Source organism: Delphinus delphis, chromosome 9 (genome assembly GCF_949987515.2).
Source record: "Delphinus delphis chromosome 9, mDelDel1.2, whole genome shotgun sequence".
NCBI classification, from domain to species: domain Eukaryota; kingdom Metazoa; phylum Chordata; class Mammalia; order Artiodactyla; family Delphinidae; genus Delphinus; species Delphinus delphis.
The window spans coordinates 27,450,803-28,014,072 of NC_082691.1; the positions used below are offsets into that span (position 1 = coordinate 27,450,803).

Genomic DNA, 563,270 nt, shown 5'->3' on the forward strand with positions numbered 1-563,270 from the left:
ATGAAAATAAATAAGAAAACACAAGCTTTAAATGATACATTAAACACAATGGACTTAAATGATATTTATAGGACATTCCATCCAAAAACAACAGAATACACATTTTTCTCAAGTGCTCATGGAACACTCTCCAGGTTAGATCATAAATTGGGTCACAAATCAAGCTGTGGTAAATTTAAGAAAATTGAAATTGTACTAAGTACCTTTTCTGACCACAACGCTATGAGACTAGATATCAATTACAGGAAAAGATCTGTAAAAAATACAAACACATGGAGGCTAAACAATACACTACTTAATACCGAAGTGATCACTGAAGAAATCAAAGAGGAAATCAAAAAATACCTAGTAACAAATGACAATGGAGACACGATGACACAAAACCTATGGGATGCAGCAAAAGCAGTTCTAAGAGGGAAGTTTATAGCAATACACTCCTACCTTAAGAAACAAGAAACATCCTGAATAAACCACCTAACCTTGCACCTAAAGCAATTAGAGAAACAAGAACAACAACAACAAAAAAAAACCCAAAGTTATCAGAAGGAAAGAAATCATAAAAATCAGATCAGAAATAAATGAAGGAGAAATAAATGAAGGAAATGATAGCAAAGATCAATGAAACTAAAAGCTGGTTCTTTGAGAAGATAAAGAAAATTGATAAACCATTAGCCAAACTCATCAAGAAAAAAAGGGAGAAGACTCAAATCAATAGAATTAGAAATGAAAAAGGAGAAGTAACAACTGACACTGAAGAAATACAAAAAATCATGAGAGGTTACTACAAGCAACTCTATGCCAATAAAATGGACAACCTGGAAGAAATGGACAAATTCTTAGAAATGCACGACATGCCAAGACTGAACCAAGAAGAAATAGATAATATGAACAGACCAATCACAAGCACTGAAATTGAAACTGTGATTAAAATTCTTCCAACAAACAAAAGCCCAGGACCAGATGGCTTCACAGGCAAATTCTATCAAGCACTTAGAGAAAAGCTAACACCTATCCTTCTCAAACTCTTCCAAAATATAGCAAAGGGAGAAACACTCCCAAACTCATTCTATGAGGCCACCATCACCCTGATACCAAAACCAGACAAGGATGTCACAAAGAAAGAAAACTACAGGCCAATATCACTGATGAACATAGACGCAAAAATCCTCAACAAAATACTAGCAAACAGAATCCAACAGCACATTAAAAGGATCAAACACCATGATCAAGTGGGGTTTATTCCAGGAATGCAAGGATTCTTCAATATACACAAATCAATCAATGTGATACACCATCTTAACAAATTGAAGGAGAAAAACCATATGATCATCTCAATAGATGCAGAGAAAGCTTCTGACAAAATTCAACACCCATTTATGATTAAAACCCTGCAGAAAGTAGGCACAGAGGGAACTTTCCCCAACATAATAAAGGCCATATATGACAAACCCACAGCCAACACCGTCCTTAATGGTGAAAAACTGAAAGCACTTCCACTAAGATGAGGAATGTGACAAGGTTGCCCACTCTCACCACTCTTATTCAACATAGTTTTGGAAGTTTTAGCCACAGCAGAGAAGAAAAGGAAATAAAAGGAATCCAAATCGGAAAAGAAGAAGTAAAGCTGTCCCTGTTTGCAGATGACATGATACTATACATAGAGAATGTTAAAGATGCTACCAGAAAACTACTAGAGCTAATCAATGAATCTGGTAAAGTAGCAGGATTAAAAATTAATGCACAGAAATCTCTGGCATTCCTATACACTAATGATGAAAAATCTGAAAGTGAAATCAAGAAAACACTGCCATTTACCAATGCAACAAAAAGAATAAAATATCTAGGAATAAACCTACCTAAGGAGACCAAGGACCTGTATGCAGAAAATTATAAGACACTCATGAAAGAAATTAAAGATGATGCATACAAATGGAGAGATATACCATGTTCTTGGATTGGAAGAATCAACATTGTGAAAATGACTCTACTACCCAAAGCAATCTACAGACTCAATGCAATTCCTATCAAACTACCACTGGCCTTTTTCACAGAACTAGAACCAAAAAATTCACAATTTGTATGGAAACACAAAAGACCCCGAATAGCCAAAAAAATCTTGAGAATGAAAAACGGAGCTGGAGGAATCAGACTCCCTGGCTTCAGACTATACTACAAAGCTACAGTAATCAAGACTGTATGGTACTGGCACAAAAACAGAAAGATAGATCAATGCAACAGGATAGAAAGCCCAGAGATAAACCCACGCACATATGGTCACCTTATATTTGATAAAGGAGGCAGGAATGTACAGTGGAGAAAGGACAGCCTCTTCAATAATTGGTGCTGGAAAACTGGACAAGTACATGTAAAAGTATGAGATTAGATCACTCCCTAACACCATACACAAAACTGAGCTCAAAGTGGATTAAAGACCTAAATGTAAGGCCAGAAACTATCAAACTCTTAGAGGAAAACATAGGCAGAACACTCGATGACATAAATCACAGCAAGATCCTTTTTGACCCACCTCCTAGAGAAATGGAAATAAAAACAAAAATAAACAAATGAGACCTAATGAAACTTCAAAGCTTTTGCACAGCAAAGGATACCATAAACAAGACCAAAAGACAACCCTCAGAATGGGAGAAAAAGGATTAATCTCCAAAATTTATAAGCAGATCATTCAGCTCAATAACAAAAAAACAACCCAATCCAAAAATGGGCAGAAGACCTAAATAGAGATTTCTCCAAAGAAGTTATACAGACTGCCAACGAACACATGAAAGAATGCTCAACATCATTTATCATTAGGGAAATGCAAATCAAAATATAATGAGATATCATTTCACACCAGTCAGAATGGCCATCATCAAAAAATATACAAACAATAAATGCTGGAGGGGGTGTGGAGAAAAGGGAACACTCTTGCACTGCTGGTGGGAATGTGAATTGGTACAACCACTATGCAGAACAGTATGGAGGTTCCTTAAAAAACTACAAATAGAACTACCATAGGACCCAGCAATCCCACTACTGGGCATACACCCTGAGAAAACCATAATTCAAAAAGAGTCATGTACCAAAATGTTCATTGCAGCTCTATTTACAATAGCCCGGAGATGGAAACAACCTAAGTGTCCATCATCGGATGAATGGATAAAGAAGATGTGGCACATATACACAATGGAATATTACTCAGCCATAAAAAGAAAGGAAATTGAGCTATTTGTAATGGGGTGGATGGACCTAGAGTCTGTCATACAGAGTGAAGTAAGTCAGAAAGAGAAAAACAAATACCGTATGCTAACACATATATATGGAATTTAAGAAAAAAAAAATGTCATGGAGAACCTAGGGGTAAGACAGGAGTAAAGACACAGACCTACTAGAGAATGGATTTGAGGATATGGGGAGGGGGAAGGGCAAGCTGTGACAAAGTGAGAGAGTGGCATGGACATATATACACTACCAAACGTAAAATAGATAGCTAGTGGGAAGCAGCCGCATAGCACAGCGTGATCAGCTCGGTGCTTTGTGACCAGCTAGAAGGGTGGGATAGCGAGGGTGGGAGCGAAGAGATTTGGGAACATATGTATATGTATAGCTGATTCACTTTGTTATAAAGCAGAAATTAACACACCATTGTAAAGCAATTATACTCCAAGAAATATGTAAAAAAAGAAAAAAATCATTGTCCAAACAGAAGGAGAGTCACAGATGTAGAAAACAATCTTATGGTTACCAGCGAGGATGGGAGGGAGAGATAAACTTGGAGATTGGGATTGACATATACACACTACTATATATAAAATAGATAGCTAATAAGGACCTACTGTATAGCACAGGGAACTCTACTCAGGACTCTGTAATGACCTATATGGGAAAAGGATCTAAAAAAGAGCATATATATATATATATATAAAATTCATTTTGTTGTACAGCAGAAACTGACACAACATTGTAAATCAACTACAGTCTAATAAAAAATTTTTTTAAAAAAAGCAATGGAAAAACTTTGAATCTTAAATCTTGGGAGGAAATGATGATATTTCCCTTCTAGGTAAACGTTTTCCTTCAGACAGTTCCTTCTTGCCTAGTGACCATGACGTGCAGCCCATCTCCAGTTGTCCTTCCTCCAGAGTTCATTGCTCAGGTGTGGGCACGTGACGAATGGGCAGCAGATCCAAAGGTGACAGGTAACCAGTGAACTCGATGGACAGGCTCATTAAGATTAGCTAGACCAAACCGATCCACTTTCCAAGGAATTTGAACTAATACATAAAAGTAATATTCCAGTTATCAGAAGCTGTCATGTGGTTGAGGATCTATCCCAAGAAGCCATGAATTAGCTGGTGATATTCATAAAGTTATTCTAGATTTTGACTTGGAAATAAAATTAGGTAATTTTACAATTTTAAAGTCATCTGCATGGGGCCTCTTAAATTTACCAGCACATGTGCTACATTTTTATTCAATATCTGAAATCACAGATTGTTGTCTGAGTCAATATGAGTTTATTTACTTCTACTTAATGAGGTTTGTATTTTTTTTCTTCCCCCCACACACTGACAAACCTCCTACTCTATTAAATAAATGTGAATTTCATGAACACAGTGAAGGATTTGTGTGTGTCTGTGCACACGCATCTCAGTGTCACTTTTGAACTGATCTCAATTATTTTGGAAACTTACTATTTGGTCCTCTGAACACCTTATTTCTAATGTGTGGAGGGAGGGTGTTTCCCACCACCAAGAAGTTTTCTGGACGCCAACTTGGTGTCCTACAGTTCAACTCAATTCTAACACTACATACTTGGAAACAGCATCAGATTCCACAGGTTATGGGCTCAGTCCTACCAGACCACATGGCCCTCCACTGCCACCCACCTCCTTACAAACACACATACACGCAAACACACACACACACTTCAGATGTGAATCGCAAGTCCAGGTTATCACCTGTGCTTCTGACTGATTGACTATAGATCAGCAATTACAGCGACCTTCCTTGGTTTGGGGTAAATTTGCTTGAGTGGCTCACAGAGCTCAGAGAAACATTTACTTAACTGATTGCTGGTCTATTGTAAAAGAATATGACTCAGAAGTAGCCAGATAGAAGAGATGCCTAGGGTAAGGTATGAGAAAGGGCATGGAGCTTCCTTGCCCTCTTTGGGTGTGACTCCCCAAATCTCCACTTGTTCACCAACTCGGAAGCTCTTGGAACCCCTCTTTTTGAGTTTTTATGGAGGCTTCCTGAAAGGCATGACTGATTACAACACTTATGGCTGAACTCAGTCTCCAGCTCTGTCTTCTCCCCTGAGGCTGGAGGTTCAGGGGTGGGGAGGAAAGCGAAAGTTCCAACATTCTAATCAAATCTTTGACTCAGCTAGCAACCAGCCTCCATCCTTAGGTTTTTTCCAAAAGTCACCTCATTAACGTAAAAACACACTTTTGTTGCCCTTATAACTTAGGAAATTCCAAGACTTTTAGGAGATTTGTGGCAGGAACAGGGTTTGAAGACTGAATATATACTTTTTATTATAAATTGCAACATCACACTCACCAAAATAGCTTTCAACATTATAGATTGTGAACTCTATCAGGAAGGACAACTTGATTTAGTCAATTAAGTTTTTGGTGCTGTAGTTTACAGAAAAAATATAACCCTGAATTGTGGTGCTAATGTCACCTGGTTCAATTTTCTCTATCAGCTGACCTCAACTTCGTAATCCCGTACCTTATACACAGTTTTGTTAACTCCAAGAGTTTGCTCTTGTAACAGGCCCTCACAAACAGTAGAGTATTAAGGACGTCAGTGAAAAGAAAAATTCCATTGAGATAATTTTTAAGTGCCTGACACCTCTGCCTCCTAGTTATCCTAGTTCCTTCACATAAATTGTGTTCAAGTGAGAGAATGTAATTTTATTTATTATTTTTTAAAATATTTATTTATTTATTGGGCTGTGCCAGGTCTTAGTTGTGGCATGAGGGATCTTTTAGTTGTGGCATGTGAACTCTTAGTTTTGGCATGTGGTATCTAATTCCCTGACTAGGGATCAAACCTGGGCCCCCTGCATTGAGAGCACAGAGTCTTAGCCACTGGACACCAGGGAAGTCCCAAGAGAACGTAATTTTAATAATAAATCACAAAATTGGGTGTGTGTTAGCAAGCTGGGGAAAAAACAAATTCCCGAAGTAGCAACCAGGAGGATTCCCTCCAAACAGGACAGAGGAAGACTATGCTTGGGAATTTGAGCAGCCCCAGAGGAAAGCTCTAAATACGCCAACATCGGGATTTCCACAAGGAAATGTTCCCGCCAGATCACTCTACATAAAGATCACGGTTTAAAAAATTCATCTGCTCTCAGAGTTTCCATTTGGGTTTCTAATGTACCACTCTTAAATATGAGCAAACACGCAAGCAACAAAACAGGTAGAAAAAAAAAGAAAAAGAAAATGTGAATTAAGTGGAGAGAAGAAAAACATTATTAAAATATCTTAAGTATCCTCAGAGCCATGAGATATTGCATTCATAAACTAAAATGGATGCTTTGAAAAAGTAACATTCAAAGAACTAATAGAGATATTTTGAAAATTGAAACTATTAGAGCAGAAAAGAAAAAAATTCACAAGATTTGGAATATGAAGTCAACAATTCTCGCATAAAGTAAGGTAAAGAAGCAAATAAATAGGAAACAGTGAGGGGGAAAAAGAAAGGAAACAGTCCAAGAGATCTGATAGAAATTTCCAAAAAGAGAAAAAAAGTCCGTAGAAAGGATAAAGTCATGAATAAAATATTTTTCAAAAGATTAGCAGATCTGGAGAATATAAATTTGCACTCAAAAGGGATTCACACACAGAGTGCCTAACATAATGGAAGGAAACAGAGCCCATCAAAGTATATACCTGCGAATCAGAGGAATATTGACAAGGTGAGAGACAAAGAGAGAGAGAGAGACAACTAGGTTTCAAAGAAAAGATAAGAATTTGAATGATTTCAGTCACATTTGGGCCTAGAAGACAGCAGAGAAATACCTTCAAAATTTTGTGAGACACCAATTTCCAATCTAGTGTTCTATACTTTGCCAAGCTATTAAGTAGAAAGATGATAGAATAAGGGAATATTCACATATGCAAATTCTCAAAAAATGTTTCACATGCATCCCTTTATTAGGAATATACTGGAAGATATACTCCACCCAAACAGGAAGTAAACAAACAAACAAACACTCCCTTCTTCCCCAACAGGAGATGGAACCCAGGAAATAGGAGATCCTACAATGAAGGGAATTAAAATGATAGTGAAGTGTGTCCAGGACCAAAGGTGGGCACAGAGAGGATCAAGTCCAGATTTTAGCAGTTCAGAAGTTTCCAGGAAAGTTATTTTTTAGTAAGAAGAGAAAATTCGGAGAAGATCTAACGTGTTTGGATATAATAAGAAGTTTATTATATAAGAGAAGGAGCCTTTGGGGGTGAATTAGTGAAGAGTACATAAGAAAATATTAGCTCAAAGTTAAACAAAATGTACAAGAAAAAGTGATCATAGTATACGGGATTCAGTCCTAAAAAACGAAACCAAAATTTCACTCTTACCAAGTTGAAAGGATGTGTGTGTGTGTGTGTGTGTGTGTGTGTGTGTGTGTTGTGTGTGTAGTGGGGGGTGAGAAGGGATTTTGAAAAGATATAAATCCTCATCTTCCAAAAATGGGAAGTCAAAAGGTAATTTCAATGAGAAAATACAAGAAGTAGAAACATGTTTAAACATGTTACATGGAGATGCAGAGGTAAATACCAAAAGATCAAGTTGAAAAATTCAAAGCGGTTGCCACTTGGAAACAGGAAGTGGGATGGTTGAAGCTTAATAGAGTCATTAGAAACTTCAAGCTTTGGGCCAGCCTTTCCATAAATAACAACCTCAAATAAAGGGAGGAAAGTAAAAGGAAGTGAAAAAATAATAAAATCTGGAAAAATATAATGAAAAACGATTCTGTGCCTTTCTCTATGGCTTGAATATGTAGCAATGAAGTTATATCATATTTATAATAAAAGACTTATTTTAAAAATTAAGTATATACATAAATAAACAAGTAATGCACAAACACACTGGCCTAGCCAGCCTATGGTATAGTGAACACATCATTATTAGCAGCTTTTGGAAACAAAACCTTATTGTTCCTTTAGTTTTATCATTATGAGATTAACATTTTAAAAGGAAAAGAAGCATAAAGATATAGATAATTTTCTCCCACCGCTGTAAATACTACTCTTCTCTCGTTGCCTTTCATGTGACAGTAACACGTTCTCCAATGATCACAGTGATTTGTGTACTTGAATAGTACTTTTACTTAATTGCCTGATTCTGCTCATGATACTTCTCTTAAAAATTAGACTAGTTTTCTGATATGGGGGGAATTTTCAAATTCTCTAAATTTCACTGTTTTAGGTGTATTGAGTATCAGAAAGTTATAGTCTTCCTATCTTAATACAGACATAGACTTTTGTATATGACAAGACAGGTTTAAATACTAGCTCTGCTGTTCAATAGCTGTGTAAATGCTCAGCTTATATTGTATTTCTGAGTTTCAATTTCCTCATTTAAAAAATGGCAACTATAATGCCTACATTGCAGGTGTGTTATAAAGATTATAAATAATTTGTGTAACATAGTAGGTGCTCAATAAATGATTACTTTTGCTATTAATTTAGGTTCGCTAGGAAAGGGAAAAAATGCATCTTATATCTGAATTTTCTAAAACATGATGTCTCAAATTGATAGAGACCGTGATTTTTTTGACATAAAATACAATGGAATAGTATTGGGGTGTTCTTCACGAACTGCAAACAGCCTGTTTTCTGTTTTCCACAGGAACTGCTTTAGGGATGCTTTTAGGACAGCCTGAGTGGCATATTGGTGGTACTAATGGTGTAAAGTATTGATTTTGGTTTATATTAAATGCAATTTTATTTAAACAGGGCCCCCCTCCCCCCCTCCCCCCTCCAAATACACTCTCTGCATAAAGACAAAAGTCTCCACAAAATACTGAGAGGTAGAAGTAGGGAAGGGTGCATTTGTATAGGATGTTGACATTTTTTATCTATATAACTATGTATAAGTGAATAGAAAACTAAAACACTTTAAATCTAGATTTTGCTATTAAGGACAAATGATGAAAGCAGAAAGCTGAAGACCCAAAGCTGTCAGAAAAATCTGACTAAGCCACGTTAGTCATTTAAGAAATAAATCATAAATAGATCACAATAGAAAAGCTGTCATCTCTGAGGGACTGCTGAGCATACACTTTGTGCATCTTCTCCATTAGCAGGATTGGCACTGATGAAAGAGCTCTTGGTGCACTTAGTATAATCATGCAGTATTGATCCCACATCTTTAAACCAAAGCTGTAGGACTCCAGCAGAGGGCATGATTCACAAATGCCGCAGAGGGGGAAGCGTTATCTATTTATTCTATCTATCTATCTATCCATCTATCTGGAGATGGATCTGAAATTTCCAATTTCTCTCAACCTCAGATTGCTTTCCTTTTGTAGTGGGCTCCATTCAGGGCGTTAGTAATGAAAGCTAATATACTTCATGTTTTTTACCCTAGAAAATGGCAATGAGGGCTTCCCTGGTGACGCAGTGGTTGAGAGTCCGCCTGCCGATGCAGGGGACACGGGTTCGTGCCCCGGTCCGGGAAGATCCCACATGCCGCGGAGCGGCTGGGCCCGTGAGCCATGGCCGCTGAGCCTGCGCGTCCGGAGCCCGTGCTCTGCGACGGGAGAGGCCACAACAGTGAGAGGCCCGCGTACCGCAAAAAACAAAACAAACAAACAAACGAAAATGGCAATGAGAAACAGGAAGCTGGTTTTCTAGAGAGAGATTAATTATTGAATAAAATATTTTAAAATATTTACTGAAAAATGATTCTTTTTGGCAAATTTCATTTTTCTTTAAAATGCTTGACTATGTTTCTTTCTTTATGGATATGAGCTGCCTTATTGAGTCCAGAATCTGAAGGAGGGGGAAAAAACATATTTTTTAATGCCAAGTTAACAGCCTATCTTAGGAAGGAAAGGTGACTACAGTTGGGAAAGCACCCAGAGCTTGATAAGAGTTCTTAATAATGAATTCTAAACAGCACATGTATGCAGACAGACATAAACCCCACCACTGAATAATAATTAGCTTTTCTTCTCAGGCGAGTGTCTTAAAATCTATATGTTGTAATTTAAAAATATTCCTGAGGTCAAAAATATTCAGGGAATATGAGGAAACTGGTAGAGGAGCTGAGGGACGAATCTCCATCATCAGGATTTCTCCGCCTACCCAAAATGTCCTGACCTCAGAGGACCTTCCATACAACGTTCCTCTGTGGGTGGGGTCACCCCACCCCACCGCCGACACCTTGTCCATCATAAACTTTATGATGACTGGAAGAAAAAAATCCCCAATAGCTCTCTCTCACCTTCTGACTCAAGATCCCAACATTTGATCTCGGTGTTTGTGAAAACGATGGGTTTGAGTTTTTAGCTTTAGCTTGTATTTGGCCCTCAGCCCTGAATCTGTCCTGTTGCACATAGGAGATTTCAGACATTATCTCAGATTGGGTAACATATAACACATTGAAGGCAAAGTGATAGTTTTAATAGTGACTTTTGATAATGTTGATGATGGTAATGAAAAACAACACTGTGCAAATAGAACAAAGAACAATAGAGAACATAGAAAACAAATACGAATAGAAAGGGCAATAGGCTGTTTCAACTGAGGTCCTGGACCCCAGTGAAAAAAATAAAATATCCATCTCAATTACATATCTAAATGTATGTAGGTCCTGGGATTTTTCTTCTTCCTTGGGAGCAGACACACTTTCATTTTCCATTTTATGAGAGTACCAAAGAATTGCAGAGGCAGTGGCTCGCCATTCCTTTGAAGTATTTACTAAGGAGGCATTTCAAGCTCTACTAAATGTCTGCTGCACTATCATTAAAAGCCAGTATTAAAATTCAGGGACCAAAAGCATGTTTACACTAGGCTCAAACATTTCTTTCATACATTAAAAGAACATCAAGCCATCCAAAATCATTTGTTAAAAAGGGCTCTTCTTGTTTACTCATCAACAAATAAAGCACTTGGCCAGCATATTCTTAGCATTTTTAGTGTTCTGTTTGTATAATTTTTTTATTATTTTTATTTATTACAAGTAATAAAGACATAAACACTTATGCTTCCTAAAATTTTTACTATCAGATTCACATCTGATTTTTTTTAAAAATGCTTAACTCTATTCCTGCACTCAAACTTCTCAAATTATTTGAATCTATTTGGCTAGAAGGTATGATTTGTTTTCCAAAACTGTTTTTTTTTAGTAAGCAAACAAAAATTCCAAAAATAAAAAATCTTTTTCTCGAAAGGAAACTTAATAGAACACTAAAATTAGAGTTTGCAGATTCTAACCTAAGACCACTAAATTTCTGACTTTGGGAAACATTTCAAAAGCCTCTCCTCTGAGCTAAAGGAACAAGTAGATAACATAGTTCACACAACATATTTCTGAAAATTCCAAGATCACCAGACTTGAAGCTACAGTTGAAACATTGTATCTCTCTTTAATTGCACATTTATACAATTGCAAATTGTGTAATTTTTTAAAGGGCAAACTTTACCTATGCATTGTATTTGGTGTAAGAAATAGATTATTTGAGGGAAACATATTCATTTGGGTTAAATATCTAAATTTTACTTAAACAAACAAAAAGTCGTGTTCAGTATTTTCTAAAGTAGAATGGAATATGAGGTACACTGGTTTCTAATTCTAAACCCAACCCCAATTTTTCCATAGTCTTAAGTTTTAATTGCCTTTAAACTTCTCTAGCCTGTTTCTGTGTCGTACAGTGGATTCTTGCATGTGAATTGTGGTAGCTGGGGAAGTGGCCACGCCTTCATGAAAATCTGCTGTGTGGAGACTAGGGGATCAATCACGTTGATGAGCTACCCCCATGAGCCCTGAAGCCATGCATCCCAGCTACTCCCAGCCAATGGCTAAGCAGGACAGGGGATGAGACCCAGCCCAGGCCTGCCTGAAGTCATACTTCTAACGAACGAATTTTCCTTGGAGCCTTCCCTTAGCTTGCCCAAGATTTTCTCAGACTTGTTCTGTGATCTGAGGCTCCCTTGCTTGCCCAGCCTTCCTTTTCTTCTCTGTCTTCACAGTTGTCACCCTTCCATCTCATCCTGAACGCTCTCCCTGCCTGCTTCCTCTCCCCACTGCCTTATCCTTCACAGGTAATACCCCAAATCCCTGACACATCCAATCCTGCCCAGATGTCTACTCCAGATGTCTTCTTGGAAGACACAAACTGACACAAATTGTATACAGGTGACGAGATGTGGTTTGGGGTCACTGTCCAGTTGGCAAGTGAGACCTCATCTTGAATGAAATGTGAGGCAAAGAAAGTTCCTGCATAAAGAGGCAGCCCAGGGCTTCCCTGGTGGCGCAGTGGTTGAGAGTCTGCCTGCCGATGCAGGGGACACGGGTTCGTGCCCCGGTCCGGGAAGATCCCACATGCCGCGGAGCCTGCGCGTCCGTAACGGGAGAGGCCACAACAGTGAGAGGCCCGCGTACCGCAAAAAAAAAAAAAAAAAAAATAAGGCAGCCCAATTGCCATGAGTTCATGAGTGGTGACTTAGGAAGATGTCCCCATAGAGAGGAATGTCCTTGCTGGTGTGATGATTAAGGCGTTTTAAAGATATAGGGTTAAAAAAGCCCATAAGGACAGCACAATTGACTGTTTACTACTGAATTAAATTGAGGCTTTATAGAAGGACAATGACAAATTGAGGGCAGTTAACAAATAATTAAAATGTGATGGCTGGAGGACCACTATTGTAGTGCGAAGTAGAAGCCCTTGTTTCCTGTACTGGAAGAGCAGATGCAGTAGGGGAGCTGACCCACATTTCATATTTAGAACTGCAGAGCTCCAGAGACAAATTAAATGTTCAGCACAGACAGTACTGGTACCCTGAGGTCAGGGCAGTGGCTGGAAAAACGTGAACCTTGGAAATGCTGACCAAAATGGCCTTAACGCTCCCCTTTCCTTGACTAAACTTTAGACAGGCTTCATCCTGCCTCTAAGCCCCTGACCTCTCTTTCCTTCGAGCATTTACTTTAGAAAATGTGTTATATATTTTTCTTTGTCCTTTTCCTATGTAAATCCTTTAAAAAAACATCTTGACTGCTTTACAACCCAGGGAAGTATTTCTGGGGTGAACTGGGAGCCATCCTTTCAAAACCTAAGCATCAGGAAGCTAGGGCATCTTCTCCCAGTTTCTCTGGGAAAGTAGGAGACTAACTTCCATGGGCACCAATTATACAGAAGGCCTAGTAACAGAGAAGAACATTTGTGAACTCAGGAATGACTCAATGTGCTAGACACACCCCATTGTCAACCCTGCCCCTGACATCCTCCAGCACACTTTTGCTAGCTCACCCCAGAGCTGGAAAACCCTCTTGACATTTGTTTCCATGGGGTTGAGGTCAGATGTGTTCTGGCCTCTCTCTCCTATTTCAACAGCCTTGAGTAAAGTTTTCCTGTGCAATTTTTGTTTTCACAACATCCCTGAGAATAGTAGTTCTTCAGATCCCTCTGACCTTGGGGACTTACAGAGGGGAGGAGGCTGTCCCTCCTTAGTAAGAGCTAATGCTTCTCCAGGCAGGAATAGGCTGCAAGACACCAAGCAGGTGTCTTTCTCAAGAGTTGCCCCTCCCTGCATCCTGGCTACTAGGCTGATGACTATGATTAAATCCTAGCATCATTTAATGAGAGATATGATGGGCCTGAGAAGGGAGGAATGAGGTTATACACTGAAGAAGCTACAAGTGGTAGCCAAGGGAATACCACTGGGATTAGGTTTTGAGGCTGTTTGATCAAAGGGGCCAGAATTAAAAACTGAACAAGAGCAATATATTGACTCGGCAGCATCTTCTTGGAATGTTTGATTTTATACCTGGGTAAGGACCCCAGAAAATGGAACACTCACTGCTAAGAGTGGCTCTTAGAAGCTAAGAATAAGATGGTTCACACTGAGCAAAGTGCAAATGCCTTTGTTGCCTGGCAGGTTGTAGAGGAAGAAGAAGACGACTCAGGAATGTGGGCCCGGTGGAACTGATGTTATGTGAGGTCAGAAGACCCATTAGAGGATTCCAGCATTCAGGGGAATCCAGCATTCAGCAGGGCAGTCAGGAATGCATTGGTAGGGGTACCAGCATCCATAAGTTCAGGGGCGGCTCATCTCGGAGTGACAGGGCAGTCATTAGAAGAAGTGCTCATAGAGCTGGTCTGATCACTCTCCATGAGGATGAGAAGCTCTGAAGTAATCGAGTCTAGGTGGCAGTGATTAACTGCCGGAAACAAGGGGCCCAGAGGATTGGAGTAGTAGCCAAAGGGGGCTGGACTTGCAGGGAGTTACAGAGATTGTTAATAGAACATGACACCACCACACGCAAAATAGATAGGTAGCCACTGAGTGTGCTGTTTGACTTGTACAATCAGAAGCAGCCTAGAACGGAAAAGCAGGAAGCTGAGGGCTATTGTCTCAATAAAAACTCGAAATTCCTTGCTCAGTTCTCAAACCTAAAACAGAATTCATGGACTGAAGAGAGGACCACGTATCCAGGAGGAACAAGTCTGTAACATCACAGCAAGTGTATGCTGTACTGATTCCCCAGGTCCTTCTCCAAAGAGACTTACAGCCATTTTCTCATGTGATTATATACTGGGGAGACGGAAACACCCAGAGGACTATTAGACACAGAGTCTGAGCTGACAGTGATACTTGTAGATTTAGTGTATCATCATGACCCCCTAGTTACTCTGTGGATTACAGGAGCCATGGAATAAATGGAATCCTGCTAAAATCTGGCTTAGAGTGGATCCACTGTGTCAATAGATATAACTGATAGTCATTTCTTGGTCTCCAAATACACAATTGGCATGTCACTTGGAAGTTGGGGTATTCCCCATGTTGAGTCCTTGAATTTATTGGAAAGACCAAGTGGAAGACTCCAAAATTACTTCCTCTACTCTCCTCCCAGCCAAGATAGTAAATCAAAGCATCCCTGGGGGACAGGAAGGAGTATAGAAATTGGCACCACCATTACAGACGTAAAGGATGCATGGCCCTAATGTTCATCATTCTGGCCCTCAGAGAAAATGAATGGATTGTGGAGAGTGACCACAGACTACTATAAGCTCAGGCAAGTAACGGCTCTGGTCATAGCTGCTATGTTATATGCGGTATTGCTGCTAAAGCTTACTAATAAGGCTTCAAGTGCATGGTATACAGACATGGGTCTTGCGAATGCACTTTAAAAAAAAATTTGATCACAAAAGATCAGGAAAAAGTTGCATTTTTGTGGAATGGACAACACCATTTACTTATGGCTTTCCCCCAGGACTATATTAACTCTCTCACTCCTCTGACATAATTCAGATTTCTTCTGAATATATTATATGGACAGATTATCACATTATTACACTGATGACATTACATTGGTGCTAAGTTAGGCACTATGAAAAACTGGTGGCTATTAAATTGGAGGCCTTGCTAAGACACATTTCAGAGAACTGCTATTTCAGTAAAGTTTTTAGGGGTCCAGTGGCCAGGGACATTTGCAATATCCCCTGAGAGGTAAAAGACAAATTGATGTGTCTTACAATTCCTATAATAGGAAAGAAACCACAACACATGGTAGAACATTTGGGGTTCTGGCCGGAACACATTGTGCACATAGAAATGTTATGATGCTTAAGTACAACGATATGGAAGCTTCCCAGAATTGAATAAAATCCCAGAGTAGAAAAGGGTTCTGCAGCTGGCCCAGGCTATGGTACAAGCGGTCCTGCTACTCGGGCCACATAAGCTTGTAGGTTCTATATTGTTAGAAGTGTCAGTGGTGGGAAAGATGGAATCCAAGTTTACGGCAAACCTTAGTGAGAGAATCCTAATGCGTGCTACTGGGCTTCTGGAACAAGGCCATGCCATCTGCAGTGGAGAATTCTACTTCATTAGAGAATCGTCTCCTGGCATGATACTTGACAAAGGGGCACCAAGTGACCATGTGTCTGGAACTGCCCATAATGGGTTGAATTCTCTTAGGCCCACAACCTCAAAAAGCAGAAGGCTGAGCAGCAGTCCATCATAAGTTAGAAACAGTGCATTTGGGATCAAGTGTAAATGACAACAGAGGGGATAGGCAAGCTGCATGAGCAGGTGGCCCAGACCCCATGTCATTCACAATTGTTGTACTAGAGCCCCTTTGTGGGTAAATTCTCTATGACGAGCTGAAGAAAGAGGAAAAGGCCTAAGCTTAATTTCTAGATGGGTATAAGAATGCAAACTGAAACTGGATAACAGTGGAGAGCAGTATTTCTTGATAATAGTGAAGAGAGAAAACCTTCCCAATGGGTAGAAGTCCAAACGGAGAATCTGATCACCCACTCTTTGTGGAAGGAGAAGTGACCTAAGGGGAGAACATATGAACATTTCTGGCCATTTGCTAATGGCCTAGTAGACTGGTCAGGAGCATGGAAGGAAAAGATTGGAAAATCAGAGACGAGAAGGTCTGGGATAGCTGTGGATGGATATGTGGGAGTTGGCACTGAGTATAATTTTTGAATCATGTATTAATGCCTAACAGAAAGTATCCACCAAAGAAGAGGCACTGAACAATGAAGTAGACAAAATGATTTGGCTCAGTTGACATTAGCCACTTTTGTCATTGTCCAGTCTAGAACTGGCATTAGGGACACATGAATGGAATGGCCACAGTCACACTACAGGTATTTCTTGATCATGGGCAAAGATTTTTTTTTTTAATGGGCAAAGCTTAAATGATGTTTATGCTTACAGCTTTGTCTTTTAATTGTCCCCATACGTTTCTATTGTGTTTAAAATATAGAACGAAGAATTATGATAATTATATAAACAAGTCATGAGGTTTAGAAGAAAATTATCAATACCAGAATTATGTAGCAAGACAGTATTCAACCAGAAGCACAGCAAGTTCCACAGAAAGTGAGCCTTACTTTATTTTATTTATTTATTTATTTATTTTTGCTGTATGCGGGCCTCTCACTGTTGTGGCTTCTCCCGTTGCGGAGCACAGGCTCCGGACGCGCAGGCTCAGCGGCCATGGCTCACGGGCCCAGCTGCTCCGCGGCATGTGAGATCTTCCCGGACCGGGGCACGAACCCGTGTCCCCTGCATCGGCAGGCGGACTCTCAACCACTGCGCCACCAGGGAAGTCCGAGCCTTACTTTTTTTAGCACTTATTTAGATTCAATTTTGACTCAGACTTTGTAGAAAAATCTTGTTTTAAAACATGGCTACTTATAGTGATTTGGTGGGGGTGGGGGGAGAAATTACATAAAATGGGAGCAAATGAGTCAGCAGAAAGGTTTTGTTTCAGGAATGCAATTGCATTCTCAATTTTGTTAGATTTGTGGGGTACCTTGCAGATTATGTAGTTCAACTCTTTAGTCTGGGAAAATCAGGCCTTGAGAAGGGAGACAGTGTCATAGCACTAATTAGTGGTAAAACTAGTGTTAGAATCCAGCTATTCTGACAGTCTATTATTTTTCCACTATGTCATATAGTCTATTGTACTTAGAATAATGTTATTTGAAAATACTGTCGTTACCCACATGAAATTCATATTCCTTGAAATAACTGATCTCTTAATTCGTCTTAATGGTGGCCCTGAATAAATCCTGCATTTGCTTTGTCCAAAAGAAGAATTAGGGTTTCCCTGGTGGCGCAGTGGTTGAGAGTCCACCTGCCAATGCAGGGGACCTGGGTTCGTGTCCCGGTCCGGGAAGATCCCACATACCGTGGAGCGGCTGGGTCCGTGAGCCATGGCTGCTGAGCCTGCGCATCCGGAGCCTGTGCTCCGCAACGGGAGAGGCCACAACAGTGAGAGGTCCGCGTACCGCAAAAAAAAAAAAAAAAAAAAAAGAAGAATTAAAAATGCAACTTGAGGAAATGGTGATAATGCTTGAAAGTATGAACATTGATAACAGGTAACTTTCTAAATTATGAATTTATACCAGCTGTTTTCTCACATATTTAATAGTGCCATTTTTTAGAAAATGTTAATCAACCTATTCTACCCATGGACACTCTTCTTTGATTACCATGTACCTTCTTGAGATGAGGTTATAGATTATCCATCCTCAACTCTAAGATTTCATTTAAAATTTAAATTTGCTTTTGATCAGTTTAACGACAAGAGCTCACTTTCAGGGTTTTTCCCATTTCCAATTCTAAACTTCAGATTATTTCTGTAGCACTAGCTAATCAGCATTTCACACCGCTTTTCTTGAATTTTTTTTTCTTTCTCAGATTCCTCATCAGTGTAAGTATTTTCATCACTCAGGTGATGATTCTGAGATCATAAGGTGACAAAAGTTTATCTGAGAATAATTTTCTCCTTCTTCTCTATATATTTTATAAATTCAATAGCCTTTTACTGTGAAATATTTTTATTATGTAAAATGTACTTTGTATGAGCACCTTACATTAAATTCATTGACAAAAATATTGAATGACAAGAAATGTTCTATCATAAATTGTAAGAAAAAAGGTCCACTTGTCTAAGATTTGACTGAATGCTAGAATCAGAAAGGAAATAACATAAGGCCAAGAAAGTTAAAGTGATTTTTCCACTCTCCTATTCTCTAAAGTACTGAAACTTGTGAAAATCTTTTACTGTTATACCAATACCATTCTGGCCTCAAAGTCCTTTTTCCCCTTCTCCCTTTCCACACCACACTTTCTGACAAGCCATCACCTCCCTCCTAATCTTACTGCTTATAAAGACTAAGACAGATGTAACTCTCTGTTCTATCAGTGTTTCTCCTGACTTTCATCCCACCTGGTATTTATCCTTTTTCTTTCAAGAGAAAAGGAAAAGTGTCTGTGTGTATGCAGTATGTATGTGTAAGTGTGTGTGTGTGTGTGTGTGTGTGTGTGTCTGTGTCTGTGTGTATGTTGAAGATGGGGGGTGAGTGAGAAATAAGTGACCAAAATGGCCTTAACATTTCATTCAGCTTTGCCAAACTTTAGACAGGCTTCTTTCTGCCTCTAGGCCCCGGACCTCTCTTTCCTTAGAGCTTACTTTAATTTTTTCTTAATATAATCTTGATATACAAAAGATATATATTTAATGGATAAGATTCAATGAGTTTGGACATATACAAATGTGGAAACCATCACCACAATCAAGTTAGTAAACATATTCATCGCCTCCAAAACTTTCCTCATGTCTCCCTTTTTAGTGATAAGAACACCTAACATGAGATTTACCCACTTACATTTTTAAGTGCACAATTCAGTATTGTTAACCCTAGGCACTACATTGTACAGCAGATCTCTAGAATTTACTCATCTTGCACAACTGAAACTTTATACCAATGGAAAAACAACTCCCCATGCAAGTGGGTGAACCAAACAAGAAGCATTTGCAATAGTTCAAGTGCGAGAGAGAATTAGAAAAACAGAAGGATGCAGTTTTTTTAATGGCTTGAATTTGAGGGGGAGAGTATAAGAGAAGAAGGTGTCAAGGATGTTGTCCAGTTTCTTGGTATGGTTTGGCAATAGGAACCACTATGAAGTTTTAGAAGGGACCTGTTATGGTCAGATATGGATTTTAGATAAGTCACAGGTGACTGTGCAGGGGATGCATTTGAAGGAGAGGAGGTGGCAAAGCCATTAAGAAGCTACTGTGGAAATCCAAGTAGGAGTTGATAGAGTCTGAATGAGGCATAACTGAATCAAATATTCTAGGCAGCTGTAATTCATTTAGTCTGCAAGTCCTAACTACTGTTAAAAGGAAGTAATTCAATAGTGTATGACTTTCTTTTCAAGGTCTACAGCAGATTTGAGTAGTCCCTTTCAAGGGAATATGGGAAGCATTCAAAAGCTCTAATCAATTGACAAAAATAGTTCCTTGAATTTCACAGGTAGAACAGAAAATTAAATTCTCCAGCTCAACAGAATAAAGCTGGCCCCCACATTAGAAACTTTTCTTCATTGAAAGCAGAAATGTCATCTGATAAAGGAAAATTGGTCAGTTTTGCTAATAATCAGTTATTGTCTCTGGTTCAGCTTTTTTCAAACTTTTAGGTGCAATACTGTATATTTTGAAGAAAGTGGTAATCTCTTACTTTTTTGGAAACATTCTTTGAAGAATAGAGACTAAAATATGTTTAGAAATATATTCTTTGCAAAATTTTCAATTGATAAATAAAAGATAGAATCAGATATTGCCCCCCTGGAATCATAACACTTATTTTATAGCGATACCATTATTACCAAAAATCAGAATTTATGACAGTTTATGCAATCTGATCCTGATACTTTATAAACCTCTCTTTTCAGTTCTTCTTTACCATTGTAAGCTTGGGAAATACAGTTTCTCAGTATTTTTGAAATAAGCAATGCGTCTTCACAACACTTGTTTACAATATTCCCTTAGCCTAATTCTTAGTCTCTTGTTTCAACTGGTAAATTCTAGTCCCCTTCTAAAACTTTACTCATAGTTCCCTAAAATTTCCCTGATTTTCCCAGGAAGAATTAGTTATTCCATCTTACTTAATTTTTTATATTATTCTTTTACCCAATCCAATCATCATTCACTTTCTTTACTTCCCTCCTTAACAATTATACCAGGACTTCCCAGGTGGTCCAGTGGTAAAGACTCCACCTTCCAATGCAGGGGACATGGGTGGGTTTGATCCCTGGTCAGGGAACTAAGATCCCACATGCAGTGGTGCAACTAAGCCCGCGTGCCACAACTACTGAGCTCGTGTGCCTCAATAAGAGGGCACACTTGTCACAATGAAAGACCCTGTATGCCTCAACAAAGATCCCCCGTGCCACAACAAAGACTTGACACAGCCAAAAAAAAACAAAACAGTTATGCCTTCTATGGTCTGGCAATGTAAAGGTCCTGAGACCTGTGCTCCCTTGCACATCTATCTTTTTGTCTAATTCACTTAATTAAAATTTACAGTGTCTGTTCTCTGCTCCTAGAAATAAACCAAGTCAAGGCAGGGGAAAGCCATATGGAAGGAAGATTGGTGTGACTATGTGCTGTCACTAAGCTCCAAAGAGCCTTCAATACAGCACAGCATCCTTCTCTTCCTGTCTACTTGCTCTCCCACTCATTTCCAGGACTATTTTAAACCTCCTTTGCTCTTCAAATATCTAACTTCTATTCATTTCCTCTTCACTCAAAGCAGATGACCTCATAGCTCACTGAGAAAAATATAGCCATCAGAAGCAAAGACTCTTAACCGCTTCCTATCAAACTTACAATGTCTACTTCTGTACTAAAGATCTCCCTTTCTTTTTTTTGTTTCATTAGGGTAGTAGTTTTAAGCCTTGGCTCCACATTGATAGTAGCACCTGGGGAGCTTTCAAAAAATACTTCTACCTGGGCTCAAACACCAGTGATGCTGGTTTAAATAGTCTGGGTTGGAGTTTGGGTATCCATGTTTTTGAAAGCTCCTCATATGATTCTAATGCGTAGTCAAGGCTGGGAATCAATCCTTAGAAAAATTTTTCTTTCTCCTCTTAAAGAGGAGTTGCTGAACAAGTATTAACATTCCATCTTCTCATATCATACACTCAAACTAATTTGTTTGTTCTTTATATATAGAGGGAGTTTAGAGAATCACTCCCTCTCAAATTCGTTTTTTCCATTGACACTGCAATTTGCTCAATCTTCTCTCACATTAAAAACAAAACCAAAGGGAGGACCTTCAAGATGGCGGAGGAGTAAGACGTGGAGATCACCTTCCTCCCCACAAATACATCAAAAATACATCTACATGCGGAACAACTCCTACAGAACACCTACTGAATGCTGGCAGAAGACATCAGACTTCCCAAAAGGCAAGAAACTTCCCACGTACCTGGGTAGGGCAAAAGTAAAAAGGCAAAACAGAGACAAAAGAATAGGGACAGGACCTGTACCTCTGGGAGGGAGCTGTGAAGGAGGAAAGGTTTCCATACACTAGGAAGCCCCTTTGCGGGTGGAGACTGCGGGGGGCAAAGGGGGGAAGCTTCGGAGCCACAGAGGAGAGCGCAGCCACAGGGGTGCGGAGGGCAAAGCGGGGAGATTCCCGCACAGAGGACTGGTGCCAACCAGCACTCACCAGCCCGAAAGGCTTGTCTGCTCACCTACCGGGGTGGGTTGGGCCTGGGAGCTGAGGCTTGGGCTTTGGAGGTCAGATGCCAGGGAGAGGACTGGGGTTGGCTCAGTGAACACAGCCTGAAGAGGGCTACTGCACCACAGCTAGCCGGGAGGGAGTCCAGGAAAATGTCTGGATCTGTCTAAGAGGCAGGAGAGCACGAGGAGAGGGGATTCAGAGCACCACCTAAACGAGCTCCAGAGATGACGCGAGCCGTGGCTATCAGCACGGACACCAGAGATGGGCATGAAATGCTAAGGCTGCTGCTGCAGCCACCAAGAAACCTGTGTGCAAGCACAGATCACTATCCCCACCTCCCCTCCTGAGAGTCTGTGCAGCCCGCCACTGACAGGGCTCGTGATCCAGGGACAACTTCCCCAGGAGAACACACGGCACGCCTCAGGCTGTTGCAATGTCATGCCAGCCTCTGCCACCGCAGGCTTACCCCACATTCCGTACCCCTCCCTCCCCCCGGCCTGAGTGAGCCAGAGCCCCCTAATCAGCTGCTACTTTAAACCCGTCCTGTCTACGTGGGGAACAGACGCTCTCAGGCGACCTACATGCAAAGGTGGGGCCAAATCGAAAGCTGAACCCCAGGAGCTGTGTGAACAAAGAAGAGAAAGGGAAATCTCTCCCAGCAGCCTCAGGAGCAGCAGATTAAATCTCCACAATCAACTTGATGTACTCTGCACCTGTGGAATACCTGAATAGACAACCAATCATCCCAAAACTGAGGTGGTGGATTTTGGGAGCAACTCTAGACTTGGGGTTTGTTTTCCACATCTAATTTGTTCCTATTTTTATGTTTATCTTAGTTTAGTATTTAGAGCTTATTATCATTGGTAGATTTGTTTATTGATTTGGTTGCTCTCTCTCTCTCTCTCTCTCTCTCTCTATATATATATATATATACACACACATATATTATTCCTTTTTCTCTTTTTGAGAGTGTGTATGTGTATGCTTTTTTCTACGATTTTGTCTGTATAGCTTTGTTTTTACCATTTGTCCTGGGGTCCGTCTGCCCATTTTTTTTATTATAGTTTTTAGCACTTGTTATAATTGGATTTGTTTATTGGTTTGGCTGTTCTCTTCTTTTTTTAATTACTTTTTAATTTTAATAAATTAAAAAATTTTTATTTTAATAACTGTATTTATTTTATCTTTTTCTTTCTTTCTTTTTTCTTTCTTTTCTTCCTTTTCTTCTGAGCCATGTGGCTGACAGGGTCTTGGTACTCTGGCTGGGTGTCAGGCCCGAGCCTCTGAGGTGGGAGAGCCAAGTCCAGGACATTGGTCCACCAGAGACTTCCTGGCCCCTCATAATACCAACTGGCAAGAGTTCTCCTAGACATCTCCATCTCAATGCTAAGAACCAGCTTCACTCAACGACCAGCAAGCTCCAGTGCTGGACACACCATGCCAAACAACTAGCAAGACAGTAACACAATACCACCCATTAGCAGAGAGGCTGCCTAAAATCATAATAAGTTTACAGACATCACAAAACACACCACTGGATGAGGTCCTGCCCAGAAGAAAGACAAGATCCAGCCTCATACATCAGAACAGAGGCACCAACACCCTTCCACCAGGAAGCCTATACAACCCACTGAACCTACCCTGGGGGCAGACACCAAAAACAACGGGAACCATGAACCTGCAGCCTGAGGAAAGGAGACCCCAAACACAGTAAGTTAAGCAAAATGAGATGACAGAGAAATATGCAGCAGATGAACGAGCAAGGTAAAAACCCACCAAGCCAAACAAATGAAGAGGAAATAGGCAGTCTACCTGAAAAAAGAATTCAGAGTAATAGTAAAGATGAGCCAAAATCTTGGAAATAGAATGGAGAAAATACAAGAAACATTTAACAAGGATCTAAAAGAACTAAAGGGCAAACAAACAATGATGAACAATACAATAAATGAAATTTAAAATTATCTAGAAGGAATCAATAGCAGAATAACTGAGGCAGAAGAGTGGATAAGTGACCTGGAAGAAAAAATAGTGGAAATAACTACCACAGAGCAGCATAAAGAAAAAAGAATGAAAAGAATTGAGGACAGTCTCAGAGACCTCTGGGACAATGTTAAACACACCAACATGTGAACTATAGGGGTCCCAGAAGAAGAATTGAAAAAGAAAGGGACTGAGAAAATATTTGAACAGATTATAGTTGGAAAGTTCCCTAATATGGGAAATGATATAGTCAATAAAGTCCAGAAAGCATAGAGAGTCCCAGAAAGGATAAACCCAAGGAGAATCACACCAACATATTAATCAATCAAAAATTAAATAAAAAGAAAAAATTTTAAAGCAGCAAAGTAAACACAACAAATACCATACAAGGGAATCCCCATAAGGTTAACAGCTGATCTTTCAGCAGAAACTCTTCAAGCCAGAAGAGTGTGGCAGGACATATTTAAAGTGATGAAAGGGAAAAAACCTACAACTAAGATTACTCTACCCAGCAAGGATCTCAATCAGATTTGACGGAGACATTAAAACCTTTACAGACAAGCAAAAGCTAAGAGAATGCAGCACCACATAACCTGCTTTACAACAAACGCTAAAGGAACTTCTCTAGGCAGGAAACACAAGAGAAGGAAAAGACCTACAGTAACCAACTCAAAACAATGAAGAAAAGGGTAATAGGAAAATACATATCGATAATTACCTTAAATGAAATGGATCAAATGCTCCAACCAAAAGACATAGACTGACTGAATGGACACAGAAACAAGACCTGTATATATGCTGTCTACAAGAGACCCACTTCAGACCTAGGGACACATACAGACTGAAAGTGTGTTGATAGAAAAACATATTCCATGCAAATGGAAATCAAAAGAAAGTTGAAGTAGCAATTCTCATAACAGACAAAATAGACTTTAAAATAAAGACTATTACAAGAAACAAAGAAGGACACTACATAATGATGAAGGGATCAATCCAAGAAGAAGATATAACAATTGTAAATATTTATGCACCCAACATAGGAACACCTCAATACATAAGGCAAATGCTAACAGCCACAAAAGGGAAAACTGACAGTAACACAATCATAGTGGGGGACTTTAACAACCCACTTTCACCAATGGACAGATCATCCAAAAGGAAAATAAATAAGGAAACACAAGCTTTAGATGACACATTAAACAAGATTGACTTAACTGATATTTATAGGATATTCCATCCAAAAACAACAGAACACACTTTCTTCTCAAGAGCTCATGGAACATTCTCCAGGATAGATCTTATCTTGGGTCACAAATCAAACCTTGGTAAATTTAAGAAAATTAAAATCATATCAAGTATCTTTTCCTACCAGAATGCTATAAGTCTAGATATCAATTACAAGAAAAAAACTGTAAAAAATACATTGGGCTTCCCTGGTGGCGCAGCGGTTGAGAGTCTGCCTGCTGATGCAGGGGACACGGGTTCGTACCCTGGTCCGGGAGGATCCCACACGCCATGGAGCGGCTGGGACCGTGAGCCATGGCCAGTGAGCCTGAGCGTCTGGAGCCTGTGCTCCGCAATGGGAGAGGCCACAACAGTGAGAGGCCCATGTACTGCGGGAAAAAAAAACTAACAAAAAAAACACATGAAGGCTAAACAAAACACTCCTAAATAACCAGAGATCACTGAAGAAATGTAAGAAGAAATAAAAAAATACCTAGAAACAACTGACAATGAAAACACAATGACCCAAATTCTAAGGAACACAGCAAAAGCAGTTCTAAGAGGGAAGTTTATAGCAATACAATTCTACCTCAAGAAAAATCTCAAATAAACGACCTAATCTTACAGCTAAAGCAATTAAAGAATAATTAAAAAACCCCCAAAGTTAGCAGAAGGAAATAAATCATAAAGATGAAATCAGAAATAAATGAAAAAGAAATGAACGAAACCATAGCAAAGGTCAATAAAATTAAAAGCTGGTTCTTTGAGAAGATAAACAAAATTGATAGATCATTAGCCACACTCATCAAGAAAAAAAGAGAGAAGACTCAAAACAATAGAATTAAAAATGAAAAAGGAGAAGTAACTGACACTGCAGAAATACAAAGGATCATGAAAGATTACTACAAGCAACTCTATGCCAATAAAATGGACAATCTGGAAGAAATGGACAAATTCTTAGAAAAGCACAACCTTCCAAGACTGAACCAGGAAGAAATAGAAAATATAAACAGACCAATCACACTGAAATTGATAGTGGGACTGAAAATTTTCCAACAAAGAAAAGCCCAGGACCAGATGGCTTCACAGGCGAATTCTGTCAAACATTTAGAGAAGAGATAACACCTATCCTTCTCAAAATCTTCCAAAATATAGCAGAGGGTGGAATACTCCCAAACTCATTCTACGAGGCCACCACCACCCTGATACCAAAACCAGACAAAGATGTCACAAAAAAAGAAAACTACAGGTCAATATCACTGAGGAACAAAGATGCAAAAATACTAGCAAACAGAATCCAATAGCACATTAAAAGGGTCATACACCATGATCAAGTGGGGTTTATCTCAGGAATGCAAGGATTCTTCAATATACACAAATCAATCAATGTGATACACCATATTAACCAACTGAAGGATAAAAACCATATGATCATCTCAAGAGATGCAGTAAAAGTTTTGGCAAGATTCAACACCCATTTATGATAAAAACCCTCCAGAAAGTAGGTATAGAGGGAAATTACCTCAACATAATAAAGGCCATATATGACAAACCACCAGCCAACAATGTTCTGAATGGTGAAAAAAACTAAAACCATTTCCTCTAAGATGAGGAACATGACAAGGTTGCCAACCCTCACCACTACTATTCAACATAGTTTTGGAAGTTTTAGCCACAGCAATCTGAGAAGGAAAAGAAATAAAAGGAATCCAAATTGGAAAAGAAGTAAAGCTGTCACTGTTTGCAGGTGACATGATCCTATACATAGAGAATCTTAAAGATGCTACCAGAAAACTACTAGAGCTAATCAATGAATCTGGTAAAGTAGCAGGATACAAAATTAATGCACAGAAATCTCTGGCATTCCTATACACTAATGATGAAAAATTAGTGTAATAGTAAACTCTCCCATTTAGCATTGCAACAAAAAGAATAAAGTACCTAGGAATAAACCTACCTAAGGAGACAAAAGACCCGTATGCAGAAAACTATAAGACACTGATGAAAGAAATTAAAGATGATACAAACAAATGGAGAGATATACCATGTTCTTGGATTGGAAGAATCAGCATTGTGAAAATACGTATACTACCCAAAGCAATCTACAGAGTCAATGCAATCCCTATCAAACTACCAATGGCATTTTACACAGAACTAGAACAAAAATTTCACAACTTGTATGGAAACACAAAAGATGCCGAATAGCCAAAAAAATGTTGAGAAAGAAAAATGGAGCTGGAGGAATCAGTCTCTCAGACTTCAGACTCTACTACAAAGCTATAGTAATCAAGACAGTATGGTACTGGCACAACAACAGAAATATAGATCAATGGAACAGGATAGAAAGCCCAGAGATAAACCCACGCACATATGGTCACCTTATCTTTGATAAAGGTGGCAAGAATATGCAATGGAGAAAAGACAGCCTCTTCAATAAGTGGTGCTGGGAAAACTGGACAGATAGGTATAAAAGAATGAAATTAGAACACTGCCCAACTCCATACACAAAAACACACTCGAAATGGATTGAAGACCTAAATGTAAGGCCAGAAACTGTAAAACTCTTAAAGGAAAACATAGAACACTCTATGACATCAATCACAGCAAGATCCTTTTGAACCCACCTCCTAGAGAAATGGAAATAAAACCAAAAATAAACAAATGTGACCTAATGAAACTTAAAAACATTTGCACAGCAAAGGAAACCATAAACAAGACCAAAAGACAACCGTCAAATTGGGAGAAAATATTTGCAAATGAAGCAACTGACAAAGGATTAATCTCCAAAATTTACAAGCAGCTCATGCAGCTCAATATCAAAAACAAACAACCCAATCCAAAAATGGGCAGAAGACCTAAATAGACATTTCTCCAAAGAAGATATACAGATTGCCAACAAACACATGAAAGAATGTTCAACTTCATTAATCATTAGAGAAATGCAAATCAAAACTACAATGAGATATCATCTCACACCAGTCAGAATGGCCATCATGAAAATCTACAAACAATAAACGCTGGCGAGGGTGTGGAGAAAATGGAACCCTCTTGCACTGTTGGTGGGAATGTAAATTAATACAGCCACTATGGAGAACAGTATGGAGGTTCCTTAAAAAACTACAAATACAACTACCATAGGACACAGCAATCCCACTACTGGGCATACACCCTGAGTAAACCATAATTCAAAAAGAGTCATGTACCAAAATGTTCATTGCAGCTCTATTTACAATAGCCAGGACATGGAAGCAACCGAAGTGTCCATCAACAGATGAATGGATAAAGAAGATGTGGCACATATATACAATGGAATATTACTCAGCCATAAAAAGGGAAGAAACTGAATTATTTGTAGTGAGGTGGATGGAGCTAGAATCTGTCACGCAGAGTGAAGTAAGTCAGAGAGAAAAACAAATACCATATGCTAATACACATATATGGAATCTAAAAAAAAAAAAAAAAGGTCATGAAGAACCTAGGGGCAAGATGGGAATAAAGATGCAGACCTACTAGAGAATGGACTTGAGGACACAGGGAGGGGGAAGGGTAAGCTGGGACGAAGTGGGAGAGTGGTAGTGTATATATGGACATAAATACACTACCAAATGTAAAATAGCTAGTTAGTGGGAAGTAGTCACACAGCACAGGGAGATCAGCTCAGTGATTTGTGACCAGCTAGAAGGGTGGGATAGGAAAGGTGGGAGGGAGATGCAAGAGGGAGGGGATATACGTATGCATATGGCCAGGAAATCATTATAAAAATTGTTATTGGCCTTAAAAAACTAAAAACAGAACCAGCATATGACCCAGCAATCCCAGTACTGGGAATATAGCCTGAGAAAACCATAATTCAAAAAGAGTCATGTACCAAAATGTTCACTGCAGTTCTATTTACAAAGCCATGGAAGCAACCTAAGTGTCCATCAACAGATGAATGGATAAAGAGGACGTGGCACATATATACAATGGAATATTACTCAGCCATAAAAAAGAACAAAACTGAGTTATTTGTAGTGAGGTGGATGGAGCTAGAGTCTGTCATGCAGAGTGAAGTAAGTCAGAGAGAAAAACAAATACCGTATGCTAACACATATATATGGACTCTAAAAGAAAAAAATGGTCATGAAGAACCTAGGGGCAGAATGGGAATAAAGACGCAGACCTACTAAAGAAGGGACTTGAGGACACGGGGAGGGGAAAGGGTAAGCTGGGACGAAGTGAGAGAGTGGCATGTACATATATACACTATCAAATGTAAAACCGATAGCTAGTGGGAAGCAGCCGCATAGCACAGGGAGATCAGCTCGGTGCTTTGTGACCACCTAGAGGGGTAGGATAGGGAGGGTGGGAGGGAAGGAGATGCAAGAAGGAAGAGATATCGGGATATATGTATATGTATAGCTGATTCACTTTGTTATAAAGCAGAAACTAACACACCATTTTAAAGCAATTATACTCCAATAAAGGTGTAAAAAAAAAAAAAAAGACAAGACAACCCTCAGAATGGGAGAAAATATTTGCAAACGAAGCAACTGACAAAGGATTAATCTCCAAAATTTACAAGCAGCTCATGCAGCTCAATATCAAAAAAACAAACAACCCAATCCAAAAATGGGCAGAAGACCTAAATAGACATTTCTCCAAAGAAGATATACAGATTGCCAACAAACACATGAAAGGATGCTCAACATCACTAATCATTAGAGAAATGCAAATCAAAATTACCAGGTATCACCTCACACCGGTCAGAACGGCCATCATCAAAAAATCTACAAACAATAAATGCCGGAGAGGGTGTGGAGTAAAGGGAACGCTCCTACACTGTTGGTGGGAATGTAAATTGATTCAGCCACTATGGAGAACAGTACGGAGGTTCCTTAGAAAGCTAAAAATAGAACTACTATACGACCCAGCAATCCCACTACTGGTCACATAACCTGAGAAAACCATAACTCAGAAAGAGTCATGTACCACAGTGTTCATTGCAGCTCTATTTACAATAGCCAGGACATGGACGCAAACTAAGTTTCCATCGACAGATGAATGGATAAAGATGTGGCACATATATACAATGGAATATTTCTCAGCCATAAAAAGAAATGAAATTGAGATATTTGTAATGAGGTGGGAGGACCTAGAGTCTGTCATACAGAGTGAAGTAAGTCAGAAAGAGAAAAATACCGTATGCTAACACATATATATGGAATCTAAAAAAAAAAAAAAAAAGGTTCTGCAGAACCTAGGAGCAGGATAGGAATAAAGACACAGACGTAGAGAAGGGACTTGAGGACATGGGGAGGGGGAAGGGGGAAGGGTAAGCTGGGACGAAGTGAGAGAGTGGCATGAACTTATATATACTACCAAACGTAAAACAGATAGTTAGTGGGAAGAACTGCATAGCCCAGGCAGATCAGCTCGGTGATTTGTGACCATCTAGAGAGGTGAGTTAGGGAGGGTGGGAGGGAGACGCAAGAGAGAGGAGATATTGGGATATATGTATATGTATGGTTGATTCACTTTATTATAAAGCAGAAACTAACACTCTATTTTAAAGCAATTACACTCTAATAAAGATGTTAAGGAAAAAAAACCCACAGAGGCGTTAAAAACAAACAAACAGAAGAACAAACCAAACCAATCCACCAGCAAACGAACCAATCAACCAACCAAAACAAAAAACTTTAAATTTCTCCAGCCTACCTGTGGTGAGCAGTTTTCTGTATCAGCTTGGCTAGGCTGTAGCACCCAGTTATTCATCCAAACACGACTGGAGGCATTGCCGGGATGGCGTTTTGTAGAGATATATAACATCTCTAAACAGCTGATTTTAAGTAAGTTGATTATCCTCAATCATCTGCGTGGGTGTGGCTGATCTCATCAGCTGAAAGTCCTAAAAACCTTTCAAAAGCTTAGGCTCCAAAATGAAGAAATTCTACCTGTGGACTGCAGGTCCACTTCTGTCCAAGGGTTTTCAGTCTACCTTTGATACAATCCAGAGGTCTAAAAAGAATTAAATATTTGTTGAGTCCATTAAAAAAAACTGGTTCTGTCCCCATCACTCCACTCAAAACAGGCTACACATGTTCTAATTAACCTTATTTTGCTAAGCACCTTTTTCAAGTGGCTACCCAACTGACCCGTGCTTAGAAAGTTCATGCTTTTTTGCAGCTCTGCTTTATCTCCTGTTAGATATGAAGGGTCCATTCCTGTGCGAGTCGGCTGGTCTCACTATTTTGTTCAGTTGTTCAATTTATAGATATAAATAGATGTTGGATTTTATCAAATGTTTTCCACCATCTTATGATTTTTATACTTTAATATATTAATGTACTGGATTTCATTAATTCATTTCCCAATATTGAAATAATCTTGTGTAACTGGGATAATTCAACATGGCCATGAGTCTACCACTTTTATACACTGTTTGATTGGGTTTGTTAAATTTTGGCTTTTGGTATTGGCATCTATGTTACACTTGATCTTAGCAAAACATTGAGAAGGGATAGCACATTAGATAAAAGTTTTTCAATCAGTTCAATGCATTCCTAAATTTAATTATTTTATAGAGATAAATAGAAAGAAAAATAAAAGTAAAAATTCAAGTTAAGTAGATTTCCTACACTGTTTTAAGGTTAAAGAAATGATATATAACATTCTTGCCACAGAGAGAAAGTTATCGAATAAACTAAGATACATGTAAGTCCACTCAAAGACTTACCTGCTGGCCCAAGAGGGTAAATTTGAGGATTAATAAGAGTAACAACTTCAATGAATTAAAATGTATCAAATATGTTAGAGTTCAATTTCTTGATCTGGGTGGTGGTTATAAGAATGTCTGATATAATAATTTTATTAAGTTATACATTTGTTTAATTCTGTTTCTGTAACCGTGCTGTTTAAAACATACTTTTTAAACTGAGTGAATGTATCCATCATATAATTTTCAGAGAAAATGTTCCAGAAAGTTCCATGTCTATATTAAGTATCAATCTATCAAGTTGATAAACACAAGAAGTCGAAATTGATATTTTCAATATTTATTAGTAAGGCTGAGGCCACAGCCTTTATACAGCACAATTTGCGTAAGTTATCAAGATACTTCTTGTATACAATCACAAAACCAAGACATATTTTTACATAGAATAAAACTCAAGACAGATTTACAAGCATTTTTATACAAATCTCATGTATTTCAGTTCAATTTATACAACATTTAGCCCAAGAATTTTTATTTGTTCATTAGATTTTCCAGAGAGATTTGGGTAGAACAGAAAAAAAGGACACATTAGCAAATCACCAACACAGCATGCAACATACAGTTAGAAACAAGACATATCTCCAAGTACTCTATTTTTTATCTTGAAATCAATTTTATTAGGTTTTTATTTTTTCAGACAAGAAATTTATTTCCTTTAACATCAGATGTGTTTTTGTTAGGATATCAGCACACACATTAATTGGTAGTGGGAGCACCTGAGCACATCACCAACAAATATACAGACACAATCAAACAAGAATCATGTTCACATGCTGAATGCCACAAGGATTTAATATTTCAACTTCGTCTAGGTTACCAAATGTATAATTATGTACAGGGTAACGAATTAAGAAAATGCTGTCAATCTACGTATCAGATAAGGAATCACTTGATTAAATGCTTTTGATTTATTATCTTTAATAATAACAACATGGAACATACAGAAAACATCAATGTGTCATATTCAATGAGATTATCTGTTTCACTCATTCATTCTTGTGTTACATCAAAGGCAAGTTATTATTAAAGAGACAGCTCATAATTATTCATTGAGCTTTCTTTTACTTCCAGCTCCAGGCTCAAAAAGAGGGAAAATCACTCTGTCACACATAGAGTTATAAACACATATATAGCTGTAGTTGGCTGCTTTTGGAATATTAGACATTGTAGCAATGAAAATAAGTTTTTAAAAATATTGTTAGTTATGATTTAAATAATAAAGTAAAAAAATACTATAAACATCTTTATGATATCTTAATGAAATGAAACACTGATCAAATCGTTTCTAATAAATTGGGCACAATATAGTATATTATTTCATTTTATTTCACATCACCACCAACCTAGTTCACTACCTCTATCACCATGATCATCACAACCGTTCCTATAATAAGAATCAATATCAGCTGGTTACCAGCTATAATATTCCCACAATATGACTATCTTAATGTGTGTGATCCACAAAATTAAATCCACTGATATGCTGAAAATATGCATTTACTAGTGTGATTAATTACAATATGGGCAACACTAAGGAGCAAAGACAATCACTACCCCTTAGTCTTGGATACTCTTCCTTTAAACTGAAGTGATAAATAAAGAGTTCAGAGTCGCCAAAAATCTCCTTAACCTTAAGTAAAACAGGGAAACACCAACTTCTTGCTCCTAGCGTTGTCTGTGTCTGTCACGACCATTCTAGATATCCCTGTCTTTTGTAAAAATTCACTCTGTGCTTTTGCTTCACAGCTAAAGGTTTCTTGAGGACCGAATTTTAAACCAAGAAGCAACTTCCGTCTCTGATGACTCAATGAAGTTGTAGGAAAAATTAAGATGCTTTTCAAGGTATAAGTGCTATAGTCGGACTAATCACGTGTTATTTAGAGACTACAAACTTTGTCTCTATTAGAATAAAAAAAGCTAATTCTGGTAAAACAAATGAAATAAAAAGTGGAAAATCATGTGCTGTGATATATACAAAAAGTAAAAAACACCAAGAGCCCTATTTGCAATTAAAAAAGAAATAGTTTTGTTGTAAGAAGGGTAATCAATATCATTCAGAAGAAATGCATTTGTAGAAGGATCAGTGTTGCATAGAATAATTCCAGTACAACCTAGGTGTTTGATCAGCTGCAAACTTGGCACACTTATGCTCTCTGAAGGGGGATGCTGGTGCACAAAAAGAAGCCCTGTCACTTAACTCTCTGGATTGGCCTGGCCCCATTACTAGTTGTTGGAACAGAGGGGCACCTGTAATGGAAAGACTCCTACTTTTTCAGGTCAAATAGCTACCAAGGTATGACCTTTGTTTTGGTGGCACCTCCTTTTGTGTATCCTAAAAGAAACTGCAGCTGGAATGAAGTAAACTAACTGGTCATAAACCTCTCACGCACACTTCTGGATGTAAGCGGCTGCAGAAAAGGATCCACGGGAGCCAGAGTTTCCTTTAAGGACAAACAGCAGAGCCTTTTTATGTCAGAAAGAGATCTTCCTGAACCCTTCCCTTCCCCAGTTATGAGTGATGATTATAAGCTTCCTAAAGTGCTAAATTCTGCTGGAAATAACCATGGCAACCATCAGCAGATCTAGTTGTCTCTAAAAATAGAATCCTAGCAATATCAAATCCTTAGCGATCCCCTCGCTGCACGTTCATTTTACAGCAATATCAATGATAAATGACATTGCATTTTCGGGGGAGAGGGTCTTAAAAAATAGAGGGAAGAAAAGTGACTTATCTTTCTCAGATTGGAAAAGAGTGAATTTGTATTTTTTATGAATATAATAAAGATATGTAACCTGATATTTATTAGAAATTATTTTTTAATGTCTTAAATTCAATCAATTCCTCTCAGATTTCAAGTATGTTTTTCTCTAAAAATGAGAAGATTCAATATCTGAGCAATAGATTTGGAGATGATTTCTCTGATCCCACTAAAACCTCACCTTTGAATAAAGAATCAGCTCCTAAGCTCAGAATTCACAGAGAAGCAATTTAATTAATTTATTTTTGTGGATATGGGAATAGGATAAAATCGGCATAATTTACTTAATTTATGATAATCCGATTTGCAAGTCATTTTCATTGAATTTTCTCCCCTTTTTAGGTTAAACGAAAGTTTATATTTTAAAGAAAAAAATAGTTTTGGAGCCAATGTACTGCTTTTATCCATGTCAGTGCTTGCTATTGGTTTGGAAGATGCTTTTTCACATATAAAAATTGGGAAATAAAAAACTGCATAATACTTATTCCTCACTTATGTGTATAAAACTATATTTGGAAATGTGCTTTCATCTTCTCTCATAGATCACTTAGCTTGATCATCCCAACATCCCATTAGGAAGGCTAGGAATATATAATTATATTTTCCCACAAATAAGAAAACTGAGGAAAATTGAGTTTAAGTGACATGTGCAAGGTGACACAGTTCGTCAGTGGCAGAACCAAGACCAGAAGCCAGGCTTTTAATCCTAGCCGAGTACATATCCTATAAGTCCACGTTACCTCCTTTGTTCACGTTGTTGATTGATGGGGAAGAGGATGCTTCATTTTAATGACTTAGACGTTGGTCCTTTATTCCATATTATTAAAATAGCTCAAAGGATGTTTTCACTTTAATATAATGTTGATTTTTCACATATTTTCCCAACATTGATGAACTTGATCACTGTGATACTGTCACTAAAGTAGGAAAATAGAGCACTAAAGAGAACTTGAATTTAGTGTCAGGATTTTCATTGTACAAGTTAATGTACTAAGGGGAAAAAAAGACCATTGTGGAAGAGCAGGAAATGACACCAATTTAATCAATGTCACAGATTAATACGATTTGTTTGCCAGAGGAAGAATTTTCTCTCTGTCCATGTATCATTCAAGAGAAAGAAAATATATGGGGTAATACATTTATTTGCAATTCCACAAAGAACAAGTTATCATGCTTCCTAGAACATACTAATTTAATCTAGGTCCTTTGCTATGTAGACTGAAAATGTCTTGGATTAAGGGTAAATTATGGAGTTTTTGATGTTTCAACCAAGGTTCCAAAAGTTTGTGGGGCAATATTCTTTTTTGTTAGCCAGTCATGGCTTTATTTCTAGATAAATGTCGTCTCATTTCTACTTAGTATTGTCTTAACTATACTTTATTTCAAGTTTTACTAGTGTGCTTTTACAACATGAATTCTAAAACTGGTGGTGTTCACCCTTGTAACATTTAGACACAGAGAAAACCTGTACAACATGATCTAAAAGCTATAATTTCTACATCCCTGGTTCCCTTTTTCCTGTAAACACAAGCTCCTTACTTCTAGTCTGGACACATATTGTATCCTATGTCAGAATCTCAAAACATTTAGTTGTCTGAGAAGATAAGATGAAGAAGAGACTTTTTAGAACTGAGATTTGTTCCATTAGTTTTTTCCTTTCAACCAAGTTCTTTTGCATAAAGGATTACTTTTGTCTGCATTAGAAAACATATTAATCTTTGAGTCTCAGCCTTTAGATAGCTGTAGCTCAACTCTACTCAAAAATTTTTGCATTAAGCAAACAAAATTTCTCTCACCATTTTTCTTGACAGCCACAAGAAATCCAAGGTTTGAGAACTTTTTTTCTTGTCTTCAATATATGAACTTTTTCATTTGAGTTTTTTTTTTCTATGTTCCACAACAATACATTTGCAAGCCTTTGAGTATGTTTTTGCCTTTTGTTCTTCTTCTCATGGTTACCCCTGTAAACATAGCTTAGAACAATAGTATTCGACCATAGTCTTGATTTAAGACTGTTTAAAGCACTTTCTATACCCTGAGCAGACACATTTCTTCAGTGGGCTTGAGTAGGACTGACCAAAAGTTTGTGCCAGTTGACTATTCTTTTTCTGAGATCCACTTTGTCTAGCCAGATACAGGCTTCACCAATCAAGGTCTTTTTCATAAACTTCCCTCCATTGGAAAAAAGTAAAATCTAGAAAAAATAGCCAAAATTATATATATTTGTGTGTACATTTTCAACCTCTTTTATGGACATTTGCTCATCAAAGAAGTAACAGAGACAAGAAAGGGTGAGGGTGAGAGAAATAGCAGGCATACTTGTAGGAGAACTAATAACTAACATGTCCTCAAAAGATTTGCATAATATTAATTAATTTACCTCAACATTTCCCAAAGGCAAAGACATATCCTGAAGGACAGGAGAATTCTAGATAATATTAGCTAGCTAGATAAACCTAGCTAACTCTAACTAGGTTTGTGATTAAACTGATTGAAAGTTTCAAAAAAGAAATTTGCTAGGTGCATGTTTTATTACTTAATGAAATATTAACTCAAATACAGAATTATTTGAGTGGTGAGTACATACGAGTACAAGTTTACAAGGCAGATAGAACATAATGCTGACTTTAAATGCCATTTAATTTACTGGGAATTTTATTATAGGAAGCACTTCCAAAGTGGCTTCTTGTCATATGTAGAACTTACACTAGTTGAAATTCCACGGGATCTCATACTCAAGAAATATTTTTCTTTTAGGGATCAGTTGAAAGAAAGGTAGAGAAATTGAGATGGAGATAACCATTAATCCTTGACAATTCTTCTCTCATGCTCTCTCTTTCTTTTTGGAATCTCCTTCAGATAATTCATCTTTATTCCTGATTAAAATTTACTGTTACGTTTCTGACTTCAAAATCTACTTTTCTGTCTCTTTTAGCCTCTGGTTTGGGGATTTCAAATGGCACATTACATGTTTTACTTGGACCGACCCTGCCTTCCTATCAAGTTTATCACATTTCAAACTCATGTTCTTTCTCCCTATCCATCCCTTCTGTAACTACTCAATCTCTGTAATTGACACATTTGTTCACACAGATTTCAGAGTATCCTTTAACTTTTTTACTCCCTTCAACTCTAATGTCAATTAATCCTCTCAGTGCAGTTTTTGCTTTGCAATATCTCTTATATATGTCTCTAGTACAGGTCTCTAAGTGCCAGTACCATGGTCTTCTCTTCCCACATTTTTTCATCTCTTCCCTCCCTCCTCCTTTTTCCTCTTTCATTCCATGTCTCTGTATCTACTAAAGATATACTATGCACAAGCATTGTGCTAGGCTACAAAACAAAGAGCAATGAAAATCAAGCCTTGCACTAGAGAAGCTGATAGTACAGAAGCAGTGAGAGGTAAGTACACAAATTGTTGTACAAGACTGGGATTAATGGCCTAATGAGATAAGCAAAACATTATGTGAATAAGGTGTGATAAATTATACCCAGGGTCATTATTAAAGAGCTGTTTACATCAAAAGACATGGAAAATTGCGATAGATGGAGAGAGATGGAGAAGGGAGTATTGAAGGAGAGGAAGAATATGAGCAAAGAATTAGAGGTTTAACTTGATTTCAAGATTCTGGTGTGACTGGGGTCAAGCGTGAGTGGAAATGTATACAAGGAGATGAAATTAAGTCAATACAATTAGAACTCACCTTAGAGGACTCTGAATGAGTCAGGAATAATGATGAATCACTGGAGGGTTTCAATGAAACCTAGCCAGTGTTTTTAAAAGATACCTCTGCCATCAGTGTGATAAAATGAATTAAAGGGTAAGATATTGATGGCAAGTAGGCCAGGTATATACTGCTGAGATGATTTGCATAACAAAGATGAGGACCCAAAGAGAATTAGTGTGGCAGTGAGCATGGAAAAAAATCTATGTAAAAGAAACTGAGTTGGAAGGAGAGGCAACTTGGTAGCTAAAAGGATGGGATGAGCGGGTTGGGGAATTTTAAAGGGCCCCTGGGAAGTTACCTCTAAAAATTAACTTATAAAATATCACATAGTGTATGATTGGCATTTAAATATTGAATAATTAAATGGGAAATAACTACAGTATAAATGAATATCTAAAAATCGGAACTGTATGAGTTACCTGAAGAGAATGTCCAGCAGGACTTAGGCTGAATCTAAAAGTTTCATTGAATGAAGGCTCTCGATCATGTCTACATACTCTTGTTTTTTTCTTGATCACCTTTTTTTGGGTAGAAATATTCATCACATATATTTTCACATATAAATCTGAAAATAAGAATTCAGCTTGTTAAGTGTCCATTAATAATACAATTTTCTATTGAAAGAGTTATAATTGTATATGGACAGTTCTCCTACATTTTACACAAAGCCAGTAGCCTGTGAACAATTTGTTTCAGATAACATAGAGTAATTAAAATATACATCAATTTTCTTAGCAACTTAAATGTTTTCTTGTTGTATAATAAATACATCACTCTACATTTGTGTTGAAAAAATCTAATTTTTAACTAGTAAAATATCAACTTGCTCTATATAAGAGAAACTCATTCTTATTTCATATTTTTCAGATATATTTGGTACACAGCCCAAATTTTAATTAGCGTTTTTTTAGCTATTTAGGACATACTCCTAAAGAGCTCCTAGATACATTATATTGCTCATTGTCATAAAATTAGATACCTGGTAAGTGATCAGGAGATTTAAATTTGTAGGTGATATTTCTGCATTGGAGGATTTCAACTATGAGTTGTTCCCCATCTGTCTTCATTTCTTTCTTCAGTGCAATCTTGATTTCTCCCATTACCTGAGTTTTAACTGGAACAATTTAATTAAAAAGTTAAGGAATATGTCATGCCATTAATTAAGTGGTTAGTTCAATAATTTACTCATATTTTCATTTATTGAGTGTTTATCAAGTGCTAAACACCTTATCGCATCCCGTGGATACACAGATGAATAAAATACAGTCCCAGCCCTTAAGGAGAGGAAGGCCTCATGGGGAGACTGATAAATTATATGCTTACAATAAAGTATGTTAAGTATAATGATAAGCAAGTGACAAGAGGGGTATGGAAGAAATGCAAGTAGGTATTACTCAATTGTAGATTTTTAGGCCAAAAGAGGTAATAGATGAGACTACAGGGGACTATAGGAAGACAGTCATACATAAAAATAATAGAATTCTAATATAATATATAGGCAGTATTAAGTCAAGTGAAATGCAAGAAGTTGTTTGCCGACAATTGCTCACTACTTACCAGGCTTGCAAAAGAACACTTGCTAATACAACTAAATGTCGTTGTATATTATATCTACTTCCATTCTATTTTTCTTGTAAAAGAAGTAGGCAACAAGAGTACATGGCAATAACATTACACAAGGGAAAATATGAGTGATTGAAATGAATTCAATGTATTTCTTTCTAGTGTTTATCTTGGATCTTTCCATTACTGAAGAAGCTATTCATACTAGGTCAAATTCTTTATAGTTTCATCCTTTTCTCTATCGATGCATATATTTATCCACTTACCATTCACCAACAAATATTTTATTTTCCACCCTACTCTGTGATAAGCACTCTGTTAGGAAGAATGGATACAATGATAAGCCAACATACACATGCTTATTGGTTTTATGGTTTTTCTGTCTATTGGGAAGAAATCCATCAATGAAATATTTTCGTCAATAAGTGTACAATTAGAAAGAGAGGAAAGGTTCTGAAGTACAAGAGCATGGATACAGAAAAGCCTAGGAAAGGGCTTCATGAGCTGAAACCAGAAGAATAAGAAAGAATTAACTAGGTGACATGGGCGGGGAAGAACATTATAAAGAGAAGGAACAGTGTGTTCACAAAAGGCAACATAATGGGACTGAGGAACTAAATAAATATTTGTGTGATTATAAGATACTGTTAAGTGGTACTATGTTAAGAATTTGGGTTTTACCTTTAGAACAACAGGAATCTATTAAAGGTCTTTAACATGGATGTAGATCATTTGTTCTCAAATGTTTCCGTCTCAGGATTTATTCATAGTCTTAAAAAAAATGGTGGTACTCAAAGAACATTAAAATTTCTAATTAAAAAGTAAAATTGGATATTTAAAAATTTATTTATTGATTCAGTTAAAATGACAACAATATATCTATAAATAAGTATTTTAATGAAAAATAACTGTATTTTCCAAAGCAACAAAAAATAGTGAGGCGTGACATTTTATATTTTTCAAATTTCATTAGTGCTTGGCTTAATAGAGGACAGCTGGATTCTCATACCTGTTTCTACACTAAATCCAGATCAATATGCTGTTTTATTTGAAATATATGACAGTCTCACACAGATATATATACATAGTTGGAAAAGGAAGGAGTATTTTAATATCCTTTCAGACAACTGTGGACAATCTTTGATACTACATTAACACTTGAAAAGTGGTAGTTTCTTTAAGATTAGTGTAAACGTGAAATCTGAAACCGTATCAATGAACCTTTGGACTGTTACTTTAAAATACAATTGTCTATCTTGCACCTTGAATGGACCAGTTAACTATGCCTGAATTGGTAACATCCTATATTGTTCGTTTTGGAAAATACCGGTTTACTGAGTTATGCAGGTTTTCAAAAACATTGACACAATTCATACAATATTAAAAGCACATTTGTTAATATCGCCATCGATATCATAAAAAAATTCTGACTATTGAAAAGCTGACAAGCTCAGGGAGGCAGGTATAAGTTTTGGAAATTTTTATTTTTACTTAAAAGTTGATTTTTATCATTGACAACAACTATTGCCAATTGTTTTTATCAAAGTGAAAAACTCACTTTGTTAATTTTTGAGAAAATGGCAGCTGAATACAGTCAGCCTTCTGCACCCATGGCTTCTGCATCCATGGATCCAACCAACTGAAGATCAAAATATCAAAAAAAAAATTTTCCAGAAAGTTCAAAAAAGCGAAGCTTGAATTTGCCACATGCAGGCAACTATTTACATAACATTTACATTGTATTAGGTATTATAAGTAATCTAGAGATGATTTAAAGTATATGGGAGGATGTGCATAGGTTATATGCAAATATCACATCATTTTATATAAGGGACTTTAGTGTAAGCAGATTTTGGTATTTGTGGAGGTTGAGGAGGCTCCTGGAAACAATCTCCCATGGATACCAAGGGTTAACGTTACCAAAGTTTGAATAGGCAGAGTTTATCTGTCAGTTGTCTTTCAAGTAAAAATGATATCTCTTGTAAAAAAAGGCTGGCTCAGCTTGCAACTCAAATAAATTGCACTAACATGTTTTCTCAAGTCAACGTTCATATTTTGGTATGCAGCAGAAGTGCTTTGTGTGTAGTTCCCATTTTATCACACAGAATAGTCTAGAACATAGACTATTAGAAACACATGTACTTAAGGGTCTAGGTTTAATAACAAGAACCTTAATTTCTTTATAAAGGATATTGTTAAGTGAAACAGGCAAGTTTTTCATATAAGTGCATGGTGGTAAAAAATAAATAAATACAGTCACTATTAGTACAATTTGGTGCTGCTGCCCTGATTTATACTAAGTCACCAGCAGTTTTCTGCAGCATTGCTTTTGCATTATCAATGTAAATGTCAACACGGTAAAATGGTAAATAATATCTTAGTATACTTAAAAAATAATTTTGACCTGGATGCACTTCAACAGTCTTGGGGACCCACGAGGATTTCTGAACCATGCTTTGAGAATGACTGTTAAAGAATATAGTTGAGTAATCTCCAATTGGAAATTAAAGTAACAAAAGCATCATGTACAAAATCTATTAGATTGTAGTTATTTAATCATTGCGATTTAATTTTATCACACATTTGGATATGGGTTTTTAGAATGCATTTCTTCCCTGCATTAATTTTTGCTTTAATTAACTTATATTTTCATGTCTAGATGTACCCTAACATGTGGAAAACTATCTACCAATACCATACTTTGGCCTGCTCTCTTCCTTCTTTCAAAACACTAAGTTCCCCAAATAGGCAAAGTTGCCCTCCATATGTTTTATAAACTGAAACACAGTTCTTCTAGACATAGTTAAATCGTGATAATTCAGCAGCCAATGATCATAGATACTTCACAGTAGCTGGGTGTTAGCTTTACCCTTGAGAAATTCAAGAAAATAAAGTGCAAGCCAAGGATTTTTTTATACAGCTAAAGTGTCTTTCAAGCAGCAAGCCCATAAGTTTAAGCATAAGGAACTCAAGAATACCATAGAAAAATTCCTTCTCAAGAAATATATGAGAGGATGCATTTCATCACATCAAAGAGATAACTAGAGAGACTTCAGCCAAGGGAGTGATGGTGAATATTTAATACATTTAATTGTAGAACTGAGACTAAAATAAGAGTCAGAATATAGGTGGGTAGAAGGGCAGCATGTAATTGTCATGTATTCTGATAGAGTATACAGAATGAAACTGAAAGAGATGGATGACAAAGGGAGAGAAAGGGACAAGTAGAATGAGATTGTTGATTTTTGTATAGGTAAATGGTAGGTGACACAAGTTATACTATTTAAAATTGACAAGACAGATGGTAAATGGTAAGTAAGAAGAGCAAACATAATAAAAAATATAAAAAAAGACAATCATTGGAACAAAGATACAAAGCTTTCTTAATTACAAAATAAATTAAAAAAAATTAAAGACACCAAACGGAGGAAGAAACACAACAAATCTAACATCATATACACAATAGTTATAAAACAAAATGCAGAGCTGTGATCAAACATATCTGTCATATCAATAAACATGAACAGGCTCAGTGAGCATATTTTTAAAAAGATATTCAGATTGGCCCATAAAGCAAAGCTTATGAACTATGCTATGCTAAAACTTAGTTTCGTTTCAAATAGTCACAAATACATAAATTGTAAGCATGCCAGATGTATGGAAACAATAAGAGAGTAGGGGTTGATATCTTATTGTGAGGCTAAATAGAAATCAGTTTGAAATGTAGTAAACAAGACCAAAAAAAGGACATGTTATAAAGTTAAACACCCATAAATCATAATGAAGACACAATTATGAATATCTATGCACCATTAAAATAGGTTGAAACTAGAAAATAAGGTGTAAAGATGTAGGAGATGAAAGCCAGAATAAAGAGAATAATAATAAAATACTTTAACACAGTATTTTCAGTACAAGACAGGTGAAGTAGACTAAAATACATAAAGACAGAATACTGAGACACCAGAACCAATATAGCAGATCTCAGGATGTATATATTAAACACTACACTCTGATAAGAAAGAAAATATCTTTTCCTCAATTAAATATGGAACATGGATCATATTGATTGATTATGTATTGACTTACAAAGTAGACAACGGTAAGTTCTATAAAATGAAGCTAATACATTGTCTGATAACACACACACACACACACACAAAGGCTTTAACGAAACAATTCTTGGCGGAACAGAAAAATACAATGAGAAAATACAGAAGTTCTGAAAAACAATGATAATGAAAACACTATCAGAATCAATGAGAATTAAAATAATGATCAGAGGAAAATCACCAGTCTTAAACACCTATATCATTTAAAGCAGCGATCAGAAGAAAGTGCATATATGCATTAATATTCCATCAACAAAATTTTTAAAAATACAATTGATTTAAAATTCCAAAAGCTAGAAAAAGAACAAAGTAATATACAAGAAAGTACAAGAAAATAAATAATAAAAATATACAGAGAAATTAATGAGGCAGCATATAGAAAAAATAGAAAAATAGTAGATAAAATTAATGGATCAAAATTCTGGTACTTTGACTAGCATCAATAAAATAGAAAAACCAATAATGAATTTAGTCAATAACATGTGGCCTTAATATTATGATTTACAAATGGCATGTGGCCTTTTAACTATGACACTATGCTCCTCTCAGTGATTTGGTGTAAACATTTTAGTGTCCTGGATATACCCTAATACTATCAGCTCACATTCTGTTTACACATTCCTGACAGGCAGAAACAGCAAACATGTCTAATATATTTCTTTGAACTTGTGAGGGACCATCTAGCTCAGGTTACTGAACGATTTTAAATAAGTATAAACAAGCCCATTGAAATCAATCTGTTTTATTTTAAAGAACTTTGCAGGAAAATGAAGAATCTTCAATATAAACATGAGAAAAGAAGACAGATGTTAGAATCTCCTTTCTTTAATACCTAGAAAAACTAGGGGAAAAAGTAAAGTTCAGGAAAGTATTAGCCAGTAGCAACTAACCAAAGAATAGTCTCCTGCCAGAAAATGCTGAGTGGTGTGTAGGAATGGAAAGGCAGATTCTGGGAAGGCTCAGCTTAGCAGCATCCCCAACCATACCACGTATCACAAAATTTTGCCAGGAAAAAGAGAGATGAATTGCCAAAATCCTGAGAATTATCACCAAGTCCCCAGCACAGAGAAGTGGATGAACAATGAGTTTAGGCAGCCCCAGAAAAGTTATACTAAACCCTTGAGAGTGGCAGCTTTGGCTAATCGCTAGGAAGATCTGAGGGTTTCACTGAAAATAGGAAAAACAACAAGTGCTCCCCATTTACTGGGGATCCAAGGTTAAGGAGGAGCAAAATCCAAAGCTGAGAGAGTCTTTTCGTTGCAGTAAGACATACCTGGGCTTGGTTGAGTGAATGCTGGCAAAACAAAAGCAAAAACAAAACCAAAAACCATTTAAATCAAATCTCAAGAGAGAGCAAAACATAGTCCATCAGGGCAGCAAATCTACCTGTGAAACAGCTCTATTTCTTTCCTCCAAAGGCATAGAAAATTGGATAGAACTACTACTGCTCCATCTCTCAAACAGTAACTGGGATAGAGGGGAAAAAAGAGTATTCTACCTGATAAGGAGGGAGTCAAGGAAAATACTCCCAGTATTTGGAGCCAATAGGAGTTGTGGACAGAATTGATCACACCACTGAACATGATGAAATGAAACATCAAGACAATTTTTTTCTCGGAAAACTTCACTGTTATGGGTCATATTGCTCTAAAACTCCAACATGCCAAGCATATAAAATTTATTGTTGCTGTTTACCACTTTCTCACTTCAGAAGAAAGGTAGAATTAAACACTTGCTAACTAAAGTTCTCAAAGCATCACATTGCCTATTTTTTTCTTGGAAGGTTAAATTCACATGCTTCACAGTGTGGTACTTGTGAAGTTCTTGTTAAATTTTTCCTACTCCAGATTGTTCCTTATTTTTTATACTAAAGGAGGAGAGGAACATACTTACTGAGGTGGTCTCAAAGGACGTTTGCATTAATTACGAGTTATCACTATCAATCGTGCTTGCCCTTTCACTGGTTCAGAAAACCTTTGTCATTGGAAACAGATGCATATGGATGGTGACAAAAACCTCTGTTTTCACTCTCTCCACAGGATGAGGGAGAGTGGTGGGTGGGGGGTCAGAAACTATAGATCTGCTTGGGCCTCTGAACTGAAGAAGACAATGCACACATAGAGGCCATGTGTGGGTGTTTTGTCATTGTGTTTGGAGTAGAGAGTAAATGGGCAGTAAAAACTGCTTTGACCAGCCTCCAGGTCTCTTGGTGTCCCAAAATTTATGTTTTGGTTGTATTAAAAGAATAAAAATTAATCCTACTCTAGAGAAGATATTTATCTTACAACATGATACATACCTATGATTAAAAGTAGAAAGAAGACTGTCTTTTCTCCATTGTATATTCTTGTCCCTTTGTCCAAGATTAATTGACCATAGGTGTGTGGGTTTATTGCTAGGCTCTCTATTCTGTTGCATTGATCCATATGTCTGTTTCTGTGCCAGTACCATGCTGTTTTGATTACTGTAACTTTGTAGTATTGTCTGAAGTCTGGGAGGGTTATACCTCCATCTTTGTTCTTTTTCCTCAGGATTGTTTTGGCATTCTGGGTCTTTTATGGTTCCATGTAAATTTTAGGATTATTTGCTCTAGTTCTGTGAAAAATGTCATGGGTAATTTGATAGGGATAGCATTAAATCTGTAGATTGCTTTGGGTAGTATTTTCATTTTAACAATATTAATTCTTCCAATCCAAGAGCATGGGATATTTTTCCATTTCCTTAAGTCATCTTCAATTTCCTTTATTAATGTTTTAGAGTTCTCAGCATGTAAGTCTTTTGCCTCCTTGGTCAGGTTTATTCCTAAGCATGTTTTTCTTTTGGATGCAATTTTATTTTATAATTTTTTATTTTTATTTATTTTATTTTTGGCTGTGTTGGGTCTTCGTTGCTGCGTGCGGGTTTTCTCTAGGTGCAGTGAGCAGGGGCTGCTCTTTGTTGTGGTGCACAAGCTTCTCATTGTGGTGGCTTCTCTTGTTGCGGAGCACGGGCTCTAAGTGCATGGGCTTCAGTAGTGGTGACACGTGGGCTCAGTAGTTGTGGTGCATGGGCTTAGTTGCTCCACGGCATGTGGGATCTTCCCAGACCAGGGCTCGAACCCATGTCCCCTGCATTAGCAGGAGGATTTTTAACTACTGTGCCACCAGGGAAGCCCTTGATGCAATTTCAAAAGGGAGTGTGTTTTTACTTTCTCTTTCTGATATTTCATTGTTAGTGTAAAGAAATGCAACAGATTTCTGTATGTTAATCTTGTATCCTGCTACCTTGCTGAATTCATTTATCAGTTCTAGTAGTTTTTGTGTGGAGTGGTATAGGGAAAGCTGGATAGCCACATATAAATCAATGAAGTTAGAACACATCCTCATACCATACACAAAAATAAACTCAAAATGGCTTAAGCACTTAAATATAAGACATGGCACCATAAAACTCCTACAAGAGAACATAGGCAGAACATTCTCTGACATAAGTAATACCAATGTTTTCTTAGGTCAGTCTCCCAAGGCAAGAGAAATAAAAGCAAAAATAAGCAAATGGGACCTAATCAAACTTACAAGCTTTTGCACAGCAAAGGAAACCATAAACAAAATGAAAAGGCAACCTATGGACTGGGAGAAAATACTTGCAAACAGTGTGACCCACATGGGCTTAACTTCCAAAATATACAAACAACTCATACGACTCAGTAACAACAACAACAAAACATCCCAGTCGAAAAATGGGCAGAAGACCTAAGTAGACATTTCTCCAAAGAAGACATACAGATGGCCAATAGGCACATGAAAAGATGCTCAACATCACTAATTATTCGAGAAATGCAAATCAAAACTACACCAGTCAGAATGGCCATCATTAAAAAGTCTACAAATAACAAATGCTGGAGAGTGTGTGAAGAAAAGAGAACCTTTCTACACCGTTGGTTGGAGTGTAAATTGGTGCAGCCACTATGGAAAACAGTATGGAAGTTCCCCAAAAAACTAAAAATAGAGTTGCCACATGATCCAGGAATACCATTCCTGGGCATATATCTGGACAAAGTTATAATTCAAAAAGATACATACACCCCAATGTTCACAGCAGCACTATTTACAATAGCAAAGACATGCAAACAACTTAAATGTCCATCAACAGAAGAATAAAGAAGATGTGATCAATATATGTATATATAATGGAATACTACTCAGATATAAAAAAGAATGAAATAATGACATTTGCAGAAACATGGATGGACCTAGAGATTATCATACTAAATGAAGTAAGCCAGAAAGAGAAAGACAAATACCATTTGATATCACTTATATGTGGAATCTAAAATATGACACAAATGAACTTATTTATGAAACAGAAACAGACTCACAGACAGAGAGAATTTTGGTTGCCAGGGGGGAGAAGGGTGGGAGAGGGGTGCAAACTATTATATATATAAAGGATAAACAATAAAGTCCTACTGTATAGCACAAGGAACTATATTCAATATCCTGCAATAAACCATAATGGAAAAGAATATCAAAAAGAATATATGTATGTACAAATATATACATACACACACACACACACACACACACACACACATAAATAACTGAATCACTTTTCTGTACACCAGAAACTAACACGACATTGTATATCAACTATACTTCAATTAAAAAAAAAAAAGAATTGTGTCTTCCCTGGTGGCGCAGTGGTTGAGAGTCCGCCTGCTGATGCAGGGGACGCGGGTTCGTGCCCCGGTCTGGGAGGATCCCACATGCCGCGGAGCGGCTGGGTCCATGAGCCATGGCCGCTGAGCCTGCGCGTCCAGAGCCTGTGCTCCGCAACGGGAGAGGCCACAGCAGTGAGAAATCCGCGTACAGCAAAAAAAAAAAAAAAAAAAAAAGAATAGAAAGAAGAAGAGATGATGGATATATACAGGGCATAGTTCAAAAATGAGATGACAAAATAATAGGTGGGGTGAAAATGGGGATAACAGAGCTAAAACACAAATAATCCCATTTGAAAGCTGTTAATGAATTAGAAACATCCTGGGAACAAAATTAAATAAGATAGAAATCAGTATTATTGACATAGAGGGAAGAAGGCTCAGGATGATACAGAGAGAAAAGTAAAGAAGTTACAGAACAATGGCAGATATATTAGAACAGAAAAATATGATCCAATATAACTTATTGCTCAGAAAAAGTAAATTCAAGAGAATAGGAAATAACATCTATTTAAAACATAAAGATATTTCTCTGAAATAACAGGAGAGTGAATCTCTGGACCAAAAGATCATCCTACACTCACTGAAGTGATAAGTTGGTACACTGATATATCCAGCTTAAGCTACTTCAAGGATACAGAAAACATTCTTTAAAAATCCAGGAGGAAAAAAAAGTCCTCTGCAAGAGTACATTTGTGTATAAAAGAAACAGCCTTCCTAAAATATTTAAAAGACTATGTCAAGGATATAGAGGCTATAGTAATGAGGGAAAGAAAAAGAGAGGAGAGAGAGGGGGAGAGAGGGAGGGAAGAGGGAATGAAGGGAAAATCTGAAGATGAAATCCAGGCCACAAATAAAACAATGGAAGAGGAAAGTGGAAGAAAGTGGATGAGCGTTGATTTCCTTTAAGCGGAGAGTTAATCAATAAAATTTAAATTTGAAATAGAGTATTAAAAAACATAATTACTCAACCTCTTAATATTTTCCATTTTGTTTCTTAAACTTAGTGAGATCTTTTATAAACTATGGCTAAAATATTTATCGAAATATTTTACATGACTAAAATAGTTATTGAAATTAAGTTATTTCTTTATTTTTACAATGTTATATTCTTTTCTGTTAAATTTAAAAACAATATAATTATTTTTTGACAAAGAACAGGACTAATTTAATTCCATTTTAACAAAATTGTTTGTGTCCCTCTCTTTAGCTAGCTGAAGTGCTCCAAGTAAGTGGAACTGTACAACTGGCTTACTTTTATCTTGCCCAGCTTTCTTTTTTCACACTCTCCAGTGCTTTATTCTCCTTTAAGATATGCAGTGTTCTTTCCACTTTTTTGTTTTCTTAAAAAAGAGTTTACATATATTTTATCTTTGAAAAAATGTGTATGTTTTATCTGTAAGCAACATTTATACACATACCTAGATCTATATCTCCAACTACTTTATATTTTTAGTAAAGTATATTTTAAGAAAAAATTGCAATTAACAGAACACAATCATTATTTCACAAGAAATAAAGTTGGTAAAATCCCCATTTTACAGATGAGAAAATAGTGGCTTGCATGTGTTAAGTAACTTGCCAAATTGTTAAGCATCCCAGGCAGAACTTTACTCTAGATCTTCTTATTTTAAGCACAGGGCTCTCTTCTCTCATGCACACCTTATATTTTCTTATGAATAATATTTGTAGAACACTGGCTCATTCATGGAAATATTCATTTAAAAATATTTTAAAAAAATATTATCAGAATGAAAGGATTTTTCAGGGGCTATTTTGCTATTTTATTTTACCCAGACATAGGACTTTAGAAAGCAGGGAAGGCATAGCAAACAATTATTTTAGTTGGTTAAACAATAGCTAGAAGTTATCGTCTACCTTTATACATTAGATTGATTATACAGAATATTTATATTAAAGAACAAAAACCAGCAATAAATACTTTCTGAAATATTCATAATTATATGAGAGTCTATATGGAATTGACTTAGACACACAAAGTAAAAGAAGTGTCTATTGATTAAGAAAATATTTCTTTTTTATTTGCATTATTGGTATTTTTAACACTTAACTGGATGGAGTACAAATTGAGGTTTACGTTTTCCCAAAATTGTAAGCATATTATATTGCAACTTGAGCAGCTTTTGCCAATGCAAGACCATTTCCAGCAAAAGTCTCTTTAGAGGCAATGTTTAATGAGCTGGAAGTGAATAAAATGTGGAAAAGTAAAGAAGCAAAGAATGTTACTTTGTAAAAGGAAAGTCTGTGTAAGGAAAAAAACACAGCGAATACAATTCTCAACACTTAGATTTCTTTGCATTTGCAAATTTTCGTTAATAAATACTACATAGCAATGTTGCAGGTCACTGGTGCTAGCTAATACAGTCTGAAATGGTTTTAGGTAAGACGCATATTTAGCTGTGACAGTCTATCACCTCATAATTTGTCTCCTAGCTCCTATCACTCATTCCAAGTCTAAGAAAAGTTCAATATAGAATTAAGATGGATTAAAAACCAGGAATTCTGGCTTCTAGCCCTGTGAGATGGCAGGCCTGTCATTAAATATCTCTGTTTTGTATTTCCTCATATTGTAAAGTGAAAATATGTAATACGATTATTTACAGACCATTTATAATATCTGTCAACTTTACAGAATAATAAATTTTTAGACATTTTTTGATATTATCTATATATTATTTAGTCCTGACCCTCTACTAAGCATCTTCTATCCTAGATAATTTTGTCTGTTTACTCAGGTATTCTAAACCTTCTCATTATAGAAAGTCTTAATAATGTGCTAATACCTGTTAATAGCCAAAGTAGTGATGTATAGTTGTATTTTCCTTCATTTCAATTATTTTTACTCTATCAGTTTTAGTCTAAGTGATGATCCTCTAAAAAAAAGCTAGCACAACAATGGCAAATTGTTAGCGGAATGCCTAAAATGGTAATAATTCAATAAGCATTAATTCTTTTTTATGTCTCAACATTTGATGCAATGGAAGATCAGTTCTAGAAGTAATTGACAGTTTACACCTAGCAAACGTTTCTACAGCATTAGGTCAATTGCTCAATCTATTCAAAGTAAACAAACAAAACAAAAAATATGTCTTGATATATCCATATAAATCAAGACTTTTTAAATGGAAATTTCTTTAATTAAAGGTCTTCTTCTGCTTCACTGAGCCTTTCAGAGAAAGGAAGTGAGCTAACTATAGCTTGTTCTATTCAACAGTCTCTCTATAATTTGCAACCATGTGTATCAACCCCACCCTACAGCCTATAATAAATTTTACCTTCCATGCTGAAATTCTCTCTCTCTTCCGAAAGTTCAAAGTGGTACTCACTAATTTGATGGTGGTATCCAATAATTATCCAAAATTGGTACTTCCTTTTTTTTTACACCATGTCCTTGAGTAGCAGGGAAAGCTACTAGATCTTTTAACAAGTCTGGTAATCTTATTTGTATTGAATTTCATCTCCTAGTATATCGTTGTTTTCTAGCGGCTGTATTCAAGTCATTGATATGTTTTAAACTTAGTTCTCAGAAACATGTTTTCTGGACAAAGGTTCTTACCTGTATAGAACACTTTATATGCAGGATTGAATAGAAGGAATGAAGAATTAGTTTTTAAAGGTTTATGCTAGTAATTTAATGTTTGAAAGGAGGAAGCAAAAATGAAACTAATTTCTTCATTCTATATTGTATTAAATTCTATTCCAAGTACTCTCACTGTAAGATCTCCTGAAGTTGACGTTCCATAAATCAGCTTGCTCATACAATGAGAATGACACCATGCAGCCAACTCCATTATCTGACTTCTTTGCTACCTTTGTATATAACAGATGACTGTAAATGCTTGGGTCCAGCACTTTTTACTAAAACATACCATTAATAAAGTGTTAGAGAATTCCCAAGACAGGATATGTGAAATGCTTTGTGATTAGATATAAGTAATTCCTTTATAGGACAATTCAATATATTTGGTTTTCAAAATAAATGAATCCTCATCCCAAATATACTTCACAAAATGTAATTTTCCACTCTCTAACAGGTTAAGTATATATTCATCTGTAACCAAGTGAATAAATATTACTATAATATTATGGATAAAGAATACAGATTAAATAAATTTTAAAATAACATATGTATAGCACAGAGAACTGTATTTAATATTCTATCATAAACCATAATAGAAAAGAATATATAAAAAAAGAAAGTGTATATGTATACATATTATAACTGAGTTATATATATATATATATATGTATAACTGAGTTACTTTGCTGTACAGCAGAAATTAACACAACATGGCAAATAAACAATACTTCAATTAAAAAACAAAAAAATAAAATAACATGTAAACATCAGTCATATCATCTCAATTTTTCCTAAACCATTTGAAATAGACAGAGGTATGACTAACTTCACTTTCAAGAAAAAAAGTTCAGGTTGATTAATCTGCCAAAAGTCACATAGCTAGATTAGATGCTTCCAGCAAGACACCCCAAGGTTAATGCCAAAATTTTGATTATCTATTATGTAACAGCGATTATGTGCCAAATTCATGTATATGCTTGTGAGCATGCCTATGTTGGGGGGCGTAAATTTCAGGTTTTGTGGGGAAGTTGTGCTGGAAAGACCAGGTACAGACAGGAGCAAATGCTCACCCATTCCCTTTCCAAAGCATTAGTTTGTGATCATATACTTCTTGATTTGCTGCATGTAGGGAATTACAGTATACTCGAATGGTATCCACAATGCATTCAATTTCTTAAACAACTCTCCTATTCCAGGCACATTATGGATGTAGACTACTACAGCCTTTAAAGGGTAAAGACTGTTGCTTATTTATCCTGGTCTTTTTAGCCCACAGAAAAGACACTTAGAATATGTTAGATATTTAATGAATGAATCTGTAAAACTTTCTCTAATATTTACAGCAAACCTACAAATGAGGTATCATTTTCATTTAGCTCTTAAGAAAGTGATTGATAAGGCTTGACTTAAAAGCCCATGCTCTTCCCATTAAACTAAGCTGAGACCATAGATCTGGAGATATTTTGGAATCTTTTTTTCAAACCTATGGTTTTCACCCCCAAATGAATGCTTTTTTGTCAGTTTATTAATTGCATTCTCTGTTTACGTGCATATACAAGCCTCTGTTATTCAAAGCCATGGGGAGACATCCTAATACATGGTCATGTCTCAGGGCTGAATGGAGCCGAAGGAGGAGGCATTTTGTTATGTTTTCATTAAGTTTTTTTTGCAAGGCAAAAGAGTTCTATAAGCTTTCATTAAGGCCTTTATTTGAAATAACCCAGATTCAAGGAGATATTTTATACAATAAGGCAGGCATTTGGGTCTAATATGACTTAAGAGTTTTGTGAAAGTAGGCCAGGCCTGAACATTCTCTATCTCTTTTTACATAAAGAAAGCCTTTCTTTCTGAGACAAAGCCAGAAAGAACATCATTTTAGAAGGAAAAAATAGATTTTTCTGATTGATCTTCAGTGTTTTTGGCATCTTTTGTCCTTTTGGTACATGATTCTTAGCATTCATTTTGCTGTGACTGAAAATAACCAGAGCTCTTTAAAAAAAAACTTTTAATTAAAGCCTCCCATCCATTATCTTGTATGAGACCTAAAAAAAAACCCCAAAATCCTCACAAAAACAAAACAACATCCGCTGTTAGAGAATAAAAATTGAAAACCTAAAAGGACATTACATTTTAAACATGTGCAGTTATGAAATACCCCTCAGATGTGTCAGGAAAACAAATCCTAAAATGACTGAAATGGGAGAGCTGGTATGATATAACAAGAGGGCAGTAATGTTCTTTTCCAGAGAAGCGTCAAGTTTAAGAAACAAGGCTAGTTTCCTGAGTTCACAAGGCATTGACTAGACCTCCCATCTAAACTTCTTGACCTCTGGTCTAAAACCAGGAAGATTACCCACCCAGGAGAAGTGATGGGTCTACACATATTCTCTTTTTACAGAGAAACCTTAGCATCGTCATGTAATGATTTTAGAAAATAAAATCAGGTAAGAGTATAATATTAGGGAAACTAGAAGTTCTTGTGAAAAATAAAAAAGTTTGTCTCTGTAAGAGTGAAGCTACCGATCCACTGTAGAACAATCCCCAGTTTCTTGTGATCAGGCAGTCAGGTAACCTCTGAATAAACCTGAGAAAACCACCTGAATGAGGGTTAAATAGATTATGAGAGTCATATGTTTCCATTGGCCCACTAGGTTACTTATATCATTTTGATTTCTTTGTGTTTAGATTAATTCTACCACTCTTAACGTACAGTACTTTTGATCCTCCTCTCAGTTGTAACCAATTCTCCAGTTTTTCACTTACTACTAATGCAATATTTGTTCCATTCTATAAAACCATTCCTCAATTCCTCAATACAATTTTTGCAGCACTTTGTCTTCCTTGTCCTCAACTGCCATGCTAGATAAAAGAGCACACTATAATTCTACCTCAGTCTTGTATTCTCAGTCCACTTGGACTGTATGTGTATATATTTGCCATTCCAGTTCCCCTCTTCATCAGTCTTACCTGCTTTGCCCCAAGAAGAACACTCGCTTGCACTTCATCACCGGGGTGTCCTTACCTTATATGACTTCTGTGGGGTTTTAGAAATGAAGAGCCAGAAGGAGATGTGAGGGTAGGAGCAGAGAGGCTGGGCTATTTTTTGTCTTCTTTGTCTCCATCCTCTTTGTCAGCTAGTTTTGCAGTGGCCGTGCCTTGTTACAAAGGCTACCACTCCTGTCTGCGATCTCCTGTACCGTGGCTGTATATCTTGCTGGGTTCTGGCAATAGCTTCCCTCCCCATGCTTCATTAGACCCAGGGTAGGAATGGCTTTTTGTTGTGGCTGGTCCTTAATACGCATCACCTTTCCTTGTTAGTTCCTTTAACCTTCCCCACCTTGTAAATGGTCATTAAATTCTTTTATACTTCCCCTTTGAATGTGTTACCTGCTTCCCACTAGGGCTTCGCAGGACATCCCCTGTTGCATATAAAGTCAGACAGTAATCCAGGGTTTGTTTTGTTTTGTTTGTTTGCTTTTTCTCTATAGGGAGACATTCTCCCAATTCCATCTATGAAACAGTCCCCTTTGATTTGTGGTGCCACTTTGAGTTCCCATATATTCCTGGGTCTATCTCTATGCTTTGTATTCTATGTCATTGTTCCTTTCATCTTGCACAAGTACCAGGCTCTTTTGTCTTTATGTTTTAACACCTTGCAGGGTAACCTCACCCTTGTTTCAGTCAGGATAGATTAGATTCTGCTGTAGTAAGAAACACTACCAAAAGAGATTATCATACTAAGTGAAGTAAGTCAGAGGAAGACAAATATCATATAATATCACTTACATGTGGAATCTAAAAAAAAAAAAAACAAAAAACAAAAAACAAATGAACTTATTTACAAAACAGAAAAAGACTCACAGACATAGAAAACAAACTTATGGTTACCAAAGAGGAAAGGGATAGGGGAAGGGATAAATTAGGAGTTTGGGATTAACAGATACACACTACTATATATAAAATAGATAACCAACAAGGATGTACTGTATAGCACAGGGAACTATATTCAATATCTTGTGATAACCTATCATGGAAAAAAATCTGAAAAAGCATATATATATATATATGTACATATATTCAGTTTGCTATACACCTGAAACTAAAACACTGTAAATCAACAATACATCAATTAAAAAAATTTAATTTAAAAAAACTGCAAGATTTTATTCTCTCTCACTGTACATATCCAATAAAGGTTGGCAGGGTCTCTGCTCTTTTTAGTCACACCATCTCAGGCTGATGGGGAGTCACAATTTTCCCCCTTGCTGACTGCCATGTCTGGAAGAAAAGAGAACTCTACAAGTCTCTATCAGCAGTTAAATGTTCAGTCCAAAAATGGCACACATCTTGACCATCCATGACTCATTGGCTAGAACTAGTCAAAGGGTCAACTGTGTCACAAAGGAGCCAAACAGTCTGGGAGTCAGAGAAACAGAAATAATTAGTGAGCAACAATAACGAACACCAAAACTTCCTTTGCTCCTTTTCAAAGTTGACTTGGATGTTGAAAGTTCTCTATTATTTCATATGAATGTTCGAATAATTATATTGAGTTCCTCAAAAATATCTAGCTGGTAATTTAACCAGAATTTTATTAGATTTACATTTTTATATTTAAATTGTTTCACTACAAAGCACAGAATGATTCTACATTTATTCAGATTTCCTTTTATGCCCTTTAATAGAGTCTAAAAGTTGCCATGGATATCTTGGTTATCGTACAAGTTAAACCTAAGATACTGTTTAGTTTTGATATTATGAGTGATATTATTATTTTTGTTGCTTTGTTGCTATTGTGTATTTATGATTAATTATTGGTGATCTAGAGTAATTCTTATTAGTTCTAACATTTATCTGTTGATTCCATCAGATTTTCTGCATACATATTCAAATTGTATACAAATAATTTGTTTTATTCTTTCCCTTCCAATCACTGTACCTCTTACTCAATTTTCTTTCCCTATATATTAACCGAGACCAATGCTATGTCACATATTAATAGTAGACATCCTTGTCAATCCTGATCTTAAAAGGCATGTGCCAAAATTTCACCTATAAATAAAATAATTTTTAACATAATCTTTACAAAATTAAGGAAAGGCCCTACCTTTCCTAATTTGCTAGGAACTGTCATCAAAAACAGATGTTTAATGTAAATCAAATGACTTTTCTTCATCCATGTAGTTTAATTTATTATATTAGTGAATATATTAAAATTATGTATTAATCTGTCATAAATATAGTTTTCCAATTTACATTATTATAAACAAAGCTAAAATAAACATTTTTACACAACTCTTCACACATGGATAAAAGAATTTAGCTAGAATATAGTAGAATATTTAGGATATGTTGGAATCATTAGCCAATGATTAATCAAACATAATGCAAATTTTCAAATTTAGTTGTTACTGTCAAATTAGTCTCGAAACAGTTTATACTAACAATTTATGTACTGCTTTTCTATCAGCACTATAATAATTTTGTCACACTTCTGCAAATTCTGAATTGTTTTAAAGGACTTTTAGAAAAATAATAAACACACACATACTGAATCCTGATCCATTTCTTTTATATGCATAACAAATATCTACTTTCAGTCTTCATATTGTTTTTGTTTATGTTATAATTTTTTGAACAAAAGTTTTATTTTAATTGCAATGTGGTCAAATTTGTTAGTTTTTTACACTACAGTTTTGGTTTTGTGTTTAAATAGTTTTGTTTTTTTGTTTGTTTTTTAACAGCTCTTTCATATTTTGCCATTAGGAAGAAAGTCTCTATTTTCTTCTAAAAGTTTTTCACTTTAGATACTCAAAACAGCCTCAGTTACTCTTTATTGCTTTTTTACAGTGTGAGGTAGTAGGAATTTATTTTTCTTTGCAGGCAGCCAAATTTTCTTTAATCATTTCTTTATTTGCAATGCAAGTTTTGTTATAAATTAAGGTTTCATATACAGGAAAATATTTTCTGGTCCATCTGCTCTGTTTCATTGTTCTACTAGATAATACATGTGCTGTGCCACAGTATTTTGTATACTATAACTCTCTAATTAATCTTGATAACTAGGAATAACCCTACTTTATCATTTTTATTCAAAATTTCCTAGCCTTTACTTCCTTTATATAAATTTCAGGGTCAGCTTTCAAAATTCCACTACAAAACTTTTAGTTATTTAATTGAACTTTCACGGTATCCCCATATTAAGTGGGAAACAATTGCAATCTTTATGATATTAATCTTTATGACATGCTCTACATGCCTATTCATTCAAGCCTTCTTTTTGGAATTTCAACAGTATTTTGCAATTTTCTCATAAAAGTGTGAGTATTTTGTTAGATTTATCTCCTGGAATCTTAGACTTTATCTCTACTGTGAAGAGTTTCTCTTTTTAAATAATGTTTTTGAAGTGGTCATTATAGGTGACATAAGAAGGCTATTATTTCCTGCCTTGATTTTTCTATTTTTTCTGACTCTGATACCATTTCACCTGCTTTATTTTGAATAATAATTGTGTGATGTATATATTTCCACTTCTTTTATTTTCAACTCATCTGTGAGACGTTTACTTTAGGTAGATTTTCTGTAAATAGCAGGCAGTTAGATGTGTTTAACTACTTGGATGAAATTTCTCTTTCATTAGGTGATTTTAATACATCAACAAGTTAGAAGTAAGTTGGAATTAATTTTACTTTCTGTTTAACTCCTTTGTTTTAAAACTGCACTTTTCTCTATTGTTTTCCTTCTGCCTCCTTAAGGAATGCTTTCATCTGTAAGTAACAGAAAAACTTACTTAGAATGATTAAACAAATAGGGATTCATTTCTTAATATAAAAGAAATCCAGAGATTAGCACAGGTTTGTCATTTCAGTAATGAGGCAGGCACCCAAGTTCTTTCTTTCTTTCTACTGTGTCATTTTTAGTACTTGTTTTTTTTTGCCCTTTTTGTCTAATGGTTGCAAGATGCATGCTACATATCCAGGCATCACGTCTACCTTCCAGACACAATAATATGGGTCAGAGAGAAAAGGATTTTACACCACAGGGTTCTCACAAAAATCAAATTAGCTAACATAGTGCTCAGCATGTTTAAGCTCTTGACAGATTTAAGTTATTTACATTTCCTCTTTACTATAATGGAAATCATTTCTTATTATCCAATTTTTATAAACCCCAAATCATTTTGATCCCCAAGTCCAGGCAGTATATTGTACCCTATCCTTCTGGCAGGAACTTCACACTGATACCTCCAGAGTGTACCAATCACTAATTGGTTTAGGTGAACAGTGCCTCCTGGAACTGGGTTTTGCTCATCTTACATATATGAGCAGCACTGACCTCAGGCTTCCTAGTAAATGAAGCATGCAAGATCATTGATACTCCTGATAAATACAAAACACAATTACTATTAAAGTTGAAATTATTAAGTAGAGAATTTAGTAACCTACCTTCAAAGAACAAAAAATAGAATGTTCTATGGACTAATTGCTACTGCTTGCCACCACTTCTGAAAACCTGCTACCAATTTTACTATTTCTGATTGACTGAAGCTAAGCCCTTTCCTAATCAAAAATAGCTATCATTTCCCCAAGTGCTTCAACAGCAAAATAAAAGTCTCCTATATTCTCTCTATACTCAGTTTACACAGTGATACTCTGAATAAGTAGTTAATATTAGCTCTCTTTTAAGTCCTCATAAGTCAATCATTTTCCTCAAATGACAAAGACAGTATCTGGTACAAAAGCACTTGGCATTATTATCCCCCAAATTAGTAAATTAGACTTCCTTTGGTTTCTTTTTTAAAGGTTGAAATTATAGGAAATGGATGAACCATAATTTTAGATTGGCCAAAGTATATTGAGAATATACTACTAGGTATTGCAAAGATTGGAATGTCACTTTAGCTCACAGTAAAATAATCCTTGAAATCAGACTCATAAAAATGCTTCATCAATAGTGGATTGACATGAGTAAGTTTTCTGAAAAAGAAGAGTAAATTATTTTTAAATAATCAAAACACCAATAAATATTTTAAAAATTAAATAATCAGTGCTTTGAAAAGAAAGGCAATGACCTGTAAATTTTTAATTGAAATTTACCCAAATAATATTATCTTTTTCAAAATAAATTGATTTATTTTACTTTTATTTATTTTTGGCTGCATTGGGTCTTCGTTGCTGCATGCAGGTTTTCTCTAGTTGCGGCGAGTGGGGGCTACTTTTTGTTGCAGTGTGTGGGCTTCTTATTGCAGTGGCTTCTCTTGTTGAGGAGCATGGTTTCAGTAGTTGTGGCACATGGGCTCAGTAGCTGCGGCTCGCGGGCTCTAGAGCACAGGCTCAGTAGTTGTGGCGCACGAGCTTAGTTGCTCCGTCGCATGTGGGATATTCCCAGACCAGGGCTCGAACCCATGTCACCTGCATTGGCAGGTGGATTCTTAACCACTGCGCCACCAGGGAAGCCCTATGTCAGTTTTAAGAGGACTGATAATGCAGTAGTGCATCCAAGATTGTAAATCTATTGTGGTGATATATGTTTAGCCAGAAGAAGCCGAAATAAAAAAGAATAAAATGTTGAATTTCTGGAAATAGTCCCCATGCCACATTGGAAATGATACGCTAAATGAATTATCCATTAATACTTTATGAATTTTGAAACTTTTTTCACGTTATTATAGAATATCAAAACACATTTCAGAAATTTAGTCTAGCCCTCTGTTCTGTATTTCATTCCAAGCAAAACTCTTCTACCGTTTCTATGTAATAAGTAGTTACGATACTTATTTTTATTATTATTCTTATTAGTTACATTCTTTATCTATTTAAAAAAATTCCCTTTAATACTTAGTAGAAAATTTTCTAGCATCTATTTAAGAGGTTTTTGTGTGTGTTTGTTTTGCCATATCCCTGACTGCTCCATTCAGATTCATGGATTTCAGTACATGTTTGAAAGTATACGCAGATATATTCTAACATAAATCTCTTATTTTATCTTTCCAGTATCCCTTGTCTTCTTCTACCACTACCACTGGGAAGGTCTGCTCCCAAATCCAAATGGGTCTGTTAGGTTGAAAACCACCATATTTCATTTTCTTTGCCAGAGTGATTGTTCCAGAGGTGGGCATCTGAGCCACGTAGGAAAAAGTAGAGTGCTTCACTTAGGATAGTTGAGACATATTCTCTCTTTCCCTTCAGTTAAGAGCTTAAAAGTGGGTCCCAGAATAGCTGGGCGCTCTGTCCCCAGCCTCATGGAACAGCCTGAGTACAAGGTTAACTTGCAGGGAAAACTGAGAAAAGAGTTGAGAATCTAGAACAGGCTGGAGGCTGGTATTTCCTGAGGCTATTTCCAGCTATCAACTTCTCAATTATAGCAACCTATAAACATTCTTTTCTTTTAAGTTAGTTTGTGTTGTTATCTGTCTCTCAACAGTGAAAGATACTGCCTTATATAGGTATAGTTGAGGAAATATCATGTTAAAAAATTGCACCCTGGATGTAATGAACAAATAAATGTCAAAATTACTCAATATTGTTTTCTAAAAATTTAAAATACTTTAGGTAGGTTTAATGGAGTATAAATAATATGTAGTAAGCACTCATGTAATGACAGGTCAGCTTAAGAAATAAAACATAAATTCTGATGAAGCCAATTATGGAACCCTTCCCCAATTGTGTCCTTTTCCCACATCCCCAAAGTAATCATTATTAATTTGATGATTATATTTTAATACTATTACTATGTATATATGTATCATCTAAGCACTTCTCACTACACTGGACCCTAAACCTGATCTGAGACATCATCATCTGTTCCCTGGATAAGTGCAATAAATACCCAACAGTTCTTCCTTCTTCTGCTTTTCTTCCCTGCAGAATAGTCTCAAAAGAGTAGTTGGGATGAATCTTTTAAAACTTAAGTCAGACTGTTGCATTCCTTGGCTCAAAACCCTCCAACAATGTCCCACACCACTTTCAATAGGAGGCAAAGTTCATGCTGTGTTCTCCTAGGCTCCTGTTCCTCCTCTGACCTCCTCACCTCTGCTCTTCCTTGCCACACTAGCTCCCTTTTCATTGGATGTGTGGGGCTCATTTCTCCTTAAAAACATTTTGTTCTGCCTGGACAATTCTCCCCCCAGGTATCCGCACGGCTCTCTTTCATCTCCTCCAGTGTTGACACAACTGTCTCTCAGTGAAGCTTTCCCAGAAAACACTATTCCCAACTTTTTTTTAAACTGCAGGTGCCCAGAATTGAGCTGCTCACACTCCTCAATTCATAGCCCACAAGCACTCAATCAGCATTGTCTCTGCCAGGATCCTTCTTTGTATAGTATTTAATTATCTTTATAGTTTTCCCTTTCATCCCAATAACTTCAACTCATCACCCTCCCAACAGCAGCCACCCAATCTTGTATATTTACTACAATCCTTTCAATCCAACTTCCATATATTTGTTTATGTAAATATTTACCTAATGAGGTAGTTATAAAAAATCTAGTATTACTTTGTATTTATTTATTTTTAATGGAAATAATATTGTGCTATAAATCTCTTTCTTGATTATGACAAATTATATGCCAACAAATTTGACAACCTAGAAGAAATGGACAAGTTTCTAGAAACATACAGCCTAGAAGAGAAATAGAATCTGTAATTTAAAAACTCCCTACAAAACAAAACTACACTAAAATCTGATACATTTGGGTTGGCCAAAAAGTTTGTTCGGATTTTCCATAGCATCTTACGAAATATTTTTTGCGTAACTATTCACTTCAATTTCACAGGTGTATTACTAGGCTTGATTTATCCTTTAGTCTCTTGGAGTCTTAATGTCTTGATTCAAAAAATATTTATTGTGTGGGTATTTTGTAGAAGTCTCAGTGTTAAGACATTGGGAATATCATAAATATTATAATATCTATTTTAGAGGGTTATTGTGAGAATGGAGCTGCCAAATTTTTAAAGATCCCAGCAAAATGTTTAGCAAATAAATATCAGTTGTAATGTTGCCGTGGTTATTGCTGTTAAGGAGGATGTGCTGGGTTTTTTGAGAGTATGAGTCATCAAGTAGAATGGATAATATGTATATGTATTTATTTATTCAATAGCAACAGTGTCACAATAAAATATGTAAGGTAAAGCCCTGTTACTGCTACTTAGTATTTCATACACCAGTGATAGTTGTCTGTGAGCCAGAGGGTTATGTAAATTACAGGAATCACAGTGGTATGTTATTTAATGGATAAGAAGCATCTTCTGTGATAACAGTCTAAAACTGCATTTGCTTGGTGCAGGAAAATACTCAGATGCAAAAGATGACTTGAGTAGATAGCAAAGCATATTTTTAAAATAAAACATTTAAACAGGCAAATGCTTCTTTTCTACAATTGTATTGTCGCAAAGCAAACAGTAGAATATACTGATTTTTTTAGAGACCAGCAGTCACTTAATAAAGCAGTGTGGACTTTCCTCAGAGTGTATTATCTCATGTCTGGGTTACTTTCTTACCTGTAAAACTGGTTCCTTTAGGGAAGGTGTTACTTGGTTGAGCAAGGGCTACTTTTGTGAAATGTGCTGTTTTTGTGGGGTTTTTTGGGTCAGTTCTACTCTTTTTTACTTAAATGTAGGGTTTCTTTTTCCTGTAGAAAGTTATATAAATTTCCAAATGACTTTCTGGATAAATCAGAATGTTTCAGTTAGAGAAAGTAACTAATAAACTAAATGGTAGAAAAATGAATTATCTTCAATGAACTTTGCATTTTCCAAAATTCTGAAATTTATTTCTTGCTGGGCATTTAGAAAATTCATTTTGACTTTTGATTGAAGTGAAAAAAAGGTTAAAACTACTTGGTAGTTTGAATTCTACAGCATTTTTTCCCCAGAGATTTTGTATTTTATTGTTATTAGTTACAGTTAAATTTCTTAAAAGTGAAAAAGCTCCCTGTGTATAGCATTGGTGCTATCAGAATATCTTTAATGAGTATGTTAAACAGGGTACTTAGTTGCAATAACTATTACTTAAAAAGCTTTAAGAGAATGGATATTCATAATCATTTAGGGTAATAATAGGAAATTATTTATTACAAACTACCACTTTTTTTCTCATACTTGTTAACACTGATCATTATCCCTCATTTTTTATTTCCTCATATATCAAAAGGTTGAATCATTTTACATAATTTTATGACTTCTTTTTCAAAAATCAATTCTCCCTTGGCCCAACTCTTCATTTCCCCAAACCCTTAATAAAATTGCCAAGAAAAATCTACTGTCAAGTCTTTTTATATGTTTCTTTGCTTCTTTATATTCATATTTCTCAGAATAATTTTGTATTGCCCTCATTAATTTATTGATATTTAAATTTTGGTAGATGAAGAGTTAGCCTTCCTCCACCTTGACATATAGTTATGTCACAATCTTGATTAAACTAATGTTTGGAATTTACATTAATGTGACTAATATTGTTCACTTCTGAGACCATTGGGTATTTCATGGAGTTCTCAAAGATTTCTTTTGTGTTTTATCCTCAAGTTATTAATTACTCTGTTTTACAATTTGCTTTGCTTTCTATGTACCTATTCCTAACTGTTCCCAAAATTTCCAAGAGTACTCAACCCCTCTGAAGACCATTTTACACTTGGCTAGATACTGACGCCTGTCAATTCCTCTTTTCCTTCCCACACTAACACCTCACTCGTCATCCACTTGCAGCTAGAACTCACCATATCTGCTCAGATTTTCCCACGTGTTCTCTCTGCCTGCTGCATGACTACTGTCTTTAGAATCTCCTCATTTCACCATTGACGTCCCCACTCTTCTTTTCTCTACCCTTCTTGTCTCTTGGCTCTCAAGTTGTGTGTGTGTGCGGGGGGGGGGGGGGGGGGGCGGGGGAGGGGTCAGTGTGAGTTTGAGTGTGGTTTATTCTCTATGTTGGTAGAACATACCCTCAAGTAACTTCCAGATAGGTAGCATGGAGACCTAAAATTTTTTGAGAACTAGACATCCCAAAATGATTTTATTCAACCCTTATACTTAATGGATAGTTTGTGGATAGAACTTTAGTTTATACTCTCTTCCATTTGGAATTTCAAGGGCATTACCCATGACCCTCTTCTACGTGTCTATTATTGCTGTTGAGACATCGTATGGATTCTTACCTTCCTCCTTTGTATGTAATGTATTTTAATTAGGTTTATGGGAATATCGGAATCTTCTTTATATCTCTTGCTGTTTTGAATACAGTAATTTTATGGACATTTTTAATATCAGATAGAACAAGATTTAAAATGGTTTTATAAGCTACATAGTACCTATAATGTAATTGATATTAATCTCAGTTAACTGGCCATAATCATCAACAATGTTAGTTTTCTTTCGAATAGTTGCAGCTAGTTTTATAAATTTATTTTTCATGCAATAGCACTGTAACCATTAACGTTAAAAAATCTTGGAAAGTACAATAGGCAAGAGTCAGTTGATATTAGATTATATATCTGTAGATTTTAACCCACACTGTTTAATTAGTTGACTCTGGGTGAATGGAGTCATTGTTCTATGTCTCTGTTTCCATAACTTTAAAATCGAAATCATTATTCTATGTCTATATCCCCTACTGTTTTGTGACAATGAACCGGATAATGTAAAGGCATTTAGAACAAAGTAAAACTATATATCTGTAATATTTATATGTCTTGTTTTGTTAATTTTCTACAACTATGCTAAGAGAATATTCTTAGTTTATATTCATTCACTACCCTTTGCTATGTTTTAACGTCCTTATCTTGATTCAAAAGCCCCTCTCCCATAAATAAATCAGAGCACCAACTCCCAACGCAAGCAGTTTGGGGACTTCTAGGCAAAGAAGACATTTTCAAAAAATATTAAAAACTGCCATTAGAGATATGAATCCCTGAAAGTCTAAAATATTCTGGGCTTAAATTTAGCAAATGTCAATTCTTTGATGAGTGCTTAAGGATAAGAAACAGTCAAGATCTATTCCAGAAATTTAATTCATTTAATTCGTTTTTAGTGGTCAATTAATAACCTCCAGTGATGCATCTGTCTCACAGTAAAGACCCAGAATTATTTTTTGTTTCAATAATAGACAATTTTTAGGATCTGCTTTCAATGTTAAATTCCCAGTCAGTAATCCAGGACTAGAAATCAGTAGCACTGAATTTTAAACTCAGGCCATTTAGTAAAGCATAATAAGGTCTAGAAAAGACATCCTTCATAGAGGGGAGACATTACTATACAAGGGATCACATCAGATTTATTCTGGGAAGAAGAGTAGTTTGAAATACTGTAATAAATATATGTATCATCTTTTCAAAACAAACTGGAAAATGCAGGACCTTGAAAACATCTTTTCTGGTGGAATGCCAAAGGCAGAAAAAGAAACCATTTTAGAAAACATGAGTTTAAAAGTCTTGGGGAAAATCAGGTCAGAAGTATTCACTTACATGATATAGGCGATGACTGGGACAATGACCGCTAGCATTTATTGACTACGTGCCAGCCACAGTGCCAAGCGCCTTACACTCGTTATTTCCATCAATCCTTGCAATACACTGATAAGGTAAAATACTACTGTTATTCTTACTTTTGTAGATTAGGAATCAGAGACTTAGAGAATATGAGTAACTTGTCTAATATCATACATATAAAAATTGTCATGTGCACACTGGCGTATAAAGATATACCATGTCGTGCTTCCCTAGTGGCGCAGTGGTTTAGAGTCTGCCTGCCGATGCAGGGGACACGGGTTCGTGCCCCGGTCCGGGAAGATCCCACATGCCGCGGAGCGGCTGGGCCCGTGAGCCATGGCCGCTGAGCCTGCGCGTCTGGAGCCTGTGCTCCGCAACGGGAGAGGCCACAACAGTGAGAGGCCCGCGTACCGCAAAAAAAGAAAAAAAAAGAAAAAAAGAAAAAAAAAAAACCCGACAAAATTTACATCATACATATACCTCAAGTCCAACACAAGGTTAAGTCCATATTTCTATGGGGACAAAACAAAATCTTACACTTTAAATTGGTATCTTCTTCTTATCTGCTTAGAACAAATAAATTTCTGTCTGATTTGATAATTTTCTCCCCAACCTCTGCCTATATATTCTTCTTAATGTAAAATTGTTCATAAAGGTTTTTTTTTAAATATCTTTATTGGAATATAATTAGTTTACAATGGTGTGTTAGTTTCTGCTGTACAACAAAGTGAATCAGCTATATGTATACATATATCCCCATATCCCCTCCCTCGTGAGCCTCCCTCCCACCCTCCTTATCCCACCCCTCTAGGTGGACACAAAGCACCAAGCTGATCTCCCTGTGCTATGCAGCAGCTTCCCACTAGCCATCCATTTTAAATCTGGTAGTGTATATATGTCAGTGCTACTCTCTCACTTCATCCCAGCTTCCCTTTCCCCCACCCCTGTGTCCTCAAGTCCGTCCTCTACGGCTGCGTCTTTATTCCTGCCCTGCCACTATGTTCATCAGTACCGTTTTTTTAGATTCCATATATATGCGTTAGCATATGGTATTTGTTTTTCTCTTTCTGACTTACTTCACTCTGTATGACAGACTCTAGGTCCATCCACCTCATTACAAATAACTCAGTTTTGTTCCTTTTTATGGCTGAGTAATATTCCATTGTATAATGTGCCACATCTTCTTTATCACACTTGTAATAAATGTTTAACATTTACTCTTTTTGCTAGATTGTAAGCTCCATGAGGGCAGTCTGTCTTAATCATTGTATGTAGCACAGTACTTGGCACATAGTATTTGCTCAGTAAATATTGTTGTCTGACCATAGTTTAAAAGAAAACTATGTTGAAATATTATTTTAGATTTCTTTTTAAAATTTACTAATGATATGAAAATTTTATTACATGAAGAGCATAGTGAAAAGGTCTTAATGAAATGATTTATAAAATGAATCTATACCAAGTGTTTTGTCTCCTTATTTAGCTATTTCCTTTGATATGATCAGTACCAATTTGTTTTGTGTTTTTGTTATACTATTTCAAAGGAGGGGACTTTCTAGTGCATTAATTGTAAGTGTACACACTACACCCTGTGAAAAATAATACAGAAAAGCAAAGAAATGTGAAAATGAATTTTTTCATAGATTTTGAAGACTCGACTAAATAAATGGAGAAATTTTGTGTTCCATTTTAAAGCTCCTACAAGTATAATGTATATTTACTTGGTATCTAAGTAAAATTTCTTCACTTGGGACTTTAATCATCACAGTACTTCACATAGTACTTCTTTGTTTGTTGTTAGACATGGATGCTTTCTAACTCTGGCACGTGGCTAGGCCTAACTGAGATACCCCTCTCTGTGGTATGCTACTGTTCAGGTGGGGCAGGGACCCTGCTACAGCCAGGGCACTGCTAGCCCACTGGCAGCTTCTCTGAGGATTTTGAAGTAGCCCACTGGCAGCTTCTCTGCTGGATTTTGAAGCATAACTTTCCTATAAAGGTTTAATATTTATTGCAGTTTTCTTTTTCATATTATTAGCAATCTCTTATGTATCTCTTATAGAACTACTCATAACTTCACATAAATGTGTTACCTGTAAATTTGCTTACCGTCAAAATGTCATAAGTAACTCAGTCAAAAATAATTTGTCCAAAATATTGCTGCCAAAAGGGCATGACTCACATTACATTACATATTCCATATGGTTCCCGTCCTCAACTCCCACCCCTCTGCTCAGTAACTAATCTGAGATTAACTGTTGATAAGGGTCAGTTCACTAAAATATAAACACATTGACTCATAAGTTTAAATAAAATATAAAGTAGCCTCCGACTGGCTTCTTCTTGGAAAACAAGCATGTTTTGTGTGGGACTGATAGGAAATAAGAAGGTAGCATTAGGATGAACAATTTCTATTCTTTTCAAATGTTAACATCTATACTAAAATAATTTTATTTATAAACTTTAAGGTTAAGAGAAAGATGAAGTTAAGTAGTTAAAACTTTTGGGAAAAAGCGCACATGAATTGCTTCTCTGTATACATGAAGTATAGGGTCAGATGAAAATCAATGGCCATTACTTTAATACAAGATTATATTGTTTATTCATTCACTTAAACATTCTTGAAGCAACTTTATGGGCAAGGCTTTCTGCTAAGTGCTGGGACACCAAGATGAATAAATCATAGCTCTGGTCTGAGAGTTGTTCAGCCTGATGAAGGAGACAGGCATAGAAATAGGTAAATTTAAGTCAAAGAACAATAATAACACAAGATGAAAATTACGGTATAAATAGGCACAGATTTTGTGAGTGATAGACAAGTATAGGAGGAGAAAGAGGGAAAACTGAATTCAGGGCATATGTAGTTTGATGCATCTATGGAATTTCCAGGTAAAGTACTGTACCAGCCCTACGCCTGTGTGCCCTTGGATGCATCTTTGGTCTTTCTCTGCCCTGCTTTCAGAAGAGCTGCTCCCTAGCATGTTTTCCAGCCTCCCCTGTTAGTTGGCTTCCAGCTGATTTGACCAGGCCCTGGCAGAGACTGGAGAAGGGGAGGAAGGGAGAAACTGGGATATTTCTCCCCATCCTTGTCTATCTCAATATATATTTCTATCTTTTGTTGTGTCTCTTCCTTACCTGCTGATCCCAGCAGACAGGCTTATCTTGGTTTCAGCTCTCCCTGCCCTCCAGCCTTTAGGGACAGTAGCTTTCTTCTGCTACCTCCGTACCCCCTGCTGGGTTTCTCAGCATCTTCCACACGTATATAATAATTGCCAGCCATAAATGTCCTATTTTTAAAATACGTATATTTTTAATATGGTTTCTATTTTCTTGGTTGGGCACAAATGCCTGGTGGATATCTGAGTCTGAATTCCAGGGAGCTTGGATGGCAATCAACATATAAACAAGAGTTGATGAGTTTATGCAGAAGGAAGATGGGTAAAAGGAATGGTGGATTGAGGATGGGACCGTGGGACCATGGCAACAAGTAGAGGAAGCACAGTCTTTGAATGAGTTCAAATAAAAATTTTTAGTAGAACCAGAAATATGTGATATCTACTTAAGTCCACTAGGAAACTTAAGCATCACTTAGACCCAGCATTTTTCAGATCAGGTTTCTAAAGATAGAAAGATCAGGTCACCAGTCAAGACAAGATTTGAACCTTAAATCTGGGTTTCCTATTTCCTCATCGAATGTCCATGTGGTACCATGGCATTAATGATTCTTTTTAATAGCGTGTGACTTGGTGTCATTTTCATGGATTCAATCACTTGCTCTTACCTTGTGTGATGTTTGCACTTCAGTTTCTTTTCATGTAAAACCAGGTACCTTCATAGGTAATTGTACGAATTAAATGAGATAATATGTGAAAAGTACTTAGAATAGTGTTAAGTACTTAGAATAGTTAAAATTATTGAGAGTGTAAATCATGATGTATACCAGTGCTATCAGATCTTATCAAAACATTAGGAAAAAAATTTTTTAAACGAAGGAAAAGTCATTGTGCACCTTAGAGATACTGATTATGTGTGGAAGAAAAGGATTTTTTTTGCATTTTGTAATACATTTATAATACTATTTAATAAAACAAAGTTTAATTTAAAATTAAGTTTTCACTTTAGAAGTTAGTTCAGTCATTATTTTTCTATAAAAAGATTTTTACACCATTAGTTTCCTCTTAGTTCCACATTTTTAAGGCTTGCCATTGACTTAAATGAGGTTTCATGATTTTCTATTTGTATAGTATTTTAAACAAAAACATTTTTTTAAATTTCAAGATATTTTTTCCCAGAGAAAGTCTTCAAGTTTCATTCTGTAATCCTCATTCTTCTTTCCCTTTAAAATTTGTAGTACCCCAAAGTGCTTAAATGTTAAATATGAATGTTAAATGAAGTGACAAAGTCATTCTAATTTAATAGATCATATGGATAATGGTGACTTATTTCCTAGTGCTTTTGGTATTAGTACTTAGAAATTAACGTTCATATTAAAACGAAAACAAAGCAAACAGTATAGCATACAGATACAACCAAAATCCAGTGTATTGTAAACTGTAACTTACCTTCAGTGTCTGCTAGTCCTACGCCTACTCCTGGCTGTTTTATAGTCTCTTGCCCATTCTGCCCCATCTTTCCTCTGTTTAAAAAGGAAATAAAAGTTTATATATTCAATTATAATCCTAAATGCAAATGAGGAGTCCAAGTTTGAAAAAATAGAATGACATCATATATTCAGACCTGCAACAAATTACTTGAATGGCAAATGTTGTACGCACACAATAAATCACTCTATATCATATTAATTTTAAAGTGGAAATTTATCGTTCCTATTGAGTCCAAACATAGAACCTCAAAATTCAGTGTCCTATTCATGGACTCATTTATCAAAGACATGACCATCATGAAATCTTCAAATTTTGTTTTAGAATTTTTTTTTCCTGCCATTTTTAACTCAAGAAGGAGAAGGGTTTCTTATATATTCACACTTTGTTATGAGCAGTTGTATAGATCCTTTGGTGAGAAGGGAATGTTGAATTGAATAATTTATAAATATAATATTATAATTACATGGATTATTATTTCTTTCAGATCCTTCCTGTATTTTCAGCTGTGTGTAGCACATTGGCTTTTGAAGTCATACAGCTTGGTTTCTACTTCTGGCTTTGCTACTTTAAGCTATACATCATGTAAGGTAAATCTTTCAATCCGGTGAAGACTATTTCTTCTTTTGTAATTTAAGGATAGTAACATGAGCTACCATTTGGTTATGGGAAAATCACATGGAAAATGTAGGTAAGTGCTTAGCATAGTGCCTGAAACATCATAATATTCGATAAATATAAAGTACTAATAGGTAGATGTGTACATAACAGCTTTAGAATTCAGCCAAAGGCTGCAAACCATTTTTAATTTCAGCCTTAAACATCTTCGAAGGCCAAACAAATGAAGAATTCATTATACTCTGAGCACTGTGGGTTCAGAATATTGATAACGTAAGAGCCAAACGATAATAGGTCACTTCTTATTTCTTCAGAGAAAAAGCTACATGGCGTACAAAAGATTTGGAAGTTGCCTTTATACGTAGTTATATAAGATGTTCTAAAAAAATGGAATAAAAATGCTTAAGTGTTAAAAATGGTGCTTGAACAAAGGAATGTCTTGATACTAGACTTTCTAGACAATAATTCAAACATAGCAGTATTTACTAACAATTCATTCTTACTCTCACAAAAAATATTTAGTTTGCCCAACCAGCTGAAAATGTAACCATACTTATTGCTTAAGACTCCAATTAGATCTTACTTGAAAACTGCTCTAACGATCCTCTCATCATTTTACTGAAATGGTTCTGCACATAACGAAAGAGGAACTGATGTAAATTCAAAAATCATTTTATCTTGAAAGCCATTACATTGCTCCAAGATGACAATTCTAGGTCAAAGTTTTAAACACAAATTTTTATTAAGTGATTATGTGAAGGATAAAGTGCATGAAGAAATGTTATAAATTATATCTATAATTATATATAGTTTGCATCTGAATATATACAAAAAAGTCTTGATTAAGCAATGCACAAAACTTCAATTTGTGTAATTACTTCAATGAGATTCAAGACAAACAGCTGATAAATTAAAAAAATTAACTTTGTCTGCCAGGATTAGACATGGAGAAAGCTTAATAACTTAGTAGCAATCTCACCTTTAGCAGTATACTATACAAGCAGAGCGGGCCAAAACACATCTTGTTACTGAGCCAAACTCAATTGAAAGTGAGGATCGTTTTAGTAGTGCTAATCGAGTAGATGAGAGTCCTGAAAAATTACTATCCTATACTTTGCCAAACTTTAACAAAATAAGTATAATTTTTAGTAATTGTAATAAAAAATTTTTTGATAATTTTTATTTGATCTTGAGGACTGCATTTCATATTTTAATGATGCTATTCAGCTGCAGTATTTGCTTCTAATGAAAACTGATTTTAACATTTGGTATTTAGCCAAAATGTGGATTAGGTGCATTTCTAAGATTATACAGAAAACTTGCAGCACGGTGAAGCTAAATGAAGTACAAAGGAAATGTAACTGTGTGGGTCTTAAAGGATGCAATTTTTCTGAATTCCCAATAAATAATCTTCATCTCAGGACATTCTGACTGCACAGGTTATAATTTATCTTTGTTAAACAATCACCAAATAGTTATTGAATACTTATGCTAGCCCAAGCAAAACTGTGTCAGATACAAAGAGAGACAGAAAAGAACCACCAAATGCTGCTTTTTACTTATATCCGGTGATGCTTTAGAAAAGAGAATTTCCTTTGTGCTCATATGGCAAAAACAAAAGCATCCTACGCAGTTTTAAAAGCTTTTGATTTACAAGAGAAACAGGAAAATGGGAAAAAGCAAAATTGAAATGTGGTTTGTATGTAAAAAAAACCAATCTACTTCCACTTCAGACATTCAGATATTGAGGAAATAAGGTATTTTACGCTCTGAAAGTTGTAACTTTATCATCAGTGTTAGATTATGTATTTTGAAAGATACAGATAAATTGGAAGGATAGTAAGTGATGTGTGGTGCAAAACCTTTACAAATTTATATGATATTCACAGCTTGGAGAGAGGAGTGTAATGAATTTGTAGAAATTCTCTTCAGTTAAATTGGATCATCAGAGTCTGCGGACTAATGAGATCACACTCCTTTTAGAAATAACTGTCAATATAAAAAGAACTGATTAAATACAAATAACTCCATTGAATCCACAGCCTAGGTCTCAAAAAAAATAGACAGATAATCCAATAATTAGTCAATTTAAGTAGGAATAATGTAACCCGAAAATCACAAAATAAACACATTTTTCACCTTACAAATCCATTTTCCCCATTATTTTGCTTTTATAAACGTGAGCCATTATCTAAATATTAGAACTATTCTGGGGATCAAAAGGAAAGATTCATAAAAAACTGTGATATTTAAACAAAGAGAAATAGAAGTTCCACTCCCAGAGATGGTTTCACTTAACAGAGAAAATGAAAAAGACCCTCTAACAAGGGCCCAGACTAGGGATCTTCAAACTCACTTTGCAAAGGGCCAGACAGTGAATGATCTGAATGGTCCCTGTTGTAATTATACAAGTCTGCCCCTAGAGCACAGACAACATTAGGCAACACATAAGCAAACTGGTGTGGCCATGTTGCAATAAAAGTTAATAATGGACACTGAAATTTCAAATTCATGTAATTATCATGTGTCACAAAATGCTATTCTTCTGGGGTTTTGGGAAACATTTAAAAATGCAAAAGCCATTTTTAGTTCTTCACAGACCTTACAAAACCAGGCAGCAGGCTGGACTCACCCTGGGTTAGATCCTGGAGCTGCATGGCCCAATGTTGTTTTTGTAAACTTAGAAAACTAGTTACTGGAGAAAGTCAGGAAGTTTAGATTTTGATATTGGAATAGAGATAACATATTTATCTTGGATGCTGCTAGATTTTGCCACCGATATGACTAAACCCATTCTAACACATTTTAAATACAGTCTGCTTTAGTTTTGCATTTTATTTGCAATATGATTTTCTCGAGGCTTAACGTATTATAAATTAACTTTATTCCAAGAGTATCTATTTGGGGACCTATGTCCTGCTTGTTATTTGTTCTAGAAAATATGGATCCACTTCAAAATCTTCTATTTTAATGGTAGAGGAATTTATAGTTGAAAAGTCTATATGAGTGGCCCAATGTGCTATTTCAAATGTGATATATGAGTTCTTTAAATATGTTCAAATATCTCCTGATTCAAAATCAATTAATCTATGCATTATGCAGTTAAAGCAGCCATGTATTACTGCTGCTGAACTTGATTCAGGCATAGCTAAGTTATTATTATTTTAGCAGTTTTTCTATTAAATACAGAATGCACTGATTAAGTAGTCCTGGTGGTGACCAGCATTCATGCTTAGAATTCACTAAGTTAATCCAGTCTTTCCTGAACAGTCTATTTTTTACATAGGCATAAACAGCTGAAGTCCTTCAGGGACACTGACTCAGACTTGGATAATTATCTAGTTATTTCCTTTTCAATGTTAAGAAAAGCTTACTCATGAGGCTGTTAACGTTCCAGTGGAAAAAAAAGCAAACAAACCACCACTTACATCCTTGGAATAGGAAATAGATTAGTGTCCCCTGCAGTACTGCTGCTTCCTTCACTGTCCACGCTATACCCACTGCCAAAGCTGCTGCCCGAGGAGCCAGTGGACACGGAGCTTTCTGCAGGCCGGTGATTGGTGGGCTTGGCTGCATGGTGTGGGAAGAGTCAACACCACAGTCAATCAATGAACCTCCCATTGATATCCGAATGCATACTTATATGTTTCTTCATTTACGGGTGTAAAGAAACAGCTCTAGCAAGAACTCCACATCTCTTAACCTGCCTTTCATTTTCTTTTCCTTAACCAGTAACTCTCAGTGGCAACAATAAAGCCCTTGATTGTTTTTGTTGGATATAAAAGAAAAAAAAGATTAACTTCTAGGAATCAACCATCACATTTTTAGACTGAGTTAAACAGTATTATTACTTGTGATTTCTTTATAGAGTATTGCAATAACGATATGGCAAACAAATAAGAATTGTGGCTATTTCATGGAGAAAGGAATTTAGGAAGACTTGGGTAGATAGAAATGACAGAATATGTGAAAATTGCTTAATTATTTCCCATATTAATAACCAGTAATTTGTTTTTCTCCTGAGAAGTGAAGATGCAAAATAGAATAGATAATTTCAGGAAATGACTGAAAATCCTGGACTTGTTTGTATGTAGCTCTATCAACTACCTCCAGCATGTTTTTAAATTTGAAGATATTTATTTCCCCTTAGGCACATCCTAGTTTATGACTGGGATTTGTTTTAAATAACCCATGAGTTTGATTTTTTGTATATAAGAATCCATATTCCCATAGAAGAGTTATGAATTTGTGTTATAAATTATGCAGTAAGAGAATGGTAATATTGTTAGCAGAGTTCTAGGTTAGAGATTTGGGAGGAAATTCTGATGCAAAAGGAATGAAAAGAAGGCAGGTGTAGGTGATTGGGATTGACATGTATACAGTGATGTGTATAAAACTGATGACTAGTAAGAATCTGAAGTATAAAAAACAAACAAAAAAACAACTAATACTAAACTTTCTTTGGGTTATTTGTATGGAAATATGTTAATATAAATGTTTCAGACATTACATGAAATTTCTAAAAATCTTATATGTTCTGGTATAATGTTATAAATCATAATTCTAGTTATTACTTTAAAATGTATATCTCAGAAATAACTAAAAAAAAAAAGAAACAGAAGGCAAGTGTTTCCTCTTTTTTTGTGGGGGTGGAGATTCTCTAGGCAAATTTTTGAAATTGTCATTTGTCTTGTGACATATGGTCAGAGTTTAAGAGCATAAGCTCTGATCACACGGATCTGGTTTTGTATCCCAACTCCTGCTGAAGTTAACTCTAGGTGGTCTCAGTTTCCTCACTTTAAAATAATGGGGTCAGTAAAGCCCCCCTCATAAGATTGTGATTATGAGGAGTGAGATAAAACTGGAACTCACTCTTCTTTGTCTTGTGATTTAATTTGCTGTACCCCCAAGCTCTTCTTCAGGGCTTTATCGTCAATGGCTGTTCCCCACTGAACAGCACACCTAGTCCCGGACAATGAATTCACCTTGATTCTCTTCTAATTTTAGATGTATTCTAGGCTGCAAAAGTACTTAAGAGTCTCTCTCCTCCATAAATACTCTCCTCCTGTTCACTCAGGAGTTTCTCAAGCAGTTGGACAGATCCACACAACGGGGTAGAGAGTTGATAATCATTTAATGATTCTAAATTATCAACATTTTTCTTAAGGAAATGTATAAAAACACAATGACAATCCGGTGGGTGGAGTTTTAACCAATATACCCAAATAAAGTGAAAAGCATAGATGCTGTGAGGGAAATCATCTGAGGGCAGGAAACTCTCCATCAGATTAGCCAGGATCAAGTCTTGCAAAGGCTTTAGCTTTTCCTCACTTCTTCCCTTCTATTTCTGAACTAGCAGTTTCTCTAAAGCCACCAGAAATTTTCATACTATCTATTCCAGTGATAGTAGGATTCCTTTCTCAGAATAGAGAAGGAAGAAACATTTGATAATTAGTCAGTTATATATCAGGTATCTATAAATTGGGAATAGCTAGTTAGAAAAGGCTCTGAATCCTGTTACATAGCCAGTCACCAGTGAATTAAGAGTAACTCATAGGACTAGATTTCCAGGAAAAGAATAATAGTCATAATGTTTGTTTAATATTTTCTTCAACTTATGTAGAAGAAACCCAGCTGACGTATTTAGTGTTAAAGACCTTTTAAAAGGATAAGTTAAAAAATGTAAAGGTAATATGACTGATATAAAATTATGAACATTATAAAGAATATTAAACTGTATAAACAACCACATGAGTCAGATAAGTCAACTGATTGTAAACAAGGAAAAGCTATCATACCTTTTGATTGTCATTATATAATACAACCTACTAGATTGTTAACAATTTTTAGTATGATATTGAATGTAAAAATTTAATTTCATCAACTGGAAAATCTCAATATACCATTTTCAAAGACAAACCTTAATTAATAGACATTAATTTTAAAATCAATTTATCTTTACTAATTTAAAACTTTTTTCTATCCCAGAGAAATCTCACAATATATCAAAATATCCACATTATAGAAATGATGTCTTCTTATTTACATATCAAAATATCCAATCTTTCTTTTGCAAACTTTGATTTTACCTGATGCAATTTCTAGTTCTATTCCTCTTCTGGGAAATTTGAGAAATGTGAACAGAATGTAAAACAATATAATAATAGAAAAGGATCAAGGATAGAAATAAATTTAAGGAAAGCCAGTTTTGTCATACTGCCTAGGTGAATAGAAATTTCATTTGGAAAACCTGTGCAAGTGTCGTCAATATTTTAAATGCAATATTTTAAACGCAAACAAGTCACAGTTTATAAGAAATATTACAAGAAAGAAAACTAAATATAGGGCATATATACATATTTCAGAATAACTCTAAGTCTGCCTTAACATCTTTGCAAAACAAAATTACACGTAATGTTGAATCTAAAGAAATTTTGGGCGGTTAGGTGAATAATTCAAATGAGTCTAGATATTAGGCATTATCTCAAAACATCTGGTGCATGACTGAATTTTTTTAGACTTAACCTGGTATGTAAGCGTAGAGATAGATAGCCTGACAGTTAGTTTCTGAAAATGACTTAAACTAAAATGCAAAGTGGATCTTCCCTGTACAGGGCTATATATACGTAGCATAAAATGAGACTAAAAATACAGAAATGGTGAGGTTTTGATAAGCTGGTGCTAAGAGTCCAAAAATTTTAAAAGTTCTTTTTCAGTTACTTGAAACAACACGTCTATTTGCTGATTTCGTTTAATTGAATCAGCCCCCACATAAGAAACCATCAACTCAATTAAACTGAACTAAATCTGTATTATTGCAAACTTCTTAATGAATAAAGTGCTTTTAGGATTTAATATTGGAGGCCAGGTCGTATGCAATTTCAAGACATCTCACGATTTCAGTCAAATTCTTTAGTTTGCCTCTCGAAGTCCTTTATCGTCTACTTCTTTCCATATATACCTCCCATAATTTTCCTTTGTATACCCTTCACTGAAGCCCATTCAGACCACTCACTCTGAATCCCTATAGTTCGGCTTTTTTCCTCCTGAGCTCTAGCCAAGCCTCTTCTTACCAGTTTTGTTATACCCTCCTCTGACCCTGTCACTTTCTCATATCTAAATTATACTCATCCAGAAAGGCTCAGCTCAGATAGAACCTGCTTCATACATTTTCCTCATCTTTACAATCAGAAGTGGACTTCTATACCTAGACTCTCATAGCACATAATTTTTGTCTTTTATGGCAACTGTCACTTTGTATCTTTAATTGTAGTTGTTACATTCATGTGGTTATTGGAAACAGAACCTACCTATGTTAGCTCCATGGTAGCATTCTTAAAAGCTTAATCCTGGGACTATGCTTAAGCAATATTTAATAAATTGACAGTAAAATTATAATAATGATAACATATTAATAATTCTTTCCTTTAACCAAACAACTTAAAACATCTGAGTGATTTAGTAGATTTTTCATTTTTAATCCAGTTCTGTTGATACAAATCAAAAAAATCTCATCAAAGATACCACAATATAGTTTTTTAACCCCACTTTCTTTGTCAATGAAATTTTGGGTAACCTCTTTTTGGCAGCTTTTAAAATCAGAGATTCAACTTTAATCTGTCATACTGTATATAAAAATGTGATCACTCAACCAGATGTTCTGTTATCCCAATTCCCTCAAAACTGGCTTGACTGAAATATTTAATAATACATGAAACATGGGAGAGCATAGGCTTGTGAATTTAAAAAATTCATATCAGACCATGAATATTATATATATATTTCTAAATTGAAGTGACAAAATAATTTGCATGGTAACATTCCATGGGAGGCACTAGATGGTGCTAATACAGACACTAGTACTTAGGCTGATTGCACCTCTTGGTATACAGACAGATGGTGAGCTCCAGTTTATATTTCAGTGTAACGTCTCTCTTTCTATGTTCTTGTAGAAAATATTATTTTAAAACATTAAAACTAAATATGACTTTCCATAATTTTATGATTTCAAAATTAACAATTTAAAAATATTCTACCTGCTTTTTCCAAATCTTGAAATCAGAATTTCAGAAATCCTGTATTATGTACCTGTGTATTACATATGGAAATATTTATTTTACATTAGAATTGAGATTTATTTAATAATGAAAAACATTTTTGGAGCCATTTTCTTAAAGAGTTACATTTTGGGGGGCCTACCTTCTTTTTGAATTTTTATTTGTACTATTAAGTACCAACCAGAAAAAAGAATGTATCATATAAATATGAGATGGAAGAAGTCCACTCCTACAAAGAGGGTCCCTATATGCTAGAAGAATAAATACTAGCGTGTTGAATAATTTTGTGACTCAGTTATTGAGGGGGCATTTCAGGTAAATGAATTTTATTTTCAGTGAGGCAATTCAATCTGTTTTAAATTATTCTTTGACCTCTTCATTTTCTGCGGCTGCTAGGTGGTTAGAAAACATTTTATTACTCCTCTGTGGCTAACCTTAATTAAACCTGGTAGTGTCTCTTTGACTGAACATCTGTCTTCAATTAGTTTGCTCTGTTGATTTTTCCCCTCTACTATATATACATACTTAAAAAAATGCAGAACTATCACTGTGCCTACCACACGATGGCAGCACCATGAGCAAAGTCTCGGATCAGAATTGTAGATGATTTTATAATTGTGGAATCATGGAAATTAAAAGCTGGTAAGGACTCTAAAGATAATCTGTTCCAGAACCATCATCTTGCTTATAGAAAAACTAAGCCCTGGAAAGTTTTAAGTGACTTGTTCCAGGTCACAAATCAAAACTGAAAAGTGCTCATCCACTTTTCTATCATATTGAATTGTCTCAAATTAAGAGAGGTTACCTACCTTAGAATTCAGTGCCTGGAATGTATGAAGCCTCACTTCCATTGGTTTTATATCTTTGGTCTCGCTCAAAGGTATTTCCAAATATTTCAGGAGTAATTTATTATGTAGGTAACCTGTAATTTCCCAAATTACTTGGTTGATGCAGTATTAGTATTATCTTCATAGATACAATGTATAGGATTTTAGGATCAACTGCTTGAAATTAAGAGAAAACAATCAATAATTCTTTTGTTTATTCCAATAGTATAATGATGGAACTGAAATAACTACCTGGCTATTTTAGAAATTATATACTTACAGCATGCTTTTTTTTTTTGGTTCTTTAGCTGGTTTAACTTTAATTTAGCTGGTATTAACTTTAGTGACCTTTTCTACTTTATCTCCTTTACCTTTCACTCTCTATTTATCTATCTACCTTTTATTATTGCTGTTGTTTTAGTTGTTATATTTACTAAAGAGACTTTGCAGTTTTATCTCATTTGTTGATTGCATTTGGATGTAGCCTTGAAAAATGTCAACTTTTAATTTCCTCTGTTACCAGCACTGTTGGTAGTTTTCCCCTTGAATTACGTGCAATAACATTTTTAGGTTTTCTACTATCATCCAGGGGTATTAAGAAGGGGTGTTGCATCTTACAAGGACTTTAGAAATTTAATATACTTTTTTCTGAATTGACTTCAGTATATTCATTATCCAATTTGGAAAAATTTAAAAGAAGACACTAGAAAAATGGCATAGGTAGCTTCAATACAACTATTTGTAGGAATGTTCACATACCTCCAAATTACAAGTTTTCACAAATAAAAGTATTTAAAATAGACAACTCTGATTTCTACAATATATCAGTCATTTGTAAACCCCTAGGTGGGGTCAGTGAAAGGAAGGATGTCACTGAAATACTTTTTAAATGAAAAATTATTGGTGATTATATTACCTCTCTCCCAGGGTCGCTGAGGATGAAATTAACACTAACACTTGGCTTGGTCACTCAGAAAAAATAATTATATATATCAGAAAGTTACAACAAACTTATAAAAAATCAAAACATGTCCCTCAAGATATTCCATATTATTCACATAGTAGCTTCTTTCAGAGAGGGAGAGGAAGATGTGATGCCTCTATTTTCTATGTCGTGGGAAAGGTGGTAAAGCTTTAAATCATGTTCGCACTCTTCCCTCTCCATCCACACTGGCCTTACAACTGACTTTTTCAAGACATTTTAATAATCAGTTCAATCTTTTTTGATCTAATGCATCACTATTTTGCAGGTGTCTCCCATTCACTCCCTAGCTTTATGGATAATAGGATCAATGATCACTTTAGGGAACAAAAGTAAGAGCATATAACTTCAATACAACATGTGTTTGAAATGAGAGTAAAGTTAGCTTAATAACATGGTAGAGAAGGTTTTTTTCTTACATAAATACAATATGTGATGGCTCACTGTACTATAGTTCTTGCATTTATGCTATAATGTTGCCTTTTAGGTGTGTCTTCCTTTCTAAAGGTGTTTTTGGTTCAGAACTTATTTTGGAAGAAGACACTTAAAATAAATACAGTTTAAGTGGGGACCAAAATTTCAGAGTAAATAATGGAGTTTGATTAAGACATCACAAAGATAGTAAATTCATTTTATCTTTAATAAGTTTAGTTTATAATTCTAGCTACGTCCAAATAAATAGAATGAACAAAGAGTTTATCAAGGACCAAGTTTTGGTTTTGTGCTAAAAAAATGCTAACACAATTAAGATCTTTACCTTTAAATAACACAGGAAAAATCTTTACCTTTAAAAGATTAAGAGTAAGGAGAAATATATTTGACAGAAAAAAATCTTCAAGATCTACATCAATTTTTCAAGGGCAACTCAATTTTTCAATATTTATTTCATTCTCCTTTGAAACTGAAATATTCTCTCTCAGTTTGCTTGCAAAACAAGTGGTCCTGTTTGAGTGAAAGTAATTATAAAAATAGTTTTGAAAAATGTCCTTATATAATCCTGAAACTGATCACCTAGATCATGAATACTAAGATAACAAGGATGTTACCTTTAAATGGAATCCAAATAATTTGATTTATATAAAAATCCTGCCCAAAGGAGACATTTCCAGTGTAAACAAATACAAATTAATAATAGCATACTGATTTACATGGCTAATGCTACAACAAACACTGAGTATTATTTTTCATATCATTCAAATGTAGTCAGTGGCCATAAAGTAAAGAGGAATTTGGACAATTATTTGGTAAACACCTGTCCAGTCCCATGGAATACAATGTCTCTAATTAATTTCATTAATATTCCTACCTTCTCCAAATAGATCATTTTCAAACACTTTCTCTCCTCCTATACTTGGTTATATCCCAGTGAACTGTAAAGATTACGAGAGATAACCAGACCAGAACAAATAACAAAATAATTCTATTTTCAGATATTTCTAAACATGATGGTGTCTGTGTATATAAACTTAAGTCAATGACTAACTGCAATGTTCTACTTCAATTTCAGTTGAAGATAGACAAAAGTCATGCTTTTGTCAGTCTTCAAATTTTTCCCACATATCTTTAATCCGTTATTTGATAAATATTACTAGGATGGGATATTTATGGGGACAGTGATTTTTGTCTATTGTGTCCACTGCAGAATCACTAACACTTTGAAGAGTTTCTGAAACATACTATTCATTAAAAAAACTGTGTGTATGAATGTGAATAAATGATGAGCAACTAATAGGGGTAATTCAGATAATATTTTCTATAAATGATAAATATTTTCAGAATTCCCTTTTTAGCTTTAATTATTTAAAAACACAATAAATTGTATGTTTGAAATTAAGGATCAAGGATTAAGTAAGAGGTAAGAAGCTTAACATTTCCTCAAATTTGAATCAAAGTGATGATCTTCAGTGTTTCTATTGTTATTTATGCCAACAATGAATTTGCAAAGTATAGGACCACTAATATAGATAATACAATAGAAGATTAAAGAAACAAATAATTTATAAATGTTTTTCCAATAAATTTTATCATCAAAATAAGGACACAAATAAAATGTATTCTACCTTTATAATACTCCCTTTCATTCTACCTTAGGCTAGGAACAACTTGATTAAAGTTGACAGACAACTTACCAGTCAAACTGCAAATGTAAATAATGAAAATGGGCATATAATCATAACTTAATCTAAATCATGCCCAATAAAATATTTAAAATAAGAATATAAAATCATTTGTCAATCTTAAGTTATAAATTAACATTAAATAAGAAAAGAAAGTAGGGGTTCCAAAATGCAATACAAGACAGAAAAGGCATAGAAAATTTAGAGGTAAATATGATAATTATATCTTGTAAGAAATTTCTAATTATCCAACATCATTGACTATTGATAAAATTATGATTGTACCCAGGTATAGATCAGTGGCTCTTAAATATTTTGGTCTCAAGACCCCTTTTCCAGTCTTAAATATTGTTGAATTTCTTAAAGAACTTCGCTTTATGTGAAATATATCTATCAATATTTATCATATTCAAAGTTAAGAAAAATTTAACATAAGCAGTTGACAAATACATATTCCATTAGCCATCAGAGCAATGATGTCATGACATCTCATGGAAATGTAGGAAAAGTCCACTGCACACTAAGGAAGGAATGAGAGTAAAAAAGGCAAATAACATCTTAAGAGTCTTAAGAATTTTTTGACCTTGTAGAGTCCTGAAAAGGTCTCTGGGACACCTAGGGATCAATGGACACACTTTGAGAATCACTGGTCTACATCTACAGTGATGAAAATGAAGTATGAACTGTGAAAATGAAAAAAAAAAAAAAAACAATTAGCACCAACCTTTTTTGACAATCATCTTAAACCAGTATATACATGACAATCATTCTATGGTGTCTTTTATTTTTTATTTTCTGCACTAAAAAAATCAAGTTCTAACACCTTACTTGAAAAGATTTATTATTATTATCGTCACCCTTTGAATTTCTCTAAGCTTCTTCAGAATTTGTTTCACCCAGAACTTCACAACTCTAGAATTATAAGGTCTGAGTTAAATATTATATGTATCATAAAAATTTGCTTGTCTGTTCTATTTTTGCCTAAAAACCCACAAAAAACTATATTACACAGAAATCCAGAGTAAATAATGAAATTTGGCAGGCATAAAACAATGCAAATTCGTCCCAAAACGGCTTTTCTCTACATTGTCTCTTCAATTTTCTTGTACATTAATAGTTGGATGGAGCCAAAGTAGTTATTTACTTTAAAAATGTCAGTAGCAATAAGAATGCTTTACAAGAAACTAAAAGTATATATAGAAAGTATAAATATATCCATATAGAAAGAAATTTGAATTGTGTAGTATAAAAATTACATTTTCTCTCTCTCTAGATTCCAACCTCATTTTACCTAAAGAGTCAGATAAAAATATAATGTGACCAGTATGTATAACTGAATCACTTTGCTGTATACCAGAAACTAACACAACATTGTAAATCAACTATACTTCAAAAATTTTTTTAAATAAAAATAAAAGCTATAAGATCTCTGAAAAAAAAATGTGATCTATAGAACTTAAAATAATGTGGTTTTTAGTTTCAAATGTCTTAATGAGGAAAAGTAGATTTTGCTTCTGTGTTCTTTTAAGAATAAAGTAGAAGTAGAAATTTTATTCCATTTTGTTTCTTATGTTTAGAAATAGGGACCTACCTCCTGACATTTTCTCTAATTTTTTTTTTTTTTTTGGCTGCACTTTGAGGCTTGTGGGATCTTAGCTTCCCAACCAGGGATTGAACTCGGGCCCCTGGCAGTTGAGAGTGTGGAGTCATAACCACTGGACCACCAGGGAATTCCTAACTCCTGATTTTCATCAAACATTTTCTTCTTAAAAACTTATCTGTTCTTGTTTGATTTGTATTATTAATATTTTGATTAGTTTCTGTTCAAATGATCATTTAATTAATTTTAGCTTTCAGTATTTTAAAACACATTGAGGTATAAAGCTATGGTTCTATCTACATTATTTCTCTTTATACATCTGAAAACCGTAATACCCCAATCAAAATATTGCGGAAATGTTTTCATTTGAAATCCGAAAGTTTTTTTTGTCACCTCAATGATTAAAATATATATTTACAGACTCAACAAAGTAATAAAATAAAAAGGCTATTTTTCACGGTCTGACTCATTATACATAAAGATTCCTTTCATCCTATCCCATCCCCATATGTCCCCCTCCCTCCCAAAGATTATCTTGCACAACAGAGAATGGGTGAAATATCATGATTTTACATAATGTAGTACATTCGGATGAAAAGTGGGAAAAAAATCAAGTAATTCATGGATAGATATCTGGAATTAGGCAATGTCGTTAAGCTTTAGCTATTAAGCTTTAGCTATTAATTTAGCTATTATTAAGCTTTAGCTTAAGCTATTAGCTTTTGGCATTCTTCTGCCTCTTCCCAGGTGGCACTTCACCCAGTTCCAGGATCCTTCCTACCCAGGCGATAACGTTCCCAGCCCCAAGCTCAGATTGTACCCTCTGTCCATGGTCCCGCAGTGTCCCCATCAGCCTTCTCATCTTCCATGCTTCTCATTTCTTTCCTCCATCAGCATTTACTTGCCTGTCTCATTGGCTCTGGGTCCTGCTCTCTGCTGGTAATTTGGTAAATTAACTTTTTAAAAATAAATTTGTTTAAACCTAAAATACAATAATTTGCAATCAAAAAATAAGTTTAACTTTGTTAAAGACATGTCATAAATAGCATTTAAGGCACTTTGACATGTTAAAAATTAGGCCTTTCTCTTCTCGGATCATGTATTAATAGTCCCGCTCAATCATATAGGCCCCTGGTTAGATCACGCGACAAAGGCACACTGCAGTATGAACCAGTAATTCCTTACGTGGATGGCTTGACACACTCATGGCTACTACTAGAAAAGAACAAAAGTATCCATTGATGATACGTCAGTGAATTCACCTTTGGGAGGGAAGGTGCACAAACAAGAGACAGTGTCATATGTTCAGAGCTATATATTTACTGTCTGTGCCTCTGCATGTGCAGCAGAGATATTTCTGGCAATGAATATTAAATGACTATAGAAAGATTTGAAAATGCATAACCAATCTAAGAAAATATGGAAACCCTTAAAAACCCAGAACTTTAGAAGAACACTTTGATTTTCAGAGACAACAAAGAAATACAACCCTTGCCCCCAGAGAAACAGGCAGAAAACTTTGAAAGCTGAAATCCAATTTGATGCTCTCAGATTTTTGCTGGCTATTTGCTGTGTTCACATCATTACAGTTTGTTTTCTTTCTATTTTAAACTATGCAAAGTTTCCTTTTTAAAGCTTTGCTGCCTTTCTTTTCTTTGCACAAACACATTGAAATGAGGAATGTTAAGTCTGTTTCTATTAACCTCTTACACACATTCCAGAAGACTTCACCTCCAAATGATCTCATTCTGATTTCTTTCCCTTTTGAACCCTCTCCTTTCCAGAAACAGAGAACACCAAATTCTTTCTGATCAAAAGTGACCATCTGCTTTGGGTCAGAACAGAATGGACCACTGATCAACTACTGCCTTTGTAACCAACACTTCTCTCCACTCCCAGTGCCCGCCCTGTTTCCCAACCCAGCCACCCATACCACTTGCCCAAGACAGCAGCTCTCACAGAGAGATGGCTTAGTCAGAGTTCACCACGGCAATATGGATAGGAAACTCTTCTTTGACAGGTGCCGCAAAGGAGCCTTACGGAAAGTGGAGTTTCCAGCAGCGGTCTGTGGAAGTAGCTTCAGGACCTTCTCCTACAATTCGGCCACAACAAGGGACCTTCAGTCATAGTTCCTCACACAACTCAGTCAATGATTCATCTTCTTACTAACCTCTCCAAGCTCTCATCTTACTGCCCAGGGTGGAGGGATACTTCTATCTATCCTGCATGAGTGTTTCTAAACTTAAAGCTTACCTAAAATCTCAGATCAAACAAAAACAGCTCAGGAATTTAAAAATGCCCTTTATATATATATATATATATAATGTAATATATTCCATAGCAACTAAATTAATTTTCAAGGTTGTAAAAATACTTCAATTTGTTTTAGTTTGGGTATGGTTTTAAAAAACAACCTATTTTGAAACTCTTTTCCCTGGTTGGCGTTACCTTCTAAAACAGCCGGGCCTATATTCCACCAAACCAACTGGCTTGGAAAAAAACATTTCCAGGGATTTCTAAATACAAATGGAGAGTTGTTTAGGTGTCAGGATGACCTGGCACAATCTGTCTAAATCCTGTCCTTCAGGTTTCCTAGCATGCAACTAAACCCTGGAGGGAGAGAAAAAGTTCCTCCTTTCTTACTCCATAATTCTTACCTGACCCATATTTTCTGCTACTTCAAGCAGAAACCCGCTGAAAAGCTCACCAAAAAAAAAAAAAAAAAAAAAAAAAAAAAAAAATATATATATATATATGAAAAGCTCTTTAGGGACAATTTCGTCACCCTTGATAGCAATGACTGCAGATGTACACACCGCCTCCTCTACAGAGCCTGCTTACTGCTGCACTCGGCTTGTGCAGTGGGAAGGTTTTACTTCCCTGATTTGTGGCAGTTTAATTATCAGCCTTCAGAAAAGAGGATCAAGTAGGTAGACCAAGTCTAAATTGTATTCCGCCATAATTTCTAGCAACCTCTAATCATTTGTAAGGACTGGAGTGTAAATAGCAAATAAGTAAATGACAATTGTTTTTAGTGAAATCAGGAGGGTTTGATTTCAAAGGTGCCAATGTATTTAAAAAGCAAAGGCTTATTAGGTGCGGTCATAAACAAGGGTTAGGTTGCCGATTCTGACAATTTCCAGGTATGTGTTCTTCACCAGTCATGCTGCCACACGCACACCCCGACTCTCTGATGGCTCACTCAGAAAACAGAAATGAAAATATCTGCAATGAATCCCTCACCCACTAGGTGTGACAAAATGAGAAAATGGGTGATGAAACACTTTGCACAATGTGAAGAACTATTCTAAATGTATGAGAATATCCATTAGAGCATTATTCAAAGAAAGGGAGTTAAATGCATTTTGCTGCAAATTTTAAGACCCACATCTAGGAAAACTAGGACAAACTATCATAGGAATACTTAAATCATGATAATTAAAAATAGAGTGAAATAAGAGAAGCATTTGACTACTGTGACATTTACAATTATTAAATATTTGCGGTAAGAAAATGAAGGAAGAAATCAACTGAACTTATTTGATGGAAAAAAAGGTGAGAGGTGGAATTTTAAGTACTCTTGGACAGTACTAGGAAGGCTAACTAGAAAAGGGAAACTGCTTTGGTGATAGTCTATAAACTGGGCTGAGTAAATGCATATTCACAATTATCTTAATATTTAAGCTGTTTCCTTAATTGCCTGCTAATTCAAGGAACATCACAGTGGTTTGGCCTTTGTACTGCCACATACATCCTCCATTGCTCCTAAATGTCTGATTAGTTGGGACAAAAGCGTATTAAATTATAAAAATTTCTGAGAATACAGAGAAATGCAATAGGAAAGTACAAGTCTTAATTTTAGTTTGTGGAAAGTACAGAATCATAGAATCAAGTGTTTTACGGCTGGAAGGGACTTAAGGGGGCAAACACTGCTATCGTTTTTTTTTTATCCTTTCTTTGATATATGTTTTTGAATTAAAATTAAATTTAAATTTGAATTACAATGAAGATAATTTTATAATCACCCTGGTTTGATCCCTGTCACTGGCAGTGAGTGGCATTCTTTCTTGGGGAAAATTCCACAAATTGTTGGTGTCAAGTTAGGGACAGATATTAACTTGCTTTCCTTCCTAACAAAGCCATGGATCAAGTCTAGGTGCCTGTCTGGAGCAAGACTCATTGGATTTGTCTTCCTTTATCCAGAAAGCTGAGAAGATTGTGAAGTAGATCAGACGTGCAAGAAAGGAAGAGTGGAAGCATTGCCTAGAGTAGCCCAAACCCATTATTTATTTACATGTTTATGTAAGCTCTGGTACTTTTATTTGGTAATAACTCCCCATCTATCTTATGTTTCCGACATGAAACTTTGTCCTGCAACTCAATATTCTATCATTATAGCTTGCACTGGCAACGAAGCAGTAACTTTAAATTCTCTATTGCAAGGAATCAAATGAGAAAGCAAAAACTGACACACTCATTTTAAGCTGCATCATATAACAATGGCTCAGAACCCAGTGGTTTATGAATGAAATAAAGATACTTTATTTATTACACAGGCACTTGGATATTCACATGCCCAACACATCTGATACACTTGAAAACTATGGAAACATGAGTGGAAAAAATGTGTTCGTAGGATCAAGAAAGAACTTTCACCACGTAAAGGTGAATGAGTGCATTAACAATTTTTTCCTTTACTTTCCTCTAAGATTTCCAAAATCCACTGAATTTTTTAAAAAAGTTACACTTGAAATAATATTCAACAAAAACTGATCTACATTCCAACTGGTATGCTAACTCGAATTGTGAGCAGTTTAAACTTTTATCACAGTGCAACATATTTATAGTCATGCTTGAACAGATTATGTTAGTAGCATGCGTTCCATTCTGCAATATGAATACTGTTAATCTATTTCCCAACAAAAGTCAAAAGATGCCCAGTGCATAGAAAAATACAAATCACTGTAGTCAATATATTATGGGACTCATCTTGGGACTTACACAGTGATGATGAAGTCCTGAAATGCCATGCCCACAAAAGCACATTAAAAAGTGGATAAACATACTTTATCAGACAATCTCTAAAAATTAAAAGATGAGGGCTTTAAATTTGGGGGATGTTCTTGCTGTGTGCTTTGAATAGCGCCTTTCTGCTCACCTCCTTCTGGCTTGACTGGTCCATCAGACATCACCTTCCTGAGGGCTAGCTGGCTTTGGTCTTGGTTGCCATTAGCTGGTGGAGGCAGATTATCAGACTGAGTTCTTTGAATGGGGAGGACTCCTGCTATGCTGTGTCTGTGCTGCTTCCTGGCATGATTAGACTGACCGCTTTTATGTGCTGCTGTGGTAGTGTGGGTGAAATGGAAACCCAGAGTATGTATCCTCAGATGGAACCAGCTTGAATGTTATTCATGCAAACAGAAGTGATCTTTTGCTCTATCGAAGGAAGTTTTGTTTTCAAATGCCAAAATGACACCACATGCACAGCACTAAAGGGGGTTAAAACTGGCTGTTTCTTTGTAAATGATGACTTTGGGAGATGGGGAGAACATTCATCTATCTCCGTTGTTTGCCTGATGCCTCTTGGAAGTAACAGTGCTCCTACATTTTTAAAGTGTCTGTACTCACTAAGTTCTTATATAATTCTATCAATTGAAATTACAGCAGTTAAGATGGGTGAATTGTTACGCTTTAATTGATATCTTGGCTTCCAAATGATTTCCAGTGGTTAGAAAGAAGAATAACCCTATAAATTCTCTTGTATCATATACAAAGTGTGATCCAACAGAATGGATCCTTAATGAGGTAACATGGCCTCATCGAATATGCTTAGACATATATTAATACTACATACTTTTTTGAGAATATAGGAAACATTATTTTCTTTACAGATTTTTTTTTCTCCAAAAGACTACAAAGTTTCTCACGTGGAAAGCCTCATTATTTCACATGCATAATTTATTAAAAATTTTAAGCGTAAAATGTTTTTTCCATTTCCCCTAGGTTCTAGAACTTGACTGTTGGTTACATGACTCTTCTGCCTAAAATTTTTTAGTGTTTTTCAGAGGTGAGACTCTCATTGCTAATCTGCTCAATGCTTATGTGTGTGCCTTTTTTTGGTGTAATGCCTGGAAAACTGGCAGCCACTTGTGCTTATAATTCCTGTATTCTAAAGGATATTTAAGTGCACACAAAAAGGACACACAACATAGTTTTGCCTGCACACATCACAGACACAGCTACCAAATACTATGAGCCAGGTTGGATGGATGGTGGAGACAAAGGAGAAACAGCCAGTTTTATTTCGTTCTATGTAAAGTAAAACAAAAAAGAACTAAATGAGAGAGAGCATATTTATGTATCGATACTGTTCCTACACAGACAAAGGGATAGAGAACAGAGGGAGCAGGGAAAGCACAAAACAAAGCAAATGGGGAAGGACAGCAGGAAAGAAAGGCAACAGATGAACATTAAGCTGCCATGCTGAGGAATTTATTTGCGTCTTTTACTTGGTTGAAGGCGGAGTTGTTGCACGGCGGCTTCGGCAGCGGCTATAGCAGCCCCTGCATCTTCCAAGTGGGTCTGAGTGACGCTGGTTTTGCTTTGACTGCGAGATGGTCCATGAGAGCGGAGATGGCCTTCGGATGAGGATTTCGAGCTACCGGGACTACTATGGGATTTCTCAATGGTGGGAACCTGCATGTCTGGTTACAAAAGGGTAAAACATGAGTTAAATTTGCTCCAGCGTTCCTCCTGTCAAGCTGGGTCTCACATAATTTGAAACCGTCTAAGATTTAAGTTAACTCTGTTTCTTTTTTGGCGCGTTTATGCAACTGCTCACCATACAGCGAGGTGATTCAACATTTGGGAGACAATTTTTGGGAGGAAAGGCAAGAGGATGATAATCTTGAGAAGAAAGGTTTGAGAAGAGGAATAAATACATCCTAAGTAGTCTCATATAAATGAATATATTAACTTACAGTTTCACCAAGCAACTCTGCTAATTCTAGTAGGGACCAGGGAAGAAACAATAGGCTGACATTGCCGCAGGAGGAGTTTTAAGTAAAATTCCTGGAGGAAGGTGTGCGAGTCACTGGGATACATGGAAGTGGGGACTGTATTATATCATCATCTCAGGTGATTTTAGAGAATGTATATATAAGATCACACATTTACTGTGGTAGTCATAGAGAGACAGGTCTTTATACCAATCATCTTCCAGAAAATTAGTGCAGAGCTGATCTGGCTAAGTGGAATCCAGAAATGATCTATACAACTCATAAGTAATCTACAGCACTTATTGTAGTCAGTTGTTTATTGTATTAACTCAGTGGCCTCCTGGACACGACCTCAGTTTTTCGTCTCCTAGAACACTTGCATTTCCAATCCACATTGCAAAGAACCACTTTTCAATTTGCTGTACTTCCTGAGAAATGGCGAAAAGGAAGGAATACTCAGATCCAATATAAAAATTTTTATTTAATACTTATAAATAGCTCAGCATATCCTGGAAAGATACTACATGGTTCTCTCATACAGGCAGTTAACTCATTTTATGATGAAGATTACTGTTGTGTTGTAGGATAACTGGTCAATGAACCTCCCAAAGGAAAAGCCCATTCCAATGGGAAAGCTGTGCATATTGCCAAACCCAATGTATGAGGCTGCAATTAAAAAATAATAATAGTAGTTAAAAAAATCATAGAATTAGTTTGAATGCACCACTTAGGAAAGGTTTAAGTAATTTTCAGCATACCAATTGTTTTGATGACATGAGGCAAATGTTTTTGATATCATTAAAAAGCAGAATGCAAAACTGTTTGTGTCCATATATTACATATATGATTTATGAGTAAGAATATACATATGAAAAAATAGGGATTTAAACAGAAGAAACATGCATAAATGGTAATGATGATTATGTCTAGTCAATGAACTGTTGAGGATTTTTATGTTTTCTTTATGAAATACCCCAACGTATTTTATGAAGTCATATTAACCTAGATTTTGAGAGCTGAAAAAGACCCAATAGCTCATATAACCCAACCTCCTCTATTTTATAGGTTGAAAAACAGAGAACCAGAGGGGTGAAGATCACAAAGGCATCAACCTAATTAAGGGCTGATCTGAGACTAAAGCCCCTTTCTCCTGATTCCACATCCACTACTCTTTGCATGATATTATATTAAATATTTCCCAATATAATACCTTTCAAAAGATATTAAATATACAGGCACTCATATTCAAGAATATACTGAGTGAACAAAAAGACAAAAGCTTTTTTCTACTTGAAATATCTCCTACCCTTGGATGGGTCAGGGAAGATACCATGGCTTCTGCTTTTGATGACAGACGGCTTTGGGGACTGCTGGCTGCTTTGACTGGAATGGGACTTGCCATGATCAATGCTTTCAGTCTGTTCTTTGAGAGGATACCACCTAGGCGTGTTATCGAGGTGAGATGTGCTAGATAAATCAATCAATACCTGGAAAAAAGTGCAATAAGTGAGTAAAATTTATGGATTAAGCTGTAATTCGTTTGTTGTTTTTTTTCTGTGATCTGAAACTTATTCAAGGACATAAGTCAAAGGATATAGTATAACCTTTAGGATGATGAGGTCTTCCTCATTTTTCTTCACCCATGATACTGAGAATGTCTTGTGCATACCAGATGCTGTATAAACGTTTGGTTAACTTGAACTGTATGACATCTCTATTAATTAAATTATTTGGAGATGATGCAAAAAGGTAGAGTCACAAGTCAATCTCTTCATAAAATAAAGTCTTCTTTTGTTAAATGGACACATGATATTCTTAAACTGGGCTAGTGTTTTTTTGCAGATTGTTTGATTTTAGTTACAAGAGGAACAAAATGAAAAAGAATGGCTAATTTTCAATTACTAACTTATTCCCTCTATTTTAAAACATACTTTAGTTCACATTTGAAACAGAGAGATTACCAACAGTTTACAATAAGAAAGCGCTGTGTCATGGTTTAATTGGCAACATTTTTTCTTAGTGGTACATAAACAGTGGTGCATTTTACAGTAGTTGGCATCTTATATTTGAGCAGATATTAAAAAATAAAACCACACAATGGATATATGCTTTAGGTTCATGTGAACAATAAATTATAAGGACTTCAATAAATCAGCTTTTTGAAATAGGAAAATAAATCAGATATAACCGTACTCTAGAGTAGTCCTGTCTAAGACCAAGATTAGTCCAAGTGGCTATACCACATGGAGCCTGTAGGTGAAGTTCAAATGATCTAGTTTTGATGGGAAAAAGGTACAGAGTGTAGGAGCCAAACAAGACATCATGTCACCTAGACTACTCAACTGTTTTCTATTGTCTCTATCAAAAGGATATTGTATTTTCTAGGTGTTATATATTTTTGGAGATTTATTTTTTTAACATTAATTCATAACTTCTGCTTTAAGCAAAGATCACTAAACAAAATATGTATTTTTGGAATATGATAGATGAAAAATATCACAGAATCTGACCATCCTGCCACACTTCATAATTAGGTTACATTCCTTGTGAATTTATAAAAATTGTTTTTACTGCTTTCTCCTACTTCTAGTTTTGCTTCTTAAAATATTTTGAGATGTTTTGAGGGACACTTAAACGAAGTATGTAAAATGTCACATAAAGTCATTCATACGTGCAATGAGGAATAGCAATTAAATAAACTGAAAATGCATTTGAAAAAAATCCAGCTCATTTTATAATACAATAAATTTATCTCCCATCTTTTACATAATCATTTGGATTCACAGCATGATTATATAACTTTCTATCAAAACAATTAATATTTCATCTTTCAAATTAATTAGAAAGTACATCAAGTGGTAAAGTGAGAATTATTTCTCCAGTTGCTATTCATCTATTCAGAGTCATTTGTAAATAAATTCTATCCACCAAAGAATTTTATCCAGAAATAGTTATCTTATACACTTAAGAAATATGCTTTCCATAAAGATTTAATTGATGGTTTATAATGAAGCAAATAAAAAAAAGGAAACCATAGGCTCACCTCACCAAGAAAATCATTGGAAGAAAATCTATCATAATCCCAGACTGTCACCTCCAGTGTTTTCTTCTTGAGCTACAGTTCAAATCAAAATGTCATTAACCTCGTTTCTCATCATAAATTTTCATTATACTCATATAATAGACTCATTTATATTTTCATTCCTTGAACTCTTTCCGCTTATGTAAAAATACTTTACGTTTATATAAAACTGTATACTTACATTCAATATTATGTAAACTGTCAATCATTTTGTGGTCCAACCAAGTATTTGGTCATAAGATACCTCACTATTTTGCAAAAAAAAAGGGTGATTTTTACTTATTTCCTGTTATTCTATCCCTGCCCATTATTAAAAGTACCAAGCAGAATCTATATATACTCTTTAAATACATGAAATTCATAGGTTGCAAAAATGTCTAGGTTATTCAAAGTATTTGGGTTATAGTTTTTTGTTTCAGTAAATTGCCAAAACACATTAGTAGCACTGTCTTATTTCTGCAGGTGAACGTAACTTATTTTAAACTCAAGAACCCAGATTACAATTTATATCCAGCTTCAATTTCATAGTCAAATTAGAAATCTTCCAAAGGATAAATGAGAAACCTCATTTTGAAAGACAACTCATTTGTAAATTGTTTTCATGGATGTCTTCTTCCTATTCTATTTGTATTCTTTTCTCTCTGAATTCATCTTTATAAACCATCAGTTATTTTCTATTATTGATACAAAGTTATGACATGAAGATTTTCAGAAACACATTGATGCAATTTTGCTTAGAGTCATCTATTTGTTGTGATAATCCTTTACACTAGTCTTCTTCACGCTTTCTTCTGTACAGTTTAGTTGCACAATGCCAGATCCGTAGGAAGCCTCAATTTAGAAAAGAGATGATCCCTAAATTGTTGCCAGGAGGGGTAATTCATTTCAGTGCATCTGAATCTTATTTTTTCTTTGTTTATGAAAGTCAAAATACAGCTAGCTGGAAAATATTTTCCCTCAAAATATGATGAATAGAGCCCAGTCTACTGAAATATTTGATTTTGAAATAATCAGTGGAAAATGTCCCACTAGTCTTATTCATTTTATTTTTTAGCTGTTTTGTGAAAATGTGCACATTTTCTTTCACTGTATCTTCGAACTGCACCCAGTTCCTTTTACTGGCTATATTTCTTGCATGTATTTTACTTAATTTTTTTTGTTTGTATGGAAAAATTGATATGAATCACAATCTTTCAGTAATTCTATCATCACTATTTTTATATTAGCCTGAATCTGTCATATAGAAAATAATCATTGCATACCTGTTCCATGGAGATACTTTTATAAATTACTGTTTGATTCCACTCAGGATTAAGACTTTTCTGAACATATTTAGTCCTTCTCTTGTACTCAGCACTGAATTGGAAAAAGAGAAAGAATTACCCTGATTATTTACCTTGACCGATGACTTCATAGTCAACCTGAAGGGCATGCAGACTTTTAAAGGTATTTTGTTTTGAATCACTATGTAATCATCTCCTCATCCTCATGTCTTAAACTGTATTTTAAGTTGAATGCACAATGACAATTCAAAAATATCTTGGATGCCTTTAGTTTTATTTTCCCTAAGGTATTTTTTTTTTAAAGAAAAGTTTTTAGGTCTTCTAACTAGAATACAATTTTAGAAATCTTAATCTCTCCTGAATGTGTGAGATAATTACATGAACTATACAGTAATGTCAATATCTTCTTGTCCCATAAATAATAATTGGATATTTAACTTTCCAATAGTTTTGCAACTGATCATGTCAGCAAAGCCAAATGGTCTTTCAATTCATTTTTTTGTGTAAAAAGCTGAAATAACTGTACTGACTGAGGAAAGGATGAAAAATGGCTGTTGCTATAGGTGAGATTCCATGAACATTTGTTACCTTATATTTATAGTAGATTTTGACACTCTTGGTAAAGTAGAATACTTAATCTAGTTATGAAACAATCTTAATTAAATACAAATTCTTGGTTTATGTCAATAGCTTATGTTACAAATGATGAACCAAATCAAAATTTTTCCTCATGCATTATAACTTGGGGCATTTCAGTTTATCCTTGACTCTTCCATACCCTCTGATCACCAGTTAGAAGCTTATATCTTACACGTTTAAGCATAACTTACTTTCAAAACTTATTCTAATTAAGTCTGACAAAACATTTATAACAGGCATCAACCAGCTAATGGGGTTGGAATTATTGCTATTTGCTATGAGCCAATGGTGCCCACATAGACAAAGCTTTTCTCTAACACTCACTGGCTTTTTCCAAATGTTCTGCCTAGAAAACAAACCTATTTGTTTGGGGTCCATTCACGTGCCTGGACTTCATAAACTGCCTTACCCTAAAGGTACTGCATCCTGACCCTGGATCTGTAGTTCTATTCCCAACTGCTGTCAGCAGACTAACTCTTGTTATATTCCTGGTCTCAAGCATTGCCAAATTCTGGAATACCTACTATTGTTCCCCAGATGCTAATTTACTTATTCATCCTAGATAAAACTATCCTAGATAAAACTAAAGAATCAAGCTCCAGTTCACCACTCACTTTTAGAGATGGGTCTACAGCCAAGTATCTTTTTTTCTCCCTCTGGCTTTATTCTCTTTCTTATCAGACATACACAAGGGCAATAATTTCCAACGTTGACTGCATATTAGGATCACTTTGGGATCTGAGTTCCCAGGGTGGTAGGTGGGGCAACTAGCACGGCACCCACATCCCCCTGCCCTTCACCCACAAGGAGAGTCTTATTTAACAGGTCTGGGGTGAGGCTTGAGCATCAGAATTTTAAAAATGATCTAGGTAAATCTAAAGTATTGCCAAGATTGAGAACCACTGAGAACCACTGAGCTCACGTCTCCTGAGACCTCACATTTCAGCCACTGTGAACTGAATCCAATTTAAGAAATGAAGCAGCACTATTCTCATTTGTAACCAACCTATCTGAAAGTACAAAAAAAGAGAGCAGGATTTGACAATTTTTTCATTCAGCACAAAGTGCAAATAATTCTGGGGAAATGTATAGGCAATGATTCAAAGACACAGGAACTTTCATAGACTGTGAACAGAAAGTATACATTTGTACATATACTTTTTAGGTAAATTTGTCTATGTCTAGTGAAGTTCATGCACTCAAGTACCCAGAAAATTCCACTTTGACTTAATTCCACTTCTACTTTAGAGAAATTCTCCCACACGTACAAAAGGAATTTGTTAAAGAGCATTCATTGCAACATTGTTTCTAATAGTGTGTTAATAATATAATAAATAAATACATTATATTTATTCAATTAAATTTAAGCAGCAGTTAAATGAAATATACCTTCATTTATCAAGATAGATAAATCTTAAAAAAAATCTTGAGCAAATAATTTGCAGAAGAAAACCTATGGTAAGTTATCATGATATAAAGTTAAAATTACATGAAATAATACTGTAAATTATTTATGTCTACTTGTATATATGTATGACAAACATTAATATCATACGACAGCTTGGGAATTATAGATGTTAAACTCTATTATGTGGTTGTCTCAGGAGGACAGGGGAATGGTTTCAGAGGACTTCAGGGGTACTTGTAATATATTTTTTATTAAAAAAAATCTGAAGCCAATATAGCAAAATGTTACGATTTGATAAAATTGGATAGCAAGAACACAAGTATTTGTGACAGTATTATCTACAATTTTCAGTAAGTTTAAAATATTTTATAACAAAATTCAAAACTATTTTAGCAAATTATGTCCCTTTATACTTTATGATTTTGATTCTTTAAATTAATGACATAAGAAGAATGAATATGACCACTTTTAAGTTAACAGCCAACTCTGGTTGCTACTTTAGAATTCATGGCTATTCCTGTAGTAGGTACACTAAGAAAAAAACACATTGTGTAGTATGAGCTTTAAAGTTTCTGTCTGTTTTGGACTTAATTATCCAAGTGGTGAGGCCATGGGAAAAACATATTAGGGATTAAGATTCATAATACACTGAACAGTGGTAAAATTGTTATTTTTTTCAAATTCTGAAAAACTGAATGCACAAAATTTTAAAATAAGATTGAAGATGGAAAATTAATGTCAAATGCAAACTCATGTATTTTTACTAAAATTCTAGATATGTCAGTGTATATTAAAATAGCCTGAACTATTGAAATGTCTTCAAAAAGATATATTAGTTAACATATTTTAATTTATAATATTAATAATTGTTATATTTCACATGCATACTTTAGTCATTTTTTCACCCATATGTAGCAAAATTATCGAATGCCAACTCTGCACCAGGAATTATGCTCTATCAAAATGTACAACTGCAAAACTCTTAATTGTACTGACATACCATTATGTCATGAGAAGCACTTTATAAAGTAAGCACATTGAAATAATAACAGCTAACATTTACGAAACGCTCCTTTTTCACAGGCGGAGTTCTAAGTGCTTTTCATGTGTTACATCCTCAAAGCAACTCTATGTGTCCAGTATTATTTATTACCCTATTTTATAGCTGATAAGAATTGAAGCTCAGAGGAATTCAGGCACGTTGGCAAGGCTGCATAGTTATTAATTCATAGGACCAGGTTTCAAACACAGGGAAACTAATTTCTTGCTCTGAAACATGAGCTATATGAACTCAGTTGATTAGGCCCATCATAAAATTTCTTAATTGCATATTTCATTAGCTGAAGTGTCTAGTTTGTCTTCTTTATTTTACAGTCAAAAACTGTACACTTCAACTTAAATGTATGTTTTATATATATAACATAAATTATTTATAGTGTGTGTATATATACACATATAGAAAATGAGGACAGCTTTAGAGTTGCCTAGGGAAATATTGAATGGTATATCCTAAGACTAAGAGAGTGCTGTGGAACAACTAGGGATAATTATTATTAAAATTTACTTTTGCTCAGATACATTCACATATAACCCCAATTAGTCGGGAAAAATCTAGATGTTCACTTTACTAGGTTATCTTAATCTTACTAATAAGTTTGAATCTCTAGTTCTCTCAAGTTTCAAGGTCTGTGTCCTTTAGGGTTAACGAGGGTAAACACACCTTTCTCCTGATCCTGCCTCTACCAGCCCTGGTTGACCTGTGTAAATGCCAATGAGATCTCTTTGTAATCTTTTCACGCTTGAATTTCCTGACACGCAGAGATGGCCACATAAAGCTCTTCCTTCAAGAACCCTTGTCTGATGGCTACCATGTACTGACCATCTTGGGCATGATGTCAATGGGCTGTGTTCCCACTTTACACAATTGAAAACTCCACAGTTCTCATCTCCATATCAAAATCTGTGGATTTACAAGTTGAAGGTGGCCAGGTAAGCAGAGGGATTCTTGAATGTGAGCAGAAGTCCAGGCTGAGAAATAAGTGGAGTTCCTTTTCCTTTCCTACCATGTCTGTTAAACACACTGCAATCCCTCATGGGAAGACTGCAATAATGACATTATTTTAGGACAATTAAGCCATATGTAATAATCAGAGAAGTTTTTTAATAAGGGAAAATAAAAAGTCAATTAATCAAGATGGAACACGGTGTTTATCAAACAAAAATCTAGGGACTTCCCCGGTGGTCCAGTGATTAAGACTTTGTCTTCCAATGCAGGAGACGTGGGTTCGATCCCTGGTTGGGGAACTAAGATCCCACATGCCGTGGGGTGCAGCCGAAAACTTAAAAAAAAAAAATCTAAACCTTTATTTCCTTAAAGTTTTGACTGATTTCCTTTTTCTTTCTCTTTTTCATTATTGGACAGTCATTTTCTCATAGGTAGATATGATTTTAAGGCTGGCAGAAAAAGGTATTTAAAATTCAATTACCCTCTCCTAAACCAGAAGAAAAAACAGTTCTCTCTGTAAAAAAAAAATTGAGAAAGAAGAATGGAATATAATGGCTTGTTTGTTCTTAACTTTCACAGAATTATCTAAAGTACTGAAGGTCTTCATTTCTTTTGTTTTTTCTTGATTGGAAAAAATACATATAAATTTCTTTATTGAAAAAATATATAATGAGTCCAATAAAGATATATATATGTGTGTGTGTGTGTGTAGTTTTTTTCAAAATTACTCCTCTGAGGATGTTGCCTTTAATTTAGAAAGAAGCACAGAGCATATGCCATTTTATAAGCTCTGTTTCTCTGTGTGCAATAGTGCATTTATGGGCTGTCACTTGATTGTCCTCTGTGCTCCCTGAAGTCTGACACTATGGCTGTGTTCTCAATTCCAGCAGAGTCTGGAGCAGTCTGTGCTAAATCAATGGTTTCCGGATGTATCTTTAAAACATGTTTGTACTTCTCTTTTTCCTTTAAAAATCTATTAAAATAAAATGTTTTGGCCTTCAAATTGTAAATACATACAACACCTGAATCTGCTTTACATTCTTTCCAGAGGAAATAGTTTGAGATGCTAACAAGGGTGTTTAGAGAAAGTCCAGCCAGGAATTAGGCTTCCAGCTATCATGAGAGTAAAAATCAGCTTCAGTCATGGCAAAATCTCATTAGTGTGAAAAAATCTGTACTTTGTCCAACAGTGTAATGAGAGAAAACCATAGCGAAATCCTTCAGATATGCTCATTTCCATTTCTTAATTATCCGGGGACAAATTTTGAGTTCATGGACTCTTCAGGCTATTTCCTTGTCTTTCTTTCACCTCATCTTGGCTGACATTTGGGCTGTCAGAGCTTATGAGTATCTTGATTAAAGGATGGCAAGAGGAAATGAAAGGAGACAAGAAAACTGGACCAGTGAAATTCTTTTAGTTAACAGGACATTTAAAAAAAAAATTTAAGAATGAAGGATGTATTATACTTATTATTGAAGAAAAGTTGTTTTATTTTCTATATAGTGTTGTTAAATAATTTGGTGTAATTCAGTAGCCCAAGCATTCTGCATTTCTTTTTTGCAGGGATAACTGACCATTGGCTACTTGGAGTTTATTATACATATTTCTAGCAATGATAGCTACTGCCATTTATTGAGAGCTTACTACGTGCCAGACATTATGCTTATCATTTTTGGTGCATTCTCCCTGTGTTTCACAAAAATCCCTGGGAGGGGGGCTATTATGATTCCTAGGTGGAAGAGGAAACAGTTTTAGAGAAACCTCACAACTTTTAAGTGGCAGGACTGAAATTCAAATCCAAGTTCTTAAGGACTTCGCTCGTGGGCCTCCTCAGCCTAACTTACAATGTCAGTACCTCATCAGTATAATTCCTTTCCACACTGACAATTCTCGAAGAGATGATGAAAGTGATTTCAAGATGAAAGATATGATGAGAAAGTGACTCTAGATCTTCTAAATTGTAATCTAATACATCCCAGATTATTTCGACCATTATTTACATTTACAGAAAACACGTTCTCTTCTAAGTTAAATATAGACAATCATTATCATTCTGACAATTTCCCCCTGGTTTCTCTGGATAAAAGAGAGAAGCTTCTGAATAAAGTGACTGATAACGTTTGTTCTAAAATGACACTATCTCTTTGAAACAAAACTCATTTCGCGTATCAGTCTGAGAGATCCGAAGATGAGAGAGCCAGTCATAACAAGCAACCTTTCTCAGTATCAAATTTTACTGGTTGCCATAATTATGTGGTTGCAAAGAAACAGGAAGTTTCTGGGCACCAGAAAGGTTGTATTGACTAATACTATTCTTTGAGATATTTAAATATTTAAGCCTTTACAAATCAGAAACTGCCTCTTTTGGGCAACAGCTTGTCAGGTTTAGTAAAGATGCTGAATTTTAATGTCACAGACAAAAATCCTGTACCACTAATATTCTGGGTGGGACTAAAATTCCCATCACCCTGTTGCTTCAGATGGTACAAGATTCACCTCCCGAATTAAATAACACATTTAATTTACAATGCAATGAGATGTGCAAAAAAATGCTTTTGGCTATGTGTTGAGAAATATCCTTAGCTGACAATGTAATGATGCAACATGCTCTAGCAGAAAACAGACAAACCAAGGAGGTTGCTCTTATGCTGTTGCTAACACCCTAGAGCAGGCAGATTATGGCATCCTATATTACACAGCAATAATTTTGTGGTACAGAAGGTATAAAGGCATGAAAATGTTTCAATATCAGGTCTAAGTGAGGGTAAAAGACCAGACAGCTATCATCTTTAAGATGACATACACACCTAGTACTGGTCATCCAGAAGATCAGTTAATTCCTTTTGAAAAATGACTAGATTTATTTGTTTGGTTGTCATAGAAGACTCAGAAGAATCTGAGCCATAATTTTTGCAAGAGAAGCTAAATGAATTTTAGCAGACAAATTATAAATGAAAACTTTAGTTATATCTCATTTCAAAGTGATAGTTCCTTATTCATACCTTTCTATGTTTTTGCTCTTTTCTACTTTTCTGGGCTCCAATGCACATACCTGCTACACATATTTAGTAATAATGTTGTGGTCAGAATAGTCTGCTATTAGCCTAATTCAACTGATACCAACATGTAGAAAAATAAAAATTACAGCCGAAGTTGAACTGCAGGTGAATGTACTTAAAAGGCAAACAAGAGAACTCTAGACATTTCATTGAAGGGTGACACTGAAAGAGAACCAACTCTACCTTGCATTCTGGACAACCATGACTTGACTGCATTGATTCCAAGAGCGAGAATGAAGGATACAGCAGGAAAGTAGGAAAGACAGGAAGAAAAAAGTTAGGAACAGAAATAAGGAAGAAAATGTGAGAATAAAAACTAGAGGAGCTATACCATAATATATTAACAACATGAGGCAGAAAATAATCTTAGAACTAAAGTGAAAATAATACCTCACAAGTGTAGTAAATTCCAAGGTCTTGGCCACTGTAATAATTAAGAGTAATTTAATGAAAGGGCTAGGAATTGAATACGAGTAAGCACATTAGCCTGCTTTTTGGTCAAATTCCACCCAGAAGGCATATTTTGTTTGACAAATGGCACGGGGATAGCTTTAGGTGGGACCTCACTCTTCATTTCACTATAGTTTCAACACTTTCTCTGTTACCTACTCCAGAATGGATTGACATATTCATGCCACCTGCCTGACCTTTCCAGTTATTCAAGTTTGCGATAGTCTAATGGAAACATATCCTGTAACAAATAAAGGATAACTACTCTCTTATAGTATAAAAGGTGATACTAGGATATTAAAGAAGATAGAGAATAAAAGACAGTGCTTTATTTTCATTCATTCATTAGCAAATGCTGATTGGAGATATACCCTTGGCAGTCATTTCCTCTTGTCCCATAATACTGTCATTAAATAACACTGAAGGTCTAATGACCCAAATCAAAGGCAGAATGAAGTTATCACTTTGTTATATTCATGTTAAAAAAAAAAGTGGTGGGATGAGGGATAAATAAGGAGTTTTAGATTAGTAGATACAAACTACTACATATAAAATATATAAACAACAAGGTCATACTGTGTAGCACAGGAAACTATATTCAATATCTTGTAATAAACTATGATGGAAAAGAATATGAAAAAGAATATATATACATATATATGTATAACAATCACTTTGCTGTATACTACAAACTAATGCAACATTATAAATCAACTTTACATCAAAAAGGTAGACAAATTACAGTTATAACTACTACATAAAGATATAAACTAACATAAAATAAAAAATTCCCTTTCCTGTTCTATATGGCTAGTTGGTAGTGTATGAATTAAATTCATTTCAGCCTGCAGAATTCTCTTTAATATTTCTCGAAGGGCAACTCAGCTGGGAAAAAAACTGTTTCTCAGATTTGTTCTTCTGGCAATGTCTTATTTATTTGTTCTTCTGGCAATGTCTTATTTATTTATTTAACATCTTTACTGGAGTATAATTGCTTTACATTGTTGTGTTAGTTTCTGGTGTATAACAAAGTGAATCAGCTATAGGCATATTTCTATCCCCATATCCCCTCCCACTTGTATCTCCCTCCCACCCTCCCTATCCCACCCCTGTAGCTGGTCACAAAACACCAATCTGATCTCCCTGGGCTACACGGCTGCTTGCCCTTAGCTATCTATTTTACATTTGGTAGTGTATATATGTTGATGCCACTCTCTCACTTCGTCACAACTTACCCTTCCCGCTTGCCATGTCCTTAAGTCCATTCTCTATGTCTGTGTCTTTATTCCTGTCCTGCACCTAGGTTCTTCAGAATCTTTTTTTTTTTTAGATTCCATATATATGTGTAAGGATACAGTACTTGTTTTCCTCTTTCTGACTTACTTCACTCTGCATGACAGACTCTAGGTCCATCCACCTCATTGCAAATAACTCAATTTTGTTTCTTTTTATGGCTAAGTAATATTCCATTGTATATATGTGCCACATCTTCTTTATCCATTCATCTGTCTATGGACACTTAGGTTGCTTCCATGTCCTGGCTCTTATAACTAGTGCTGCAATGAATCTTGTGGTACATGACTCTTTCTGAGTTATGGTTTTCTCAGGGTATATGCCCAGGAGTGGGATTGATGGATCATATGGTAGTTCTATTTTTAGTTTTTTATGGAACGTCCACACTGTTCTCCAAGTGGCTGTATCAATTTGCATTCCCATGAAGTGTAGGAGGGTTCCCTTTTCTCCACACCCTCTCCAGCATTTATTGTTTGTAGATTTTTTGATGATGGCCATTCTGACCAGTGTGCGGTGATACCTCATTGTAGTTTTGATTTGCATTTCTCTAATGATTAGTGATGTTGAACATCCTTTCATGTGTTTGCTGGCAATTGGTATATCTTCTTTGGAGAAATGTCTACTTAGGACTTCTGTCCATTTTTGGTTTGGGTTGGGTTTTTTTGATATTGAGCTGCATGACCTGCTTGTATATTTTGGAGATTAATTCGTTGTCAGTTGCCTCATTGGCAAATATTTTCTCCCATTCTGAGGGTTGTCTTTTCATCTTGTTTGTGGTTTCCTTTGCTGTGCAAAAGGTTTTAAGTTTCATTAGGTCCCACTTGTTTATTTTTGTTTTTATTTCCATTTCTCAATGATGTGGGTCAAAAAGGATCTTTCTGTGATTTATGTCATAGAGTGTTCTGCCTATATTTTCCTCTAAAAGTTTTATAGTGTCTGGCCTTATATTTAGGTCTTTAATCCACTTTGAGTTTATTTTTTTATATGGTGTTAGGGAGTGTTCTAATTTCATTCTTTTACATGTAGCTGTCCAGTTTTGCCAGCACCACTTAATGAAGAGGCTGTCTTTTCTCCATTGTATATTCTTGCCTCCTTATCAAAGATAACATGACAATATGTGCATGGGTTTATCTCTGGGCTTTCTATCCTGTTCCATTGATCTATATTTCTGTTTTTGTGCCAGAACCATACTGTCTTGATGACTGTAGCCTTGCAGTAGAGTCTGAAGTCAGGGAGCCTGATTCCTCCAGCTCCGTTTTTCTTCCTCAAGATTGCTTTGGCTATTCGGGGTCTTTTGTGTTTCCATACAAATTGTGAAATTTTTTGTTCTAGTTCTGTGAAAAATGCCATTGGTAGTTTGACAGGGATTGCATTGAATCTGTAGATTGCTTCGGATACAATAGTCATTTTCACAATGTTGATTCTTCCAATCCAAGAACATGGTATATCTCTCCATCTGTTTGTATCATCTTTAATTTCTTTCATCAGTGTCTTATACTTTTCTGAATACAGGTCTTCTGCCTCCTTAGGTAGGTTTATTCCTAGGTATTTAATTCTTTTTGTTGCAGTGGTAAATAGGAGTGTTTCCTTAATTTCTCTTTCAGATTTTTCAGCATTAGTGTATAGGATTGCAAAAGATTTCTGTGCATTAACTTTGTATCCTGCAATTTTACCAAATTCACTGGCTAGCTCTAGTAGTTCTCTGGTAGCATCTTTAGGATTCTCTATGTATAGTATCATGTCATCTGCAAACAGTGACAGTTTACTTCTTCTTCTCCGATATGGATTCCTTTTATTTCTTTTTCGTCTCTGACTGCTGTGGCTAAAACTTCCAAAACTATGTTGAATAATAGTGGTGAGAGTGGGAAACCTTATCATGTTCCTGATCTTAGAGGAAATGGTTTCAATTTTTCACCATTGAGAACAATGTTGGCTGTGGGTTTGTCATATATGGCCTTTATTATGTTGAGGTAAGTTTCCTCTCTGCTTACTTTCTGGAGAGTTTTTATCAAAAATGTGTGTTGAATTTTGTCAAAAGCTTTTTCTGCATCTATTGAGAGTATCGTATGTTTTTTTCCCTTCAACTGGTTAATATGGTGTATCACATTGATTAATTTGCGTATATTGAAGAATCCTTGCATTCCTGGGATAAACCCCACTTGATCATGGTGTACGATCCTTTTAATGTGCTGTTGGATTCTGTTTGCTAGTATTTTGTTGAGGATTTTTGCACCTCTATTCATCAGTGATATTGGCCTATAGTTTTCTTTTTCTGTGACATCTTTGTCTGGTTTTGGTATCAAGGTGATGGTGGCCTTGTGGAATGAGTTTGGGAGTGTTCTTCCCTCTGCTATATCTTGGAAGATTTTGAGAAGGATAGGTGTTAGCTCTTCTGTAAATGTTTGATAGAATTTGCCTGTGAAGCCATCTGGTCCTGGGCTTTTGTTTGTTGGAAGATTTTTAATCAGTTTCAATTTCAGTGCTTGTGATTGGTCTGTTCATATTTTCTACTTCTTCCTGGTTCAGTCTCAGAAGGCTGTGCTTCTCTAAGAATTTGTCCATTTCTTCCAGGTTGTCCATTTCATTGGCATATAGTTGCTTGTAGCAATCTCTCATAATCCTTTGTATTTTTGCAGTGTGAGTTGTTACTTCTCCTTTTTCATTACTAATTCTATTGATTTGAGTCTTCTCCCTTTTTTTCTTGATGAGTCTGGCTAAAGGTTTATTAATTTCGTTTATCTTCTCAACAAGCCAGCTTTTAGTTTTATTTATCCTTGCTATTGTTTCCTTCATTTCTTTTTCATTTATTTCTGGTCTGATCTTTATGGTTTCTTTCCTTCTGCTATCTTTGGCAGCTTTTTGTTCTTCTTTCTCTAATTGCTTTAGGTGTAAGGTTAGGTTGTTTATTTGAGATTTTTCTTGCTTTTTGAGGTAGGATCGTATTGCTATGAACTTCCCTCTTAGAACTGCTTTTGCTGGATCCCATAGGTTTTGGGTTGTCGTGTTTTCATTGTCATTTGTTTCTAGGCATTTTTGGACTTCCTCTTTGATTTCTTCAGTGATCTCGTGGTTATTTAGTAGCGTATTGCGTAGCCTCCACGTGTTTGTATTTTTTATAGTTTTTCCCTGTAGCTGATTTCTAGTTTCATAGCGTTGTGGTCAGAAAAGATACTTGACATGGTTTCAATTTTCTTAAATTTACCAAAGCTTGTTTTGTGACCCAAGATACTATCTATCCTGGAGAATGTTCCATGAGCACTTGAGAAGAAAGTGTACTCTGTTGTTTTTGGATGGAGTGTCCTATAAATATCAATCAAATCCATCTTGTTTAATGTGTCATTTAAAGCTTCTGTTTCCTTATTCATTTTCCTTTTGGATGATCTGTCCATTGGTGAAAGTGGTGTGTTAAAGTCTCCTACTATGATTGTGTTACTGTCAGTTTCCCCTTTTATGGCTGTTAGCGTTTGCCTTATGTATTGAGGTGCTCCTATGTTGGGTGCATAAATATTTACAATTGTTATATCTTCTTTGAGGATCGATCCCTTGATTGTTATGTAGTGTCCTTCTTTGTCTCTTGTAATAGTTATTATTTTAAAGTCTATTTTGTCTGATATGAGAATTGCTACTCCAGCTTTTGATTTCCATTTGCATGGAATATGTTTTTCCATCAACACTCTTACAGTCTGTACATGTCCCTAGGTCTGAAGTGGGTCTCTTGTAGACAGCATATATACGGGTCTTGTTTTTGTAGCCATTCAGGCAGTCTATGTCTTTTGGCTGGAGCATTTAATCCATTTATATTTAAGGTAATTATCGATACATATGTTCCTATTCCCATTTTCTTAATTGTTTTGGGTTCGTTATTGTAGGTCTTTTCCTTCTCTTGTGTTTCCTGCCTAGAGAAGTTCCTTTAGCATTTGTTGTAAAGCTGGTTTGGTGGTGCTGAATTCTCTTAGTTTTGCTTCTCTGTAAAGGTTTTAATTTCTCCGTCGAATCTGAATGAGATCCTTGCTGGGTAGAGTAATCTTGGTTGTAGGTTTTTCCGTTTCATCACTTTAAATATGTCCTGCCACTCCCTTCTGGCTTGCAGAGTTTCTGCTGAAAGATCAGCTGTTAACCTTATGGGGATTCCCTTGTATGCTATTTGTTGCTTTTCCCTTGCTGCTTTCAGTATTTTTTCTTTGTATTTAATTTTTGATAGATTGATTAATATGTGTCTTGGAGTGTTTCTCCTTGGATTTATCCTGTATGGGACTCTCTGCACTTCCTGGACTTGATTGACTATTTCATTTCCCATATTAGGGAAGTTTCCAACTATAATCACTTCAAATATTTTCTCAGTCCCTTTCTTTTTCTCTTCTTTTTCTGGGACCCCTATAATTCGAATATTGGTGTGTTTAATGTTGTCCCAGAGGTCTCTGAGACTGTCCTCAATTCTTTTCATTTTTATTCTTTATTCTGCTCTGCAGTAGTTATTTCCACCATTTTATCTTCCAGGTCATTTATCTGTTCTTCTGCCTCAGTTATTCTGCTATTGATTCCTTCTAGAGAATTTTTAATTTCATTTATTGTGCTGTTCATCATTGTTTGCTCTTCAGTTCTTCTAGGTCCTTATTAAACAGTTCTTTTATTTTCTCCACTCTATTTCCAAGATTTGGGATCATCTTTACTATCATCTGAATTCTTTTTCAGGTAGACTGCCTATTTCCTCTTCATTTGTTTGGTCTGGTGGGTATATACCTTTCTCCTTCATCTGGTGCATATTTCTCTGTCTTCTCATTTTGCTTAACTTACTGTATTTGGGGTCTCCTTTTCACAGGTTGCAGGTTCATAGTTCCTGCTGCTTTTGGTGTCTGCCCCAGTGGGTAAGGTTGGCTCAGTGGGTTGTGTATGCTTCCTGGAGGAGGGGACTGGTGCCTGTGTTCTGGTGGATAAGGCTGGATCTTATCTTTCTGGTGGGCAGGACAGGGTCTGGTGGTGTGTTTTGGGGTGTCTGTGAACTTATTATGATTTCAGGCAGCCTCTCTGCTAATGGGTGGGGTTGTGTTCCTGTCTTGCTAGTTGTTTGGCATGGGGTTTACAGCACTGGAGCTTGCTGGTCGTTGAGTGGAGATGGATATTAGCGTTGAGACAGAGATCCCTGGGAGAGCTCTTGCTGATTAATGGAGCTGGGAGGCCTCTCATAGTCCAATGTCCTGAACCTGTCTCTCCCACCTCAGAGGCTTAGGCCTGACAGCCAGCCAGAGCACCAACACCCTCTTAGCCAAATGGCTCAGAATAAAAGGGAGAAAAAAAGAAAGAAAGAAAGGAAGAAAGGAAGAAAGGAAGGAAGGAAGGAAGGAAGGAAGGGAGAAAGAAAGAAAGAAAATAAATAAAATTATTAAAATAAAAAATTAAAACAATATTATTAAAATAAAAAAATAAATACATAATAAAAAAAGAAGAGAGCAACCAAACCAATAAACAAATCTACCAGTGATAACAAGCGCTAAAAACTAAACTAAGGTAAACATAAAAGTCAGAAACTGGTCAGTTGCATATAGCAAACCCTAAGTCTACAGTTGCTCCCAAAGTCCACTGCCTCAACTTTGGGATGACTCATTGTCTATTCAGGTATTCCACAGATGCCGGGTACATCAAGTTGACCGTGGAGATTTAACCCGCTGCTCCTGAGGCTGCGTGGAGAAATTTCCCTTTTGCTTCTCTGTTCACACAGCTCCTGGTGTTCTGCTTTGGATTTGGCCCCGTCTCTGCATGTAGGCCTCCCTCTGTTCTTTTGGGAAGTCTGAGGTCTTCTGCCAGCATTCAGTAGGTGTTCTGTAGGAGTTGTTCCACATGTAGATGTATTTTTGATGTATCTGTGGGGAGGAAGGTGATCTCCATGTCTTACTCCTCTGGCATCTTGAAGGTCCTCTCCAATGTCTTATTTATTAAAAAACAAAGTCTTTATTTTTGAAGGACAGTTTTGCTGGATACAGAATTCTTGTGGACCATCTTTTTCCTTTAGTACACTGATTATGTCATCTCCCTACCTTCTGGGCTCCATGGTTTCTGATTGGCAATTAGTTGTTTATCTTATAGAGGATCCCTTGGATATGATGAGCCACTTCTCTTGCTTCTTTCAAGATTCTGTCTGTGGATTTTGATAGTATGATTAAGAAGAGACCTGGTATAAATTTTTTCTGTTTATCCTGATTGGATTTTGTTGAGCTTCTTGGCTGTGCAGATTTTTTCCAACAAATGTGAGAAATCTTTTGCCATTATTTCTTCAGAAATGTTTTCTGCCCTTGCCTCTTTCTCTCCTCTTGGAATTGCCTCTCTGTGTATGTTCGTATACTTTATGATATCCTAGGTTTCTAAGGCATTGTTCCCTTTCGTTCATTCTTTTTTCTTTCTGTACCTTAAACTAAACAAACTCAATTGACCTGTCTTCATGATTGCTAATTGTGTCTTCTGACTAAATATATTGTTTATCTCATTATTAAGACAGTAGATGCTAAGACCTCACCACAAGGAGATTTTTTTCCTTTCATTTTATTTTACCTGTATGAGGCGATAGATGCTAACTAAAGCTTTATTTTATAATTTTAAAACACCCATTTGAAAATATGCATATGAATAATAATATATCAAGTCAGTTAATGAACATTTAATGTATTGAATAATACACATCCTATAAAAGACTAACTGATTAGTCCTTGAACACTGGTTTCACAAATACATTTTGAAAAGTAAACTAATTCTTTAAATCTTCCACAAATAATTCCTGAAATGATTTTACTGTCTACCTGATTGGTCATAGCACAAGTGCTTTCCAGAATTGAAATACTGATGTGTTCTCATCCAGTCAGGTTTTGTTACCATCATGGCTCTCCTAAAACCCTTTAAGGCCTAATTACAAATTTTTAATTCCACCTTACTTACTAATTGGAAATAAATAAATATGACATGTAGATAAAACTAAGGAAAAGATATTAAACTCCTTAAATTAGAGACCAGAAGACACTATCACTATTTTTTAAACCACAGGGCAATATTTACAATACTAAGAATATAGTGCTTCTTTACTTACCCTCGCCCTGGAAGAAGGTACACTTTAACAAAGGGGTCTGAGTAACCATTGTTGTCTCGAGCGACAAGGTTTCTTGCTTGGAGAATATGTATTATGAGATTTCCAAGATCATAGTTGATTTGAAGCTTAAAGGGACAGAAAATATTCCATGAACATTATGTTTTTTTGTATAAAAAACATATAATAATTATTCAGTATTTTACAGTATTTAAAAAAAGTTCTCATAAGAAGCATCAACTGCTACTTTCATTTTATTTGAAACTGAACAGACCAGTTAATGTCTAATTTAATTGGGAACTCCCAGGCACACATTAATTACTAGTAAATGTGCTGTTCATTCTTTCTACGGTGAAAGTTCTGGCCTGTCAAAAATTCATTTAGGATAATCACACAGTGAATGCTAGTTCCATTTTTAAACTAAATTTGTACTCTTAGGAAAATCAGAAATGTTAACATTCATAAATACAATTGGCAGAATTTTGAAAATAGATTAACTAATTGATGGATTTATTAGAAAATATCTTTTGCATTTCATCAAGTAATTAGCAGTGGGTGGAAACATTATTTAAAGACAAAGATGTTAGTACTGAATTGTAAGAATATTTAAGAATGTGTAGATTTTATCCCTTCCTATATTACATTAGCTGATAAACCTATAGCTATTCTTTCTGTGCGTGCTTTCTTAATAGTGATGCTAAGAAAATGAAATATTGTTCTTTAATTTTAGAAGCTGAAGAGAAAAGAAGAGGCACTGTCTCATAGATGCTTAATGGCTGTTGTAAAACTGTCACTGAATAGTAAAAGACTTGCAATTCAAATTAATATTTGAGAAGCCTGCATGATTCAAAATAATCAAATTAACTAATTTTTCACCATTAAAAATGAAAGATTCTTTTGGCATCATTTAGAATAAGACAATTCTGTTTGTTGCTCTTTCTGTTTATCAAATAACAGAAGGGAAGGGATCTATATTTTGAAAAAGAAAATCCATAAATAAAAAATGAATGTATTTTTTATAATCATACAAAACAGATATGCTATGTTTATGTTGAAAATGGAATAATTTAGATGAGATAATCTTCATGTTAATGATTAAAATAATTTCCTAATTTCAGCATAATCTTGATCTGGTTATGTTTTGTGGCAGAAAACAAATCTTTGCTTTCCTCAGTACAGAAAGGCCCAGAGTCTCTCTGACTATCATGGAAGCAATATGAAACATGAAACAAAGGGCTGTGAAGGAAGAGGAGAAATGAAAAGTTTAGAACTGCAGTAACTGTGCTCTAATGGAGTACTGAAATAGAAGAATTATTCTGCAATTAATTTCACTGAGGTTTAGAATGGCTTCCAAATCTTTAAGGAGAAATTCTTTTCAATTTTCTCCTTTCTCTGCTAGCCTGAAAGTCCACTTTTAACTGGTAAGGCAGTAAAATCATTTCTTATTGAAACTGAGATTTGCAGGCTACCCTAAGAGAGTGCTTTCCAAAATGTACTCTGTAAATTTGGTGCCTTAGAGAACACTTAGAGTTGCTTGGAGGTTACATCTGAGAGAGAATGAGATGCCCCCAGTAACCCTCAACCAGAGCTACGCCATGCTGGTAATTCATTGTTTGGGTGTTTACATAAGGTTTCATTTGGAATAAGGTTTTGCTAAAAGACAAAAGATAAAACGTAAAAAATTGAAATCACTGTCATAAGAAAATATCCCCCCCCGCCAAAAAAGGAAAAGAAAAGAAAATAACCTGGGTGTGAAGACGGAAAATTATTAGAGTAAATTTCCACTATAGAATTAAATATAACGACTGAAGGGAAAGGAAAATAAAATAAGGACAAATAAAAACAACAAGCCAAAAAGAAACAGCACATATTGGCCCATGAGCAAGAAGTTTAAAAAAATGAGCAGAGAGAAGGAGATATTATGAATGAGAACACATAGCATTTTCTGCGCTGCATGTGAAATGAAGAAAGATCAGGTCTGTTTTTCTAGAAGTGGGAAATAGCAGCGATACAGCAAGATCAAGAGCACACAGGTGATCCCGACTCCATCCTGCTGGGTCCTTCTTACTAAGGTGCCCACGTTCTGCACTCTTTCTCCATTTCCACTCTCATACTGCGCTTCTGCTTCAATCAGAGTGTACCTAGATAACACTTAATTGATTTCTTTGTCTTTGTGTCCTACCCTTCATAATACTTTCTAGAGGCCAAGGCTCTATGAATTTTCTATCACATATTGCTTTGAATTAGCCTCTCCCTCACTCGAAAATGTTTATTTCCTGATCACTCTATTATGTCATGGCTAACATCCCTTGGCTTCTGTTCAAGGTTCTCTTAATTTAGTCTCAACTTACCTCTACAGGAACATTTTCCTGCAGCAAAGCAGATCTGTTCCTTTCACTACCCTCTGGCAGAAGAATGTTCCCTTGTACCATTTCTTCCAGGAAAACACTCCCCCTTTCTCTATGCTTACCCTCAAATTAGTTCAAATCTGTTACACTTTGTGAAAATGTACTGTAGATGCAACTAAGACTCACTGTTCTCTTTCCCTTATCTGAAATGTACTATCTTCAAATAGTTATTATTTGGTATTGTGTTAACTCTTTCCACATGACATTTCTTATCTACACTAAATTACTTTTTGGTACCATCTAAAGTACAGTTTTTCTAACATTTTTGAATTTGCCCATGTACAATGCAATATAAACACAGAAACACACATACAAAACTAAAAAAGATAGTGATTTACACTATTTTCTTCTATTTTCCTGGTCAAAATACTCTCAATTGATTTGATAAATTACAGATTGGTTATGACCCCCAATATGAAAAACACTGCTCTAAAAGAACTGCTGAGCAATTATTTGACAATTATTGATCAGAGGAAGAAAAGAGGACAGCATTAGACGCATGAAACTCTTAAAGAGAAACCTTCAAATTTCCCGGAGAATCTGTCATGTTTGAAACACTTTCAACATGTATGAAGTAACCGAGGCATAATACATTTATACTGTTATCAGGCAGACTTTGAAGTATAGTATTCCACAGATATCGTTAGATTTAATAAAACATGTATTTGTGTTAAAATACTTTTCTGTAAAATTGTATTTTTTCATTATACATCTACATATGTTATAAAACAGGAAAGGTTCTAATAATGCTTACAATTTCAATAGACCAGTGGGAAAAAGAGCCACAAAAGATGGTATAGCAATGATCTTTTAAAAACTTTCATACCTGAATTTCCCCCGTAATTGGATGAGAGACAACCTTTGTTGCATCAGTAGGCTGCAATATCAAAACACAGATTAATGGATAAACCTTTCATAGGATTTACCATTTCAACTTCCTTCTGAATTAATTTCTGTTGGTCAGAGCACACCCTGCCTGGAGAACACATTTCATCCATTTGGCTGCTCCAGATTAGGGTGTCTACTTACACTTCCCAACACATGTTTAAGCTTATAAATACATAAATCCCTTTTTCATTTTGTGAAGCCTGTTTTGAGGCTATAATTTTATACCTGCAGTAATCTACGTTCAATTACCTAAGAAATGGAACAACTTTGGTTGAAAGTATTCAATTTAAATATGAACAGATTTTAAATATCTATAAGAGAATGAAAATGGTACTGTTTTCATTCAACTGCCTAGGAGCCCAGAAGTTATAAAAGTCCATCCGTATATTCCTTTGTTGGGTTCTCAGCCTATTCCTACTCTATTCTAGAGTGGAACACCCAGGCAATCACTTCTTAGTATTTCATACTCCTTTAATTAAAATTCCATCCCAGTCTATATAAGTTCTCATCTCCTTAATAATTTCCTTATGTCAGTAAAGCCTTAAAAACCGTTAGGACTGTGATCTGGTAAAGTGATTCATTCTGCTGATTAAGTGACTAATTGCTGAATTGTTACATTTCAATAGAATGTACAAATCTGTACCGAAAAAGAGATGCTGTTCCTGACTAGATCTATAATAGAATTTCAGGCAACGTGGCATCACTATAGGGAAATATTTACTAAAATGGAGGCAAGCTTGCTACCCTACAAATAAGGTCCTGTCTCCCTATATATACATAATATTGGTTTTATTTTCATAATTAACGAGAAAAGGAGAAATTCATAATACTTAGGTGTATATACTTCTGCTACCTTTTCTTTTATAAATTTATGCTAGAAATGAGAGCAATCAAAGAAGACAGCTATATTCCAGGTCTTGTTCTGTGAAATAAGAATAAAAATAATGTAATCATTGGTAAAGTTATGGAGTAAGGGTTAAATTTTCTAAGCCATATATCCTTTATTAGTTCAGCTCTTTTATAAGAAACTATGCTCTGGCTGCAAAGGATAAACTGCTAGGTAATGAACCATTATATTTACTTAATAATTATTTTACTGTTTAAATTTTAAGAGAAAGAAACTGAATCTAGAAAAAGGACCACACAACTTCCTCAAACTATTTCTATCTCAATTAAAGAAGGGGAGTTTCCTAAAACCAGATATCCTTGCATCTCAGTTAGGAACGTTGGGGAATAACTAGAGATAAAAAGTCAAAAATAAGACCAGAAAAAAAAGAAGAATAATGATAATGTATTTTGTTTTGATTTATTTTTGACAGTTGTAACTCATTTGACATATGATTGTGCAAACATAGCTAGATTCAACACAGAGAATAAATGTATGGACCATCTTTAAATGTTCTGGGGTATGGCAGTGAACTCATAAGAGCACAGAAGGATGTTGTAATATCTGTTGTACAGTGGGCAAACTACCAGCTCCAGATAATTACAGTTTAAGATTAGAGACAAGTATTTCTTTTCGATAATGTCATACCTTTGTGAGGCTGGTTTGTGATGACTGTGGTGATAAAAAAAAATGTACTGCAAGAAAATCAGTGAGATCAGTGTGGAACAGGAAATGAGAATGTCAGTGTCCAAACCAATTCCACCATTTGAGTAGCTGTGCAGTGCCCATCAGGCACATACCCCACTGATACATAATTTGAATTATTAACAATGAAATAAATATATTATTTTTATTTCATTTTATGGGTATTATTTTTTCCAATGGTTACTAAGACGTTAGGGTATAAATACTAGTTAAATTGTTAGGACCTAACTACATAATAAATTAAATTGTTTTATGTATTTCTTTGGGCATAAGGGCATCATGAAAAAATTACTGAGATGTTGTGTGCCATGATAGAAAAGTTTGGGAAAGCAAGAACCTATTTCATTAGAACACTTAAAACTAGTAAGCACTTAGCTCAATTATTTATTTATACCATGACTTGGAAGAAATTATTCAGATTTTAAAGATAAAATGAAAAAAGTCTGATTAGATTTCAGACATAAAAGACCTTGAGGCAGTAAACTAAAAATTTTGAAGACAAAAATTCATATTGAATTAGTAAGCAAAATAATAAAAAGTCTTATATACATAACATTTAACTTAAACATATATCTAAATAGATTCATATTTTACTTACATTTACTCAGAAGTAATCACTTAAACTAGAGTATTAATAGATTAATAATTACTTATGAATAATCATTCAAAATGTTTAATAGATGGTGCTCTAAATATCTAAATGTATAATTATGCTATGATTTAAATTTTTAGTTTTAATACATTCTATTACATTAATGTTTTATTATTTAATATATAGTTAGCCTCATACCTAGTAAAAACAAAAGGATGTTAAAACTATAATTTTCTAAATTAACTGAAGAACATATGCTATATTTTTAAATATTATATTACCTGACTCAGGAACATGTGAGTTTTAGACAACTGCTTGATATTTCTCTAATCTCTCAATATCAATTTTCTTAACATTGCAGAATTTAGAGAACAAATAAAAGTATTGCTTTTTATGCATACTACACGTTGACTGGCCAAGAAATATCGTTAAATTCATTCATTCATTCAGCAAAAATGTTTTAAGAAATTCAGTACCAGCTAAATGTTGATGATAACCCCCCCAAAAGATGAATAGGTGGTAGTACCTTTCTTCAAGAGTGTTAACAACTATTGACTATACATTTCTATATATATATAAAATCTCAAAAATAACCAGATTTGATTATTATTACTACTAATAAGAGTTAAAAAGGAATATACCAACGCTGTCCAGTAGAATATAATGTGAGCCACACAGGTTATTTGAAATATTCTAGTAGTAACATTAAAAATATAAAAATAAATGGGTGAAATGAATTTTTACTGACATATTTTATTTGATCCAAATCATTGAAAATATTATCATTTCACGATGAAATCAATATAAAAGTTGTAATGAGCTATTTTACATTCTTTTTTTATACTAAGTCTTTGAAATTTGCTGTGTAATTCACTTTTACAGCATATCTCAATTAGGACTAGCCACATTTCAAGAGCTCAGCTGTCACATGTGGCTAGCAGCTACTGTCAGGGACAGCGCAGCTCTATAACTCTTTATCTTAGCAAAACTTCTATAAAAACTACATAGGCCACATTCCTGGCACAGAAAAGAATGACCACATATCATAAAACCTGCTCATATTATTTCCTTGATGTTTGTCCTACAATACCTGTTTTCATCTTCTACTCATTACCAAAAAAGTTAACATATTACAAAACAATTATATTTTGTACCCCCATAATATTACAGAGACTCACAGGTGCCACTGACGTTTTAATTTAATTTTAATTTATTCTGTTACGGTCTATGCAAGCTACTCTACCATGCACTTAGGGAGCTAGAAGAAGCAAGAAATGGTTCTTGGTTCTCAATGAGTTTGCAGCCCATTTGGGAGGATAAAATAAGGAGACAAGTAATTATAATCAAGATACAAATTGTCTTAGGAGGTACATAAAGCATCTGGCACTTTGGATGGAGGGAAGGAGGAAGGAAGGATAACTTCTGACTTAAGGAAGGATTAGAATACGGAAAGACGTTGTGGAGGAAGGCTTCCTGTTATTTTATTTTCACTTATCACTGGCTCTTTATTTTCCACAGATTGTAAAAGCCATACATGGCATGTAATGTCTTCCAGTTTACAATCATCTAGGCTTCTCCTCTATTTCTTACCCCTATATCTTTTGTACACCTATGTCCTAAGCAGACAATTTTCTGTTTCTGAGATTTTCTTCATGCTGCATTCTCTTCTTTGGATGTTGGTTCCTTTCTCCCCTTTACCAAACCAGTTCATTAGCTAAATGCCAGCTTTTCTAACCCCACTCTCCTAAGAGTGCTCCGTGTACTTCTTAATGACCACCAACATTACAGCTTTACTAAATTTGTTTATATATCCTCTTCATCTATATGTAGATCAGCACTTTTCAAATTACAAGGGGCACCACACTCACTTGGAGAACTTATTAAAACCCAGGTTGCTTGGTCCCATCCCTGGGGTCTCTGATTCAGAAGGCCTAGGGTGGGATCAAGAGTCTGCATTTTTAACAAGTTCCTAGATGATGCTGGTGCTGTTAGACTGGGAGCACGCTTTAAGAACCACTCATCTACGTAGTATACAGGGAAGGATTTTACCCCTCCTTGTATCTTGGGTACCAATTATGACCCGTGACACTGAGGTGGCATCCAAAAACGTCTGTGGAAAGTAGGAATGAGTTTAAAACCCTAATAAATAGAGTACTTATTAGCAAGGCTATTGTAAAGATCTGACAACATTAAGCTTATGGTGATAATCTTCTAAGGAAAACCATTGACCAGGCTCTCTTAGAATGAGCAGGACAGGGTCTTAGACAGAGGTAGAGAAGCTGACATTCCTGGGAGCAGGGCTTCATTTTTGACAGGACAGTGATCCAATCAGAACATGGTGTCACAGATCAGATAGTTGTAGGGTAGTTTAAGAGGAAGGAAAAGAGACTGGTGAGTGGAGTGACCAGCAGTGAGTGCAATACTGTTGGCCAAAAAAATAATGCTTAGCTAAAGAAGTTGGCAAGTTCAGAGAACATAAAAAATTATTAAAGACTTATTAAAAAAGTAAAATTCACAGGATTAAGATTCAGTGAATGAAGATAAAAGAAGAGGCAAATGTCGTACGTTTGTACTTAATTTTCTGGGAGGATGGTGATGTCAAATGCTGAAATAAAAAATATCTGGATGACAGACTTATAGAACTACAATGTGCTTGGTGTGAAAACTTTGCTAGCCAAGTCTGTCATGTCTTTAGTTCTACTGTGTGGAGATACTGAGAAAGGAATCAGAAATGGTATCAGTGTGTAACTCCAGAGACAGGGTGCCTCCACGAGGTAATTCTTCAAAATTAACACATGTGGTAAAATACAGTTGTGTTAAAATTTATTTTGAAATTGAGTCGATCCTTGAACTTATTCCTCACAAAACCTTACTATACTTAGTTTGAAACAAGTCATTTTATGATGCAATGCTTAAGATCATCCTACCATTCTTTTTTGCTTCTGAATAAAAGGGTTTTTTTTAGTGACATCTGCTGTGTTTTTACACTTAGTAGAAAAAACTTTATTTTCTGAAGTCTAGTCAACTTATCCAACCACAGCCTGTCCTTCCTATATATCTCAACATATAAAGAAAAAATCTTATTTGTGGTTAAACAAACAAACAAAAAACCTTTTTAAATGTATTTATCAACCATGAAGAGAGTTTCTCTATTAATAATCAAATCTATGGGGGAAAATCACAAATTGTCTATATTATCATCTGATTTTATAAAGTTAAAAAATTAATTCATGTTTTCTTTTAATTCCCCAGTAACTCCAAAATAATAATGTTAGAAACGTTTGTTCTAAATGAAGAGCTGCATCAAGAGAAAATTTATTACTACGGAATTCGGGATAAATTTCAAAATGGCAATACTATATTACTGGCTTTCCTTCTTTCTTGTTGTCCTAAATTATCATCATTTCTTTGTCCGTTTTACCTTCTACTTAAGTTACAAAATCTATTGTAATGTATATCTTGTGTTTCCAAAAAGATACAAAGATATATTTGATATACAGAGGCTCAGATTTGTGTAACAACAACAAAGAAAAAGACCATGAAGCATTAGAGACATTTTTCAAGTTCCCCATAATAATAACTGCTACAATATTTTAAGAGATGTAGAAATACATCATTCTGATACATCCTGATCAGTTATAAACTCAGAAATGGAAACATTTTTTGTTTGTTTCAGTAGATCATTAGGAAAGGAGAAATCACATGAAAAACACCTTAGGAAATAATATTGTATTTCCTATCTCCTAGTCTGAATAAGGAGCTAGAAAATAAGTAACTTGGAGGTTGCATTGGACACTTCTCACCTTGCTGCTGCTGTGTTTCTTTTTGCTCACTGAGGGTGACCCTGGTTGCCCAGGGCTGGGAACAGAACTGGATCCTGCTGATGTAGGACCTGAATGAACGTGAGATCCTTTTTCAACGACGGACGACAGAACCAGTGGTGACTGCTGTAGCGAGACCTTCTGGAGCTCTGCAGCCAACTGCTTAGGATCAACCCCTGGGGATTTTGCTTTATCCACTGCAACAAAATGAAATGGCTTCACACAGTCTCAGTTTCATAGGTACTTAATACCATGGAACTTATCTGAGTTCTAGATAACAAAGTCATCTAGAACTTATAAAAGTTTTACAGTTACTTATAAAACAAGCTAAATTAAAAAAATACATGCAATTGTACCTTTATGAATCTATTTTTAAAGAAGTCTGGAAGGTTCAGAGAAAAGTGAAAGAATACTAAATTACAAAGGAAAATGGAGGTTCCTATTATATCTTCAGAAAAATGTTTTTAAATGTTTTATATAGAGAATTCTATGCATGATAAAATATTGTTTTACTCACTGGCATTTAATTTGCATGACTGGCTGTTTTTCCTTCTTGAAACCTTATATATCTATTTCTCTAAGCGAGAAATTTCAAAGAACATATTTACATTTACAGATGTATGAAAATTTCTATAGGCCTTGGCCTGTTCTGTTCAGTGCAGTGACCCAGCCTCTTAGAAATGCTGACTACAACATAGGAAGTGCCCAATAAATATTTGTTGAACAAAGCTATAGTGAAACTTTTAGTCTTATAAGTGATTTAAATGTATAGACTGTATTTGTTATCTAAGAGATAAATCTACCTCATCATGTAGTTATGAAATTATATGTTGAATTTTATTTATCATAAAAGGCAATCAAAAGGTTTAGGAGTAAGTGTTCCAAAATCAACTGCTAAAAAAGAACCAGTATCATCTAAAAATTATATAGGACCCCAAACAAATGGCTCCATGGATTACTTTCATACAGTGAATTTAATTTTAAAGAATTAAAAATATAAACTCTCACAGTAAGAATTTCATATGAATTTCTTTAATGGGTCTAACATGTAAATATGTGTCTTCCTAGAACGCTAAAAGTGTAGTTACAATGCTTTTGATTTTCTTTATGATTACATAAATATATAAACATGTCTATAAATTTATTTTTGCCTATATCTATGTATATGTCTATGTCTTCATCTACAGCTACATCTGCCTCTACAATTACTCCTCCATTTAAATCTACATCTTTACCCACAGTTGGAAGCAGACTGCTTTCACTTACCAGCTTTTGGTGGTTCATGAAGTTCTAGGTGCTGGGGATTTTCAGAATCTGATAGCATACTGAGGTCCCTAAAAATTAAAACAAAACAAAAAAAATTAAGAAAGCAACTGAGGAAGTCTGAGACAAAAGGCCTTTTTTCCCAACTATGCTGAATATATTTTTTCAGTAGGTAAATGAGAAGTGGTTAATGATATAAAGCAATTTCAAAGCATGCTCACCCTTCTAACCAAATCTATATTTGCAATGCTGTTAAAAGTCAGCTGATAAAAATGATTATTTAAGGTGAAATCTTTATGGATTAAATATAAGTTCATTTTGAAATACTGTACACATCCATGAAATCTAAATGGGTTTAGGCTTTCATTTAAATGACGCATGTTTCAATAAAAGCATGAAAGGGGACATAATCAGAAACAAAATTAGCTGGATTCTTTCTATGCTTTAGACTTTGATTCTGAACACAAGAAATCTATAAAACTTGTATTCACTTCATGTTCTAATTACAGGAAATCTTGCTGACTGGCAAAGGTTCCACCTTAACAATTTTAAATTAAAAGAGACATGAATAGCCAAAAAATGGAAACAAAAAGATGGGGAAAAACTCACAGTCTTACACATATTTCTGCTTCCCCACTTTGCTGACTAATGATACTCTGCACTTCTTCATATGTTTTGGAAGTTAAAGGAATTCCATTCCATTCCAATACTTGCATGCCTACAAAGACAAATTCAAGTATAAAATAAAAAAGGTGTGCTGTCTCATCTGGGTCCACAAGGCACAGAAGACATTGCTTTGCATGTAAAAACCAACTCAGCACACCATTTCAGAGAACATCAGTTCAAAGTTCTCTGGAACATTAATATCAAAATCATATGAAGTTTGATTTCATCAACTTACCTGAACATATAAAATATGTCAAACAGAACATGCAAAACGTTGCTCTTGAAAATCTATTAAATAGTATCAAACACATGCATTTTGTTCACACTGCTTTAAAGAAAACATTCTTGACTGTATACTGCTTAAACCAATTTTGTGTGGGAAAAAAATAATTGCAACCACCAATATAATTTTTCCACGGGCAATGAGCAACTAGAAGAGTGTAAACTTCCATTCTATTGCAGAATAAGAGTGGTAGAAAAAAGTCATTAGGATTTTGTTGCGAAGCTCCCTTTAAGAAATTGTTACAGCTTCAACTTTGCTCAGATAAAAAAGATTCCCATGGTGTGTGTTTTTCTTTGCTGCATGCAAGACAGTCCTGAGTAGAAGCAGCAGAAATGTTATACAGAGGGCAGCGTCATGGGTGTGTGTGTGGCCTGTGCAATAGTATGCCCTGTGCTCAGAAGGGCCCCATGTTTGGTTTAATGCTTTGCTACTGCCATCTTGAAATTCTTAACACTGTTTGAACAAAGAGTCCTATATTTTTATTTTGCACTGGGTCCCATAAATTATGTTGCTGGACTGATTACAGAGCATTTCATGTTTCCTCTCTTCCTAGAAAGGTAATTTTCATACAAAAAAGTAGTAACATAATTAGTATTTCAATATTTTACATTTAGTATTTTTGTCCATTTTATATGAGCTGTCAAATAATTTTGGGAACGTATTTGGCACAAATCACATGGTCCTAATATGTAGCTATGTGGGCTAGATATAAATTCGATGAAGCCATCCAGAGTTATAGTGCCCAGATATTTGTGAATGCTACCAGCTTTACCTGAGAAAAAAATACCTGTATGCCATGACTAGGTTATAATTTAAATAAAAAGAAATACTTGTTGAACAATTAGGTTTTCAATGAGCTTCACAGATGCCAATGTGAAATTCCCTATTACTCACTATTGGCTTCCATGGGAAATTCTCAACATGGCATGACTGGGTCTTTAAAAGTTTTAATGATTTTGATATACATTGGAAAGCATATTACCAGTTGCAAACAAGTAAGGGAAGTTCTTTTACTATTGGGAAATGGCAAAAGAAGTCCATAAAAATGCCCACAATAACACAAACAAGAATGACTTTTCTATAACTTACTCCAAGAAAACTTTATCTTCAGATGGGCCTTAGGTTTATTTCAACAATCCCAGGCTGTTGTACACATAAAATGAGAAAATTACATAAAAGACAGTGATAATACCACTAAAGAAAAATTTAGAGCTGAAAGAGGAAAAGCACACTGAAAAACACACTTTTTCTTAGTCACAAGAAAGAGTACATTTATGAACAGATGATTCTGAATTGAAACAAATTAATAGTGCTATAATTCAGAAATTGCATTGTCACTTTTCTGCAGGAGCAAATTCTATGAAAGGAAATAGCTGCATAATCTTCATGCTTCTTCTGTTGAATTTACCTGTCCATTTTTCACATCTTAAAGGGGCAAATTTATAAAACATATTTATCCAGTGAAATGAATAAATGCTTCTAGTTGTAAACAGGAAAACTATTTAGACACATTAATAAAACCGATGAAAAATACAGATAACTAGGATCTTAACCTAGATATATACCTGAGATCATGAACTACACGATTTACTCTGTCCTAAGATATACCAGCTGAACTTCTTTTCCCCTTACTGAGTTTCCCACTAGCACTGGGGCAGTACTGCAGTTCAAAAGATTTTGCCGGTTCTTTTATCCTTTTATTTTTGGTTTCAATGGTGAGTATGCGATCTATAGGGAATGTTACTTGAACACAGTTCCCTTTCCTCTGCCTCTCCAACTTCCTACAAATCCTACAAGAACCACAGTAAAATAACCAAGTGAATATACAAACTACTTTTAAATTCATAATATGGCTTTTAGTCATTGTGAGAATTAAGTACTGTTAAGTATGTGTCTTCAAATATGATATCTTTGAAAATACTTTAATTGTAAAATCCTATAAACTATTTTAAAATGCATGCAGAGATTGTTTGAAGAAACTTTTGACTCTGATTTTGGTTTAGAAATAATTCCCAGAACACAGTGAACACATGAATGGTTTTATCTATTATTTAGCATTATGAGCAAACACATTTTCTTCATGTTGAAATTATATCAACATGTATGTTAACCAGTTGTTCAAGTTTGAGATTGCATAGATACTTCAATTATATCCCTAGAAAGTGCCTCTTCTAATAACTTTTAATAGGAAAACTAAGATAATATGAATTTTTTTGAATGTGCAACAGTCATGATAGAATTAGCTGCTCAAAGTCTTACACCTAATAGGTTATTAAAAACTGAAGAAAGACAATAATCAGGTAATTTTTGAATTCTAAAAACATCAATCACTATAAAACATTCTCAAATATGTGTTTTTATAACTTCTGGGATTACTGAATTTCATATGTTTCTCAAATTGGCAAAAGCTATTCTTATCTTTACAATTCAGAAGTTCATGTATGTTATTTCTCTGTCTATAATATTTACCATTACTGCAAAAACATCTTCTGTATTAAAATTATTGCATTAACAGTCAAAATCTTATAAGTTAATGTATATCCAAACATATATCACACGAAAGCTCATGTCTTTTATTTATTCCACAAATATTTATGTGGCAGGCACTACACAATTCATCACCTTTGTGATGATCCCCACCTATGTATCTACTATTTTATGCTGTTATAAAAATTAATAAAAATGATACTCTACTAGAAAAAGCAGAAGTATCTTGGCAATTCGTAAAATGAAGATTCACAGAGAAGGAAATTCAAAAGTGTTTTAAGTATATGAAGAAAAGCCCAGACTCATTAGACATTAGAAAGTTCAAATCAAAGCAATAATGATGTATTACTTAACGCTCATCATATTGAGGAAAGTTTGAAAGCCAGAAAATACAGCATGTTGACCAGGATATGGGATTTAGGGGACCTTGACTTCAAGAGAGATTATAATTGCTTGGAGGTTTTTTAGCTTTATCCCCACTCTATGATGTGAGAATACTATGACTGTTAGGATGAGAAAAAACAACTGCTCATTTACAATTTATAAACATGTAATTATTTTAATGGGAATGCAGACAAATGCAACCACTCTGGAGTGCAGTGTGGCAGAACGTCGTTAAATTAAGCATATGTACACCCTAGGACCCAGAAATCTTCTTGACTTTCTATTTGTGTGGAGGTGGTAGTATCAGGAAAAATGGACAACGAGAGCTTATTAAATACTCATGATGGAAACGCTTTGCAATTTTAGGAAAGAGACCATACCAGGTGTTAACACCAAAGGGCAGATCCATCTTAAAATCATCTGCCGAGTAAAAACAAGTGAGAAACAGGATCTGATCTATAGGGCAATGACATTTATGTTCATTAAAATGATATTCACACATACTAACATTATATATCATACAAATAAACAACAGACCATTACATAAATTATCATGGTTTTTCATGGAGGGAAGAACAGATAGGAAAAGAAAGTGAGATAAAAAGAAAGAAACGAGTTAATAAATGAATGAATAAACAAACAAGCAAACAGCCCCCCCCACCACACACACAGAGGAGGGGACCTTATGGGAACCAACAGGGCTGCTGTGCTGTGAAATGAGAATTGGATGCAGCTGGGATAAAAAACCCCACAAAACAATTTAAAAATATGCATATAATAAATTATTTATAATTTATTTTTTATCCTTTTTTCCACTGATATTATTAACTATGACTCTAGATTAATTTTCTAAATTTGGACATCTGCTCTCAATAACCCTCTATAAACTAGCAGCAGTAGGAAAAACTCAGCTGAACTGGTTATCTGCCCTGGCTTTCTAAATAGCAAACAAACCCTGCAAGTGATTTTCAGGAGTCCAATACATTGTCCCCAACAGTTATACTAATTACTCATTCATTTTCAAGTTAGGCAATGTTAGTATAAGAGAAATGCATAGGTAGATGGATTTTATTATTTTTCAAAACTACACTTGAAAATATTTTACAATTTTAGCCTATTTATACATTAATATGAAAGAAAGAAAGAAAGAAAGAAGGGTGGAAAAAAGGAAAGGAAAAAAGAATGGAGGGAGGTAAAGTTAAAAAAATAGTATTTGAGTAGTGTCTTGCTTATTTACAGATTAAAGGAGATGTCCTCAATTATGATAAGATGTTCAATACTGTACACCTGAAACACTTTAAAAATCAGCAAGGTATGGCTTGCATATATAAATTCGCAAATGAAATTTACATATTACAAAATTATCACATTTTGAATATAAAAAATTATCTAGGAAATATCAAAGACTACTGTTGAACTGTCTGAGCTTACCCACAGTTTTTTTTTTCTAGGTCTGAGTCTACTGAAAATATTTAGAATTAATGACTTCCACACTTCCAGATGTAAAACAGATATGCCTCCATTCATTAAAAAAACTGTAAAGAAAACAGATGATCACATATTTTGCAGTATTAATGGTCAATAATAAAAGGGTCATTGAGGGAGGATTACGTGAATGAAATGTCTTGCAAAGGCATGGCAACTAATTCATAGACTCATTATAAAGCAAGATCTGTATAGAGGTGCTAGTTTTAGTCTTTTGTACAATACATTAGAGAAGTGAAACATGAAGTGACATGACTTTTCTAACATCACACAGTTAGCTGATGGTAATGCAGAAATATGAACTCCATTTAACTCTCAGGCCAATGCTACTGTCAGTAAAGAGGAAAACTCATTCAAATTATGCTAACCAAAACTACATAGTAGCCCACCTGAATATAAACAACGTTCAAATGTGTAAAACCTAGCACAAAGAATACATATATTATCTATACTGACATATTTAACCACAATAAAGAAAGATAACTTAGAAATTATTTCATTATCTATATGACAATATCATTTGAAGATTTGGGCATGCAAAAATTGAAGATCTTATTGAACAAACAGAAAGTTGTTGTGGGATATATCATTTTATGGTGGGTAAACAGTGACCATTAGGAAAGCTGATTGGTTTTCTCATCTCTTTTCTCCACTTCACTCCCAGAAGGGAAACCAATTTCACATTTCTACAGGCACAACGATGGGAAATTAGGCTGAGGCCCGCTGGAAGGGAAAATGATGTAGGAAGGATTGTTCAATATCACTAATCATCAGGGAAATGCAAATCAAAAGCACAATGAGACATCATCTCACACCTGTTAGGATGGTTATTATTTAAAAAAAACCCAAACAAACAAACAAACAAAACCCCACAAAAGACAATGAAAGTATTGGTAAGGAAGTGAAGAAATTGGAGCTAGTGTACTCTGGTGGTTGCAATGCAAAATGGAGCAGCCACTATGGAAAACAGTATGAAGCTTCCTAAAAATTAAAAGTAGAATTACCACATGATCTAGCAATCTCACTTCCAGGTATTTATCCAAAAGAACTGAAATCAGGATCTTAAAGAGATATCAGCGCTCCTATGTTCTCTGCAGTGCTATACACAAGAGCCAAAATGTGGAGCCAAAATGTGGAAATAACCTAAATATACATTAACAGATAAATGGATAGAGAAAATACGGTTTATAAATATTAAGGAATATTATTCAGCCTTTATTGTTCAGCATTCAGGAAATCCTGTAATATGAGGCATGAATGAACCCTGAAAATATTATGCTAAGTGGAATAAACCAGTCACGGGAGGACAAATACTGCTTGATTCCATCTATATGAGGTATCTAAAATAGTCAAACTCATAGAAGCAAAGAATAGAATGGTGGTTGCCAGGGCCTGGGGGAGGGGGAAATGGGGAATTTCTTATTAACTTGTATAAAAGTTCAGTTATACAGGACAAATAAGCTTTAGATATCTGATAAATAACATTGTGCTTTTAATTAACAATACTGTATCGTACACTTAAAAACCTATGAAGAGGTTTTTAAGTTTCAATGTTAAAAGTACTAAACAGAATTTTAAAAAGAAAAAAAGAAGAATGTAGGGTGAATGAAAGGAAGGGGAGGTAGAGAGTTCTAGGGAGAAGATCTCCCCCAACAATGGTGGCTGGAGGTTGCAAGGGCAGTAGAGAGCAGTATCCTGCTTGCTTATATTATCCAGGGAAGATGGCATTACCTAAAAGAACAATTTCTGTACGGTGCCATTAGAAAACTTGACCTTAGATTTGGTGGCTCAACCTAGGCAGAATTACTCTCGTGAAAATTTGGTCACAGTTTAAAGGAGCCACCCACTGCCAAGGAAGCATGCAGGCTTGGACACTGCTCTCAATGCGGTGTGGGTCAAGGTACAGAGGCCCAACCCCCAGTGTTCTAGAATGTGTAAGAGCCTCACTGGGAACTTCCCCAGTGCTCGTGGGGCAGGCAACGTCAAAAAATTGAAGTGTTTCAACTTCTCACCAGTAGATGAAGGGAAGATTGGAACTGACTACATTTGATTTACAGAAAAAGTCGTACGTTTCTTACACTCCAGTATAGGTGTTGCAAATTCATGCTTTTTAAACAGAGTTAAGGTAAATAGGGGAATATATCCATGATTTGTGGGTACAATTTGAAGAAGATTATCGTGATAGGATTCTGTTTCTAATCACTCTGACCACTAAAATAATCTATTATTCCAGTTCAATATTTCCTGGAAGGATTGGTACAGATACCAAAGTCACTCTATGGCTACGGTTTATGGTGTTTAGAATTAGATATGTTACTTGAAACAGGCTACAACAGAATGTGGCTGAATAAGGCAGGAAAGGGGTTATGCACAGATTAGTAAAATTTTATTGACCCCCCCTGAAAATAATATAACATGTGGAGATATCCAATGATAGGTTTGTGATGCTATCATCTCATTTCAAATAGGGTGCAGTTCATAAATTTATAAACTTTTCTCAGTTTAATTTCCCTATTTATTTTGTTAAAATACTCAGAATGGATGTTTTCTATTGACTTTCTAATTAAATGGCATGAACAGATTAATGTCATCAAATCTAAAGGATATCATGACCAGCTAACAGTAACAGATTAATCCAAAATGCACTCAAGATTATATATAGAGATACAGAGTTGGGTTAAATGGACATAGGAAGCTAGGGAAAATGACACAATTGTGCGTGAGAAATGCTTGTCTTAACTGGTGCCTCCTCTACTTGCAGTATCCCTAGCGAACCAGCAAGGATTTTAACTTTAATTATGTTCTTAACCTTTTTTGATACTCATGTGTTCTGTACTATTCCCTTTATAAAGTTATTTAAATGTACCCCACTACTCAGACAATGGATTTTAACATAAAATATCATCAATTTATACCAGGAAAAGTGTTTTTTAATAAATACAGGAAACGTTTGAACCAGTGGCAAAATCATCATCCTCTCCACTGAGCATATATATAGAAGATACAAATTCCACTTCATAACATTATTTGACAGACAAAATGCACAGAGCTTTGCTTTGACTTCTGAGTTGTAACTTTAAATCATGTGCAAAATTGGACAAAAAGGAAACTATGTTTTGAAAAGTAAAGTTATAAAAAGAAATCTCCCAATCAAAATTTAAGAGCAAAAAATTCCAATATACTATTCTAGGGTATAAGAAAATACATTTTTTTTTTACAAAGAAGGAGAGTTTTTTAAAAAAATCATAACCTAAGAACTCATCACTAGAAATATTACAACATGGTCAATTTCTGTGCATAAAAATGTTGTTTTTATATTTTGCTTATTTGAGCCAAAGACACTATATAATTATTATGAATGGTATAATCAAAACTAAGAGTAAACTTTAAATACATAAATTCTTTCATCATTTGAAGAGTTAAAGGATAGAAATAAAACAGAGAAGTCATTTCAAACAATAAAAAATCAATAACCATTTTATCACCCTAAGAGAAACTTTACAAAAATAAAATGAATTATGTGTTAAGTTACTTCATAAGAAGTGCCAGTATTCTATTAACATCATGAAGAAGAACTAGCAAATAATTCACTTTGGCTGGATGGATGTTCAACACATAACAAATGCTATTTGATGGTAGAATTCTATTCAAAAAGTTCTCACAGTAAACAGAATGTAATTTCAATCTCTCTATATAATATAGTATATACAACATATTACAATTATTGATTTTTCCATTAATAAACCAGAGTTGTTTAAGAAGACACCTTAACAGCAATATCTGTCAAATAATAGAGAAAAAACTCAGCTATTTTCCCTCCAGCTCTTTAAAATTCATGTAGAGAAATGATCTCCTCTAATTCAGAAGCAAACATGATTAACAATCACAAAAAATAATGGTAACATATCTTAGATGAATTACACAAAACTTTCAGATGTATACCATCTAATTATAAGAAGTCTTTTTGATTAAAATGAATAAAATTAGATCTATTTCACTTATGTTAATCGTACCAACATGGGACTTCGTTGTTGTTTTTTTACGAAGTTATTTTGACCACTTTTTCTCATTTTATCTTTACAGCACTTCAGTAAAATAGGTAGGGTAAATGTAACTATTACTATGTTTACAGATCTGAAATCTGTTTTAGAAATTATACTGAGTGGTAGTTCAAAAAGCCAGGACTCCTGATTCCTCATCTACGTTCAAGAATATTAGCAATCTGAGGGCTTCATTTCTGTTTAGGTTGTATGACTTCTATTAAAGAATGTATATTTATTGTATTAATTAAAATAAGATTTAAGACTTGAATGTTAAATGCTCTGTAGGTCTGTTATATTATGTAGAGATTTAAGTTTTTTAAAAAAATGGTGAAGTACATTTTGGCCTACTAAACTTGAATACTGTGTACAGGAACAAATGAATGGACATATTGAGGTCATTTTCACTGAGCTGAAATTTAATACACATGTTGTATTAGTATTTATAGATATATGATATAATATCATTTATCTCCACATCCCCTGTTTCCACCTTGGTCTGAACAGCCACATTTCATGCCTGGATTATTTCTACAGCATCCTAACTGCTCTCCTTCCTATTCTTTACTCCTTCAAACTGTTCTCCTTATAGCAGTCAGAGTGATTTTATTTAAATGTCATTCAGCTTGTGTCAGCCCAGTGCCTTCTCATTTGACATTAATAGAAGCTGAAGTCCTTACACTGACCTAGAAGATGCTACCTCTGTTACTTCTGTTATTCTGTTACATCGGTTACTTCTCAGCCGGAAATTCCTGCTTTCTTCTCTCTCACTCACATCCTCACTCAGTGCCAGCCATGCTGGCCTCCCTGCGGTCTTATTATTCCTGGCACACACCGGGCAGGCTCTTGCTCTGGGCCTGTGCCCTTTTCATTCCTCTGCCTATAATACCAATAACTCCAAGCTCACTCCTTCCTCTCCTTGGGGGCTTTCCTCATTTTTTGCCTTCTTGGCGAGGCCTTCCCTGACATCCCATCTAAAATTTCAACCCTACCTTCCTATTTGGCATATCCACTCTCCTTGTTATCTTTTTCTCCTTAGCACTTATTACCACTTATTATGTGATACTTATAAGTAGGTTTTACTTTCTGTCTCACCTACTGAAATGTATGGTCCATGTTTTCTTCATTCATATCCCACAGGACCAAGAGAGGTTGCTCTATAGACCATGTATTTACAAACACACACACACACACACACGCGCTAGAACTTAGAAATCTCAAGCACCATACCTGACAGTGACGGGGATCTAGTAAAAACTAGAGAGTAAAAGAAAACAAAAGTAGCCTAAGAGGAAAAAAAAAGCAAATTTATTTTCTTCCACCACTCTCAGTGTAACTTAGTATATATATGAAAAACCTGTAGTCTGATATGAAAATCTGCATTCCCACAGAATATTCTTTCTGCTCCAGCCTCGTCACTATATCTGGAACATGGCTGTACTCCATCACTATAAATAAGTAAAATATGAACTATGTAAAAAATTAACCAATGAAAGAGATAAAAGTCTAAAAAGATCTGTTTCAGTTCCTGGAGAGTTCTTTGCCCTCAGGAGCTTACAGTCTGTTCTTAGACATTACCTGAAAGTTACCTGGAATTCTCTGGGAGGGGAGGAGGCATATCTGTAACCCACACTTAGTTATGATACTGGTTCTGACAGAAGCCTGCAGAATCAACCAATGTATTCTGCATTTCTATATTTCTCTTACTGAAACTAGAAGAAAATACACATTGTCAAAAAAGTTATTAAATCATGGGTTTTCTTTCCGTAAATACATCTTTCTCCTAGTTCTTCAGGTTTATTTTATATTTTTGTTCATTCAGACCCTGACCAAACTTTTCCTCCACAGTCAACATCCTCTATCCACTGCCCTTCTAGGCTGTAACCACCTTGAAAGCAAGGTGGAATTATAGAATGATAGAATTCTAGGATATACCTGTAGAGTAGTTACTGAAGAAACGTTTTGACCCATTTGCATTCTTTATTATTTCCCATATTCCTGATATTCTCACCTCTACTCCTTCCTAAAACCTTCTTTCTGAACTCCCTTTTTATCACCTCCATCTATCTTGTCAGTATATTACTGCTGCATACCAATACGTCCTTACAGTTCCGCAGTAAGCACTTCAGTGTTCTCCCCCAATAAGAAACAATATCTCATGCAGGGATGAATTCAAGTATTGTAAGGCCTGAAGCTTATGCAATTTTAAGAAAAAAGAGAAAATTATGAATACAAAATTGATACATGTGAATATCTGTTAAAAGGACAAAATAAATCACAACAAATTACAAAAGTTAAAAAGCTGACAAATGCCACAAACATCACATATGTTTTTTAACTTCCTGGAGCCTTGGAAGGGACGTGTACAGGTGAGGAAGGAGCCCTGAGACGTAAGGGTCATGATTTATCCATTCTGATTTCATTCCTTTCATTCTATGTAATTAGTCTCACATTCTTAATTCTAGGGCTCACATTTCCGTCTTATGTAACATACATAACTTATTATAGCACACATACTACTGTTTTGCTTCCTCTTTCCACACCTTAGATTGTATGATTCTTCTCAAGGTTCAATCTCTCTGCATCTCTTCAACAGATAAAGTGTCTCAAAAGTATGCATTACAGAAGGGTCTTGTGGAGGGCCCCCTTCACTTAATGCTGAACACCCAGTGAGTTTCTGTGATTTGTCAACAGCCATAAAAAGGAGTTGATGAGAAAGATCAGTCCACACACTGGGTGCCAGACACCTGACATCTGACACCTACACCACGATTCTATTCACTAACAAGATATGCTTTCAGCGACTTACAGACCATGAGAGTTACATAAGCAGATATTCATTGTATGTATGTCCATAGACTTTAATCAGACATGAGATTAATAAATTGTTGATAAGAAGAAAAACTTAGAAGCCTTTTTATAAGACTAGCCAAAAGTATGGTTTTACGGTTAGGAGGTGATATATTTACATGGGACATGACTTAATCACTTCAGGTTTTAAATTTTTTTTAAATTTATTCAGGCCTAATAAATACCTAAAATGATATTCCATTATAGCAGAATACCTCTAGCAGATCAATGCTCCTTTACAGGAAGCCTGAACTTTGTGAGATTAACTGTCATCTATGAAAATAATTTCGTCTATCCTTAACAAAGTAGTTTCTTTAGTCTAGATCTTCATAGTTAACTAAGCATGAAAAATACATCAGCTCCTTTCATACTCACAGTTAGCCCCATGAGATAGGTCTTGAAACCTCCTAACTGAAACATCAACCCATCCAGATGAGATAAAAGGAGACTCAGAGGACATAAACAACTTGCCTAACATCATGAGGATGACATTAATTCAGAGTCTTCTGACTTCAAATCTGTGCTTTTTCCATTAGGAATATTCCAAATCCCTGCAGTTCAGAGCTCAGACCTGACCACGGTCAATTATCTACGCATGTTCAGAGAGAGGGGACGGAATTCAAGCTTAAGTAGCACATACTATTCTTATCATCAAAGATCTCCAAAGTAAGTACCATCTTTTCACTACTTCTGTGAAATACTATATCAAACACTATATTAAATGTTTCTGACACATTATTTGTAAACCTGATAACAATTGTGCAGCCACTATTATTATCCCGATTTCCCAAATGAGAACACCAAAGTACTAAAAGTTAAACGACTTATCCAGGCAAAAAGTAGCAGAGCTCAATCTAAATCCTGATGTGTCTGACTCTAAAAACATTCTCTTTATATAATGAAGACCTTGAAGCACTGGCTGTTTGAAGATTTTTTACAGCTATTAAAGACAGTTCAGCATCCTTGCTTCCAAAATAGCAACTCCAAGTTCATACACACCAAAATGTAGCCTGTTATGGCATACTGATTAGACAAATCCAGAAATTTAAAAACAGAAACAACTGTTAATCATTAATCAGTATCACTTGAACATACATATATATTTCAAGCTATACCACTCTTATTGATAAAAGCAATCAAATTAGGATATGGAGTATTATACATACTAAAAAATGTGTAAAAAAAAAGGGCAATTATTTCATTTTCTTGATGTCCCTATCGGAAATACTGACTCAAACATAGTTTCCTCTGATTAATTTCAAAATAAATGGGTAAAGAAGAGAAACATCTTTCTTTGTCCTGGCAATACAGCTAATCATTAATATGTAAGTATGATATCACTGCATCTTAAAAATAGTATATTACAACCTACCAGTCCAGGTACCCACAATTTATATTCTTTCTTTCCAGAAGATAGTTTCCTAAATATTTTTTAGAAAAATCCTTGTATCAACAAGAAATATGATCTTGTGCCATGTGTACCTGACACACTATCTTGCAGGAATTCTGAGAAATCTCATGCTAATGACCAATCCGTACCTGGTAATCCCCCTGGAACAAGAATAAGGAAGCTCACTCATCTGTGTGGTGTGTTTCCTGGTCTCCAGCTTTGATCACTGCCATGCCATCTGTAACATATGCCAAAAAAGCATAAGCAGAAGTAGAGACTTTCTTGCCTCGGAACATTATCCTTTAAGTCACACAGGAGTGTGTCCTCTACTGGAATTAGCTCTTCTACCATAGTTCTTCAGGACAGGGAATTCCAGAGGCGAACTTCTAAAATCAAAACCACCATGCCAAAAACACCTAACCTCACCTCCACTCCAATCACTGATTCTCAAATATAAATCCAACAACATTTTCTTGCCCGAAACCCTGTCAGTTCATCTTTAAGAGGTGCTAACTAGCCGAATCAATATCCCCTACACCGAGACAACTAGAAACTGAGAATTTGGAAATATCCATGAACTAGAATTTATGCCACAGGTACATTTCCTCACAGAATAGCATATAGACAAACTAAGGTAAACTAATTTCCTTACAGGTCTACCTACTGGCCTGGGAGAAGGTAATTTTCCACATAGCTCTGGCTAAATCCTTAAGCAAACATTGTATATCATTGGTTTTAACTTTTTGCTCTCCTAGTCTATGTTCCTACTGATTCATTAAGAAGCTTCTTGAAGCTACATTCAGAGCTTAACACTATATTCCTATCTTAGCTCCAAACAGCGTTGTCCAAACAAATATGATTTTATTATCAATAATAAAGACACAATTTATCTTCAAAATACTTCAACTAAATTGATTTTCAGCTGGAAAACCTAACAATATAAACAAATATCTGTTTTTGGTTCAATGGCTAAAATGTGTTTAGTTCTTATGGATTCACTGTTCTCTTGTGAAAACTGTTGAAATATGAAAGGTATCATGCAGGTAACATATTTCACAATTATGATGTTATGATACACAATACTAGGGGGAAAATCATTTGGAGAATAATTTCAGAAGTCCAGCGATTAAATAAAGCTTAGAACCAATGATATGCACATAAAGGATTAGGTTTGGCCCATTATACTTCCTAAACAAACTTTTATTTTATTTATATTTTCTACTCTTCCTTTTCTGCAGATATAAAATTGTTGTAAGTTGATATAAAATGATACAACTTGTTAATAAGTCTAACAATTGCTATGTGTTAATTTTTTTAAATGTCCTAATGTATTTTATTGTATTGATTCAAAATACAATGATTAAATCTCTAAGAAGAACAAAGGTCCAGCATTGTGAACCCATGGAAGACTCAAAATAAAAATTTTTTTTTTCTAAATTAACCTATACCTTCAATATAATCACTACCAATTTTCAACAGAGATTTTCCTGAAAACTGACAAGCCGGTTCTAGAATGTATATGCAAGACCAAAGGTCAAGAATTGTCCCAAGAGGATTTTGAATAACAACAGTATGGTAGATTACCTACCATATGTCAGGACTTAAAGTCATCATAATTACAACAGTGTGACGCTGATGTAGGGATAGACAAATAGACAAGCTAGAACAAACATCTCATAAAAGACCCACACATGTACAAAAAAATCAATATATGACAGATGGGGCACTGTAGATCAGTGGGCGCAACGATACACTCTTCAATAAATGGTGCACAGGCAACTGATTATCCATACTGATGGGGGAGAAAACTAAAATTTCCAGTCAGAGCACGATAGACTAAAAATAACTTAATTCTGTGTCTATAAGGACATTATATAAAGAGTACGATTTCACAATTTTTAGAAGGAAATATAGGCTAATATTTGAAGACTTCAGGGCAAGGAGAATTTCCTAAATAATATAGAACATTTATAAAACTTAATAGAAACAAAACAAGCCAACTATGTTAAAATTTCAACTTTAAAAAAAAAAAAAGACACTAAAAAAACAAGCCACATACTGGGAAAAGATATTTACAGCCTACATACTTGGAAAAGATATTTACAGCCTACATACTTGACAAACGATTATAACCAGAATACATAAAGATTCTCTAAAATTCAATTTAAAAGACATAAACAGGGCTTCCCTGGTGGCGCAGTGGTTGAGAGTCTGCCTGCCGATGCAGGGGACACCGGTTCATGCCCCGGTCTGGGAGGATCCCGCATGCCGCGGAGCGGCTGGGCCCGTGAGCCATGGCCGCTGAGCCTGCGCGTCTGGAGCCTGTGCCCCGCAGCGGGAGAGGCCACAACAGTGAGAGGCCCGCGTACCACAAAAAAAAAAAAAAAAAAAAGACATAAACAATCCAAATAAAGAATAAGCAAAAGAAAAAGCAAATCACAGATGAGGAAAACCCAAGTGCTAACAAGATTAGTAACATATTATCATACTCAACATGACTGAAGGTAAGGTGAACGAAGAAAACAATGGCCTATCATTTCACATTATATTTGAAAAAGAAAATGTTGAGAAAGAGGAACAAGGATATAAAGGTATAAGAACACTAATTTACTACGGATGAATGTAAAAATAGCGTAACACTTTGGAGAGCAACTTGGAAAAATCAACTACTGTTGAAGAAACCACACAACGTTCTCCTATATTATTTAATAAGATAGTCACTATAACCCAGGAATTGAACTTCTTCTAAATTTTTTTGCACTTTTATTATAGAAGAAACTTCTGTACATGTGCAAAAGGAGACTAATTCAAAAAATTAATTACAGCATTGTTGGAAATAGTAAAAAAAAAACTCATATATAACCGAAATAACCAGAGAATGTTTAAATTAAACTGTAGTAGAGACATACAGTAATAGAATTCTGTCCTGAAGTGAAAATAAATAACTAGAACGACATGTGTGTACACGTAGCTATTTTAGATAAACCATTTTAGATAAAACTCATAAACTCTGGAACTAAAAAAAGTGGCAAAAATACATGTACAGTAAACTATCATTTATATAAAATTTCATAAACAAGCAAAATGAATCCTTATAAAATTTATGAATACATACATAAAACTATAAAGAAAAGCAAGTGAAGGGTAATCTCAAATTAAGTCTAGTGGTTTATTTTGGGCGAGTAAGAGAGGTTTGGGAGAGGAGAGGTAACTACAGGAGGCTTTAATTGGTTTATAGGTACTTATCTCTCCTAAAAATATGAAACAAATAGGCAAAATGTTAAGACTTAAAACAATATGGTGAGTACATGGTTGTTTGCCATATTATTCTCTACAGCTTTTTTGTACACTCAAACACTTGTAATGAAAATTACAGGTCAGTGCCCAATTAACTGTTAAACTGCATACATCAAACCGTGAATGCTGAGACGCTCCCTCTGCCCCACTTCCGTCGGGGAAGGCAGAACAGAAGATGTGTGATGTGGAGTTGCACAACCCAATAGATGAGAAATCTTATAAAGCAAATGTTTTTGTTTTTGTTTTTGTTTTGCGGTACGCGGGCCTCTCACTGCTGTGGCCTCTCCCGTTGTGGAGCACAGGCTTCGGACGCGCAGGCTCAGCGGCCATGGCTCACGGGCCCAGCCGCTCCGCGTTATGTGGGATCTTCCCGGACCGGGGCACGAACCCGCGTCCCCTGCATCGGCAGGCGGACTCTCAACCACTGCGCCACCAGGGAAGCCCCCAAGGCAAATCTTTTAAGGCAGTTTTCCTGATTGTGGAGGAGGCCCAGACTAAGGAAAATCACATCCACTTTCAACGAATTAGCAAACATCAAACCCTGACTTCCTGTGTTTACCGTGTAACGGAGAAATGCAACCACTGAGCTGCTTCAGTAAAATTTTCCAAGATTGAGAGCAAAACTCACTCACCATTTAAGTGCAAATGAATCAGAAAGAGACGTGTCAGGCAGCAAACATTTCCATGTAGGACTTGCTATTTTGAGTTTAGATTTTAATTTCTAATTTAAAACTCATCTGTTTTGTGCCCTTCACCCTCTCTCCACCAGACAGCCAACACAAAGACTGGGAGATTCTGGACTGGTGAAGAACCCAGTAGACAACTGTAGATTCTGGGTTGTACTGGCAAAAACAGGATCTAGATATTGACAGTCAAGATAGCATCGTGAGTCTAACAGAAATACTACCAAGAGTTGTAATAAAGATTTATGTTTTAAGAGAAAATAAAGTAAATCTGGAAATCATAAATAACAAATTATATGTGTGAGTTATGTAACAACTGGACTCTAATAATCAGAGGATCTATAGTCATAGAGAGGCCTGGCTTAGCACTTGGCAAAACTTTGGGAGAATTAATAAATAATACAATTAATAAAAGTAAAATCTTAGGTCACATGCACACAGCTTTTAATGATTTCCCACTTTACCCAATGAAACAAACTGCAAAACTATTATTTCCAAAAATGATGATGACTTTAATGGCAGTCTCTGAGTTTATAAAATCACAGATGTAATTTTAGGTTCATTTCAGTTTCCTTTCTTGAATGGGTTTGTATTATATCTATTATTAATTTAGGTGCATGAACTTAAAAATGGTCATATAAGTTGCCAAATGCAAAGAGCATCACTTCATCACAGAGTGCTTCACTGAAATTGTACATAAAAATCATCCTGATTTGTAGCATTTGCTGATTTTCATGGTGTAAGGACAAAGAAGGGTATGAAATTTTATCTTTAAATTATTCGAGTATCTTTGTCAACTATATCAGGCAAAGTTACTGTTGCAAATTTTATCTTAAAATAAAAATAGCATATTCATTTCTTTCTGAAGTATGCTATTAGAAAGCAATCATATCACTCCCATCCTTACAAACAGGCCTCAATTCCTGTATCTTAACTAGACTGCAATACCAACAGAGTAGCATTAGGCATGATAGGATTATAGTCATAGAAAATTCACAGAGACCCAGTGTTTGCTCATAATGGTTATTTCTTGATTCATATAGTCTTTTCCTTCATTTAGCTATGTGGCTAAACCTCCAATTTTCCTTGTTGTATGAATACCATTAGAATATTTTCAATAATATGCTTTCAGTTATATATGTGGTGATGTCCTGGTAAACTGGCATTCTGAAAATCAACAGGCAAATAAATGGACAAAAAAGGCCTGATTCATAGCATTTGCCTATTTTCATGTTGTAAATACTGTCACCATGGCCAATTCAAGCTAACAATGTGATGGTACTGAGTGTGAAGTTGGGAAGAGATATTCAAAACATCTCTTAGTGAGTTGGGCAAGCTGCTTCCAGCAGAACACTGTGATGAATAAATACTGCCTCAAATTTGTGTTTATTCGAATTGTCTATCAAAATATCTAGGGATTTTTTTCAGTAGGTTCCAATATATTTAATTTAAGACAATGACAGGGAATAATCTTAACATAATTCAGTTTCAAACAATAACAGGCAACATTTTATTAAACGATGAAACAACAGAAAAATGCTTTCTAAATAACATTTAATTTAGGATAAAAATAGAAGGATAGACTGAGGCTGCTTTATGATAAATATATTCGTGGTAAGCAATCTAACTGAAAACTTGTAAACTATATCTATGTTAGGTTTTGGAAAATGCAAATGATCACATCGTCTAATTAATGACTGAAAATTATTGTGTATCTCGAGAATCAAGCTGTAACCTTTTACTGAAAGAAACATCATTTTATGGCCCATAAGACACATCTGTAAAGTTCATTACTTTAAAATACTTTATGATGTAATGAGGTGAATAGAATAGTACCTAGCACAGGAGTTGGCAATTTTTTTTCTTGAAAGGGTCAGAGAGAATATATATATTTTAGGCTTTGTAGACCATACAGTCTCTGTTGTGAATGCAGTTCTGCTATTGTAGTGGGAAAACACCCGTGTTCAATATGTAAATTAATAATCCTGGCTGTGTTCTAATGAAACAATGTTTACAGAAACAGGCAGCAGATGGATTTGGCTTGTGGGTCATCCATAGTTTGCTGACCTGACTTTACCATGTACTGAATCATGTGATGTTTTTATGGCTCTGATTTCAATATAATTTTTCCTGGTGTTTATGAAACACTAATCCTTTTAATCAATGTGTTTTTTTTAAACATAATGTTGCCCCAGTCAGTAAAAAATCTTGACTAATTACTGTTTCTTAAACAAGATATTCCCATAGCAATCCAACTGCCAAAAAGGACAATGCAACTGAAAATAAAATGAATACAGCTATGGACATATCATCTTTTATATTACTCTACCAAAATAACATAATTAACCATAAGGAGAGTTTTTCCTAGACAGTAAAAGAAGCGAAAACTTTCATATCAAATTAAGATATATTTAATATGAGCACATTCATTTTAATTTACTCTGAAATCCTTATTCTTACCTTCTACAAGTTTCCCTGTCTGTTCTGCACTTCCCCCAGGAAGAATGTTGGCGATATAAGCTCCAATTTCTCCGCTATGTCCGGGGATTTCTTTACCACCCACAATTCTAATTCCTAATCCATTACCTGTATTGAAAAATTAGCAAATTATTAGCAATAAGTTAAGAAGAAACAATAATTATCACAAGTTATAAGGTGCACAAAAAATGGGTTCTGGTATCTAGAAGTTAACTACAATATGAATATTGGAACTGGATACCAATATCAAAAGAACAATATTCTGATTTCAATAATAGTTGATAGGAAAGAGAACTTTCTGAGATCTTGGTCAGATCTATAATGATTAATCTGATATTAACAAATAATTTTTATTTTAGCCATATTCAGTAATATAATAAGGCTCTGTCCATTTTGATCAGATATTTTATAAAAATTTTGTATGAGGATGTTCCCAGTATAAGAAATTCCACAGCATGTAATTCATTTATGAAATCAAGGAGCATTTAACTTACAAAAAGATACTAATGGCTATCATAAATTGAGAAGACACAATCTAAACATATAAATGACTGCAACTGATAAAGTGAAAACACGATCATAACTTATGAATTATTATTCACATTTCAGCCTTAACTCATAAACTAATACTGTTTGTGCATTAATGGCACTTAGTACCGGGACAATAAAAGCATTCTTGATTGATGAGCAACTGAGTAAACTGTTCCTTATTCCACAGAACAGATTTTTCTGTAATTAGCCACATGGAAGAAAGATGGAGAATGATTATTGTGAGAAATCTAACTGAGACAGAAATAAACTGTTGATATTTTATCTTTTTAAAAAAATAATCTAAAAATTAGCTAGTGTTTACAGCACCAGATATATTTTTGTTACAAATGTTAAGATTTTAAAATGAAAGCACTAAAAGAAAGCAGAATTCTCCTTTACTGAAGACACAATTATCTCTTTAAAATAAACTTCATTCCATTCAGTGATTGAAGTGCCATTTTCAACTCTTTCAAAATCTCCAAAATTAAAAGCCAGCTCTCTTCCAAATCCTGTTCCCTTCCTACTTAACTCTTCAGAAACCATCCCTGGAGTCAGCATCAACACAGTCCAAACATTCAACAAGTAGTAGCGGAATTATGGAACCCTTCTTCATTTATCTAGTAGGGATATATTTTGGAAAAATACTGTTTCTTATTTCTAGGTGATGTGATACTTCCAAATGAATTTCGTCTTTCCTTTTCTTCCCCCCCTTCCCTTCCATCTTTCCATCCTTGTTTTTCCCCTCTCTTCTCCCTCTCTTTCCCTAGTACCCCCACCTCCATCCTTACCCCCCAGACCTACTTTTACAGTAGAGCAAGTGTTCTGAAAAATGATTTAGCCTCAAAACAAAAACAAAAGTGAAACAAATTAACTGTGTTCTTCTACAAGGGGTTGTCAAGGGTCACAGTTAAGTAAGATACTAGCTCTCTCTGGCCCCACTTGTGGACCTTTTCTGTCACAAGTTTCTTGGTTCACTGTTACTGTTCTTTGTAGAGATTAATTGATGATACAAGCTGAACATAACTGGATGAATGAAGACTATCATCTACTATATGATTTTTAGTCTCAACTAAGCCTGGATAGAGATGGTTGATTTCTTAGACATTAGCCTTTAAAGATTCACCAGGACTGATTCTACAGTAAGACATCAGATAGATACTAATAAAGGGTAGAAGACGAAGAAAAGTTATTAGCCACTCTTCATTCAATTAGGTTAGCCTAGTTTTTTTCTTTTTTTAGTGTACTAAGACATTTTAGAAATTACAAAATGAGGACTTAAAAATAGTTGGTCATATTTAAAGGGTTATTCCATGGAATTTATCCAAAAAAATAAAACTAGATTCTTAATCTAAGGTTTGGTTTCACTTTCCATGGTTGAATCACTCACAAGTTGTAGTTCCTCACTTATTAAAGATCTCATAAAACCCACACAGATACTGAATTTCTAAGTAGTCAGTATAACCATATCAATTTTAAGACATGGTCAGTCTGAGATCCCAAAAAATGATTCATGAGATTTCCTTAGTGTAAAGCCATAGTTTCAAGACCTTGCCTTATATCAAAATCTATCATAATTTATGCTAGACTATAGTGGAGTATATAGAGTGCTTGTGGCATGGGTCTTACTTCTTTCTTTTTTTAATTTTTAAATTTTACTTATTTTATTTATTTGGTTTTGCCAGGTCTTAGTTGCGGCAGGCGGGCTCCTTAGTGGTGGCTTGCCAGCTCCTTAGTTGTGGCACATGGGCTCCTTAGTTGCAGCAGGTGGGCTTCTTAGTTGCAGCTCAAGAGTTCCTTAGTTGTGGCTTGCCAGCTCCTTTGTTGCAGCTAGTGGGCTCCTTAGTTGCAGCTCACCAGCTCCTTAGTTGTGGCATGCGAACTCTTAGTTGCAGTATTCACGTGGGATCTAGTTCTCTGAGCAGGGCTCGAACCCTGGCCTCCTGCATTGGGAGCGCAGAGTCTTAACCACTGCGCCACCAGGGAAGTCCCACTTATTTCTTTTTAAGCTTAAAAATTAGAATATAAATGTAGCTCATAAAAATAATTTCAGCACTATACAATATATGGTGCAGCCATACGCTTAGAATCTACAAAGAGAATTGTTATACCTTGTAAAGGTATAGCTGAAAAGTAGAACTTCAAAATCTATTAATTAACATGTGACTATTTTTAAAAATTTGATTATAGTTTCATTCTGTAGATGACATTGTCTTGAGGATTAAGTAGCTGGGTCCTTCGTGTCATTTGATTTTTAGTGACCGAGTACATTCTAAAACCCTGTAGTATAGGATGTGTGATAGGAAATTACAATCTTATCTATCTTCATAAAGTAGCATGACACAATAATTATTTAATTTTGTAAAATACAGTTTCATGCTAGTGAATTCAAAACTTTCTAAATATACTTTATAAGCTTCAGTGTCTTTAGTAAAATGGGAGTAATATATAGCCATGAAAATACTATGAGAAATGATATTTGATATACAGTTGACCACTGAACAACATGGGGATTAGGGGTGCTGACCCTCTGTGCAGACGAAAATCCTCATATAACTTATAGCAGTCTTCCGTAGACAAGGTTCGTCTGTATACTCGGTTCCATAACCCTGGATTCAACCAACCATGGATTGGATAGTACTGCAGTATTTACTATTGAAAAAATCTGCATATAAGTGGACCTATGCAGTTCAAACTCTTGTTGTTCAAGGGTCAACTGTATATAGAAACTACTCAGGCATATAGTAAATTTTCAACAATTACTTTTCCTCTTGTTGATGTTGCTATGGTGGCTCCCACTGTTTTTCACGTATACAGTAAAGTACCATAGAAATATTAAAAATCTGTGAAAGAAAAAGCAAGGTAGAAAATAACAACCCAGGAAAGGTAACATTTTTGTTTATTTTACAATAGTTGCTTGTATCCTACTTTGGATGTCACAAGTACAAATTTAACTTACACAATTTCTAAGAACTTAAATCTGGACATTTTGATTTAACGCTTATATAGTTGTTTTTTTTTTTTTGAGGTACGTGGGCCTCTCACTGTTGTGGCCTCTCCCATTGTGGAGCACAGGCTCCAGACGCACAGGCTCAGCGGCCATGGCTCACAGGCCTAGCCGCTCCGCGGCACGTGGGATCCTCCTGGACCGGGGCACGAACCCCCGTCCCCTGCATTGGCAGGCGGACTCTCAACCACTGCACCACCGTGGAAACTTTGATATTTTATGTATTGAATGCAGATAAAATGAATAAAGACACTTCTATAAAGATAAAACACCTCAGCTCAAATCTAAAAAGCAGAATGCCAATAAAAGAGTTGATAAACTCAAGAAGCAACATTAATTTTTAACTGAAATGCTTAAATCTAAATGTTCCTTGATAACTGGTATTTATATTATCCTTGTTTTCAACTTTTACAAATTTTTATCAACATAGACTTATTTTCTTCTCTGCTTCTAGTCCATCTAGAAACATTGCTAAAATGCTTCCTCAGTTAGATGCCATGAAAATACACTGGTCTTGCTCTTGAGTTCACAGTATGGCAGAGTAGAGAGGCCAACAGTTACTATAATGAACATAGGAGCTTTAGGAAAAGAGGTCACAAAAAGTTAGAGTAACTTCACACCATATAAGCATAAATGTGGTTAAGGAAGTCTCATAGGGAAATCTGAATTTCTGAAATCCATTAAAATATATAGGAAATATTTATAAAAAAGAGAAGTTCTATCATAAAAGTAACAAAATCACTAAGAAAATGTAATACTGTATCTTGATAACCTTAGGATGAACCTTAGGATTTAAATGCATTGACCTTTTTTTTTTCTTAGAATCCATATATATGTGTTAGCATACGGTATTTGTTTTTCTCTTTCTGACTTACCTACTAGGGGCAAGACGGGAATAAAGACATAGACCTACTAGAGAATGGACTTGAGGAGATGGGGAGGGGGAAGGGTAAGCTGTGACAAAGTGAGAGAGTGGCATGGACATATACACACTACCAAACGTAAAATAGATAGCTAGTGGGAAGCAGCCGCATAGCACAGGGAGATCAGCTCGGTGGTTTGTGACCACCTAGAGGGGGGGAATGGGGAGGGTGGGAAGGAGGGAGACACAAGAGGGAAGAGATATGGGAACATATGTATATATATAAATGATTCACTTTGTTATAAAGCAGAAACTAACACAATATTGTAAAGCAATTATACTCCAATAAAGATGTTTAAAATAAATAAATAAATAAATGCATTGGTGTTTTCAAGTGTATGTATTTTATAATTATGGGATCAGTATACTATTATGTAGTCAGTTCTAAAGTTCTGGTCCAGGATGGCAGCATAGGAGGCTCCTGAACTCACCTTGTCTCATGGATACATTGAAATATACAGCTATACATGGAGCAATTCCCACTGGAAACAACCCAGAAACTAGCTGAGCAACTCCTACACGTGGGGTGAATGAGAAAATACCCACATCAAAACAGGTCCTGGCATACCCTCAACTGCTTGGAGCTGTTGAGAACAAAGAAGGCAGCTTGTACAATCACATAGGTTTGATAGACAATCAAGAGTTTGGGCTAGGCGGAATGATAATGTTTATCTCCTACATGAGACCACTCCATCAAGATTGGGAGAGGTGGCTGTTTTATCCAGTGTGCAGAAACCAACACAGAGAGTCAAGGAAAATGAAGAAACAGAGGAATATGTTCCAAATAAAAGAACAAGATAAAAGTCTAGAAACAGATCTTAATGAAATAGAGATAGGTTATTTACTTATAAAAAGTTTAAAATAATGGTCATAAAGATGCTCACCAAGGTAGGAGAACAATGCCTGAACAAAGCGTAAATTTCAACAAACAGAAAATATAAGGACATACCAAACAGAAATTACAGAGCTGAAGAATACAGTAACTGAACTGCAAAGTTCGTAGGCCAGTTCAACAGCAGACTAGAGAACTGAAAGAAAGGATCAGTGAATCTGACAGGGCAGTGGAATCCATCCAAGTAGAGGAGTAAAAAGAAAAAAGCATGAAAAAGAATGAAGGTAGATTAAGGGACTTAAAGGATACCATCAAAATGAAAAGGCAACCTTCGGAATAGGAGAAAATATTTGCAAATATATTTCTGATAAGGTGTTGATATGAAAATGTATATTACTATATAGAGAATTCATACAATTCAATAACAAAAAAAATAAACAGTCTGATTGAAAAAATGGGCAGAGGAAATGTATAGACATTTTTCCAAAGAAGACATACAAATGGCCAACAGGTAGATGTAAAGGTGTTCAAAATCACTATCAGGGAAATACAAATCAAAGCGACAGTGAGATGTGACTACACACCTGTTAGAATGGCTTTTACCAAGAAAAAACAACAAGCATTGGCGAGGATGTGGAGAAAAGTGAACGCTTGTGCATTGTTAGTGGGAATGTAAATTGGTACAGCCACTATGAAAAACAGTAAGGTAGTTTCTCAAAAAATTAAAAAAAGAACTACCAAATGATCCATGTATCCCACTTCTAGGTATATATCTGAAGGAAATGAAAACAGGATATTGAAGAGATATCTGTACTCCCACGTTCACTACAGCAATACTCACAGTAGCCAAGAAATGGAAACAATATAAGTATCCATTGATGGATGACTGGAAAAAGATGTGGTACATATATACAATAGAATACTGTTCAGCCATGCAAAAGAAGGAAATCCTGCCCTTTGGGACAACATGCATGGACCTTGAGGGCATTATGCTCAGGGATATAAGCCAGACAGAGAAGGACAAATACTGCATGGTATCACTTATATGTGGGGAAAAAAAGTCAAACTCATAGAGAGTGGTTGCCAGAGGTTGGAGATGGGGGAAATAGGTAAAAGGGTATACAGTTTTAGCTATAAGTTGGAAAAGGTCTGACTGGTGACTATAGTTGCTAACACTGTATTTTATTTCTTATTTATTTATTTATTGGCCACACCGCGCAGCACGCGGGATCTTAGTTTTCTGACCAGGGATTGAACCCACGCCCCCTGCAGTGAAAGCATGGAATCTTAAATCTGCCAAGAAAGTAGAACTTAGTCTCATACACAATGTATTCATAAATCAAATCACCACGATGTACACTTTAAATATCTTATAATTTTATAAGTCCATTATACCTTGACAAAGCTGAAATAAAAAAATTAAAAAATAAGCTGTGCATAAAATAAACATGAGCATACTAAGGAAAAATCTTCACATTTGCATTTAAATTTGCAGTTTAAATCTACTTTAATTTTACATGTTTATTAACATGTTACATTAAAAGCTCTGATATTTTAAAGTCTTACAAAAATGTCATTTCTATTATTAAAATAACATGAAAATATTATGATGTTATAATTAGAGCATTAAGTGTGGACAAAACTAAAATACTTGTCTCATTTCAATACTATCATGTTCTACATCTAAGCATCAAGGAAAAGCAAAATTTTTATCAGTGAACATACTATCTTATGAATAGTAGTCTTTAAATCAATAGAGTTTATTATTCATAATAAAGTTATTACAGAAAGAAGATACACTGCATAGTTTAGTCATGTCATTAGTTGGGCTGAAGAAGAAGATTGTCTCTATACATATTAATGCTAATGAAGTACTAAGGATAATGAAAAAGTCTCCAAAGGATAGTTCAATTAAATCTATTTTTATAGTTCTTGTTAATTATATTCCTGCATAAGGCTGTGAAAATATGGTTTTACACTCTTGCACCAACTAATGTTATCAATTATCCAAGTAAATATTTAGGAAAATAAACCAAATTATATTAGAAGTCCATAATCATTTCCTTTGCATGTCTTATCAAATGGTACATTAATTCATTAATACTTGAATACGAAGACCTAAAGAATATTTCACTATTTGTTTTTTAACTTTACTTACTTTCGCTCACTATAAGAAAAACATTTCTACAAATATAACAAAGTATATCAATTGCCTTATTAGCAATCCCTACTTGACTGTTTCCAGAAACATCAAAATGGCAACACCACATTCATGCCAAATACAATCCAACTCTAAGTCTGGGCATGCAAATTACAAACTCATCTATTCCCATTAACTTTTTCTAATCCAGCCAACTGCTGTATAACATCCTTTTTCCTAGTCTTAAATATGTAAACATACATGAAGAATTTGAAGTGAACATCGTATTTCACATTTCCATGAACAAAAGTTCACCACTTGTCTTTTCTATTGTAGTTTGAATAATGTTAAGGCAAAACTGTTGCATGGGATTCATAGCATGTATAAAATGCTATTCACACTTATATCATACTGGATGAGATGGGTCCAAATTGGCCTGCCATAAGACTGAAATGGCCATTGCCATGGGAAATAAGGAAGGTAAGTCATGGATATACATCAAAAGACACTGGTATTTTGGATTTGTTGAGCAACATCTTTCAAATGGCAGATGATGTATGCACTGATAAAGTATTTTTACTAAAAGGGCATAGGAGTTCCTCTTCCTGAAATGCTTCAGAAATAATTCTCATGAAGAGTAGTTCTCAGGACTTCCACATCATAAATGCACATTTCATTCACGCAATAAGATAAGGATTTTTTTCTTTATTTTAGCTTATATAAGTCAGTTGCAAAGCTACAAGCATAAAGACAAAATCTGAGGGGTTTGCACGATACTCCTATAAAAGGCAATTAAAATAAATTTATTCCCTGGAAGCATCATGCTAATTTTCAAGCAATATTACAAAGCTATAGTAATTGAAACAGTATGGCATTGGCATAAGAACAGACATAGACTAATGGAACAGAAGAGAGAGCCCAGAAATAAACCCAGACAAACATGGTGAATTACAACAAAGGAGCCAAGAATACACAATGGGGAAAGGACAGGCTCTTCAGTGAATGGTGTTGGGGAAGCTGGACAGCTACACACAAAAGAATGAAATTGGACCATTATCTTACACCATACATAAAAATTAACTCAAAATGGATCAGAGAGTTGAATGAAACCATAAAATTCTTGGAAGAAAACACATGTGGTAAGCTTCTTGATACTGACCTTGGCAATGATTTTTTGGACTGACACCAAAAGCAAAAGGCAACCAAAATCAAAAATAAATAAATGGGACTACATCAGACTAAAAGGCATCTGTACAGCAAAGGAAACCATCAATGAAATGAAAAAGCAACCTACTGAATGGGAGAAAATATTTGCAAATCATACAGTTGGTAAGGGGTTAATATGCAAAATATATAAAGAATGCATACAATTCAATAACAAAAATAAAAACAATCTGATTGAAAAATGGGCAGAAGATCTGAACAGACATTTTTCCAAAGAGGACATACAGATGGTCAACAGGTACATGAAAAGGTGCTCAAAATCACTAATCATAAGGGAAATGTAACTCACAATGAGATTTCACCTCACACCTGTTACACTGGCTATCATCAAAGACAAGAAATAACAAGTGCTGGTGAGGGTGTGGAGAAAAGGGAACCCTTGTGCACGGTTGGTGGAAATGTAAATTGGTGCAGCCATCATGGAAAACAGTATGGAGGTTCCTCATAAAATTAAAAATTAAATATGATACAGCAACTCCATTTCTGGGTATTTATCTGAAGAAAATGAAAACACTAACTTGAATAGACACATGCACCCCCGTGTTCACTTCAGCATTATTTACAACAGCCAAGATATGGAAGCAAACTATATCTTGTCTATTTATAGATGAATGGATAAAGACTATGTGGTATATATACACAATGGAATATTATTCAGCCATAAGAAAGAAGGAAATCTTGCCATTTGCAACAACATGGATGGACTTAGAGGGCACTGTACTAAGTAAGTCGGACAGAGAAAGACAAATACTACATGGCATTACTTATATGTGGAATCTTAAAACAAACAGAAAACCAAAAAAACAAAACAATCAAACTCAGGGATACAGAGAACAGATGGCAGTTGCCAGAGGCAGGGGGTGGGAGGGCATGCAAAATAAGTGAAGGGGGTTAAAAGTACAAATATCTAGCTATAAAATAAATTAAGTCATGGGGATGTAATGTACAGCATGGTGACTATATTAATAACACAATATTACATGTTTGAAAGTTGCTGAGAGAGTAGATCTTAAAAGCTTTTATCACAAGAAAAAAAAATTTGTAACTGTGTTTGGTGATGGATGTTAATAGAATTAGCGTGATGATTATTTCCCAATATATACAAATACTGAATCATTATGAGGTATACCTGAAAGTAATATAATATTATATGTCAACTATATCTAAATAAAAAATTATTCCATTTAGCAGTACTTAGGGTCCAAAATGAACTGATTCTTTGATATGAAAGTGGATGCTATGAAGTGAGAAAATAGGGTCAATTTATAGATATGGCTTTAATACTGACTTGTTTAGATGCTGATCTCATTGATGGCAGGCCAGGACTTGGGGTAGGGTCATCTACTACATGTGTTAAAGAAAAACATTGTACTGGGAGATGCTTATGTAACCCTATGATGTCACCGGAAAGAAAATAGTTTACACTTATTTTAGGGTAAAGCTATGATGTGCTTTCCCAAATGATAGTTTTACTTAAACAAAAGATAGTAGGAAGAAAAATAATATCCTAATTCAAAATAGAGTATTAACTGTTCCTTTTGTACTTCTGAACATAATAGATTGTGCAGACATACACTATTGACTCGCAGTGAATTATTTCTGTATAAACCACACTCTTTGAGTCCATGTACCTGTGACTTGTTTTTAACCAATAGGACCTGACAAAGGTGATGTGATAGTCACCACCATGATTATACTATGTAAGATTCCATCTCAGCAGACTAGAATGAATCTTCTGCTGGCCTTGAGAAAAGTAAACTGGGATGTGTGAGGGGGACTGAGTGGGCCCCGCAGATGCTGAGAGTGGTCCGCAGCTGACAGCCTGCCAGAAAATGGGGAACTTAGTGCCACAACTTGGAGGAACTGAATTCTGCCAACAATCTCGTGACCCTGCAAGAAGATCCCCAAGCTCTAGAACAAAATACAGCCTGGCCAACACATAGATTGCAGCTTTGTGGGATCCTTACCAGGGCACCCAGTCCATGCTTAATTTCTTGAACCATGAAAACTGTGAGATACTAAGTGTGTGTTGTTTTAAGCCATTAAACTTGTGGTAACTTGTTATGCATCAATAGAAAATTAATACGAAGATGAAAGTTGTATTCTCTGCACAAAATATATAGGGACCTTATCTTGGTAGCAAAACCTGTGGAACATTTTATGTTTATAGTAGCTACCACAGTGATTGAGCAGCTATAGAGGATGGACTTAGAGGGCACTGTAAGAAAAAAAAACAAGGAGATAAAGGGAAAATAGGCCATGAATAGATAACATTTTGCCCTTCATAAATGAAGAGGAAGAGATTTGTGTATCAGTTCTGCAATGCTGGGGTTATGGTATAATATATGTAGCAAGTACATGGCATCTAGGCTGCACTAAATATATAACTGAATGAATAATGAATGGATGAAAATTGAAATGCCTAATTTTCCCCAAGCGGGGCTGATGCATCAGTGACAGTGATGTTAAAAATAATAAATTCGCATTGTATTCTGTTCTTAGAAAATGTCTGTAAAAGTATATTAACTCAATGAATCTTAAAAGTAAAAGAACAAACAAGAAACCCTCTATTTTACACAAATAAAATAAAGTTTTGTGAGGTTAAGTGCTCAAGACAACACCTAATATATGGCAATGCTAAAGCGGAGCCCAAACTCTTAGTCCAAATAAATAAGTGGCTTAGTGATGAGTCTCCTGTTGGGTTAGGGCCAGGGAACCTGGTTTGGAATCAGAAAGGGTGGTTTTGGGAGCAGCATAACCAGCCCTTCCCTTTCTCATTCAGTTGCAGAGGGGAGAGTGATGAGAGACATCACAATCAGGCCATTAAAAGGAGAAACTACCAAGATATAAAAAATGCTGGGGAGTCAGTATCTCTCAGTCAGTAATGAGGAGAGGAAACATTTCTGGCTTAGGCCGTTTGCAGATTATACTGTACCATTTAATCTGAAGCTGTAACTGATCAGTTGGGACAGACTGTGCTCATTTTATCAATATAATTTCCATTTTTCTATTGATGCATAAATGTCTATGACTTATTTATATCTTTATCAGACATTACAAAGATGAAAGTGTTACTTTTTAAGTATTACAGATTTTATCATTTTTGTGTTTTACCATTTGTGTTAAAAAGATGAATGGCATATACATATCTGTTAAATGAATAAGTAGGCAATACTTACATACCTTAGTATACAAATCTATATAGAAGAAAGTATATACAGGCCTGGTACCATAATAATATTATAATTACCACTATTTGGGGGAGTAGTTGAGAAACTGATTTGGAGAGAAGGGTTCTGAATTTGCTGAGTCACTTTAGGGATACTGTAAATAAAATCTAGCTGTCCGTATTATTTTTGTGCTCCAGGCTAAACCTGCTCTCATCGAAATCAATTTGCTTTTGGTGAAGGAGGTATTCAATGAAGTTCAACAGCTTCTACTGTCCAGTATATGTCAGGGAATATTTTTCACTAAAGAGTTATCTAATAAAATTAATTTGGTTATATTCATTACCCTATTTAAAAAAACTGTTACTACTATCTGTAATGGAGAAGAAACGTTATATGTTGTTAGGTGACCAGGCTAAGAATAAACATTCCACTGAAATTGTGCTTTAAACAAAAAGTGAGCTGCTTTTATTTATTTTCATCTAGTTTTCTACTACATCAGATTTATTGAACTTTTAGTTGTCAGATGTCTCAAAATATATGACTTGAAACCAATGAATTCTATTTGGTGTCTCTACCTTGTGCCAATATTATTTTATATTTAATATATTATTTGTTCCTAATCTCTTCACTATCATCTTCAGGGATAGAAGGAAAAAGAAAGTAACTAACATTTCTAGAGTTTCTCCTATTTGTCTTATACTAATTTCTGTGTTTTTTAATCATCTCTATAACTTTTCATGTTAGTTACTATCCATACCATTTCAGGACAAAGCAGCTGAGACTAAGGAAGGTTAGAAACTTGCCTAGGTTGGCTAGCAAGTAAAAAAGCTAATATTAGAGCCCATTATCTTCTTGAGTCCCACGTCCTTGTTCTTTCTATATAACTTTGCTCATCGCTCTAATTGTCAAGAAAATATTCTAGAAGATCAGTATAAATCCTTTCTCCTTTAACTTAATCTCATTTCTTATTACCTACTTTCCATGGCCCATTCATATACATTTTACATTTATACCCTTATATTTAACATTAGCATCACCAATTTATTCTCCTTAACCTGCAGGTTAAATATCTTGAATGTCTTCACCGTATCCTCACAGAATCAATTATTACTTCCTTTAATTTTGCTTTATTAAGAAAAACAGAAAAATATGTTCCTCTATCTCCAGTTAGAAGCATAGCCTATAATGTCACTTCCTTAGCAGGAACACACTTCCACAAGCAATATTTATCTTGACAGATGTCAGGAGAAGTGATGATGTGAATGAGGAACTAGTCCTGACACTAGATACTTCCTTTGTCACTAAGGAAATGCACACAAGCTTTCACTAAGATGTACCAGGAAGAAACTGTGATTTTAGAAGAGATTCAGTCCAAATAGTATTTTATTTCTATAGTTGTATACTTTGTTTATTCCTAAAAATAATTTGAGAGGCTTGCAAGAAATTATGTCATACATAATTTGGACCGTTGCTAAGAATGAAAGAGGAAAAGCCATCCTGAATGGGGAGGGAGAAATTTGGGGGCCAAGGCACCTTGGCAGAATCTGTTCAGTTTCCCAGAACTTGCAGCAGTTACTATGGAACACACATGTTCCCAAATGGACAGTGACACTTTTTCTTCGTGTCCCACAAGAAACAGAAGATATGACAAAATTGTTTTAACTTTCTAAGGCTTGGCCTTAAAAAAAAGTTTTCTCATGAAGTGTTCATGTAAATAACATCGGAGGCATGTTAAGTGTATGTCAGCTATAATTTATATCAACTGCATGGAGCAGAGTTCACCACATTTTTGCCTCAGTTCCCTTTTATTTTATATACCACATGTGAGGACAGCAGTGCAGTCTCAAATAAAAGTGATCAAACATTTTTATTTGATCACCTGGTGCAACTTATTTGATTATGGTTAAGTTTCTTTCAGAATTCAGCTTTGAAGCAAACAAGACAAAATCATGCTTCAATGATTTCAATGATACCCATACCACCTATCAAATTAAATTCAGATTCTTTACTTGTCTGGTCCACCATGATCTGGCCCTAACTTTGGTTCCTTTTATGTACTCTGTGTTCTATCAAAACAAAATGGAAAAAAAAATAAAGAAAAACCCAAACAAAAATAATCTGTCTTCCTGCAATGATAAAGTCATTGAAAAGAAAAAAACAGCACTAATTACGGTCTAAGGCCTAAAATTAAGACTCAGTATTATGTGCTGCCTCATGAACTCCTCAAATTAGCAGGGTCTTAAATGGTCTAACCATAAGATCCCCTCCCTACTCTGGTGGATATAAGGACCCCTAGCCAAACAGCCCCCTTTATCAAGGGGATCAAGTACAATTTCTGCTTATCCCTGAGCAGCTGGGTTTGAGTTTCCTCCAAGTCGAGGAAATTATTCAACCAAGTCAATCATATCTTCCTTCAAGAACCAGGGGAAGTCCAACCTTTTGATACTAAAATGTTGGCCTTCCACAGCTGGTTGTTTACGCTTTTCCTAAGTAGAACCCCCATGTGGCCTATATATTTTAAGGAAATAATGAATATCATGGCAGCATTTTTTCACTGCAGTATTGTGGTATCGTTTATAATCCTGAAAAGGGGAAGGCAGCACAAATGTCCAACAATTGAGGAATGGTTGATGTAGATGATTAAATATCTACAAACATGATAAAAACAAGTAATTAAATTTGTTTACGAAGAACTTTTGATGTAACAGGAAAATGTCTTTGTTAGGCAATTTACACTATATTAAAAATACATATGTAAACTACTTTACAATATACTCCTAACTTTTACGGTGTGTGTACATGGGTATAAACAAGATAAAAAGGAAAGAGAATATAAGTTGTCAAATTACGATGGCTTTTATTTTCATCTTTATATTTTTCACTACTACCATAATTTACTGAGGATCGATAGCTCTATCTATCTGTCTATCCATCCATCCGTCCATCCAGCTATCTACACATACACAACACACACACACACACACACACACACATGCTCATTTTACGTATACATACAAAGAACACAGTTGAAAATGATACATGCATTTAGCCATTTAGCTACTGGTAGATGAAAGCCAGATGGGAGGTTTCCCTTATAGATCTCTAAAAGAGGAAAAAGAAATGAAAATCTTCATGAGAAAAAGGGGAAAGATGTGTTCTCTACATCCCATTGATAAAATTCTTTGAGCAAATGAAGATATGCAGTGCAAAAATTGTACGTGTACAAACATGTACCCGTGGTTTGTGCCATATTTTAATTTTCATTAGATAGTCTCATGTATTCATTGCTTCCTATGTATTAGCTCCACTTCTTCAAGTGTCTTGCAAATTTTTCGAAGCAGAGTGGTCGCCACAGGCTCTTCCCGTATCTGCCTCATAGCTAGGTTAAGGTTGAATCTATATTTAATATGAACTATTTATTTTTTTACAGTGGGCAAGTGAAAGATAGGTCTTTGTTTATCATAACTCTACTTTCTGTAATCCTATATTATTTGAAAAATTTTCAAGTAAATGTAACAGTTAAAAAAGGTAGCTATGGCTTCCCTGGTGGCTCAGTGGTTGAGAGTCCGCCTGCCGATGCAGGGGACAAGGGTTCGTGCCTCGGTCCGGGAAGAACCCACATGCCGCGGAGCGGCTGGACCCGTGAGCCATGGCCGCTGAACCTGCGCGTCCGGAGCCTGTGCTCCGCAACGGGAGAGGCCACAGCAGTGAGACGCCTGCTTACCGCAAAAAAAAAAAAAAAAAAAAAAAAAAAAAAAGGTTGCTAAATTTTTGTTTCAGTATTTTTATTGACTATGGAACATATTCTATGGAACATGGGGGTATTTTTTTAAACTAATTTGCTGATCATATCTTTGAGAAATACTGGGTAAGATATATAGAACTATTCTTACCACCTAGAAGGTTCCATCTGAAGTCTGAATACACATATCTATCTAAGTCACCTCTAAGTTTGTGGATTTTCTCTGTAAACACTCATAAGTAAGAAAAAAAGGAGGAGAATGATATCAGTATTTGGTGGAAATGGTTATACTTTCAATTTCAAAAGTGAACGGAAAATATGCAAGTGCAAAGTAAACAGTATAATTATTTTCATATCTTTTTAACATATTTAAGATTTTCATTTGCTTTCTTAGGATTCTGCATACATAATTTCTTTGGTTGCATATTGGGACAACATAATGGACTGACCAAACTATGTAAATAAGGCAATTATCACAAATGTAATCATTTCCATTAAAAAAATTATTGAAATATAAACCATAGTGAGTATGAGGGTTTATTTGCTGTGTATATACGTATGTATGCATGTATGTAAACTCCCTAACCTCTTCCAAAAATGAAAACATAATTCACTCAATGCCTATTCATATTGCCAGGATTTGAGATCTCCATTGATTCACAAAAGGAAGCGGAAAGTCTGACTAGCTATTGTTTGCTTTTAAAGCTGTTCTTAAATACTTCTGCTCAGATTTTTAAAATTTTAGGCCAATAAAACTCCTTCCAGTGAGTATTAAATGGGAAGAGACGAAGGAATTCTATGGCAGGTGGTACAGTTCCTGCATTGTTGTCACAACGAGTCACTAATGTTCTTTAGGAACAAAGCAGGGATGTCTGCTCTCACTACTCTGTTCAGTATTGTACCACACTTTTAGCAATTGCAATAAGGACAAAAATGAAACTTATCCCTATTGGAATGGAACAAGTGAAACTGTCTTTACTTGCAGATAACATAATCTTGCATGTAGAAAATCCTAAGAACTCCATAAAAAACTATTAGAACTAAAAACACTAGCAAGATTATAAGCCAAAAGGTCAATATACAAAAATCAAATGTATTTCTATAAAATGGCAATGAATAGTCCAAAATTGAAATTAAGAAAACAACTGCATTCTCAATAGCATCAAGAAGAATAAAATAATTTTGCAGACATTTAGCAAATGAAATGCTACTTTTGTACACTGAAAACTATAAAACTTTACTGAAAAAAATGAAAGGATATCTCAGTAAATGAAGAGGTATTACATGTTCATGAATTAGAAGATTCAATGTTGGTAAGAGAGCAATTCTCTCCAAATTGATCTATAATTTCAATGCAACCTCTATCATAATCCCAGTAAGTTGGTACTAAAAAAATATAGAAGTTAAAAGGATCAAGAAGAGCCAAAACAATTTTGAAAAAAAAAGTTGGAGGACTTCCACTACCAGATTTCAAAACGTAATATAAAGCTATATAGTAAGCAAAGGAGTGTAACAGTTAGGCGTATATTCAAACAGTACAGAATTGAGAATCTACAAATAAATTCTTGTATTAATGGTAGATTGATTTTTGACAAAGATACCAAGGCAATTCAATGGGGGACATTTTTTTAACAAAAGGTGCTTGTACAATTAGATATCCATTAGTGCTTCAAAAAAATGAACCTGGATCTCAGCCTCATACCATATACAAAAAACAGCACAAAACAGGTCACTGACCTGAATGTTTAAAGCTTCTGGTATAAAACACAAGAGAAAACATTTTGACCTTGGGATAGTTCTTAATACATTATCAAGAACAGCAAGGTTCACAAACAAACAAAATCAATAAATTGAATTCCATTAAAATGTTAAAACTTTTCATTAAAATACACCTTTAAGAAAATAAAAAGACAAAACACAGATTAGAAGGAAATATATGCATGCCATGTATCTTATAAAAGACGCATCCAAATATATAAAGAACTCTTACAACTCTCTATGAGGACAAACAACCCAAATAAATATGGGCAAAATTTCTTAATACATATTTCACCGAAGAATACGTATGCTTTGCTTATAAACCTAAAAATATGCTCATTATCATAAGTCATGAGGAAAATGCAAGCTAAAAATAACCATGAGATATCATCCACACTCACCCCAAAAGACAGACATTACCAAGTGTTGACAATGACATGGAGAAAGTGGAATCCTTACACACTGCTGGTGAGAATGCAACATGGTACCTTCACCTTGGAAAACTATTTGGCAGTTTCTTAAATAGTTAAGAAACTTACCATGTAACTCAGCAGTTCCACTTCTAGGATGCCATACAAAAATATCGTATGTCCAAACTAAAACATGTATGCAAATATTAAGAAAAGCCAGGCAAAATCCAATGGATAAACAAATATACACAATCTAAACAATGGAATTCTTCTTAATAATAAAAATAGCAAGCTTCTGATACATGTTACAAAATGGATAAACCTAAAAAATACTGGTAAGGGAAAGGAGCCAGACACCAAAACTGTAAACTGTGTGATTTAATGTATGTGAAGTGCCCAGAAAGGGTAAACTCAGAGACATAAATTTCCTGCCTGTGGCTGGGAGAGGAGTGTTGGAAGTGGCTATTGCTATCAGACTCAAGGGAACTTTTTGCAACGATCGAAATGTTCTAAAACAAAATTGTGATGATGGTCACACAACTCCATAAATTTATAAAAGTCATTGATTTGTACACATACAACGTGCATATTTATGATATGTAAAGTTGTTGAAATAATAATTTAAAAAGGGCTATCCACAATGGTATTCCTACCAACTCAGATCCAATGAGATCTGTTATATTTATCTGTTTCTAGAAGCTCATGAAGATGGTGGACTAAAGAGGAATAGAAAATGAGCCGCTATTTCCACAGAAGACACTGCTGTCTTTTGAACCCAAACATTTTTAATGTTCTTCACTATTGCACTTCCTAATTAGTCTTTCTAGCCTTGCAGATGCAGCCAGTCTATTGCAGAACTATACATAAGCAAATATCTTTTTTAAAATCAGAAGAATTTCTTTGACTTGTTTCAAACAGCTGTGTTTCTGGAGCCATAAGACGAGTTCTAAATAAAAAAGAGACTAATTTCTTGAGCATTACATTTTATCTTTTTTTCTGATAATTTCTGTCTAAGAGAAGGGGAAATAACATTTGTTGAGTGTATAGTAAGTATAACATTTTGGGCTAGGTGCACTTGCAATTATGTGAGATAGAGAGAGCTGGTCTTATTTTATGGTTGAGCAAACTTATTCTCAAAATTTAAGTAAGGATAGAGCTGCACTCCAACTCAGGTCTTTCTAATTCTAAAACTCATGACCTGTTTTCTCCATTTTGCTGCCTTTTACTTGTTTGAATAAAGGTTTTCAAAACCACTGTACAGTTGTTGATCAACACCTATAAGAGTACCTTTGAAGTTTACGGTAAAAAGTTAAAGTGTCTATTTCCTTAAAATTATGGGCCGCTTAATAGAAAATTGTATGCATGTATTTTTCTCTGCATACATCATAAAAATACTATAAATAATGGTACATATGTATATGTGTGTACACACTTATACATATATACATATGTCTATGAAAAATAAAGTTTTATAAATTCCCGGCTTTGTCTCAGTTGTTCCTAAAATTTTACTGTAATAATTACTCACATTTCAGATTCTCCTACTAAAGTATGAGTAATTTGTAGATCAAGGTCTTTGTTGGATTCATTCTAGTAATACAGCAACCAACACAATGTAAATCACACCATGGGTGTTCTCTCAATAACTATTAATGAATAAAAATTTTTTAATAAATTCAATATAAGTTTAAAAGCAGTTATAAAATACACTTTATTTGTGTAAGTTTTTTATAGGAAGAAATAAAAGCTTATTTAGAAGTTTTTAAACTTTCTCTATAAAGATCCTTAGAGAAGTATTTCTCAAACATTTTGGTTCCAAGGAGCCATTTATATTTTTTAATATTATTAGAGACTTCAAAAAGCTTTTGTTTATATGGGTTATAATTATGTGTATTTTCTGTATTATAAACTAAAACTGAGAATTTACAGTACTTATTAATGAATCTAAAGTATTAAAAACTCATTCTATGTTAAAATAAATCACATTTTTAGTAAAAATGTATTTTAAAAACAAAATATTTATGAGAAAGGTGGCATTGTTTTATATTATTGCAAATCTGCTTGATATTAAGTTAAATAGAAGACAGCTGAATTCTCTTATCTGTTATATACAGTCTGTTGTGATGTCACACATCAATTAATCTCTGAGAAACTCTACTGTATATTCACAGGAAAATAAGAGTGCAAAAGGCAAATGCTACCTTAGCATTACTATGAAAATAATTTTGACCTTGAAAACCCCCTGAAAGAATCTTGGATAACCATGAGGGTTCCCAGGTCCACATAGTAGAAAGAATTAAGAAAAACAAAACAACAAACTTTCTAATCCTGTCTGCTATTTTGAAATTACTTTTGCTTCCAATAAATAGAAATATATTTTTTCCTTTTCTGTGATGTATGCTGGTTTCATATAATTCTTATAAAATATTTTAATGCTAGACCCATTTAGAATGGTCTATTAAAATACTAAAAAAGATATATTTTATTTCTACTTTCGATGGGTTTATATAACCAAAATGAAAATTTACTAATGACAATTTGCCCCTCTGTTTAGGAGAGCAGAAATACTACATTTTATTCTTCTCTCCTTCCTTGATTATATCCTTATCTTTTTGACAAAGGGAGTTAAATTATTAGCTTAGATAGCTTTTTCACTATTGATGAGGCTATTGGACACTGCTGTTTTTCTCTAAATGTGAGCGACAAACAGGAATTTAATTATTTTTTATTATGAAAAATTTCATGCATATAAAAAAGTAGTGACAAGACTATAATAAAACCCAGTGTGGGTGATCTTCCAACTCCAACAATTAATCAAATCATGGTCAGTTTTGTCCCATCTATTTCTTTACCACTCTCTACACAGCTAATTGTGAAGCAAATTCCACACAAGACATTGTTTCATCTGTAAATATTTTAGTATGCATCTCTAAAAGATATATTCCATTTTTAATGAAAACATTAACATAAAAATGACACTGATAGCTACGAATAACTTTACTGTCACCAAACATTTTGTCACTCACACTAAGCTTTTGGTAGACCAGCAAATAACAGAGATTAGCCAGGAGTGTAAATGCTCTATGCCAGGGTTTGCCTACTAACCTCAAATTGCTGGAGGCTGTTTGCTAAAAATTGCCGTTTCTGGTTCTAGTCTCGCATATACATGCATTTAAATCCCTTTCAGGTACTTAAAGACTTATCTGAAGACAATACAAATTGCTTCAAAACGTTTACTTTAGAATGAGATGGTGCTACAGGATACATGGAAAATATATTCAGTAGTAACGCAGGGTAAGTACAACAAGGAAAATATTTTTATTATTACTTTAGGCAAATATCAAAATAAAAAGGAGCTTGAAGAGAAATAATATAATACTCTAGTAAATTTACCGTTCAAACCTATAATGCTCTTTTCTCATTTTGCAAAATCTATATACAGAGGAAACTGAATTTAGTTTTCAGACTAGAATATTTATAACAAGAAATCAATAGCTCTTATTTCTGTTATTCTTATATTTTAAAATAAGAATTATTATTTTTTTAAATGGTAGTAAAAGAAAACAAATTTTAAAAAAATTCCTAATTGTAGTAAAAGAAAAATTTAAATAAGCTGCAAAAGAAAAATGATATGGTTGAAGGGATAATTACTTTGACATAGTATATTAATAGTAATACAACTAGAAAACAGACATATTGATATAGAGTCCTGATGATTTAGTAAAAATGCTTTGAAGATTTTTGTTGTACTCCCTGAAAAAAATAATTTTGGTATTGCTAGAAAGTATTATGTTGTTTTGCTTTATGAGCTAGAGGGAACTGAAATAGTTTGTAGCAGGTAATTATTTCTACAAAAATAGTCCCTGGATTTTAAGTCTCATCCCTGGAATGTTCATCAGTACTTAAAATACAGTCTGCATGCAATAAAATCTTGAAAGGTTGAATTATCTATCTCTGGCAGAAGAAAAATTACCCAATCTTAAAAGGAAAACAACAATATTAGGCTCTAAATCAATTCATTCTCTATGAAAATAAAGAGAGGACAATTGCTCAAAGCAAAACCTGTTCCGCATCTACATTCTCTAAGGTCTAAAATCTGCAAGGAACAACAGGAAGAACACTGAAGAAATACCTCTTTTTTATTCTCTATCAGTCCTTAAAAAAAAAAACCCTCCAACACATAGGCCATGTTAGATATACCACCTATACATATATCCATATATATTCATGAATATTTTCTGTTGATGTACGGTGTCTATGAAACAAAGAGTGAGAATATAGGGAAATACTTGAGTGAGAATACAGGTAATTGTCATATTTTAAAATTTTATTAACTTTGAGAAAATTTATACTTCCATCTCACAAATATAAGAGCACTTTTTATTTGTAAACTAAATGCAACTTGAGATCTGGATTAGATTCTGCATCAGAAAAAAAAAAATTAGCGGGGATACTCAAAATTTGGATAAGGCTTGTAGATATTTCAGTACTATCATAAAAATGTTGATTTCTTGTTTTGATCATTTTTTGTGGTTAGATAGATGTTAACATTAGTGAAACTGGGTAAAGGGTGGGCAAAAGAACTGACTGTTATTTTCTGGGAGTCCAAAGTATTTCAAAATAACAAGGTTAAAATTTCTGTCATAAGTTTGGTTTACAGAAGAACACAAACAAAAATCAACAAAATTGATACTCTTCAAATTGATAAGGTATAGGGGAATCTATTCTTTAGAAAAATTCAAGTTAGTTTTCTACTTTCTGTGTAAGAATGTTTCATGGTCCTATGACCATATTACTCAACAGTGCAATAATTACGTAGCATTGTAATGTCATGCACATTTTAAAAAATGAAGATAATTAATAGAATGATCTAAATATATATGCCATTTAGTAATGTATCATACTAATGATTATGCCATTATTGTCTTTTATATTCAAATGCACAGCCTGCTTATTTTTTGAAATTTTCCAATACACAACTTTTGACATAAAAAGTGGTGTTTTCTAAAATTTAATGAGTCATCTAAACTGAAATTCAAATACATATCTCAGTGCGACATTAAAGTGAAAAGAACTAGATTATTTGATTTCCTTTACCTGAAACTGTGTGATCCTTGGAGTCTCTTGTTATTTTTATCCTTGCATGAGGAAAGATGTAGTGCACAGTTTTCCCGTTCATCTGTATAATCTAAGACGTACATGTGATAAGGTGAAAAAGCAACGTTAAAGAGATTTAAAAGGCAATTTACAGAATTCACTTATTTTTCAAAGCACATTGATTCAATCAATGAAAATATATTAGAAGACCCTCAAACGATGACAATTTTAAGCATTTAATACTACACAATGACGTTATTGGTTTCTGAGTTCATTATAGTCTTTAGGTTTACAACCCGTTTCTCTTGCAAACTGATTTGTTGTGTTTGGAAAATCAACGAGCACATGTAACACCTAAAGGATGTCTGTTACTATGGTAGTGCATAGTAGTGATGACAGTGGATAGAGGAAGTATATGGAAAATTGATATCTGCTGACTTTGTTCTGGACAGCCTAGAAATAGGCATTGTCAATTTTCAGCAATCAAGTGATCCTAAGGGAGAAAAGCCAGAGAAGATCCTCATACTCTGCATCTCTATCACTCTACTAGGAATGCATATTTATGTTATTTTGATTTCATTGTGGAATTTTGCTTCTGCTGAGCACATCTACTAGCAGTTTCAATGTATACCTGATGCTGAGACTAATTCTGTATAAATAAATCAAATCTTTCCTCATTCTAATATTTTCTGAAGCCTTCTTTGAATGCAAAGGTGTTACTTCTTATTTACTTCTGATGTTCCTTCGGGTAGAAGAAACAACACTCAAAGTTCCTGTTACAAGCCTGTGATTTCAATTCTCATTACTGAGACTTGAACATGAGAATACTATAGACTGCATTATTGCTGTTTCCACCTGGCAAAATGAGATTTCTGAAACAAAAGTAAATTAGCAAATCCAAACTTATGCTTTATATTTTATGGAATTTGGCTTTCAAAAGAGATTTGTGAGATAATGAAAGATAGAAATAGTAAAATATTTATATACCTATATTAATAGGATTTTATTAGGATAGAATCTTGTATTTATCACCTGAGGAGAATTTTTGACTATAATTACAAATGAAATAACAGTAAAGAGACATTCAATACTAACAATTTCAGAATACGTTTAAGAAGTTTTTGGAACTACCAAACCAAAATATTAAACAGAATTTAGAACTAAAGGGATCTACATTTTGTGAAGGAAGATTCCTTGTAATACTCTTGTGATATTAATGTGTCTTTGAAAATCCATCAGTAAAACTGCTAGACTTCTGGATTTTAAAAGGAAAATGTACTAAAAAAAATACAAACTTAAATTATAGCCTTTAGCTTTTATTCTTTTCGGCAAAGAATAAGCTTAGTCAGGCCTCTGATAGATATAAAACACTCCCCAGTCAACAGCAGAATCCTGTCAAGTCCAAGAATATTATATGAATTCTGCAAAGTAAAGCTAAAGTATTGTTTGCAAGATTGTAAAAATATTATGGTCAGTATAATCAGTCAATCTTGATAATTTATACTGATGCTAACTTTGTATACCACTGAAAACCTTGTATATATTCATAACAAAATAGTGTGCATTTTCCTCTTTTCTTCCATACTCTTGCCTCCCATTCTGTCTCTTTCTCTTTCTTACTTTCTCTCCTGGCCTCCTTACTTTCCCTCCCTTCGTCTTTTCTCCTTCTTCTACTTTCCTTCTTCCTCTCTTCCTCTCCTTCCTCCCTCCCCTAATCTGCATTTAAAGATCTTTATTTTTTACTAAAAATCAAACCATGTGCATTGAAAATCCTACAACTATTAGATATAACTCTACTTTGTTACTGTAGATAATTCACTAAAATTATGGATATTATTTCATTTTACTTCAAATGTCTTCTAATTTCACTTGGCCAAAAATAAACTAAGAAAACACAATTTTGCCTTTTACTCTAATTCTCCAGTCTAGGGAGAAGCTGATATAATCTGATAGTCCCCCTACTGCATAGTCTAGAAGAGTAATCAGGTTTCCCAAATGTTTCATCAGTTTTATCAACTAGTCCCTACTGCCTTTCAATATGTATCTATGATGATATTAAGTAGAAGGGATGTTAAGCTTCTTCATTTCCATGAATATTGCTTTCAGAGCATCTCACAGAATTTCCTGTAATTTCAGCTTCATGAATTCATTTAATCAATTAAAAACATTAAACTGCCTCAGTTTTGATCAATGTGACCAAGAGTGTGAGGAAAGCAGAAGTATCCATCTCCCACGTTTGCACTAGCTGGATATTGGCTTTATTCTAACCAACGCAGGTAAGTGTTGAGAGAGTTCTCTAGCAGATGAAGTCTTACGGCAGGTGTTGCTTCTGCCAACTAAGAGTAGGAACAAGGCCAGAGGGCGGGACTGACGTCAAGTAGTGCCTCATACCTCTCCCCAAGAGCCAGGTTTCTGATAGCATAGTCTTTTGATGATTCTACACTGACAGAACTATCACCTGTATGCTGCCCAGAAAAAGGGTTCTTCCTCTTCCCTACCTACCAATATTTCAAGAGAAATTATGTTCATGAACTGGCCCTTCATACTTATGAAATAACAACTCTTGTGTTAATATATCTTTTATTTATACAGTCATTCATGCTTTCCCTCACCTAAATACCTTATATGACAGATGCAGGGGACAGAGTGCCCCTCTGGGGATCCAAACCCTGTGTTAGGCACTGCACATATACCATGGTGGATGGAGGAGACAGCAATTGCTCTCTAAAAGCCCGTAGACCAAGACACAATGCATGGAGTGCTACTGGAGCACAAAGGAAGAACACCTGTGGGGAGGTGGTGGTGGTAGTGTCAGAGAAGGCTCCTTGCAAGATGAGGCATGTACATGGAGACCTGAGTGATGAATAGGGTTAGCCAAGAGAAGAGAGGAGGGGGAATGATCAGGAAGAGGAAACAAGACATTCAAAAGCCCAGAAGAAAGAGAAAGAGTGGCTCTTTCAGAGGAGCTCAATGTACCGCAATACAGCGGTTGCTATATGGGAATTGCACAAGGCATGGGCATTAGTGCAGAGTGAAGGCATTTTGTACTAGTAGAGAAATGTTGACTTTTGTAACAACCCTGTGAAGGGTATTAGTCCTATTTATAGATGAAGAGACTGAAAAAAATTTAAAAAAATAAAAAAGAGAAAGGAGGCAGGTGATCTGTTCAATTCACAAAGCAGAGTTGAATTTCTACTGAACAGTGCAGAGGTTAAACATAAATATATATATTTGAAAAGAAACATATAGTTTTGAAGATTTGGTTTATTTTTATGGTTTATATGATTTTTGACTCTAACTTCAGAAATACTCTTCAATTTCTCTAATGTATGTTTACATTAAATATTTTTTAAAGCAGACAAATTAGTGCTTGCATTAGTCTATTTGGTTTTATTACTTCTGCCTCCAGAGCATTTTATGAACATAAATTCTTATTATGCATAAGTTTTCAAATAAAAGCAGCTGGACTTATTGGTACCAAGAGTTCAGTATTACCTTTTTGTGATTAAATATGCAAAGTGACTAAAACAAGAATGCTATTTTGCTATTCTTTCTAGACCAAAATATAGTTTTGATGAGTTAATGAGGAAGACAGTATTTGAAGATAAATATTAATGCAAAAAAGCATGAATTTTGAACTTTATATAAATGTAATCAAAGCATATGTTGTCTTCAATAAAGCTTTTATTTAGAGAAATCTATAAAGCAAAAGAAATTATTGTCACAAAAGTCAGTATATTTGCTACTTGTTTGGGAGAGGTTGAAAATTAGAATCTGCAAAGGGCACCTGGAGGTTTCAGTGCGCAGAAAATCCTCCCTTTCTTTGTTTGTGTGGTGGTTATATGGCTGTTCACTTTATAACTAGTTTATAATTCTACATATTTTCAGTTTTGAGTATTGCAGTGTTTTTGTTTGTATGTTAGATAACAAAATACAAATGTAAAAAATATCTTTTAGCAAGAAAATACACATTATTACATTTACCTGTATATAATTCTAACAAGGATCCTTACATTTTCTACGTTATCAAAGAGAGAAATTAATTAAATGATTCTCAAATACAGCCACTCTAATTTTGGTATTAAATTGCTCTATAATTATATATTTAAACATGATGTGCTATGACTTCAGTGAACCAAAATCATAAATCTGTAGATGTAACAGAAAATTATGAACAAAAAAGTCATTAGGAATATTTATGTTTAAACTACATACAATAATTTTAGAAAATATTTTTGGAGATGGACACAGATTATTTTAAAATATATCCTGTATAATATTAGTTGGATAAATTAGTTGGACAAGACTATTCTGATTGGAGCCTCAGAAGTTTAGGGAAATAATTGTATGGAAGTTATTATTTCTTTTAGCTCTTCAGTTTTTATAGTTCATCTTATTAGAATTTCTTTAAAGGATTTGTGTTTTCATTAACTTGATCTAGGTTTGTCAGAAATAGTAAACTTCAGAGAAACAAACAAGATGGGTAAGATATAACAAGTAAGTCATTACAGAGAGATTCCTGTAATAAAAAAAATTCAAGGAAATTATTTTCAGTTGACAAATTGATTGTTTTAGTAATTGTAGATAAGAGGTAAATTGAAACTTTTAAACATGTTCAGAATGATTTTAATCCTTTAATTTTCCCACTTCTGAGCTAGAGCTATTCTAGATCTAGAATACTTACAATATACAGAGAAGAACAGATTTCTATAAAATATGATAGCATCTAGAAAAACAAAATAAAATTCTGAGAAAACATTCAGAACAATTCTGAAAAATTTAGAACAAACTTCTGAGAAAAGAAAATTCTAATCAGCTGGAAATTTGTCTATGAAAGCTGAAATTGCTTAGGAAAAAAACAAATCTAAGACCATAGATAATATGTTTTAGACAGTACTTATACATGTAAAAGTCTTGTTTTCTTTTACACCTTAATGTGACAAACACTGAATTATAGTAAATTCATATGGTTCTTCTGTGTTGTTCAAAATACAGTTGTCATTTACATCAGTGAATCATTAATCAGACAGGGATGATTTAGGAGTTAATGTACATGATATAAGTAACTATCTCTTTGTGGGTATTTTAATAATCATAATGAATATACCAGCCTGCAAAAATCTGGTCTGTTAAGGCAACAGATTTAAGGCCACGTGGCTTACCAGAGGAATCTCCCTCAGATTATCCAACTGTTAATCTCCTAAGATCTATCAAAATTCAATTCAAACATCACCACATTTGTTCTAAAGTGAATAAGATCATGAATTATAAAATTATATTTATGTAATAGTGAATAGTATCTCTAAGTTTAAGTTTTTCACCTATAAATAGGTATTAATAAAACATACTTTATGAAAGTTGTTCTGAAGATAAAATCCAAAAATGAATGTAAAACAAAAAAACACTTCCACATAATAGACCCTAAAACATCATCCCTTCACCCGCAACTGACGCCTTCCCTGTCCCCAGCTGACTTGGTTTGGTCATCCTCTTATTTGCTTGACACCTGAACATACTGTTATGGAGAACATTGAAATTACCCAAATCTATTTCACCCAATATTCTGTAAGCTCTTTAGGAGCTTCATGTATTCTCTGTGTATGGCAGTGTTGGGTATATTGCACAAACTTAATTATCTGTTAGAGGAAAAAAATCACTTAAATTGCCTTGGTAGAAGCATCATGGTTATGGTGTGACATCAGTCATGGATGATGAAGTAAGGTTACTTAGTACTTTAAGATACTGAAAAGAAAAATCATTTGTGAACTTGATTGACAAAAGTCCCATTCGTTGCAGGATAACTGAGACCATTTTAGGATGAAATGAATCTTTTTTTTTTTTTTTTTAATAAATCTGAAAGAGATTGCTCAATATAGCACTTACCTGCTCTTGATGTTGACTGAGTGGTCTAGAGTGGACCAACCTTTCTGGCAGTTTTCGATCCAGACCGTGTCCATTTTCCAAACGAGATTCCCTGGGTTTGTCAAACCAATCTGTTTCTTCACGACGCAGGTGATAGGCTTTGGAGACCAAGGAAACATCAAACATTCCAACTCTAACAAATACAGATGACAGAGGGCAGCAGATGTTCTGAAGTACTAACATGCTCCAGGCTTATTAATCATTCATGCATTTCAAGCACAATTCCCAACAGGATCAGAAAAATCACTTCCAATACTATGTTAAAAATTTTGTACCATGGAATAACCTAGAAAAAATGATGTGCCACCTGTGAAACTTTTCAAAGCAAAATAAAACAAAATTTAAATTTAGATTAGGTGAAAGAAGAAATTTAGACAGTGATTAAATAAATAAATGTACAATGAATATTTCTCAAAGGTCATTCTATTCAACCTCAGTCCATCAGTATCACCTCCTCACCTCTCCCCACTACCCATCACCAAAATCCAAGGAAAATATATTCCTTGAATACAGAAGATTCTGTTATTTCCCCACTCTCATATCAACCCAGTACCACTATGGCTTTGGACATCAAGTGAGCATTTTTTGAAAACCTGACATTTCTATGACATCCATAAATAAACAAAAGCATTTATTTTTAGGAGAATCCCAGGTATCATTGCTAGGAACATGTGTGCCATAATCACCTGGTAGCCTAATACTAAAAATATATCTATTAGCATTTTTCATTAAAAATTAAATAATTATTTTCTGTGGGATCACAGATTTTGGAATTAAAGAGTTGGTTGACTGCTTTTTGTACTTAAAATGTGCCAAAACTTGACATCTTAAAATACTGTTTAAAAAATACAACCATATTTGAGTATATAAATATTATTTAAAAATTTTCACCCCATTCAGTTCTTGGTACTTCCAAGGTCTTTTTCTTATTTAGTACCCCCAAATCATTGTTTACCTAATATACAGAATTTGACTTTATGTAATTTTATTCTTTGTAAAAGGATCCCTAATTAATAGCCTCTGGAAATACATTCTTGCTTCCTAAATGGCAGATGGAGTACCCCTTCTCAGGTGCTCATCCTGAAAGATCTGTTGATGATGCTATCAACCTATGCCTTCTTGAAACTCTAGCTTCTACAATGCCGTACTACTGAGTGTTCCTCTCTATCTCATTACACTTCTCTTTCTGTCTACATCACTGACTTCTCTTCTACTACTTTCTCCCAAGACTTTTTCCCAGGCAATTTCCATTAGCTTTTTACTGGCAGGGCTGGCAAACCCACAGCATATACAGCATTACTCACCTCTACACCTCCCGTGATCTTGGTCAAGGCCACTGATTAACCACAGCACTTTCCCCGAATAAACACAGAATGATAGATGATGTGTCATAATTTAGTCAGTCTTAGATTTGAGGAAATACGATACATACCTGGTTTGTGGCTGCATATGTACTTATCTGATCTCCCCTATTAGACTCTAAGCTGCTTGAGGGTAAGGCTCATGTCTTCTTTTGTTGTTTTTTTTTTCTCCCTCAATACTAAAAACAATGCCTTGCAAATGTCATAATATTCATTAAATATTCAGGAAATGAATGAAACACAGGAAAATTAGTCATCAACTAAAGAAAGCTAAATATCCTAATTATGATAAGCACATGTTAAAATAAATATTAATTTGTCCCTTGAATCTCATTAACAGTTACACAATCTTTTCTCACAATCTACTCAATATTTATTATGGTTTTTCATAGTTTTGACATCAAGTGACTAAATTTATGAAAGAAATATTTAATATAAACTTGATAAGTAAATAGAAAATCCATTATTTAATCTCTAAAACTTATTAGATTATCAACAAACATCATTTTATATTAATTTTTGTATATCTTTATTACATGTTTCTCATAAAAAATAGTCTATACTGATTTTAATAAATGACTATCTTGGATAATGCACTACATGATTTCACTTGAATATACAACTTTGCTTAATGCATTTAAAATAACAATCCTTTAAAATGTTTCCTTGGTTGTGTCTATACAGATAAGGCAGAATCTCAACCTGATATATAAATTTTGTCAATTTATTTCCAATTCTGATGACATACTTTGATTGTGTTATGTCTTATAATGACTCTATACGTAACCAAGTTAGGATGGCTAGCATGTTTTGCATAGGAATTTATAGATCAACGAAGAAAAACCAGATTATATAAATCTGCTCTTATATTGGATTCTGTCTTCATCATTTACAGCAAGTTGGACTTAATTGCTAATTGTTTATAACTGCAATTGTCTGATCTGCCATGGTAGATCAGAACTTTAAAAACTAAATTTTATAATAATAATAATATTTTCCAAATTAAATAATCTTGCTGGAGATTAACATCCCATCGTTTTAAGCCACTGATATTTTCTTTTCTTAAATGTAAAATGCAAGAAAGCTATTTTGGGGTCTAGCATTATTCACATTATTGACTGTAACAATAGTTATACGAACAGCTTACTTCTATTCTGTACGAAATACTCACTGGAATTTTTTTTTAAAGACTGTATATACCGATGCTTTTTTTCTCTTTTTACATGGAGTATATTTTGAAAGAATGTTTTCAACAAAATATTTGCAGTTGTAGAAATACAATTTGACTGTTTCTAGTTTAGTTTTTCTCTTAACCATGAATGAATATTAAGTTGTAGACTTCAAGCTGATGGTCATAAATAGTAAGCAACATAAATTATGCCTACCTAGATTATACCTCAAATGGGATATTTCAACATTAATTGGAGTTATACAGAATACACCTGAAAAACATCCTGTTGTCTATAACCTAGAGTTTGAGTTCAGAGAAAGCGCAAAAATTTGAAATCAGTTAAATTTGCTTTGTTTACATGATACTAAATAGCCTGTTGGAATGTTATACTTTTCAAAGTTCTTTTAGTATCATTCAAACACAGATATAGTATATATGTGGTTAATTGTTATTTTAAAAATCCCTAATATTTCATGAGTTTATAATGTCTTGAGTTATGTAATTGGAAAGAATATTTTCTACTATTTTTCTTAATTACCCAAGGAATCCAAGATTTCAAAAGAAAAGCAGACCACTGTTCACCAGAAGAAAAGTGATATGCTTATGAGATATAAACACAAAGAAAATAGATAACATTTTAAAACATACATCTTTTAAAGATAATCACTACAATTCACACACATAATATTACATATGTAATTCAGTTTGTTATAGTTTTTCTTTGTAGAATTCTATATCAACATGATTTTTATGACTAAATTTCTTGTCTGCTTAATTTAAAAATACATTTTAACTCAATTTGACTTTGTGTAAATTTCATTGTAATTGTTTACTTCTCTGGTGTCATCGTTACATATTTCATAATTTTGTATGCTGCATGATGTCTTATCCAAATTAGTTTAAATAAGTTTCTGGAGATTAACATGCTTTTTTTAAAGCTGATGATATTTCCAAATACTTACCAAATTGTATTTGATAAGTATTTTTTGATGTGTCTTAATATTTTATCAAGTTTTCATAGTCTTTGATGACTATAAGTACACATCATCCGAACATATGAGAAATAAAAATTTGGTTATTTTTACATGGTTGTACGTAAATGACTGCCGTATTTTGGAATATCTAGAAACATCTGTATGTCTGGAACCATGATGGCAAAACATCTGTGATGAATAAATTAATTTGTCAAATTCTCTCCAGGTATATGTTCATCATGCACACACAGATTTTAGGTGTTTAGTTATGTGATTGACCTGTTAGTTTTTATTTTGCTATTTTACAGATACAATTATTGAAGAGCCTTTTTATTCTTCTGTAGCAGTCATTTTATATATATATTTATATACATATATAATGTGTGTAAAATGTGGATTGTGAAAAAAGAAAAAAGTAAACGTTTCTGCATTATATAACTTACTTAACTATGTAGATTGATTCAAACAATCGGCTAAATAAAAAAAACACACAGAGTGTTTTATTTAATTGGCTGGTTATCAATAAAAAATGGTCAATCCAATAGCCTGTAGAGAATAAAACAAATCAGGAAGTGAATAGTCTCTTGGAATTTCACTAGAAAAAGCAGTCTCTCCTCCTTCAGATCCAGTGATTACCTCAGTCCTGATCAAACCTACATTTGAACTTCTAAAATTATATTGGTCTCTAGATACAGAAGAAAGAAAATCCTTTTCATGAAAACATATTTTCCTCTAAGTCCTCAGGGAAGATGTTAGATTTAAAATAAGAGATGTTCATGTTAACTTAGTGTTTTGCACTCTCTAAAGCCATGAAGTAATACATTTTTATTTGATGAGAAATATTTTATTTTTAGGACTCAAGCCACACCTACATTCAAATGTATACCACAGAGGGGGGAAAAAAAAAGAACCAAGTGTCATGAGTCCTCTTGGCATGGGCAAGACTTCACATCTCTGTACCTGTCCAACCCTGTCTTCAAATTTAGACTTGGTCTAGGTCATTTTCTAAAATCCTTATGGTTCTATATGATTAAACAAAGAAAATTACCATGAACCAGTTTTTAGTTAAGTACGTACTTGCCATAAATCTCTTGTTCAATATGAAAAACCAGTAATGACAATTTAGGTAAAAAAAAAATGGAATAATGCAAAAAGCAAAGTCATGGAAAAGGCTAACTGAACACACAAGGAAGGCTTCAGCTCAAATAGCTAAATTCACAAAAGCAGTGTACAAATTTCCAATTTTAAAATCTAAACAATGCTTCATACATATTGACAAGCATGTGGATAGTACTGTTATTTATTGTCAAAACCATACTTAGTACTAAGCTTTCTAGTATGTAATGCAAAATGTACAAACTTGTCAATTATGACATTCATAATGAGAGAGATTAAAATACAAACCTTTTATTTAAGTAGAATTATAAAACTCTACATTATGTTAACATTAAGGACTTATTTGAAAGTTCTCAAAAAGAGAACATTCTCTGAATTAACGAACACTGATCTCACAAAATGACATAAATAATTTTCTATTACAGAGTCTAGCAGAATAGTACTTAATGGCTCAAAACCTTAATCATTTCACAAACTGAAAGAAACTAATAACTTTAAAAATGCCTTTTAAAAAAATAAAAGAAACATACAATGAAAATATTTCCAACTATAGATTTAAAGGATGACCATATTTTATTGACACAATTATTTGGTAATGGTTTTGGAAAAGTGGACACCAAACAAATCAAGCAAACAACCAAGAAACAACGGTAAAAGAATAAACTAAAAAGAAATAAAGAAGAGCATGCTACGAAATCTATACACAAGATAAAATTTCCATTTACAAGAAATAAAATAGAAGTAAACATGCAAAAGACGCACCAAGAAAAGTAGAATACGTCCTTGGAGTAGGAAAATTAAACATGCAGAAACACAAGAGTTTGAGTTTTGAGAGTAACAAGGTAGTTTGAGGCCCAATTTACCTTCACTGTCTGACATGGCATGTTGGAAGTCATCCATGATGAAAGCTATGTCACGATCGTAGCCTCGAGTCCGTGATTCTTCTCTCATGTGTTGTTGAACTTCAGGCAATGAGTGACTTGATCCAAACTGATCCCTGGTGTCTGCAGATATTGGTGGCAGGGGTCCAGCTGCAGCCCTGGCCATTCCCATTGGCTGGCCAACAGGACTGAGTGGACTTTCCTCTTCAGAATTCTGGGCCACAATTGGTATTCTTCCTCTACTCTGGCTAATCGGCAAACTGGTAGGCTTAGTTCTGCCAGAGGGTGATGCATGACTAAAGGAAACATCTAGAGCTTCCGCCTCTTGAGCTTTCAGTCTTAGAGAAGAGCTGGAAGAATCTCTTTTAATTGATAAATCAAGCCCATAGACAGAGGAAGGTCTGGAAGAAGGTCTGGACCTGCTGCCACTGCTGTATGGCTTATCTGCTTCATCCTGCAGAGCTGACCGTATGGTATTTCCTAATGTGCCCAGCCCTGTGCCAAGAGATGATCCCAAAAATTTGTGTTGGTCTGTAATGTTTTTTCTGAGGCCAAAAGTGATATCATCTTGAAGAAGCCTTGCCCTGGAAGAAATGCCACCAATAGATGAACTGCTAGAAGTCATATAGCTCGAATAATCAGGTTCAAGGTCTCTACTTTCTTGAATAGGTGAAAATTTGGACATTTTAGGGTCAATTAGTGATTTCTTATGCTTTGACTGCTTTTGATAAAGTATGGCTGCTGGTAGTTGTTTTGCTGCTTGTTTTTCAAGTGTGAGTCTACTAATGCTATACTTTTCAGATTTTGGAAAATGTCTATAGCTAGTATCGGCATGGTAATAATGGGAAAGACCAGCGAGGTGATCTAAGCTCTCTGCCCCTCTACGGAATTCTTGTTTAATCTGATGTTTCAGAAGCTTTAACTCATAAGGATCCTCCATCGGGTCTTCCTCTGCTTTCACATAACTATGCAATCTGGAAGAAGTCTGCAGAGGTGCTAGGAAATCTGTCACTTCTTGAGACCTACGTGTCTCAGTGGTTCGAAGGAGACGGTCTGTTTTTGACAGATCTTTTTCATGAAGGCTAAATGCAGTGCTTAAAGCGGCTGTTCCTTTTGTAATCTCTCCAATGTCATCAATTAAGACATAATTTCGTGGAGTATGATGGTCAATATCTGCATAGAAAGAATCTGCAGATATGCTTGATATTGGGCTGCTTGCCATGCTACTTCTTTCCTCCAATCCTATTCTCAAGTCTAAGCTGTTGTACTTACTACCAAGGTGGGAAACAGCATATGTATTATCAGTAGAAACAGGTGCTATCATCAGGGGTTGGTTGCGAATCACCTCATAGTTTGAAGTTATCTTGGGCTCCAAATATAACGCAGTTTGCCGGGGCTTTTGTTGTATTACCATCATCTGTGATGGTAACTGATAAGCAGGTTGTGGTGTTGGTGTAGGTTGAGCTTGAGGTGTGAAGGACATCGTTGCCACAGCTTGGAAGGCTGGCTGAGTCTGATAAGGTGAAACTTCCTGATGGTACAGAGTCTGTTGCTGGAAGTGGGATTGTTGGGTGTATGGGGTGGGTGCTTGGGTAGGAAGAGCAGGCGAAGAGTATTGGTATTGGGTATAAGGACTTGTAGGAGGGACTAGTTGAGATTCTGTTTGGGTTTGTGGTGGTATAAACTGGCTGAACTCAGTTTGGGGAGCAGTCCTCGGTCGCTCTATGCCGTGCTGACTCTCGATGCGGGCGGGTCTGGTGCTGCTGACCTCACTGTCGGACATGTAATCACGATCCTCAGCTACTCCCTGGAGGTAGGCTCTTTCTCTCTTTTCCCTCTCCTTTAACAATGCCTCTTTCCTCCTGTTAATCCCCATTTCCAGGTACCGTAACTTGGCATCAATCTCCTTCTCTTCCTCATCAAGTTCTGCTTGTTTCTTTCTAAGCTTTGCAGATTCCCTCTCCACAAGATCGAGCTCTCTGTCTATATCCTGGAGAATCTTGGCTCGTGCCATCGTGTTGGTTCTGCAGATCCTTCTCCTGGAAACTGTGCCCACAGTGCTGTATGTTGACTGAGTTCCTGTGGAGGTCTCCTCGGGAGGTGGGTTTGGCAGAGTTCTCTTCACTTTTTTCTGAGTGCCAGAGGGTGTCGTGGTTTGAGAACCTTTTGTCTGTAATTAAGTAAACAAAATACTTAACAAAATACTTTATCATCAACGAAAAAAAGTAAAAGGTCAAAAAAAACATAATTTACATTTAAATAAAAGTGAGTTCATATATGTTTTAGCTATGAGTGCATAATAAAATTAAAATTCTACACATAATTTCAAGTATTAGTCACAAATGCAGTTAACTGAAAAATAATTTTCCTCTTCTTGGTAAATTGATTATTATTACAACTTTGTAACATTAGAAGTGAGTTCTGAAATCAAGCACAGAGTACACTGCTAGGCAGGATTATATTTTAGTTAGACTCTCAGGAGAACTCTTAAAAACTCATTTTCCATCCTATTGAATATACATAGTATTACTTACTGAAGGTATGCCCAGAGCATTCGTGTTAACTATCTAAAGGTTAAGTTATATTTGTTGAAGATGCTCATTGTGCTGTTCAATTGTTTGCTTCTATCTTCCCATTCCTACTTTCACCCCCTGAAGTGACTGTAATTCCTATTCCAATCATGAAGTGTTTTGAAATGAAATCCTCTCATTTGCTACTGTCTCTTTTTCCCCAAGAGTTATCTGAACCCATTTCCTATTTAATCTTTCAATATTTTTCTGACTATTTGAGTTTTCTATTTTCTTTCAATGCTATTATTCTTTAGTAATTTCAGCTTCTTCTAAATGCTTTAGTAACTTCTACATGAAGCAAAAGGAAGTGACTACAAACAATTCAAAAACTCATTAAAATCTTAAAAAAAATCAGATAAAGTTTATCAGTGAGCTGTCAGATATTTTCAATTTTATTTGGTTAATTTGTCATAAACTTGCATTCTAAGAATCACTGGTCTTGAGAATCATACAATTTTAGAATATCAGAAGACATGAGAGATTATTTTGACTATAATTAAAATAAGCTGATATACTCAGTTACCCAACCATGTAGCAGCATATTCACAACTAGATCTCAGGCCTTCTGCCTTCTAGTTGCATATTCTTTACTTTTTTCTTCTTACTAATAATACAAAGACCTTAATTCTTCCCTTTTTCCCAATCACTAAAAATCAAGGACCCCAAAATAACAAAAAGTATATGGGAATTATGTCATATTTGTCCAAGACCCCTTTTTTTTTTTTTTTTTGCAGTACGCGGGCCTCTCACTGTTGTGGCCTCTCCCACTGTGGAGCACAGGCTCTGGACACGCAGGTTCAGCGACCATGGCTCACGGGCCCAGCTGCTCCGCGGCATGTCGTATCTTTGCGAACCGGGGCACGAACCCGTGTCCCCTGCATCGGCAGGCAGAATCTCAACCACTGCGCCACCAGGGAAGCCCAAGACCGTGAACTTTTATTGCCTTTTTACTACTCCCAAATTTGTTACCTTGGTGTTTTTTTAATCTGTTTTCTGTTATTTTTCTGCTCCATTTATCGACCTAATTGTTTAATAGAAATAATCAGAAGCAATATCCTAAAGGTCAATTGAGGTTTATGTGTATTTCTGAAATTTTAAATATCTGAATGCAAATTCACAATGAATAAATGTTGTGAGTTTGTAAAATATGGCAGAGTGATTTTGAAATCATAGCTTATTCATCCTCACAGAGAAATCTCAAGGGGAATTGGAACCACAAAAGCAGCTGTTTGGCATGTTATTTATTCTCTCTCACCCTCAATTATTTTCATTGTATTTAATACTCACAATCAAGTCATAGGGTTGTTATGAAGAGCAAATGAGAACTCTGTGTAAAATATTTAGTACTCATTGTAGGCATCCATTAAGTATTATTTCCTTATAAAATCCCCTTATTTCCACAGAAAACTGTGGAATTTGGTAAATTCATATTCCAAATATTTTTAAAAACTGTTTTTTTAATAAATGAATGCACATGTTATTATGCTTAATATCAACTGACCATAATAAAATAGTAATAAAATTAAAATCTTACTACTTAATAATTTTCCAAAATACTAACAAATATATGTCTTCTGTTTTTAAAAAGTTTTTTCACAATAATCTTCTCAGTTCTCTGAATATAATGGAGGTCAATAGGAGGCTGAAATTAATGATTGTTTCTTTTCCTAGACTAGCATTTGGAAGATTTGGTATATGCATTAAGAGTTTTCAAATTTAAGATGTTCATGTGTACTACATGATTGTGGTTGTGAAATTGTTTGAGAAAGAGCGTTTAAGTGTATTACTTTGAAAGTGTAATGGCATTGCATAATATGAAGACATTTGAAAAGTCTTACTTTGAAAGTAAGAATTCTCCCTACCAAAGGAGGTTAAAAATGCGCACGAGGGCTTCCCTGGTGGCGCAGTGGTTGAGAGTCTGCCTGCCGATGCAGGGGACAAGGGTTCGTGCCCCGGACCGGGAAGATCCCACATGCCGCGGAGCGGCTGGGCCCGTGAGCCATGGGCGCTGAGCCTGCGCGTCTGGAGCCTGTGCTCCGCAACGGGAGAGGCCACAGCAGTGAGACGCCCGCGTACCGCAAACAAACAAACAAATAAACTATATGAACACTGGTTAGCATACTCCTTTAACTTTGTAAAGTTAGGATGGAGGATGAAGATGAAGCTGTAAGATAAACACAAGGCTGCAAGCTGGAAAATATGACTACACGTCCTTCCTTGAAAAAGGACTAGAAGCAGAGTTTCACTCTCTGAAATGTCAGTGAAAGCATTAATTCACCTTCCAGGGGTCTCTCTACCCCAACATCTACAGTTTCCAGTTTTGACACAAAATAGCAGTTGAATATAAAAATATTCAGCATTCTATCCTATACATTGTATCATTAATAATGTGCTCCCAAAACAGACCCATTATTTACCACCATCCCACCCTTACCCCTACACACAGCTAAAACATTCCAAATGTTGAGTGCAAGGGCTCAGTAATTTCTATTCCTTTAAGATATACAAGAAAAATGAAAGACAACGGAGGAGTGACCTGTGAAAATGAAATTCTAAATGATACCACTCATGGAAAAATACTTTAAAAACTGATACAACATCTAGAATCCACTAGGCATTGCAATAAGGCACAGTGCCTGGCACACACAAAATAAAGCCATCAAATTTCTTCAACTAGAGTACTGTGGAATAATTTCATAACTATTTCCATGAATCAAACTCAAAACAAGCAGTATCATCATTGCTATGAAAATATCACCGAATCACTGAAAAAATATAAAGACCTTTATCAATAAACAGTCTTGAGTCTCTACAGCTATGGGAGAGAATTTACCATTTGTGAATGTACTTGAAATTGTTTTTTTAAAGTAGTTCTTTAATTATTGTAATATTCTAGTAGCTAGAAAAAAGTGAGAAACTGAAACACAAGACGTTATTAGTCAGAAAATAAAAACAAAGTAATAGAACATATTTAAAAGTTACACACAAGTTATTTTTCAAAGTCTAGTAGCAGAGGCAAAAATGTTCTCCAATTAATATTGTGAAAGTGGCACTCAATATTTCATCAGGCATCTTTAAGCTTTTCCTTGATGTGCCTCTTGCCCCAGTTTGTCTTGTTTGCTTGCTGAAAGTCACTGCTCTTGGGCTGGCAGCCAAGCAGAAAACTAGTTTCCACCTCACTGGACAGACGCATCAGAGATGTCAGTCTGTGCAACACGTATTGCCTTCTATTTTCTGGAATGTCCCAAACAGATTAATTTCTTTTCTCCTAAAATCTGTATAAGGTATTTTAGAAAGCCCTCTTAGAAGTTTTTAAGGTGATCATTTTTTATACATATGTATGTGTATGTATTTCTCCCTCCTCCCTTCTACCTTCTATCCCTCCCATCCATCCATCTTTGTTATTTCTAGATTTTACATTTTCATTAGAAAAACACATTTCTGTGCAAGACTACAGATATATTTCTTCACTGGTGTGTTGCTTCATTCAAAATTACGTTTTCTTGATCATTTTCCTAAGAGAAAAGAAAATGCTTAAAGGTACTGATGACCTCCTTTTTCTTTTCCTTTTAATCTCCCAACATCCAGTTATTACTATGTTTAAAATCACTCTTTTTGTAGTTATTACTTCAAAAATTTATTGGGGCAGCAAAACGTATTTTGCCTATATGCTCTTAGCTAAGCAGAAACAAGGTTTGATAACCAGTGAGTATAAAGAGAAACAAAGAAGTAATTTAAAAGCACTGACTAACCTAAAGGCTATGAAAACATGATAGCATAAGAATTAAAATCAGATCAGATCACTGGAAAATAAACACAGATACCTCCTATTTTCTCATTTCTATACCATTTAACTTTTACATAGTGCTGCTGGACTAGGAGACGGAATGCTATGAAGAACTATCTAACGTTGACTCCTTCTTCAAGGGCAAATCCATTTACAGTTCTAACATGCTACCACAAGATAACGACTACATCCCTTTACCAGAAAATGTGTTAATGGTTTATACGAGCAATCTGAAGTGGAAAATTAAAGTTAATAAAAATTTCCAAGAATTAACTTGAAAACTTACCCTAAAACATAAATGTATATTTAAAAAGTAAGATACATCTCTTCCACCTGCTTTTTTTTCCAGCATGCTGAATATTATAGTATTGCCTGCCTGTGACTTACTTCATTTTGAGAACAAATTATTGATCCACAAAGAGGGATTGTAGTGATTCCAACACTTCCAAAAATATCTCCTCATTTGCATTTCTCATTGACAATCTCTCATCAGAACAAAAATAACTGTATTCAGAACAAAAATAACTGTATTTCAAATGCTGTAAAATGTAAATCTCTAATTATGCTACAGTTTTGTACATGGAGTATTAGAATGATGATTGATTACTATGTGATATGTTTTCCAGCACTTCAGATCATTAGCAATTTAAGGGATGATTCAATAACTACTTACCTAAAGCCATGAGAAACATCATGACCTTTTAATAGTGGCATAGTCTTTACTAAATTATCTTGAGATAATAAAGATAATTTATGTTTAGACTCTTGAAATGCCTAACCACAAAATCACAGGAATCTCTGTTATTGTTTTTTGTTCCTTTCTCATTGATTTATTATCCTCTGGCCTATAAAACTTTGCAACATGACATTAAAATACTTCCAAGCTGCTGTGACCTACATGAGTGCAGTAAATAAAAATAGTTGTTTTTCATAAACCTAAATCACATGAATAGCTTCCCCCAGGTTAAATTAAACAACAAAATTTCCTTGGCAAGGAGGACCATGGTCCTTCTTCCGTATGAACTGGAGAACCATCTGGTTCTTTAGAAGACAGTGCTATTAAGAACTGGTAAAGGATGGCAATTAAATTAAGTGGCAAAAAATATTTTTTTTTTGGTCTTCTAAGATGATAAAGCTCATGCATGGACTTATGTAAATTCAACAATATTTTTTCTAAGTGTTATTTTAAGAGGTTAACTTTTCAATCCTTAATTCTATAAATTCAGTTACATGAGAACAGAGGTATACTTGGATGGGTGATTAGATGATTTTCCAAATGGATAATTAATGAAACCTGAGCTTATTGACCGAAGTGCATTTGAGTGAGCATTTACAGGCATCAGCTCATGCCATAAATGGAAGAACTGGTTGAAAGCGCCGCAAAGAAGCTTATTCTAAACAAAATAACATTGTTTTATTAGAAACATTACTATCATTTTAATACCTATGACACACTGAAGAAATTCATGCACATTTATTAATGTCAAAAGGAGAAATGTCATGACGTTGGGTCTTTCGTGAAGTATCCTGAAACTCTCTACAACTAGCGCTTATTAGTACTTTAAACAGTGATTTCACCTCGACCTTCTAAAAAGTAAATGACTAACCCATAAAAGTAGCCTCTATGCCCGGAGACTGAGCTCTGTGATTAGGGCTGAGTTTTATCAGAAAAAACACTGGAGACTTGTCTTGTCCCTGTCATGTTAAAATATACTACCCAACAGGTCAGAAATTAAAATGTGGTCCAACTTATTAAGAGTGATTTACTTATGTAGTTAAAATGGTTTATCAGTGAGCCCAAACAATTTTCGTATATATCTTTTTCATTCAGTTGAGGAAGGAGAAGGAGAGAGGATAAGTATAATCACTTTTAGCTTCAACTCTTCTAATGTTACTGTTTACTCCCTCATAGGGGTTACTTACTGTTCTTCACAAAGTTAAGCTTTTATTTGTCATCTTATAAAATTTTTTCAACCAAAATAAATAGAGATAGCAGTTCTATAATTTAGCTTAAAGATTTCTTACACTGTGCTCAACCATCGCTTTTCTCTACTGTTTTAATTTGAATCTCTAGCAAACTGTTCTTAAGGAGAAAAAAAATAGATAAAAATTCCCTTTGTTGTTTAAAGCTTTAGACTAAGTTACCTCAGTTTATTTAGCCAGTTCATTTCAGGCTCAATTTACCTCACTATACTTGTTCTGGTGCTTTCCTAATTCAAACTCTACACATAAGTCAAGATACAGAAGAGGACCAAAAAGAAAATCCTGTTAAATAGAAGAAATTCATTTGCTACAAATGGAATTAATGTTGGGTGGGTATGGAGGTGCAAAGAACACTGACCTGGACTTCAGATTTCTCATCTTTAAAATATGTAATAAAATAAATATAAAACCTACAGAAAAGAAATGGTTTGGATCTCTACCAAGCAACTGAATTTGAAACTATTTTATTAGTTATATAAGGCTATAAAAGTATTAACTAGCTTATGTATAGATGTATATGTATAGGCATATATGTCTATTACAAACATGTATTTTTATGTTGAACATAGTGATAAGAAAAAGTAAAGCAACTAGTGGAATACATTTTGATGCCACTATGTACAATATACCTCAAAACTTTTCCAAATTTTTATATCACAATCATTTTAGTTGCTTGTTATTTTATTTCAGTAATAGCACATGTGGCAGATTATAGAATCCTACATAAGTAGTAATTTTAAAAAACATGAACAGGGCTTCCCTGGTGGCGCAGCGGTTGGGAGTTCGCCTGCCGATGCAGGGGACACGGGTTCGTGCCCCGGTCCGGGAAGATCCCACATGCCGCAGAGCGGCTGGGCCCGTGAGCCAGGTCCGCTGAGCCTGCGCTCCGCAACGGGAGAGGCCACAACAGTGAGAGGCCCGAGTATCGCAAAAAAAAAAAACAAAAAAAACCAAAACATAAACAAATATACAAAAGTGCATGTCTGTTTGTTGGGACGGGATGTATTTTTGAGAATATGTAGGTAGCTTTATGTAGAGTCAGTTTTAAACTGCACAACTGTTCGAAACAGGTAGTGTACTGAATTAAGAATATTATGATAAAATACTTAGGAAGCTAATAACTGTTAAATGATGCTCAGTGTTTTTAAACTGGGTCAGTAATAATCAATGCTCTATTAATTCAGAACTCCCCCGTGTTAAACTAGTATTTCCTAATATTTAGGGTTACATTTTCAGCAAAGGTCTTTCACTGAACATTAGGAACATACGTCTGTTTCTTATAATTATGTTTATTGGCATAGTTTGAAATGTTGACGTTGAGAAAAAATAACACAAATAATCTGATTTTTTTCCCCTTCAGTCTGAAAAGGTTTGCTTTGAAATTAATCCTTAGATACTGATTACAATGAAATAGCAAAGGTTACCTACTGAACACTAGATTGATGAGATCAATTTAAAAATTTTCTGGTTTTCACTGACATTTGTCTACATGTATACATTCAATCTGATTTTTATCAGACCCTAATAATAATGACCATAAATTATTATTTTACTGCCATTTATTTTGAAAAACACTTTAACATACTATTTCCTATTTTATAATATAATAGTATAATAATATATAATAATATCCAAGATTTTAATCATAAAGAAGAAATATGATAAGAAAAGTGTACTAGCAATGAAGAGGGTGTAAAAGCTATAGAAAAAAATGAGGCCTCAGCTATGTAGAAAGCCAGTCTTTAATATATGAATACTTTTTCTCTCATATATGTAAATACTACCATTATAAAACAGCTTATTTCGTCAAAGTCAGTTTTAATAGACTGGTTTCTTATGTTGCTTTCCAAAGACAGTAATGAAAAACAATCCCTAAAAAATATTATTCTTCAAATCACACTTGGTTATCACGGTCATTATTTCTTAAATCTGTATATTCTGACAGAAATAAAATTTCTCAATTTAGGTTATGGAAATTACTCTCAGAAATAGACATTAAAGGGTTCTAAAAATCTTAAAAATAGCTATCAAAACAGCAATCAGTGAAGCAAAACACATTCTTGTAAAAATCAGCTCATGAATACCATCTGCTTTGCAATAGGATCCTGGCTTAAACTCTAGAACAAAAATATTTTAATAAGGAGTTTGTCTATTACTAAAAAAGCTCTAAAATTGTTCAACAAGTCTAAGGGTAGGAAAAACAGTTTTAACACTTGGCAGTTTATGTAATTTTAAGACCAGACAGAGGTGACAACATTTTAAATGTAGCTTATTTAGGTGCACAAAAGTGGCATGTATCATTATTGATAAAACGTGCTATTCCTTTTGATAGAAAAAAAATCATTGCTTTTTTTTTTGAAGACAGATAAATCTTGGAATGATAAATCTAGTTCCAAACAAATCCTTTGAATTTACACTGCTATTTCTTCCAATGGCTATGACATTCTCTCCTGATTTTGTAGAGAACATGCTACATTAACCTCCTTTTTTTTTTTTTTATAACATTTTAACAATTTATCTGAGCAAAAATCCACTTGAGTCAGGCGGCATCCAATCTAGCAGATAGAAAGAAGCTCTGAAGAGCTGTACAAAATGAGTTTTACAGGCAGAGGTGAGTGGGAACAAGGAAGTTATACTTTGCAAAAAGAGTGAGAGTTTAACCTCCTTTCTTGACGTTCGTGATCATCTGGGGTCATGATGTAAACAGTTTCATTGTGTGAAAGAAAGAAAAAGAGCATGAGGAACATGTTTTGGTGCTCTGGTTTATGAAAGTTTCATAGGTGTGATGCTCGAGGTAATCCACAGACACACACAAAAATACTGGACTGAAATAAATTTGAGAAAGCGCATTGTCATCCGTTCAGCAAAAGAAGAAAAACACAGGGGAAAGCAGAAGGAAAAACTGTAACCCTGAACTACACAAGAAGTGTCGTACGGAGAATGAATAAGATTTTATTTATTTGTTTTGCTTTGTTTCTATTTTTTTTTTTTTTTTGCGGTACGCGGGCCTCTCACTGTTGTGGCCTCTCCCGTTGCAGAGCACAGGCTCCGGACGCGCAGGCTCAGCGGCCATGGCTCACGGGCCCAGCCGCTCCGCGGCATGTGGGATCCTCCCGGACCGGGGCACGAACCCGTGTCCCCTGCATCGGCAGGCAGACTTTCAACCACTGCGCCACCAGGGAAGCCCTGTTTCTATTTTTTGTTTTAGGTGGGAGCAAGGAATTGGGGAATCACCCCCAAATTAAAAGCAGTTTGGTGGATAAAGCGGCCTGTTCACTAATTCATCAAATTAATTTACTGCTGTAGAGAACCTACTGTGAACCAGGCATTGTTCTGGGCACTGGGGATATAGCAGTGAATATAATTAACAAAAATGCTCACCCATAAGTTCTGGTTGGGGAAGAAAGACAATACGTGAAATTATAAAGGAACAGACATAGTACTTTTGATACTAATATGTGATATGGAGAAAAATCAAGAAAGGCATACGGATAGAGTGTTAGAAAGGTGGGTGGTTTTCATTTGGTCAGTCAGTAAAGGCCTTATTACCTAAAAGAATAACTTTAAAATGGTTATAAAGAAGAGGAATCTAAAATTTCTAGAGAAGCACCATTATATACTTCATAGACCATGAAAGGTACACAGTTACTAGGAGATTTGAAATTTTTTTCTACTAACCCATAAGGTGAAGCTCTTTAATGACAGTCAGCAAATTTCTGCTGAGGAAATACAGAAACTGCCAAATGTACCCCCCCACCCCCCACCGTGAGGAAAGGGAATTAACAGGATATCTACAATTGCCAGACTTAGTGATGGGAAGGTAGTGTTACTTTCATTCAATCATTACAGATGATTTGGTCACTCTCCACTAGTGTCCACTCATTTTTCATTATGTGACTTCCATAAAACATTTTAATTGAAGAAGTCCACTGATGAAAGTTAGAAAAAAATCTCTGTGTGCATACCATTTCCTCATTACAAAGCTTATTCCTTTCTGTGCTTTTACTAAATCATGATGAAAATACATTATTTTCAAGTGGTATCTAAGTAGCAAGCCCAGCCCCATGGGAAGGAATACATTCTAAATTTACTTTAGTTGTATCTCTTGGGAATTTTCCTGGGGAGCAATCAGAAGAACTCAAGTAAAAACGTGGTAATTTTTTTCCATCTTTACTCAGAGTTAAAATTTTCTATTTGTAAAAGGAAGCAGACCACAAGATAAAAGTGTTTGGTTATATAAAGTTGTCAAAAATAGAATTTGGCTTTGGGGCTGTGACTTTGATACCAGAGTGATAAGGTCTAGAAAAGAGATACAGCTCACCTCTTACAGACACAGGGGAATATTACATAACTCAATAAAATGATCTCTGATAACTCCCTGCACCAGTTATGCCCACTCTGTATTATTTTATGATTTTACGTTAATTAGTGCTAATTTAACCAATTAAATCTATGCAATATCTTAGGGCTAAGCATGAACTCAAAGTGTCAGTGACAGACTAAGCAGATGATATAGACTCCTGCCTTGAAATTTGTGTGCCAAAGGTGTGACCACAGTTCCATGATGGAAAAACTCAATCAGAGTTAAAGGATCTCAGATAGTTGGATTCCTATAGAGTAGGAATGGAATAAATTTAAATCTCTAATGTTTAAAATTGCAGAATTAAGACAAATGTTTGGAAACTCCAGGAAGAGAGATTTTACCCATATGGAAGAACTTTGTAATAATGAAAGCTCTCCAAAAAGCTTGGGAAATAGTTACTAAGAAAAAAATAACTGAGTATGGAAAGAGGACCAAATGCAGACAAAGCAACAAACCATAAAAACAGTCTGGGCTTCCCTGGTGGCGCAGTGGTTGAGAGTCCACCTGCCGATGCAGGGGACGCTGGTTCGTGCCCCGGTCCGGGAAGATCCCACATGCCGTAGAGCGGCTGGGCCCGTGAGCCATGGCCGCTGAGCCTGTGCGTCCGGAGCCTGTGCTCCGCAACGGGACAGGCCACAACAGTGAGAGGCCCGCGTACCGCAAAAAAAAAAAAAAAAAAAAAAAAAAAATAGACAACAAGCATGGTACCGAATTAGCGAGAAGAATCAGAAAATGTCCCATAAGCCTTAGAAGAGACTAACAAAGAATAACTGTCAGGCGGCAAGTTTAACATTTTAACCCTGGCCAGGTCACTGGTTTATTAAAGAACCATGATAAAGGCACTAGCCTACTCTGGGCTTTGCTCCTTATCTGTAAGGTGGCTGGACTAATAGCTAAATGCTATTTAACTTGTGCTCAGTTGTTTCAGATATCTATTCCATAACATCTTACAGAAAAACCCAGACCAACTTTTTGGTCAACCCAATACATAAAAATAAACAAAGTGGAACTGACACTTTAAGCAAAGGAGGTATCGGTTTAGATTATCAACAGGACTTGCTAGGATGGGTCTAGATTGTGGCAATGAAAAGGTCAGCAGCCAGAGTCTTTTAATGCATGCCTTAACCCATTGCTTCTATGCTTATAATCCTTCCTTTAATACATTTATTCAATAAATATTGAAGGTCTGCTTTGTGCCAGGTGCTCTTCTAGGCTCTTGGGAATACAGAGGCAAACAAAGTAAGATTCCTGATCTTGTAGAGGTTATGATCTACTGGAGAAGGAAGATGATATTTGATTAAATCTATATTAATAAGTAATACACACAAATTTAGAGGGTGCAGGGATTCATGCTGATAGACATTTAGAGAGTGAAGTAAGGACAGCTTCTCTGTGGAAGTGAAATTTAAGCAGAAACCTGTACACAGGAGCGAGCCAGGAAAAGATCTGGGAGAGAGAGATCCCAACAGGGGTCCTGGGTGGGGATGAGGTTGGCACATCCAAAGAAAGGCAAGGTCAGTGGTTGGAGCAGAGCGAGAAGGGGGGTAAGTGTAGGAGTGACCAATGAGGTTGTGAGTTGGGATCACATGGGTCCTTGTTAAGAAATTTCTAATGTATCCTGATGAATCTGTTGAGAATCTACTGGAGAGTGTGTGACAAAATCTGACGTACACTTAGAAAATCACCCTAGGTGCAGTTCGGAGAATAAACTGTAAGGAAGGCAAGGGTGGTGAGGTCCATGGGCTAGGGCGCAGGGTAAACAAAAGGAACTACTGGATTGTGCTCCAAGGCTCAATACCCTTAGGATTTTTCAGGCTCAGAGTATTTGGTAATTCTGTTCAACTTCTTTTACGATTAGACAGTTAATCAGTATCGCTGGTACAATCAATAATACAACTTATATGACCCACTGTATCTTTCATTTTGTACTTCTAAATCCAAAGTGAATACTGCGAGGAAAAAATATTGACACCTGAATCTCTTCTATCCCAGAGCTCATTTGAATTAAGGCTATAGGGCCATATGTTAAGTAAATGATGAATACACCAAGTGGAAAAGCCTGTTCTTTCTAATGACAGAAGCCTTGAATATAACTTTAAAATACTGTTTAAAAATGTATTTTCAAAGATTTCCAAGTAACTCTTTGGATGAGTTCATAGGGCACAGCTGTAAAAATAAATACCTATACATTATAGCCGAGTTAAAAATATTTTTTGCAATATATTTAATTCTAGAAACAGTTATACATTAAAACAAATCTCTGTAAACTGAATGAAATCTCAGTGCACCAGTGGTTCCCTGACTTAAAACAGTTATGACCTGTCCCCCACATAAAGACAATTACACACTGTTTGAGAAAGTCCATAATAACAAAATGCCCCTACGAAACTAGAAAACTTGTAAGAATTTTTAATTTATTAATATGTCTATCAATATGCCTATATACCTAAAAATTGACTTACATATAGTGACATATTTTTCAGCCCACAGCCAATGTTTAATGTATATGGGTTGCTGGCAACAGAGTGATATCTCAGAAAAACCTATTTAGATGCTTCGGGGTTTGAAGATCTAGACTTCAGAAACCAGTGCATGAGGGGAACTCTTAATCTGAACATAAATCTAGTTTTAAATAGAACTATCAGATTTATCAATAACCTTCTGAAGAATTATATATTAGGTTTTCTTTAAGTAGGATACACCTTCTTTTATACCTGATTACTAACATTTCTTATTTTCAGCTATAGAGATCTTCACGAATGTGTCTGACATACCTATATATGTTCTTTTCCCTTTGAAGCATATTTTTAAATAATTAAACTCTATTATTCAAAGGAACATTAAAAATTAAATTTTCCTCTCTAAGAACTAGGACTAAGGCTTATCTGAGGTAGATTAAGAAAGTTTCCAGAAACAAAATAAGCATGGATGAACTATGAAGATTATTTTACACTTTCTGCTCTAGAAATGCTCTCTCTGGAGCAACAAAGGTTAACATTCCGGAGGAAGGAAGAACAGACTGATTAAATGATCACCACAGATCTTCCCACTAAAGAATCCCAGTATCCATGGGTTTAAACGTTTGGTCATCCTTTGCCTTATCTATTTATCTTCAATGCTTATTCCATCATACTTGAATATGAGTATTAACTGTACTCACCAAAATCAGTCTACAATTGACACCTGGGAGATTTCAAGATTAGAACAAAATTTCAATCTCATTACATCATAATAACCTTCTCTCTCATTTTTGTCTCACATAATATGGTCTTTTTTTTGGTACTTCTACATGGATGTATACTTTTCTATCTTTTCCCCCAAATTTCTAATGAAATAGTCCTCACTGAAATTTAGAATTAGGCACCAGGAGCCTTTACTGCCTCCTAAAGTCTGCAAACACACAGTTAATATCAACTCATCCATTGTCTTCTAACTGAAAAGAAGCACTCTTACCGTGTAGCCCTCGGTATACTGAAAAGGAGCCCTGGAACTTTCGTCTGCTGTTGGACTCAGAGGCTTGGGGTCAGACATGGAGCGTTGCATCATCTTGGCTGTCTTAGGACTTGCTGGGGGAACTTTAGCCATATCGGGGTGCAGTACTTTCTGTGGACTTATATCATCAGGGAGGGGTTTCTCATAAGGTACAAAGGCTGATTCTAAGGCTTTGCCTGGTGAAAGTGGTGAGATGGGTGAATAAAGGACTTTTGGAGATTTGGGCGGGGAAGGAGCCAGCTGTAATGTGGAATCTGCCCGAAGGTGAGATGAATACCCGATCTCTAAAGGTGTTGGGCGTTTCTTGTCTTTGGGTGGAGATGTGGTACCCAGATATTGAGGACTCTGTGTGTCTGAATCTGCTTCTGTTTGACATCCTAAACTGCCCCCTTTGTAAGTCTTTTCTGGTGCTGAAATGTGTTTAATTATTTCTACCTTGGCATCCACGCGTGCCCGTATCGAAGGCGTTCTTATGGTTCCGACTGGTTCAGTTTGCACAGATATCTCTGCTACTGTTTGAACTGCTATACTGGAGACTTTGGAAAGGAGTTTGGCCTTGTCTGCCTCTGTAGTGCTGTCACCGTATTTCCCTACGCGAGCTTTTCTCCTTGATCTAGTAGGCATATCCCATTCATCCTGATCTTCATCATCCGTTTGGACGCTTGTATCGACACTCTTTTTAGTTCTCCTTCTCCTACTCACGTAACTCCGATCCGTTGACTCTTCATCGTCAGTTTGTACCCCGCTGTCCACTATCTTTTTAAAGCAGCGGGGATCATCTGCCAGATTTTCCCCCATCTCATCATAGTGGCCACGGACTTTAGCTCCAGAACTTCTCTTTTTGGGCTGCTTCTCCTCTTTTACAACCACGTCTGTCAGAGGTATTTCTGAAACAGTACTCAGGATGCCAGGTGGGGCAATGTACTGAGTAACCCCGTCCGACTGAACTGTGTACCATCCTTGGCTTTGTGGTATTTCAATCGCCACCACGGCAGAGGCTGTGGTGGTTGTATCTTCGGTCGCCCAAAACTGACCACCTTCTGGGGCAGCATACTGACCTTCCAGAATGGCCTGCTCTGTAGTGGTTTGTGGAGAAGCAGTTCCAGAAGGGTCATAGTTATACTGGTAGATCTGGCGGATCTTTTGCTCCTCGAGCTGCTGGTGAAGCTGTTGCTGCAGCTGCTGGATCTGCTCCAGCTGCAACTGTTGCTGCGCTAACGTCTCCTGTCTCATGATGAACTGGGCTTGCCGCTCCTCTTCTTGCTGATACAGGAGGTGCTGCTTCATTGACTGCAGCTCCTCCAGCTTTTTTTGAACCATGAGCTTTTCCTGTTCTCGGAACCTTTGAATTTCCTGCCGTTCCCACTCTAATTCCTCAGCAAAACGCTGCTGCTTAATTTTCTCCAGTTCCAAGAGCTCGCGCTCCAAGTCCAGTTGCTGTTGTTGCTTACCTTCTTCGGGGACGATTAGAAGCGCACTTTCCTCTCCCACCACTTCAGAAAAGACTTCAGACGCTGTGGTTAAAGTGGGAACCGAGTCCATCGTCTCAGCTGTCAGAGTTTCCATAGTGATAGTTTGCAAACTGGCATTGATATCAACACCAGTTACTGCAATGTCTGTTTCAGATGCCCCTGTTGTCAAGAAATATGATCTAGGCATTGGCTGGCTCTGGTGCAGGGCGGATAGTGAAGTCACAGCGTCAGTTGTGTGCACACCAGACAAATCCCTCATGGTTTTGCTGAAAATGGAGCCAGGTTGTGTGGTGATAGCAAATGTGGAAGGAATTGGAGTTGCTACTGAAGAATAGACAACACCATTAGATGACCTCAAAACACTCCCCACACCATACTGAGGTCCTGGAGGTGGAGTCATTCTTGCTGTGGAATACTGTGGGGTACTAATCCCAACTCCTGAAATGACTTGTCGTGTTTCTGGATATGGACCTGTAGTCTTGCTTGAATAATCCATTACCTCACCTGAAACACAGGGTAGAGTTATAGTGCAGTTCCCAGAACGAATGATGCTTTTGGGGTTGGAAAGCCCACTCAGTCTTGAAGAACATAATGAATGGGACTGCATGCAAATCCACAGGCTAACCTACCTAGGTGCGGAATAAAAGCAATGTTGAACATGCAGGCACATGCAGGCGACTTTGCGTGGAACAGATTAAAAAAAAAATGAAGAAACAAAAGCGCACATGTACTCCAAAATATGGTGCCAAAACATCCAAAGAAAGATGAAAAGTAACAAAATTGGGAAAGGGACCACATTGTCATCCTGAAATGAGATGAGGAACACCATAATGGTATTTCACGGAAAGGTCTGTTGCTACATCATACTGACCTGTAGTAATTCTCCCTGAAGTTAGATCTACTGCTGCATCAGTTCCTCCAGAATAATCAAAAGCATTCTTACTTTTATAGAAAAAATGTCCAGCTTCTGCTAAATTAGTGTCAGACATGGAAGGTTTCATTCCCCCAATCCCTCTATAACCATATGGCCCTGCTCGATCATACTGATAGTGATCATCCCTATAACCAAAACGATCCTCAGGAAGAGTTGTTGCAGGCTGCTGTGCCGTGCAGCTCCTTCCAAAAGGTAACTTATAAACCATATCACAGCACACAGCTCTTCTTCCTGCGGTCAGATCAACAGGTTTTTCATCATCTTCTATTATTTTGGTCACCACATTTGAAGTAGCTTCATCCATTGTTACAACAGTTCTATGAGACTTGGAGGTACTGAGATCCACTACTTCCCCATCAGTGATGCCCTGTGATGTGGTGCTATCAGTCCATCCATTTGTGACACCACCAGGAAGTGCAGTGATGGGTTTCGTAAGAGCTGATGTCACTGGGTGTACAGAAGTGCTTAAAGATAAGTTTATTGGTGCTTCCTCCCTAACTGTAGGAAAGGCCTGGCCACTTGGTACCCTGCATGGGGGCTCTACATGCTTTGATGTAGTGAGCTGGAGTGGCATTGCTGTTGCATGTTCTAGACTCACTAGGCTTTCTGTGGCTGTGGTGTAACTTGCAGTAGCTGTGCACGTGACAACAGTCACTGTCTCAGCGACCAGGGATGTTGGAGTCACTCCTGATGAAGCTGCACTGAGATTTATAATAGAGGGCTGGACAGCACTAATTTGCCTCCCATACATTTCACTTATTGTGGTCTGCCTCTTCACATCCAACATGGAAGCAGAAAGATCCATACATTTTTCAGTTACTTTAACTTCTACTTTGGGTACTGTACGCAGATCAATAGCATCACCAACAAGTTGCAACTTGACATTTTCTTTATACTGTTGCTTCTCTAAATGGAGGTAATCTAGAGCAAGAGGCTCTGGAGGAATGGATATAGAGACGCTGCTGAGACCAGTACTAGCGATTGTACTTTTGGCTGTTGAAAACTCAGCCTTGGAAACTTCAGCTGGGAGAAACTGTGTAACTGAAGTTGGGGGTTCTTGAAATGAAGATAGTGTTGTGACAGGGATAGCAGAAAATGTCTCCAAAGCTCCTGAGATGTACAGGCTCTGTTGTGAAGAACTTGAAATTTCTGTAGCTTTTATAGGAGGAACTACAGAAAATACTGGCTCAATGGAAATCAGATCTTTGGTGGGTGATCCCAAGGGCCAGCTGGTAATAACTTGACTCCCTGAAGAATCTGTTGGAGTCCCAGGTTCAGATGGCAATGTGATAACCACATAAGTTTCCATGAGGGACTTGGAAAATCTTGGTGAGGACTTGTTAGAGTGAGGGGAAAGCGGAGAGGTAGGGGAAGGCAATTTATAATCTGCTGAAGTCACTAAATTTAATGTCATATTTGAAGTTATAGGTAGACCTGTTGGTTTGGGCTGCGTATCTGTTGGTTTTGCGGTAGTGACTGGAGGTTCAGGAACTGCTGGTTTAGGGGCAACTGGAGGTTTGCTTGGCTCAGGTCTATGTGTAAATACAAGTCCAGATGGAACTGAAGATGGCTTAGGGGGGACAGGAGGAGGTACGGTGGTACATATTTTTGTTATAGGTAACCCATTACTTCCTGGAGCAGCTGTGGTCTCTACTGTAGCAACGGAATCTACTAGAGGTGGAGCTGCAGCAGTTGCAGTAACTGGAGCTGCAACCGTTACCTTTTTTTTAGGATGAATAGTTGGTTTAGGTGAGGTTGGTGGGGGAAGAGGTGGGGGTGGAGGAGGGGGTGGAGGGGGAGGAGGGGGTGGGGGAGGAGGGGGTGGGGGAGGAGGTTGGGCTGAGGCATCCAAAGAAGAACTTCGAAGGAATGGACGAGCTTTAGTTGGAAGACAGGAAATAGAAGGAGTGCCAGATGGCACCTGAGATGCAGGCTTTGCTGGACCAAAAACGTCTTCAGATAAAAAGCATGTAGTTGAAACCTGCTCCTTCATTGGAAGGGCTGTTAGAGAAGAAGGTGACTGATCAAACACAGTTTCAGAGAGGCTAATTTTTGTTAGTTCGGCCTCCGACTCCTTCCTTGTATCTCTGTAAGCTTCCAAAACTTCCAGAATAATTCCATCCCCTGTTTCCTTCTTGGCTTTCTTCACTGGGTCTTTTTCAGATACAGATAAGTCAGTGGAAATAGTGTCAGCAATTAGCCCCTCAAGTTTAGTTCCTACAGATTCTATGAGAGAAGGTTCCTTATCAGATAAGGAAATCACAATGTGACCAGCACTAGTTCTACCATCTGGTATGCTCGGCCGATCTAAAGATATGTCTTCTGGATAGTCTATAATGCTGCCTGGGAAATATGTTGATGAAGAAATTTCCGCAGAATCTTCAAATTTAGTTACAATGTCCACGGGCTCAGTATAAGCTGTGGTTATGCTATCCAGGGTACTAACAGGCGAGGAGCTATCTGTGGTACAAACTGAAGAAACAGATGATGTGAGAGAGGGTGTGTCAGAGGGTGGGGCAGACGTAGCACTTTCTGAAGGCTCAGAGTAGGTCAAAATCAGTGACTCATGTGCAATTATCTCTTGAATTTCTCTTGTATAATCAGTCACATATTCATCCTCAATTTCTTCTGTTGAAAAATGTTGGGTTATTTTAACATCTGGGATGGAGAGTGTGGCACTGCTGGTCGAATCTGTAAGAGATACGCCAGAGAGAACACTTGATGTCAAAGATGCATCAGGCACCCTGTCAAAGTCCACAGTAGATTCTGTCATATCATCCCTGATGGGGGGCTTGGTTGGGCTGGATCCAGGTGTTAATTGCATCTGTTGCCTTTTTATGAGTTCTTCGTAGGCAGCATCAGCATCTAATAACTGCTTTTCTTCACTGGTAGAAGTTACCATACTACCCAGATCTACAATCTCATGGCTTTCTGGGATGATAAAAGAGCTTGAAACAATGTCTTCTTGAGGCAAAACAGCATGTAAGCTTTCTAGCTCATAAAACTCTTTCTGAAGGTCTGTAATTTTCTGCATGGGATCTTCATAAATCTGTTCTGGAAGTCTTATTTTTTGCTCTCTCCCTCTCTGCTGTAAAAATCCATTTTCTTCTTCTTGCCTCGTGAGCAGACTGCCATCAACGGAACCATTATATGTGTCCTCTACTAAAGATTCATAAATATAATCCTCTATTAACATCCCACCATACAAAGGCTCTTTTTCAAACATTTCGTCTCGTTCACTTGCAGCTGGAAAAGCTTTATATTTCTGGCTTTTATGCATCATTTCTTCATACATCTCCTCAGCGCTTTTTAATGCCTTTTGGCTACCTTCTTTCTGCAAAATAGATTGCTCATCTGTCGGTGAGTATAAAGACACAGCTGTGGGCAATTTATAAACTTTTTGTACTTCGATTATCTTTTCTGGGCTTATTTCAAAGCCTTCTGGATCTGACTCTATGCTAGGTGAATATTCAGAACAAGAAGATCGATGGAGCTCTTCCATTTCTGCAGCTTGACGTAATTCTTCTGTTGGAGACGCATCTTCGATGGGAGAGAGATTACTGGGTGGTGTCTTTGGTCTTTCCCTCCTTCTCTGAGCTCGAAGTTCATCTTTGTCTTTCTTTGATTTCTTACTAGAAGTCTTTCTTTGCTGCTGTTCTAATTCCCGTTGCTTTTCTTGCTCCTTCAATAATTCTTCTTCCTCTCTCAATTCTTCTTCTTCTGAAGAATCTTCAATCGTAGGTAAAAGAGGGCCATGCGATCTGTGTCGAGCTTTGCGTTGCTGTTTGCTCTCTCCTTTTTTGTGACTTGGGCTACTGTCGCTGTCCTCATCAAGTGACGAAACTGATGTAGGGGATGTGCCAGGAGTGAAGCTGGAAGCATGAAGACTAGAAGATCCTTCCCCCCTTGACCGATCTTCCGGAGAGTCTGTCAAGCTTTCCATTTCTAATTCTGGCTCTTCATCAAAGTACAAAGCTGTTTTTTTCTGTGATGACTCTGCAGAGTATTTATCTGCGATCGTGCTATTGAGTTCAATCGTTTTGAATCGGCGTAGCCCTCCTCCTGCAGCAACTACAAGTTCTTCACTCTCCTGACTTTTAGTTTCTCTGTATTTAAGTTCAGGACTTTCATCAAAGGTCTCGTCTTCATCATGCCATGAATGGCGTCTCCCTGCATCATCATCAAAGCTTGCACTACTTTTTCGCGTCAGCCGCCTGTGTTTCCCTGCTGTTCCTTTTCCCTTCCCTTTGGTTTCTTCCTTCTTCTGGCTTTCAGTACTACTACTAATCTCTTTGAGCTGGTTCCTAATGAACTCATCATCTTCAGAACCTGAAGCATCTTCATCAGCACTCATTTCTATGATTTGCTTTCGAATGAAGTCTTCCTCTTCACCCGATCCTTGACTATCTTCATGTTTATAGTCATCGCTGCTTGATGAACCAACACTAGTTCTCCGTTTTCTTTGTGGAACAGGTGAGTTTTCACTTTCACTACTGTCTTCAATTGAATCATAAGGCTGTCTTCTTGTAGGCAACTCATCAACAAATTCAGACTTTTCTTCATGGTCCTTTCTGGAAGGGATGCCTTGTTGGCTCTCTTTCTTAACAGTGTCTTTCTCTTCTTGACTCTCTTTAAGCTCCTCTGAAACTGTAGATTCCAGTGTTTCGGCTAAACTCTGAGTTTTCTGTTGGTCCTTAGGCTGCTCAGAAGAAACCTCGTGGGGTTCTGTTTTCTTTTCTGACTTTTCTTCAAGTGTACTTGCCTGAGCTTCCAAAATGGATAGGACCATACTTTCTAACTTAGCCAAATCCGAGGGGCTGGATGGGCTGCTTTCTTGTGAAAAGGAGTCCTTTTTGAGTCCCTTGAGCAAATCCTTTTCGTCACTGGGAATAAGACTTGGAATTTCACCAAGCGAACTTGATATTCCGTCAGAAGAATATCCTGTGTCACTCAGACCTTGTGGGCTTTTTGGCTGCTGAATACTTGAAGTGTCTGATTTGTCATCTTCCTTTTCCTAGCAGGAAGGAAAAGATACAGGAAAACTTAACATGGTTAAACTAATAACATGGCCTCTCCATTACTCTCAAATAACTATTACAAACTGAGGAATAATTATAGGAATTTTTTCAACTATATAACAGTATTTTTTTAAAAAAAATCTTTGAGCACAAAAATAAAAGTGGTTGATACATATAAAGGTTAGTTTTCATTTAACTTAAGTTTAATTAAATGTCTATTTTCAATCACAATTGATTTTATTTCATCAATGTTGTATCCTTTTACATCTCAATACCATTTTTCTTCAAAAACATGATTATCTTTCTCGGTACATTTACTTTGGGAAAGAGTTCAAATGGTTGAAGAAAAATTTTAGTAAGTTTCCATTAACATAATTAATACTTTTGGATTATGAGGACAGGCAAACAAAGAATCAGAGGATGGGCACTGTACTTGCCTCCAAGTAGCATGGGATATTGAAAAATTTACTTAACAGAAACAAGTAGGTAACATGGCCACAGTATGATACTCATCTCACCTACCGCTAAGGACTTTTTTTTTTTTTTTTGAGAGAGAGATTCGAACAAGGCATTGCCTTTTAAGTACACTTTGAAAGATGTAAAACACTATATTTTACTTGGTATGACTGTTAATATTATTATTCTGTAACACTTGAAATGAATGTTTAGAAAGCGTAAACTCTGAAGAAGCTATGACATAATTGGTCTGACTCAAGGTTTTAGAAAAAGAGAAATATCCAGTTAGTATTTTTCTAGAGTTGTTCAATCACATTTATCTTCAGCAGCCCATCTCAAAGAAATTTAATAAATTTCTTATAAATGTCTTTGGATTTTAAAATACTTGGAATTTTACCTTCACACTATTTCAAAGTCAGCTCCCTTCAACCAGCACAATAACTAACTTGTGAATGTGAACAGGGGCTTTCCAGGGAGCTGGGACACTTCAGAGACACATCAGTCTTAAACAGCTGCTTTCTTTGGGCTGTGATGAGGCCATGCCAGCAGTTTGCTTTAAGAATCAGAGAGGCCTTAAGCGAAAGTATGAAACATAGACCTTTTTGCATAAATCCAAATTAAAAATACCTATGGGCAAAATGAAACCCAAGTGATCCAGTTAGTTTCCATGTTTTACAGTTAGTTTCCATGTTTTACAGAGAGTGTCAAAATAACCCCACAGCCCTATGGAATGAAGAGGTCAGAGGAAGAGTTGCAGGAGGACGTGCTCTGTCTGACCCTGGCCTATGAGGCCACCTGGATTCTACTAAGTATGTATCTTGAACTAACAATCTTGATATTTTCAGTGGGTGTATGGCCATGGGTTTCTCCTACCTATCCACAGCTCGAATGAACAGATGTCAGGTTGCACAAAAAACAAATACCATGCAAACACCTCTTCCTTCTTTCCTGCCTTGTTCCTTCCCTACCTTTTTCTTTCATTCTTTTTCTCTTCCTCCTTCCCCTCATTCTCAAATATAAAAGTTGTTGGGTTGATACTCATTTTACATTCATTTCCATCTCAATATCTGTCTTTATTATGTATGGCTAAGGATGTATCTCGAGCACATAGGGTAAAATGCACATTATATGGTAAAATGCTTTTTGCTGAATTTACAACATGGCAATTCAGAAAGACAGTCGGATACATTCTTTACAACTGTCATGCAAAAGCAATGAATACTCTCTGGTTTACTAAGAATTAACTTTCCTAGACCATTTCAGATGTCTTTCCAGAAAAGGATTACTTATCTGCTGTTGTGAGACTATAGTAGTTGGGTTGACAAGCACGCAACTAATTGGTTTGTTTCTCTTAAGAGCTACTAGACACAAGAAAAAAAAAAACAGGTAAAGCAGTGTTCTCATAAAATATTTCTGGATGGTCACAGTGGAGGGATATTTCCACCTCCTCACATCCCACACAATACCAGCACAATATTTTGAGTCCAGTATGCTTTCTATGCCTTTCCTTGTCTGCCTTCCCACCCTTCACTCAATCACAGTAAATATCGTAACCACAAGGGTGGGGTACCTAAACTTCTTGTGGAAAAAAGGTCAAGAAAATGATCTTTCATAATCAAATTTTGATGGTGTCATTTGTGTTCTTTATTTTGAGTCTGCACATATTATAAAACATAACAATGTAATAAAATTATACATATAAGGAGGAAATGCAACTGCGGTTACATATAACAATTCACTGAGTATAATAAAGAATAAATTATAATTGTATACAATGAACTCTGAAGGTTCTACTGACATTAGACAAAAATAAGATTAGGATCAGACATACATAATGTAACAAAGAAAATTAAGGTACACTAGACAGAAGACTCAGACGCATAAACATCAAAATCCCTACCCTACAATCCCCCTTATGTGCCCTTCTGGATGTGTTCATGCTTTCCTGCTTTTCTCAGTGCTATGTTCTACCCACTTCTCCCTCTTGCCACTTTCTTCCTGGTCTCTTTCCTCTCCTCCTCATGGGATTCAATCGTCATTTACCTATGATGATGCTGTGATGATTTTTCACCTAAATGACTTCCTCTCCATATTATAAGGTGGCAAAAGTCTGCAAAGATGTTGCCCTACAGCTTTGTGGGTCTAAGATAAAGTGTTTGGAGTGGTTAATAAGGAAATCAAGTTAGGTGACCAAAGGGCATCTGGCTGAACTGTTTAGAAGGAACAACTGGTCATGTACTTATTGTACCATGAGATATTGAAAAAATTCAAAATGTCAATTTTTCTCATACTAACTACCATGGGTATAAATTCCCCTGACAGAGGTGAGTGACCTTCTACTTCATTACTGTTAGCTTGTTAACTATCAGATCATATACCAACTAGCCCTTTTACCTCTTTAAGATACCTACACATTCCTCTTTTCACCTGCTGCTGCTAAAATTTAAAAAAAAAAGCTTTTCTTCATATACAGAGATCAGCAAACTGAGGTGCTTATGCGTCCATCCATTTACCCTTTCTGCAGCTCTCCACTCTCATTTGTGAGGTATCTGGGTGAAAGTTCTAGTGCAATTTGTTCCCATGCAGGTTAACTGGTCTCTCATAGATTTAACATCACAAACCCTTGCTTTATTGAATAACATTCCTTAACGAGGGAATAATTTGATCAAATAAGAAAGAGTAGCTGGCACTGAGAAGAATGTAAAACATAGCATGTAAATTGGGTCTGGTTTTCTCTATTCAAACTTCAAATGGATGTCTGAAGTACTGTAACCTAGATGACTATATTCAAAGGCTCCATGTGAGGGAGGCTTATATTCTTTCAAATTTCTAACTCCCTAGGACTAAAAGATTGGCAGTTTTCTCTCAGTTGCCTCAAAAATGTGCAGTTGCATACACATGGAATCTAAGAATAAAAAAAAATAAAAAGGGGCAAGACAGGAGTAAACACATAGAGGTAGAGAATAGACTTGAGGACACGGGGAGGGGGAAGGGTAAGCTGGGACGAAGTGAGAGTGGCATGGACATATATACACTACCAAAGGTGAAACAGATAGCTAGTGGGAAGCAGCCGCATAGCACAGGGAGATCAGCTCCGTGCTTTGTGACCACCTAGAGGGGTGGGATAGGGAGGGTGGGAGGGAGGGAGATGCAAGAGGGAAGAGATATGGGGATATGTGTATACACAGAGCTGATTCACTTTGTTATACAGCAGAAACTAACACAACACTGTAAAACAATTATACTCCAATAAAGATGTTAAATTGAAAAAAATGTGTAGTTGTATGCTTATTTCTGAGAAAAATATTAAGCTATTTAGTAACATATTAAGATTTAATAAAATAGATTCAAATGAGTCTTCCTAAAGTACATGCGTAGATTACATATATAACACATATATACATATGTGTTTAAATATCACTGAATTTTCTCATTTATGCATTATTTTCTTCATTTGAATAGATAGGAGTTGGAATTAATTATCCATTTAATATTTTACATGTAGTCCAAATACAACCTAGAATGACCTCCAAAATTATTACATAAGAATAAAATTACAGGCCAAGACCCCTTGCATGAGAATTTTGTTTTTTTGGGAAGATCCATAATTTAAGCACTTTAAAAAAGAAAAAAAAGCAATGTTATTTTTCAGGAACACATTTTCCCTGATGAACACATTTTCCTTGTATTTTCCTAAGTACATTTAGCATTCAACTCTATTACACTGACTTTTATTTTTTTGTATATATTGCAGTCTTCTCTATGTACAGAATTATGGTACTTGAGCCTTTCTAGTCTGTGTATATGAAACAAATCTTCAAAATTTTCAGAAACCAAGATTCATATTTTTTACTTACTAACCAAAAGCAGAAAGCACAGAATTCTTTTCTTTCCAATACTCCACTGCCATTTATTGACCTGAAGACCAGTCAGAGAGAGGCAGTGATGAATTGAGACCCGCTTGAAACCTTCCCATGGTGTCATATCTTGAGGCCTTCCCTAGTACCAAGACACTTGTGTACTGCCAAGCTTAGTTCTGCCCCTTTCACAGATTTTGAAACTTTTAGCCTTCCATGTTGAAGGAAAACGGAAGGTTTTTAAAAACTAGCATTGGGGTTATGAACTGAATTCTTGGTTAAATATAAGACTGTACAAAGAAAGGAGGCAATATTAAGTTTTTGCCTAATGTCTCCCAAGTCATTTATATTAATGGGCTAAAGTAAAACAACAGATGAATACTCTTTAATCATTTATACAATGTTTGGGTCCAAATGGATTGCTAGTCTGAGTGTTCCAAGCACTGTAAACAAGATTAAATCTATAAATTCACTGGGTCTGGAGATAAAAACTGGATAGTCCCACATACATGGGAATCCTTTTCACTTCAGAAAACCTCATCATTTTCCATCCTATACAATTATGCTGCCTTTAGATACCATGGCTATATATAACTTGAATACTAAACCTGGGTCATTTTAACCATAAATAGAAGTTTATGCTAAAGGATGTTCAAATTTTTTTTTTATCAAGAGAGCTATAACGTTTCAATGTAATATATCAAATGTAGACAAGCAGTATTCTGTTTAAGTGTATAGGTAGAAAGAGAATTCTGTAGTGATGTACAATTTTAAAATATTAAACTAAAAAAGGAGAATGTACATTTCAAAATATTTATTATATTTCAGGATAAATTTTAATTCCATTCAACTAACACACTTTGAAAGACAGGAATGAGTGGAGAGACAAAATGATGTAGCAATAAAGAAACGTAAACAGTATACTATAACGATATGAATGACGCAAATGACAAATAAATGAATAAATAAAATAATATAAATATATAAACAAAGTAAAAAATCACACAAACTGGAAGCTGCTAAGGGAGATGAATACTTAAAATAATAAAAAGGCAGCATCCTAAAGGTGTCACAGGGAAGAAGCATTCTGTGCAGTGTTTAGGAGGCCAGCCTTTATAGGCAGAACAGGACTATAATCTTAGCTTTGCTGCTTCCCAGCCATGTGATCTTGGGCACAACAAATTTAGTTTCCCCCTCTTTAAAACAGATATAACCAACCAAACCAACGTTCCTATAATAGGTAAGTGGTAGACAAAATATTCTTGCCAAAAAATCATGTGTCAAAGTTAATAGTAATAATGCAAGACATACACAAACACATTAATAAAGAAAACTGACACAAAACTGGCCAAAAAAGTTTGACATTACCAGGAAAACCATTTGATATCTGTCTTACATATGTTATTGCTAATAACAAACCTTGACTAAACACATAATGTGCTTAGGCTACTTATAGCAAGTCATCCTAAGACACTATCACAAACTTCTAGAATTTTTGGCAAATAAATATTCCAGTACTTCACACATTTTCAATGAATTGAAATAAACACTTAAAATCGTCTTTGGAGCTGTCTTATTTAATAGTAAAAGACAAAAAAGTCACATAACATTTGGGGAAACTTGATTTTTCTGCCATGGAAACAATATGGTGACAAATTAAACTACATTTCTTTGTCAGCCAATATTGCTGGAAAGAAAGAAAGAACTGTGGAAGGTTCGGGGGAAAATCATTAGAACAAAGTAAGTAGCAAAAGGTTTGGTAATAATAAAATCAACATGCAGATATTTCTAACATGCTCAGTTTATAATATTCACTAGTTCTGTTTCAATAATAAAATACTTAAAGGATTACTACTGTGAGCCACCAAATGGCTCAATATTCAGTGATTTGTTTAAAAATGTATATATATATATTTAAATGAAAAAACTGTATATTAAATTCTGAGGAGTGGCTCTTTTAATTGGAATTAGTTTTTTAAAAAGGTAAAGTTACATAGATAGCAGTGTATGTGAAATTCATTTACTGCATCTGTTACAAGTAAGCCGGTAATGAAGATGGATAATTGGAAATCATCATGTAATTATGCTACATAAAATGACATATCATTTAAAAAAGTTGTCATGTCTGCCTTTTCAGACAAACTTTAAACAGAATACTTGAATCTTTTTATAAACATTGCCGATGAAGAACTGCAGTGGGTTTTAAAGTCATTTTTTAAAAAACATATTTTAAAACACCACATTTTCTGATAGTTAGCAAGAGGAAATGATTGGTATCACGTTAGAGTAACATTTATTTCTGGAATTTCCACAAGTTAAAAAAAACCGTTTTCAATTCCAAACTTAGAAAACAGGTAGCAAGATTTGGCAAGTACAACCTTTGATACACTTCTCTCATTTCTGGTATATCCTGTGGATTAGCTTTTTTGTTATGGAGCGTCATTAAAACTAAAAGTCAAAATATCAAAATAAACTTAAGCTGAATTTCAAAGAACTCTATCATAAAATTTTAGAACAAGATTTTCAAACACTGAAGCACAGTCAATCAAAGCTCTCTCTAAAATGCTATTATTAATCATATTTTACTGTGACCAAATGTATATATTTAAATAAATATAATAAAAATGGTGATTTTAGCTTATTTCACTGACTTACACATTTCTGTGAATGTTTATATTGCAAATAATATGTCAGTAATAGTGCATAGATTTAATTTAGAAATAAATATATATACACATATTGAACTCGTTAAAAGAAAAAGTAGTGGTAAAAGGAAATTATTAAAAATGACACATTTGTAAAATAAAATAAAGTACATTAACAAAATATTTGGATACTTCTTGTTTAGATTATATTTAACAAACAACAGAGGATCATTAGAAATATCTGAGTGATAGAGTTAAATTATCTGAACTCTGGAAAATAATTATCTGATAACTATATACTGGAGAAGGGAAAAAGAGAAGGCCTAGTGACTAGTAATTAGATTACCCAAATCGTTGGTAAAAGGTCACGAAGGCCGTTAGGATACTGTCCTTAGGAATAGGAGCTAAGCAGAAACTGCTTCTATAGAGAGTTGGATATGATTTGAACACACTGAGTTCCAGTTTACAGTGAGTTTCTGAAGTGGAATGATCTACTCAGTATTTGAAAATGTAGGTCTAACACTCAAGAGGGGCAGAAGGTGCACAAGGAGAGTTAGGAAATGTTCATGTGGCTCCCCTAAGAGGAAAGAAGACAGAGTTCAAAGAAGAACCGATCAGAAAAGAGAAAGTAATAGAGATAATCAAAGTAGAACTCATAAGGGGTGATCAGAAAGACAAGAATAGAACAAAAAGGGAAGAGTCATGAAGCTTCACAAAGAGAGAAATGGTAAAAAGCATCAAGTTCTGCAAGGTGGTTAACTGGGAGAAGCAGCAGGTGGTGGTGGCGGGGTAGCTAGATCCAGCCATTAGAATGGAGAATACATAGGCATCTGCTTTCTCTGAGTTGGATAAACTCATATAACAAAGGAAGATCAGGATTTATTTAATGAGTGAGGTCTTATATACCAGAGACAGTCTAGTAACCATGTGTTAAAACTGTAAACAATACAACAACTGAACCAGGGTTGGGATGGACTAAAAGTTCTAATTAGAATTCTAATATTAAGTTTTAATACCAATGAATCATTTCGTTTTCCTGCAAGTCATTGCTGCCATCTGTGAATTAAAATTATTCAGCCTGATATAAGAGTTCTTGAAGCTCTAAAAAGAGTTCAGAGTTCCTCTAGAAATGGTATTATTGCCCGTGCAAATATAGGTTAAGATGAGGTACCCTTAAAAGTTTCCACTAAAGAAAAAGAAAATATATAAAGAATAATATATATTCCAGATGATGCTTGGATTATAAATAACCCTCCAATATTAAACACACTGAATAAAACTGAACAAAATATATTAAACTGATTTCACACTAAATACTAAAATAAACTTTAAAAAAAAGTTTCTCCTGAATTTTAGCCATATTTCTTTTTTTAAAATCACAATTATTTAATCATTTTATGGGTGACCATACCTTAAAAAGCTTTCAAGCGAGGAGAAACTTGAGTCGTGCTTAACCAAGTGGCTAAGTAAACAGAAATTCCAAGACAAACATTATTTTATGTTAAAGGAGGATACTGATTTTATGTTCATAGTGGAAGGAAAAAGCAATCATTTAAAATTATAAGAGGGCTTCCCTGGTGGTGCAGTGGATAGAACTCCACGGTCCCAATGCAGGGGGCCCGGTTTCGATCCCTGGTCAGGGAACAGATCCCACACGCATGCTGCAACTAAGATTCACATAACACAACTAAGGAGCCCACCTGCCACAACTGAGGAGCCTGCCTGCCACAACTAACACTCAGCACAACCAAATAAATAAATATTAAAATAAAATAAAATAAAATTATATGAAACCCTTCTTTATCACTCCATAGATTTTTATAAATTATTTGATCAGCATAAAAGCTAATAAATGTTATATCTATGCTTTATTTAAATTAGATTAAGCTGTCAGAAAGCCAAAGTTCATCATTTTAGCAAACAACTGTTACATTTTTCTGAAAACGCTATTAATTGAAGGCTTTCACTTATCTGCAAAGTTAGGAAAAAAACATAACTTACTGTTTTTTCCTTCCTAGGTTCCATCTGATCAGGCTTTGCCGAGCATGTTGCCTGTGGCTGTTCTTTTATTTTTTGAGTCATTCCATCATCTTTCTTAGACAAACTCTGAGGTGCGCCAGATGGTAAATCTTCCATCTTGGTCAGTGGTTGTTTCTTTTCTTGCACTGCCTCTGGAGCCACTCTGCCTTCAGATTTTTCTTCAGCAATCTGTACTTGAGTTTTAAGTAAGTCATATTTCTGTTCCTCCTCTAGAGCTGATGTTTTTGCTCCTGGGGGTAACTTTTTGTCTTCAAGAGCTGGCCTTTTGTCTTTAAGGGTTGGCTTTGTTTCTTCAAGAGGCGGCTTTTTTTCTTCTACGAGTGGCTTTTTGTCGTCAGGGGTTGGCTTCTTTTCTTGAGGGGCTGAAGTTTTGTCTTTCTCTAGTTTACTCTCCTCCTGGACTTGATCTGTGGTTCCCTTAGGGGGAATTTTTTCAACTGAAGGTGTTTCTTTCACTTCTTCTGGAATGATTTTTTCACCTTCTGTTTTTTCTTCTTGTTCCCTCTTTTTCACTTTTACTTGGGCAGGCATTGCTATTTTCTGAGAAGGTTGTTCTGTAGGGACAGGCATAGGAGAGGCTTTTGGTCCTGTCTGTGTAGGTGGCATTTTGCCCATGTCTCCAAGCTGTCCTGATATTGCTCTCTGGGTTTGGCAATTTAAACAAAGCCATTCCTGAATCTGCAGATAAAACAGAAATTAAAAGATTAACTATATTATATACATCTGTTCTGGTGCATTTACCAAGGTTAGCACTTGGCAATTTCTAGCTGCTTTTTTGTATATGGAGAAGGTGGGTCATTGTTTTCTGGATCAATGAAATGGTGACTTAAAGAAGATTGCAAAAAGACTATTTGAAATCTAAAAACAGGAGTCCTTAGAGATCAGCAATTAACTCACCTCACCATAAAAAAAAAAAAAATGCATCAAAGATAGACCCAGGGGAATATCAATTTTTTGGTTAAAAAAAATCTGAATTTGTTCCAAATACAACTATTTTTAAGCCTCGTGCCTTCAAAATTGTTTCCCTTCAAAAACTATTAATTTTCATAGTAATTTTAACAGCCAATTAATCGTAAGTTTTTTTTAGGACTTAGCCTATAATCTCCTGTCTCTTGACTTGGATCAAATGTAGTTCTATCCACCAGAGCAGAACTTTTACAAGGCTCACGTAGAGTTTTCAAGAATCACTTGTGCATAATTCTCCATCTAATTTAAGATTAAAAAATAATGTCATTCTTAATAAGTCACATTTCTCATGCAATTGTGTCAAGAAGCATTCACAGGTTAAAATTGTCTGATATTCTTTTTCCCCAGAGTTTTCTCAATTGCTAATTAAAACACTTCCTTATACCTCTAAGTGTAATCTATGGGCCACTTGCACCAAATCACCTGTGGTTGTCCCTAGACATGCAAATTCTAGGAACTACACCAAAACAAGTTTATCAGAATCCTGGGATAGGAGAAGGAGGATCTGCCTTTTTAATAACCTGTTGGTTAATTTTTTTGCAAACTAAAGACTGAGAACAACCCTCTCATAATACATATAAATAATCACATGGGAGAGAGATTGTTAGACCAATAATATTGCAGAATTCCCCCCTTATTGTTGTATGTTGTGCTTTTTCTTACATCATACCTATTAAAATGTAAGAAATAAAGACTATACATGTAGCTTCTAATTGTTACCATTTAATGAGTACCTATTCTCTAAAGCGCATGGTTGGAGAGTCATGCAAATAATATTGTGTTCGTATGTTGTATTGTCTTCTGAGAAGTTCAATTTCAAACTGCTTTTCATATTGGATCATTCTTTCCAGTACCACAACTTTAATTATTTAGAGACAAAAATCATTTATTGTTCTAGAATATTATTGGACATCTGAGATTCATTTCTTACTTCAGCTTTCCATTTCTTTAAAGACATAAAAAATGTTGCTTAATACTAATGACTGTTTTGCAATCTGTAAGCTGTTATAATTCTTACTTGGTGATCTAAAAGAGTAAAGACCCAAGTCAGTTATTTAATTTCAGTAAAATGTTGTCTATAAAACATTAGTATGTATTACGGGTTCATTTGCTTTTTGTGTTATGATCATCCAATACCAATTCTGTTCTTCATTTCATGTCTAAGCAGCAAAAAAGTGAACTGTGGCTTCTCTATACAATAACTTTATACAGAGTCTTGGGAAAGAAACTGATTTGATCCCTATGTCAAATTCTAAAAGCTCCAGCCCTTGTGCTGAATAGTCACTAGAGGAGGTACTTCCATAATACCTACAGAAAATCAATCTTAACCTGTCCTGTGGTTTTAAAAAACATTACGTGGTGGGGCCACATCTTAGGATATTTTCATTCAGAGACTGACATTTTAAAAAACAAAAACAGACACAAATAGCTGTGTCATTGTGCTGTTTTGTCACATGGACTCTAAAAACCAAATGCAGATGTGTGCTATGCATTCCTGTCAGGGCAGGTCTGAATGTAAATAAGTTAGGAAGTTTTTAATATACCAGAAATAAAGGTTTCATCCCACTGGAAATTCTTGTCAATTATAAAAATGTGATTACTTTATCTGAGTTTTAGGGACAAATTATACTTAAAAGGTGTCACGTCTTGCTACTTATAGCATATGATGCCACAATGGTACACAGCTCTTGTTAAAAGGAAAATGTGTTGAGAAAATAAATGTAGTGATTATTTCAAGGTAGTATACTCATTATTTTCATACATTTGAAAATTTAGGTAAGAGGATAAAGAGTATACTCTGTTTAATCTACTATGTCACATAAAATGCTCCTTTTTCCTGATTTAAAATAATGTTTGGTAAACCTACAAGCAGTGATAACCCACTCACCACTAAAAGCAAACAGAAGGCAATAGCGTCTGTCTAAGAGAAAAAGGACCTTACGTTGAGAGCCTCATTGGCTAGTTCAAATTCGTGTTTTGCTTAAATTTGCATCCTGATTCAGTTAAACGTAGTATCTTCTTTTTTTTGGCCGCGCCCTGCAGCTTGTGGGATCTTAGTTCCCCAATGAGAGATGGAACCCAGGGCCCTGTCAGTGAAAGCGAGGAGCCCTAACCACTGGACCGCCAGGGAATTCCCTAAACCTATCCTCTTCAGTCAGTACTATCCTGTAATTATTTTTAACATGATGTTGCTACACGTGGTCACTTGGTTACATGACTGATTTGTGTTTTGAAGAAGATTATAAGGCCAAGCTTAATTTTTTTTGACTTTACACTTTGTCACCAAAATTAATTTGGAAACTGATGTTACTATCATGTCAAATAATTATAACAGCATTCACTTATGCATCTATTCTGTATATCTCTAGTCTATTTATAACTATGGATTACATATACTCTTGAGAAATTATACGTGCAAGGCTTATTTGATCAGAAACTCATACTCGAGCAGAAGAAAGAAGACATGGGTTAAAAATAAGTATAATATGCAGGGAAAAAATTAAGGAAGATGGAATGGATTTAAAAGGGTTATCTGATGAATCCATTTAGAACATAAGGAATTTGATAAATTATAAAGCACACAAGAGTATTTTTTCACCAATTAGAAATACTGAATTGGTGGTCTCATATGTGTGTCTCTTCTTTCTGCAGCCCTAGAACCAAAATTAGACCACCAACAAATTCAGCAAGTAGAGGAAATTATAAAATCAAAAAGGACTGAAAGGGAAAAAACACTATAGTAGCATCAAAATTTTGTATTTCTTTAAACATATAAAATTAAATTTTGTTTATTAAGAGAAAAGACAAGAAAAGGCAGAGGCTACGGTAAAATCAAAAGTAGGAAGGAGAAAAGTAAAATTGATCAAATTTTGACAAAGTGGAGAAAGTAAAAATGAATTTTCAAGAAAGTTCATTCAGGACAATATAGGCCATCACCATTATCACATCATCATTAATTATAGACACAATTACTAGAAAAATTTTCTTCACAAAAGACAATTTGGGAAATACTCTATAACCACATAAGATGATGTAAAAACCTGTGGTTCACAATTTTTTTTGCCTTTTTCATCAAAAATAATCCCAAAGATTTTTGTATCACTGTTCAGGAGCCTAACTTAAGAAGTATTATATTTCTGGGTCCAAAGAAATGTATCTCCACTCTTAGTTCCTCAATAGCTGCGATACTATTAGACACAACATTATTAAATAGTCATAATGTTCCTAGTTCAGCAGCAATCTGGAGAATTAAGCAAGATTTCTTAAATTCTATTAAAATTCAATGCATAATATATCACTGCCATATATGACTTTTACTAGCTGAAAACTCTTTCTATAATAGTTACAGTTGTGACACACATGACTATTCATATTTTGCCTTAAGGTTAAATATAAAGTGAGTTACAGTTTTATCTTTGAAGCACTTCCTTATAAAGACAGTGAGACAATCAGAAAATGAATATATAGTATATATAATGTATGTTACATATATAAACTGAAGGCATTTCTATTATATTACTGAGTTTATTACATAGAAAAATAGAAAATATAGATCTTATGGAGGCTTTTTAAAAAACATACTAGTCATTATTATGGATGCTCTCAGGCCATTTCCATTTGTTTTTCTGTGTTTTTAAAATATATTTTATTCTCAGTATACTGTAAGTATCTCCTAATGGTATAAACATATTAAAAGTTTACATTTCATCTATATTGTTATTAAATGTTTTAAATAAATTCAGAAGAGTCTATACTATGAGACCAATCACATTTTTTAGTACTTTAATGTTAATATCCAGGATATCAAAATTCATCTCCAAGTAGGAACAATTCTGATAAAGTGTATAAAAAATAACTCCATGTTGATCATAACGTACTAGAATATATCCAGTTGCCAGCTAGTACACGTTAATAATGTATTTATTTTAACATCAAATCACCAGGGCTTCAAAACAACACTCCAAAAATCCATTAATCTTAAGAGCAGAGTAGGAAATGAAGGCAGTAAAAACCCCCCAAAACGGATGCTGCTGTGCTACTCAGCATTTTTCGATCAATAAGTAATTTTCTTTATATAACATTTCAGCTGTAACTATAGCAACAATATCATTAAGGAAAATCTCAGAACTTCAGGCCCGTCTATTTATTTTTCTAAAAATCTTTTTTGCAGCATGATAATAAGACCTGCAGCAGGTTTAAGATCTGCCATTAGACTATAAATGGTAGAGAAGTGATGGTCCCAAAATCTACACGAGCATTCATATTTGTGTCTAAGAAATCTTAATAGTATCTTAACATGAATTTTCATTAAAAGACCAACTGGACTGATTTGGAAGCTCATATACTTTCCATCAATAGAAGTATTTAAGTAGAGACTGGGTGGCCCCTACTTAAAATTCTGTGAAGGAAAACCAAGCAATCAAGGGGATTGGTACTATAACACCATTGAGTTTCCTGCCTACCATGAAGCTTTTGAGTCAACAATAAATATTTTACACACATTTTTGTCTGTTTATTTGCTTATCATTCAGAATGTTATTTTTTTTAGCTAAGAAATAATTACACTAATAATCTGCTTAGACGTCACTGTTTTACTTACTGACACATTCAAAAACTGGGAAGCAATGTTATTTGCAACTTGCCACTTGTATCTATGCCCCCTATAGTCTCGGCATTAGGGTTGTTCTATTTCTCTAAGGCCCACACACTCTTCAACTTGACATTCTGAAAATCAGATTTTTTGCTTGTTAAATTCCTAAATTTATTTCCTTTGGTCATTTGTAAAAGGGAAAAGGATTGAGTTCACAGTTGATACACTTTTTTTTTTTTCAGATTACACAATTGTTCAGACTACACAATCAGGATATTAAAAATCTGTGATCATTTATGAGACTACATTTTACAAGTGAATGCAGTAATGTGTTTGTGATACTTCTATTACTGTGTCCCTCCTAAAACTGAATGGGATTATTTTTGTTCCTTTTATAATCATTGAAACAAGAATAACTCATACCCAATATATGTAATTGACTGACTGAGGCGCTTCCTTATTTACTTCATATGTAGATGTAAGAATTCTATTAGAGTATATTAGAACATTAACATTGATATGAAAACTAAGAAAAAACCAAGTAGGCAATTTAAACATCAATTTCCAGTGGAGTTAGTGAATGTGAAGGGTAACATATCAATAAGGAAACCTAACAGAATATTCGTACTTTTAGGAACCTGCACTGGGGTTATCATTCTTAGGTCTAAATTGATCATTGGTCATGTCCCTATTCATCTCTTCTTTTATGTTTATTTCTGTAAGATCTCCAAACCCTTATCTATCACATGAAGTCTGTTTCACTCATTTGATGTAAGTTTCTATATAACATGTGTTTCTGCATAATGTAAAACTACATAAACATTTCCATAAATAGCAAGATGCCAACTAAATATACATGCCATCATGTATATTACAACAGGGTTAATATTACTGCATACTGCTGATTGACATTTTTCTACGTCCATTTTTCTTTGAAGAAAACCAGGATCATTTTTCTAGTCACTTTCTCATCACAACTAATAAGTATTTTCCTAAACTAAGAAAGTAAACTCTGGGGCTTCCCTGGTGACGCAGCGGTTAAGAATCCGCCTTCCAATGCAGGGGACACGGGTTAGAGCCCTGGTCCGGGAAGATCCCACATGCCGTGGAGCAACTAAGCCGTGCGCCACAACTACTGAGTCTGCGCTCTAGACCCCGTGAGCCACAACTACTGAACCCGTTGTTCCACAACTACTGAAGCCCGCGCGCCTGGAGCCCGCGCTCCTCAACAAGAGAAGCCACCGCAATGAGAGGCCCTCGCACCGCAACAAAGAGTAGCTCCCACTCGCCGCAACTAGAGAAAGCCTACGTGCGGCAATGAAGACCCAACGCAGCCAAAAATAAATAAATAAATAAATAAAATTTACCAAAAAAAAAAAGTAAACTGTTTGATGTTTTAAATACCATTACATAAATAATATATAAATACACACAAGCATTCATTAAAATACTTCTGAATAATTACATTAACACAATTTTGACAGAATTTGTTGAGGAAAATCAGGGGCTTAGTTTTCTTTTGGAAATATAGATACCTGAAAATGAATACTTATATTTATGTAAATATGTATATTTATTTGCATGGATGAGAACTAAATAGGGTTAATTTCCCTATAATGTCTTCTTTCCTTCCTTCCTTTCTACCTTCTTTCCGCCCACCCTCTCTCCCTTCCTTCCTCTCTCTCTTTCTATCTGGATAGAGGGCAGCAGGAACAGAGAACAGCTCACTAAAACTGTTTTGACTAAGTAATCTACCTGATTTGGGTTCAGTCAGAAGCACTATGATAACTGATCGCCTACCAGTGTGTATAAAGGACAACTCCAAGGACACAGATGATTTCTCACTGGTAACCAATGATGCACTAAACTTAAGGGTAATCATATGTACTTATTATGTTGACCTTAGCTAACTTGGCTCTAAGCAAAAATTGAAGTCTCAAAGGTAAGATATCTGTGGATTCACATTTCTATTTGTGATTAATTGTTCTAGTGTACTACACTTTGGGCTGATATTTATATAAGTTTAACATAAAAAATAAGCAACAGTTTAAAAATGTATTGTTTATGTTATATGAATATCAACTTCAAGTTTTTATATAATCAGTTCTCATCCCTCTGCTTTTATAGACTTGTATTTTATTATCTCCTATTACATGAGGTATATATTTTGCATGCGTGAATAATTACATCAAAGAAAAAATACCTTTTTAGTCTTAGTCACTAGTCAGCACTTCAGGCAATGTGTGACTGAATTTTAAAATAAGATTTATTCTGAAGATTTTAATACACTTCATCACAGATGTTAAAATTACAAAGTTATATGCATTTGGAAGACAGATTATTTAAAGCACATTACAGCTGAATAAAATTTACCGAACATTTTACAGGATAAATAAAAACCAATCCCAATTTTAAATTTAAGCATCATTGTGAATATAATATTCAAAGACAGAATAATCTCCCAGACTAGGGAGCCTGAAATATATCGGAAAGGGGCTTGCACAACTGGATGATAGAGAATGAATGCAAGGTGACTGGGGAGACTGGCTGGGTGTTAAGCCCTCCTACAATGCAGTAGAACATGGTGCAGTACTGGAGGTTCTTTGTACCGGGAAGAATCAATGTGTTGATTCGGCAAGGTGTAAACTTGTCTAAGCTGAACTATGCTTCCTAGGATTCCCTTCCCTAAACGTTTCCCATTATAGTTTAGCCCCAGAGACCTTCTGTGTGAGATGTGGAGGCCAGAAGTGAAGCAGCAGCCACCTTACTCTTTGGATGCTCAGAAAGTTTGGGTACAATCCCCAGGTGCTGTTGAAGTTCATCCACACTGTTGCTTATTGTTTGGCTTGGGGCAGCAGGCAGGCATGCAGCTGCTCTACTTTCCTCTGAATTCTCCTTCAGCATCTTCATCAGCTTTTAGGCTGGAGGCAGTGAAAACAGACATGTGTTCTGGTCTGTCCCCATGGCTTCCAGCTTGTCCTTGCTCTCAACTACTCTAAATTCATCGTCCTTCCCTCTACCAGCCCTTTGGACTGCAAGCTCCAGAGGCCTTTCAGCACCTTCCCTGCTCCCACCAATGTGTAAGGACAAATTCCTAAAATAAATCCCTGCTATATACATTCTATACTTGCTAATAGTTTTGCTTTTCTAATTAAAGTCGACGTGATACAGTCACACTGAGTCTGTCGTTATTCAAGATATGATGACTTTTTATCATTAATGTTGGTGTATGTTCAAAGTAATTCTGATAGACTATTTCTGATTTTAAGTTGCATGGCAAAGAAAGTACACTTCACTGGAATTCAACAGAAATAGTGACTGTCTTTTGAGTCTGTCAGTGTGACATGTATAAATGAGTCATTTGAAACGTTTTAGTTTTTGAAACTGTTATGGTAAAATATTAAAAACAGTCATCAAAAATAATTTGTGACATACACATACAATGAAAAAATTTTAAAGGGTTGAACACCCATGTACCCACTATCCACTTAAGAAACAGAACACTGTCAATACCATTAGAGACAATCAGGTGCCCTCTGCAATACCATCCTAGTCTATACTCACCACCAGAACCTGCTATATTAACTGCTGTATTATTAGACCTTTGTTTTTTGTTGTGGTTTTAACATTATACATATACTTTTAATATACTGTTTGCTTCTGGACATTTAAAAACTATATATAAATAGTTTTGTGCTATCCTTTTTTCTTCTTTTTATTCTTTTCAGTGAACACTATCTTGGTACAAAAATCATCTATGAAGTAAGTGTGGAGCATAAAGAATAACTTCAGGGCTTCCGTGGTGGCGCAGTGGTTGAGAGTCCACCTGCCGATGTAGGGGACACGGGTTCATGCCCCGGTCCGGGAAGATCCCACATGCTGCGGAGCAGCTGTGCCCGTGAGCCATGGCCGCTGGGCCTGCACGTCCAGAGCCTGTGCTCCGCAATGGGAGAGGCTACAACAGGGAGAGGACCGCGTACCGCAAAAAAAAAAAAAAAAAAAAGAAAGAAAAACTTTATAGTGAACACCTGCGAGCCACTGATCCAATTAAAGAAATAGAACATTATCATTATATTTAAAGCGTCTTTCAGACTCACTCCTTTATCTTCTCCTTTGAGTTAATTACTATCCTAACTTTTGTGTCTATAATTATGACATTTTGGGGTATATTTTTACCCTATGTGTTTGGATCCCTAATAATATACTGTTTGCTATTGACAATTTTGAAAGATGGTCAGTACATTTCTTTTTTATTTTGATTCCCTACGATTTTAGAGTTAAAATTAAAGTGTCGTTATCTATCTATCTATTTATCTATCTCTTTCAAAATCAAAGTATTTCCTCAAATCCAAGCTATGGTGCCATTAGCAAGTTCTGATGATGATAAACATTATGTATAAGACCATAGCTAGATGTAGGCATTGCTACAAACTAGAGAGTGCATGACTTACCTGAACTCATTTAACTACATTTTTTAAAATATTAGAGACCCAACAAAACACATCTGTGTCAAACTCAGGTTAGGAGCTACCAGTGTACACTCCCTTCACTGTAAGGTCTTCACCAAGTTTTTAATTAAAAACTTGGTGAAGACCTTACAATCTGAGTTATCTCAGATTACTCAATTATTAAGAGGCTAATTTTTAAAAGAGACAGTATGATTATTCAAATATTAAAAAATATGGATAGAGTTTAACTGCAGGGCAAGAATAGAAACGCACATGTAGAGAAAAAACGTGTGGGATGAATGGGGAGTGTGGGATTGACATATATACACTACCATGTGTAAAACAGATAGCTACTGAGAACCTGCTATATAGCACAAAGAGCTCAACTTGGTGCTCTGTGGTGACCTAGATGGGTGGGATGGGGGGGGGAGGGAGGTCCAAGAGGGAGGAGTACATGTATACATATAGCTGATTCACTTCGTTGTACAGCAGAAACTAACACAACATTGTAAAGCAACTATACCCCAAGTAAAAAGATTCTGAATACTCAATTTTTAAACAGTTTTTACTTTACACTTAATAACTAACCAATATTGAGAAATCTCAGTGAGACTCTGAAGTAGTGTTATTAAATTCATTCATAGGGTATTTATCACATTTCCTATAATATGCATTTTATTCTGAGTATTAAATGTTTGATCTTTGCTCTTAGAACCAAAGTGATTATATAAGAACCAACAAAAACACAATAAATATATATTCATAAATTACGTGTAAATAATACATACTATAGTATACTATAATATAAATTCATATATATACCTCCTCATTCAGTCAAATGATGTAATTAAGGTAAAAATGATAAAATCAGGATTAGGAAGGTAGCAACCAAATTGGTCAAGTCAAGCAAACCTAAATGCAGTAGAATTTACTGTGGGCTATATGACAGGCCAGACAGATTCAGAAAACAGAAAAAATTGACCAAAGCTTAAAGGACAGGACACACACACACACAATGTACATCCTTCTTAGCTGGAATATTACAAAAAAGTAGATAGCTACGTGGATAATGAAAACAATATATAATTCATAATTCATATATGGAAGACAATTATCTATTATATAGCCTAGGCTAAAATTAGTAAAAAATAGTAAAAAATTAGTAAAAAATTAGTATAAAATATTATTCATTTGCTTCACTATCTGGTACTCAAACACTATGCCAATAATGTGTATTATATATTCAAGACATTCATAGTTCAATCTTTTGTTTAGTATTATATTGCTGCCAGCAAATAGGCAGATGTAGCCCGCCTAAGCCTGAAGACTCATTAGTTACTCGTGGAATCTATGAAAGAAGAGATATTTCAAGTAGGTTTAACTTCCACATGTGTTGTTTGTCTCTGGTCTTAGAGCCAGTAAGGATGGGATGTGGTGATGAGGGATTGAGATTGGCAGACTAGACAGTATGAAAAGTCAAATTGGCAAAGATATTATTAAATATTAGGTATCAAAAACACTACCATTATCCTGTTCATTTGTGCATTGCATATGCTACTAATTGTAGAATTATACTATAGTTTAATGGATACATAATAACAGAAAGTAAATACCAGCTTTTTAATAACCAGGTATTAAATAAAGGGTATAAATTCAATTGATGTTTTTCTTTTTTTTTTTTTTTTTTTTTACTGCTAAAGAACAAGCGAATTTACTGATGGATCCTACCAGATTCCAGGTCTCAGCCTCACAACCAGCATCGACTAGAAAGACCACTGAAATAATGTGAGGACTGAGCCCAGTCTGTATACCTTAGCCATCTCGAGGAGCCTACAACACCCCAGTCAATTCTTGCTATCTAGACTCTCATTCTCCATCTCATCAAATTTGCTCAGTGTTTCCCAGACAATGAGAATGTGACAACAGGGATGAGCCAGGGCGAAGGGAGGGGCAGACAAAGAAAAAAGGGAAAAGGTCTCACCAGAAACACATGGGATGTTTAGTTTTCACACCTATTCATATTGCTGTCAGGATCAATGTCAGAGTGGTGTTGTCAGGAACATGTGGTGTTCTAAAGCCCTTCGAACATACCAGAGGCAGAACTGCTCTAAGGGGAAGTTAGCGGTGAGCCTCACTGCCTAAAATGTTCAGCTGAATCAAATGAACATGTCTGAGTCAGAAAGTGGCATGATTGAGTATGTCATCTTGGAAAGAATCTGGTAAATCTACCCTGAAAAAAAACAAGAACAACACTGCTTTCTGAGTCTTTAAGTATGCATAGTGCTCTTGGCTAAAAAAAGAACTATAAGACAGAATTCTCATTTTTAACAGATAACTGATTTCCATTTAGCATGTAACTTCCTCCCTAGGCTATATGCATTTATTTGAAGAGGACAAGTTTTCCCTGAAGGAACGACAGTGCAAGGCAGAGATTACAAGCTTGCACAGATGACTAGGGTGGCAACAGAAGAAACTGAATGAGGGAACTGACACAGTAAAGAAAAACTATTCTAATTTACAAGTACCCTAATGATTTAAAAATGGAAGGAACACAAGTTTTGGGAGCCAGTCAGTATGCCTAACTCTTTTAATCCTTGTAACAAACCTAGGAAAGAGTTTCTTTAAATATGTTCGTTACACAGATGAAAAAATCGAAGCACAGAAAGAAGTAATATCCTTCTCAATATCTAAAGCTAGAAGCGGCAGATGTCAGAGATGAGGCCATAGCTGTAGATTTCGATCTTAAAAAATATAAAGGATACTTAAACCAGAGTTAGAGGTGGGATTTCCCAGGGATGAAGTGGAAAAGAAGAAAACAGAGGGCAGATTCTTGGAGAAGAGCTCCATTTAGACAAGAAGAAAAAACAGCAAAGCATACTAAAACAGGATCATACAAGAAAGTGGAAGGAAAACCAGCAGTGTTTAGTAAACTCAAGCAAAGAAAGGTAAGGACTTCAAAGAAGTGATAGGCAACACTGCCAAGTATTGCACTGAGGTTAAATAACATAGATCTCAAAAAGGTTGGCAGACATGTCTTTTTTTATCATTGAACCAAGTACCCTGTTTATATATAAACATATATATATACAAATATATATAGATTTCTTAATTGTTTGTTTTGTTCCTCTCATCTTTGCAATAATTGTTTTGATTTTTCTCAAGTGGTCAGCATAACTGACTGTGAACAATTGTTTTACCAGTGATTAAATATGTACTTCTACCTGAAAACAGTGAGTTATGATGTATATTACATTGTTTCATGTTTATGTGATAAGTTTAAGAATTTAAAAACACAAATGTAAAAACTCTAGAAGTAAATTCACGTTCTAAGTTAGAATATTTCTTTAAACAACATTAGATTTTGATGTAGAAATGTATTTGTGGGTATCATTTTTTCCTTATAGAGCATTAAATAATTAGACTTTATGTGAACTAGTTACCATAGAATGAAACTCAATACTTCTTCCTTTCTTCTCTCCCAGATTTTAAAATGGAAAAATTGGTTAAGATGTAAATATAAGAATATTCTATATGTTTTGTATATTAATGCATTCACTGAAACTACTGTGATAACCTTTATTCCTGGAGAAGTTAATGAGCTATCATACTGTATAATTCATTCAATTAATTTCTCATTCCACATATTTTCACCAGATACTACTGGGCTCTGTCAAGACAGAGATTAAACACACAGTTACTTAATAGGATGAGCCCAAGGTCTAGCAGAAAAAAAAAAACAAACCACAAACTTACTATCCGTATGATAAAAGTCAGTAGAAAGTGCTCTGAAAGCATGATAAAGATGCAACTAATGTAGAATAGAAGACAATGAGAGTCAGGAAAGGCTTTTCAGAAGAAGTGACAACTGGGATCAACTGTGAAGAACTAGTGTTAGCCAAAGGAGAGCATGCTAGGCTGAGGGGCAAGTTTGACAGGGAATTTATTATGACCAAAGGGAAATGTGCATGGAAAAGGAGAGTGACTAAAACACAGCAAATTCTCAATAAATGGGAGTTTTGCTTTCCTGCATTTCCATAAATTGTTTTATACCATATTATATGTCTTATACCCATATTATAGGTACCCCTTTGCATTGAAGACCAAGCTAAAAAAATATTTCAAACTTCAGGTATTAAAGCTTCATTGATTTTTTTAGAAGGAAAGAAAAACTTGATATTTAGCTTTAAATGTATATTATATAATTATTAAAGTGGACTGGCTATTTAGCATTGAGATCCATATTATAAAAGTAATACTAACCAATATATAGCTTCCCATAAATTAAGGCACACAACATTTTGGTTGTGTTTTAATACTACTGATATACTGATACAATCTATACTAAATAAAAAATTTTGTATATTTTGGAGATTAATCCTTTGCCAGTTCCTTCATTTGCAAATATTTTCTCCCATTCTGAGGGTTGTCTTTTCTTCTTGTTTATGGTTTCCTTTACTGTGCAAAAGCTTTTAAGTTTCACTAGGTCCAATTTATTTATTTTTGTTTTTATTTCCATTTCTCTAGGGCGTGGGTCAAAAAGGGTCTTGCTGTGATTTATGTCAAAGAGAGGTCTTCCTATAGGGTCAGGACAGGAATAAAGACGCAGACACAGAGAATGGACTTGAGGACACAGGGAGGGGGAAGGGTAAGCTGGGACAAGTGAGAGAGTGGCATTGACACATATACACTACCAAATGTAAAATAGGTAGTGGGAAGCAGCTGCATAGCACAGGAAGATCAGCTCAGTGCTTTGTGACCACCTAGAGGGATGGGATAGGGAGGGTGGGAGGGAGATGCAAGAGGCAGGGGATATGGGGATATATGTATACATACAGTTGATTCACTTTGTTATACAGCAGAAACTAACACAACGCTGTAAAGCAATTATACTCCAATAAAGATGTTAAAAAATTTTAATGAAATAATAAAATTTTAAATGTAATTTTATTATTTAGGAGACTTTTAAAACCTAATCTTTCTATATTTTCATTTTCTTCCTGCAAAACTAGGACAATCATATTCATACCTATGCTATGTAATTTCCTGATTTAGTCTGGAGAAGAGTCACGTGAAAGTTACTTGGTAATTTATAAGCTGTCTATAAACTTTAGCTGTCCTAAAGTTACTTTTGCTGTTATTTTTAAAACACGCTCTTAAATCAGGTTATACATATTCTTTATTGACATCAGTCTCAGAGAATCTCCTGACTTTTATAAGAAAATATTATTTGTTAATCATAATGTAATTTTATACTCATTTTATACTGTCAATTTTTTAAGGCAATCCTAAAACTACTAAACTATATATGAAATGTAAATAGGACTTTGTCTAGTTTTTAAAACTATCTTTCTATAACAGTCAACAGAAAAATAGGACTTAAAAAAGATATCTCTATGTATTCTCACTGGTTTTACAGAATTAAATATATTTCATATCAGTAATATTCTAGCTCATATTTAGCTTATTAAATGCTTATTTCACATTCTATTTCATTCTATTTGATTTCTTAGAAATTAGGATTAGGAAAAAGAAATGCTATATATATTAACATTTTGCTAAATAATATATAACATACCATTAGCATAAATACTGAAGATCTAACTAAACACTAAATTTTAGTACATGGTGCCAAACTTTAAAATATATATTTACATTAGCATACATATATATTATGTAATTATTTAAAACAACTATAGTTAATAAAATGTAATTCACATTGCAAGTGTGAATGAGGTCTTGGGCAAAAGAGCAAACTGAAGGAAACAGTACTGCTAAAGATATAATCAATCCTTATTTCAGAAGAATCATTTTTCCAAATGCCTTTGGGTAATATGTTCTTTTAGTTTCTGCATAAAAAGTCAAGGTAACCTTACCTCATTAGTCAGAAAAACAGCTAAAGATGATATCTGCCTAGACTGAATAGGACTACTTTAAAACACAAATCTATTTTAGCAGCTACTAGGAAAATAAAATTTAAAAAACTGACACCTTGAGATTAAGCACGTTTCAGTTTCATTTGGTGTTCTATAACGATTTAGGTACGTGAAAAAAGAAAGTTTTTCTAATAATCGCTCAACATCTACAATCATGATATATATTTATGACTATAACAAATATAAAACATTTAGTTGTGTGAAGAAATTAATCTCAGTACTAACACTACCTCAGGCCATATCAAAGGCTGATTTTCTAACATGAAAATTTCCTTTCTCTTTCTGAGGGTTACTTAATTTTGTGGTGTCCTTTTCAAATATTACGATTCCAAGAAATATATTTGTTTTACTCATTTAATCAATATCTCATTAACTATTATTATCTTGAACAAAACAGACTTTAATTCTCTTATGGCAATGTCAAAACTGTCCATTCTCCTTAATTTATTCCAAATGCGGGGTACAGATGTGTTGCAGAAATCATGAGACAGGTGTGCATTAAAAAACAAAAAAAAATAAAATCAGTATTGTAGTCAAGGGCTTAGGTATGGAGATCTTGAGCCTAACTCCAGAAACACTGTCAATATTGTAACAACCCTGAACAACAAAAATGCATCATCTACCTACCATGCGGTAAGGTCCCTCCTGTGACCTTAAACCTGTTTGTTTGTTATTTTGTTTTTCCAGCCTGCTACCAAAGTTCTTGCTCACGTAGCTACATTTAGCCCTGTATATTTTCTTCTCTATTTGAACAGAACATAATATTTTGGACACTTCATCCCTGAGAAAGCTTTCAGTAAGGTCTATGCATGCTTCTTGCTTCATCTGAAGCTGTTCTGGGATTCTAATTATCAGAACAGGTGTTATTTTAAATGATAAATTTACTTATATTTTAATTTGAAAAATATCCTTGAGTAGAGAACGTGTATCAAATTGAAATATTCTTAGAATGTTGTATAAAATCAAGTGTGAAGCTGAAAGTACTTTCTATTGATAAAGTTGGAGGAATATTACAATAATTTATTGTTACCACCTGAACTTTCCTAAACCTGGAGCTTCTCCCTATATAAACTGTCTGAAACTATTTAGTCCAACTAATGTTGCTAGGAGACCAGAAATGGATCCTCACAGAGAGCAGTTACTGACCCATTACATAACCGTATGTCCTTAAATGTCCTCGATAAAGGCTGATGGTATAGTGACAAAAGTTCAAATTATGAAAAACAGTTATAATTGTTATGAAAGCAATTGCCTGGAGGTAGAGCAGGCAAGATTACAGTGCCCAGGCAGATGGCTTTCTGATGTTCTGTTTCAGTCCTAGAGTCCATTTAAAAGGATGAGAAAAAGGGCTTCCCCGGTGGTGCAGTGGTTGAGAGTCCACCTGCCGATGCAGGCGACACGGGTTTGTGCCGTGGTCCAGGAGGATCCCACATGCCGCGGAGCGGCTGCGCCCGTGAGCCATGGCCACTGAGCCTGCGCTCCGCAATGGGAGAGGCCCCAACGGTGAGAGGCCCGCGTACTGCAAAAAATGAGAGGCCCGCGTACCCCCCCCCAAAAAAAAATGATCAGGAAGAGTCAATAGACTGAACATTCTTCAAGCAAACCTCCATGATGTTTATTTTGACCAAGCTTCAGAAAAATCTGACCTGAGGCTAATTCAGCATTATACTGTGTCAAGCCCCTTCAGTGTAGTTATTTCACATAGCCCACTTGTTGAGGAGCCACGTGTTTTAATATTTAGCCAAACTGGGGTTCTAAATGATGTACTGGTATCATCTTGTGAATGCTAATTGCTGAACAAGAGCATATGTTCAACAGGCATTGCTGTGTATCTCTTTGGACTTGCTTTCTGTAGTGTCTACTATCACAGATTCATAAAACATCTTAACTAAATATTTGATCAAAATTGTCAATGTATGTGGAAATAAACCAACATGAATCCAAAGCTACACTTATTACTAAGTACTAAAAATATTATAAACCAAATAGGGAAAAAAATAAAAATGTCCTCCATTTTAAGAATGGATAACAGAAGAAAGTTGATCGCTTTTTACTTATTAAAAATATCTTATAGGGCTTCCCTGGTGGCGCAGTGGTTGAGAGTCCGCCTGCCGATGCAGGGGACACGGGTTCATGCCCTGGTCCGGGAAGATCCCACATGCCGCGGAGCGGCTGGGCCTGTGAGCCATGGCCGCTGAGCCTGCGCGTCCGGAGCCTGTGCTCCGCAACGGGAGACGCCCCAACGGTGAGAGGCCCGCGTATCGCAAAACAAAAGAAAAAAAAATCTTATAATATGCCCAGTACAGTTATTTAAAAAATCATTCTGCATTTTAACCATGTGCTTAAAAATCAGAGATAATAATACTGTTGTCTATCTATTCTCAAGTATACTTTTTACATTTTTGTATGTGTGAATAAACTCTATTAAGTTTAGAAAAGAGTATTCATTTTATGTACATTTGAAAGAGAAATGGTATCAAATACTTAGTCAATGTCCTTATTTTTCATATACTTTTTTATATCACGCCTACCAATACATTATAATTCAGGGCAAGTCATTCTGATGAGACTACATTTTTCTTATAATTACTTAATAAAGTCACAAATTAGGTTACAACTATATTTAAGAAGGATGAAGGAGGAAAAAAACCCATAAGAACTCTACAATTGAGAGGACCACTGGAATCAGAAAAATAGATTATAGGTTGTTTTCCTTTTAAATCGGTCATCAAATTTCATCATAACTTACAAATATTATTGTTTGCACTCTCTGCAAATGGCCTCACTCATATACGATTTGTAGTAGTTTTCTTCTCAAATATAGTATACACAAAATAAACTAGAAATATGCTGTCATAATTAACAAGATATGGCATTTTTTAATAAGTCCAAATATGTTCCCTCTAAAGTAACAAGCCACTTCTTTTCCCATTAAATACTGAACAATATTTGAGTGAGGAGAGCTTCACTGGCACAAAGGAGAATGATTTTCTTAACTCTTTCATATTTCAATTATTCATATAAGTCCTATTTTAATTTAGCTGATTTTCACATTTTACTATTAATATTAAAATTTAGATCTAAACCAGGTATTGTTCTTTAAACAAATGTATAACACAAGATGCTGAATAAAATCCACTCAAACGAGTTAAATTATTTTAGAAACAAAATTTAAAGTACATTTAATTTAAAGTTCAATTTTCTTATGTGTAAAATGCGGCTGGGTTGGTGAAAAACTATGTGTTACTTTTCAAATTTAAAACTTGAATAAACTTCTATAAACACATAATTTAAAGAAATTAATATGGGGATATTCTATCAAATTATTGCAATATTATTTTTGATCACTCAAGAATTTCATTACCTCCAGAAATTTATTTCATTAAATGAACCTGTGATGTTTCATAGAGGCAAATGGAAATGGGCAAGGGCAGAGCAAGTCTTCAACAGTAAAAGTTTTCTTACTTTTATATAATGTATAATCTATCTATCTATATATTGCACCAAAAGAGGTAAGCATACAAAAAAAAAAAAAACAACAGAAAGGGGTATTCCATTTTACTTAAATCAAACATATTTTACAACTGATGACTCACAGTAGCTAGTAGGCACATTAAATATATGTAATGTGCTGCCCAGTTTAAACTATCAATCAACTTCAACGGATGAAGATCTGAGGATACAAAATTTTGACTGGGTTTTACAAATAGAATTACAGCAAAGTGGCCAATAGTCTAGGATAGGTACTATATAAAGTAAAATCTTCATTTTTCTATATACTACTGACTTGACTTTTGGAAAAATAGTCAACTTTCTCAGTTTCTTCATCTCTGAAGTAGAAATAACAGCGCCTATCATCTAAGCCTTTTTGGTTAAGAGAGGTAATGCATGCATAGTGTTTTTCAAAGCAACTGGTGATAATATGCCAGACATAATGGTGTGTGCAGGAAAAAACAGTAAAAATTTAGGGTTGAAATATTTGCTTTATATTATTAAGTCTATTATTATATGTCAAGTATTGAACAGAACTCTGCCTAATCAGGTAATACTTTAGAATCAGGTAGTAGCAAATAAAGTACAATTTTAAATAGTGCTCAAGTGTGCTATATTACGCAAGAATTTCATAAGAAAAATTCCTAATTCAAAGAAGGTTGCAGAAATATGTTTTGCATATAGTAAATTTAAATCTATTAGTTCCAACCAACAATCAGCACTGCTTTATATGTTTATATATTTTATATGTTTAAAGATGAAATTAAAAATGGAGAAAATTAACCTGCCTATTGCTCCCCATGGCCTTAGTCCTTCCCACTCACAGACACAGCTGTTCTTCTTAGATATGAAAGGTGGGAGTTAAAAGGGGAAAAACAAAGTAAGATGAGGGTAAGCTCATTCAGATGTTATATGCTAATGGTGGCTAACACTGTAAACAGTTTTAAAAAACTTGGAGATAGCGCATTATCAATTACATAAAATTAAATTTAGTAGGTATTAATAATATAACTCTAAGCAAAATGAATGGATTCACACACATACACAAACACATACTATTTATGCACTTTTTCTCTTTGTTATTAAATAATTTATACAACATATAGGTTATTCTGGTCTCTTACCTTACTACTGTTTGTTTCTCAGAAGTTTGAAGGTTGTTTTTAATTATTAACAATTCTGACAGAAGAAGACTAAAGAAACAGCAGAAATGTCTGTTGATATTTTAAAGGCAGTAAATAAGAATTACTGAAAACTTGGAAAATGGAAGAAATATGAAAAAAATCACATGAACTTGTAATTTGTTATATCTCATTCCAATCTATTTTTTTTATTCCAATATTCTTTTCTACATTAATACAGTTGACATCATATACTACTCATTTACTTTATCTGTATCTATCAATCATCTATGCAGGAGGAGTTATATATTCATTTGGTACATATACACTTTTTCCTGCTACTTCCACTTAAGCTTATAATATGAGCACACTCAATGCTATTTATTAATATCTTTGCTTACATCGTTAAAAACAGAAATAGTATTCCACTATGAAAACAAAAATTATTTAACCATTTTCAATTATTACATACTTAAAATATTTCCAGTTTTCACTAAGGAAGCTCTTAAATTGTATTTCTAGGGCCATCACAAATCCATGTGTAACAATGACTTGGATGAGTAGGGTTTTCTTATCAGAGCATTTATTTCTGAATAGGCTGAATTTCTAAAGTACATATAGATCCTCCTAAATGAAAAAATAAAAGCTGGATTATTATTAGCTGCTATCTGGTGAAGGAGTTGTTTTCTTCTTCTTTGTAGAAAGGTAAAAACTTTTAGGGCAAAAAGCAATCCAATGATGTACAGAAACTAAAAAGTAAAATCCTTGGGTTTCCTGATCAATTACCTCTAGTCAAGAAAGGTTCTACCATTTTCTTTAAAGGCAGAAAAATACCAGACTAAAATCAAGTCTATTTCAAAATACCTTAGAGAACTTATTTGTTTCTGTGCTTCTAGATCCTTAAGAGGATATAATTTATTCAAATGATAAGATAGCATTCTTAATAAAAGAAGAAAAAGCCAGTGATTTTTAAGGTACCACGTTTATAAAAATTATCAGATATATATTCTCTGTAGATAGAATGCTGTTAATTTTGAATTTTTTTTTTCTTATAGAATTTCCCCTTTCCCTTTATTTCCATCATATGGTTTATTGTGTATTGAGTGCCACGGGGAAGAGGTAGAACATGGCTAAGAGAATTAGTAGTTACCTAGTAGTCTCTGGATTTGTGTTTCCCCGAAGTTCAATCCATTAAGGAGAATATGTTTGGTGTATCTGCAGCATCATATAGGGAGTACCTCAGATGAGAAAACATTCAAACTTAAGAGTAAAGAATTTCTTTGTGACTATGAAAAGATTTACTAGCCTTGGATGATAAGAAAGATTAAAGGACATTTATGAAGAATAGTGAAAGGAGATGGCGGGAGAGGGGCCCTAAGTTATGCTTTCTAGGAAAACGCCTAAATTGGTAAGCATGAAGAAATCCTTCCCCAGAGAAGTTGTGGGAGTTGAGGGCAAGACCCAGAAAGTCCATGGATTCTTTGTGTAGGAATATAGGACCACTGAGTGTCAGACCTTAATATGACCCAGAATTACACCAAAGCAGAGAAACATTTCTTTAACTCCTTTATTGCTTCCTAAACTAATGGAACCATGGGAAAAGGAAAAGAAATGGCTCATTAAATAGTGCAGACCAAGACCATGGACAAGATAGATTTTTCAATATTTACCTTATAGACACAGGACTTAACTATCATACAGGTAATTATATTTAAGGTAACCACCCTGCCATGACTCTTTATAAATCTACTGGATCTTGTACACAGTGGGAGCTAGTCTAGGGGGATTCCAAATTGATTCAGATTAAGTTTTCACCAATTTAATGAATGGGGCTCAAAACAGAACCTGAGTTTGCTTACAGACAAATAAATGAGTGTAAGTTTGTTATGTGCACAAGACAGAATGTCAACTGTAATTCATAATTACTACAAACAGAAAAGACTTTTTTGCCCTCTATGATGTCTTTAGAAAGACTTATTTTGCATAAATGGTGTTGTTATTGATTCAATATACTATCTCCTGAGAGATATCTAAATGTGATTATGCTCTCTGAGAAACATCATTAAACACTGATACAATTATTATCATATAAACTGAGAAAAAATTATTATAAAACACATTATGAAAAGACAACCTACGGAATGGGAGAAAATATTTGCAAACAATGCAATGGACAAGGGCTTGCTTTCCAAAATACAGAAACAGCTCATGCAACTCAACAACAAAAAAACAAACAGCCCAATCGAAAAATGGGCAGAAGACCTAAATAGACATTTCTCCAAAGAAGACATACAGATTGCCAACAAATACATGAAAGGATGCTCAACATCACTAATTATTAGAGAAATGCAAATCAAAACTACAATGAGGTACCACCTCACACCAGTCAGAATGGCCATCATTAAAAAGTCTACAAATAACAAATGCTGAAGAGCATGTGGAGAAAAGGGAGCCCTCCTACACTGTTGGTGGGAATATAAGTTGGTGCAGCCACTATGGAAAACAGTAGAGAGGTTCCTCAGAAAAACTAAAAATAGAATTACCATATGATCCAGCAATCCCACTCCTGGGCATATATCCGGACAAAACTCTAATTCAAAAAGATACATGCACCCCTATGTTCATAGCAGCACTATTCACAATAGCCAAGACATGGAAACAACCTAAATGTCCATCAACAGATGAATGGGATAAACATGATGTGGTACATATGTACAATGGAATACTACTCAGCCATAAAAAAGAACGAAATAATACCATTCGCAGCAACACGGATGCAACTGGGGTTATCATACTAAGTATCAGAAAGAGAAAGACAAATACCATATAATATCACTTATATGTGGAATCTAAAATATGATACAAATTAACCTATCTACAAAGCAGAAACAGACTCATGGACATAGAGAACTGTCTTGTGGTTGCCAAGGGGGAGGGGGGTGGGGGGGATAGACTGGGAGTTTGGGGTTAGTAGATGCAAACTATTACATATAAAATGGATGGACTCTAGAAGGTTCTACTGTACAGCACAGGGAACTATATTCAGTATCCTGGGATAAACCATAATGGGAAAGAATATAAAAATGAATGTATATGTTGTGAGAAAACCATAATTAAAAAAGACACATGTACCCTAATGTTCATAGCAGCACTATTTACAATAGCCAGGACATGGAAGCAACCTAAATGTCCACAGAGGAACAGAGGGCTTCCCTGGTGCCGCAGTGGTTGAGAGTCTGCCTGCCGATGCAGGGGGCACGGGTTTGTGCCCCGGTCCGGGAAGATCCCACATGCCGCGGAGCAACTGGGCCCGTGAGCCATGGCCGCTGAGCGTGTGCGTCCGGAGCCTGTGCTCCGCAACGGGAGAGGCCACAACCGTGAGAGACCTGTGTACCGCAAAAAAAAAACCACACACACGCACACACAAAAAAACAAAAAAATACCCAGAGGGACAGATAAACAAGATGTGGTACATATATACAATGGAATATTACTCAGCCATAAAAAGGAATGAAATTGGGTCATTTGTAGAGACGTGGATGGACCTAGAGAGGGTCATACAGAGTGAAGTAAGTCAGAAAGGGAAAAACAAATATTTTATATTAACGCATATATGTGGAATCTAGAAAAATGGTATAGATGACCTTATTTGCAAAGCAAAAATAGAGACACAGACATAGAGAACAAATGTATGGATACCAAGGGCAAAGGGGCGGGGTGGGAGGAATTGAGAGATTGGGATTGACACATATACACTATTGATGCTATGTATAAAATAGACAACTGATGGGAACATACTGTACAGCACAGGGAACTCTACTTAATGCACTGTGGTATCCTAAATGGGAGGAAAATCCAAAAGGGAGGGGATATATGTACATGTATGGCTGATTCATTTTGCTGTGCAGTAGAAACTAACACAACATTGTAAAGCAATTACACTCCAATAAAAAATTGTTTTGAAATGTATATATATGTATAACTGAGTCACTTTGCTGTACAGCAGAAATTAATACAATATTGAAAATTAAGTATACTTCAATTAATAAAAATTAAAAAAAATAAAAGCACATTATGATAAAACAGGCAAATGAAATCAACACCAAAGATACAGATCCATAACAGTAAAGCAAATTATCAAATGAAGCATTATGAACTATTTCTAAGTTTTTCAAAAATGGTATTAATTTCTTGCTTATTAATTTTAAAATCAGCTACCACTTGCTAGTAGACCAGTAGTAATGTTTAATCCAAGTTCTCCAAAAAGCAGTCATCTACTTTTGTTTCATTTAATTATTCAATAAATATTTATGAACAATAATGCTCATAAAAAGTAATTATGAACAATAATGTTCCAAGAACTCTTACTATCCAGTGGGGATAAAATGTGAATTAGACGTGGACTTTTCCACCACATAACTGTGTATCTCAGTTATCTTAATACATCTGTCTGTCTATCTGTCTATCCATATTGTTACCATAACTTTAAAATGCTATGCTTTTATATACATTTGTAATATAAATTTTATACCTTCAGACATTTTTAAATGTGTCATGAAACACTGAAGTTAAGAGTGTCAATTTAAAATTTAATATCATGAATTAGCCATAATAATTTATTCATATCTTATTTACTCAAATATTTTATGATATACATTATTAAAACTTTAATGTCCCTTTCTATTCTTATCCTCACAACATCTTTGATAAACATAAAGAAAAGGGTATACATTTGTTATTTGGGAAATTTATATTCATGACAATGAACTGATTTTCTTTGAAGAGACTGACTTGGTGGTATAATGGTAGAAGTCATTTTCATTTTGAGAAGTTGATTAGTAATTTATTCAAATGTTTTGGGGCCACCGTTCCTTCTCACCACCTATCAGCAACCCTTTCAGTCATAACTTGATCATAGCTATATCAATGCTATTATAATTTAATATTTTTCAATAAAATTTTTATTGGAACTATTCAAAGAGATTTTTCAAGGATACACACTAGGAAAAGAGATACATGCCAATTCTAAACATCTAAACCCTGCAGGATCATACAGTGATTTTAAAAGCTTTCTGTGTAGACTATTTTAGCCTTATTCAGTGAAAAGGCTGTTCATTGTCAAAACAAAATATCAGTGCACTACAGTGCAACATTATCAAACTGCATGTAACAACTACTAGGGTCTCTTCCCAGGGGGAATAATACATAGAGCAAATGTAAAAATGTTCTCAGTACCAGCACTTGCTTAAATTAGTTTCATAGAGCAGTCATTTCAGACCTCTGTCCTATATATTCTTATTGGTATGTTAAACGATCTTATGGCATTATTATGTATAGTTCTGAAATTGCATTTAACATCAAAACCTACTACTGGCTCAAGAGACACAGGACTGTCAGACTCAGGAAGTCAGGCATCATCTTCTGCCTACATGAGAAAACACTTAACTCTCTTATTTCTATTTGCCTAAATGCTTAACATTAGTAAACTGACTGACACCAAGCTCAGCCCCACACTGTAAGAGCTACGTGTCTTACTATGTGTGGTCTTCTTTCCACAGACAGCTACAAAGAGAGATGTAGGCTCATCCTCCTAGTTTCCCTCCAAGATCACAGAGCTCAGCCCTGGAGGGGGAAAGAGATGAATGGCTACTCTCTGTGTTCCAGCTGCTCTCCACAATTAATATCAAATAAAAGAGTAATTAGTTAAGAAAGTAGCCTAAACTTCTTCAAAGAGTTTACAGTGATGTGTTGTAATAATGGAACACCCTATTTACCTTGTACTTTAAAGTCATCATACTAGATTGATACACCTCAATGTCTTATAAGACTTCCATAAAAATTGATGCCTTACTTTGTGAATTCAGAAAGAATACTGACATTTATATTATTGCCACTCTTTTAAAGTACATTTCACAAAGGAATTATTTCAGAAATGATTTCAAATTTTTCTGAAGTAGGACAGGAATCATCTAGTCATCTATACTCAATGTGTTGGAGGGGTACTTTAATGATTAAATATACCTAACAGTAACGGTACATCTGATAATCAAGATATGTTCTCAGTACTGACTATAAATTTAAGCTCATTGAAGGTGCACTTGATCTTACCACCCAAGGTGAAACTCTATAAAGTGTCATTTTTTCCTCCCTCCAATAAATTGTATCTTTAGAATCAAACATGTTCCATCTCGAAAGAAAACTTGCTACATTTGGTTAAGTTTGTTCATGTATCTTACTCAAAGACAAAATTTACATAAAGGGACACAGCAAATGCAATGTATTTCTGTAGAATCTAAGAGAGTAAAAGATCCACCACTGTCTGCTATAAAGACACTGTAAGCCCTCAGAGGGTAGAAACTGTATCTGTTTATTCACTGTTGTAATAATAGTCTATCAATACCTAGTTATTGAATGATTAATGATACTTTAAAAATAGTTAGCTGTACTTTGAGATTTTATATATTTGTTGTGTTTTATATTGAACCTAAGATTATTGTTTAAATTACTTCATGCAATGAGTCAAAACTGCCTCTCATTTAAAAATTTTAACGTTCAACCTTTTTCCATAATTTAGATGTCCTCACTTCAACCTTTACCTCCCAAGTTAGTGAGATATTACTGCATCCACTAACTAGCTTTCCTAAGGCTTAAAGCCCATTTTTTTTCTTCTTAATAATTTTTTCTCATTAAAACCAGACACAGTCTATTATCATATCTAATTAGCTTTGAAAGTCTCATTTTACGGCTTCAGTTAATTATTTCACTATTTTTCCTATGACAAAAGAGATGGTTAAAATAATTACTCCAAATCAAACTGCTAACATGTGGTAAAGCCAGAATTGAAATTCAGGGCTTTATAAGAGGCTGCAAAGTCACTCCTCATTCTGGATCTGTTCCCGATTATGAAACAAAAGAATTCAGCTTACAGCCTCAGCTTGATAACTGTGTAGTGGACTCCGAGAAAGGAAAGATCCCACTTCCCTGTGGAAGTGACATATGAGGTGAAAACTAGGTAATGCAAAGGGTGAGGTGGTTAAATTGGGAGATGAGAGTTTGTGGATGGAAGTGATAATGTGTGGGAAACTGAGGCCCGAGGGCATAGGCCTTGTCAGGATTTTAAACGTGATATCTAAAGCACTCAAGAGGCCACCAGAGTGTTTAGCCAGGGAATGACTTGATCAGATATCTATTTTCAAAACAGCAGTTTATGTGGGAAATAGATTGGAGAGAGACAAAAATGGATGAAAGACCAGATTGTAAGAGTCCAGATAAGACAAGGAGGGTGAGGTTTTCGTAGTGGGAGAAGGAATAAGAAAACTGAAGTTCTTTAAGAAAGTACAACTGATAGACATGAGTGTTTAGCTGAACGTGGGCAGTGAGGAAGAAAAGAAGTGTGAAGGTCACTCCCTGATTACTGGCTCAAATTTCTGAGTGGATTATTGGGTCATTTACTACGATTGCAAAATCAGAGAGAAAAAGATATTTGGATATCCAATATTTTAAAGGCAGTCTTTAAGATATCAAGTGATGATGCTGAGGTAACTGGATATATGGGTCTGAAATTCAGAAAAGAGATATGGTACAGAGAAACACATTTGGGAGTTACAGTGACTAAAGAATCTTTTAAGCTATGGAAACTGATGAACTCCAAGGGAAAGGATGTACAGTGAGAAGACATGCGGAGCCATGGTCAAGCCCTGAAGCTATAACATCTGGAAGACAGGCTGAAGACCAAAATCATCTGATGCCCAACAGCAGAGGCTGAGAAGGAGTAGACAAAGACATAGGTGGAACAGAGGAGGAAGGTTGTATGTACCAGGGAAACGGAGAAAAAAGAGTGAAAGAAGAGTAGTCCTTGCCCTTGGTAGGTTGATAGGACAAATAAATTGGGTAGCCAAAGCATCCCCTGGACTAAAATTCATTAGAGACTCTATAGCAAGAACCAATAGTTTCGGTAAACTGGTATAAGAAAGTGCTGGGGGCTTCCCGGTGGCGCAGTGGTTGAGAGTCTGCCCGCCGATGCAGGGGACACGGGTTCGTGCCCCGGTCCGGGAAGATCCCACATGCCGTGGAGCGGCTGGGCCCGTGAGCCATGGCCGCTGAGCCTGCGCGTCCGGAGCCTGTGCTCCGCAATGGGAGGGGCCACAACAGTGAGAGGTCCGCGTACGGCAAAAAAAAAAAAAAAAAAAAAGGGCTGGATTGGAGTATGTCACAAAGCGGTAGGGATATGAGGAAATGCAGCCATAAAATACAAATAACTCTTCAAAGAAGTCTGGCTATGACAGGGTGGGTAGAAATAAATCACTGCACAAAGTGAATACAGTATCATGGGAGAAGCAATATTACACACGTTTCAAGCTCATAAAATCTAGAAACATATGGCCTCGGTTTGGACATTAGCTCTGCTATTTCCTAGTTGTGTGGTCTTAGGTAAGTTATTTAATCTTTCTGTGCTTTAATTTCTTCATCTTAAAATTGGCAACGAGAACAATGTCATAAGGTTTTGTGGAAAAAAAGGTTGACATATGTCTAGTACTGAGAATCATGCCTGGTACATAGTAAAAGTGTTTGCTATTGTTTTGTTCAACATGTAAAAATCTTTATTACATGCAAATGTCGATTGGAAGAATCTAATACAGCAGGGAAAAAGTTAAATATCTTTATTATTATCACTGAAAGAGAGATCAAAGATGATTCTAATCACCTTATTTTTGCTTAAGAGTAGATTCTATTATTTCATAATGAGCATTTTGTGACTTTTATAATAAATATACTAAATATTGCTTTAGAAGAAAATGCATAATGTCATGAAAACTGCTCATAATATGCTGGGAAGAGAATAAGAACGATGATTAAAAAATAAATATTATAATGATTTTATTGAAATCATATATATACATACAGGAAAATCACTAAAATAATGTTTGTCAAAATATCAATAGTAGAGACATGTAGGAAGATGGTGGAAGAGTAAGACGCAGAGATTACCTTCCTCCCCACAGATACACCAGAAATACATCTACACGTGGAACAACTCCTACAGAACACCTACTGAACGCTGGCAGAAGACCTCAGATCTCCCAAAAGGCAAGAAACCCCCCCACGTACCTGGGTAGGGCAAAAGAAAAAAAGAAAAAACAGAGACAAAAGAATAGGGACGGGACCTGCACCAGTGGGAGGGAGCTGTTTAGGAGGAAAGGTTTCCACACACTAGAAAGTCCCTTCGCGGGCGGAGACTGCGGGTGGCGGTGGGGGGGAGCTTCGGAGCCGCGGAGGAGAGCACAGCAACAGGGGTGCGGGGGGCAAAGTGGAGAGATTCCCGCACAGAGGATCAACAGGACCGACCGGCACTGACCAACCCAAGAGGCTTGTCTGCTAACCGCCGGGGCGGTTGGGAGCAGGGCTGGGAGTCGAGGCTCAGGCTTCGGTTGGAGCACAGGGAGAGGACTGGGGTTGGCGGCGTGAACACAGCCTGCAGGGGGTTAGTGCACCACGGCTAGCCGGGAGGGAGTCCGGGAAAAGTCTGGACCTGCCAAAGAGGCAAGAGACTTTTTCTTCCCTCTTAGTTTCCTGGTGCGCAAAGAGAGGGGATTAAGAGCACTGCTTTAAAGGAGCTCCAGAGATGGGCGCGAGCCGCGGCTAACAGCACCGACCCCAGAGACGGGCATGAGATGCTAAGGCTGCTGCTGCCGCCACCAAGAACCCTGTGTGTGAGCACAAGTCACTATCCACACCTCCCCTCCCGGGAGCCTGTGAAGCCCGCCACTGCCAGGGTCCCGGGATTCAGGGACAACTTCTCCGGGAGAACGCACGGCGCGCCTCAGGCTGGTGCAACGTCACAATGGCCTCTGCCGCTGCAGGCTCGCCCCGCACTCCGTGCCCCTCCCTCCCCCCGGCCTGAGTGAGCCAGAGATCTCGAATCAGCGGCTCCTTTAACCCCGTACTGTCTGGGCGAAGAACAGATGCCGTCCTGCGACCTACACGCAGAGGCGGGGCCAAATCCAAAGCTGAGCCCCTGGGAGCTGTGAGAACAAAGAAGAGAAAGGGAAATTTCTCCCAGCAGCCTCAGAAGCAGCGGATTAAAGCTCCACAATCAACTTGATGTACCCTGCATCTCTGGAATATATCAATAGACAACAAATCATCCCAAATTATGAAGGTGGACTTTGAGAGCAAGATTTATTATTTTTTCCCTTTTTCCTCTTTTTGTGAGTGTGTATGTGTATGCTTCTGTGTGAGATTTTGTCTGTATAGCTTTGCTTCCACCATTTGTCCTGGGTTCTATCCATCTGTTTTTTTAAATTATTTTTCTTAATAATTATTTTTTATTTTAATAACTTTATTTTACTTTACCTTCCTTCTTTCTTTCTTTCCTTCCGTCCATCCTTTAGACAACGAATCATCCCAAATTGAGAAGGTGGACTTTTAGAGCAAGATTTATTAATTTTTCCCCTTTTCCTCTGTTGGTGAGTGTGTATGTGTATGCTTCTGTGTGAGATTTTGTTTGTATAGCTTTGCTTCCACCTATCCGTCCTTTTTTTAAAATATTTTTCTCTTAATAATTATTTTTTATTTTAATAACTTTATTATATTTTATCTTACTTTATCTTCTCTTTTTTCCTTCCTTCCCTCCTTTCTCCCTCCCTCCTTTCTTTCTTTCTTTCTTTCTTTTTCTTTCTCTCTCTCTCTCTCTCTCTCTTTCTTTCTTTCTTCTACTAATTCTTTCTTTCTACTTTTTCTCCCTTTTATTCTGAGCCATGTGGATGAAAGGCTCTTGGTGTTGCAGCCAAGAGTCAGTGCTGTGCCTCTGAGGTGGCAGAGCCAACTTCAGGACAGTGGTCCACAAGAGACCTCCCAGCTCCACATAATATCAAATGGCGAAAATCTCCCAGAGATCTCCATCTTAACACCAGCACCCAGCTTCACTCAATGACCAGCAAGCTACAGTGCTGGACATCCTATGCCAAACAACTAGCAAGACAGGAACACAACCCCACCCATTAGCAGACAGGCTGCCTAAAATCATAATAAGTCCACAGACACCCCAAAACACACCACCAGACGTGGACCTGGCCACCAAAAAGACAAGATCCAGCCACATCCACCAGAACACAGTCACTAGTCACCTCCACCAGGAAGCCTACACAACCCACTGAACCAACCTTAGCCACTGGCGACAGACACCAAAAACAACGGGAACTACGAACCTGCTGCCTGCAAAAAGGAGACCCCAAACACAGTAAGATAAGCAAAATGAGAAGACAGAAAAACACACAGCAGATGAAGGAGCAAGACACAAACCCACCAGCCCTAACAAATGAAGAGGAAATAGGAAGTCTACCTGAAAAAGAATTCAGAATAATGATAGTAAAGATGATCCAAAATCTTGGAAATAGAATAGACAAAATGCAAGAAACATTTAACAAGGACCTAGAAGAACTAAAGATGAAACAAACAACAATGAACAACACAATAAATGAAATTAAAAGTACTCTAGATGGGATCAAGAGCAGAATAACTGAGGCAGAAGAACGGATAAGTGACCTGGAAGATAAAATAGTGGAAATAACTACTGCAGAGAAGAATAAAGAAAAAAGAATGAAAAGAACTGAGGACAGTCTCAGAGACCTCTGGGACAACATTAAACGTACCAACATTGGAATTACAGGCGTTCCAGAAGAAGAAGAGAAAAAGAAAGGGACTGAGAAAATATTTGAAGAGATTATAGTTGAAAACTTCCCTAATATGGGAAAGGAAATAGTTAATCAAGTCCAGGAAGCACAGAGAGTCCCATACAGGATAAGTCCAAGGAGAAACATGCCAAAACACATACTAATCAAACTGTCAAAAATTAAATACAAAGAAAACATACTAAAGCAGCAAGGGAAAAACAACAAATAACACACAAGGCAATCCCCATAAGGTTAACAGCTGATCTTTCAGCAGAAACTCTGCAAGCCAGAAGGGACTGGCAGGACATATTAAAAGTGATGAAAGAGAAAAACCTGCAAACAAGATTACTCTACCCAGCAAGGATCTCATTCAGATTTGATGGAGAAATTAAAACCTTTACAGACAAGCAAAAGCTGAGAGAGTTCAGCACCACCAAACCAGTTTTACAACAAATGCTAAAGGAACTTCTCTAGGCAGGAAACACAAGAGAACGAAAAGACCTACAATAACGAACCCAAAACAATTAAGAAAATGGGAATAGGAACATACATATTGATAATTATCTTAAATGTAAATGGACTAAATGCTCCCACCAAAAGACACAGATTGGCTGAATGGATACAAAACAAGACCCATATATATTTGCTGTCTACAAGAGACCCACTTCAGAACTAGAGACACATACAGACTGAAAGTAAGGGGATGGAAAAAGATATTTCATGCAAATGGAAACTGAAAGAAAGCTGGAGTAGCAATTCTCATATCAGACAAAATAGACTTTAAAATAAAGACTATTAGAAGAGACAAAGAAGGACACTACATAATGATCAAGGGATCGATCCAAGAAGAAGATATAACAATTGTAAATATTTATGCGGCCAACATAGGAGCACCTCAATACATAAGGCAAACACTAACAGCCATAAAAGGGTAAATCAACAGTAACACATTCATAGTAGGGGACTTTAACATCCCACTCTCACCAATGGACAGATCATCCAAAATGAAAATAAATAAGGAAACACAAGCTTTAAATGATACATTAAACATGATGGACTTAATTGATATTTATAGGACATTCCATCTGAAAACAACAGAATACAAATTTTTCTCAAGTGCTCATGGAACATTCTCCAGGATAGATCATACCTTGGGTCACAAAGCAATCCTTGGTAAATTTAAGAAAATTGAAATTGTTTCAAGTATCTTTTCCGACCACAATGCTATAAGACTAGATATTAATTACAGCAAAAGATCTGTAAAAAATACAAACACATGGAGGCTAAACAATACTTAATAACGTAGTGATCACTGAAGAAATCAAAGAGGAAATCAAAAACTACCTAGAAACAAATGACAATGGAGACATGATGACCCAAAATCTATGGGATGCAGCAAAAGCAGTTCTAAGAGGGAAGTTTATAGCAATACAATCCTACCTTAAGAAACAAGAAACATCTCGAATAAACAACCTAACCTTGCACCTAAATAGAGAATGAAGAACAAAAAAAACCCCAAAGTTAGCAGAAGGAAAGAAATCATAAAAATCAGATCAGAAATAAATGAAAAAGAAATGAAGGAAACGATAGCAAAGATCAATAAACCTAAAAGCTGGTTCTTTGAGAAGATAAACAAAATTGATAAACCATTAGCCAGACTCATCAAGAAAAAGAGGGAGAAGACTCAAATCAATAGAATTAGAAATGAAAAAGGAGAAGTAACAACTGACACTGCAGAAATAAAAAAGATCATGAGAGATTACTACAAGCAACTCTATGCCAATAAAATGGACAACCTGGAAGAAATGGACAAATTCTTAGATATGCACAACCTGCCACGACTGAATCAGGAAGAAATAGAAAATATCAACAGACCAATCACAAGCACTGAAATTGAAACACTGATTAAAAATCTTCCAAAAAACAAAAGCCCAGGAACAGATGGCTTCACAGGCGAATTCTATCACTTAGAGAAGAGCTAACACCTATCCTTCTCAAACTCTTCCAGAATATAGCAGAGGGAGGAACACTCCCAAACTCATTCTACGAGGCCACCATCACCCTGATACCAAAACCAGACAAGGATGTCACAAAGAAAGAAAACTACAGGCCAATATCACTGATGAACATAGACGTAAAAATCCTCAACAAAATACTAGCAAACAGAATCCAACAGCACATTAAAAGCATCATACACCATGATCAAGTGGGGTTTATTCCAGGAATGCAAGCATTCTCCAATATATGCAAATCAATCAACGTGATACACCATATTAACAAATTGAAGGAGAAAAACCATATGATCATCTCAATGGATGCAGAGAAAGCTTTCAACAAAATTCAACACCCATTTATGATAAAAACCCTGCAGAAAGTAGGCACAGAGGGAACTTTCCTCAACATAATAAAGGCCATATATGACAAACCCACAGCCAACATCGTCCTCAATGGTAAAAAACTGAAACCATTTCCATTAAGATCAGGAATAAGACAAGGTTGCCCACTCTCACCACTCTTATTCAACATAGTTTTGGAAGTTTTAGCCACAGCAATCAGAGAAGAAAAGGAAATAAAAGGAATCCAAATCAGAAAAGAAGTAAAGCTGTCACTGTTTGCAGATGACATGATACTATACATAGAGAATCCTAAAGATGCTACCAGAAAACTACTAGAGCTAATCAATGAATTTGGTAAAGTAGCAGGATACAAAATTAATGCACAGAAATCTCTGGCATTCCTGTACACTAATGATGAAAAATCTGAAAGTGAAATCAAGAAAACACTCCCATTTACATTGCAACAAAAAGAATAAAGTATCTAGGAATAAACCTACCTAAGGAGACAAAAGACCTGTATGCAGAAAATTATAAGACACTCATGAAAGAAATTAGAGCTGATACAAATAGATGGAGAGATATACCATGTTCTTGGATTGGAAGAATCAACATTGTGAAAATGACTCTACTACCCAAAGCAATATACAGATTCAATGCAATCCCTATCCAACTACCACTGGCATTTTTCACAGAACTAGAACAAAAAATTCACAATTTGTATGGAAACACAAAAGACCCCGAATAGCCAATGCAATCTTGAGAATGAAAAATGGAGCTGGAGGAATCAGGCTCCAGGACTTCAGAGAATACTACAAAGCTACAGTAATCAAGACAGTATGGTACTGGCACAAAAACTGAAAGATAGATCAATGGAACAAGAGAGAAAGCCCAGAGATAAACCCACGCACATATGGTCACCTTATCTTTGATAAAGGAGGCAGGAATGTACAGTGGAGAAAGGACAGCCTCTTCAGTAAGTGGTGCTGGGAAAACTGGACAGGTACATGTAGAAGTATGAGATTAGACCACTTCCTAACACCATACACAAAAATAAGCTCAAAATGGATTAAAGACCTAAATGTAAGGCGAGAAACTATCAAACTCTTAGAGGAAAACATAGGTAGATCACTCTATGACATAAATCACAGCAAGATCTGTTTTGACCCACCTCCTAGATAAATGGAAATAAAAACAAAAATAAACAAATGGGACCTAATGAAACTTCAAAGCTTTTGCACAGCAAAGGAAACCATAAACAAGACCAAAAGACAAGCCTCAGAATGAGAACATATTTGCAAATGAAGCAACTGACAAAGGATTAATCTCCAAAATTTATAAGCAGCTCATGCAGCTCAATAACAAAAAAACAAATAACCCAATCCAAAAATGTGTAGAAGACCTAAACAGACATTTCTCCAAAGAAGATATACAGACTGCCAACAAACACATGAAAGAATGCTCAACTTCATTAATCATTAGAGAAATGCAAATCAAAACTACAATGAGATATCATCTCACACCGGTCAGAATGGCCATCATCAAAAAATCTAGAAACAATAAATGCTGGAGAGGGTGTGGAGAAAAGGGAACCCTCTTGCACTGTTGGTGGGAATGTAAATTGATACAGCCACTGTGGAGAACAGTATGGAGGTTCCTTAAAAAACTACAAATAGAACTACCATATGACCCAGCAATCCCACTACTGGGCCTATACCCTGACAAAACCATAATTCAAAAAGAGTCATGTACCAAATGTTCATTGCAGCTCTATTTACAATAGCCCACAGATGGAAACAACCTAAGTGTCCATCATCGGATGAATGGATAAAGAAGATGTGGCACATATATACAATGGAATATTACTCAGCCATAAAAGGAAACGAAATTGAGCTATTTGTAATGAGATGGATAGTCCTAGAGTCTGTCATACAGACTGAAGTAAGTCAGAAAGAAAGACAAATACCATATGCTAACACATATGTATGGAATTTAAGAAAAAAAATGTCATGAAGAACCTAGGGGTAAGACAGAAATAAAGACACAGACTTTCTAGAGAATGGACTTGAGGATATAGGGAGGGGGAAGGGTAAGCTGTGAGAAAGCACGAGAGAGGCATGGACATATATACACTACCAAACGTAAGGTAGATAGCTAGTGGGAAGCAGCCGCATAGCACAGGGAGATCAGCCCGGTGCTTTGTGACAGCCTGGAGGGGTGGGATAGGGAGGGTGGGCGGGAGGGAGACATAAGAGGGAAGAGATATGGGAACATATGTATATGTATAAGTGATTCAATTTGTTATAAAGCAGAAACTAACACACAATTGTAAAGCAATTATACTCCAATAAAGATGTAAAAATATATATATATCAATAGTAGCAACTTATGAGTGGTAGGGTTATAGAGTATTTTGATTTTATTTTCGGTGCTCCTGTACCTTTTAAAAATTTTTTACAATTAACATCAATGGTATTTTTATAAGAGGAAAATTCTATTCAAAAAATTAAAGACATTTTTCTCTGTTGACTGAAAGTCTACAAATAGAGCTTGAGCAGAATGCAAAGCTACTTAGTTGATATTTGCATCAATCTTGGGCAACTGAGTCACCACCAGCCTTTTCAACCCAAATCCCTGAGGTTTAAGCAAAAATCTTGTTATCTACTTACTGCTGTTCAAGCAATTTCACAAAATGCAAATCTGGCCAAGGCAAACTCCTACAGTGACTCTCCTTCCTTATGAATAAAACAGCCTGTTTGCAAGCTCTGCCACATGCATTCAGAAGTATTTACTTAGAGGCCGTTCCTTTCCTTTCTCACATAACCAAATTGTGCCTTTCCTTCAAAGCACTGCTTGGTTAGTTAATGCTGCCAAAGCATATACTGTAGTGATCTTCTCTTTCTACAGGTCTTATCTAGACTCTCAGCCACTTGGATGCAAGGACAAGCACGTGCACACACACACAATTTTTATATCTATGCATCTAGCTCAATACATTTTGCTAAGTGCGTTGAATTAATTTGAAGCAAACTGGTTAGTGGACCTAAAGATTCTAAAGCCTCTTTGAAATTTTGATAAAGAAGTTAGACTTTGAAAAAAACTGTTGAAAAGAAGAGCAATCCTATACTTTTCTCATTTATGTCCAAGGAAAAACCTAGAATCAGTTTTAAATTTTAAAAATTTAGACAGGAAAGACTAGAGAATTTAGAGTCGTAGACCAAATACATTTAGGTCATCACTGCCCTTCAATAGATAATTATACTTAAGCCTTCAATGAAAAGGGTCTTCTCACTAGTAACACTGAAGACTAAATTGGGGAATAAGAGTGCACCAGCTGGGCTTCCCTGGTGGTGCAGACGTTGGGAATCCGCCTGCCGGCGCGGGGGACACGGGTTCGCGCCCTGGTCTGGGGGGATCCCGCATGCCGCGGAGCAGCTGCGCCCGTGCGCCACGGCTGCTGAGCCTGCGCTCTGGAGCCCGTGAGCCACAACTACTGAAACCCGTGTGCCTGGAGCCCATGCTCCGCAACGGGAGAGGCCACCGCGATGAGAGGCCTAAGCACCACAGCGAGGAGTGGCCCTTGCTCGCCACAACCAGAGAAAAGCCCACGTTCAGCAATGAAGACCCAACGCAGCCAAAAATAAAAAAAAATTAAAAAAAAAAGACAAACACGATAATGTCCCTTACATGTGGAATATTAAAAAAAAAAAAAAGAGAGAGTGCACCAGCTGATCTGACCATGGTAAATGGGTAAATAGAATAGCAACCATCTGTTAGGAAAAGCTATTATAGGCTACCTCAGGAGAGTACAAGGTTGAATGCTGTTGGATCCACTCCAAACTGAATTTAAAGCCATTAGCTGGTGGCTCACCTTCTTATATCAGATAATTTTCTCCATAACCCAAGGATAATTGTAACCATCATACTCTTTCTGTTATGTTTAAGAAAAAATGGAAGAATATATCTTTTTTCCTTTGCTTTTATGGTTGTCACTTTTCAAATCTTGAATAATTCTTTTAACAAGCCCAAGTGTAACACATAGTAACTGATCAGTAATGATAACTACAACTACAAAGTAAGGAAAGAAATTCTTCTTCCCCACCAAAAAAACAATCTATAAATTGCTTATAAACAGGTAGAGCTGTGACAACAAAAATTTTCAAGGTACAAACACATACACCACAGACAAGTTTATAAAGGTCACACATATAAGTCAGCTAGAAGTCGTGCCCTCATAACAGTCACATGCATAACACTTCTCAATTCTGGTGAAATCGGTCAAGAGACCTGGCAGGAAACAGCTGTTAGCAAATGAAGAACCAGTTTAAACTCATTCTAATTGGTCACTTAGATGGTAAATGCACATGAAGTCTTCGATTTATGTATATTTTTGTATCTCCAAAGACAGAACATTTTGCTATATCCAAAAGAGACACTACGTAGTTAAAGCACAATGTAATAAAAACTGTACAATTAACACAGGACAAAACACAAAAAGCAAACAGTGAAAATGAGGGGAAAGGAAAGGAAAATAATAAATTCAAGTTTAGTGGAGTCACAGGGGTTAAGCATAAACCATTTGCCGGAGCTTTCTAGAAGTCAAGACAGAGAAAATGGATTGGCTTGTTAAAGTACTAGGGGGAAAACAACAAAAATTAGCTGAAATTTATGATATACTGTAATCACATTTAGTGTAAATATTTCACATATATTGAACTACTCACTAATCACAAATAATTCCTTTTTGTATATGAGGAAATTAAAGAATCTGAGTGACTTGTTCAAATGACCATATTCTCAGTCACAGAGTTCTCCAGAGAATCAATGAGAACCAACAGAATGTGTGTGTGTGTGTGTGTGTGTGAGAGAGAGAGAGAGAGAGAGAGAGTGAGAGAGTAAGAGGGAGAGAGAGAGTGGGGAGAGGGAGGGGAGGGAAAGAGAGAGAGAGACTGACTGATTTGTTTTAAAGAATTGGCTCACACTATTACAGAAGCTGGCAGGCCAGCAGGCTAGAGACCCAGGGAACAGCTGTTGTTGCTTGAATTTCAAAGTAGCCTAAAGGCAGAATTCTCTCTTCCTTAGGAGACTTTAGTCTTCTTCTCTGATTGGATGAGGCCTACCAACATACAGAGTAATATGGTTTACTCAGTCCACTGATATTAATGTTAATCTCATCTAAAAATACTTTCACAGTAACATCCAGACCGGTGCTTGACCAAATATCTTGGTACTGCGGTCTAGTCAAGCTAACATATAAAATTAACCATCACATATGTTTAACATGATTTTGAAGCACATGAAACTTCTTGTGTCCTGTGCCAAAAATATCATTTTATTAATTTTCCACAAGTATATGTTTCAAGTCATTCGCCAATATAATGAGTCAGGATTAAGTAGGTTGATTTCTCAGAGGAGTGATATCCAGATAGATAAATAGATAGGATAGATAGATAGATTATAGATAGATGATAGATAGATGATAGACAGATGGATGGATGAATAGACAGATGATGGACAGATGATAGATAGATGGATGGATAGATGATAGATAGATAGATGGATGGATAGATGATAGAGAGATGATAGACGGGTAGACAGATGATAGATAGATGATGGATAGATGATCGATGACAGATGATAGATGGATGGATAGATAGATGATGGATAGATAATAGACAGATGGATAGATGATAGAGAGATGACGGATAGATAGATGATAGATGGATAGATAGATGATACATAGATAAATCGATAGATGATAGATGGATAGACAGATGATAGATGATAGATGGATAGATAGATAGATAGATGATAGATAGATGGATAGATAGATAGTCCATGGAAGAGAGAGTAGAGTGAACTTGATAAGAACATAGGTAGTGGATTCAGACAGATCTTGATTTCAAGTTCCAGGCTCCACTATGTTCTGTGTGAGCTTAAGCAACTTGTAAACTTCTCTAAACCTCAGTTTTTTCATCTGTAAAATGGAACATAATACCTAATTCACAGAATTGTTGTAGGAGTAAGTGTAGTAATCATTATAAAGCTCTTAATACAGACCTACAACAATTGGTCAAAAACAAGTTGTATTTTTTAACAATAGCAATTCTGATTTGATGATGATGATGACAATTAATGGAAAAATAAGGTTTTACCTCTGCCACAAAAAGAAAATAACCTCCGAAGCAGCTGGGCAAACATACTCTCCTTGACTTTCTATTATAGTTATAAGAGAAAAACAGCCAAATAATGATGCATTCAATAAGCATGAGATAAATGAGGAAAAACAAAGGAAACGAGAGGATCAAGCAAACCAAACAGTATTGAAGAGGTGGCAATCCACTGGTCCATGGGTTACTGTCAACCCACTTTTATTTTTACCTGTCTCCAACATAATGAAAACAAAATTTTCAAAGCCAAACATTTTCAACTAAAGGATACTACTTAATTTTGAGATCATATCCTTCCTACATTTTTGACGTTAACAATATCCACACCATTTAAAATAATGATAGTAGCATTTAGTCAGGGTTTTTTTCTTTTCTCTTTCTATGACTTTAAGTGACAAAATAAAAATCTGACAGATTTACTTCAGACACACTATTTTCTCTTTAATATTCTGTGAATTCTACAAGTCTGGAAACCATGGTTCTAATGTATGTCAGTGGAGTTTTAAGTAAGAAGATTTTGAGGTGTGTGATTGCACAAAGAGAAATAATCAGAATGCTAGCTATTCCTGTCATGGAAAAGAATACCAATTATTGGAAGGAATATCTATGCATGTTGGAGTGAAAAAAGAATCACTAGCATACACAGAAAACCTTCATGACTAATTCACACTCTGTATCACATAACTAGATGTATTAGCAGGTGTGTCAGATAAAAAAAAAGAAGAAGAAGAAAATCAAGCCTGTGCCGAGGATCTTCCTTCATTCTCAAATTGAAAAAGAATGTTGGGAACTGAAACAGATATCTATTACTGAGTTTCAAACCTCCCAATACTTAGTTGCATTTTCCATGATCCTGTGTGTTGTCTGGGCTCCCTCCTGTGGTTTCCACTTAGGCTGGGGAAGACTCGGCTGGGCAGAACAAGATGTGGCCTCATGAGCAGGCCTGCCACATGGTGCCCTTTACAGCAGGGGCCCAGCCCCCACACTGTCTTTCATGCTGGCATGTCATGGTAGTCTCAGAGCGGCATTCCAAAAAGGTCCCAAGGCACACACGCTTATCAAGCCTCAGCCTGTATCAGCATCATGTTTGCTGGTATACAATTCACCAAAGTAAGTCCCTGGGCCAAGTGAGTACACAAAGACTTGGATCCTGAGTGATGTGCCTCACGGGGGCATGTTACTGCAATATGCTACAGTGGGGACCCCATGCCCAGGTCCTCTGTTTTATCCCAATCATTCTGTACAGGCGTATTTGAAAACATTATGAATGTATACACTTCTTAAGTTCTTTTTGTCCTGGCAAACATAACACTTGATTTTAACTGTACAGAAGTGCGGATGATGAAGGCCTTTATTTAATGCAATTAACAAGGCCCTCCAACAGGATTTCATTAAGATAACAACGTCAACCAGGAGTCTGGGATGGAAAACAGCTACAGCTTCACAAATGATTTCTTCTACTGAATTTTAAATGGGGTCAGATTTACGCTGGACTATACAATTTAAGAGATAGTGATGAGTTAATAATGCATAGAAATTAAAAACCTTAACCTACAGAATACAGTACTTAAAATTAGAATTTTGTGTTTTAAATATAATAATAAAACTTAAAGTAGCTGTAAAACTTGAAGTAATTGAATACATATCACGTAACCTGGTAAAGTTAATAGATATTTTTAAGGCTTACTTTCCCAATTTTTTGAAAAAAAGATTTTTATGGATTTAAGAATTATGGGGGCTTCCCTGGTGGCGCAGTGGTTGAGAGCCTGCCTGCCAATGCAGGGGATACGGGTTCGAGCCCTGGTCTGGGAAGATGCCACATGCCGCGGAGCGGCTGGGCCCGTGAGCCATGGCCGCTGAGCCTGCGCATCCGGAGCCTGCGCTCCGCAACGGGAGAGGCCACAACAGTGAGAGGCAAACGTACCGCAAAAAAAAAAAAAAAAAGTATGCAAACTTTATAAGTTTAACTGGGAAGACTTCTTTATCTCTGGCCTAGAATAGTTCACATAATATTGGATTTATTTATCTGATCTTTAAAAGTTATGTAAAACTCAGCTGTGAACCCACCTTGTTTTGTATGTTTCTTAATGACACATCTCTAAGCAGCTTTACAATTTCTTCTGTGGTAATTGGCCTACTCAAGGTTTCCACTTATTATTGGGACAATTTGGGTAATTTATGCTTAATTTGTCTTTTTCCTCTCATTTTCAAAGTATTTGCCATAGTATTACATGTAATATTTCCTTATATTTTTTCTAAGTTCTCTTTTATCTGTGATTCAATTTCTTTTCTCACTTTTATCTTGTATATCTCAACCACTGCGCCACCAGGGAAGCCCAGTTTGCATACCTTTAATAGCAAAACCTGACCAAAAACTTATCAAAAAGAACAATGATACTTTGATAAAGATGGATGTTTCTACTAGAGTTACCAACAGCCCCTTGTAATATTTATAAAACCATACAGCCTGCTTTTCTTCCTCCCTTACTTTTTTTTTTTTTTTTTTTTTTTTTTTTTTTTTTGGCGGTACTTGGGCCTCTCACTGTTGTGGCCTCTCCCATTGCAGAGCACAGGCTCTGGACGCGCAGGCTCAGTGGCCATGGCTCACGGGCCCAGCCGCTCCACGGCATGTGGGATCTTCCCGGACCGGGGCACAAACCCGTGTCCCCTGCATTGGCAGGCGGACTCTCAACCACTGCGCCACCAGGGAAGCCCCCTCCCTTACTTTTATTACACTCTTTTCATGTCTTTGCTCAACCATTAGCTCCTCATTGATCACTACCTATTGAAAACTGCAATTCTCCTTCATGTCTTAGCCTCCACAATCTCCCTTTATGCTGGTCTGCTTTTAATTTTTTCGTTATCACTTGCCACATTCTAACATGTTAGATTTTCCATATTTATTAGATTAATTCATTTATTATCTGTTTACTGCCATAGATTGGAAACTTCACAAGGACAGGGAAATGTTTTTGTCTATTGTGTTTGCAGATGTATCCCAAGATCCTTAACCATAGCTTGTCAAGTACTAGGACCTCAATAATATTTGTTGAAATAATTATGTTGATTCAAATGAGATATATGTCTCCTCCTTAGAAACTTAAGTATTCTCCAAAAATAGTCAAGGCATATGGCAGGAAATTCTCAAAGGAAAAAAGTAAAGAGGTACAATTTCACTGCAAAACAAACATCAGCGAAAAATCACCCTGAAAAATTATAAAACAGGGTAATGCATAGTGTTGGCAATGAGTTAGTGAGACAAAAGTTGAACATATTGCTCTAAGATATGTAAATTGGTATAATATTTATTGGCTGTTTTGTTAATGTAGAGGGCAATGTAGAATTGCAAATTTAAATAGGTAGTCATCATTGAGGAACTGATATTTGAGCAAAGATTTGAAAAGACTTTGTGTAGTAAAAACAAGGAGGGGAAGGAAAGAAGGCTGTAAAATGTGTGTTATTTTTGATATGAAAATTGGATAAATAATGCAAAAAAGATGGTATTACCTATTTTATAGCTGTGAAAAAATAGAAACAAATTTCTAACAACAGGGAATTACTTAGGCAAATTTGTTCTGTAAATAAGACTACATAGCAATTAAAAGATACTATGATGAGATATCCACTTATTATTACCAAGTGGAAAAAAAGGCAAGGAAACATATGTATCACAAAATATCTATGGGGAGAGGTCATTCAAGGTAAAATTTAAGAGTGTGGGCCTGTGGATTCATATTGCCTGGGTTTGAATCTCTTTTCCATCACTTATAGAACATGAAATAATGGCAAGTTACTTAACTCTGTAGTATCTCTCTAGCCTTAGTCTACACATCTGTAAAATGAGGGCATAATAGTACCTGTTTTAGAAAGTTATGATTAGGCTTGTGTGATAAAGTCTACGTAAAGCATATAGCAGAGTGTCTGAGTCACTGAAATGATGAATAAATGTTAGCTACTTTTGTTGTTTTTGTTGTTGTTATATGCTTTATTTGGACATATGTGTGTGAATAAAAAATATGGAATGATATATAATAAAACAATAATTGTGATTATTTTTAAAGATTGGTTTTCTTGTACTTTTTATGCTTTCTTTCCTGTTTTAAAGCCTACCTGTATATTCCAAGTAATACCTGTTATTTGTGTAATAAATAGTTCACATGAGCAGACACATGAAAACACATACAACATAAGAATATGTAAAACACATGACCAAACTATGTTTACTGCAGGATTCCCCTGTCCTCTAAAGATATAGATTATATACTAGTAATCTCTCCTCAAAGGACTGAATTATTTTTAATCTCTTAAATTTAAAGGCCTAAATAACCACTTTCAAGGTCAAAATAGTCATTTGAATGACACTATTCGTTAGAAATCAGCTTATATGAAACAAAAAAGGTTCTAGAAGTTTAACTGGCTACATACTATTGGGGCAGGAGTCTAATCTTTTTGAGTGCTTCCCATATATAAGGCCCTTCATGTATTTTGTAATTTGGTGTTTCTACTGTTTAATACCAACATTTAGAGTTTGCTAATATGAATACTTGAAATGGCGAAGAATGTGTAGTCAAGAGAAGGAATAAAATATTTTGCATGGGGGAAGTATAGAAAAGAATAATTTCCACAGAAATGTATAGGTTGTCTCAGCACAGCTAGTATTAACAGACTGAAAAATTTCAGCAAATATATCTAAATATATCCATCATCACATTAGTATACATAAAGAAAACTCACTGGTTAAAACTGAGATTACCGGAATATATATATACACACACACACACATATATTCTGTTAATCTCAACTTTATATATATATAAACATATGTGTGTATATATATGTGAATATATATCTATCCAGATAAGATGCACACTCAAAATAAAATGGCATAAAGGGAATGGGATGGAAAAAAATCTCTATCAAGCAAATATACCACTTGCAGCAACATGGATGGACCTAGGGAATATTATGCTTAGTTAAATAAGTCAAACAGAGAGAGACAAATACTGTATGATATCACTTTATGTGGAATCTAAAAAATGAAACAAATGTATACAGCAAAACAGAAACAGACTCACAGATATGGAAAACAAACTAGTGCTTACCAGGGGGAGAGGAAACGAGGGAGGGACAAGATAGATACTGGATTAAGAGATACAAACCACTATGTATAAAATAGATAAGGAACAAGGGGCTTCCCTGGTGGCACAGTGGTTGAGAATCCGCCTGCCAAAGCAGGGAACACGGGTTCAGGGCTTGGTCCGGAAAGATCCCACATGCCGTGGAGCAACTAGGCCCATGCGCCGCAATAGGTGAGCCTGCGCTCTACCGCCCAGGAGTCAAGACTACTGAGACCCGTGTGCCTGGAGCCCACGCTCCTCAACAAGAGAAGCGATCGTAATGAGAAGCCCACGCACTGCAACGAAGAGTAGCCCCCCGCTCACCATAACTAGAGAAAGCCTGCACACAGCAACAAAGACCCAACACAGCCAAAAATAAATAAAAAAAAATAAATTAATTTAAAAAAATAGATAAGCAACAAGGATACACTGTATGGCACAGAGAATTATTATAGCTATTATTTTGTAATAACTTTCAAGGGTGAATAACCTATAAAAATACTGAATTACTATGCTGTACACCTGAAACTAATATAATACTGTAAGCCAGCTATACTTCAAGAAAAAAAGGAGAGGAGATGGGAAAATTCACAATCATGGTATAGAAATTTTAAATAATTTCTTAGTTACTGATTGCTCAAGCTGACCAAAAAATTAGTAAAACTGAACAAATGTGACCTGATGATCATATATATGATCCTGTACTTAAAAATAACAAAATTAATATTCGTTAGAAGCAGAATTGGCCATTTATAAAAAGTGATTAGATGTCAAGATACAAGGCAAATATCAACAAACAGCAATAAACCAACATCATGCAAATGATGTTATCTAATCACAATACAAAAAATTCAAAATTAATAAAACCCATAATATGAGTCCCTATATAAAGAATTTAGAACACACATCAATACACACACGTACATACACACACACAGGATGTTTCATAGCTAACATTTACATCAATGTATATGTAACATTTTTATTGTATACGTGACTCATATTCAAAGAAAGTATAGCAAAACGCTAATATCTGCCTAATTTTAGTAGTGTTTCTTACATTATACAATTTTTAAACTTTTACTACATGTTGCTGTTTTTTATATATTAAGAAAGAGAGGTAAGGAATGAAATAAAAAAGATCTAAAAAAAGGAGGTACGAAAAGTAGCCACCCAAAAGCATATATGCAATGATTAATTTAAATGTAGAATGAGGCCTTAAAAAGCAACTTGTCACTGGAACTATTCAATCAGAGCCTAAATGGTTACTGATCTGTTATATAAAACAGGTTCCTACGTTTAGTAAGTAAATGCATTAGGCAGCACTTTAAATTCTTAAGATTTTTATATTTCAAAATCTGATTTTGGGGGGGGGGGGCCAGGCTGCACTTTCTTGAGATATTTACATAAAGGCTAAGACAAAAATTCATCTCTTTACCAATTTCTATGTCCAGTAATATCCCATACAGAAAAATCACCTTTATCCTGATTCATTTTAGCTTATTTTAAAATAGGATTTTTAGTGGGTACTGTAAAAGGTATTTCAAAATTTCTGAATATAGTGGCTACTGGTTCCTTTTTGCCTCTATTCTGAGCTCCCAGACTAGCAAGTAATGGATCAACCACAGACCTAGAATATTATGTAATATCTGAACATTTTCAGAGATAAATAATTCCACTAGTACCAAATGCACTCACTGGCACAATGTTTAACATAAAGATAGAGAGTAATAATTTGAACAAATCATTTTGGTACTGTGAACTTAACACTAGAGAAGGACAACAGCCTGAAGTTGGCATGTTTTCTCTGTAATTTTTGGGCAGGTTACTTGGTCCATCTGTGACAAAGATTTCCAATTTCTATTTAATTATTTAATTTCTGATTTCTATTTAATTATGAATTCTATAAACTTTAGATAAATGGTTTAAGTGTAATAGAAAAGAGGTAATAGCTTGCTTTTCAAAGAGCATTTTTCATCCTAGGACCTGAAAGCACATAATAAAATCCTTTTCCACTTTTATACTACTTTGAGAGATTAATTAACACAACATTTGATAACGTACAAAGAATATAAAGCCCATATCAAATCGAATGGCTTCTCAGTATAAGCAACTACCTGGAGCTGAAATAATACAGATTTAAAATAAATACTTATTTCTAACGTAAAAATTGGGATTACATTAAAAATTTATGTAAGAGTTTCTTTATTCTAGGAAAAGAAAAATAGTATTAGGTTACATAATGGTTAGATGGGGATTAACTAAGCATGATGTTTAAAAGCACTTTCTAAATATTAGCATCACAAAGTCTTAGAGTTAGAATATAATTTATCATTTACGAAGTATTATCAAGTACTCAATTAAAATTTTTTTCAACAGTATATTAATTTGTAACATGGTAAGTCCTAAACACCACTTCCTTTCTATCTTTTTTTTTTTTTTTTAACATTTCTAGATTCTACTTCTCACTGTTGAACAAGTTACCTGTTATCTTTCTGCCTCAACTAGCTCCACATTACGCTGCGGATAAGGTCTGCACCTGTTTTATAGGGTAGTTATTAAGGTTAAAGTAGTAACTGCCGTACAATCTTTGTTTCTTATTATACGCATTCATTCTATTCTGCATGCCCTTAATTATCAGTGCCCCCTAGGACTCCGTTCTAGCACCATTTGAAGAGGCACATCCTTTTCCAGTGTTGACTTGAGTTTCAAATCCATATTTAACAACTGTTCTACTTGACATCCACAGTTGACTATTTTTTAGGCATCTCAACTCACCATGCTCCAAACTAAACTCATGATCTTAAACCACATCCCCACCACCAAACTCTTCCCACACTTAGGTATCTCCAAATTCAAACGTAGTGAATAGCACCAACATCCATCCTAGCTGGCTGACAGGCAATTCTAGAAAAATGGAAATTATCCTTTCCTTAGCACCAATACTATTTTGGCCATCAAACAGGATAATTCTGCCTCCTAAATGTCGATTTACTTGCACTCCCACCACCATCCTTCCTTAGCTCTCACCCCAACTTACTGATATTACCTCTTTACTTGTCTCCCTACCTCCAGTTTATCACCCATCTGTAGCTCAGACCACCCACCCTTCACATAGTACCTTAGTGATATTTCCAAAGCACTAATATTATCATGTCACTCCCTGCCCACAATATATGAACATGCTTCCTCATGTAAAGAATAAATCTCCAAATATTTGGTCCAAGAAATCCTTCAATCATTTGCCCTATATCTTATCTGGCCTCATCTCTTACCACTCTCTCTCACTTCACACTCTGCTTTAGACCCATGCAAACACTTGCCAAACTTCAAACACATCATATTCTCTCTTTCCGATTTCAGCCCTACATGCTCTTCTTTCTGGCTTAATACCCACTGCCCATGCATTTGGGAGCCTCAGCACACACATGATCTTCTGTGCAACTATCCGGAATGCTCCCCTTATTTCTGCATAGTTAATTGTGATCCCTTTTGATCATTAATGTCTTGAGCATAATTCTAACATTAATGCCTTGAGCATAACTGCTCTTATAAAACTGCCGTAATGGTTTGTATTCTACTTGTTTTCTCAAGAGAAAACGATGAATTTGTCTTATAGGTCTGATTTCTTAACACCTAGGACAAGACCTAGCATACTCTGGCGACAGAATACAGAAATAAAGGAATGAAAAAATATAGAGATTGGTATGTCCATATATTTAAACACTTTAAGAAAAGTAAATCATATTTCTTCAAATCTACAACAAAAGTTAAATCTTTAAGTTTTACCAGCTATATCTCAGTTTGTATTTTTTGACTGCATTGTTGTTTTTTATCTTTAATTTCCTGTCATTAGTAACCTCCTCCTAATAGCCTAATTTGCTTTATCACTTTTATGTTTATCTTTTATTTTTCTTGTCTTCCCCATACCACCATATAAAATTTATATTCCAATTTAAAAACAAACATCTTTAACTTCTAAAAATTAACTAGATATATGTTTTATATCCAGTTGTGTACTAGATAAATTTCTTTCCTAAAAATCTATAGCTATTATATTCTTGTTTCTATATGACTATTTCTTACATAACGTTTTTGTTGTTGTTTATTTGTTTGTTTAATCTGGTATTTGTTAGATACTTGTTGGATATATTCTATACTGGGAATATACATATTCTACTAAAAGCATAAACACCTGAATTGGAGAGTATTTTTATTCTCTACCAATCTTATTATGTGATTTTATTTTGAGGAGCTTACTAAACAGAGCAAGACAAATTCATAGCACAATGTAAAAGTATGATATAATATTAAAGCTGAAAAACAAAGTCCAAGAGAATTTAAGATATATCTTCTAAATTTAGTTTTAAACTACTGACCTACCTCTTCTAAACTAGACTTCTTAAAACCCAACCACGACTAAATTTTCATCTCACTTTAAACCAGCTAAGAAGCCCAAACAACCAACAAATCAACAGTGGTTGATCTGCACTTTAAAGGTCCCTAGATTAGCTTCTCTATCCCTAGATTAGAGATAGTATTGAAATCTACAATGAGAGTGCATTAATGCATTCATACAACAAACACTGAGCGTCTCCTGAGTGACAGATTCCGCCAGGAACTGAGAATCAGAGAAAAGTATATCAGTCACAATCTCCAAAAACTCACACTTAACAAATTATGGTTTAAAAATTCAAAGGATCGGGCTTCCCTGGTGGCGCAGTGGTTGAGAGTCCGCCTGCCGATGCAGGGGACACGGGTTCGGGCCCCGGTCCGGGAGGATCCCACATGCCGCGGAGCGGCTGGGCCCGTGAGCCATGGCCGCTGAGCCTGCGCGTCCGGAGCCTGTGCTCCACAACGGGAGAGGCCACAACAGTGAGAGGCCCGCGTACCAAAAAAAAAAAAAAAAAAAAAAAATCAAAGGATCAAAGTGTCCAGGCAGGAAACACAAACAAGTAAAGCAAATCAGACACAGGAAAAACCACAACGTCAGCATAATGATGTTTTATGGATATTTTTAGGGATATAATAGGACGTGGTACGGGGCTCTTGTGAACTGGAGAATATGGGTCCTTAATACGGAGGGAAATCACTATGGAGAGCTTACTGTTACTCTAAAGAATTAGCCCAGAGCTTCCTGAAACACAATTTTCAAAGAGAAGCCAGAAACCCTGATTTTCATATAAAACTCCTTGTGGTTCAAGTATTCATAGTTACAACCACTCTAAAAACAAAGCAGAACACTATGGGGACCAGTACAGTACAACTCAAGAAAAAACCCCTGGTGACTGGTTCTGGCCTGTTGGCCACCAGATCCTACCTCTAGGTTAAACTCTAGTTTTATATAATAACATAAATCTGTTTAGTTATGGATATTTTCTTTCAACGTCCCACCAAAATGAATTTTATAACTTACAAGATCATATTGGACTTGAGCCAAGGTAGAGAAGGAAAGTCCCCTTGTCCACGCTGCCCCACCGGAGAAAGGCTGATGGGTTTCAAATTAGCTGTGAGTTCAAAGCTCATCCCTCATCCCATGCTTCCCTTCTCTTACTACTGTAGCTTTCTAGTCAGCCTTCTTATACCTCCATCTTCAGTTTGTATATATTTTCCAGATAGGAAATACAAATAAACATGAATATACCATTTATAATAAGAATAAAAATTAGTCACACGTGAAATATTCTATGATGATAATACATTTTATGAAGGCGTCTGATAGAAACTGAGAACTCAACACACGAATAATATGTTTTACCTCTCAATTTGGCAGTATGTATATACGTGAAGTATTGCAGGATTGAACAATTAAATTCTCCTTGGTATGCTACTGTATATTATCAGATGATGCCTCATGAAATCAACATGCCTTCTGATATATTGTGATCCTCAGGCAAATTTTAGAAACTGGTTTCTCTTCCTACTTGATAATGTTCACTTAGTGTCTTGTCTCTTTATAATAAACCAGTTTGGGGAAAAAAAACCCTCTCATACCATTTAAAATATTATTATTTGTCATATACATACACTATATATGTGTGTGTGAGTGTATATATATCTTATATTAAAATACGAGTATGAGGGAATAAAGGAACTTCGGTAACATACAAGTCTTTGTCGCTTGAGTAATCACTCATATCCCTGGATCTCTCTGCTGCTTATTAGCCCTCTTAATAGTTGTAAATCACCAAAAGATGTGAAATTCAGTACAATGCTGGGAGAGATAACTGGCTTGATACTTATACCTAACCTTAGATTCCTGCGATTAAGAGACTTCATTAGGCGCTTAAAGGTGAGCTAGAGGCAGAAATAAAATGTAGCAGAAAAAGATAGTCTTAAAAGATAATTTTCAAAATAAGAGCCGCTAAAATTATTCTCATACAGACATAAAATGAACACTTATCAAAGATTTTAATTAGCCCTTAATGAATGAGGTAATTAATACATGTTAAAACTGGTTCAAAAGAGAACTCAAAGTACCAGACATTTACAGTCAGATAAGAATACTGAAATGAACTTACAAGTGGATACAAAACGGCTGATCATTACTTACAGTGAGAAAATCAACTGACAGGAAACAATTTTTTTTTTCCTATGGACAGGAATTAGGAATTATTTACATTACTATCAGGTTTCAACAACTTATAGCTCTGTGAAGATGTAAAATGGCCTAATCAAAGGCAAGATAGATATAGACAGATATAGATATATCAGGTATAGATAATCGAGGGGGATAAGCCAGTCGGATTCTACCAAAATTCAGCCTTTTAAGACTTCTCCTTATAATATTCAGGAACATTTGCTAATTTCAGAATTAGGCCAAACACTGGCCCTGAACGAACATTAGCCCTGAAAAATCAGTGCCTAACATTACCTCGAACACATTTCCATCTCAATAAAGAGAGCAGCTCTAGAAATTTTAGCTAGATAACTTCAAATTCTCGATCTGACACACTGAAAACTCATATCAGAAAGAACTTAAAAGAAATGGAATTCCTAACCAGAAGAGACAGAATCAATCTTCACCAATCAGTCTTCACCAATTAATGTAGATATTTCATGCTTTTAAATCAATGTAGTAGAAGTAAAAAATCAGGTATCTGAAAATTTGATTCCAGTAGACAAGAAAATTGGCGAAGATAAACTTAAGCACTGACGTTTAACACAACAAAACTCAGGTTAGAGTATTTGCTCTGGAATGTATTCTCTATGTGATCACAGGCAGTTTAATCTTTTAACCTCTATATGCCTGATGCTCTTCATTCAAAGTGATGAGACTATCGCTCTCTCATGGTTGTCGTCAGGAAAAAATTAAAAGTACATGCACAACAAGACCCAACACAGCAAAAATAAATTAATTAATTAATAAACTCCTACCCCCAGCATCTTCTAAAACAGAAAAAGTACATGCACAGAAGCCTTGCACAATATCTACCACAAGGTACATCTATTTACTACTAGGTAAATGACTTTTATGGATGCTTCCTGGAACAGAAGCTGGAACCTTGATGCCAGAGATGTCAATCTAAATAAGGCAAATCCCTGCCTCAGAAAATTTCACAGTAGGGGATCCTAATATTTTGTCTGGATTCTAATCAATCCAAATAAAGAAAGTTTTTCAAACTTTCTACATGAGGAAACAACAGATGGAAATGAAACTTCTGAGACTATATTCCTAGAGTTATATAATGGATTTAAAATGGAACAGTGGGAATTCCCTGGTGGCGCAGTGGTTGAAAGTCTGCCTGCCGATGCAGGGGACACGGGTTCGTGCCCCAGTCCGGGAAGATCCCACATGACGCGGAGCGGCTGGGCCCGTGAGCCATGGCCACTGACCCTGCGCGTCCAGAGCCTGTGCTCCGCAGCGGGAGAGGCCACAACAGTGAGAGGCCCGCGTACCGCAAAAAAAAAAAAAAAAAAAGGAACAGTGGTGTGAATAAACAAATTTGCAAGGCACTTAATGTTTTTGGAAATATCAGGATAATAATTCCTATAGAAGAATTATTTTAAAATATATATTAGATATTCATAGTATGTTATTAAACATAGTCTGTGAGGGGTTTTATTGCTGTTGTTCCTGTATCCTTTGTAGCATAGCAATTCTTATGACAGTCTTAATATACCATTTTATACCACTAGCCCCTGCAAAGCAGGAGGAAACAATACATGGTTTCATGGAAAACAACCAAATACTTATTCAGCATCGATTCTGGGTCCAGCTTTATGCTTGGCACTGTGAAGAAAGGCATTAGTATTAAACAGTCTCTTAAGAAATTTACTATCTTCCTAGGAAGGCAAGAGACACATATGAGACAGATAAGTCAGCAAGTAAAAAACAAAGTCAGAATGAGTGATATAAATGAGAGGTCAAGTCATGCCTGGAAAGGTCTTCAATTAAATATCTAGCTTGATCTACTGTCAAATCCAACAGAAATATTTATCAGTTGCTAGGAATTTATAAGAATGATGAATTATGCATTTGTATATGCACTGAATAGAGAATACAGGATGATAAAAATAAATTCCCCTCAAGAACTTGGAGCCAAGATGTGAAAGCAACCTGTGTCTATCGACAGATGAATGGATAAAGAAGTTGTGGAATATATATACCAGAATATGACTATCCTACTATAATGGAATATTACTCAGCCACAAACAGAAGGAAATTTTGCCATGTGCAACAACATGGATGGACTTGGAGGGCACTATGCTAAGTGAAATAAGTCAGACAGAGAAAGACAAATACTGTATGATATCACCTGCATGTGGAATCTTAAAAATACAACAAACTAGTGAATATAACAAAACAAGAAACAGACTCACAGATACTGAGAACAAACTAGTGGTTACCAGTGGGGAGAGAGTAGGGGGGAGGGGCAACACAGGGATGGGGATTAAGAGGTACAAACTCTTATGTATAAAATAAACTACATGGATATATTGTTCAACACAGGGAATATAGCCAATATTCTATAATAGCTATAAATGGAATGTAACTTTCAAAAACTGTGAATCACTTTATTGTACACCTGTAACTTACATAATACTGCACATCAACTATACTTCAATTAAAAAAGAAGGAATTGGAAATAAGTACAGTTGCCTGCTGAGGTTTAACTATAAAATCAGTACATAATGGATCAATGAATACAGTATTTTCTTTGTGAAGCTCTTAGAGCAAAATTTCCTGAAAGTAACATAAATATAAAAAGAATGTGTGAGTCATAAGGGAGTGGAGGGGAATGGCTGTGTAACACTGGAAATAGAAAAAAGAATAGCAAAGGCTCAAAATTAACAGTACTCATCTCAGCACCAACTGGGAAGAATCCTGATTCATAGACCGACCAACTTTTTGGTTCCCTGAGGCAAGACTGCACCATTTATAAAGGTGGATGTACCAGGCTACCTCTTCCTAAATGCATTAGATGATCAAATTCGGCAACTAACATCTCTGCTGTCCTAATCTCTTGCTTAAAACAGCAAAGGCTGGATTGCCTTAGACCTTCTCTGGTAGCTTCCCAAAGGAGAGTAAGAGAAAAATGCCAGAAAAAGGATGCAAGTGTCCTGCTCCTTTTTGGTTGCATTTCTCACAGTAAGTAATTATAGTAGGGAATATTTTTTGAGCAATTACTATATGCTAGACACTTTCCTAAATGTTTTACATGAATTAACTATTTAAACCATCACAACAACCCTATGAGCTATGCCTAGCTACTATCCTCATTTTGCAGATGAGGAAACTGAGGCACAGAGGGGTAATGGTTATTGCTTGAGATCACACAGTATGCCACAGAGACGAGATTCAGAGCCAGGCAATCTGACTCTTAAGTCTTTGATCTTTCTTAAATACTATACTCTACTGCTTCTTATAGGATCTTATTAGTTGACATTATAATTTTTGTGAGCTTGGTGGGCATAAATCAGTATCTCTAAATCCCCTACCAGTTCTAGACCCTGTGAAGATTAAATTTCCGGGCTCTCAATACTAGGTCTAGATTAAAAAAAAAAAAAATCACATTCTTGGGACTTCCCTGGCAATCCAGTGGTTAAGACTCCATGCTTCCACTGCAGGGGGCATGGGTTCAATCCCTGGTACGGGAACTAAGATCCCGCATGCTGCACAGTACAGCCAAAAAAAAAAAAAAAATCATTTTCTTGGGTGGACATTCAGCCCCTTCCATGTGGAAAATGATCTCAACAGGAGTTTCTTTTTATTGATACATTCATCTGCACATATACTCTACAAAGTTCCACACATTCTCATTTATTTCTATAAAATGTACATAAAACACTTTGTATCTCTGAAATAAGACTATATTTTAAAAATAAACAGATTTAGTAGTAAAAAATTGAGATTTGTATATAAGCTACTGCTTCCTGATATAAACAGATGGTATAGGCAATGATCTATAACAAATTATCATTAGAAATTTTTACTGTGAAAATCAGGCTAGATAAAAAATAACATGTTACCCATATATGCACCATTTTGAATTAACTAAATGATGCAGAGTCATTATCTTCCCATTTCCTTAACACTGAAATATATCACAATCTTCTACCACATTACGAATTAGTTCCTTTTTTTTGTTTTTTTGAGGCAAGGAATACGACTTTATTCGGAAAGCCGGCAGACCGAGAAGAAGGCAAACTAGTATCTCCGAAAAACCATCTTATCGGGGTTCAGATGCCAGTTTCTTTTACAGCACAGAGAGGGGGAGGAGATGAGGAAGTAAAGTAAAAAGGCCATAAGTTTTGCAAATATGCCCTGTAATGGCCAGCCTTGGCGAGGGGATGTGTTAATTTCTTCTTTCTTGCAGCCATCCAGGTGGACAGGGTCTGGGTGTTTCCCTGTAGTTCCCTTTTTTTAAAGTTTGTTTTTCTCCCACAACAATACAGTTTCTTAAAAAAGATCCAAGAATATAACTCTTTTATTTTACCCTAAAGAACGTATGCTTCTTGGCATGGCCAAAAGCCAGGGTTAAAAAAAACCTTTCCTTCGCACAATTGTTCATCACAGACTCTATTTTTTGAGATGTCACACATTCTTATGTCTATTTCCTTAAAATAATGCAGAAAACTGGCAATACCCAAGCACCAGCTCCTAATTTGTTTTCACGAAAGTGCACAGCCTGGGTAGAAAATCAAAAATCGGGACGCAGGGGATTCTCTTCTCACCAGCTCACTGAGTTCCTGGTGTAGAAAGGACATGGCACAAGGTTGGACACCCACTATCAGAGGCTCAACAACAGATGGACTGACTAAGAATTAGCACTGCTGCCAAAATCTGGAAATGTCACAATAAAATAAACTAAAACACATAGGTTGAGGAAAAAGGGAAAAAAATATGTGTGAAAATGGGGACATGAAATTAGAATCAATGTTGAAGGAAGCGCAATTAAACACGTGATTTCAAGTGCTGTAAGAAAAACTCAGTTCATGTGTAAATGTTTTAACAGAAGGAATGAAGAGGGATGCTTATTTTTTGATACTTTTAAATGATGGTCATGACTTTCTTCTGTTTATTTAGGAAGCTTATGCTAAGAAGCAAATATAGAAGTCTGGGCCATTACAGAATGTGTCTTTTGATGTTCGCTTCAAAGGAAAGTTATTTTTTGGACGATCAATAGAGTTGGGAGAGGGTAGAAACATAGAACTGAGTTGACGTTGGAGAAATAGGTCTGTTATGCAGGGTCCTGCACACCAGGTACATGAAGTCATTCTTAAACAAGAGAGAAATCACTGCAGTATTCTGAGTAGAAAAATGTTAAGTATGACATCAAGAACGTAAATATTCAGAAAAGGATTCTGAGTGTTATACAGGGTGAGAAGAACGAAGGCTGGGCAGTAGCTTAGCTGAAAAGTACACTAGATACTCGGAAGTCGGGAGAAATTGAATCAACTTTGCTTTCAGGCTGTGGGAAGGATTCAACCAACACTCCTAGGACAGAGAGCAGAGTCCAAGACAATTCAAGTGATTTACCTGTTGGCATAAACCATGTTAGGAATAAGTAGTCCTCACTGGAGATGGGCTTTAAGTAGATAGAAAGAGGGAAACACGCTGTATTCCCTTTAGGAAGAAACTGTGGCTCTATGAAGGTCTAAAGGAGAACAAGAAAAGTGAAAATTTGAAGATTTGGAAGAAAAATAAATCTCTAAAAATAATTTATAAAGACTCAGAAAAAATAATTAGAAAACAATTTAGCCATTTTAATACAATGTTAAAAATGCTTTTTATAAAGTAGGAGGGGGAGAATTAGAAATGAAAATATATCTTCTATAAGGTTGTGGAAATGGGTGAGGAAAGGAAGAATGGAAAATAAATTAATAATACAGTCACAGGATTAAGCTCTATTTTGATGTTAGAACAGTATAAACATTAAGAAAAATGTGGAGAACTTTACTGGAAAAAGAAAGAAAAATGAAGACAGACATGAAAAGACACAAAATGAAAGAACTGTAAGTACTCTAGAGAATAAAACCAGAATAACTGGCACAGGAGTAACAATCAGACACATTTGCCAATATCTTTCCAGAGAAGAAAAAAGACCAGATTATGCAGATGGGTTCACTGAATTCCAAGAAAAATCAATGCAAAGAGGTATAACTAGATTTCTTATTTTTAAGTTATTATTATAGCATCATTTTCTTGCAGAGTTAATAAAATACATATTACATTTACATCCACAAAATCAGATTGCTCTTTTGCATCACTAAATACAAACCAAAAAAATTTACATTTTCAGAGAAGAGAGACATTAAAAAACACAAACCATAAACAACTCAGTTATAGTTCCTATATGATGACAGGAAAATACACTATACCATATATAAAGACTTATGATGTACCATTAACTATAAGATTTTTATGGGGAAAAAATACTTGACAACATACTTCAAATGGCTAAGAAATAAATGCAAAGAAGCACTCTGAAATGGCAATGCTGTATTATGAATGAATTGAATTTACTCTCCCTTTATAAGAATCTTTCCTAATGAAACACCTCAAAATGCGTAAAACTGTTTATAGCGGTATTATTTATAAAAAAGCTATATTGTTAGCAAGCTAAGGACTCCACAAACTGTCACACACTGACATAAAATTTATGCATCAAAATGTTTACAAAGTATTTTTGGTGCCATAGAAAATGTTTACCATACAACTCTGTTAAGTGAAAAAGATAAAATATAAAGTTGTAAATGTGTGTAGAGAACTAATCTGAACAGAATATCAGAACAAATGTGAGGAATAAAGAAAATAAGTAATGTTAAGACTAGCTTCATCATCAGGGGAAACAGTTATGATACACTGCTTTTGTTTTGTTTTGTAAAATAATTTTATGTATTTTTTAAATTTTCTAAAATGTTCTACTATAACCAGAAAAAAATATAGGTACAAAAAATGTTAAACTGTGATATTCTGTCAAAAGAGTTTGTGTATTTTGGTATTTGAGCTGTAATACATGTGACAGAATTACCTAGTTTTAGAATGTTTCTAATATGGGGCATATTAAGAATATTATAAACCCCATTTTAAGTAGGGGTCTACAAATCATTCTGCAAGTATATACATATTAAATATTAATGAATATTTTAAGAGTAATACTAATTTCCCTTTCATTTTAGGGAGGAGTTAAACTATAGTTTAAGTTAGTGTTTTATTGTTTGCTTTAATTATTATACAAATGTCTTTGAAACTCAGTTTGGAAGGCTGTACATCAGGAGATAACTGGAGTGCACTTAGTGAAATATTCCACAACTTCAAAGAATTGATGGCAAGTTTAAAAGTATTCTATGTTTTAAACGTCACTTTCTTTAGAATTCTGTTAGAATACATAATAGAGAGAAACCCTTTTTGAAAATTTGAGTTAGGCAGAAAATACAACTTTGGAAGGAAATAAAGGAGGTGGAATGAACGAAAAGGGCTGGCACACACTAAGGTAGGTGAGAGTTCCAATTTACTTGTATTTTACAACACCTACTATGGAATTTCAATAAATATTGAAATAAAGTTTCAATGAATATTCCTGAAATCAATGTATTTATATATGAATGAATGAATGAGTAAATGAATAAATGAAAGTATCAATGTAAATTGTTAAAAAATCTTAAAGAATTTTCAGTTCCCTCAACATATGTGCATTTTGCTTTGCTTGCTAACAGTGTAGCTATTTTAGCTTAAGTAGCCCAAATGAATTTTAAATCTTTTAGGGGTGGAGAAAGGCAGGAAGAAGAGCAGAAATGAAGACCTAAGTTTTGTTTCGATTTAAACCTATTTGGGCAAAAGTATGTAAATCTACGTTATAGTCTAATACACTGCATTTAATCTATTGTAATCAGTTGTCTTCAATCATGAATGTTTAACAGGATGATGAGATTTTAAGAGAAAAACAAATTAATGTAAAGCTACACATGGAATATCATTGGCTGGCACATTTTTAATAGTCAGATTTGCTTTGCCAGAAGAGTGCAAACAAAGGGCAAGTGTCCGCTGTTAAGTCTTTGAAGTTAACAGAAAGGATGGCATAAAATCTGCATGAATTACAGGAATACACAAAGCTATCATGTAGGAGAACCAGTGTCTCATTTTTACTGTATAAAATAATTTCTAATCTCTAGGCACTATGTGGCCCTTATTACGCTGTATCTCTAAGAAGCAGGGTGTTTTGTCCTTACATATATCCCAAATCACTATTTCTATACAATATATTATGGCTAGAAAACCATTCAGATTTGGAAACAACTGATGAATCAGTAAAAGACACTTAAATACCAGAAAGATGCAATATCTTATTTCAAAAGAGACAGAGAAAGGAAGCACTTGAGAATGACCCTTAGAGCATTTCAAAGTCACTATCAGTTAAAAAACTCTTAGGAGATGAGTGGCTCTCAGAAGTAAACAGAGACATTCACAGAAAGATAGACAAGATGAAAAGGCAGAGGGCTATGAACCAGATGAAGGAACAAGATAAAACCCCAGAAAAACAACTAAATGAAGTGGAGATAGGCACCTTCCGGAAAAAGAATTCAGAATAATGATAATGAAGATGATCCAAGACCTCGGAAAAAGAATGGAGGCAAATTTCGAAAATATGCAAGAAATGTTTCACAAAGACTTAGAAGAATTAACAAACAAACAGAGATGAACAATACAATGACTGAAATGAAAACTACACTAGAAGGAATCAATAGCAGAATAACTGAGGCAGAAGAACGGATAAGTGACCTGGAAGACAGAATGGTGGAATTCACTGCCACAGAACAGAATAAAGAAAAAAGAATGAAAAGAACTGAAGACAGCCTAAGAGACCTCTGTGACAACATTAAACACAACAACATTTGCATTATAGGGGTCCCAGAAGGAGAAGAGAGAGAGGAAGGACCAGAGAAAATATTTGAAGAGATTATAATCGAAAACTTCCCTAACATGGGAAAAGAAATAGCCACCCAACTCCAGGAAGCACAGACAGTCCCATACAGGATAAACCCAAGGAGAAACACGCCAAGACATAGTAATCGAACTGGCAAAAATTAAAGACAAAGAAAAATTATTGAAAGCAACAAGGGAAAAATGACAAATAATATACAAGGGAACTCCCATAAGGTTAACAGCTGATGTCTCAGCAGAAACTCTGTAAGTCAGAAGGGAGTGGCATGACATACTTAAAGTGATGAAAGGGAAGAACCTAAAACCAAGATTACTCTACCCGGCGAGGATCTCACTCAGATTCGATGAAGAAATCAAAAGCTTTACAGACAAGCAAAAGCTAAGAAAATTCAGCACCACAAAACCAGCTCTACAACAAATGCTAAAGGAACTGCTCTAAGTGGGGAACACAAGAGAAGAAAAGGATCTACAAAAACAAAACAATTAAGAAAATGCTCATAGGAACATACATATCGATAATTACCTTAAACGTGAATGGATTAAATGCTCCAATCAAAAGACACAGGCTTGCTGAATGGATACAAAAACAAGACCCATATATATGTTGTCTACAAGAGACCCACTTCAGACCTAGGGACACATACAGACTGAAAGTGAGGGGATGGAAAAAGATATTCCATGCAAATGGAAACCAAAAGAAACCTGGAGTAGCAATACTCATATCAGATAAAATAGCCTTGAAAATAAAGAATGTTACAAGAGACAAGGAAGGACACTACATAATGATCAAGGGATCAATCCAAGAAGAAGATATAAGAATTATAAATATATATGCACCCAACACAGGAGCACCTCAATACATAAGGCAACTGCTATAAAACAGGAAATCGACAGTAACACAATAACAGTGGGGGTCTTTAACACCTCACTTACACCAATGGACAGATCATCCAAAATGAAAATAAAGAAGGACACAGAAGCTTTAAATGACACAACAGACCAGATAGATTTAATTGATAATTTATAGGACATTCCATCCCAAAACAGCAGATTACACTTTTTTCTCAAGTGCACATGGAACATTCTCCAGGACAGATCACATCTTGGGTCACAAATCAAGCCTCAGTAAATTTAAGAAAATTGAAATCATATCAAGCATCTCTTCTGACCACAACACTATGAGATTAGAAATGAATTACAGGGAAAGAAACGTAAAAAACACAAACACATGGAGGCTAAACAATATGTTACTAAATAACCAGGAGATCACTAAAGAAATCAAAGAGGAAATCAAAAAATACCTAGAGACAAATGACAATGAAAACATGATGATCCAAAACCTATGGGATGCAGCAAAAGCAGTACTAAGAGGGAAGTTTACAGTTATACAAGCCTACCTCAAGAAACCAGACAGATCTCAAATAAACAATCTAATGTTACATCTAAAGGAACTAGAGAAAAAAGAACAAACAAAACCCAAAGTTAGCAGAAGGAAAGAAATCATACAGATCAGAGCAGAAATAAATGCAATAGAAACAAAGAAAACAATAGCAAAGATCAATAAAACTAAAACCTGGTTCTTTGAGAAGATAAACAAAATTGATAAACCATTAGCCAGACTCATCAAGAAAAAGAGGGAGAGGATTCAAATCAATAAAATTACAAATGAAAAAGGAGAAGTTACAACAGACACGACAGAAGTACAAAGCATCCTAAGAGACTACTACAAGCAACTGTATGCCAATAAAATGGACAACCGGGAAGAAATGGACAAATTCTTAGAAAGGTATAACCTTCCAAGACTGAACCAGGAAGAAATAGAAAATATCAACAGACCAATCACAAGCACTGAAATTGAAAGTGTGATTAAAAATCTTCCGACAAACAAAAGTCCAGGACCAGATGGCTTCACAGGCGAATTCTATCAAACATTTAGAGAAGAACTAACACCCATCCTTCTCAAACTCTTCCAAAACATTGCAGAAGAAGGAACACTCCCATACTCATTCTCTGAAGCCACCATCACCCTGACACCAAAACCAAACAAAGATATGACAAAAAAAGAAATTTACAGACCAATATCACTGATGAATATAGATGCAAAAATCCTCAACAAAATACTAGCAAACAGAAACCAACAACACATTAAAAGGATCATACAGCATGATCAAGTGGGATTTATCCCAGGGATACAAGGATTCTTCAATATATCCAAATCAATCAATGTGATACACCATATTAACAAACTGAAGAAGAAAAACTATATGATCATCTCAATAGATGCAGAAAAAGCTTTTGACAAAATTCAACACCCGCTTATGATAAAAACTCTACAGAAAGTGGGCATAGAGGGAACCTACCTCAACATAATAAAGGCCATATTCGATAAACCCACAGCAAACATCATTCTCAATGGTGAAAAACTGAAAGCATTGCCTCTAAGATCAGGAACAAGACAAGGATGTCCACTGTCACCACTATTATTCAACATAGTTTTGGAAGTCCTAGCCATGGCAATCAGAGAAGAAAAAGAAATAAAAGGAATACAAATTGGAAAAGAAGAAGTAAAACTGTCACTGTTTGCAGATGACATGATACTATACCTACAGAACCCTAAAAATACCACCAGAAAACTACTAGAGCTAATCAATGAATTTGGTAAAGTTGCAGGATACAAAATTAATGCACAGAAGTCTCTTGCATTCCTATACACTAATGATGAAAAATCTGAAAGAGAAATTAAGGAAACACTCCCATTTACCACTGCAACAAAAAGAATAAAATACCTAGGAATAAACCTACCTAAGGAGACAAAAGACCTGTATGCAGAAAACTGTAAGACACTGCTGAAAGAAATTAAATATGATACCAACAGATGCAGAGATATACTGTGTTCTTGGATTGGAAGAATCAATATTGTGAAAATGACTATACTACCCAAAGCAATCTACAGATTCAATGTAATCCCTATCAAATTACGAATGGCATTTTTTACGAAACTAGAACAAAAAATCTTAAATTTTGTATGGAGATACAAAAGACCCCAAATAGCCAAAGAAGTCTTGAGGGAAAAAAACGGAGCTGGAGGAATCAGACTCCCTAACTTCAGACTATACTACAAAGCTACAGTAATCAAGACTATATGGTACTGGCACAAAAACAGGAACATAGATCAATGGAACAAGATGGAAAGCCCAGGGATAAACCTACGCACCTATGGTCAACTAATCTATGACAAAGGAGGCAAGAATATACAATGGAGAAAAGACAACCTCTTCAATAAGTGGTGCTGGGAAAACTGGACAGCTACATGTAAAAGAATGGAATTAGAACACTCCCTAACACCATACACAAAAATAAACTCAAAATGGGTTAGAGACCTAAATGTAAAACCGGACACTATAAAACTCTTAGAGGAAAACATAGGAAGAACACTCTTGGACATAAACCACAGCAAGATCTTTTTTGATCCACCTCCTAGAGTAATGGAAATAAAAACAAAAATAAACAAATGGGACCTAATGAAACTTCAAAGCTTTTGCACAGCAAAGGAAACCATAAACAAGACGAAAAGACAACCCTCAGAATGGGAGAAAATATTTGCATACGAATCAATGGACAAAGGATTAATCTCCAAAATATATAAACAGCTCATGCAGCTCAATATTAAAAAAACAAACCCAATCCAAAAATGGGCAGAAGACCTAATTAGACATTTCTCCAAAGAAGACATACAGCTGGCCAAGAAGCACATGAAAAGCTACTCAACATCACTAATTATTAGAGAAATGCAAATCAAAACCACAGTGAGATATCACCTCACACCAGTTAGAATGGACATCATCAGAAAATCTACAAACAACAAATGCTGGAGAGGGTGTGGAGAAAAGGGAACACTCTTGCACTGTTGGTGGGAATGTAACTTGATACAGCCACTATGGAGAACAGTATGGAGGTTCCTTAAAAATCTAAAAATAGAATTACCATATGATCCAGCAATCCCACTACTGGGCATATACTCAGAGAAAACCATAATTCAAAGAGACACATGCTCCCCAAAGTTCACTGCAGCACTATTTACAATAGCCAGGTCATGGAAGCAACCTAAATGCCCATCGACAGACAAATGGATAAAGAAGATGTGGTACATATATACAATGGAATATTACTCAGCCATAAAAAGGAACGATATTGTGTCATTTGTTGAGACGTGGATGGATCTAGAGACTGTCATACAGAGTGAAGTAAGTCAGAAAGAGAAAAACAAATATCGTATATTAACGCATATATGTGGAACCTAGAAAAATGGTACAGATGAACTGGTTTGAAGGGCAGAAATTCAGACACAGATGTAGAGAACAAACGTATGGACACCAAGGGGGGAAAGCTGTGTGGGGGTGGTGGTAGTGGTGTGATGAATTGGGCGATTTGGGATTGACATGTATACACTGATGTGTATAAAACTGATGACTAGTAAGAATTTTCTGTATAAAAAATAAAATAAAATTCAAAAAAAAAAGAAGTAAACAGAAAGAATCTAAAAGAGGAAGGGGAATATGATAGTCCTGGTTTCAAGTCTTTTTCATTAGATGAATTAGAACTTTTAAATAAGATCATTACTTGGTAATGTATCCTATTTAATTATTCACAACTTGGAAAGCAGTAGCATAGCCCTACATACTAAAATTATTAAATGGCCCACATCCAAAGAAGACCTTTAATTACTCAGATGCAGTTTGATCCCTAAGTGTTTATGTGATTATTTCTTTGAAAGAAGTAAGCATTTTAAAAAATCCATGTTTCGTGTGCTGCTGCATTCTGTTACATCCCACTTTTCACAGAGATGCAGAATTTGCTAAGAGTGGATAACATTTGCTAACGAATGTCATGTTGACTGTGACACTGAGAAGAGCTAACAGAGCCAGAAACCACTGCCCAGAGAGTCCTAGATCTAAACTGAATTCACCATTCACTGGCAATGTGATCTTGGACAAGTTATGTAAAGTTTACGGCCCTCAGTTTCTCCATCTATCTAGCAAAGACAAAAATAGCTACTTCTTAAATCAATATTGAGAATGAAATGAGCAAACATACTGGAAAAACCGAGCATACTATAATATCGTATGTATTCAGTAGATACCCCCCCCTCTTTTTCTCTCCTTGCTTGCCTCTCCCTTCCTTTCCTTTCCTCTTAACCATGCATTTCCTTATATACTTACCATACCATAGAAATAAAAACACATTTTGGCATATTTGGAACAAGATTAGCATGCATTAAAACAAGGTAAAATAATATTATGATTAAGAATAAGGTATCAATTTTTAGAATGCTTCATTGTAAGTGCTCTGACATATTTTAGTTTTCCTAAAATAGTATTATATATAAAAGGTAAAATTATAATCTTTATCACAAAATACGAAATATAAAATATATTTATAAGGATCTCTTAAGACTACAAGGAATTGTAGTGTGTATGGTATAAAGCTGTTTATATGGACCCGTAAGCATTCTGGCAAGAGAAAATTATGTAAACTAAAATTTTTAAAATTCTGTATATAATTGTCAATCACATATGCAGTGATTTAGCTCAAAAAGCAAAGTGACTTCAAAGGTAGCTGGAAAATAATGGCAGTGTTACAAAAGGTAAAAAAATACCAAAATCTTATTGCTCAGGACCAACAAAGAGTCTTTACTGAAAGCCCATAGGATTGTTTTAAGAATCATCATCAATATCGGTGGAAAATCCTGTGTTCCATAAATATGTAAAAGACATACAGCAGGTAAACAATATATATCTGTTGAATGAATAAATCATTCATGTTTCATATATTTGTTATTATAAGATTCCATATTTTCTTTTGAAATAGAAATACCCATTTTTTAGACTCATAGAAACTACTTTAGCTGCAGGTCTTTTTTAAGCCTGCACAGAAAAAAATTCTTTAAATTGGAAAAGGTTATAGCACATTTATTTGCTTTATGTAAGAAACACAATAGCTCGTAAGTGCCTCTGGCATGAACAAACTGAAAAGCCTGCATATATGGCTACACATCTTGTCTTATTTGTAAGATAAAGGTATTTTTTTAAACTATATTTTTAATAGATCTTTACTGGAGTTTAATTGCTTCACAAAGGTATTTTTAAGAAAGAGATTTCTTATTTGTTCCCCAAGAACTTTTATGAACACATGTTGAAAAACAGAAAGCTAACTTGAGATCTGACTGTGTCCTTAGACACATGACCCTATTTTTATTATTTCGTTTGAAGTAAATATCACATGTAAAATGTATATACCAAATCACAGAATCACACTTTTCAAAAACTGTTACACTAGCTATTTTGACATACAAAATTTACTGTCATAAAGCATGTTAATTTTTACACATGAATTATTGATGGCATATAAAAAGTTGATCTTAGTATATAACAAAGTGAATTTATAATTTCTAAATCTATTCATGTATTGATTTTGCAGATTATAATGTAAAAATTATAGCTGCAGAGCAAAATACAAAAAGTTATTCTTTTTTTAATAAATTTATTTATTTTATTTATTATTTTTGGCTGCGTTGGGTCTTTGTTGCTGCGCGCGGGTTTTCTCTAGTTGCGGCGAGCGGGGGCTACTCTTCGTTGTGGTGTGTGGGCTTCTCATTGCAGTGGCTTCTCTTGTTGCGGAGCACGGGCTCTAGGCACGTGGACTTCAGTAGTTGTGGCTCACGGGCTCTAGAGAGCAGGCTCAGTAATTGTGGCGCACAGGCTTAGTTGCTCTGCAGCATGTGGGATCTTCCCGGACCAGGGCTTGAACCCGTGTCCCCCGCATTGGCAGGTGGATTCTTAACCACTGCGCCACCAGGGAAGCCCCAAAAGTTATTATTCTTAAATGTAAAATATTATAGAGCTATTTACAGTATGATGACTGACAACATGACAATCCAGAAACAATGTGAAATGAACAAGAAGGAAAGGTGGTTAAAACACATTTAGAATTCAATAGTATGTTCTATTGGTTTGCTCCATTTAACCACACACCCTCCCACCTGAAACCCTATTCACATAGCCTATTCACAAGGCACATTCTAACTGGGGGTTAAAGCACCATATAATAGGGCATATCTTTGAATTTGAAACTAATCCCTACATAAAAGTACTAATTTTAGTTCCCAAGTGCTTCAGCACAAAGATTGTGCCCCTGAGCAGCAAGAGAAATGATTAAAGTTACAGCAACAATGTTTTCCCTTGGAAAAAAGAAAAATAGATGTATCTGGGTGCTGTGATTAAGGAAAGCTTAATACTGTTTGGGACCAAACTTTAACAGTTCAGTCAAAAATGAAGTCACCATGTCTTGTGCCAGAGTGGGACAGGTGGGGAGTGAGACGAATAACTCTAACTTCTTCAGGCCATTGATAGAGAAACAATGGTGCCTAGGAAGTACCATGGTTTACCAATCTTGAAATTTCAGTAAGCCTTCCTGGAAACTTTATTTTCTGGAATGCATATCAAACTAAGGAGACAGAAGAGCTACCCATTGAGTAATTCCTGAGAGTTGACTCATCTTAACCATTCTGTCACTCCATGACCATTTATTGCCCACTGGCTGTGGGCCAGTCACTATGTGAGGTGTTAATGATACAGACTCAGATAAGAAAGGGCTCCTGCTCAGCTTTAAGAGCCTCACAATTGATGGAGTGAGACCGACATTTAAAACTCTAATACAATTTGATAAACCCAACAGTTGGGATCTGTACAGGGATCTGTGTATGCAGCAGAGAGCTACAACTAATTAATCTTGTCTGAATATGAAAACAGCTCTACAGAGGATGTACCTTTGATCTGGGATTTGAAAAAATGCTAGGATTTCTTCAAAGTGAGGAAAAAAGCTATGTCAGGCAATTAAAATGGCATGAGCAAAGGCGTGGGCAAGTTAGACCACCTGGAACTGTCTACAGACTGTTAGCTGTCTTCTAAAAACAACTGTAAATCAGTCTTTTGCCCTTGATTTATTCCACCTCCGTTTCTTTGGCCCTTTTGCTTTTGTGCAATTTACACTGCAGAGAAGCCAAACAGAAAGAAGGCTGCTGCAGGGCTGGGATTAGAATCAGGTGAGTGAAGAACACAATTTAGAGCAAATTTAAAGGGGCAGCAGTACCGGAAAAGCCTGGCAGCCATGTAATATTTTTAAAAATCAAAATTAGCGCCCAAAACTCCAGGATGAATAAAATATAAAAACATTAAAGACAATAAAATATAAAAACAATAATGCATGGTTTTACAACCTTGCATTATCGTACAATGGGAGGAGTGGTTCCAATCAGCCCAAGGGTTCCAGGTGTGCAAGAGCCCCCCAGGTCTACTTCAGGCCCTGGAATGGCTGAGTTTATGAAAACATAATGGCATGCAAACCCACTGGGCAGCGCCAGGCTTTGTATGTACACTCACTTCTTTTTTTGTAGAGCTTTTAGTATTTGGTTCAAAAATACTGGAAGATATTTAGGTAAGTGTATATAGAGGCCCAATTTTCTTTCCTCAGGCCCCCGTATGGCTCCAGAAGACACTGCCCTGTGGGAACTGCCATTCCCAGCCCTGCTCTGACTTGCTATACGATCTTGGGGGAGTCACTTAGCGCCTCTGGCTGCAATGTTCATACTTCCTCATAAATCAGGGATAAGAGCAACTACTGTAACAGCAGAGCTACTGTGAGGAAAATACTTTGAAAAGCCTTTGTAAATTGGATCTACAGCTTACACTATATCAATTTAGCAATCTCTGATCAATTGAAATTCAGATATACATCACAGGCATGTTCCAAACGTCTATTTCATACCACACTATTAGAAACAGGCAACTGTAATCTCCCCTCAGCAGCCTGGGGCTCTGAGCACAAGTGTGTTTTACCACCAGACTGAAAGGATCTAAGGGCCTTTTACTTAAGAGTCTCTTAAGCAGTTAGATCAAAGATCTTGGAACTTTTAAAACTCAGGCCAAAAGCCACCATTTTAAATTTTGTTCCAGGTATTCTCCCTTTTTACCATCTAGCATCCCGGATGCCATGTGGGCGCCATGTCATAGCCTCATTGATAAAATACCACATTACAAGGAGAACGAAAATGGTAAAATCAAGACGGAGTCTTTGAACAAATGCAAAGGCATTCTGACCAGTCATCAGAATCAGATTCTAAACATACTTGTAATGTCTTTTTAAAGAATCGTCTAACAACTACATAAGGAATAAAAAGCTGCACCAAGAAATGAGACTTCAAGGCAACCTCTCTCTCTCTCTCTTCTCTCTCTGTCTCTCTGTCTCTGTCTGTCTGTCTGTCTGCCTGTCTCTCTCTCTCTCTGCCTCTCTCTGTCTCTCTCTCTCTCTGTCTCTCTCTCTCTCTGTCTCTCTCTCTCTCTGTCTCTCTCTGTCTCTGTCTCTCTCTCTCTCTCTCTCTCTCTCTCTCTCTCTCTCGCACACACACGCGCACACACACAAATGCTGGCTATTTCAGACCCACTAGAAAAAGTAAGTCCCCTCAAACAAAGATAATCACTGACATTAGGGAGGCTTAATATCACATTTTATATAATCTTTTCAGTAATTCCCCTTCCTTTACTCATTTCCTTTACAGGTCTACCCTTGATATTGTCACCCTTTGCTCTACTAACAGGCTTGTTCTTATTCAGTGAGCTACTTTCTTCAATTCAGCGGCAGGGTTTATGATCTGGATGTGTAAATAGTATGGGATTTTTACCTTGATTTTTCTTACCTACTAAAATTGCGGCATCATCTTAAGACATGCAGTAGAACTGTTTTAACTTCTTCGCTCATGCCCCTTGCATCCACTTGTCTACCAGCCACTCCTATCCCTCTTTCAATCTGCTTCTATTTTCACCACACAGCTCTAACTAGTGTCTTAAGAGTCTTCCTGAGTGTTCCAATTGACAAATTCATTATCCTTTGAGTGCTGGACATTTCCCCTCTACTCCTTCTTCAAACTCTCTTTTCCTTCTCCTTCTACTGAAAAAGCACAAGGCTCCCCGGCCTCTCTTTTCATCCCGGCTAATCTCTCAGTCTCCATTGGCTCCTCTTCTTTCTTTTTTTTAACATTAATGTTCTCCAAGATTTTGTTCTCTTGTTACCTTTTTCCTCTCTATCTTGAGCTCAGACTTCTCCTGAACTCCAGAGGCAAATTCTTTTTTATTCGATATAACTTCTTCCAGGTCTACTAGTAACTTTTGATTACCATGCCCACATGAAAACTCTTTTCACTCACAGTGCTACCGTTTTCCACATCACCCAGACATGAAACACTGGCATCTATTTTGACTACTCTTTTTACTTTAGGCCCTACTTCCAATAATCTAGAGTCAAATCATCAAGTTTTAACATCTGTAACACTTCAAATGCCTGAGATGCAGCTGAGTGAAAATGAAGCACAGGGTGAAAGTTAATCAGAAAGGTTTGATTAAGAATACCAGGCCAACTCCCCACTACCTATTTGATTTTATCCCCATTACTTACTAACCCAAATATGATAGTTAAAATATTACCTAATAGGTAAAGATTAAACAAAATAATATTCGGAAAGATGGATACAATATGACACCACTAAACAAATGGAATCATTATTATTATGCCTTTTCCCTATATGTAACCTATTCTTCAAGTATTATCTAAAGCTTCCTATCTATGTACAAAGGCACCAGTTTTTTCTTACGCTTTGAATATGCTCCATCACATACCACTTAGAGCTTATGCATAATTCAAGGCCCACCTTCAACAGTCCTTCCTCCATGAAGCCTTTGCTGATAAACTACCCTTCCATACTAGTTTAAACTTGTTTGGGACACATATGATGCGTTGCACTTCACTTTAGCCACTTTCAGCCCTTTATTTTTCAATTTTTGTTTCTTCTATTTACTAGACATCTCTCTCTCCACCATATTTTCAAATTCCTCAAAATATTCCTGCTGCAATGCCATTGCTCACCTAGACTATTATTGATTTTATCACATTCTTTCTCCCTTTATTTGAAGTCATATTTAGTTCATTCCCAGATAAAATGGTAAATTTCTTGGAGAAACTATCAAATTTATCTTTTTTCTTGTTTTCAGAGCATAGTACATAGCTTTATTTAAGGTGCTAAATAAACTTTTGTTAAATAAGTTTAATCTGAATACTTGTAAATTGAAAATGAGTCCAGAAGAGTTAAGAAAAAAGTCAAAAGTATATCTTTCTTGCACTTGTTCCATTCCATGACAGAAAATCAGAATACATTTAAAATAAACTTCTCTTACGTTTTTTCCCCAAGGGCCAACACTCTTTTCTCCAAAACACTTCTGAGAAAGAGAACCATCAGATATAACTTTCCCGTAATGATGCAGGACAATTTTTAGAAGCAAATTACCACTCATCTCCTTACCTGAGCACTGCTTCTCCCTAGCCAAGTCTCTGCGATATGACATTTATCAATCTAATCTGTGTGTATATGCTCTATTAAAAATCATCGTTCAATGCAAACCACACTGGTGACTTAATTACATAAACGTGCTACTGTGCTTAGGCAGCATCCACATCTGTGTTTTATTTCTAGTTAATACGTGATAAGAATTTAAAGCCTCTTGCTGAGGTTTCTGTCTCAAACTGCTGATACCATTTGCATTACAGAAAAATGCACTGAATGTTATACCACAAGTGACACCACAATAAAAATTCCTTGTCTATCTTATACCCTTGATTACAGTTTTACTTTGAATAAGAAAATGTTTCAAACACCTGAGGATAATGTTTCATTTGGTTCCTTGACGAGCTGTAATGAAAATATTTTTCAAATTCAGGGTGTATTTCTCTTCCTTTGTAAGGTATATATCTTTTATACGCTGCAAGGTTCATTCTGATGCTCTGGCAACAAGACTCTGCAATGTTCAGAGCTGTTTTCTTGTTGTTGTTCTCCCACTATCTGCAGGCCCAGGATTCTGAAGTACCAGCCATATCACCTTTGCTTCGGGTCCTGCCTTGTTCCTGTAAATCAATTCCAATAACCTGGCTTCTGCACTCTTTCTTGTGAGACATCCATCAAGAGAAATTATTCCAGAATTGGAAAACAGGTAAAATCCTTAATTGCATGTTCTTTCAGAGTAGTGTGGGGGTACATCTTTGACTGACTGTCTATTGACTAGGCTCTTTTATAACTCTGTAGGCCTAGAGGTTATCTTGCAGCAAATTGATATCAATTCAAATGATCCTTGTGTGAGAGTAATGAAAATGATTCAGGTCTACACCAATGTAAATAAATGTTGTCCAGGAAAGGTACAATTGGTTTTAGTCTGATAAAAACGATAACTCCAAACATTACACTATATTGTTCTGTAGGATATCATCCAGCTTTACATGTATTAGAAACATTTCAGCATTCTTGACAGATTATATAAACTGCATTCTCCAAAATCTCCTTTGAACTCAATTTTGACATTTTATCAGTTACCTCTCTAATTAATGAATTAAAAAAAAAATCTCTGACACGTTTATTTTATGTTACATGAGAGCCATGTTTTTAACTTTTACAAAATTATAATTTAGGAATCGCAAACCTTAAATCACAGTTTTAATAATATAAAAATCATGATGTCAGTTAACATCTATTCTGCCCTTACTATGTGACAGACTTATTCTGGGTTTGGTCTCTAGCTCAGTTAATTTTCTCAGTAACTCTACAAAGCTATCGCTATTATTATTAAACTGATTTAGAGATGACAAAACTGAGGCATAAGGAGTCTAGCTTGTTGAAGGTTATACCTATGTGAAGCCAGAATTTTTTTTTTTTTTTTGGTACGCGGGCCTCTCACTGTTGTGGCCTCTCCCGTTGCGGAGCACAGGCTCCGGACGCGCAGGCTCGGCGGCCATGCCTCACGGGCCCAGCCGCTCCGCGGCATGTGGGATCCTCCCGGACCAGGGCACGAACCCGTGTCTCCTGCATCGGCAGGTGGACTCTCAACCACTGCGTCACCAGGGAAGCCCAGCCAGATATTTTTATTTGACTCTGTATATTGCCTTTTATAGCTATGTAGTTTTCGAAATGGATGGCTTCCTACCCAGTATGCTGTTTTGGGGGGACTGAGGTCCAGTCCTGATTCCTTTCCTTCTGAGACTCACTGCCAACTGATTCCAAAACTATGTTTAATGTCCAATCTGTGAGGTGACTCTCAAATCTTATAAAACACCTTAGTACAGTGATTCTCAAAGTTTACTAGGCATCAGAACTGCCTGGAAGACTTGATAAAATACAAATTATTGAGTCCCATCCCACAAATTTCTGATTCAGTAGGTCTGGGGAGGGGGGGATTTGAAATTCTAAAAAGTTCCCAAGTGACGCTAACACTGCCTGTGTCTGGAGGCCACACTCTGAAAACCACTGCCTTTGTATATACTGCTAAATCTCCTGCAGGATGACTGTCAAGTAATCTGGGTGAGACAATCATCTATTCTTTTTTTTTTAAAACATCTTTATTGGAGTATAATTGCTTTACAATGGTGTGTTAGCTTCTGCTGTATAACAAAGTGAATTCAGCTATACATATACACATATCCCCATATCCCCTCCCTCTTGCATCTCCCTCCCACCCCTCTAGGTGGTCATAGTCATCTATTTCTTGATCATGATACTTGTATTGTTCACCTGCTCTTCCTGGATCAGTTTCACCTCCCCTCTGCCTCCTTTTGTTACCACAGAACACTTGTCCTCATATGCAATATTGTTCCAACGACATATGTAGATAATCTGAAATGTATCGGGGGGGGATGACCTGAGCATAGCGACTGAACCTCCTAAAGGCTCCAGTGCACAGCCTATTTGTCATGGCTGCCTTAATATGAATACAGGACAGTTAACATTTTGGTGGTGGTGGGGTGAGTGAGTAGGAAGTTCTCTGAGATACCACCTCTCCATTGTCATATGTCTGCAAATAATTACCCTTGAAACAGCTGCTAATTACATTGCTCCTACTGCCATCACTATTGTAATTGCTTCCTTCCTATCCCCTACTGCTTCCTAGCTCCAAGGCTGCTTCTTCATGGCCAAATAACTTTACGGGCACTGTGTCCTTTTTTCAAAGTTACCTCCTGTTCTGGCATTGATTTATGGAGTCAATGCGATATTGTTTAAACCATAATGAGAAATGAAGAGCAACAGATTTGGCATTCAACTCTCTGACGGTGTTCCACTGGGGTTGAAGAAAAGTAAATGGAAAAAATATTTTGGAAAAAAAAAAGAGAAACACTAAAGTGAAGAAATATTGCTTATTACTTATTGACAAATCAAACCTTTTTTTGACAGTTCAGCAAGGCTGTTTGTGATCAAACTATAGCAGGTTGCCAGGCCACACGAAGCCTAATGCACATTATTGACAGTGGCCTGGCTTGCAAATGTGCTTTTAAAACAGCTTTCTTCCGTATCATTTTCTTATTAGAAGATTTTCCAATAGCTACCTAGTCTATTACCACATCATAAGACCAAACAATATGATGCCAGAAGTGTTAATACATTTAGATAGAAGCTGGTTTGAAAGGTTGGATAGATTCTTACTGAAATATAATTTTCTATTGGAGCTTGTGAGCTACAGAACCAAACTGAGTGGACATCAGAAAGAGCAGTCTACTTGTTTCTGATGGCTAGCAAGAAGGATCATCAACAGGCTTTGGTCAGGAAGAGACCAAAGGGAAAGAAGCAGTTACTTTTAAAATCATACTTCTAACTCATAAATAGGATGTTTTACCTTTCATAAATAGGATATCAATTCTAACTTGTTTTATGGCAAAGAAAAAGAAAAGGCTTATCCTGGGGCCCCAGTTTCCTCTGACTTCTTTTATGATACTCCCTCAAAATGAATCATCCAGAAAAATCTAAAGTGAGTGGCAACTATCAAAATGATGCCATACTGTTTACTTTTATTTTAAAACTTAGAACTACCATATGATCAGTAATCCCACTCCTGGGTAGATATCCAGAGAAAACCATAATTTGAAAAGATACATTCACCCTAATGTTCACTGAAGAGCTATTTACAATAGCCAAGGCATGAAAGCAATCTAAATGTCCACCAACAGAGGAATGGATAAAGAAGATGTGGTACATGTATACAATGGAATATTACTCAGCCATAAAAAAGAATGAAATAATGCCATTTGCAGCAATATGGATGGACCTAGAGATTATCATACTAGGTGAAGTCAGATAGAGAAAGACAAATATCATAGGATATCAATGAATAAATAAGTTTACCAAAGGGGAAACGTAGCAGAGGGAGGGATAAATCAGGAGCTTGGCATTAACATACACACACTACTATATATAAAATAGATAACCAACAATGACCAACTGTATAGAACAGGGAATGATACTCACTATTCTGTAATATTCTATATGGGAAAAGCATCTGAGAATGAACATATGTATATGTATAACTGAATCACTTTGCTATACACCCGAAAGTAACACAACATTATAAATCAATTATACTCCAATAAAAATTTTAAAAAATAAATAAAATTAAAACTATCTTATAATTCACCACTTAAAAATACCTTTTAATCTATAAACTGTCACGGTAATGACTGTTTTTATTGGGACCACTGAGGGATAAAGTGCGTATTAACTACTGCCAAATAATGTTGGTTCTGTACAATTTGCTAGAATGTGGATTAAATTTTGAGTAAACTTCCTGTATTAGTTGAAGTGTATAGGTGTGGGGAAAGGGACTTTTTTTTAATAACAGCTTTATTGGTATAATTCACATACCATAAATTCATCCACTTAAAATATACAATTTGACGATTTTCAGTAGATTCACAGATATGTGCAATGATCACCACTATCAAGTTTAGAATATTTTCAACACTTCTAAAAGAAACTCCATACACTTTAGTTATTACCCCCCCTATTTTGCCTTTTCCCCTACCCTATCCCCAGTCCTAAGCAGCCCTACTCTCAGCTCAGACTATTTTCCATACATTTTTTATTTTGTTTTATTTTTAATTGCTCATTTGTAAAGTTGTCCTAATCTTTACTAGCTTTTAACTATTAGAAACTCCTTAATAGTTTTCCTTTGAGTTTGTGAGCTCCTCTTCCTAGAGCTCTGAATAGTCAATATACTCTGTGTGAATGCATGGCATGAAACAACTAATTTAAGAGTCTTTTATAAATAAAGTTTGTATTAACCACAAAATAATCACTAATCTACTTCTGTCTCTACAGATTTGACTATGCTGGATTTCACATAAATGAAATCATATATGTATATCATGTACTCTTTTGTAACGGGTTTCATTTAGCATAATGTTTTCAAGGTTCAGCCATGTTTCCGTATGTTTATTCACTTTTATGGCTGAGCAATCTTCCACTGTATGAATATATCACATTTTGTTTATCCATTCATCCACGGTGGACATTTGGGGTGTTTCTACCTTTTGGCTATTATGAGTAGCGCTGCTATAAACTCTAAGTTTAACTGTATGAAGAACTGCCAGACTATTTTCTAAATTGGCTGCTTGGTTCTATTTGCACCAGCAGTATATTAGGGACTGGTCTGATTTCCCCACATCCTTGCCACCAGTTGTTATTTTCTGACCAATTCTTGTCATCCTAGAAGTAGTATCTCATTGTGGTTTTGATTTGCATTTCCCTGATAATTGAAATTGTCAACCATGTGTTTATTGGCTATTTGTATATTTTCTTTGGAGAAATATCTATGTAGATCTTTTGCCCATTTTTAATAGGTTATTTGTATTACTGAGTTTTAAGAGTTCTTTATATTTTCTGGATACAAGTCCCTTTTCAGATATATGTTTTGCAAATATTTTCTCTAATTCTATGGATTTTTTTACCTTCTTGATAGTGTGATTTGAATCATAGAAGTTTTTTATTTTTATAAAGTCCAATTTATTATTTTTTTTCTTTTGCTGTTCGTGTTTTTGACTTCATGCAGATTCACCCCTGTGTTTTCTCCCAAGATTTTTATAGTTTTAGCTCTTACATTACATTTAGGTCTTTGACCCATGTTGAGCTAGTTTTCGTATACAGTGTATAGGCCCAATTTCATTCTTTTGCATGTGAGTATCCAGCTGTCCCAATACTATCTCCCAAAAAGACTATTCTTTCCCTACTGAATTGTCTTGGCACCTTTGTCAAACATCAGTTGACCACAAACATATACGTTTATTTCTGGACTCAATTATACTGCATTTATCTATATATCTATCCTATGCAGTACCATACTGTCTTGATAATTGTTGCTTTGTATTAAGCTTTGAAACCAGGAATGTGAATCCTCATATTTTGTTCTTTTCTTTCAAGATTATTTTATCTCTTCTGGGTTCCTTGCAATTCCATATGAACTTTAGGATTACCTTGCCCACTTCTATAAAAAGGCCACTGGAATTCTGAGAGGGACTGAATTTAATCAGTAGATCATTTCACAGAGTATTGTCATCTTAACAATATTAAATCTTCCAACCCATTAACATGAAATGTTGTTCCATTTATTTAGATCTTCTTTAATATCTTTCAACATTATTTTGCTGTTTTCAGAGTATAAGTTTGGCATTTCTTTTGTTAAATGTATTCCTAAGTATTTTATTCTTTTTAATGCTATTATAAATAGAATTGTTTTGATTTCCTATTCGGATTGTTCACTGCAAGTATATAGAAATACAATTGATTTTTGTATATTGATCCTGCAACCTTGGTGAAATCATTTATTCTAATAACTTTTAGTAGATACCTTAGGATTTCTTAAATACAAGATCGTGGTGTTTGAGAATATAGATCATACTTCCCTGTTTCCTAGCAAGTCTCATAAATTTTTGTTAGAAACTGGATCTTTAGAGAATAAATTATAGCAAATCCTAGCAAAAGTCCTCCAGTATCTATTACTATTTACTTGTTTAACGACTGGCTGGATTATTTCAGTGAAGTGGATTCCCCTACCCTTGTCTGCCTGCATTATGAGGTCTCAGATAATGCTCCTCAGGGATCACTGCCTTGGGAATGCTGACAGTCACCCTGGGAAGACTGCTTTTGACAGGGCTGCCTTTGACGGTCTCTTCCCTGAGATCACAGCAGCTGTTAAACTCCACTAATAGCCAGGGGATTCTTCTATTATTGTCAACAACACCCTGGGGCAGCAATTGTTTCACAGTCTAATCTAATCAAACCCTGGCTCCTTTCAAGGAATAGTTCCCAAGGTCAGTGTTTGAAATTTGTTTTGAGCTCAGGAAAACTCCTCCCAGTAGTCTCTTTCCCTACTTCTCTCCTGCAGACTCCCAGGTCTTCCTGGCTTGCCTTTCTCTGTGCCAGGATCTGGGGTGAGGGCAAGGTGGGCCCCAGTATTCTCAGTAGTGCCCCGCCCACGGCAGAGCATCTGTACCAGGAGTGGGGGCTGGTACTAAAAAGGGAGCTATCACCTCTTGGCCATCATGGCCCAGAACTTAGTTTCAATAATAATAGGTAGCTGGAGGCAAGACGAGAAGTGCTGAGGTCCCGCCCCTTCCAGAAAAACAGCCGTCAGGAAACCCGGGGAAGAGAAAACTGTGTTCTCGGTAATACCAGAACCCAGTGGAGTTTCCCTCTCACTCAGTAGCAAGAGGGGAAGAAGACAGAGGGTCTTGGTTCAAACACCACAGACTCTCAATTCTTATCAAGACTTAGTGTATCTCTTAATGTTTCCTCATTTGCTGGATGTCCACAGGGCCATTTCCAGAGACTTTAAATGGTTGTTTGTTTGTTTTTCATAATTTTCACCAGTTTCACTGAGTAGCAGATCCTCAGAGCTCCGCATGCTGTCATGGACAGAAGTGGAATTCCAGGGCCTTTTTTTTCTTTTTTTTTTTGCGGTACGCGGGTCTCTCTCTGTTGTGGTCTCTCCCGTTGTGGAGCACAGGCTCCGGACACGCAGGCTTAGCAGCCATGGCTCACGGGCCCAGCCGCTCCGCGGCACGTGGGATCTTCCCGGACCGGGACACGAACCCGTGTCCTCTGCATCGGCAGGTAGACTCTCAACCACTGCGCCACCAGGGAAGCCCCAGGGCCTTTATTTTTAATAAGCTTGAACTGCAACGTCTTTTACCAATTGGAGAACCTTTTTTTTTTAAATCAAGTACTAGAATTGCAGGCAGTAACATTACATGGGACAAAACGATAATCATATAGAAAGAGAATTTACTTTCACTTTAGGCCATCAAGAAAAGCTTAGTAGAGCCTAAAACATATAGTTAGCATTTAACATTGTGGGTAGGAGTGTGTGTATGTGCATATGTGTGCATGTGTGTTCTGAATTGCTGGATTAGGTTTAGGCCCTTGGTAGCAAATACATGAACAGATTTGCAGTACACCAAAACTGAGTTAATTATAAGATGGATTATAACATGATACCTTTCGTATCAATAATTTCCTTTTCAACATTTTTCTTAAAGCTTTTTGATGTGGACCATTTTTTTTTAAGTCTTTATTGAATTTGTTACAATATTGCTCTGTTTTATGTTTTGGTTCTTTGGCCCTGAGGTATGTGGGATCTTAACTCCCTGAGTACGGATCGAACCCACAGCCCCCTGCATTAGAAGGTGAAGTCCCAACCACTGGACCACCAGGGAAGTCCCTCAACATTTTTTTAAAGTCTCTATGACACTAACAACCTTCTCTCTCTTTAATAAATACACCTAGTTCTATGGTTTTCTTTATATTAAATAACGGAAGAACAGGCAGAAATGCATACACCTTCAACACAAGCAAACTACTAGCCAATTCTGTAATTTATTGACTCAGGAAATTATTAAGCCAAAATTCTACTCTTTCACAGGTAGTCATTAACCTTACCCCTGCGATATAAACTGTATCAATAATATAATCTCCATTAAGGGAGTGAAAAATTAATTATGAACTATATTTTGCTTTCTCCTGTTTCTAATGTATATATTCAGATAGAATATTCTGCAATGCTGCACTAATCACATAGTAAACAGAATAGTATTTTTATTCATCGTGAGCTCTCACTTCTTTTACATACTTAAACCTCTTTAAAAAGTTTATATTTTACAGGATAACTGTGAGTAGTTTTTAGACTGACAATACCATTTAATCAGGAAATTTAACCTCTCTGAAACGTCATAGCTTTTAATGACAATTATGATGGGTGTTTTTCCTTTAAAAATTATTAACTGCTGACTTCATCAGTGCTGCTTTAAAAAATATATCAAAAACCACAACTATCGTGATGTTCAATGCACTTTATAAAACATTAATAAATAAAAAATGTTTCTTTTAAAAACCTTAAATGGTTATAAGGCCAATACAAGTTTTATTCAAAAGAAATGAAGACTCAGAAATATCAAAAAGTAAGTGTGGGGCTTCCCTGGTGGCGCAGTGGTTGAGAGTCCGCCTGCCGATGCAGGGGACACGTGTTCGTGCCCCCATCCGGGAAGATCCCACATGCCGCGGAGAGGCTGGGCCCGTGAGCCACGGCCGCTGAGCCTGCGTGTCTGGAGCCTGTGCTCCGCAACGGGAGAGGCCGCGGCAGTGAGAGAGACCCGCGTACGGGGGGAAAAAAAAAAAAAAAAAAAAAAGTGTATATGTGAAGTGAACCTGCAGTTGCTCACTTCAGAGTAACTGTGAGTGGCCTGCTGTTCCACCTCCTGCCACTACTCCACAGGCTGGCAAAGTCTACCCTTGAAAACTGACTTATTTTCAAAGCAGCAAAACCTACTTTTCAGTTCTGTCTTAAAAACTCTCCCCTCCATGTTAAAGCATCAGTTTAACTTTCAGTTATTTGCTATAGGAAAAGAATGTATGGTTGATAAAATCCAAAAAACATAACCAAATGACCAACTTCTACAATTCAAACTTTCAAAAAATCTTGTAAAAGCATTATTTTATTTTAATTTATTTCCCTAGCAAATACTGCCCTATAAAATAAAGTCATTTTAGAAAGGTGGAGATAAAAATGGGGCAGTCAAGGGCATGAAGCTTTAATATAGTATTTATTCAAGTATCTAGCTTATCATTCAAGAATGTTATGACAATATCAAATTCTAGTTTTTCATAACAGTTTTAACTTTAATTCCTAAAATTACATTTTTTCATGGTATAAAAATACTATGGGACTTGGTCTACATTTATCATTACATACTCCTAAACTGAACTGCTAAGTGTTTCTGAATAATAACATATGAGGCACCAGCTAGGGCTTCCAAAGACATGTATTTGTTTCATAGGGACAGAAAAGACTAAAAGAGGAATAAAATCTTCTGCTTGAACTCAGATTTTTAATTATTAAAGTCAAATGCATTTTACAGCATAAACACTGATACATTCTGTGGTGCTACAGATGAACTGAAATAGGAGTTGTATTAAAAATGCCTTTTTTTTTGGAAGATGCACCACTAGTCTTCTGGTTGAGAGGTTTTAGGCAAGGTTAGTGATATTATTTCAAAAATTAATAGACCCATATTACTGCAGTTATAGCACATGTAAAGTATGAATACTAACTCCTGTATTTTTCAGCTTCTTTCAATTCTTGCACACTGATAAAAAAACAGCATGTGAATCACATTTTAAAATTATTTATTTTTGATAAGATACACAATGTGATGTTTTGATATATGTATACCCTGTGAAGTAATTAACACAGTCAAACTAATTTACATAGACATCACCTCAGGTCATTTTTTCTAATGGTGAGAACACTTATGATCTATTCTTTCAGCAAGTTTCCAGTATATGATACATTATTACCTATAGTCACCACGCTATTCATTAGGTCTCCAATGCACTTATCGTATAACTGAAAATGTGTATTGTTTGATCAATATCTCCATTTTCCCCTATCCTTTAGCATCTGGTGACCACCATTCTATTCTCTATCGCTGTGAATTCAATTTTTTTTTTTTAGATTCCACATATAAGTAAGATCATGCAATATTTGTCTTCATGGTGTCTGACTTATTATTAGCATAATATCCTCCAGATTCATCCATGTTTTTGCAAATGGCAGGACTTACTTCTTTTTTTAAGGTGAATCTACTCTGTTCACACATACCACATTTTCTTTATCCATTCATCTGTAGATAGATACTTAGGTTGTTTCCATATCTGTAAATAATGCTTCTAATGAATACGGGAGTGCAGGTATCTCTCTGAGATACATATTTCATTTCCTTAGGCTACAATCCCAGAGGTAGTATTGCTAGATCAAATAGTAGTACTATTTTTTTTAAAGAAACCTCCATACTGTTTTGAATAAGGTTATACCAGTTTACATCCTCACCAACAGTACACAAGGTTCCCTTTTCTTCGTATCCTCCCCAACACTTATTATCTTTTGACTTTCTGATAACAGCTTCCCAACAGATATGAGGCAAGATCTCCTTGTGGTTTTGCTATGCATTTCCCTGATTATTCATGAAGTTGAGCATCTTTTCATATACCTGTTGGCCATCTGTATGTCTTCTTTGGAAAAATGTCTATTCTGGTCCTTTGCCCATTTTTAAATTGGGTTATATATTTTTTTACTGTTGAGTTATATCAGTTCCTTATAGATTTTGGATTTTAACCCCTTATCAGATATATGGTTTGCAAATATTTTCTCCCATTCCATAGGTTGCCTTTTCATTTTGTTGATAGTTTCCTTTGCTGTGCAAAACGTTTTACTTTGATGTAGTCACACTTGTTTATTTTTCCTATTGTTGCCTATGCTTTGGTGTTAATGCCAAAAAATCACTGCCAAGGCCACTATCAAGGAAACTTTCCCCTATGTGTTTCCTACTAGGAGTTTTATGGTTTTAGGTCTTACATTCAAGTCTTTAATCCTTTTTGAATTGATGTTTGTGAATGATATAATAGAAGGGTCCAATTACACTCTTGCATGTGCCTATCTAGTTTTCCCAGCATCATTAACTGAAGAAACTATCCTTTCCCCACTGTATATTCTTGGTGCTTTTGTCAAAAATTAGTATATATGGGTTTATTTTTAGGTTCTCCATTCTGTTCCATTAATCAATGCATCTGGTTTTATACCATTACATACTGTATTGATTACTATAGCTTTGTAATATAGTTTGAAGTCAGAAAGTATGTTGCTTCCAGCTTTATTCTTCTTGCTCAATATTGCTTTAGCTATTTGGGGTCTTCTGTGGTCTCATACAAATTTAAGGACTTTTTTTTTTCTATTTCTGTGAAAAATGTCATTGGAATTTTGATAGATACTGCCTTTGAATCTGTGGACTGGTTTGGGTAGAATGGACATTTTAGCAATACTAATTCTTCAAATCCATGAAAACGGTATCTTTCTGTTTGTGTCTTGTTTGATTTCACTCATCAATGTTTTGTGGTTTCCAGTTTTTAGTATATAGATCTTTCACCTCCTTGGTTTAATTTATTCCTAAGTATTTTATTTGTTTTTGTTGCTACAGGAAATTAGACTCTTTCCTTAATGTCTTTTTTTCAGATAGTTCATTGTTAGTGTATGGAAATGTGACAGATGTGAATCACATTGGTATCTCTGCACTGATGAATACATATTGGGTGTTTCTCCAAGACTATTAACCTAAAAATGATTAAAACTTGAATAACTTAAATGAGCTCTTAAAATAACCCCCCATGTCTTTCCCTCTCATATGAGAAAAGTAGAGATGAATTTTGCAAGATTTATAGACTTAGGTCTCTTGGTAGGTAATATAATCAAAATATTCACTTCATAAATAAGGAAACTAGACCAGGGTGGGGAAATGACTTAAGACAACAGGGCACCCAAAGTAAAACATGACAGAATTGGAAACAACTGTCTATGTCATACTCTGTCCTATCAAGTATTATTTCCTTATAGCAGGTAAACCTGACCCTATTGACATTTGGGGCTGCATGATTATTGTAGAATGGCTGGTCTGTGCCTTGCAGTACTAACCCTGGCCTCTACCCACTAGATACAGTAGCATGCATTTGCCAGTTGTGACAATCAAAAATGTCTCCAGGCACTGTCACATAGCCCCTGGGGGGCAAATTCTTCCCCAACTTACAACCACTGTTTTAAAATTAATGAAGTTGAAGTTCTGGAGAAAGCCTTAAGTCAAGGCAAATATATATATATATATATATATATATGAATTTCATTGCTGGTCCTCTCCATTTTCTTTGACCTTCAGTATATGTAAGCTCCTTGAATACAGAATTGTATCTGATTGAGTCTTGCTCCTTTACAGCCCTAGCATATTGAAGTGATACACAGTAAATAAGCTGGTATGAAATGACATTATTTCAAAACTGTCCAAAGGAAAAATGTGTTGGGTATTTGATTATGTGCACCCTACTGCATTCCAAAAAGGCATAAAAACTGCCAAAAGATTACATTTAAAAGTCATATGGCAACTTCTTACATAAGTACGGAAGTGAGAAATTAATAGAGAACTGAAGTGGTGCTTGTTTCTCTTTCATGCACCATTTGAATTGCCCTCAATTTTCATTTGCATCCCACACACTGGATTTCCTGCATCTATGGAGCCCCCAAAGCTTCTGATAGCAACTTAAAGATTCAGGCTGTGACTGACGGGAACAGAAGCCTGCCACAGCAAAAATGGCTGCAAATGCTCACAATACAAATCCATTTTTAGCTAAAGGTTTTATTTCCAATTCCAGAAGAGAAACTGAGACCTTGATTGCTTCACACAAAGCAGAAAAGATAGCCGGAAGTCAACTTTACTACTGTTTTTTTCCCTTATATCTTTATATCATGCATATACCTAAAGTGTGCAAGTATAAGAATTTTGAGCAAATAACACAATTATTTCAACTAGAAGGGTTTTGATAACTATAAAATAGAAATCTGAGTAGTTAAATAACTAGCACCTTCCATATAGGAGACGATCAGTAAAATATTAACTACTTATTTGAGTGGTTGAAATGAACCACGGCACATAACAAATTTTGAACCTACTGCACATAAATTTTGTCTGAACCTACTACACATAACAAATTTTGTTGAAGATCATATAATAAAGAAAAACAAGTGAGGGACGTGTAGGAAGAAGGCGAAAGAGTAAAACGCGGAGATCACCTTCCTCCCCACAGATACATCAGAAATACATCTACACATGGAAAAACTCCTACAAAACACCTACTGAATGCTGGCAGAAGACCTCAGACCTCCCAAAAGGCAAGAAACTCCCCACGTACCTGGGTAGGACAAAAGAAAAAAGAATAAACAGAGACAAAAGAATAGGGACGGGACCTGCACCAGTGGGAGGGAGCCGTGAAGGAGGAGAGGTTTCCACACACTAGGAAGCCCCTTCGCAGGTGGAGACTGCAGGTGGCGGAGTGGGGAACTTCGGGGCCATGGAAGAGAGCGCAGCAACAGGGGTGCGGAGGGCAAAGCGGAGAGATTCCCGCACATAGGATCGGTGCCGACCGTAACTAACCAGCCTGAGAGGCTTCTCTGCTCAACCGCCGGGGCGAGCGCGGCTGGGAGCTGAGGCTCGGGCTTCAGTCGGAGCACACGGAGAGGACTGGGGTTGGTGGCGTGAACACAGCCTTAAGGGGGTTAGTGCACCACGGTTACCTGGGAGGGAGTCTGGGAAAAAGTCTGGACCTGCCAAAGAGGCAAGAGACTTTTTCTTCCCTCTTTGTTTCCTGGTGCGCGAGGACAGAGGATTAAGAGCACTGCTTAAAGGAGCTCCAGAGACAGGCGCGAGCCGCGGCTAAAAGGGCGGACGCCAGAGACGGGCATGAGACGCTAAGGCTGCTGCTGCCGCCGCCAAGAAGCCTGGGTGCGATCACAGGTCACTCTCCACACCTCCTCTCCCGGGAGCCTGTGCAGCCTGCCACTGCCAGGGTCCCGGGATCCAGGGACAACTTCCCCGGGAGAACGCATGGGGTACCTCAGGCTGGTGCAATGTCCCGCTGGCCTCTGAGGCGCAGGCCTGCATCGTGCCCCTCCATCCCCCGAGCCTGAGAGAGCCAGAGCCCCCGAATCAGCTGGTCCTTTAACCCGTCCTGTCTGAGCAAAGAACAGTCGCCCTCAGGTGACCTACACGCAGAGGCGGGGTCAAATCCAAAGCTGAACCCCGGGAGGTGTGCGAACAAAGAACAGAAAGGGAAATCTCTCCCAGCAGCCCCAGGAGCAGTGGATTAAATGTCCAAAATCACCTTGATGTACCCTGCATCTTTGGAATACCTGAATAGACAGCGAATCATCCCAAATTGAGGAGGTGGACTTTGAGAGCAAGATTTATTATTTTTTCCCCTTTTCCTCTTTTTGTGAGTGTGTATGTGTATGCTTCTGTGTGAGATTTTGTCTGTATAGCTTTGCTTCCACCATTTGTCCTAGGGTTCTATCCGGCCGTTGCTTTTTTTTTTACTTTTTAAAAAAAATTTTTCTTAATAATTATTTTTTTATTTTAATAACTTTATTTTATTTTATCTTACGTTATTTTATTTTGTCCTCTTTCTTTCTTTCTTTCTACTTTTTCTCCCTTTTACTCTGAGCCGTGTGGATGAAAGGCTCTTGGTAGTGCAGCCAGGAGTCAGTGCTGGGCCTCTGAGGTGGGAGAGCCAACTTCAGGACACTGGTCCAAAAGAGACCTCTCAGCTCCACGTAATATCAAACAGCGAAAATCTCCCAGGGATCTCCATCTCAACACCAACACCCGCCTTCACTCAACGACCAGCGAGCTACAGTGCTGGACACCCTTTACCAAACAATGAGCAAGACAGGACCACAACCCCACCAATTAGCAGAGAGGCTGCCTAAAGTCATAATAAGTCCACAGACACCCCAAAACACACAAGCAGACGTGGACCTGCCCACCAGGATGACAAGATCCAGCCACATCCACCAGAACACAGGCACTAGTCACCTCCACCAGGAAGCCTACACAACCCACTGAACCAACTTTAGCCACTGGGGACAGACACCAAAAATAACAGGAACTATGAACCTGCAGCCTGCAAAAAGGAGACCCCAAACACAGTAAGATAAGCAAAATGAGAAGACAGAAAAACACACAGCAGATGAAGGAGCAAGATAAAAACCCACCAGCCCTAACAAATGAAGAGGAAATAGGCAGTCTACCTGAAAAAGCATTCAGAATAATGATAGTAAAGATGATACAAAATCTTGGAAATAGAATAGACAAAAGGCAAGAAACATTTAACAAGGACCTAGAAGAACTAAAGATGAAACAAGCAACAATGAACAACACAATAAATGAAATAAAAAATACTCTAGATGGGATCAATAGCAGAATAACTGAGGCAGAAGAACGGATAAGTGACCTGGAAGATAAAATAGTGGAAATAACTACTGCAGAGAAGAATAAAGAAAAAAGAATGAAAAGAACTGAGGACAGTCTCAGAGACCTCTGGGACAACATTAAACGCACCAACATTCGAATTATAGGGGTTCCAGAAGAAGAAGAGAAAAAGAAAGGGACTGAGAAAATATTTGAAGAGATTATAGTTGAAAACTTCCCTAATATGGGAAAGGAAATAGTTAATCAAGTCCAGGAAGCACAGAGAGTCCCATACAGGATAAATCCAAGGAGAAACACGTCAAGACACATATTAATCACACTGTCAAAAATTAAATACAAAGAAAACATACTAAAAGCAGCAAGGGAAAAATAACACACAAGGGAATCCCCATAAGGTTAACAGCTGATCTTTCAGCAGAAACTCTGCAAGCAAGAAGGGACTGGCAGGACATATTTAAAGTGATGAAGGAGAAAAAACTACAACCAAGATTACTCTACCCAGCAAGAATCTCATTCAGATTTGATGGAGAAATTAAAACCTTTACAGACAAGCAAAAGCTGAGAGAGTTCAGCACCACCAAACCAGCTTTACAATAAATGCTAAAGGATCTTCTCTAGGCAGGAGACACGAGAGAAGGCAAAGACCTACAGTAACAAACCCAAAACAATTAAGAAACTAACAAACCCAAAACAATTAAGAAAAACACAAGAGAAGGAAATGACCTGCAATAACAAACCCAAAACAATTAAGAAATACAAGAGAGGGAAAGACCTATAATAACAAACCCAAGACAATTAAGAAAATTGGAATAGGAACATACATATCGATAATTACCTTAAATGTAAATGGATTAAATGCTCCCACCAAAAGATACAGAGTGGCTGAATGGATACAAAAACAAGACCCATATATATGCTGTCTACAAGAGACCCACTTCAGACCTAGAGGCACATACAGACTGAAAGTAAGGGGATGGAAAAAGATCTTCCATGCAAATGGAAACCAAAAGAAAGTTGGAGTAGCAATTCTCATATCAGACAATAAAGACTTTAAAATAAAGACTATTAGAAGAGACAAATAAGGGCACTAAATAACGATCAAGGGATCGATCCAAGAAGATATAACAATTGTAAATATTTATGCACCCAACATAAGAGCACCTCAATACATAAGGCAAATACTAACAGCCATAAAAGGGGAAATCAACAGTAACACATTCATAGTAGGGGACTTAAACACTCCACTTTCACCCATGGACAGATCATCCAAAATGAAAATAAATAAGGAAACACAAGCTTTAAATGATATATTAAACAAGATGGACTTAATTGATATTTATAGGACATTCCATCTGAAAACAACAGAAAACCATTTTTCTCAAGTGCTCATGGAAGATTCTCCAGAATAGATCATATCTTGGGTCACAAAACAAGCCTTGGTAAATAAGAAAACTGAAATCGTATCAAGTATCTTTTCCAACCACAACGCTATGAGACTAGATATCAATTACAGGACAATATCTGTAAAAAATACAAACACATGGAGGCTAAACAATACACTACTTAATAATGAAGTGATCACTGAAGAAATCAAAGAGGAAATCATAAAATACCTAGAAACAAATGACATTGGAGACACAACAACCCAAAACCTGTGGGATGCAGCAAAAGCAGTTCTAAGAGGGAATTTTATAGCTATACAATCCTACCTTAAGAAACAGGAAACATCTCGAATAAACAACCTAACCTTGCACCTAAAGCAATTAGAGAAAGAAGAACAAAAAACCCAAAGTTAGCAGAAGGAAAGAAATCATAAAGATCAGATCAGAAATAAATGAAAAAGAAATGAAGGAAACGACAGCAAAGATCAATAAAACTGAAAGCTGGTTCTTGGAGTAGATAAACAAAATTGATAAACCATTAGCCAGACTCATCAAGAAAAAAAGGGAGAAGACTCAAATCAATAGAATTAGAAATGAAAAGAAGTAACAACTGACACTGCAGGAATACAAAGGATAATGAGAGATTACTACAATCAACTCTATGCCAGTAAAATAGACAACCAGAAAGAAATGGACAAATTCTTAGAAATGCACAACCTACCAAGACTGAATCAGGAAGAAATAGAAAATATGAGCAGACCAGTCACAAGCACTGAAATTGAAACTGTGATTAAAAACTTCAAACAAACAAAAGCCCAGGACCAGGTGGCTTCACAGGCGAATTCTATCAAACATTTAGAGAAGAGCTAACACCTATCCTTCTCAAACTCTTCCAAAATATAGCAGAGGGAGGAACACTCCCAAACTCATTCTATGAGGTCACCATCACACTGATACCAAAACCAGACAGGGATGTCACAAAGAAAGAAAACTACAGGCCAATATTGAGGAACATAGATGCAAAAATCCTCAACAAAATACTAGCAAACAGAATCCAACAGCACATTAAAAGGATCATTCACCATGATCAAGTGGGGTTTATTCAAGGAATGCAAGGATTCTTCAATATACGCAAATCAATGTGATACACCATATTAACAAACTGAAGGAGAAAAACCACATGGTCATCTCAATAGATGCAGAGAAAGCTTTCGACAAAATTCAACACAGATTTATGATAAAAACCCTGCAGAAAGTAGGCATAGAGAGAACTTTCCTCAACATGATAAGGGCCATATATGACAAATCCACAGCCAACATCATCCTCAATGGTGAAAAACTGAAAGTATTTCCACTAAGATCAGGAACAAGACAAGGTTGCCCACTCTCACCACTCTTATTCAACACAGTTTTGGAAGTTTTAGCCACAGCAATCAGAGAAGGAAAGGTAATAATAGGAATCCAAATTGGAAAAGAAGAAGTAAAGCTGTCACTGTTTGCAGATGACATGATACTATACATAGAGAATCCTAAAGATGCTACCAGAAAACCAGTAGAGCTAACCAGTGAATCTGGTAAAGTTGCAGGATACAAAGTTAATGCACAGAAATCTCTGGCATTCCTATACACTAATGATGAAAAATCTGAAAGTGAAATCAAGGAAACACTCCCATTTACTATCGCAACAAAAAGAATAAAATATCTAGGAATAAACCTATCTAAGGAGACCAAGGACCTGTATGCAGAAAATTATAAGACACCGATGAAGAAATTAAAGATGATACAAATAGATGGAGAGATATACCATGTTCTTGGATTGGAAGAATGAACACTGTGAAAATGACTCTACTACCGAAAGCAATCTACAGAATCAATGCAATCCCTATCAAACTACCACTGGCATTTTTCACAGAACTAGAACAAAAAATTCACAATTTGTATGGAAACACAAAAGACCCCGAATAGCCAAAGCAATTCTGAGAACGAAAAATGGAGCTGGAGGAATCAGGCTCCCTGACTTCAGACTATACTACAAAGCTACAATAATCAAGACAATATGGTACTGGCACAAAAACAGAAATATAGATCAATGGAACAGGATAGAAAGCCCAGAGATAAACCCACGCACATATGGTCACCTTATCTTTGATAAAGGAGGCAGGAATGTACAGTGGAGAAAGGACAGCCTCTTCAATAACTGGTGCTGGGAAAACTGGACAGGTACATGTAGAAGTATGAGATTAGAACACTCCCTAACACCATACACAAAAGTAAGTTCAAAATGGATTAAAGACCTAAATGTTAGGCCAGACACTATCAAACTCTTAGAGGAAAACATAGGCAGAACACTCTATGACATAAATCACAGCAAGATCCTTTTTGACCCACCTCCCAGAGAAATGGAAATAAAAACAAAAATAAGCAAATGGGACCTAATGAAACTTCAAAGCTTTTGCACAGCAAAGGAAACCATAAACAAGACCAAAAGACAACCCTCAGAATGGGAGAAAATATTTGCAAATGAAGCAACTGACATAGGATTTTCTCCAAAATTTACAAGCAGCTCATGCAGCTCACTAACAAAAAAACAAACAATCCAATCCAAAAATGGGCAGAAGACCTACATAGACATTTCTCCAAAGAAGATATAAAGACTGCCAACAAACACATGAAAGAATGCTCAACTTCATTAATCATTAGAGAAATGCAAATCAAAACTACAATGAGACATCATCTCATGCCGGTCAGAATGGCCATCACCAAAAAAATCTACAAACAATAAATGCTGGAGAGGGTGTGGAGAAAAGGGAACCCTCTTGCACTGTTGGTGGGAATGTGAATTGGTACAGCCACTATGCAGAACAGTATGGAGGTTCCTTAAAAAACTACAAATAGAACTACCATATGACCCAGCAATCCCACTACTGGGCATATATCCTGAGAAAACCATAATTCAAAAAGAGTCATGTACCAAAATGTTCATTGCAGCTCTATTTACAATAGCCCGGAGATGGAAACAACCTAAGTGTCCATCATTGGATGAATGGATAAAGAAGATGTGGCACATATATACAATGGAATATTACTCAGCCATAAAAAGAAAGGAAATTGAGCTATTTGTAATGGGGTGGATGGACGTAGAGTCTGTCATACAGAGTGAAGTAAGTCAGAAAGAGAAAGACAAATACCGTATGCTAACACATATATATGGAATTTAAGGGAAAAAAATGTCATGAAGAACCTAGGGGTAAGATAGGAATAAAGACACAGACCTTCTAGAGAATGGACTTGAGGATATGGGGAGGGGGAAGGGTAAGCTGTGACAAAGCGCGAGAGAGGCATGGACATATATACACTACCAAACGTAAGGTAGACAGCTAGTGGGAAGCAGCCGCATAGCACAGGGAGATCAGCTTGTTGCTTTGTGACCACCTAGAGGGGTGGGAGGGAGGGAGACGCAAGAGGGAAAAGATATGGGAACATATGTATATGTATAAGTGATTCACTTTGTTATAAAGCAGAAATTAACACACCATTGTAAAGCAATTATACTCCAATAAAGATGTAAAAAATGAAAAAAAAAGAAAAACAAGTAAAGATCAGTCTCTATAAAACAGAAGGAACAACTATTTTACTGATTATTTGGAAGAAAACATTGCACAGGTTACATGTATAGAAAGAACAAGGGGTGGTCAAGTATTGATATTGCTTCAGCTTCTAAAATAAGAACCTTCACAATATTGTGTGAACTATAATTTCTTGCCTATAAATGGTGGGGATATAGTGGGTAGGGACATTATTTGGCTGATTGAAAGTCAAAGTTTTGGAAGATGTTTCTTTTGTCATTTAATGTAGCTCCAGCGAAAAGCAACAATGAAGGAACAAAATCAATCTTCCTAACCACAGTGTAGGCCAAAAATATTTGTAAAATGACCATATACTCCTATTATTCAATGTTTCTTATAAACTGATGGTAGCTTTCAAATCTAACAGCAAAGCAGTTGTTTAATATGATTAAGACCTGATGATTCTGAAGCAGATACATGCCTGATGCAATTCAACTTTAATGGCATCGTTTAGCTCCCTGTTGAGCTAATATACCAGTCCAATAGTTCTTAGATGGCTAAATTGTCTACTTTCTTCTCAAGTCCAACCTATATCCTTTTGTAGAGAAAAGATCAGTACTCAAGGAAAGGAAAAGAGCAGAAAAAGGGTTGTGTTGTTACATTAGGGATGGATAGAAAAGTGAGATTGGTTTTCCCATGAATTTCAATGCATAAGCGAGTTGCTTATGCATTGCTAATGCGTAAAATGTGATTTGCTCTTAAAAAGCATCTGTTAAAAATTCTACTCATCCTCTATGATCCAGCTAAAATGCCCACTGCTCCAAGGAAGTGACTTCCTTAATCTGCCCTCTGGAACAGATAATACAAATGACTAAGGTTTTTTTCTCTTCAGAACTTTCTATATCTGCATGGACCTTTCTCATGACTTGGAGCAGAGTTTGGCTCATATTATAGCTATTTGTGTTTAGAGCTTATCATCACTACTAGTTTGTATGTTCTTTAGGTACATCAGTGACTCTAGTTTATATCCTCCAGATTGTCTAACATAAAAATATTCAATCAATTATTATTTAATGTTTTTTTCTTCTACCTAGCCCATAGGCAATGAATCTCCTAGATTCATTGGAGATGATGATCTTTGAGAGATATGCCCTGTGACTCATTCACGGAAATGATGGCTTTATTACAATTGTCCAATACTCCAATAGAGGCAGACCTTTTTCAAGAGGAATACTACCAAGTGGGGATTCTAAGAACCAAGATGTAAATATTATGATACGCAGATACCTGTCTGTATTAGTTTTCTAGGGCTGTCATAACAAAATAACCTAGACTTGGCGGCTTAAACAACAAAAACGTATTTTATCACATTTATGGAGGACAGAAGTTCAATATCAAGGTGCTGGCAGGTTTGGTTTCTTCTGGGCCTCTCTCCTTGGCCTGATGATGGCCACCTTCTTGCTGTGTCCTCACATAGGCCCTCCTCAGTCTGTGCTGTCTTAATCTCTTCTTATAAGGACACTGGTCATTTGACCCCTTTTAAGTTAGTTACCTCTCTTTAAAAGCCTTATCTCTTAATACAGTCACATTCTGGGGTACTAGGGGCTAGGATTTCAACATATGAATCCGAAGGTCGGTGGGGGCACAACTGAGCCCATAACATGGTCTATTTTAATCTCTAAATTTCTGACTACACCATTGTCACCTTCTTAATATTTCCCCATGTTAAAGTCCCGGAATTAATACAGGTATGTATCTTGTATGTTCTCTATATCCTTACCATGTTGCTTTGGATTTTATAAATAAAGAAATGCTAATTTTTAAGTAAGAAACAGCATCTTCCAAGTCATGATAATAATTCTAGCTCTCCAAAACTTTTTCAAGAAGGAGAATCTGAAAGCATTTCATAAACACTGTTATCTAAATAACTTTCAAAATTCCTGAATTAGATTCTTCTGTGTTTTTAGATCTTAATATTAAATTTGTCCAGATTTGAAATATAAATCACAGACTATAAAAGCACACCCATATTTTCTGAATTATTTCATTCTTATTAATTCTGGCTAAAAAATATTCCTTTTAGGAAAGGAATAAAATTTTATCTATATCCAAGGTCCCAAACACAAATGTGTGCTTGTAATTCAGGTTTTGATTCCATGGCTGAGACATCAATTTTTAAACATGAGCACTTCGGCTACCTTTGGCATTTTTACCCTCTGTGCTTTAACATGCTGACAAATATGGAACAGTAAGAGGATAGATGTGTTTTGCCCAGGGGCAATTATTTCAAAAAGAAGAAGAAAAATCAATATGAGACAATAAACTTGTCCAAGTAGAATTAAAGAAATAAAAATAGCTAGTTATTTTAAACTGTTCCGGCTAGGTATAGTATCCTTATCTGTGCTTTCTTATCTTGCAAGCTACTAAAACTTCACTATGAATACAAATCAAAAGTAAAACTAGGAAACAGCTCAAACTCTAAATATTAAATATGGAAAAGCAGGATAAAGAAAGCTTGCTATTATAAAAATCACATTTGTTTACTCTTTTTTGCCGGATAACATGGCCACCTCTTTGGAAAGAATGACAATGAGTAAAGTGCCTTTATGTGACCATTTTTTCAACATCAAAGAGATTTTTTTCAACATTTTTTCAACATCAAAGAGATAGAATTACTTATTATCTACCTACAAATGAATTTATATGTACAGATATGACATTTGTTAACATCAGAAAACATGTATGATTAAATTTCCAAAGGAGCATAATATACAGTTCCCACCTTAAGTCAAATATAACACATTAGAAATTAAGACATTAAAAATGAGCTGCTTTCTTATAATGTCCAGTGAATATCTGCTGATTTTAAATGTGCTGAAAATATTTTACATTATCATAGTCAACTCGACTTGCATACTGAGTTCAAAATCCGTTTCCCTTGGTTTTCATATTAATGACGATAGAGAGATCACTATAAAGAATCCACAACACATATAAACAATTGCTATCTTGCACTTTTTAGCACAAATACTAGCAATTCCCATTTCCTGAGGATTTACTATTTCCCAGGTACTATTTTAAATGCTTAAACATGATCATACCTAATCCACAAAAATCCCTTTAAGAAATATTTCACTCCTTATAAATATGAGAAAATGGGAATTAGAGAATTTAAATAATTTTCTCAATGTCACCTGTGAAAAACTAGCTGTTTCATGATATTAACCCAAGTTTGTTTGACTTCTAGCCACCTCCCCCAACAACACACACACACACACACACACACACACACACACACACACACCCCTCAGCGAACACACCCACAAAAGAAATGTTGCAAGAACTAAATGGAACTCTTGTAGATAATCACAGGAATAGAAGCAACATATTTTACGTGAGGACCAGGCCTAACAACCTAACTTTGTTCCAGAGTCCAGGGTCCACATCTTGTTTCATGGGGTTCTCCTCCACTACTCTAGCATACACTGATATCTTCCTTTTCTGAACTCTGATAGTTATCTATGCCCTAAACCACATATTTCAGCACTGAACTGCATATTGCCTTACTACTTTGATGTCTTAGATGTACCTGTCTTCTGTTCCCACCTTTATTTCAAATCTAAATTTTAGATTGCTATAGTATTACAGCTATGTGAGATCTAGCATTGTTATAGCACCATATCTATGTTGTCTGTCCATAGGTCTCATAAAAAGGCGCTGCACACAGCCTGTTCTTTAATAAACATGTTGCTGGCTTGCTTGAGTTGTTGATCCATAGTGCAGACAGTACTTATAAGGACAGATCAGTTTGGATGCCCTAGAATAAGTTACCTTGCTACCTAGAAGAGGAAACCACCGTTGAATCAGATCCTTTCTTTAAGGATCTTCTGCCCAGAAACAAAGTCAGCTACTCCCTTGGATAGCTGGGGTTTTGATCCATGCCTCAGGTCAGACAGAAACCAAACCATCCCTGGAGATATGAGACAATTAAAATATTTTCTTTTTCCCCCACCCCATTCCCCACTAATACTGCAGGCAATTTGGCAAATTTGTTTAAAAGCAAAACAGTATTCCCCAAAGAAGACAGTTAGGTAGCTGATTGGCAGAATATCCTTAGAAGTAATAATTAGTAGTTTGTGAAACATTCTGAGATGCTTACTGTCTCCTTTATTTACGATAGCTTTTACATTCTCCACACCCTTCATTCTCATGGCTTAAAGAGCACAGTACTGCAAAACTTCACATACTCCTTTCTGCTTTTTCCAATGACAGATGAGAAAACTATTCTGAAACAACTATAATTCACTAATTTGACCATCTAACATATGCGTCACTTATATTTTAATCATAACACATTTCTTACCTTAAACTTTTACACAGTTGGGGAACTTAAGTATTCTGCATATGGAAGCTCTCAGAACAGGTGGCTTACTCATGGTTGACTGTCCTCCCAAATGACAATAATGTACTCTTTGGTACTTTGATGAAGCTGACTTAGCCACCTGCTGCTGATTTCTCACTATCTTAATTTCACCTGGAGTCATCAAGTTCACCTCTTAAGGAAGAGAAGAAAATGCTAAACTTCCATGCTAAACTTCCAGCTTGCACTGTCACTCTCTAATATTTTGATGGAATCTGGCAGTGATGACATGAACGATGAAATGTGTGAAAGATAAATCCACTGACCTCACAGAACATGATCCAAAGCACTTTACGGTCTGATAATATGATGTAATGAGTGTTATATAACAAAATAAGATTAATTGAGGTCTCCTCAGCTTATTGCTAAGAGATGGTACAAAAATTCTGGTCCCCATTCTCTCCTACCTATCCTCCAAATCAAAGATTATATTTTTCATATAATCTTTCCCTTGATAACCCACATATAAAGCTTTCCCAAAGTTCAGGCCTTAGTCTTTTGCTTTTCCCAGTCTATCACAGGGAATTACAATTGTTACTATTACATGGTAGTTGAGGGCTTGAGTTCTAGAATGAGACACTCTGTGTTCAAAACATACTTCCCAGGATCACTACTTAACTCGCTGGTAGTTTAACCTTAGCTCATCTGTAAAATGGGGATGAATATAACAGAAAACTAACAGTGCATTTTTAAAGAGTAAATATTTTTAAACCATATACAACACTGCCTGGCATTAAAAAAAACACTAAACAATATAAGCCATTATTATTATTAAGGATACTATTAATCTGTTTGCTATCATTTCTTGGCTTCTAACACCACAGCTATCGTTTATATACTGTTGACTCCCAAATTAAAATTTCTCTTCTAGAATACTATAAGGGAGTGATTTAAACATAGGCTCTCAACAAAATGTTAGCAAATCACATCCAACAAAGTATTTTAAAGAGTTATACACAAAACCAAGTAGGATTTATTCTGGTTCAACATTCAAAAGTCTGGTTCAACATTCAAAATCAATGAACGTAATCTATCACATCAACAGACAAAATAAGAAAAATCATATGATCATATGAATAGATCTAGAAAAATAATTTTACAAAATCTAATAGCCATTTATGATAAAAACTCAGCAAACTAGGAATAGAGGGGAACTTCCTCAATGCAATAAAGAACATCTACCAAAAACCTACAACTAACATCATACTTAATGATGGAAAACTCTCTGCTTCCCCCTAAGATCAGGAACAGGGCAAGGATATCACCTCTCACCACTTCTATGCAATATCATACTGGAAATCTTAGCTAATACAATAAGACAAGAAAAGGAAATAAAAGGTATAGTGATTAGGAAGAAATAAAGCCATATTTTTAAATTGATGACATGATTATCTCTGTAGAAAATCCCAAAGAATAAACAAAAAAACTCCTGGAACTAAGTGATTATAACAAGGTCACAGGATACAAGGCTAACATACAAAAGTCAATTGCCATCCTACATGCTAGCAATGAACTTTTAGAATTTGAAGTTTAAAACACAATACCATTTACATTAGCACTCTAAAAAATGAAATACTTAGGTATAAATATAAGAAACATATATGAGATCTACATGAGGAAAACCATAAAACTCTGATGAAGGAAATCAAAAAAAAAGGATCTAAATAAATGAGGAGATATTTCAAGTTCATTGATAGGAAGATAATATACCATTGTTAAAATGTCAACTCTTCCCAATTTGATCTACATATTTAACACAATCTCAATCAAAATCCTGAACATTTATTTTCTGAATATTAACAAAATGATTCTAAAGTTTATATGGAAAGGCAAATGACCTACTATCGCCAACAGACTATTGAAGAAGAAGAAGAGGAAAAATAAAGTTGGAGGACTCTCACTGCACAACATTAAGACTTACTGTAAAGCTATAGTAATCAGAACAGTTTGGTATTGGTGAAAGAACAGACAAATAGATCAAAGGAACGGAATAGAGAGCCCAGAAATAAACCCCTGCAAATACTGACAACTGTTTTTAGACACAGGAGCAAAGGCAATTCCATAGAGAAAGGATAGTATTTTCAACAACTTGTGCTAAAACAGATGAATATCCACATGTAAGAAATGAACCTAGATTCTGACCTTACACCTTTTACAAAAATTAACTTAAAATGGATCAAAGACCTAAATGTAAAATTCAAAATGATAAAACTCCTAGAAAATAACACAGGAGAAATTTAAGTAATCCTGACTTTGGAGATGACATTTTAGATTCAACACCCAGATTAAGATCCATGAATGAAAAACAATATATCAGTATTGGCTTATCAATTATAACAAATATACCATAGTAATGTAAGATATTAAAAATAGGGGAAACCGGGGCAGTTTGGAAAAGGGAGACAGGGGATATGGGAACTCTGCACTTTCTGATAATTTTTTTTAAATCTAAAACTGCTCTAAAAATAGTCTATTAATTTAAAAAGAAAACAATAAAATCCAAAACGCTGACAATACCAAATGCTGGTGAGGATGTAAAGCAACAGGAACTCTCATTCATTGTTGATGGGTATGCAAAATGGTACAGCCACTTTGGAAGACAGTTTGGTGCTTTCTTACAAAACTAAATATACTCTTACCATATAACCCAGCAATTACACTCCTTGGTTACTTACCCAAAGGAGTCGAAAACGTATATCCACACAAAAACTTGCAAACAGATGTTTACAGCAGCTTTATTCATAATTGCCCAAACGTAGAAGCAACCAAGATGTCCTTTAGTAGACGAACAGATAAACAGTGGTACAGCCAGAGAATGGAATACATATTACTCAGTGCTCAAGAGAAATGCGCCATCAAACCATGAAAAGACACGGAGAAAACTTAAATGCATGTTACTAAGTGAAGGAAGTCAATGTGAAAATCCTACAATTAAATGATTCTAACTGTAATTCCAACTATACAATTCCAACTGGAAAAGACAAAACTATGGAGACAGTAAAATGATCAGTGGTTATCTGGAGGTAGGGGTGTGAGGGACTATTTAGGTGGAGCTCAGAAGATTTTTAGGGCCGTGAAAGTTCTCTTTATGACACCATAATAATTGATATATGTCATTATACGTTTGTTCAAACCCACAGAACGTACAACACCAAGAGTAAACTGTAATGCCAACTAAGGGCTTTGGGTAACTCTTAATGTGTCGAGGTAGATATGATTCTAACAAATGTACCACTCTGGTGGGGGATACTGAAAATGGGGGAGGCCGTGCATGTGTGAGGGCAGAAGGTATACGGAAAATTTCTGTACCTCCTCAATTTTTCTGTGAAACTTAAATTGCTCTATAAAAAGAAAGTCGTAATAAAAACAAAACCAACAAATAAGCAAACAAAAAAACACAAAGGCTCTAGAGTTGGAAACTTTGAAATTCAATACTATCTCCACTTCTTTCTAGAAATTTGAGCTAAGGTATTACTTCTCTAAGACAATAGTTACATCTGTAAAAAGGGAACACTGACAGTGTGACTTAGAATAATATTGATATTTAAGTGACATTTTGCATGCTACATGTTTAGTACAGTGTCTCTAATGGTTTCATTTCAAGCTCATATTTGTAAAATACCGATGTCCCACAGGGATTAAAAAAATCACCATGACCCCAAACGAAAGTAAGATCATCTCACTGATTTCACAACTGCTCCCCCTATGTCTCTATCTTGTTGAGTGTTAGACAACCTTGAGCCCAGCTGTACCAGCTACAAACAGGGATGGTCTTGACTCCTCCCTCTCAACTGGACTCCACGTATATCACTGGTCACCAAATCTTCTCAACTGTACCATGTAATTATAGTTCAACCTTATTTACTTTTCTGTACTAATCATCTCTTATCTAATTTATTACATCATCCTCCAAATTGGAGTCTCTGACTTCAGTTTAACCTTTACACTTCCTATTAATTCTCCATACTCCTGCCTGAGTGATTTTTTTAAAGGCAAATAATGTCCTAGAAATAATTCTCAAGTTGGGTTCACAGTGCTATACAGAAAATGGTCTGGATGGCATTTTCCCCAGTAAAATGTAGAGGGCCCTTCATGATCTGGTCTTATTACCTCTTTGGCCTCTTCTGCCAGCATCACAAATTGACATTCAGTATTCAGTTCTCTTAGCTTACTTAAAGTTTTCTGTACATTCCCTATTCTTTCATGCAATTTCCTCTTCCTAAGGCACATTTTATCTACTTTTTCATCTGAATATTTTCTTTCTTATCCTTTGAGACTCTGACTAATCTTCACCAAATCATTTCCCTTCTCACCCTGTGATAAATAATATACCTTCCCTTCTACATCACTCCTGTAAAATATTACACAACATTTTCCTATCTGTCTTGCAAACTCAATACAAGCATGTTGCTATCAAGGATTATACTGAGCTCAAAATTATATTCTAACAACTAGCAAGTCATTAGAACATGAAATGTGCTTATTAAATATTTGTGAATATTGACAGAAACGAATGGAGAAAGGAATGGATGGAGAGAAGGATGGAAGGTAAGATGGTAGTAAGAAGTGATGGAAGGAAGAAGGAATAGAAGAATTAGATCAGATATTATTCAGGTAAGATCACTTAAACAAATAGAAAATAAAACACTTAGTGAGTTTCACAGAAAACAAGGAAGTGAGCTAAGTTTTAGAGTTACCCGAATATGTATCATAGCCTGCAAATTCCTTCTAAATCCACCCAGTCATTTTGAGTTTTCAGTAACTCTTGTTTTCAACCTAATAAGCATTCCCTAAACAATACTATTGTAATATTTTATTTTGTTGACTCTAAGATGGCATCTATATTAAGACTACACTATTTTATGTATCCTGGAGAAAGAAAAACAGTGTCAAATAAACTCTAACCAAATCATAAAATACATCTCCACTTCACAAATGTTAAAATGCAAAAAATATGCATTGTAGAATCTACGAAAAACAGGTAGATATAAGTGAACACAATTCTCATGGACCATTCACTATGTATCCCAAAAGGAAGAGAAACATTTAGCCATTGCTTGTAACCTTGCATGTCTGCAAATATCAGTTAGAGAACCACAGGATAATCTTAATTTTGGCTCTAAAATTTTCAGTAGTTGCTGCCAAGAGGGAAACATGATATTTTACATGATTCAGAAGGGTTATAAAATATTAACAAGTTCAGGTATAACAAATTATTCTAAGTTACTAAGACAAGAGAAAACTTTCTAAAATAGGTAAAATCAATTCTTAGGAGAACTCCTATGCAAAAAGGAAAGCTGCAAAGCCAAGTCCTGGAAATGCTCTTATGTCATACAGCTCACCTTCATATTGCAAATCCAACCAAGCTTCTAGAGATAGTGGTTTCCCACGCCCCATGTTTTCCTTTTCAAGGAATGGCATAATATATATAGGCCCAGAAGTAACTATAATCTTTCACAAGTACTTTTCTTCAATATTATAACATTGTTTGAAATATTTAATAAATTAAACATTATTTTAAAACAAACTAAAATAAAACAGATATAAGTTCTAAGGTAGGAATCAAAGAATCAACTCAAGCAGTAATCCAGATACAAAAGAATCAAGTGGCTGAACAAAAATTCTCCCTTGTGGCTAGGAAGCAACATCAAGGTCAAAATTTGCACAACAGCTCATCCACATAAAATCAAAGGTCAACTGGCTCAAAACTGAGTACAATTCTAATACAAATAACTGGCAGGCAAGTGTGCACTAAGGTAGAAGCATTGCCAATGAGGAGGAATTTCACGCTTGGTCGTTAAATTTTGTTCAATCAGTCGAACAACTTCATAGGTACATACATTACCTCAAATGGCATTTAAATGGTCCAACCACAGCACGGTAACGTAAGTGTAAATTGGCAAATCTAAACATTTTAAATTATTTTCAATTGCACCTCCACGTTTGATTTTTAAAAAACACAGTATCTTATTTTTATTTGTTGAAAGAGCCAAATCAGAACCATCCTAGTTGTAAACTCAGTATCTCCACACCTAAAAGTCTCCTGAAGTGTTTCAGTATTTCCTGCACTGCCACCATAATTTCATAACTACAGGAAAGAGCATGCCTTTGCTAATAAAAATGCTGACCTTTTTCAACACTATTTTCCCCCAGTATCGCAAATAATCCCCAAATGCGTTCAAACCCTAAAGAGGGCCACAAAGACTGTGGAATAAATGGGATGCCTTCTTACCCATCGGGCAGTCAGGGAATATGGAGATGAAAGTGGCTAGAGAAGGATTTTAGAATGAGATCCTTAATGGTCTGTGACATTCTGTCAAAATTACTTATTGATTTTAGTTGAGGAGACTCACTACAACCTTTATGAAGAAATAAAAAATGATAACCTTCTATTTGGGGGCAACTAAGGGAACCCTCTGAAAAATCTATTTTAATCTTAAAACATGAGCATAGAATTATTTAGTTGATCTACTTCCCCCAACACTGAATTTCCATTGTGTATGTGGACTTTTTGTGATTGTCTCCATCAGTCAGACACTTTTTGGGTCTGTTTTTGAAAGGTAGGCATTTGCAAAGCTGTCTAAGTCAATTATTTGCAGAGATGAAGGGTGAAAAAGGCTGTCAGTAGGTATAAATGCTTTTAAAAATTTGTGAGTTTTCTGAAAAACAAGACAGAGTTGACTAAAAGAAAGATGTTGGCGTTAAGTGCTCTCTAAACTATTTTATCTTACTCTTAGTATTTTTCTATATTCAGGTCAAATATACAAATGCTACTATACTTTTACAAATCTAGCAGCACTGAAATCTAGTAGAAATCTTGAAGCACTGAAATGCTTCAAGTCATGAGTGAGAAGACATGTAGCTTCTGTTCGGTAGCTGTTGTGATTAGCATACAGAGATATTTTAATTCAATAGTTTATAGGCAATGAATTTGGAACCAGCGTGCAACCTAAATTTGTTTTCATAATCTAGGCAGTTTAACAGTATTTTTCAGAATATGGCACTTCTAAATTAGAATCACTTAGAGTATTTATTAAAAATGAAACCCAGTCAAAAAATGGGCAGAAGAGCTAAACAGACATTTCTCCAAAGAAGACATACAGATGGCCAACAGGCACAGGAAAAGATGCTCAACATCGCAAATAATTAGAGAAATGCAAATCAAAACTACAGTGAGGTATCACCTTACACTGGGCATCATCAAAAAGTCTACAAATAATAAATGCTGAATAGGGTGTGGAGAAAAGAGACTCCTTCTACATTGTTGGTGGGAATGTAAATTGGTGCAACCACTATGGAAAACAGTATGAAGGTTCCTCATAAAAAAAATGGAGTTACCATATGATGCAGCAATCACACTCCTGGGCATATATCCAGAGAAAACTCTAATTAAAAAAGATACATGCACCCAATGTTCATAGCAGCCCTATTTACAATAGGCAAGACATAGAAGCAACCCTAGTGTCCATCAACAGATGAATGGATAAAGAAGATGTGTACACACACACACACACACACACACACACACGCACACACTCAGGAATATTACTCGGCCATAAAAAAGAATAAAATATTGCCATTTACAGCAACATGGATGGACCTAGAGATTATCATAATGAGTGAAGTAAGTCAGACAAAGACAAATATTATATGATATCCCTTATATGTGGAATCTAAAAAATATTACAAATGAACTTATTTACAAAACAGAAATAGACTCACAGACATAGAAAACAAATTTATGGTTGCTAAAGGGGGAAGGGGGGGAGGGATAAATTAAGAGTACCATGGGATTAATAGATACACAAAACTATATATAAAATAGATAAACAACAAGAATTTACTGTTGGGAACAGTATTCAGTATCTTGTAATAACCATATTCAGTATACTGTAATAACCTATAATGGAAAAGAATCATTATTCTATAATAGCACAGGGAACTACATTCACAGGGAACTATAGTCAGTATCTTGTAATAACCTATAATGGAAAACAATCAGAAAATATATATATATGTGTATAACTGAATCACTTTTCTGTATACATGAAATTAACCCAATATTGCAAATCAACTGTATTTCAATTTAAAAAAAATACAAAAAAAATGTAGGTTTCTGAACCTTACACCTCAGATTGAATCTCAAATCATTTTGAAGTACTAGATATTCATAATTTTATTAATCTTGCATTTCCACAATCTAACCCTGAGATCTTTATAAACAATAAAATCTGAGAACCACTGCATTAAAACAAATAGTGTGTGTGCTCCAAGGAAGGCTTCCTCCACATTTCACCGTGAAGAAAGGATCAGTTACTTCTACACTGAAGGGCAGAAAATAAGACTTCTCAAATCTTGGGGATAAATTCAATTGTACTCAGACATTTTTAGGAAAAAAAATACCTATTTTTATATAGAATTGTGCTCAATCGAGTATTAATTAAAATTAGTCAATAATTATCAACACAGAATAAGGATGATAAATGCGCCTATCCTTACATAGATGTTCAGTCCTGAGTGTTCAGAAAAAAACCATAAACCCACTGTTACTTTGAGAGTTAACAAAGAAAATACTTACCTCCCATCCATATCTTTATGTGTATGCTGAGACTGTTCTCAACAGCCTTCTCAACAGCCTAACATATCATTTTAATCTCCAAACTTTACAAATTCAAGCTAAATGGAGGTGAACCCTTTAGAACTACAGAGATTAAGACTGGAAGAAAGCTCTGGGGTCATTAGTCCACTCATTTCATTTTACAAAGCTGAGCACAGATGTTAATATAAGGGAGAGTAAAAAGCCAGAATTCTTTTTTTTTTTTTTTTTTTTGGCAGTACACGGGCCTCTCACTGTTGTGGCCTCTACCGTTGTGGAGCACAGGCTCCGGACGCGCAGGCTCAGCGGCCATGGCTCACGGGCCCAGCTGCTCCGCGGCATGTGGGATCTTCCCGGAAACCGGGGCACGAACCCGGGTCCCCTGCATTGGCAAGCGGACTTTCAACCACTGCGCCATCAGGGAAGCTCAGCCAGAATTCTTCATGTTAACACCATTACTCTTTACTACTGTCTAGACCATACAACTTTCTTACACTGTTGTCTTGTAATTTTCTTAAATAATAAAATTTCTTTCAACAGTTTTTAATTGCTTTTTTAGGTTACTACAGTCATCTAGCATGTGTTGCAAATTGTGTTTCTCATAAAGTGAATACAGTACAGAAATGTTACGTACATCAACACTCACCAATGTTTATATCATTAAGCCATACAGCCACTTTTAAAACATTCATTCTTTAATCTTTAAGGCTTTTTAAAATAATTTTTTTCTTGGGATTCCATACCTATATAACTATCAAGCAACATACTCTACTTGAAAGACAAAATCAGATCTGGAACTTACAAGGGTTGTGATGAAAAGGAAATCCAAATCTTACAATTTTGTGTATTTTATGATTTCACATAATTAAACTCAAAGTATGATGTATAAATCTCTGAAACAGTAAAGACTTGCAGTGTTTTATATCCACTCTGAAAGTTATCTTACACTGAAAAGAATACAGATAGTATGATTCCAAATCTTTTGAATAAAAGACCATTAGCTAATTTGATTTTATAATAACGTGAGACTAGAAAACTGAATACTGAACCTATTGCCAATTCCAAATAGGATAGGACAGAATGAATTAGTGTCTTGGGGAAACAGAAAGTGAGCAGTTTGGGGCTTCTGAGGCTTAACCAGACAAGTTCACTTTAAAGAAGAGAATGGTGAGGCTTGGTAACAGTCTTCATATATATTTAAGGTTCAGTCCTGTTTCATGCAGCTTCAGAACTTAGAACCCTGAGTTCATTATTTGGAAGAACATTCTCACACTGAGTTGTTTGAAATCAAAACAGTCTGCCTCATATGTTCTACTGAGGATTCAGGCATCTATTAGGAGTTGCTTGTTGTTTTGTGACATTCGCCTAAAGTAAGCTCCAAGGAAACAGCAATCTCTGCAACTCAAACTCAAAGTGCAGTATATTCTGAACCACTGTCATGGTACTTAGCTCTGACAATGTATCAAAAAGTACTAAATCCTTCTGGGATACAAAAACCATAAAAGAATCTGAGACACTTCCCTTATAGACAGTCTGACATCAGCCTAGCATTAAACTACAGACAAAACGAAAACTCTGTTATTTGCTTTGTAGTTAACATTCTCCAGGGCAAGGGTGAAATTCATAACATATATGAGTATGGATCAATTACATATATATGCTAAAATTTATCAAACAATAAATATGTGTCAGGTGCTGTTCTAAGGACATTACATGAATTAATTCATTTAATCCTCACTAGTACTCTATTATCATTTCCTACGTACAAGTAAAGAAACTGAGAGACGGGGGGAGTTATGTTATATACCCCAATTCATATCATCAGCGAGGGATGGAGTCAAAATTTGAACCTGGCCCATCTGACTCCAGGGCCTGCCCTCTTAACAACTCTGCAATGTCACATCCATGGAGGCAGCCAGGGACTTACCCGGATATTATAGGATGGAAATAATGAAATGTTAGCATTTATAAAAGAAGGATCATTAAACATGAACAGTGACAATGTTCACATAAGCAAAATTACCATTCCTACCTTAAGAAATAGCAGCCTCTTCTCTGTTTCTAAAAGGATATAAACTATAAATGAGCTCAGATTAGAAAGAACTAAAAAGTACTTTTATTTTGTTATAAGCACAATTATCAATAGTTTTATAAGCTGCATCTTCTTTAAAATTATGAAAATGTCTGTATGTATATATGTGGATAGATGTATATCTATACACATCTACAGTAGTATATAAATACATAGTACAGGACATAAGTATAATTTTAAAATAAGAAAGGATCAACTAATAAAGGAATGGTTTGGGTAACATACATTGATCGGTACGGAATTCCAGCTTTAAAAGGGAGAAATGTATAGATCACAAAACCATGAGAAACTTTCATGCTAGCATAAACAAAAGTAACTATCAATTGATTTTTTTTAATTAAAAAAAAATGAGAGTAGGCTTAAAATACAGTCGTGACAGAAAAATATCTAGCCAACCTTTAATGCATGTTACAACGGTAAGCAATTTCCCAAAAGAGATGGATCTGAGATAAGCACTAAATCATGCGATTCATTCATATCAGTGGTTAGGAAGTGAAGAGCTATGCCATCTGAAAGGAATATCAAGATGGAAATCTTGACAAGAGGTCAAAGAGAAGCAGGGTAGGAAACAGCAATCAAGTTTCCCCCACTAAATGGAAAGTAGAAATGGCAGCAGAATGCTAAGAGATACAGAAAGCCATGTAACAAGATAAAATGAATAAAGGAATATTTAAGTCCTTTAGAAATGTGCTGAGTATAAAGTAGTATGTGACGGGAGGTTAAGAAGATGATAGTAGCATTATTCTCTTGCCCTTTGGAATCTGAAAAGAAGCAAAAGTGATCTACAGATTTCTACGGTTTCTAGAAACTTGCAAATAATATTCATTTTCTGTGGCTTAAACCATCTGCACTATGGCTTAAATCATCTTCACTACAGTAAGAAGAGAGCTGCATGGAAATAAAAAACACCTGAATAAACTGCCCTGGTAAAATTATTTTTTGGCTAGTACAACCCAGTGCCTCTAGACTGCAAAGACAGCAGGTAAACAAATGCCACCTTAAAAATCCAAACTCAAACTTGATAGTTTGATAGGCTTCATTGGTGAAATGGTTGGACTTCGGTCCCCTTTTAAGCCATGCCCCTCCCCTTCCCTCAACCCCGACACACAACCCATGGCCTATGCATGAAGAAGTGTCCCACATGCTCCCAGGGATAAAATCAGGATGCTGCCCCTGCTTAGCTCTGGCCGGTGCTGAGGCTGCTGTTTGTGACTGTGCTCCAAGTAACTGCCAGTTGCTCTGCCAGAAATGCCAGCTGACCTGCTGCTCATTACGGCTTGCTCTCTGCTACAGCTTCTATCAGATAAGGGCTGCAAACTTGCCCCAGACTGCTGCTCACAGCACTGCACCTCTGCTTCCAGCCACTGCTCAGCCCTTCCCTCAGTGTGATGACATCACCATTCTACCCTCCATCACAACATTCTCTCTTTTATGATATCAGCAGGAAACTCAATCCTCTTAAGTCCAACTTTCTTAGAGGACACCTTTGGAGCATGAGGTGCACAGAGTCACACTATTCTTCCAATTTTACTCAGGTAACTGTTTTTCCTAGGTGCACAAAAGTCACCTATGGCAGGACGGTGGGTACAGGGTAGCTGCGGACAGGTTCAAGAAGAGTGGACTGCCTAAGTGTCCATCAACAGATGAATGGATAAAGAAGATGTGGCACATATATACGGTGGAATATTACTCAGCCATAAAAAGAAACGAAATTGAGTTATTTGTAGTGAGGTGGATGGACCTAGAGTCTGTCATCCAGAGTGAAGTCAGTCAGAAAGAGAAAAACAAATACCATATGCTGACACATATATATGGAATCTAAAAAACAAAACAAAAAAATGGTCATGAAGAACCTAGGGGCAAGATGGGAATAAAGACACAGACCTACTAGAGAATGGACTTGAGGATATGGGGAGGGCAAAGGGTAAGCTGGCAGAAAGTGAGAGAGTGTCATGGACATATATACACTACCAAACGTAAAACAGATAGCTAGTGGGAAGCAGCCGCATAGCACAGGGAGATCAGCTCGGTGCTTTGTGACCACCTAGAGGGGTGCGGTAGGGAGGATGGAAGGGAGGGAGACGCAAGAGGGAAGAGATATGGGGATATATGTATATGTATAACTGATTCACTTTGTTATAAAGCAGAAACTAACACACCATTGTAAAGCAATTATACTCCAAAAAAGATGTTAAAAAAAAAAAAAAAAACAAGAGTGGACTGAACCAATACTTATTTGCCCCTTTAGTCAAGGTTGTTGAGTCCAGCTCCAAAATGATGCTATCATAATAAATATATATTTTTTTATGGACGACACTGTACATCCTGATAATCCGCCTTCTGCTATTGCTGTCAACCACAGACTGCTGGTCCACAGCTTATTATACCAGAATATGTCTAAAATTCAACTTTGGAACATTTTAATTTATTTCTGTAAAGTTTTTTCTGCTTTATTAATTGGGGATTAAATGAGAATATAAATTATAGAATAAAATGAGAATGAGTATATGAAGGGCGTTATTAATTTCTGTTGATGTATAAAAAGTTACCAGAAATTTAGTGGCTTAAAACAATATGAATGTATCATCTCAGTCTCTGTTGGTCAGAAATAAAGGAAATGACATCACTGGGTCCTCTGCTCAGAATCCTCAAAAGTTGAAATCTAGGTATTGGCTAGACTCTGTTCTCATGTAGAGCTTGGAGACCTCTTTCAAGCTCACTCAGGTTGCTGGCAGGATTCAGTTCCTTGTGGTTATAGCACTGAGGTGCTCAGCTACTAGTGGCCTCTAGCCATATTCTCTGCCATATGGCCCTCTCCAAAACACAGGAGCTTGCCTTTTTAAGGCCAACTTGTGAACAGTATCTGTTCCCGTTTCTTGTCTTTAAAGGTTTACCTTATTAGGTCAGGATAATCTCTATTTTGATTAACTCAAAGTCAATTGATTAAGAAACTAATTACATCTGCAAAATACCTTTTGCCCTACAGCATAACACAATCAAGGGAGTGCTAATCCATCTTCTTCACAGGTCCAGCTTGTACTCAAGGGGACAAGATTATACAAGGCATGTGCACCAGGTGGTGGAGATTTTAGGGACCATCTTAAAATTCTTGCTACCACAGGTGAATTGGTATTCTAACTACACATGCTAACCATACATGCAGCTTCCAGTTGTTTATTTTTTCCCTAGGTACATTTATTTTCTTGCTGAAGATAAGATCCTTTCTGCCTCTGCAGTTAAGCTGTGAATGATATTACCCCACATGCCCCGTCAACCAGACACGGTCATAAGCCATTAGCTTTAAAGCTAAGAATAATCCTGAGTCAACTCAGGCTTCACTCTCTAATCATTTGGGTTGAATCTGGGTCTTAGGGTACTTGGAATACATACAAAATGACTTAATCCAATCCTACTCCTGAGAACTTGAGGCTATACTGGCATCAAGGTCATATATTTTAAACATCCGGGATTTTTAATTTGACAGTGAAGAGAAGGCAAAGGACTTTCTTATGACCTTACTCAGGTTATCAGAATCTATATGACATTTGGTGACGAAGAGCCAAACGGCATAAAGTTTATGGTTAGCAAAGAAATGTACACCAGGCTTCAAGAAGTATGTCTCTGGATATGCCAAATACAGATCTGGTTCCCTGTAGTTTACCACAAGCCCTATTAAAAGTCTGTCTTAATGAAACTCTTACAAAACACTAACAATTGTATCTGCAATCGGATCTGATTCCAAAGTTCTCACAGAACTGGGGCCAATATAGAATTATGGAGAACTACTGCTCCTGCTAAAAAATATTATTTATCTTCACCAATATGCTATGTCATGGGCGAAATAAAAATACTGTGACATATAACACTCAGTGTCTCCTCTGGATAAAAGGCAAATTGCATCTAAACCCACATTAAAGGGACAGAGAATAGTCAACTGAAACTGAACAAACATCCTGGGTTGAAGTGAAAAAAAAATCAGTTTATTTACCTTTCTTTCATTTTCTTTCATGATAGGATCTCTAAATTGGGTATAAATAACAACTGTGTGTGATAAGTAATCCTTATTTAAATAAAAGCAAAAACAACTTCGCCAAAAGCTGGGGGAAGGTGGAACACCCCACTAGTCCTGCCCATCAACAGCAGACATTCATTGACAGACTTGTGTGTGTGAGGCTACCTCAAATTTAACACCGCACTACGTGGCATCAAACGTCTTAAATCCAGCTTCCATTTCTCTTGGTTTCAACCAGTGCTACTATCCTGTTTTCTGTTGTTCAAGCTCAAAACTTCGCATTCTCCTTGACATATCACATCACCCCTGTTCACCATAAGCAACCCTGTTGATAGTTTTACTGTAATACTCACCATACAAATCCCTTAATTTTCATTCCCCTGTTGTCAAGATTGCGCTAGCTTTCTAACACTGAACTAGATTCCCTGCCTAAAATGACTACTCTTTCCAAACTGTCACATATACAACTGTTCGATTGACATGCCCAAATGCCTAGTAGAAGCTAATGTTTTCTGCATACTGGAGTGCCATTCGTCAGATTTTCTTCTAACGACTCTATATGCATTTTGCAAACGTAAACAACCTAGCTGAACCCTCTTTATCTCCATTTTGCAGAGAAAGACTCAATAAATACCAAGGAAGTTTCCTAAGGTAGGTATCTGACCCCAAAGCTACTTCTTATAATCACTACTGTGTTGCCTTCCTTTGTAAATTAACAGCCTGGACCTATGCCCAGTATCCGTGAAGCTAAGTCTGAATGCTTCAACCTAGAACTCAAATCTGCTCTTCTTCATCCCATCTGTATTCATACGGATCACTCCCACCATTGACTTTTCCTGTCATTTGGCACGTCATCTTTCCCCACCTGTTCAAATGTGATTTATCTTTCAAGCTGATCTCAAGTTCAGCCTCTTCCTTGAAGTAGTCCAGACCAACCAGGTTATTGTCTTATCCCCTCCTTTGAATTTCATGAACATCTATCTCATTTTTGCACTTATGTCTTTTTTTTTTACTGCAGATATTCAACTTATTTGACTGTGCTTTATGACATCTGACTTATTGAGAGAACATGAATTATTTAGGGATACAGATTTTGCCTTATACTCTCTCTTGCCTTCACAGCATACAGAATAATACCTTACATTAGGAAGTGCTTTGCAGATGGCGGGCCCTCATTCAATACAAACTTAGTAAGAAGTTCTCATGGGCAAGCTCCTACAATGAGAATGGAAGGTACAAACAGCTGAATATACATGTTCCCTGAAAGAGTGTCCTTGCTATGAAGCAATTCCTAGTCAAATTTGTAATTTGTTGTATATTTACAATAACCACAGCAAGAGAGACACTGGCATGTACCGTAAGAGAGACTCAGGGAAGGCTTAGTCAAAGTACGATATTTTGAGTGATGATATGCCATATCATGGGAACAGAAAGAAGAAATACGATTAGGGAAGCACAGGTTACATACTTTAGGAGGAGGAAATAGACTAATCTGACAAAAATATAATAGGAAATGAAATGGTGGAAATTAATAAAACAATAGATGGAACAAAGGAGGGAGAACCCTGAATGACAGGCTATGGATTTTGGATTCTCTTTGAATTTCAGCATGTTTTTAAAAAATTATTATTAAATTAATTAATTAACTAATTAATTAATTTTTTGGCCTGCGTTGGGTCTTCATTGTTGCACGCAGGCTTTCTCTAGTTGAGGCCAGCAGGGCCTAGTCTTCATTACAGCGCACTGGCCTCTCATTGCGGGGGCTTCTCTTGCTGCACAGCCCAGGCTCTAGGCGCGTGGGCTTCAGTAGCTGTGGCATGCGGGCTCAGTAGCTGTGGCTCATGGGCTCTAGAGAGCAGGCTCAGTAGTTGTGGTGCACGGGCTTAGTTGCTCCATGTCATGTGGGATCTTCTCGGACAAGGGATTAAACCCGTGTCCCTTGCGTTGACAGGCGATTCTTAACCACTCTGTCACCAGGAAAAACCTCAGCATGGTTTTGAGTACCAGCTCATAATGAACATAGCACACTGCCATGCAGAGTTGCTGTTATGATTAAAGAAGAGAGTGTTTGTAAAACACCTAGTATCGGGCCTGGAAAATCACAGATGTTCACCAAAGGATACCTTGTCATTGTTCACTGATCAGAGTTCTCCTTTAAACAGAAAAATCTGCCTGGATTCCACAGGATGGGGACAAAAAGGAGGCAATGGGAGCAAACTGTCAGTCAATGTGTCCCTGAAAGGAGAGAGATGCTCTTAGGAGAGTAAGACGCTCTCAGTAAGAGCAGTAAGAAAAGCATAAGTTAATTTGTCTTTCCTTGAATGCCATGGACATTCATGTGTCCTCAGAGAGATGTTAAAAAGAATCAAAATGATTAATTCTAAGTAGTCCTTCTTTTTAAATTCACTTTTTATTTTTCCGCTGAAGTGAAGAAACCTCTGAAGGTGGGAGATGGATCCTTTCGGCACACAGAATATGACTGCCTTACCCTTTCCAGCATCTCTGGCATTTCATTTCGTTCACTGGAATCATTTTGCACAAATTACCTCTGGCCAATCATCTTTACAAATGCTTGGCTCCAAGAAAGGAATTAAGTGGAAACCAACCATTTTGACCCATTTGGTCTTCCAGTTTCCAGACGCAGACACTTAATCAAGGGCTTGAAGACTTGCTGACTGCTCTCTCCTTCCTGGCCGAAAGGCTTCCTATAGCCACAATCATCTCACTACACATTCTCTTTGCATTCCACTGAATTTCTATAAATTCTTTTTTACCTAATTCTCTTGCTATAGTTATTCTCGTGCTATATTCCTGTGGCTTTTTTCCTAAGTAATTAGCAGAATAAAAGCTTACCAAAAAACCCCAATATTCTAAGAATTTTCAACATAGAATTCGTGGAGTTCTTTTAAACTTTATTTTACTCAAAAGAGAACAAAAAAGGTTATTAATCCACAAATTCTTTTGCTGTTGAAGAAGTCTGCTTCCATTTGGTTCAAGGGTTCTTAAGATTTTTCTGAAATGCAACTAAAAATGAGCATAAATGGTGACTATTCCCCAGACTTCAACTGAACACTGAAGTCCAAAAAGAGAACTAAACTTCTCTCCTGTCCCATGAAATATCATTTTATATTCAACTAAGTTTTATTATGCAAGTATGTTATTTTTAGATAAATATGAAGATAAAATGAAGACAGAGATAAATTTAGCTAGAAGTAAATAACAATTGTAATTATTGCTATTATACAACAGAGAGAAAAATAAAACTAGGAAAGCTTTCATTTGTTTTCCCTGTGCCCCAGATAAATGAACAAATACATGAAAATCAGAACACTAGTATTATACATGAATTTTATTGAAAACAGGTCAAAGTTATGATGCAATTTGGTCATGGGAAGTTGTCCCTAACAATGGTGAAAAAGGGTGAATTTAATAATCTCCTTGTGTCCCTTCTGCCGTCTTATGTTCAGCAGACTACAATGGAGGTTCTATTACCTTAAATGTATCCTGCCTGCTGTACTCAGGTTTCTGGGACAGAACTAATCGAGAGAATGTTGCTTTCGCTCTTGTATTTTCTTCTGATGATCTCTGGTTCCTTCATGAGTTTCAGTTCTTGTGAGCAAATACAACGTTTTACTTCTTACAGCTTCTCTTCTATGAAAAGTTGTTGCTAACCCAATGACTTCTAGCTCTATATATCAAAGAATAGATTGTCGAAACTTCTAAAACCCTTCCAGAGTCACTAGTCTGATTTGTTAACGCTAGTCTGATTTGTCTGATTTGTCAAATTTTATGATTTTTTTTATATTGATGGTACTTATTATATTGATGGTATTACATTCTAGCCCTCACACCTATCTTTTATCTGCTATGTCTAACATACACTTTTCTCCATTTTTAAGGTCATTTTGTTTCTCCAACTCATAACTGAATTTTAAATACTTGCTCATTGAAGAAACCATTATACTACTCATATGTACACGTATGTACGCACATAGGTCTAAAGAACAAATTGAAGACAAAGAAGTCTCAGTACCAAAGACTAGGCCTTTGTCCATCTGTATTTTCACATTCCATTTTAATTTATTTTTATTTCCAAAGTAGTTAAATTAAGGATTATTTTCATACTCTTCTTTTTTTTAGCATATCAACACCTGTATCTTTAAAATGTTAGGTTTCTAGTATATTTATATGATTGAAACATCTGTTGAACTTGTTGAACTTGGATTATGACTGATAAATAACCAAATGTACCTCTCTACATTTTCAATTACACAACATGTGTTCTGTCAAAATGCCACACTAAACTCAGCTCTGAGGCATGTTGATGAAGCAGAAGGGAAAATGGAAATAATCAGGACCTTAGCTATGAAATTGGGGTTGGATCACTGCTCTTCACGTACGAGAAAAACTGTGACTCAGTTTTCTAATCTGTAAAATAACAATGCTATTACCTACTTCATTCAGTTGATATAAGGATTAACGAGATTACTTGTGAACACATACTGACTGGCTTTCCTGGGGCTTCTTTCTCTTGGCTTCTCACACTTTATTCAGTTTTAGAAACTGCCTCAAGTGTTTATCAATTTATATCAAGTCAGTTGGTTGCTTGAGATATTCCTCAAAATAAATTTCAAAGCAGGGAGTTAATTTTTTTTCCTTCTCAGCAGGAGTTTCTTTTGTTTTGTTTTCATTTTCTTCTGTGTGTCCATAGGCACGCCTTTTGAACAAGTTACTGAAATATAGAGAAAGAGCAGAGTACCAAGAGGGTTTTTAATGAGTCCCCTGGCTGAAGCCAGAGTGAATGCCCTCAGCAGGGGCCCTCTCCATGTCAGCTGAGCACTGTCCTGTCAAGAGGCCTGGCTTCCACAGCACCCCACTGTTCAGCCACCAGCTTGCTTTGTGTTGGTTACTGAAGATCCATACCTTTCCTTGTTTGACATGTTTGATTTTGTTATGTTGAGTTTTCTTCTCTAAGTAAGATGCACCATCTTTGTACGTGTCCTTCTGCTCTGACACAATTCAGTAGGAAGTTGGTCTATCACATTTAGATTAAAAATGCATACAACGAATCCCTCATGTGCGAAGAAAGGTCAAAGGAACCAATATGCAAGATTTATAAGGAACCCTTCTGGGGTACACCTTACAGACTTTGTGTGCGTATCTGAAACCAAGGAAAATTTCCCCTCTATGTTTTAATGAAATTACTTTTTGTTTACTTTTGCTAAGTTTTTTTTTGTTTTTAAACAGGTAATATGATAAGACATGATATTTTAAAGAGAGGTTTATATAAAAGTTACTGAGAATTCTCTTTGCAGCAGTGTTGGATAATTTATAACTCCAGATTTTTCAATTAAAACTGAAATTTAGGGACTTCCCTGGTGGCACAGTGGTTAAGAATCCACCTGCCAATGCAGGGGTCACGGGTTCGAACCCTGGTCCAGGAAGATCCCACATGCAGTAGAGCAACTAAGCCCATGCGCCACAACTGCTAAGCCTGCACTCTAGAGCCCACGAGCCACAACTACTGAAGCCCACGCACCTAGAGCCCATGCTCTGCAACAAGAGAAGTCACCACAATGAGAAGTCCATGCACCACAATCCAAGAGTAGGCCCTGCTTGCCGCAACTAGAGAAAGCCCACATGCAGAAACAAAGACCCAATGCAGCCAAAAATAAACAAATAAAAAACCAAACAAGAAAAACTGAAATTTAGCCAAATTTTCAGATACTATCCACATTCAATCAAAATAAGGATTTCTTCCTAACACTAGGCCCTTTGAGATGAAGAAAATGGCCTGACATCTAAGAGTTGTAGATAACAAATAAACAAGAAAGGAAAGATATTAAAGAGAGACTGCACTACCTCAAACTATCATAGTGGGATCATAGTTAAAGGGAAAGTGAAGAAAATCACTTTTTTTTTAATGAAATATGTATCATTTAAGAATTACAAGTTTAAAATCAGTATCAACTTTGTAAAATCAGATTATATACATATATTTACCTATATATATATCTTTTTGAATCATATAACGTGAGTTTGGATTCTAAAACTGCCACTTATAATTTATTCAACTTAAGTTACTTAACTTTTGTTCTTTAGTTCCTTTATCTAAAACAGGAATACTAGTATCTATTTTATAGGATTGTTGGGCAAATTAACAAAATGCTTAGTTCTTAAGTGCCTAGTTCAGTGACTGTGACATAGTAAGCTTTAATGAATATATAAATATGCACGGTCATCATCATCACTATCACCACGCCTTATATCCTTAGCTACTCACCAAGTACTCTAAAGACTCTAATATATATATATATATATATATCAGTCTGTAGACTGAAGATATGAAACAACCATTGAACTAAAAAGATACCCAAAGGAGAGCAAATAGAGAAGTATATCTGCAAGCCCTGTGGTGGTTTTAAAGTATGTCTACCAATTTGTTGATATACCCTGCTCCGCAGCCCAAGAGGTGAAGCTTAATTCCCATCCCCTTGAGTGTGGGCTGGATTTAGTGATTCACTTCTAAAAACAAGACACAGCAGAAGTAATGGGAAGTCACTTCTAAGATTAGGTTATGAAAACAGCGTGGCTTCCATCTTGGGTGTTCTTTCTGTTGCTCTCTCTTTGATCACTCTTTTTAGGGAAAGCCATATTGGGAACAGCCCTAAGGAGGATCCTGCATGGTGAGGAACTAAAGTCTCCTGATGGCAGTAACACAAGTGAGCCTGGAACTTCAAGCCCCAGTTAACTTTCAGACTACAGCCAAGGCCAATAGCTTGAATGCATCTCGTTAGAGATCTTGGACAAGAACTACCTCATTCCTACATTCCTGATCCTCAGAAACTATGTGAAATAAATAAATATTTGTTGTTGTAAGTTGTACGTTTAACGGTCAGTTATTATGCAGAAATAATACACACCTGAATAGTGACAGAAACTGATCCAAGGGAATGGTGATAAAATCAGACCAGAAAATGGGTACTCAGGAGTTGTCCCTGACTCAGCCATTTCATCATGGAGCACAGCTTCTTGCCTCTTTACTTATGAATTACTCAACCCCAGCTTCTCTATTAAACTCCAATAATATTTGTCATCATCCTACCCATCTCGATTATTCAGTTGTACAAAGGCAAGTATCACTATTGTTAATATCTACGTTTGAATTGGATTCTACATGAAAGTTCTTAAATCACTTTAAAATATTTCTCAAATGTGACAATAGTTACATCTTTTTGTGCTTACTATTATTTTCTTTCCATGTAAGGACAGTTAAATCTAGTGGTCTTCTGGACATTTAAAAAACGTGTATTTCTTGTACCTGAAACCATATATCAGCTTCAGGAAAGGAAGACTTGGCAACTGTTTCTAAGTGGATCACTTTTCCAGTAATAAAACAAATGGCACATTTCCCAGACTGAAATAATTACTTTAATCTCAATCAATTACTCTTTCTCTCTCTCATTCCCCTCTTTCTTTCTTCAGAGCGTTATATGGGACAAAAGAGCTTTCTAACTGAATAGCAATCAAGTGCTACCTATCATTAATTAATACATCAGGAATCTCTTATTGCTTTCCACGGGTGAGAGTGAGAAACAACAGAAGTTAGAGCTATATAGATTTTCTCCACTTAATTTCCAAAGAAATACATGAGGGCTATAATGGTTGTTTGGTCTTGTTATTGGAAAAGGAACGAGTAAAGAAAACACTTTAAAAGGATATTCACAATAATTACATATACCTGGATTTAGAATACAATCATGCAATTGGTTGCTTAAGACCCACCTGGAAGGTAAGAGGAGACCTATTAAATACTGTACACTTCTTACATGGAGAATTATCCATTTGTGGTTGAAACAAATTATTTTATTCAAATTCTTTAATTTTGTCAATTTTTGTGGATTAAAATAACAGCTTAATATGCACGTTGAAGAGAATCTTTCTCAAAAAGAAAACAATCAACGATTTATCATGGCTCTCTAGATTTGTATAAGTCCACTATAAAGGTTATGCTGTGGTTTTGTTGTTATGGTTTCTATCAAAAGGGCTTAGTATGAAAAACTTATGAGAAAATTCAAATCCATGAGAGAATTTCAATTACGGAAAGCACTTCAACACTTTATGAAGAACAAATATTTCACAACCTAAGCTTGACTACTTAAAATAAAAGTTTCACGAAACTGCCAGAGCCTAAAAAGTTAGGCTCAAAAGTCCCTTTCTTCTTGATTTTTAAAATCATATTATCCAACATTTCCAGTGTTCCTTTTTCTCTTTTTCACATCTAAAATAGCCCTCTGGACTCTCTTTTTACTGTACTCCTCACCAAAAATCTTACATTTGTTCCTACATATATTTTCAATTTACAGGTAAGAAAATGGGGAAGAAGGTATTGAGAAAAGAGATGAGGATTACAGTCTTCACTTTGACAGCATCTCTGGGACCTTGGCCATATGACTTCATTCTCCCGGGACTCATTTTCTTCAGCTACCAAATTAAGCTTTGTGCCAGTTCTTGTTCAGCTACAACATTTTATAACTCTCAAATCTGATATTCAAATCCTACACACCTCCTAAGGTGCAAATTTTCTGGTATTTCACCCTTTCTGTACATTTTCCCACTTGCTGTTGCTTCAAATTCAAATTCATTTAAACTAATGAGAAAGGTCTGCATACAGAGCCATTCCCTGTTTTCCCGGATAAGGACCCCATCATTCTCCACTACCCAGACTTGGAAATCCGTAATTCTTGTCTTAACCGCCCCTTCATCTTCAACATCAAATCACTTGCAAAATACATGTGAGTTTTTCATCTCCATCTCCCTTCAGTCTAGTATCTTTCTATTTCCATCATACTATTTCTCAGTTTTATTGCTACTCCCCTAGACAAATACTAAGGTTCCAACTTAGTTTCCCTGCTTACAGAGTCCCCACCATCCAGCAACAGACTGGAAATATGACTGGGATGCAGGGATAATACCATTCTAACCTCTAAGCCCCATGGCATATGGGGCAATATTTTAGAATTAAAGATGGTATCGATCAGCCCAAAACTTTTGAATATCTTGTAAAATGATTTAAATTACATTTATATTAAAATTATAGTTAAACTAAAAGTCATCACAAAATGATATGAAGCAAATATTTTCCCACACACGTGCCAGATATTATGCTAGATGTTAGGTAAATAGTAATTACTATTCTCTGCATTTGAGAATTCACTGCCTTGTACAGAGGAGACAGAAATGCAAACAAAAAGAAATCACAATATAAACCAAACAAAAGCCCACATTGGAGGAGAAATATACTTTATGCCTTGCATTTAGCTTTTCCCCCATTCAACTACCAAGGAAGAACATTTTTAATGCAAAGTAGCTACCCTGTATTTATCTTGTTACTTTGCTGTAAAAATTTAGTGAAACATATTAATTCTAAAATACCCAAGAAGTACATTGTAATATTGAAATGCAACTACAGATACTGTGATATTATAACTTCGAAAGCTGAAATCGAGTTTTATTTTTAAAATTATAGTCTTTTAAAAATAATTCAATAATAAAAATGATTTATTGAAATTATGATCATGAAACCAAACTATATGTGGGGATGACAGATAAAAAGAATTTTATTAGTAATTAAAACAAATCCCTTTTAGATATGTTTCTAAACCTTCCACTATTAAACCTCCATACAATCCTGGAGGCATTGGATGTAGAAAGTTAAATTCAGAATATTATTAAATACAAACGAAACACATTATAATTCTGGATAAATGACCTATGTTTCTTCAATATGTCTAGGTTATCTCTTTATAACTGCAAGAAAACTAGATGGAATTTCACAATAATTCATTTGTAAAATAATTCTATCCGTGTAAAATTTCTACGAATACATACAATTCGGTCATTACTTTTTATTTTAGAGTTCATTCACGGGGGCAGGTGGGGAAGAGACAGAGACAGAGAGAAAATCTCTAATAGGTATCTTAACACCTAGAGTTGTCAACATTCTTAGAGAATTTCATAGGTAAAACTGACCCTCTATATACGCAAAATTTAGTACATCCTAGAATCATATGCAAAGAAGTTTTGTTAACCAAGAAGTGACTGAATAGATACCATTCAGATGCATTACTATTGAACTAACTTTAATGAGATGAAATTACCTCTGTAGAAATCTTGTAAGAATTAGGCCCAATTACATGCAAGTAGGCCCACATAAGATGCCTAGATAAGCTGGGTGGACACTTCCAAGATGTAGAATGATGGTCAAAGAACACAACAGTGACCATCGATCTGAGCCGCATAAGCAATTTAAAAATTCTAAAAGAGACCTTTTCATGGGGAAACTTGATGGAGCAACGAGTTATCAATTTTTTTTTTTATTTAAGTGCTTAACGGTATAGGCCAATGTGGGGAAATTAGATGAACTGTCACTAGGTATTTGAAAACCTTAAAGCAACTAACAAAAGGTGATGTGTCACACACAAAAATCAGCACCTATTTGGGGTAAAAGAATGTACTTGATCAATCTAAGAACTGTCTGAAACACACACTTCCTCCCAATTTGACATCTGCCATTTGCGTATTCACAGGAAAAAGACAGGGGACATGTGCAACTAATGAAAGAATAATACTTTCATATCTTATAGCTTTAACTATAACCAAATATCTGATGAGTTACTTTAATAAGGTGATCACAGAATATTTCCTAAAGAAATGAAAGAGAAAAATCTAAGTGCTCCCTAGTAGATAGAATCAATCCAATAAACAGTTGAAGAGGTTGCATCTGAAATGGCTCGGTGATCATGTCACCAAGTTGATATTTTGAGCGCATTAGAGACCCTTACCAAAATTACAGGTATTTAACAAAATATACTTCTTTGGAAAAGAGATTACCAAACAAATCAATATACCATTCATTTTTCCATTAAAACTAAAAAATACTTTGAAAAGACAAGTAAAGGTTGAAAGATATCATCAAGTGTGAGTGTCAGGTAGTATCAAGAGCTTTTCTGAAATAAAAGCCAGAGTTTTTTTTAGAGGCCTCTCCCGTTGCGGAGCACAGGCTCCGGACGCGCAGGCTCAGAGGCCATGGCTCACGCGCCCAGCCGCTCCGCAAAAGCCAGAGTTTTAATGGCTACACTTTTTGCTCTCTGTCAGGTACTAACTTGATGGATTTGGGAGAGGAGCCAGTCAGGCTCCGATGCTGTTGGTTCCATTTCTGAGCCTCGATGATACCAGGTCTCCCTTCAATTCTAACAGGTCCCACCTAGTTGAGCTGATCTTTTGTTCCACCCAAAGAAGCCTGAGCTCTAAACTACATTCCACACATTTTTTTAATATAAAATGACTGTAGAAAATATAACAAATAGCAAAATCCATGGATGATAAAACATGACAAATGCTGTTTCTGTCAAGAGTAAATTAAATGATATTAAGGACTGATAGAATCCAAGCAGTTTATTACTTTGAAATAATCATTAGACTTTAATGCATTTTTAAACCCTGCATGTCAAAATAGTAAGTCACCATGATTTCCTCTCTGTAACACCAAGTTAAAATCTGGTATATCAAAAGAGAGTATTGGGAAATCGTTCTAATACATATGTATGTATGTGTATATGCATATATAAACTTTTGATTGAATTAGGAAATTTTAATAATTATAAATGTTAACACAAAAAAGCCTAATTTATGTCCTGTAAATAAACACATGTAATATATCCAAGGGATTTTTTGGACACATCTTGTATAGTTTATAGGGAGATAAGAGAAGTGAAAAACAGGAAAAGTTGGTTGAAATTTTTTGAATAGAAAACTCTTTTTAACTCTCAGATATAATTTTGAATGTATCATAACCATAGTTTTGCTATAAACATTAAAATGTTTATAGGACCTGAATTTTTTAAATTAATATCTAGTATAAGATACCACTAAGATTGCATTACTTCAGTGTGACTCTCCAGACCACTTCTAAACTAGCTTTTCTCAGACTTCTATAAAAATTTTCATAAGTCTCCTATACAAGTTCATACTGAAATATCTACAGATCCTTGTATCCTTCTGATTTATCCCTGCCATGCAGTTGGCTTATCCAAGGAATAATCCTTCAAAAGGTGAATGGTGGAGAAATTTACTTTTTAGAATCTTTATGTAAAATATTTGCATTCCTCCGGTCAAAAAATAAAACAAAACCAAATGAACAAAAAAGTAAATAAAAAACAAAACCCTCTTATATTTCTAATCCTCTGTTCATCAATGAATAACAACTGGGGAACGTGAATTTCTTACGGTTAAAGAGCTATTTAATAATCAGCTCTCCAATCTGTATCTAGTCTAGATAAAATATAGTGTAGACTAGACAAGAGTAGTTTCTCTCAAGATACCTTTATGCACTGTTTCTATATCTAGAACATGATACCCTGCTTTAAACAATTTAAAAGTATAACAATTTTAAAATTAAAAGTACATTGACATGTGTGCATGCATGTGTGTGTCATAAGGCTACATGGTTTCAAAAATGTCTAATATTCCTCCTTTTGGACTAAAATATGATTGATTATATTCTGCACATAGGAGGCCATGTTATAGAATCTCATATACAGAATATAACAAAGAAGTAGCATTAACATTTACATTATAGGGTCCTGCTGCCTTTTAATAATGGTTGCCACTTCTCCCCAGCTCTGCTACTCTATTGATATCATTTCTCTTGTCCACCTTGTGTGAGAAAGAGGTCACTGGAAGAAGGGGCAAAGCCTGTCTCTCAGTCATTAATAAGATGATTCAATTTCAAAGGGGCCAGTATGAATTTGTGAGTGTTCCCTAACTCTTCCTATTCAAATCAGCCATCTCTTTCCCTGGATTCATGCCTGATTCCTGGCCATTGTTACTGTTGTTAGGCTTTGTGAGAGGTTTCACCATCAAAAAAATGCAAGTGTGGAGGCTGGTTCCAGACTCAATGCCAAGTTATAAAAACAAAAACAATTAATAACTCTTAACTACAGATAAAAATGCATAAGGATGGGGAGGGCAGGTGGTGCGGGGGAAGGATCAGGAGTTTGGGGTTAGCAGATGCAAACTATGATATAGAGAATGGATAAACAACAAGGCCCTACTATAGAGCACAGGGAACTATATTCAATATCCTGTAATAAACTATAATGAAAAGGAATATGAAGAATAAATATAAAATATGTATGCATAACTGAGTCACTTTGCTATACAGCAGAAATTCAACACAACATTGTAAATCAACTATACTTCAATATAATTTTTAAAAGAAGAAATACTCATTAGCACTCTCCTGGAAAAAAATGCACAAGGAAGAGATGCATTTTTTTTTTTTAAACCAAAAAAGACAACCAAGTCTAGATAAAGTTTCAATCAGATGAAAAACACTTATTTGCTAGCACCGGGAGAAGTTCTTCCTTTTTGTTCTGATTTGAGTAGATTCCAGTTCATGGAATCAAATTGTACCTGGATCACTCTGTCCCACAAATGGATTACTGTTTTTCATATGAAGCCAACATCTGATAAAAAGATTTATCTGAAAAACAGAAGCTCATGAGATCCAACAGGGGGAAATGTTTGAGGTAGAACAGGTAAGACGAAAAAGACAAGAGCTTTCCGGTGCTTTGTGACCGTCAGAGGGGTGCGATAGGGAGGGTGGGAGGGAGGGAGACGCAAAAGGGAAGAGATATGGGAACATATGTATAACTGATTCACTTTGTTATAAAGCAGAAACTTAACACACCACTGTAAAGCAATTATACTCCAATAAAGATGTAAAAAAAATAAAATAAAAAGTATAAATAAAAAACAAAAAAACAAGAGCTTTCAAAACTTAATGGGAGGACTTCCCTGGTGGCGCAGTGGTTGAGAGTCCGCCTGCCGATGCAGGGGACACGGGTTTGTGCCCCGCTCCGGGAAGATCTCACGTGCCGCCGCGGAGAGGCTGGGCCCATGAGCCATGGCAGCTGAGCCTGCGCGTCCGGAGCCTGTGCTCCGCAATGGGAGAGGCCACAACAGTGAGAGGCCCGCGTACCGCAAAAAAAAAAAAAAAGTCCCTGAAGCCCCAATAAAGAGCTGGGAGAAAAGATCCTCTTTGCTTTTAATCCCATACCTTGTTCACTCCATTGTTTCAACTGTCGATGTTTCCAGATTTATGTCAGCAGAGGAGTATATTCAAGCACCGGTGGATTAATTCCACCAGCATATTCCACAAGCACTCACTGCCCTTCCCCCCCCCGCCACTGATTCATCATTTTTCTCCCACACTGAATACAGACCTGGTCGAGACTCCTCCCTCTCTCTTACCCTCAGCTTCCATTGGTCAGGACATTCTGCACTTCCGGCCTCACGAATACCTCTCAGGTTCTTTTTCCTCTTTTCCATCACCACTGACCCTGCCTGGGTGGACCCTGCCTGGGTGGAGATGTCCTTACTTACCACAGAGGAAGTCTGTTGCCTCCCTCAAAAGGTCTCTCCCTACCTTATCTCAATCTCCTCCTGGCTACTCTCCACAATGCTGACAAGACAAGCTATTGAAAAAGCAAAACTGATCAAAAACCACTACTGAAAAATCCTTCAATATCATGCCAATTTCTTCAGGATAAAATCAAAATCCTTATTATGGTTTATAAGTCCCTTCAACAGAACTGTATGACACACCAGAAGACCAAGCATGTGTGAGAAAATGAGTCAAGTTCAGCTTTGAGTAAATTGTCTAACAGTCTACAACCAAAATCTGGCAAGAACCTACCATCATTTCAGTATATAGGTAAGTTTTATGTTTTATCGAAAGGATAATATGACATTTATTTTGGATTACACACTCAGAGTGGAGAGATTTACAGGTGCTAAAGCCTTCAGGACTGTCTGATTTCCGCTCTGCCATTTTTGAGGCTACTTTTTCTAACTCACCAGCTTTCTCTCTCCACTTCCACACCTCGACAACATTTCTCCCGTCTTCCTAAAATACCTGCATATTCTAGAACATATCGTGCGCTCTCATGCCCCATCAGTTTGTACTTTTTTTCAGCTGAGTGAAATGGTGGTCCTTCCCTTTTCTGAGAGAAATATCTATTAACTCATTAAACCCATTTCGGCTGTCACCTCTCTGGAAATGCCCCCTTGGCTCAGGACTCAAACCACACACTATTATAGATAATGCTTCACCCTCATTTTCTGCCATACAATTTTGCTGACCATGACACCTAGTAATTGTCAAACTCTCTGCTCAGTATTTAATACATCCATCCGGTCCACTTACTTGAAAGGATTCGACATTGTTCACTACAGCAGCCAGTGCAATCACCACTGGCAGGAACAGACAGGCAGGACAGGAAGCTTCGGTACTAATGACCTGAGGTCACTGAGGCAGAACCTGGTGTGCCATGGTCCCACAGCACATCACTCATCTACCCCGGCTTGCCCCAAGGCCCCCTAGGCTTCCAAATCACCTATCCTCGCTTTGTCAGGATTACAGAGTACGGAGACTTCACTCTAAATTCGGTAGTTCTTTCAGTTCATGAATATTCTGTAGTTTGTGCTCATGTAGAACATGCAACTAACTTTCCCAAATTAACAAAGAAAGTAGAAGTCAACAAGTTTAACCTTCACTCATAAAACCATAGATACTAGCTATGCAAACTAATGTGATTTATTGGTTGATGTGTGCTAAAGACATAAAGATTTTAAACTATGTAGAGCTAGAAATCCAGGAAGTAAAAAAGTAAATAAAAGGTGACATTTATTTGTCCCTCCAAAACAACAGAAGTTTAATTTCCCTCAAACACAGCATCAATTAGGAAGGTACTAGCATGACAGCATTCCAAAAAGTTTTCCACCAACAATAAACATTCTGCATTCACACAAAATGTCATCAGCTTCAAATCAGGAGTTCTACATAATCTGTGTGAACCAGGCATACTGCTTAAAATCTGTTAATCTCAGCTTCCTCAATATTAAAGGAACTTGCTTTTCATTAAGGTCCTTTCCCAGATCTAAAATCTCATAATTTAATAACACACAAGGCCCTGTGATGGGTACAAAGGAAAGACATGCATTTCCGGAGGAACCAAGAGAACCTACAAATTAACTTTTTTTTTTTTTTTTTTTTTTTAGCAGTACGCGGGCCTCTCACTGTTGTGTCCTCTCCCATTGCGGAGCACAGGCTCCGGACGCGCAGGCTCAGCGGCCATGGCTCACGGGCCCAGCCGCTCCGCGGCATACGGGATCTTCCCGGAGCGGGGCACGAACCCGTGTCCCCTGCATCGGCAGGCGGACTCTCAACCACTGCACCACCAGGGAAGCCCTATTATTTTTGTTTGTAAGACTAAAACATTCTGAAAGCTACGTTAAAAATTTACATATTTTCTGATAAACTTGAAATTGGAATATTTAGTTATACTTTCAGGGAAATATCCTTTTTTCCAAGTAAATAAATAAAAGTTGTATTAAGCCTGTGCTAAATTCAAAATATTATACCCTCCTATCATTGTCACCCATCTTTCACAGGAGTGGGATTGCAGACAGATTTTAGTTTCTGAGAGAGAAATTTATGTACACAGTACTTTTTTGTTCCAATTAGAGAAACAATCTTTATATAATGTAAGTCGCCTAAATGATGTTTTGATGAGCAATGAAATATGCTGATTCAATTAACTCATTTTAGTTTCCTAGAAAACAGACTTTTAAAAAAATATATAGAACCTTGCTTCTGAAAAGACTTCAAGTGTATGCATATATACATGTAGTACTCACCACTAAATAATGATAAACAAATTTAAAAAAGAAAGAAAATGTTCATCTTTCTTATGTCAAATCATGTCTGAAAGCTAGAAAATAACTTGCCAACTGAATGACTAGAAAACAACACTCATTAAAAAGTATCAAAGGAATGATGAGACAAAAATAGCAACGGAAAATAGAATCATTCTCTTTAGCCAATTGAAGAAAATGGACTTTTTTCCCTAGTACTGTGCCACTTTTATGAGGGCTTAGGAGAATTACTGAGTAAGAATGGTGTAATCTCACAAGTAAGGACTCAAGTGATTGCAAGAGCTAAAACCTCTAATCAGCTGCCACTCTGTATGCGTTTTCTGCTAAACAGACTTGGGAAGGAATTGCTCCAAAATTTCTCCTCTTTTTTCCCTCACTCACTGATACAGATTTTGGATTTGCTTGTAACAAATATTCAATTGATTTTGCATTTTGAAAAACAAGGCCAGAGCTTGAAAGAAAAATGTGTGTTTCAATGATATAAGAAATAAGGCCATTCAATTGTACTACCAAATTCTTTAAAAAGATTTTACCGGGAAGATTGTAATCATGTGTCATATTAAAACAAATGCTTTTGGTTCAGTGAAGAAAACAACTTCAAAAAATGTACTTAATTGACAGAATTTTCTACGTGCTATGATGAAACATCACTCGGGAGTTACCACCCGAATTGTAACAGTAAGGAAGTAATATGGAGGTTGTCACTTTCAAATTTCTTTTATTTCTTACTTGTTTGTTAAAAATGTGCCTGTTCCCCACCTGAGTTTAATATGACTATTGAATATTACCTTTGGGTGGGGGAAAAAAGCAGTGTATTCATTAAAAAATTTTTCACTTAGAAAACTCTGACGCAATATGTGGAAAGCACTAAGTCAGGAATAACTGTGGACGCCCCAGAGTCGGCAGCTGCATCTATACCATGATTTGAGTCACCACAGGGGCGTCCTGAACAAAATGTCCTCTTCATTATCTGCCATTAAAATCCTGAAAGCTTTTCAGTCTTGAGAGATTGTCAACTAAACCTGAACACACAGGAAGATAAAACACCATAAGCCATTATCCCTAATTCACATATGGCTTGGAGTTGGCAACCACTTGAGATCCAAGACTCATGGGGTTGGGAAAAAAACAGACAATAGGAAAGAGGACAAGGAAAAGCCCAGAAAAAGGGAGGTGGGGCAGCATCAAATATAGAATTTATCTATTTTACCACTTAGCCTAGGACCAATCCAAAAAGTTAATTCCCAAATTTACTGACAGCATTCAAAGTGAGCCCAGGTCACGTTCTCAGGCTAATGTTCTGGATGCTCAAATCCATTCAAATATGGATCTGTTCTCCATTTATGTAACCTGACATTTCAAGAACGTTATATGAATGGAATCATACAATATGCAACCTTTGGGGATTTTTTTTTCCACATAATTCTCTGGAGGTGCATTCAGGTTGTTGTGTGTATCACGTTTGGGGTTTTTGCTGGTGGTGTTTTCTGAGTATTCCATGCTATGAATGTACCATGGTTTGTTTAGCCATTTACCCACTGAAGAACATCTGGGTTGTTTCCAGTTTGGGGCTATTATGAAAAAATGATGCTATAAACATTTGTGTACAGATATTTGTATGAATATGTCTTCATTTTTTTTGGTACTAAGGGCCCAAGAGTGCAACTGTTGGGTTATATAGTAGTTACATGTTTAGTTTTTTTTTTTTTACATGTTTAGTTTATTAAGAAACTGTCAAATGTTTTACAGATGGTATAATTTCTTTTTATATATGGCTGAATTGTTTTTGCTAATGTATTTGTTAAGCATTTTAGTGTCTATATTAATGAGGTATACTGGTCTGTAATTTTATTTTCTTCTACTGTCTTTGTACTGTTTTGGTATCAGGGTATACTAACTTCACAAAATGAACTGCCAAGCACTCCCTCCTTTTCTATTTTCTGGAGAAGACTGTGTAGAATTGGTGTTAATTCTTCTTCAAGTTCTCCAGAGAAACCATCTGGACTTGGAGATTTCCTGTTTTGGAAATTTCAAAATTACAAAATTCATTTTCCTTAACAGTTACACAGCTATTCAAGTTCTTTTATATCAAATGAGTTATGCTAGTTTGTGTTCTTCAAGGAATTAATCTATTCTGTCAGTGTTGTCAAGTTTATGTGTATGAAGTTGTTTGCATCATTCCCTTATTCTCTTTTTTGATGTCTGCAGGATTTGTACTGATATCCCCTGTTTCATTACTTATATCAACATTTTGTGTCTTTTCTCTTTTCTTTGTCAGTCTTGCTAAAAGTTTGTCAATTTTGATGAACTTTTCAAAGAAACAGGTCTTGGTTTCATTTTCTCTATTTTTTCTATCTTCAATTTCATTGATTTCTGTTCTTTTTTCTTTCTTTCCTTATTCTTGTTTTGGGTTTATTTTGCTCTACTTTTCTGGGTTCTTGAGGTGTGAGCTTAGATTATTAATCTGATCTGAGACCCACTTGGACTTTTTTTTTTTTTAATGTATGCATTCAGTGCTATAAATGCCCTTCTCAGGTGAGCTCCACAAATGTTGATATATTTTCATATTCATTCAGTACCATGTATTTTTTTTTATTTTCTTTAAGGCTTCCACTTTGACGCACGCATTATTTAGATGTGCACTGTTCATCTCAAAGTGTTGGAGATTTTTCTTATATCTTTTTGCTACTAATTGCTAGTTTGTTTCCACATGGTTTGAGAACATACTTTATATATTTAATTCCTCTAGATTTGTTGAGGTTTGTTTTATGACCCATGATATGATATATCTTAGAATATGTTTCCTTGCTGTTCGAAAAGAATGTAGATTCTTCTGTATCAGATTCTGGTTATAAAATCCTCAAATAAATCTACTCTCCATAAACAATGCGCACCCTATCATTAAATGCCAGGGGCTCTATATCACTTCCATCCCAGATACATTTGTTTAAAAAAAAGTAATGGTATTGAATGTATCTTAAACTTCCTAACTCTATCCTCTCAGACTTTCGACATTCTTAATACATGAAACGACTATGATTCGCACTTCACAAGTTTTAGAGTGCTTTCCTATATAGGAACTAACATGAGCCTCACACATACTATCTCTCTGGAGTGCTTGCTGGTATGATTGGCATCTCCATTTTTTTTTGCTGATGATTAAACTAATACAACTAATGTAAAACAAACATTCTCAACCCCAGGTTCACATTCTGCACTGCAGAAATTTAGTCACTGTTTGAGTTAGTATCGGAAAGTGGTTGGAGTTAAACCCTGGCTCTGAAAATTACTAGTTGAGTGACCTGTACAAGTTAGTTATTAACACTTTAACTCAGTTTTCTCATCTTTAAAATGGGAGTAATGATACCATGTACCTCAAAGGGTTGTGTAAGAGTTAAAAGATCTAATACATGTGACGAGCTTAGAGATCAGTGCACAAGGTATACATGCTATGTGTGTCGGCTATGACTGCACATCTCCTATGATGGAAAAAGAGGGCAAGATCGGCAATGAAATTCAGCACGTCAGTATCCTCTAATTTGACTTACACTGTCACTATTTTAAAGGAATAAAAGTAAAGCAGCAAGGTAAATAAAAGTAAATAAACTTCCAAAGGTAAATTCACAGGTCTGGTTAGTTTTGCTATATATAATATTCTTTTTCATGGATTAAAGTGCTCACCCCTCTGGTTTTTTTCACCACCATGTTTTATAAACTGTGGCCTAGAATACACATGGCTAAATGGACTCGGGTCTAAATAATACATTTCACATTTCTACATTGCAACCCCCTTAAACTGCTTTAGAAAATTGTGGAACAGAGCAATTTGTCCTTGTAAAAAACATATGCTTAAGCTTCAATTAACAAAACTCCACGAGCATGATCATCTTTTGACAACTGGTCTACCATAACAGGAAAAGCTGAACATCTTCACTATCCATGCTATGCTCTACAAGAGGTGGAAGAGATTCTTCTTTGTTTAACAAATAAAAAATTCTCCAAGACTCTGACTATTCAATGCTTGACGAACATATTTTCCCCCACTCTCAGTATTTATAATAAATGACACTTAGATTAATATTGTTTGCTGATAAAATCATAATATGAAAAAGATGAAATAAATATTAATAAGAGCTCTTCTAGATTGCCTCGTAACTCCACATTGTTATTAAAGAAACGAATGAAGGTATTTGTATAAGTAAATACAAGCCAGACAGGTTAGGTCTATTCAGCTAAGGGAAGTGTCTCTCCACATACCACATATGGATGTCAAAAACCTCATTCTAATTTCAGGGGGGTTATGGACATGCCATGACCTAAATTGTTTAGAGGATCAAAGCTTCTCCGGGTGTTTACTAATTCAATAATTAAGATAATCACAAAAAAGATCATTAATATCCACCCCTGGAAATAATTTTTTTACAAACAGATTTCTAATTTGGGGAAGAAATACCATCCTTTTCGATAAATACTACAGAGTGAACGTAGAAGGTACACTCTTTAAGAAGCACCACATACAACCAACCGTATAAATTAATGCATTGTTAGTAATCAAATTACTAAAATAGAAATTAATTAAGCATGTGCTACACATAAAGCCTTGTGTCAGACATCAAGAGAAAGCTGAATTCTCGCCTTCCAAGTTTATAGTCTAGCAAAAGTGACAACCGTAGGTCATAACAGTGAATCCTAAACTTTATGTATCAGTAGAACATCTTTGAATATTAGAATTTTGGATGGCATATATAAAAGAAATAAATAACAGTCCCAAACAATTGCTCCTACTGTTTGCCTTAGCATATGTCCATAAAAGCATCTGCATGTCCTGCATTCTTCTCTGTGATCATCTTTCTGCATTCTCTTACTAAGAAAGTAACCTTCCCTGACCAAGTTTTCTTTTATATTCAGGAGGAAACATTCTCTCATGTTTCAGTAAACACGTCACCTTCCTTTGTTGCTGACTTGATATGCTATGTCTCTTGGGTGACATGGATTATAGGAGATCAGCACAGGAAAAGGCAATGATGAGCTGCGCTAGTCAGCAATCATTGCACAGAAGAAGAGGTATTCAAGTTGGGTCTTGAAGGATAAATAGAATTTACATAGTAAAGAAGGGATTTGTGACATCAAGAAGAGTGTGAACAAAGGCCTTGGGATGGTTAAGCACAAGACACATTTGAAGGCCAGGAAGTACATCTGGAAGGTTGGAATGACAAATTAGATCAGTTGAATAGCTTACAAAAATGCTAAGCATAGAAATTAAATACAAATTTAATAGATTTAACATATCACGCTAAGAAATTTCAACTCTCTTCTACAAAGGAAAGCCACTGAATGTTTACTAGCAATGCTTTGCTCTGAGGGCAGCATGATGAGGGAAGGGTAGGAGGGACAGTAGAGGTGACCAGAGCCAACAAGGTATTAAAGGCAAGGGGAGTGTCAAGAAAGCCGGCTGGAGGCGGGAAGGCTCCAAACAAGGATTATGAAAGGAAAAAAATAATTGGATAAAGAAACAACGTAGGAGAAGCAGCAAACAATATGTTGCGACTTACAGTCAAAAGAAATTTGTTTACTTTCTTTTTATTAATATTTATTAATTTTTCTAGCCTTACTGAGGTAGAACTTACAAATAAATATTGTGTATATTTAAGGTGTACAATGTGATAACTATATATGGAATCTAAAAACGCTGAACTCACAGAACCAGAGTACAATGGTGGTTACTCTCTTTATGTATAATGTACTTGCAAATCTGCTAGGATTACATACATTTTAGATATATATTGATTTAAACATAGATCTAAAAAGTTATATACTCTCCATAAAGCACTTCCAACCATTCTTCCTCCTTCTTCTACTATTGACACTAAATCCATAAACTGGTAGAGAAACTACTACTGTCAACGTGCTAAAGCCATTTTAGGGCAGTTTATTAGAAAGCATACTATCTTTTTCAAGCTACACACTCTAGACTAAAATCTACTACACTTACTATATTAAATAATATTGTTTATTTAATTTATGGTTTTATTTATATATGTAAATACATGATATTTAGAATATATGAATTTCTCATATATAACATAACCTTTACACCAACTGAATTATCCTTTCGTTGAGGAACTAAACCCCATGCCTTTGTAACTCTAGCTTTGAGCTTCAGCTCATCATTTCCCAGAGCAAATCCTGCTACAAGGATAGAAGGCAAGATTAATTACACAGAAGCTTTACCATAACCATGAGAAAAAGTTTCCAGTGTTCTACAGGATTCAAAGAGAACCAGAGAAGGATGTCCTTTCTCACTTGGATGTCTAGAGAGGAGGGCCATATGGGATCAGTACAACTAATCAAAGGAACACAGGCAGATCATTAAATAGGTATCACAGTTTGAGCTCAATCAAGATAATCTTGAGATAAAAGTAGGGCCTTCTTCATTTACAACCATCTATACTCTTCAGATTTCCACTCTGAAGAAGGAAGGAGCACAATAACAGAAGGAAAGATTAAATGTTGGACGAGTTGATCTAAGTTCCGTTTCTCAGTATTTTGATTTACGTCAAGATTACTCAATACAATTGTGTTGAGGTTGCACTGTGCAACAGTGGACAACTGACTTAACTCTGCAGTGATGATAATTAATACTAAATAGCTGGAAGTTTTTTAAAAGCATGTCTAGATCTTTCTGAGACATTCTTTCTTCTTTGACTGTACAACTAAAATGAACACAATTACGTTAGTTTAAAAACTCTTTTGCCACGAAAGAGAGAAAACCTCAGTTTTTATTTTAATCAATCTCTCCATCTCTTTCTTTTTTTTTTCTATTTGACTATCCTATACATTACACACTTATATCTCCTGTGGCAAGGAGGCTGAAGGATGTTGACCAGTGTTTACAATGCTGGGCATCCAAAGCAGGTCCCTGAAGTTCAATGCAACTGAACTCTGAAGGTGAGGGATGAGGATGGTGGGGTTGTGTTCATACATATTGACATCATGGTGTCAAGGACACTATAGCTGTGGCTTAACAAAGCCCTATGCTTATTTTCGAACCCTTGGTGACACACACAGGTTTCACTTTGGTTTACTTCAACAGCATGAATAGAGTGTCTATTCTTTAAAATAAGAAGTCTACTCCTGTTCTTCCTAGGATTAAAAAAAGAAAAAAGGGAAAAATATCAAGGCTCTTCTCCCTACAGAGTTTATATTCTGGTATGGGAGAGGCTACTGTATGGCAGGATGTAAGAATGTCACTGAAGCAGAATTTAGAAGACAAAAATGCCAGTCAGGTGTGGTTATAGACACCTGGCGAGACAATGATGAAGCTATATTTAGACTTTAACGCTACATCCAGAAGTTACTTGAGAAACCCTCCTCTCTTCTACTCCACAAGAAAGGCACACATACAATTAAGTTTCATATTTAACATTCTATTACCATTTATTTTAAGTAATAAGCTATCTTTCATAGAGTATGGTGATTTTTGCTTGGTTGTGTGGCCACAAAAGTAGAAAAACAGGAGGAAGATGTGCTTTTCCCTCTTTTATGTAACTGTCAGTGTTTGAGGGAATTAACGGCCTCCTGACCATTGCTAAGAAAATAGAAAGGTTCCATGGAAAGCATCAGACTCTTTTCTAAAATCAGTGATAAGCAAAGTTCCCATCTGGACAAAAAATTCACGTTTTTATTAAGAACCATCACTGTTCTTCTATTTCTGAGCTGAATCACATCTCTGTTCAAGACGAGCAGAATTCTGCAATGGAGGGAATATGCGAGGTGTGAGGGTACCTCAGAGATTAAATGTGTGTATGTACTTAAGGAAGGACTGAGAGCTTCTCAAGAGTGCATGTTACAGAATTAGGTATGTTTCTGCAGTAAATACCAAAGAGTCAATCTTGAAAATGTAATCAAGTCATTGACGCAGCACACAGCACTATGAAGGCTGAGAGGGAGAAAAGCTGGTATCTGTGCTTGGTTCAGATGTCACTTCCGAAAAGGAGCCTAGGAGTCATCTGTCTCATCGCTGGCATTAACCTCACGGTATATTCTGTTACCACATAAGACCCTCAGCAGTATTTTTTCTTATTATAAGATTATAAATTTACGCTCCCATTTAAAATGACATATATACCTTAGTCCCACATTTGGGGAGTCATAATGTTCAATAATTTGCTCTCAAGAATGAATTTTCTTTTAAAATGTTTTTCATTTAAAATATACCAAAGCCACATTCTACTTTGCTTAGCACTCAAGGAATAAAGGGTAGTTTTATATAACATTATGTAAGTATCTATTACTGATGTCTTGACTTTTACATGAGATAGTCTAACTAAAATCTACACATTAAATTCACACAGGACTGACGTATAACCTTAGGAATTAAAGTACATTAGAATGTGAACTAAGTGGCTCTTTTTTTAAGGTCTCAAGGAAAAAAAACAACCAGAATCACCTGGCCATTAAAACCACAAATGACACTTGTCATTCTTAATTCTTTGAACTGTGAAATGTGAATAAGACAGTAAAAGAAAATGTTTTAGGTGTGCTAAAGCTCAACCAATTTCAGCATGAACTAAAGCAAAAAAATATATAATAACAATAAATAAATGTAATAAATAAATAAATCTATTTAGCAGATATTACCTGCTGTGTCTTTGGGTAATCAAGCTATTAGCTATATACGGCTGTAGATTCTAAAATGCTCTTAGGATCAGACTTGACAATGGAATTATTTACATATTTTATGACCTTGAACAAATAAGAGGCATACATTTACCTACATGATTGAAAAAAATCGTAACTGCAAAAATTTATTAATATTCCAAACCCCATCCATCCACCTACTCAACACAAATTACTTGTGGGATTTGGCTCAAGAATCAAATACTGCATTTTATTTGAATAGTCAGTTTCTGATATTTTATATAACTTTCTCCTGCCTCTCTGCCCCACCCTACAAATACACAGAGCACTCAATTAAGGAAATCATAAAGATAGAGACTTTGGAATTGGAAAGATCTGGGTTTGAATTCTACTTCTGCCATTTTATGATATAAAGCAAGTTAATTAAAAATCTCTGACATTCTACAACTGAAATAGCAATACTCACCTTATATCATAATAATTTAAATTATGCCTCGTAAAGCAATTGTCATAAAGTAAGCACATAATCAATATACAATGAATACATTTCTTATTGAAAACTATACAGATTTGTTACTTATAAAACTCAGGAATTTTTTTATCTCTAGCTAAAATATTAATTTTGCTTTCATAAATTTAAAAATTTTCATATTTTTCAGCTCTCTTTGGTTTGACAGCTTTGGTTTAGTTTAAATTACATCCACTGACAAATCTTTCCTCAACTTAATGGTTTATTTCCTTGATGATTACTTTTGTCATTAAGAAATTCTATGATGTTAGTTACTCCCCACATAAAATGACAGAATTGTTCATGAGTGTTATGTAATGTTAAATACCGTACTTAAATTTCCTTTGGAACTCTGAATCACAAGACAGAATACAATTGTATACAAATATACCTTTAAATTGAAAACATAATTATCAATACAGACAAAGGCCACTAATTGGCACACTGTTGATGGATGGTACTTAACTAGTACATGTGGAAGTGAAGGAAAATTTGAATGATACGTTTTACTTTTGGCATAAGAACCTGTGACATTTCAATGCGGCAATGGCTGAAATCTGTTGCTTCTAAGAATAAATCTTCTAAACTTAACTTTGCCAATCACGAGGCAATCCTACCTCACACTCCAAAAAATTTCAAGTTTGTTTATTTAGGTATCATCCTTCCCAGAACTAACCTGAAGTCTAACATTTCTTAGCAGACATCTAAGTATTTCACTGATAGAAGATTAAACTCAAATAAACCCACTTTTTTTCTGAGAAGATAATGTCACCAGTTTTTGTGACTCAGAAATAAAAGAACAATGTGATTTTAATCAAGCAAACAAGTCGACCTGAAACAGTTCTAAGAACTGAATTCACAACTTTAAGAAGTAGAGGGGAAAGTTTTGTTAGAACAAAACATTGTTATGTGTCTTCTAAATTCAACCCCAACATAGTTCATTATGATTTTTCTAATCATGCAGGATGAATAATTAATTACTTCCGATAGTGCACTGTATAGCAGGCTTCTATAATCTAAGTAATGAGTGGGGTGTTTCTTACAGAAGAAAAGATCTGTTATTTCAACAAACCTCAGACATTTATTAATTTGCATACTAAAAAAGGCATGTTTTATTTTCTTAAACATATCAAATGTCTTATAAATACAATTATATGGCATTTATAAACTGAATGTCTATTAAAATATACCTTTCCAAGGAATCTGAAAATTATAATTATATTGAAAAATTTTAAAGGTGATAATTAGGAAGATTGATTGGCTATCCTCAGAAACACATACCAACAGGATCTTTCTAAACATTATAGGTTTATAACACATGGTTCTTTTTTGTTTAACCATTGTTATAAAAGGAATTATTAATTTTGAGAAGATATACTAACTTTAATCTATTCCAATCTATTTTACTAATACAATACATATTAATAAAAATGAAATTTAGGGCTTCCCTGGTGGCGCAGTGGTTGAGAGTCCGCCTGCTAATGCAGGGGATGCGGGTTCGTGCCCCGGTCCGGGAAGATCCCACATGCCGTGGAGCGGCTGGGCCCGTGAGCAATGGCCGTTGAGCCTGTGTGTCTGGAGCCTGTGCTCCACAATGGGAGAGGCCAAAACAGTGAGAGGCCCACGTACCGCAAAAAAAAAAAAGATATTTAAAAGATATTTTTATGTTTGTCTATAAGGTTAGGCTATTAAAAAAATACCTTTTCAAAAGAAGAGAGAAAAAAATGAAGAGGAAAATATACCAATGGACAAAGATAAAAGTTAAGAGTAAATTCAACTTGGAAACAAACTAAATGTTCATCACGAAGAGAATGTACACATTATATGGTATATTCAGAAAACATCCATACAATAAGCCAATCTATACAATAGTTAAGATGAATGAACCAAAGATACATGTATCCTCATGAATTAAAGTTCAGAACAATACTTTATATTGCTTATGATCACATATATGTATAATAAAAATATAAAACCCTGTTTAGGGTAAAAAGATATAACAAATTTAGGATGGTAGTTTTCTCTGAGAAGTGGGGGATGGTAATGGAATCAAAGAGGAGTATCAAGGGTGCTGTGCCTGGACTCATATGATATCTGCCTAAAGCAAATAAGGTTACATATTAAGATTTGACAAGATTGGATGGGGTGTTCATTATGTTTTTCTCTTTGTATCTGAAATACTACCTAATTTGAAATTGTTTTTAAAACTCATCGGTTTCAAGGACTATGTCAGATTTAGCATAAGGAAGCATTGCAATGTGAAGGAATATCTAACTTGCATTGAGATGTCTTAAGAGCCCAAGATATAAGAGTTTTGAGAATCACAATCCCGCCAAAAAATAATTTCTCAATGTATTTCCACCTGGACACATGCAACAAATGATACTTGCATTCTTACTTTCATGGGCATTCTAGAAACTACTTGTGGTGAAATAAAGCATTACAGTAATTTGCAACTACCACAAATATGAAAGGGAAAGAAATAATCCTCTGCTCACTAGAAATAAGGAGCAAATTTAGTGTACCTTCTGCTGCTCTAGTTAATAACCATACTTCTATTTTGACTCACCAAAGCAGCCTATCAGAAAACATTAGAATGAGGACGTAATTCTAGGGTAAACTTCAATTTGCATTAATTTACTTGTGTATGACAGTTATTTACAAGTATTAGTCCTCTATGAACTGGAGAGTGCCTTCTCATGACACTTTTTTTTGGCTCTCTCTATTCAACATCACAATCCGGCATTTTCTAACATTCAGAGCCTTTACGTAGGCCATCTCTTCTGTTTGAATTGCCCTGCACGCTCCTACCCCATTCCCCTGACCCGTCTCACCTCACCGGTCTCACCTAAAATGATCCAACCTCAAAAAGGCCTTCAGGGAACCACCCTGTTTTAGTTGTACTCATTTATTCACTTTTATTCCTCTCTCTCATAGATTGGAACTGCCAGAGCAAGAGGGTGCTTGCCTACTTTATTCGCTAGAGTTAGAAGGTGATGCAATGTCTGGCATATCATGAGGATCCAATAGATACAGCCTGATTACATTTGAAACTCATATTTTTAACATACCTCACAAGTAATTACAAAACCCTGTGTGGTGGGGACTTCTATTGTAAAACATTAGTAATTTACTTCTGCTGTTATTACAAATTTTTCTTAAGACTTATAGAGGTAGTAATACCTCAATAAGTAAAGTGCTTAGAACAATGCTCAGAATATTAAGAAGCTCAATATAAAATTTTGACCAGAAAAACCTTCCAAGATCATCTACCTACTACCTCTAATAGCCACCCTTATTTTTTTAAGGAAAAAAAAAAAAAGCTATTCATACACAAATCATTAGGTATTCCAGTGTTTATGAGACAAACAATTATGAGAGTCTGATAATTGTCTTAATACATCTGTACTTAACATAGAAAAGGAAGCCTGGAAATTTTTTTCAAAATTAGAATCTCAATTAAATGCAAGTCAGTTTCTAACTCTGCCAAACCATAACAAATACTTCATGTTTATGCTCTTTCTTGCTTATCAAACTGTCATAGAAAAAAAATGATAATCCTAAAACTTCAACATAATATTAATTATGCTGTCATACAAAAGTCAAGACAGACTAAGTCACACAATATTAAGCAACACCAAATGCAAGGAATCCTTCCTCACCATCATTATTTATTATAAAGTCACAAAACAGTTTACTGTATTAAGTTAATGCTTCATAGGCCTTCCCAAAGAGAAACCTCATTTTCTCCAAAGAAGGCTATTTGCCTATACTTAGTAAAAATAAAATTATAATCTCAAGAATATCAATGCACTTTAGCACTGATGGATGCCAGAGACTCATCTAAGGGATTATGGCCTTTGAGCCAAGATTATTATTATTATTTTTAATTTTATATATGTATATTTTTTTAACATCTTTATTGGGGTATAATTGCTTTACAATGGTGTGTTAGTTTCTGCTTTATAACAAAGTGAATCAGTTATACATATACATATGTTCCCATATCTCTTCCCTCTTGCGTCTCCCTCCCTCCCACCCTCCCTATCCCAGCCCTCCAGGTGGTCACAAAGCACCGAGCTGATCTCCCTGTTGAGCCAAGATTATTTTTTAAAGTTGGTTATTGTTTACTTCATTGAGTGGCACATTTAGAGCCTTATAATTTCAAAGTCTTGTTCATTCAAACACACATTCTAAGAAAATACAGTAACAGTACAGGAAATCTGAAAAAGAAACCACATTTTTCAGTTCCAATTTATCTGTAAATGTCTTAAGCTAGTGTGAGTTTGATGAACATAAAAGATAAGAAATAATAAGAATTAGTTTTGATCATACTATATATGTGCCAGAATACTTTTTTGCTCATCAAAACCCTCATTTTCCTACATTTTTATGATCCTTTTTTTTCATACTTCTACTACAGTAATTACAATGGTCTAACTTTCATTAGCCATTTTATAGGTTTTCCTATTTTACTGAATTATGAGTTTTGTGAGGGCAGATGCTATGTCATTCCTTTTTTTCTAAAATCTTCCAAAGCATTTAAAATTTCAGCTTCATTTTATATGAAACAGTAAAATATGCAAGTAGAAAAGGAAAATATAGGTATGTTTTGTCATTATTATTCAATTTTAATATAACAAATTTAACAAGGTCAACATTTCCAGAAGTTTGTCTCAAATAACATACACAAATCCCTAGACATATTCAACAAAATAAGTATGAGAAAGGTATTAACATCCCTTTATGGGATGTACCTTACCACATTCAAAATTCTGAGTATTCACTACAGTAAGAAAAAATATTTAACTTTATTTTAACCAAGATGATCTAATATATCAAACATCTGTGCTTATTAATAGTGTGATTTATCACTTTACCCAGCTTTTTAGAATCACTTAAAAATTATCAGAATTTTTAGCACACTCTCATGCCTGAAGAACTAAACAAAAAGTTAGTAAATATACCTAAATACTTTGAAGACATGCATCAAACACAGACTCACTGCATTTTAAAAGACAAAAAGAGTAGTCAATATATATATAGATTTAAGTGATCAATTTGATGTTTTTTTTCTTTTTACTCATACTCACAGATCATATACATGTATGTAGCCATGTGCTGCAGTACTGTGGAATTCTGTCTATAAGTGAAGAAATAACAATCTAATATCAACTGTAGCCTGATTTTATTCTTTCAGTCTAAGTCAATGTTCCAGAATCCTTCTTTCAGGATTTAGATCCCATCCTGAGTGAATACCACCTGCTATAGTTATATTAGCCAGTAACTATAACAAATAAAAGTTATCAAGGATTATTTTACAGGTCAAATTCTTAGTCTTTATTCTCTTTGGAAGTACCTTTCTTTTTTCAAGAAAATTCACTACCTTATTTTATGATCATTCATATGTATTTTACAATACTGAAATCAATTAAATATATTTCTTACCAAAAGCCATCCCACTTAAGAAAAAAAGAAATAATATAAGCAATACTTAAAAGAAAGAAATTTACTATCTATTAATTGCAAGTGGATGTGGACATTTGCCAGAATTACTAAAGAAGCTGTATTATCGTTGGTGTCGCACCTATGCACCTATGACTTATCCTGTGACCAACATAACAGGAAGAAAACACAGCTAGATGTCAGCAGTTGCACGTCACCACTGTCATGCCTGGGTGAATTTCATTTAGCACCTGCTGGAGTTAAGTGTTGTGGAGAACAAAATTTAATATTCAATCAAGACCAACATGAATCCATTTTGCCCGAGTCTACCCTTCTGTCATTTGTTAAATACACAAAGTACAATAATGTTTCCTTTACTTAGGCCTTAACTGAGATTTAATTGACTTAATATAAATTAATCATAACTAAAATATCTATTAAAAAGTCAATGCTTAGTCACCTTTACAATTAATAACTTTTAGTTTTGATTTGGATTTTTCAAATATATAGATATACCCAGTTGAATTCATTAGAAAACTTATTCATTGGAAGACCAACACAACTCACAAATGAACAAAACTATACATAAATTATATATATTAAAGAACTCAAGTTTCAAATTATAATAGTTTTCAGATATTTTTGGCAAATTAAAAGTAATATAATTTACATAAAGTAAAATAGTTCATGTGTGCATGTAGGTGTGTATACATGTGAGTGAGAGAAAAAAACTCATCTCTAAAAAATCATTGACTTGAAAACGGAAGAAGCAAAAGTCGCTATTAGCAGTGAAACTGATGAATTTTCTTTTCCTTTGCTCTTCTTTGTATATTAGATCCTAAGTCCATATTTATTTGGTCATTTTTCACACCACATATGTCAACTTTTATCCTAGCCTATAGCATCCACCTGTATACATATCTTTCTACTTTCTTATCTACCTATCATTCTATCTATCATAAGACATTTATCAGAGAAATAGAAATACCTTCACATGGAAAGTTTCACCTAAAATTATCATTTTAAAAGTTCAATTTCCCACTGTATGTGCTGTAAAAAATTAAATACAATTTTATACCCAAGTTTTATCTTTTAAAAATACTACCCAAATTCAAATACTTAAGCAAGTACACAATTCTGAAACAGACTGTACTCATCCTTAGTCCTTTAATCATTAAAGGCAGAAAGGGATAAATGTTCAATATTTTAAGGAGTTATGTTGTTTTTATTGTGCAAAACATATTCTCCCTCCTCAATTTTTTACGTGACCACTGTTATTAACCAACCTCCTTCATTAATTCTTACCTGAATCAGGGCTATGTCTGCAAAATGTACTGGACCTAGAAATGTTTGTGGCTACTTGAAATGCCTCTACTATAACTAATGTAACTACTTTGAAAGTTTGGACTTAGTACTCTCTGGACTTCTTGCTTTCAGCCCCCTCACTTCGCTGTGCCTGTAAATAATAATCACAGATCTAAGTACCTGTCCCAACTCTCAAACTCTCATACCCACATCTATACCCAGACCTTAACCTTGTACCTCACCAGGTGAACTAAACAGGTGTCTGCAATTCTAGTGGACTCTAAATATGCCCCAAGCAAACCCTGTTTTAATTCTATAACGTTTCCGTCTATTCTTCTGCTTAATTGCCAGCTTTTCCAAAATTATTTTTTTTTTCTTAGACTGATTCCCAAAAATATCTGCATGGGAGTGTGATGGAGTGAGGGGAGTTGTATATCTCCTACTCTCCATTGCTACTTTCCAACCACAGTTCATTCCCTAACAAACTACTCTCCTCTTTTGAAAGCTCTATTGTTTAGTGTACCTTGCCAATGCATGAATCTCATTTCCATAGACCTTCAACACCTTCTCAATAGCTTTAACCCTAACATACAGCTAGCTCCTTTTTCTCTTTATCTTCTGTGGTCTTGATATTGATGTATTTGCTCTTTCTAGCTGTCTGGCTTCATACTGAATAAAATATATCAGTTCGAATGACTGTTCTAGCCGATGATTTTGTAGCATGATGCTATAGACAGCCTCTCTTTCCAATTACTTTTAAAAGATTAAAGACAAAAAATTTCAAGAAAAAATGAAGATAAATCTACCATTCTAATTCATCTATTTTCACTTAAGAATGGTCTTTCCAGCCTTATAAATTATAATAAGAGCAAAACCATATTTTAATTAATATTATTTCATAAATATATGATTTCTCCAAATAACAATCAGTTATTATGTCAATGGTTTCATAACATTCCATCAATTTTGAAAGGCAATCTTGCAGATAAATTCAGATTTCCCAATTTGGAGCCAGACTGAGTTAAAACTCTAATTCTCCAACTTACATTGCAGCGGGAACTTAGTCACTTTTCTGTTCTCAGTATCCCATCTGTAGAATGAGAACAATCATGCATCCTGATGTAGTTCTGTATATCTGGCTCTTAGAACCTGACACCCAGGTCGGTGCTCAATAAGTGTTAGACTGTATAAATTATAATGTGCCATGTTTTCTTTATATAACCATCTCTATTGCTGGAAATGTAGATCTTTATAGTTTGGGGGTTTTATTTGTTTTTACTACTAAAGAAAATGATGCAATAAGCATAGGGCCTTTCTTCTCTTAAATCATTTGTCTGGTAAAACCCTAAGGAATATTAACTAGATCCAAGAATACAGATGCTCTTTGGCTCTGAATATGCCTTTTTAAAAAAAGATTTGTAACAATTTATAATACAGCTATTAGGAGATCAATTTTATCACCATACTGTTGGTACTTAATCACTTGTTTTCCTAAAAAAAAAAAATCTCTCTTCCCTTGTATTTCCAAAATGCCCTCTTTTTTCCTTTCTCTCTAAGCACTCAATATGCTATGTTTTGCGTCCTTTCCTCCTTCCCCACAGATTGTGGCCTTTCCTAGCTCTCCAGCCTCTATGCGTTTCTGTGTTCTCTTCTTTGATATTATAATCTAATTTCATGCTCTGACATCTTTTCTATTCTGATGATATCCAAAACAAGATGGTTATCCCTGAAATATCCTCTGAGATCTGGAACTGAGTAATCTAACTACCCTCTGAAATCAACATTCCAGTAAATGCACAAACTTCAATTTTGCTTGATTTTACAATCGCTGCCCCAATGTTCCAGAATGAAAACCATGGAGTCATGTTTACCTTCCACTTCCAAACAGCCAGCTAGTTGCTAAACCCTGTGGTCCATCTCCTCCCCTAGAGGGAATCCTATACTCTAATTTCCAATATAATCTGGTTCATTTAATAAATTAATGATAAGATTAAAAAATGAGGTCAAGCATTAAACTGTATATTCATAAAGCCCTCTCATTACTATCCCAAATAGAGAGAATAATGCATTACATATATTTTTTTTTTTTTTTTGGCCGCACCGTGAAGAATGCAGGATCTTAGTTCCCTGAGCAGGGATCGAACCCATGCCCCCTGCTGTGGAAGGGTGCAGTCTTAACCATTGGACCGCCATGGAACTCCAACTCATTACTATTTTGGAGGGGAAGGCTTTAAAGGAGAGATGACACCATAAAGATCACTTCTGGTATTGCTCTAACTCACTCTCCTTCCAATGGGATCTGAAATAAATTAATTCTGCTTTACATTCAGGCATCAATGAAGTACCCATGTACAATTAAGTATGCATGTCCTATGACAAAATCAATTAAATAGGTGTGTTCTCCTTTACTACTAAGTTCAATAATTCAGTTGTTCTGCTAGGCAGAATTCTAAAATTGATCAAGAGGGAGGAGATATGGGGATATATGTATATGTATAGCTGATTCACTTTGTTATAAAGCAGAAACTAACACACCATTGTAAAGCAATTATACTCCAGTAAAGATGTTAAAAAAAAAGAAAAGAATAATAATAAATAAATAAAATGGATCTCACACCCCTAAGATTTCTGCCCTCTGGTATACACACCTTATTTAATTCCCTCCCCTTTAGTATAGGTGGAGACTGTAAATATGATGGGACATCTCTCAATGATTAGTTTATTAATCAGTTGACTTCTGAGTAAATCCAAAGAGATGATATTTAGTCAGGCTCAATCCAACCAGGTGATCCTTTGGAAGAGCCTGGGTCCTTCTTCAAGCCAGAAATTTAAAGTGTGAGATGGATTCCACATGAGGGAAATTCTCTGTTACTGGCTTTGAAGGTGGGGGAGCCCTAAGACAAGGAAGGCCACCAACCTGCAAGAACTAACAGTGGCTCCGGTGGATAGCCAACAAGGAAACAGAGACCTCAGTCCTACAACCACAAAGAACTGAATTCTGCCAACAACCTGAATAAACTTGGAAGCAGGTTCTTCGGCAGAGCCCCCACAAAGGAACACACCCCAACAATATCTTGATTTTAGTCTTGTAAGATCTGCTCTGAGAACCAAACCACACTATACCAAACTTCAGAGCTACAAAACTGTGAGCTAATAAACTGGTACTGTTTTAAGCTACCAAGTTTGTGACAACTTGTTACAAAGCAATAGAAAACTAACACCCATGCAGGAAAAAAAAAAAATCAGTCTTCACTGCACTACTTGAATTTAGAGTAATGTCAGTTTTAAAATTGACTCTATATTTAGTTTTCCTTTAAATGTTATATAATTTTTTTAAATAGAGAATATAACATCATTTTTATAACTACAAATGATATAATTATTTCTGTGTAACTTAAATAACATTGTATCTGTCAAGAAGTATATTTACAATTTCCCTGAGGGTGACAGAGTGTTTTAATTAGGAAATACACGCTTGTTTTTTAAGAACTAAGATAAATCATTCTAACAATTCTGGCTACTGGGCTTCATTTAGTAAAAAGTCATGATGATATAAAGCCTATAAATACAAAAATGTGAACTCATTTAAATGTGAGGAAAGAAAAAAAATCTCAGCCCATTGCTAACATGAATTAAGCCGTTTAGCCATAATTTTCAGTGAGCATTTCTCATGTCAACATATTCTTGTTGGTAATCATTTATAGGCCATTTTCTAAGGCTTTCCAAATATACTCGCTTGAAGAAAATCCATGCTATAACTTCTCCCAATGAAAATCTTTTCCAAATCTTAGAGATACTTTGCTTCTTTTCATATGTAAAGAATGCATTCATATTAATATGCCACAATCACAGAGAAAAGCTCATTAAATAAGTAAAAATAGAAGCACTGTTGACATAGCAAATAAAAGCACACAGCAATGCACGTATTTTCTTTTAGTCAGGGCCCATTACGTTTTGCATTATATAAAATAACCTGACATAATCTTTCAAGCTTGCAGTAAAGGCTCACACTTACTATTTAACATAAAAACACATTTCATTAAGCAGCTTAACTCTTTTTAGAAGTGAAGCTTCACTTAGAAAGGAATCATTTTCATCCCGTCTATTCAGCAAAAGGTATATCTTGGTACCATAGGCCTTCTAGATCTGCCAACTGTAGTGAGCAAAACTATCGTTTACTGAGTTTCATCAAGTGCAGCGTCATGAACTGTTCCTAAAGCTTAACAGGTATCCACTCTTCTAATCCTCACAACAGCCCCATGAGGGAGGTCCTCTTTGATAGGTGACAAAACCGAGCTACTAGGAGGTGGTATAGGTGCCATCTTGACAACCCTGCTATGCTGCCTCTCAACAGATCACCCAACCCATTGTCTCTTTTCCTTGAAACTTAGTTTCATTCGTTTATCCCTCAGCCATAACAGAAGATACAATATCCTTTATGGACTCAATTTTATAATGAGGCTTTACATGCAGAAAGTTCTTCCAAATATGTGGTGTATGTGTCTTCTTTTCACCTTTTGAAATGAGGCATATTGGGAAAAGGTGAGGTAGGAAAGTCGTTAAAAACATTTGCAGCTCACCAGATATGAGTCTGACCAGATCTTAGCATTCTGAATCAACTTTCCAGTATACCTTATTCAGGTACTGCATCTGCAGTAACCATACAGGACTAATTCACTGGTTGTATAAAGATTTCATGACAGTATGCTGCCGTAAGCCAAGTACCTGGATTTGTGAGTCTACTCTGTGCCTTGCATCTAGTGAGGCAGAGAGATAATTTTTTTAAAACATAGTAAATTAGTAAATGAAATATTATGTTACAAGGTAGTAAGTGCTCTGGACAAAGAAAAAAGAGAGCAGGGTAAGAAAACATTGCATTATGGGAGGTGCCAGGCAGGTTACAGTAGTAAACAGAGTGGTCTAGGCTGGCCTCATTGAGGTAATATTTAAAGAAATAATTAAAAAACAGAAAGTTCTTACATTTTCATGTAAAAAAAGCTCATCTGCTTTCTAATACTTCTGTACTTTAAGAACACATGCAAAGATATATATATATTAGTATGTAAGACTTTTTAAGAGGGCTTTAAAAATACTCGCAGCCAATATAGAACTAAATAACCAAGTTTCATACTACTTCTAACTACAATTATGATGCTATTAACACAAAGCATGACTTTTACTCTACATGCCATTTCCCTAAATTCTGTCTTTCCTTCATTGAACAAACACGTATTGACTACCTACCACATGCTGGCATTTTGATAGCACCGACGGTGCTCCAAGGGTCACATTCCCATGGGATGACACGACTAAACGGGCAACTGCAAGATATATAAGAGGGCTGACTGGAGTATTAGAACATGAAGCAGGGGGTCAAGGGGAAATGGTATCTGAGATGAATCTCAAAAAATGGACAGGAGATAAAGATGTGGGGAGGTGGAGAATACTGAGGCACATGCAAAGTATTGAGGCACATGGAGGACGGAAAGTATATTCTTTGCTCATGGCACTGAATATAGTCCTAAGTGAGAAAAGACTAAGGGATTCAGTAGAACATGATACACAAGGAAACTGCAGAAATATTCGGCAACTTGTAGGAGAATGAAATTTGAGAAACTGAGTTTCCCCAAATAAAGTATTCATGGTCTATCACATTAGCGAAGACGATAAACAAGGGCTCAAACAAGGCTCTCACAGTAAGACTAAGAAGGAGGCAAGAGAACAGATATCTTTAGCACGTAGAATTGACAACAGTTGAAAGCTACTGCTTCCGGGCGAGTGATAGAGAAAGAGAAGTCTAGAATGACCCTCGGGATCTGTGATGCCTTTCAGTCTGACAGGGGACACATGAAGAGGGACACAAGGAAAAAATGACAACTCCAACATGGGGCATATTGAACATGAAGTGTGTGTCATACACCTTAACGGAAAATTTCCCTAGATGGTGTCATTTATGTCTCTGGAGGCAAAAGAAAGCATTTTAGGAATAAGAAAATGAAAGTACTGGGCTTCCCTGGTGGCACAGTGGTTGAGAGTCCACCTGTTTATGCAGGGGACACGGGTTCGTGCCCCGGTACAGGAAGATCCCACGTGCCGCGGAGCGGCTGGGCCCGTGAGCCATGGCCGCTGAGCCTGCGCGTCCGGAGCCTGTGCTCCACAACGGGAGAGGCCACAACAGTGAGAGGCCCGCGTACCGCAAAAAAAAAAAAAAAAAAGAAAATGAAGGTATTAATTAAAATGTATTTAGTATTTAAACTACTATTTCTTGAGCAATATGTGTCATTTAGAACACTAGTTCTGCCAAATAAGTAAAATAACTATGTGGTAAAATAATTTTTTTTATACTTGGTTCAACAAAGTCCTTTATTAAAAGGATTGTCATATGCAATTCGTATCTTTAAGAGAAATTAAATATGAAGCATTTGCAAATTTTCTTGAGGGATATGTTTTTAGTGTAGCATTGTGTGGGATGCACATAAAATGCTTTTTTGAAAAAAAAACCTGTCTTAGATTATTCAGACAGGTATATTATCAAAATATGTTGTGTCCATCATTTAGTGTATCTCTCTTTACACTGTATTACAATGCCATGAGAAAACTGACTCTAGGTCAATTAGATCCCCATAAAAGAGGAAGGCTTTTAAATAGAGGATGATTCTTTTTATAAAAGTCACAAAACACATTCAATCTTTTGTTTTGCATGGCTCAGCTGACACTCTTCACTTCTATTTAAGTCTTTTAAGTCTATTATTAAGATTTTTGTATACTTAGATAATACTTGCATAATTACTTCTGTATGAATGTGACTTTTCTTTAAAGTGGAGAGTAGTTATTTTTCCAGTAGTTACTCATGTATTGCAGTATGTTGATGAATTAAACAAGAATGAAAGAATAAATACATGATATATAACAGATGAAAGAAGTCCACAGAGTTTCAAGAAGGCTGAGTAAATAGCAAAAGAAATTAACAGGCATTCGGGCATGCCGTTTACTCAATGAAAAAGTAAATTGTTTACTGAGTGCTTTTTTTTTTTTTTTTTTTTTTTGCGGTACGCGGGCCTCTCACTGTTGTGGCCTCTCCCGCTGTGGAGCACAGGCTCCGGACGCACAGGCTCAGCGACCATGGCTCATGGGCGCAGCCCCTACTGAGTGCTTTAATTAGCTTTCCTTTGGAAGTGTGGCTCAGGTAGACAGGTTCTATTTTTAGCAGGTGCAAAAGAAAACTGCTTGTGATGGTACTCTGAGCTGATGAGAGCAGTGACAGTGTGTGGTATGTTGGAAAAAAGATCATTCTACTTATAAAGTTATGGAATCGTGAGATAAACTGGGTGACAATGTATAACTGTTATACATGTTTACAGTTATAAATGTATAACTGACATGCTTAAAAGGTAATGTAAGTGAATACAAATCTAATTTAAGGATTTAAAAACAATTAAGATAAACTCACAACCATCATTTACCTATATACTTAGCTGTTAAAACAGTCTTCTCATAGACTTAAAAAAAACAACAACAACAACAACTAAAAGTGCTTTAAATGAATATCCCTTCTTTCTGTGGATTCCCAGATTGGTAAATTAAAATGACATGTCTTCCCACATCTGACTGTCCATTTTTTTCACATGAAATTTTAAAATATACAAGAGAAGCAAAAAGTACTTAAATCCAAGTTTAAGGATTCCACACATAGACATATGAGGTTATTTTTATTCCAATGGTTAATTCCATGTGCAAGGCATATTTTGCTTTCTCCTGATCATGCTTCTATTTGACACTATACATTTTTTAAAATTGGTAGATGTGATTCACAGTTCTGTATGCTAACACACAACACTGCACGTATGTTATCTCCCCAAATTAAACCTCATGGTATTTTAAGTCCTAATTTCTTCCCAGGGAAATTTCTAATTTTAGCTCTAAAATATATACATATGCATATACACACACACACACACATCTACTTGTATATATACAGATATACACACAAATAAAATTTTCCAATGTTAAGAAATATTAAAACATTATTTCAATTATTTACATGAATATCTGTTGTTACATTTCCCTCCTAGACTAAGACAGATCTACAATAAGTTGTATAAAATGACCAAGTAAATTACATTATCAATAGTATAGACTGTTATTAGACCAAAACATTATTTTGCTATGTGACTAGATCAATTTTTATAATTTAATAAAGGAGTAATCTCAGAGTCATGCCACAACTCCGTGTAGTGAAAATGCCACTGAATTTACTTTCAAATCATATTAACACTATGCTAATATGGGGGGTTATGTAACTCACATATAATAAGGCAAGAAAATATTAATATATATATTAGATCTTGGAGCATGTATTTTCTGCTAGAGCAATGCTTGTTTGAATATAAGACTGAGTTGTTTGTTTCACAAATTTTTCTCGTTTCTTTTGTTCACGAGCAAGTCAAGGAGGGAAGTTTTAAAAGAAGATGCAGAAAACAAACAATGAAAAGGGTATTTTTATTTAGTACTTCAGCAACCACTATCTGACCCCAACCTTAAGAAGCATATCATTTCAGTTCCCTGAGCCCATTTTCTTCATCTTTAAAGTAGGAGTTTTGAGAAGTAGCCTCTATTCATGAGTTTCATGGAGCTGGATCAGAGGCAGGCCCAAGAATAAGAGAGGCTGCCAAATGGGCAGCTTCCAGCCCTTAGTCACACAGATGAAGTTGGCCTCAACCAGCACACTTCCACATTTATCAGCTTTCTACACTTGGTGTCTATATTCAACATCATTGGAAGGAACAGTTGATAATATTTTAAGCTTTAAAACCACTGGATTATTAATACCTTTGGGAAAGACAATCCTCAGTGGGTCTCTCCTATACCTACACATCTTACGGGGTTTGCCAACAATGCAAGACCTTTACTGCTCTTCACCTTGGCCATTTCTCAAGCTTCTGTGTGGAATAGGCAACAACCTTAGGGATGAGGCCATGTCTCCCTCTGGGACAAAGAGCAGACTAACTTACTGCTTGCTATAAAAGAGGTGGATTCCACAAGCTCAGTGCTCATCACCTGTGACTCAAACCTACGTGTGTAGCATCAATCTAGGCCCATGTCTCATGTGACCCACATGAGAGTGGGGGACAAGGGGAACTGATGCAAACATGCTGATGTTCATGCTGCCTCCTGTGGTGTGAGTAATAAAGTTCTTTGCATCCAACCCAGGAATCTCATGTCTACTATTGGCATCCATGAAACTGTAACAAGTTAATTTATTAGTTTATAAGTAGAATAAGGTAAAGCCAAATCCTGGGAAGGACAATACCCTATTACTAGACTCTTGCTAAGGTGTTCATGGATATTTAATATCTTTAAATATTAAAACTAGACTCATAAAAATAGTAAGGTGCTGACACTCTAAACTAGATACATAACAGTACAAATTTAAGAATCTAGAAAAGAAAACTGTCTCAATGGAAATTTATTACATGAAGAAATTGGCAATAAAAACCAGAGGTAAAATGATGTATTACTTAATAAATAACATGGAGATAAGTGGCTATACGTTTTGAATATATAAAGTTAGGCCCTTCACCTCACATCATACCAAAAAAAAATCAATTACAGATAAGTGATCGGAAGTGAAAAATAAAACTACAGGTGTTTAGGAGTAAATGTGGAAGGCTATTTTTATAATAAAAATGTGAAAAGGCCTTCTCTAGCAAAATAAGCAAGCAAGGAAACACTGGACGATTTGATTGCATAGAAGTTTTTTTAAAAACCTCATGTACAGAAGAAAATTTCATAAAGAAAGTTAAAAACAAGTGATCAACAGGGAAAGTCGTTTCAAGATAAGATGACAAAGAATTAAATTCTCTAAAATACTTTAAGAAATATACAACATATGCACAGGAAAATATGGCCAATGCGTACAAATGGGCAACTTAAAAAAACAGGAGAAATACAAGTCATTGATAAGCTCTTGATTTTGATAAATATATAATGTTTACTCTCAAAGTAGGCAGGGAAATTTAATATTATGCAACAATACTATTTAACTTCTGACTCTTGAAACTGATAAATATGAACTACTATCCAGTGTGGGAAACTAGAGACACTAATAGTTTGTTGGCAGGACTATAATTACTACCCTTTTAAAAAAAAGTAATATGGAAACTCTGTCAAACATGATTTGTCTTAACCTTGCCCGCCCATTTTAAGGAATTTATCTAACATATCAAGATACAATGGAAAAATATATGTGTTGATGTTTTACTGTAACCTTGTTTGTACAGTAACAGGAACTCGAAATATCTTCAACATCTCAGTTTTCATGAGGAGAATGGGCATCACTATTGAGATACTGCACAGCTATTTCCCTCATAAGTAGAATGAGGCAAGTCAGTGAAAATTCACTTGTCCAATGTATAAAATTTTGTGAAAAAAAAGAATTCAATGAAAATATGTATAGTAAGAAAACATGTTCATTTCAAAATAAATACATTAGTTTTAAAAACAACTAGCCCATAAGACTTTTTGAAAAATCTCAAATCCTTTCCTTTACATTTCACTGTTGGTATAACCATTATAGAAATAAACAAAAAGCAAAAAAAAAAAAAAAGACATCTCAATAGATACTAAAGCATTAACATGAAGTGCAAGGGCAAGAGGAAGCTATTCATGTTTCTTCAGACACTTTGGTACTCTACGGATTGTTATAAGGAATACTGCTTTTGTAATACAAATTATTAGAACAGAATTTTAAAAGAAAATAAATTGCCAACAAGAGAAGAAAGGAAGAAAGCAGTGGATGGACCACATGACATATTCAAATTCTAACACTCTGTATTGCTGAGACTTCTGAAAGGAAGTGACCCAAAAACTGATGATATTCACCCAAAGCCACAGGGAGAATAGAAACAGACCCAAAAGTTCTGAAAAGAAATAACAGAGGAAACATTTGGAAACAGAGGAGTTAGTAGAAAAGAGAAGAGATCCTGACCTAAAGGTTGGTATGGCCACAGTACACTGATCAATAGTACAGATATCTCTTACTGATGATTAGCAGGGCCTAGAACATTGATCTTCAGGCCAGGCTGGGTCAGGCCAGGCATCGGTATTTTACTTCCAGAAGATGAAAGCCCTGAGAACTGTCTGCTCAGTAGAGCATGCAAAGAGAACGAGCTATCTTGTGTCACATGAGGAAATTAAGCTCTAGAAGAGCTAATCAGAGTACAGCAAATATAGTAATAGTCATGGGGGTTTTTTTGTATAAAGAGAAAGAAATATATCCCGCACAGCAATATACCGCAGTACATGCACATGCAACTGCAAAGTGACATGTGAAAAGGCAGTCGTAACCTCGATATTTAAGGAAGAAAAGCCTTACACAGTAGTAACCAACATAAAATTATCAGTGAGATACTTTACAGTTTTCATGCTAAGTTTTTGAAATCCAGTGTGTTTTTCACACTTTCAGTAATTTTCATTTGAGCCAGCCACGGTGCTCATTAGCTACGTTTGTCCAGTGACTATCTTATCAGACAAAGCATCCCTAGAACAACAGTAGCATGTATGCAAAGTTGGTCAAAATAAAAACTGATAAAACTACTGTGGAGGACCAGTTTAAGATAAATATAACCTATGTTTCATCATTCAGCCATATGCTTTCACCTAAATAAATGTTGACCAGTTGGTAGGCTTATCGAAAAAAAAAAGGATGCTGCTGGCCTCTACGTTTCTGAAGCTCTCCATCTGCATGTGATTCTAAATTCAGTCATGTAACACAGCCACCATTATTCTATGGGCCCCAAATGTTACCTGGTTTTGATGCACATATTAGCAAATTTGTTGATATTAAAGTCCTAGTAATTACCATTGACACAACTTATAGGTAAGCGAGGACAGAAGAAGTGACATTTGTTATCCAGTTCGCCAGGTTACTTAAACATGGTCCAGGAGATAGAGCACTGACTCAGCCTCTGAATGATACCTCTGTGGCTTGGTAACTACCTCTCTGATACTCTTTTCCTGATCTCTAGAGCGGCTGTAAAACCTACCCCACACAGTTGTTGTGAAAAAACGACTGACACAATGCCTTTCACATAGGCCTAGTCAAATACCAGTTTACTTTTTCCGACAATGTCTGCACAATGTTTTGTCCGGATCATAATTATAATCATCTTTATACATTTAATATTTAAATAAAAGTTCTGGTAATCAAAGAAATACAAACCAAAGGAACCATATTATAGCACTTTTACACTTCCAAATTAACCAATTTCATTTTAAATAATATTCAAATTTGGAGAGTCTGCATTAAGAAAGGAATCACGTATGCTAGTGGCAATGTCAATGACTATCACATCTCCAAAGAGAATCTGATACTTCAGGGTCCTTGTTCTTTGATTCAGTAACCTTAGTAGTAACCTTTCCTTGGGAAACAGTTAAAACTATCAATATTTACATCCAAAAATGTTCATCTTATTTATAGTGAAAAAATGAAGACATTCTAAATCCCTAATACCAGGAGAATGTGTATGAAAAAACATACAACCATAGACTTGAATAATATGTAATCATTTCATATAGTATTTAAGAAATGTTTAATCACATGGTAAAATGGTACATAATCATGTTACTACTGGGATATAGAACTACCACATAGAGTAGAATATTAAATACATAAAAATGCACAGAAAAAAAGACTAATGAAGAAACTACTTTTTGAAAAAATCTGTTTAAACAAAATATCTCTATTTTAAACCCACATTTGGATTTTTGTTCAACTAAATATCACTTAATAAAAAGTTAACATCAAATTTCTCCTAAAGATTAATAAGTAAAAATTTTGTTTCTACCAACTTATCGATTTTCTTATGTCACTAAAAAAGTGTCATCAGGTGTCCCTCTTTGCCACGCATGCCAGAAATTTTTAAACAGAATGTAGATCTCGATCATGGAATTCTTTAAAAATGGATTATTGGTAGAATTATTTTCTCCTTATTGATTTTTGATCACTCTGTCTTTAATTGCTCATATATGTGTATATGCATACTCTTAAACGCTTTTTTGTAACAGATCTATTTCTTCAAGTACTAAGTAATGGTTTTTAAAGTTAAAGCAAGATATTATGTGTTTACTGAACTAAGAAATGCAGCACATCCCCAGCAGGCCTTCCTTAAGGGTATGAAAGAAAATGCAAAAGCCACCTTGACTAGAGAGTAAAGATCTGAAGGGAACTCAGTTACACCACTGGGTCTTAACTAGCTCAAAAGGCCCATTTGTTGCCTGGTGACAAATCTATGCTAGCTATTCCAACATCATTTAGGCCATGAATAATTATCTTACTAAGGAAGCAGAACTATGACTCTAGGGCTTCCTGAAGCATGAGGAAACATAATTTTAAATCGTACTTTCATAGCAAAAATTTACTTTCCAAAAGGGTAGTACAAACAATAAAACAAATACCCAAGATGAGTCATTTTGACTCCTTTTCGTACTTGAATTGAGTCAGAATGATTAAAATTCACTAGGTAAACTGACTGCCAATTTAGGCTGTTCTTCTCAGCACGCCTCCAAATTCTGTAAGACTAGAAAGCCTTGCAATCACGTTTAAAACTCCTTCAAAGACAAAATATTTCCTGATTTGGCAGAAATTAAAGCCTGAAAAAAAAATGTTCCTTGCTATCAGAGGTTAATGGATTAGAGTACCATTTATACAAACTGGGCATAAAACAGTTAAACCGTAAGGCTTAGGCGGAAGCCTGGCGACACCCCAGGGCCCTGCAGGCAGTCTTGGCACTCTTCAGGTGCTGTGGGAGATGCTGAGTAGGAGATACAGGAAACAACCTTAGAGACAGGTGTGTTTAATGAATGGGCGGGGGAAGGAGGATAGTGTCTATAGCTCCCAACCCATGACAAACTAGGACCAGCTCTTCTCACCCCCAGAACAGGACAGAAAAAGGGGAGGGAAGAGAGACACCAGAAGGAAAAGACATCCTACCTCACAGTGATGAGAGTAGTAGAAGCAGAGGCTTATAATAGAGTTACATGTGCTTTATTAGAAAAATAAATGGAAATACATAGTTGAATCCTTTCTTAAGGAACACCATTACTCTGCATTACAGGCGAAAGTCTGAGTATTTTCAGAATGTGCTCTTTTCAACTGGAATGAAATTACAGTGCCAGCGCAGCAGAAAATCTTGGATCACAAGAAAAATAACATAAGCAGAACAAAGAAATCATGGAAATAAAACAAGGATCAAGGAGGAAATACTTTCTAACCACTCAAAATGAGGAGAGATCAGTAAGTAGTATAAACGCTGGGACAGCACCACAAGTTAAGCATATACACCGAATTCACAATTACCTGGATATACATGGACATGTACGCGCGCACACACACACGCAAACACAGAGTGGCTTTTGCTTCAACGAATCCCTTCTGCCAGTCCTCTAAAGTCTTCTAGGTAAAATAGTAGGAACTACGGCGACAGGGATTAACTCCACTGACCTTCATTCACTCCCCTGATGCCAGGTCAGCTAATGGACTTTATTTACCTAGAGACCAGAGGGCATTAAGGCCTTAGACCAGCTAAAAACTTCACTGTGATTAACATAGTCAAGTGGAACCAAGAACATGAGTCGACTGCTTCTGTTACATCAAATTTTTTTCTCCTCTGAAATACGATCTTCCAGATTCAAAGAAATGACCACAGAAAAAAACAATCTGAACAATGACAGATCATCTAAATCCCACTGATCATACTTAAAATAGACTTCCCCTAAACCATTTGAAAACTTAAAACCACTTATATTTTCAAACTATTTAAATTCCACACACATCCTAGATAATTCTCTGCTTGATTCAAGGAATCTCCTTTCCAAATTACCACTTCTGAAATATAATTTACCAACACACAGAAAATCAAAGATTTTCTTGAAGGTTTACTGTCCCTCTGCCCAAGGACTCTCATTTCACACCTTGAAACACTGACAGAATTCTAATAATCCTTATGGCCCAAATGTGTACATATACATATGTACACACACACACAAGTTATAGCCCTTTTTTCAGTGTGCACAAAATGCACTTTAAATGCAGACATTACGGTTTTGTTTTTAGCGGTGCGGTATGTTTTCTAACTATTTAAACTAACTGCATGGTGTTGATACCATAGGCTCCTCATTAAAGGGTACAATTTTTAGAATCTATGAAATTCATACAACTGTCCTAGGAAAACCGAAATTTCCCTCTTCATAATTACACAACAGAAAACAACTCTTTTAAAAATATGGAAGACACTTAAGGTTGTTTTGCTTTTACAATGAATCCTGAATACTGTAAGTAATAATTACAGTTGTTACCACTCATGAGTGCTGAGAGAAACCAAATTTTATCTACTTTTCAAATGGGTTGTGGTTAACATTATTCATCACAGTTAGAGAGGATAAGAATCAGCTTAAGTCCATAGGGACAACACTTTCATACGGTGTTAAACATGTCAAAGCAACCGAATATCTTTCAAAAGTAAAAAATAAAAATATTTTATAACTTATTATTATTTTAAAAATTTAACTCAAAAACACCACCAAGAGTCTCAAAGCTTCTTTTGTATAATTGCTAAAAATCTGTTCCGTTTTTTTTCCAACCCAATGAATTACAAAATCAAGGAGAGGAGAATAAAATAACCCTTAAGTATTTTTGATTTGTATAAAAACAATGAACAATGATCTAAATTCAATCCCAAAATGTTCACTAAAACATCACTGTTACTTATCTAAGACAGCAGCATCATTCAACTTCTCAGTCTCTCAATATCCAAATATTCTAATAGCCCTAACACACGACTAATGCTTACAGATTCATTCTTCTATAACTGTATTAGGTAGAAAATTGTCATCTGCTTTTCAGTCATTTACACTGTATAAAAAGTGTTTCGGTCACCCCATTAAAAAATAATCCTTCACTTTAGTCACTGAAATCCATATAACTTCTTTTTCTTTTCACAGTTCCTAATAAAGTGCTCTATTATATTTATGTCAGATAACAGTTCAAACAGAATTATAAAAAGTCTAGACATTATATATTTGAACCAATATTTTCTAGCAGACAATATTATTAACTTACTCAAAGCTCTTAACTTTTGTAAGATAACAGATCTCACATTGTTTATAGATTTGCAATCAATCAAGCTTCTCTTTTTAAGGTATGAAAGAGACTAGAAGGATTAGAGATACTGGGAATAGTAAATTACAACTCTTATTTGGTGTTTTTAGGTGAAAATCAAATAGTGCTCTGAAGCTATAGGTTGTTAATTCATATAAAGGATGGGATAATTGTTATTTTAAGTTGTCAGCTTATTTCATCATCTTACTTCTGGTACTTTAAGCCAGAAAAATCTAAATTATGTTAACTTTTAATAAGAAAGTAAGCCTATAATAAGTAACTGAAACTTCTTCAAAGATACCAGTATCAATTTTTCTTTATTAAAAATGTATTTTTTGCTCAGAAACTTGGCCACCAAAATATTCCAGAATAAACACGATATACTCACATTCATATGTGATACAAATACTGCTTACCTCAGTCAAGTGTGGTGTAGGGTTAAATCCACAGAGGTTACACACTTCTTTCTTGCATTCAGTGCAAGTATTGTAGTTAGGAGGATCCTGAGAACCTATGTTGAGTTTAGTTTTGCAGAGAGGACAGGTTGATTCTGGTTTGGGGACTTCCTCCAGTTTGCGGGGAGGAACAACCTTTTGAGGCTCGGCTGTTGAAAGTTTGCTGTCCTTAGTGGGCAGAGGTTTCTTTTCCGTTTCTGTTTTTACTGTTGAAACTTGTTCAGCTTTGGGCTCTAATTTTTCAGCTACTAGAGCTTTGGTTTCCTTTTTCACAGGGATAGCCTTTGCAGGTGCAGGTGGTGCTGTGGACTTGGGTGGCCCCTGAGAAGCAGGTGGCTGTGAAGGAGGGACTTGTTTTGTCGGGGCCGCTGGCCCACCCTGTGAGTGAGACCCAGGCTGGCCTGCTGTGGAGATGAGATTCGATGCCTGGCTGAAAATGGATGCTCCAAACCCAAAGAGTTTCCCAGTCACTGTTTCTTGAGGAGTTGTGGGCTGTGATTTAGGGACGTCAGAAATACTTCCCAGATTCAGACTAAAACGTCTCGACTGCTCCTGAGGTTTCGGGGGCTGTGGAGATGCGGGGGCAGTTTGGCCAGTGGAAGGTCGTGGACCTTGGGGTGTTGGTGCCCCTTTTGGCATAGGCTTGGCATCTGGCTTAGGACTCATTCTGGTTTGTGCTTTCTTGGGTTCGTCCTTCTTCTGAATTGAATCAACTTGTTTTTGACCTTTGCTCTCTGAACTAGGCCCAGGATGTGAAATAAGTTTTGAATCTGATGCAGGTCGAGGGATGACTTTAGAATCGAATGGGGTGACTTTTTCTCCTGTGGGTGGAAAACTCTGTGAGGGTTTGGCAGAGTCTGGTTTTGGAGCAGGAATTGCTTTCTCTTGATCCTGTGATGGTACTTTGGAGCTCGGAACATCCGGTTTTGCTGCTGTTGACAATGAAGACACAACGTCTGTGGCTGGCTTTTCTGTCTTGGGCTGCTTTGGTTTATCATCAGCCACGGAGACCTTGGCCTGTTCAGATGGGACGGAAGGCTCTTTGGGAGGGGCCGGCTTGGAGGAGGACTCTGCCACAGGAGGCTGCTGGGCTGTGACTGGGAGGGAGCCATGAAGGGTTGGCTGTTTCACTAGTGGTGGGGGCTTTTTAGACTCAGGTGCCTTTGAGACATCCTGTTTGGGTGTAGTATCTTTCTTTGGAGAAATCTGCTGTGACTGTGGGGTTGGCTTGCTCACTGCTGATGTAGGAACAGGGGCGGTCTTCGGTTTGGGCTGGGGTGATGATGGAACTGGAGCCAGGTCACCTCCTAGAGCTCTCTGCATCTGACAGTTTAAACAGAGCCACTCTTTTATCTAGAAATAATATAAATAATATAAAACAATAGTCAGTGAGATAATAACAATGTAGAAACAAAAACATTTTTTAAACTGCATGGTACCTTTTGAAACTATGTCTCTTATTATGCAAAACATAAAATATACATCAAATAATGTTACTTAATTTCTATTAAAATATTAAAATGTTAGGTACATTACAATATAACTAATGAACCTCTGAGCCTTAAGCTCTGAAAACAAAATAAAAATCAGCACAGAATTGTATTTTTCTTCTAATGTTAGTTTTGTTATTCTTTGCCTTTGTAAAACAAAATACTCAGTTTGATTACTGCTAGAAATAGAAAACCATGTATGATAAAAGAAAATTAATTATAACATATTAGATTCTAGAATCAGTTATGTTAGATATTTTCTCTATTGATGGCTCATAAACAATTTTTAGTTATATAACCCAGAGTATGCTTGTCAAATTATTAACACATTGCTACCTTCTTAAATTAGCAAGAGCATCACTTCCCCCTCCAAGGTGATATAATCAAATGTGAGAAAACAAAAAACTTGTATTAGCCACTGTAGGTTAGAAAGAGAACATTCTCTGTTAAGAAAATAAATGAAAAATAATGGCACACCCTCAAATTATCATAGATAGCATCATCTAACAGAGAAAACATTGCTTCCATTTCCTTTTCATTATTGGAAAGAGCAATATAAGTATGCAATATACTTATATGACTGGTGAGATATATATGTGAGATACACATCGTATATGCATCATGTATAGGCGTAAATGCATCTGTTCTTTTCATATCACCTTCATTGTTAAAAGGAGATGTTGAATTTGGTACTACCATATTTTAGAAGATATTTTTAAAGTACCTATGTTTAAAATTTACCTTTTCTTATTCCAAAATAATGTATGCTCATTATACAAAACTTTAAATATTACGAAAGTAATTTTGAAGGGCAAATTCATGATCTAATCTTTAACTCCCCAAGTAACCAGTGTTACCAGTTTAGCACTGAAGTTCTTTCTTCAGAAATCTACACAGTGAAAAACTAAATATATGGAGCCATAAGTACGAGAAAAGTTTTCTACAGTACAAAATTGTAAAGTATTAGGCTGGCAAACAACATACTCTCTATTTGAAACAATTTCCTTTTGAAAAGAAACCAAACTAGTCATTTCTAAACTTTTAAAAACTTTTTTCACTTGACATTTTATGCTGTTAAACTTTAATGAAAAAAACCTCTACTGTACCTTTTTCTTAATCATTAAAATGGCTTAAAAAAAAAAAAAAGACACTGAAATTATTTAAACTCAGGTACCAGTATAACAGGGCTTATTTTGCAATCTCATGGAAAGCAAACTTTTGTTTTTAGAAGGTTGAAGGAACATTTTAAACTCTGACAAGTTATATTTCTGTTTAAAAATGTGAATCAAAAAGCAAAATGAAAACATTTGTTACATATGGGTGGGGGATAATTGGGTGTTCATTACATTTGTTTTCAACATGAGTATTGAGTACTTATGTATTCGCTATATTGTCTTTACCTTTCTGTATGTTTGAGGCATTTCACTAATAAATAACTCTTTAAACATAAAGATATTTGAATTCCAAAACATAATCAAGCAACTGTTACCTATGTAAGTAACACGACTAAAGGTGAGCTTGAATGTAAGGAAATTCTCTCCACTTCGTCCCCTTCTTGATGGAAGGAAATTTCTCCATAAACGTGCCCCTACACATTCAGCCATCTCCCTCCCCTACTGCCAATGTCAATTCTGCTACTCTACTATTTATTTTTTCTCATTTGTTTTCTTCCACAGTCTTAAATGATACCATGTGACCTGATAATCATGCAGCCAGACAAGATGAAAGAAAATATAATTAAAAGCATAATTCTTTACTTATATTTTATCAATGATTTTTTTCTATAAATTATTATATGAGAGCTATACCCAGATTAACCACTTTGAACTACAAACTTCTAGGGCTAGTGTCTGTCATTGTATTAATTGCTCTTATTCTTTCTAACAAATGGCAGAGCCAAAGAAGATGCAAAATGTATTCATCTGTTTCTTTCTTTATTCAAATATTTATTGAGCAACTTCTACTTAGCACATACCACTGAACAAAAGAGACAAAAATCTCTGTCCTCATGGAGACTATATTATAGAAGAATCAGGTAAGAAACAGGTTAAAGCATAATATAATTTCAAGATAATCACAGATATATAATAAGTATCTGATGGTGATACTGTGATGAGTCCATTTATCCTTTCTTCCTGCAAGTTCTCCCTCAAACAAGCCCCCACCCCCGCCAATTTCTTTGGATGCATTTGGTCTTATCAGCAAAATTTTAAGTCTCTTTGCCATGGGAACATTGGAGCGTCATGCATAGCTGGCCAGTAGGCTTTTACTCCATCTTTGGACCACTGCAAAATTAGAACACTACCACAGCATATCTAACGTATGATTTACTTCAATAGTGGGTCACACATACTATACTGTCCTCAATCCAAAATCAAATGTTTCCTTGTAGTTAATAAATGTATGTGACTATGTCTCCCAGTAAGCAGACAAGGGAGAGTTAGGAAAAGAGGGGTGGATAACACAGGTCACTGCTTCTTCATAGGGATACAATTCTACTTTTCTCTTAATACACCCTTTTTTTGAACATCTTTTGTCCTTCTCGTGACCCCATTTTCTTCACTTTGATAAGCAACATATAAAAGACATCTGATCCCTCAATGTTCCTCCTCACTGTGAGAATACAGGTTAAAATCATTGTCTGTAGCTTTCACAATATGAAAAGCATTTTATCCTCTTAGGATTTTTCAGAAAGAGCCTCTTTTTTATTTAATTCTGGCCAAATCTGTTGAAAACATAAATGAGTTTTATCTCAGAACTTAATCTACTACTGAACACAGCAGCATTTCCAAGTCCCTGATTGAGCTGAAAACAAAAACAAAAAATCTTTCCTATACATTAATCAAATGAAAAACTCCATAGCCCGCCCTGACATTAATATCATGAACCACCATCTACTTTTTCACAATGCACTGAGGGAGAGTTAAGGAGTAGTAATAGCACCTTTGCCCTCTCACTCATCCCAGTTAAAAATCCCATTATATCTTTACTGCATTTTCAGTTATTTCTAAAGGGTGTCTGCATTGCTTGTGAAAGGTAATTCCCCATTCATTCGTTCACATTTCCAAAGCCACTGTCCCTCATTTGGCCCTTGTCATTTCTCAAATACTTCATACCTCCACCAAATATAACCTGTTTAAAACAAACCACCACAGAAGGGGTTGACTCTACTTCTCTTCAAACCTCAACGCCTCTCCAATAACTGTGAAATAAAGTTAATTTTTGCAAGAAATTCAAAATATATAATTTTGCTCCTGTTCTCATGTTAGCACTTACATAATTCTGCTACCTCCAGGGCTGTATTTCCCAAAAGACTGTAAGCAACAAATGATAAAGACTTCCTGGTATAGTCTGACATAATTCTGCTACCTCCAGGGCTGTATTTCCCAAAAGACTGTAAGCAACAAATGATAAAGACTTCCTGGTACGGTCTGACCCTTTAATAATTATAGATGTTCACGAATATTTTTTGAGCTGGTTTCAATTACATAAATTAATTTAAAATGTTTATGCTCTTCAAGCTACAACATTTCTGTGTGTACTCTGTTAATCGCCACTGTTTACCTTGCCTAAATGGCAGGCCTCTACCTTCATTTTCTGGTTGCAAGCCATTCTCCCTATACCATACTTTTGCTCATGGATCATACATCCTCATTTTGATTCGAACTGAAGTAACACCCCATACTTACCCCACCTGCTAACCATACATATTTTCACTGCTTGGAGACAATTACTGTCTTGTTTAACTTCTAAAATTAAATGTTTATCTCCAACTATGAACAGAGATGAACCTGAATTTACTACCATCATTGCCTCAGACACCTGCTGCCCGTTCCATTTGGTATCCACATCTATAACACAGCTGGTTCTCCTAGTTCTGCATGATTGGGTCTTCATTTCACTATAGCTATGAATGTGGATCTTAGAAGACTTTAGTCCTTATCCCTTATTACCTATGCCAAAGAAGTCAGACAATAGCCAAGGCCAAGCCTAATTCAGAAGAAGCCTTTCACCAATATTTCATAAACAACTTCCCAGGTGCCCTGACACGAGTAGCACCCGTTCCTCTAATCATCCACATCCATTTGATAAGCAATGGGAGAAATTCAAGAAACAATACCAGGGGAGCCTACAACTGCATCAGTATTTCCAAAGCCACGGTTCCTGATCTGGCCCTCGATGAGTGCTTTTTTCCTTTCTTCCTGCAAATCCCCCCTCAACTCCCCCCCTCCCCACTTCTTCGGACGCTTTTGGTCTTATCGGTAAAATTTTAAGTCTCTGTGCAATGTTAACACTGGAGCTTACCTTCAACATACAAGCAGTAAAATGAAAGAATCTGTGTTAGATAAATATGTCATGCCTTAACTATTCATAAATTCTAGATTTTATATAACAAATAAGGAAAAATAGTCATCTTTTCCTTCCCCCACCTATAGTCTTACTTACAGCCAATGAATAAATGGAATTCATGATCTGGAGACACAAGTGTTTAATGAGCTACTCTAATCCAATTAGCTCTATAGAAAGAAGCAAAAAAAAGGCATAAAATTGTTCATTCAGTCTTCTGACAATATGCTATACAAATGGGGGTAAGAGAGTAGTCAGCCAGGATTTCTGCTCATTCTGAGGTCATTGTGTATTCTAACGTGGACCTGCTTATAATTACTAACACAGCTCCCTGTTTAATCCAACTCCCCCGGCTCCCTTTTATGTTATGTATCAGAGCCGAGTCATGTGAAATATAGTAATACAACTTCACTGGCTAAGGCTTTTGCTGGATAATCATAAATGTCTTACTAAATGTTTCAAAGGGTACCACTTGAAAGTTTAATTGTAAATTCCACACAGAGTTTCAATTATTGGTGCCACTATCAAAAAAGTACTGAAAAATTAGATTCTGATTTTTAAGAGTATGTCTTTAATGATAATTCAAGATAATTAACTCAATACATCTAACAAATAAGATGAGTTGGCAAACACTGGGGTTCCAGAATTAAAGTATATTCCTTCTTGGAACTGTTCTTAATCTATTCGCTTCAGAAGATAATGGAAGCTTCTCAAAACAAAAGTGTCCAGAAGGCATTATGACTAACATCCACCCTTCAATGTGCTCCAAATTGGACATTTTAAACGCCAAACCTACATAAGATTTATAATGGAATCTCTGCTCAACAACACAGCATAGTAGGAGGCATAATGGACCATCTAAAGAACAAACACAATATTAGGAATTTGTATTTGCCGGTGTTCATACCATTCACGTTAGCTACTGAATACATTTTCTTCAATCACACAATCACCCTGCCCTTGTACTAAAATCTGCTGGGTTCTTACTTCTGGATGCATCACAACTCAACTTTCCTGCAAACCACGGTATCTAAATGTACCATTTACTCCATCAAGGCAGTGTTCTCATTCTCTCTTACCTGAGTCACGATTCGAAATCCAATTTGTACTCCTCTTCCATTTACCAAATGCTTCCTAGGCTTTACACGATGACCCCTCTCCTTTACCACTTAACTATTCCATTCTCCATTAAGATCTGCCCCTTCTCAACTATTCCTACTATCGTTTGAAGCACAGCATTTAGACTCAAATAGATACTGCTTTATATTTTTTTTCCAAGTATTTCCTCGCTTTTCCTATCCTCACATGGACTCTTAAAAAGAGCAACCACTTCTTATGATTACTCTTACCTCTGTATTAGATACCAAGTAAATTTTAGATATTATTTATTGATGAATTATTCTAAACTTGTTTCCTACTTCTCATCAAATGATCTCTAAGTTATCTATGTATTATTTTTATTCATATTATTTTGAATGCCATAGAGAATATAATTAAATAATATGTATCGGATAATAACATATAATATTATCAAGAGAAACCCAAGGTAAAGTTTGATAACAGATTATGCGTTCTGCTATTCAAGGAATGCCCAACCCACATGACCTCCTCCACAAAGGCAGCTACTAGCTGACAGCAGTTTGGCTGCACATGGCTCACTGCAGTTGACATCTTTATGCATATTAACGCACAATTTATTTTGGATAAAAACTAGACACTAGCATTCCTCAGAACTGTGATGACATGCTCAGCGACTTGATGAAACTGTTTTATTTATGACAATCCATCCAGAATTTGAATGGATACCTTCTGAAACTGTGTGGCTTACAATTTCTGCTGCATAATTCAGAAACCATTAACAAACTTTGTGCAATGTAACCTAAATCTGCACTTTTTTCTTCATAAAGCATAGTAATGTTCACCAAAGGCTAGAAATAACATTTGTTAAATCTTCACAAAATAGGGTCAAATGATAAAAGCATATCTGAGTGTCAGTGCAGCCCAACCAAAAAAAACTGCCACTTTAATCAATTTACAAAATAATTACAGTACAAAGACTTGAAAATATTATTTGTATTTTACTACAGCAACACAGAAGACCCCAAATCAGTAAACTGAACTTACATATATATTAACACTTCTGACTGCCTCTCACATGGTGAATTCAAACTTCTATATCTCAAATGATTAACACGCCTTGAACTATCACACAATTTTGTAGCCTGCGATCCAATAGTTTCAATTAGGCAATGTTTGTGCAATTATTTAAACAACTTATTGATTGTCCTATTATTTCACTTAAAAGTGAAAAAAATTACATTAGTGAAAAGACTCAAAGGGCTCATAAACTTTGTGAACTCATTATATATGCTGAAATTTAAATATCTTTAATTTGATCAGATAGTAACTGGAATTAAGATAATCATTTGTATGTTAACTTGGAAAGGAAAGAAGTGCTTTTAAAAATACATATATGAGGGACTTCCCTGGCGGTCCATTGGTTAAGACTCTGCTCCCACTGCACGGACCTTGTGTAAAAATACAGTTTCATAAGGGATTTTAGCCTCTTTCAGCTTTCTGTGAATGGGAGCCCCCTATAATTTATTCAAATCTTAAATAGTTTTATGTATGTGCATTTTCAAGAATGTATTTAAGGAAAATCTGACTTTAAAATTAATCAGCTTTACATTATTTTCACCTTTTTTTCACAAATCCTAGCCACATTTTTCATTACCATTGATTTCCTTCTGACCATTTTTTTAAATCCTTCCTCTTTCAAGTTAAAAAACACACAGATCTACATATTAAAATTTTTCCCAACAAATACAATTATAGTTACATGTTCACATGATGAAGCCTGCCATTGACTTCTTTGAATTCTTTTACCTAAGTAGAAATCTGATCCGAAGGTTTGATGAATTCTACTGCAGTTTGATTTTCCTGAATAAATGATAGAAATGGCATATTTGTTTTACCAACTGATTTAAAAATCTTTATTTCTGATTAGATAGAAGAAAATAATAGAAAGGTAGTTTATTGTTTTATATTCAGGTAAGAATGTATCTCATCCAGGGCTTCCCTGGTGGCGCAGTGGTTGAGAGTCCGCCTGCCGATGCAGGGGACACGGGTTCGTGCCCCGGTCCGGGAAGATCCCACATGCCGCGGAGCGGCTGGGCCCGTGAGCCATGGCCGCTGAGCCTGTGCGTCCGGAGCCTGTGCTCCGCAAGGGGAGAGGCCACAACAGTGAGAGGCCCGCGTACCGCAAAAAAAAAAAAAAAAAAAAAGAATGTATCTCGTCCATATGGTGTTTATTATTTTCTATTTTACAAACAAGACTCCATCTGCATTTGCTAAATTATTGACTCTCCCTCTAAACTCTCAGTTCTATTCTTAACAGTGAGCAAAGTTATCAACTTCATTATGTCTATTTTCAAAATCTAACAGAGTGGCTGGCTCATAGTAGGAGCTCATGGCTTTCTAAAGAACAAAAAAGAGCTCAGCAATATAAATAAGGCTTTGGTTTGAGCAAGAGTGAGTAGAAAGGTATAAAGTCAGTGCTCTTACACCTCAATTTTTTACACTAAATTTCAAAAATAAACTCCTGCCAAGAAGGTTAATTTCTTTTTTTTTAATTGAAGTATAGTTGATTTACAATGTTGTTAGTTTCAGGTGTTCAGCAAACTGACTGAGATATACTGATATAGATACATATTAGATATATATGTATACACACATATATATATTCTTTTTCAGATTCTTTTCCATTATAGGTTATTACAAGATATTAAATACAGTACCCTGTGCTATACAGTAGATCCTTGTTGTTTATCTATTTTATATATAGTAGTGTGCACCTGTTAACCCCAAATTCTCAATTTATCCCTCTCCCCACCTTTCCCTTTCGGTAATCATAAACATGTTCTCTATGTCTGTGAGTCTCAAGAAGGTTGATTTCTTATAACTTTAAGAATATGTAAAATTCTCTCTCTCTCTCTCTCTCTCTCTCTCTCACACACACACACACTTTCTGTAATCTAGAAATGACTGGTTTAAAATCAATGTGCTCTTCTATTTAAAAATGTTGCTAAATTTAGATCTAGCTTCTTGTATGAGATTCATTGCTAAGTAATTCTGTGACCTTGCAAATTCTTACCCTCGGTTTCCCAGTGACAAACAGAGTTAACAATGATGGCAACATCCCTACTTATTAGAATTTTTATACAGATTAATAATAAATACAAATATTTATTCCTGCCAATTTCAAAGCACTTCCACTTATACTGCCAAATGTAATTTTTTTTTTAATGGTTTAGATTTTTTTTTTAACATCTTTATTGGAGTATAATTGCTTTACAATGGTATGTTAGTTTCAGCTTCACAACAAAATGAATCAGTTATATATATACATATATTCCCATATCTCTTCCCGCTTGCGTCTCCCTCCTTCCCACCCTCCCTATCCCACCCCTCCAGGCAGTCACAAAGCACCGAGCTGATCTCCCTGTGCTATGCGGCTGCTTCCCACTAGCTATCTACCTTACGTTTGGTAGTGTATATATGTCCATGCCTCTTTATCGCTTTGTCACCGTTTACCCTTCCCCCTCCCCATAGCCTCAAGTCCATTCTCTAGTAAGTCTGTGTCTTTATTCCTGTTTCACCCCTAGGTTTTTCATGACATTTTTTTTTTTAAATTCCATATATATGTGTTAGCATACGGTATTTGTCTCTCTCTTTCTGACTTACTTCACTCTGTATGATAGACTCTAGGTCTATCCACCTCATTACAAATAGCTCAATTTCGTCTCTTTTTATGGCTGAGTAATATTCCATTGTATATATGTGCCACATCTTCTTTATCCATTCATCTGATGATGGACACTAGTATATGACAAGTCTCACAAATAAGAAAAATAAATACTCAGAAAAGTTAAAATGACCTGACCGAATTACAGTAAGAGTAAAGTAAGAAGACAGGCAAGAAACATTGTCTATAGTGAAGTTACTGCTTCTTTATCAAAGGTAACTAGAACTACTGCTGATTGAATTCAGAGGAATATCAGCGAGAGTATTTATGTGTAAAGGGCAGAGCTAGGACTACAACCCAGATCTTTATATGCCTTACTGATGCTTTCGATATTGGCATTACTTTAAGGAAGATATATAAACTTCTAATAGATTATTTACATCTTTATCTTCAATGTAGTACTTTTGAAATGTTTGTAAGTAAGAGCCCAGTTTCACCTAAGCTAATTAAGATATGGAACAGCGGAGAGTGTTAGGTATGTGTGATTTCTCCAGGGATGTGAACAATGAGCAAGTTAACCCATCACTGTATTAAGTTTACTGATCCAATAATGATTCTGTTAGTTGTGGGTATCTGCTTTCACAGCAGAACATCTGTTCTTACTAAGCTATACAGATCATCATACTAGCTGCAATAATATGTAGCAACACTTAGTAGACATTACAAAAAGCTGGACATGCAGAAAGACACCTGAAACATCTAGTTATTTAAAAGCTGAAAGTGGAAAAAAGCTTTGGTTCTAATGATTAAACTTATGGGTAGAGCATGAGGAATACATATTTATTTTATAGGTGCAACATCCAAGTAATGAGGAAAATGCTGCAAACTAGACCTCATGGAAAATGAAAGCTAAACAAACATGGCGTTCGTGAACACATTTAAGTAATAAGGATTTTTAAATGATTATTTCTAGTCCTCTAAATTCATGAGAAAATTATTTTAAATAAATTTTGTTATACTCAGGGTATTTTTGTTTTAAATACTATGAAGGATACCTAAGGATTATTAGAGAATAACAAAACAAACAAAACAAACCCAGAATATTCTTTGTCTTCTAAAAACTTTATGTTTAGAATCAAGGGACTTTATTTCTCTTTACTGGGTTCATTTAAAATTGTGCCAGTTAAAGTATACATGCCTGTGACAAGCAAAGAACAAATGAAAAAACGGACCAAATCTGGCATTACAGGCATAAGGCATTTCAAATCATTACTGTTATCTAGAACCAAAAATTCCTGACATTTCACCAAGTAGAATGCCAAAGCTAAAGATGTGAAAATCGAGACTCTAATTTACCCATTCCTTCATATCATATAAATTGTTTAATCAGTCATGTGATGAATGAGAATTTTTTAAATTACTCAAGTGTTAATTATAAGATGAATTTCCAAATACCGTATGCTAACACATATATATGGAATCTAAAAAAAAAAAAAAAATGGTTCTGATGAACCTAGGGGCAGAACAGGAATAATGACGCAGATGTAGAGAATGGACTTGAGGACACGGGGTGGGGGGGGAACGGTAAGCTGGGACGAAGTGCGAGAGTGGCATGGACACACATACACTACCAAATGTAAAATAGATAGCTAGTGGGGAGCAGCTGCATAGCACGGAGATCGGCTCGGTGCTTTGTGACCACCTCGACAGGTGGGATAGGGAGGGTGGGAGGGAGACGCAAGAGGGAAGAGATATGGGGAAGAGATATACATATGTATATGTATGGCTGATTCATTTTGTTATACAGCAGAAACTAACACACCATTGTAAAGCAATTATACTCCAATAAAGATGTTTAAAAAAATAATAATAATAAAGCAAAGGAAAATTTTTTAAAAAACAAAAACAAGCAAAAAAAAAAAAAAACGAATTTCCGAGGTTAAAAAAATAGCACAAAGGGCTTCCCTGGTGGCACTGTGGTTGACAGTCCGCCTGCCGATGCAGGGGACACAGGTTCGTGTCCCTGTCCGGGAAGATCCCACGTGCCGTGGAGCAGCTGGGCCCATGAGCCATGGCCACTGAGCCTGCGCATCCGGAGCCTGTGCTCCGCAACAGGAGAGGCCACAACAGTGAGAGGCCCGTGTACCGCAAAAAAAAAAAAAAAAAAAAAAGCACAAAAAGGTTTGACATTAAAAGTAAAAGCCTCTCTCTCAGGCACCAAGCTTGCATCTTCAGAATCAATCAGTGTTAACTTTTGTTGTGACTTTTTCTAGTGGCTGCCATTATAACATCATATAATAAGTTTTGATTTATAAATTTAAGATGCTATGTATTTTCTCCTTCTATAAAAGCAACATTTTTTCAAAAAACAACCTTATATTATCATGTTTTAGGGTTGTCTTAAGCAATATCCAAGAAATTATATTTGATGTATTAATTAAATATTTTAACACACAGTTAAAAGATGTATAACTTTTTCAGTTTGATTTGTGTACCATCTAATATCATTTCACATTCCACTACTATTATGCAATCACATTTTAGAAAAAAATGACTTTTTAGTCTTTTTAGTTTTCTTCATTTCTGGGGCATAATCAGCTACTCCATCCCACTCTTTTCATTTTCCATTTTAATAGAGGAACTCCTACAGTGATTGTGATATATACATACATACACCTACATACACATTTATACATATATACATACACTTATACAGTGCCAATGATTTTTATGGACCCTTAAGTGTGAAAAAAAATTCTTAAGCTGCCCTCACACTCCCTCTTGATATCTTGCCTGGATAGAGGATTCATCTAATCACCATCTCTACAAATTTAAAGAAATTGGCTGTCTTCTGTGTTGACACCTGCCTGATTTCTCATCTTTTTGTAGATGCTAATTTTTTTCTCTGTGGAAGTCTTCCAACTTTTCTCCTTACCCTTGGAAATCAGATTATTTCACCAGGATGTATCTATCAGATGTTTTACTAATCTTGCTTGATCCATTGGTGGATCAAAATCTGAAGACTTACATTTTCTTTCTTCTAGAGCCTGACTCCATAGCCTTCATTCATTTTTTTCTGGAACTCCTATTAGAGCTCTTAGATATAATTTCCATGATTTTTAATATTTCTCTTAAAGCCTCAGAACTCCCAGAGTCCCAAGGGAGCCCCAGAATTTCAGATGACCACACCCCCAAAATGTCTACAGCTCCATGGACAAGAGTTTAGAAAGAGCTCCTTATGCTGGAGTAAAATGCTCATTCCCCAGCCTCCACATCACCACAGGAAGGAGTAAAGAGAGGCATCTCAGAATTGTGCACATTCCTGGGTACATTCCCACTCTTTCCTTTCTTAACCCCCCTCGAGCTCCCAGCCTCAGAACTATACAAATTAGACCTTTAGTCACCACTAAAAATTCCAGATTCCTGAGTCATCCCTCAACTCCCAGACTCCAATCCCCCAATTAGAGGGAGTGAGAGGACCCTACCACCACATCACCAACCTTCCCTTGGTCTGTGCTATAACCTTCTACTTCATTTTTCTCCATAACACTTATTACCATCTGTCACACTATACGTTTTATTTATTTGCCACTCTTACTAGAATACATGTCGCACAAGGGAAGAATTTTTGGCTACTTTATTCACTTTTACAACTAGCACAGTCCAGAAAAGTGCCTGAAACATAGTAGGTGCTCAGTTAAATAGCTGGATAATTTGCTCTACAAGCTGGGAAAATTCTGGGTCTTCCTTTTCCAGAACATCAACCAGGCCTATTTTTACCCTCAATCAGCCCACTGAAATTTGAGTGTACTAATTATTGATGAAATACCCTCTCTTAAGTATTTCTCAGGAATAATAAGAATTTTATAAGTTCTTTATATTTCCTGAATGGACTCCTTCCTGTGAGGTCAGGTGTTTTGTTTTGTCTTTCACTAGTTTATCCATGTCCTTCCTGTGATATTATTGCTAAAATGTCAAGTGACTCTCTTCAAACCATTCATTTACAGTGAATGTCTCCATTATTTAGAATGGGTAATCAACAGAGGTTTTTCTGTATTTCTTGACAGTTCTGCTTCCCCATTAGTCCTCTTCTTTGAATAAGAGGAAGTAGGATGGCAGAGGGTCAGTGTCCAAAGTAAGGACAGCTTTACTAGGAGGGTAATAGATTTAGTAAATTTGACTCCTTAAGTGTTTTGTTTGTTTCCTCCTTTAAATCACTCTGTTGTGGGAGAGGAGCATTACTTCTTCTCATTTTCTTTCGAAAGCCCTACTTTTCTCATGAGCGCCCTTCCTCAGGCAGTTCATCCCTTCATTTGGAGAATTCTTTGGCTTTAGCCTAAGCAGAAGAAAATAAAGCCTCTTCTACCTGCTGTCTTCCACTAGAGATTAGGAAAGAGTCCACTTGTCCTGTTTGTTCCTCCTGTAGTTCTGTAATTTATTACTTGATCACTACCTACGACCCACTGTTGCTGTCTGTATTTGTGGATGCTAAGCTCAGAGCTTCACTGAGGCTCCATAAGGAAGCCACCTGACAGTGGTTTCTTTAGCTCTGTTTCTGTCACTACCTTTCCATCTACTTTCTATCTTCTAGGAATTGTTCAACCTGCCAATTTATGTTATTGGTGGTCTTTCCCATTTTTTCAAACTACTACACTTTTTTTTAATGAGTACTTTTTATTATTGGTTTTACTTATTCATTTATTTTTTAACTGAGGTATACAGAACTACTATACTTTCAATCTTTTAAAACTGGGACCTCTAGAGAGGAGGTGAACGCATATGTGCTCAGAACCGTGTTGCTGTCTCTGCTTAGAATTTGGGGTGACAAATCACCTTTGTGCTAAAACAGCAAGCAACTAAAGAGAATATTCCTTTTTCTAAAAGTTCTTTCTGCTACTCCATCATCAGGAGTGTCTTACTGGCTTTCTTTCTCCACAAATTCCAGCCTCCTAACATTTGGCATATCTCTACTTTTCTTAACAGATTTTTCCCCCTCAGTTTCTCCTACTAGAAGTAGCAGGCTGATCCACCTAAAAGAGGTGGCCAGTTAAGTCATTTTGCCAACCTAAAAAATTTCAGTCATTTTTTGTTTGTTCTTTAAAAAGTTGAGAGAGTGTATATGGAAGTCTAAGTGCGCTTGTTTTTCATTTTTATTTTTTAGCTCCTGAGAGATGGCCATGTTTTTGTTAAATAAAACATCTAGCTTCAGCCAAGATTAATATATGGGCCATCATGATCGAAATAATATGAGGAAAAAAAACACCCACCTAAACCCACTTTTATCACTAACATTTAGTTCATTATTAACAGTCTAAAAAATGACAAGTCATTTCATATATTACAAAATTTCCTAAGAACCAGGAGAATTATCACACATTAGGAATAAGTCTTTCAATCTCTCCTTAAACCTACCTGGTCCCAGCCTAGATATCAAAAGAGATAAAGTAAATCAACAACAACAAGAACAACAACAAGAAACACTGTAGTTACTAACTGTAAAGCAAATGTTCAGTTTCTGTGTCAGAAAGCAAACCCAAAGAGTGAACCTGTATTGCTGAGATTAACTCCATTAACGGACTAGCAAGAAGAGATACAACTATAAACGCCTCTTAGCAAGAAGAGATACAGCTATAAAGTCTAGGCTTGGAGCCAGTGGATTCTTAAGGTTTTTCTAAACAGCACACATCTTGACAACTACCAGAGAGGACACTTAAACATCATCCCCTTCACACAAATATTTGAGTTATCTAAGGTATGAGTGTGTTTGTTTGTATATGTATGTGTACGTGTGTGTATATGTGTGTCAGGTGGGCAGAGGTGGGAGACAGCTGGCAAATTTAGTTAAGGAAGTAAAAGTCCCCTTTCCTAAAGCTTGTGTCTGGGTGTTGACACCTCTCCAGTCCTCCTCAGATCTAGCAGTCATTTAAGAGCCAGGATGTTCAAAGCAAATATATATAGTCATAATTCTGCTTTGGTGACAAAAATATATCAGAGAAATTCTCCTGATCTTTTCAAGGAGAGATACAAGAGACCAGGATTTTATTTTTATTTTATTTTTACCCAATAGGCTGTAAAAGTAATAATATAGAGAATAACTTGCATATAACTCAAACTTGAAAATAATAAATTCATGTAAATTAAAGTAGTATAGAATGTCTAGTCTCTGGCGCTGTCCTGCATGGTAAAACTGTTTACTCAATCTGAGTATTTTTGGACAATTTGACCCATAAGATTACATTTTTCCTTATAGGGAAAAATGTGAATTAAAATGAAATGTTACAATTAATACTGTAGATCAAATGGCTCTTGATTGCTATCTCAGAACCCAACAACTTATGATATTGTATCTATGTAGAAAACAATTTGAGAGTAAGCTGTCAAAGTCAACTCTGTTTAAAATATTAAGATTATCTATGACATCATATTACAACTTCAAAAGAACTTCATATATTGAAAAATACCTTCTCATACAAACGTTCAGCTAATCCTCCTAAAAACTCAATGTGTTTGACAGAGAACATGTTATTTCCATTGTTTATATGGTATCACTGTTACAGAAAGTGTAAGTGACTTGCCCAAGCTCATCTCCTTAATAACGGGGATGCTTTTTTTTAGCCATTGAGACCCTCTAACTGCCGCCCCCACATTCCCAACTCCTGTCAAGTGTGTCCAAATTCTTATCATTCTTCACATTCCCAGCTCAAATACTTCTATTTCCATGAAGATAGTTGTCATACCCCCCAAAGATAGTGATGACTTCTTCGTTTGATCTCATAGCACTTTCTCTCTTCTTACCACGAGTAAATGGACTTGGAATCAGAAGATTTACTTTGGGTTCTGGTTATTTACTATCAGGATGATCCTAACGTAGTAACCACTTGAACACCAATTTTCTCCCATAAGAGAAAACAGAATACATGACCATAGAATTATTTGGAAATTTAATTTTGATAAAACAAATAAGAAGGAACTATGTGAACTGTAAAGACCTATACAAAGTTACTTTTCATATATATCTATTTTTTCCTTTCTTATTTACAACTTTTATTTCCCCAGTTTTCTGGTAGAAGGAAGACTCCATATCTAACACATACTTGATTCTATCAAAGTACTTGATGGTGCTTCGCAACCTGGCATTTGATACACATTTGTAAAATGAATGAAGGATTGAAGGCATGACTACATTAAACAAGGTAAGTTTCATAAAGGAGAATGCTCACCACTACCGACTAAATGTGGAAGACCTAAATCTGACTTAAACTTTTCTCCAATCTCATTGAGCATTTCTTCGCCACCACTTCAGGCAACCTAGATTTATGCCTGATTCCCTAAACATACCCTGTATTATTCTGGCTCTAGGTCTTAGGCTAAATCATTACCGCCTTTCATGTTCTTTATCTGTTGAAATAATATCCATCACTATATACCTAGCACAAATGCCATTGTCTCCATGAAGCTTTCCTTATCTCACCCACTGGAAATGGTACTTCCTACTTGGAAGTTCATAATGTTTGCTCATGTCTCACAGCTTTTATCATTTGACCACATATTTCCTTGTGTGTGTATGACCTAAGCTAGTACATTTGGATCATGTTAAGATCAGCATTATGTTTTACTTATCTTTATAGCCTACCGAACGTGTAGTAAAATGTCCTCCACATTGTAGGTACTCAAATAATATATGTGGCTTGAAGGTCCAACTACAGGTTTCTGCCTTATAAATTGCCACAAAAACATGACAAACATTTTATAAAAAGATCATCTACTGTTTGAAGTCATTATTACTACACATTCCTATCAAGATGGTATACTATGAACAGAAACACATCTTTATCAGAATTTTTATATATATATATACACACACACACACACACATATATATATACACACACAATATGGAATATTACTCAGCTGTAAGAAAGAATGAAATTTTGCCATTTGCAACAACATGGATGCACTTGGAGGGCACTATGCTAAGTGAAATAAGTCAGACAGAGAAAGACAAATACTGTATGATATCACTTATACATGGAATCTAAAAAATACAAGAAACTAGGGGCTACAACAAAAAAGAAGCAGACACACAGATGTAGAGAAGAAACTAGTGGTTACCAGTGGGGAGAAAAAAGGGGAAAGGGGCAGCATGTGAGTAAGGGATTAAGAGGTACAAAACTATTATGTATAAAATATGCCACAAGGATATATTGCACAACATGGGGAATACAGCAAATATTTTATAATAACTATAAATAGAATATAACCTTTAAAAATTGTGAATCACTATTGTACACTTGTAACATATTTTATACCTCAACTATACTTCAATAAAAAAATTAAAAGAAAAAAAGAATGTGGAAAACAGTTTAAGATATGAAAAAAAGCTACAAATATATAAACCAACTATTTATAATCTGATTTCCTCCATAACTTAAATGTTCTTATTAATTGCAATTTTACCACTGAAGTATGGCTTATCTAAAAATTTAAAGTACTCAACATGACTTTTGGTAAAAAGAGTAAAAGATACCTTAGCGGAAAACCAGAGGTTGACATATTTTAAATGGACATCATTTTCAACTTTCATCACAGTAAGTATCCAAACTAACGTAACAGCTACCAATAATTATCACTGTTGTTTTTATCAGAACATAGATTGCATTTATAACAAGGGTACACAAGTCTCCTCTCTCGCGGACATTTAAATGACAGAATCCTTCATTGCCTGCTGCCTTCATTCCTTCTTGTGCATTATACAGCCCACTAACAGCTGTTCTCTAGATGGACTCAATGGTTCTGTGCCTTCTCATCGGGTAGGGGCTACTGCATTTCTTTTAAAAATGTATTCTTTCAAACCCTAAGCCCTTTTATTCTCACTTATTTTATATTATTATACCATCTTCACTGTATTATTTCTTAACTCCAGAGAATTTCTAAGTTCTGCAGTTTTATGTTTTCTGTCCCTTCCCCTGAACGTCCCCAAATCTCTACCTATTAAAATGCTATTTTATTCAGGGACTTTAAGCACTGAGTTGACAGTAACTGACCTGCTGAGAATAACTTTTCTATCCTGAACCAGAGTAAACAACCTTGAACTCATTTGTGTCACAACTGGCCCCTTCATGATTCAGTCTGCCAGGAAGGCTTACCCAAAGACTTGGAGTTATAAACTGTGATCCGTCTAAGAAGACACCCATAAAGTTGAACCTGTTCTAATGACTTCACTTTTTTGAAGTGACTTACGCTGTTATGAATGACTCTCAACTAACGAGGGAAGCATGCTCTCACAGTGTATAGCAAAATCACTGGCAGGAAAAGGGGATGTGCAGTTTGAAAGAATGTATTCAATTTCGTATCAAAATTGTATTTAGAATCTGAAAACACTGTCCACTTTTTTTCGCAGCATAAATAGGATCCCATTTAAGAATATCATATCAAGAGTGTCATGGTAGGTAGGAGCATGAATTTAATAGCTGATGAAAAAATTAATATAATGTAATAATAGTGTGGATTTTACCCATAGAATGCAATGAGCAAAAGCTCAGCATCTATCAATCAATTCATACTTCCTTTATGTGCCAAATTTATCAGAAATTGTAGCAATATTTTGGAGAAATATTATTGGAGAAAATGTTGAAAAACTCTAATTTACATTTGGCAGAGAAGAAAAAGAGGAAAGTAGGAAGGAAGAAGGGAAAGAAGAAAAGAACCAGAGAAAAACAGTGCCATCCTATCGTTAACAGCAATAAACTAAGCACCATTGTGTAAGATGATGATATGGTTTAAGAGCATGAACATAACAAAAAAATGCACTTACCTCGGTTAAATGAGGATTGGGGTTAAAACCACAGAGGCTACAAACAGTGGTTTGACACTCAGTGCATGTGTTAAAATTGGCCTTTTCTGGAACATTCAACAGAAGTTCAGTGGTATTGCAAAGAGGACAGATGGTTTTGGGGAGGCCTTGTACTGGAGTCTGTGCTGCAGATGGAAAAGTTTGTGGCTGCAGAGGTTTCCCTGTTTGGCTTACAGGTTTTGTAGATTGTTGAGGAGGGGGCTTTGCTGGGCCAGGCTGCTGAGGAGGAGGCTTCATTGGACCAGGCTGTTGAGCTGGATTCTTGCCTGGCCCAGGCTGCTGGACCTGAGGTTTCGCTGGCCCAACCTGCTGAGCTGGAGTCTTTGCAGGCCCAGGAGGCTGAGCCGGAGCCTTTGCAGGCCCAGGAGGCTGAGCCGGAGTCTTTGCGGGCCCAGGAGGCTGAGCCGGAGTCTTTGCGGGCCCAGGAGGCTGAGCCGGAGTCTTTGCGGGCCCAGGAGGCTGAGCCGGAGTCTTTGCGGGCCCAGGAGGCTGAGCCGGAGTCTTTGCGGGCCCAGGAGGCTGAGCCGGAGTCTTTGCGGGCCCAGGAGGCTGAGCCGGAGTCTTTGCGGGCCCAGGAGGCTGAGCCGGAGTCTTTGCGGGCCCAGGAGGCTGAGCTGGAGCCTTTGGCCCAGGCTGCTGAGCTGCAGGCTTTGCTGTTCCTGGTGGCTGGGCCGGGGTCTTTGGGGTCCCTGGCTGTTGAGCTAGGGCCTTCGTTGGCCCTGGCTGCTGAGCTGAGGGCTTTGCAGGCCCAGGCTGTGGTGTGGAAAGTTTTCCAGGTCCAGGCTGCTGGGCTGGAGGCTTTCCAGGACTTACTTGGTGAATAGGTGGCTTGGATGGGCTTTGCAGTGAGGGTTTAACTGACTCTCCCCTTACTGTATCTGTCTGTTTAGTCTGAGGCCTGGCTGCATCTCTTTGAAGTGGCAATTTTGCCTGGTCTGTCTGAGGAGCCTGGGTGAGGCCCTGAGTTGGCTTTCCTGTTTCTGGAGGCTGCTGAGGAGATACTGATTTGGGAGAACCGTCCTGCTGAAGCAGGGCCCTCACAGGTCCTGGCTGCTTAGGAACTGGCTTGGGTGACTGTTGTTGTGATGGAGGCTTTGTGATTCCTTCAGGTTTTCCTTGTTCCTTCTGAGACATTTTTTGTTTCTTGGAGGCTTCTTCCTGGGAGGCATCAGGGTCTGATATCAAATCAAAAGGACTGAATTTATTTACAACAGAGGAGACAGCACTTAAAGGATTAACCTCTGAGAGGAAGCCAGGCATCATACTAGACTTGTGCTCTTCCTTAAAATCAGTTCTGGATTTCGATTCTTTCAAGCTAATAGTGGAAGGACTCCTTCCAGGCAATTTCTGCTCCGACCTCAGAGTGTCTGTAGTTCTACTTTTACTGAGACCAGGCTGAACTGGACGCCCTGGGTCCGGCGGTTTTCCTGGCTGCTTTGGAGGTTGACTACTATCCAACTCTTGTTTCCTAGAAGAATGAAACAAAAAGAAGTGAAAATAATGGAAACTATCACAACTCAAAATAATATTTAAAACCCATTACTTTCTTGCATCTTCAAAATTATGATGCATAAATATAACTAAAATCCATTTTTGCAGCATCCTATAAGTAATCATAAAATTTTTAATGTCTTTGTTACTTTCTTTACATGGATACAGATTTTCAACACGGAAGTGAAGAGGAAGGGGAAAAAACCCCATACTTGCTACTGTAAGTAATGAACTATTAAGATATCTAGTTAGAAAGTATTTATAATAAAAATAATTTATATTTACTTAATAGAATCTAGCCATACTTCAAACCTATTTAAACATATTAACTCAACAGATCAATGCAAAGCCATGTTCCAGTACTTTTATGCTCACAGGATGTATCCTTTTTAACCAAAAGTTATAGTCAAGGAATGCTAGCCTCCCAAATACCAGCACACTAAGAAGTGAAAATATTCATTTTTAAATGAGATTGCTGCAACTGTTTTTTGTTTTGTTTTTTACTTAATAGTAGAATTTACAGTAGCTACATAAGACATACAACATGACATCACAGGACCTGGTAAAGGAGGTTTTTCAGGAACTCTGAAAAAGCTGATCATCTATTCAAGTGTTGACAGAATATCTGTCAAAAAAGGTAACATCTATCAAATATTGTCCTTATTAAACTTTATAGAGTAAGAATTCCTACTTTAATTAGAAAATTCTGAGAAACAATTCTTTCTTGTGGAAGAACAGTGTTATATCATTCAATTATTTTTCTTAATCTGAGATCTCTCTATGTAACAATATGATGCTTAAAGCATCTTGAGACATACATAGCCTGATGTACAAATAGCAACAATCTGGTTGTGACCCCACTTTTGAAAAGTACTGTTACCTTCCTCAAAGGAAGAAAAAACATAATGATCTCTTTACTTAATGTTTTCTACAACACTTACTATTACCATTGTTAATTAGTCACTATTATTGACAATGACTTAAAAATGCAACAAGTAATTAATTTGCAAGATTTCTTTTAACTCATAGACAAATACACAAGATGGATATTTTTAAAATAGTTTTGGAAACATCAATTTTAAATGACTATGGCTCAATAATTAAAATACTTGTTTCTCATATACACTTTTACCAAGTACGTTAAATTTTAAACAAGCTATTTTTTACTGATAAAATTGCAACTAATAAGAACATGCTGCACTAGAATTATGGGATAAATCAAATTATAAGTACTTTGTTTGATTTATGTAACATTAATTTTGGAAAAGATTTCTTTTTAATTAAAAGAAAAAGAGATAAACAGAGTGATTCAGTAGCACTTAAAATATGAGATGATCACAATAAAGTTCTATAGGTTTTAATTTGTTTGAATAAAATTTACCTGCTAACGGACCAGCCTATAACTTTTTCATTTCAGGTCATCTGGTACTTATTATGAATTAAGTTTTTAAACTACCCTTAATGATACAGAAATTTGAGTATAGATCAAGATGTAAGGCATAGTAGGAAGAAACACAGAAGTATTACTTCTAAATAGCAAAGTGTCAGAAAGAAAATAATCTATAAATGGCAATGTATGCCACAAAATGATTTTCTAATAAAAGGTGAATAAATACAATTCTTAGTTCTGGCCATTTCCTCCAGGAAAAAAGGTTACAAAAACTTTAGATACTACCATGTCCCTGAAGCCTGTACTTAAATAAGGAACTAAAATTATTATCCTAATTGATTCCAACAGTTCTAAGAGATCTTTCAAAACACACTGCTACATATTTCCATTGGGGAAAATAATTTTGAATGTTTCCTTATAGGCCCCATTATGTGCTCCCTTCCGTATGAAGGCAAAAGAACCATAGTAAACAACCCCAAATAGATTATTTTCAAAAAGTTCCACTGTTTAGATAATCACATTATTCTAGAAATGTTCCATATTCAATTAATAAAGTTTACCATTCCCTTGAGGGGCAGATGCTTAGGAACTATCCTATAAGCGTTTAGGCATTTTATTAAAGAAATCTATATTTAAACGAATACCCAAAAAATCTATTCTTAACTGTGCTCTCTTGAAAATACTATTAAACTTAATCACTGTTTTTGTGATATTTCACTTAATCCAACATACGTACAAAACAAATAAATTTTGTGAATACCAAATATTTGTGACAACAATAAATACCAAAAGTTAAAGGAAGCTACTTGCATTAGAAATTATAACTGCATGTACTTCCTATGAATATTAAGTTCTATTATATTATAGAATCCCCCTGTGAGAAAATACCCATACAGCTATAAAGACTACAATTTAAACTTAGTTTTAGTTGCTATAATTATGTAAATAAACGTCAAACATGGAGATCTGGGAGGGAAAAATAGAAAGACAATCATTAAGAGAAGATACAGGCTTAATACAGGCTTAATACCAAACAAAAATATAAAGATGTCTTAGCTATGTCTTTTGATGAATTTGATGAATTTCTGATTGGTATGAATTTCTGATTGGTATGACAGTTGTGTTAAAAAGAAGAATGACCAAAATGCAATCTGTGTCTTCTGTACTAGACTATGAATTCCTAGGGAGAGATATGTTTCACTCATCTTTTCATCACTAGAACCAAACCTGGTAACTAGTAGATGAGTATTAATGTTTGATGAATGAATAACAGTGAGTGAACAAATGAATGAACATATCAGGCTTTTGTTTCCCTCTAGATTAACGTCTCTTGAATTCTTTTCACTTTAAATTCTTCTACAGGTCTTGTGAGATATAAATGGAAACATTCCATATTCATTTTGGCTTGCTGCTCTAGGAAGAAAAACAATTGTGGAGGTGTCTACCCAGCAGCGGAGGCCTAAAAGAATGCTAAAGAAAATAACTGACTCAGTCAGAATTGTTACTAAATATTCTACTCATCAGAGGTGTTTTTCAGTAAAGCTCTTCTCATATGACACATCTGTAGGTGTAAACAGAATGAGTAGAAGACATAATAAAATTGCATTTCCCTGGATCGACAATGAATCGAAAATCCAGAAGCATTTCATTTGTAAGCTCTAACTTCTAGCTTCTAATTACTCAAGTCTTATACAACTTCCCTTTTCATTTTACTATTGTCATCCTCAGATTAGAATTTTTCTTTCACAGGTTAACAGAAAAAAAATGTTTCAGCAGCAAATGAGATAAACATGTATTCAAGACCAAGAATATAAAAGCAGTTGGAATACTAAAATATTTTTAAATGTAACACAACAGGCAATGACACTTGACAGCGTTAAGTCATAAAATTTTATAATAGAAATATAAGCATCTTTAGGAATGTCCGTTCATTGTATATTGCAGAGGATACCAAGACTTAAACAGGCTAAGAAATTAATTCAAGGTTATAAAACTAGTTAGTCACAGAAATCTGGTATCCTAACTCCTGGTGGGCAGGAAGGGGAGGCAGGATTTCCAGTACATTGCACTGACTTCTCCATATGTAAAAGAGTATAGGTACATCAAAATAACTCACGACAGTGAATAACTCAATATACAACTTGTCTGCAGCCATCACTGCCAGTGCCATTCACTGCTGATACTGATATCACTACTCTTTATATGTATAGCGTTCCTTCAAATTAAAATCCAAGCAAAAATATTCCTGTCAAATTTTAATTAATCCTTACTATGGCTCTACAAGATGAGTAAGGTAAGTATTACTGCCTTATTTAGAAGCAAGGAAACTCAGGCACATATGGCTGAGAGTCAGTTAAAATTAATAAGGTCTCTGGGCTCTCAACCCTTATTTCTTTAAAAAAATAAATAAAAAATCAAAGCCCACCCTAATTCGCACCACATAATCTCCTAAAACTTGAAATGAGTTGGATATACTTTCTTATATATACTTAAATTAATATGTGTTTATTTGGTTATCACATATGGGGATAACTTTCCAAACTTAAAGACATTGATAGAAATCTCTCAGTAAAATATAAGCAGGTTACCAAAATCAGACACGTTTATATATTTCAATGAAGCTTTCATCAATAACTGTTTAGGCCGCAGACCACCTATTGATAAGAATTCTACCGTAACAAAAACATCAACAGAGAGCTTTAAAAGTATACTAACTGATACAAATACTGAACAAAACACCACACTTTCATAGGCTGAGATAATATTTTTTAGCCACCCTCTGAATACAAGGAAGAAATGTAGAAATCAAAGCTCACACTCTTCTTGGTATTTGTAACCAGCATGGTAAACCTGTTGCTTGTGCCTCTTAGGAAAAATTGTAGAAGAGTTGGCATACATTTCTAAAGGGTTAATAAAAGTACTGTACCTCATTATTACCCTAGAAAAATCTAGTATATGAACATTCAAAATTTTTTCTAAGTCAGGTTTTAAACAGTAGAGAAAATAGTACATATCATAAACTGTACTCTTAAGGGAATAGATAAGAAAGGCTTTATACCAGAAATAGCCCAATATATTACTAGTTTAAAAACACAGAAAAATATATTCAATATAATAAAGCTAGTCTTTACTAGTAGTGTTGGTTCCCCTTCAAGAAAATAGGGTTTTTACCTGATATAGTTTACGAATTTAAGATTTTATGTGAAACATATTGCCATTGCCACTATCCACAAAACATTTTACATTTCTACTGTATTAGTTACCTGACAAAATTATATGTATATACTTATATTATAGCTCCTAAGTGTTTTTATTTTATAAAGTACAGGATAAAAGCCTACACCTATATCCACATCTTTCATATTTCCAGTATCTCTAATGAAAATTGTTAGGTTATCATAAAGTAGGAGTGGTTTCAGGACCACGGACAGAGGAATGTCCTGTCTCTGAACATGCTACGAGGGTGCAAAGTTACAGGGTTTGTTTACAACAAATAAAGGCAGGGCAGGCACAGTGATTATACCCTCTTAGTACTCTAATTAGAAAACAACTAATTTATTGGGATGGAGGAATACAGAGACCTAAAGAGGAAAATGAATATGTTACTATTATAGATTAGCTCTTAATTGCCTGTCCAAGTTGCTATTTGTCTTTAAAAGTATGTACTGGAAACTAATTTGAAGGTAACACAAATTCACATGTTCTTCCGTAAACTGTAAAACGCTATTCCATATAAAGGAGCGGTGGTTTAAAAAATAGCATATGCTAATTCATAAATACACGTACAGCACCTGCACTGTTGTGACCAAACCATCTGTTTAATGCCACACATATTTTAGGGTTTCTCATTGAATATAAAAGGTGTATTTATTCTATACCTTCTGCCTAAACAGCACCTGTTCTCCTCTGGGGGGTAGGGTGGGAAGGAAAGACAAATCACCTCCAGGGGAATTAAAGGTATTGTTACAGAAATATTTAGACATCATTCACAGAGAGAAAGACCCCGAAATGACTGAGGAGGTTTAAACAGAAACAGGTAAACACCCAGCTCTCTCCATTTCCTAACACGTCCGTTTTGTATTAATGGAAGACTTCCAGATTAGTAAAACACTGGAGGGCGTCTCTCCACGCCACCCTAGAGAGAAAAGGTTCCAAAAGGCCAGAAATCACAACCTAAAATCACAGTTCCAAGAATGCAACCCTTGACTATCCCATCAGAAACTCTATAAGGCATCATTTTTATCCTGCCCAACAGAAAGCTTATGTTCTCTTTACCACCACCCCATTAGGGAGAATAAAATGAACGGAGGCGACATATATGTACTGCCATGCCGGCACATACGGGCTGGCACATATGTGCACGGGAAGCTGTACATATATGCCCGGACATATACATCATGCTGTGCGTGCCTGTGCATGGAAGGCGGCTCCGCAGAGGCCGGAGGAATGCTTCCCTTGGGCAGCCCCTGCGCCCTTGACATGACAGCAGCGATCTGTCTCCTCTCCTCTTCGCTCAGCTGGCTCAGATCCGCCTCCATGCCGGCCGGAGTCACGGTGTGCAAGGGGCTCCCCGCCCCGCCAGCCCCTTCTCCGGCAGCCGCTACTGCCGCCGCCAGCCCTTCGGGGAGCCCTTCCCCTTCCAAGCTCGCCTCGTTGCCCATGGCTTAGGGAAACTCGGGGCCACCGCGCTCCCTCCTTGTGCTGCCTCCCCGCCGGGAAGCCCGTGGCCGCAGGAGCAACCGGAGACGGGGGCTGCCGCCGGGCTTGCAGGCGGCGAAGTCCCTGAACACCAGGCGGAGATTAGTCCCTCTTGCAGGTGATGACCGAGGCCAGTGACTCCTCCATGTTGGACAACGCCAGGCAACCTTTGCGGAAGACAACTCCCGACGCCGCCTCAGCGCCCCAAGCCGGGGAAAAGCAGATCTGAGCGGTGCCAGCCGGGCGCCGTCTGCCCCTCCCACCGTGCCCCGCCTCCTCGCCGGCGCCCTCGCAGTGCGCATGCCCCTCTTGGAACAGGTGATGCCTGCGCCCGCACCCATTCCACTCTGCGTCGCTCTGTATCCTTCCTCACTCTCAGCACCGACTTAAAGGAGCCCAGCGAGAGCACAGCTAAAAAGCAGAACAAAACAGCCGACGTTTCTTTCAGGCATATTTCAGGATGCCTCAACCCTAGTTTTAGCGGACTACATTCAAGGAGACCGGGAAGGGGGCTTGAGGGGAGGTGTCTGTTTCCATTCCATCTTTGACTCATGGGATTTGTAGTTTTTTTTCTTTTCTTTTCTTTTCTTTTTTTTTAAGGGAGAACTTGAAAAGAGTCTAGGAATGTTTTCAGGTAACTGGAGATTAATAGAGAAGCCAGATGCCTTTGGAACAAATTTCCCCAAAAGAGATAAAACTGGCCGTTTTCATTTATAATTTTGCCAGAACAGTTATTTTATAATCTTAGATACAGTATAAGTAAAAAGGTAAGTTTTTGAATGCTTACCGCTGTGTTGTTCCCTAAAGGGACTACGCAAAAGTAAAGATGTGGAGAAATTGCGGATAGGATACTGTAGTAAGATCCAGATTGTCGAATATTAAAATGTTACAATAGTGTGAAATTTTAAAACGTGTGTTCAACCCTTTTCCGTACAACTGTGGGCCCAGAAAAATTAACTTGTGTAGAGTCACACAGCTGGCTAGCAGCAGAGGTATAACTAGTACCCACTCTTTCAGAGCCACCCACCAACATATACTCTTTTCTTGCTACTGCGCGCTTTGGAAGGGAGTGTTTTAGTTCAGCACTGGATCTGCAGCCCCAATTTTGCTACCCATTTCCTAACAAGGTGGACTTAATGTCCCAATTGTTGAAATTAAAGAAAATCAAAAGCTCACAACTGGGAACGAAAGAATAAATCAAACAGAAATGAATGAGTTGCTCAGAAAGTTTCCTAGGTTTTGTAATAATCATTATAATAGTTTGTTATTGTGCATTACACTTGTATCAAAACTAAATAATGGCACAGTTGTAACAGTTTGTACTAAATTTACTGCTTTGGAAGATGGCTAGTCGGCAGATGAACTATTATTACTGGCTGAGTTCCTAGAAAAACTTTGATTCTCTTGTAAGATGCTGAGATGTGACTTCTAAAGTCAAAACTGCAAAGAGTTATTCATTTAAATAAAGAAGAGAATGCTCACACTTCATACAAACAAATCAAGCTGAGGCAACCTGACAGTCCAGTGGCCACATATGGGGGCAAATACACTGTTGTCATACCTCCTGGAAAGGAGTTTGCTTCAAAAAAGTAGATAATTAGGTACACAATTCTGAATCATAATGCCTTCTCTGACAAAATGAGTAACTGCTTCATGGCTCAGGCTACCCTCGGAATAAGTAACACTCTAGATGAAGGTGAGGAAGGAGATGATTCACATGCTGGCTATTTTCTAATAGTATGCTCAAGTTTTGTGAGAACAAAATATACTGATGTACTCAGATTCACAAACCACAAGCTTAAAAAACTGGTAAGATAAATACCCTTTCAAACTCTAGCCTCAGAATAATATCAAAACTGAGAAAATACATTGTTAACTCTATATTCTCTGCCATTGTACATGGAAAGGAGCTTGTCAAGTAGTAAGAAATAAAAAGTGATAGTCAACATGCAAAGTAATGTTGACAGGCTTAACAAAAAGCAGTAATTTGTAAAATAGGAATGTTATAACCCATTGTGCAAATATGTGCATTTACTTTCTCCTTCCCTACTCTCTCCCAGGAGCAAACATCATCAGAAAAGACAAAAATGGAGCATGTGGTGGGAAGAGTAAATGAACTGTGAAAACAAGAGATGTGATGGTGACACTGGGAAACTTATCTGCTTGTTGACTCTTTTTTTTAAAGGATTTTGCCGTGGGGCTTCCCTGGTGGCGCAGTGGTTGAGAGTCCTCCTGCCGATGCAGGAGGACTGGGTTCGTGCCCCAGTCCAGGAGGATTCCACGTGCTGCGGAGCAGCTGAGCCCGTGAGCCATGGCCGCTGAGCCTGCGTGTCCGGAGCCTGTGCTCCGCAACGGGAGAGGCCACAACTGTGAGAGGCCCGCGTACCGCAGAAAAAAAAGGATTTTGTCTTTGGGACCTTTATAACTATTGAGTTTGAGGTAACATTTATTCTTTTAATCCTTTATTTGGGCTTAGTTGCTTGTACTGGGGAGGTGTTTCTGACTTAAAGAGAAATGCTAGAGCAGAGTCCAGGTGCATTCCTTTTGTGTGAATTCTCAGAATTCTAAGGGGATGAGGATGAGAAGTTAAAGGCTAGGATAACTTTATGGAATTTCTCTTTGTTTACTCAGAAAACTATCATAATTACTTTCATTCTGCAAATTAATTAATGGTACTAGATTCAAAATCTTTATTGCTTCCTGTTCATTATATAGTTAATAATCATTTATTTGAATTTTGATTTAACTTAACAAGCTGATAGTTCAGTTCCCATTCACTTAGCTTGATAGGTAGGTCATGAAATGAATCAATTTCTGAAAACCTCCACTCATATACTGTTATGTCTTTCTAACATTTCTCAACTCCAGAAAACCACATCTTTTTTCTTTTAATTCTTGTTTCACTTTCCCAGGTAGTTTCTATTTCGGTAGATTAGAACCAATCTAAATGTGATAGTTAACAACTAAACTAGGTCATGATTCCTTGGAATGGGGTGGCCCAGTCTACCCAAGTCCTTACAGATACCATTCAATGGGGATAAAATCAAACAGACCACCTCATATGTGATCACATGTGCAATACTTGAATAAATTAAGGACTGCAAGAATTGAAGTTAGAATAGTCATCAAATATCGAAAAATGTGTAGTCTCACTAGTTTTTAAAAACCTACAATTAAATAAACTTCATATAATTTAATGTAGCCTATTTAATTAAAATAATAGCATATGTTTATTAAACTCTAGCAGGCATAATGTGAATACTTATTTATTAAATGCCTTTTATGTCCCTATTAAGACCTTTATAATAATGCTAGTGAGTGTTTTGTAAGCTAAATTCAAAAGTAAAAACAGATTGAACCTTTCTGGAAAATAATTTCACAGTACTTATCAAGAGCCTTAGAAAGATTCATAACCTGTGATACCCTTTTGGAAACCAGTCCTGAAGAGATCATTTGAGTTACAAAAATGATTTTGTGAAAAAAAGTTCACTGCACTATTATTTACAACAGCAATAAAGTAAAACAGTCTTTACTCCTCAAAACAGAGAAGTAAAATCTGGTATAACTAGATGGTAGTATTTTATGAAGATATTTATGTAAAATAATGCTTTTAAAGAGTTCATTATAACATGGGGAAAATTTCTCAAAGTATACACGGGGTAAATTTTCATAAAGTTATATACTCAAATGTGCAAAAAAATGAAACCACTAAAATGCACAGAAAAAGTAATAGAGGAAACAAGACAATGAACAAAATCCATATATATTTAATGGCAAGACCATAGGTAACCTTCCTTTTTCTTTACGATTTTCTATATTTTCCAAAATGAATTTGTAGGTTGTAATGGTGAAACAGCACTAGTAATTATTACTAATCTTTTTTTTTTAACAGCAAAAATAACATAACCCGTTCAGCTAGGGAATCAAAATGTGAACATCTTTTCGTAACAAATGCCTCTGAAGAAGCTGAAGAAAATGATGCAGTATATATCCTAACAGTGAATTCATATGACGTGATGAGTGCTACAACTCAAACAATTCTTGTACTTTCTGTATTTAAAAGTCCATGCATTCCTAGTGTATGTGTGGATGTATATATTCATGTTTGTATAAGTATACTGAACGTGACTTTTTTTGTTGTTTTTTTTGGGGGGGGGGTTGTTTTGTTTTTTGCGGTACGCGGGCCTCTCACTGTGGAGGCCTCTCCCATTGCGGAGCACAGGCTCCGGACGCGCAGGCTCAGCAGCCATGGCCCACGGGCCCAGCCGCTCCGCGGCATGTGGGATCTTCCCGGACGGGGCACGAACCCGTGTCCCCTGCATCGGCAGGCGGACTCTCAACCACTGCGACACCAGGGAAGTCCCATGACATATTTTTATATAGACACATATGTTTTTTTAATGTTCCCTCTCTAACAGAAGGTAAGAGAGGATTATTAGTTTAGTGGAGGAGGAACCTGCAGTGACTTAAGGTCCAACCTCATTTTTGCTGTGGTTGAGCTGTTTCTCAATTGCTCCTCTCAGCCATTTTTGTGAGCTCTGCTTTTAAATGAGATTTGCAGAAAATGAGATTTGAAGAAAATTCAAGTGAGAGTACAGTTGATTATGAACTGGCTTCTCAATTTTGAGAGAAAAAAAACATGAAAAGTCTTTTAGAGAAAAGTTTGATAAATATATTTTCGAATTCTGACATCTGGAATATCAGGCAGTTTCCTTCCCTTTATACTTTTTCCCAAACTAAATCTGTAATTTAAAATAAAAGAGAAAGTTGCTTGTATTAAAATATGTTCTTATAGGTGTGGAGAAAAGGGAACCCTCCGACACTGTTCGTGGGAATGTAAATTAGTAGGACCACCATGGAGAACAGTATGGAGGTTCCTTAAAAAACTAAAATAGAAGTACCATATGATCCAACAATCCCACTCCTGGGCATATATCTGGATAAAACCATAATCCAAAAGCATATGCACCCAAATGTTCATAGTAGCACTATTTACAATAGCCAAGATATGGAAGCAACCTAAATGTCCATCGACAGAGGAATGGATAAAGAAGATGTGGTACATATACACAATGAAATATTACTCAGCCATAAAAAAGAATGAAATAATGCCATTTGCAGCAACATGGATGGACCTAGAGATGATCATACTAAGTGAAGTAAGTCAGACAAAGACAAATATCATATGATATCGTTTCTATGTGGAATCTAAAAAAAAAGGTACAAATGAACTTATTTACAAAACAGAAATAGAGTCAGAGATGTAGGAAACAAACTTACGGTTACCGGGGGAAAAGGTGGGGGGGGATAAATTGGGAGATTGGGATTGACATATATACACTACTACATATAAAATAGATAACTAATAAGGACTTACTGTATAGCACAGGGAACTCAATATTCTGTGATGACCTACATGGGAAAAAAATCTAAAAAAGAGTGGATATATGTGTATGTATAACTGATTCACTTTGCTGTGCAGCAGAAACTAACACAACATTGTAAATCAACTATACTCCAATAAAAATTAAAAAAATAAAAATAAATGCTACTGAAAAAAGTTCCTATAGACATAAAATGTGTAAAATATTAAGAATAAAATTAGCTTCTATGTCACTTTACAGTATTACTTTGTAAATTGAAAATTATTAGTAAGTCATGAGGTTATAACAGATTATTCAGCGTTATTTATTCACCCATTTTATAAAGAGGCTTTTAGAATTCAGAGCCTACTCTTTGGAAAACCTGGATGAGTGTGCATGTCTTTACCTCATGGTTTTTGGAATGGCAAGGTGTTACTTCACATCCTTGCTCTGCCATCTTACACCTACTTTGGGGTTAGTAAGTCATTGACTCTTCCAGAACTTGAGGTTCCTTTCTCTACTGTGAAAATAGAGAAGATTGTATATTACCTCTCAGGGTTCTTGTGATAATGGGATATGAGAAAAAGATGTGAATGCACTTGTAAACTGGGATGCATAGTAGGGCAGCTGTGATAGATTGTTGCCATACTGGTCCTCAATGAATCACACGTCCATGTATTCACAGCCCTTTACAGTGGGACTGCCACACTTCCCGTCAGAGATAGGGTCTGTTTCCTCACCCCTTGACTGGAAATGAACCCCTGCCTTATTTTTACCAGAAGAATGTGGTGGGAGTGGCATGTAACTTCCCAGGTTAGCCTTCCAATCTGGCCCTCTCCATACCAGGAGACCTCTGTGCTCAGAATAGCCCAGACTCCACGAAGAGAGGAGCCCAGCTGCCGCAGCCTCCAGCAATCTCATCTGTGGTCTTACGAGTCCCCTGGATCACCCTGCCAGCTACAGTCACCTCAGTGAACCAGCTGAAACCAGCAAAACTGCCCAATCAACCCAGGCATCATAAGACAAAATGATAACAGTTATTATAGTAATTATTACCTTAAGTCACTACGTTTTGGGGATTTTATTTAAAGTACTTAACTGATCATTCAGTTTTTATACATTATGATTATGTATAACCTCTCAAAGTTCCCTTTTCACTCTTTGAATTCTAGTGACTTTTTACCCATTTACTGTCCAGTTGGGACTTGAGCTATTTGTTCAAAATTTTCAAATACCACCCTTCTAAACTATCAATGGGAAAGAGCCCAATTATACCAAATACTTACATACTCGTGTTGTGAAACGCTAAAACAATAAAATATATGGGAAGATCTTTGAACTACATAATGCTGTCCAAAGATAAAGTTATACGAAAAAAGTGGAAAACTTATTCATGAGAATTTTTCTGAGGGAGACCAATTTGAGAAACTGGTGGGAGGGGAGGACACTCAAGACAGTGGCTAGATGACAGATGTGCAGACTCCTAGATGAAACGCTTGGAATCAGAGGTTCAAAAATATTTTTAGGATTTTATAAAGTTAATATGATACATAAATTTTAACCGTGCCTTTACTATATATCCAGGAAGACCTATTAATATTCACATTAACTTTTAAAGGATTCAGGATCACATCAACTAGAGGATACTTAGTTTTACTTAGCTGGATGATAGACTGGAGTTCAGACATTTTGGAAGAGAAGATAGGGCTTATGTGAATTGCTCTGCAGAATAAAGAGAGAGCAATTTGAGTTGGTTGAGCAGCATCCACTGGAAGACAAAAGTAGAGAAACGTGTACGGGAAGGAGGGGACCCGATGCCACTTATTTTGTGGAAAGGGGAAATGGAAATGTTCTCACTGTACTAGCTTCGTCTCTCACATGCAAATTACAGGAAAGTCCACATTACTAAGGCATTTGTACATGGATTCTTTGAGAGGTGAGGGGTGGCACAGAAAGAGATGCAAAGCTTTACATCCAAGCTGATAAACATTAAAACTACAGGCACTATACAATAGCTACTGTATAATTACTGTATAAAATTATTGTATAATTTTATTATATTATTATACAATAATTTATACTGTATAATACTATTTTATTGTTGTATAATTTTTTTCCAAATCCATGTGTAGTGGTAAAGAATTTCATAATTTCCTTTATATTTGTATATAGAAATACCTTGCAACTAGTGGAATATGATACCTAAATAGGGGAATCTGTTTAGTAAACATGCTAAGGTTCATTATTTTCCCAGTTATAGCTTCTAGATTAATTATAACAAAAAATAAGGAAGTTGATTAATTTTTATTACATGATTAAATTAAGGGTGTTTGTCATTATTGATTTGGATACATTTGTAAAACTTGAGTGATGTACCTCTGGTGAAACCTTGTGAAACATGACCTCTGCATATTGCTAAACTGTCTAAAACTTCTAAATAGAACACTACTATCTCTAAAAATATATATATATACACATATATATGCAGTAAGATATCACATGCATACACACGTGAAGGAGCCGAAGGTCAAAGGACATCTGACCGCTGTGTTTCCGTCATTATTATCATATATGCTAAAGTGCAAGGTTTATTATGGTTTGCAGAGAGCCCCATAATTTTCCCATGTGCTCATTCCAAACTAATGGGAGAAAACTTTGGAAAGTTTTGCTCTTGTCTGTATGCAAGCAGAAAAAGAAGACATAAATTTCAATAGGGATATGTAAAGAGTAATTGGAAAAAATTACAAATTATTCAAACAACAACGGTTCACAGCCCTGAGAGGATCTTACATAGACATTTTGAGAAAGATCAATAGCTAGGCCTCATCTCAGGCAAATTCAATCAGAATCTTGAGGAACGGGGTGGCATTCGTTTTTTTTTTTTTTTTTGCATTCGTATTTTTGAAAGCTCCCCAGATGATTGTAATATACAGCTTGAGTTGAGAACTACTGCTTTGAAAGATTAGTGGATTTTAATGTCAATTACAAGACTGAAAACAAGAAAGAGGCACTTGGGAATCAGTGTCAGTGTAGACTTTTCTTTGAAGCTGCAGCCAAAGGCATCTGCAACATAGTAGCCATCATCAGAAATGAATTTTGAAGAAAAAGGTAAAAAAAGACACAGATTTACTCTGTTCAAAATGGTGGTGTATGCATTTGGAATATGGTGTACAATTCTGGCCACTGCATTTTGCAAAATGTGTAACAGAGTTAAGAAAGGTACAGCAAATTAAAGAAAAAGCAATATCAGTCACTTCAATCTAGACGTTTGAAGGGGGAATCTAGAAAGATTGGAGCCTCTTACTGAAGAATATGAATTTGAAATATTCACCAAAATGTGGTAAACTAAAACGAAGGGGCTTTTTAAATACATGGAAAAGACATGCTTAAGAAAAAAAAAATAATAGGGTACAGTACATTTATGGATTTCTTTACATCTCAAATTAGGATGAAGGATGCAAACTCTTCACGAACATCATTTTTCTCCCCTTTTGGGCAAGTAGCTAAGCCACAGTTGCCAATTTCTCTTGCAGTTTTATGTGGCCTTGTGACCCAGCTGCACCTAATGAAAATGTGCTCCTTCCAGGCCTAGCCCAAAGGAATTCTGGTGTTCAGCCTCCTGTGGTTGGTAGGGATGGAGACAACGTGTCCACTCCAGTGGGTCCATGGATTGAAGATGACAGAGTCATTGGGTAGGTTCCATCAGGAGGGTTCCCTGGATGACCATGTGTGGAATTCTGCATTCCCCTACTGACACCACTTTCCCTGGACAGTTTTGTAAATGAGGGGGACAATATATGTATTATATTCGAACCACAGTATATTTGTTTTCTTGGTGTTTTTGTTAAAGTAGTCAGCATCATCTTAACTAATCCAAGATAGCAGGAGCTAATTCTATACAGGAGAAACTAACATTAATAAAATACATCCCCTCCCTACCCCCATTCCACATCAGTGATCCTGGTTCCATTTTCCTTTTGGAATAGCAGGATGGGTAAACCTGGGTGCCTCACTGACCCCTGAAAATGCCACGCTCACCTCTTCTCCAGCTTTTGTTCTTTCTTAATCTGGCAAAATTGTGCCCTCACCTCTATCCATCTATGCATTTCTCGAGGCCAAGCTCAAGGCCCATTTACCATAATAAGACCTTTTCCTACTCTGAAGCTGCTATTGTTCTCCATTGTTATTTGAAAATCTTACTACCCATTTGACATTTATTTACATATGTTCTTGCTTTATTTGATTAACTGTTTCAGAACTGAGTTCTTAGAATGAATCAAAAGTGTTTTTGTTTCTCTTGCAGTCCTATCAGTATCAAGTGCGCACAGTGCTCAAACCAACAGACATTAAATGCATTACTTAGTGAGGAGTCTTCAGGTTAAAAACACGAATAGTGCAAAAAACACATTAGGTTATTTTGCAGAGGACATCTACAAGGGGGGGGGGAGTAAGGAAATGTTTTCATTGAGATAAAAGAAACCTCTTCTGTAAAGGTACAATTTTTAACCCATAAATAACATATTTAGTATATTACTAAGGTAGTCTCTTCAGTATTTTATCTATTCTTGCCTCAGTTAATCCTTCTGACAGTCCTGTCATTTAACTACTGTTTTGTCCATTTTATAAATGAGAAAACAGAGATTCAAGAAAGTTATTTAAATTTCTTAAGGTCACTTAACCAATAAATAACAAGAGAGAATTCAAACCTAACTCAATCTGAATCTTATAACTACTACTTTCTTCACTTGTATTAAAATACCTTCCATTTCTAACCGGAAAAGACAGTCACTGCTAAAGAGTCTATATGAGGTGGTATGTCTTGTGGCCACTTTCAGAACTTGGCTAATACATTAAGTATATTAGAGGTACATGTATTTTAACATGCTAATCAAAAATGATAATAATAATTGAAAAATGGCATATAGTACTTTAATTGTTTGAGAAATATCCCATGTAGACAGAGAGAGGGGAAAAAATATTTCAGAAAGAAGCAATAGGGCTTCCCTGGTGGCGCACTGTTTAAGAATCCGCTTGCCAATGCAGGGGACATGAGTTCGAGCCCTGGTCTGGGAAGATCCCACATGCCGTGGAGCAACTAAGCCCATGCACCACAACTACTGAGCCTGTGCTCTAGAGCCCGCGATCCACAACTACTGAGCCCACATGCCACAACTACTGAAGCCTGCGCACCTAGAGCCTGTGCTCCTCAACGAGAAGCCACCGCAATGAGAAGCCTGCGCACCACAACGAAGAGTAGCTCCCATTTGCCACAACTAGAGAAAGCCATGCACAGCAACAAAGACCCAACACAGCCAAAAATAAATGAATAAAATAAATTAAAAAACAAGAAGTAATAAAACTTTCTCATGATTTTCTAGGCTAATTTAATTTAAAAAGTTGCCTTCATCATTATCAATTTATCATGTTTTATTTGCATTTAATGCTAGATGTCTTGCCACAAATCACAGGGTGTGAATTTTTTTGTTCACCATTTCAGGAGCCATTTGGAGAATTTATTTCCCACGAAGTTCTAGATTGGCTAGGTTAATTATTGATGAGCAAGCAGAGGGTGGAAAGGATTTTATATAATTCTGCCTCAGGCTTCCCAAGTCTTCCATTTGACTTAGTACTAATATTAAAAAAAAAAAAAATCAGTGTCTGCTATTGGTGGATGGTCCACAATCTGCCTGTAATAATAACTTCACGTTTTCTAATGGCCTTCACTGCAGGGATCTCCAGCTTTTGAAACCCGACAGCCATACAATACTGCAATAACCATCACAGGTCTGTTTTACAAATGGTTAAACCGCAGAAATGAATCAATGAGCCAGTCTCCAGCTTAACTCTTGAATCATTTATACTTGCCACGAGCGAAGTTTAATTTTTCACACATTTTGTTATCATCATCCATCTCATAAGACCAAAGACATACCAATCACAAATTCAAAATTTGAGCACTTCAAAGAAAAAAAGTAATTGTATCAGTCTAATAAATGACACTCCAAGATAATCACGGTCTTTTATTGATTTCTCTGCCATTCTTGGCTGGAAATGGTGGCTATTTTTAATCATAGATAGTAGAAGACTCAGACAGAAACTGCTAGAGAGATCTTCCACAAGTAAAGGCTCCTTCTGAAGAGAACAAGTTAGTTTCTTTCTAGTCATTTTGTGGGTGTCATTCCATTCTGAAATGCATCCTGAAAAAAGATGAACTATCTGGCACCAGAAACAAGGTCATACCTTGCAGCCCATCAATTTGCTTTAGGTGTCCAAGAAGTCCATCTTGGAATCATCTCTTTCCTACTTGCCTGCCTTAATGGCTAGTGATGACCTCCTGGCTTTGCTCAGTGGGGCAGGCTGCCTTCATTCAGCAACCAGTTTGAGAACCTACTATGTGCTGATGCTAGAAATATAGTGTGATACAAAGGATTCAAATCAGGTTTCCTGGTTCCTGTGCTTAAAAAGTGTATAATGTAGTGGGGGGAAACAGATACTTTTAAAAGTATTTACAGATTGCTTATTTTCAAAAATGTCAAGCCAGCTTATTTGGACAAGTCCTCCCGTTGCAAAAAACTGAGTTGGTCAAAATACGTTTAGAAGAAGGTTAAGATGCATCACAGAGCTGATAATACAGCGAAGTATTACCAGTCCCAAACTGAAGGGACGTAGAAACCCGTAAGCTGCTTTTGTGCTAAGAGCATTTGGTGATTCAGAAAAATGTCAGCTTTCCTTTCAACAGCCTTGTAGAGTGATGAAGACTGAAATAAAAGCCCAGAGTCTGCAAATGGTGAAGAGACTGACATGAGATCCTCCCAATAAGCTAGAACACCAAAGTGCTACAGGGCAAGGTGAACTAGAAGGGGAATCACTTCTTTCCATTGCTTAAGTTACGTAGGAAAACGCAAGTCTCAAATTTTGCGTTTCCAATATTAAAGCGGACTGTACGTACCACTAGGTGGAAGGCAAAAGCACAGGAAGGTCTTATCTGGAGGAAGGTACTTTCACCCTAGACTTCTAAAAATTTCTGCTCTTTCTGGGAGAGAGGAAGTCAGATGCTGAGATTTAAGGTTGTTTCAGGGGAGCTAGTGAAATGTAGCTCAAGATTGGAGTTGCTTATGAGAAGAATGGGAAAGGAAACTAAGAAAAAGAGTAAAATTAAACAAAACCCTGAGGAGTAAGAGATGTCCACCTGATCCTTGCGCCAGAGATTGTAACAACTGTCTGTGATCTTTCTGGGCAAAGTGTGGTGCTTGGACCTTCTACATCAGTTCCGCCTGAGAGCTTGTGGAAAAACAGACTCTCAAGCCTGACTCCAGACCTACTGAATCAGAATCAGCGCTTTAACAAAATCCCCAGGTGATTCATATGCACATTAAAATTTGAAATAATGAATGAAATAAATTTGACATAATGAAAATAATGAAGCATGAAAGGAGAAGGAATGATGGAACTGTAGATGCTGTGTATTTGATTTTAGAGCCCATGCAGTTTCTTAATTTAGGCACCTGGAGAGACGGCTAAGTTGTGCTTCAACGTGCTTTCAAACTGGCACAACAAATAAAAAATAATAATAATTTAACTATGTTTTCAAAATTAGAAAGATTTATGCTACCTTGGTAAACTTCAATGTTACATGAAGCATGAAGATGTGCTATTAACATCTTTCACAACTTTTTTGTTTCACCAACTATTCTTTCTTTGGCAACACTGTGTTACAATTTGTTAGTAAAATATTCATTATCACGTGTAGAGCCAATATGAAAACAAATTAAATGAAAAACAAAAGATGGGAAGTGAACAAATCCTTAAATTCATCATGAGAACTGAGTTTTGGGCAAGAACATATGGGAAGCTTTAGGAGCCCTTATCCAGGTATAGGTCAGGATAAGATGGTGACCACACACCCATTTCCTCTATCGGTGGTGACTATGACAGCAAGCCAACTACTGCAAGACTGAGTGTGGCCCAGAGATGTTTTGCCTTCCTCACACAGTGATTTTTTACGTGCTATTTCTTCTTTAATTGGGATATTTCCCATTTCAAAGTTCAGATTTCTTGCTTTCATGTTAAAATGACCTGGTTCCTACTTGGCAACGATCAACTGCAGTGGGGTAGCAGTTTCTCGTTCAGACCTGCTCCTGACTTTGTGGTTGATATTCCTTGTCTGCCTCCCGTAGACATTTTGTATTTGACAATTCTACAGTTTCTATGTCTTACCAAGAGAGGACATAATCTTTCTACCAATTAAAGATAACTAGCTAGGGCTTATGACATTCCTAACTGATTTTAAAGGTGGCAATTGAACTACAATTTTAAAAGATGAGGAATGAGACCTGCATTACATTATAGATCTCAGCCACATTTTCTCCTTTGCATCTCCACTGATTCCTTCCACTGATTTTCCTTTGAGCACATTGGTTTGTGTGCCTGACAGGTTGAAATTCCTCTGTACGGCATGTGTCAGACTTGCAATTAACGATCACGTAGGTAGAATAACAGTGATAGCAATATGAAAGAGAAGAGCCATCCTCCTCACTTAGTGTCTGGAGGGTTTTTTTGTAATTAATCTCTTCCTTTAGCCGCAAAGAACGTTTCCCTCCCAAAATAATAAATGTCATACATGAACTCGCTTTCCATGTAACTCTTCTTATTTCTAAAAATCCTTTTGAAGTCAAAAATTAACACTGCCTGTCTTCTTTGATAAACCCTTGTCTCTGGAGTTCATAAATTCTCTAGGACTTACTAACTTTTGGGAGAAGTTAGCAATATTTGAAAATCTCTTATAGATAATTTGAAAAATTAGCATGCCATATATCTGGCCATAAATTTGATATTAAAATAAAATTCTATTTAATCTTTAAGTCCCGTAATACATTTTTAACTTGTTTCAGAAAAAATCTGGCCCAAGCCAGAAATATGTGAGTCACTTGAGACACCTTCCTTTCCTGAAGGTCATTAAATTATATACTCCAAAAACTCTAGAAAAAATATGCCCCTCCTGACTTATTATCCCCTTGTCCCCTATATGAACTTTTTCCCTTCTAAGATGTCTCACATTATGCCTTTTCTTTTCGGGTGCTCTGAAATCCCCTGGTCTTATGTTCTTACCCCCATCCCAGTCTATCCAAATCCTACCCAAACTTCACGGACCTTCTCAAATGCATATCCCTCATGAAACCATCCCTGATTACTATATGACTTTCTGAGTCAATCCTTTGGCATATATCATGTGCCAGATTAAAATATTATTCATCTTATTAAGTAAACATGTTTTAATCCCGTTAGTAGTATGTTTGTGAAAGAAATGGACTGTATCCCTTTTTTTTTTTTTTTTTGCGGTACGCGGGCCTCTCACTGTTGTGGCCTCTCCCCTTGCGGAGCACAGGCTCCGGACGCGCAGGCTCAGCGGCCATGGCTCACGGGCCCAGCCGCTCCGCAGCATGTGGGATCTTCCCGGACCGGGGCATGAACCCGCGTCTGCTGCATCGGCAGGCGGACTCTCAACCACTGCGCCACCAGGGAAGCCCTGTATCCCATTTTTTTTATCCACTAAATTTCTTTCCATAAAACTCTATAAATACACATTGACAGTCTGGTTCTGAGATCTAATAGCTTAAATCAAAGATCTTACACCATCAAACTTTCTCTACATAGAAATTTTTTCTAATCAGCAAACATACTTCTATTCCTAGTATGTTTATAAAAATATCCTTCTCTTGACCTCATACCTCCCGCTAGCCTTAGTCCATTTCTGTTCCCCTTTGTAGCTGAACTGATGGTCTCACCCAGTATTCATGGCTTTAAATGTCCAGCCCATATGATACCTAACAGTTAAATCAAACTTAACATGTTCAAAATAAATATTGATCTCCACCCATGACCCAAAACACTACTCCTGCCATTTCCCACAACTCATGTAACAATAACTATATCTTTCTAGCATTAAGGTCAGATGTCTTTTTCTCTTGCATCCAGTGTCCAATCCAATGGCAAATCCTATTGTCTCCAGCCTCAAAATTTATCTGGAATCCAAACACTTGTCACCTCCCACACTGCTACTATGATTACTCAATCATTTCCTGCTTGGATTATTTCAATAGCATCTATCTGCTCGGCCAGCTTTCACCCTTGCCCAGCTTAAGTCTATTCTCTACATATGTGGTCAGAATGCTGCTATCAGATCATGTCACTTCTCTAACTCAAACACATCCAGTGTCTTCCCATCTCAATCAAAAGAAAGGCCAAAGAATTTGCAAGGACCTACAAAGCCATATGTCATTTTAAGCCAACTCTCTTTATCCCCTAGTCGTCTCCCCTCTACCTGTATCCTTCCAGCCACATTGGCCAACTTGTTTCTCAAACCTACCAGCCATACTCATGCTGCAGGGCCTTTGCACTTACCATTCTCACTGCTTGGTACAGTCTTCCTTACTAGGTCCACAAAACTTCCTGCCTTTAGGTATTTGCTCCTTAGTTTGCTCCAGTGTAACCTTTTCAGTGAGACCTTACATGAACAGTCTCTTTAAAATGGCAATCTCTCTACTCACCTTAGCACTATTTATTATCCTCCATTACTTACCCATATCTGATATACTGTATATTTTACTTATCTATTTTGTCTTACCAACCAGAATGCATACTTCATTAGAGCAGGGGTTTTCTTTATCTGTTCCATTTGTTGATTTATACCTAATGCCCAGAACAGTGGCTGGCATGTAATAGTTATTCAATAAATATTTTCTGAATGTAAGAATGGTTGAATGAATGATGAGAAGATTAACATTATCTATTGTAAAACTAGATTATAGGTGAAATGCAATTATAATACATTTATCCTGGTAAATTCAGAGGGAAGTTCTCATGCTGTCTTTGGATGATACAAACCACATTTTTGGACTTAGATACCATATACACAGTTAGGTTCTTATAGTTTTTCTCTACCCTCTACTGTTCCCTACTCACCTCTGTGATGGACGAAGCATAAAAATGTTCCTCAGGCATTATAGATTCAACATGCCCCAAACCTCATCATATTCACTCAAACTTACTCATTCTGTCATGCTACCTAACTCACTAAATGGCAACACTTCTTGCCCAAGCCAGATATGTAGCAGTTTTCCCAGAATCCTCCCTCACCTGGTATAAGCAATCTCAGCACTCCAGTAATATTACTCAGCCATAAAAAAAGGATGAAATAATAGCATTTGCAGCAACGTGTATGGACCTGGAGATGATCACACTAAGTGAAGTAAGTCAGACAGAGAGGACAATTATATCACTTATATGTGGAATCTAAAAAAAAAAACAAAACAGATGCAAGTGAACTTATTTACAAAAGAGAAACAGAGTCACAGACATAGAAAACAAACTTATGGTTACCAAAGGGGATAGCGGGGGGCGGGGTAGGGATAAATTAGGAGTTTGGGATTAACAGGTACACACTACTATAAATAAAATAGATGAACAAGGACCTACTGTATAGCACAGGGAACTATATTCAATATCTTCAATAACTATATTATTGAGTATAATTATATTATAGGTAATAACTTATAATGGAAAAGAATCTGAAAAATAATAGACATATATGTGTGCGTGTGTATATATATATATATTTATATATATATATATATCTGAATCACCTTGCTGTACACCTGAAACTAACTCAACATTTAAATCAACTATACTTCAATAAAAAAGAAAAAAAATGAATTGCAGGGGTATCCCAGCCTTTTCCTTCTCTTTCTAAGAAACTACAGCAAGATAATTTTTGAGAGACAAATTTGTGGGGATATTTTCGTTTGTTTTTCTCTGCTCTTTTACACCAAGCAGGAGAGTAGACCTGTAGTATTTTCTTGGCACAGGAATTTTCAGCATTCAAGTAGAAGCTGAGTATTTACAGGGACAAAAGGAGTGAAAGAGTATGAGGGAGAAAAATGAGAGAGAGAGAGAGAGAGAGAGAGGAGGAGGAGGAGGAGGAGGAGGAGGAGAGAGAGAGAGAAGATTAAGACATTAGAACAAGTAGTTGTATTCAGTACATGGTTCTCCCAGGAAGGCTCTGTCCTAAGCACACTGGTGTTTAGACCTTCCAAAGAGCTACACTCTTCCATTAAAACCTGGGAGCTGGAAAGTCTCCAGACTCAAAGGAATGCAGACTATAATAATGGTACTCTTTTTTTTTTTTTTTAATAATGGTACTCTAAATGACACCAAGAGGACCAATGACCAGTGACCTACCTTGTTGTCACAGAAGGTCTTGAAGATCTCGAATGGTAGCAAACACATGGAGCCCTGAATATCCCACCCACTCAGCAGAATGGAGGCTCTATCAACTTTAGTTTTTTTAATTTTTATTTTGTACTGGAGTATAGTTGATTAATGATGATGTGTTAGTTACAGGTATACGGCAAAGTGACAGGTACACGCTACTATATTTAAAATAGACAACCAACAAGGACCTACTGTATAGCACAGAGAACTCAGCTCAATATTCTGTAATAACCTAAATGGGAAAACAATTTGAAAAAGAATGGATACTTGTATGGGTATAACTGAGTCACTTTGCTCTATGAGCTTTAAATTCATACCCATGGTATTTCAGCATTTGTAGGCTAAGATTTATTTGACCTAATCAATTGTTTCTCTTTGTGTCTCTCTATGAAACAAAGTCACCAGTATGACTAACATTTCAGATAAGGACTTTTCTGAACACCAAGGGAAAAAAAAAAAAACAGGCTCTAAAGCTCCAGAACTTCAACTTTTCATCATGCCTTTTAACCTTGGGAGAGTACAGTCTCTTTTTTCTTCTCTCATTTCCCCATTATTAAATAACATTCAATAAGTAAAACTGTCCACTGACACAAAACAGACTTCTGTACAAAACAGCATCAACTGATTTAGGGTCACAATCTTCCCAAGAACCAAAAATCTTAGAAAAGCAATGAATTAGAGAGACTAGGAGCTGGTGGCCTTGCGGAGGTGATGGATAAGGGGAGGAAATGATGAACTTAAGCAAACGAATCTTGACTCAAGCATACTAATGAAGCCATTTTGACTAAGGGACCTTTTTAATGCAGACTAAAACAGAAAATTATAACTACTTTTATTACCCAGAATTAGGAAAAGAAGATATCCTCAAACTTTACACCTCACTTCCTCCCACTCCTATGGATTAACTGGAAAGCAGACACTGTGAAGAACAGACAGGGTGGGGGAAAGTACTAACAGGTACACAAATTGTATTTAAGAGTCAAATACAATTTGACTCTTATGGTTTGCATCAAAAAGAATAAAATACATAGGAATAAACCTATCTAAGGAGGTAAAAGACCTACACTTGGAAAACTATAAGATGCCGACGAAAGAAACTGAAGACAACACAAACAGCTGGAAAGATATACCGTGTTTTCGGATTACAAGAATATTGTTAAAATGACAATACTACCCAAGGCAATCTACAGATTTAATACAATCCTTATCAAAATACCACTGGCATTTTTCACAGAACTAGAACAAATAATTTTAAAATTTGTATGGAAATACAAAAGGCCTCAAAAAGCCAAAACAATCTTGAGAAAGAAGAACTGAAAGTATCATGCATCCTGACTTCAGAGTATACTACAAAACTACAGTAATCAAAACAGTATGGTACTGGCACAAAAACAGACATAGATCAACAGAACAGAATAGAGAGTCCAGAAATAAACCCATACACTTACTGTCAAGAATATACAGTGGAGAAAAAACAGTCTTTGCAATAAGTGGACAGTTACATGTAAAAGAATTAAATTAGAACACTCCCTAACACCATACACAAAAATAAACGCAAAATGGATTACAGACCTAAATGTAAGACCAGATACCATAAAATTCCTTGAGGAAAAAATAGGCAGAACATTGTTTGACATAAATCACAGCAGTATTTTTTTGGATCTGTCTCCTAAAACAAAGGAAATAAAACCAAAAATAAACAAATGGGATCTAATTAAACTTAAAAGGTTTTGCACAGCAAAGGAAACCATCAACAACACAAAAAGACAACCTACTGAATGGGAGTAAATATTTGCAAATGATATCACCAATAAGGGGTTAACATCCAACATACATAAACAGCTCATACAACCCAACATCAAAAGCAAACAACCCAATTAAGAAATGGGCAGAAGAACCAAATAGATATTTTTCCAGAGAGAAAATGCAGATGGCCAACAGGCACATGAAAAGATGCTCAACATTGCTAATCATCAGGGAAATGCAAATCAAAACCACAGTGAGGTATCACCTTATGCCTGTCAGAATAGCTATCATCAAAAAGAACAGAAATCACAAACGTTGGTGAGGATGTGGAGAAAGACAATCCTTTGCACTGTTGGTGGGCATGTAAATTGGTGCAGCCACTGTGGAAAACAGTATGGAGGCTTCTCAAAGAACTAAAAATAGAACTACCATATGACCCAGCAATTCCACTCTTGGGTATATAGCAAAAAAACCCAAAAACACTTATTTGGTAAGACACAGGCACCCCAATGTTCATAGCAGCATTATTTACAAGAGCCAACATGGAAGCAATCTAAGTGTCCAACAACAGGTAAATGAATAAATAAGACGTGGTATATATATGTGTGTGTGTGTGTATATATAGATATATTATATATATATATATACACATTTTATACATAAAATATATACACACAATGGAATACTACTCAGCCATTAAAAAAATGAAAATTTGCCATTTGCAAAAACAAGGATGGACTTGGAGGGCATTATGCTAAGTAAAATGTCAGACAGAAAAAGATAAATACTGTATATTATCACTCATATATTGAATCTAAAAAATACAACAAACTAGTGACTGTAACAAAAACAAGATTCACAGATATAGAGACCAAACTAGTGGTTACCAGTGGGGAGAGGGAAGGAGGAGGGGCAATATAGAGACAGGAAATTGAGAGGTACAACCTATTACGTATAAAATAAGCTACAAGGATATATTGGGCAACATGGGGAATATAGCCAATATTTGATAATAACTATAAATAGAGTATATATAACCTTTAAAATTTGTGAATCACTATATTGTACACCTTTAACTTATATAACATGGTACAGCAACTATACCTCAATAAAAAAGAATTAAAAAAAGATTCCTATAGTTAACATACTCACCACTAAAGATCGTCATTCTTAAGCAAGGTACAAATTGTCAACATCCTTTTTTATATTAAATAATCTACTTTTCAGATTCTTCTTTCTCAAAACTGGTTTTACTAATTTCAATTTATAAACAGCATTGCATGCTTATTTATGCCATTAAGATTTTTTAAATTTGAAACTCTGAAAGGCAGACATCCCTCCCACTTTTAGGTTTCCTGATTACACTGACTTTGCATGATTAGAAACAAATTTAGGACCCTGGAAGGGGTAGGGTTGCAAAAAGGGCTCTTTGGGTCTTTTGATGAGTGTTGGTCAGTTATTTTGCAGACTATCCTCAGTTTTAGTTTGACATTTTCTCATGAGTAGATTTGGGCCATACATTTTTGGCAAGAATGCCACAGAAATGATGTGGCTTTCTCAATGCCCTCTTGTTCTGAGATCCAGACTGTGTAGAAAATTCCCAACAAATATCTTCCATTTTAGTGGCTAAAGGACTCTCCTTGGTTTTCTTGCTTAACCAGTCTGTGCCTTATTCTTTTCTCTGTAAAATTTAGATACCAATTATGCCTTCCTCATACAGCTGTTGTGATGATTAAACAAGGTTATATTCATAAGAGATGCAAGACAGTATACAGAGTAAACGCTAAATAAACAGTAGCTGTTATTAATATTCATTAATAAAATACTAATAGTTAACATTATTATGCATCCACTGTGCTTTTATTATTTAACCTATTTAAACCACTAAACAACTCCATCAAATAGAAATTCACCACTAAAGTACTGCAGTAATGATGCAAGCAAATTCTATCAATGGATGCTAAATTTAGTGGATAAAAGTTTGAGAAGAAACAGAATATTTGCTTAGTCTCAATGTGTCTCACCCTTTGTAATTTGTATTAATTACAAAGAGGAAAAACAGTAACGTTACAAAAGAGAAACCCAGCAGATACCACTGTAACTAAATAAATGATCAAGTTAACATCTTATAACTGATCAACATCATGTACTGCCTAATATGATGCAGTGAAAAGAGCAATCATTTGTGGCACTCTATCCAAAAGGGATAACCTCAATCTAGCTATGAGAAAACATGACATTTATCTGTATTGACTAACATTCTTCAAAATACCTGACCAATGCTCTTCAAATGTATCAAGGTCATAAAAGACAAGGAAAAATTGAAAACTTGTTACAGGCTGGAGGAAATTCAGGAAACATGGAAACTAAATGCAGTGTAGGATCCTAGATGGATGTTGAAGCAGGAAATGAACAATAGTGGAAAAACTGGTAAAATCTGTAGTTTAGTTAATAGTATTGTATCAATGTTAATTCCTTAGTTTTAATACATACAGTGGTTTTGTAAGACGTAAATACTTGAAGCTGAGTGAAGAGCATAAGAACTCTCTATTCCTTTTTGACTTACCTGTAAGTCTAAAATTATTTCAAAATTTAAAAAAAGCTTGAAAAAATCCAGTAGCTACTACCATGATGAGGTATGAAGGATGAGGATGAAGGTATGAAAGTATGAAGTTACGGAAAAGTACACTGAGTTCACATGGTTAGCAAGTGTAAGAGATGACATTTTAATCCAGTCATTTGGAGTATAACATCTGTACTATTTTATACCGCCTCTCAGTAACATAGATATACACTGATACATAATGATAACTTGGGAAGATTTAAAAACCCACTTAGGAGCTAAACCAATGGTTAAAAAAAAAAAAAGTTTATTTTTACACTTTATGATTTTTTCATTGTATTAGAAATGCCTATTAGTTTAAGAGGTCTAGCTCAAAGAGATCTATGTAAAATTACAGCCTCTACCTCCACTCCTAGCAATTCCACTCTTTTTCCCCCACTTTTCTTTTTCCTCTTAACACTTATCTCCAATACACACACACACACACACACACACACACACACACACACACACACACACACACACACACACACAAACTCATTAATTTCACTTCTCTTCATCTCTATACTTTAGAATATGAGCTCTATGAAGGCAGGGATTTTTGTCTACTTTATCCTTAGTTCCTTGGTTATAGTGTACAATCAATTTCCTAGATAAATAAATGAAGGAAGGAAGAGTCCCCACCCTCACAGGGAGGCCAGAATTCCAACTGAAATGGCCAGAGAAGACTTCACTGAGAAGATGGTATTTCAGCAAAGATCTGAAGGAGGTGAGGGAGCAAGCCAGGCATATAACTGAAGAAAGAGAGTTTGGGTCAGGAAAAGCAAATTGTAAAATCCTGTGTTAGCAGGCTGCCTTGCTTGTTCCAGAGCAGCAAGAAAGATGCCAGTGTCGTTATATCAGAGCGAGTGGTGGAGGAAGTGAGAGATGCAGTGAGGAAGACAGACAGTGGGGACTGCAGACACACAGGAGCTTCCAGAGTACAAGGACTTTCCTCTGGGTGAGATGGGAATCTAGTAGACGGTTGTGAGCAAAGGAGTGATATTATCTGACTTAAATTTTTACAAGATCACATTCCCTGCTGTGGAGAGATTCTAGTGAGCAAACATGGAAGCAAGGAGACCAGCTAGAAGCTACTCCAAAAACCTAGGCAAAATATTGTGGTGCATGGACCTGTTTGGAAGCAGAAGTGGTAAGCAGTGGTGCCCACAGTGCCTACATACAGTTTCCACATAGAGTCAGTGTTCAATAGTCCTCTTCTGTAACAATCTTCTCCGATGTCCCAGAAAAAACCTCTGACTTTCAAGGCAGTTCTGAAACCTCTCCTTTTATTGTCTCTATCCTAGAATATGTCTTCTGCTGATTCCTTCCTTAAACAATCATGTCTCTTTCCCTATGACTCCAATCCAGAGAAATGACCTTCACTGTCTTTTTTGTTTTCCTTTCCACATCTTCCATCTAAATTTCCTGCATATGCTAAAGACCTAACCCAGACGCCTACTTTCTCAGGAAAACATGCCTTTCCCATCCTTAAAACAATTTTATTCCCATCTCCAGAAACTCTACTTAAAGAAACAACTTCTGTTTCAACTCTCTGACAGTCCTCATGTGACCACCATTGTGGTAGTTGTGCTGTAGAAGGTATAAAAGAAAAATAACCACACTAGCAAATATTAAAACATTTTCTCAGTGTAAAACCTTTTTCAACAAAATCCTGCATGCACTCCCCTTCTGCTCCTCCCAACCACATTCCCACAGAAGCATTCCTTTATTATCCTTGATTGTGGCTCTGTTATACATATAATAACACGTAGCCTATAGAGCATGACTTATGAATTCAAAACAATCTTGTTTTACAGGTGAGTAAGCAGGAGCATGCAGTCCCTGGGGGTAAGGGATTTATATGCGGAGCCAAAACTCATGGAAGAGATTACTGACAGTGTTTGCCAAGTTATTCATAAACATGGCATCTCAGGAATGAAAGTAGCAGTAAAGTACATAGTTGAAGTCCTCCCCTAGGGGAGCTCTTGGTGGTGAGAATTGTTATTCAGAAGTAAATGTGCAATTAACAAGAAACTTACCGATCTTGTCAGATGCCAGAAAGTCAACAAAGAGGAAAATGAGGAAGAGTAACTAGAGGAAGCTATATTGGATAGAACAGCACGGGAAGAGGTCTCTCAAGAGGTGATATTTGAGCTGAAACCCAAAGGTTGAAGAGGTGAAGACAGGAGGAAAAAGTATTCGATGAAGAAAAAATATCTAAGTCTAAAGATAAGAAAATAACCAAGAGTCTGATTGGAATAAGGAATATAAAAATGGGTAAGCTGGTATGACTAGAAAGGAGGCTGTGAGAGTGAGTCTGAGATGAGGTAGTGAGAAGTAGGTAGAAGCCTGATCATACAGGGCTCTTTAAGCCAAGGCAAAAAAATTGGATTTTATTCCAAGAGCAATGGGAAGTCACTAGAGGCTATTAATTATAAGAGTAACATGGTCTGATTTCCATTTTTAAAAGGTCATTGGGGAAGTGGTGTGAAGAACAATTTCAAAAATATCAAGAGTAGAGGTGTTTTTTTTTCATCTTTTTATTTCCAATTCCTTGTAGTATACTGGCCGGAGAATGAGTTACAATGACCTTGGGGTAAAAACACAATTATTGGGAGCTTATAGGCAAGCAAGGGGAGAAAGCTAGGATGAGCCATGTGGTAATAGATTACAGTTGAAGACATCAGTAAGAACGCAAGTTAAGCTTAATACAGATACAGCTACATACACACAGAATTACTTACAGATATGTATATACATAGGTAGAATACACATGTATTTCATTTCTCTGTCAGAAGAGAGATCTTAGAAATAACAACGTTCCAGTGCACTTAGCACACCTAGCACTAAGTTCTTAGTTTCATATGCCATTATTCAATAAAAAGAACCAGAGATCCTTGGGAAAATGACCTAGTCTAGGGCTGAGACAGGGCACATACAAGTTGAGTCTAAGCATCTTGAAGTATCAGAAAGAAAGTACTAAAAAAGGAAGGAAAGAAGGGAGGGAGGGAGGGAGGGAGGGAGAGAGGGAGGGAAGGAAAGAAGGAAGAAGGCTGGCCAGAATAATGGGAAAGGTCAAAAGGCCACAGGAACCAACTGAAAGAGCTTCCAATGGCCACAGATGGAATAATTTGAACAAAATAAATAAATAACGTAGCATTGGGTTATAACCTGAAGTATAAAATAAAAATCCATGAGTCCATGCTTAATGATATACTTGAATGAAAAGTTGAATAAATAAGTGGGGGAGAAGTGACTCATCTCTCATGCTGAAGAATTCCAAACACTTTATGTAGATACTCCTTGGCAAGGAGATGGAGAATAACTCCACTCCTTATGTGTGGGCTGCACAAAGTAACTTCCTTCCCAAGAGTACAATGTAGAAAGGGGATAAAATATGTAAGAGTGGAGAAACCTGATAGATTGCATCTCAGCTATGTGTTCAAGGTCAACATTAACAATGGTAAGTTATATCGAGCACATGTACACTTGATATGATGTGATGAAAATGATACTTTATCTCTCCAGTCTTCCTCCCCAAACTCTCAATCTAATCATGAGAAAAATATTGCACAAATCCCAGTTGAGGGTCATTGTTGACAAAATAGAGACCATTACTCCTTGAAACTCTCAAAATCATCAAAAACATGGAAAACTGGAGAAACTGGCACAGCCAACATAAGGATGCTTAATACTAATGTTATTTGGTATCCTGGATTGGATCTTGGAACAGAAAAGAGGGCATTAAGTAAAAACAAAGAAAATCTGAGTAAGTGAAGTATAGGCTTTGGTTAATAACAATGTATCAATATTGGTTCTTTGTGACAAATGTGCCACACTAAGGTTTCTGAGAGGAAAGTGGATGTGAGGTAAACAGGCTCTCTTTGTACTACCTTCATGACTTTTCTGTCATCTACAGCTATTCTAAAATGAAGAAGTTTATTTAAAAAATCAAACTAACAAAATGTACTATCTACCAGGTGAGCCGGTTTGGCCAACTAGACACAGCCTGTCTTTAAGGATCTTCAATAAGTTTAGGTCAGCCTTATAGGTAGGATAGGAAGGCTGGTTAAAAAAAATAACTTCACCAACTGAAGGGTTTGGCTCAAGGAGCTGACCATGACCCCTGCCTTGAAGGTCTGCTCTGTACTCTGTTGTTTCAGATCAGAAGGCAAATAGAAACAGCTCTGGGCTCTGCAAATTTTGTGTGATTTTGCTCATGGTATCCCGCACACCTACAATGACGCCTGGCGCATAGTAAGTAAACCATCAGTAATTACATGGTGAATCCTTGAATATGGGAAGTCGAAGAGCATAATGGGTATGAACATATACTGGATTTGGTTCTACATTTTCCACTTAATAACTGTACCATTATTTGCCACGTTTCTTATCCTCCTTTGGCTCAAGCAATATAATGCATCCATTTTGACTCAGTTGTTTTATCTATTAAATAGATACAATTTTAGCGGTTAATCCAGTAATTATGAAAATTAGATAGCATAACACATGTAAAACAATTAGTGTCTGGACCATAGGAAGTAAGGAAAAAATAATAGTAGCATAAAAGTTCAACCAATAGAGAAATGAATTGTCCTAAGAATTATAATATATTCTCTCTCTCATTTCTGTCTCCTAGTTTAAGAAAGAGAAATGCCTTGTGTGAAAATAATGTAAAAAGCCCAGATTCTTTTCCAGACTGCCATTATCTGATGGGAGAGTCCTGTGAAGACTCGCCCCCTTCAGACCCATGGGATTCCAAAATAGAAGAGCACTGAACAGTTGGACAACCATCTAGACTGTGTGGCCCTGGCGTAGAGAGCAGAAGAGGAACAAAGGACTGAAGGGTATGGTGAAGGAAGATTGTCACCACCATTAGATCCTGACACTCATAATTTTGAGACCCACAAAGCAGTAAGTTTCTGGGGAAGGGAAGATGGGGCAGTAGATCAGAAAGGCTGCTTTGGAATTCCCATCTTCTCAAGTGGATTCTGCATCAACAGTCTGGATCTGTGTATGCCTCACTCAAAGACTATTTAAAACACAAACCGTAGGATGGCATCACCCTCACCCGTCCCAGTTTTTGGCATCCCTAACGAAACTACAGGGCTCAGACTTCGAAACACAGTAGAAAGTCAAAGTCCTCTGTATGAGAAAAACTGGGAAAGAAATCAGGATGCAGGATGTCAGTGGTGTTATTTCTTAATATAAAATCAATAATTTAGTGATTTTTGACAGGGAAATATAGCCTGCCTTTTATAAAGGCTATATAGGAATGACTGCTTCACTGAGATTTACCTGGGACAACTTTTTCTGAATTATCTCTGTAGAAAACTGCTAAATTTTGAACTCATTTTATGAAGCGTATTTTCAAACTAATGGTTGTGAGACTTGGACTCTGTACCCTGAGAAATTAGAGTCACCTTCTTCGGAAAATTATAGTCAAGGCACCAAAGAATACTCTTCTGGGAGAGTTTAGAAGCTGCCCTGTTTGGAGAAAATAACCTTTTGAGAGACTTAGAACTTCTATGACTTCTTTTACCTGAAAATCCTTTCAGAGTTTAAATATTAAAGAAAAGCTGAAGAAATCTTACAACTGAACCCTGCCTCCATCTTTTTTTCCTTATATTGTAGGAAGGCATTTTTAACTTTTTTTTTTTTTTTTTTTGCAGTACACTGGCCTCTCACCATTGTGGTCTCTCTCATTGCGGAGCACAGGCTCCGGACGCACAGGCCCAGCCGCTCCGCGGCATGTGGGATCTTCCTGGACCGGGGCACGAACCCGTGTCCCCTGCATCGGCAGGCGGACTCTCAACCACTGCACCACCAGGGAAGCCCTAACTGTTTTTTGATATAAATCACAGCCAGTCCTACAAGTCAACAGGAAATAAGGGGGCTGTTTATATGGGTACAATCTGAGGGACATTTTCCACAGCACATCCCCTTGTACCTGAATTTTATGCTTCAACATGCCACCTTTCAGTATCATAAGGGAAGAAAGATACCAGGAGTAGAAGAAAATGTGAGAGAAACCTGGAGAAGGAGAAGTAAATGCCCAGGACTTGTGAAGAACATGGGGATCCAGGGAACAGTAGAATAAACCGGAACTGCGAAGAAGAAAGTCAGTCAAACCATCACAGTGATTCTGGTAACACTCCAGGATATTCCCCTACCACTTCCTTTAGAGCATCTGAATCGTCATATTCTCAGAAATAGAATTTTAGGAAATTAGAACTTATCTCATTCTTTTCACGTGGCATGGTATCCTAGAAAAGACCTTAAGGGACTTCCCTCGTAGCGCAGTGGTTGAGAGTCCGCCTGCCGATGCAGGGGACACGGGTTCGTGCCCCGGTCCGGGAAGATCCCACATGCCGCGGAGCGGCTGGGCCCGTGAGCCATGGCCACTGGGCCTGCGCGTCCGGAGCCTGCGTGTCTGGAGCCTGTGCTCCGCAACGGGAGAGGCCACATCAGTCAGAGGCCCGCGTACCACCCCTCCCCCCAAAAAAAAGAAAAGACCTTAAGGAAAAAAAGTGAGTTTTTGGAGGTTCAATTCACCCATTATATTTTAAAATGTATGCCACACTTCCAAATGTAAAATAGATAGCTAGTGGGAAGCAGCCGCATAGCACAGGGAGATCAGCTCGGTGCTCTGTGACCGCCTAGAGGGGTGGGATACGGAGGGTGGGAGGGAGACACAAGAGGGAGGGGATATGGGGATATATGTATACATACAGCTGATTCACTTTGTTACACAGCAGAAACTAACACACCATTGTAAAGCAATTACACTCTCATAAAGATGTTGAAAAAAATGTATGCCAATGGCTCAGTGGCCCATATGTTAGCGTTTATTGCTAAAAATGAGGGATACATCAAGGCTTGTGCTAAAGGTAAAGGATAAAATATAACCTTATTTATTTCTGAAGTCAAATATTAACAAATAAAATATAAAAAATAAATTATACTTTTCACTTCTATGATGAAAAGTTTTCTGAGAGACTGGTTAATAAGTAAATTAGTGATTCAGTTAAAATTTTGTAGTTGTGATTTTCAATGTAACTTTTTCATTACTGACTGAACAAACAATTTAAAAAGCTTTCTAATTATCTGAATGTATATTAAGGGAATAATTATTCTTCTCTTGGAATACATTCAGTACAAGCAGGTAAAACTGTGATACATTGGTCCAGCTAATCTCCCTATATTCTCCTTGGAACAAATGAGTGCATTCTCTCTCTCACTACTATATATGGATTGTGAAATAAGTTATATTTTAATGTAAAATACATGTTTGTTTTATCGAAATAAAATTTCTCTAGAATATAATGTTTTATAAAATGAACTTAGAATACATGATTACTCTTCCAGTTAGTAAGGAAATCTGCTCCATAAATAGATAATCCTATATAATTATAAAGTTTATACATATCACATTCAGTGAGTACCAAATACAGCTTAATTAACCTTTTAAATGTATGTTTTCCAAAAGCACATAGTTACTTAAACATGGCTATGTCAGAAATTTTCATTATTCTTTTACTTAAGTATATAATAGAAATGTAGTTAAATTAGACTGAAAAATGAACAAGGATGTTACCAAATAATATGCTTGTTTATTTGTGGTTTATAAGCAGATGATAGGTTTACTTTTTAGAACTGTATGTTGCAAGTAATACCCGAGTTAGAAGTCTGATTTTCTGATTGTTTACAGTCATATTTCAAACCAGTTTGAATGCAGCTCTAGTTTAAGTGACGGCGTTTTATCTTGTGGATTTTGGTAACTGCTGCATAATTTGTGTCGTTTCCCTTGCCTAGAGCTTAGGGAAATTTTCAGTATTTTTATGTCATACATTTATTTACAAGTAGAAGAAATAATTAAAAGAAGAAATGAACTTATATACAAAACAGAAATAGACCCACAGACATAGAAAACAAACTTATGGTTACCAAAGGGGAAAGGGGGGGCGGGGGGATAAATGTGGAGGATGCAATTAACATACTCACACTACTATAAATAGGATAGATAACCAACAAGAACCTACTGTATAGCACAGGGAACTCTACTCAATATTTTGTACTAACCTATAAGGGAAAAGAATCTGAAAAGAATATATATATATATACACACACACACACACACACACACACACACACACATATATCTGAATCAGTTTGCTGCACACCTGAAACTAACACAACATTGTGAGTCAACTGTACTTCAATAAAAATAAAATATAAAACATTCCCTTAAAAAATAAAATAAACAAGGACCTACTGTATAGCACAGAGAGCTATATTTACTATCTTGTAATAATTTACAATGGAGAAGAATCTGAAAAATAATATATATATATATACACACATATGTCTAACTTAATCACTTTTCTGTACACCTGAAACTAACACATTGTAAATTAACTATACTTCAATAAAAAATGGTTAATAAATAAAAGAAGAAATAAAAATCAAAATAGAAGGAAAAACAGTTTTATGTGGCCACAGTTTACTGTGATTCATTCTGCACTCAGAAAGCCACTCCTTATATGTTTGGGGATACATTATCCTGCTGAGAATCATGGCGCAAGGGGGGAAAGTAACAGCAACAGAGAGGCAGTATAACCTCAGACTTCAACACAAAGGTTCAAATCCTAGCTGTGCTCTGTAGCCTGTGCAATTCTCTGAGTAGTAGTAATAGCCAACCTACCTAGGGCATTAAGGGCAGGACAGCTGCTGTTCTAACCACTATGTCATTTAAGTTTCACTAGAGACTTATTCTGTGGATTAGGAAATTGAGGTTACTTTGCTTCTCCATGTCCACTTGAGTAGTGGAATTGAGAGTTTATCTTAGGTGGTCCATCTCCAGAGCCCACGCTCTTAACCACAAATCTATACCTTTAAACCACAAACCTATACCTTTACACCCATACAAAATGATGGCATGGTTGAGTATAACTGTACACTCTGCCTACTGTCATAATATAATAAATTCAAGTATGGCTAAATGGATGTCAAAAACCTTTCGCCTAATAAGTTTTAGGTAAGTGCTGACAATTGCTAAGCTGGCGACAGAGTAGCAATAGTGTCTGGAATCATAAAATTAAGTTTTAGAGATTATCTTGTTTTTATTAAATTTAGATTTCCAAATCAGATAAATCAGGCCTAATCTTGAAGGGGAAGAAACTTCCCAGGACCACTGACTATGTTAAATTAAGTAAACTAATTTTGAAATATCAACCCCATTTGGCAGTGCATAGAATTTTGACTTTTGAAAAAGACTTAAGGAATATTTAGCATGCAATGAAGGATTCACAAAATATTTATCCAAATTACCAAATTCAAAAATCAGTTTTAGGTCCCGATTGGCACTGACAACAATGTTCTAGCTCAGAATTTACGTGGCTGATAGCCTGGTAGTGCCCCCGTGATGCTGAACTCCTATCTTCTCGACTCACGTGTAATATTGGTTGTTATTTAAATGTTAGATATCCCTGGCTTCCACCCTAGAGGACAGCTTGGTGAACACAGAGGGCAGTGACCCTAGACTTAGTCGTTAGACTCAGTTTGCACACCTTTGGGTAAGTCACTAACCCTTGCTGAGCCTTTTCATTAACAACTATAAAGTGTTTTCTTTAAAGAAAGAGGCTGTTAGCACCTTGATATTCCAGGAACTATGCAAGGCAGCTTTAATTTGGGTCCTTAATGTGTGGAGAGAAATTGACAATCTCAAGTACTGAGAAGCTTACACTGTTTTGGTGAAAGTATGTGGTAAGGGGAGGCTGGGGAAGGATCAACAATGAACTAGAGGTCTATGGCCTGGCTGTATGTCTAAAAACAAATCACATGTGACATGTTATATTTTTAAGTCAACAGATAATATTTGGTTGTCCAAAGTCCAGAACTGAATGATACCTGAACTGAATGATCTCTAGATCTCTGATTAAAATATGTGCACCAATGTTTCCGTGTTGTGCAGCTTAGTGAATTCTTCTTTGTATTTCCTCATTACTTTCACAAACCGTTCTTTCTTTGTAAGACTGCTGCTACTTATTTAGAATTTTCTTTGCATATTTATCATCTCCATAAAAAGCAGCCACATCTAGACATTGATTTTTAAGAAAACACTGTAGTAGCCAGAGAGAAAATATAGCTTTTCAAAGTTGTATTGACATTAACTTGCCTGCCTTTGAGGAGCTGCTTTGAAAAATGACATGACTCTAAATTGCATATAAAATTCAGTTATACTACATATAATTTCCTTAAACTTGATTACAAGTATCATTTGTTAAGCAAGTAGTATTTCTTCTATTGCTTTCTACTACTTTGTTACTTTTTAGTAAGAATTTTGAAAGTAATTCATGGGAAAGAGAACACACAGGCAAAGATTTTCTAAAGAAAATAAAAATAAAATAATTTGGCCATAAAAAAGAAAATTATATTCTCAAAAAAGACTTCCATGCTTTTAAAAAACTCACACATAGGGCTTCCCTGGTGGCGCAGTGGTTGAGAGTCTGCCTGCCGATGCAGGGGACATGGGCTCGTGCCCCGGTCCGGGAAGATCCCACATGCCCCGGAGCGGCTGGGCCCGTGAGCCATGGTCGCTGAGCTTGCGTGTCCGGAGTCTGTACTCCGCAACGGGAGAGGCCACAATGGTGAGAGGCCCGTGTAACACACACACACACACACAAAAACCTCACACATATAGCTCCAAATTTGCATAACTAGGAAAACTGTTCACACGCTAGAAATTATTTCCTTTTAGTCAGTTGCCAGATTGTTGCCCTTCATTTAACAGCCCCCCCACTAGGTTAGTGCTACTGCTCCTTTGAATGGGGGAGCCAGCTGTTAGTTGAGCTAAGGCACCATGACGGTCTTTAATAAACAGAAGCACATCCCCCATTAACATAAACATTTGCTGTTAATTTAGGAATATCTAAGACCTACAAGTAAAATAAACAGTTTTGACTGGCAACAAACAAAACCAAATAGGATGAATTTTAGAGACACGATAGCTAACGTAACTAGATTACTGGACTAGATGTCTCAGGTGCCAATAACAGAACATCCACGTGCCTTGAACAATTTACTATTAAACCTTTCATCTGCTAAACCAACCCCCAAATTGCTCCCTTGCTTACTCTCAAATGACAGCACTGATTTATGGTGACATATGAGTTCAACTGGGGAGATAAATACTCCTAGGAATAAATATACTTTGACCTACATGGGCAAAATAAAACTTTGAATTAAAAATGAAATGAAAATTATTTTTATTTTTACCGTATGAGCTTTCCATTGTGTATCCTTATTTAGCTTGTCAAAGTGTCCTATACATAACTGTGTTTCAAACTTTTGTAGAAAAATAATTTTAGGGGAAAGGACAGATAAAGATGCATACAAACTCAAATTTTAGGCCTATTATTCTTTACCTTTCAATTTTTAGTAAGATTTACAAAAACATTTCATGGAATTTTGGCAGATAGCTCAGATCCAGGGCTGGTTTCACAAGCATTCAGCCTGTACTGTCACAGAGACACCGTGTTAGAAGGACCCCATTGTTGGCTTAATCAACGCTTCGTTGTTATCATCTTGAAATTCTTTGAACATTTGAACAAGGTGCCTCACATTTTCTTCTCGCATTGGGCCATGCAAATTATGTAGCCGGTACTGATCAGATGTTCATTACATCTGTGATTATAATATTGCCTGGATCAGTAAAAGAATTGTAATCAATTTAAAGATTGTGAAAAACCACCTATTAGGTTGTTTGTCAGCCCCTTTACCAGGAGAACTGCCCACTCAAGATTGGGCACTGTCAATCACATTGCTGCTTTGCAACCCTGACCAAAGCTAACTGTTCTCTCCTCTCATTTTCCCTACATTTGACTGTCACAGTTAGACAGTTCCTGGGATTACGTGTGATATCCCAGGAACTGTCTAATTAATTCTCTTTTAAGCTTAACCAAGCCTAAGCAGATTTCAGTGAAATTCAACAAAATGAGATTTAACCAATATGCACATCATCACATAGGAATTTGATTAAAGTAAATCATGAAAATTCATTAAATACAGTATAATGCAATATCGAGAAGAATGAAGTGGAGTTATGAATAATGCCAGAAAAGACACAACGTGTCGGGTTTTTGGTTTTTTTTTTTTTTAATTTGCAAAACAAATTGAAGCTGCTGTTACACAGCTTCTCCCTTCTGTTTTATTTTTAAAAATACATTTAAATGTGAATAGACTTTGGAAGGTACATTTTCAAACTGTTAACAGAGATGGTTACAGGAGGTGGATATACATATTGTATATATAAAATAGGGACTGCCTATAGGAGAATTTCTATTTCTACAGGACAAATTTTTGCTTTATTTAAATAGTTTTACCAAAATGTTTCTTTTTTAATTAGAGAAAACTTAAGAATGATATTCCTAACGAAATAAATGTCTACATTAATATGAATTCCCTTGTTGAGGAAATCCATCCACATCTTAGAAAATATTTGCTTGTTTTCTAAATAAATATTTTAACTCTAGTAGAGTTAGGGAACTATTGCAATCATCTATACAAATGTTTCCCTCTAGATCATATTAATTAACCTGTTTTTTCATATTTATGAGAATCAATTCATCTGTTTGAGATTATTAAATATACAGACTCTTTAAGTTCAAATATACATCACAGTCAACAAAAATCACTTAAGTAACCCCATGCAGTGATTAAATATAAAAATGTAGTCATCCTCAAAAAACTCAGTTTAGAGAACCAGACAGACAACAAGAAGGACATATTTTAATTCACATTATAAAATAGATGAATGACCTCCTGGAAACTGTTATAAGTTAGATGGCAGAGCCAACTCCCTGTTTTTATCTCTTCCTGGCCCTAAATAAGACTTTCTTCTAAGAGTATCAATATAAGGGATTGACTGACTAGGAAGCAAGGTAAAGAAAGAATTCTGTGTTGGAGATACAGTTTGAGAAATTATTTTGTTAATCTCAAAATGTAGAGTCTAAATATAATGATGATCTAACAAATAAGAACCATGAAACTTGTCATTCTAAATGATCTTTAGTAATAAATTATATTTACCTAAGAAATTACCATTAGTGGTAAAGTTACTACCCATATCAGCATGTGCATTTTGTTATGCTGTTAACATTTTTTTTTTTTTTGCGATACATGGGCCTCTCACTGTTGTGGCCTCTCCCGCTGCGGAGCACAGGCTCCAGACGCGCAGGCCCAGCAGCCATGGCTCACGCGCCCCGCCGCTCCGCAGCATGTGGGATCCTCCCGGACTGGGGCACAAACTCGTGTCCCCCACATTGGAAGGCGGACTCCCGACCATTGCGCCACCAGGGAAGCCCCTGATTTTCACTTCTTATATCAAACCTTATATATCTGAGTAAATTGGTAATCCCGCAAGGATTTTGCACACCACACATATGCACACACACACTACACACATCACAGTAGGACATAAAATGAAGCAAGAGTAAAAATATTTTTGTATACAATTAAACTTGATTCTTATTTCCAAACTTGAAGACAATTTTCAAATCTCTCTCTCTCGATACGCCTTGTTATGAGCTGGATTGTGTTTCAGCCCCCACGAAAAAGTTGTCTGTTGAAGTCCTAACCGCTAGTACCACAAAATGTGAGCGTATTTGGACATAAGGAGGTAATTCAGGTAAAATGAGGTCATATGGGTGGGCCCTAATCAGGTATGACTGGTGTCCTTGTAAAAAAAAAAAAAAAGATTAGGATCCAGACATACACACAGAGGGAAGACCGAGTGTAGATACCAGAAGAAGACAGCAATCTACAAGTTAAGGAGAGAGGGCCTTAGAAGAAACCAACCTTTCCAACACCTTGATCTCAGACTTCTAGCCTCCAGAATTTTGAGAAAATCAGTGTCTGCTGTTTAAGCCACCAAGTCTGCAGTACTTTGTTACAGTAGTTCTAGCCAATTAATACAATATTGTGAATATATTTTGATGCCAGTTGCACTCAAGAGCAAAAGTAGATTCTTAAAACAAGATAGATAGAAGCTTAATAATAATTAATTGAAGTGTATTGTATTGAATACAAGGATCATTCAACATAATTATCCTCTACCAGGACAAGCCTTCAGCACAGCAACCCAACCAGCACACTACCTCAGTCATATCTTTACTGTGACAAACGCTTCCTTCAAAGAGGGTTCTGAAGGCCAGTTACCAAGGTCTCAATATTAAAAATTAAACGTGAAGCCTCAAATATTTTAAAGTTTTTAAAAGAATAGGGTGGCAAGTATTTAGCAAATGTTGGCTGTCAAATTTAATATGCTCTTAATTTGGTTATAACTTGGGCTACTGATGAATGAATTGATTACCCTGAAGGCTTGCCATGGTACAGGATAATGGTAGAACTGGGAGAATTATGGGCTACAGCTTGTTGGATATTATATTTATGAAGAACTAAGACCTAAATACTAGATGAGAAAACATGTTTTTCTCAAAAAATTCACAACATTTACCAAGAAAGAGAAGAGATATCCTCTGTAATTGTATCCTTTTTACATCTGCACAGCAAAAGTTTTTGAATCATATGTCCAGAAATGATCATATATCTATTCTCATCTATTATGTCTCACAATTAAAATACTCTAGAAACATGCAAATTTTTTTTGTTTCAATATTTTTATGCAGTTTTTTTCAAGTATCAAGAGCTAACCTCTTAGTAGGCCAAGAAGAAGTTCTTGATTCTTTCTCCATGGTTTCAGATCAAATTCCCCCAAGTTATTAAAATGGGTATTTTAAACTTCATAGACTTTTTTGTTACAGTCTATCAAGATTTTTCATTGTCCTTGGTTGAGAACTCTCATGTAATAAATCCTTTTATAATGCATTATTTCTTTTACATTAAATTGAAGCCTCTATAACAACCTGCAGCTATTCTACCAAAGAGACATTCTTTTATACTCCTTAATAAAGTTTACTTTGTCAGTTATATAACCCATTACAATCTTCTATCAAATTGTATCATGTTACTAAGTTAGAGAACTTAGACTTAACAGGTAAAATAATTACTTCAACTTTATGGCTGAGATTGTATTCAATAGCTTTTCTGTAACTGTGTGGGCTAAGGAAACTCAACCACAGTCCGTCCCCATTTGCTTCCCACATATGTGTGGTAATAAATTCACATGTTAGGAAAAAGCATTTCTGTCTAGGTATGGGAAACAAAGGTTAGAAAATTGTTAATCAATCACATTTTTCTAATGGCCTTAAAGTAGCCACCGAAATGCCAGAGTTAAGTGAGTCAGAAATCTAAAACATCACTTCCATTAAATTCCCTCTTTTGGCCGGCTGCTCTAATATATTAGGAAATAAATCAGCAATGGACCAGAAGAGGGAAGAGGTTGTAAATATTCAGCCAAATAAATACAAACAGAAAACAACATTTCTTATTGGCTGGTGCTTCCCCCAAGTAAGAGAAAGTAAGAAAGGAAAACGACAGGTGAGAAAATAAGGAGTTGTATGGCTCAGAGAACCTGTTGCAAGGCAGCTACCTGCTGACGTGACAGCCTCCAGCGACCACACCCTAACTTTCATCAAGGCCACGCGTCCACTGGACAGCTCCTGGCCACTGACTGGGCAGAACACTGGTATATTGCGGTCCGTTTCTACCTGAACCCAGGACTCCTCCAATGGGCAACCAGTGCTCAAAAACTCTTGAAAGTCCTGAGCAAGACTTTCTCAGGCTCCACTGAAGTAGGAAGCCTTTCCTCCCCAATCCTCCTTCCTTCCCTTTTCTGTCATGGGTGTCCAGGGTCAGGCATCAGGGACGCAGCCATCTGAGGGATCTCCACACCTCCCTCCACTCCCTATCCTCTTTATCGTTTACATGCATTTCCCCTGTAAATCACCTGTATATCTACACCCACCGTGGTACCTGCTTCTCAGAGGCCCCAAGGTGACGCAGAAAGTAAGCTCCGTGAAAGAAAAGAACCTGTTTTTCCTTTAAGAAAAGTAACTATCTACCTTAACTATTTTGACTCCTTGCCACTTAAGGTTAATGAGGAAAATCTATAGTTTGAAAAAATGTTTGACTTTAATGACAGAATAAATTAAAAAACAATTTTTTTCGGCGTTTCTTCCTTTTAACCCTCCCTCCTTCCCTTCTTTCAGTTTTTTAAACAAAAACTGAAACTTGGCAAGGAATTTCATACAAAAGTTTTGTTCTCTTTATTGTAGATTTTAAAACTTGCAAACATTTTTTTGTAGTGTTCTTTGTAATGTCACTTATGGTGGTAATTTGGGTACACTATTTATAAGTGGACACACAACCAACCAAAGTAAGGTTGCTACTACCAGTGTAATTTAATAAAACCCATCACTACAGGGTAACAACTAACATGCATGCAACTAACATGCATGCATCCTTAGGAAGATTCCACTCATGACTTTCTATTGGCATGATAATACATGGTAAAACAACGCTACTCAGGGTAATGTTATTATTTATCAGTGGTCCATACACATATTCTTCATATAGATAAGACCAAATTTTGCCTATCGCATCAGCTGGAGCATATTAAAACTCTCTCTTGTATTTGTACACCTGCTCTGTTATATTTTAAATTAATAAAAACAACATAATATTAATTATTACGGTATTCACAATAAGCTATAGCATTATTTGAATTATTATATGGAGGTATAGAAAATTCCACTATCTACCTATCTTACTCATACGAGTGACTTTCAGACTCTAGCCAGACCACCACAAAGATAAAATAATTACATGTAAGAACAAAAATATGGAATATAGAAGGAGAGTACTAATTAGCATCATTGTAATTGTATTCTTTTCTGACCAGAAAACAAAAGGCATGAACTGGTCCTTGGCAAAACTTTGAGATTGTTTTTATTTTGTTGTTGCTTTGTTCTACTACAAAAAGGTGTTAAAAATAATCAACATTCGGGCTTCCCTTCTGGCACAGTGGTTGAGAGTCCCCCTGCCGACGCAGTCCAGGAGGATCCCACATGCCACGGAGCGGCTGGGCCCGTGAGCCATGGCCGCTGAGCCTGAGCGTCCAGAGCCTGTGCTCCGCAACGGGAGAGGCCACAACAGTGAGAGGCCCGCGTACCGCAAAAAAAAAAAATAATAATAATCATCAACATTCTATTTGTTCACTTTAATTTCAATGTCAAGAATCCTCTAATTCTTATCAATGTTTCCATTCTAATCTCCAACTCTTGTCCAACAGTGACTCGGTGTAACTGATGCATTTGCTACTCCTCAAACCCACTTTTTCTTTCCTGTGTCTATGCTTTGTTTATATCACATTCTCTATCTAGAGGCCTGGAAGACCCATTGAAATCACCTACCTTTCACATCCAGAGCAACCTAACTTTCTGATGATCACAGATAAAAGAGATCAGCCTTCACAGTTAACATGACCACTTTTGTTTTGGAAATTTGTGTCTTCCTAAAGTTACAGATTTTTAGAAATAAGTCTAAGTTCCTTTAATAATCACTCTCTCTTTTCTAACCACTGCTTCTTAACTATCATGTTATCTCCATTTTTGGACTTACCTTTTGACATAAAGTAGTACCTACTTGAGCCAATCTTTAAGAGAAGTTCTAAACATGGTAGGTATAATGTCAGCATCCTTAGACATCTAAAAATATACTTATTTTCCTCCATATATTAATGATAATTTTCCTGGATAATAAATTCTAGGTTCTCTCCCACTTTTTTAGGACTGTGAAAATATACTTCAGTTTCTGCTTGTATTCATTATTAAAGATGAGCTGTCTGAAGTCCACCTATTTTTTATCCTTTTAAAAAAGAAAAATTGTGGATGCCTTTCTGTATCCTCGTGGTTGTAACACTTTTTGCACGGTCTGTATAAGTGCTAGTCTTTTCTCAGTTATGTTGTGCAATCTACAGAGCTCCTTTGAGTATGAAAAAGTATGCTTTTCCTCAAAGCAAGGAAAGATTCTTTTCTTATGTCTTTGATTTTTTTCCCTACTCCTACCTTTTGATCTATTTCCATCTGTAACTCTCTTTAGGAAGCTGTGGAAAGGTTTTGTTTTCTTTAGGAATGTCTGGGGCATTTTTTGACTCTATCTATCAGGTTATTTATTTGCTCTATAGTCATTTAACTTTTAATAACTAGCCCTTTCATTTTTTTTAACTTTTCAATCTATTTTTAATATTCCCCGAACTTTTTGTTCTTCTCTGGTTGTTTCTTTTTTTGGAAGCCTGGTCTTCTTTTCAGAATCAGTATCCTCTGGACTTCCCTGGTTACGCAGTGGTTAAGAATCCACCTGCCAATGCAGGGGACGTGGGCTCAAGCCCTGGTCTGGGAAGATCCCACATGCCGCGGAGCAACTAAGCCCGCATGCTGCAACTACTGAGCTCGTGTGCTGCAACTACTGAAGCCCACGAACCTAGAGCCCGTGCTCTGCAACAAGAGAAGCCACTACAATGAGAAGTCCGTGCACCGCAATGAAGAGTAGCCGCCGCTTGCCACTAGAGAAAGCCCCGCACGCAGCAATGGAGACCCAATGCAGCCAAAAATAAACAAAATTTTAAAAAAAGAATCAGCATCCTCTATAATCCCTCCGAGGACACTAATCAAAATTTCTTTCCTTTGTTCCCTAAATTATCTGTTCTCTTCCGTGTCATTTGTTCTGATTGTCTATATTTGGTCTTTCTATTTCATGCTGTTAATTTCTCTCAATTGTGCTGATCCTTGGTTTTCTATACATACTATTAGGTAGCCAGCAAAGGTTTCCCCTGCAGTTGTGTAGAATCGCTCTCTCACACAAGTATCTTTCTCAGTGGTAAGGCTGATAAAACTCAGATATGTTACATCCAGACTTTGCTCTTTCTGTGCAGCACAAACCCTCCCAAATTTTCCCTGGACATTTCCCAGGATGGGCCTAACCAGTCCCTGCATCTGTAAGTACAGTGCTGATTAATTCATTTGCACATGCTTTCTCTTTCTAATGCTATATGCATAAAGCTCTTAACTACTTGATTAATCTCCCACTCTGCCCTCTCTTTCCTCATTTTATAGCCATCAGAAAATAAACACTTACAGTTTTCCTCTCCTTATTCTCTCGATTTCTCCCCCAATGCCCTATTGATCAACCTGTACCCTCTCCTGAACTCATTGCCTTCCTACATTCTGTTTCTACTAACTAATCTGATTTCCTCTCCCTTCAAACATTAGATTTCTCCCCACTCTATTAATCAACTCTGATCACTCCCCAGTCTTCACTGTGAGCTATCTGTGTCCATGTGCTGCTCACTGTGAGGAGTATCTGCCAGTAATCAAAGATGGCAGGGGCAGAGCTCTCTTGTTAAGTGTAGTTCAATGGCGATCTTGTCTAGACAGAGAATCCATTTCCCTGGACTTGGAGTCTCCTACCTGAGCTACTGCATTGACTAGAGAGGAACACACACTCATCGACCTCATATCCCTCAAACAACATTTTCTCCATGTCTTCATCCACCACTTCACTTTCCTTAGCTTCTCTTTCCATCAGCTATTTTTTTTTTTTTTTTTTGCATCTTTGATATCTTTGAATTCCAGTCTATAATGGGAGGCAAGAACCACTTGCTGCTGCCGCTTAAGGAAGGCTGCGAATTTGCAGAGGAGAGTGGAAAGGAAACGAGAGGAGGTGGGAGGGCCTTTTTGACTCTGGGTAACAAAGACCAGAAATTGCAAGTATTAAAACATTGATTTTGTTTTGCCCTGAAAACATGTTCCCTTACAGCCTTCCAAGGTTAAGTCCTAATCAGATAGTGTATTATTTAAAAAGGAACAGACAGGGACCACCTAGAACAAAAAAGGTCATTGGTCAGCTTTGAGTCCTGAGGCTGAATTTCCTCACAGGTTTAGTTTCGCAATGGTTATCAATGCCAAAACTACTTATAGAGAAATAAGTCTCTAAATGACTTTAATATTAAAAATATTATATTCAAGCCTAGAGAATTCAGATTATGGTTTTTAGTCCATTCTGCTGAAAGATGACCATGACTCATGTGGTAGGTGATCCAGGAGGCCTATCTTCTAGGACACTAGCAGGATATGAGACAAAGGAAACAAAACGCCAAAATCTACCTCCTTCCCTCTTGCAGGGCTCACAGAGAAGAAGAGTAATGTAGGAAAAACAGGAATTATACACTGGAATTTCCAAGTTGAAATCAAATTAACCAGAATAAAACCTAGACACATCTAATTAATGGTGTGTTTCTTTGACAGAAGAGTCAGAGGTCTGCCGACAACCCTCCCCCATCCACTCCTTGTATATTTCCAGCTTTAGTGATAGCGCCATGTGCAATAGGCATGGGAGAAAGGGCAGAAAGGAAGTCTTTAAAAGGCCAATATAATTACTGCAAGGCAGTGCTCTTGGTCTTTTGTGATGTGTACAAGGAAACCAGAAGTTCCAACATGTCCATGTGAGGGGAGAGGGAAATTTGTGAGGGCCGGTGGGTAAGTATGGGCCTGCATGGGTTGTGAACAAAGAAGGCAATTTATTCATGGACATTATGGACGGAGGCAAATAGGTAGGACTATAGCTCTCAACATCTGATGCCAGGACATTGACATTTGAGATCACTCCTACTTTAACTGCAGCAGCGAGCTCAGGAGACTCAGAAGACTCCAACATTAATTCAGTGACCTCCTCACCCCTACTTTGTCATATGGTTACATAAGCTCTTACTATATATACACTGAAGTTATCTAGAGAGGAGCACAAGAGTTAAAACACTGAGCACACACCCGAGACATCCAAGCAGAGGGCGAAGTACCTGACAAGGCCATTTAGATTATTAAGTATGTATTTGTTTACTCATACTTTTATTTAATATATTTATTGGGAACCTACTATGTGCTCAGTAAATATATTAGACATAGAGTGAGCCAAAGAGAGAGAAAAAAATTCTTCATTCTCACAAAGCTTTTATTTTACTGAAATTACTGGATCACACTAACTTCGCCAAGATTGGACCAAACATATTTTCCCTGAGTACTGTGCACTGTTTTCCAGAGTAAGGTATTTAACAGTCTCCTGGCCCTCTTAGCACCTCTGCATATACTTTGTATATCCGAAGGGCAATTAAGGGCCCTATACAGGTGAGCTAACTCAAAGATTGGGTTGTCAGATCCAACTAACACAAAAGTCAGATATCTTATCCACTGTCAAGCTTTACTAATAATGTCAAGAATACAAGTCATCAGGACCAGATGAAGAAGGGAGAGGTCTGGACACACCAGGTCCCAGGTCCCTTCTTCACACATCATTCTCCACGGCCCAGAATAATGCATGAGGTCTTTAATAAGGTGCACGGGGCTACCACTCATAATAAGGAGTATCATAGGTTACCAAACATCTCCATTTTGCACTCGGTTATTTGCATAGCTTACATGACACTGTTTGGAGTCACATTTCATAAATCCATACATACTAGATTTGTTTACCATAAGCAATCCTAAACCAGGCAACGCCTGCTAAGAGAATACAAGAGGTAAAATTCTACTCCTGATAAATATTGGTCTATTTTCTAGCAGGTGTATTATTAGTATGTTTAGAAGAAGTTTAGACCAGGTGCCTGCTTGCTTTCTTTCCCCAGAGCATCCTTACCTCAACTCCTAAAGGCTAGAAAGGGATCCCAGGCCAGATATTTAATTCCATTCTTCCCAATATGCCAAACAAGCTTTGAGGAACCAGGGCCACAGCCTCAGGCTCATCTAGTTACCCACTCTCGTTTGCCTTGTTCATGTCCCTAGTGACAGGGAATTTTAATACGGTTGAACTGAAGGGTAGATATTTCCTAAGAACCTACAGCTTCCTAACACTGCGTTCCCTCAGTTACATTTGGAGACACCTCTACAGCACCAAGCCTGATGTGTAGACGAGGCAGAGGATGAGCAGGGATGAGAGCTTTGGCCTCTGACACCCTCGCCCTTCTTCACTCTCTTTTATTCCCAATCACCCACCAGAACTTAAAAGACTAATTTTCCTCTCTTCAACCTTTATGTAAAATGTGATGCTTTAATAGATTCTGAATACATTAAACAGAGCTAAAGGGATTTATTGATTTTTTAAATTTCAGGACAAAACATGGTTTTCATATCTTCCTAAAGACTCAAGAGGGAAGAGATATGGGGATATATGTATATGTATAGCTGATTCACTTTGTTGTAAAGCAGGAACTAACACACCATTGTAAAGCAATTATACTCCAATAATGATGTTTAAAAAAAAGAAAACAACAACATAAAAAATAAAAGAGAAACTTTGGCTTTCTCAGACGGCACACAGTTTCTGGAAGATCTGACATTCTTCCAATAGAATTCCCAGTGACACGGAATTTTCCTGGTATATCTATATATTTAATTGAATAGGGAAGTTTATTCTAAACAAACAAACAAATTTAATTCAAAGCCTCTTTGTTTTAAGTAAAGGGGTTTATTGTCCACACATATCAGGTAGTCTGGGAAGAGATGGCTGCTGAGGCTTGTTCAGCAGCTCAGTGATGTAAGGACCAGTATCTCGGGATCCTCTGACCTTGTCCCCTTTCCCCTCTCCTCATAGCAAATGCATGGATGCTTCAGCTCCAGATTGCACATCCAGGCTTCAGGTGGAAAGAATGATAGAAAGGGAAGTGCCAAACCTATCTTCCCATTTTTCCATTTCCCAGGACATGCAGCAGGATGCTGTTTCTATCTCACAAACCTGAAATATGTTATATGGCAAAGACAAGCTAGAAAAATAAGTATTTTGCCTGGGATAAGATAAAATGTTGCTCCGAACCTAGTGTCATTTTGGTTTAGAAGTAGAGAAGTAAAGAAGGAGAAGGAGAAAATTTAATATTTCTTTTAAAATTCACTTTGTCTGCCACAGACCTAAATATTTACTTCTACTGCATCACACATATGCACACATACTAGCACAATCTCTCATCATAAGTGAGTTATAGTTTTTACATTTAGATAATCTAGATTTATTTAAATACTATTATACTGCTTTATATAAATCATGTGTTATCACTCTGAATGAATTTTTCTCTCACAAACTGTATATAATCCTATGTCTCAAATATTTTTTGCAAGTTGAGTTCTCCTCAAAGCAGACTTTGAGAGAAAATTGAACCTATAGGATTTTTATTAGGGGTGTTTGTGGTCAATATCTGCGGAAGAGAGGAGAGGGAAGCAGGGTGGGGCAACTACAAACTTAGCTGATCCCTCAGGGAGGGAGATTTGGCACTAGAATTGTCCTCCCAAGTTGTATTTTGCTTATTAAAAATGCAAAATCGAAAAATGGGCAGAAGACCTAAATAGACATTTCTTCAAAGAAGACATACAGATGGCCAACACACACATAAAATGATGCTCAATATCACTAATTATTAGACAAATGCTACAATCAAAACTACAATGAGGTATTACCTCACACAGGTCAGAATGGCCATCATCAATAAGTCTACAAACAACTGTTGGAGAGGGTGTGGAGAAAAAGGAACTTTCCTACACTGTTGGTGGGAATGTAAATTGGTACAGCCTCTATGGAGAACAGTATGGAGATTCCTTTAAAAAACTAAAAGTAGAGCTACCATATGATCCAGCAATCATACTCCTGGGCATGTATCCAGAGAAAACCATACTTCAAAGACAGAAAATGTACCCTAGTGTTCATTGCTGCACTATTTACAACAACCAAGACATGGAAACAACCTAAATGTACATCTACAGAGGAATGGATAAAGAAGATATGGTACATATATACAATGCAATATTACTCAGCAATAAAAAAGAATGATATAATGCCATTTGCAGCAACATGGATGGATCTAGAGATTATCATACTAAGTGAAGTAGGTCAAAGAAAGACAAATATATCATTTATATGTGGAATCTAAAAAAATGATACAAATGAACTTATTTACAAAACAGAAACAGATTCACAGACCTAGAAAACACACTTATGGTTACCAAAGGGGAAAGATGGGGGAGGGATAAATTAGGAGGTTGGGATTAACATACACACACTACTTCATATAAAATAGATAATCATTCAAGGACCTATTGTATAGCACAAGGAACTCTACTCAATACTCTGTAATAACATGGATGGGAAAAGAATCTGAAAAAGAAATTATGTGTATATGTGTGTGTGTGTGTATATATATATATATATATATATATACACACACACAGACACACATATATATATACACACAGACACACATATATATAACTAAATCACTTTGCTGTACACCTGAAACTAACACAACGCTGTAAATAAAATATACTCCAATATAAAATTTAAAAATAAATAAATAAAAAGAAAGTATTCCAAAATATTAAATGTTTAAAAATAGTAGTATTATGAACCATTTTAATATCTTATGATTACAATAAATTATAATTTTTAAAGTTCTATGATAGGTAGTTGTTAATTTTATATTTAGACCTATTATCTCATAATAATTTATAATGGAATATAATCTGCAAAGGTACTGAATCACTATGCTGTACACCTGAAACAGAATATTGTAAATCAACTATATTTCAACTTTAAAAAGTGATATATGGAACGAAGAGCTTTTCTTTATGAAGCATATCACTTATTCCTCTATGGAATTTCAGGTAATGTACTAATATCCTTTTAGTGTGCTTTTAAAGGACTCAATACTAATCTGTATAGTTTTCATGCCAACTTCTTTTAGATAGCTTTACATACATGGAAAAGCAAAGTCATGTTTCATTATCTAAGTTGAGCACTCTGAAAAACTTTGCTGTTCTTCGTGAAAATTTTATTGATTCAATTTGATATTTTAATTAAGAACAAAGGTCAAGATGATCATTATTCTGCTTTGGGAAAGAAGAGTCATTGAAATACTTGGGGGAAAAAGTAAAAATTCTTCACTTAATAGTAAAAAATTACAGGTAAGAACAGAAAAAGACAATCAAATATTTGAGTGTTCAAGCTGGATACTGACATTACAAAAAAATCTAAAATATAAGCTATTTCTTTTGGGGATGGATCAAGGTAGAACCAGAGTGGGGGAATTTCTGAACCCTTATGAGTTGTGGTCCCTCTATAGGCTGACATCAAGAGGCCACCTTCTGTACTACTTACCCACTTCTAGAGGGGCAGCGGTAAAAATTGCTAAAGGAACTCTCATACATTATATCGAAAAACTGATGATAAAAAAATCCTTCTTTCTTTTCAAAAGGCATAATATTAATTTCTAAACTAAGGAAAGATCCTAAACTCTCATTTTTTAATTTAAGGAAGCTTAAAATACTGAACTATGTTTGATGCTGTATTATAAATATTTCTCAAGAAGAAATGAACTATGGTACAAATAATAAATGTAGATTACTTGACTAGGAAGCTTCATTTCCAAAATCATCTCTGAGAAAGAAATTGCTTTATATTTAAGTCCTTACACAGCCTCTCACTGTAGCAGAATTCTTCCCATTTCTTTACTTTAAAGTGCTGTTTGAGAATGATATCTTAGCCGACAATGACCTTGATGTATTTTGAATGTTTACTGAGGACATCTGGTGGATTAAGGGAAATAGTGAGAGAGCAAGGTTTATCACGGATGTAGTAATTTTAAGAGGTGTAACTTCACATTGCTAGTGATGGATATCATTATTTTTAAAAGTCTTTTTAAAGATACTTTCTAAAGCCACATAATAAGTAGTATGTTCTGGAGGTATCAATACATACCCGCAGGAAACAATGTTAAAAACAAAACCTAAGCTACCCAAAAGTTATGTGGGGCTTCCCTGGTGGCGCAGTGGTTGAGAATCTGCCTGCTAATGCAGGGGACACGGGTTCGATCCCTGGTCTGGGAAGATCCCACATGCCGCGGAGCAACTGGGCCCGTGAGCCACAACTACTGAGCCTGCGCGTCTGGAGCCTGTGCTCCACAACAAGAGAGGCCATGACAGTGAGAGGCCTGCGCACCGCGATGAAGAGTGGCCCCCGCTTGCCACAACTAGAGAAAGCCCTCGCACAGAAACGAAGACCCAACACAGCCAAAAATAAATAAATAAATTAAAGTATCCTTAATTAAAAAAAAAAAAAAAATTAAAAAAAAAAAAAAAGTTATGTGAATCAGTAATTGGGTTGGTATAAAATTTCCAATGATTAGCATCCTAGGCTGCTTCAAAAAGTGAATTTAAACAATTTAGGCAGCCAGAAGTACCGGCAGTAGGTTCTTAGAAATTGTTAGATGAGTTCAAAAGTGACTCTAGTCATTTCAAAGGTATCAATGTCAAAGTTATGTGTGAAGACTTTAAAATAGTTTCATAAGGTGTGGGAATAGAAATAATGTTCTTTGAAATGCGTTGCATATGGGATTTTAAATACATTTGTAAAAGTGAAAAAACAATTTTATCTAGATCTACAAGAAATTATATCATAACATTTTGGGGACAGTCCAATTAGAAAATGGGTATTAACTTATATCTGGTGTCACTTTATAAATGAACATATGTAGTATTTAAAATTAGGTGAACCAAATTAATAGGCAAGTAATTTTTAAAGTCTTTTTAACTTTAAATTTCAGCTACACTTTCCCTTGATGTAAAATAGCACTTATACATAGCCATATTTCTCTGTGAAAACAATTATTATGTATAAATGATAAATTACCTTTAAAAGGTTGTATAATTTAGGTAAATTACTCCATTCTTGAGTGCAAAAATTAATTTCTACCAAAAAACTGATTAGCTTGTTCATTACAGCTCTATTTACAATAGCCAGGACAAAGAAGCAACCTAAGGGTCCATCGACAGATGAATGGATAAAGAAGATGTGGCACATATATACAATGGAATATTACTCAGCCATAAAAAGAAACGAAAGTGGGTGATCTGTAGTGAGGTGGATGGACCTAGAGTCTGTCATACAGAGTGAAGTAAGTCAGAAAGAGAAAAACAAATACCATATGCTAACACATATATATGGAATCTAAAAAACAAAACAAAACAAATGGTCATGAAGAACCTAGGGGCAAGATGGGAACAAAGATGGAGATGTAGAGAATGGACTTGAGGACACGGGGAGGGGGAAGGGTAAGCTGGGACAATGTGAGAGAGTGGCATGGACATATATACACTACCAAACGTAAAATAGATAGCTAGTGGGAAGCAGCCACATAGCACAGGGAGATCAGCTCGGTGCTTTGTGACCACCTAGAGGGGTGGGATAGGGAAGGTGGGAGGGAGACACAAGAGGGAGGAGATATGGGGATATATGTATGCATATAGTTGATTCACTTTGTTACAAAGCAGAAACTAACACAGCATTGTAAAGCAATTATACTCCAATAAAGATGTTTTTAAAAAAACTGATTAGCTTAAGAGGATTTTTTAAAAAAAACAATAGTATGTTTTTAAAGTAAAGGAAGAGTAATACATTTTATGATCATAGCATAACTTGCACCTTTAAGCTAAGATATTCAAATCCCCAGATACAAGTCCTTTTCTGATTCTTGTAAGTCATAACTTCTTGTCAGACTTCTACAAAAGATATGTGCAATTTAAGATATGTGAGATTTTTTTTTTCAGATACCAATTACAAATGAGACATCATATAACTCCACACTATTGTTAATTTTGAAAAATCAGATAATGGAGAACATGGAGCATAACCTGTCGAATCATATGTTATCTCTTTTAAACCAGTCCTTAGAAAACAGACTCTCAGCGTGGAGTATTTCTGTGAACGAGATCAGAGAGCACTTAGCTGGCAGAAATTCTGTATTTTTACACAGATAATTTTGAGCCTAAAGAATATTATTTTTATATGTCCCTCTCTTAAGTCAGGGGCTGGCTTTACATCCCTGAAGATATTTCATAGACTATAAGGTGTTCTGATTATCACCGAGGAGACACTGGCTTATATGATCTCATCACATAATATATGAGAGGGGTCAAGAAACATTGCTTTTCTTCCACCTGTTTCAGAATTGTGGCTTCATACAAAGGTCGATTACTGGGCCCCATCTCAGACCAGAAACTAGAGGCAGATATGTAATTTTAAAGCTCCTGGAGTCATCCTATGCATTCTGATAATATGAACTCCATCAATCAAAAGAATGACATAGTGACCTAATTCACATAGGAGTCCTTAATAATAGATAAACCTACGCTGATCCCTGTGGAGAGGAATATGATATAGGTCATTGTGAAACAAGACATCTATATAGATATGCTATGTGTCAGCTTATCTTGGAGTGAATTGTTTAAAAATGAAGGATGTATTTTAGCATTCTGATTAGGCAAAAGGAAGGAAAGTGTAGCAGATTATTGCAGCAGTGGACCACTGATAATATCAATTAGGCTTCACTCCCAGAAGGAAAAGACTGACTATGAGAAAAAATACTGAAATCATTAACAAGACCTGGTAGATGATACCTTGGATGCCAAGGACCTGAGGGAACTGTCTTGGAAAGTGCACAAGATATGATATGACAGTCCCAGGAAGGGACTTCTGGGATAGAATGTGACAGCTTGAAAGATACCATATTTCTTGGAAATTTCTTGGTGAAGGGACGAAAAGAGGTTAAGTGTAAAGAAAGTTCTCAAACAAATAATACAAAAAATCAGAAGAGAAAGAAACATAATAAGAGGCACCATGTATTGTAAAGAAAATGCCCTATACTATAACAAGAGAAGGAAGAAGAAAATGAACCCAGGAACTAAGTAAGTCACATAGGTTGTCACAACAACTCGCCCAGAGGATGACCAAATGTTTTTGTACAGAAAAATACAACACAGTTCAAACAAACAGGAAACAACTTCAACAGCAACCGTTCAAAGTTACTAGTAAATATATATATATATAATATATAAAGTCTATGCTATATAACTTAATATTTTATTTATATTTATAAAATATTTTATTTATATATAATGTTATATAATTATATATGATTCAAATTTTTCAGCAGATGAAAACACACAGATACACATGCACACACAAACTTATATGACAATGCATGGGATCTAGAATTTTATTAGCCAAGATCATTATGAAGAACAAAGTTAAGGAATTTTACCATATGAGATCGAGGCATATACATAAGGTAGTATCTAAGGAGAAACAGATCTATGGAACAGAATAGAGTTCAGAAAGAGATGTACACATATGTTATCCCCTGATTTATAACAATGTTACCATTGCAAACACTTGGTGAAAAGATGGTCTTTTCAATAAAAGGAACTGAGTCAACTGGATATCTGAATGGAAAAAAAAAATCAATCTTGACTCCTACCTTACGCCATACCAAAAAATAATAATAATAAATGGCATAGCTTCATGTGGAGGGAAAAGACATTAATCATTTAAAGAAAAATAGAGAATATGTGCATGACTTCAGGGAAGAGAAAGATGTCTCAAACAGGAGACAGAAAGCACAAACCATAAAAAGATTGATAAACTGAACCTCATAAATATTAAGAAATTCTGTTCACCAGAAACATTATCAAGAGGGTGAAAATATTCCAAATACTCCTACCTGACAAGGGTTCATATTTAGATTTAAAGAACTCCTACAAATGAATAAGAAAAGCAGCAGTCCAGCAACAATAATAATAATAAACTGTTAAAAGACATGAACCGTCGCTTCACAAAAGATACTATCTGAATGGTCAATAAGCACATAAAGTACTACTCATTAGGAGTATAAGCTAAAGCCAAAGTGTGATACCACCAAGCATTGAGTAGAATGGCTGAAATAGGATAGAAATATGTATGTGAATGTTCATAGAAGCACTGTTTATAATTGTAAAAAGTATTTTTAAAAATGAACTGTTCTTCAGGAGAATAGGAAAAACTACTTCATTCATCCAATAGATTATTATAAGGCAATTAAAATAACTGAACTAGTTCTACATGTATCAACATGTATACATCATAACATTTGGTGGTGATGGTAGGAATCCAGGTGCAAAATTGTGTATACCACTTGAAATCATGTATCTGTTTTATGATTACATTCATGTAGTATAAAACAAAAATACATAGTGGAATTAAAAAAGACTTTGGGGAATGGAAGGAGGGAAACCAATGGGAAAAGAGTCTTTAGCTGCATCTATAATGACTTATTTCTAAAAAAGGAATTAAAGAAGAAAACTATAAAGAAAACATTGAAAACATTAATATCTGCTTAATCTTACAGGTTGGTGCATCAATGCATTGTTTACATTGTTTTATGTATTCATCATTTACATTTGAATTCTTCACAGTGGTTAATTGTCAAACCAAGAAATAATTATTGACAGAAAAACATTAAAAAGGACTGTCAACTATTTTAAGAAATATTTGAAATTTGTCTTTTACCTAACCGAGAAATAAGATTTTACTGAAATGAAGTAAATTACAGTGAAAAATATGGTGAATTGTGGTGAAGAGTCACACACTCAGTAAGTGCCCAAGATAAGTAGACATTTTAAGAGCCAATGTTCTGGTGAGAATGAAATACTAGCTTGAAGGGAACTGTATGTTCTGGACAAGACAGTGAGATACCGCAAAGAGACAAACCCCCAAATGTGACATCAACATTCATCATATGAAAAGGATGTTTGAAAATGGCCATATTCCTGAAACTATTCCAGAGATGTGTACATTAAGTCAAAATCTGGTGTCATCATTTTGAGATTTTACTATTTTGAATTTTAAAAACTAAACAGCATTTTAAGAGAAAATTAAATTTCTAGTCCTCAGTACTCTTGCCTTAATGACTGCAAGGGACACTGTTTCCATTGTATCGTATGAAAATATTACATGTATTAAGTGTACATGTGGTGGTCCTGGAGCTCTGCTATAACCCATTTTATGGGGTAGTCATTTTTCCTTGAGATATTCTCCCACTACGAAATTATCTTTCAAAATAGCTGACATCTTTGGTTCTTAACACTGGCTGCACATTTGAATTCCCTAGGGAAATATATATATATATATATATATATATATATATATATATATATATATATGTTTCAGAAATCTTTGTTTAAACATTAAGATATAATTGACATATAACATTGTATAAGTTCAAGGTGTACAGGTGTTGAGTTGATAAATTCATGTATTGCAATATGGTTACCACCCAAGTGTTAGCTAATACGTCAGTTGTGTCACATGATTATCATTTCTTTTTTATGGTGAGAACATTGAAGATCTAGTCTCTTAGCAACTCTGACGTATATAATGAAATATTGTTAACTATAAGCACATGTTGTGCATTAGATCTCCAGGACTTATTCATCTTCTAATTGCAAGTTTGTACCTTTTGACCAACATCTCCCAAATCCCACCCCCCAGCCCCTGATAACCGCCATTTTACTCTCTGTCTCTAGGAGTTTGGCTCTTTTAGTTTATACACATAAATTGTCACTACACAGTATTTGTTTTTCTCTAGTTGGCTTATTTCACTCAGCATATGCTTTCAAGTTCTACTCAAGTGGTCACAAATGGCAGGATTTTCTTCTTTCTCATGGCTGGATAATATTCCACTGTGCATATACACACAACATCTTCTTTACCCATTCATCCATTGATAGACACCTAGGCTGTTTTCATATCTTGGCTACTGTGGGTGATGCTGCACTGAACATGGGAATGCAGATCTCTTCAATATTCTGTTTTCATTTTCTTTGAAATCCTATACAGAGGTAGGATTGCCGGATCATATGATATGCCCAGGTCACACACCAGACCAGTCAAATCAGGGTCTGTGGTTGTGAGTTACAGGTATCAGTATCTTTTGAAGTTCACTAGATTTGTCCAAGGTACAAACTACTTTTAGGGACTGACCTGAGAAATGACTTGGTCCTATTACTGAGTTTGTGCCTTCAGCTACTGACTGAAGTTCTTCATACATTTGGCTTTCCCTTTCTCATAGCAACTGTTCCAAATAAATGAGAAAACAAACAACAACAACAAATATATATATATATCTTCAGGACTTGCTCAAATGTCTGCTCCTGGGGAAGTGTTCACATCTCCCTGAGGTTTGTTTATGTGCATGTGTGTGCTCACATGCTCCCAAGCTCTCCTCTGTGTGTGGCACTCCCTGTACTGTAGAGCAACTGTTGACGTGCTTTTCTATTTTCTCCACTAGATCAAACAATTTACGGTAAAGAAATGTGCCTTAATCATTGTTGTATCATCTACCACATAGTAAATACCCAATAAATATTTGTTGAGAGAATGAATAATCCAATGTAGGAGGTATTATTATTTTATTACCTTTTTATAAAATTGATGCATCCTTCATTTCAGAAATCCATTAGTATAAGGACGCTGAATTATTTGTTTGTTTTTTATTTTAAAATTATGTAATTTCCTTCTACTACTTCCTGGTATTAAGAATTTGGATTTTTTTTTTTCTGGGCTAAGCACCTGTAGCACCTACTGGAGCACCACTGATTAAATGTGGCCACATGTTTATCTTATCTCCCTCCCGAGGAACTCACCACCATACATCTCCAGAATTTTTGTCATCTTGCAAAATTGATACGCTGTACCCATTAAACAGTGACTCCCCATGACCCCCTCCCCCCAACCCCTAGAAATTACTGTTCTACTTGTTTTACTTTCCTTTTTTCCCCTTACACTAGTGGAATCTTATTCAGCATTTAAAAAGAAGGAGGTTTTCAGTTTGGTTTATTTTTCTTATATTTATCCATGCACAGTTTTAGGGGTTACACGATTTTACAAAGACTCTTACCAAAAAGCAGCTCTTCCTACCCTATGCTATTTTATCCTCCCAGAGGCAGCTACTTTCAACTATTCGCTGTTTCTATCTTATCATCCTTATCATTCAATCAGATATCAAGATCCCTTGTTTTTTATTTTTCAGTTTTAAGCATTGTGTATTTACTCTTAACAATGGAACATGAAAACTTAGATAATTTTCATAATGTCCCCCACAACCACTACACACTGCGTACACCACACAAACTCAGTAATACGCCCACTGCAAATATGCAACCAACCCATACATCCTCCCAACAGAATTACAGCATAATTGTGGATACACCAGTATTTATATTATTATGACAATAAATGTCTTTGATAAGTTACTGTTTCTTCCAAATTATTATTATTTGAGGGTTTAGGTCTCTATTTCATGTTAGGTAATTTTCTAAAATATTCAGTGACTTTTGTCTGCCTACTCATAATTAAGAGCTGTACTTTACAATGCTGAGTGGAAGCTTGTATACATGGACAGATTTGTCAAATATGACTTCATTGTAGAATATGCCTGGATTATATTGGGGGATACCACTAATTTCAGTGTCTTTCAATGTTTTCTGTTAGCCTTTCTGGAGAATAATTCTCACATCTCCTGTTTAGAGGGTGTAAACCTAGTTTCCAAGGCTCTGGGATCCAAGAAATGGACAGAGCTGGAAGACTAATCACCAGGGAAAGCTGTTCAACCTCATTAATCAACAGGGGAAAGAAAATTAAAATTACGACCCTATGTATCAGGTAGTAGCATGTGTTGATGAAGATGAGAAGCCACTGAAACTCTCATGAGGGCTGAGGGGAGCATGAATTTGCACAGCCACGTTACAGAATGGTTTAGTAACATCTACTAGAGCAGAATATATGCATATACTATGATTTGGCAATCCCACTCCTTAGTATATACCCAACACAAAGGTGTGTATACGTTCATATATATTTCAGTTAATATTATATATGCATGAATCTTACAAACATAATGTTCAGTGAAAGAAACTAGGACAAGAAAAAATATATACTAATTCCATTTATGTAAAGTACAGAAACAGGCAAAGCTAATCTGTGTTGTTAGAAGTCAGAATAAAGGTCCCTCTCAAAAGAAGATAGGAAGTAGCTGAGAGCACAAGGTGGAGATTCTGAGGAACTAGTGATGTTCTGAATGCTTTGTTTTGTTTTCAGTGTTATTTACTTAAGCGTAATCAATGACAAAAAGAAGTTCTCGCTCTCCCAGGCAAAGATTGATTGTCCGATAGCAGTGGTTTCATGGAGCCACCAGAACTGGTTTGAAACTTGCTGAACTGATCAGAAACTCACCTCAGTGAATGTGCTTTTATAATCAGTGACAACCCTGCCTTCCTGAGAGGCAGTTCATCAGGAATGGATTCTCTGCAATAAGAACGCCTCTGGCTGACAACACATCAATTAAAAATCTCACCTGGGTGAACACTACAGCTAACATTAACTCAGCCGCTACAAAGTGTCAATACCAGAATTCCACACTTCCACCCAACTTTGTATATAAGATCATCATCTGCTCTGCTCAGAGACACTGCATCTAATACAATTCTCCTTCACAAAAATAAGCAATAAATTCAACAATCTTTTTATTTTAGATATTGAGTGGTGGTCTTATCATCCTTTGATTACAGATTATGAACATTTATTCTACTTCATGCTTATGACAGGTGTGCCTTTGCTGTATGTATAGAGATTACAATAAAATGGTTTTTCAAAAGGTCATCTACCTCTGACTAAAATGAAGGGATGGGGACCAGATTTCCTCTATTGCCTTAAATAACCAAAAAGCAGACCAGATATATGAGTCACTAGGTTTCAAGTCACTGGACATTAGTCAGTGAAGGAGAGTGCTTTTAGAAGAGGGAAACAACTGACCCCTAGGACTGCCTTCACTTACTGTCTTGAGACACCAGAAAGGGAAGAAAAACCCAGGTGGGTGCTGATGGACTCTCTGATTTGAGGAGACAGAGTTACCAATCACCATGTTTTTAAAGCACCCAGAAAATCCTGGTGGTTATCATCCAGGAACCAAAGTTCTAATTGTTCTATAAACATTCATATTGTATTTAGGCTTTTCCCAAATTGTTCTTCTTGACACGTCACTTCAGTTTCTCTTCTGCAATAATGGGGATAATAATAGCAACTACCACATGGGGATGCTTAAGAGTAAATGAATTAAAAGGTATAAAACACACAGAATACAGCCTGGTTAATAAGATTTTTGTCAGTGCAAGCTCTTCCTATTAGTACTTCTTAACCAGGTAGCAATCGGGGAATGACAGAGCTCCCATGCCTAAACAGAAACCAGGGTTAGCCACGGACATTAGATTGCTGTCACAATCCACTGGGAAAGACTTTGAGATTATCTGATAGACATCAGGCAGTATAGATGTATAACTGGGAGATTTCCACTTTAGTGGTAATAATATGACATAATGACTTGCTAAAATGTGCTCTGTACAAACTCAGATTATCTTTGATTTACGCTCAAAATTCTTCATGGAAATAATATTCGTGACACACTAAGCGTAAATCTTTTCTAGTATGACATCTGAAATAACATTTGTTTAGGTTTTTTTTTTTTCTTAAAGTGTAACATATCCTCAATATTCTGAAACATGGCAGAGTACTTATTAATGTAAAGAACAGAACCAAGCATGGAGCCAGGATAGACTTTAACGTTCATCTCTCCCCAAGAGACGGCCAGATGGCTGCTTAATACACTTTAGCCTGGCACTGTTAACACTTATCAACTATTAGAGTTTCAATTTCACGCTGGATGTAATTCCTTGCTTCAACATAAGGGGTTCTCTTTTATAATTACACTAATGTATAATCTTCAGTTCTCCTAATGTCTAAAGGTTACTGAAAGATTCTCTTGAAATTATTTTTTACAAAGTCAAGAAATTTTAAAGAGAATAATGTGACAATCTCAGGAAAAGTTTAAAAAGTGTCTATTTGCATATTTATATTTTTGCAGGTAAAATTCTATTTGAAACTAATTCATTTTCAATGTAAATTTTTGTTTGCTGGAGCTACTGCTATGACCTGGAGTGCGACCCACTGTAACTGTTTTGATTTCATAAATTCAATTAACAAAAAATCCTGAAGACCATACACAATCCCAGAAGTACTCAAGTCTGTTTAAAGAAAGTGCTAGTGTTCGGGTTCAATACAGATGCTTGCTTGCTAAATGCATTTGTATTTTGGGGTCTCAGAGGGAAACAGGGTAAAGCCATTGACAGAAAGCTATGGTTAAAGAAGCAAAGCCAAAGATGTCAGCACAAAGAGGAATTGTTTCATTTATACTAAGTGGATAGAGGTCCCTCTGTGTAACGGAGTAATATGTATTTATTTTCACTTCTTTTCTATTCACCTCTTCTTCTAACCATGTAATCTGGCTTCTGCCTCAGTCACTGTAATTAAACTTGTGTCACATAGCCACTGATGGCCTCCCTATTGCTAAATCAAACAGCTTTTGTTTATAATCTGTCTCAGCATTGTCTGTGCTATTCTCAGGGTGGCGTCTTCTTTAGAACACATGACCCTATACTGTCTTGACAAATTCTATTTTATTATTCCTTCTATTTCATTGACAAGTCTTCGCCCCTTTCTAGATCCTTTTCTCCAACTACATACACCATATACTTCTGCCTCAGAAGCTCCTTAAGTATAACAGTGCTTAAAAGAGTGAATTCTGGGACTTCCCTGGTGGCACAGTGGTTAAGACTCCATGCTCCCAATGCAGGGGGCCTGGGTTCGATCCCTGGCCGGGGAACTAGATCCCACATGCATGCCGCAACCAAGACCCGGTGCAACCAAATAAATAAATAAATATTTTTAAAAAAAAAAAAAAAAAAAAAAAAAAGAGTGAATTCTGATCTGCTGCTCCAGTTCTATTCCCAACATTTCCAACACTGTATATTCAAATCCATTCCTATTTCTCTCTATTGGAAAAAAAAAGTTTTAATTTTCCTACCATTTCTGTCATCTGTGCTCGAAAGTACATATTGTACTTTTACTCATCATTCTCGTTGAGATTTATTCAACCACAAAGTCCTGCAAGTTTATATAAAATATGCCTCTCATGTCTACTTCATCCTCTTCATTCCCACTGGACTGATCTGAATCTGGATAATTTTCTAGACCCAAATGTTAAGCACTTTCCTAGCTACATTCCTTGTGTTAGCCTCCCCTGCAACCAGTGTTTGTTAGGAAAACAGTTCTCCATGAGTATTTCCACATTTCTGCACAGTCTGGGCTTTCTGAGTAGAGTACTGACAGCCTGGGTGAGAGGATGACTAAATAGTAAACAAGTCTTGGAAGTTAAAGCTAATGAATTGCTCTGGGAAGATCTAAAGGCATGTCTCCCAAAGCCATCTGCTTACATGGTAAGGGTAACACTCAGAGGTGCTTTTTCCCCTCCCTCAAAGGCTTTTGCTCACCTCCAGGGCAGCAGTGTCCTCCCATTCCTTGGAGAGGATTTGTTACATTATAGCTGTAGAGAGTGAAAGTCTGTCCCACCTTCTCTACTCTCCCTCCTCCGCTCCTCTTTCCTTCTCTCTCTTATTTTCTCCCTTCCTCCTTCACTCTGTCTCTCTCTCAGCCTTCTTACAGAAGGGCCAAGTCTCAGAATTTGGGGCTGATGCAAACCGCACTGATGCACAGATGACATCAGATGCCGCTTGCTCTGTGTGTGGGGAATTGGGGTGTGGCACTGCAAAGATGCTCTGTGAGTAAAGGTTCTGCTTCCTGATCAACAGGTCTCACGTTTCCTTTTAGGACTGACTAATTAACTAAACCAAGAAACAAACTTAACATCTTGAACAATATTACAAAACGGAAATTGCTTAAACAATAATTTAGCCAATTATTTCTTTGCACAAAATACTTGGGGGATTTTTTCTTGCTTTTTTTTGGCTACTGGGCTTTCAACATCCTTGTTGTTCCCCAACATGACCATATACTATAGTTAGTCTTCTCTGTTTCACAAACACATCACATTTATTGCTGCTTCTGGAGAATGGGACACTTTCTCTTTAGTATTTGTATTGTAATAACAGGATACCCTTATGGGAAAAGAGATTTGGATCCATAACTCATATGACAGGCCAGGATAAACAAATCAGATAATTACACGTAAATAATTAAGCAATAAACATAAGAAAAATATGTGAGACTTTTATGTAACCCTGCAATTGGCAAAACTTGCCCAACTATGACGCAAAATCTAGAAGCATAAAAATTTCAAAAACATGGAAAAGACACTATAAGCAAAGTAAAAAGGTATATGAGAAACTGCATAAAAATTTTGACACTTAAAAACAAAGGTTTAGGGGGCATTTGAGAAGATGGCGGAAGAGTAAGACGCGGAGATCACCTTCCTCCCCATAAATACATAAATACATCAGAAATACATCTACATGTGGAACAGCTCTTACAGAACACCCACCCACTGAACGCTGGCAGAAGACCTCAGAACTCCCAAAAGGCAAGAAACTCCCCACGACCTGGGTAGGGCAAAAGAAAAAAGAATAGAGACAAAAAGAATAGGGACGGGACCTGCACCAGTGGGAGGGAGCCATGAAGGAGGAAAGGTTTCTACACACTAGGAAGCCCCTTCGCGGGCGGAGACTGCGGGTGGCGGAGGGCGGAAGCTTCGGGGCCGTGGAGGAGAGCGCAGCAACAGGGGTGTGGAGGGCAAAGCGGAGAGATTCCCGCACAGAGGATCGGTGCCGACCGCACTCACCAGCCCGAGAGGCTTGTTTGCTCACCCGCCGGGGCGGGCGGGGCTGGGAGCTGAGGCTCGGGCTTCTGTCAGAGCGCAGGGAGAGGACTGGCGGCGTGAACACAGCCTGAAGGGGGTTAGTGCGCCACAGCTAGCCGGGAGGGAGTCCGGGGAAAAGTCTGGACCTGCCGAAGAGGCAAGAGACTTTTTCTTGCCTCTTCGTTTCCTGCTGCGCGAGGCGAGGGGATTAAGAGTGCTGCTTAAAGGAGCTCCAGAGACGGGCGCGAGCCGCGGCAATCAGCGCGCACCCCAGAGACGGGCATGAGACACTAAGGCTGCTGCTGCCGCCACCAAGAAGCCTGTCACAGGTCACTCTCCACACCTCCCCTCCCGGGAGCCTGTGCAGCCCGCCATGGCCAGGGTCTCGTGATCCAGGGACAACTTCCCAGGGAAAACTCACAGCTCGCCTCAGGCTGGTGCAACGTCACACTGGTGTCTGCTGCCGCAGGCTCGCCCCACATCCGTACCCTTCCCTCCCCCCGGCCTGAGTGAGCCAGAGACCTCGAATCAGCTGCTCCTTTAACCCCGTCCTGTCTGAGCGAAGAACAGACGCCCTCTGGCGACCTACACGCAGAGGCGGGGCCAAATACAAAGCTGAGCCCCGGGAGCTGTGAGAACAAAGAAGAGAAAGGGAAATCTCTCCCAGCAGCCTCAGAAGCAGCGGATTACAGCTCCACAATCAACTTGACGTACCCTGCATCTGTGGAATACATGAATAGACAACGAATCATCCCAAATTGAGGAGGTGGACTTTGGAAGCAAGATAGTTTATTTTTTCCCCTTTTCCTTTTTTTGTGAGTGTGTATGTGTACTCTTCTCTGTGAGATTTTGTCTATATAGCTTTGTTTTCACCGTTTGTCCTAGGATTCTGTCCATCCGTGTTTTTTTTTTTTTTACTTTTACTTTTTAAAATTTTTTTCTTAATAATTTTTTTATTTTAATAACTTTATTTTATTTTATCCTCTTTCTTTCTTTCTTTCTATTTTTCCTCCCTTTTATTCTGAGCCATGTGGATGAAAGGCTCTTGGTGCTCCAGCCAGAAGTCAGTGCTCTGCCTCTGAGGTGGGAGAGCCAACTTCAGGACAGTGGTCCACAAGAGACCTCTCAACTCCACGTAATATCAAATGGTGAAAATCTCCCAGAGATCTCCATCTCAACACCAACACCCAGCTTCACTCAACGACCAGCAAGCTACAGTGCTGGACACCCTCTGCTAAACAAGTAGCAAGACAGTAACAGAGCCCCATCCATGAGCACAGAGGCTGCCTAAAATCATAATAAGTCCACAGACACCCCAAAACACACCACCAGACGTGGACCTGCCCACCAGAATGACAAGATCCAGCCTCATCCACCAGAACACAGGCACTACTCCCCTCCACCAGGAAGCCTACACAAACCACTGAACCAACCTTAGCCACTGGGGACAGACACCAGAAACAACAGGAACTACGAACCTGCAGCCTGCAAAAAGGAGACCCCAAACACAGTAAGATAAGCAAAATGAGAAGACAGAAAAACACACAGCAGATGAAGGAGCAAGGCAAAAACCCACCAGACCTAACAAATGAAGAGGAAATAGGCAGTCTACCTGAAAAAGAATTCAGAATAATGATAGTAAAGATGATCCAAAATCTTGGAAATAGAGAAAATGCAAGAAACAGTTAACAAGGACCTAGAGGAACTAAAGAGGAAACAAGCGACGATGAACAACACAATAAATGAAATTAAAAATACTCTAGAAGGGATCAATAGCAGAATAACTGAGGCAGAAGAACGGATAAGTGACCTGGAAGATAGAATAGTGGAAATAACTACTGCAGAGCAGAATAAAGAAAAAAGAATGAAAAGAAGGGAGGACAGTCTCAGAGACCCCTGGGACAACATTGAACGCACCGACATTTGAATTATAGGGGTCCCAGAAGAAGAAGAGAAAAAGGGACTGAGAAAATATTTGAAGAGATTATAGTTGAAAACTTCCCTAATATGGGAAAGGAAATAGTTAATCAAGTCCAGGAAGCACAGAGAGTCCCATACAGGATAAGTCCAAGGAGAAACATGCCAAGACACATATTAATCAAACTGTCAAAAATTAAATACAAAGAAAACATTTTAAAAGGAGCAAGGGAAAAATAACACACAAGGGAATCCCCATAAGGTTAACAGCTGATCTTTCAGCAGAAACTCTGCAAGCAGGAAGGGACTGGCAGGACATATTTAAAGTGATGAAGGAGAAAAAACTACAACCAAGATTACTCTACCCAGCAAGGATCTCATTCAGATTCAATGGAGAAATTAAAACCTTTACAGACAAGCAAAAGCTCAGAGAGTTCAGCACCACCAAATCAGCTTTACAAAAAAATGCTAAAGGAAATTCTCTAGGCAAGAAACACAAGAGACGGTAAAGACCTACAATAACAAACCTAAAACAATTAAGAAAATGGGAATAGGAACATACATATCGATAATTACCTTAAATGTAAATGGATTAAATGCTCCCAAGAAAAGACACAGACTGGCTGAATGGATACAAAAACAAGACCCATATATATGCTGTCTACAGGAGACCCATTTCAGACCTAGGGAAACATACAGACTGAAAGTGCGGGGATAGAAAAAGATATTCCATGCAAATGGAAATCAAAAGAAAGCTGGAGTAGCAATTCTCATATCAGACAAAATAGACTTAAAAATAAAGACTATTACAGGAGACAAAGAAGGACACTCCATAATGATCAAGGGATCGATCCAAGAAGATATAACAATTGTAAATATTTATGCACCCAACATAGGAGCATCTCAATACATAAGGCAACTACTAACAGCCATAAAAGGGGAACTCGACAGTAACACATTCACAGTACCCCTACTTTGACACCCCACTTTCACCAATGGACAGATCATCCAAAATGAAAATAAATAAGGAAACACAAGCTTTAAATGATACATTAAACAAGCTGGACTTAATTGATATTTATAGGACACTCTATCCAAAAACAACAGAATGCACATTTTTCTCAAGTGCTCTTAGAACATTCTCCAGGATAGATCATATCTTGGGTCACAAAACAAGCCTTGGTAAATTTAAGAAAATTGAAATCGTATCAAGTATCTTTTCTGACCACAATGCTATGAGACTAGATATCAATTACAGGAAAAGATCTGTAAAAGATACAAACACATGGAGGCTAAACAATACACTACTTAATAATGAAGTGATCACTGAAGAAATCAAAGAGGAAATCATAAAATACCTAGAAACAAATGACATTGGAGACACAACGACCCAAAACCTGTGGGATGCAGCAAAAGCAGTTCTAAGAGGGAAGTTTATAGCAATACGATCCTACCTCAAGAAACAGGAAACATATCGAATAAACAACCTAACCTTGCACCTAAAGCAATTAGAGAAAGAAGAACAAAAGAACCCCAAAGTTAGCAGAAGGAAAGAAATCATAAAGATCATATCAGAAATAAATAAAAAAGAAATGAAGGAAACGATAGCAACAATCAATAAAACTAAAAGCTGGTTCTTTGAGAAGATAAACAAAATTGATAAACCATTAACCAGACTCATCACGAAAAAAAGGGAGAAGACTCAAATCAATAGAATTAGAAATGAAAAAGGAGAAGTAACAACTGACACTGCAGAAACACAAAGGATCATGAAAGATTACTACAAGCAACTCTATGCCAATAAAATGGACAACCTGGAAGAAATGGACAAATTCTTAGAAATGCACAACCTGCCAAACTGAATCAGCAAGAAAGAGAAAATATGAACAGACCAATCACAAGCACTGAAATTGAAACTGTGATTAAAAATCTTCCAACAAACAGAAGCCCAGGACAAGATGGCTTCACAGGCAAATTCTATCAAACATTTAGAGAAGAGCTAACAACTATCCTTCTCAAACTCTTCCAAAATATAGCAGAGGGTGGAATACTCCCAAACTCATTCTACAAGCCCACCATCACCCTGATACCAAAACCAGACAAAAATGTCACAAAGAAAGAAAACTATAGGCCAATATCACTGATGAACATAGACGTAAAAATCCTCAACAAAATACTAGCAAACAGAATCCAACAGCACATTAAAAGGGTCATACACCATGATCAAGTGGGGTTTATTCCAGGAGTGCAAGGATTCTTCCATATACACAAATCAATCAACATGATACACCATATTAACAAACTGAAGGAGAAAAACCATATGATCATCTCAATAGATGCAGAGAAATCTTTTGACAAAATTCAACACCCATTTATGATAAACACCCTGCAGAAGGTAGGCATAGAGGGAACTTTCCTCAAGATAATATAGGCCATATATGACAAACCCACAGCCAACATCGTACTCAATGGTGAAAAACTGAAACCATTTCCACTAATATCAAGAACAAGACAAGATTGCCCACTCTCACCACTGTTATTCAACATAGTTTTGGAAGTTTTAGCCACAGCAATCAGAGAAGGAAAAGAAATAAAAGGAATCCAAATCGGGAAAGAAGAAGTAAAGCTGTCACTGTTTGCAGATGACATGATACTATACATAGAGAATCCTAAAGATGCTACCAGAAAACTACTAGAGCTAATCAATGAATTTGGTAAAGTAGCAGGATACAAAATTAATGCACAGAAATCTCTTGCATTCCTATAAACTAGTGATGAAAAATCTGAAAGTGAAATTAAGAAAACACTCCCATTTACCACTGCAACAAAAAGAATTAAATATCTAGGAATAAACCTACCTAAGGAGACAAAAGACCCGTATGCAGAAAATTATAAGACACTGATGAAAGAAATTAAAGATGATACAAATAGATGGAGAGATATACCATGTTTTTGGATTGGAAGAATCAACATTGTGAAAATGACTCTACTACCCAAAGCAATCTACGGATTCAATGCAATCCCTATCAAAATACCATTGGCATTTTTCACAGACCTAGAACAAAAAATTTCACAGTTTGTATGGAAACACAAAAGACCCCAAATAGTCAAAGCAATCTTGAGAACGAAAAATGGAGCTGGAGGAATCAGGCTCCCTGACTTCAGACTATACTACAAAGCTACAGTAATCAAGACAGTATGGTACTGGCACAAAAACAGAAATATAGATCAATGGAACAGGATAGAAAGCCCAGAGATAAACCCACACACATATGGTCACCTTATCTTTGATAAAGGAGGCAAGAATATACAATGGAGAAAAGACAGCCTCTTCAATAAGTGGTCCTGGGAAAACTGAACAGGTACATTTAAAAGTATGAGATTAGACCACTCCCTAATGCCATACACAAAAATAAGCTCAAAATGGATTAAAGACCTAAATTTAAAGCCAGAAACTATCAAACTCTTAGAGGAAAACATAGGCAGAACACTCTATGACATAAATCAGAGCAAGATCCTTTTTGACCCACCTCCTAGAGAGATGGAAATAAAAACAAAAATAAACAAATGGGACCTAATGAAACTTCAAAGCTTTTGCACAGTAAAGGAAACCATAAACAAGATGAAAAGACAACCCTCAGAATGGGAGAAAATATTTGCAAATGAAGCAACTGACAAAGGATTAATCTCCAAAATTTACAAGCAGCTCATGCAGCTCAATAACAAAAAAACAAACAACCCAATCCAAAAATGGGCAGATGACCTAAATAGACATTTCTCCAAAGAAGATACACAGATTGACAACAAACACATGAAAGAATGCTCAACATCATTAATCATTAGAGAAATGCAAATCAAAACTACAATGAGATATCTTCTCACACTGGTCAGAATAGCCATCATCAAAAAATCTAGAAACAATAAATGCTGGAGTGGGTGTGGAGAAAAGGGAACACTCTTGCACTGCTGGTGGGAATGTAAATTGATACAACCACTATGGAGAAGAGTATGGAGGTTCCTTTAAAATCTACAAATAGAACTACCATACGACCCAGCAATCCCACTACTGGGCATATACCCTGAGAAAACCATAATTCAAAAAGAGTCATGTACCAAAATGTTCATTGCAGCTCTATTTATAATAGCCAGGAGATGGAAGCAACCTAAGTGTCCATCATCGGATGAATGGATAAAGAAGATGTGGCACGTATATACAATGGAATATTACTCAGCCATAAAAAGAAACGAAATTGAGTTATTTGTAGTGAGGTGGATGGACCTAGAGCCTGTCATACAGAGTGAAGTAAGTCAGAAAGAGAAAAACAAATACCGTATGCTAACACATATATATGGTATCTAAGAAAAAAAAAAAAGGTCATGAAGAACCTAGGGGTAAGACGGGAATGGAGACACAGACCTACTAGAGAATGACTTGAGGATGTGGGGAGGGGGAAGGGTAAGCTGTGACAAAGTGAGAGAGTGGCATGGACATCTATACACTACCAAATGTAAAATAGATAGCTAGTGGGAAGCAGCTGCATAGCACAGGGAGATCAGCTCGGTGCTTTGTGACCACCTAGATGGGTGAGATGGGGAGGGTGGGAGGGAGGGAGACGCAAGAGGCAAGAGATATGGGGACATATGTATATGTATAAGTGATTCACTTTGTTATAAAGCAGAAACTAACACCCCATTGTAAAGCAATTATACTCCAATAAAGATGTTTAAAAAAAAAAAAAAAGGCCAGTATGGAATGGGAAACTATTCACTCCAGGTTTACTTAATCTGGCAAACCAGTTCTCTAATACTCTAGATGTGACCTCCAAGGTAGACAGCCAAAATTCTTAGTCTTCAGTTCCAGTAAATGAAGACCCCTAAACAAAACCAAAAACCTACTTCCTGCGATTACTGCAAAGATCCAGGACATTGGAAAAGAGATTGTTAGAAATTTAAGTGCTTTCGACACCTTCTGCCATCTAAGTAGCCTTTCCAACATCCTCCCAATTCTTAATGATGGGCTCTGAGGGACTACAATGGCTCTTCCATTTCCTCCCTATTAATCAGCTTGGGGAAACATTTTTTTTTTTCAGATTGGGGGCAAATCTCTTCCAGTCCAAACTGACATTGGCACTGCATTCTCGGTGCTCAACCTGCCTTCGAGTTTTAAAACAGTTCAGATAGTGGGGTTCTTTAATGAACATCAAGAGACTCCTGTCTCTGAACATATTCCCTTTTGTTCAGGCCCTTTGAGAGCTACCCACCCTTTTCTCCTTATCCATTTATTAGGCTAAGACTTCTTAGAGAAGTATCATGCCAGAATTTCTTTCTCCCAAAACGGGGAAGTAATTCTAGAAATTGACAGTAGTCATCAAAGTAGCTCACCAGGTGAATTAAATTACCGTCTGAAATATTTTATTTGTTTGGTCTCTGGTGGTACTAGAATAGATTCTGAGAACACTGATATTTTGTCCCTCTTGAATCTGTCACCAGTTTCCTTACTGGCAAAACCTCCAACTGATGATGGCAAAATTCACAGCCCATCCCCCATTAAAGTTCAAATAGATCTCTCAAAATCTCTTCCTGGAATTAATCAATACCTTAGGAGTAAAGAAGCCCTTCAAGGGCTTCAAGAGTCTCTGTAACACTCCCATTTTATTGGTGAGAAAACTGAGGGTGGAGGTCTGTCCAGGACCTCTGAGCAATAAACAACATTATTATCCCTAAACACTCTGTTGTTCCTAACATTCTAATGGATGTTAGGTTACTAACATCCATTCCCACAGGAAACAAATTCTTTACTGTAACTGATTCATGCAGTGCATTCTTTAGTATTCCAGTTGATGAAGGTAGCCAATATCTTTTTGCCTTTACTTGGGAAGAAAAACAATTCTTCCGAACAGTAATTCCTGAGGGTTTCACTGAGATTCCTTCTTTTTTCTCAAAAATCCTGAAGGATAAGGTGGATGATGTAAAGTTCCCCAGAGCTTCTATTGATATTGTTGCAATATATGGATGATTTACTTCTTTGCTCTCCTTCTCAAGCCTTCTCACAGAAAGACAGCATCCACTCACTAAAGCTTTTAGACTTAAATGGACATAAGGCTGCCAAAGAAAAAGTGTAGTTTGCATAAACCCAGGTTTGATATTTAGGGCATCTGATATTAGAACAAGGGCTATACCTAGATGCAGTTAGGCTTCATGGTGTTCTAAGTTTCCCAAAACCCAAAGCTAAGTACCAACTGTGAAGTTTTTCTCAGGCTAGTTGTTTATTTCTGAAATTGGATCCCACATTTCTCTTATGCCCAAACCTCTATATGTTTTACTAAGCAGTAACAACCCCGACCAATTTTATGGGAAGAACCGGACAACACAGCCTTCCAGGCCTTAAAGGAACGTTTGATGACCCCACCTGCCCTTGAGGATCCCAATTATCAGATTTCTTTTTCCCTTATTGTACATGAAAAGGAAAGGAATGCCCTTGATTACTCACCCGGAATCACAGGGACCTACATCAACCCATAGGGTGTTATATGCAGCAACCTGACCCTGTGGCCCAAGGACACATCCGTTGCCTTAGAGAAATTACAGCCACTGCCTTTTTGCTTAATGCCACTGAGAAAATCATGGGATCTCCTTGAACCATTTTTATACCTCATGCAATAGTCTTTCCTATATTCTTGTCATACTCAACATTTCTCAGCCAGCTGCATCACCACCTATGAACTCCTTTTGTCAACTGCTCCTTATATAACTCTTTTAAGTTGTAATAACCTCAACCCAGCTACTCGTCTCCCCTCTATCACCAGTAAAGTCCCTCACAACTGCTTAAAAGTGGCAGACCACCTCCTGACTCCCGGCAATGATCTACAGGAAATTCTGTTTGGTATTGCTGACTTCTCATGGTTCACTGATGGCTCTTATTTAAAAGATGACAATGGCAAACACTGTGCTGGGTATGCCATTACAACTCCTTTGGATGTTGTTGAGGCGGCATATTTACCAATGGCTACTTCAGCCTTAAATGGACATAACGTTTCTCAAATGATAATTTAGAAAAAACTGGCTAGAAAGGCCCAAAAATTGGCCTTAGAAAAGGTAAAACAAGCTTGGAAATTCAACAATTGTTTGATAAGAAGAGAAAGCTCTGGTTCAGACCAAATAACAACCCAGTTCTACAAGAGACTCTAAAGTTCTTTCTCCTCGCCACAGTACATGCATTAAACCACTGGTATATTGACAAAATAATAGCCTTCATGAATCGATATGGGTGGGGAAACACTAACAAGGCCACAGGAATTGCCTACCTCACAGATGCCTTGCTCTGTTTGTCCAAAGTACAATCCAGGGAAGCCTGTTCATACTGCCCCCAGACACTTTAAACTGCCCAATGGACTATTCATGGTCTGACAAATGGCTTTCATACGTCCCCTCGTCTAATGGTTGTATGTTTTAGGCAGGTCTACGTCTTCACACTGGACTGAAGCCTTCCCTTGAAGACAGGCTACTCTACCTGTTCTGTGGCTAAAGTCCTTTTAGAAAAGTTTATCCCTACCGGGAGAATTTCTCCAAACTTCATAGTGATCAAGGAACCCATTTTACTGGCCAGGTGCTTTGACAAGTCTGTGTCATGTGTCTGGATTTACACTTTCACTGTGCTTCCCACCCTCAATCCTCTGATTTAGTTGAACACACTAATGGCATTATTAAGGCTCCACTGGCAAAATTTGTAGAGACCGTCCAAATACCTTGACCAAAAGCAATGCTATTCATCCTTTTAAATCTCAGATCCACCCCTTATGGAACTCAAACTCTCACCATTTCAAGATAATCACAGGACACCAAATGCACTTGGTTCCTGCTTCTTTTGACCCACAAGTGATAAAAGGAGATATAATCCAATATTTCAAAGGCCCGATTGTTCCTATTGAAAATCACCATGATTTGGTAGAACATTTTTTTCACTCTATGCCTTTGGGAAACTAAGACCTTAAGTATCACGCCTTGCAAACCGGAGAGTTCATCTACAGGAAAAGACATCTCCAGAAGAACCCTCTTCAATCTTGCTGGAAAGCCCTCTATCAAGTACTGCTAACCAACCCTTGTGATACCAAACTCGAAGGAATAGACTCATGGATTCCCATGACACACCTAAAGAAACTGCTAAACCCTGACTGGAACTGCACCTCATCTGATGACCTAAAAGTAAAGACATACTGGAATCAAAGCAGAAGAAATTTGATGAGACAGACTTCTCAAGAAGATATCCAGACCAGACCTGTTGTAAGTTTGTTGCCAAACCTTTGATCATGACATAATGCATCAGATTGTCTGCAATGTCTATGCTCTTAATAATATACGAACTTTAGATAAAAATTGCCTGAGAGTTCTCCCTCCCACCCCTCCTTGTTACTTGAATGTGATGTTAACAGGTGTCCAATCTGTGTACTTTCCCTCTGATGTGAGACATTACACCCAAGTCTTTCCTGGCATTGAGGGACAAAAACTGCTGCAACTAGAAAGACTGACTCTTGATCAGCTATGCTTTCAGAAAAAGATCTGATCCAAATGGGAAAATATAAAAAATTAATACATAGAAACCCCAGTTAAATAGGGGTGGGAGACCAAAACGGGAAGCTCTTTCCCCCTGTGACAATGGCAGAAAGAAGAAAGACTCTTCTTTCCTGGGAAGGACTCAGCCAATGAAAAGCCATGGATTCTTTTTTCCCTCTCTATAAAGCTTTCTCATTCCCTTGTCATGGGAGGACTTGCAGGTGGCTTGCCATGATTGTAGCCTCTGAAACTGCAATTCTCTGCTGATCTCAAATATGTCCATCTTTGATGGAGAAATACCTGGCAGTCTATTTATTTCAAGTCAACAATATATTCTTACATAAAACCAGAAAGACAATCTTTGAGTTTTATTTCTTTCAACCCTTTTTTGTATATTTTCCAGAATTATCCTTTATTGAACAGTAACTTTTTTTTCAGACAGCTCAAATGTTATCATTCTATTCATCCCTACAATTTACATGTAGTTAAGGCATTTTTAAGGCCTTTTTTGATCATGATATTTCTTGCATAAATATCTTACTCTCTAAAAATAATGGCTCAAAATCTTGTACTAAGAGTTACCAGTTGGTTAAACAGGATTCCACTGAAGTTAACAGGAGACCACTAAAGAAGACTCATAGGATCCGAAGTGAAATGTAGCTACAGTTTGCTGTAGGTAAAGAATATAATAGAGCAATATTGAAGTAAGGGTATGCCTCACAGCAAAGGTTCAGGCATAAGCTTTAATTATTTCCCTTCTGCAACGGCATACTGGATGCATTTTCTTTCTTGCCATCAGGAACCACTGGTGTGTATATAAAACATCTCAAAATCAGGTAGGTCAAATGGAATATTGGCTAGACTCTCTTATATACTATTGGTTATGTAAGAACAGTCTTGCTACATAAGCAACCCCAAAGGCATAATCCTTTGGGTCTTACTGTGACTATATATAAATCAGCAATCTCTGTTATCAATAGATAATGTTAACAAATTGGTATAAATCATCCTGAAACTCCTTGGATCATGGTTACAATCAATATCATTAATATTATGGTTGTGTTTCTTATTTCAATAAAACAGATCAGGCTAATTCTTGACTTGCTTGAATTAACCCTCACAGCACTGTCAACCTCCCTGATTTACAGGCATGGTCTTGTTATGACAAAATAATCACAAGAGGAAAATGAGGCCTGCAGAACTCCACCCACAAAAAGGAATTAAACAGAGCGGCCCTTTAATGGATGACGTCAGTGTAAATATTGTGACAAACCAGTGAGGGATGATGTGAGGGGTGTCAGAGGTTAGGTGTCATGGAATAATGCAAAGCATGCATTTTAAGAAAGTAAAATTCTGGTTTTAAAACTGCTGCCTTCATTTCCTTACACTTCTACATGCTTCTCTGAGTGGGAAAAAGAGGTAGAGTTGGAATAGTCATTCTAAAAACATGACCCTAGCCTTCTCAGGGTTGCAAGGTTCTCCTTTTCTAAACTTGTATCTGTGTGAGGCAAAATTTTTTTTATGATACTGCAAATATACAACATATTGCAACACATTGAATGCAGAAGCAGGTATCAGTACTCAACTATCTTCTAGTAAGTTGGCTTTAAAATGATTTGCACAGGTGTAAATAAGAGCATTCTTCTATTTTGGGGGAAAACATTTTTTTTCCACCAATATATCTCATTTCACTTAACATGTAATGAGTTTTTACTGTGATTTTTAAGTAAATTAATACATATGCTTTTAAATTCCAGGTTGTAATTTCTAATATGGTAAATATCAAAAGCAAGTCCTTAATAAATTTTTGAGTGTAAAAGTGTCCAAGACCCAAGTTTGAGAACTCCAATCTATTCCTCTGTGAATCACACATATCTTGTAGTCTATTACATCTATGAGAAAATAGTAACCTGTGTTTGTCCAGGGGAGCATGTCATCCGCCATGAGCATCAAGGGGAAAAATGACACTTTTTCTCTAGGCTGGTGGGTTCTAATGAGGCAACTACCAAAAGCCTGCCCCTACCAATCCCTTGAAGAAAATTTCATTTGAGTTCATATCTGTCTGTTATATATTTATTCATATATAAATCGCCATATTTCTTCCCTCATCTCCTTTTCCCGCTGAGAATACTGCTTAGTGTAGAACAAAGCACTAAGAATCCTTTGTTAATTAAAACAAAATCAACACCATACTGGGAAAGTATCTATAGAAGCTATCTAGAGAATATAAACCTGATAGCTGGAGAAAAAGAACTGAACCTCAAAAGGTTATGTAAATAATGTAAAAATAGAGTTAGAGGGGTCATCTGCATCTACATATGTATGTATATCTATATCTGTATCTTTACCTATCCATCCTGATCATGAGAATGACATGGGTAATGGATAAATTGAAAACTTAAAACATTTAAAGTGTTGACACAGAAATTTTGTTAACCCATGTCTTTCCGTTTTTACTAATGAAAAGCATTGCACAATACTTTAGAACATATAGAAACAACGAAGGCACCATTGATTACATGCAGCATGAGATTTAAAATTTTTTTCTTAAGTAGTGAGACATGCATTAGCAAATGCATTACCTTTCAATCTTTTTATAAGCAGATTTTTAAAAAATCAGCTCAGTTTTAGGATTGTTCACCAAACACTATGTCTATTAATGTCACAGGAGAAAAACACAGACTAAAGAACTCTGTCAAATAGTCTACTTCTGTTGTGCTAACATTAGATATATACACACACACCCATAGTCCCCAGGAGAATCTAGCAGTTATCTTGACCTCTACTTCTTGATTAATGAATCATCCATTGTTAATCTTCAAACATAAAAGTCCAAACCCACAGTCTTTTTTAAGGCTTACAAATGGTTTCTTAAAATAATTTAGAAAGCCTTTAATAAATCAAAACAATGAGATTATAGACATGAAACTATACTTATTAGCCGCTTTTCAAAAAAGGTCCTGGAGGAAAGCAGACTATGAATACCTCAAGAAGTTGTAATTCCCTGGTGTTTAAGGAGCATATACTATGGTAAAATTCATCTGCAGCCTTCTTATGAAGGAAAGAAAATGACCAGAAAAAAAGTCCTTCAAGGAGTAATTATTTTCTATTATCTGATTCAAATCGACCCTTTGACAAAAGTCTTAGAAGGATATGTTCTCTATTATCTGTCTTTTCTTACTAATACCAGAATCTAAATTGTGTGACAATTTACTTGGTGAATTTTGCTTAATTAAAAATCTACAAGTGATTTTTATCTATATCTAAGTATTCTTTCCCAAATATGTGTGAGCCGCCTTGTAGCCTTTGACACAAGTTTCCTCTTTGCCTGTAATAATAATAATCACCATCCTTGTGGCCATACACTTCCCAAGTTAAATATCAAAGTAACCAACAGTATCATACAGAACAAAGACCTGTGTATGTCAATTCTTACAATAAGAATCAAAGTGACACACTTATTTCCCTAAAGATTTACTGGCAACAATAGTTCCTATATTTTAAACATTGCTAAATGTAAAATATGTTCTTCATTACATTTGGGTTCACAATTCATTAGTAATTACATGGAACGGTTTCAAATTTTGTAATGAAGGAAAATATCAATATAGCAATAATTGACACTATGGTTGTTTATGTTTTAGGCACTTTCTAAGTATATCTAAAAAGGCAAAATGCTACTCATCTGGTATCAGTCTATGAATTGAAAACAGATACATTGTTTTTCTTCCATTGCCAGAGACGTTACCAGAAGAGGAAATTTAATGCACAATATTGGGACATTAAATTGTATTCTATGTTCACTGTTTTAAACATTTTGAAGAAATGTTAATTATCTTTGTTTCATTTGATGTTTTCGTCCTCCATTCCAAGAAGGTAGCCAGACTTTCTGGCTGAAGGAGCTGAAAATAGAAGCTTGTGAAGACAACCTTTTTATAAGAGCTTAAACTCACTGTCTGCATAAAAAGCTTCCATCTCTAAAAAAAAGCTTCCATCTCTCAAAAAAGCTTCAAGTCACTAGAAGTTTAGACTAGCTAACAGGTGCCCAATATGTGTTTGGGGGTCCCTGAGACTCTTGTAAGGGTCCGCAAGGTTATAACAATTTATTATTAATTACATGGCAGGTGATATCATTATGTTAACAGCTACTAGAATGTGTGCTTGCATGTTCTTATGCTCGAAAATTTTCTCAGTTTTAGTTTCTAATAGGGTATATATCAATAGGATAGAACCCACATAAACAGAGTTCTTCTGATATCCTCAATAACTTTTTAGGAGAGTCAAGGGAAAAAAGCTTAACAACTGCAACATTAGTTAATCTGAAAGGGTAGGGGTAAAATTGGACTGTCTTCTTCGGAGTAAGAGGGGTCATGGTGAGAGAGAGGAAGTAAGTTTTCCACACTTGGGAAATAGCAGAGATTAGCTTGACCCAATTCCCTTGCAAGGTCTCTGGGTGGTGGCAGGATCTCAGAAGGCTGAACACCAAGCTGAAAGCATTCTACTTATGCCATGTTTTAAGCACTGTAGCTTGGGAAGAATATAGCTGAATTGCCTGTCTTCATGGAAATAGATAACCACAAGCAATTAGAATATCAGGCACAAACATGATGTACTGAAGTATAAAAAGTTTTCTCTTTTCCAGGCAGAGTATGCAGTCATTTGTTTGTCCAGTAACCTCATATATCTTTGGGAAAACTTCTTTGGTTTGTCTACTCTTGATATGAGGAAGATTCCATGTTCTTGGTCCTCATTATAGAAGGCAGATTCCCCCTCTTCTTGTACCTTGGGGTAAACAGGAGGTAGGCCTGAGACTAAGGTCTGACAACCCACATCCTCTCTCCTGAGACTGTAAATCTTGAGCTGGTTGACACGGGGATGGAAAGAATGTTTGGAGACTATTCATCATAGTGACTCTGGTGGCAGCAGCAGCGATAAAAGATGTCCTGGCTGCTATGCTTCCTGCCTCTTTCTTTCTAGGACTCCCTGAATTCCTGGCCATCTTGAGTCTGCTGCCCTGGACCCTTTCCAATAAATTTCTCTGTGCTTAAGTCAGCCAGAAATCTCCCCATAACATTACATCCCTAAGGAGATATAAGACCATTCCCACTCGAATGAACACACAAACACAAACTCCCAAACCACTGTGACTAAATATCTCTCATGCTCATAGAGATGAGGGCATGGAGCTGGACTAAATTTAATTTTTAAAATAATAAAGAGAATATCATGATCTGTTAAGTTAAAAAGACAGGAAACAGTCACTAATTTATAGTAATTTGATATTCACTGTCAACAATTAGCGACCTCTGTAAAATTATGACTTCTGGCTTCAGTTTCATCTATTCAACAATCCTTTTCTGACGTGAACATGTAGATGATAGAATCCAGAATCAGAGACATATAACAAGGTGCCTGGAAAAGTAATTTTTTGACCAAATAAGAAAGATGCCATTTAAAAGTTGGCAGTCATTTTATATGCTCCTGAGTGGAATGAGCAAAGTAACTGAAGAGAGATTTTCTATTACTGCAATAAAATCAGATTTAAGCGGTCCTTATTATATAAATGTAATACCAAGGGAAAGAACTTTTTGGTTTATGTATTGACAAAGCATCTGTTTCCAATAATCTTTGATATGCTTAGTGGATTTTAGATAGCACATGGCCTAGTGTGAAGTAGAAGCACTATGTAGTAATCAACAGAACAAGCCTTGGAGTCAGACTGCTGGTGAATTTGGATTCCACCACATATTTGCTATATGTACTACTTTGGGCAATTTTCTTAATTCTTCAACTCTCGTTTTCTTTATCTATAATATAGGGATATAATAGTACACACCTCATAGGGTTATTGTGAAGATTAAAAGAAGATATACATATCTAAATAAAGAGGTTAAGAAAGCTGTTTAAGGAGCCTGTTTAAGATCCCTAAACATTCCCTTTGCAGTTCATCAATTATTAGGGCCTTCTGAATATTTTGTGATGGGCCTGACTGAGGTTCACCGATAGAGGAAGGGGACCACTATCTCCAAATGTGAACTTATAGAAAGTAAAGAGGAGTCTACTGGGTAACACAAATGGAGGAATCATTAATTTAGTCAAAGAGAAAATTCAAGAGCCATAAAATTCTAAGATTTTTTTCTTCTATTCCAGGTTTGAATTACATTCGCTGAAAAGGATCCAACTGAATCCTTATCAGAATTAAGATAATTATTCAACAAGAAAGCTGACTGAGCAGGAAATAGTTTGCATTGAAGTTGGTAAAATTTTCTTGAGATTTAGTAAGGACTAAATACACGTTTTGTTGGTAAGTTTGAGCCATTCTGTTCGAAACAAATTTTCTGCTGTTTTTATGTAGAGAATGATCAGAATGATTCATGAAGAAGCAATTTAAAAAGAACAAAAGGGGGAAAAAAGAAATGTCTTTGCTAAGCTGGTTAAGTAGTAAATTTTAAAAGTAAAAGCAGAAAAAGAAAATGGCCTCTAAAATAAAGGAAATGTGTAGATTTCAGAATGTTGGAGTTAGATAATTCTCAAATTCAGTGGCTTCCTAGACTAAAACAAAAGTAGTATAAAATGTAAGTTTTATATTAAATAGTAAAAATAAACTTTAGTGATTTAAGGGATAGCAAATATTAATGTTATGTTCATGTTTTATCTTCAATACTGTCCTAGTAATTTTCTCTTTCAAAAAGAAAAGTAAGGAATTAAAATGCCACTAGAGATTGATACTATGTATTTTAATGTCTTTGTATTTCAATAGAATTTGATAAAATGAAGAAGATATACTGAGATTTTCAGTATTTTTCAATTTATTTTCAACAACAGAATTAATGCAGTAATACACTCAGTACTCTAAAGGCAATCTTTGGAAAGTTCTGTTTCCAAAGGAAATGACATAGTCTAAACAGAACATCCTTCAGCCAGAACAACCAAAAATATGCATGTAAACAAAAAAATCATGTATCTATTAAACACGTCTAAGAACAATAAGCACAAAGAAACCCAAAGGAACTAAATCTTACTGACAGATAAGTCCTGTATGGGCCAGCAGAGATCTGTGGCCACTGTTTGTCACTGGGTCTAGGTGAGCAGAGGACTGGACCTGCTACAGGTACAGGAACTCTGCTTGATTAAAGCGATCCAGAGGAACTTTTCACAGCCACATGGCCATTCTAAATGATGAGCCTGAGTAAGAGTCCTAGCTGAAGAGCTAGATCTCTTCACGCTGCTTCTAATTCTCCTGTATGGGACTCTTCTTGAGTTTGCAGCAGTGTGGGTACAACAGAATTTGGGATCTTGGCTAGAAAGAAGACATAACCTCAGGTTTCTCCAATTCTTCAATTTTCTACTGGAGCAAGGGGCCTCTCGTATACATAGGACACATAGCCTTTAACAACTTTTGAAACAGGAGGTAAAACAAAACTAACTACAGCAGTAACACTGCTCCAATTCAGCTTAACTACTGATTGGATTGAGTCAAAATGTTTAGCCAGTCATACTACCTGCCTGGAATATTTCACCTCTGGGGTGAAAATAATATTTACTTCCATTTCTATGGGTCTTTGAAACACAATGTTCAGAAAATAATGAATCATTATGAGATAAAATAAGAGGCAGAAATTGTGATCAATAATCAGGGGAAAAGAAAAAAATAAAACAAGAAACCAGTTTTAAAAAGGATCCAGAATTTGGCATTAACAGATAAAGATTTTTTATGTCAATATTTTAAAGAAATTATAGCAAAAAAGAGGTAAATAAAATCAAATGCAAAGATTCAAAGGAAAACATGAGAACAATGTCTCACCAAATCAAGAATACCAATCAAGAGATAGGAATTACTAAAAAAAGACCCAAATAAAAATTCCAGAACTGACAAGTAAAATAATTGATATGAAAAATTCATTAAAAAGGCTTACCAGCAGATTTGAGCAGGTAGAAGAAAGAATCAATGACTTGAAGATAGGAGAGTTGAAATTATCCAGTCTGAGGAGTAGAAAGAAAAAAGAAGGAACAAACATGGACAGAGCCTAAAAGCTCTTGGGAGATCATCACGTATACCAACAGACTCTTAAGAGTATTCCCAGAAGGAGAGAAGAGCAAAGGGACAGAAAGACTACTTGAAGAAATAATGGCTGAAAACTTCCAAAATTAGATTCGAAATATTAATATACACATTCAAGAAGCTCAACAAATGCGAGTAGGATAAAATCAAAGACATCTGCACTGAGGAATGTTATAATCACACTGTTGAAAATCAAAGACAAGAAATCTTGGAAGCAGCAAAAGATAAACAACTCAGCAGATGTTAATCTTATTGAGATTTGTAAAAGCTATCTCATCAGAAACCCGGGAGATCAGAAGAAAGTGGGATGACATAGTTCAAGTGCTAAAAGAAACAGAAAAAAGAAAAACTGTTAACCAAGAATTCTATAGCCTGCAAAACCATCCTTCAAAAATGAAGGAGAAATTAAGATATTCTCAGATAAACAAAAACAGAGCTCATTACCAGCATACCTGTGTTGCAAGAAATGCTAAATACTGTCCTTTAGACTGAAATGAAGGAATTTGAATCCACAAGAAGAAATAGAGATCACAGATATAGGTGACTATATAGGTAAATATAAAAGTCAGTATAATTGTATTTATTACTGTAACTTCTCTTTTTAGAAAAGTAGATTCCATATAGTTTAAAAGAAAACTGTAAAGACAATAAGTATAAATCCTTGTGAGTGGGCACACAATATATAAAGATGTAATTTATAACAATAACAACATAAGGGGAGGCCAGAGTTAAATAAGAACAAAGTTTTCATATGCTACTGAAACTAAGTTGGCATTTATTTGAAATAAATTTTTACAAATTCAGATGTTAATCATAATCCCCAAGATAATCACTAAGAAAATAAGTCAAATATATATAGCAAAAAAAACAACCAGGGAATTAAAAGGATATATTAGAAAATATCTATTTAACCCTAAAGGAAGCGGTAGTGCAAGTATTGAGGAAAAAAGATACAAGACATATAGAGATTGAATAGCAAAGTGGAAGAAGCCCTTATCAGTAATTACATTAAATATAAATAGATTTACCTCTCCAATTAAAATCGATATTGGCAGAATCAATTTTTTAAAAGATCTACTTATATGCTGTCTAAAAGAGACTCATTTTAGATAGAAAGACAAATAAGTTGAAAGTGAAAGGATGGAAATAAATTATACAACACAAACAGGAATGAAAAAAGAGCTCAAGTGACTACGCTAACATCAGACAAAACAGACTTTCAGACAAAAATTGTAGTTATATGTCAATTATCTCTCAGTAAAATTGGAACAGAAGTATTAAAAGGGACAAGGAGGGAAAATTATAATAATAAAAAAGTGACCTTATCAAGAAGATTTAACAATTATAAACATATAGTCACCTAACAACAGAACACCAAAATACATGAACAAAAACTGACAAAAATACAGGAAGAATTCAACAGTGTTAACTGGGGACTTCAATACTCCACTTTTGATAATGGATAGAACTAGACAGAAGATGATCACAGAAATATGACTTGAACAATGCTATAAACCAACTAGATCAAAAGACATACACATTTACAGCAGAATACACGTTCTTCTTAAGTGCACATGAAATATTTTCTAGGATAGACCAAATGTTAGGTCACAAAAAAAGTCTCAATACAGTTTTTAAAAAATTTAAGTCACTCAAAACATCTTCTCTGACCACATGAAATTAAAAATCAATAATGGAAGGAAATCTGGAAAATTCTGACACGTGAAAATCAAATAAATCAGTCAACCAGTGGACCAAAGAAGAAATCACAATGAAGTAGGAAATACTTTGAGATTAATAAATATAAAAACACAGCATGCCAAAACTTACGAGGTGCAGTGTAAGGAAAGGACATTTATAGCCGTAAATATCTATATTAAAAAAGAAGAGAGATCTCAAATCAATAACCTAAATTTCTGCCTTAAGGAAGTACAAAAAAATGAGCAAACCAAAGTCAAATAAAACAGGAAGAAGGAGATAATAAAGATTAGGGTGGAGATAAAAACAGCTTTGTCTCTCTAGAAGTGGCCCAGTAGCAGTAACATCAGAGGCACTTTTCCCATGACTGATACCGATGTATACTCCTAGCCTTCAGATTTTTGATCTACAAGATTAAATATAATGTAATATCTCTTTTATATAATGTCTATATGTAATTATATATAATGTAATATGATACTAAGAATAACATAATACCAAAAAGGAAACAGGACTCCTCAAATGTAGTTGATTCTCAAAATTAGAAAAACAGCAGTTTAGGTTAGCAGCTTTTGTTGCCAAAAAGCAAAAATGCCTCTGAGGTTATCTGGGCCAGTGATAGAGGGCAAAGGGGTCAACTTAAAATTGACCACCAGCCAAACTGTGAATATATAATGTTAAAAAAAATTGAAATTTTTGTGGAGGGGCAACAAATAGTAACATTTTTCCCTTTCAAGTTAAAAAAAAAAAATTAACCATAAGGGTCAATCTGCTGGAGCTCAAATGTTCACTTTCATTTTTAACAATGAATCCCATCAGAAAATGTGGCATTGGATATACAGCCCAATATATTGTCTAATTCTCTCCCTAAACTAGACTGTGCACCCTGCCCCAGCTGGTTCAGTAGAGAGCCTGCCCTGCATGTTCACGCAAGGCATCCTGCCTTCTGACTGCCTCTGAAGCAGAGAGAAGCTGTAACAGTAACACCTCCACCCCATCACTCAAAGAACACCCTGTCAACAAGCTTACAACTTTTTTCTTAGTATCAACTCATTTTCCATGAGACAGCGAGATGAATCAAAAAGGAACAGTAGGCTTTCGTGCACTATGAAATACATAACTTCACAAAACATTGGTTTTATACTTTTAAACAATATAAATTCCATATTAAGACTATAAGACAATACACACACCTGGCTTAAACGTTTAACAGCATGAAAAACATAAAATGAAAAAATTCTCCTTTGTATCACAGTGCTTCAGTGCATTTCCCTAGAGAAAACCATGTTAATATTCTTATATATTCTTTCAGAAGGATTTGATAGCTATTTAAAAGTGTGTGTGTATATATATATATTTTCTTTGAACACAAATGGGAGAGTACTGTACTTATAATTCTTCATTTTGCATTTTCATTTTATGATAAATGTTGGGGATGTTTTCATATCAGCACATGTAAATCTATCTTTTTCTTTTTAATAGTTGCAAAGTATTCCAGTGGATGAATGTATTATACATTTAGTGTCCTACTGATAATTGTTTTAATTATTAAAAGCCCCTTATTATTATAATAAAAGCTGCAATAAAAGCTTTTGTCCTATAGATTCTTTCTGTAAAATGGATAAATATTTCTCCCCCCAGCATCCTTGGCATTATTTTGTATCACTAAATATTTCATCTTTTGCCAATTCACTGCTCAAAAAAAGCTCATAATTCTATTTGCTTTTCTTTATTTATGAGTGATGGTGAATAACTTTTCATATGGTTAGAATCTATTTTTTGTTAACTCTACATTCATCTCCTCCGTCCATTTTCCTATTGCCTTTTTGAAAGTCCATGGTTCAAAATAATTAAATAGGGCTTCATATTCCAACTTTGAAGCTTACCGTAACATGCAAGATACTACAGAGCTTGTGATATATTCAGGCTCTCAGAGACAGGTCTCAAAGCAGTAGCTTAGATTTTTTTTTCCAAGTCATTACTAAAATTAATATATTAACAATTCAGGTGAGATCAGATGACTTTCCTCCAGCATCACTTACAGATGTAAGAGGTCTTGAGACATACCAACAAAAAATGTTGCTAAATTTAAAATGGGTTGTCAAGGACATTTGCCATAAATAAATGTCACATTTTCTATAAAATGTAGCATGGTATCATGATTCGTGTCTATTTACTCAGCACCAATCCATGTGGCTTGAGATTAAGTAGACGCTACAGATTGCCAGTTGCAGAAATGCATGGTTTGTAAGTTTGCCAGCCAAAAATCAAGGAAATTTTCTTCTGCATGGTGATTACTGAAGATGTTCATGACTGATTATGGCCCTTCAGGGAGTCTATAAAACAAGGCTTGGAATATCATCGTAAGATCCTGAAAAGATAACCACTAATAGAAGAATATTATTACAAGATAGACTTGTTTACAAGAGGAAATTAGGTGCATTAGCTCAATGCATTTTCAAAAAATCTAAAGCATGTTGTCAGAGCAGCTATTTTCTGTATTTTTAATATTTAGAGTGATCAAAATATTGAGTAAGCTCATGTTTCAAAGAAGTTATGATTTTTATAATTCCCTTTGCATCAGAGACAATCCTAAACAATGTTCTATCTGTCTTGATAATAAGGGCTTATTTGGGGAGAACAATCTGTAGATTACTCAGTAAATCATCCTGTGAAAGTCTATGAAGACTGCCCCACTTCTAGTTTGTGTCTTTCTGGATTTGATTTCTTAACTGTTTCTTCAATAAAATCTACAATAATTATTCATAAATGTAATAAATTAAGCAAAATAGTTATTAAATATAAAAAGAACCAATAAGGAATCTTTTTAAAATGGCACGAAAGAAAATTTTCTGAAATTATGAGTGACTGATTACCTTCATAGAATCAGAGTTACATTAAAAAATAATCTTACTTGTTTAAGGAATATTTATGGTTTGATTACTATGTACCAAGCAATGTTTTATATGCTAGGATATGGCAATGAACAAAATGGAGAAACACCCCTAACTCATGGAATTTCCATTCAGTTAAGCAAAGAGAAAAATAAAGGAAATCTGAATAGAAATATTCAATGGGGTGACTGTGAAAAAAAAATAACAATTTCTGCCAACATCTTGTTCTAGAGCTTTTTAAGATAAGAATTGATCTTCAGAACTAGAAAGCAACTCAAGATTCTGAAGCATCTTAAAAAAAAAGACCACATTATATTAAATATGCTATAGTTAGCAAAATCAGGTTACTATTTTGAGTCTGATTTCTTTTCTAAATTTAGTACATCTTTACATTGTCACTACATATAGACCTGTATGATTCTTTGTAAACTGACATTAAAGTTAAAAATTGCAGTCCATAAAATGTCCCTAATTGCCTAGTTCCCCTCACACTCAACATGGGGAACCCCTGTTGTTCCTGGTTTCATATGTATCCTTCCTGAGGCTGTTATATATATATATTCAAGCAAATAGTTATCTTCCTCATTTTTATGCAAAAAATAAAAACACATAAGATACGATTCTGTGAATTTTTAAGTTTTCTTTACAACACATGTGGACATCTTTCCACATCAGTATATAAAGAGATCCTTCAATTTCTAAAACTGCACGAGATTTCTTTTTACGGATGAACCATGTTTGTGTCTTTTATCTTTCCCCCAATATTTTATATACAACCGTTAAAATCACTCTAAGTAAAAAACACTGGAGGATTTTTAGTGGTATTTTTATTGTAATTACTTAAAATATTCTATTTTATTTTTACCTCCATCATATTTTAATCTGGAAGGAACAAAATGTGACTATTAAGTTTAAACATATTAATGTTATTTTAGGAAATAACGTTTGGATTTGTTGCTTGCAACTAATTTTTTTTTATATATAAAAATAACTACATTGCGCTACTCTTTAAAATAGTCTTGAAAAGAGGGGGATTCAATCCACTTGGGGAATAACTGGAAAAAAAATTGATTGGCAGGAGAGAAAACAGGACTAGGTTAAAATGGCCAGATTGAATGTTGGGGGCTGGATAGAGAAAGATCTATAACCTCTACGACATAAAGAAAATAAATGTAATGGGGGGTTGTTCTACCATAAAAATTCTCTCTTGAAAAATAGATATTTATACACCACTGAAGTAAAATTTTTATGATAAGTTCTCTTAATGCAAAGAGAACACAAGAACACTAAAGCCCATGGGTAAAAGAAGGATGAAAAGGTATGAAAGAAGAGAAGCATCTGGTAGAAATAAGCACGTATTTATTGCATGCCTGTCTATTCCTCCCTTTGCCTCTCCTTATTAGAAGCCAGGTTTCCTTTGGGGAAGTGTCATTTACACTTATTTGTCATTTACACCACATTTACCTAACGGTGTGGCGGCCATGTAGTTGGAGGTAAGACTGAATTCACTCTTGACTCTGGGAAGAGTAATTTTCTTACTGAAAAAATTTGTTCTGGTTACCCAACCCCAAGTAATCAGCAAAGAACTGGAGACTTTGGCCAGGAATACCGTACTAAGAACATTTACCTCCCCCTAAACGATAGCCACGTTGCCACCATGAAGTATGCCTCCTGTGGTGGAAGATAGCGCACAGAAGTGCACATCTCAAGAGAAACACAACGAGTTGACACTATAGCCCTGTTCAAACCATGGCTGCTCATCATACTTCCTTTGGAACGTTTAGGTATATAAACCAAAAAATGCCCCTTAATATTTCAGTAAGTTTGACTTGTGTTTTCTATTTCTTTCAGGTGGAAGTATCCTCACTGATATAAATGAGGGGACGGGGAGAAGAGGGGGATGGTAGGCAGAGGAGCTGAAAGTTAAACTTGGTCTATGGTTTATATTTGTTTATTTAGAAATTCTCTTGAATTTCTCTGTATAATTGTCCTGGAAAAGGACAGGTAAACAGAGCTGGTTCTGTATCAGGCTTCTGAATCTATATCTGTATTTATATCTATTCATATCTCTGGTCTCCTTCCCTAGTTTTCTCTCAATGCTGGTATTCCTGTGCCTTCAGTTCTTTATCTTATTTCAGTTGTATGTTTGTATCATAACAAAGATACCTCTAGCAAAGATAATCTTTACACCCTGTCAGGTTACATTACCTTCCTATTAACTCTGTTCACTTTCTAGTCTCAAAGTATTATATGAAAGTATGCAGTTATTAAACCCATACTGTAATTACTAACTAGTTCAGGGATACTATGGATGGAATCAGGAAAAAAAAAATCACTGAATAGTAACATTTAAGCTGTATTTCTATCTCTGCTAGTCAGTGAGAATTTAAAACATTAGTCATAAAAATAGCTATGTAAAAATACAGCCCAAGTACTGGTGAGCAGAGAGAATGTTGAGTATCTGAACCAAACGCCCAGGACCATTCTCAAAGTCTTCTAGACTTGTGACGTCGAACCAAAAAGTGATATGAATTTGGAATCTGCCAGACCCGCTGAGGAAAAAACCCTCACAATCTCAAACTAGAAACCATTGCCATAGGTTCTTAACAGTTATGAAAGCAAAGTCGCTTTCTAACTAGCTTATCCCTCAGTTCTTTATAAACAAATAACAATATCAAGCATTTTACCAAGAGGTAAACAGAGACTTTGAAAAATGCAGGCAGAAAGTGACAAATTGTACTCTACAATATTTATTACCAAGCAATTATATTCTACATTTGTCAGCAAGTCTGTACACAAGGTGCTATTCTTTGGATGACAATGACCTTACCTAACAAGGAGCAGGGCAAACATACATCACAGCGTGCCTGATAGCATTCCTGTATATACTTCTTTTATCCATGTTTGTAATTATTAATACTGCCCTTTCACTTTTAAATATTTTCTGTTTTGGAAGATGTCATATGGTCACCCTACTTATGGGGTGTGTAATCATGTATAAATATAAGGAGAGCTAATAAGGGGAAAGATGGGTACTCTGTTAATATATATAGCAAAAATAATCATCCCCTTGTAATCAAAACTTCTGCAAATAGATTCTGAAACTAGGGAGTTTACTGACACCTGGAAAACTTCATCTTCCAATTTTTCCTCCAGAAAAGTATTCTTTCCTAATATATGTTAAAGTACAAATTTTCTGAGTTAAAATAGTCAACTAGTTCTTGATCATGTCAATAGCACAAGTAGAGCATCTGCAGTGATCCAGATTCCAGAAAGGAGGACAGGAAAAGATGGGGAGATAGGGAAGGAGGGAGGGAAAGACGAATAACAGCTTATAATCCAATGGATTTTATTATTACATTAAGCATTTTTTCTATTGTGATGAATGATAAAATAACGAACGTGCAAGAGGTAAGTCAGAAGTGAGAAGACATCCTCCAGAAATATGTTTATTAATTCAGCAAACATTTATACTCACTTGTAAAGTGCCTACCAATCTTACCTCATTTTATTCAACTTTATTCTGCTTTATTAAACTGAATAAGCAGCAAGTGGGTTTTCCTTTTAGTCTCATGACCCAGATGCTGTCCTTAGCATCCCCAAATGTACATCCTGAAGACCTCAACCAAGACTCTGAGAGGCCACACATAAAGTGAAGACAGATGTTGTCAAAGTAGCCTCCTACGGAAATGGTACTGCAGCTTTGTGTCTTTATGTGTAACCAGTAACAAAATCCACTTACACAAACTGAAAGTTTATGAGTAGCACATTGTACTCCAGGCCCTGGATTTTATGTGATTTACAGCTTTGGGTTTTAAGCTGAAGGTTTTACAATCCGTTTTATTTGTTAAACATATTTCTCCTGTTAATCTACATTACGAAGAACAGTCTCATAAGTAGAGCTGTTAATATATCCTTCTCATTTTATTTCCCCTCATTTGCTTGTATATAAACAAAAGTAGGATAGAGAACTATGAAACGGCAGTGCTGCTTGGATGCCTGAGTGACTGGGAGATGCTAGGCTCTAAGGACGTTGCTAGGAAGCTGCTCTCACTATGAAATAGCCAGTCCTCGCAGCCAATCAGATCAAGAGCCCTGCGTGGGATGACTAGGGGATTTTGAGCTCTTTACTCCACATTATTGCTAAGGATCATTCTCCTAGCTACATTTCCTTCAACTGATTAAAATGTATATATTTCGCTTACCATTTTATCCTGTCATATGGCTTTACAGTACGTGGCTGAGAAATTGTCACATAGAATCACAGAAGGGATGACTTCAGCAAGGGTGAAAATTCATCTCACATTTTCCGTATTATTTTTAGCTTGCTTTCAGAATGGGGTTTTCTCAGAATCCATTCCCAAGAGGTTTTTTGTTTGTTTGGGTTTTTTTTGACCTCTCACCCAGGAAAGGTGACTGTAGTTGAGTCAAAATTCAATTTAAGCCCTGGTGCTACTACCAATGTGAAGTTGGGGAGTCTTATGAGTTGCTCTCTCCCCCTTCCCTCATCCTGGCAATGGTAAGGATTTGTGTACACCTTACCTCAACCATTCATTCTCAGAGTCAAACAAGATTTCACAGGAAAAAGAATTCTGAAAAGACTTATAGACTGAAAAACGGAACATAGCATGATAAAGTTTTGTATTTTTCTTTTAGTTATTGCCCTCTAGGCTATAACACTGTTCAGTAGAATTTTCTGCAGTGATCAAAGGAGCACTTGAAATGTGGTGTGAGGAATCGGTTCATTTTGTTTACTTTTAATTAATTTTAATTTAAATGGGCACATCTTGCTAGTGGTTGCCATAAACAGACAGCACAGCTCTAGGGCATTAAATAGTTTTTATTATTTATTGCCTTCTAAGACTGTTTTTAAACACTTGCAAATTATCAACCACTAACCTAATAATGCAGGTTAGTCTAGAGGATATAAGAATTAATGAGATCTAGATTTCTAGCCTTCTCTAGGGTAGGCCATCTTAGAAATAAAGATTATCTTTAAAATATCTCAGATGAAGAAAGGAACTTGTTAGTGACTATATTGTTAATAACTATATTTTACAACTATATTGTTAAAAGAAAATCTCTTTACACATGACTCTCACTCTGACAATGTGTATCCTGACATGTACACACACAGTCTATCTCTCTATATAGCATATTCTGTCACTTCAGGGATTTGACTGTGGAATGGTTCACTAGGGAATCAGAATGCTTGGTATAAAGTCTTGACAATGATACTTTTCTTGGTCAATTTACTCTTCAAACACCTTCAGTAACTTCCTGTAAGCGACAGAATAACATCCCAAAGCTTTAGCATAAATTTTGAAGCCGCTTCCTCCTCACCATAAGCAATTCACCTCCTTCTCTGCTTTTTCACATGTTCTACAAGTAATTATTGAGAACCTACTATACACAAGACCCTTTGCTAGGTGCTTCAAGTACACTAATGAAAATACAGTGTCTTCCTCTGGTGATGATTACATTTTAGTAGGAAATATCAATAAAAATTATTACTATATTTTTTCATGCCTAATATTAAATTGGGATTTTATGAAACAAAAGTAAAAGATGGGACTGGAGATCTCATGTGGGTCTGGTTTGTGAGGGTCCCAGAAAGCCTTCCCTATGGAACTTAGAGTTAATCCTAAAGGTTGGCAGCAATTAGGGTAGAGCATTCCAAATGGGAAAAACAGCATGACTGGGCTATGGTGTTATCTCGGCCTTTCTTCTCTTCCCCCACATGCTGAAGCACTATTTGTTTGTCTAACTTACAAAGGACCACACTTGGAAAGTGATCCTATCCCAGAACCCCCATCACAATGAACCTTGCTCTGATACATAACACATCACAGCCTGACACATTATAATTGCTTGTATTTATGTCAGTCTCCCATTTACACCTTGAATACCTCCACAGAAATTGTCTTCACCCTTACATCCTCTAGTATTTATTTTTTGTGGGGCCCTGAATAAATTTGAGATATAAGAATGAATAACTTAAGTGCCCTTTCCTTTAAAAGTTCAAATTAGAAAGGGAAGTGAGATATGGAACTTAATCTTTGTTATTCTGTTTGATCCTTGCTATAATAGGGACCTGCCAAAAATGTAATGCAGTAATGAATACGTTTATTTGTAGGTACGTACAGAGAGAAAAGTAGCATGTACCCAAATAAGTATCTGCCAAAATTTAGTCCGAGAGAGCTACTGGAATAAAGATTGGTAAAAACAGCCAGAATATAGTGAGACAGAGGTAATAAAAAATAATGATACGAGTAGACCCATCATTCTGTGGAAATAAATCCACTGTCAATATACTGTGTCCATCAAAAAGAGCCCTGAACTGTTGCTAACGAAATTTGTAGCACGGGCAATCACTAACCTGAGCATGTTTCCTCTTCCATAACATGTAGAGCTTGTATGGATTTGAGTAGTGTTTTCTAAAGGGTCTTCTGTATAGCTTCCTGAAATGTTAATGCTAAAACGTGATTTGTGGAAGCTCTGGATTAAATAAAATTCTGTAAGTTTCTTAGACTAGGACTTTCCATAATCTATCAAGGCTAATGTGCAAAGTAGCTCACTAGAGAGGTCCATTAAATGCCTTTCTCAAATCTATTTGAAACATCAAGCCTGTGCATCATTTATGTATATAATTATAATTTATGACAAGAGACATAAAGGAAAAAGAACAGGGGAGACTTCCCCCGTAGTCCAGTGGCAAAGAATCTGCCTTCCAATGCAGGAGACATGGGTTCGGATCTCTGGTCGGGGAATTAAGATCCCACATGCCATGGCGCAACTAAGACCGTGCACTGCAACTACTGAGCTCGCGAGCCACAAACTACAGAACCCACGTGCCCTGGAGCCCACGTGCCACAACTAGAGAGAAGCCCACGCCCTGCAATGAAGATCCCACATGCCTCAAACAAAGATCCCGCGTGCTGCAACTAAGACCCGATGCAACCAAAAAAAAATTTAAAAAAATAAGATGGGGGCTATGAAATGCGATAAGCTTCTATAGATTATAGATTAAGTGGCTTGGGAATACCTCTGTGAGATCAGAATTGTGACATGAGGATGAAAAGAAATCACGTAGAGGAAGGTGACAAGTATTTCATCAATAGATGCAGTACGTACAGATGCCCTAATGGTGAAAAATTACTTGGCTCATTAATTTTAGGTGCTAAAAAGCCACAGTGGATTAAGCATATGAAGGGAGAGGGTCAGAAAAAGCAAACAGGCGGAGGTGGGTGGAGGCCTCTAAAATGGCCCTGCTGTGCTGACAGTTAATCAGTGCACTTCTTCCTTCATTGAGAAGCTCTAGGTAAGAAAAGGTGAGCTCAACAGTGTGTTTAATAACATGATTTATCTTTTTCCATCTGTTGTAAGTACATTATGTCACAGCAAAACTGAAACAACGGTTCATAATCCGTGTACTATGAGTAACTCCAGGAGGCAGAAGTTAATTCTGAGCATAATGGAAAGGCATGGAGGATCTTTAAGCAAAAAAGTGATAGTCGTTCTGCAAAAATGCACCGAGAATATGATGAAAACCAGAGATGGTTGTTTCTGTCCATTGCTTACCTTTGCATATCTAAAATGTAATGATACCTGATTCTACTGTCCCGTCTGACCCTGTACTTAAGTTCAGTGAGGAAGAAAACGGGAGAAAGGGCTTCTCCTTTCGGCAGTTTCAATGCCCCCACACATTAGGGGCAGGACAGGAATAAAGACGCAGACATAGAGGAAGGACTTGAGGACACAGGGAGGGGGAAGGGGAAGCTGGGATGAAGTGAGAGAGTGGCATGGACATATATACACTACCAAATATAAGATAGATAGCTAGTGAAAAGCAGCTGCATAACAGAGGGAGATCAGCTCGGTGCTTTGTGACCACTTAGAGGGGTGAGATAAGGAGGGTGGGAGGGAGCCGCAAGAGGGAGGAGCTATGGGGATATATGTACATGAATACCTAATTCACTTTGTTATACAGCAGAAGCTAACACAACATGGTAAAGCAATTATACTCCAATAAAGATGTTAAAAAAAATATAGAGAGAAAAAAGGGAAAAAAAGTAGGTACACACTGCTCAAAATCGCCACTTTAATACTCCTAGTTTTTCATCTTTCCCTTTCATTTTTGTCCTGTCGCTGTTCTATCCAAAAGTGAAGTGAATAAATGACCTGTGTGGGCAGGAACTATTATATTGATGATTACACTATTCTCTTGTTTATTCCACATTAAAATTACTCTCCCTTGGTTTCCATACGTTTGTTCTCTACGTCTGTGTCTCTATTTGTGCTTTGTAAATAGGGGAAAGAGGGGTGGCGGGATGAACTGGGAGATTGGGATTGACAAATAAACAATACTGATACTATGTAGAACACAGATAACTAATGAGGAGTTACTGTATAGCATAGAGAAGTCTACTCAATGCTCTGTGGTGTCCTAAATGGGAAGGAAATCCAAAAAAGAGGGGATATATGTACACGTATGGCTGATTCACTTTGCTGTACAGTAGAAACTAACACAACATTGTAAAGCAACTATACTCCAATAAAAAATTTTTAAAAATTATTCTCAAGAATGGATTTTAATCCTCTTTCTTTTGACACAAATTTTAAGTTTGGAAAATTGTTTTTCCTTCTGTCTGGCTATCCTGTCTTACTTTCCAATACCACGGAAGCAAAGTATGAGTGTTCAAGGGCTATACTGCTTTCCCTTGAATGATGTAAAATTTCTTTCCTGAGGAAGAATAGCCCATTTAGAGCTGCATGCAGTGCCACCTCGTGACAAAGAAGGTAATTGTCTGTAGTGAATAGAGCATCTGCACGTTGCAATCTAGTGCTTTGCGTAATTCACACCAAAAGGTAGAGGGTTTATAAAGTCAGCAGGGAGTGAGAAACAAATATGAGTATCTTGGTTCTTTCCTGCTATTTGTTCTATGAAAACGTGATGACAGAAACTAAAAACAATAAACCCCTGGATTATTCAGTTTTAAGAACCTTCTTTGAAATGGTATATCCTGTTTGTACTAAAAAATGTTAGGTCAATGCAAAGGTAAGCCAGAGGTTACAAGATGGGCCTACATACTTAGCATCTCCCTAGGGTAAAAGCTTCTAGGTAACCAATCAAAATTATCTTATACTGGAGAGAGTGAAGCTGATGACACTTTTCCAAAAGCCCTCCTCTATCAGCAAGCTAAGAAACTACCTCCTGGATTTTCAGTACATAATTCATAGCTAGCACACAATTATTCTCAAGTAAACGTACACATTACTTGATGGAAGAGAGGCAATTCCTACATGGACGCCTTTGAACACCAAGTTCTGATTTAATTGTTATCACGTGCCTTTCTCCACCTGGCACTTTTCTCTGGAAAACAGTCTACAAGTAGAGAAAACGTATGAACTCTATAGAAGAGAAACAGTTTCTTTTAAAATGGTGAAAACCAGTTTTTTGCTAAATATTATTGCAAATAGGCATTATGTGACACATTGTAGTTTAGATTTTGCTCTCCTAATTACAAAGCTCTCAAATGCTTATTTAAGAATTCATCTTGTTTTGGCCTCCGGCAAAGAACTGGCTGGGAAAGGATCCCACTCTCAGTTTAGTGAGTAGACTCAAGGAGAAAGACTACAGCTTATTCAAAATGTTGACCACAGAAGCCAGGAACAATCACAGAAGTTTTCCTTTTTTTAATTTTCTAATGAACTAAAATAAATCTTTGATTAAGTAAACTGCTGGCATTCTAAAGAACAATTAAATGCTAATGATTTCAGAGATTTTTACTAAAGAATGCTTGAGTAGGCTAAAACTCTGAAACAGACACCAGAGGAAACTGCAGGAATAACATGGGATTTTTAAAAGGGAATTTAATATTGAACAACCTTAATATCAAGAAAAAGATGTAAATTAATGTAGATCTACCATAATCATTCCCATAAGTCACTTGGACTCTGCTTTTTCTAGACTCCGAAAAAGTGACACACGCATTAAAAAGTTCTTTAATTTCTACTCCAACTCTATTTGCGGAATGGAATTTTCCTATACAAATAAATGTGGGCTCCGCTACAGGAATTGAACAAAAGAGCTCGTTTTTCTAAAGAACTGCTTACTTATGAAGTCTTTTGATAACTCAGACATCTGGACAGCTGTGTTTAATCTGTACTTAGTTTCACTACTTGAATTCAAATTTTCTATAAAAATTCAAAATGTTAAGCATGGATACTCAATTTCATCTTTAAACAATTCGATATTTTAATGCGTCAGCTAATGTAGACACAAGAATGAGACCTGAGCATAATTCCCAGGATTGCGGGAGGCACTGCCCTAGGTCCTGTGGAGAAGAAACATGAAGATGGCATTTGTAACTGTTAACTAGCTACTGAAAGTTACTGCCTAAGCCACAGCTTCAAAGGAGGGGAGAAGCATCAAACCAATGGGAAAAACTACAGAAGCTTGGAACGGAAAAATCCTCTTGTACTAACATTTCTGTATCATGTCATTTTTAAAGAACAGCAAAGCATGAACCCCCCCAAAATCTGCCAGAAAGCAATCATCAGGAGAGAGCTTGCTTCCCCTCTCCGCCCTCCACCATGAAAGGACACAAGAAGTTGGCAGAATGCAACCTCCATGAGGGTACTCACCAGAACCCGACCATGCTGGCACCCCAGTCTCAGATTTCTGGCCTCCAGCACTGTGAGAAATAAATTTATGTTGTTCATAAGCCACTCACCCTACGGTAATTTGTTACAGCAGTCTGAACGGACTAAGACAATACCCAGCTGTTTTCACTAAAAGCAACACAACAACAACAAAACACCCTAACTGAATTACACTGAATGTTGTAAGCGCTCTAAATGAATTCAAAACAGATATTGCGGGACTTACAAAACAACATAAACTCTTAGCGTTTCCCCTAAACTTAACACGCTTCTCTTACCGCCGAGGCTTTCTCCAAGAGCTTTCCTCTAGAATGCCTCCCAGCGTCCCTTTATTCCCTTCAGCTGATCAAGTTCTACATTGTTTGAGACATCAGCATAAATAACAAACGACTTTCTTGCCCACCTCAAATCAATCAGCCCATCAACTATTTGAGCACCCATTTTACGTATATCCATAGAGTGTACTCACTCCAGCAAAACACACATCACCTGTGTTTCTCATTACACTAAAAAAGGCAAGGGCTCTGCTTGTTTTTTACTCTTCCAATACCAGCACCTACCAGAGTATTGAATAAACCCTAAAGTAGCCAACCTCACCTAATCTAAGGCCACATCTGAAAGATGCCAAAAGTAACAATAGGTTGAAGCTGCTACAACACTGGTGAAAAACTGAAAGCTTATTTATGTGATGATTGGTTCAGTTATCCATCAATTCGATTCAGCTGTTATGCCAGACTAAGACTTCTGGGATTGCCATGCTTATGCATCAGTGTACTTTCATTTATTCTTATCTTCACAGATATTTACTGAGTTCCTATGTGCCAGGCACTGTGCAAACTGCAGGGTGTATAATAGTTAACAAAACATAGTCCCCTGTTCTTAGAATAAGTGCATGAACCATTTTGCTATTGTGTATTCACCTGACCTGAGTTTGAAAAAGTCCAGATAAAAAGTAGGAAAGGGTAACAGAACTAGGGAAGTCCAGAGAGCAAGCTGTCATATTTTTAGTAGTATGTGAACACTTGAGAAGAAGTACTATGAAGTTAGAAAAGGTATCTTGAATCAAATCTCCTTTCAAAAGTTTAGGAAAACTAAGAATAAGAAAGCATAAATACCTAATCCCAAACGTAGTTGTAACAGGAAAAATAGAATAAAAACCAGGATAACATTTCTACAAATAATGAAAACACACCAAAGACATGCCCACAAAGAGAACAAAATGAGCTAGAAGATATTTGGAAAATGATTAAAAACATGAGGAAAAAACATTAAAAATAATTTTAAAAACTCAGAAATTAATTGATAAAATGCAGCGAAGACAGAAATTTTTAAAATTCAAACATTAAAACTATAAGAAAAATAATAATGAATAAATAATGTCTTCAGATAGAAATAAAAGGTAAAGATGGAAAATTTTTATTTTAAAAAAGAATGAAAACAGATTAAAAGGGATAAAAAAGTAATATGTATGGTTTTTTGTATATATATATATATATATATATATGAAAATAGAAATCCCTAAAGGCAAAAACAAAAGCAAAGCAAACCAAGCTACTATTAAAAGCTGTAATTCAAGGAAGCATTTGTGAATTTAAAAAATTTTTGAAACTACTTAATGAAAGAATGCATTGCATACTTAAGAATATTAATTTAAGTGAACAACACCAAGACATAGTCAATAAAATTACTGAATATCAAAAAAATAAAAAATTATTTTAGGTGTCAAAAGAGCCCTTTGCTCTTGCAAAAAGAGCAAGTGACTCATAAAGGAAATAAAATTAGCTTGTCATCAGACTTTTCAACAGCAACTCTCTATAGCGGAACAAAGAGGAATAAGATATTTAAGATACTAAAGGAAAGAAAATGTGGACAAAAGACTTAATACCTAGCAAAACTGACATTTTATTATAAAGGGCACAGGTCAATTTTATCATCATGCAAGAACTCAAGAAATATTGTTTTCAAGAATCCCCCTGAGAAATTTACTAGAGAAAAATCTTCAGTTAAAACAAGTAGAGAGGGACTTCCCTGGTGGCGCAGTGGTTAAGAATCCACCTGCCAATGCAGGAGACACGGATTCGAGTCCTGGTCCGGGAAGATCCCACATGCAATGAAGACCCAGTGTAGCCAAAAATAAATAAATAATAATAAATACATTTATAAAAAAATCCCCAAACAACTAGAGAGTCACCTACATAAAAAGTGGTGAGTTTTAAACATACAGTAACTTGTAACATCAAGATGAAACTAGTGGGCTTCCCTGGTGGCGCAGTGGTTGAGAGTCCGCCTGCCGATGCAGGGGACACGGGTTCGTGCCCCGGTCCGGGAGGATCCCGCATGCTGCGGAGCGGCTGGGCCCGTGAGCCATGGCCGCTGAGCCTGCGCGTCCGGAGCCTGTGCTCCGCAACGGGCGAGGCCGCAGCAGTGAGAGGCCCGCGTACCGCAAAAAAAAAAAAAAAAAAAAAAAAGATGAAACTAGTATTAAAAGAGGAGTGTAGTAATGGCTATATGGTTTGAAAATATATACAAACTATTTTTATTGGTCAAAGAATATGTAAGGTATTTTATTAAATTAAAAAAATTAACATTTTCAGTAAGCTTATCAGTGGTTGTATATTAGTGCTGCCATAGTTGTACTATGTTGTACGCATACTTGTATGTGTACCGCCACACACATACTGAAATAGTTGCGTGTGTAATATATTATAAACCAGTGAGTGATTACAGGAAACTCTAATTCCTTTCATCAAATGTGTCTTTGAAAACCAGAAGTCCGGTTGAAAGAGTGGAGATACAGATGTAAATAAGATGGAAGTTAAGTAAAAGTCTCGGAGTCCCGAATTTGAATTAGAAATATTAGTATAAACTCATGAGGTTTGTTATTCTTATTATTATTTATTACATATATGTGTGTATATATAACCCCAGATTCCTATCTTGGCTATTCAACCAAATACTTATCTAGATATCCCTGTGAAGGGATTTGCAAGTGTAATTAAAGTCGAAAAGTTATGGAGAGTATCTTGGTTAGCTGACCTAATCACTTGAGTACATTAAAAGCACAGAGTTTTCTCCTGCTGCTTGTATAAGAGGTCAGAGAATCAAAACACAAGAGATATGCATACCAAGTCATCACACTGTATACTTTAAATGTCTTTCAATTTCATTTGTCACTGATACCTCAACAAAGCTGGAAAAAAGGAAACAAGCAAACAAACCGAAACTCCACAAAACACACGGCAGATTTAGCATGCCATTCCTTACGGGAAGTTGGAGAAAGGATCATGTGAAAAGGACCTGAAGGAGGCTTCTAGGAGCTATGAGTGATCACCAGTCAGGAGCCAGCAAGAAAATGGGACTTCAGTCCTACAGCCTGAAGGAACAAGATCTTTGGAAAATCTGAATAAGCCTGAAATCAGATTCTTTCCTTGAGTCTCCAGGTAAGAAGGCAGCTCACCCAAAATTTTTATTTCAGCCTTGTTAGACCGTAAGCAGAGAACCCCATAGAGCTGGACTTTGGAACTACACAAGTGTGAAATAATAAACACAGATGTTGTTTTAAGACTTGAAATTTGTGATAATTTTCTACTCAACAATAGAAAACATACAATCTCAGGACATTCTGTTATAGTTGAGAGCAAGGAAGCCATTGGACCACACGGGTAACATCAAAAAGACTCAGGAGCCATTTTCAAGAAACCTCACTGGACAAAGATGAGACAACTTGAGCTTTAAAAATAATAATAATTGAAGTGGATAAATCCAGCATATATGTTTAAGCCCATGTTTAAATCTATGTGGTCATCATAATATAAAACAATAGGTCACATATGGAGGAGGATAGGGAAATTTTTTATCTTGAAAACTGATAAATAAAAGAGAAACCTAGCATATATATCTCTAAGTAAACAAGAGATGAGGGAAGGAGTTCTTTATAGAGGTTTCCCAGCTAAGAAATTATAAGGAAATGATAACTTTAGAATATCATCACTTTGTTACCGCTTAATGGATCTTTGCATTGAGTATCAACATCTACTATCATGAAAAAGAGACAATCAGACATAGTGTTCCTGATTTAAGAATGTAACACCACTTGTACTCTTGTCAAAGGGATATAATCTCCGTCTAATCATGTCTCTGGATCCAGCTGCCAATTATGAGGAAATACAGGACTCATCAACAGCAAACTGGATGATGAGTTTTCAATATGTAAAAATCTAGCCTGTGGGAAATGCTAAGGTTAACTGGCCCAGTTTCTTCAGCAGATAAATTATAAGGAAATGAAAGGAAGGAGCGGGAAACTGAAATTGAAAAAGAATAAAGCGGCATATGAAATTTGCAACATGGTCAACAATAATGTCTAGGAAGCACAGTAGGGTGATAAAACTGTACAATAAGGCAAGGAAGTGGTTGCTATAAAACCCAGGTTAGTGGTTTCTTTTGCAGGGAGCAGTTCCTTGTGATTGTGTTGGACCACAAGGGCAGGCTTGCTGGCAAAATTTTATTTCTTGACCTGGTTTGTAATTACAAGGATGTTTCCTTTATAATAATGCATTAACCTTTATACTGACTTGTTTTCTTGGTAGTATTTTCTGTCTATATGTTTTATTTTATAACAGAATGATTGTAAAAGACCCTGCCTGGCATCTGTTTCATTTTCACCTGAGTATATGTGTTGTTACTATCACCATGCGTGTTGCTGCATTTGGGTTGTGTCACATCCCTTTGGATTATGATTAAGAAAATACATGGTATTTCCTGCATGCATCTGAGCTGTGCAGTATTGTTAATTACTTCAATTTTAGATTTTGTGCTGAAGCTGATAAAATTTTACTCACCTGTCTTTTCCACCTTAAGTCATATTTATTAAACATGGGTATTTTCATGACTATGGAGTTTTCTTAAACAAGATGTCTCAAGCACTGCGCCACCAGAGAAGCCCAAACTCAGTTTTAAAAAGAAAAAATTCTTCTATAAGTTATCTGTGTGTGCTAACATTTGTCTATCAGTTACTCTTAAAGAAAGACATTTTTAATATGCTAGTATATGTTAAGATGACAGGGGAAAATGATAAAATGAGACAAGTATTAATTGTATTGTGTCTGAATTAAGTTTGAATTACTGCCAGATCAGAAGAGCCTCTGGAGTACTTACATCTTTTATAACAACACAGTTCAATTTATACATTCTAAGCTACTAGGAAGGTTTTAAAAATGATTCTATTTTCAATTGTATTATACATCTATGGTCATAGTAACTGATTAGCACTGTGAAATAGGAATAATGTATTCAAGTAATACGTTTTTCTGTGTGTGTGTGTGTTGTTTGTTATTTGAAGCAGTGGCGCTAGAGAGGAGAACAATTTAATTCAAAATGCCGACCAGCCAGGCAAATTACATCTCTCCATGGTGATCGGAGATAAATAAATTGAGTACAGGTTGGACCATTTAAGATGTTTTCAGTTGCAAATACCACATTTCTGATTACACATGGCCATTAGAAGTTTAATATATGACATAAGAAATCCAGAATAGATGGTTCTAGATGTGATTCAGTCATGTCAGGCCCCTGGCCTGCTTTCTCTTAACATTTGTTTGATGTCTAGAAGATGCTTGCCAAAGCATTAAGCACCATAACTTGCACAAAATAATCAAAGGAGGAAGAGAAAGAGGTTCTCTTTGCACTTGTCTTTCCATTATAGAAGAAGGTCTCCAGAAGAATTCTCAGTTCCCCTTATCCAGATCAGGTTGAAAGTAGAGCAAATGAATCTTTGGCATTTTTGCCTTTTAATAAGGGGGAGGGGTAACTTCTGCCAGCCAGGAATTAAGGTGGTTAGAAATAGCATTCAGAAGGCAACCGGTAGAAACTGGAGCAATAATTCTTTGTCCAAAATACAGACCTTTAGTAGTCAAACTGTATGCATGGAGTAAACAATTTTCTGCATGATGTAAAAATAAAAGGAGCAGAATTTAAATTAATCAAAGCATGCAGTGTGATGAGTCTCTCTGTCTATATACACCAGTATTTCTCAAACTTCACATACATAAAAATACATGGGGCCCTTGTTAATTGCTCAAGCCTGAAAGATACTAGAGTGGAGCTTAGGGCATAGTTGAGCTCAGTCAAGGACAAGAACCAGATCGCTGTTTGTCCTGAGCCTATACTTTGGGAAATATACTACACTAACAACTATTAATAATCCCCAATACTTAATCTTGACTTTTTTGCCACTGTTTCAAGTAGCTGAAAATCTCCAGAACCACGTTTATGCCAACCCAGTAGCATTAATGAAACAGCCTCTGAAGTGGATTTTACTTGCTGCTTGACCTTGCACGTAATTAGTTAACCCGCCTCATCACAGAGACTCGGTCATCCTTATTAAGCTAAATCTCTGAGGTTGGCCACAGGTCCCTGAGTGTTTCTGATCTAATGCCCTCCCATTATAAACAGAAAATGTCCACTGCTTCACTCTCTCACTAGTTTTCATTAATTAAAAACTCCCCAGTCATCAGGAAGCCATATACTCAGCATGCCACTGTGACAGCACAACTTATCAAATTACCCTCTTCCTTGGGCAAGTAAATTCACCGCATTGCTAAATTATTTCCTGTTTTTGTTTCCAATGCCAAACGCTTTTTTTTTATCCCCACTCTGCCTGATGTAGGATGCCTTAAAAGTCTCAAATCCTTTTTATTTAATAGCATAATCCAGGAAACATAGCCAATGGTTTTTTATTTTAAAAGAAATGAAATTTTCTCACAACGGCCAAATAAAATTACATCATTGACTTACCAAGCAATTTGGTAAACATGCCATAAATAAGTTTAATCCCTTTCTGGTATCATGTCTTACCCATGGCGCTATCTCCATTTTTTTTTTTTTTTTTTTTTTTTTTTCGGTACGCGGGCCTCTCACTGCTGTGGCCTCTCCTATTGCGGAGCACGGGCTCCGGACGCGCAGGCTCAGCGGCCACGGCTCACGGGCCCAGCCGCTCCGCAACATGTGGGATCCTCCCGGACCAGGGCACGAACCCGCATCCCCTGCATCGGCAGGCGGACTCTCAACCACTGCGCCACCAGGGAAGCCCTCCATTATTTTTATTTCAATGTCAGCTGCTTTTCCCTTTATGTCTGTCACCTCAAATCCTGATCATAGGTTGCATATGCTATTCACCCATTATTCAGCCCGTTGTAAATGTAAATAAAAATAAATAATCCCCCTCACTCCCACCAAAGAGAAAAATGCTCAGAAAGAAAACTTGATTTTATTTCATGATGTAAACCCATAAAGAAGACTTTATATGCATTCTAGTGAACACATAACTGGTTCCACTGTGCCCTGTGCCGGTAGCTACAGTAGCACTTAGAGCCCTATGCTGTTTCTAGATCTCATCTCCTATGACTGGTGCTAATAAGTGTGAGAACAGCAACTGTCATCTTTCCCCTTGGCACTTCCATGTATAACACATTGCCCACCACCCAGATATGCTCTCAGCAGGCCATTCCCTCCTACCTTTTCTTCCACAGTGCAAAGATTTTATATATCAGAGGACATATTATAAATGTTACTGCCTCACCTCTTTTTAGCTCTACTCTGACTCACACAAAGAAGTAGTTACCATTTTACAGAAATAATCTCATATTAAGAAGATGAAAGTTGAATTTTGTCTGATTGATTTTATTTATTGCTGAATTATGCAAATTGATCGACTGTCCACAAACCAAGTCCCTTAGGTTAACTCAGTAATAATTCCCAAACTGCAAAGTTCAAGTCAACTTTTAGTTTTGAAGAGTCTTGCATTTATCATCAGAGGGTTTTCTAAATATCATTATTCGTATTTAAATCTAATATTCCCACTTGGCTGCTGACCAAGAAATGGAAGCTATTGCTCATCTATGAGAATGTTATTATTCTCTGTCAGAGTTTTTCAAATATCTGTCAGTGCGTTTCATAGACCACTCACAGAATGTTCAATGGTGGGAAAAAAAAAAAAAGGTTAAACTGTCACATGTGTGAAATTCATTTTGGTTAGGCAAAAACTAAAGACTTTGAAAAACTTCAGGACTTCTTTGCTAAAAACATGGGAATGTGCATTTTGAAATTCTAATGTGGGTGTGAGTACCTAAGTGTGCAAGCAAAGTATTCTAATAGGCTATATATCAGATTATTTGAGAATTGTATTTCCTTCTATTTTACTTCAAAAAATCATTTTCAGCTGTTCTGTAAAAAAAAAATTAAAAAGTATTCTTTGCTACTGAAATGTGGTTTGAGAAGAAACAATCGTCCCCAGGCTGGGTGTAAGCGGGTTCTTCTCAGCCGTGAGCGCGTGAGTATGCGGCACAGAGAGCTGGATACTTGCTGTTAATAATCCAGGGGTGTCCGGATTGCAAGCGAGGTGGGAGCTGTTCACACTAGGAAAGGTAGGCTCTTTTGATCTAGACAACCTCAGGAAGCTTAAATGAGGCAGAAATTTGGAGGCTGCTCGGATGCACAAAGCATTGTTCCGGAGGGGAGAGGCTAAGAAAGAGAACATCTTTGCATTGAATACAGGGAATTCCAACGACATGGGGGTTTTGTGACTTTCAGGAAAACAGTTTCAATCTGGAGCCATGTGGTCTATAAGAGACTAGGATATTATTTTCTCCAGAGGAGAGGTCTCAAGGAAAAACATCTCTCTTAGCCTTGTAGATAACCACTGAGGACAAAAGAAACAGGAGAGCTATTGCCACTTGAAACATTTGGAACTGTGACTTGGTAATTTACTGCCTCTGTATGCAAAGAATTTGTCATTGAGGTTCCTTTTATACCACAGTTTCTCCAAGTATGATTCTGAGACTACCTATTCCAGAATCACTTTTTAGGAGAACTTTTAGAAAATACCTATTCCTCACCCAGAACTATGAAATTAAAAGCTCTGAGAGGGCTTCCCTGGCGGCGCAGTGGTTGAGAGTCCACCTGCTGATGCAGGGGACACGGGTTCGTGCCCCGGTCCGGGAAGATCCCACATGCCGCGGAACAGCTGGGCCCGTGAGCCATGACTGCTGAGACTGCACGTTCGGAGCCTGTGCTCCGCAACGGGAGAGGCCACGGCAGTGAGAGGCCCCTGTACCGCAAAAAAAGAAAGAAAGAAAGAAAAAAAGCTCTGAGAGTACTCATGGAAGTCTGCATTAAATAACAAGTGATTATGTGCTTACTAAGGTTTGTAAAGAGCTACTTGATATTAGAATGACAGGTTTCGAATCCCTTAAGTTGCTCAATGGTAACGATGTGTGTGTGTGTGTGTGTGTGTGTGTGTGTGTGTGTGTGTGTGTGTGTGTGTGCGCGCGCGCGCGCATGCGCGCCAGGGGTGGGAAGCAATGGATAGAGGTAGGAATAATGTTCAGGCTTGAAGGAACCTGATCGTCTGGGGCTTGGTTACGGAAATGACCATTTTCTCCAGGATGGAGAGTGTGGCAATCAGGGCAATTGAGAGGAGGTATATGACTCTGAGATGTGTCATGTTTATGGGTGATTGATGGCTGTGGTGCACTACGTAAGTCCCTCCCTCTGTGAAATGTCCTGTTACGCTGGGTAGTTTTCAAAAACTGTTATGAGAAATAAACTAGATAGACTGAAGTATATAAAACATGTATTTAAATTTGACCAATGAAATGATGATAAAATAATTATAAAAAATGGTATTTTTAGGGGTGTGGTGTCCTTCTACAGCCCAAACATCTCAGGATTCATTATTTTGGAAAATTGTTACCACCACCCATCACACTCCAACCAATATATAAGTTTAACTTAACAAGCTGTAGCCAACAGGTGAAACAATCTGAACAAAATAGCAGTTTATCTAATTCTTATCTTCAGTGCTCATTAGTCTTGGAACTCTCTCTTTAGAAAGACAAACACACTCTAACTACAGATAATATACAGCAAAGTCTTTCCACTCTATTAAAATTTGCCACCAATTTTGAGCTTATCTATTAAAGAGAATGTTTGTGAGCCAAAGGTGTAATTGCGGGGAGGAGATCACTTTTGATACGTCCCTGATTTCACATAGCATGGTGATAGTTTTCCGTTTTAAAGTTAACATTTTAATGATGAGATAACCAGCCTTTAAAATAAAGGGTTTTACTGTCTAGTTTATATTGTTCATTACACTTCTTCATCAAACTCCTTAGAAGATTTTTTAAACTGGGGGAAAAAAGCCCCATAGGTTTTAACTACAGCTACATAAACAGCAAGTACTTACTTATCAATACGTGTTATTTCCATTTCCTCCCTCCCTCCCTCTTTCTCACTTTCTTTCTTCCTTTCCAAAATTTTATATTCTAGTATTACTTCCAAATGGGTCAGTAATAAAAAGGTATAAATTGGAAGAGTGAAAATGTTCCTTTCACTCCCCATTAGTCAATTCCCCTTCCTGGAGGAAACAACATATATATTTTAAAATTATTTCCAGAGAAACCTTTTCATGTTCTTATTGTTTATATATATATATATATATATATATATGTAATATATATAAACAAAAATACAAAATACATATTATATATTTTTTTCCTCTTTATTACACAAAGGGTTTTGTATGCTATTCTGAATCTTAGGTGGCATTTTAAAATCAACTCATTCTTCTGCCAAATATAAGCAATACTTAAATGAATTTTTTAAAAAACAGTTTAATTCTAGAACAAGCATACATTATAAAGTTGATAAGTAAAACGTGACATGTAGAAAAGTATTATGTCATAAAATAAATTTCATTGGTATTCCCATATTTCTTAGATGGTGGTAATCCCTGTTCCTAACTTACTTTGATTCACTGACAATTTTTAACAGGAATGCTCAAATTTATGAAAACTCCTTCTGCATGTGAGTTTAAAAATGAAATTCTGGATAATATACTTACTGTATTTCTATATCAAAATTATCTTTTCTCCGCCTTCTGTTGGTCAGGCTTCTCTTGGAGCTAATAATTTAAGAATATGTCAATTGACCTGAGCCATTTTACAGAAGGAAAGACTGAAGCCATTTTTGTTTTTTATAAAATAGGCCCAAGATATTCTTTGATATCATTCAAGGAGTTTAAGATTTCTCTCAGACTGAAAGCTTAAACCTTTTCTATTTCTCTGCCAGACTGAAAATTTTAACTTTTTCTATTTCTTTTTAATACACAGTAAATGATCCAATAAGTACAGGTGAAGAGTAAATTTATGGTCATCTTCTTTTAAAAAAATCATTTGAATTTTAAAATCATGACTGAACATTAATCTAAAAAAAGACATGACACTTAGCTTTATGGAAAGAAAAAAACCTGGTTCCTACACAAATATCATTGTAACTCATCATATCTACTTTTATCTGGTTATGTTTTCTTGTCTAACAAAGAGAATTTTGCTAGCTCAGCAGAAATCTCTCCCATTCCCTTCAACAAATCTCTAAACCTACTTGAGCCTATATTTATCTTCTATCACAACTAGAAAAGCGCTGTCACTCCTATCAAATGGGAATCTCTCCGGATGCCTCTGGATCCCTTCCAACTCCTCTGCTATCTACTCTGCCCTACATCATTGGACTCGCCCTCTCCGCTGGATTAGCCATTCAGGATACTCCCATTTTTAAGACTGCACATAACCACCCCCCACCCCCCGCCACAAAAATAAAATACCATCGACTCCATATTCCAATGCAGCAATCACTCAGTTTTTCTTCCTTCCCTTACAGCATAACTTGATGCCCAACTTTACTCTCTGAATCTGGTTTCATTCCTTCCCCAGGAAAAAATTCTCCAGAAAAACTGCTTTCTTTCTGTTCTTGAGTTCACCAAGACTTTGTCCTGTAGCGCCTTGCCCTCTTCTTAAAATGTTCATTCTTCAGCTGTTTCCAAAGTTTTATCTTTAGGATCTTTTCTCAGAGATTTGAGTATCTTATGTAAATAAGGTGCATCTCCTACTCCAGTTATCTGCCGACATATATTCTTCCCGTGCCATCGGCACGACCAACCTCCAACTCTTAAATGTATGTTTTCTTATTTGCTTATGTTTATGTCTTTCCTTCTAGAATGGAAACTCATGAGGGTAGGTGTCTTTCACATACTAGTCACCCCTCATAAACACCTAATGAATGAGGAAATTGCTGATCTAGGTCCTAGATGCTGTGAGTGTAGGTAAAGCCATAATCTTCCTTCCCCAATAACTCTTTGTATAAACTAACACGCATACCAAATGCCTATATGATATCCGGGGCAACATGAAGGAGAGTCATTTACAACCAGTGGAGAAAGTTATAGCTCTAGTTTCTATTCTCTTTGGTCTCGTGAACTGAACTTAAGCGTCTGTGGCTAGTGGAGAGAAGTCCAGCAATAAACAGAACCAGAGTTAGGTTTTTTTGGGTTTTGTTCACTTGTTTTCTTGATTTTTTTTTTGAGTCTTGGGAAGCATACAGGTAAGAAGTGGTCAGAATTTAGCAGAAAAAAATGTGAACTAATCTAGAACTAAAAAGAAGTGGTTCAGGTTCCTGGAGACAAAAGTACAGTTATGACTGGAGGGAAAACAAAAAACAACCTTGGTACCTCGAGGTCTGGAGAACATCTGAAATGAGTCACAGAAAGGCAGTAGTAACTGAACATTATCCAGTGGCTTTGCAGGCAGATAAGCAGACGAGTGAGAGACAGAATGGGAGAGCAAAACTGGGGTGGATATTGCAGTGATCACAGTTGACAGACTGATTTTGAATATATGAGAAGCCCTTTAAACAACTCTTGGAAACAATGGGCAGGTACTTTGAGTGGAACTAATTTCCAGCAATCAGACTAGTAAGGGTTAAAGTTGATAGAATTTATTCATTAACATTAAATATGAATGTATATGTATAAGTGTATGTATATATAATGTGACCTAAAATCTCAGAATGAAAAGTCTAGGAGGACATCTGGGGTATCCTGGTGAGGCTTACACCTGAGGACTGATTTTCATCCTGGAGCATCTTGACCATTTTCCTTGCCATTTTTTAGTGTGTGCTGTGCCATCAGTTTCGTTGCCCAATATGTCACTGTTTTAGTATCACTTTTCTAGGAAAGATTGTATTTTAAGGTTATCAGTGGGCCAAAGACCAGTTGAAAGCAGAATTGCTTAAACTGCAGAATTTGTTATGTATGTGTATGCCTCACGAAAACTCTTGTCAGGAAGCTTGCCCTTCTACCTGATCATTGCCTTTCTGCTGTGCCTGACACAGATCTCAATAGAAGCATCTTCCCATGTTAAATTTTCTGAATATCGAGCAGGCAATAACAGGTTAAAACTCATTAGAATCTACATATAGCTTCCTAAATCTGATTTTGTGGTATTTCTGCTTATTTCAAGAGTGATTTGAACGTTTATTACTATTTTAATATGCTCTAAATAAATAGCATGATGGCGTTTTTTTGAGGAATAACCGAGAACCTGAGAGTAACAGCAAAGTTAGAAGAAAAGATAGATATGTATAAATCTAAACTTCAAATTCCTCCAGAAGTTGGAATGATTATAGTTTGAAATATATAACTTTTATGATATTGATTAGAGATAAAGTACACGGAACTAAGTAAACATAATGTACTCACAATACATAATTATGACCAAAAGATTAGCTTTCTGGTACAGTACATAGAATAAAACTAATCCATATTTAGAAAAATCCATATTCACAATTCAAGAAGAGTGCTTCCATCTCAATAATGATGTAGAAAAGAGACTGACCAGCTGCTTTAACTACACAACAAACAAATTTGGAAAAATGCTCACAGGTAAGGTTTTAATTTCCACTGGTTATTTAAAGGTATACTACAGTCTAGGATTAACTGGCCCTTTACTTGGAAGAAATTTAAAGCATAAGATTCTCAAAAGAAGAAAGTTCTGATGCTTCCAGTAAGATTCTTTTTTTGAAGAACTATTAAGAGGAAGTAAAGGAGATTATCAGATACAGTGAGTTAAGAAAAAAATCAGGGGGCCTCCTACCTCTCCTCATTTAAAGTTTTGTTTTAAAAAAATGACATCTGTTTTCAACAGTATGGTTGACAAGAGGTCCTGAAAACACCTAAAAAAAAAAAAAGGATAAAACACAAAGAGACCCTAAGGGTGTGTTAGTGGTAATAGTGTATACTATTTCTTACACTGAGTGGTGGGCTTGAGGGAATATTTCTCTATTATATTTTATTTCAAATACACTTATGTTTACACGTATATGTATATATCTTTCCCACATTTTTATTTGTAACAATTATTTTATAATAGTAAAGAAAAAATCAGGATACAAAATTTCACTTATGTATTATAATCATAACTATTTATAAACAGCAATAAAAATCTTGAGTCTAGAAGAAAACTAGACAGAAACGTACCAAAATACTAATAGTGACTGATTTTCATTAGCAGGAATGTATGTGATTGCTTTTCCTCCTTTTAAAAGTGTTTTGTAGTTTTAAATTTTCTATAGTGAGTACCTTTTCATACAACTTTTACTTATTTCATTAATAGAAATAGAAATAAGAAAAAAGGGAAACAGATGTTCATATAAAAATGGAAATGAACACTATGTCTATACAAAAACCTTACATACTTGTTTATAGCAGCTTTATTTGTAATAGTTAAAAGCTGGAAACAGCCTAGATGTCCTTCCATGGGTGAATGATTAAACAAGCCATGTTATACCCATGCAGTGGATACTACACCACAATAAAAAGAAACAAACTAATGATGTACCAGCACCCTGGATGCCTCTCAAGTTCATTATAATGAGTAGAAAAAGCCAATCTAAAGTGTTATATACTGTATAGGTTCCCCTTTGTACAACATTCTCAAAATAACAAAATTGTTTGGGGTGGAGAACACAGTAGTGGTTAGGAATGGCAGTGGGGAGGAGGGTGAATGCGACTACACTGTAAGGGGTAGTGTGAAGGAGATCTTTGTGACGATGGAATGGTTCTGTGTGTTGGTCGTGGCGTGAGTCACATGAATCTACTACCCATGTGATAACATGTTATAGAACTATTGGCACTTATTGTACCAGTGTTCACTTCCTGAGTCTGATACTATACTATAGTTATATAAAATATGAAATTGGGGAAAGAGGGTGAGGGGTACACGAGAACTCTCTGTACTCTCTTTGTAATTTCTTGTGAATCTATAATTATTTCAAAATTAAAATTTGAAATTTTTTCTGTAGTTTCAAATTTTCTATAGTATTTCTTTTAGAATGAATAAAGTTTTATTTATTTTCTTATTTAAGAAGAGGAGTAGCATGTAGAAACATTTTACAGACATTACCTTTCTTCCTTACTTCCTACTCTGGTTGTGTCTCAACACAAGTGCAATAAAAGTTAATTGAAAAATCCAACATGCTATTATCAAATTGAAACATAATGTTGCATTCAAGACTAAAATTTTGTTAAAACCCTAGTTGAGGATAAAATAAACCTGCTTTGGGGCAGAGCGCTAAATGCAGGAGTTACAGTGGTAAGTAACACAGATTTGGTCCCTGACCGCAAGAAGATTACACTGTAGTGAGTGGACAGAAAGTGAAAGGAAAAATTGAAATTAAATGAATGCTTGAAGATATTGGTCTGTTTATGAAGGAAACAGAGAACTGACACAACAAATAACAGTGGAGTCTTAATTTATGAAGGTTGGTCAGGCAGGGAAGGCCTCTCTGGGGAGATATTTAAGCTGAGACTTGAAGTAGTTGGCCACACTTTAATTAAGAAGCTCTCTAGAACATTAAAAAGAATTCTGGCTTTGCAGAATGTGGCTTTGCAACAATGAGGAGCACATATATATTAGACACGTATTTCTACCAGACGCTGTTCTAGCCCCCTCCTGGCACACAAAGGTACTTAGTGTGTGTCGCATCAATTCCTGAGTATTGATTCCATTGGTGGCACATCACAACCAAGCCCTTTGCAGGCAGGGAAACGTAATGAATAAACAAGCAAACAAAAAGAATTTAAAATAGGACCTCTATTTCAGCCACAAAATTGAAATATAGAATTTAAAAATATTTAGAATAATGTTCTCACAGAATTGTTTTAATTTATGTTTTTATGTAAACTCTTTGTCAGCTATATTATTATTCTTTCAACAGAATTCCATTCCTCTATCTTCTGGTCTCATACTTCAAATATTCCCTTGTAAAGAAAAACATAATACTTTCTAATGTTGTGCCACTTGTAGTGGATTTCTGTCTGCCTAATTCAAAAAAAATGTGTAATGCTTCCAGGGGACACTATTTAAAACTTCAAATATAGTCCAATAATATTAGTAAAATTAATTTTTTACTGTGTTCACTGTGAGAAAAGTTATATGCCAGGTTGGCTGGGTTCCTCTCTGTCCCCTCTGCACAGTCATCATTTGTGGCCGCTTCTGAGTCATCTGATCCTAGTTCTAGAATCTAGACTGATGATAAATCACGGGGTTCAAAAATGTTGCTCACGCAGCTTCTGACTTAAAGCGCTGAAGATTTTTGAGGCTCGGCTTTAATGCCAACACTTAAAAATAATGGGTCCTGGGCTTCCCTGGTGGCGCAGTGGTTGAGAGTCCGCCTGCCGATACAGGGGACACGGGTTCGTGCCCCGGTCCGGGAAGATCCCACATGCCGCGGAGTGACTGGGCCCGTGAGCCATGGCCGCTGGGCCTGCACATCCGGAGCCTGTGCTCTGCAACAGGAGAGGCCACAGCAGTGAGAGGCTCGTGTACCACAAAAAAAAAAAAAAAAAAAAAAAAAAGTGGGCCCTTGTTCTTCCTGTTGCTAGTGAATATTTTTCTTAGTTTTACAGAAATTCTCAGTGAGAAATACAGGCCTATTGTGCAGCTCTGTTTAACAGCTGGCAGGGCAGAAGCAGATTAAAATTCAATAAATCTCGAAATACTCTACCTACAGTAATAACATGACAAGTATTCGTAATAGAATTACAAGCCTTGTTATCTTGGAGGGCTTAGCTAATGGAGGGATTAGCATGTTCTGGACTTTCATTTCACAGTATAGTGAGCCTGCCACCCAGACAACACTACTTCTCCATCATCAAACACAGCAAAAATGCAAATAAAAGTGTTAGATGGGGGAAATGGAGAGAGCTTAGAAAACGTGGTTAGGTTCGGGGTATTCGTCTGAATTTTGAATTCTTCAGCCTGTTGTGGCCAACATTATTTCTTTACTCTTGAATTTTTAAAGACCTGTGTGATTTTCACTAGGTTATAAAATGTGGAAGAGCTTACCCTAAGGATTACTCTAAAAGCATAAGCACTTCAGAGGAAATTCCTAATAAAACATAAAAGCAAAAACGAATGAGAAACTCAAGAGAAAAAGAGAAATAAGAGTAAAAGAACCATTAAATGGTACTCAGATATATTATTTAAGCCATAGAGCAATGACTGTTTGTATACATTTTTTTCATGTACAAAAGTTTTGCTTAACCATAGTCCATATTTGTGTCAAGAAGAACCAAAAAGGAAAGAGAAGAAAGGTATGAGTATTGGCAGCATCCTTCCTAGTGTGAGACTATAAATTCTAAAATTAACTATTTTCATAAAACACGAATCTATGCATTTCTGAATGATATCACAGTCCGCTCAAACAATAATAGAGTATATAAGGATTTTATAATGTCTGCTTAATGTCATCATTTTTCCAAGGGTAGCTGTTTTAGCAGTAATTTTTAAAACAAAACATCTAGAAAAAAAATTTTTTTAAATCTAGAAAAAAAGGAAAATTAATTTTTATTTATTTTAATCTCCTAGATGATGTATAGGCTACTGAGCATCAGAGTAAAATCTCTCTTTCTCTAAGGCATTTAACAGAGTACACTTTTAAAGACAAACTCTTGATCTATTGAAGTCACATTAGTACAGACAAAATACTGTCTTTTCTAACTTTCCTGCTTCACAGCCAATTAATGACTGGTTATGGTCAATTATAGAATGCAGTATAGTGGTACAAACACACTGGGAGATGAAAAGTGTGTTTGTGTTGGTGTGTATGTGTGCAGAATTCTCTTCTACAGTTTTTATATTCTTTGAGAGAAAGTACAATTTAAAGCCCACTGACTAAAGATCACAGGGAACACACCTATAGCTTAAAACAAAAAAAAGTTTATTGACTTGCTGCCAAGATGAGATACATATCATAGGAATTGGGCATTACAGTATCCCTGACAGGGTTTGGACTTGTGTTAGATGATTCTAAGGAGGGATAAGGGCTAATTTTGGATGGGACGCTATCAAGAATTAGGGACAATTCAGCAATTCAGTGTCTTATTTATGTTTATACTGTGGGAGTGTGACGAGGGAAAGGAGACATCATTGATAAAAAGGCAGCAATTACTCAGAAGGAAAGACGGTTAGTCATTTTGTGCCTGGAAAGTGGCCCTGGTTATATTCTTTTAAACACATTATGTTCTATTGTCCTTGCCCCTGTCTTTTTAGAATCATTGTTGATATTCTCTTAGGAATATCATCATCTCAACAATTACCATGTTACAAAACAAGGCTTTATTTTATCATAGTACTTGTCCATCACCTCCATGAGTCACAAGATTGTAACAAGAAATATACTAACAATTACAGGTTATATAAATGGTTTTGCAAAAGAGGAACTACGAAGTTTCTTAATATTAAAGCAAACCCTCTAAATGCATTGGTTGTACCAAACCATGAGAAAGAGTTAAAATATTTTTTCTAACCCCATTTAGCCAACCTGAAGAAAATCATTTACTTTTCTAAGATTCATCGTTCCATTTGAGAAAATTGGGATGATTAATCCACTTAGTCATACTTAAGTGGTTAAAATAAAGAATCAAAGACATAAAGGATCAATACATCAGTGATGTTACTTATTGAAATAATAATAAGCATTTATATGTTGTTCTAAGTAGTTTACATATGTTAATATGTTCTAAGTACTTTTCATAAATTAATCCACTTAATATGGATAATATTTTTTTTTCCAATGAGAGGCTAAGTAACTTGCAAGATCACACAGCTAAATGACAGACATACTGTTCAGATCAATGTTGCCGTCTCCAGAGTCCTTGCTTGTAGAGGATACAGATAAATGGAGTTCACCTTACAAATAGTGTTAAAGGTTCTTGTGTCTGGGGCTTCTGTCTATGTGATTCATTTCTAGTGATGGATATGGTGCTGCAGTCATAAAGCTGGCCTTAGTTTTTAGGGTATAGAGAAATCTCCAACTATTTGCTCAGACTCAGCAACAACAAAACTTAAACTTAAGTCTATGAATCAAATAACAGTTTCTTTTATATATTAATAGTCACAGAGTTGGGAAATTTGTTATAGCTCTTCAATATATAAATAGAGTAAAATAATAAATTGGTTTATCTTTTTCTAATGCTTTCTCTCCACACTCTTTTCTACTCAGCCAACTCTAGTTTATTATTTGAACAGAATTTTATAGATTTTTTTTTGTATGTGTGCTGCCAAAGCAAGCACAGATTTTTCTTATAATTACATTTTCTTTAAGAAAATCAGAATCCTAAATATTATAACCCATAACAAGCATAATAGGAATTTTTCTTTCATCCTCATAAAATAACCCAACATATTTTAAAAAATAAAGAAAATTGGAATAATACGGTGCTATTCCATAATGAATGATTACTGAACACCCAAGATGTGTTGCAGAACTTGTTCTAGATTCAGGACAGTCACCAAAGTACACACAAACCTCACATGCTCACATATTGGGTTTGGGGAAAGAAGGAGAAAGGAAGAGACGGAGGAACAGAATGGTATTCCTAGTGTACCTGACACTGGGTGGGGTGCGGGGAGGAGGGCAGATCATTTTTTAGAACCCCCATTTTATGATAAAATTATTTTCAGTAACAATCATGACACGAAATTAATAAAATAATGGCTAGAAAAAAAGACAGGCGGTAAACATTTTCTTTTATTGAAATATGTGTATAAAACTATGCCATAATAAGACAAATAAATAATATCACAGTACAAAAAGGGAAAATAGAGTACTAGATTAATACTGCTTAATTACACTAATGCATGTTTTATAAAATGGGGAAGAGTTACACGTATATGTTGGTTTGTTGTAATGATGAATAATAACAGTATGGTTTAATAATGAAAAAGAGCAGCAATTTAAAAAAATTAGATTTTAATTTTAAAGATATTATTCAAATTTAATAAAATATTTCACTACTGAACTAAAACTTGCATTACCCAATAAAAATATTACATCTTGGGCTTCCCTGGTGGCGCGGTGGTTGAGAGTCCGCCTGCCGATGCAGGGGACGCGGGTTCGGGCCCCGGTCTGGGAGGACCCCGCATGCCGTGGAGCTGCTGGGCCCGTGGGCCGTGGCCGCTGAGCCTGCGCTTCCGGAGCCTGTGCTCCGCAGAGGGAGAGGCCGCAGCAGTGAGAAGCCCGCATACCGCAAAAAAAAAAAAAAAAAATTACATCTTGCAACTTGCGCTCTTTCATTGTTTTAATTATATATTAAAAATAACCAAGTGGTCACGTAGAATGGCAGAATTGAATTGACTCAAGCTTTTTCCTTCATTTTTACAATAACTCTGTTCACTGTTTTGAATCTGGTTCTTAAATGTAGAAATATACACTATCAACTGGGGTTGGAGACAGAAATTACAACCAAAGCTAACTTGAATGATTCTAAACGATTATAAGCTTACTCTCCAGATAAGCATGTATAGTTGAGTCCACAGATGTATAACTGGCAGTTCTCCAAATAAGCCGCCATATAAAACATTTTTGAAAAGGTGAGTAATAAAACTGTGTTAATCTGGACTTTAAAACTGAACAGTAACCACCACCATTGTTTAGCGCTGAGGCCAACAGAAGCTTTTATCAGAGAAGAATAATTTATAACTCTTTTAGAATCTATCAATTTTTTAAGAATTGCTGGTGCATTATGACATTAAAAGTAAGACTGACTTTTAGCTGGTTTTGTTATTGACTTTGGATTACAATGCACACCCTTCTCACTTGCACCTAGGCAGACTGCTCTCCTATCTTGGCCTTTGGTAAGCCACAGGAGAGAGAGAAAGAAAGAAGATATAATTAAAAAAATAATTTTAATTAGTCTATTCTGATGGGCTGAAATCACAGATCAAAATAAATGCTTTTTATTCAAATTGAATCTGAAAGATATCTGAATTTTAAAATTAATTTAAATTAGTTTATATTTGTGATAAATTAAAATTCCTAATTGAAATGGAAAAGCATCTAAGGAATTTAAATTAAATTTAATTTAAAATCTAACAGCCAATTTCATTTAAATTATTTTAATTTAAATTAAATTAAAATTCAGAAGCATCTTGAAATGAATCAGAATTAACCATAACATTCACCTCATATATGAAATGCTGAAATTTTGATTTCTATCGAGTTATAATCAGGCTATGCTGACTTGGTAGCAGTTTGCAGAATGGTTTGACACAAAAGGTTAAAACAGCCTAAAATAGGTAACAAAAGTAAATATGGTTGGCAGAAATTACTATAATGGGTCATATGATTAATGCCTCAAATCAGATTTATATTAGCTTCAAATATGAAATTGTGGATTGTAGAGAGGATCAGAAAATAATATAAACTGAATCTTTCTATTGAAATGAGAAAAATCTGATCGTTTATGATAGAATATATTTTTCTATGTCTCAATCAGGGTGGCTGTCCCTCTGCTGGCTGAACCTTGCCCACCTCTGGAGTGGTATGAGGGTCCATGAACTTCTAAATGCTCCTGGTGCAACCCCCTAGGTCCATACTATCTGCTTCATTACTGGAAACTTCTTGAGAGAGAAGTTTGACAAGGAAGTTGCAATTAGAACCTATCATCTACACCTTTTTAAGAGATCATCAAGAAAATTTCATCGAGTCCTATAACCCTGTTTATGTCAGTCACTACCAGCCCCATACAGCTCCAATTTCTCGTACCTTTTGCCATTCTCTCTGAATTTATGGTCATAAACAAAACTCCCAAACGGTCAACCTCTTTCCTGATCCAGAGCACCTTCTTGTTCCAAAAGACTCCCAGTCCATGGGGCTAGACATGTTTGGAAGACTGTCTGCCCCAATCACTGGAGACCTTTCCTTGCATTTAGTGGACAGGGGTCAGGAACGTTAAATGGACTGGATACATCAAGTCCTGCAGAAGACCTGTCCTTCCTGATAGGCCAAAGGTCCATACTGAGGAACACTGTGGGAGTTCACCATCAGTAAAGACCCTGTTTTCCAAGCATCCCTCTCATCTGGTTGTTGTCTTGTTTCTTAATGCTGTTTTGTTTCTTTCACTCCCAGGACCACTGGGGGATTTGGTTTCATTCTTGTTCCTCCTTACTACTCCCTGCTAATTATTCCCTACTCCCACCTTAAAAATAAGTCACATATTTGCTACATTCTACCCCACTCATCTCTTCATTTTTATATTTTTCAATATATGTTCTATTACATAGATTAGCAAGATTCACTCACTTTTTCTTTACACTTTTCTTTCTAAATGAATTTTAAAATCAGTTATCTTACTGGTTATAGTAGTTTAAATAATTTTTCAAGGGACACAAATATTTCTAAGTAAGCAATCCTATTATATTCAAAACAATTAAATTTTTCTTTCAAAAACATATAGCTTATTTTTCCTTCTCAACTGATGGAACTGACTTGAATCTTTATAATATTGTTAAATTATAGCCAATATAGCAGCTGTTTGGTTTGTTCATGACTTTAAAAGGAATTATTCTAATAGGTGTTATTTTGATGGTGATTTTGTAGACAGTTTTTCTTTACCAGTTTAGGACATTATCTGTTATCATTAACTTGCTAAAAGGCTCATATAAGAAATGAATGCTAAATCTGGCCAATTCAAATCGATCCCTCCTGAAACCAACATCCAACCCTAGATCTAAAACATGACAGTAAATTCTACTATGTGCCCTTTATCATCGTCCTGCCTTCCTCTGAGGCAGCTAACCGCTCTCCTCTATCCTGTTCATCATTTTTTTGCCTAAGCACACAAACACCCACACTTGAACAATATTTTATTAAAACTGTTTTAAATTATATAAAAAGTCTTTATACTGAATGTAATCTGTGGCCCACTTCTTGTGCGCAAATACAATCTAACCATGTTGCTGCAGGTAACCATGGTTGTTTGTTTCCTATATATAATATTTCATAGTATAAATATATCATTTTCCCCCTCTTTTTCTTTCTATGGTAGATTCCAGTTTTCTGCTACTATTAACAGTATTTCTGTGCTCATTTCTGAAAATATTTTGTAGTGAAAATGTCCAGGGGTTTCTCTTAAGTATGTATCTAGGAATAGAATTACTGGGTCTTAAGTTATGCTCAATTTTACAAGTCAAAACCAATTTACACTGTTTTCCAATTTACACTGTTACCAGCTATATTATATATATATATAGTTACCAGCTATATTTAAGATATTCTTTCAGCCCACACCATCTCTAATAGTATCATAAGACTTCTTAATATTTGCCAAATGAGTGTAAATGGTATTTAATTTTAATGACCTGTTACTATTATTTGATAATTTATGATCCGTTTTCTTCTACTAGAAGGTGATGTTTATAAAGCTTGGTACTTTGCCTTCTGTATTGTTTTATCTCCAGAACCTATGATAGTCTCTGGTATATAGACAGGCTCAAATAAAAAATTCATTAAATAAATTAACATAAAATTATGCATAAAATTGCTCTTTGGTAACATTTATACATGAGAAAATATACATATAATTAAGACATATATTAAATTTCTAAAAATAAGTGTTTATTATGAAAGTAATCACAGTTCACTTTTTCAACTTTATATTGATCTGCACGTGTGTGTGTATAAATAGTTATACTGTTTACTAAACCTTTGTGCATTTTTCTGAACAAAAAAACTATGAGATCATTTAAATTAAAAACACTGAGTGACATTGCTAAGATTTAAGAGGAAATTTTCCCTCTAATAGAGCCTCAAAGGTATTTAAAACACAAAAACACACACACACACATATTACATCAATAAAGAAGGTTTTAGTTTATGGTTGGTGTGCCAAAGACCTAGAACAGCTGACACTCATTAACACAAATTATTTTAATATCTTCTTACATAATTAAAGTCATCTCAACGTTTTATAGCATTCATTTACCATTTTGACCATAAGTTTATGTTGAAAACAGTTCATTGTTTATCTGAACTCTTATAATTTTTCAGTTCCTGATCTATAAATTTTGATTCATCTAATACAGAATGAATGTTGCTAAATCAATTTTAGTGAGATTTAAATACAGATTCTCTAGGACATTAATTCTCAAATATGATTTGGAGAAATGTGAGGGTCTCTCAAGCCCTTTCAGGGGTCTCACAAGCTCCTCTCTTGTCCAACTGTATACCTATGTGAGGCCAGATTTTTTTCATATACTTAAAGTAACATATTGCAACAGATTGAATGCTGAAGCAGATATGAGAATTTGTCTTGTACAAGCCAGGCTTTAAAAAGATTTGCAAAAATATAAAGGGGTGCTACTCTTCTTACTATTATCTGTTTTGGAAAATACAATTATTTCCATAAAAACATAATTTGTTAATTTTAATGGGTTATTATTTTAAAATAAATATTTTTTAAAAAACAAATGAGTGCTAAATTTGACTAATTCAGTCTTCTTTAAGCTGATTTTTTTCTCTCCTTTACACTATTAATGTGACCAATTACATTAATAGAAGTCCTATTGTTTAATGTTTATTCATTGAGATATTATCTTTACATTACTCTGGGATAAAGCCTAATTTGCCATTTTTATATTCTTTTTATAACCTGTTGGATTTGTTTTACTGGTACCTTACTTAGAATGCAGGCAGTTTAATCTACATTGATGATCTCTCCTTAGGCGGCAGGTAGACGAAGGGCAAAGGATATGCAGCGAGGAACGTGGGGAATCTGCTCACCCTCTCTGGCCACATCTAAACTGTGCTGTTACCTTTGAGGAGAGGAGAGCTGCCCAATCCCTGGTACAGGAGCTCTGCCAGATATTTTCTCCGACTCAGAATTCCTTTCCTTAAATTATTGTCCTGAAAGATTTGAATGGGAGAGCTGAGGTGTGACCTCAGAGATGGGGAAGGAATTTGTTCTAAGGTCAGGCTTCCCTTCTCTACTCTCACAGCGCTGAACACAGGCCATCCCCACAGGTGCACATTCTTTGCCTAAGGAAGATCCCACCCCTTAGGCACAAGCTTACTGTCTGATTAGGCTCTGATTAAATAACAATAACATGTTCCCCCTTCCCTCCCCCGTTGGCATTCGGGGAATGAATTTCCTGGAAACTATCCAGTGATTTAACAACTTTTGCTAAGGAAGGAAAATAATCGAGTTGCGGGGGAGGGGGGAGGGGGGAGTGTTACTTTAAAAGGTGGCTGCAGTTTGAGAGTTTAGTAAGAGGCAATGCACAAACCTCTTAGGGAGAGAACTGTGCTGGTGTTGTTAATGCATGGCTAGTCCTTGTGAAGGGCCAACAGGAAGAAAACTATTAGCCACGAATAGTTAAATTGCTCTGTATAATAACATATCTGAAATTTTAAACTGGCGGATTGAGAGACAAAGGACTTGATGGTGAAGGGAGGCTGTCTTAAAAAGAGAGGATTTTGAATAAGGAGTTGGCAAGAGCAGAACCCCCAAGGGAAGGTGCAAATATCAGGGAGAATGATACAGATGCTGGGTGATACATTTCTTCTTTAGGGAAAGACAAAATGATCTTTAAATTATTAGGTCAAATGTGAGTTCTAAGTTGTTTCCGAGGCTGGGCTCTAACCAGTGTCTTATTACCCAAAGGAAAGGCTAAGAATGTGTGTAGAGCAATCTTCAAGAAACACATTCAAAAAACCTAATTTTAAAGAATTGAGTATTTGTTATTTTTCAAAATCTTCAAGTAAGATTACTTCTGGAAAAATATACAAGAAAAAGATAATGGGGGTGCATCTGGGCAACAGGATTGTGGTCTGGGATATGGAGTGGTAAGAATTCTTCCTCATATTATATCTTTGTTCATCTTAATTATAAATTGATACCTACGCTTGTCTTATCTATTCAAAACGATTTAAAATCAAAATCATTTATTTGGTTTTTTTTCCCCTTATTTTAAAATGCCTGGAAGGAGACTGCAGTATACATTTCCATGTTTTGAACACTAAATTATCCTTAATCCCCCAGAATAAGAGGCTGTTCCACACACGAACTTTGTGTTCATGGTACTCTAGGGAATTAAAGGGAAGTGGTGGTGGTTAGGCATGGGACAAAGTATTATAAAAATAGGATAGATGTCTCACAAAACAGAACCAGAAATGGGAATTTATAATGCATAAAGAGAAAGCAAGAAGTTGGAATAAGAGATAATCAAGGAAATTAAAAAAATCCCTCAGGAAAACTCAAAATCTCTGAAAGTTTCGTGGATTTACTTCACTCCCAGGAATCGAACTTGGGCCAGTTTATTATGCTATCAAAGGATGATCCATAAGGCTGAGTGACTGTGAGACATTTGGGTTGTATTTGTTTTTCAGTCACTTTAAAATTTTGCTTTACTCTCTTATGCATGTACACCATTTTGTTCATGCCTCTAATTTCTGGCTGCCAGATTTAACAAGAAATTGTGAGAAATATGTTCTAACCAGAACAGAGCACAATGGACATGCTATGCCTTTGATCTAAACATTACATTTTTCCTGTTCCTGATAAATGCTGTATCTAACATCCTGTAACACGTGTAACGTAGTTCTCTTACTTTGGTTTCACAAGGAACTCATCCTATTAGCTCATGTTAAATATTTGATCTACTACTGGGACCATGTCTTTTTTATCTGAATTTCTGATAGTAAGATTGCTTTAACCTGATACTTGTGCAGAACTGCATTTCTACATAAATGGGAAAGTATTTATTTAACCCTCCTCCATACTCTCTTGTTTATTATTACTCTGTAGAAGTCAATTTCTGGATCTTGTTACCCACCTACCACAAAGGGTTGCTACAAAAATTAAATATTAAATGTAAACCATTCAAATCAATGCATGGCATATAACAAAGCCTCAATAAAACTGTTATTATTATTATTCCTTCCTCCATTTTCTGAGAAAAAATTTTAAGGCAGACTACAAATTTATCAGATGACTTGTTTTCAGTAGCAGAACACTTCTAGTGGATGTCGGTGTGCTTGAAATCTGCTAGTATGGCTATAGCCTGCTCCTGTGATAGTCACATATAACCTGCATTGAACCTAGACTCCCGTTACTCCACAGACCATCACGTTGGCACTATCCAGGAAACTGTTAGAATTGCAGAATCTCAGACCGCATCCCAGAGCTACTGAGTCAGAATCTCGCCTTAAAAAGTCCCCAGGTGATTCACATGCACACTGAAGTTTGGAAAGCACTGCTCTAGAGATTTTATTCGCGACGTTATGCAAAATGGAGTCCTTTCATCTTTTACCATTTAACCTTGATGCTGAAGTTGTTTGCATCATTTTCCTTTAAGTACAGGTGATATCTTTTGTTTGTGGCTGCATCTATTGAGTCACACGTGTTCTCCAAGACTTGTTTACTTCTTTCAGAAACTGTAATATGCATGCAGTCTATGAAAGTTCATTGCCTTTTTGCTTCTTGCCTTCATGCATGGTATTCGATCTGTGTCACTGTACAGTTTTTATTTATTTAAGCTTCTACAAAACTACTGAATTATTTGTAAACTTAAGTTTAAAAAAATGTTTGATGCGTTATTTATTTCCTGGGAATAAGTTTAAACCAGCATAATCCTGATAAAGATTTAGGCTGGGGCTCTTTTAATATTTAAGAAAAATATGAGGAATGTGTAATCCCTGATGTGGACATGAGAATATCTTCTCCTTTTGCTTTCCCATATTTCTGTGTGTTTCATGTTGAAAACTCATCTGGAATGCCTGACAAAAACACTGTGGCCAAGGGGATACAAAACACACCAGCTGAAATTCTGAAATTTTCTGTAAGACTGATACACAAGATGCTTCAACACCGTTACTCTACTGTCAGTCTTGAGGCCTGCGGTCTAGGTTCACAAAGTCTTTGTTTTGACCGCCCTGCCCTTGCCTCTGCAGTCCTCTCATTTCCCAAGCACTGGATGGGACTGAAGTAGAGGTATCGACACTTCCTACGTCTCCCCCAGGTCCCACAAACCTGTGTAATACTTACGTCACTCTAATTTGCTCCGCCAGCCTTTTAACACAATTATAGCGCTGGCTGACTATCTGAAAGATGAGGATGTAAATGGCCCACACTGACAGACACAGGCCCTGGAAGCATCGAAACCCATTCGCTGAGCTGAAGAATACTCAAGCCTTAAGAGCACAAAGACCTGGCTATCTTTTGGGAGTAGAGAGTTGGAGCAAACACCTTGTATTACTGCCTGAGGAGTTTACAAAAATACTGAAAAGCAGAGTTCAAGGCAATTTCGTCATTATCTTTCTTCATTAAATTCTCAGTAATAACCCAGCAACAATAATCTAGCATTTGGTTGTTGTGGGCAACATGATTCTCTATTTTTTGTTTTTCTTCTTTATTTGGGAAAAAATTATCCTCATGTATTACATAATAATTCCCTATTTCATATGACAATGCCTTGAACTACAGAGGAAGAGAATTTAAATATCTTTCACAGTGCATCATAAAAAAGGATTACCGAAAAAATCCACGAAAAATATTTCATTTTTTTAAAATATGAATGTATAAACCAACATTTCCAATGTCCTAAGCACTTTTGCCAGTAAAAACATATGACACGAAGTGATCGCATTTGATAAGATAGGTTCTACCGTATTTTGCACATTTGTAAACGGGTGCAAGAAAGCTGTACATATATTTCCCAGTAGTGTTTCACAAAAAGAACTCTGAAGGATGACATAAATTATCAGTCTTCTCTAAAATTAAGATAAAAATGAAAGAAAACCAAATACCATTCTTTCCATTATCTTGGAATAGTCCATTATTTTCTTAACATACTAACGTATGTAAAGTCCATGCTGTTTAAATTCCAGTACATTCTACACCAATCTTTAACCTCCCAGACATGGTCTAGACAACTCGACTACACTTTGAATCACACTAGCTCTTTCTCAAGCATTTGTTCTCCATCTGGATGATTCCTCACCCTTACGCCTACTCACCACAAGTGTAAGTTGGAACAATATTTCTATGTCCTATTCAAATGTTTGCTTTGAAGTGTTCTGTTGTTCCAAAAGATGTAAATACTTTCTGCCTTGTCTAAATACTCATCTGGTAAAGAATTACTTTTAAGTATTTTATTATAGCTTTATGTATAAGCCATGCTTTATTTCTTCTGCTACATTTAAGTTCATTCAAGACGGGCTATGTATGTGATCCCAAATTATAAACATAGGGTACCTAAAATCGTTCCTTATTCTATTAATTAGTGCCAGAGGAGGAAATAGATGGAGCACCCAAAGGTTTTAAGTGAAGATTAACTTCAGGAATTATCTACAGAGGTGTAGGCGGAGTTCTAGGATGATAAACCAACTAAGGTAAAGTACCAAGGACTACTCACAGGCAGGAATTTGGGGAGCTGCTACCATTCTTTGAAAAGGGAAAGAAAAAGCATGGAGTTCCCAGAACCCAGTGAAAACTGGAACTATAGAACAGGGGTCACCTGATTTAATACATCCTCATATATGAACACAGCCCATGCCAAAACCTCAATGAGGCAGTGAGAGAAAGAGGAGAAATAATGTACCAAAATCATTCTCTCCTTCTAACCTGTTTTTTTCTTTTTTGCTGGTGTCTTTATTGTCTACTAAAGAGAGGAAAATTAAGCAAGTAAGATATCAAGGGTAATAGTAATTGGTTCCCAGACCCAATTATTCATTTTATGGGGAACCATAATAATTTGCTGCTAGTTTAACTACATCCTGTAAATCAACAATCCACACGATAGTATTCCATGGCTGGGGCCATTACTGAGACTCCAATAGGAAACTCTATGGTTCTATGGCTTAGATGTCTTAAGGTAATGGAGTACATAGTAAAGATAGAGACACCATAGACTGATGTCACTGTTGAATATAAAGAAACTTAAAGAAATGTAAATTAAGATCCTTGATATGTTATGGAGGACACCATGGTGATGACTGAGGCATTATAGAAATCCTTAAATAATAGTGCTAGTAGAAATATTTCAGTCAAGAAAGGGAAATTTGCATGCAGAATGCATATATATACATTCCTATAACATTAAATTCCTGCCCCCTCTTTGAGGAAAATGGTCTATGTAATCAACCTGACACTGAGTAGCTGTGGGTCACCTGGGAAATGGTGCCTTATCAGGGACATAGCATTAGCCTTTACTCAAATGAAGTTGGGCAATCAGTAGTAGTGGTAGCCAGATGAGCCTTGGGGAGGGGGCAAGTCCTTGGCCGTCCAGCTGAAGCATGGTCTTTGGTGCTCCCTCCATGGCCATTATTCTCATTGATGCCAGGGAGACCAATAGTGTGGTGAAATCTCCTGCATCTCCAGTTTACAGAGGTAACACAGAGAGCTTTTCTGAAGGCCAGTGTTCCTCTCACTGCATGAATTTCTAAATGTCTTGGTAAAGGGAGGGTTCTGAGTCCTCCTAGTGGAAATAGTTAGGGTGTGGCTGAACGACCTGTAGAAGTGGATCCAATCCATCAGTCCTAACACCCTGAGGATTATACTACTTCTTCTACTGTAACTAGGACGTTCCATCCTAACATATTGTAGCCACACCTATGTTCAGGTTTCAAGTACATAGCAGACGTTTACAGCCAATCTTAGATGGCCCTTAGTCCAAACTTTAATTCTGGATGGACATGTCCATGTTAATAAATTTAGCCTGATCCAACTTACCCTTCATTCTCCTTGATCTTACATCTGCAGGATACATTCCTATACACGCTCCCCAACCCTCTACAGGGATGCAGGTTGGCAGGATGTTACATCTTTAGTGTATTCACTTTCTCTTCCTGTAGAAAACCTGATTCTTACCTTTCTGGACTATGCTGAAATCCAACCCTTGGAATATGCCTCAAGAGAATAAAAAGTATCTGAATATGTGTATGTCAGGGAAGGGGGAGGCTGCTGCTAAGAGTCGTTCTCTGCAGACAACTTCTTTTGGTTTTCTTTTTGGTTTTTTACAATTTATTTTTATTGAAGTATAATTGGCTTATAATTCTATATTAGTTTCAGGTGTACAACATGGTAATTTGCTATTTCTATGGAATATACTCCAAAGTTATTGACTATATTAAATAAAACTCTAAAATATTAAATAAGACGATAAAATACTGACTATATTCTCTGTGTTACACATTACATCCTCGTAAATTATTATTTTACACCTAGTAGTTTGTTCCTCAAGCCCCTTCACCTATTTTGCCCATCTCCCCACCCTTCTCCCCTCTGGTAAACCTTAGTTTGTTCTCTGTATCTGTGAGTCCATTTCTGTTTTCTTATGTTTGTTTTGTTTTTTAGATTCCACATATAAATGAAAACATACAGTATTTGGCTTGCTCTGACTTCCTTTAAGTAGTAATGGAAGGGTTTGGGTTTTTTTGTTGTTGGTGGTGGGTTTTTTGTTTTGTTTTTTGCATTGGAAGGCCAGTTTCCTCAGATACTTGTAGGACAGCTTTCACTGGCAAAGAAGCTTCAAGCAAATTCGAATCTTTCAATTCTCAGCAGCGTCTAAATCTATCCCAACGTTCTCATCACATGTCTCAGAGTCTCAGTCATTAACTAGTACTTAACACAAGGGAAACTAGTGCCCATATGTTAGTGCAGTGGTTTTCAAACTTTTTGTCTCAAGGTCCCTTTATCTTTTGAAAAGTTATTGATAATCCCAATGAAAGTTTAGTACATGGAATATATCTTTTGATATTTAATATTTCAACTTAAAACAGAAAATTGTCAGAGATGAGAATATACCAATACACATAAGAGGGTAACTATTTCACCTCATGTAGCTTCTACCAGATTCCACTGACGAATTAGAGAATCGAAATTATAAGGCAAATACCATCACTGTTTTATTGTGAAAATAGTTTTGACCCATACAATCAGGCTTGGGGACAGGATCTTCAAACCTGTCTGTCCTGGAGTCATACCAATTACACAATTCTTGGTCACCAGAGAGTTCTGATTTTCTACCTGTGCTTTGAATTAGAAGGTCAAAGTTCTAATCATATATTTTTCTTTTTGTAATATTCCCAGTATAATAAGAAATTATCCAACTCCCCTTATTTTTGCAATCACTTTTGACATGGCAACTATGTGCCGAAACCTCTTGATCTTACAGCACCACCTTGCTGTACAGCACTCTGCTCCTTGATTAATTAAGTAATTGTGATGCTCACTGCATACTATAGATGACCGGTGTTCCCTCCAAGCGTTCATTAGATATATGATCCAACCAATACTAGATTCTCAAGTATGGGGCTTGTTTCCTGGGGCCACTGATGATACTGTATTAAGCAGCATCCTGGTTAGAAGATGAAAGGTATACACAAAACTGTTTCACTGGAGAGAATTCAATTAAGCGATTATTTTCAGATGTGTGAAGGATTAAGGAACAATTGGTAGGCAAGAACCCACTATCACTTCTAGGCCTGAAGTGATGAGAACAAGTAGAGCTGTGCTCTGGAAGAAGGACCACAGGACAGCATCTGGGTCTGCTGAGGGACTTTCAGCATCACAGCAAGGTGGGCACAAGGAAGGAAAATAAGTGCTCTCAATGTCTCAGCTTCTAGCTTCTGCCTTTTTTGTTGCCTATCATTGTCTGAACCCAACTGGAAGCCAGACAGCACAGAGGAGCCTCTGTGTCAAACCGTAAAGAATAAGAAAAGTAGGCACAGCTCAAGTCTTCTCTTGATACATGAGAAGTTTAAAGTATAACAAGGCTGAAATTTTACATGGCAAAATAGTATTTTTTAAAATTAAAGACCATGGTGAACATAAAAAGTCTTCATAACTGTAAATACAAAATAAGCAAGGTCCTTCGAGTACGATTTTCATTTGCCAGCGATATTTTTATGTATGGTAAACTATACAAATAGTCCAATAATGACAATAGAAAAAACCCATGAGAGCTCAAGAATATTTAAATTAAAAATGAGTATCATATAGCAAACATAGCAGAGATAATGTATCATGTGATTGCACTATGAATGGTGACTCCCTTGCTTATGGTAGAAGACAAGAAAAAGTTCAATATGATCTATTTCATGATGGGACTGATAAAAGCTTTTAGAATGAAATTAATAGATACATTTTTAGGTCTTTAAGTGTTTCAATATGTTTAAGTCTACCGAATAACAGATTTCTAAGTCATGTATCTTGTAAATTAATTTTTTCAGAAAGCTAGAGTAATTTTCAGTATTTCACTCACCATGACTGGTTATCTACTGAAAGAACACGATGCCTCTAATTCCTTTCCCTCTGCTTCAATCTGTAATTATAATTTGCACACTTTCTGAGTGCAAAAAGGCAGCAGAGGTACAAATTCACAAAAGGGATCTAAGTGTCATAAAATACTTGGAGAGGCCTGGTTATTCAGGGAGCAAAAACTGTCCTAGCTATTATGATACTAGATTTTCAATATTTTCAATGTTCAATATTTCAGTAGCTGGCTGTGCTAGAAATAGCTCTCCCAAGAGGCACCCACCACACCGTTTTTGCTTTCTGTATGTGATGAGTGCAGGGTAAATCAATACGTCAATAGAGGGAGAGAGAAATGTTTTACTTCCTCAGGATGAACAACTTTGTCAGCATGACTGAGTTTTGACTGAAGTGCGAATTTATTTTTGAATACTTGTCAGAAGTAGGTATCTGCTCTAAATATAATATGCAATCACAATTTGTCAGGGCCAAGTGTGTTGGGTCCTTGGGGAGAGCGTGTGCCCATTTGCTTTCCATGTACACAGTGGCACTAACAATTGAAGACACCTTGCAAGACTAGTAAGTCAAATGAATGTTCCTGAGCAGGTGGGCAGGGGAGGGGAGACGTTGAGAAAATGCTGGGAAGTCACTGTTGAGAGATAAGGGGACCTTGAAAAGGATTCTAAGAGGTAACATCTAATGCGTACACAATTAAGGGTCTAAATTGACTACAGGTGAGAGACCATTGAGCCATTGGAATTTTCTTTAAATGAAATGCAAAACAGACTTTTAAATTAGAACTCATTATCCTCCCAACTCTGCCTCCCCTTCTCTCCCTTATGCAGTGCAGCTTTATATAGGATACCTCCTTTCCTGCAGTCCTATTTGACTAACCACCATTGATTGGAAAAGCCAATGCTGGGTAGACACCTGCCAGGTACAATCTCAACTACAAATGTCCACCAGAACTGCCGTGGATGGTTTTCCCCAATAGTGAGGTTGTTAGAGAGCCTGGATTGCTCATCGTATTATCTTGTTTCTTAATAGTTTTCTCAGGAAACATCCTTTAAATTCTTAGAATCTTGGTTTTTTGGATTCTGCCCTATCTTCAGGCCTTGTTTTTGTTTGAAAACCCCTGGCAACACCCATTTTCTACAGAATACAGTCTGTTGCCACCTTGGCCCCAACTGATATATTTTCAATCTCAAGTCTAGTTTTTACGTATATGTTCTATTCCAACTACACCAAATTATTAAAGAAATTTGAATAAAATATAAACTTTGATTTTTTTTATTCTTTTACATTTGCATAACTTTTCCTCAGATTTCCTGGTATACTCACACTGATCAAGTTATTATTTAGATGTCACCACCATAGTTTTTTCAGAAAAAATCCACATAAATGGCATATAATTTGTGCAATATCTGTGTATACTATGTCCATGTATATCTGTATACATACTCTGCACATTGCAACTATGATTGCTGGTCTATCCCTAGGACAGACTAGTATCCAGGAGAAAGAACACTATTTATTTTACAAAATACTTTCCAAAGTGCCTGGTCCATACCAAATGCTCTCGAAAAATACACTTATAAATAGTTATTACTCAAATTCTGCTAGCTTGTGTAACTAAATATATGTATCTGTATTTTCATCCATTAATAGATGGTTATTAATAATGTGTTATCCAGATTGCTAATGCTGGATTAGAAAGTTAGAAAGTGAAAGCTAACTCTTACTTGGAGGAGCAGGTGTCTCTAGAGTTAGAGCTCTAGCTCTAACTCTTACTTGGAGGAGCAGGTGTCCGAACCCAGAAACCTTAAATACGATGTTTAGTTTCAGAAAACTCCAGATGCTTACAGGCTTCATTCTTACAAATCTTCACCCAATCCTCCACTGATAAGATACAGAACGAGGGGCCATAAGAGATGCATTTCACGGTAACCAGGCAGAGAACAAAAAGCAGTATTTTAGTGACCAGCATTTGAAGCTCAACCCACCTTCCCTACCACACACGTTCCTTCTTGGAGAGATGTAACAGCAATCCATCCTGTTACATTTTCCCATTGTAAAACCTCATAGCAGGGTGGAAAGAGGAATATTTGAACCGGACTCTCTATACTAGGGGTGAGACCTATGCATTTGGTTCCTCTGCCACAAAATGGCCACTGTGGTTAAAAATAAAGTCCATATTTATGTCACATGAAGTTAGAGGTCATCCTGACTCATTTCACTGCCCTTACCAGACTTCTGGAAGACATGACCCTCCCGACCAGCGTTAAGGCAGCAGGCAGAGTGTGATGGTGTAGTTCAAGTGTGTGGGTGGAAACAGTATCAGCAACATTCACAGCTACAGAAAGTCATATGAATTCACAAAGTTTCCTAACAAATTAGACCCCTTGACTCTGGTTTGCAAAAGGCTGTAAAGAGGACAAAAGAATGTCATGTTATAATATTCTAACCCTCCATTTTCAAATGCTCAAATCTGTATGGAAAGTATCAAAAATTTTTAACGGAGGGATTAAAAATCTGTTTAATGATAGGCCAGATTCCATATTTAAAAAGAAAGACTGGGCTTCCCTGGTGGCACAGTGGTTGAGAGCCCGCCTGCCGGTGCAGGGGACACGGGTTTGTGCCCTGGTCCGGGAAGATTCCACATGCCGTGGAGTGGCTGGGCCCGTGAGCCATGGTCGCTGAGCCTGTGCATCCGGAGCCTGTGCTCCGCAACGGGAGAGGCTACAACAGTGAGAGGCCCGCGTACCGCAAAAAAAAAAACAAAGAAAGAAAAAAAAAGAGAGACTGTTTTAAATAGTTTACAGAGCATAATTTATAATTAGATTAAATTAGATTATAAATTAATGGTCTAAGTTAATTAATCTTGGGAGGAGTCACCCCTTTTCCCTGGAAAAAATGTATTCTATGTATGAAATAAAAATCCCTCAAGACCATCACAGCATGGGGAGAGGGTTTGGGAGTGGATGAACAATCATTATTTAATGGTAATTTACTTCATTGGGAGCCCAAAGACAAGTAAAGTTTACCTTCACACATATTAAGTGTGGCAGCCGTGAGAATGGTCCAGTCAGATCTCCTGCTGCCAAGAAGATATTTGATTGGTAGCCCTAGCTCTTGTCTGAGTTATTTTACCATCCTGTTTTCCCCATCATCTCATTTCCAGTGGGCTGCTCTCAACCAATGGCTAAGAAAGACCCAGTCCTCCAAGAATGCAGAATGTTTTTGATGTAATTTTGGCTCAAAGATTTCCCTTCAACCTGGACGAAACTTTCTTGGAACTATTTGCAACCTGAGACTCAGCCTACACAACCCTCCTTCCTTACCTATCTTCTTCACTGGGCTCAGCTATTCTGTTTCTTTTCCCATTTCCTCTTTTCCCAATATATCTCTTGCACCTAATTCTCTCTTGACTTCCTTTTCTCAGACGACCTGAGCTACTGCATTAAGTGATTTTACCCCTGCCTGACTGAGATCTTTTGTATTAACTACATTTCTTCCAGTAAAAATTATATACATTCTCTAGTCTTCGGGTTTAAAACTTAACATACGTAAAGAATGTTCTTTTTGAAAACAAACATGATTCAAGCCCTGTATCGGGAGGTCCCATAGTTGTCCCCCCAAAAAAGATATGTTCATACCCTAACCCCCATAACCTGTGACTGTGGCCTTATTTTGGAAAAAGTTTTTCGTTTCTTTTTTTTTTCCCCAGATGTAATTACATTGAGGATCTTGAAATGAGATAACCCCTGATTATGTGGGCGGGCCCTAAATTTAATTCCTTATAAGAGATAGAAGAGAGTACACAGACACAGAAGCCAGAGGCAGAAATTGGAGTTACGTAGCCAGTATCAAGGCACATCTGGATCCACCAGAAGCTGGAAGAGGAAAGGAAGGATTCTCCCCTAGAACCTTTGGAGGGAGTGCAGCCTCATTGATACCTTGATTTAGACTTCTGGCCTGGAGAACTATGACAGAATACATATCTGTTATTTTAAGCCATGAAATTCAAGTTTGTGGTAATTTTTTTTACTTTAGCCTAGGAACTTATACACCCTGACAAAACAGAACAGGAGATGATCAGCATTTTATCTCCTCTGAATACTTAAGAGATAGCTGGAGAGTAAAGTGAAATAGAGCATAAAACGCATAGCAAAAACATCAAAACGAAAGGAAAATTACAAGCAAATATCACTCATGAACACACTGAAAAATCCGCAACAAAATGTTAACAGTCAGTCCAGAATCTATCAAATGATTATACATCATCAGGAAGCAGGGTTTACCTCAAGAATGCAAGTGTATCATTTTGCAATATATAGGAATATCAAATAATGTTGTATACCTGAAACTAATATAATGTTATACATCAATTATACCTCAATAAAAAAGAAAGTAGGGCTTCCCTGGTGGCGCAGTGGTTGAGAGTCCGCCCGCCGATGCAGGGGACACGGGTTCGTGCCCCGGCCCAGGAAGATCCCACATGCCACGGAGCAGCTGGACCCATGAGCCATGGCTGCTGAGCCTGTGTGTCGGGAGCCTGTGCTCCACAACAAAAAAGAAAGCAATGCAAGTCTGGTTCAACATTTAAAAAAGAATTATTTATTGACCACACTTACAAATTAAAGAAGAAATTCCATATGACCAACTCAACAGATGAAGAAGAACATTTGACCCAAATAAATGGAGAAAAATGCCATTTTCATGGACTTAAAGAGTCAATATTACTAAGGTGTTAGTTCTCCACAATTTGGCCTATATATTCAACAAAATATCAATTCATGTGGAGAAATTTTGACTGGCTAATTCTAAAATTTATGTGGAAATGCCAAGGACACAGGAAAAATAATCTTGAAAAGATTACTATACTTACACTGGCTGATTTTACTTATTCCCTTTGATTTTAATCCTCACTACACAGATAAAAGGTATTGAGTTGACATGTAATTGTCATAAAAAAAGAGAAATAAATTGAGGGAACAGAAAGTAGACCATGATTAGATCCAAATATATATATATTTACTTGTGTTCAGCAAAAGCACCAAGGTAACTTAATGAGATAGAGATTATCTTTTCAGCAATAGTGTTACAATGACTGGATAATTGTAGAGATCAAAATGAAAATTAACTCCTATATCACACCTATGAAAAATTAACTTGAGATGGATTATAGACCTTAGTGTAAAACTTATAACCATACAGCTTCTGGAACAAAATATGGGGGAATATATTTTCAGACACAGAGCATGCGAAAAAGTTTTGACTGGGCACAAAAACACTAAGAATAAAATAAAATCATAAATTGGGCTTCATCAAAATTAGTAACTTCTGCTTTTCAAATGACATGATTAAAAAATCAAAAGTCAAGTCACAGACTGGAAGAAATAATTTACAAGACACTTATCTGAGAAAAGACTCGCATCCAGCATGTATTAAAGGGAAAAAAAAACAACAACACTCCTTTACTCAATAAAATAAAAACAAGCTAATAAAGATGGACAAAATTTTGAAAAGACACTTTACTGAGCAGTTATATACAAATGAGAACGTTCTCAGCATCCATAAACATGAGGGAAATGCAAATTCAAACCACAATGAGATATTATTATATCTCCTAATTTGTAAAAGGCTAACAAATTTTAATTGTTGGCAAGGCCATTAAGCAGGTGGAATTGTCATACTTTGCTGGTGAGAGTTTAAAATGATACTACCACTTTGGAAAAGTAGTTTCTAAAATGTTAAACATAGATCTACTCTTGACCCAACAATTCCACTCTTAGGATATACACCATGAGAAATCAAAACACTGGATCACGAAAAGTCCTGTATAAGAATGTTCCCTCATAAGAGGCCAAACTGGAAAGAACTCAATAAATAAATAAATAAATTTTGATATATTCTTGAAAATGGATTACTATTTGGCTATAAAAAAGATTGAACTACAGTTGTCCCTCAGTATCTGCAGGGGATTGGTTCCAGAACCTGCCATCAGTTCCAAAATCCCAGGATGCTCAAGTTCCGGAGTGGGACCTCTGTATCTGCACTTCCTCAATCACAGATTCAACCAACTGCAAATCCTGTAGTACTGTTTTTATTGAAAATAATCCACATACTAATGAACCACACATTTCAAACCCATGTTGTTCAAGGGTCAACTATATTTATCACCATCCCAGGTTGGTTGAAACCCAGAATGCAGAACTGGGGATAGGAGGGCTGGTGGTAAAGTTATACTTGGAGCTTCCACTGTATCCAGATTGGCATCCCTACCCTAAGTTGCTACACAGTTGTTCAACTGTGTAACAACATAGATGGATTTTAAAAACAATTTTTTTCAATGAAAGAAACCAGTTACAAGAGAGCACATACCATATAATTCCACTTATTTCAACTTTAGAATATGTTAAATTAACTATAATGACTTAGATCATTCACTGATATAATTAGAGGGTAGATTGGGGAGGAGTGACTAGAAGGGGACATTTGGCAACTTTCTGGAGTAGCTTTATCTTAATTTGAACAGTTGTTACACCATGTGTAATTCATAAATGTTTCTTAAACAGGAGGACACTTAACATCTGTGTATATTGTAGGATATAATTTTACCTGATTAAAAAAAGGATTAAAAAGTGGTAAGAAGCAATTTGTCAAACAACAGATATGTTTGCAATATGAAGTAGAAAATAATGCTAAAATTAAGGCAAAGAGAAATCAAAGTAGGATACATTTTTAAATGGGTAAATTAAAAAAATACATCCTTAATATGAAATCACATGGGCTCATAAAGCATTGACTACAATTTTGTCTCAAGTTTTCTAACTGGTAGTGAGAAATGGGAAACGATTATTTACTTTAATGATTTTCAATGTCTGATCAAAGAGCGTCACCTGGAGACCTTCACAAAAACTACAAATTCTTAGGACCTGTAGCCTCTGTATTCTGATTCAGCGTATCTGGGAAAAGGCTTGAGACTCTGCAGTTTGAATATTTTCTTTGGTGATTGTTATCTTAGTTTGGAATTGCTGAGTTACATAATTCATGGAAACATTAAGATAAATAAACTATTCAGGAAAAGCTCAGCAATTCCTGATACTACAAATAAAAAGTAACTTCTTCTGTCAGTCCTCACAAGGAGGATCCTACTGAACAAAATATGTCCTCAATACTATCCTTAGAATAAAATCGGAAACAAGTTTTGTAAAGGTGCTTCCTAATACAAATCCTCATACAGGACCTCAGCGTAAGTCAAAGTCATGATGCCAAATATAATTCAGTAACTACGGTTCTACATGACGGTCAATGGATAAACCTCAAACGTGTAACTCTTGCTGCTTTAGATTAACCCAGGAGCAGACATTAGGCCATCTAGACAAACAGAGATTGCAGATTCTTCAGGCAGTTATTCATGAAGTCTTTTGTCTCATCAACTCTTAAATATATATATATTTTTAATGTATGTATTTATTTATTTATTTATGGCTGTGTTGGGTCTTCATTGCTGCACACAGGCTTTCTCTAGTTGTGGTAAGCGGGCTCTAGAGCGCGGGCTCAGTAGTTGCGGCACACGGGCTTAGTTGCTCCACGGCATGCGGGATCTTTCCGGACCAGGGCACGAACCTGTGTCCCCTGCATTGGCAGGCAGATTCTTAACCACTGTGCCACCAACTTTAAAAGTCCCAACTTTTATATTTTTAAGACCAAATTCCTTAACAAGTACCTGAATCATAGCTATTCTGTATTGCCATTTAAGTACCAGTCCATACAATTTAAATGGTCTGTTAATATTAGTTGATATAATCTAGTGACAATTAAGGAACTTAACCTAAATTTAAGATCCGCTGTGGTGAATGTCAATCAGATATCAGACAAATGATCAACTTATTTTTTAGAATTTTGCCATTACAAAGCAGTTGTTTTGTGAATCCTCCTTTCAGAGACAGGCCTCTGCCTCTGAACATTCATTTTTCTAATCAGCTTCTCTAATTGAGGGTCTTTAATGTTTGTAAATGATAATAATGATGAAGATTGCACTAAAACCTTCATAAAATACTTTAAGAAAGTGGGAAGCAACCAAACAGATTTGAAATGGAAACAGATTTTGGAAGAACAGAGATTTTGATATATCAAATAGCAGACTGTATTTTCATATCAAGAAATTCAATTTGCTTTCTGCGAACAAAATTATAAATCCAGGGACTTACTAATCAAGCATGATTCAAAGAGGCAAAGAAAATCTAACTTATTAATGGCACTCTATTCATCCTTATCCTCCATCAACTTGCTTAATTGGTCCCAATGTATCATCTATAAAAGAAATTTAAATCAAAGTCCAACTAATGATTTTCAAGAAGGCGTCACTTACACTAAAATTATGACCAACAAGATATATACAAAGAATGATCATATGTGCATCCAATTCTGGTGGGAATACCAGAAAAACACAGAAAAGAAGCACGTGAATGAAGGACAAGTGATAGCCTTTGTCATAGACAATTAAGCTTTCAGGTTTTAATATCTACCGATAGGTTATAATCTGCTTTTTCTTGTCCCTTAGATCAGATATTTAAATTTACTGTATTTAAAATCTTTATGCTGATTTTCTCTTCATTAAATACTAAGTTGCGGGCTTCCCTGGTGGCGCAGTGGTTGAAAGTCTGCCTGCCGATGCAGGGGACGCGGGTTCGTGCCTCGGTCTGGGAGAATCCCACATGCCGCGGAGCGGCTGGGCCCGTGGGCCATGGCTGCTGGGCCTGCGCGTCCGCAGCCTGTGCTCTGCAACGGAGAGGCCACAGCAGTGAGAGGCCCGCGTACCACAAAAAAAAAAAAAAATACTAAGTTGCCACTTAGATGAAAGAGAAAAATATGGTAGTTTATTTAATACTCCATATTTGTGTTATTATTCCTCCTCAAAATGATAATTTCAGACTACACAAACTGGAAATAGCTCTACCATAAAAGAGTCAAACAATTTAATGGATGTAACTTTTGCCAGATATTTCTCTTAATTATACCCTTCAAGAATATGAATGTATCTGTTAGGTCTGTTCAATGGCCATGAAAAAGCAGAAGAAATGAAAAGCTTTGGATTCTGTGATACATATATCAAGGCCTAAACTGTGTATATCTCAAACAAAAATATAAATTCAGACATGAAAATCTCTATTTACCCATTTTTCAGATACAGACACAAAAAATGCAATTATCTTATGTCTTTTGAAAGGAAATACCATCAAGTACCTTACTTTCCTCAAATTTAAAGTATCTAACTGTGTTTATAGATACTTAAACTTTAGAGAATATAAAATAGGCAAAAGTATAGAATTGACAGTGGAATGATGGTCACCAGATGATGGGGGGAAGGAGGTAAGGGGAGTTGTTGTTCAATGATAGAAAGTTATAGTTACACAAGTTCCAAAGACCTGCTGTAGGACACAGTGCCTGTAGTTAACAATAAGGTACTGTGTATTTAAAATTTTGTTAAGAGAGTAGATCTCATGAAGTGTCCTTATACTACAAAAAAACAAAAATAAAAACCAAAGGGATGCAAGGAAACTCTTGGAGGTGATGGATGTATTACTACCACCACAATCCAGGTAATTAATGAATTTATACTTACGTCCAAATTCACTCAATTGTATACATTAATTATATGCAATTTTTTGGCCTATCAATTAAACCTTAAAAACGTTGGAAGGAAAAAATAGAATATCTTGTTGGCTGAGCAATTACGGAAGAGACGACTTAGCAGTTTACATATCCTAGTAAGTCTAGTCAACCAATAAAGCCTGAAGAGTCCATTGACTATGGACAGTCTTCAACATTCTAACTAATTCTCTTCATTCTAACAAATTGCAGACACCACAGCCTGACAGTCATGTCTTCACAATATCTAGATTTCTTGCTTTTTTTCCTGATAGATGTTGCGCTAAAGTAAGTTTTCCTCTGTCTCAGGGCTATTGTCTTTCAAGTTAAAAAGTTACATTTATAAGTTGAAAATGATGTTTCATATGAGAAAATTATCTTCTCAAAGACTTATCCACATGAGCCCTGGCCACTAACTTCAACATTAAGTACTGTAAACTCAGACCGTGTCTGGAAGATTATAAACAGAGCTACAATTATTTCTGGAAGATAAAGAAAAAGCAGCCAGAGGAAGAGAGGTTTTATGTTAAAGTACCACCCAGTAAACTATATTACATTCACTTACAGCCCTGGAACTAACTTCTTAAAAAATAACTTTAAAAAAGAACCCTGCTGCATTAATAGGATTACTTCCGACTTATAATACCATGTAACAACAATATGTGATTTTGCACCATTATGTATACCTAAGTTCATTCTTCACATTTTTTAGTCCTTTACATGTATGGATCTAAGTTCAGTTTTTTTCTCCCTACGCTGGACTAAACTGCTTTTTCTATTTATTTTTGTTCCTAGGATTAATAGTGTTACCATCTACCCACTTACCTCAGTGAGAAACTTCAGTGTCGTGTTTCGTTCTAGCTGTCCTCATGCTGAAATTCAATCAGACACTAAATCCTGTTGACTGTGCATGGATCCACTGCTACAGCCTCATTGCAGGCCCTGTTCACCTCTGCCCTCCTCTACTGCTTGGGCCTTTTATTGCCCATCTTTCTCTACTGTGATCCAACCACCAGAGTTATTACTTAACATAGTAATCCTGCTGTCTCCTCACATTTGACAAAATAAAGTGTAGTCTCCTTGGCATCACATTTAAAGCCCTTCTTACATCTTCTGTCAGATCAGCTACTTTTCTTGTCTCACTCCTATTACTCCTGCACGTCTGGTGTGTCCCACACACAGTGAGTGCATTGCTGTTGGAACCAGCTGGACTTAAAAAAAAATCCAACACCTTGATTTCTGTACTTAGATTATTTTAAGCTTGTTTATATCCCTGTCTTTCCCAACAGAATGTGGATCCTTCGAGTTTAGAGACCTATCTTGATATTTTTATCATCCAATTAGTACAATGCCTGGTACATAATTGGTTCAAAGTGCTTATGTTTGCCTAATACTAATACAGTCTCAAAATAAAGTTTCATCATTGACTCTTCTTTTTGTGTGTGTGGTACACGGGCCTCTCACCACTGTGGTCTCTCCCGTTGCGGAGCACAGGCTCTGGACGCGCAGGCTCTGGACGCGCAGGCTCAGCGGCCATGGCTCACGGGCCCAGCTGCTCCACGGCATGTGGGATCCTCCCTGCCCGGGGCATGAACCCGTGTCCCCTGCATTGGCAGGCAGACTCTCAACCACTGCGCCACCAGGGAAGCCCCATCATTGACTCTTTTCCTCTCTTTATAACAATCTATTTCACTCTGATCACATGAGGAATTACAGCAATGAGGGAATAACAAGTAAAAAACTAGCTTGGGTGATGCTTTGGAGACTGGTGGGTGTTGGGTAGAAACTATAGAGTTTAATTGTGGGCTCTGGAGTCAAGCTCCCTGACTTTGAACCTTAACTTTGTAATATACCATTATTTGACTTGAGCAAGTTACTATGGACCATCAACACCTCATTTTGTTCTTTAATCGGGGCCCATCCAACACTTTGGAAATACCTCTTATGTACCAGCTCCTATTCTGAGCTGTGGACAGAATAGTGAAGGAGCCAAACTGTGTGTCCTTTGGGATTTTATTTTCTAGTAATTACCTCAAAGATTGGTCATGAGAATTAAGTGACATAGTGGATATAAAGCACTTAGCACAGTGCCAGGCACCTAGCAAAAGTTAAATAAATGTTATCATTATTGCTATTATCATTAGTGGTAGTGGTATCATCATTATTTTTAATTGATAGGCGTAGATACCTCAATGCTAATGTGTCACTCATCCCCACAATCCCTATTTCTAGGTTTAATCATGTCCCCCTTTTTGCAGGTGGCTCAGCCCACTATCTCTTTCCTAAAACCTAGGCTTTATTAGCATTAGTGATAGAAATATGAGACGCTCTTGACAGAGACAGGAGAACTATTCAGAAAAATATTCCCTGATATTCCACGCATCTGTTTTTTCTGCTTTGCCTTCCTCAGTGCTCCTGTAAACCTCTTGGTTCCTATCTGCAACGCCTTATGGCCTAGTGTTTTGCCTTGTCCTTCACACTATGTCCTGTTTCTCACGTGCCTGCTGTCATTCTCACATCTGGTCCTGGTCCCCGGTATCTATGGCACCTAAGTTTTGTTCCTGCCTCGCTCTCCTGCAGTTTGATTACTTGTGAGTTTAGCCCAATGAATAATAACCTAGTTGACTACCAATCAGCCTAATTGCCTCATCCTGGAGCTCATGACTCTAGATGTTTTAATCCTACACTCTTCCATTTTAATAGTAACACTAATTGAAAGTTACTGTTGCGTATAGAATAACACAAGTAATCATTATGGCATCAGTTTCAGGTAGGTACTGTTACTATGTCCTTTTGCAGATAAGGAAACTAAGGTACAGAAAGCTTAGACAATATGCCAAAGTTTGATAGTTACTAAGCTACAGAGCTGGGGTTTGAATCCGTTCAGTCTGGCTATAGAGTCTGTGGTCTAAGCCACCACGAAATAATGCTTCTCCCCAGACCCGAGGATGAGGCGTAGGGTTTCACAGCCTGGACCTTACATGAAGTTCAAGTGGGTTGCTTTCTGTCAACTGGCTGTTTAAAAAACATGTGTGGTCAATATTTGTCTTTTTTTTTTTTTTTTGCGGTACGGAGGCCTCTCACCGTTGCGGCCTCTCCCGTTGCGGAGGACAGGCTCCGGACGCGCAGGCTCAGCGGCCATGGCTCAAGGGCCCAGCCGCTCCGCGGCATGTGGGATCTTCCCGGGCCGGGGCATGAACCCCTGTCCCCTGCATCGGCAGGAGGACTCTCAACCACTGCGCCACGAGGGAAGCCCCAATATTTGTCATTTTAAGTCATCCATCTACTTCCCACTAGCACCCCGAGATTTTCCTGGGAAATTATGTTTTTCACAGCATGTGCAGCTGTGAAAGTGAGTTAGGGTTAGGACGCTCTGCCCTCTCCTTCAGAAGCTTAAGGGTACCAGGAGTCTCTTTCTTTCATCATTTATTTTGCTTCACTCATACAAATAGGCATGCCCAGCTGACCTATGCTCCCCCAATCAGATTCTGAGACTTTGAAATTTAAGTAAAATGTCACAAATGGAGAAAAAATCAAGAACAAAAAAACTTTGTTCACTTATTTACCTGTTTCAGGAGTGGTGCCTGAACTAGACTATCCAGTGGTTCTTGCTTTGGAGACTTTCTCTAGGTGAAAAGTTCTTTCCCTTTCAAGCTTGTTTTCTAGCTCTCCCTTCCGTCCTGAGTGCCTCCATAGCCTTCTAATCAACTCACTTTCAACTTAAATTACACACAGCTGGTTTTTGTTGCTTTCCAACTGTTATATATGATAGGTGGAGAATAATTAGTAATCCTAGGACTGCCATTTTTCAGGAAGAAGGTGTGTTTCATTTGCTAATAGCTTTGTCCTCCCTTACTTAGATTCCTGGCATTGGCTGCTTCAAAACGCCACATGACCATTTTGAAAGATTGATAATCTAGGTCAAAATATGATGCCAGATGAGAGAAAAAAAAAAGTAATGTAGGAAAAAAAGTAAAATATTTATTAACTGGTATTTCAGACACTAATCCTAAAAGACAGAGAGAGAGAGGAGGGAAGGAAGGAAGAAAGGGAGGGAGGAAGAAAGGGCCTCCATGATTATTTGGAAAAAAATAATCCTGTTTCAGGCAGCCTCCAACAGAAAATTCAGCAGAATTCAACTAAGATATAGCACGTCAGACTTAGATGTACGTATGTGTTGAAAAGAGGGTGTTAAAATGGATTTCACTTCTGCAATGTGAACTCCAAATTCCAAACTTGGAAGGCAAATTAGAAATCTAATTTGATTAGAAAATCTCTCTCTACAGAATGCATTAAGGTAAAAGCCTCAGGGCTCAGACAGACCAGCCTCCCTCATGACCTCTCTCAAAACACCTGTGAGCACTTGGGCCGGCATTATTCAAGTTAATACTGAGTGGTCACAATCACTGAAGGGGACTCTTACACTCTATCTATATGATGAAAGAGCAAAATTAGACCATACAGGGAGGAGCCAACTCCCTTGTACCAGGTACTGCGCTGGGTGATTTGCGTACGTGTTCTCATTTCTGCAATCCTAGGGGGTTCGTAGTACAGTCTACCCATTAAACATACAGAAACAGAGCTTAGGGTAGTAAAATAACTTTCCGAAGTTCCCCTACCTAGTGGGTCACCACGATGTGTATGCATATGTATGTTATGTTTATAATTTGATTAGTCTTTGCATATCTTAAAAGTTAATTATAATTGCCACTGGAAGTGATTGTGTTCATAAATACTGTGTTGATGCCACAATAAAAAAGATTTCCCACCACGATTAACCTCATCTCTGGAGTTGTTCTGATTCAACTGTTACAAAACCCTTACTTCCTTTTGTTGTACTCATTTATTTCACTTCACTCTCAAAATCCTGGTTGAGAAAAAAAAGATGCCTATGGTGACGAGTCTAATCTGCCCTCATGTGACTCAGCCATCCTAATTTTCTTTCTTTCCTATTTCTCTCCACCATCTTACTTCACAGCTAAAACCTTTACTTTTACAAATTCCAAGGAAACAGGAATTTGTATCAGTTATCTCTTGCTGTGTAATAAATCACCCTGAAATGCAGTAGTTTAACCCATATTTGTGAACTCACAGTTTGGGTGAAGGGTCCAGCACAACTTAGGTGTTTCCTCTGACTCAGGGTCTGTCACAGGCTGCAGTGATGGTGTTGTCCAAGGCTGGAGTCATCTCAAGGTTGAACTGGGACAGGATCCACGCCCAACCTCTCACACACAGTTGTTGGCAGGATTCAGTTCCCCATGGAAGAATTCACTGACTGTAGTCTCCAGGCTGCCCTCAGTCCCTTACTACTTGCTCATCGCCAAAGGGCAGCTCACTATGGCTGCTGGCCTCAGCAGAGTATGCAGGCGAGAGATCGAGAGGGAGGATCGCCATTTTTCATAACCTAATCTCGGAAGTGGCATCACTTTTGCTGTATTCTCTTCTTTAGAAGCAAGTCACTAAAGGAGCGGTTGCACAAGGGTGTCAATTCCACGAGGCAGGGGTCATTGGGAGCCATTTAGAAGCAGCCTACCACACCACCATGGAACTATAACAAACTCCCTCCTGCCTGGTAACAGGCTCACTTGCCAGCCATGCCAATACATCAGACCTACTGCACAAAGCCCTCCAACCCCCCCCCGCTACTTATAGCTGGGGTTGTTCACAGGTTTATTTAATAGCTCTTTTAAATAGCTTTGAAGAGGAGGCAGTAAGAGTGAATTAGCACTAATTAGTATTTCTCTGTGAACTATTGCCTTAGAGTTTTGCTTTCTTAAAGGCACCTTCGAGTAAAAGCAGCATTGGGTTCCTAAAGAATTTCCCTCACTTAGACCCAGGCTTTAAAGTGAAAGATTTGGACCTAATGATGCAACCTAAGTCTTAGAATAATGTACAGAGTTTATGTCACAATTACTTACAAGGTAAGTTGTAATAATAGATGAAAGGCCGTTCTTTTATCCAACAAATTAGAGCTTAAATCATTAAAGGATGATTGATTCCATAACGTAAGAATGTAAGGGACAGAACTATGAAAAGATGTTGTTCATCTTTTTATAAATTCCTTGAGAGGATATAGAGCATCTCATTTATGTCTGCAGCCCCACACTCAGTGTTCTCTGCTCCCCCTTCCCCCAGACCATGCTGGGCATTTAGGCAATGCTTGTTAAGTGCATGGGTAAATATTTTATATTTTACAATGCAATAGAGTTATGAATTTTAATATTTATGCAATCTACTAACCAAAAGTAAAATAATTCTTACCATCATCACTTGCATTCAAGCTACATCTGTTTTTATAAATTTCTCAGAGTAACATATAAATAAGTCTGCGTGGCAACTAGTACAGTCTTACACTGTGGAACACAGACCAAGAAGACATAAAAAAGATTTCTTTCGTGAGTTTATGCATTTAGACTCTAAAATATTGAAAAGTACATCCAGGGACCTATGTTCTGAAGCTCTAATCACAGAAATTCAAATATGGGGTTTTAAATGTAATAAACTTAACCTAATATGAACTGTATATTAATGTAACTTTCATTTAATAGTTTGAGTATTCTGATTTGTGGAAAATTTAAGTTGAACCATAGACATTGTTGCTTTTATAGGTCACAAATGATCAAATACAAAGAATTTCAGTAAGCAGTCTGTGACCAGGGAGCAAAAGAATAACACCGGACAACTAAAGGGAAAATTCTTCAAAATATCTAAAAGAAAGAGAGGAATCATTCCCCCTCATTATTCAATAAGTATACTTACATCTATGTGCAAAACACTAATCTCAGGGAAATACAAATGTAAGTAGGACCCAGAACCCTCTGAGAAACTGAATTTAATAAAGAACGTAAAAATTGTTGACATAGAGTAACTATATTTTGAGGCATGTTATGGCGCAGTATGCTTAGTCTCATCGAGAAAGCACAACCAAATTCCTACAGCTCAGAGAAGAGAGAAATCACATGCGCTGGGAGCCACACGTGAAGCCAAAGAAGCTTATCTCATAGAAATCTACAGGACCATAAATTGTGTTCATTTCAGTTTCATGAAAAAACCAGAGCACTTCCACCCATTCTTATCTAGATCAGCAGTCAGCATCCTTTCAGTAGAAGGAGAAAGTTCAGCTCTCAGAATCTTCCTTCTCCACTGAGAGACTTGAACAGATTTCTCATGCTGTCACTTAAGTCTTTATCTAGGAGAAGGATGCTGGTGAATTTCACAGAGCTGAGTCACAAGCGAGTTCTGCAAAGCAACTCCTCCTATCCGACAGTCACGAGGCACTCTTCTGGAACCAGTTTCTGGTTCATGCCCTTTCTATTATGATAACTAGAAAAATAAGCGGCTCATTACAGAGCCTACTCACTCGAAAAATTCACAGCCAGACCCACTGATTAAATCACATTGAAATGAGGGCAGCTCTTGTTCTTGTGCTCAGGTCATTCCAGGTTTTCCTTCTATTTCAAATTTAAGTGATCTCTAAACGGGAAAGAAGTGGTATAATATATTTAGAAGAGGTGTATGAAGATTTCTATTTGAAAACTTTAAAAGAGAAAATTTTCAAAGGAGAGGAAAATGATCCTAAAACTGGATTTGGCAAGATTTTCATTAAGAAACATCACCCGGGTTTACAACTAATGAAATGATAGGTTAGGCTCAGATATTTTTAGAAACTGCACATAGCTTTAATCTCAGAAACATCTATCAAACTTTGATTATACTGTGCATGTATTTTCTTCTGGTCATTGCCTTTCCAGGGTCAGGAATAGTAGCACCCTGACGAAAATTGCTTTACTGCTGTGCCGTATCAAGTCAACTGCTCACAGATGGTGGATTATTACCCAATGGCTTTAAGGCTGATTCCATGCAACACTGAGAGGTAAAGATTAGCTGTTGACAACTCCTCATATGAGCCATAAAATGTTGAGGGAGCAGAGTGGGTAGGTTAAACCAGTGCTGTGAAGTCAGTTGCACTGGATTTGAATACCAGCTTTACCACTTCCTATGACCTTGGGCAAATCCCTGAACCTTGCTAAACCAGAGTCCTCATCTGTAAAATGGGTAGTAAAGAGTCCTTCCTCTTAAGATTGCTGGAAACATTAGACGAGATAATGCTTGTACAGGGCCTTGCTCATTGTAAGTGTGAACCACTGATAAAGAGCTTCTGACAGCACTCTTCACACAACCTCCTTTGCTGGGAAGAAGGCCTCATCTACCAAATCTAGGAAAATTGAATTTCTTTGTATCTACTGCTCTGCCATTTTCTACGTGACAACTCCTGAAGAAACTATTTGCCTGGACAAAGAGTTAAAATATTGGAAGACTCTGGGCTTCCCTGGTGGCGCAGTGGTTGAGAGTCCGCCTGCCGATGCAGGGGACACGGGTTCGTGCCCCGGTCTGGGAAGATCCCACATGCCGTGGAGCGGCTGGACCCGTGAGCCATGGCCGCTGAGCCTGCGCGTCCGGAGCCTGTGCTCCGCAATGGGAGAGGGCACCTCAGTAAGAGGCCTGCATACCGCAAAACAAAACAAAACAAAAAATATCGGAAGACTCTAGTTTTCTGTCTCTTCTAGGGATCATATGAACATTAGCAATGTCTGGATTAAAATGCTTAGAGGAAAAGCTACATTCATCTGGCCGGAATATAAAAGAGGTGTCTTGTTTCAGGTCAAATATCATTTCAAAAACATGGCTGTCTGCTTGCCCTACTGCTGAACACTGATACTGAAAGGCAATATTAACATTCCAAAGCCAATTAATTTTCTAAAAGATACCATCCATCAAGCTCAGTGAAAAGGAGGAAGAGATGTCTCTGCTGGATGTATTTATGCTAATATGACATTGGGCAGAAAAAGCACTGTGACCAGAGAAACTGTGAGAGTCATCCTGGTATCAGTGTAAGTTAGGGCTTCACTATGTTTCATGACAACCTTCATTTGATTGGTGCTATTATTTTTGGCATAGCAACCTTAAGTTTTTTTAATCAAAATTTACTCCAAAGCTCTTTGTTAATAAGGACATAACTAGGTGTAAAAATAAAACCTCAGGGGCTTCCCTGGTGGCGCAGTGGTTGAGAGTCCGCCTGCCAATGCAGGGGACACGGGTTCGTGCCCCGGTCCGGGAAGATCCCACATGTCGCGGAGCAGCTGGGCCCGTAAGCCATGGCCGCTGAGCCTGCGTGTCCGGAGCCTGTGCTCCACAACGGGATTGGCCACAATAGTGAGAGGCCCCCGTACCGCAAAAAAAAATAAATACAAAAAACCTCAAAGCAGAGACCTAAGTAAGATAAAAGTTTATTGCTTTCTTACATAAAAGCTCAAAGATCTAGGACTGATGGGGTGGTCTTTCTCTTTTAGACATGAATTCCAAGGCATCAGGTCCAATGTTCACTATTTTCTGCCAGCACAAAAACAAGAGAAAAGACAAAAACTTCCTTTGTAAGGGACTTTCCCCACTAATTGCAGATATGATTCATTTGAATTGCGTGTAGTCACATGTCTCTGCCTAGCTGCAAGGGAGTTTAGGTTGGTGGCTCTGTGTCCAGGTGTGAGGGAAAGGATTCTATTATAATGAGGAAGAAGAATGGTAATTGCAATTGATCAGCAATGTCTAGCACTGGCTCCTTCCCCAGTGAAAAGCAACGGTTTAACTTCTACTGCAGCCATACCTGCTTTGCTAAATAAATGCTCCAGAAACCATTCTGGCTGCAATGGTTACAATGAATTATTCGCAGTCTCTTGAATTCATTTTGCCCTTTGCACTTTTGCTATCTTTTTCCCGTATCTCATTTCTCTCTCAAAACCCCATCTATTTTTCTTTTAAGAGTTGGGGAGGATTACATAGATGTGAAATAATCCATGACCTTGGCATAAATGGAAACAGTAGAGAAGAGTAGGAAGCCAAATGGAGACCTGCTTACTAGAGCAAAGACGGCCACCATGAGGGCAGGCAGACAACCCAACTGGTTACATAAAGCTCAGGATCATCAGTATTACTGGGACATAGTTATAGGAGAGTTCAACGCTGTAGCTGTTGTCCAATTAAAAAACAAGGCAGTGTGCTCAGTAGCAGTTTATGATTTGTGCTTAAGTGGTGAGCCCTGATAGATTATTAGGGGCAAAGTGTAAAGGGTCTAACACGGGGATAAAGAGGACGTCAGATGCCTACATCAGGTTAGGCAGTTCCAGTAACTGGCTGAAGCATGAGGCATGATAAGTGAGCAGGAATTAGGCTACAGGAGGTGGATGAGAAGCCCAGGGATTTGGACTGGACGTATAGGGAACTGGAGAGCAAAGACATAAACTTCAAGGTATAAGAGACCAGAAGGATTGAGAATTTCCTGAGTCCCTTTTATGTCCTTGCACTCCAGAGCTGGTCCTCTCACCTCATCCGTCTAAGGGATAAGATCTAAGCTGGGCTTATCCCTTAGATCTTCCTTTCCATTTCAATGGCTACTAATCCACAAAAGGAACCACTTCTGCTTTTTAGAGGACAACCATTTTTGAGAAACATTTTTCCCTGACAATTCTTGAGAGTAGCTGATTTAGGCTGACTTCTTTTGCTAAAGGCTACAAATTGCCACTGTTTTCTCCTGAGACAGAACATTCCTTCAGTGCTTTCTAATACTCAGTATTTTCAAATAGAAATTTATGCCACAGTGTTCTGAATGATTTTTCCACATTGGTTATACAGATAACTAGCAGTTAACCCTAACTCCAAGGATCTGTGGTATGATTGAATGATTTCAATGCCACAGTGTTCTGAATGATTTTTCCACATTGGTTATACAGATAACTAGCAGTTAACCCTAACTCAGAGAATCTGTGGTATGATTGAATGATTTCAATGCCACAGTGTTCTGAATGATTTTTCCACATTGGTTATACAGATAACTAGCACTTAACCCTAACTCAGAGGATCTGTGGTATGATTGAAAGTAAAAGAGAATCAGAGGGTGAAATGGTGGGAGATGGAGGGAGAGACAGAAAAAGAGAGAAACAACTTATTATGTACAAGGGAACCCCCATAAGACTATCAGCAGATTTTTCAGCAGAAACTTCATAGGCCAGAAGAGAGTAGCACGACATATTCAAAGTGCCCCCAAAAAATTCCATCCAATAATACTCTGCCTGACAAAGCTGTCATTCAGAATTGAAGGAGAGGGAGTTTTCCAGAAAAGTAAAAACTAAGGGAGTTCATCACCACTAAACCTGCCTTACAAGAAATGTTAAAAGGACTTCTTTAATGAAAAGAAAGGACATTAATTGGTAACTAAGAAACATATAAAAGAATAAATCTCACTGGAAAGGTAAATCTATAGTAAAGGTAGGGGATTAAGCATGCATAAAACTAGTATAAAGATTAAAAGACAAAAGTGGTAAAAATAACTAAGATTACAGTAAGTAGTTAAGGGACACACATGTAAAATGAAACATCAAAGATGTAAAACATGGCAGGGGGAGAGTAAAGATGTTAAGATATAGAATGGGATCAAATTTAACTTGTTATTAACTTAAAACAGACTGTTACAGATATAAGGTATTATATGTAAGCCTCGTGATAACCACAAACCAAAAATCTACAGTAAATACACAAAAGATGACAAGAAAGAAGTATAAGTATACCACTAAATAAAGTCAACAAACCACAAAGGAAGAGAGCAAGAGAAAAAGAAACAGAAAGGAACTACAAAAATAGCTAGTAAACAATTAACAAAATGGCAATAAGTACATACTTATTAATGATTACTTTAAATGTAAATGGACTAAATTCTATAATCAAAGACAAAGAGTGGTTAAAGAGATTTAAAAAAAACAAGAAGCATGTATATGCTGCCTACATGAGATTCACTGTAGATGTAAGAAGACACAGACTGAAAATGAAGGGTTGGAAAAGGATATTCGATTCAAACAGAAACCAAAAGAAAGCTGGAGTAGCCATAACTATATCACACAAAATAGACTTTAAAACAAGACTGTAATAAAAGACAAAGATGAGTGTTACATAGATATGAAATGGTCATTTCAACAAGAGGATATAACATTTGTAAATATTTATGCACCCAACATAGGAGCACCTAAATATTTAAAGTAAATATTAACAGAACTAAAGGGAAAAATAGATGGCAATAGTAGTTGATTTTACTACCCCACTTATATCAATGGATAGATCATCCAGACAGAAAATCAGTGAGGAAGCATCAGCCTTAAATGACATGTTAGACAAATGTACGTAACAGATATATATAGAACACTCCACCCAAAAGCAATAGAATACACATTCTTCTCAAGTGCACATGGAACATTTCCCAGGATAAGATTATATTTTAGGCCACAAAACAAGTCAATAAATTTAAGGGAACTGAAATCATAGCAAGAATATTTTCTGACCACAATTGTATGAAACAAGTAATTAATTACATGAAGAAAAGTGGAAAATTCACAAATGTATGGAGAGTAAACAACATGTTACTGAACAACCAGTGGGTCAAAGAAGAAATCAAAAAATACCTTGAGACAAACAAAAATGGAAATATACCAAAATCTGTGGGATATAGCAAAAGCACTTCCATGACAAAAGTTCATGGCAATAAATGCCTACCTCAAGAAACAATAAAAGTTTCAAATAAACAACCTAACTTTACACCTCAAGGAATTAAAAAGAGAACAATGCACAAAGTGAGTAGAAGAAAGGAAATAACAAAGATTGGAGCAGAAATAAATGAAACAGAAACTAAAAAGACAATAGAAAAGATCAATAAAGCTAAGAGCTGGTTCTGTGAAAAAGATACAAAAAATTGATAAAACTTCATCTAGACTCACCAAGAAAAAAGACAGAGAGGATTCAAATAAATAAAATCAGAAATGAACTAAATGATATTACAACTGATACCACAGAAATACAAAGAATCATAAGAGACCATTATGAGTAATTATACACCAAAAAGTTGGACAACCTAGAAAAAAATGGATAAATTTCTAGAAACATATAACCTACCAAGACCGAATCATGATGAAATAGAAAATATGAACAGATTACTAGTAAGAAGACTGAATCAGTAATCAAAAAAGTGGATTGATAAAGATGTGGTATATACACATACACACACACACTCACACACACACACACACACACACACAATGGAATATTACTCAGCCATAAAAAAGAATGAAATAATGCCATTTGCAGCAACATGGATGGATGTAGAGATTATCATACTAAGTGAAGCAAGTCAGACAGAGAAAGACAAATGTTACATGATATTACTTATATGTGGAATCTAAAAATTAGTACAAATGAACTTATTTACAAAACAGAAACAGACTAACATAGAAAACAAACTTGTGGTTACCAAAGGGGAAGGGGGGAGGGATAAATTAGGAGTATGAGATTAACACATATAGTATGAGATGAACAGATAGAGACTACCATATATAAAATATCACATAAACAACAAGGATTTATTGTATGCACCGGAACTATATTCAATATATTTTAATAACCTCTAATGGAAAAGAATCAAAAAGAATATATATATCTCGAATCACTTTGCTGTACACAATACTGTCAATCAATGACACTTCAATTTAAAAAAAAAAAATCCCAACAAAGTCCAAGACCAGAGGCTTCACTGGTAAATTCTACCAAACATTCAAAGAATTAATAGCAATCCTTCTCAAACTATTCCAAGAACGAGAAGAGGAGGGCACTCTTCCAAACTCATTTTACGAGGCCAGCATTACTCTGGTATCAAAATCAGACAAGGACACCATAAGAAAAGAAAATCACAGGCCAACATTTCTGATAAACATAGATGCAAAAATCCTCAGTAAAATATTAGAAAACCAAATTCAATCATAATGTTGAAAGGATCATACACCATGGTCAAATGGAATTTGTTCCAGAAATACAAGGATGGTCCAACTTTTGTAAACCTGTCAATGTGATATACCACACTAACAAAATGAAGATTAAAAATCATATGATCAGCTCAATAGATGCAGAAAAAGCATCTGACATAATTGAACATTTATTTATGATAAAACCTCTCAGTAAAGTGGGTATACAGTTTTGAATCATATTAAAATGTTGACTTTATATATTATATGCATATATATGTTTCTATATCTGCTTAAAAATCAACTGTTTTGATTCGTTTAAGAAAAAAATAGATGAGTTCTTTTGTGTGTGTATTCCCACTGTTCTGCTAAGAACAAAATACGTATGTTTGTAGGACCTATGAAATATGAATTGTGTAATTCCGGTAGATTCTACACATGGGTTAAATGAATATATATATATATGAACAAAAAAAAACACCCATGGTGCATAGGCTTCATCTGGGCCACAGATCCCATATGCGGGAACTGACCTGATTTTAAGAAAGTGGGACAGAGGGTGCTAACAAAATTCCTACTTCTGTGAGGATCTGTTCACAGACTGAGGCAGGTCTAGACCTGCAGGTGGTTGACTTCATTAGAGCTTTCTTTATGAAGGTAGGGAAGCCTTGAACATGAAATAAAAATGAGTGGGTTTTAGTCATGCCATTAGCATTTATTTTGATTATTCATACTCTAATGTAAACATACACTTACTAGTTAGAGATTAATTCTGGGAGAGCTTTATGGAGAACACATGTCTTGAAAACAGCTTTGAAAAGGATAAGTTTCAACATCTTAAGACATAAAAGAATATCTGCAATGGGAACATTTTTGAAAAATTAAAGTATATGTTCTAATTTCCCCCATTGCAATCTTCTGCCTCCCAGTACAAGCCAATCATGGCTCCAAGGCAGACAAGGGGGTTATTTGAGCTCTTTAGTTTGATGACAGGCTTTAAAACAAGCCATTATAAAGAGACAAGATGGATAATTCCTTTGGTCCCTGTGGCAGCCAAGAAAGTACACTGCTCAGAACTCCCTGTAAGAGAGAACCAGCTGCAAAGAGTACAGGCAGCTGATGGCCCCTAGCTGAAGCCCAGTCCCAGGGCAACTCGATGACTGAGTGTAGCAAGGACACTCAGATCTGGTCATTCCTTCCCAATGGGGAACTACCAATTGGGCTGCCTACCACTTCCTCAGAGTTACATCACATTCAGAGATTCTTCATCCCAAATATTCCTTCCTTCCCCCATCTCCTCCCACAGGTGTCAGACCTGTGTAATACTCTTAAAGTATTCACCTGGCTACTTCTCCTCTCTCTCACCTTTATTTTTCACAGGCATTGCCTCCAAAGATTCTCTTGCATTTCTAATTCCATCCTGGTGTCTGTTTTCCAGAGGACCTGAACCGACTTAGCTCCTACTGAATTTGTCAAGTGCTAGATGTGAAGGGACATCTGAGACCTTCCGTAGTGTAGGAGAGCTGCTCCTATCCACTATGATGTCCTAGCATTAGGCAGTGATGAGAAAGAAGGATGTTATGTAGGGTAAGAAAAAGAAAAGCTCATCCTTCCTGGTCTGGAGAAGTGTGGACAGGAGTGAGAGGTAGGAGAGGCTAAGTGTGAGGAATGTATATGAACCTTCTGTTGGGAGAGGCACTCTGCCATGGGACAGAAGACCCCCTGCATGTTCTTGCTAAATGTGGCAAGTATTCAAAGCCTTGACTTTTCTTACCTGCATCATTTCTCAGGGTGGGATCGGCAGCAAGCAACCTTAAGGGATGATGCAATGTATCCCTCTAGAGCAAAAAACAAAGCTTAAAATTAAAAGCAGCACGTTTCCCAAAATCAATGCCTTTCAGCTGTGAATCAAACCCAAAATGTACTCAGTATTTACCGGAGGAGCAACTTGTCACCTCCATGGAACCTGGGGGACAAGAGAAACCAGTGCCAACATCATACTCATGCTACTTTCTGAGTTAAGAATAATAAGTCCTTTGTCCCTGATCTAGGGATCTCGTGTCTTCCGCCAGCACCTATGAAACAGTAATAGGCTACCTCGTTAACTTGTGAGATAAAATCTCAGGCCTTGATACCGTCTCCCTCTCAGTTGCTTTAAAGCCCCAGAGCATGCAAAAGTGGATAACAGGAAGAGGTTACTGTGGGTAGAATGACCCACATCTCACCTGGAAAAGTTAGAGGAGGCTACCATATAGATGGTCTGTATATCAACCTGGGACTAGGTCTCACCAAAGAAACCTGGTGACACAGTGAGAAACTAGGTAAACAGAACCTGGACATCAGCTCACAACGTACACAGGTGTCTCCACTCAACACACCGAGTTGACTAAAATTACCAGAAGTTCTTGTCCTCCTTGAGAAAAGAAGTGAAAGATAGTCAAGAGTGTCAGCCAGGTAACCTACCAGAAGAGGCGAAGTGGTACTACAGGCGGACTATGTGGGCTAAGAGTTTCTTGAGGGGGAGAGCCAGATCCTAGTGTAACTAAGCACCAGGGATTTGGGAGTTGAGGTTGGATCATCAAGGCCTTGAGAGAAAATGAGATATTTTAATGGCATCGTAATTCTACTGAAGACTCTAGGAGCCCAAGGACACTCTAAGGCATGGCTTTGATATGAAGACAGTCATTCACAGTGACAGCAGATCACACGTCTTCCTTCCTCCATACCCCTGTACACCATCCTCCCGAGAGACCTTGGGTGACAGGCAGCACTTCGCCATCTGAGTCTGAGAATTAGTGTCCAAGAAGGACTATCGCCTAACTACAAGGTCTGTCACAGTCATTTCATCAGATCAAATAGTAATAAGAAGAGCTCGTGTTTTTTCCTGATACCCAGATTCTCAGAGCTTGTGAAAAAGACCTGGGCTTGATAAAGACAGTAAAGAAACTACAATTTTTCTGCCTATCCAAGTTGTAATACAAGTGGAATATAGCTCTATTTTATAACATACCAGTAGTTGAGGGTAGTAAAATGTTTAAAAAGGCTCCATACATTAAGTTTTCTCAATTGTTATACAGCGTAGAATACACAAGAGATAATGCAGTTGCCTTGAATGTCAGGCTAAGGAGTTTTGGCTTCCTTCTGTACAAAGAATAGAGTCCTTGGAGGGGATTTTTAGGAGGGTAATAAAAGATTTAGTGAGGCTGTTTGGAAAGGTTCCTTCAATAATAAAATGTATCTATACATCTATCTATCTATGTATCTAGCTATCTATCTATCTATCTGACTGAAAGGAGAACGACAAGGGAAGGGGATTGGTATTAAACACCTGAATTAGGCTAGTCCCTTGGTGCAGGGATCATTTTTAACATAATGCAGAGAGAGCTTTGCACTGTACCAAATACAATATCAACCACATGCCTTAAACACAGTAGATGATGAACAGACCAATGTAGCACATAAAATACTGATTACTGATCTCCTCAGGCAAGTGCCTCAGTATTTCATTTATGGATCCTCTGAAAACATTCGGTAGTAATTTTTTGTGCTATATCATAAAATGTGGTAAAACGAATACAGTTTTAAAATGTCCTGTTTAGAAAAGCTTTGACTGCTAGGCTACATATAGACATGACAAACCAGAATAAATAAATTCAGTGTTTCAATGTGTATCCTCACTAAACAGAATTAATTAGTTGCAGAAACGAGACATTCTCACATTTAAAAATAAACTCCAAGCTAATTTTCAGATTGCTACCAAGAATATATCTGCAATATCACTCCTGAGAGAGTAAAAGTGTTACAGTAAATGCCCATCTATGCACACATTTTAGGAACTAGTTTATATTTGACATATTATTCTATATATTATAATAGTCTGGTTAATAAAGAACATGATAACCAAATATACACTTAAAATTTTAGAAGATGATGTTTCAAAAAATATATTAGCACTAAGCTTATTTTGCATATAATTACATCTTTGAGGAATCAGATGACATTTTATGATGATGTAACATAGAAAACCCTGCCCAAAGCATTTTGATAACTCAAAAATGTACCATCCCTAAGGAAATAATGTTGTAAACAGCTGTTGAATGACTTTGAAAGCCACAAGCATCTTTTTAACCGACATGTCTCTGAAACACCTCACCTGAGTATTAACTAGCCTGAGCTCGGTTTTCTGAGATTTAAGGCCACATAGCGCAGAAAGGAGGAGAAAGAAGTACTGGCATCTGAGGACTCAGGAACTGTGGATGATAGTTGACAACAAACTTGAAGGGGGTTGTAGAAAGCACTTTTAAAGTTTATACGTTTTCCTGAATAAAGAACAATATGAATACAGGAGAAATTGTATAAAATGTCATTTTATCTCCTATTTTCATCTTCTTACCCCTGGGGGCACATTCCTCCTCTGTTACTCTAATCTCTCAACCAGGGCCTGAACTTTTCCTTAAAGCGTTCCATTCTAAAAAGCCAAATAGCTCCTTTCTTTCCTCCTTTCACTTCCTTCCCCCACCCCCATTCCATCAAAAATGTCATTCTAACAGTTCAGATGACTCCATATGGCTGGTTAAGCTAACTGATACTGCCGAAGTGAATTGTATCTAGTCTCCTCAGTTCTACAAGAGTTATTGGCATTTTAAAGAAGATGGCTTAATAAATCAAAGACATTCTTTAGTTGATAGAATTTTTAGGACTAAAAGGACTTTCATATATGTGGAATGTTACACATTTTGGGACAGGCGTAAACCGTTAAGTCTGGTAGGTTAGCTTGGTTCAGTAAAACTAAAAATTTTATAGCTGATTACCTTCATCAAAAGGTGCAGAGACCATGAAAAGATGCTCAACATGACTAATTATTAGAGAAATGCAAATCAAAACCCCAATGAAGTATGACCTCACACCAGTCAGAACGGTTATCAACAAAAAGTCTGGAAATAACAGATGTTGGAGAGGTTGTAGAGAAAAGGGAACCCTCGTTTGCTGTTGGGATTGTAAATTGGTGCAATCACTATGGAAAACAGTATGGAGGTACCTTAAAAAACTAGAAATATAGCTACCATATGATCCAGCAATTCCACTCCTGGGTATATACCCGGAAAAAATGAAAACACTAATTTGAAGATACATGCACCCCCAATGTTCATAGCAGTACTATTTATAATAGCCAAGACATGTAAGCAACCCAAGTGCCCATCAATAGACCACTGGATTAAGATGTGGTATTTATACAATGGAATATTACTCAGTCATAAAAAAAATGAAATACTGCCATCTGCAGCAATGTGGATGGGCCCAGAGAATATTATGCTTAGTGAAATAAGTCAGATAGAGAAAGACAATATTATGATATCACTTATACGTGGACTCTAAAAACAAAAAATGTATATACAAAGCAGAAATAGACTCACAGACATAGAAAACAAACTTGTGGTTACCAAAGGGGAGAGGGAAGGGGGGAGGAACCAACTGGGGGTATGGGTTTAACAGGTACAAACTACTACATACAAAATAGATAAGCAATGAGGATTTACTGTATAGGGAATTATACCCATTATCTTGTAGTAATCTATAATGGAATATAATCTGCAAAAATATTGAATTACTACTCTGTACACCTGAAACTAACACAACATTGTAAATCAACGACACTTCAATTTTTTTTAAAAAAGTACAAAGACAGTTCAATGGGGGAATTGTTTTTTCAACAAATGGTACTGGAATAGCTGAACAAACACATGCAAAAAAATAAATCTTGACACATACTTCGCAGTGCACACAAACTAACTTCAAATGGATTATGGATCTAAATGTGAGAGTAAAGCCATGAAATTCTGAAAGAAAATATTGGAAAAAAATCTTAGTGACCTTGTGTTTGGCAAACATTTCCTAAATTTAATGCAAAAAACTTGAAATGTCAATAAATAGAACTTAATAAAAACCATTTATACCTGACGAAGGTCTTATATCTAAACAATATTAAGAACTCTTACAACTTAATAATGAAAAGGTAAACAACTCAATAAAAATTGGCAAATAACTTGAATAGTCATGTCCTCAAAAAACATATATGAATAACAAATAAGCACAAATAAGCACATCATTAGTCACTGAGGAAACATAATAAAAACCCTACAGTGAGATACATCTACATACCTGATAGAACAACTACTTCACTTTTCCATAAGCCTTTGAGGAAAGACAACTTTGAACTTAGCATTTTCATTTATTAAACTGGTAGGATGTTATAGTCAGCATAACTCAATGTCATCTGTCAATTACACATCATCCTGATGTTAACAGGAAAAAAATTTCAAGTTTACAAAATTGAAAGCTGAGATAATTATCTGTATACTTCGTATCAGTGTTTTTAGGAAGAGCTATGTCTTTGATTTTGGTATTTTAAAAAGGGAGTCCAGAGAATGGGATAGAGAGCATAGAGACGGATAATCAGAGAGAAAGCCAAGAGGCACAGAAGAATATTTCCAGGCCTTGAAACCTCGCGGAAGTTGCCGAGCTGAATTTTCAAACTGCTTTGGATTGGGGACTCCATTTTTATCTACCATTTTCTCCTTGTTTGAGCCAGAATATCCTTAAACTATTACCCTGTGCCTGACCCATCATTATATGTTGGAAGCAGATAACTTGTTCCTTTAGTTTCACAGGGCCACAGATGGATAGGAACTGTACCCCCAAAGGGTATTTGATAGTATATCAAGAGCCTTATTCATACCTGACTTAGAAGCAGATGAGAAGATTGAGGACTTCTGAGCTGAAGGATAAGGCATTAGGGGACCTTGAGATAGGGGTAAATGTACATTGCATTTGGGAGGAATGTGACGCTTTGGGGACCAGGAGATTTACATGGTCCTCGAAATATGCCCATACCCTAATCCTCAGAATCTGAAAATATGTTGTTACACAGCAAAGGGGACTTTACCAATGTAACTAAGGTTACAAACTTTAAAATAAGGAGATTAGCCTGGATTATGTGGGCGGGCCCAGTCTAATCACACAAACCCTTAAAGCAGTAACATTTCTCCAACTGGAGCCAGAGAAATGCAGCATGACAGGAAGTCAGAGGGAGTCTAAGCTTCAGAAGGACTTAACAGCCCACTGCTGGCATTGAATATGGAGCAGGGACGGGATCTCAGTCCTGGAACCACAAGGAACAGAATTCTCCCAATTATCTGAATGAACTTGAAAGTGGATTCTTCACCAGAGCCCAGGCAGCTGAGGCACTGATTTTGGTCTTTTGAGATCCTATGCAGAGAATCCAACTGAAACACAATGGGCCTGGACTTCTGATTTATGGAAATCACAAGATAATAAATTTGAGTTGTTTTAAGCTGCTTAAAAAACAAAACATGTAAAATTAAGAAACTCTTCAATCATTCCTTCAAAAGAGATTAAATTTATGGAATAATCTCCAAGGGATCATCCTGCTTGTCACCAGCTCTTTTTGTTTTTCTGCTTGAATACTGAGCTTATAATTTTGTCTTTCCCTTCCCCCCAAACCTATTCTGAGCCACAAAGAAGAGACCTCCTACAATATGGAAACTCTTGCTGAATGCCCTAACCTGATTGCTCTAAGCCGACAGTCATGGTTGAGAGGCCACTTCTCATCACTTTTTCCAGATATCGCTTTTCACTTAACTTCAGATATTTTGAAATGTCTTGGAATATTTGTTTCTAGGCTCATTTTGCATGTTTCTGTTTCTTCCTTAATGTCTCTGCCTTCTCTGTGCTTTCACTGTGTATTAGTCTGCTCAGGCTGCTGTAAAAAAACCACCATAGACTGAGTGACTTGCACATCAGACAATTAATTTTATTTCTCACAGTGCTGGTGGCTGGGTAGTCCAAGATCAGGGGACTGGCCACTTCAGTCCTGGTGAGAGCCCTCTTCCTGTCTTGCAGGTGACCACCTTCTTGCTGTGACTTGTCTCTTTCTTTTTTTTGTTAAATTATTTTTTCTTTTTATGTACTATCATTGCTACCTCACTGCAGCTCCTCTGAATCAAAGCGTGGCTTTTCAATGCCATCCTGACCAGAAGTCCCAAGATTCACAATTAGAAGTACTTTTCACAACACTCAAAACGCTTGAAAAAAAAATTTTTAAAGCTACACTCTTGTTGAGTGTCTCAGTGCATGAGGTAAAATGAAGATTTGGAATTTTTCCAATGAAAACATCTTCTGAGAGCAAATATAATTCAATTTTTATTGATCTACATAACCTAATGGCATTATTAAGCAACCATCCACTGCCTGGCTCATAGTTCTGAATAAAAAGGGGTGCAGACTTTTGTTCCCTTTGAATAATAGGTAAGCGATTTCTAATCCCCACAAATGTTTCTCTACTTTTCCTCGACTAATGACTGAGTATGGATCTAAAAAGCAGTTTCAATGGGTTCATCAAATACTACAGTAAAAGTAGGCCCTGTATTATAAATAAATGCAAGTGCAAAACATGCATAAGCAGTAATGGCACTGTCATATCACAAAGCTGCCAGAAACATGTCCTAGGTTGCTGCCAACATCTTCCTTTAAAACATCGGAACTACTTACCGATACAATAAAATTGGCCTTGAAAACAAAACTCCCCAAAGAAGGAGTCATTTAACACTAAATCTCATTCAAATGACCTCCCCAAGTTCCTATAAAAAATAGCAGAGAAAACAGCAATTTAAGACACCAGTCGAGGCTTGTAAAAATCGTAAACACCCTATTAGTTACCATCTTAAAGGCATTCATTTTCCGTATCTCTTACCTGGATGATGCAGCTTTGAAAGGGATTTCTGGATGCTGGTCCTAGAAACATGATGTGACATAAACAAATCCAACCGCTGCAAGGTATTGACATGAACGAGCTCTCCTTCTTAAGAAAGTTGACTTACACATTTGAAATGGAAGAGAACTGAATTCTTTTCTAACTTCTTAAAAATCAGTGCTTGTCTAACATTGTATGTTTACGTTCAGCTTGACATGTTATGAAACTGGGCTTCCACTGCCAAAAAGTGAGAAAACACTCCTCGGACAGCACTCAAGGGTTTACAAATATTTATTTCTTTATCCTCTAAGTTGAACTAAATAGAAATTATACATAATGGTACAAATTCTGCAGTGTACAGTGGCAGATTCATGCAACAGTCAAAGAGACCCATTGTCAATGGTCTTTGGAGCTCGCCACCAGATGGTAATAAGTCTCATGGCTTATCATCAGTAAGAAGAAACAATACGGCACATGCTGTGATGGACACAGGCAAGCAAATAAAAGGAAGCCATACAGACAGAAATACCCCAATACAGTCCTCTAGCTTGTAACTAAGCCAGTTAGACACAAACAGAACACACTGAGTTTATAATGAAAGCCAAAAAGATAACGCTATCTTCCCAACAAAAATAAAATAAACGTACCAGCTTACATAACATACTACAATCGAAAGTGTTTCTGGAAAATCTATTATTTATATCTGATTCAAATGCAACAGTTGTTGGCCTGAAAAATGAGCACTGCTTTTGAAGAAGTATCTCAATGTGAAACTTTGCTCTAAGAAAAATAACAGTAACTCCTTACAGGCATCATGACTGTGGCACTTTCTCCTGGGATCTCAAATACCTATACAATGCTAAGTGATATTTTTCGTAAAGATTATTTATTTATTTATTTATTTATTTTTGCGGTACGCAGGCCTCTCACTGCTGTGGCCTCTCCCGTTGCGGAGCACAGGCTCCGGACGCGCAGGCTCAGCGGCCATGGCTCACGGGCCCAGCCGCTCCGCGGCATGTGGGATCTTCCCGAACCGGGGCACGAACCCGTGTCCCCTGCATCGGCAGGCGGACTCTCAACCACTGCGCCACCAGGGAAGCCCGCTAAGTGATATTTTTAATACATCAGTCAGGCTGAAGACAATTCATTTCAAGGACAACAGCTGCTGTGTTTGTTTCATGCTTACCACTAACACTCAAAACGATTTACTGTAATTTACAAATTTTACAAATGTTCATAATAACTATGAAGATTTACAAAACCCTACACCCTATAGCGAATATTACACACTTGATTAAAAACATCCTAAGTATTTAACTAACTTTAGGAAGGAAAAAACTCTAAAATATATATGGAATTGCCACTTACTAAGCAGGCAAAGACTTTCTGCTCCCTTTTTGCTAGAGCTCTTATTGAGTGTTTATTACTATTTTTAAATCCTGTTTCTCCAAGTTGATAGCTTTGCACTGAAATAGTCAGTAATAACCACAAAAGAAAACATTAGCAATGGAGAAGGCTAGATGTGGAAGAGACGTTCCAAATCATAAAGTAAGATCCATTCAAGTTGTAATCCTTCTAGTTAACAGATCTCCATCTCTAGCTCAATGGGCGACACAAAACTGAAAACAGAGGTGCACATTGTCCTATGCCAAACTCATTCTATTCACAGGTCCTCTCCCTTCCCAGAGAATAACATAGAAGACAGCTGAAGAAGCAGGAGACTGACCCCACATGGAGGTGTCCCTTTGAACCTAGGATGGGTAGTTATGGGTTACGATTCTCTCTCAGCTGTGTGTTCCCAGAGGGCACGGGGTCTGGCAAAAATGTGCTGGTGTCAAGGCAGGTGACTAAGTATGTGCCCTTCCTGAGTTCAAGAAAAAGGGGATAAGAAGGATCAATTCACCTGTGATTTTCCAAGCTTGGGCATGTCGCAAAGGAGATTCTAAATTTGATTTCTAATGCCAGACAGAAAAAAAGATTGCAAATATGTTTTTGTGGTATGTTTCAGATTCTCAAGAAGGACAGGACAGCATAGGTTGTTGGTTTGTCTTTTGAGAGGGCAATGGAGATTTATCTTAAAGTATGTCATGATGTGTGTGTGCCTGTGAGATTGTGTACCTGCACTCACGTATGGGGGGAGAAAAGAGGAGGGAGGAGCCGGCGGCAGAGAGACAGAGAGACAGAAACTGAGAAAACAGAAAAATAAGTGTGTATGAAATTTAGTGCTCTCCCTAAACTGTGAACTTGTGTCCTCAAAATTTTCTTATCAGGCTTCTTTCAAGTTAGCATTTTAAAAAGCTTCTTTCCTTTTCTTGTTAAAATAGTCATCTCATTTTAGTTGAACAGCTTGTAGGACCATTTATTCTTAAGACTCACGTCATAGAAAAGTTATTTTCCTTAGTCTTCTCTCTTCAGTTACCAAATATTTTAGCTCACAATTGACGTCACTGCTATCATTATTATTAACTGCTTGTGTGTGTTATTTAAAGTGATAACTACTTATACGGCAACCGCCTTATTTTTAAAAAATTTTGAATACAGGAGAAAATCCTACTTTCCCTTCTCTTGTGTTAATGGAAGAATATTTTCAATTATGCTTTGCCTTATCTGTTCACTTTGAGTATTTCAGACATAAAGTTTGCTAAGGACCCTCCCTGTGATTTGTGGTTATGGTTCTATTTCTC

At 36.1% G+C, this 563,270-nt stretch overlaps 1 protein-coding gene across 1 annotated transcript; it reads right to left on the reverse strand.

Annotated features, from left to right (window-relative positions):
• Positions 1-37,007: 37,007 nt before the first annotated feature.
• PCLO (piccolo presynaptic cytomatrix protein) lies at positions 37,008-400,533 on the reverse strand. Its single transcript, XM_060020341.1, has 25 exons — positions 400,283-400,533; positions 392,953-394,459; positions 372,519-373,910; positions 210,659-211,375; positions 196,619-201,695; positions 194,237-196,251; positions 178,063-180,250; positions 172,539-172,675; positions 166,656-166,746; positions 143,808-143,933; positions 124,392-124,500; positions 123,786-123,853; positions 122,502-122,716; positions 116,454-116,504; positions 113,223-113,347; positions 104,591-104,617; positions 97,275-97,368; positions 95,974-96,045; positions 94,237-94,417; positions 92,442-92,636; positions 75,778-75,919; positions 71,693-71,766; positions 39,662-39,796; positions 39,102-39,247; positions 37,008-37,148 (listed from the first exon to the last, which is right to left on the reverse strand). The coding sequence occupies exons 1-25, from the start codon at positions 400,531-400,533 to the stop codon at positions 37,008-37,010; spliced, it is 15,276 nt and encodes a 5,091-aa protein (XP_059876324.1).
• Between the last annotated feature and the right edge of the window lie 162,737 nt (positions 400,534-563,270).

Excerpts from the sequence above, each read along its gene's own strand:
- PCLO (XM_060020341.1), bottom strand. The coding sequence starts at position 400,533 with ATGGGCAACGAGGCGAGCTTGGAAGGGGAAGGGCTCCCCGAAGGGCTG. Across the intron at positions 394,460-400,282 it reads GAGCCGCCTTCCATGCACAG|GAAACAAGAGTTGGATAGTA; the intron begins GCACGCACAGCA and ends TCATTCTTCTAG. Across the intron at positions 122,717-123,785 it reads TCATGAACCACCAAAAGCTG|TGGATAAAGCAAAATCCCCA; the intron begins GTAAGTGAAAGC and ends ATTTTGTTGCAG.